The sequence below is a fragment of the Esox lucius genome, chromosome 20 (genome assembly GCF_011004845.1).
Source record: "Esox lucius isolate fEsoLuc1 chromosome 20, fEsoLuc1.pri, whole genome shotgun sequence".
NCBI lineage: Eukaryota > Metazoa > Chordata > Actinopteri > Esociformes > Esocidae > Esox > Esox lucius.
Genome location: NC_047588.1, coordinates 18,204,609 through 18,770,071, shown reverse-complemented (window position 1 = coordinate 18,770,071; position 565,463 = coordinate 18,204,609). Strand labels below are relative to the sequence as shown.

Below are 565,463 nucleotides of genomic sequence, written 5' to 3'. Positions count from 1 at the left end.
ATGTGTTGGGACATCCACCAGCTACATACTAGTGCTACAGATTTGCAGAGTCCCAAATTTGACCCTTATCCATAAACAAAGCAATTGTTTTGACCCACAAAAGCAGTGCAATATATTTTTTTGGTTGAAAAACAATTTAACTGAATACGTTATTACTGTTTTGAACACTACAGCATTTATGTAACCCGTCATTTCAGTTTGTTGTGCTTATAAATGATGTTAAGTCACCCTGCTTCCATACTTTAAGACTACTGTAATGTCTTACTCTGTGGTGCTTTGCAGGGCTGATCAAGGCCGTCTCCTGGACTACATAGTTAGCTGGGGGAACCTGACTGAAGAAAAGGTGGCATTGTACCTTCGGGACATTCTTGAAGCTTTACACTACTTGCATAGCTGGAGGATAGCTCACTTGGATTTGAAGGTGAGTGACTGAATGCTGTCACAAAAGTGACATCCAGGAGTTGAAGTTCATCCATAATCTTAAAGGCACCAGCCAGTCAGCTGTTAAGGGTTGATATTTGTCTGTCTAACATACAGATGATCAAAAAAGTCTATACAGCTCTCTCTGCTGTAAAATCAGAAAGCTTTCTCTGTTGTAAAATCAGAAAGCTCTCTCTGCTGTAAAATCAGAAAGCTCTCTCTGTTGTAAATTCAGAAAGCTCACTAGTTCTTTAAAAAAGTATTTGCCCACTGTCTTATGCCTTTTTGCATATTTATTTGCACTTTGTAGTTGTAGTAATATAAAGGGCTTCTAAGAAAAAAAATTACACAAAATTCAGGAGTTTGCTTCATTTGTTTGGTGTGCTAGATAATCAGATATTCAATCTAAGATGTGAAAAGGTTATTTCCACGCTGGTTAATTCAACCCAAATGAAGGGATTAGAACAGTCAGGTGTTGGGAAAACCGTTGTGAACCATCAGGACAGCCATTGACATCACCTCCAGAAATTTTTTGTTAATGCATGCTAACTCGGGACAACATGGGGCATGCAAAATTATGCCTCAAACACCTAAAGGGGGCAACGGATAACAAGTTTTTTCAAAAATGCCCTATTATCACATAATTTCGAATATAATTTTATATTATAGACTAAGTCAAAAATAAGTAAAACCTGACAAATTATAACAAATCAGCAGAATAAACAGCTGCAGTTTTGATTAAAACACATAGCCATGCTGGTGGATGGTTTAACGTTGAAAATAAAATCCAGACCTGAACCAAAACATAGGCTGAAAGGAATGTGAATGTCAACAAATATGCAGGATCTTTTTGAGACATCTCAAGTGGGAGAGATTACCCAAATATTTCATCCATCCATCCATCCATCTTCTTCCGCTTCATCCGGGGCCGGGTCGCGGGGGCAGCAGTCTAAGCATTTATTTCATACTTTGACTAAAGTCATGACCTGTGGATCTAGACCAATGGTTCCCAACCAGGGATACTAGGCCCCCTGGGGGTTCTTGGCCTCTCCACAAGAGGTACTTGAAAATACTCATGACACCATAGGCTTACTAGTGAAATTAACATGAGGGGGTACTTCAGGGGTACTCCAAGCAGAGCAAAATTCTGTCGGTGGTACAGTAACTGAAAAAAGTTGGGAACCACTGATCCAGATCATTGTACAACATCATGGCTCTGGCCATCATCTTAGGTCATTAATGTGGCCTTGGCTCAAACTATTGAAATTACATAAAATGATGCCAACATTTTCTAGCAGGCTCTAAACACTAAACAATGTTGCACAGGGCTAGTAGTCTGTCTTCAAAGTTTTAACAGTGGTACGTGGAGCTCCCTTTAGTGGATATACAGTTTATTCAATAAAATATATTCTGAGTTGGTACTCGGTGTAAAAACTTTGAGAACAACTGGCCTAGAGGAATTGTGAAACCAAAGAGATTCTCCGCAGTTTTTTTTTTTACTGCAGCACCCCAAAAACCACATTGATGATGCTATGTGGCGGTATGCTCTCATGTCATCCCTGGTGTGGCTCTGCCATTAGTTCCATTTCAGTCTGTCACTTTGGTCACTATGGTAGGACATCGAATACATGCTCTCATTACGAGCACAAAGATGAGTAAGGGATCAAATGGGGAGCTTCTATTCTGGCTCGAGCCACAAGAGACTTCAAAGGTGTGATTGAATAATGAGTCCAGTAGGGTCGCATGATATGGCTAAAAATCATGATTTTCTTTCTAGACATTGCGATTGCGATTTGATTTGCTATAATGATAAAGAAAAATTAACATGTCCTTTTGATGTGGTTCAGAGCATATCTTTGGCTACGTAATATGTGATTGCCTTTGTTATTTCTTTATGTCTCTTTGAGCTTTTGTTAGGACATTCTCTTTAGTGTTCTGTGGGCTCTTTTTTCCACACTATATGCATTAGGCCCTAATATTATATAGTATAGTGTAAAGGCTATTCCAATTATGTTTTATTTTTAATTACTGCACTTTTTGAATATCTTAATTTGTGAATATCAATGACCTGCTTTTTCGAGAGGGATAATCCGCGTTTGTGAATGTTTGTAGCCTGTAGGCAATGTTTTTCTAAAGCATAAAGGATAATGTAATTAGGCAATTTTTTTCTGTGTTCTATAGGCAATTTTTCCACTTTTGTTGTTGTTTATTTAAGGACTAATAAATAAACAATAACCTCTTGTTGATCAATTCATCATATTTTGGTATGACTATGCATATTTAGAGTATGACTATGCAAAATAAAATAGCAAATCCCACACCCCCGTCATAAACAACGTTGGTTTGGCTGTTCTGGGCTGGGTTTACGAAGAATTTCTGGTTTTGTCAATCTAATTCTTTGCCAGGCGTTTTTCATGCAAGTCGTTATGGTGCTGTCTCAGGTGTTGAAATAAGTTATATATATATATATATATATATATATATATGTATGTTGTTCTAACCACCGTCTTACAGTTGACTCCCTGGAACCCAAAATATTTTCCCAAACAATGGAAGATTATTTTTTGGCACCAAAACATCTATAGTCTCTATTTCATTGTCCTCTGGGTATATTTTCTTAATCAATCCTCTTCCTCTCCTAACAGCAAGCCCTACTCCGCACTGTTTTCTCCGCAGTGCGCTCTACACCGCATCTTCAATGTTTCTGACTGGTTAGAATTTGCTGTTCAGAGTGCCTGCGCAGCTAATATAGTCTCCCCAACCCGCGCGTGCTATTACTACATTGGGTTGCGGCTGTTACTTTAGTTTCTTACAAGGCCATCACGGAATTGGGATGTTTTAAGAATACTCACTTTAACTCACTTTTGATGAATTGGGACTCAAAGTGAGAGGTGTGATCAGAACAATGTATTGTATAGTTTGATTGACCGATTCAAAACATGCAGCTGGACATTTGAATTGTTAATGTTTATTGTCTTAAAATGGCAAAAGGTAGGCTAGAGGAAGACGTGTTGCAAGAGCGCTTGTAGAAATGTTTTGACTGACACGTTTGTGCCATTCGCTTTCCAGGCTCCAACCTTTATACTAATAATCAGAATTTTTATTTTAAGAAGGCAACATATTCTAAAATCAACTTGTAATTAATTGTATACAAATACGAATATGATTATAGCGAAGATGACACCAGTAAAAATAATTATTTTGAGTGTAAAAAGCTGTCTGCGGTTTAGAAATCATGTATGTTCAAATCGCATTTAAATATGATTCCTTTGGGGCAGCCCTAGAGTCCAGGTTGTGTAGATGGTGGAAACCCCCCCCCCCCCCCACATGTGTCATACCTCATTCCCTTCTTCAGGGAACTGGGGTTATAGACATACCCTGACATTTTCACAGGCACCAATGCAGGAACCAATTGTTCATGCAAGCCTCCGTAGGTGCTCGCATGTTTGTCGTCTAGTTTACAAATCAGAGCTACAGGGAAGATCTCAATACTGTTAAAACCCATTTGAGGAGGTTAGAGGAGCTAAACATTTGGCTTTGACATTTAATGGGTTTTTAGAATATGATAAGTGAGGAAAAGAGGAGTATGGAATTGAGATATTCTCACAGTCTCATGGCTGTTACTCTGAGATAAAATTATCCATCTTTGGGGGTGGGATAAGTGGAGATCAGGAAATCAACCTCAGTAGAATGTTCTCGTTTTCAAAAAGCATTTTCTCACTGACGGTAACATTTCAAAAAGTTGTTATTGTTGGTAACATGACCTGCTCACATCTGTTAGGTAAATATAATACTTGCATTGTGGTTCCATTTTCTTACCTTTCCCTGCGTGTGTTGTGTGTTTTGTGTATGTCTGGGTGTGATACCTCTCCAGCCGGAGAATGTGTTGGTGGAGCAGACATCTGCCCAGCCTGTTGTGAAGCTGACAGACTTTGGGGACGCTGTCCAGCTGAACAACGGCCACTACATCCATCCTTTACTGGGCAGCCCAGAGTTCTCAGCCCCGGAGCTGATCCTGGGCCAACCTGTCTCCCTGACCTCTGACCTCTGGAGTCTTGGGGTCGTAACCTACGTAGTGCTGAGCGGAGCATCTCCATTCTTGGATGAGAGCACTGAAGAGACTTGTTTAAACATCTGTCGCCTGGATTTCAGCTTTCCCCACGACTACTTCCAGGGTGTGAGTCAGGCGGCTAGGGACTTTGTTTGTCTCCTTCTACAGGGAGAGCCAGACTTGAGACCTTCAGCTGCTGTATGCCTTCAGGAGAACTGGCTACAGCCGCGGGACAACCAACAGAACCAGTACTCGGGGTGTATCGACACCTCCAGACTCATCTCCTTCATTGAGCGTCGGAAACACCAGAACGACATCAGGCCGGTGGGCAGCTTCAAGACCTTCCTTCACAGCAGACTTCTCAACCGGATATGAGAGAGATGGCGGACTACAGTACCTGGAAGTCACTGCCTGGATATGAGCGATGAGAGAGATGGTGGACTACAGTACCTGGAAGTCACTGCCTGGATATGAGCGATGAGAGAGATGGCGGACTACAGTACCTGGAAGTCACTGACTGGATATGAGCGATGAGAGAGATGGCGGACTACAGTACCTAGAACTCACAGACTGGAAATAAGTAGGGTAGATGACTCCAGCACCTAGAAGACACAGAGCGGGTCTGAGAGGGTTAAAGGACTTCATTACCTAGACACCACAGGGCCATAATGATGATCTCATCCTTTCTTAGCCAACTACATCAATTAATTGGAACAACATTACCCAGCATCCTGCTGCTGCTGACTGCTGACTGCTTTTCATATTTTTGACTGAGATTTTCCCCCAAGAGATTTAGCTACTTCCCTTCGAGCCCTACCTTTATAGGGATATTGACCTATGCCTGCACAGAAACACAAACTATTTAAAAGCATTCAAACTTGACTAGCAGGAAGAACAAAGCTTTCTTGAGAGCCAGTGAGAGCAAGCCTTGTGTTTGGACGGTAATACAAACATATACTGTAATTTCAGGTTGCTTTTGATTGAATATAGGAAAATGATTTTTTGTATTTGAGAGATTACTTTTTGTACAGAAAATGTATAATGAAGAAACAAAGAGATGTCTTTATTCATATACCTTTTCAAGAACAGAGGCTGTTAAAACAAATAAAAACAAAACTGAATGAAACATAAAGGAACACAGACCCACCATGACTGTGTTGCATCAGAAAACTACTTCTTGAACCAGTTGGAGACCAAACTCATTGTAACTGTAGTTGATTAGCGTACATCAACATGAAAGCAAATGCTTTTTTACTGGCCTCGCTTATTGTATGGACCTGTAACAGTTAATGCAACTATACTATTTTAGTGAAACATCAGCAGAGAAACAGATAAACAAACAAGAACAAGCTATTAAACTATTGGAAAAGCTCTTTAGATTTCTGATACATACGCCTTACTTTGTAAATAATGTGTTCCTGCCATTCTCATTTTGAAACATCTGTCTCAAATGCTGATTTAATTAGCTGAGTAGTACATCCTGCCAGTGGAGGAGATGTGTGAGGATGAATAGCTCAGTCTAATGCCAATCTAAATTACTTCACTACTAGAAAAACTGCGATAAAATGCACTCATATTTTGCATAAATTTCTCATGTGCAATGTTGCAGCTTTAACATTTATGCAACTGTTTATGAAGACGTGTGTTGTACCCGTAATCTAAAAAGGCATGTATGTACCTGGTACTGCAATAGATGTCTGTATTGTGTTACTCTTTTTCTGTATTAAGTTCAGTATTAATATCTTGGAACCTTAAAATCTGATTTCACAAATAATGTTAAAATGAAAAAATGTGTATCGATAGGCACTTATGGTTTCAGTTTGTCATTGTTGATACTTTTTTCCCGTTACTATACCAAAGTTAACCATACTTTACCCTCTTAAATGTGTTAAATGATTCACCATGTTAAGTTATGAACACCATACTGAACCTAGAGATAGTTGTTTACATTGGTTCAAAGTGGCTTTATTTATTAGCATTGTAAGAACATTTAGTTCACTTCTCTTTTCATTTAGTTGTTGGTTATTATTACATACCTAATTAACATTTCAAACACTTATCTTCTCAAGCTGTTCATGAAGTAGTGATTGCTGTGTAAGTTTGTTTGGCTTTTTTAAGTTATGTATTGCTAGACGTGTAGTGCAATGATCATATTGGTTTAACTTAAGATACATTTGAGATAGCATTCTTTGCAGAGCGGTTGGTTAAAAAAAGATACTATGAAATATTTACATCAATGTTACAATAGTGGTGCCAGGGCGCTAAAGCACTAACCTTTATCTGAGAGTATCCATAACCTGGAACTTTCAGTGAGTTAATCAATGTGTGAATTGAAACTGATTTTAAAGTTCCAGTCATTAGACTTGGAGAGGCAAATGAAGCAGCTGTATTTCCTTTTAAGCTTGAAAAGGTGGTTAAAGTTTTATGTTCATGTCAAAGCAGTAGTCACAGTGATACAATTAAGGAATTTATTAGTTAACTTGTACAGTCCCATTTTGTGTCCTCTTATTTATTAATGTGTAAAGCTGTACAGACATGAATGATGAAAATGGGAACTTGGATGTAACCTCATCATATTTTTTACATACTATGTCACTTTGAATGTTAAATTACTTATTTTTACTTTTGCATGTATATTTCTTTGTACAGATTGTTTGCACATTAATACTGTAAATATTTTATTTAGTCCTCAGTTAAATGCCATTAAACATATGGAACAAAGGCTTTTCATGGATGGGTTTTTATTTATGTGTGTGTATATGTTTGTATCTATGTGTCCTGTACCTGCAAGTATTCAAACCTTTGACTAATTCTCATATTTGACTTAATTACACATAGTACATTGACTTTTGTTTTTGTTTGACATTTTATTTTAAAATGCTGACACTCAAAATCTATTTTTACATGCTGACATTGGTTTAATGTTGGAAAATATTCACATGAAGAAAAACTGGAAAAATCGGATGCAGAAAGGTATACCCTTCCAACAAAACTTTTATTATTGCCGATAAGGATGGACTTTATCTAATTATAACAGGAAACCCACTCAATCCCCATTGATGTATTATCTGTGGCCCAAACAGATCATCCCAATAATTTCTGCTTGATGCCAAAATGATCAAATCCCACTTCCTTTCACCTGGAGACTCAAGAACATTGGGTCAAAAGAAAGTGTTGTGGTATAACTGTCCTTAAAACCAGAGTTCTGTGAATATTTTTTTGAAATAGCACTTCTTTGAAAAAAAATATTAATGCAGAGATCTAATCCTTGCAAAACACAGTTTATTTAAGGGGCAGCCTCAAAAGCTTCCAGGCATAAAAAGAAGCAAAGCAAGGCAAAATGTGTGCAATTGGAAAGGCAAATTCCATTTTCAGGGAAAATGCCTGTTATGCAACTACGGGAAAAAAAACTCATATATGATAACAGTCGAGTTCTCTCTGCTACAGTCTGTAAGTTGATTCTCTATACCAAGCAAAAATATAGAGTTGGAAATTCTAACGAGATGGCAGAAAGACTGTAAATTCTTAAAACAAAGCTCCTAGATTTGCAAATCTGCAGCAGTTAACATTCTTAGCAGAGTCAGGTCAAGTTCTCTCCGCCCAAGGTTGAGCTCAGACCTACACAGGACAGCCTACTGTGTGGTAATTTCCCCCTCCCATGGTTGGACTAATGGCGCTTTTCCACTGCATGGTACCGGCTTGACTCTACTCACTTCGCCTCTACTCGCTTTACGTCTCAAAAGCTGTACTGACATTGCCATAACAAGATCTGCAAGCCCCTGAGAAGTTAGCCTTAACTATATCTGCTCTATGCAAGTCTCGTTCAGCAAGGAAAGTAGAAACAGACACACACACAGTAGCCTTTTATGCTTGGAATTTCGATTTAACATAGTAATAAGCAATATGATCTAATTGTAATGAGAGAAGTAAAAATTTCAGCACACAAAAAACACAAACTAGTATTTTAGCTAGACAGCTTAAAAAAAAAAAGACGCTCAAAAGGGTCAAATCTGTAAATGGTGAATAACTCCCTTCTCCCAATCATTTTTTCCCCCATTAACTTTTTATGTGTATCCCTGTATCAATTTATGTTAGTTTGCAGTAAATCTACTTAATAAACAAAAAGAGACCCTTCCACAATCACATTTGAGGAGTAACATTATTTTGGGGGGAGGAAAATAACAGCTCAGAGCTAGTACTTAAAGTGGCCACATTGCATTACTAGCCTAAATAAGCATGAATGAAATAAAAGAAAACAGAAGTATCACATTTAGATAAGTATCTGTAACAGGTAGAGAAAATGCATACTTTCTTGTTAACAGTGTATGCTGTAAGCCATGTTATTTGATATCTATACAACTGAACATTAATTTAGTTAATTCATGTGTTAAGTTAAAACACTAAGAAATGTTGAAAAGGGTTAAAAGATATTTTAAAAAGATTAGGAATGTGTTAACTATTACTGTGGTTTTCTGAAAATAATTACTGATAGGTCATCAATCTACTTGTACTGTCTAATCTAACATGATTGATTTATGCCTGCAAATCTATATTGGGGTGCTCTCATGGTTTTCCTCATTCACGATTAAGTCACAGTTAAGGGAACGCTATACTGAATATTTATTGTCTCCCCTTTCAGGTATTTTATACACAAACTGTTTGCAAACTTGTTGAAACCTAGCAAAGCTTTTCGATATTATTAGTAACCATTTCATTTACCAAGTCACTTAATATTTGTGTTAAGGAAAATGCTAGTCAAGTTTGAAGTTCTAGCTATAGCAGAAATGACACTAGGTTTGGCCATGTTGTTGCAGTACGCTTTGTAATTTGCATTGAGTGCGAATAAGACATAAATATCATGTTGTGAAGTGAATGTTATAAGATCAGAATGTAATAACATGAATAGTCAATATAGTATACATATTTGTGTTTTATATATTGGTTATATTATTCAGATTATTGTATGTATTGGATATTTTCTACATTGGATTCATGATATAGTGATGGTATACTACGCTGAGTATTTCATTTGATATTTTCTCCCCTTTCAGGGGTATTACGTGTTCAGACCCTTTGCTATGAAACTCGAAACTGAGCTCAGGTGCATCCTGTTTCCATTAAACATCCCTTTGATGTTTCTACAACTAGATTTTTAGTCCATCGATGTTAAGCAAGTTGACCAAGAACTCAATGGAGTTAGCTGCAGAGTTCCAATATGGAGATGGTAGAACATTCCAGAAGGAAAACCATCTCTGCAGCATTCCACTAATCAGGCCATTTTGGTCGAGTGGCCAGACAGAAGCAAAAGACATGACAGCCCGCTTAGTATTTGCCAAAAGACACTTAAAGGACTCTAGGACCATGTGAAACTAGATTTTCTGGTTTAGATGATTCAACAACTGGGGGGGGTAATTCCATCAAGGCAGATAAAGGAAAATCCAAGCTTATTTCTATAAGCCTGGCTAATTTAGGTGAGAGTTCTGGTTCCATTACTGTGGCTTATTAGAGTCCCTGCTTAGTAACCAAGGTAACGTATGCCTCTGAAATAGCCTGCTCCCTCGCAGGCTAACTGTCAAGCTTAATTTAGCTGTGTTTCAAAGAATTTCCAACAGGCAAGAAACAGAATACCAAAAGACCGTTCCATGTCTTTTCGTGTTCGCATCACTTTTGTCATGTCCGTGTTCGGAAACATTAGTTCAGACTTTTTTCTGTCATTGTGAACAAGCATGAATTGACATGTTTAAATTCGTTCCAAAGAACATATCAATGAAAATAAACAAGAAAATCAGGTCTTACCACTTTTATTGTCTTCAAAAGCCAATAGGTTAATTGACATAGGCCTAGACTATATTAGCATTGCATCTAAAGACCAGCCAGTTAAAACCAACTATGGCATGCTCATTCCTCAAAAACCCTGTGGATGAAGGTGCTCAGATTCTACACTGAGCGTTTACACCACCAGCCTCAAGGGTCTTCAGAGACAGAAGTTCTCCACTGGTCTTCCCTGATGAGTATCTGTGGGAGAGGTACAGGTTCAGTAGGCCCAGCATAGTTTACCTGTGCAGTCTGCTGGAACCCCACAGGGAAGCACACTCACCATAGCCAAGCCTTGACCACTGTTCAGTCTGTCTGCATAGCTCTGCATTTCTTTGCATGTGTGGGACAATCTTGTACAGGGTTGAGAGAGAGAGAGACCTTCTTGTGTAATTGCTCTCCTTCTCTCTCACACATGTAAAATTACCACTGTCACATTTACAAACCTTTATTAGGAATGCAACCAAGCTCAGAACAAATGTGCCTACAGGGCCATAACCGAACTGCAATGAGCTCAACACCACTGAAGGCCACGAGGAAGCGGAAAGACAACTTTTTAGGGATACAGATCCATTCTATGACAACAACCTTAATAGATAAGCATGGACACACTGACACTCGTCACCATCTATATCAATCGATCCAGCACAAAAATATGACCAATATGACCAATGCAAGGCAGGGACCAATGAACATGACATAAAATCCTAATACAAATGATATGCAATTTAGGAAGATGCTATATTCATAGATAATAAATTATAGGAAGTAATCTTTGAGAAATAAAAAGAGCATAATTTTGTTGCCGTTCTTTCTGTTGACAACAGGTGGGGCTGTGTCCCAAAAGGATCACCCCTTGTGTCAGTATTTTGTTGAACCACCTTTTGCTTTAATTACAGCCTTTAGTCTGTTGGGATATGTCTCTACTAACTTTGCACATCTAGACGTTGCAATATTTGACCACTCTTCTTTGCAGAACTGCTCAAGTTTTGATGGTGACCGTTTGTGGACTGCTGTCTTCAAGTCCTTCCACAGATTTTCAATGGGGTTTAAGTCCGGGCTCTGACTAGGCCATGCAAAGTAATTCCCCCTTTTCTCCTTCAACCACTGCGTGGTCAGTTTTGCTGTGTGCTTTGGGTCATTGTCATTTTGGAAGGTAAATCTTCTTCCCACTGACAACTTTCTGGCAGAGATCAGCAGATTTACCTCAATAATTTGACAGTATTTTGCCCCATCCATTTTTCCTTCTATCCTGACAAGTCTAACCTCTATCCAGTCCCTGCTTCAGAGAAACAACCCCATAAGATGATATTACCACCTCCATGCTTTACTGTAGGAATGGTGTTATTTGGATGGTGAGCTGTATTGGATTTTTACCAGACATATTATTTGGTGTTGAGGCCAAATCATTCAGTTTTAGTCTCATCTGACCATAACACCTTTTTCCACGTGGCCTTAGAATCTTCAAGGTGCTTTTTGGCAAAGCTCAGTCGTGACACATGTGGCCTTTCTTGAGGAGTGGCCTATTGTTCTCACATGCACACAATGACCACTCTTTGTCATGAATTCCTGCAACTGCTTCAGAGTTGCTGTAGGCCTCTTGGTAGCCTCTCTGACCAGTTTCATCCTGGCTCTTTCATCCAGTTTGGAGCGACGTCCTGACCCAGGGAGGGTCTGTGTTGTACCAAATACCTTCCACTTCTTAATAATAGACTTCACTGTGCTTCTAGGCACAGATAAAGCCTTTGAATTTTTTTTGTATCCATCTCCTGATTTGCCTGTCCACAACTTTATCCCGGATATCTTTTGACAATGCCTTGCCACCCATAATTGATTGTTTTCTTCAGTTGCACTGCCAAGGACTGAAATGCTTCAGGAAAAGCTTGTTTCATGCTGAGCTAATCAAAATGACCACAGCTGATCACAGTTGAAAGTCAATTGGCTTTGAATGCTTTTGAGAAGGTGATTAATGTCACGAAGCAGGTGTAGTGGAGTGTGTAAAAAGATCTTGGAGCCAAACGCAGGGAGGCGATAACGAAACTGTATTCTTAAATAAATCAAACACAAAGGCACGCTATAACACGGCGATCAAAACGCTCAAACGAACGTGCCTCTCTCCACAATAGAAAGACATAGAACAATACCACACAAAGACACCCAGAAACACAGGAACTAATATAGGCAACCTAATGAGGGAATGGACACCAGGTGTGTGCAATAACAAGACATGACAGTGCCGTGGGAGGAGGAGCGGCGTGGCTAGAAGACCGGCGACGACGCGCGCCGAATACCACGTCGGGGGGGGGGGGTGGCGCGCGTCCTCCACGCACGTCCTCGTTACAATTAACTATACTTGGTTGGGTTTATAAGTAATTTTTAGGAGGGGGGTGATTCTTTTTCCAACTCAGTGATTCTGTTTTTTTATTTGTAATTTTTTGGTAAATCGGTATTATATCTTTTCACTTGGATGTTATAAATTGTAAATACAGCAGAAAAAATCAAAAAAAAAATTTGTCCGTTTTCATTTCAGGCTGCAAATCAATAAAATGTGATTATTTTAAAGGGAGGTGATTATTTCTATAACCACTGTAATGTTTCACTTTACCTTATCAGCACAGATCAATGATAAAAAATGTGGCATTTCATTTCCTAACCAAGCATGTCATAGCACTAACATGTAGCTGCATAAGGCCTATGCAAAACCAGACTTGAATCCTTACACAATGTCAGATCCAAAGTTAAAAATATTATTCTGGAATGTGAGCAATGTTGAGATAATTCGGAACTGGAATTTACATTTCAAAAGACACCGCTGCATCAACTATTCTGTCATGCTTAGCAGTTTAAAATTAATGCTCACCAGCTATGCTGTCAGATGATCTGTGATGGAAGTTGAAATCTAATATTGAAGCTGTTGCCACATTCTTTATTGCTATTGAGTTGAGTTGTAACCACCCAGAATTAATAGGCCAAGGGTTAGTATGTTAGAAAGGCTTCAAGAAGGTCCGAATTAGGCAGATTAACAGTAAATGCATTGTAATTATGTCAGTTAGACTACAACAGTTGACCTGAGATGATAGTGGGTGAACAGGGGTGCACCACTACCTTAAATGTATTAAATGTAATGGTTGCAGTTTCATTTGGTAGGCCTAGTACAGGCTGCAGTGTTTTACAGTACACCAAGTATATTTTGCAAACTGTAACATATTATTAACTACAGCTTTACGGTTTCTTAAACATTCTCAGCCTGGGACCCAAATTAGTCCAAAAAAAACAGTTGGTACCTGAGCCCATAAAAACATGCAACTATGCATAAACATAAGTACATTTCATTGCCTTTATACCTAACAAATGTGGAATGTAGACTTAATCAATCATTCAGAAACTTCCGTACCAATATAGACATAAATTGGCAGGAATGTTGATTTAGAAAATGACTGATCATGCAAAAAACTTTTTTATTTAAGGATAGTGATCATATGAAGCAATTTATTATCACATAGTTGGTTGGCTAATTTTTAAATTGTAATGATAACAGAAATCACTCAAATGGCCCTGATCAAAAGTTGACATACCCTTGAATGTTTGGCCTTGTTACAGACACACAAGGTGACACACACAGGTGAAAATGGCAATTAAAGCTCTCACATGGATGCACTGAGCAGGCTAGATACTGAGCCATGGGGAGCAGAAAATAACTGTCAAAAGACCTGCGTAACTAGGTAATGGAACTTCATAAAGATGGAAAAGGATATACAAATATATCCAAAGCCTTTGAAATGCCAGTCAGTACTGTTCAATCACTTATTAAGTAGTGGAAAATTCCAAGGTCAGGTAGACCAAGAAAGATTTCAGCTAAAACTGCCAGAATTGTTCGGGATACAAAGAAAAACCCACAGGTAACCTTAGGAGAAATACAGGCTGCTCTGGAAAAAAACTGTGTGGTTGTTTCAACCACGTGGTGGAGGGGTTTGAGTACCCGAGTGACCCTAGGAGCTATGTTGTCTGGGGCTATATGTCCCTGGTAGGGTCTCCCAAGGCAAACAGGTCTTAGGCGACGGGTCAGACTAAGAGCGGTTCAAACCCCCCTTAATGATGAATAAAATTATGAGTACCGTGACGTCGCCCGGTATGGCGCAGCCGGGGCCCCACCCTGGAGCCAGGCCCGGGGTTGGGGCTCGTATGCGAGCGCCTGGTGGCCGGGCCTTCCCCCATGGGGCCTGGCCGGGCTCAGCCCGAACGGGCGACGTCACGGTACTCATAATTTTATGAGTACCGTGACGTACTCCTGTGGGTTGGGGCTCACCACCCACAGGAGGGACCATAAGGGGCCGATGCGAAGAGGATCGGGCGGCAGTCGAAGGCAGGGGCCTAGACAACCCGATCTCTGGACACAGAAACTAGCTCTAGGGACGTGGAATGTCACCTCGCTGGCGGGGAAGGAGCCTGAGTTAGTGCGTGAGGTTGAGAGGTTCCGATTAGAGGTAGTCGGGATCACCTCTACGCACGGCTTGGGCTCTGGAACCACACTCCTTGAGAGAGGATGGACTCTTCACCACTCTGGAGTTGCCCATGGTGAGAGGCGGCGGGCTGGTGTGGGTTTGCTTATAGCTCCCCAGCTCTGGTGAGAGGCGGCGGGTGGTTGTGGAGGCAAAAACTCGGGCCTGGGAGGAGTTCGGTGAGGCCATGGAGAAGGACTATCGGCTGGCCTCGAAGAGATTCTGGCAAACCATCCGGCGCCTCAGGAGAGGGAAACAGTGCCCTACCAACGCTGTTTACAGTAGAGGTGGGCAGCTGTTGACCTCAACTGAGGATGTCGTCGGGCGGTGGAAGGAGTACTTCGAGGATCTCCTCAATCCCGCTGTCACTTCTTCCATTGAGGAAGCAGAGGATGAGGGCTCAGAGGTGGACTCGTCCATCACCCGGGCTGAAGTCACTGAGGTGGTCAAGAAACTCCTCGGTGGCAAGGCACCGGGGGTGGATGAGATCCGCCCTGAGTACCTCAAGTCTCTGGATGTTGTGGGGCTGTCTTGGTTGACACGCCTGTGCAACATCGCGTGGCGGTCGGGGACAGTGCCTCTGGGATGGCAGACCGGGGTGGTGGTCCCTCTTTTTTAAGAAGGGGGACCGGAGGGTGTGTTCCAACTATAGGGGGATCACACTTCTTAGCCTCCCCGGGAAAGTCTATGCCAGGGTTCTGGAGAGGAGAATACGGCCGATAGTAGAACCTCGGATTCAGGAGGAACAGTGTGGTTTTCGTCTGGGCCGTGGAACACTGGACCAGCTCTATACCCTCTACGGGGTGTTGGAGGGTTCATGGGAGTTTGCCCAACCAATCCACATGTGTTTTGTGGATTTGGAGAAGGCATTCGACTGTGTCCCTCGCGGCATCTTGTGGAGGGTGCTTGGGCAATATGGGGTCCTGGGTCCTTTGCTAAGGCCTGTCAGGTCCCTGTACAACCGAAGCAGGAGCTTGGTCCGCATTGCCGGCAGTAAGTCAGACTTGTTCCCAGTGCATGTTGGACTCCGGCAGGGCTGCCCTTTGTCACCGGTTCTGTTCGAAATTTTTATGGACAGAATTTCTAGGCGCAGCCAGGGGCCGGAGGGTGTCAGGTTTGGGGACCACACAATTTCGTCTCTGCTCTTTGCAGATGATGTTGTCGTGTTGGCCCCTTCTAACCAGGACCTTCAGCATGCGCTGGGACGGTTTGCAGCCGAGTGTGAAGCGGTGGGGATGAAAATCAGTACCTCCAAATCCGAGGCCATGGTCCTCAGTCGGAAAAGGGTGGCTTGCCCACTTCAGGTTGGTGGAGAGTGCCTGCCTCAAGTGGAGGAGTTTAAGTATCTAGGGGTCTTGTTCACGAGTGAGGGAAGGATGGAACGGGAGATTGACAGACGGATCGATGCAGCTTCTGCAGTAATGCAGTCGATGTATCGGTCTGTCGTGGTGAAGAAAGAGCTGAGCCGCAAGGCGAAGCTCTCGATTTACCAGTCAATCTACGTTCCTACTCTCACCTATGGTCATGAGCTTTGGGTCATGACCGAAAGGACAAGATCCCGGATACAGGCGGCCGAAATGAGCTTTCTCCACAGGGTGGCCGGGCGATCCCTTAGAGATAGGGTGAGAAGCTCGGTCACCCGGGAGGAGCTCAGAGTAGAGCCGCTGCTCCTCCACATCGAGAGGGGTCAGCTGAGGTGGCTTGGGCATCTTTTTCGGATGCCTGTCCCGCCGGGAGGAGACCCCGGGGAAGACCCGGAAGAGCTAGAGGAAGTGTCTGGGGAGAGGGAAGTCTGGGCATCCCTGCTTAGACTGCTGCCCCCGCGACCCGGCCCCGGATAAGCGGAAGAAGATGGTATGGTATGGTATGGTTGTTTCAAGGTGCATAACACAACGATACTTGAACAAAAATTAGCTCCATGGTCGAGTTGCCAGAAAGAAGCCTTTACTATTCCTGTGCCACTAAAAAGCCTCACACCTTCTGGCACATTGTAGTGGAGTGACAAGGCTAAAATAGAGCTCTATGCTATCAACCATAAGTGCTATGTTTGGAGAGGGGTCAACAAGGCCTATAGTGAACAGAATACCATCCCCACTGTGAAGCATGGTTGTGGCTCATTTATGTTATTGGGTGTGTGTGAGCTCTAAAGGCACGGGAAATCTTGTGAACATTTATGGCAAGATGAATGCAGCATGTTATCAGAAAATACTGTCAGACAATTTGCATTCTTTAGCACGAAAGCTGCGCATGGGACACTCTTAGAAATTCCAGCACGACAATGACCCTAAGCACAAGGCCAAGTTGACCCTCCAGTGGTTACAGCAGAAAAAGGTGATGGTTCTGGAGTGGCCATCGCAGTCTCCTGACCTTAATATCATCGAGCCACTCTGGGGAGATCTCAAACGCATGGGTCATGCAAGACGACCAAAGACATTGCATAACCTGGAGGCATTTTACCAAGTTGAATTGGCAGCTTTACCACCTGCAAGAAAACTATTACAAAGTGACATGCTGTCACTGTCTTTGCTACTTCTTTTTGATATTCATGAGTCTTTTTTTGTATAGATTTTTATATTTATATGGGTTGGCTGAACAGGGGTTCAATCAGGGAGCCATAAAAACTAGAACCACTGCTGGTGCTAACACGGCACTAAGATGCACACATTTTGATACCAATTTTGCTGCTTGTTTACAAGCCTCTATCTCTGTTAATTGAGCAGAACAGGGACAAGCGTGGCTGATTATGGTCTGAAATTGGCCCTGATTGTCTTTCCTAACTACAGCCAATCCTGCAAATCCTTGTATCAGCATCCATCCAATAACTCTTCCTCAGCCCCTGGAATTAAGGTAGAGAGGAGGTCGGGTTGAAGTCTGGTAAACGTCAATGATTCAGCCACATAGTCATGGGTCTCTCTGTCACTGTCAAGAGGAATTCTCTCTGCTGGGTTCACTGTCGTACATCTCTTGATTGTTACATCTGAGTATATCAACCAGGGAAAATAATCCAACAGCGTAGCATCTGTCAATTTCCCTTGCTCAGTCATTTCCACTACCTTGTGATTGATGTGGTTGATTACTGTGGATGATTACCCCATCGTGATGGTGGATGCCTTGTCATATGCAAATTGTACCGAAACCAATCCCTGATAGCGTGGTGGGTAGCCCTGCGCTACTGAAACCAGTTTTGTGCTATAGTATGCAATTGTTTTTTTCCTCCTGCCACTACACGTTTACTTGCATCAGAACTGCTGTTGCATATCCCTTACTCCTGTTGGCAACGTGCAATAGAAATGGCTTGGCATAATCCAATGTCCCCAATGCGGATGAAGACTGCATGTCCTGCTTTACTGTCTCAAAAGCTGCTAATGCATCACTGTTCCATTTCAACTTGGCACTCAGCTGCTGTTGTCCTACACTTTTCATGATTTCTCTCAAGGGGGCCACTTTCATTGCATAGTCCTCTACCCAGTCTGAACTAAACTGTCATCCCCAGAAAAGTCTGTCCTACTGTTTGAGGCAGTGGTTCTTTGCTCACTCCCCGCAGTTGGGACGGGAGTATGGCCCTCAATTGATGAGGTACAGTCCTCCCTAGGTATTGAACTTTGGTTTGGCTGTACTGCAACTTTTCTTGAGAGACCTTGTATCCTCCCTCAGACAGTTTTTGTAACACTTTTATAGAGTCTGAATGGCACTGCTCCAATGTGGGAGCGCATATCAGTAAATCGACTACATAATGGATCAGTGTCCCTTCCAAGAGAAGCTGCTATAAATCTGAGTTTTAATATCTAATTGAAAATGTGTGGAGAATGTTTGTGGCAACTGTGTCTACCTGTATTGTTTCCCTCCAGAGATGAAAGCAGACAAGAGCCTATTCTATTCAGAAAAATGCAACACAAAAATCTATCACTGTGAAGTACTTGGCTTCTGGAGGGATATTAGTCAACAACGTGTGTGGGTTTGGGGCCTGTGCGAGACCGCCAGGCAGAATCTCATAGGCCATAAATCACGGACCAGTAAGCATTTTTGCCGGACCGCGTAAGCCGGCTAAGAAGAGCGAATGACTCTTTCTGAGTGCCTGACTGACTGACTATTTGACTACCCCTTGTAGTGTTTAGAGAAGCGGATTTATGAACTATAGGTCCTGAGTTCGTATCTCCTCGCAGGTGAAGCGATGTACACACTGTGAATTATTCCGTATTGACGAAAACTTTGCTGGCTGAAACTGTATACGGTTATATTGCAAATGTTTCTAGCATGAAATAGTTCATCTTCAGTCTCGCAAAAAATTGCTCAATTCTTGATGATTATTCCTAGACGATATTTGTGGAGGTAAACTTAATAAGAAACGTTAGTCAGTTTAACACAATGCTCAATGGATTCTAGCGACTGGTGAAACATATAATGTCGTGGTGCAGTGGTTAAAGATATTGCCTCTCATGTGTAAGACTTAAGTTTGAATCTATTGTGAGACCAACAACATTTATAAATTATTTCTGGTAGATTTCACGATTCCCTCATCTTTTCACTTGATAAAAATTTTGTCATCCTTGCCTTTATTGATAGTTAATGTATACATGTCATTCACGAAGGAATAAAAAAAAAATATTGTTTTGCCATGAAAGTAAAAAATATGTTCTTATGCCATGAAATGAAATAGCTTTGGGAGACTCACTAGCAATTGCTCAGTTCTTATGGCTATTCCAGTAAGTTAGTAGATGCCGGTAAAGCGTATTATTGGCTAATACGCTGTTAAAATGGCCAGTGGTAAATGCAATACATAGCTGCTATTTGTGGGGGAGGTAAACTCAGTAAGAAACGTTAATCAGTTTAACTGTATCAATGTCATTCACGAATGGCCAATTAACTATAAAAACAGCCAGAGGCAAAAGAGGATTTGTTCAGGATAGAGACAAGCTGCTATACTGACATCAGCCAAGAGTTCAGCTCTGTGGTGTAGTGGTTAATGACACAGCCTTTCACCTGGGTGACCTGGGCTTGAAACCCGAGGTTGGAATGTTTTCTATTATGGGCCAGCTGAACTAGGCTTGCCTGGTTTCTTGTTTCTTATGTGCCTTTAGTACCGGGAACTGTGGTGTATTACAGTCACTGATTTGGAGTTTCCTCCAGTGCCTCTGCTGGACCTATTGTTGGCTTTTTTCCTGTCTTTTGTCAACATCTGCACCTACTGTCCTGCAGTGACTTCCACCTCCTGAGGTTCTCCTATGATTTCTGCGAAACAAAGATCTTTTTGACAAGAGCAAAAGATTAGAGGATTGTCTGTTTATTTCCACAGGGTATGTTTGGCCTGCCTCATCATAAGACCCAGATCTTTGGTTTGAACCCTTTGTTTACTAACAACGTGATGTGGGAGTTTTATGCCCCAGGCACCTCAAACCATATAGCCACCAGATCCGATCCCTTCCATTGCTACCCATTGTTTCCCTATGACAAAATATTGTGATTCAGTGGGAGCACCCATTATCAACAGCTGTTCCAACAACCTGACTTGGTATGGGTCATTTCTTAATGTACAGTGATAGGCTGTTGTGGGCCTTTTAGCATGTGCCACCTGTGCCTCAGTGTACTTCCCCCATTTGCAAATGACTCTAACCTTCTCCTCCTCTCTGTTCCCTATCCAGTAGACATTTACCAATGGTGCTTCTGGGTTCGTAGGGCAGTTTCTCCTAGTATGCCCCTCCCTGGTTACATAATAATAACTTTATTTGTATAACGCTTCTCTAGACCAAAGCACAAAGTGCTTCACACAGCAGTAAACAGCAAAAGTAATAAGCAATACTAAGAATATTTAGCTACATAAAAATAATAAGCAATAGGAGAATAATAAGCGTCAATAAAATAAAGCAAATATTAAGTGAATACTATAAAATTACAATAAAACATTAGTGAATGCCATCTCACAAAGACATGTTTTTAAGCTTGATTTAAAATAATGCACTGATGTAGCAGAGCTCACATTTTGTGGTAAGTTATTTCAAAGTTTTGGGGCCCTTACAGCAAAGGCCTGGTCCCCTTTGTTTTCAGTCTATACTCTGGAACAGCCAGAAGTCCTTTATTAGATGATCTGGCAGACAGAATACTGGCTAAATAGTTTCTTCAAGTTTGATAATTAGGCACATGCTTATGACAGGGTATGATGTCTTGGTTAATATCAAGTTGTCATAATGAAGACATTGACAGGTTATGCTGTCTTTGTTCATGTCAAGTTGTCGTAACAAAGACATTGACAGGATATTTTGTCTCAGTTAAAATCAAGCTGTCATAACAAAGACATCACAAACAATGCCAACCTTGCATAAAAAATGACATATTTGTCCGATTTACACCTAATGACAGCATTCATAAATGTTCATAATGATTCCTTCATGTGTCATGTCATGGTTATGAAAGTATCATATCAATCTTATGCATATCCCTTCAAATAAAGTGTTACCCAATTTTTTTTGCCAGAGAACCAATTGCCAATCTAACCTGATTAGATACAGGAGGACCAATTATTAAAACTTTGGTTTATCTGCATTTAACTGCAGAAAATTATGGGACATCCAGTTTGTAACATCCTTCAGGCAATCCTGCAAAACAGTCATCTTGTTCAAATGATTTGGTTTGACCGATAAATACAGCTGTGTATCATCAGGGTAAAAAAGAAAAGCAATATCATGCTGTTGAATTACCTGACCTAATGGTAGCATGTACAGGAAAAACAAGATGGGACCAAGAGTAGAACCCTGTGGAACACGTGATCGGGGCAGAAGACGACATGTGATCATTAATGGAAACAAAAAGTTATCTATTGGACAAATAAGACTTGAACCTATTTAGCGCAGTCCCTGTATTAAGAATTACAAAATATATTAAGCAAAAATATAGCAAAGATATAACAATAATATACAGAGCAACATAAACTAACAGCAATTTTAAATAGAGTATGATGTATTGCAACCAAGCCATCTGGTTAGCAGCAATTGCAATCCACTAAAATCTAGTTAGCTAGACTCGGTATGTTGCTGCTAACTGAAGTGCATTACTAAATTAAGTTCAAGACAGGCCCAATGAACCACTAATACAACATATAATAACACTGGAGCTTGTTAATATATTTGTAAGTTAGCTATGATATTATATTATCATTAGGATATATAGCTACAATAATAGGATTTAGCTTGTAGCACTAGCCAGTTCGCTAACCTTACCTCTATGTGCTTGCGGAGGTTGGAGGTTTTGAAAGCAGAGATGGTTGCGTCTTTGGGGATACAAAGACAACATTTCATGATGACTGTGTTGCCTCTTTTACATTTAAATTGAAATATGTCATGCAACTGTGGCCAGGGGTTGGAATTTCCCTCATCCTCCAATTGGCCACTTTCCATGTCGGTGAAAAGCGTCTACCAGGACGTCCTTACGATCTCTGGTGGAGGGTGAAACTCTCCCTGTTTATTGTGCTCTGATTCTTGTTGGCTATATTGAGTGTATTCTAAGCTGTACTGAGTGAATACGCTAAGAACTATTAAGTAAATTACTGTTAATTTGCAAAAACTGGGTAGACACTGTGTTGTGCGATGCACATGTGCCGCCATCTTGGTAAGACCAGAGGAACCTCCACAGTTCTTACTTGGTACGCTCCACCTGCCCGTTGCTCTGTGGGTGGTACCTGGATGTGAGGCAGACCCCCAGTCTGGACATGAAGGCTTTCCATACACGAGACGTGAACTGGGGGCCGCGGTCGGAGACTATGTCCTCCAGAAGTCCATAAAGCCGGAAGACCTGCTGAAACAGCACCTCAATGAACTGGAGAGCAGAGGTGAGCCCGGGTAGTGGAATGAAGCAGAACATCTTCAAGAATCGATCCACTCAATATAATAGGACACATTTATCTTCATTTTTGCTGCATTGAATTACAGGTCACACTTTTTTAGCTAGCGATTAGCTGACGTTTGCAAGCTAGCTACAGTAACATCAACATCAACCAGTGTTTGCAGCTGTTTGAATTTGAGTCAATGAGAAGCTTACAATGCAATATACAGGTGCTGGTCATAAAATTTGAATATCATCAAAAAGTAGATTTATTTCAGTAATTCCATTCAAAAAGTGAAACTTGTATAATATATTCATTCCACACAGACTGATATATTTCAAGTGTTTATTTCTTTTAATTTTGATGATTATAACTGACAACTAATGAAAACCCCAAATTCAGTATCTCAGAAAATGAGAATATTGTGAAAAGGTTCAATATTGAAGACACCTGGTGCCACACTCTAATCAGCTAATTAACCCAAAACACCTGCAAAGGCCTTTAAATGGTCTCTCAGTCTAGTTCTGTATGCAACACAATCATGGGGAAGACTGCTGAGTTGACAGCTGTCCAAAAGACGACCATTGACACCTTGCACAAGGAGGGCAAGACACAAAAGGTCATAGCTAAAGAGGCTGGCTGTTCACAGAGCTCTGTGTCCAAGCACATTAATAGAGAGGCGAAGGGAAGGAAAAGATGTGGTAGAGAAAAGTGTACAAGCAATAGGGATAACAGCACCCTGGAGAGGATTGTAAAAAAAAAAACATTCAAAAATGTGGGGGAGATTCACCAAGAGTGGATTGCAGCTGGAGTCAGTGCTTCAAGAACCACCACGCACAGACGTATGCAAGACATGGGTTTCAGCTGTCGCATTCCTTGTGTCAAGCCACTCTTGAACAAGACACAGTGTCAGAAGCGTTTCGCCTGGGCTAAAGACAAAAAGGACTGGACTGCTGCTGAGTTATGTTCTCTGATGAAAGTAAATTTTGCATTTCCTTTGGAAATCAAGGTCCCAGAGTCTGGAGGAAGAGAGGAGAGGCACAGAATCCACATTCCTTGAAGTCCAGTGTAAAGTTTCCGCAGTCTGTGATGGTTTGGGGTGCAATGTCATCTGCTGATGTTGGTCCACTGTGTTTTCTGAGGTCCAAGGTCAACGCAGCCGTCTACCAGGACGTTTTAGAGCACTTAATGCTTCCTCCTGCTAACCAACTTTATGGAGATGTAGGTCTTGGCACCTGCACACAGTGCCAAAGCTACCAGTACCTGGTTTAAGGTCCATGGTGTCTTTGTTCTTAATTGGCCAGCAAACTCGCCTGACCTTACCCCTATAGAAAATCTATGGGGTATTGTGAAGAGGAAGATGCGATAGGCCAGACCCAACAATGCAGAAGAGCTGAAGGCCACTATCAGAGCAACCTGGGCTCTCATAACACCTGAGCAGTGCCACAGACTGATCGACTCCATGCCACACTGCATTGCTGCAGTAATTCAGGCAAAAGGAGCCCCAACTAAGTATTGAGTGCAATACATGCTCATACTTTTCATGTTCATACTTTTCAGTTGGCCAACATTTCAAAAAAAATTTTGTGTTGGTCTTAAGTAATATTCTCATTTTCTGAGATACTGAATTTGAGATTTTCATTAGTTGTCAGTTATAATCATCACAATTAAAAGAAATAAACTTTTGAAATATATCAGTCTGTGTGTAATGAATGAATATAATATACAAGTTTCACTTTTTGAATGGAATTACCGAAATAAATCCACTTTTTGATGATATTCAAATTTTGTGACCAGCACCTGTATGTAAGGTGACCATCTGAAATGCACTCAATGCACATAGCTAACATGGGGTTAATCCAGCCAGTTAATTTTATGTTGGTAGGGTTCACACACACAAAATTGCTGAATTTGCAGAGCTACAGTAGTGAGCAAACCGATGGCGCCAACAAAAACAATATTACAGCATTACTTTTGGTGTCCCCCTCAGGAATTAATCTTCAAAAATAAAATGTTCACTGATAGTATTTGTCCATTACTAAATATGCAAGAATCAAAATTCATAATTTGTCATAAACTTTTGAATGGTTCTGAAAAATTACGTAAATAAATTATTTACACACCACTATTGCCTGATAACTGGCGTATGTTTTATTGGTACAAGTGAAGCGTGTCAGCGGCTTTTGCGCCATGATCTTGCGCATTTTTTACAGTTGGTCAATAACTATTCAATATACCTTTTTAACAGCAGCTTATTACTACCGGTAGTAGTTTGGTAATATAATTGAAATAAAAAATGAGATGCATAACTATAAGCAGCATGGTGTTTTTTTGAAGCGTGGAAGAAATGTATGATGACATCGTAAGCACACTTGGAACAGTACTTGTGTACTGAAATCACGTGCTGAGCCCCCTCTTGCCCCCTTGTGGCACAATAATAAGGTGTTCACAAAAATCCCCTGCATGTTAAGTGAGCTGAAATGTTTTCACACTGTCTTCAGACCGCGGTGGAAACACACACAGCAACGGGCTAAAGGAACACGTTAGTTCCTTGAATAGCAGTTCCTGGGACTCAAAGTTCTGGGTATTTTTGGTGGAAACGTGGCTATAACTAACTCAAAACCGGTGTGTGTATGTATGTGTGTTTGCGTGTGTGTACGTGTGATGGGTGCGCTGCTGCCATCTGCTCGTGCCAGCGGTTAATACACTGGGGAGATGGAGCACCGGAGAGGGAATGAGAACGCAGCACCACGCGGAGCAGCCATCACACATTGGATAACACACTCTCCATTTTGGTCGTCCCCATCACCCTGACCAACAAAACCTTCAGGTCCCCCAATGCTATCAGCTTCCCTGTGGTCTGCTTTCAACCACTCTCATCCACTTCACTGCTCCTTCATGGAGAGTTTGCAGCTTTGCAACCAGGCCCTCTACATAATGTGCCTGTTGTCATTTTACCAGGATTGGTTTCATTCCTCCATATCTCTCAGGCTTTTCAATGTCTCTTTCTCCTGCAGCTTTCCCTCTGTTCCTTTTCTGTCGTAATCTCCTAGATCAGCCACTACCCCTATGTTCTCCTCTTCTAGTTGCTCCATGTCCTCCTGTTCCTAATTTCTCCTTTAGGTCTCTTTTCTCCAGGTCTCTCTTTTCCTTTGATAGGTCTCTTCTAACTCCCTTTCTGCCTCATCCTTTCCTTACTCGTTCTCAAACAACTTTCTCTTTTCCCAATCTTTCAACACTTCCAACAGACCCTTGTAATAGTCCATTTAGAGTTCAGCCTCTTTCTCATGCTTTTCGTCTTTCACTGGGGTGGAGGTCACTGAGGGTCTTCCCACTTCTTCTATGTCAATTTCTACTCCTGGAGTGTTTTGGCTGGTCTATTTGGCCCAGGGAGATCCAGCAGAGTTACTATGAGTGGTGTTAATCATATACTCCCAGCCTTAATGGGGCCCCCCAGAATGTTTCATGGGTTCCTGGACTCATTGAGCAACCACCGTAGGGCGACCAGAGGTGTGGGTGGTCTTGTTGGATGGGAAGATCAAACCGGGTTACCCAGGCTTTGAATGGTGAAAATCAGGTACTTCTAGTCTTGAATGTGGCCCTCCAGAATGTTTCACAGGATCCCAGACTCATAGCGCGGCAACCAAATGGACGCCAGAAGTGAACATGGTGTTGTTGGATAGAGTTCCAGGGAAGAGGTAAAGGTTTGCAGACCAATGTAACCTACTTATTTAATCAGTGGAAATGAGTAGGCATGTGGTCTGGTTAAAAAGGGGAGATTGCACAGATAATGCTGAGCTTTGAATGGTGTAGATGGGCCACTGCTAGCCTGTATGGGGCCCCCAAGAAGGTGTCTGTCTTCCCGGGCTGACTGCATGGCAAGCATACATTGCACAGACATCGGGTAGTCTCGTTGGATAGGGGAGGTCCCACAGAGTAAGCCAGGCTTGGAATGGTGCAAACTGACCGCTGATAGCCTGTACGGGCGCTCCCGGATGTTTCCTAGCTTCCAGGACGCATAGAGCAGCAACAGCACATTGCACAGATGTCGGAGTCTTGTCTTTGGATAGAGTAGATCCAGCAGAGTTACTCAAGCTTTGAATGTTGTAAATCAGCCATTGCTTGTCTGTATTGTCTGAATTTTCCCAGCTTCCTGGACGCATAGCACAGCAATGGCACATAACACAGATGTCAGGGTGGTCTCGTTGGATAGGGCATCCCACAAAGTAAACCAGGCTTTGAATTATGTACACTCACCTAAAGGATTATTAGGAACACCTGTTCAATTTCTCATTAATGCAATTATCTAATCAACCAATCACATGGCAGTTGCTTCAGTGCATTTAGGGGTGTGGTCCTGGTCAAGACAATCTCTTGAACTCCAAACTGAATGTCAGAATGGGAAAGAAAGGTGATTTAAGCAATTTTGAGCGTGGCATGGTTGTTAGTGCCAGACGGGCCGGTCTGAGTATTTCACAATCTGCTCAGTTACTGGGATTTTCACGCACAACCATTTCTAGGGTTTACAAAGAATGGTGTGAAAAGGGAAAAACATCCAGTATGCGGCAGTCCTGTGGGCGAAAATGTCTTGTTGATGCTAGAGGTCAGAGGAGAATGGGCCGACTGATTCAAGCTGATAGAAGAGCAACTTTGACTGAAATAACCACTCGAGGTATGCAGCAAAGCATTTGTGAAGCCACAACACGCACAACATTGAGGCCCCTTAGTGCCAATTGGGCATTGTTTAAATGCCACGGCCTACCTGAGCATTGTTTCTGACCACGTCCATCCCTTAATGACCACCATGTACCCATCCTCTGATGGCTACTTCCAGCAGGATAATGCACCATGTCACAAAGCTCGAATCATTTCAAATTGGTTTCTTGAACATGACAATGAGTTCACTGTACTGAAATGGCCCCCACAGTCACCAGATCTCAACCCAATAGAGCATCTTTGGGATGTGGTTGAACGGGAGCTTTGTGCCCTGGATGTGCATCCCACAAATCTCCATCAACTGCACGATGCTATCCTATCAATATGGGCCAACATTTCTAAAGAATGCTTTCAGCATCTTGTTGAATCAATGCCATGTAGAATTAAGGCAGTTCTGAAGGGGAAAGGGGGTCAAACAAAGTATTAGTATGGTGTTTCTAATAATCCTTTAGGTGAGTGTATATCGGCCACTGCTAGCCTGTACAGGGGCTCCTGGAAATGTCCTGGCTTCCTGGACGGATTGTGCGGAAGTGTGGCTCTTTTTCAGCAACAGGGAATGAGAATCTAGTCAATATCGAGGGAAAGATGAACAGATATTTCATGAAAATCAGCTTCAGAGCACTCAGGAATCCAGACTGGGATGAAGGTTCACTTTCCTTCAGGACAACAACCCTAAGCACGCAGCCATGACAACGCAGGAGTGGCTTCCCAAATGCAGGTGTGCCAAGTTTGTTGCATCATTCCCAAGAAGACTCAACACTTGAATTGCTGCCAAGGGTACTGAGTACCTATGTACATTAGATAAATGTGATATCTGGGGTTCTTAATATAATTCTTCATACAATTTTGAAATAAATTCTGAAAGCATGTATTTTCTTGATCATTATGGGTTATTTTTAACTTTATAAAAAGTCTGTAACTCAACAAAATGTGGAAAAAGTGAAGCAGTCTGAAAATGTACTGAATGCACTATAGTAATGTTCCTTAAGACAGATTTACGTAAAAAGCAGAATGTTAATACAGATTTTTTTTAAATCCTTACTAGTGCCAAATATTTGGACACCAATCTTTTTGAAAGAAATATATTAACATATTATCTTTTATAATGATAAAACATGTTGTTTTCTCATATTATTGAAAAACTATAACTGTTATTTTATAGTCTTTTTTACTAATCATCAATGTTACAAATCATTTTGGAGATGTATGTATGTAATGTAATATGTACATAACCAGTCAAAGTTTGAGTACACCTGGCAGCATTTTGAAACTAAAACACTACTTAAAATTAGAATAAATACAATTAAACATACAGTAAAAAATACTTCTTATGTTGTCCCAAAATGTAAATTTTTATGATAAGATGGCTAGAAATGTCATGAATATATTTGAAGACATTTAAAAAAGGTTCCAATCCATTAAAAAGTGAGTTTTTGAGTTTCCAGATAGAAACCCTTTGGATTCTATGTTTTACTTTTTCCACAGATGGTTTACTTTTCCCACTGATCTGTCTGGAACTAATAACCTGTAGAAAAAAAGGAAAATGATTTAACACACTTTAACAAATCCACAATAAAATTACTCAAACAAAAGAAAGGAAGGCTTATGGAACAGCCATGTAAACGTTTGGGAGGACTAGAAGTGGGCTATACATGCAAAAATGCCCCAAAACAGAGGAGGAAGAGTCAAAGAATTGCTCGCAGCTGCTGTAAAAGATTAATAGAAAGAACAAAAAACACCTACATTTAGTTATTTCAGCAAAAGGGGAAAACACCAGCTTAAACTTTCGGTGTACTCACTTTTTTCAGCATAGGGGAGTTTTAATTAAATTAATGATTGAAAAGGGTAATTTCTCAGTATTATTTGTTAAATTAGGTTGCCTTTATGAGTCAACAGTGTTACGTCTGTGTAAGATCAATTTCCTTAATGTGATCATGGAGACAGGGGGTTAAATGCCACTGGGTGTGTTATTATAACAGTCCTGAGAAATGTGGTTGGTAAACATTGTTGTTTGCTGTTTTTAAAGGAAATAGAATAGGTGCCAATGAATGGTAATGTGACACCTAAATCTTACTAACTGGAGGTTTTCCTCTGAATCAGATCTTTATAGATGATAAACAAGATATAGGAAACCGGGGCGTCTGCGATCTTATCTCCAAGTTGCAGGCGTTTTTCAAACAAGCTGCAGTGTAGATTATTCATTTAAAATGGGTTTCGGTAAGAAGCCTACTAAAGTTCTCCCCCCCTGTTATGTGAATTTGTACATTCACATAACAGCCAACCATTTCTTACAACTCAAATTAGGTCATTGAAGATTTTTAGGAAGATGAGTGATTACGGTTGGGTTGATGTACATTTCCCTATCAGACCACTATTTCTTTGATATTTGATGCCTGGAAAGAGCATAGATGCTGACCCCTTATGACATTTGGATTTTAAGTTACAAATGATCCATCATCTGATCCACTTATGATTTAAAATTGAATTATGATTAATTTAGTGCAATTTATTAAGTGTGTACGTTTTTAATGATAATTATACTTTTGAAGGCTGTGTGATGCAGGATTTGGTTTGTTTTGCTTGTCTGCCTTATCGGGTGTGAAATCAGCAGAGTTTTTCATAGAATGAAAGCGTTAGCTGTTTTGCATGCAACAAGTTCTACTGAGGCATCTCAGCAAGCACAGGTGATCTTCAGCGATGTTATCACACTAAGGACAGTAAATCTAACCCAGTTTGCGGTTTCACATACACACACACATACAAACGCACACACACGCGCGCACACACGCGCACACACAGTTCTCTCCACTAGGGGGCATACTGAGCTAGTGCTTTGCTACACGGCTTTATGATTTTCTTCATTTCAGTCTGCCTAGCAACAGAGGGCGGACTGCGAAAAGCCCTGCACTACCCATACCAGCCCGCATTACTGAGCTCACTTAAACATTCCCCCTCCACCCCTACCACCTATATGCAGGCGGGATTTTAAGACATTGGGGGCTAAGACAAACTCTGGTCTTCAAGATGAAGATTGAGATATTAGACCATTGAGAGATTAAACATGTTTAGTGAAAATACTAAAATAAGTTAGATATCTGCCAAAAGGTTAAGGGTACGTGTTTTTGGCGATTGGAAAAATCCATATGTAAATTGGTATGATCGTAAAAAAAGTCATACATAAAACATGAAACGTATGCGTGAACGTCCCTGTTATGATGACGGATTCATATTTTTTTGCTTGTAGGAATTTTTCAATTTTTCAATTCTAAAGTGCAACATCCCGATCTGGAGTTTTGGCAGTTTGATCTCATCCTCCCAAAAAACGTAACTGAAACTTTCCTGGAGGAGCACTAATATAACAAGCAGTGTTGCCAACTCTCGCGAGTCAAACAAGCAACCGCAGCTTCAAAAACAAGCCCAATACCGTTATAGTGTTACGGTCAATGAAGGAGCCTGCAACAGTTTGAAACGCAAAACATGTATTTTAACATAAAAAGCAAAGAATTGTTTACAAAAAATTATCAAACGTCAACAACGCGTATATGGAGGGCAGGCACCATTCACTCATCTCTGATCACCTGCCAGCAGAATATGAGAGGAGAGATGGAAAACGAGGGGACAGGAGCAAGGGGGAGCATAAAATACATTAGTACCATATGTATCTGCTATTAGTAGGCTATATATTGTAATAATAGATTCTACTTCGCAGTATCTGCACAGAGCTTTACTGTCACGGACCACTTGATGTACACAGTCTGTTGCACTTTTTGCCATACTTGGACCACTTTGTTGGCGGCATCGTTTGTGGAAATGTAAGTAGTGCGACTCCATCTAAATGTATATTATTGCCATACTTGCCATTGGCCTATGTATAATTTCAATACCACCACCAATATTGCTGCTAGTTTACCGTACTCTTTTTTTTAAAAACTGCTGCTAGTGTACAGTGTTATGTATATTATAGCTTTCTCTTCTTGATATATTTTTACTGTGTATATATTTTTCTTCTTAATTCTCACTACGTAATTTAGCTTATGACACTCATATGTATCTATAATATTCAATAATTCTACCAAATTGCTGCTAGCTTACACTGTTATGTATTACTGCTTTACTATATATTACTGCCTTACATATATATAGCTAATAAATAATAGGCTAATACCAGATTGCTGCTAGTTTTCAGTACATTCTTTTAAACTGCTGCTAGTGTGCAGTGTTATGTATAGTGTTGCTTTATTTATTTTTTGTCTGGCTATATTTTTGCTTATATATTCTTCTTAACTCTCACTAAATAGTTCTCGGGTGCCATGTCACAAGAATATAATTGTTCAGGATGACTGTGTTGCTCTGTGCATTTGACAAATAAACGTTGAAACTTGTAACATCGTTTGGAATTCTAACTAGATTTTAGGTGGGGGCGGGAAAGATCCACGTGGGGATTTGTGGTAGAGACTCGAATTACACTACAGCACTTACATTATTGTGAGGCTGTGAGCAGACAGTGTCATTCAAGCATTTAGGGAAAGTAGCAACCATAAATGTACAAAAACGAAGTCGCTGGTCAGATTTTCCTAACATGCGACCAAAACTTTTAAAACAAGCCCAAAAAACCGCAACCCGCGACCAGTGATTACTTCAAACGACTTCAAAAGAAAACAAGCACAAAGTTGCGTATTCGGACTTGGCAACACTACAAGCATAGGTAGTGTGAACAACAGAAAATCTGGGAAAACGGAAATAGGTATCCTGCAAGATTTTAATATAAAAGTCTCTTCTTTCTCCATGCATGCAGAATGAAAACGGATTTTCATGTGCATAACTGTTCTTTATTTGTGCATAAATTCCATGTATAATAAAACATTTTAATTAACTTAAACTTAGATAAATTGTATTATTTTGTAGACATACACACTTGTTCTGGTCCCAAATACTCAAACAGCATTGCTTTATGGGTCTTCGTTTTTCCCCTTGGGTTGTTGCTGTAAAATGAGAACTTATTTAAATGTTCTGCAATCACAACAGAAGTTCCAGTCCACATGAAACCATCATAAATACGATGGACAGAACACAGCTATTAAATAGCACATGCCAGACTGTGATATTTAAAGGAATATCTAGCTATTCTGTGTTCTTCTTAAATGCATGATAGCCTGCTGGTGTAATGTCGTTATGCAGTCTTAAAAACCAGCTATGCACTTTCATTTTGAATGTGAAATCAGGAATCACAACGCTATGGTGGAGCACTGGGCTAGCGGTCCAATTCATTGTTGCTATCTTTACTGTTTTGAAGAGCTACGTTCGGGCCACATATCTTTGCAGATGCCAGATTAATGGCAAACGTTTATACATAGAAAAAACATTTGTAAACAAATAAATTGAAAGGTAAAGTAAGAATTGTATGTGTAAATAATCGTAAAAGGGTGTTTGTACATTCACCAACCAACCACAAATCTAGTTTCACACTTACATTTCATGTTTTACGTATATTTCCTTTTTTACGAACATACCAATTTACGAATGTTATGCGTGTTATGTGCTGTTATTACTGGTTAATTGGAGGTGTCTGTGGGGGGGATGGGGGGGGCTAAAGGGAAAATAAAGTTAGGGAAGAGAGGGGAGGAAGCTCTCCTGTACCTGCACCTTGGGGAGTATGGCTGTAGGGACCAAAACACTAGTAAGTATAGGTACGAGTTATAATTGTGGGCCTGACTAACCCAGTTTGTTGTTTTGTTGGCAGACATCTCAACCCCTGGGTTAATTGTTGTGCGAAGCTCAAGGAAATATCTCTGGACTCTAGAGCCAGCAAAAAAACACTGTGGTCTCTGCCTCCTTTTTCTGTTATCACCACGACACTACAGTATTTCATTATGATCCTGACAATATGTACGCTTAACCTTTTGGCAGATATCTAACTCCATAAGTATTTCAATCAAATTCAATCAAGAAAATCCATTTTATAAAGCCCTTTTGACATCAGATGTCACAAAGTGCTTTCACAAACACCCAGCCTAAAACCCCAAAGAGCAAGCAAAAGAGTTGATGCAGTGGCTAGGAAAATCTCTCACAGACGAAACTTAGAAAGAAGTCTGGAAGAGAATCTGAGGGTTGGCCAGACCTCTTCTGGCGGTGCCCAAAAAATATTTTAAGAGTACAAATTGTAATAATTAATAAGTGCATGTGGGCTAAGTCCAGAGTCTATAAAACACAATAAAAGTCAGATGCATGACCGGGTGGACAAGGACAGGAACAATCAGGGGGGTGAGCGGAGTGGCAGATGGAAACGTCAGGTATCATCAGCTACTTGATCTGCAACACAACCATGTTTTGAAGGAGAAGTAGCCTAACTGTTGGATTGGGTTGGCTTTTTGATGCTCAATTGACTTTGAACATGAATTTGAACAACCTCAGCTCAGCGAATCACATAGCTTTATACTTTCACTTTTGGTCCACCAGCTTCGAACAGCTGTGTATACACTGCGTGCACAGTTATTAGGCAAGTGAGTATTCTGATCTTATTATTATTTCTTTGCAGATTTTCCAACTCCAAACCATATACCTTGAATGCTCATTGGATTGAATCATTTTCAGGTGATATGTGTTTGTGTAATGAGGGAGGGTGTGGCAACATTGAATAACTCTTGAGTGACTCTTGATGGACCAGATGGACGGGCCTGTGGCTTGATCACTAATGGACACAGGGCACCACTTCGAGTCAGGCGCCAGCAAGGTGGAGGAGGGGTACTGGTATGGGCTGCTATCATTAAGGTTGAGGTAGTTGGACCTTTTCGGGTTGAAGATGGACTGAAACTCAACTCTCATACCTGTTGCCAGTTTCTGGAAGATACTCTTTTAGCAGTAGTACAGGTAGAAGTCCTCAGCATTCAAGAAGGCCATGTTCTTTATGCAGGACAATGCTCCATCACATTCATCCAAGTACAACACTGCTTGGCTAGCAAGCAAGGGCCTCGAAGATGCCCAAATAATGGCCTGGCCCCCTTCCTTACCTGACTTAAATCCTATTGAGAACTTGTGGACCCTTCTCAAACGTGAGATTTACAGTCAGGGAAGACAATACACCTCTTTGAACAACATTTTGGAGGCTGTGGTTGCTGCTTCAATGAAAGTTGATTGTGAACAGATCAAGAAACTGACTGACTGCATGGATGGAAGGCTCATGGCAGTTACTGAATAGAAGGGTGGCTATATCGGTCAGAGGTCAGAAATTGTATTTAATTTTCATTTTGTATTACTTATTTGTTGCACTTACTCTACAAATTAAGAATAAACAAGTGAGTTGGAGAAATTATTTTAGTAATTTAGTTGCCTAATAATTGTGCACACTTATGTATTCCCCTGAGAAAGATCAAAACTCATGTTTCCTTTGTTAAACATTCAGGTTTGAGGTTCAATTCTTTTTTTGATTGACTGAGAGCATTTTGTTTGTTCAACAATATAATAAATCTTGAGGTATACGATTTGCCTAATAATTGTGCACACAATGTATACAGACAGGTGACAAATTAAATGAAAAAAGTTTGTAATGTGGGATTTATGTACAGTACTGCAAACCTACTTCAATATCCCGCTCTGTTTAAATCTCAAAGGCCTGTTCTTGTTGACACGGTCTGATCATGTTCTGGATTAACCTTCTCAGACCCCTGGGAAACAATTGCTCTTCTGTTTTTCCTTACATAATGCAGTAATGCAAGAGCATCATGGTCATCGAAAGTATGCTTTCGATCACAATTTCTAACCCTGTTCACTGATGTCTGTCCCACAGATCTAAATGCAGATGTGAATGTCACTGTTGAAACACTTGCCAGTTGAGCAGTCTTTGAAACTCCTGCCGTGCATGCCCCAGTAATCAACTCCCATTCAAAGTCACTTATATCCTTTTCTTTTGCAATCTTTATTCAAATTCCACTGGGATTTAGGTAGCACAATGATTTCTTACACAATTCACTGGTTGTTTTTCACATTAACAGAAATGTGCATACTGTGTAGAATTTAAGCCACCAAGGAAGAATAAGGAAACAAGGGATGTTGCAGATTATCCATTTGAGAAAAGAAATGCTAGTTTGAATTCAACTATAAATGCAGACATGTTGTGTACAAAATGTATACATATTGCTCCTTTAATACATTTATTGACATAGCAAGTTTACAGTACATTTCAATATTTCAATATACAAAGTGAACACTTTCCAAACCCTCAAACAAAATATGCTAAACATAGAGTTCAAATAGACCTAATGTCCAAGAAAGAAACAACACACACAATTGGTTGTGTAGCCTGTAATGATGGTGTTAAGTTCAGCTACTATGTGAAGTAGAGTAAATAGGACAGCCCTGACTTCCTTGGAACTTCTTAAAATGGAAATGTGATTCCAAATGTAGATATGTATGGTAATGTACATGGTAACCATTTACAATGCATTAGACCTGTCATCCATGCTCGTGGTCTGTGAGAAACCAGATCCTGTTCTTGAGACTCTCTGGTCCCGTGGCAGGTAGTTTTTCATGAACTGACACAAGCTACAGGGAGACCTGATAATCAGGCTTATGAGATTCCTTCTGAACTTCTGCCCGGCGAACACATAGAGGACAGGGTTCAGGCAGCAGTGGGAGTAGACCATGGTCTCTGTGATCTGTATAGCGAGGGTCGTAGCTTTACTGTTTTCACAGCTGGCTACAAGGATCTCAGTCAACAGCGCAGCCTTGTGAAATAATGCTATGTTGTACGGAGTCCAGCAGCAGAAAAACACCACAACGACAATCAAAACAAGGCGAATAGCCTGCTTTTTGGAAGATGGAGCGTTATACAGCCTCCTCACTATCTGTGTGTAGCAGAACCCCATGATGGCAAGTGGGATCAGCAGACCAAGTATGTTTACTTTAAAAAGGACAAAAATTTTCCAGCCATGTCCATCATAGACAGCCATACAGTTATCTTTGTCATTGCTTTTACTAACTTTAAGAAACATCACCTCAGGGAATGCGGCCAGAAAACCAGCTATCCAGGTCACGACTGCAGCAATGGCCCCATACTTCCGTGTCCTGGCTTTTATGGCATACACAGCAAGGACTATGGCCAAGTATCTGTCAATGCTCATTAGGGTAATGAAGAAGATGCCACTGTAGAAACCAATGTAATAGGCACCAAAAACCACTTTGCACATGAAGTCACCAAAAACCCACTGATTTCTGGCGTAATGGGCCAGGAAGGGCAGGGAGCAGACCAGGAGCATGTCGGCCAAGGCCAGGTTGAGGAGACACACATCAGTCATGGTGCGTAGTCGAACTCCCTGCAGGATGACCCACAGGACCAGAACATTTCCTAGAAACCCCAGGATGAAGAAGAGGGCATACAGCCCCGGCAAGAAACTGGCTCCGTGTTGCGGATACACACAAGGATTATAGTCATTGGAATAATCCATGGTTACATCATCATAAGTATAATTGCTGTAAAATATGAGAAGAGAATTTAAAAAGCAACCATGATTGAAGAATTAATGTTTATTTGGCCAGTTTCACTGACACAGCCAAGTTGTGGACTAAAAAAATCAAGCTCAGTGGAGATTTTACATTTAAATGTTATTGCTGATTAACTGGCCACTCAAGAACAATTTGCAAGATTTTGGTTAAGTTAAATCATGATGGGAAGATTGTGATAGATATTTTTTATTATTAGTTGTATCATCTCTTACCTCAAAATGTGTTGTTTAATAAAAATCATTAAAAAGTTTTACCATGAACTTACCTATATGTAAAACTGGATTGATTGTCATACGCATTACTGGTCCAATGTGTATTCCAGGATGAATTCAAAACTGTCTCAGGACTAAAAGTAATGGTTGTTGAAATCCCCCTGAAATGTTGTAGTTTTAACTTTTCAATTACATGCAAATGTACCAATAGCACCAGTACAGAAAGTTATGAAACAAGGTATGAAAGTGTATGCAGTCACTTCTGTAAGTCTTTATGGACAAATTACTTATGATGATGCATTTATTAATTTACTATATTTTGAGTATTCAAATGTAGCTATTTTGTAATATTTTGCATATAAAGTCTCACCTTGCCAGGAAGTGATCTAGATGTCCAGTGACATTCATCCCTGAAATAGAATGTATTCTATTTATTACCAAAATTGTATTGTTTCTTACTAAGTAAAAGCATGCAGTGCATTTTATTGAAGTTGCTAATAAAATTGTGTTGTACTATAAAAATACTATGAAAAATACTGATAATGGTGTGATGCTGAAGACTGGCATTATGTGGAGAATACTTGCTCTACAAACTATGTACTGCGGAGTAGCTTCTGCAAAACAAAACGTTATATTAAAACACAATACTCACTGTACAACGTGGTGAAGTTGCCTCTCTGGGGGTTTAAACACTGTGTGAGGGTATGTGAGGGTATGTGGGGGTGGTGTCAGTGTTAGGGCTGTAGATGTGTGTGGTTGGAGAGGCAGTAAGGGAGCAGATGCCTCACAGGGGGTGCTGGTAGGGGAGTGAAGTTGTGATCCAGCTATGTACAATGAGTGACCTTCCTCCTCATTTAACACTACAGGAACCTGAAGATAATCCAAAGTAGGTTTACTTTATTCAACACTGTAGACCATTTCTTTATAAATACTGTATTATTTTATTCCAACAGAGCAGTGCCACTACTCTTTCAAGGCTTAGTCTTTGCCTGCATTGCAGAGATGTTCGTAAGCAGTTGCTGAAAGCTTCACCACCAAACAGGATATCCTGTACATGATGCACACTCATAGTGCATATACGTTTTGTTGCCTGTGCATATAACCTTTGTGGTTATCTGAACATTGAAATGCAGTGTGTGCGTGTCATGGCTAAGGAAAGCATCTCTACAAGCATAGTTACTAACAGTCTTCTATTCCGAGATGTGGGAGGAGACAATCCTTTTTTCTTCTTTCATCAATTCAAATGTATTGTAAAAAGACAATGTATTGGATTGATTTCTTAACCTTTTGCATTAATATCATTTAGCAGAAAACTGCTATCAAAAGCATTTGAACCTATTGAGCAGGAATATTGTCTGACTCTTCTTCACACTGAACATGTTTTTTCTGAATTATAGGTACTGTCAGCAGACTGGAATATGGGTCAGCATAAATGGCAAAACGTTGCAGAACAAATGTTTGAGACCTTCAACAAAGTTCCCTTGCTCATTTATGTATATTACAATAACACACAAATCAAAAGGGCTTTTTAGACAAACAGGGACACAGTGCTAATCTGGGTCATGTTGTAAATGTAACAAATGTAATATGTTGCCAGCACACTAGCAACAACACTGCCTCTGTTTTAAACTTGATGTAGGAATTCAAATGTGTGCGTACAACAGTGGCGTCGTTAGCCCTGGGCGTCTTTTATGAATAGCCCCGGACCAAAAACAAATAATAGCCCCTGATCTATTCTTCTTTAATTTCGATTGCGCATTATGACAACGTAGACATCGCTAGCGTGTACATCGAAATGTTCCGAATATACATTCAAAACAATCAACTTTCAGTCGCGGGGGGTGGGGGGGGTGTATTGTGATCCTAGCGACACCTCTGGCATACAATTTATGCTATAGCAAAGTGTGTGCAGTCCATCAGCCTCTAGTAAATACAATAAAACTTGTCATATTGTTACTATATTTACAGTACATGCAGGTCTGTGTGAAAAATACTTCAGTAGTCTATACAAGAAAGACATATATTTTAATTCTTCTGCTTTCCAATTTCTTCTGTCCATTTTCAGCAGTTCAATCACACATGCGTGTTAGAAGTCTCGTATTCTGATCCTTTGCTTGTCACCATTGCGTCCTTGCTGAAATGTTTGAACAGTGGATACCTAGACAGCACAGTTCCCAAACACTTCCTGAATTTCTCTCCTACAAAAGCATAGATGACTGGATTGACACAGCAGTGAACTAGAGCAATGGTCTCCGTCACACATGTAGCTATAAAAGCCCTCTGTGAAGCCTCACAGTTTCTCCCAACACCAAAGATCTCAAGGGTTTGGAGAAACACCACAATATTGTAAGGAATCCAGAAGACCACATACGCACCCACAATGATGAATATCAGTTTGACGGCCCTTTCCTTCTTAGAGTTCCTTGACCTCTGGAGCACAGTGAGGATGCTGACATAACAAAAGGTCATGATGGGCAGACACAGGAGGAGCCCGGTGACATTTTCGACTGTGTTCCGAAACAACTTCCATGTCCTCACTGTGCCCTCTGGGTAATGTGGCCGGCAGGTCAAGCCTTCATCGTCCCTCACTACCTCAGAGAAGATGGCCTGAGGGATGCTGGCACCAATGGACGCTACCCAGATGACAGTGCTCGCAAGTGTTCCGTAGTGCAATGTCCTCGCTCTAATTGACGACACGGCGTGAACAATGGCCAAGTAACGATCCACACTCATTAGTGTCACGAACAGGATGCCGCTGTAGAAGCCAACCTGGTAGACCCCAGCCATGATCTTACATGGACTGTGCCCTTCAAACTCGTAGCCTTGGGCTTGGTAGGCCCAAAGAGGCAGAGAGAGGACAAGGAGCAGGTCAGATAGGGCCAGGTTCAGCAGACAGATATCTGTCATGGTCTTGAGTTTCATGTACTTGAGGAGGACCCAGAGCACCAGGCTGTTACCTGTCAATCCCAAGGTGAACACCAGGTAGAAGAGAACAGGTTGGTAGATGATCGTTCTGACTGGACTGGTGTCAGTGCTACAGGGACTGGCGTCATCTGGATAGTCAGTGTAATCTGCATAGTTGATTGTGTTGACTTCAGTTGTGTTCATTTTGCTGCAGAAAAAGCTGAACAATTAGTAAACAAACAATTATATATTGTATATATCCTACCATTCAGAATAGTTTCATGCACACTGACATAAATTTAAATATTACTTGAAACTGTGGAATCTGAGCATTAACAATTACAATATGAATGTACGTTTCATTGGGAGTGAATGTGCCTAGATAATGAGAACAACAGAAACATCTCTGTTTAGATTATCTCTCTGTAGGTTGTGCTCTAATGACCACAGGAATGTTCATATTGACCATTTGGCATGGGAGTTACTGTCTTGGAAACCTGATCTTTGCTATGTAGAAACGCCCTTAATGTAAATATATCAGCTTGTAACTAACATTACAGTGAGAAGATAATGGAATGTTCACCGAATGACATCTGTGCTGCAATTTTCCAATAAAGTTGAGCGAACTTCTCCCTTGATTTGATACAGGTTCTACATTATTTGACCACTATACGAAACCGCCGATTTCTAATAAAACCACCACTACATTATCATACATTTTCATTGATTCCATCATGATTTATTACTTTATGAACATGTGATCTATCAGCAGGGGTGAAAGTAAGACGATATTATGGCAATATAGTTTCGCAGCAAAAAGAATACAGAGGTTACACCCTATCAGCAAAAAGTGAGGCCTTCACAATAATAAAACCAATTGCCAACTACACCATTTTTTAACAACGCCAGCTCCAACAAAATTACTATTTTGATTTGAAAACAGGTAGTATATCCTCCTTTTTGCCATATGGTTAAAAGAGAACAAGTACATACACAACAGTAGATACAGGAAATCAAATCATTGTTTTGGGTGCTATTAATTGTTTTGAAAGTGTACGAACGTGAACGGGTTGCCTACAAGAGCACTATTTGAAGTGACCGTTTGACAACCAGATATAAACATCATGGCTGGTCATTTTTTTGCCAATTGTAAATTATACGACAACAAAACATGTGTCCACATGGTCCCATACTAGTAAGAAATGGCGTATACGTAACTGTGTTTGAATAGTACTATATCTTAACTCGCACAATTGGTCTTACAAAAAAAATCTCTATATTTTACATTCATTACTTTTATGTAAGATGAAGAACTTTAAAATGTCTTAGTGACTGATATGAAGAGGATGTGTCACTCGAAACAACTTGGGAAATAACCCAATTTACATACTTGATAAAGATCACAAGGAACCCATTTTCATGCACTTTTCAAAGATCATATGTCTAAATTTAAACTGAAAACCAGGAAACAAATCGCAGTATTAATGATTGTCAAGTTTATGTAAGCTAAAGATTGAACATAAAACTATTTTAAAGAACAAAAGCTAAAAAGCTTTGAAAAACTCATTGTTTGTTTCAAAAGCTATTCAGCTCTTTTAGGACATTTTCATGTGCCTTGATTCTTTAAAATGAATGTAGCAATTAAACCAAGGTTTCCACGGTATATCAAGTTACAGATACAAGCATTCAAGCATCATCACCGTAATTAAACAAATGTATCCACTTCCCCTTTAATCATAACCAGAATCCAACCACAACCCTTATGGTCTCACACATCACCCACCGCTAAATTGCTAAATCACCCACCCCTTTGGCTAAATACTGACACCCACTGTTGGCAGACCCCATTGTAAAACAATCATGTATTCTTAATGGATTGCCTAATTAAAAAAAGTTTACGTACACTGTAAAAAAAGAAATAGAGATTGTGTATGAATACGGTATGAATGCAGGACAAGATACAATGAAAATATAGGTTATTTACCCCAATCTGTTAAATTCTGATGTACAGCTGAAAATCTTCTGGCTGGTGGTAAGGCGCGTGATAGTTTAATCTCACAGTCAGGGAAATCTGAATGGAGTGTGCCTTCAACCACAGAGTGAACCTCATGTTCCGCCTGCTTCCGTTGTGACCTTGAGCAAGAAGCTATCAAACACCACTGTACTTTTTCATTTATTATATCATCACTGTATGTCTAATAAGGCACTGTCTTTGTGATTATTTAATGAAAGAAATCTGCCAAAAAAACTTGGGCCCTTTAAATGCTCAATCTGATCAATTAGGCATTTGTTTTGATCAACTTGGGACGGCTTGGGATTCATTGGCTAACAACCATGGGTGAGCTTGCAGGCAGCTGGTCTACCACATGGAGTCACTAACACACAAAGAGCAAGATAAACATCAGTTTGCTGTCTCATTGCAACTTCTCTGGAGTCAATGACGGTCTTCAAGATCATTTAAGTTTGAGCAGCACTAACTTTAACAGAGTAAGAAGGGTATGATAGTGAACCAATGTAAGGCACGTAAAGTGAACTGTGTGAACTGTGAGTGAACTGTGTTGCCTGATATTGGACCACGTTCTTACCAGCCACTACTGACAGACAGTGGGAGATAAGGTAGGCAAGTCCCTCTCTATTAAAGGGACACTGTGTAGAATCCTGCCCCCAACATTTACAAGACTGACTTTAAACAATAACATGACTCAAGAACGTGTAAATGGAGAATATCTCCATTCTAAACCAAAGAAAATTGGAACAATAACATACAACTTTCACTGCAGATTTATTCTGGTCATTTATTCTAGCAGAACAAAAAACTATTTTAAGTCTCTCTTTTTTTGTCACAGGATCTGTGTGGTGTGCGTGCATGCCCAGAATATATCTCCATTCTCACACATATCCAGTGTCATGTAGTCAGTGAAATTGAGAGCGCAAGATAGCTCACATAGGCAGGTAAAATATGTTTCTGCAGGCCCCCTAAAGCTGGTCAAACATCAGGCAAGTGCCAAATGCATCAGCTGTTATTCGCACTGTCAGATTTGTTTTTTAGCTGCCCTCCCCACCATCACCCTGGGTGGCTCCTCGGTCAAATCAATGGCGTTCTTTCGCTTTCTGGGCCCAATCATTGCCCAGGACCTCAAGTAGGAGCTGAACCTCGCTTACAAAGAAAGCTCAGCAGAGGATGTACTTCCTGTGGAAGCTGAAAAGTTCAACCTGCCAAAAACGATGATGGTGCATTTCGTCAGTCCTGACCTCCTCCATCACCGTCTGGTACACTCTGCAGAGAGGGTGATTGGCTGCAATCTGCCGTCTCTACAAGACTTACACCCCTCCCTTGATACAGAGGTGAGTGGCTAAGATTGGGGCTGATCCCTCTCACACTGGACATTTATTATTCAGAACTCTCCCCTCTGGTAGAAGGTTGAGGTCTATCAGGACCAAAACCTCTCACCATAAAAACAGTTTCTTTCCTACAGCAGTAGGCCTCATGGACATGCCCCTGAAGCCAAATAGACTATAGCCCATTGCCCACATACACACACAACCTCAACTAGACAAATCTATAACCCCTCCCTACATACTCACACAACCCTCAAATGGACAATTCTTGCACCTTACATATTTTGTACATATGTTTTTGTAATTTATTAATGCTCAGTCCGCCATTCTTATTTTTAATTTTAAGTTTCTGCACCAATGGCCTAGAAATGTAACAAATGTAATATGTTGCCAGCACACTAGTTTGTGAAACCTATATGGCAATAAATCTCTTTCTGATTCTGATTTAGGACACAATAAGTAACTTGAGGTGTCAACATTCTATTGGCCAAGTCTATTGTGACATTTATTCACCATTACCTGATCCTAAGGTATGAACACAAAACACAGCAACACAATTTACTTTCCATCTAATGTTATAGATTCAAATATATATAGATACAAATATTGTTGATTCTTCAAAGTAGCCATTACTTTAAGACATGAAGATCAGTACATTTTGAAAATGTATAGAACTTTGAAAGTTTCAAAGGCAGTTGCAAAACCCATCAAGCGCTCTGATGAAACAGGCTCTCCTGAGGACCACCACAGGAAACAAAGACCCAAAGTTTCCTCTGCTGCAGAGGATAAATTCATTAGTGTTAGTTGCCTGAGAAATTGGCAATTAACTGCACCTGAGATTACAGCCAAAATAAATGCTTCACAGAGTTCCATTAACTTTGTGAAGCATTTATTCATATCAAAGATATAAAGAAATATCAAAGACACATGTCAACATCATCTGTTCAGAGGAGCCTGTGTGAATTATACATTTATGATTGAATTGCTGCAAATAAACCACTACTGAAGAGACACCAATAAGAAGACAATTGCTTGGGCCAAGTTACAAGAAATTGACATTAGATTGGATGAAAACTGTCCATTGGTCTGATGACGTCAAATTGGAGATTTTTGGTTCCAATCGCCAGGTCTTTGTGAGACGCAGAGTGGGTGAACGACTGAAGCATGGCGGAGGTGTGATGGTGTCTGGCTGCTATTGAGGTGGAAAATGGTAAAAATAAATAAGTACCTTTGAATGAGTAGGTGTCCAAACCTTTGACTAGTACTGTATATATATAGCTCCAGAAGAAATTAAGAGGCTACTGCACCTTTTTCTTTCCTTTCCAAAAAAGTTGAAAAGGAAGGTTTTGAGTGAGGAACAGAAGTGTTAAAATTAAGAGACCTTTGCAAATTGAACGCTTCTGTTCCTCACTCAAAACTTTCCTTCCTAATATTTTACATTTTTGATGAAGTAGTAATTGTCCACTTCTGACTTGTGCAGTTGGGTGCTCGATCCTAATATGATACTGGGAGATTTTCTCATGATCTTGAAACAGTGGCATTTGCTTTTATAGTTTCTGGTCTCTGAACTTTATTTCAGTGTGGACACTGCATTAAAAGGCTCACCATCAAAGGCAGTTCTCCATTCTTTAAAACCCCTCTTCAAGAAACTTCCTACATTTCAAATTTTAAATTATGTATTTGCGAAAGAATTAAAGTAAAATTAATGTCAACATTGTGGTCACATTCAATCATAAAATCCATGTAAAGATGCATACAAGATCAAACTAATTCACCCACTGGGCAAATCTGACCTCTCCTCTCCTATTACTTCTCAAATCAAAATGTCTTTTTTATATGTAATTAGCAAACAATTATGCTGGAACACATTTGTGAGTGTCACATTATCAGGTTCCGAGTTGTATTGTTTGTTAACTTAACTACAATGAAAGGGAAGGTTCTTTAAATTGCACCTTGCACAAAATGTCTGGCTTTACAGTGCAAAAAATCGGCCACTTCCTTGTTGAATGAGGGCAACTGGGATACGCGGTGGAAGTGAGATGGCTGTGACAACAGAATTCAAATCATGATTGGCTGGTAATGAGGACAAAACGTCCGCCGTGAACAAGGCCTTTTGTGAAGCATTTCCGTTTAGGTATACAGCCTCTGCAGAGTATCTCTAAACCAGCAAAACCTAGTGATGCAAGGTTGAAAAGTTGCCCAACTTTCAGAAGTGTCCACTACTGTTATTCTTTAGGTCTTCTTCTTATTATAACTTTCCTTTTCAGGTTTTTTGGAAAGGAAAGTAAAAGGTGCAGTGGTCTCTTAATTGTTTCAGGAGCTGTATATAAACACAAGTTGTTTGGGAGGGTTGCCATAAAAAACATTTTGTTTGCCAAACATTGTTGTCACATTTTGGCACGGCAGCCAGCTGTGCCAGTGAACCCAACGCCCTCTCTCCCTCACTTCATCACAGACAGCTGTTTCTGTTGATTATTGCCTACCACTGTTTTGCTTCATCACGGACCCTATTTAAGTTCCTGCTTCCTCATTGTATCCTTTCAGTCATTGTTTTGGTTTCCCCATACGTAACGTTCGTTCCTGTCCTGTATTTTAGTTTCGGTTTCATCATGTTTTGGTTTCGTTGTAAAATGTCTTCCATTCACCCTGTGCTTGTGTCCTGCTTCCATCCTTCAACGTTAGAGTTACTGGGACTTTCAATGGGACCGGGTTTTATGGTCAGCTGAGACCAAAATAGAACCATGTCATTTTAATATATTTACTTAAGCCGCGTTTCCACCGCAGGAACCATACCCAGGAACTAGGAACTTTTCCAGGATCCAGGGTCTAGAACCAGGAACCAGGAAATACATTTTACCCCCAAAACAGTCCCTGCTCGGGAGGTAGGACTCTCCCAGAGTACCGGAACTTTTGTGGTGGGGTTTGCAGTGGTAGTAGTAGAGTTTACTTGCAGAAATGTTCAGTATGTCCTCAGCGGAGTAAATTTAGAAGAGTTATTAAAGGAGTTTATTTTGCTTACAAAAAATAAAAGAACATATTATGTAGAGGAAATCGAGCGACAGATGGACCGATGACGAAGTCGTGACAGTGGCAAGGCTGGTGTGTGGCCTCAGTAAAGGACGCACATAAATGGACTAGAGCTGAAAGCAGTTTTGTTGCTGCTGCCCCACTTTGCTCCTTTGATTTAGGATCACGATGGGTTGGTGCAACAGGACCACAGTGGCCTACATCAATCGCCAAGGGGGAGTCAGCTCTCCTCTACTCAACCTGCGCTCGTTGAAGGCCTCCCATATTCCGAGTCAACTCAATGTGGGAAGAGACCTCATGTCCCGAGGAGGTCCTCAGCACGATTCAGGGTGCCTGGGCTGTATCTACTTCTAAGGTGTATGTGGGGGAATGGAACGTCTTTTCGCTATGGTGCAAGGGCCATTCTATAGACCCTGTGTGCTGTGAGGTGGGTTGAATTCTCAACCTAAAGTCATCCCCCATTGTTAAGGACTAGAACAATCTTGATGTTGATGCGTGGAATATGCATGAAAGTTGTGATTTTGGTTTTGGCTGACCGCCACTATTTGGTGTAACATAGATATGCATCAAAGTTGGAAAGATTCCCTTAACTTTAGGAGGTTAATTGAATCATGATGTTTATGTTGTCACGAAGTACTTTGGCCATTGCCTGAGGAAATGTACATTTTGATATGCTAATTTGGGAGTTGTTTCACTGAGTAAGACAACTCTGTCAATAGGTTTTATGGGTTATAATTCCTTGACACGAGCGACTGTGTGGCACATTTGTTGTTTTTTGATTTTGTTTGTGGATGTTGTGTTTTTATCATTTTCACATTTGTTTTTGATGGATATTCAGTTTGCAAATATCCATGAATGTTAGATTCATCTCTGATATCGATTTTCTTTTTTCATGTCTGTCCTGTAATGGTTCTGCTTTCACGCATGGAGTCATTTTCTGTTGACTCTGTCGTGAAAGCAAGTGGGGAATGTATGAATTTTTATCTATGATGAAAAAAACCGGAACACCTGAAGTTCAAAGCCAATTGGATAGGTACTTAAAGGGTTACATGAAGAATTGGATTGTTCTGTTTCCATAGTTATAACAGAAAATTGGAATCTGTTAAAATTGGCCTCACTTAGTGTCCATTCACAGTATTTGTCTAATTTGGGTTTTTGGAAACTGTTTGTTTGATGTAAAATCATGGTAATGGTTGACATGGTTATGGTTGAGTAGAATACAGCTACACTATCATGTTTTAGAAGGGAGACGGAGGCAGGCGCAGAATTTCGAAGCGTCTCTTTTTTAATAAACAAAAACAAAGAAAGCATAAAGGAGTGCCGGGCACTACAAGATATTTGGGAGTTCAGGAACACACAAAACATAACAGGCACACAAGCACAATGACCAACAGCGAATATACCGATGAACGGACCAAGAACAGGAAAGAACATACAAGGACAAGACAGGGACAAACAGAAAACGCGAAGAGGAACTGTCCCCTCAGGCAGGGACTGTTACATACACAGAAAACGTTGTTTTTATTACCCCCTACTCCAGGGTGAGCTCTGGCGAGATAGGGCATAAGGGGTGGGGCATCATGATTTATGACAGGATTACCTTTGGAGTGTCTTTGATGTGCTTGAATAAATAAAAAGAGACTTGGAGAATTTCACACTGGGTTTCATCTTGTAGAGAAATTAAAGGCTAAATAACAGCGTCAAGCTTGTATGAAATGTTTTGATTGGCAACAAGGTTCTTAATAATTTGTGTCAAACAAAAGGTGAATTTGATTATGGTTCTGAGAAAAAAAACTATCTGATGTAGTTATATATTAACTGAGATCTGGTTAGATGATGAACTTTGAATTGTTCATGAACTACTCTTTGAGAGGGATACTTAAACGTAAGCAAACTAGGTTAACTGATGATGAGTAATTGGAACAGTAATAGGAAATTGTTCTTCTGTTCTCCAACTGAGAGGATGTGAGCTAAAGAAAGCTCCGGTTCTGGATGACATTTACTGGGGCACAGAAGACCAACTGCACGACATCATGCCATGCAGGTACATCTCATCTGCTTTCCAGGTAGCTGAGAGAGGAACCTGGGGTCGACGACACACGCTACAGGAGGGCTTCGGTGTTTAAAGATGAACTGAAGTCACTGAGGGAAAAGTTAATTTTCTGGTGCTGGTAACCATTACTTCCGACCCGGCCTGCAGCTATAGAGCCTTTAGCTAAAACTGGTCATTTTGGCATTCATAAAGGAGAACACACAGATTCTCCTGACCTGGCTGATAAAGCAGCTAGAATGAAGACAACTAGAGCTGTGTCATTGTAACCAGTATTTGAACTATGAAGGACAACACCTTGGAATATACTTCTGAATTTTACAATGTCTGTTACAATTGTCTGCTAAGAAATGGTTCATAACTGACTGTCTGATGTTTGGAGGAGCAGAACATTTGTGATGACTTTGAAAGTACATCTTATTGGAACCACAAGAGGACTTTTCAGTGAATCGAGCAATTGGCATGAGAGGACTTTTTACCAGTCACAAATTGGATGTATTCAGCAATTGGTGTTTACAGACCCATATCGATGCAACTTGCCCCATACTGTCAGTATATGTGTCACCTGAATTCATTTCCTTTATCCTGTATTAGTCTATAAATACATTAATTTATACAAATAGGCCATAATCACTGACATTTTATTATTTAACTAGTAAATTTGAAAGTGTGTAAGGTTAGAAAATGTGGTCACATCTCTCTGTAGGTTGTGCTCTGATAACCACAGGAATGTTTACATTGACCATTTGGCATGGGGGGTTACTGTCTTGGAAACCTGATCTTTGCTAGGTAGACACACCCTTCACTGTGTGTATCAGCTTGTAACCAACATTACAGTGAGAAGAGATTGAGGTTGTGTAAGGAAGACCAGGTCCGTAACCTCATGAACAAGACTTTCTAAAGCTGCAATAAATAAGTGAATTACTCTCTCAAACGGGTATGCAATAATTATTACAACCACTATATGAAATGGCTGACTTCTAACATGACCAATGATCTGGCACACTTTGCTTGGCAGAGCATTCATTTAAAACTGCTCAGCATGACTAAGAAGAGATGATGCAGCGGTGTCTTTCAAAATGTAAATTCCAGTTCCAAATTATCTCAACTTTGCTCACATTCCAGAATAATATTTTTAACTTTGGGTCTGACATTGTGTAAGGATTCAAGTTTGGTTTTGCATAGGCCTTCTGCTGCTACACATTAGTGCTATGACATGCTTGGTTAGGAAAGGAAATACAGTACCAGATTTTTTATCATTGATCTGTGCTGATAAGGGAAAGTGAAACATTATCTCTGTACAGTACGGTTACTTCTTGGTGTAAGGCTGACATTGAAATTGACATTTCTGTGAATAACTGCCAGTGTAACGGTATTTAAGTGTTGACATCAAAACTAACTTTATCTATTTTCACAGATGTGCAATTTCATCCAAATCCAATTATTACTATTCTGCCTGAGAATGAATGGACAAATGCCCCCGTACATATATTCTTAGGCTAGGGAAAGATTTCCAATTGACAAAGTCTGCCTCCACAGGTCCAGATGGGGCTTGGCATGCATATGGGTACAGTCTATTGAGCCTATAACATTGGGGAAGCCTGAAAAAGAGGATTACGTTAATACTGAGTCATGTCAACCTGTAGGCTACTTTACATTTATTTTAACTATCAAATACCTGCAACTGAATAAAACACTTCCTTGATTCTTTGTATTTCAAATGGACCAGGGGAAGTGATGAAAATATTCAGGTTCTGCTTTAGAGCATGCAGTTGCCTTCATAAGACCTTCTGCATCACCAATACTGTAGAAGAATGTCCCACATGCAAAGACACACAGAGCTATGCAGACACACTGAACAGTGGTCAAGACTTCGATGAGTGTACTTCCCTATGTGTGTTGAACCTTTACCTCTCCCACAGACACTCATCTGGGAAACCCAGTGGAGAACTTCTGTCTCTGAAGACCCTTGAGGCTGGTGGTGTAAATGCTCAGTGTAGATTCTTAGCACCTTCATCCACAGGGTGATTGATGAACGGACATGCCTTAGTTGGTTTTAAGTCACTGCCTTAGTTGGTTGTAACTCACTGCCTTAGTTGGTTTTAAGTCACTTGTCATGGTGCGGTGAGCAGCAGCGCCACCGTGCCATAATTTCTCAAGTTCCCATATCTCACGAACACATCCCGGACTGTCACATGTTTCCCATCTTCCACCCCAGATCCCAATTTGTATCGTTTGTATGTGTTTAAATGTTTCCCCTCTGCTCCCCACATTGTGGATCATTTTAGCTGTTGCTGTGTGTATTCTGATGAGTGTTGTTTGTGCTACTGTTTGTATGTTAGTTGTTAAGTTGCGTTGTTGCGCACTTTATTTTCATTCAGTAGATTAGTTATTGTTTTCCGTTCTTGTTTGGTTTGTTTGTTGTTTAATAAAACCAACGAACGTGATCTCTGCCTGCGCCTGGTTGCCTTAACCAACACGACACCAAACAGAAGTGTTACATCACTGCCTTAGTTGGTTGTAACTCACTGCCTTAGTTGGTTGATGCTAATTAATTTCTAAGGCTAAACTCAAATATTTTCAAAAGAAATTCAGAAAACTGAAAGCCATAGCCCATTCTCCCCAGAGTCGGAATATAGCACTTTTATAGCACTTTTGTTGTCATGGCACATGATTCATACATTGAAAAGTGTGTATTGTAGTCCACCTACACCTGATCAAGACCCAATACTTTGCGTTGTGCTGAATTTGTTGGTTTTTTTTCTCAGGCGAATATGATTGTCCACTGAATGTCCATTATAAAACTAACTTAACCTTGCTCAAAGCAATGAATGTCGCTGCCACTCTTCCTTGTGCTCATGACACTGTGAATGAAAGCTGACAAATAAAACTGCTTGCACTTTAATCAAACAAACACTAATCACACTATTTATCATAAGCAAATGCAGCTATAGAGTATACTATGTGAACATGCAATCAATGAAAACAACTACTGTCTGCATAAAATACACATGCAGCGCAACATAAATGACTGACAAATCTATTGAGCCTATAACATTGGGGAAGCCTGAAGAAGAGGATTACGTTAATACGGAGGCATGTCAACCTGTAGGCTACTTTACATTTATTTTAACTATCAAATACCTGCAACTGAATAAAACACTTCCTTGATTCTTTGTATTTCAAATTGACATGGGGAAGTGATGAAAATATTCAGGTTCTGCTTTAGAGCAAGGCATTACCCTTATTATCTGGCATGCAGTTGCCTTCGTAAGGCCTTCTGCATCACCAATACTGTAGAAGAATGTCCCACATGCAAAGACACACAGAGCTATGCAGACACATTGAACAGTGGTCAAGGCTTCGATGAGTGTGCTTCCCTATGTGTGGTTCCAGCAGATTGCAAAGGTCAACAATACTGTTGGTTGTTGGTTGTAACTCACTGCCTTAGTTGGTTGATGCTAATTAATTTCTAACGCTAAACTCAAATATTTTCAAAAGAAATTCAGAAAACTAAAAGCCATAGATTAGCCCATTCTCCCCTGAGTCAGGAATATAGCACTTTTTTCGCACTTTTGTTGTCATGACACATTCATACATTGAAAAGTGTGGATTGTAGTCCACCTTCACCAGATCAACAACCAATACTTTGCGTTGTGATGAATTTGTTGGGTTTTTTTCTCAGGCGAATATGTATGTCCACTTAATGTCCATTATAAAACTAACTTAACCTTGCTCAAAACTGATGAATGTCGCTGTCATCTCTTCCTCGTGCTCATGACGTGTTGATGTTAAAACTAAGCACAATCGACATATCGTTCATATTACATTCTAGTTTTCCACTTTTTAATACATTTGAAAGTAATGAGATAGAGAGGCAGTACAGTGTTCGACAATGTGTGTACCATAGACTGAAAAAATATGGATGTAGTAACCGTGATGTCAACCATAGGTGTTTTGAAGCTCATTTTTGGCGGAGATGGTTGTTGCCATCTTGACAGCGCGTCACTTGTCCTAACTAATGGTGAAAGAGGTGGGGCGTGGGTGTAGCTTAGGTGCCTGGTTGCTGCAATAACACCCACCAAGCACGACATGACCAAGTTAGCAAAGGCTAAGAAGCTAGGCCAAATGCTACTCTGCTACCAGTATGCTACTCTGTGTTGCTAACAGTTGGTAGCCAGTCACCGTAACATTACCAGCTTACACTTGAGGCAAGTTAACCTGAAACTATACAACAAAACTTAAATGCTTCAGTGTTTTTTTATATATAATTTTGCAACTCTAAATTTTGTCGAGATGATAGACTGTAAAAAATTGGTAAAAACTTGCAGATGTATTAGATTTTCACATAGCTTTAGTTCTGAGCATGGACTGTATGGTTACGAATCGTTTACTTGGATGTCACTTGATTATAACGACTGGAGTTAGCTGAGGCGATAGCAGACAGGACAAACCGTTAGGAGTGCCACGAGTTACAGCGCCAGCACCACACCTGCCACTCAATAGGCTGCACCCCCTAATTACAAGACTTCATATAATTTAAACGGATGAGTTATGTAAAAAAGCACCCCCCTGCCCACAGTTGTTAAAAAGTGGAAATTAAGCAATATACACCAACAAAAAAACAAACACATGTTTATTTCTTTAGTAAAGTTGGGCATTTTGCCATAGATGTCTATGGAGATTGCACGCTTTTGCCGCAAACCTCAAGTGGCCATTCGACGAATTGCAGGTTTTGGCACTTCCATGTAGGCTTCATTTTTCAACCTCTGAGTTTGCGCCTTGGTGTGTTCCCACCTTCAGCAGTCGACCAATGGCTTCTACTGGGGTACCGCAAAAGCAATTGGACAAACCACACGCAGAACTGCAATAAACCGTAAAACTAGAGCCAATTTGTTACATTAACTATGCGAAAAACTAACAACAAAAATATATTATGTTAAATGACAATTAGTATAGGCTTACATAGTTTATCCGCCACCTTTATTCTTAGAGTTGTAACCTATTGCATACAGAGGGTCTTTTCGTTTCTGTTCCTCTGCTGTCTGTTTTTAAGTTCAGCTGTTTTAATAGAACAAACAAGTGAAGTGAATATATATATATATATATATATATATATATATATATATATATATATATATATATAGTACACCCACTCACATTTTTGCAAATATTTGATTGTATCTTTTCATGTGACACTGAAGAAATGACACTTTGCTACAATGTAAAGTAGTGAGTGTACAGCTTGTAAAAATCGTGCAAATTTGCTGTCCCCTCAAAATAACACAACACACAGCCATTAATGTCTAAACTGCAGGCAAAAGTGAGTACACCCCCAAGTGAAAATGTCCAAATTGGGCCCAATTAGCCATTTCCCTCCCCGGTGTCATGTTACTCATTAGTGTTACAAGGTCTCAGGTCTCACACTCCCTCACACTGGTCACTGGAAGTTCAACATGGCATCTCATGGCAAAGAACGCCTGCTCCCCATTCATACGTAAGACTTTGTAACACAAATGAGTAACATAACAACGGGGAGGGAAAATGGCTAATTGGGCCCAATTTGGACATTTTCACTTAGGGGTGTACACACTTTTGTTGTCGGCATTGCATGACATAAGTATTTGATCACCTACCAACCAGTAAGAATTCCGGCTCTCACAGACCTGTTAGTTTTTCTTTAAGAAGCCCTCCTGTTCTCCACTCATTACCTGTATTAACTGTACCTGTTTGAACTCGTTACCTGTATAAAAGACACCTGTCCACACACTCAATCAAACAGACTCTAACCTCTCCACAATGGCCAAGTCCAGAGAGCTGTGTAAGGACATCAGGGATAAAATTGTAGACCTGCACAAGGCTGGGATGGGTTACAGGACAATAGGCAAGCAGCTTGGTGAGAAGGCAACAACTGTTGGAGCAATTGTTTGAAAATGGAAGAAGGTCAAGATGACGGTCAATCTCCCTCAGTCTGGGGCTCCATGCAAGATCTCACCTCGTGGGGCTTCAATGATCATGAGGAAGGTGAGGGATGAGCCCAGAACTTCACGGCAGGCCCTGGTCAATGACCTGAAAAGAGCTGGGACCACAGTCTCAAAGAAAACCATTAATAACACACTACACTGTCATGGATTAAAATCCTGCAGCGCACGCAAGGTCCCCCTTCTTAAGCCAGCGCATGTCCAGGCCCGTCTGAAGTTTGCCAATGACCATCTGGATGATCCAGATCGGGAATGGAAGAAGGTCATGTGGTCTGATGAGACACGAATAGAGCTTTTTGGTCTAAACTCCACTCGCCATGTTTGGAGGAAGAAGAAGGATGAGTACAACCCCAAGAACACCATCCCAACTGTGAAGCATGGAGGTGGAAACATCATTCTTTGTGGATGCTTTTCTGCAAAGGGGACAGGATTGAGGGGAGGATGGATGGGGCCATGTATCGCGAGATCTTGGCCAACAACCTCCTTCCCTCAGTAAGAGCATGGAAGATGTGTCGTGGCTGGGTCTTACAGCATGACAACGACCTGAAACACACAGCCAGGGCAACTAAGGAGTGGCTCTGTAAGAAGCATCTCAAGGTCCTGGAGTGGCCTAGGCAGTCTCCAGACCTGAACCCAATCGAAAATCTTTGGAGGGAGCTGAAAGTCCGTATTGCCCAGCGACAGCCCCGAAACCTATTGGGACAGTGCATGTTAATGAACAAGACATGGAGTACATGCATGTAAAAATGCCAGATTATAGCCAAGGGCTAATTTCCATCCGTAGTCCCATGGGCTAAGATCACACAGCTCACAAAAACTTTGCTAAATAAAATGTACATCTACAGTCAGTTCATAAATTAATATTCACACAAGACAACATTCAACTTCACAAACACTAATCCATATACACATTACGAAGTAAAACAATTTAAAAAAGGATAAAACATACATACTAATGTGTGCAACTTTGATTTGCCCATAGCCATTTCTTCAACTGGACTTTAAATGAGCTATATGTAGTACATTCTCTTAATGTTAGAGGAAGACTATTCCACAGGTTCCCACCCCGGACAGATAGGACCGTCTGACCGAAGGTGGTGCACCTATGAGGTATTATCAAGTCTCCTCTGGTAGAGGCTCGCATGGTCCTCAAATAATTTTCTTTACATTTAATAAAGACCTTCACAGGTGGCGGAGCGAGGGAGTGAAGGACCTTGTATATCAGACAGGCCATTTTCTAATTAATCATATTTTGAAAATCTTAACTTGACAGTGGTGGTGGGATAGTGGTTTTTTATCTAATGTTTTTAATGCCTTTTTATATAGACTTTCTATGGTTTTAAGTGTTGTGGGGCAGGCAAGAGACCAGGTAGTCAAACAGTAATCAAAATGAGAACTAATCATTGAATAAAAAGTTTGTTTTAGCAGCACCCATTGTTAAATTATTTCGAATGTGCCAATAATTTTGAAGATTAAGAATGTGGAGAAGGTCTGTATGGAGGAGTGGACCAAAATCCCTGCTGCAGTGTGTGCAAACCTGGTCAAGAACTACAGGAAACGTATCATCTCTGTAAATGAAAAATAGAAGTTTCTGTACCAAATATTAAGTTCTGCTTTTCTGATGCATCAAAGACTTATGTCATGCAATAAAATGCAAATTAATTACCTAAAAACCATACAATGTGATTTTCTGGATTTTTGTTTTAGATTCCATCACTCACAGTTGACGAGTACCTATGATACAAAATACAGACTTCTACATGCTTTGTACGTGGGAAAACCTGCAAAATCGTCAGTGTATCAACTTGTTCTCCCCACTGTATATATATATACATGAGCATGAGCATGTGACTGAGGTGGAGTGGTTGAGAAAGTGAGCAGAGAGCTAAATGAGCAATGGAGCAAACTGTACTGTAGTGTTTTACATTACTTGTTTTTTCATAGTTTGTAGGGTATGGCCTACACATTATAACATACATTAAAGTTTTGAAGTGAATAAATAATATAATTGTTGTCACAGTAAATATAATTTGTATTGTAAATGAATATATACAAACAAAAAATGCTTTGGCATTTCACCACCAAAGACATTGATTGGAACTAACTCAGCACATCCCACACTCATACTTGCAAATACTTTTAAATACAAGACAAAAAATAAAAAGTGCATTCATGTACTATTAAGTCCTCAACAGAGAAAAGACTTAGTTTAAGTTGTGCAGCGGGTGGTTTGGAGATGGGGTTGCACTGCTCTGTCGGTTTATATGCTACAGTTGATTGTCACTCCAAACCAAAATTACAATGTGGGCTTCTTCAGATTGAAGGACATTTCAGATGGATGACAGAGATGGAAGTCTCTGTAAAATGAAATGATGTTAGTCTCCTTGTGATGTTAGTCTCCTTGTGATGTTAGTCTCCTGACTGTACTGATCATCAAGCTCAGAGCACTGGGTCTGACTCTGAACATCTTCATATGCAACTGGAACATGGACGTTTTGACAGCCAGACCACAATTGGGATTGGCAAAAACAATCTTTCTCCTTGTTCTACTCCTCATTGACAATTAACACTAGACCTTCCAGCCAGGGGTGTGTCCAGAGCTCTCTGTGCTGCCAGTTCACCCAGGACTGCATGGTTTTGCACAACACAAACCTTTTCAAATTTGAACATGACACTTGTAGGCCTGGTGACCTGGTAACCAACATTGGTAACCAAACTGGCATTATGGTGCTAGAACAACAACGACTCCATCAAAAAAAAGTTGTTGACTTTGTGGTGAATGGCGGGAACACATCCCTTTCCTAAACAATACGACTTCAATAAAGAGAGCTGTCAGTTATTTATCACCATATTCATAAACTGGTCACGGACCAGCAGAACATCCAATGTTGTCAAGAGACCTCAACATTGACTTTGCTCCTCCATGCTACGTCTCATACAAAATGATTGCTGCACCATATAGAGATCATCCTGACCGGCAGCATCACATCCCGGTTTGGGGTCATTGTTTCCACTGCATGATGAAGCGCTTGTCATGTACTGGGTTTGGGTTTGTCATCTTTGTGCCTCTTTACTGTATGACATTGTGATGGCAGGGAGAAGTTACAAAGCATTACTGTATATATGGTAGATATGGACTACCTCTGACCTGTTTAGGGAACGGCCAAGCTACTTCTAAAAAACTGTGGGAACTGTAAGATATTCAAGAGTCAATAACATACTTGCAGGTGTGTGACGAAGATGGTGACCTAAAAAGCAAGTGAAAGCTGTATACAGATGAACGCTAGGGAGCACAATACTCCAATGTGCCTGTTGCAGACGCTACTCATTTAGCAAGAGAAGGTGAAGGTAAAGTTCACAAGGTAATTCAATGCTACATCACACAAAGTTGTGATATAAACAGGAGACAGTGATTGTAGTATCTCCAGGAGGAGATTTCCCAGTGAATTATGTTTAGCTTATATATTTATATTTATTATGCCTTCATAAGCAATTCATACTTCTGATAAAACAAGTTACACAAACATGATCGGTAGTTGCTTTGAAAAAAGTCTGCTGAATACTTATGTGGCATGTGACCATTAGAACACTTTTAGATTGTCAGCTATAGCTAAAACATTAACTGCCAAAATTAACAATCCAAAAAGAACACTATCATATACGGAACTATCATATGCAGAACTTTAGAGGCTACACCACAAGGAGGATCACCACTAAGTAAACCTCAAGAACACAACAGTCCATGCTACATTTTGTTAATAAAGTGCCTTAAAGAGCCTACAAATTAAGTTTAACTTGGTCTAGAGGGATGGAAAGAGGAAAGTATGGAGAAACCAGAAAGAAAATCTAGGCAAGCAAGAAGAAGCGATTGTGTTGAACAAGGGAGGAGTTTAGAAGAGCAGCTATTTATGGGCCAGCCCCAGCTTTGTTGTGAGAAGTGGCCAATAGTCTGTTGCTGTGCTAATCTGAAACTTAGATGTGTCAACAACTATCATATACAGATGAGTATGCCAGCAGAACTTCAGAGGGTAAACCAAAAGGAGCAGCATTTAACAGACTTTCAAGAGTCTGCTTCCTTATAAGAAATGAGTAAACAATATGGATTCCCTAGAAAGACAGACAGGGAAAACAGAGACTTTCTATAGCCAAACAGATACTGGCCATTTACAGTGGGTATAGAAAAGAATCACCCCCCTTAAAATAATCACATTTTGTTGCTGTGCAGCCTGTAATGAAGACAGACACAGTTTTTGTTTCATTCAGCTGTATTTACTCAGTGCAACTTATAACATTCAAGTGAAAGTTATAACACCAACATGTCAGAAAAAATAAAATAAAAGGACCATAATCACTGAGTTGGAAAAAGGATCACCCCTTGTGTCAGTATTTTGTTGAACCACCTTTTGCTTTAATTACAGCCTTTAGTCTGTTGGGATATGTCTCTACTAACTTTGCACATCTAGACGTTGCAATATTTGACCACTCTTCTTTGCAGAACTGCTCAAGTTTTGATGGTGACCGTTTGTGGACTGCTGTCTTCAAGTCCTTCCACAGATTTTCAATGGGGTTTAAGTTCGGGCTCTGACTAGGCCATGCAAGGACATTCACCTTTTTCTCCTTCAACCACTGTGTGGTCAGTTTTGCTGTGTGCTTTGGGTCATTGTCATGTTGGAAGGTAAATCTTCTTCCCATTGACAACTTTCTGGCAGAGAATAACAGATTTTCCTCAATAATTTGACAGTATTTTGCCCCATCCATTTTTCCTTCTATCCTGACAAGTGCTCCAGTCCCTGCTGCAGAGAAACAACCCCATAAGATGAAATTACCACCTCCATGCTTTACTGTAGGAATGGTGTTATTTGGATGGTGAGCTTTATTGGATTTTCGCCAGACATATTGTTTGGCGTTGAGTCCAAATAATTCTATTTTAGTCTCATCTGACCATAACATCTTTTTCCACATGGCCTTAGAATCTTCAAGGTTCTTTTTGGCAAAGCTCAGTCGTGACACATGTGGCCTTTCTTGAGGAGTGGCTTTTTTCTTGCAACCCTCCCATACAAGCCACATTTGTGGAGAATCTGTGAAATTGTTGTCACATGCACACAATGACCACTCTTTGTCATGAATTCCTGCAACTGCTTCAGAGTTGCTGTAGGCCTCTTGGTAGCCTCTCTGACCTGTTTCCTCCTGGCTCTTTCATCCAGTTTGGAGCGACGTCCTGACCCAGGGAGGGTCTGTGTTGTACCAAATACCTTCCACTTCTTAATAATAGACTTCACTGTGCTTCTAGGCACTGATAAAACCTTTGAATTTGGATCCATCTCCTGACTTGTCCCTGTCCACAACTTTATCCCAGAGATCTTTTGACAATGTCTTGCCACCCATAGTTGATTGTTTTCTTCAGTTACACTACCAAGGACTGAAATGCTTCAGGAAAAGCTTGTTACATGCTGAGCTAATCAAAATGACCACAGTTGAAAGTCAATTGATTTTGTGTGCTATTGAGAAGGTGAATAATTACACCTGGTTGGGTTTACAAGTCATTTTTAGGAGGTGGGTGTTTCTTTTTCCAACTCAGTGATTGTGTTTTTTAATTTGTAATTTTCTGACAAGTTGGTATTATATCTTTCACTTGGATGTTATAAGTTGTAAATACAGCTGAATAAAAAAAAATGGTTTTTGTCTGTTTTAATTTCAGGCTGCAAAGCAACAAAATGTGATTATTTTTTGGGGGTGATAATTTTCAATACCCACTGTACTTCCCATGACACATCTGCCTCCTTTTCTATGTTTCACTTCCTTTTAAAGTAGGTTTTTTACGGTGATATATATATTAGTCCCTTGTGTTTTTGTTTCAAATGATTTCCTTCTCTGTGTGTAGACCTAAATGAATTTGTTAACAACAATTAAAGGTGGAAATGTCTCTATATAAACAAATATTGTTGGAGATTTCAAAATGTCCAAGATGGACAGAATATAATATAACTTGAACAAACTAGAGAAAGTGGAGTTTCAAAATAATTCACAAGTCATGGAAATAAAGACATTATTACAAAGCATGATCCCTTGAAACCCAATGAAATACAGTGCCCTCCAGAATAACTGGACCCTTGTTAAAGATGAACAAAAAAGGCTTCAATCTTTGGACCTAATTGTTCAACAGCAACAAAAGATATTGTGAATTTTACTGATATTGTGAAGGTTAGATTTCTCTAGTTTAAGAAAATTCTGTTAACAAAAGCAGTGTGGAGAACAAAAAGCAGAATGGCTTGGCAAGGATGCCTATGAGGCATCTATAATGACTTATACCCATTAAAAACTCATAAATAGAAAACATTTTGTAATATTAAAATCCTTTATTAAACTTTTTTTGTGACAAATATACCCATAATTACACACTGTTGAATAATAAATGGAGGTCAATAATGAAAAAAGTTCAGGTCGGAAGCATATGAATCTTCATTTGAAAAGACAAGCGGACAAGACTAACTTTTTAGTGATTATGTATTTATGTATAGTTTTATGTAATGGTGTGCCTTGCAATACTTGGTTATTGGAAAGAAATGTACATTTTTAAAACAAATTGTGATAATAGTCAGAAAGATAACAGTGTTGTGATAACAGTCACAACAATCTTGTGATAACAGTCACAACAATCTTGTGATAACAGTCAGAAAGTCACTGTCCATTTGAGCTTACAAACAAATGAATCTCAGCATAGTAATACAGAAACGTGACAAATTGAAGGAAAAAAACCTTTGTAATGAATAATGAATGAATAAATACGGGTATAATTATAGGGTTCTGTATAATATGGCAGAAATGCTCCAGCATCATTGTCATTGAATATGAGCTTTTCACAAAATTTGTGACTGACGTTACTGCCTTTGTGTCTTTGTAAGTGAAGCTCTTGGCTTTGTGTCTTTGTGACTGAAGACCCAAAGACACAAAAGCCTTTATAGAAGATTCTGCAAATGTTTCTCCACTCAATTATTCAAGTTTTACTCGAGTTTGTCCAGTGTCTGTAGTTACTCTTGTGTTCTATTGCTGCCTATGGATACAGCAAATCAAAAAAAGTGATTTTACATGTAAACTCTAATTAAATTAAATGGCAGCAGGAGCACCAAAACATCTTAATGACCATTGACCTCTGTCCCCCAACAGCCTATTAATGTCTTACATTCTCAAAATGATCTATCAACAACAGCATTAGAGCATGTAAAAACATAAAAGAGTAGCTGATACTGTAACTATCTACTGTCTTTACTATAAGCATAGATTCATAGCTGAGTGACACAATGACTGTGTCCAGAAGCTCCTATTACATTCAGCTGTACAGTAGTTTGAATTCTTAAAATGTTTTACTAGATGCCATATTCTAGTTGAATTAAGAAAAATGTCCGTGTCAACTTCATCAGAAAATATATGGACACACAATGTTTTTCTCTGTTGTGATAGTGGATACTATATTATTGAGATATTTAGAAAAATATGTGAAAATGTTGAGATTTTCAAGAATAGACTCAATGTTTTACTAGATGTCAGTTCCCTGGAAGTAATAATCAAAAATGTTGTTTGCATGAGGGTCAAGCTACAGCAATTGATAAGATTTTAGTTTCAGAGGACCGGGAATAGACCGAGCTTCTTCGTTCAGACGACTCACAAGAAGACCTGCCAAAGCAAATTGGCAACCATTTTCTTAGTAACTTCAAGACAAGGGCCATGAATTTCTGTCCAGCAAAAGCATAGATAATTGGATTCAAACAACAGTGTGAAAACGCTATCACCTCTGCCCACTGCATTGCCAGAGATATGTTATAAACATTTGTACAATCCCCAAAAAAGTGTAGTGTCTGCAGAAACCGAAAGAAAATTACCAAATTGTATGGAGTCCAAAAGCAGAAAAAGACCACTACTATAATACATATCAGTTTGATGGCTTTGTGCTTTTTGGTGGATTTGATGTTGACTAAAGTGAGAATTATCCTGCCATAGCATATAACCATAATGAAAAAGGGGAGAAGTAGACCCAAGAAATTCATTTGTAAATAAGAAAACTGGCGCCACTTGGTGTCCTCTGGATACTGTTGTTGACACATCATAAATCCGGCCTCATTTCTTTCCACTTTTGTGAAGATGATTGTAGGCAGAGAGGCACAGAGACTAAGAGCCCACAAGAACAGAGACAGAACAATCCCTACTCTGACTGATCTGTGTCTGGCCATGGTGTGAGCATGGACAATGACCACATATCGATCCAATGTCATCATTACCAGGAAGAAAATGTTGCCATAGAAGCCCAGCGTGTATAGTGCAGTTAACACTGTGCACAGAAAGTCCCCCAGGATCCATTCAGTTTTGGTGATGTAGTAAGACCAGAAAGGCAGGGTGAGGACAAACAGAAGATCTGACAGTGCCAGGTTGAAGAGGCAGATGTCTGTCATGTTGCTGGTCCTCCTGAACTTCACCATGACACAGACCACCAGGCTGTTACCAATGAAGCCCAAGATAAAGACCAGGCTGTACAGTGTAGGTAGAAACACACGTCCAAACGCCCTTACGGTGGTATTGTTGCATAGCACACCCTCTGTATTTGTCGGGTCATAATAGTCATCATAGAGTGATTTGTCCACAGTAGTATCTGTAAATAATGTCAGAAATGTATAGGTTTTTTTACACAGAAACTTACAGTAGTGAGTGGATTTATCTTCATACATGTTTCTTAATGGTCCTTCTTATTAATCACACCTACAGTTTATTCTAGAGTATCTAATACAAAAAGATAAAACTACAAGTAACTTCTATTTCATAATCATAAAAGTGAATTCCAATTAGGTCACCATGTGAGTACCGTAATCCACTGGCTACTGTTTTTAAATATTCATCACTTCAAATAATTAAGAATTTTTTTCACACAGTGTATTTTATATTTTCAATACCTTTCTAGATGTAACAAATAGGACTACTCACATGACATGATTAATGATCAATTAGCTCTTTGGTTTTTCTCTTTGAGTGTCTCATGTCCCTTTTTTCTGTTGTACAGCAGCATATATTACTAGTTCTGCAGTTTCCTCCACCTCCTTCAGAAGGAGGTACTCTGAACTCACAATGAGGTAACAATTTTGCATATGGTATTTTTAGATTCTGGGGATTGATTTTATACTCCTTTTATGTAAACTTTTTTGAATGTCAAAGCCAACATGTCCTGAAATGATAATTTAAACATATCTGAATTTGTCAGACTTAGTACCACAGCCATCAGGAGTGGCTACATACTTTTTTATAATAGACAAATCTATGTTTCATTTGGCAGTAACAAGTCAGCTTGAGGTACAATCTTAATAGGGAAGTATAGGTAGCGATATTTATGTAAACGTGATGACTGTTGAATATTCTGTAAATCAAAAAATTGTCAAACACTAAAAACCTTCACTTTAGTATTATCATGTTTACAAGGGGATAGGACAGCATATACAGTATGGTTATTTGAAGTCACACAGTGACATCATGTGGGCAGAATTAACATAACATGCCATTTATAAATCCATACTTTTTAAATATGTAACAGTACGTCACTTTTGATGTGTATGTTTAACTCATTACAAACCAGCATATAATGCATCCTTGCCAAGCATTTATCCTTAGTTTGCATTTTACATAGTATTCATTGGATACATTTTTCTCTATTAATACATACTGTGATTTGATTAGTGTATATTGTGCATAATATAATGTATTTCTTTTGAAAAGCAAACCACAGTTTGAGGGTGAGATACCGTTTTGAAGCTTTCTTCTGTGCATCCCCAGTACTGTGCGTCTCAGGGTCAAAAAAGATCATAAAAAACAATGTTTTCTGTTCCTGTGAGCAGGACTGTTCTTTCTGACCGTACTGATCGTCAAGCTCAGAGCACTGGGTCTGACTCTGAACATCTTCATATGCAACTGGAACATGGACGTTTTGACAGCCAGACCACAATTGGGATTGGCAAAAACAATCTTTCTCCTTGTTCTACTCCTCATTGACAATTAACACTGGACCTTCCAGCCAGGGGTGTGTCCAGAGCTCTCTGTGCTGCCAGTTCACCCAGGACTGCATGGTTTTGCACAACACAAACCTTTTCAAATTTGAACATGACACTTGTAGGCCTGGTGACCTGGTAATCATCATCGGTAACCAAACTGGCATTATGGTGCTAGAACAACAACGACTCCCTCACCATCAGCGATGGAAAAAAGTTGGTTGTTGACTTTGAGGTGAGTGGCGAGAACACATCCCTTTCCTAAACAATACGACTTCAATAAAGAGAGCTGTCAGTTGTTTATCACCATATTCATAAACTGGTCACGGACCAGCAGAACAACCAATGTTGTCAAGAGACCTCAACATTGACTCTGCTCCTCCACGCAACGTCTCATACAAAATGATTGCTGCACCATATAGAGATCATCCTGACCGGCAGCATCACATCCCGGTTTGGGGTCATTGTTTCCACTGCATGATGAAGCGCTTGTCATGTACTGGGTTTGGGTTTGTCATCTTTGTGCCTCTTTACTGTATGACATTGTGATGGCAGGGAGAAGTTACAAAGCATTACTGTATATATGGTAGATATGGACTACCTCTGACCTGTTTAGGGAACGGCCAAGCTACTTCTAAAAAAAAATATGAGGTGGGAACTGTAAGATATTCAAGAGTCAATAACATACTTGCAGGTGTGTGACGAAGATGGTGACCTAAAAGGCAAGGGAAAGCTGAATGCAGATGAATGCTAGGGAGCACAATACTCCAATGTGCCTGTTGCAGACGCTACTCATTTAGCAAGAAAAGGGGAAGGTAAAGTTCACAAGGTAATTCAATGCTACATCACACAAAGTTGTAATATAAACAGGAGACAGTGATTGTAGTATCTCCAGGAGGAGATTTTCCCAGTGAATTATGTTTAGCTTATATATTTATATTTATTATGCCTTCATAAGCAATTCTTACTTCTGATAAAACAAGTTACACATACATGATTGGTATTTGCTGTGAAAAAAATCTGATGATGCTTTTATGGTATGTGGCCATTACCACTTTCAGATAGTCAGCAGAAAAAGTCTGCTGAATACTTATGTGGCATGTGACCATTAGACCACTTTCAGATTGTCAGCTATAGCTAAAACATTAACTGTGCCAAAATTAACAATCCAAAAAGAACACTCTACAGGTGTCAAAAACTATCATATGCAGAACTTTAGAGGCTACACCACAACGAGGAAAACCACTAAGTAAACCTCATGAACACAACAGTCCATGATACATTTAGCTAATAAAGTGCCTTAAAGAGCCTACAAATTAAGTTTAACTTGGTCTAGAGGGATGGAAAGAGGAAGGTACGGAGAAACCAGAAAGAAAATCTAGGCAAGACAGAAGAAGCGAATGTGGTGAACAAGGGAGGAGTTTAGAAGAGCAGCTATTTATGGGCCAGCACCAGCTTTGTTGTGGGAAGTGGTCAATACTCTGTTGCTGTGCTAATCTGAAACTTAGATGTGTCATCAACTATTATATACAAATGAGTATGCCAGCAGAACTTCAGAGGGTACACCAAAAGGAGCAGCATTTAACAGACTTTCAAGAGTCTGCTTCCTTATAAGAAATGAGTAAACAATATTTATTCCCTAGAAAGACGGACAGCCAAAACAGAGACTTTCTATAACCTAACAGAAACTGGCCATTTACTTCCCTTGACACATCTGTCTCCTTTTCTATGTTTCACTTCCTTTTAAAGTAGGTTTTTTAAGGTGATATATATTTTAGTCCCTTGTGTTTTTGTTTCAAATGATTTCCCTCTCTGCGTGTAGCCTTAATCTAACCTAATAAAGGTTAGATTTCTCTAGAATAAAAATGCTGTTAACAACAATGAAATGTTTTCATATATCTCAAGGGGTTCAGTGTCATGCCATGCCCTGATGTATTGTCTTGTTTCAAACCATTACAAAGTGTGAAAGAGTGAGTATTGTTAATAAATTTTTCACTGTGGTTACTTGTAACGGTAAATGGCCAGACAGGTTTCTGTTCCATCTTTGGAAATAGTTGTTGTGGACGAACATCTAAAATCACCAAGCTGACAACCAGATTCTAGGGTTGAGACTTGACTGTGACACTTACTAAAACTCCAGCACTGTGCGAGGATTGGGGATGCATTGTCCTGGTCTCATCATTCTTGCACCTCCTCCATGCAGGCTGGGGAACTGAAGAGTTAACTCAGGTAAGCTTTCCCTTACACATTAGGCCCAAATCAATTCCTAGTTGGAAAAGCAGTGTGGTGAACTAAAAGCAGAATGGCTTGGCAAGGCCATTAAAAACTCATAAAAAGAAAACATTCTGTAATATTTAAATCCTTTATTATTATTTTTTGTGACAAATATACTCATAATTACACACTGTTGAAGAATGAATGGAGGTCAATAATGAAAAAAGGTCAGGTTGGCAGCATATGAATCTTCATTTGAAAAGACAAGCGGACAAGACTAACTTTTCAGTGATTATGTATTTATATATCGTTTTATATAATGATGTGCCTTGCCATACTTGGTTATTGGAAGGAAATGTACAATTTTAAAACAACTTGTGATAATAGTCAGAAAGATAACTGTTGTGATATCAGTCACAACAGTCTTGTGATGACAGTCAGAAAGTCACTGTCCATTTGAGCTTACAAACAAATGAATCTCAGCCTTTGTAATGAATAATGAATGAATAAATACGGGTAAACTAGTAGGGTTCCGTATAATATGGCAGAAATGCTCCAGCATCATTGTCATTGAATATGAACCTTTCACAAAATTTGTAACTGACGTTCCTGCCTTTGTGTCTTTGTAACTGAAGCTCTTGCCTTTGTGTTTTTGTGACTGAAGCTCTTGCCTTTGTGTCTTTGTGTCTTTGTGACTGAAGACCCAAAGACACAAAAGCCTTTATAGAAGATTCTGCAAATGTTCCTCCACTCAATTATTCAAGTTTTACTCGAGTTTGTCCAGTGTCTGTAGTTACTCTTGTGTTCTATTGCTGCCTATGGATACAGCAAATCAAAAAAAGTGATTTTACATGTAAACTCTAATTAAATTAAATGGCAGCAGGAGCACCAAAACATCTTAATGACCATTGACCTCTGTCCCCCAACAGCCTATTAATGTCTTACATTCTCAAAATGATCTATCAACAACAGCATTAGAGCATGTAAAAACATAAAAGAGTAGCTGATACTGTAACTATCTACTGTCTTTACTATAAGCATAGATTCATAGCTGAGTGACACAATGACTGTGTCCAGAAGCTCCTATTACATTCAGCTGTACAGTAGTTTGAATTCTTAAAATGTTTTACTAGATGCCATATTCTAGTTGAATTAAGAAAAATGTCCGTGTCAACTTCATCAGAAAATATATGGACACACAATGTTTTTCTCTGTTGTGATAGTGGATACTATATTATTGAGATATTTAGAAAAATATGTGAAAATGTTGAGATTTTCAAGAATAGACTCAATGTTTTACTAGATGTCAGTTCCCTGGAAGTAATAATCAAAAATGTTGTTTGCATGAGGGTCAAGCTACAGCAATTGATAAGATTTTAGTTTCAGAGGACCGGGAATAGACCGAGCTTCTTCGTTCAGACGACTCACAAGAAGACCTGCCAAAGCAAATTGGCAACCATTTTCTTAGTAACTTCAAGACAAGGGCCATGAATTTCTGTCCAGCAAAAGCATAGATAATTGGATTCAAACAACAGTGTGAAAACGCTATCACCTCTGCCCACTGCATTGCCAGAGATATGTTATAAACATTTGTACAATCCCCAAAAAAGTGTAGTATCTGCAGAAACCGAAAGAAAATTACCAAATTGTATGGAGTCCAAAAGCAGAAAAAGACCACTACTATAATACATATCAGTTTGATGGCTTTGTGCTTTTTGGTGGATTTGATGTTGACTAAAGTGAGAATTATCCTGCCATAGCATATAACCATAATGAAAAAGGGGAGAAGTAGACCCAAGAAATTCATTTGTAAATAAGAAAACTGGCGCCACTTGGTGTCCTCTGGATACTGTTGTTGACACATCATAAATCCGGCCTCATTTCTTTCCACTTTTGTGAAGATGATTGTAGGCAGAGAGGCACAGAGACTAAGAGCCCACAAGAACAGAGACAGAACAATCCCTACTCTGACTGATCTGTGTCTGGCCATGGTGTGAGCATGGACAATGACCACATATCGATCCAATGTCATCATTACCAGGAAGAAAATGTTGCCATAGAAGCCCAGCGTGTATAGTGCAGTTAACACTGTGCACAGAAAGTCCCCCAGGATCCATTCAGTTTTGGTGATGTAGTAAGACCAGAAGATCTGACAGTGCCAGGTTGAAGAGGCAGATGTCTGTCATGTTGCTGGTCCTCCTGAACTTCACCATGACACAGACCACCAGGCTGTTACCAATGAAGCCCACGATAAAGACCAGGCTGTACAGTGTAGGCAGAAACACACTTCCAAACGCCCTTAGGTTGGTACTGTTGCATAGCTGATCATCATCATAATAATCAACAAAGAGTGATGGGTCCACAGTAGTATCTGTAAATAATGTCAGAAATATATAGTTTTTTTTTTTACATAGAAACTTACAGTAGTGAGTGGATTTATCTTCATACATGTTTCTTAATGGTCCTTCTTATTAATCACACCTACAGTTTATTCTAGAGCATCTAATACAAAAAGATAATGCTACAAGTAACTTCTATTTTATAAACTCAACAAGTGATTTCCAATTAGGTCACCATTTGAGTACAATATTCCACTGGTTACTGTTTTTAAATATTCATCACTTCAAATAATTAAGAAATTTTTTCACACAGTGTATTTTATATCTTCAATACCTTTCTAGATGTAACAAATAAGACTACTCACATGATATGGTTAATGCTCAATTAGCTCTTTGGTTTTTCTCTTTGAGTGTCTCATGTCCCTATCTTCTGTACAGCAGCATATATTACTAGTTCTGCAATTTCCTCCACCTCATTCAGAAGGAGGTACTCTGAACTCACAATGAGGTAACAATTTTGCATATGGAATTTTTAGATTCTGGGATTTGATTTTATACTCCTATATTGTTAACTTTTTTGAATGTCAAAGCCAACATATCCTGACATGACCATTTAAACATATCTGAATTTGTCAGACTAATTATCAAAGCAATCCGGAGTGGCTACTTACTTCATACTTTTTTATAATAGACAAATCAATGTTTCATGTAGCAGCAACAAATCAGCTTTAGGCACACTCTTAATAGGGAAGTATTGGTAGAGATTTTTATGTAAACGTGATGACTGTTGAATATTCTGTAAATCAAAAATTTTTCAAACTCAAGAAACCTTAACTTTAGTATTTTCATGTTGAAAGGGGATAGGACAGCATACGGTATGGTTATTTGAAGTCACACATTGACATCATGTGGGCAGAATTAACATAACATGCCATTTATAAATTCATCATTTTTAAATATGTAACAGTATGTTACTTTGATGTGTATGTTTAACTAATTACAAACGAGCATATAATGCATCCTCACCAAGCATTCATCCTTAGTTTGCATTTTACATAGTATTCATTGGATACATTTTTCTCCATGAATACATATTGTGATTTGATTAGTGTATACTGTGCATAATATAATGTATTTCTTTTGAAAAGCAAACCACAGCTTGAGGGTGAGATACCGTTTTGAAGCTTTCTTCTGTGCCTCCCCAGTACTGTGCGTCTCAGGGTCAAAAAAGATCATAAAAAACAATATTTTCTGTTCCTGTGAGCAGGACTGTTCTTTCTGACCGTACTGATCGTCAAGCTCAGAGCACTGGGTCTGACTCTGAACATCTTCATATGCAACTGGAACATGGACGTTTTGACAGCCAGACCAAAAGTGGGATTGGCAAAAACAATCTTTCTCCTTGTTCTACTCCTCATTGACAATTAACACTGGACCTTCCAGCCAGGGGTGTGTCCAGAGCTCTCTGTGCTGCCAGTTCACCCAGGACTGCATGGTTTTGCACAACACAAACCTTTTCAAATTTGAACATGACACTTGTAGGCCTGGTGACCTGGTAACCAACATTGGTAACCAAACTGGCATTATGGTGCTAGAACAACAACGACTCCATCACCATCAGCGATGAAAAAAATGTTGGTTTTTGACTTTGAGGTGAGTGGCGAGAACACATCCCTTTCCTAAACAATACGACTTCAATAAAGAGAACTGTCAGTTGTTTAACACCATATTCATAAACTGGTCACGGACCAGCAGAACATCCAATGTTGTCAAGAGACCTCAACATTGACTCTGCTCCTCCACACAACGTCTCATACAAAATGATTGCTGCACCATATAGAGATCATCCTGACCGGCAGCATCACATCCCGGTTTGGGGTCATTGTTTCCACTGCATGATGAAGCGCTTGTCATGTACTGGGTTTGGGTTTGTCATCTTTGTGCCTCGTTACTGTATGAAAATTTGATGGCTGGGAGAAGTTAAAAAGCATTACTGTATATATGGTAGATATGGACTACCTCTGACCTGTTTAGTGAACGGCCAAGCTACTTCTAAAAAAAAATATGAGGTGGGAACTGTAAGATATTCAAGAGTCAATAACATACTTGCAGGTGTGTGACGGAGATGGTGACCTAAAAGGCAAGGGAAAGCTGAATGCAGATGAACGCTAGGGAGCACAATACTCCAATGTGCCTGTTGCAGACGCTACTCATTTAGCAAGAAAAGGTGAAGGTAAAGTTCACAAGGTAATTCAATGCTACATCACACAAAGTTGTGACATAAACTGGAGACAGTGATTGTAGTATCTCCAGGAGGAGATTTTCCCAGTGAATTATGTTTAGCTTATATATTTATATTTATTATGCCTTCATAAGCAATTCATACTTCTGATAAAACAAGGTACACAAACATGATTGGTAGTTGCTTTGAAAAAAATCTGATGAATGCTTTTATGGTATGTTGCCATTACCACTTTCAGATTATGAGCAGAAAAAGTCTGCTGAATACTTATGTGGCATTTGACCATTAGACCACTTTCAGATTGTCAGCTATAGCTAAAACATTAACTGTGCCAAAATTAACAATCCAAAAAGAACACTCTACAGGTGTCAAAACTATCATAAGCAGAACTTTAAGTTAACCTAGAGAACACAACAGTCCATGCTACATTTTGCTAATAAAGTTCGTTAAATAACTTACAAATTAAGCTTAACTTGGTCTAGAGGGATGGAAAGAGGAAGGTACAGAGAAACCAGAAAGAGAATCTAGGCAAGAAAGAAGAAGTGATTGTGGTGAACAAGGGAGGAGTTTAGAAGAGCAGCTATTTATGGGCCAGCCCCAGCTTTGTTGTGGGAAGTGGTCAATACTCTGTTGCTGTGCTAATCTGAAACTTAGATGTGTCAACGACTATCATATACAGATGAGTATGCCAGCAGAACTTCAGAGGGTACACCAAAAAGAGCAGCATTTAACAGACTTTCAAGAGTCTGCTTCCTTATAAGAAATGAGTAAACAATATGGATTCCCTAGAAAGACAGACAGGGAAAACAGAGACTTTCTATAGCCAAACAGATACTGGCCATTTACCTCCCTTGACACATCTGCCTCCTTTTCTATGTTTCACTTCCTTTTAAAGTAGGTTTTTTAAGGTGATATATATTTTAGTCCCTTGTGTTTTTGTTTTAAATGATTTCCCTCTCTGCGTGTAGACTGAAATTAATTTGTTAACAACAATTAAAGGTGGAAATGTCTCTATATAAACAAATATTGTTGGAGATTTCAAAATGTCCAGGATGGACAGAATATAATATAACTTGAACAAACTAGAGAAAGTTGGGTTTAAAAATAATAAGTCATGGAAATAAAGACATGGTTATTACAAAGCATGATCCCTTGAAACCCAATGAAATACAGTGCCCTCCATGAGCAAAAAAGGCTTCAATCTTTGGACCTAATTGTTCAACAACAAGAAAATATATTGTGAATTTTACCTAATAAAGGTTTGATTTCTCCAGTATAAGAAAATGCTGGTAACAACCATGAAATGTTTTAGTATTTCTCAAGGGGTTCATTGTCATGCCATGCCCTGATGTATTGTCTTGTTTCAAACCATTACAAAGTGTGAAAGAGTGAGTATTGTTAATTAATTTTGCACTGTGGTTACTTGTAAAGGTAAATGGCCATTCAGGTTTCAGTTACATATTTGGAAATAGTTGCTGTGGACAAACATCTAAAATCACCAAGCTGACAACCAGATTAATTAATTATTCAAATCTTTTTCAATGAATAATGAATGAATAAATACGGGTATAATAGTTGGGTTCCGTATAATATAGCAGTAATGCTCCAGCCTCATTGTCATTGAATGTGAGCTTTTCACAAAATTTGTTACTGAAGCTCTTGCCTTTGTGTTTCTGTGACTGAAGTCCCAAAGGCCTTTATAGAAGATTCTGCATATGTTCCTCCACTAAATTTTTCAAGTTTTACTTGAGTTTGTGCCCCGTAGTGACAACTGCGCCCTCTGCTGCCTCTCCTCCCCCTGCAGCAGGCTGGCTCCAGCGTTCGACGTCACTGGCCTTCTGACACCACTGGCCATCACGTTTATGCATTTCACCTAAATCTCGTTTAGCGCACCTGGTTCTCATCCTCATCATTCCTCCCAGTATACAGTGGGGCAAAGAAGTATTTAATCAGCCACCAATTGTGCAAGTTTTCCCACTTAAAAAGATGAGAGAGGCTTGTAATTTTCATCATAGGTACACAAGACCTGTGAGAGACAAAATTTGAGAAAGAAAATCCAGAAAATCACATTGTAGGATTTTTTATGAATTCATTGGTAAATTATGGTGGAAAATAAGTATTTGGTCATCTACAAACAAGCAATATTTCTGGCTCTCACAGACCTGTAACTTCTTCTTTAAGAGGCTCCTCTATCTTCCACTCATTACCTGTATTAATTCCACCTGTTTGAACTTGTTACCAGTATAAAAGACACCTGTTCACAACCTCAAACAGTCACACTCCAAATTCCACTATGGCCAAGACCAAAGAGCTGTCAAAGGACACCAGAAACAAAATTGTTGACCTGCACCAGGCTGGGAAGACTGAATCTGCAATAGGTAAGCAGCTTGGTGTGAAGAAATCAACTGTGGTAGCAATTATAAGAAAATGGAAGACATACAAGATCACTGATAATCTCCCTCGATCCGGGGCTCCATGCAAGATCTCACCCTGTGGGGTCAAAATGATCACAAGAACGGTGAGCAAAAATCCCAGAACTACACGGAGGGACCTAGAGAATGACCTGCAGAGAGCTGGGACCAAAGTAACAAAGGCTACCATCAGTATCACACTACGCCGCCATGGACTAAAATCCTGCAGTGCCAGACGTGTCCCCCTGCTTAAGCCATCTGAGGTTTGCTAGAAAGCATTTGGATGGTCCAGAAGAGGATTGGGAGAATGTCATATGGTCAGATGAAACCAAAATAGAACTTTTTGGTAAAAACTCAACTCTTCGTGTTTGGAGGAGAAAGAATGTTGAGTTGCATCCAAAGAACACCATACCTACAGTGAAGCATGGGGGTGGAAACATCATGCTTTGGGGCTGTTTTTCTGCAAAGGGACCAGGACGACTGATCCGTGCAAAGGAAAGAATGAATGGGGCCATGTATCGTGAGATTTTGAGTGAAAACCTCCTTCCATCAGCAAGGGCATTGAAGATGAAACATGGCTGGGTCTTTCAGCATGACAATGATCCCAAACACACCGTCCGGGCAACAAAGGAGTGGCTTCTTAAGAAGCATTTCAAGGTCCTGGAGTGGCCTAGCCAGTCACTAGATCTCAACCCCATAGAAAATCTTTGGAGGGAGTTGAATGTCTGTGTTGCCCAGCGATAGCTGGAAATGTAGGATTTTTGGGGAGACATCTTGTCAGCAGAGAGGAAAACGCAACAGGTGTCTCATTCCGCATTCTGTCTCTTTCAAACCCACGCACAAACACACACACACACTCGCACACACACGCACACACAGCAGTCAGGCATTACTGCTTAGCTACAGGCCACTCAGCTCTACCCTCATCTGATTTTCTGGATTTGTTTCTCTCATTTTGTCTCTCCTAGTTGAAGTGTACCTATTCCCCACTGTATATGTTCCCTCTGCTTCCCCTGTCTTTGTGTATTATTGTCTCTCTGTGAAGAAGAGCATTGTTACACTTCGCCATTTGTCACTATTATTAAAGAAAACCCAAGACGTATCGCCTCGTTCTCCGGCTCCTCCTCTTTTCACTGACAGAATAATACACCCTCTAAAATGGAGCAACAAGGAGCCCAAGGTGAGGCCAGTGTTGCGGAATTGATAAAGGAACATTCAACCTCCCCAGGTTGTGTCGCCCGGTGTGGGGGCAATGCACATCCCGCTTCCCCGGGATTACGACGGGACGGCGGACCGCTGCCAGGGTTTCCTTCTGCAAGTCGACATCGCACTCCAGGCGATCCATCCTGCGCCGACAGATGCCCAGAAGATCTCTTCGCTCGTCTCCTGCCTGTCCGGGAAAGCCCTGGAGTGGGCCACCGCCATATGGAACACTGAGGGACCCACCTAGGGCAGCTACGCCGATTTCATCCGCCGCTTCCGAGCCATGTTCGACCATCCACACAAAGGGAGAGAGGCGGGTGAGCGGCTGTTCCATCTACGGCAGGGGAACTAGATCGGCGCAGGACTTGGGCGGGATCTGTGTGGAACGAGTGGAACAAGTGGGCCTTCATCGACAAATACCGATGCAGCCTTCACGAGGATGTCCGGAGGGAGTTAGCATGTTGGGATGTGACCCTCTCCTTTGACCAGCTGGTAGACCTATCCATCCGTCTCGACAACCTGCTGGCTGCCCGAGGACATCCCGGAAGAGGCCAGCCCGTTCCGCCCTACCAACCAGACACCGCCGTCCACTGGGACCTGGGGCGGCTGTGCTCCCAAGCAGAGGTCGGGGAGGACAGGTGTGGAGTGCCTCCAAAAGGAGACGAGGCCGTTCCACTGCACCACACCTCCTTCCCCGAGTCGAGAGGCGACAGTCATGGCACTTCCGCATCACCCCAGGTAGCACATGCCCATTCACCACTTGCCTCTCCTCTCCCCCTGTGCACTGTCCCTGTTGAGTTCCCCGGTTTTCTGTTGCTTTCCCCGTGTAAGGCGCTGGTAGATTCAGGTGCAGCTGGGAATTTCATGGATATGTCCTTCGCTCTACGCTCACACATTCCCCTTCAAGTCCTTGCCACCCCCCTACCCGTGAGAGCTTTGGACAACCAGCCACTAGGGTCGGGTTTTGTCACCCAATGCACTATCCCTCTCCTTATGGTCACCGGCAGCCGACATAGTGAAACCCTCTCCTTTCACGTTATCGACTCTCCCACGTTCCCTGTCATTTTGGGTTTCCCCTGGTTGTCCCTACATGACCCCATTATGTCTTGGTCTAGTCAGGGTCTTTCGGGGTGGTTGCGGAAGTGTCAAGGTAGGTGTTTGGGTGTTTCCATCGGCTCGACCACAGTGGAAAGTCCAGACAGTACTCCCGCCGTGCCAATTCCCCCCAAATATAGGGACTTGGCTGCGTTTTTTTCCAAAGCTAAGGCCACTGTATCACCACCATACAGGCCGGGGGATTACGCGATAGACCTCATTGACGCAGCAGCACTCCCTAAGTGTCGCGTGTTTCCACTGTCCCGTACCGAAACGGCGGTGATGACTGCGTACGTTGAGGAAGCGCTGGAACAGGGGTACATTAGGCCCTCCAAGTCACAGGTCTCCTTGAGTTTCTTTTAGGTGAAAAAGAAGGACGGTGGTTTGCGGCCGTGCATCGATTACAGGGCGCTGAACAAGATCACCATCCCGTTCTGCTACCCTCTTCCTCTGATCTCTGCGGAGGTGGAGAAGATGCACAGGGCCCACTTTTTCACCAAATTAGACCTCAGGAGCGCCTATAATCTGGTACGTATCCGGGAAGGGGATGAGTGGAAAACCACCTCCGGCCACTATGAATATTTAGTGATGCCATACGGTTTGATGAATGCCCCTTCAGTCTTTCAATCCTTCATCAACGATGTGTTCCCGGGACGTTATGCGAGGGCATAGTGGTGTATATCGATGACATCTTTATATACACGATTACCCGCGTTGAGCATGTCTCGTTGGTGCGCAGAGTGCTTGTTAGACTGCTTGAGCATAACCTGTACGTAAAAGTAGAGGAGTGTCTGTTTTTCCATTCGTCTTTGTCCTTCCTGGGGTATCATTTTTCCAGCACAGGTGTGGCTATGGAGGAGCATCACATTGACGCTGTGCGTAATTGGCTGACCCCAACCACGGTGAAGAAAGTGCAACGATTTTTAGGCTTCTCAAATTACTACCGGAGGTTTATCTGGGGCTTTAGCCAGGTTGCAGCTCCAATCACCTCCCTTCTGAAGGGGAGGGGGGGGGGGGTTGCGATCGACCGGGTCTGGCTCTCGACCAAGGACCTGCCCCTCCGCCTGCTCTGCCGGAAGCTGGGCCTGCTGTTTGTGGGGCCCTTTAAAGTCCTGAGGAGAGTCAACGAGGTAACATATCGTTTACACCTTCCCCCCAACTACCGTATTAACCCCTCGTTTCATGTCTCTCCTCAGGCCGGTGGTGGCTGGTCCCCTTCAGGGGTGTGAGGTGCGGGTGGTACCCCCCCCCCCCCCATCTGGACATCGAGGGGGCCCCGGCGTACTCCATCCGCTCCATCATCGAATCGAGGCGCTGGGCCTCCAGTACCTTGTGGAGTGGGAGGGGTACGGCCAGGAGGAACAGAGCTGGGTTCCGGTGAGGGACGTCCTGGCTCCCGCCCTCCTGTGTGACTTCCATCGCCGTCGCCCGGATCGCCCAGCTCCACGTCCCCTGGGTCGGCCCCGGGGCCGGTGTCGTCGCGCGGCTGGGGCAGGGCATCAGAGGGGGGTTACTGTGACAACTGCGCCCTCTGCTGTCTCTTCTCCCCTTGCAGCAGGCGGGCTCCAGCGTTTGACAGTACCGGCCTTCGGACACCTCCTCATTTATGCATTTCACCTGGTTTTCATCCTCATCATTCCCCCCAGTATATATGTTCCCTCTGCTTCCCCTGTCTTTGTGTATTATTGTCTCTCTTTGAAGAAGAGCATTGTTACGCTTCGCCATTTGTCACTATTATTAAAGAAAACACAAGATGTAAATGGCAGCAAGAGCACCAAACCATTACAATGACCTTTGACCTCTGTGTCCCAACAGCCTATTAATGTCTTAGCTATTTCCACAATAGTTAATACATTCTCAAAATGATCTATCAACAACAGCATTAGAGCATGTAAAAACGTAAAAGAGCAGCTGATACTGTAACTATCTACTGTCTTCACTATAAGCATAGATTCATAGCTGAGTGACATGATTACTGTGTCCAGAAGCTCCTATTACATTGAGCTGTACAGTAGTTTGAATTCTTAAAATGTTTTACTAGATGCCATATTCTAGTTGAATTAAGAAAAAAGTCCAATCCCTACTCTGACTGATCTGTGTCTGGCCATGGTGTGAGCATGGACAATGACCACATATCAATCCAATGTCATCATTACCAGGAAGAAAATGTTGCCATAGAAGCCCAGCATGTATAGTGCTGTTAACACTGTGCACAGAAAGTCCCCCAGGATCCAAACGCCTTTACGGTGGTATTGTTGCATAGCTGATCATCATTATAATAATCATCATAGACTGATGGGTCCACAGTAGTATCTGTAAATAATGTCAGAAATGTATATTTTCTTTTACATAGAAACTTACAGTAGTGAGTGGATTTATCTTCATACATGTTTCTTATTGATCCTTCTTATTAATCACACCTACAGTTTATTCTAGAGCATCTAATACAAAAAGATAATACTACAAGCTACTTCTATTTTATAATCATACAAGTGAATTCCAATTAGGTCACCATCTGAGTACAGTAATCCACTACTGTTTTTAAATATTCATCACTTCAATTAATTATGTATTTTTTTCACACAGTGATTGTTGTGTTATCTCAGAGAAAACATTATGTATTTTATATTTTCAATACCTTTCTAGATGTAACAAATAGGAGTACTCACATGACATGGTTAATGCTCAATTAGCTCTTTGGTTTTTCTCTTTGAGTGTCTCATGTCCCTTTTTTCTGTTGTACAGCAGCATATATTACTAGTTCAGCAATTTCCTCCACCTCCTTCAGAAGGAGGTACTCTGAACTCACAATGAGGTAACAATTTTTCATATGGTATTTTTAGATTCTGGGGTTTGATTTTATACTCCTTTTATGTTTACTTTTTTGAATGTCAAAGCCAACATGTCATGACATATCTGCATTTGTCAGACTGAGTATCACAGCCATCCGGAGTGGCTATATACTTTTTTATAATAGACAAATCTATGTTTCATTTGGCAGTAACAAGTCAGCTTGAGGCACACTCTTAATAGGGAAGTATTGGTAGAGATTTTTATGTAAACGTGATGACTGTTGAATATTCTGTAAATCAATAATTTTTCAAACCTTCACTTTAGTATTATCATGTTGTAAGGGGATAGGACAGCATACGGTATGGTTATTTGAAGTCACACAGTGACATCATGTGGGCAGAATTAACATAACATGCCATTTATAAATTCATCATTTTTAAATATGTAACAGTATGTCACTTTGATGTGTATGTTAATTAATGTATTAATTACAAATGTCCCTTTTGATGTGTATTAATTACAAACGAGCATATAATGCATCCTTGCCAAGCATTTATCCTTAGTTTGAATTTTACATAGTATTCATTGGATAAATTTTTCTCCATTAATACATATTGTGATTTGATTAGTGTATATTGTGCATAATATAATGTATTTCTTTTGAAAAGCAAACAACAGCTTCATGGTGAGATACCGTTTTGAAGCTTTTTTCTGTGCGTCCCCAGTACTGTGCGTCTCAGGGTCAAGAAAACAATGTTTTCTGTTCCTGTGAGCAGGACTGTTCTTTCTGACCGTACTGATCGTCAAGCTGAGAGCAGCTGGGTCTGACTCTGAACATCTTCATATGCAACTGGAACATGGACGTTGGAACATTGACAGCCAGAACACAAGTGGGATTGGCAAAAACAATCTTTCTCCTTGTTCTACTCCTCATTGACAACACTGGACCTTCCAGCCAGGGGTGTGTCCAGAGCTCTCTGTGCTGCCAGTTCACCCAGGACTGCATGGTTCTGCACAACGCCAACTCTATCAAATTTGAACATGACACTTGTAGGCCTGGTGAGCTGGTAACCAACATTGGTAACCAAACTGGCATTATGGTGCTAGAACAACAATAACTCCATCACCATCAGCGATGGAAGAAAAGTTGGTTGTTGACTTTGAGGTGAGTGGCGAGAACACATCCCTTTTTCGTCAATAATACGATAAAGAGAACTGTCAGTTGTTTATATCCATAAACTGGTCACGGACCAGCAGACAATCCAATGTTGTCAAGAGACCTCAACATTGACTCCTGCAACGAGGAGTCAGCAGGGAGCGACCTGCTGCGATAGCACAGAGACATGATCACGTCCCTGGGGGAGGCCATGACCAGGCAATGCGGCGGTTGGAGGCGAGGATGCCGGCCGAGCAGGTGCCACCAGCAATCAACCCGGCCGAGGTGCCCTTACCGTCATCTCCACCGTCGCATACGAGGACCATACAGCTAAGCATTCCCCAGGGATTCCCCAGAGACACAGCACACTGCTCCGGGTTCTTACTACAGCTGGGGCTTTATTTCGTCTCCCTCAACCCTCACCCGGGGGATAGGGTGAAGGTCTCGGCCCTTGTCTCCTGACTGAGGGGCAAGGCGTTGGACGTTTGACCAGCTCGTCGACATGGCGATCCGCCTGGACAACCTGCTAGCCACCCGCGGACGCATCGGGAATGATCTGCCCCCTCCGGCACACCCCGTCGTCAGACATGAACCCATGGAGGTGGGAGGCGCCGCACAAAGGGAGATAGTGCGGCCTAGGGAGTGCTCCTTTTGTGGGAGGAAGGGGCACTCTGCCACCCACTGCTTCCAACAGAGAAGGGTTAAGAGGAGGAAGCCTGACACCCCTACACCGAGTAGACCACACACACTGTCAGGGCTCGCTGCGAATCACATGACACTTTTGGTGGTGTCACACCTTCCCGGATTTCCTTGCAAATTTTCAGTGTAAGGGGCTCGTAGACTCAGGCGCAGCTGGGAATTTTACGCCCAGAGGCTCCACATTCCACTGGTGCCGTTGTCTAGACCTAGGACCATTACGGTTTGGACAGCAAACCACTGGGTACTGGTCTAGTTGAGAACGTCACGGTGCCCCTCACTATGACTATCCAGCACGCCCATACAGAACAGATTGAATTTCACGTTATTCATTCTCCTGCTTTCATTGTGGTGTTGGGTCTTCCGTGGTTGACGGGACACAACCCAATGATTTCCTGGTCGCAGAGGGTGTTGACAGGGTGGTCTCAGGGGTGTCAGGAAAGGTGTCTAGGTGTTTCCATTGGTGCGACCTCGGTGGAAAGTCCAGACAATGTCTTTGCAGTGCGCATTCCCTCGGAATATGCCGATTTGGCGCTGGTCTTTTCTAAGACCATGGCTAGTCGTTTGCCACCACATCGGCCCGGGGATTGTGCGATAAACCTAAAGGGAGATGCTGTGCTGCCTTATTGTAATGTGTATCCACTGTCGCAGGCAGAGACAGCAGCAATGGAGACGTATGTGGCCGAATCCCTGCGGCAGGGGCAGATCCGCCATTCCACCTCGCCCGCCTACTCCAGTTTATTTTTCGTGAGGAAGAAGGATGGGGGTTTGCGTCCATGCATTGACTACAAGGCTTTAAATAAACTGACGGTCTGGTATTCATATCCCATCCCCCTGATTTTCCAATACATTGAGTCAATGCATGGGGTGCGCTTCTTCACGAAACTGGACCTCAGGAGCACGTACAATTTGGTGAGGATCCGAGAGGGAGACGAGTGGAAAACGGCCTTCAGCACCATCATGGGGCACTACGAATAGGGTGAATTGCCCTAATGTGGGACACTGCCTAATGTGGGACACCTAAGGTCTAGTGTTTGTAGGTCCCCCATAAATACATGCATGACAGTGAAACTATGGGTTAGACAAAGCTGTGGTGTCATGTTATCAAAATCACATGACCTATCAAATGTCCAATCATATTTGAGGGTGGAGCAATCATCAAACTGGAGGCACCTTGTGTGAAGACCATCTGAAGGTAAGTGACATAAAGTTTTAACACAGTTTATATTAAGGAGTTAAATACATTTTAAACAAAGCAATCCTGCTACTTTTTAGCCTAAAATGCTTATGAAATGTTTATCCATCAAATAATAGTGTAACTTTGTGTGTATAAACTACATACATACATACATACATCTTCCGCTTCATCCGGGGCCGGGTCGCGGGGGCAGCAGTCTAAGCAGAGATGCCCAGACTTCCCTCTCCCCAGACACTTCCTCCAGCTCTTCCGGGGGGACACCGAGGCGTTCCCAGGCCAGCCGGGAGACATAGTCCCTCCAGCGAAGACGTTCCTGAGGCATCCGAAACAGATGCCCGAGCCACCTCAGCTGACCCCTCTCGATGTGGAGGAGCAGCGGCTCTACTCTGAGCTCCTCCCGGGTGACCGAGCTTCTCACCCTATCTCTAAGGGATCGTCCAGCCACCCTGCGGAGAAAGCTCATTTCAGCCGCCTGTATCCGGGATCTTGTCCTTTCGGTCATGACCCAAAGCTCATGACCATAGGCTCATGACCATAGGTGAGAGTAGGAACGTAGATTGACCCGGTAAATCGAGAGCTTCGCCTTGTGGCTCAGCTCTTTCTTCACCACGACAGACCGATCCGTCTGTCAATCTCCCGTTCCATCCTTCCCTCACTCGTGAACAAGACCCCTATATACGTAAACTCCTCCACTTGAGCCAGGCACTCTCCACCAACCTGAAGTGGGCAAGCCACCCTTTTCCGACTGAGGACCATGGCCACGGATTTGGAGGTACTGATTCTCATCCCCACTGCTTCACACTCGGCTGCAAACCGTCCCAGTGCATGCGGAAGTTCCTGGTTTGAAGGGGCCAACACGACAACATCATACGCAAAGAGCAGAGACGAAATCGTGTGGTCCCCAAACCTGACACCCTCCGGCCCCTGGCTGCGCCTAGAAATTCTGTCCATAAAAATTACGAACAGAACCGGCGATAAAGGGCAGCCCTGCCGGAGTCCAACATGCACTGGGAACAAGTCTGACTTACAGGGACCTGACAGCCCTTAGCAAAGGACCCAGGACCCCATATTCCCGAAGGACTCTCCACAGGATGCCGCGAGGGACACAGTCCTTCTCCAAATCCACAAAACACATGTGGATTGGTTGGGCAAACTCCCATGAACCCTCCAACACCCCGTAGAGGGTATAGAGCTGGTCCAGTGTTCCACGGCCCGGACGAAAACCACACTGTTCCTCCTGAATCTGAGGTTCTACTATCAGCCGTATTCTCCTCTCCAGAACCCTGGCATAGACTTTCCCGGGGAGGCTGAGAAGTTTGATCCCCCTATAGTTGGAACACACCCTCCAGTCCCCCTTCTTAAAAAGAGGGATCACCACCCCGGTCTGCCATCCCAAAGGCACTGTCCCCGACCGCCACGCTGTGTTGCACAGGCGTGTCAACCAAGACAGCCCCACAACATCCAGAGACTTGAGATACTCAGGGCGGATCTCATACACCCCCGGTGCCTTGCCACTGAGGAGTTTTGTCACCACCTCAGTGACTTCAGCCCGGGTGATGGACAAGTCCACCTCTGAGCCCTCATCCTCTGCTTCCTCATGGAAGACGTGACGGCGGGATTGAGGAGATCCTCAAAGTACTCCTTCCACCGCCCGACGACATCCCCAGTTGAGGTCAACAGCTGCCCACCTCTACTGTAAACAGCGTTGGTAGGGCACTGTTTCCCTCTCCTGAGGCGCCGGACGGTTCGAGGCCAGCCTATAGTCCTTCTTCATGGCCTCACCGAACTCCTCCCAGGCCCGAGTTTTTGCCTCCACAACCACCCGGGCTGCAGTCCGCTTGGCCTGTTGGTACCCGTCAGCTGCCTCAGGAGTCCCACAAGCCAACCAGGTCTGATAGGACTCCTTCTTCAGCTTGACGGCATCCCTAAGTTCCGATGTCCACCACCGGATTTGGGGATTGCTTGCCTCGACAGGAAACGGAGACCTTACGGCCACAGCTCCGAATGGCCGCTTCGACAATGGCGGTGGAGAACATGGTCCACTCGGACTCAATATCTCCAGCCTCCCTCGGGATCCAGTCGAAGCTCTGCCGGAGGTGGGAGTTAAAGATCTCTCTGACAGGAGACTCGGCCAGACGTTCCCAGCAGACCCTTACAGTACGCTTGGGCCTGCCGAGTCTGTGCAGCTTCCTCCCCCGCCATCGGATCCAACTCACCACCAGGTGGTGATCAGTTGACAAGTCCGCCCCTCTCTTCACCCGAGTGTCCAAGACATACGGCCGCAGGTCAGATGAAACGACAACAAAGTTGATCATCGACCTGCGGCCTAGGATGTCCTGGTGCCATGTGCACTGATGGACACCCTTATGCTTGAACATGGTGTTCGTTATGGACAAACTGGGACTAGCACAGAAGTCCAATAACTGAACACCACCCGGGTTCAGATCAGGGGGGCCGTTCCTCCCAATCACACCCCTCCAGGTGTCACTGTCGTTGCCCACGTGGGCGTTGAAGTCCCCCAGTAGAACGATAGAGTCCCCAGTCGGAGCACTTTCCAGCATCCCTCCCAGAGACTACAAGAAGGTTGGGTACTCTACACTGCCGTTCGGCCCGTAGGCACAAACAACAGTGAGAGACTTATCCCCGACCCGTTGGCGCAGGTAAACGACCCTCTCGTTCACCGGGGACAACTCCAACACATGGCGGCAGTGCTGGGGAGCTGTGTATAAACTATATATTTAATATTTTTATCAAATTTCCTAGTGTCCTACATTAGGAAATGTGGTTTCCAAATCCGGGACAGCATGATCAGCCTAATGTGGGACAGTACTTCAATGAGCCAAAAATGTGTGGTGGGGCATGGTTTGTGGGACAAACATGGTTATTTACATGGTTTTAGTCTTGTAGTGCAATATTAGAATATTCCCCCTAAGAATGCCGGACATACAGAAACTGGCCTACCAGTTTGCAGAGAAGAAAGGAATTAGGGGATTCAGCAAAGAAAAAGGAAAGGATGGCTACACATTGTTTCAGGGTTTTTTGAAACGAAACAAGGACCTGAGCATCCGAAAACCAGAGGCACTCTCAGCCTCAAAAGCTGCAGAGTTCAACCCCACTGTGGTGAAAAGTTGGTTTGAAAAACATAAGAATACAATTGAAAGTCTGGGGTTGGAGAATGCTCCTGATCATATATGGAACTGCGATGAAACAGGGCTCCAGGACCACTTCCTGTCAACTAGGGTGGTTGCTGAGGTTGGGTCGCCTTGTTTTGTGGTTACCAGTGGTGAGAAGGGCGAGACTTCAACCTGTCTTGCCAGCATCAATGCTGTTGGTGGGTATGGACCAACACTCAAAGGCAAGAGGCCATATTCAAAGGCAAGAGGCTAAGGTTTGTTTCCATAATTGAGTTGTTTCCATAATTGTAGGAGTGCAAAGTTAACCTCTGCAGTTTGTTTTTATTAAGGCAGTTCAGTTTGGAGAAAAAGACCGTTACGATGGTTCCACAAACGCTGTGCAGAGAACAATGGGGTTATAGACAATAAATGTGTCTTGACATGCAAGGACTGCTTGTTTCCAGAATTGTAGGAGTCCAAAGTTAACCTCTGCAATTTGTTTTTATTAAGGCAGTTCAGGTTGGAGATAAATACTGTTACGATTAAACGTTTTCAACTGGAGTTAACAGCAAGTTTATGAATTAAAATTTGTTTAAGCTGTGTTTGAGATTTAAGATTTAAGAGAGAATCAAAAATAAAATAAGATTTTACTATTCAACCTGTATCAATGTGATTTTTGGCCTTTTATCATAGAGCTTTCAGTGTCCCACATTGGGAACACAACTGTCCCACATTAGGAAGCTGCAGATTGTCTTTGACGACTTGCAATAAGAGCACTAATATGTCTATAATTTCTCTTATGAATGGGTTATCTGAATTTTCTCTTTTGATTAAATTAGGACACATCCTGGGGTTTTTAAAATGGTATTGGTTGTGGATTTAATGATTTGGTTACACATTGCAATATGTCACAGAAGTCTGAAGTGCAAAAAATGTCCCACATTAGGGCAATTCACCCTACCTGGTGATGCCATATGGGTTGATGAATGCCCTGGCAGTGTTTCAGTCCTTTGTGAACGATGTGTTTAGGGACATGTTGGGGCGCGGAGTTGTGGTTTACATTGACGACATCTTCGTGTATTCCACTGCGCGTGCTGAGCATGTGTCTCTCGTTCGCAGGGTGCTGAAGCGGCTGTTGGAGCATGGCCTGTACTCTAAAGCAGAGAAGTGCACGTTCTTCCAGCGAGCCGCCTCTTTCCTCGGGTTTCAGATTTCCGCCAGTGGGGTGGAAATGGAGGTCGATCATGTGTCAGCCGTGCGTAATTGGCCCGTTCCCACCACAGTTTGCCAATTTCTACCGTAGGTTTATACGGGGCTTCGGCAAGGTGGCAGCTCCTATTACTTCCTTCTTGAAGGGTGGGCCGAGGCCGGATCACCTGGACGACCAAGGCAGACATTGCGTTTCGCACCTTTAAGACAATGTTCACCTCTGCCCCGGTTCTGGCTCACCCCGATCCGTCAGTGCCGTTCATAGTGGAGGTGGAAACTTCGGAGGTGGGGATGGGTGCTGTGTTGTCCCAACTGTCGGGTTCCCCTCCTAATCGTCACCCCTGAGCTTTTTATTCACTGAAGCTCAGTGAGGCAGAGCGCAACTAAGGCGTCGGTGATAGGGAGCTGTTGGCTGTGTTTAGCGCCTTGACTGTTTGGAGACATTGGCTCGAGGGAGCGAGACACCCGTTTTCTAGTCTGGACCGACCACCGTAACCTGGAGTACATCCGGGCGGCGAGGAGATTGAACCCTCGCCAGGCCAGGTGGATGTTATTTTTTGCCCGGTTCGATTTCACACTTTCATACGTTCCGGGTACAAAAAACGCCAAGGCAGATGCGCTGTCTCAGTTGTGCGACGCGGGTGGAAGGAGGGTAGATGATACACCGATTCTGCCCGCCTCGTGCATTGTGGCGGCGGTTGTGTGGGATGTGGACGTGGACATTCAGCGAGCGTTGCGCAGCGATCCTGGGCCTCCACAGTGTCCTGCAGAGCGTCAGTACGTTCCGCTAGATGTTCGTGACCGTCTCATCTACTGGGCCCACACGTCCCCTTCCACGGGTCACCCAGGCATAGACTGTACTGTGCGCTGCCTTACCGATAAGTACTGGTGGCCTGGTCTGGCCAAGTATGTGAGGGCGTACGTGTCCTCCTGTTCGGTGTGCACTCATTGTAAGGCACCTAGACACCTTCCGGAAGGTAAGTTACTCGCTTTGCCCGTTCCACAACGACCATGGTCTCATTTGTCCATAGATTTTTTGACCGATCTTCCCCTCTCACTAGGCAATACAACGATCCTGGTTGTTGTGGACCGGTTTTCAAAGGCCTGCCGGTTCCTTCCCCTCCCCGGTCTCCCGACGGCTCTGCAGACCACGGAGGCCCTGTTCATTCTTGTCTTCCGGCACTACAGGGTGCCGGAGAACATTGTATCTGACCGGGGCCCCCAGTCTCGGATTTTGAAGGCCTTTATGGGCTGATTGGGGGTCTCGGTCAGTCTCACCTCCGGGTTCCACCCCGCACCTAATGGGCAGGTGGAGCATGTGAACCAAGACCAGGGGAGGTTCCTGCGGTCTTATTGCCAGGACCGGCCGGGGGAGTGGTTGGAGTTCCTGCCCTGGGCAGAGTATGCCCAGAATTCGCTCCGCCACTCCTCCACTTCCTTGACCCCCTTCCAATGTGTCCTAGGGTACCAGCCGGTCTTGGCACCGTGGCAGAGCCAGCCAGAAACCGGGGCTCCGGCGATGGACGACTGGTTCCGGCACGCCGAGGACACCTGATCCATTGGGGAATGCCAGAAGTTCGCTGCTGATTGCCGTTTGGGGTCATTGTTTCCACTGCATGATGAAGCGCTTGTCATGTACTGGGTTTGGGTTTGTCATCTTTGTGCCTCTTTACTGTATGACATTGTGATGGCAGGATGAAGTTACAAAGCATTACTGTATATATGGAAAAATATGGACTACCTCTGACCTGTTTAGTGAACGGCCAAGCTACTTCTAAAAAAAAATATGAGGTGGGAACTCAATAACATACTTGCAGGTGTGTGACGGAGATGGTGACCTAAAAGGCAAGGGAAAGCTGAATGCAGATGAATGCTAGGGAGCACAATATTTCAATGTGCCTGTTGCAGACGCCACTCATTTAGCAAGAAAAGGGGAAGGTAAAGTTCACAAGGTCATTCAATGCTACATCACAGAAAGTTGTGAAATAAACAGGAGACAGTGATTGTAGTATCTCCAGGAGGAGATTTTCCCAGTGAATTATATTAAGCTTATATATTTAAATGTATTATGCATTCATAAGCAATTCATTATTCTGATGAAACAAGGTACACAAACATGATTGGTAGTTACTTTGAAAAAAATCTGATGAATGCTTTTATGGTATGTTGCCATTATACCACTTTCAGATTGTGAGCAAAAAAAGTCTGCTGAATACTTATGTGGCATGTGGCCATTAGACCACTTTCAGATTGTCAGCAGAAAAAGTCAACTGAATACTTATATGGCATGTGGCCGTTAGACCACTTTCAGATTGTCAGCAGAAAAAGTCAACTGAATACTTATGTGGCATGTGGCCATTACACCACATTCAGATTGTAAGCAGAAAAAGTCTGCTGAATACTTATGCGGCATGTGGCCATTAGACCACTTTCAGATTGTCAGCTATAGCTAAAACATTAACTGCCAAAATTAACAATCCAAAAAGAACACTCTACAGGTGTCAAAAACTATCATAGTAAACCTCAAGAACACAACAGTCCATGCTACATTTTGCTAATAAAGTGCCTTAAAGAGCCTACAAATTAAGTTTAACTTGGTCTAGAGGGATGGAAAGAGGATGGTATGGAGAAACCAGAAAGAAAATCTAGGCAAGCAAGAAGAAGCGATTGTGGTGAACAAGGGAGGAGTTTGGAAGAGCAGCTATTTATGGGCCAGCCCCAGCTTTGTTGTGGGAAGTGCCCAATACTCTGTTGCTGTGCTAATCTGAAACTTAGATGTGTCAACAAATATCATATACAGATGAGTATGCCAGCAGAACTTCAGAGGGTACACCAAAAAGAGCAGCATTTAACAGACTTTCAAGAGTCTGCTTCCTTATAAGAAATGAGTAAACAATATGGATTCCCTAGAAAGACGAGCAGCCAAAACAAAGACTTTCTATAGCCAAACAGAAACTGGCCATTTACTTCCCTTGACACATCTGCCTCCTTTTTTATATTTCACTTCCTTTTAACGTGGGTTTTTTAAGGTGATATACACTCACCTAAAGGATTATTAGGAACACCATACTAATACTGTGTTTGACCCCCTTTCGCCTTCACAACTGCCTTAATTCTACGTGCCATTGATTCAACAAGGTGCTGAAAGCATTCTTTAGAAATGTTGGCCCATATTGATAGGATAGCATCTTGCAGTTGATGGAGATTTGTGGGATGCACATCCAGGGCATGAAGCTCCTGTTCCACCACATCCCAAAGATGCTCTATTGGGTTGAGATCTGGTGACTGTTTCAGTACAGTGAACCCATTGTCATGTTCAAGAAACCAATTTGAAATGATTCAAGCTTTGTGACATTGTGCATTATCCTGCTGGAAGTAGCCATCAGAGGATGGGTACATAGTGGTCATAAAGGGATGGACATGGTCAGAAACAATGCTCAGGTAGGCCGTGGCATTTAAACGATGCCCAATTGGCACTAAGGGGCCTAAAATGTGCCAAGAAAACATCCCCCACACCATTACACCACCACCACCAGCCTGCACAGTGGCAACAAGGCATGATGGATCCATGTTCTCATTCTGTTTACGCCAAATTCTGACTCTACCATCTGAATGTCTCAACAGAAATCGAGACTCATCAGACCAGGCAACATTCTTCCAGTCTTCAACTGCCCAATATTGGTGAGCTCGTGCAAATTGTAGCCTCTTTTTCCTATTTGTAGTGGAGATGAGTGATACCCGGTGGGGTCTTCTGCTGTTGTAGCCCATCTGCCTCAAGGTTGTGCGTGTTGTGGCTTCACAAATGCTTTGCTGCATACCTTGGTTGTAACGAGTGGATATTTCAGTCAAAGTTGCTCTTCTATCAGCTTGAATCAGTCGGCCCATTCTCCTGTGACCTCTAGCATCAACAAGGCATTTTCGCCCACAGGACTGCCGCATACTGGATGTTTTTCCCTTTTCACACCATTCTTTGTAAACCCTAGAAATGGTTGTGCGTGAAAATCCCAGTAACTGAGCAGATTGTGAAATACTCAGACTGGCCCGTCTGGCACAAACAACCATGCCACGCTCCAAATTGCTTAAATCACCTTTCTTTCCCATTCTGACATTCAGTTTGGAGTTCAGGAGATTGTCTTGACCAGGACCACAGCCCTAAATGCATTGAAGCAACTACCATGTGATTGATTGATTAGATAATTGCATTAATGAGAAATTGAACAGGTGTTCCCAATAATCCTTTAGGTGAGTGTATTTTAGTCCCTTGTGTTTTTGTTTCAAATAATTTCCCTCTCTGCGTGTAGACCTAATCTAACCTAATAAAGGTTAGATTTCTCTAGAATAAGAAAATGCTGTTAACAACAATGACATGTTTTAGTATTTCTCAAGGGGTTCATTGTCATGCCATGCCCTGAAGTATTGTCTTGTTTCAAACCATTACAAAGTGTGAAAGAGTGAGTATTGTTAATTCATTTTGCACTGTGGTTAATTTTAAAGGTAAACGGCCAGACAGGTTTCTGTTACATATTTGGAAATAGTTGTCTTAAACAGATCTAAAATCACCAAGCTGACAACCAGATTCTAGGGTTGAGACCTGACAGTGAAACTTACTAAAACTCCAGCACTGTGCAAGGATTGGGGATGCATTGTCCTGGTCTCATCATTCTTGCACCTCCTCCATGCAGGCTGGGGAACTGAAGAGTTAACTCAGGTAAGCTTTCCCTTACACATTAGGCCCAAATCAATTCCTAGTTGGAAAAGCAGTGTGGAGAACTAAAAGCAGAATGGCTTGGCAAGGCCATTAAAAACTCATAAATAGAAAACATTCTGTAATATTTAAATCCTTTATTATTATATTTTGTGACAAATATACCCATAATTACACACTGTTGAAGCATAAATGGAGGTCAATAATGAAAAAAGGTCAGGTCGGCATTTGAAAAGACAAGCGGACAAGACTAACTTTTTAGTGATAATGTATTTATATATAGTTTTATGTAATGATGTGCCTTGCAATACTTGGTTGTTGGAAGGAAATGTGAAATGTGTCTTTTGATAACAGTCAGAAAGTCACTGTCCATTTGAGCTTACAAACAAATGAATCTCAGCATAGTAATACAGAAACATGACAAATTGAAGGAAAAAACCTTTGAAATGAATAATGAATGAATAAATACGGGTAAACTAGTAGGGTTCCGTATAATATGGCAGAAATGCTCCAGCATCATTGTCATTGAATATGAACTTTTCACAAAATTTGTGACTGACGTTCTGCCTTTGTGTCTTTGTAACTGAAGCTCTTGCCTTTATGTCTTTGTGACTGAAGACCCAAAGACACAAAGGCCTTTATAGAAGATTCTGCATATGTTCCTCCACACAATTATTCAAGTTTTACTTGAGTTTGTCCTCTGTCTGTAGTTACTCTTGTGTTCTATTGCTGCCTATGGATACAGCAAATCAAAATAAGTGATTTCACATGTAAATTCTAATTAAATTAAATGGCAGCAGGAGCACCAAACCATTACAATGACCTTTGACCTCTGTGTCCCAACAGCCTATTAATGTCTTACATTCTCAAAATGATCTATCAACAACAGCATTAGAGCATGTAAAGACGTAAAAGAGCAGCTGATACTGTAACTATCTACTGTCTTCACTATAGGCATAGATTCATAGCTGAGTGATACGATTACTGTGTCCAGAAGCTCCTATTTCATTGAGCTGTACAGTAGTTTGAATTCTTACAATTTTTTACTAGATGCCATATTCTAGTTGAATTAAGAAAAATGTCCTTGTCAACTTCATCAGAAAATATATGGACACAAAATATTTTCTCTGTTGTGATAGTGGATACTAAATTATTTAGTTATTTATAAAAATATGTGAAAATGTTGAGATTTTCAAGAATAGACTCAATATTTCACTAGATTTCAGTTCTCTGGAAGTAATTATCTAAAATGTTGCTTGCATGAGGGTCAAGCTACAGCAATTGTGTAGATTTTAGTTTTAGAGGACCGGGAATAGACCGAGCTTCTTCGTTCAGACGACTCACAAGAAGACCTGCCAAAGCAAATTGGCAACCATTTTCTTAGTAACTTCAAGACAAGGGCCATGAATTTCTGTCCAGCAAAAGCGTAGATAATTGGATTCAAACAACAGTGTGAAAACGCTATCACCTCTGCCCACTGCATTGCCAGAGATATGTTATAAACATTTGTACAATCCCCCAAAAAGTGTAGTGTCTGCAGAAACCGAAAGAAAATTAGCAAATTGTATGGAGTCCAAAAGCAGAAAAAGACCACTACTATAATACATATCAGTTTGATAGCTTTGTGCTTTTTGGTGGATTTGATGTTGACTAAAATGAGAATTATCTTGCCATAGCAAATAACTATAATGAAAAAGGGGAGAAGTAGACCCAAGAAATTCATTTGTAAATAAGAAAACTGGCGCCACTTGGTGTCCTCTGGATACTGTTGTTGACACGTCATAAGTCCTGCCTCATTTCTTTCCACTTTTGTGAAGATGATTGTAGGCAGAGAGGCACAGAGACTAAGAGCCCACAAGAACAGAGACAGAACAATCCCTACTCTGACTGATCTGTGTCTGGCCATGGTGTGAGCATGGACAATGACCACATATCGATCCAATGTCATCATTACCAGGAAGAAAATGTTGCCATAGAAGCCCAGCGTGTATAGTGCAGTTAACACTGTGCACAGAAAGTCCCCCAGAGTCCATTCAGTTTTGGTGATGTAGTAAGACCAGAAAGGCAGGGTGAGGACAAACAGAAGATCTGACAGTGCCAGGTTGAAGAGGCAGATGTCTGTCATGTTGCTGGTCCTCCTGAACTTCACCATGACACAGACCACCAGGCTGTTACCAATGAAGCCCACGATAAAGACCAGGCTGTACAGTGTAGGCAGAAACACACGTCCAAATGCCCTTACGGTGGTATTGTTGCATAGCACACCCTCTGTAATTATCTGGTCATAATAGTAATCGTAGACTGATTTGTCCACAGTAGAATCTGTAAATAATGTCAGAAATGTATAGTTTTTTTTACACAGAAACTTACAGTAGTGAGTGGATTTATCTTCATACATGTTTCTTAATGGTCCTTCTTATTAATCACACCTACAGTTTATTCTAGAGTATCTAATACAAAAAGATAAAACTACAACTTCTATTTTATAATCATAAAAGTGAATTCCAATTAGGTCACCATGTGAGTACCGTAATCCACTGGCTACCGTTTTTTAAATATTCATCACTTCAAATAATTAAGAAATGTTTTCTTCAGTGTATTTTATATTTTCAATACCTTTCTAGATGTTACAAATACGACTACTCACGTGACATGATTAATGATCAATTAGTGCTTTGGTTTTTCTCTTTGAGTGTCTCATGTCCCTTTTTTCTGTTGTACAGCAGCATATATTACTAGTTCTGCAATTTCCTCCACCTCCTTCAGAAGGAGGTACTCTGAACTCACAATGAGGTAACAATTTTGCATATGGTATTTTTAGATTCTGGGATTTGATTTTATACTACTTTTATGTTGACTTCTTTGAATGTCAAAGCCAACATGTCCTGACTTGATCATTTAAACATATCTGAATTTGTCAGACTGAATACCACAGCCATCAGGAGTGGCTACATACTTTTTTATAATAGACAAATCTATGATTCATTTGGCAGTAACAAGTAATATTGAGGCACAATCTTAATAGGGAAGTATAGGTAGCGATTTTTATGTATACGTGATGATTGTTGAATATTCTGTAAATCCAAAAAATTGTCAAACTCAAAAAACCTTCACTTTAGTATAATCATGTTTACAAGGGAATAGGACAGCATATGGTACGGTTATTTGAAGTCACACAGTGACATCATGTGGGAAGAATTAACATAACATGCCATTTATAAATCCATAATTTTTAAATATGAACAGTAACATAATTACTCAGTATGTTGTTAAAGATTAATCAGCTGTTTATTTCTTAGAACACGACTAGTGCATTGGTGATTTGAAGACTAAAATATTTCTAATTCCATAATATTATTCGATTCATGTATATATGTCTTTCCTATTCCAAACTAAACTAAACGTAACGTTGACGATAAAATGCTTTTATAACATATACTAGCGACCTTGCTTTTGCTGTTACACATCCTAAATCCCCATGTCTAGTGTGGGTCAGTGGGTAACGTGTCTGCCTTGTAATCCAAATGTTGCCGTCAAATGTTTTGTCAAAAAATCATCTTTTATAGCGTTCATAAAATATAATATGTTTGTGTGGCATTCAAATTCTATTTTACGATTGAATACCAGTCGTAACATTTGATACGTTGTAATAGCGTTCGTAAAATATGTTACGTTTGAATAATTTCATAATGTATCATACGTTTTGGTGGCGCATTGTAATGTAACCTAACGTAACGTCACATATCATACGAAATCGGGTGCCATGGATTTTCGTAAAATAGTCTACGCAGGTTCCTGAGACCAGGTTGGGTGTGTTTTAACTTTTGATGTGTACGTTTAACTCATTACAAACGACCATATAATGCATCCTCGCCAAGCATTTTAGTTTGCATTTTACATAGTATTCACTGGATTATATTTTCTCCATAAATACATTTTGTGATTTGATTAGTGTATATTGTGCATAATATATTGTATTTCTTTTGAAAAGCAAACAACAGCTTGAGGGTGAGATACCGTTTTGAAGCTATCTTCTGTGCGTCTCAGTACTACCGCTCGACTTCTTGGAGCTGGCAGCAAGTGGCTATGGAATTCCCAATGAGCACTATTGACCGAGCGCTGACGAGGGCGGGCTCAGACTAGAACTAGGACAACGGAAAATACACGGATTATTCCGAAGTATCTTTGTAATTACCAGCTATGGGAAAATGAATATTAATTGAAATAATGTTTTCCTCGATGTAAGTACACCTCTGTACCTATCACACCATGAATATTTAAGCTATCATTTTGCATGTACTATTAGCGGTCATACTTTCTGTTGTGTAGGCAACTGTTACCATGTTGCAGGAATTATGAGAGCGTCAACTTTTATTCAGTCACTTTTGTATGGACCTTTATTTTGCAAATCATGTTAAATTAATCTTAAAAACACAAATAAGTATTAGCCTGCTGAAACAATTACATTTTCTCAACTATGGCATCAATTGAGATGTTTTGTTTTGTGTCCTTCGATAGTGGATTTGGATATCAATGGGTTTGGATATCAGTCGAATTATGGTGTCCTTTATGACCGGACGAAAGGAAAATACCGTTTATACATTTACCGTTGGAGTTGGGCATTATCAAACATACCGTGCCACATTTAGAAGATGGACTTAAAAAAAGTCAACATAGCCGCAAAACCTCCAATAGGGTAAGTGTGAGAAATGTCACGTCTCTACTAACTTATTGTTTCCCAAGCTAATTCTGTAAATTAATACAAGTTCGATCTTAAATCATATTAAGTAATAATAAAAGAAGTACACCGTGGTTATAAAATGACTTGATGCAAGATAAACCTGCCACATGCCACCACCTGTCATGGCTTTTCATTGCAGGAAGCTAATTATTGATTGGACAGTACGAGCATCTATTGTAATGTTACGTCTTAATTAATTCATAAACTGTTTTTAATATAGTTGTCAGCAGATACTTAAAAAGCTGTTGCCTCCATTGCTGTAGGCCTATGCATTAATCGTCAGATAATTCCACTGTGGTTGACTTCTATGGAAAATACTTGCATGGACCCAAACTGGAAAACAACTGAGACAACAGAAGCTTTTGTGTTCCTCTATAGTCTCTGTGGTTCTTTTGTCAACTGATGTTGTTACTGTGGCGCCTTTCCATTGACAGTGGGAACACAAAATATCAGCTTTAAAACTGATTGTTAGGTCACACTGTTTACACACTTTAAATATATTCCACACAAACGCACCATGCAGTTTATAGTCGGTTTTCTCTGGTCTGTTTTCGTAAGATACATTTCAGGTGTCATATTTGGCATTTTCTGTTAACATGTCCTTCTGGTGTTGTTGTGGGGGGCTAAAGTCCATAAACCTTAGTGCCTGAAAGTAAACACAAACTTCTATGGCCCACTATCTCCTTCCGGTCGAAGGCTTTTATTTAATCAACTCATGATATGCAGCAGAAAGCATTTGATAAATGGTGTTTATTTAAAGACAGCGGTTGCTTATCCTGTGCTCTGACTGTCCCCATGGAACCCTTTGAAGCCAGGGCAGGTGTTTCTCTGTTTAGAAATCTAAAATAAAAACCAGTGTGTATTTAGTTATACACACCCCATTAAGAGCAATGAAACCACTGCAATTGTGAACAGGAAAGGCACTTAATGTGCAGTTTACAGATTTGCATGTAAAATCTCCCAAATCCTATAAAATCTAAAAATCCTTATAAATCCTAAAACCACTGAAAATACTATAATGTTTACATTGAAGATGCATTTCCATTTCAAAACTTACATTTTGGGCTGAAAGGGTATTATTTTGGGTTTATAGTATGTTCATGATCTACAAGTAGAATTACTATCCTAACTCAGTTAAATAACATTTCAAAGTTTAAAAGCAAGTAGTTTTAGGGCCCATATTGGGGCACATACATTACATAGTATACCATTTTCAGGGACTTGTTTTAGCTCAACAGCTCATTTTTTACAACCTGTTGTCAGAAATTGCAGAATTTACCCTCAACATATTGGCCGATATCTAATAGATTATTGTCTAAGTTTACCTACAGCCCATGATAGTGTTTTCCAGTTGCATTTTGGAAGAGTGTACCAACTAGTGCCCGTTGCTTCACTTATAATGTATATATTTAAATCTGTTCAGTTAGCCTCATTATTAGGTAAAGCGTATTGGCCTACTTCCTCTCTCGGGAGGATACAGTAGCTGCTTATTTACCCTTCACTATGCCGCTAAGTTACCATTCACTACATCGCTAAGTTAACCCTTCACTACGCCACTAAGTTTCCCCTTCATTATTCCGCTAAGTTACCCCTTCACTAAGCCGCTAAGTTACCACTTCACTAAGATGCTATGTTACCCCTTACCATTATTGTTTTAGAGCATGAATCTGTAAGTCACCGCCTTGACATTTGCGGAGAATGACAGGGTGATGTCCAGTGTCTTGTAAAGTTTCTTCCAAGTTTCTTTCAACTGTAATGGAGAAGTCTTGGAGCAGACAGTCATTCTTTTGAATGAAGAGCAGCTCTGTCTTGTCAAGGTTGAGCTTGAAGTAGTGGGCCAACTTCCAGGCAGAGATTTCTGCCAGGGACAGAGACATGGAAAAGACAGGCAATAAGGATAAAGGTCTGTACATTTTGATGTCAGAGAGGTCAAGTGTTATTATCTTGAGGAGGGAGATATTCTGACCCATATGCAACTGGTGATCACAAAGGATTTGAGGGATGAGGGAGCAGAAATGGGAGGTCTGCAGGGATGACCTGGAGAGGGGAGAAAGGGATAGAGTTTTAAGAATAGGGTTTAAAGGGCTCTTTTCTCTATAAGGGTTACAAACTTGCTCAATAAAATGTAGAAATTGTTTTGATTAGAGTTACAAACACAATCTTTTTATTGCTAAGAAATCTCACTGACAGAGGTGCGCACACCCATGGCACTGTTGTTGGAACACGGAAACAGTTGGAACCGGAACCGGAAACAGGGGTGTTGTCCAAATACATAAAAGACAAGCCCTCCTCCACTTTCCCTGCCTTATCCCCTTTGGGGACGCCCTATGGCAATTTGTGGTCAGTCCCAACCATTAGCCAACCAAAGAAAGTAATGATGGCAACATAAACCTCTAAACCCTTGAGTGGGTGTGTTTCATTCTGTTCCTTCCGTGTGATCTGTCAGAAAAATCTGTGAAACAGAAAACTGGCCTCAACGGATCAAAGATGGAAAAGTTACATAAATGTGGAAGTAAAACTGCAAGAAAATAAACTGTGTGGTAGCTAGTTAAGTTATCTAACTAGAAATGATGGCACTAATGTACATAATAGCGCCAGCATGTCTCATAAAATTAAATACTCATAAATGTTACTTAGATTTCTCATTTGCTGATACAGTAGTATACTATATGATTCCTAATAAGTGATTCACCTTCCAAGGCGGTCCATTTAATATTAATCGAAACTCCTAACACCCTTCTCTTGCAAGTGTTAACATTAGAATTGTCCACTTAATTTGAGGTCTCAGGGGACATCGTGTGTCTTTTCCGTGTTTAGGCTATCTTCCTTTTACCCTGAAAACATGAGGTTGGAAATGCGCTGAAGCAAAATTGAAGGAGGGTTTAGTGTGTGTATGTACAATTCATAAAGTAGGCATTTCATTGCAGAAACATGCTAGAATTCACCCAATATTGGATCTCGTTAGCTTTTGTTTGGCACCACCCACCACCTAATAATAACATAGCAATCTAAGCATTTCTGAATTTCTTTTAGAAGATATCATGTAAGCTTCACTCATCTAGATAGCAATTTCTTTTTAAAATCTTGACTGTAGTACATTTCACTAATTTTATCCCATAAAAAAATGAACTGTTTAACAAAGTCAGATTTTGGGTTGAGTGAGAGACAGTTTGTAAAATGTTTTTCTTAAGATTACTAAGACAACTTTATTTGTCTTTTATCAGTAAGGCAGCATACGTTATCACGGGAGCAGCCAATTTATTACATGTTAAGAACAAGAAGGGCGTTTAAAAACGAAACATAGCCCATAAAACACATGCAGGGAGGGAAGAATGAGTCCACTCCTGAGGAGATGTCCAAAGTGGCACCCTATTCCCTTAAGTACACTTATTTTGTCGCTCTGGGCCCTGGTCAAAGTAATTCACCTCACAGAAAATAGGATGCCATTTGGGCCACACATCTAGACATTAAATATAGACTGCCTAGCCTTCACAGAGTTATATTTGGTCTTCCAGCCCTTTGAAACTGCATACTGCTTTACTAGCTTACCCTAAAATTACCTTCTCGAATTTCAAAAGCTAATCACTGAGATACCAAATGTGAGCATTTCATCTCCTTAGAAGTACGTTGTGTCCTAAATGTCACCCTAATGCATATGCAGTGCACAATGTTTGACCATAAGACTGTGCCCTATAAAGGAATGGGGTCTGCTGTTTAGGAGACAGCCTGAGACAGCAGCCAGCTTTTTAGCTCAGATAGTACAAAGATCTCTTGTTGATTTTCCTAGATCAGCCTTTACATTTTGTCCTCATATAAGCATGACATATAAAATTGTTTACGGGTCTGGTGACTGTAGTTGACATACAGTTACAGTATAATTGCCCTGTATAAATTAAGTATAAATTATTTCATAAAAACAATAAGGAATGCTAGTCAATGCTGTTTTATAAATACTGTGTAATACAGCATTGATTTGCGTTCCTTATTGATTAATTGTTCCAAAGTGTCTCCTGATGGATGTGCCGTAGCAAGGCTCAAGCCACACCCACCTGAAAATGCAACTCTCATTTCCATTAGTTGGATATATTTTAATATTTTCACATATCGTTTTCAAAATAGAAACTGACAATATTTATGTTGATCTATGCAAACCACCTTTATTTCATAGATTTTTTCGTTTTCTATTATAATTTAATTCTAGTTTTTTATATTGGATTTCATTTTAAAATGATATCCAATAACATTTCCATTAGACTTAGAGGATTTTAATAGGAACAAAAAATCCTAATCATGGGTTACTTGTTTCATCACAATAATTTTTTTATTGTTTTTTTCAGGACTTCTTTAATGAGCTTTGCCCTCCTTTATAGATGATGTTGTGTTTTCAAGTCTTAGCAACGCATTTTAAACCAAATCTATTTTTTATAATGGTTTGGTTTGTGTTACTAAGACTTGAAAACACAATACTATCTCTAAAGGAAGCAAATAAATAGTAGCTAAATTCTTTGACATCTTTTTCATGTCACCCGTGTTTGGATGAAGAATCACGTTAGCTAGTGAACTAAGATTGAAGCGAGTCCAGCAAATTTGGGCTAGCTAATGCTAGCATTGCCAGCAATTTTTGACTGATTTTGCAAGCCATTTATCTCTCTAGAAATACATTTGATGACATTGTAACGACAACCAAATAGTCAAAACTTTAGTAGTTCTAAATTTGACATGCCTTACATAACAGTTTGCATACTTTAGCAATGTCTTAGTTTTTTATGTATTAAACTGTCCGTATGTAGACATCTGCAAACATTTTGTAATTTTCAAGCCATTATATTTGACGTGAATAATTTCTAAGAATATTTGCATTTTATAGATTTCAATGCAGAATTTCTCAGTTGCATGTAGTTTCAATACCCAACTTAAATGTAATTTCATACATTCTTTCACTGTTTATTGTGGTTGCCTAGTGTTTAAGTTTACAGTTAGTCCTCTGAGCCAGTGATCTACTTATGGTGGATATTGTGTATTGGTTTTGTGTTATTTGTTGAATAAATGTACAACCCCATTTCCAAAAAAGTTGGCATGCTGCGTAAAATACAAGTAAAAAAGAATACAATAATGTGCAAATAATTTTTACCTATATTTAATTGAAAATAGTACAAAGACAACATATCAAATGTTGAAAAGTAATTTTATTGTTTTTGGAAAAATACTATTCTCTTTTAACAATACTCTGTAAGTGCTTGGGAACTGAGGAGACCAATTGCTATAGTTTGGAAAGTGAAATGTCTTACCATTCTTGCCTTATATAGGAATTCAGCTGCTCAACAGTCTGGGGTCTCCTATGTTGTATTTTCATTTTATAATGCACCAAATGTTTTCAATGGGTGACAGTCTCTGGTTTGCAGGCAGGCCAGTTTAGCACACTTTTTCTATGGAGCCATGATGTTGTGATATGTGCAGAATGTGGTTTGGCATTGTCCTGCTGAAATTAGCAAGGCCTTCCTTAAAAAATACAGTGGGGAGAACAAGTATTTGATAAACTGACAATTTTGCAGGTTTTCCCATTTACAAAGCATGTAGAAGTCTGTAATTGTTTTATCATATTTACTCTTCAACTGTGAGTGACGGAATCTAAAACAAAAATCCAGAAAATCACATTGTATGATTTTTAAGTAATTCATTTGCATTTTATTGCATGACATAACTATTTGATACATCAGAAAAGCCGAACTTAATATTTGGGGCAAATACATTTGTTTGCAATTACAGAGATCATATGTTTCCTGTAGTTCTTGACCAGGTTTTCACACACTGCAGCAGGGATTTTGGCCCACTCCTCCATACAGACCTTCTACAGATCCTTCAGGTTTCGGAGCTATCGCTGGGCAATACGGTCTTTCAGCTCCCTCCAAAGATTTTCTATTTGTTTCAGGTCTGGAGACTGGCTAGGCCACTCCAGGACCTTGAGATGCTTCTTACGGAGCCACTCCTTAGTTGCCCTGGCTGTGTGTTTCGAGTCGTTGTCATGCTGGAAGACCCAGCCACGACCCATCTTCAATGCTCTTACTGAGGGAAGGAGGTTGTTGGCCAAGATCTCGCGATACATAGCCCCATCCATCCTCCCCTCAATACGGTGCAGTCGTCCTGTCCCCTTTGCAGAAAAGCATCCCCAAAGAATTGTTTCCACCTCCATGCTTCATGGTTGGGTTGGTGTTCTTGGGGTTGTACTCATCCTTCTTCTTCCTCCTCTGGATCATCCAGATGGTCATTAGCAAACTTCAGATGGGCCTGGACATGCGCTGGCTTGAGCAGGGGGACCTTGCGTGCGCTGCAGGATTTTAATCCATGACGGCGTAGTGTGTTACTAATGGTTTTCTTTGAGAATGTGGTCCCAGCTCTCTTCAGGTCATTGACTAGGTCCTGCCGTGTAGTTCTGGGCTGATCCCTCACCTTCCTCATGATCATTGATGCCCCACGAGGTGAGATCTTGCATGGAGCCCCAGACCGAGGGAGATTGACCGTCATCTTGAACTTCTTCCATTTTCTAATAATTGCACCAATAGTTGTTGCCCTCTCACCAAGTTGCTTGCCTATTGTCCTGTAGCCCACCCCAGCCTTGTGTTCTACAATTTCATCCCTGATGTCCTTACACAGCTCTCTGGTCTTGACCATTGTGGAGAGGTTGGAGTCTGTTTGATTGAGTGTGTGGACAGGTGTCTTTTATACAGGTAACGAGTTCAAACAGGTGCAGTTAATACAGGAAATGAGGGGAGAACAGGAGGGCTTCTTAAAGAAAAACTAACAGGTCTGTGAGAGCCGGAATTCTTACTGGTTGGTAGGTGATCAAAATACTTATGTCATGTAATAAAATGCAAATTAATTATTTAAAAATCATACAATATGATTTTCTGGATTTTTGTCTCTCACAGTTGAAGTGTACCAATGATAAAAATGACAGACCTCTACATGCTTTGTTAGTAGGAAAACCTGCAAAATCGGCAGTGTATCAAATACTTGTTCTCCCCACTGTATGTTGTCTGGATGGCAGCATATGTTGCTCCAAAACCTGTATATATTGTTCAGGATTAATGTTTCCTTCACAGATGTGCAAGTCACCCATGTCATGTGCACCATTAACCTCCATACCATAACAGATGTTGGCTTTTGAACTGTACGCTGATGACAAGCCGGATGGTTCCTCTCCTCTTTTGTCCGGAGAATGCGGCATCCATGATTCCTAAAAATAATTTAACATTTTGATTTGTCAGACCACAGCACAGTTTTCCACTTCACCTTAGTCCATCTTATATAAGAAGTCGGCAACATTTCTCGATCTTGTTTGTGTATGGTTTCTTCCTTGCATGGATGAGTGTTAGCATTTGTGGATGCAGTGATGTACTGTGTTCACAGATAATGGTTTTTGGAAGTATTGCTGAGCCCATGCAGTGATGTTCACTACAGCATCGTGTCTGTTTAATGCATTGCTGTCTGAGGGCCTGAAGAGCACCACCATCCAATATTAGTTTTCGGTCTTGTCCCTTGCATACAGAGATTTGTTGCACTACGAACCCCTCCCCATCTTTACTTCTGAGAGACTCATCCTCTCTGGGATGCTCTTTTTATACCCAATCATGTTACTGTTCTCTTCGCAAATAACCTAGTTTTGAGATGTTCCACCCGGTTGTTTTTTTTGTATTAAACAACTTTGAAATTTTTTGGTTTCCCCTGTTCCTGCTTTTTTTCAACCTGTTGCTGGCATCAAATTCCAAGTGGGCATATTTTCTATATTTTCAATATCTGATATGTTGTCTTTGTACTATTTTCTATTTAATATGGGTTTTTAATGTTTTGCACATCATTGCATTCTGTTTTTCTTTACCTTATACACAGTATCCCAAATTGTAAGATGTGAGCTCCTTTGCATAATAGACTTTTGTGAATGATACCTGCAGTATTGATCCACTATACATATTAACCTTTGTTCTTGTTTTCATGTATCTTTATATTCATGTTTTATTAATGTCATTGCCATAGCACTGTAGAGTGCGTTCCCTAAACACCAGCTCCACTCCTTCCTGTCTCCCCAGACCACACCGGTTTTAGACACACTTCAGACAGCTGGGTTGTATTTTTGATCAAAAGGTATATGGTCCATGAACTTGGTAAGTGAGCACTGTCCCATACCATTGTACATGGCTGGAAATAAATGCTTCTATTTTACTGGCCAGTGAGATGAATCACCACATTGCCTTACAGTGGCACTATTACCACCACACAGTAACTGCGCTTGCAGTGTGTTGCCAGTAGGTATATGTAGTTAATCTCCGCTGCACACAATTTGACCTCAACTTGTATGAGCTTTGTTGAGAATGTTAGTTTTTTTAAATGCAGTGAAGATGGTAATTGAATGAGGACTGTATAGGAAGCAGTGTGTTGACTTGTTTCTGTGTCCTTTTGCTTGGTGGATTTGAGTGGCAGTTAGAACACATGTTAAACTGTAGACTACAGGATCTATTTTTGGCTGCTGGTGTCAGACTGAGTACTGTGAGGCATGTTTGTTAGTGGTGAAGATATATCTGAGTACGCTACAGTTAGGAAAAGCCCCAAATATCCGGCTAGGTGGGGGTGGTAGTAATACATGTTTACTAATGCTCATCTTCATTCATTGATAGATTTGCTTTGTACGGTTATGATTTATTTGAGCTGCTCTGTTTTCCTGGGGATTTGTGTATTGTTGCTTTTAGGAGTCAGGGCGTATGCACAGGGTGATTGTAGAAATTTAAGGGAAAACTAAGACATAACAGAACTAAAAGAAGACATGAAAAGAACAATATTAGAAAGTGGACTGGATCCAAATAATGACAGACAAGATACACTAGGGAAGAACTTAAATAGGGACCGTGATCAGGAATGAGGATAATAACAGTAGACAGGTGCATATGCTCCCTAACCCTAACCCATACAAGGCAAATGAGGTATTGGGTCTCACAGGAACGTGGTTCTCACCTGCCATGCTAGGATGTGACAATTTCAGACTTAAAGTTTGTCACAGCATTTGATGAATTCTGATGCTGTTGAACTTTATGTTGTTGTTTTTTTTATATTACATTGTTATCATTGTAGTTCTTATTGCTCATTGTCTGCTAAAACGTATTTTCATCAACAAGCTGTCTATCTAGTTATCCTTGTGGAGCAGGTTGGCACTAAAGGGAAGTGGAATGGTAAAGTAAGTGTTCCTCTGAGTCCTCTGCCACAGTGCTCTGTTAATTAACTGAGATGCTTAGGGAGTTTGGAACAAGCAAATTGTTATTTCCTGCTGTTTTGGTCCCTGCCTCCCCAGTACCCAAAAGTGACTGCTCCACTCCCTGTCCTTTGGGATTCTCCCCCACCAAGGAGGGTTTCACCCTCCCAGCAGATGCTGCATAAGTCATTTACAGTATGCTCATGGTGTTGCCTGTAAGGTAAACTAACCAGTAGCGGCTACTTTTATTTGCACTGTCTGGCACAAGCGATCTTCAATTATAAGGTTCTATATGGGACTGAAAGAGAATGAATCTTCTGGACATAATTTTTTGTTCGTTTTTTTTCAGGTATTAACACAACAGTGAGGGCCACAGTGCTAACTAACCAGACATTCTTCAAAGGTGAAACGCTAACCAACATACAGTACCAATAAATTAAAAGCATTGGATGCAGTTTATCACAATGCAATGCACTTCAGGATGAGTGTAAGGTTCAATAGGCATAGCATTCTACAGTACCAAGTGAATGGGTAAGTGTGTCCAAACCTTTGGCTGGTACTGTGTATTAGAAAATAATCTGACCTTACATGATATCTCAGAGATTAATGCATTGGTCTTTGTTTATAGAGCTCTTTTATGAAAACACCTGCACCTAACATCTTAACATCCCAACATCTTAACATCCCAACACTCCACCATCCCAACATCCCAACACTCCAACATCCCAACATTCCAACACTCCAACATCCCAACACTCCAACATCCAACACTCCAACATCCCAACACTCCAACACTCCAACATCCAACACTCCAACATCCAACACTCCAACATCCAACATCCAACACTCCAACATCCCAACACTCCAACACTCCAACACTCCAACACTCCAACATCCAACACTCCAACGCTCCAACACTCCAACACTCCAACACTCCAACATCCCAACACTCCAACATCCCAACACTCCAACATCCCAACACTCCAACATCCCAACACTCCAACATCCCAACACTCCAACATCCAACACTCCAACGCTCCAACATCCAACACTCCAACATCCCAACACTCCAACACTCCAACATCCCAACACTCCAACATTCCAACACTCCAACATCCCAACACACCAACATCCCAACACTCCAACGGTCCAACATCCAACACTCCAACGCTCCAACATCCAACGCTCCAACATCCCAACATCCTTTGGACATACATTGTCATGGCCGGTCTAAGGGGACGGTTTATCATGGAAATCCCTTTGTTCTTTTTCTAAATTAAGGTAAATTAACTTTTAGTTTGTATGTACTATTTGTAAAATAATCCAAATAAATTTGCCTTAAGGTTTTGGGCATTTCAGAGAGGAGATTGAAGACAATTCATAGGGCGAATTGTAGCTCTGTTTTGCTTTTCATATTGTTCCATAGTGAATAATCCTACATTTCGAATTTGAATTACATGGGTCATCTTTTAAAAGATACATTAGTCCCAGCAAGACTATTGGAAATGTTCTCTTTCCACAAAGCACAGTGAGAGATATTGGGCTGATTTGTCTAAAGCAGTTAGTGGATTTTCTTAATGAATTAACTGAAGACTGTCAATTAAATGAGCACTGCACCATCTGTCTTGACAGATTTAAGAACCTATTGTAAGTTCACTTTAAAACTAGCTTCAGACTGTTACAGATGGGACTAAACAAATACTACCCTTTATATGGCTCAAGCTGTTGGAAGATTGTTGAGGAGGGTGTTCACGTGTGTAGCGAAACAAAGGATCACTGTGGGCATGCAAACGTTTGGTGGAGGAAGCTATATCTTTAGTAGGAGGACATTTGACTTGTTTGTTTAGCTTGAAGCAGCCATGTCACATTTCTTTGTTCCGTTTAACGTTAAATTGAAATGGAACAGCACACAATGTAATCTGCAACCAGAATGATAACAAAGGTTTTTGGCTAATTGAGAGATTCAGTATCATATGTGACCCCTAAGTTAGCAAAAATACACCAAAAGGGCTGTCTCGCCAACACTGTGCTGTTGTACAAACAAGACAACAACTATCCAAGTAACTCTCTCTCTCTCTCTCTCTGTAATCTATGTATTCATTTTGAATTTCATTTAAAATATTGGTCATGTTGTTCGTGTTCAACTTGTTGCCCATTTCTTGGGACACAAATCTTGCTGCTGTGATTGTACATTGTCATGTCAATGTTTGAGTCTATATGATGTGAGTGACATTTGTGTATCTAATGTGGGCATACATTTGACAGTAGGTTAGTAAGTGCAGCTCCTTTTTCACCTAATTTTGGGTGCGTGGTGCACATAGCCTGGGTTCTCTGGAGAGACAGACCTGTCTATGGTTCTTTCCATTGTCTCAAATGGTTCTCAATTTGTTTTCTCGTGATTTCGTTGGGTCCATCTGTGTGCCTCTCCTGGGGCTCTGTGGGGTCTGTTGGGGCCCTGTGAGGTCCCTCATTCTTCCCATTAATTTCTCGATCTCACTTGGTTGGTTCTCATTAATTAGTCCCGGCAGGCAGTAAGTCAGAATGTGTTCCCACAGAGGTGCTGTGTTCCCTTTTTTCTCCAGAGATGTTATTCCGTTCTATAGAGTCCTGTCCCTCCCAGAACTAGGAGTTTTGGAACGGTCCGGGGCGAGCAGGGCTGGAGTATTTTGAGCATAGTGTGGCATGAGTGTGGGTGTGTAATACTAGAGTGTGGCATTTATAAAAAGGGCTTGGGTTCAGATGGGGATTGAATGATGTTGGAATACTCTGGAATTACACCCTGTTACATACTCTATAACAGAAACCCTGCATAGGGATTCACACTACTAATATCATAAAAAAATATTTTGAATGTATAAGGAACAACAACAAAAAAATTTACACAATGAAAATATAGAGAAATCATTTAACTTTAATGCATGTAAACCAAATATGAGACAAATAAATCAAAATATTAATAGACATCCTTAAGATTGGCAACTATACACATTATTGGACTGTTCTGATTGAGTTGACCACAGAGTCATTCCTATAGATGGATTCCCCTCAAAATAGACCATGCTTTGTTGGATGTTCATGCAATTGAATCAACACAGTGGCAGGATTGTTGATATATGTTTGATATTGGTTTCTAAAAGACTAATTGCGGAAGAGTACATCAAAGTTGAACTACGAACTGTTGGCTCTACCTGGCTCTCCTTTAATGCTCACCTGTGGGCTAACTTTTAAGTGGATTCTAATTTGAGAGTTCAAGTGCATATGCTGAATTAGGAAGCTTCATGCCCTTAGCAACCAAAAAAAGGCCTGTGTGGAGCTCAAATATCCCTATGATACATGTGTCATACACTTTTTGCGTGCAGCATACTTCTCTCATAAATATTCAGCTGCTACCCAATTGAGATCAAGGCTCTCCCAGTCTGTGTTGTAAATATAGGTTGCTATGAGAACACTGTGGCTCCCTGAGTGCACGCTGTGGTTGGTGGTTTGTGGAGTGGGTAAGGGTGATGGTATTCACCGTCTCTTATCCACACAATGGGGGGGTTTAGTGACTGCTGACAAACGCATTGCTGTGGAGACGATAAAGAGTTCTCGAGGAGACGATTCATTCTTATATCCTAATTAGTAGTTAGGCAAACATTTGTTTGTTTTGTTTTTTGTGTTCTGTCTTTACTCAGCGGAAGATAATGATGACTCCCTTATTATGCCCTTGTACTAATGACTTATCAGAAGTTATCACGGAGTGCTTATAGAGATACTCTTCCTAAAATGCAAAAGAGCAAGCAACAACAAGAAATTGATGCACAGGGGCTAGGAGAAACTCCCTAGTGGGGTCGGAACCAAGGAAAAACTCCAAATTAGTATTAAATCTTTTCAGATATTTACCAAGGATTTTATTTCATATTATTGTATTCTTAGAAAATAACTTTAATGTCAAGAAATGTGTTACTGTACTGTATACAGTACTTGATCTTGAGTAGAGAAAGTGTACAAGCCCTTTAAACTTTTTCTTATTTTCAAATGTCAGTGCCCCTGAGTTTTATTCATTAGGATTTTTTTCCATTAATCTACACACCATTCCCCATACATTTAAAGAGATTTGTTTTTTTATGTGAAATGTATTGATATTCTTTAAACACTAAACCACTCAACCACCACTCAAAATATACCTTCTCATTCTTTAGCCACTCCACAGCAGCTTTGGCTGTGTGTCTCAGGTTATCATGCTGAAAGATGAACTTTTGTCCTAGTTTCCGCTTTAGTTTTACCACAATACATTTTTGTACATTACGCCATTAAAGGTGAATCCTCGGTCTGGAAAGTTGGCCTAGTTCCCGATGTTGCTGCCACCACCATGCTTCACACTAAGGATGGTGTGAGGTTTTAGTAATGCTGTGCATTTAGGCCAGTTTTGTCTGACCATAAAATATTTTTGCCACATGTCTACAGAATCTCCTGTATTGTTGTTGGTTGAGTGTTTGTGTAATGGCTTCCCTCTTGCCACCCTACCGTGGAGTCCAGATTTATGGAGTGCTTGGAATGTGGTTGTCACATGCACACTTTGACACTTTAAAAGCCAGCAGCTCAGTCAAAGCTGCCATTGGCCTCTTGTTATGCCTCTCTGATCAGTCTCCAACTTTCTCAGTCATCCAGTTTGTAGGAACGGCCTGTAGGGTCTTGGTGGTGCCTTATACCTTTCACTTCTTAGTAATCATCTGGACTGTGCACAAAGGGATAGTCAAGGGATTGGAAATATTCGTATCTACAGAAACTGCTGAATTCATCCTAACAGTCACAGTCAGATGGAGGACAATAATCTTGGTGTGTGATTTTGAATGTGATTGGTTACACCTGAGCTATGTTAGGTTTCCTTCACAAGGGATTGTAAAAGTTATCCAGTTATTATATGGATATATGACATTTGTGTTTTGTAGTTTAGGATGTATAATTTCATCACAATGATTAAAAAAAACGTAAGTGTGGAATATGGTGTATAGATAAGTGTGGAAAAAAAATCATAAATAATGCTTGAAACTCTGAGACCCCATCACAACAACAAAATATTCAAGGGAGTGTATTCTTTCTGTAGGCACTGTAGTACATAGTTGCTAACGATATGCAGGTATTCCATATGGTTTGTAAAATGAGTGTTTGTGTATGTAAATAGGTCATCATTTTCTAATGGACCATAACATGCAAAAATGCACAGTTCCCACTATTATCAGGAGAGGATAGTGCTTCCATTGTTTGTGTATAATGCGATTGTGCTAGATGGAACAGGCTGTGACAGGTGTCTCTCACCAAGAAGTACTCTGTTCTCTTTAAGTGTCCTCTACTTTTGATTGTCATAGGTCCATAGGGCGCTGCTAAAAAGATTATGGTGCCATTTAGGATGCAGGTTGTGTTTCCCCTAATCCTAATATCTACTACTGACAAAACACGTCTTCATTCTGTATAAATTCCTCTTTGTGAAGACAAACCTGGCTTTTGTTTCCTTGCTTTTAATACACTTGCAATACAATTAAAACTCTACTGCCTTAGTCCTCTATGTTAATAAGGACATGTATAGTTCCATAAACATTTTGGCAAGATAACTAATGACTGCACAAGCGCTCAGTCTTCCTTTATCTTTTGAGTTGTGTTTTTGAGTATCTTTCGAGTGACTTCACTCACCGACTCACCCCGCTTCCTTTATTGTTTCCAATCCTTCTAAGTTTTCTCCAGTACAACAGAGAGCTCTATTTATATGAATTTGAGCCCTTGGCAGAGAGAGCACACTGGGGCACATTTCTGACTGGGTTGTTTCCAAGAGGGGAGCGGAGTCTTATTTGGGTCATGGAATCTGCCTAGCCCTATGCAGACAGAGTAATCTCTTTTAGTACTCTTCCAGGGTAATAAACTGTTAGGTTAGTTTATACCAGTAGTATCTCCTTATCGTTTAGCTATGAATCATACTGCTATTACGATCTCCTGTTCTGTGGGGCTAATTGTCATGCTAGGAGTGCATACACTTAGCCTACATTTTATACAACGCATCTATTATATATCAAAATTAACCTGCCGCTATTAAAACGCACTTAAACTGTGGAACCTTTATGAATACTGAATGGGTTAGGGTTAGGGTCAGTATCACTGAATGAATTCAATAGAACAACGTTCTTTAGATATTGATTAAGTAAGTAGGAAGAAATCCTACCCAAACAATTATAGCTACATCCCATATGAAATATACTTTCTTATTCTGAATAAAATATTGTGATATGAATCGTTACATTATTTTCATTAAAAAATATATATATATATATATTATTATTATTTTGAAAAAGAATTACAAAAAGATGATACATTACTATCTATCACACCCACCTCTGTTATGGATGGATTATGGATATCACACCATGAAAGGTTACATAAAATGAAAGAGAACAAACTATTCTAGGATTATGGAAAACACTGATGAAAGTTGCTATCAGAGAACATTTCATGAGGGTCCTATGTAAGGTGCATAAGATCTAAAAGTGTGTCTTAAAAGCATTTATGGAGGCTACGTTGCCTGTCCCAGACTACTATGCTACTATGCTACTATGTCCTTTATCCATTGTCTTTCACCTTCTTGCAAGGAGGTTGAGGACAGCGACAGTAGATGAGAATGCTTCACTGAGGTGTTCTTAGGTTGCTGCGTCCTGTGCTCATGTACTGCTGTAGGTTGAGTCCATTCACAACCGGCCAGTGAAGAAAATAAACTATTCTGTGAAATGTCAATTTGTAACCCAGTCACTGTGGAAGCTGCACTTACAGGCCAGCTCAGTATCTGAGTTTTCTTACTTTCTCTGAAAAGACTATCTGGTCTAAAAAGGTGTGTGTGTGTGTATGTGTGTGTGTGTGTTTTCTGGCTGACTCACTGTGCCCTGGGGCCGGAGACAAGGACACACAAGGTTTCAGTCTCTTGTGGAGGTGTACGGGCTGTTTGCCCAGTATCACACAGCTACTTCAGTGTCTTACTCTGACCCTTCAAAGTGGAATACTTCTGTTCCCTGGCTATGACCAAGAAGTCCTTTCCATTTAAACTGTCTTTCCATTGTTTTTTATTTTGACCAGTTGAGGTTCTATGGTTCAGTGACTCAGTAATGCTCAGTGGGGTTGGATGGGAGCCAGGCTTGAGGTAGACGTTAATGATTCACTCAGGTGAGGTTAGAGTCCAAAACACTTTGACATGTCGAATACACTCTATGTTCACATGCGTTTATGCTTTCCACCTGCACAGAACAAAGTGTCATGAAGGCTTTTTGGACTGAACTTTTCTCTGAAGTCTTGTCCCTCTGGAAGGATTTTATTGACATGAAAATGGATTTATAAACAGTTGCTTCATTTGATTCCCAACGACTGACTTGACTTGTGTGGTGCAATGTTATGTCATACTGGTTTTGCCCAGTTGGGAGAAAGGGTGTAGCTGTTGACCAAAACTTAAAGGGTAAAGGCCTCAATCATTGTTATCTGTAAATTATAGTCAAAATAATGATGTTTGCTGTGACAAAGCTACAATTTAGAGTTAGTCAGACCAGTCATTACTAATTACTGTTATCAGTACAGTTTGCTCTATGTATTTTGGTACAACATAAAGCTGTCGTATGCACCTAATCATTAATAAAAAAAGCCTGAAACATTGTGTAATGACAGACAATTAAAAAACACTTTGTGATGTAACAGACATGAATTTGGATGAATAGCAATGCATGCTTGTTATTAGTTATCTTTAGCCATGTGTGTTTTGAAGGTGATTACATATCTTTATCCTGATTCAATTATTTGCATTAAGACATTGATTTATTTATTACTTTATTTGCACAGCAGAAAATACAAGCAGAAAATACAAACCAGGGGAATAACATGGTTATAAAATGGTTATAAAAATCTTATTATATTATTATATAACATGAACTAAGACATTAAAAGGAAAATCTTTGGGGATTTGACTGGACCATATGTGTCAACATAGACCACTGTCACCCAAAACAAACAATAAACCAATACATATCTAGAGACAGACGTACTTATGTAATCTCTTTAAAAGACACAAAGTCATTGCCAGTCAATTCGATTGGGCATGGTTCCTTGTACCTATGGCAGCTAGAAATAATTGCGCAGGACAAAGTTGTCTATTCTATTCCTCCCTTTGAATCTGCATGACCAATGAACAGCTTTTTTGTTGATAAAACAAAACAGTTTTGATACTATTAGGCCAATCGGCAAAGGACAATTTTTTTCTGAAATATGTGATGATAAAAGCCCCCTTAACCATACACTGCTAACTGTACACCTGTCCCTCACCTGTGTCTGTCCCTCACCTGTGTCTGTCCCTCACCTGTGTCTGTCCCTCACCTGTGTCTGTCCCTCACCTGTGTCTGTCCCTCAGGAAGAGAATGAAGTCCCGAGCCCCTCCTCCGCCCCCTGCTCCCGAGCCGGCCCCCAGGAGTTTCCTCCGTAACACAGTGCCAGGCGGGGGGGGCTCCCTGCAGGGCAGTATGGGCAGCATGGTGATGGACTCCAGGGAAAACATGATCAAGACTAGCGTGGAACTGCAGATCACTCTGCCCCAAGGCTACCAGACCAGCAGCACAGTGTCTGGCAGGTGAGAGCAGAGTAACACACACACACACTCGTCACAAATGCCCATGTACACACTGACCCATCAACCCTACAATTTTTAAAAGTTACTTACAACTTTAAAAAATTATATGTTACAAAATGACGTACTTACATTACGTAAAACAGAAAGCCCTCGGCTGATTCCAGCCTGTGCATCATTATTTCCGGTAGAGAGCAAACACTCTTCGACTAATTCTACTAAGTAACACTCTTAGACTAAGTAATGGGAATACTTTGACTAACACTATTGTCTGTGTCATCTTACAAGCTAACTATAGCCACCATTCAGCTACCTAGCTCAACATTTGTGTTCAGAAATAGGTTGGTAAAATTGTTCAACATTTTGCAGTTCTGTTTTCTGGGTCATGAAAATGCTTTTCTAAAGCCTGTTATTCCCTAATTGGTTCCCTGACTGGCCCAAATGTACTGTACCTGTTTGTGTGGTTTTGTATGTGTATGTTTGGGCTTGTATGTGTGCGTGTCTGTGTGTTATGAGAATTTGACCTGCCAGTGCATCTCTGGCCTTAATGAGTATCTTTGTCTTTCTGCCAGATCGGTGGGTGATTCAAAGCCAGGCCATCCTGGCCACAGTCCGCTTATGCAGAAAGCAGCACCGCGGCCTCTGTTAATACTGGAAATGAGTGGCAAGTGAAGACAATTCACTCCTTTGGCTCTCACGCTGGAGAGCTTTTAACAGTATCTTTAGTGAGACAGTGGTAACATGACAGTGGTAGGCTGGTCCCCAATCTGTCTGGGATGTCATCTCTCTTACTCTTTGTAATGTTTATTTTAGGTCATTTGGTTTATCAGAAAACCATTTTGTTTGTTTAATCATTGACAAGGACAAGTGGCTTCTCCTATGTGTCATAAATGATTCCCAGCTGCAGGAAGCAGTCAGACAACACCCGCTCATTTATGGTGGAAAGGGGTTTGGCAAAAACTGTCGTACTGTAATGAAAAGAAGTCCCTGATGTTTTCACTATGTTAGTGAATTGAGGGTGAAGTACAGATCAATGTGTTCCATGCCTTGTCAAAACCTATGTTCACCCAAGTCAGTTGCAGTAGTAATAAAACATTGTTATTTGCTATTGCACCATTGACACTGAGGATGCCTGGAGGGCGTTTTATTAACTAAACCAAAAAGGGTGAGGGGAAGAGGTGAGGGAGAAATCAAACTCTAAAACCAAACCCCTTTTATGGGCAGACGGCTTGGTCACTGGAGAAGCCTCCAGGTAGGGCTTTGGGTGGTGCTCGTGGTCATTATTTTGGCGGCGCCTTCCTTCCTCCGCCATTCAGAAATCCTCTCTGCATCTTTTCTGCTGGCATCCTTACTCAGCCTCTGTCCCGAACTGCTGTCTGGGTGCCCTCAAATGCCTGCTGTGATGGGGTCCCAAGATGGGGCAGGTGTGTAGGTATGAGGCTGGACCAGCTGGCTGCCTCCAGAAGGTTTGAGAAGCTACCAGCATTTTCCGGTTTTCATGGGGATTCATGGGGTGGAGATGCGTTTGCGCCACATTATATAGTTCATTAGTTTACTGTAATTGTAACCAGGTACATACAGTAACAACAGATTGTTATTTACAGCAATGACCTGGAAGCAGTTCGATTTAACTGTCTTGCTCAGGGATAGGACAGATTTCTTTACACCCTGTTAACTGAATTCTGAATTCTGATCACCTGCTCACACCCACCTGTATGACATCAGCACACACTATTTAGTTCAGGTCTTTGCACCCTGTCTTTGTGAGGTATTGTTTGCATTTTTATGACATTTCTAGCCTGTTATCAGTTAAGCAATTTATACAACCTTTCCAAGTATCAATTTATTTGTCCGAACTCACTGATTACATTCTTGCATGTTCGCTACCTGTACTTTCAGCTGATCTGATACCCTGACATCCCGGACTACGTTTTGAGCCTATTCCCTGCCTGTACTGGAACCAGAATCTGATTTCCTGTTATCTACCCCAGACTGTTTTCTACCAGGAATTTTGCCTGACCCTGATCTTTTTAATACTGTAAACACTCGCACTCCACAATTGGAATCATAACACCTGCTTGAGTTGTATTTTTACAATACAGGATTTCTTAAGAACTGAAGTTATAGGTGTCAAGTACACTTCAAACAATGAATGGTAGAAGGTGTTGTTTTTGTTTGTCAGACCTGATGTTCTTAAAAAGCGGCTGGTATATTCATGTTGTCATCACTTTTCTTACACCCATGTGGGTTTTTAAAGTTCTGGCTTGTAGGCCTAAATGTAAACATTTTTGCTTGTCAGAATTCACAGAATTTAAAGGTGAAATGTGACCACTTGACCTAAATGTATCACATACTTCTAAAATTGTATATATTTGCTGTGTGCTTTGGTATACTACAGTGAGTGCGGAGTGTCCTTGTGACTCTTTCTTACAACGGTTGCTCTCCCACTTTGACAGTCTGTCACTCAAAAAGTGCACAAGGTTTAGGCACATGGACACATTTTAAAAATATGCTTTGATTCCACTTTTAACTGGGTTGAAATAATTAAATCAGTCTCCCACTATCTACTTGCAAAGGCCTATCATTCTGAAAGCCAATCAGCATGTGTGTCTGCGTCTGCATCACCCAGCTTAATTACAGGTCTTCCTGTTGAAGCTAATGGAGGAAACCCTATCTGTCACTGTGCTCACCTCCCTAACCATACCCTCTCTATCACAAGCGCACTGTTTTTGACCAGGTCCCATAGGAGTCCCGTTCAGAGTAGTGCTCCGTCTACGGTAGGAAGTCTGTATCCATTTGGGACTTACCACAGTCCACTCTGTCCCGCTCCCCTCTGACAAGTCTAACTATACCTGGCTTCCTGTCTAAGACTGGCTGCTTTCTTCACCCTCTGCAGCAAAGCGCTCATGGACCTGTTGGTGGACCTGTGCAGCCAGTACCACCTGAACCCGGCCTATCACACGCTAGAGCTGCTGTCCAGCGAGGCCCTGCCCCTAGCCTTCAAGCCCAACACCCTGCTGGGGACCCTGGACGTTGCCGCGGTGAGCATCAGAGAGAAGGTTTTGGAGGAGAAAGTGGTACGGAAACCACAGCCTAAAGTGCCAGAGGTGAGTGTCTAGTGGCCTGGTCTGGATCTAGATTTTTGCCTGGGTTCTGGGTTTTTAATTGCATGTATAGAAATGTATGGGGATTTTTAGTATAGGACAGAGCTGTGTTAATTGTGACTTGTTGATCAATAGTTAACCTCTGTTTAGTCTTAATAATGTCCCACTTTATTACATAATTAGAGTTTGTTCTGTTCAGGGACTTTGGCTGTTGGTGTCGTATACAGGGATGATTTACAGGTTGTGGAGATACGATAGTGAGTTTTCTGCATGCATTGAACCTAACATTTATCACCTGGAAATTAGGAGATGATTCTCTATGTAACCGTGTGATTGCCTTTCTTACCTTTTGACACTGAGTCACTGCAGCAGCAAAGGCCACTAAAACCCGTAAGGGCTCATGCTAAGGTAGGCAGCAGGGGTTGTAGAGCCACTCTCTAAACCAGAGGACTTTTTACTGTTGGCCATGTGAGTGTCTTCTCTGTCTCTGTCTCGAGTGTCACCCGGTCTCCTATCTACCTAGTGTGTGCATTTTTCATGAATGCCTTACCTTTAGTTACCATGCATTATTTCTGCTCTACTCTCAGGGCTCTCTGGCCTTGCTCGCCCTGCTTTCTCTCTCCCTGTTTCTGTAAACTCGCCTGTGGCTGATTGCCATATTTTGAAATTAATTACTATGAGTTTTAGTCATTGGAACTGTGGATAACACAAATCCAACAGGTATAATGCATTTCGATGTGGTTCTAATGCATTGTAAGACTTAATATTTTGATATGTCATTTTCTTTATGATAGAACCACACACAAAAAACTTCCATGTAGTGTATATGATTATTATCATAAGCTCAGTGGCAGCAGTACTAAGAGGGTTGAGTATTTATTATGAATAACACAGATTTTCCTCCCACGCTATTCTCTATATTGCTTTAATAAACTGATTACCAGTGCAATTGGATTAGTAAAACGTTTTGTGATATTTTACCCATTAAATACAGTCTAATATACCACAGGTACCAGCCAATCATCCAAGTATCTGGTTTATAATGTTCTTTACAACAAAACGCCTCAACCCTCTTAGAGCTGCTGGTGCTGTTATGATCCCTCTCCATGAGTACACCAAACACCCTGGGACTGACTTAGCATTTGCTGCCCACATACAGGCCCTCTCTGTCAGTGACTGACTCAGCTTCCAGCCACAGTTACCTCAATGTCAGGGGGTTGTCTTACCATCCAGTCCCAGCAGGGTCAGCCCAAGCCTTTTTGGGGACCCTAGACAGGATTTGGTTTCTGTGGCAAAGCACCTTGCAACAAACTATTTGTGCAGACCTCCTATGTTTATTTTTGAAGCGTAATATTGATTTCTTTTTTTTACTAATCTCCCCTTCCCCCATTTTCCACTCTAATTATTTTAATGTGAAAAAGTTGTACAAACTGAAGGATATATTATGGTACTGACGAAGGTGCAATTCCATACATTATTCAATGCTTGTTTGCTCACATTAACTGTATATCACACTGAGTGAAATATCTCGATTTTTAGCAAACAGAACATTTCAGGGGTAGGTACTGTCAGAGCTCCCTGTGCACGTTCCCTGAAACCCTGGTTGAATTCAGTTGCATTCATTCATGGTTACTACAAGTTTAAATAGCTAGACAAAGACCAATCTTGAAATTATTAGCTGGCATGACTAATCAAGTTAATGTCAGGGACTGAAATAACAAGAGAAAAACAGCTACTGCAAAAAACATTTCTAAATTACCGCTATTATATTCAACTCTTTGCTTTCAATTAGAAGTGCATATGTCAAGATCTGGGTATATTGAGCGAACAATAATTCATCATAGTCAATATGTTGGGTGCAGGAGGAACGGGCAAGAGACCTGAGTGACTTTGACCCTTTGAAGGGCCAAATTGTTATGGCCAGACAACTGGGTCAGAGCATCTCTGAAACGGCAAGGCTTGTGGGGTGAAACAGCAAGACTTGGTGCCAGATACCACAGGACCCCTTCAGGGTCCATGTCTTGGCACAGTCCATGTCTTGGTGGGTTGGCTCTGCTTTGAAGGCAGGCGGGAGGTGGTCATAATATTTTCAGTGTGTGTGTATATATTATATACAGTATGTGTGTGTGTTTATATATATATATACATATATGTATACATATATACAGATACAGTGGATATAAAAAGTCTACACACAATGCCATGTTCTCGTGATGTAAAAGAATGAGACAAAAATAAATGTCACTTTAATGTGACCTATAACGTGAACAAACCAATTGAAAAACAAACTGAAATCTTTGAGGGGAAAAAAAACCTCACAATAACCTGGTTGCATAAGTGTGCACACCCTTCAAGTAATACTTTGTTGAAGCACCTTTTGATTTTATTACAGCACTCTCTGGCTGGGCCATTCCAAAACGTTAATCTTCTTCTGACGTTCAACCTTGGTTTCATCAGACCATAACACATTTTCCCACCTGCTTTTGGGGGACTTGATGTTTGTAATTGCAAACTTCAGCCAGGCTTGGATGTTTTTCATTGTAAGAAAAGGCTTCCGTCTTGCCACCCTACCCCATAGCCCATCAAATACGGGATATTGTTGTCACGTGTAGCACACAGCCAGTACTTGCCAGAAATTCCTGCAGTTCCTTTAATGTTGCTGTAGGCCTCTTGGTAGCCTCCCTGACCAGTTTTCTTCTCGTCTTTTCTTCAATTTTGGAGGGATGTCCAGTTCTTGGTAATGTCTCTGTTGTGCCATATTTTCTCCACTTGATGATGACTGTCTTCACTGTGTTCCATGGTATATCTAATGCTTTGGAAATTATTTTGTACCCTTCTCCTGACTGATATCTTTCAACAATGAGATCCCTCTGATGCTTTGGAAGCTCTCTGCGGACCAAGGCTTTTGCCAGGAAAATCCTGCTAGAACAGCTGAACTTTAGTTGTGATCAGAGTCACTTTAAATGAAGGCAGGTGTGTAATGACTTCTTTGAAGTTTGAATGTGATTGGTTAATTCTGAACACAGCCACTTCCCCAGTTATAAGATGGTGTGCACACTTATGCAACCAGGTTATTGTAAGGTTTTTATTTTTTATTTTTCACCTTCGAAGATTTCAGTTTGTTTTTCAATTGAATTGTTCACATTATAGGTCACATTAATGGTGGAAACAGTTCTGACATGATTTATCTTTGTCTCATTATTTTAAATCACAAAAACCTGGCATTTTAACAAGGGTGTTTAGAACTTTTATATCCACTGTGTATACTGTGTGTATATATATATATATATATATATATATATATATATATATATATATATATATATATATACACATAGACACAGTGGGGAGAACAAGTATTTGATACACTGCCGATTTTGAAGGTTTTCTTACATACAAAGCATGTAGAAGTCTGTAATTTTAATCATAGGTACTCTTTAACTGTGAGTGACGGAATCTAAAACAAAAATCCAGAAAATCACATTGTATGATTTTTAAGTAATTAATTTGCATTTTATTGTATGACATAAGTATTTGATACATCAGAAAAGCAGAACTTAATATTTGGTACAGAAACCTTTGTTTGCAATTACAGAGATCATATGTTTCCTGTAGTTCTTGACCAGGTTGGCACACACTGCAGCAGGGATTTTGGCCCACTCCTCCATACAGACCTTCTCCAGATCCTTCAGGTTTCGGGGCTGTCGCTGGGCAATACGGACTTGCTGCTCCCTCTAAAGATTTTCTATTGGGTTCAGGTCTGGAGACTGGCTAGGCCACTCCAGGACCTTGAGATGCTTCTTACGGAGCCACTCCTTAGTTGCCCTGGCTCTGTGATTCAGGTCGTTGTCCATTTTCTAATAATTGCGCCAACAGTTGCCTTCTCACCAAGCTGCTTGCCTATTGTCCTGTTGCCCATCCCAGCCTTGTGCAGTTCTACAATTTTTGCCCTGATGTCCTTACACAGCTCTCTGGTCTTGTCCATTGTGGAGAGGTTGGAGTCTGTTTGATTGAGTGTGTGGACAGGTTTCTTTTATACTGGTAACGAGTTCAAACAGGTGCAGTTAATACAGGTAATGAGTGGAGAACAGGAGGGCTTCTTAAAGAAAACTAACAGGTCTGTGAGAAACTGAATTCTTACTGGTTGGGAGGTGATCAAATAAATGAATATAAAATAAAATGCAAATTAATTATTTAAAAATCATACAATGAGATTTTCTGGATTGTTGTTTTAGATGCCGTCTCTCACAGTTGAAGTGTACCTATGTTCAAAATTACAGACCTCTGCATGCTTTGTAAGTAGGAAAACCTGCAAAATCGGCAGTGTATTAAATATACATATATACAGTATATCAAAATATATACAGTATATATATTTATTTTAATATATACAGGCATGTGAAAAGTAAGTACACCCTTGGAAACCCCTTGTCTTTTCTTGTATTAATTTGGATGTATTTAGACCGAGAATTTAACAAATCACACCAAACTAACCATTTGTGATTTTAAAATAAACAGAAATGCAATTTCATGGTGCAGAAAAAATAAGTACACCTTCAGCTTCAATACCTGATGTTGACTTTGGCTTAAATAACTTAATATCCTTTTCTCTTGCAAACTGTCTATTTGTCCCTTACATCTTTTATTTGCCCACTCTTCTTTCCAGTATTGTAGTTTGCGTCTTGTTTGACAGCTTTCTTGCATGCACATCCCACCACAGCATTTCTATACGATTGAGATCTGGGCTTTTACTTGGCCACTCCGTTACTCCATTTAATCTTTTTCAGCCACTCTGTTCAAGCTTCCCATGTGTTTTTTGGATCATTGTCCTGTTTAAAGATGCATGTTTGTTTCAGCTTCATCTGGTCTCTCATTCTCCTTAAGAATTCTCCGGTACAATATGAATGAATGGTTATCTCAATCAAAGGCAAGTTTGCCAGTTCCTGACGCAGCAAAGTAGCCCCAAACCATAATGCCACCGCCTCCATGCTCTACAGTGGGTATGAGGTTCTGCTCTTTAAAGTCAGTCTGTAGTTTTCGCCAAACATTGCATCTGGCAAGGCAGCCAAACAACTATGTTGTGTTGTCTGGCAAACATTAGCCATGTTTTGATGTTCTTTTGAGAGCAGAGGCTTTTTCCTTCCTGAACTCTCATGTTGCCCAAGTTCGTGCAGTCTCTTGCTGACAGACGACTCTTATTGTGGATCACTTGATATCCATAGAGACTTCTGTGAGCATCTTTCAGTCAACTCTTAGTCTAAATTGGTTAGCATGACCTGTCCTATGTGGATTGCCACTGGTCTACACTTTTCCTGATTTGTAGATAATCTGTCAAGCAGTGAATATATATACTTAGGATTGCTTGGAAAAGGCTTTGTAACCACTCCCAGACTCACAGTTATAATTAGTCTTTCTTCTGAGGTCTTTGGATATGTATTTTGATCATAATATGGTGATGTCCAAACCAAGTTACTATCTAAAGATTTTTTGGTGTAATTTTAGCAATTTTATGTAACATTAAAGCTAGGGGTGTACTACCTATGTCCGCTTGTGGAAATTGCATTTCTGTGAAGTTGCATTCTGTTTTTATTGGATAAAAGTTTAAAAAATGGGTGTGAATATATTGGGTTACCTTTGGCAATGAATGTAGCCTGAATATATCTCAAATATCCATCTTCAAATATGTACAAAAAATATTCTTCTTTTCAGGGGCTATGTGTTTCCCCCTCTCTTTGGCTATTTCTGTCTCCATTTTCATATTTTCTTATATATACTGCTTAGATCTTTACTTTCAAGTCCCATTTATTTTCTGAACTGAGACATTTTGAGTACATTGAGCTTTTAATTGAGCCTGTCCGGTAGAGCCAAATGAGTGGCACTGTTGCAGACAAGCTCAAGGTCAAACATTCATTGCTTATAGTCACTCTTTAAAACACACTGAAGTCAGTTGTCTTTCCTCTCTCTTTGTAAAGAAAACCGTGCGTCTAGTGGTGAACTACAACAGGAGCCAGAAGGCACTGCTGAGAGTGAGTCCACTAGTGCCCCTGCAGAGCCTGGTCCCGGCCATCTGTGAAAAGTGTGAGTTTGATCCAGACCACGTCCTGCTGCTGAAGGACAATGTCAGCAACCATGAACTGGAGCTGGATAAGTCTTTGAGCGAGCTGTGCATCAGAGAGCTCTACGTGCAGGACCAGTCACTTGGTAAATGAACATCCTATACCCCATGTCCATCCACCTCTATCTATTCTTCTAGACTTGTTTGTGCTGTGTCCTGTGGTCATTATCTGGTCCTTGGCAAGCGAATGATAAAAGGATTTGCCAAAACAATTGGATCTGGGGCCATCCTACTCCACCCCCCTCACGTGATACCTAAAGGATGTTAGCCTGGTCCCAAATTAGATAGTTTGACGTTTCAAGGTGCTGACAATGAAACAAAAATATCTGGGATCAGGCTCACTGTTCCAGGCTATTTTTCTTACTGTTCTCTCTCTTATTATTAAACATATTTCATTTGAGTTCTCACTGTTGTCAAAAGGGGCTTTTATCTGTCATGCCTTTTGCACCCTTATTGTGTATAATCAGCATATACAGCTGATGTTTTGAATGGAAGTTACATTTACTGTCTTAATGCCGCTAACAATCGAAGTTTTCCGGGCCTGTAATGATTAGGAGGAATTCTGTCTGTGGTGCTTCATGTTGTAAGGGTGTACAGTCAGGATACATTGTGAATGTTCCTTTAAACAGATTTGATTTAGTAATTCTTGATAAGCAAATGCCTTCCTGGATTTATTCTGTGTCTTTCAACTCTGACCTAGAGAAATGGTTTGTTATTAGATCACTGATTGTTAAAACTATTCAGAGGTCCTAAATGTTGTAATCCTATGATTGTTTTCAGTTCTTCGACATAAAATGGCTTCTGCACCCGCTCTAAATTACTCAGGTATTATTGTGTCTGTATGCTGCTAACTGTTTCCATCTAACATAATGCAGTAGCGAGAAGATGTAGCTTACGAGTGACTTGTGGTTTCTCATTAACGCTGCGTAGCCATCCAATTCCTCATCAAAAAACATGCTTGCTTGTTTTGTTTGCTTGTTTTAGCCCACATCAAATGTAAGATGCATTTCTGGTTATTTTCCTGTTCTTGTGCATTACCTTTCTGCTTAGAGCTTGAAAAATACTTGAGATATGTTGCCTTTTTTTAGTAGTGTAGTTATAGTGCCATCTACAGTGGAAACTTGTTTTTTTTTAAGCTTGGTTGTATTGAGTAGTTCAGTGGTTTCCAACCCTTTTCAGTTACAGTACCACCAATGTTTTTTCAGCTCAGAACACCACTCATGTACACCCTCATGTTCATTTCACCTGTCTATTGTGTCATGGGTGTTTTCAGGTACCCCGGGTGATAAGCCCAGTTCCCCTAGTGTCCTGTTACCCCTATTGACCCAATACCCCTATACAGTGAGGGGAAAAAAGTATTTGATCCCCTGCTGATTTTGTACATTTGGCCACTGACAAAGAAATGGACAGTCTATACTTTTAATGGTAGGTTTATTTGAACAGTGATAGAATAACAACCAAAAAATCCAGAAAAATGCATGTCACTGTAGTCCTAGTACCCCTATTGTCCCTGTACCCCTATTGTCCCAGTACCAAATTGTCCTAGTACCCCTATTGTCCCACTACCCCTATAGTCCTAGTACCCCTATTGTCCGACTACCCCAATTGTCCCAGTACCCCTATAAACGTGTGGGTGTCCCAGTACCCCTATTGTCCCAGTACCCCTATTGTCCCAGTACCCCTATTGTCCCAGTACCCTTATTGTCCCAGTACCCCTATTGTCCCAGTAACCCTATAGTCCTAGTACCCCTATTGTCCGACTACCCCAATTGTCCCAGTACCCCTATAAACGTGTGGGTGTCCCACTACCCCTATTGTCCCACTACCCTTATTGTCCCACTACCCCTATTGTCCCACTACCCTTATTGTCCCACTACCCCTATTGTCCCAGTACCCATATAAACGTGTGGGTGTCCCACTACCCCCATTGTCCCAGTAAAATGTTTAGGGAACATAGATAGAAAAACAAATGTGTGGGTGTTTGTGTGGCTGAGGAGGCAACCTGTTATAACATTAGTTTCATTACTTGATAATAATGTTCTAAAGACTGCCTGCCTTTATCCTCTTGGTGTATTTTACCACTAACTGGATTAATGAATGAACAGCATGCATGAAAACCAATGTGCTCAGTGGGATTGCCCTTTATTAATAATTTTCTCTTGGTCTATAGAATCCATCCATCCCAACACATCAGCTGTCAGTGAGGCTGACAAAAAAGGCCTACTGGGATTCTTTAAGTTTAGCCGAAGAAAATCAAAGGTAAGCTTACGAGAAATGTGACACAGGAGCTTATTGACTAGGCTGACAATGTGATCATCACCAAATCCACAGAAAAAAACAATTAGGATTTTGTTGTTTTTTTCACCAAATAAATCCATAGAATGTCACAACTGAGTAAGCATTGTTTGAATACATTGACATTTCATGAGAAATAACCCCTTAATAGCACATAGAAATTAATGCCAGCATGTATAAGCTATAACTGTGTGTTTTTGAAGATCAAGTTCTCTTTAAACTGTGACTTATACTGTCAGTTATTTGTTACACCAGTGTCTGGATATTACCAGTGTCTGCTACGTACAAAAGCTCTCTTATCTCATGCTCAGCATATGGCTTTTCATTGAAAAAAACATTCATAGTTTTTACTGTCCTGGTAGAAATTATTTGGACATTTAGCTCTGTTGTAATGCCATTTTCAAATAACTGCATGAATTAACTGCATGTCATAATTGTGTGGTAGCTGTATTCTGCTGTATTGCATGTTAGCTGTACATTCAATTTCAGACTGAAGAACAGTCATCTATGGACATGGATGCGCTTGATGATAATGCTATTCAAAATAATGCAAAGTTCTCCAATGTAAGTACTAATAACCTTCCTCCGAAATAAATCAAAATGTAGGATTTGCATCTTGTATTATTTTCTTTTAATATTGACATTTCTGAAAATTTAGATCTATTGAATTCAGGAGAAAGGCACTATGTTTTGAGATCAATTCTTTTCAATAGCTTTTTATTGTTGTCAGTAGAGTGGGACTTCCAACTTCATTGGCTGATCCCTTCTGATGACCCTGTTGGTAATTGGCCATTCACTCGTGATGACTCTCACCATGTCATTTCCTGCCGGCTCAACAGGTTTTAACCAGGTCATAAGGAAGAATCAGCCAATAATTTATACAGAAATTGACTACTTTAACATTGAGATGCCCATATTGTAACAGATGCAATAATGGCATGGATACAAAGAGAACACTTTCTATCTCTATAGTCTTAAACTATAAAATGTGCTTCCACTATATACAGGTGCATCTCAAAAAATTTGAATAATGTGGAAAAGTTCTTTTTTTAATTCAAATAAAAAATAAAAATAAACATATATTCTATATTCATTACACATAAAGTGAAACATTTCAAGGCTTTTTTGTTTCTAGTGACAGAAGGTCATTGCTGAAAGGGCTGGCTGTTTGCAGAGTGCTGTATCAAAGCATATTCATGGAAATTTGACTGGAAGGGAAAAGTGTGGTAGGAAAAGGTGCACAAGCCACAGGGATGACCGCAACCTTGAGAGGATTGTCAAGCAAAGCCAATTCAAGAACTTGGGGGAGCTTCACAAGGAGTGGACTGAGGCTGGAGTCAGTGCATCAAGACCCACTATGCACATTCCTAGTGTCAAGCCACTCCTGAACCAGAGACAACGTCAGAAGCTTCTTAGCTGGGCGATGGAGAAAGAGAACTGGACGGTTGCTCATTGGTCCAAAGTCCTCTCTTTGGATGAAGTCTCGATGAAGAGTGGAGAGTCACAGAATCCAAGTTTCCACCGTCAGTGATGATTTGGGGTGCCATGTCATCTGCTGGTGTTGGTCCATTGTGTTTTATCAAGTCAAGAGTCAATTCAGTCATCTACCAGGAGATTTTAGAGCACTTCATGCTTCCATCTGCTGACAAGCTTTTTGGAGATGCGTATTTCCTTTTCCAGCAAGACTTGGCACCTGCCCACAGTGCCAAAATGACTGGTAACTGGTTTGCTGCCCATGGTTTTACTGTGCTTGACTGGCCAGCCAACTCACCTGACCTGAACCCCATAGATAATCTTTGGGGTATTGTCAAGAGGAAAATGAGATACACCAGACCCAACATCACAGACAAGCTGAAGGCCGCTTTCAAAGCTACTTGGGCTTCCATAACACCTCAGCAGTGCCACAGGCTTATTGGCTCCATGCCACGCCGCATTGATGCAGTCATTCATGCAAATGGAGCCAAGACCAAGTATTGAGTGCAGATATTAACACACTTAGGACATCTTTTTTGAGTGTGTTTTGAGTTAATTAGCTGATTAGAGCTCTTCACAGGTCAACGTTTCTGTATTATACATTTTTTATTCTAATATTTTGAGTTACTGGATTTTTGATTTCCATGAGCTGTAAGTCGTAGTCATCAAGATTGAAACAAAAAAGGCTTAAAATGTTTAACTTTATGTGTAATGAATCTAGAATATATGAAGGTGTCACTTTTTGATTTGAATTATGGGGAAAACATTTCCATGATATTAAAATGTTTTGAGGTGCACCTGTATAAGACTGTGGAGTTGTGTCGGTTGTTCTATTGATGTACCAGTAGAGGGCACAATTGACAAGCTGATCCAACTCACTTAATTATTCCATTCACTATGATTCCACTCACTATATCAGGGGTGTCAAACCGGTTCCACCGAGGGCCGAGTGTCTGCAGGTTTTTGGTTTTTCCTATAAATTGGTTCCTAGTTCATACCTACACAACCAGGTGAGGGTAGAAACTAACCAATCAGTGACCTAATTAACCAATCAAGTACAAGGAGAGAGCAAAAACCTGCAGACACTCGGCCCTCCGTGGAACCGGTTTGACACCTGTGCACTATATGATTCCAGTCATTATGTGATTAGTCTCTATATGATTCCACTCATGACATGATTCCGCTCATTCATTATACCTTTATGGATTTAGCTTCCACAGGAAGCCGACCTCAAAAACAGTCTATGTTTCTTATTGTTTTATCAGCTTTACTCAGTGAAATATCTAATGTATTTACAAACCCGATTCCAAAAAAGTTGGGACACTTTACAATTGTGAATAAAAACAGAATGCCATGATGTGGAAGTTTCAAATTTCAATATTTTATTCAGAATACAACATAGATGACACATCACATGTTTAAACTGAGAAAATGTATCACTTTAAGGGGAAAATAAGTTGATTTTAAATTTCATGGCATCAACACATCTCAAAAAAGTTGGGACAAGGCCATGTTTACCACTGTGTGGCATCCCCTCTTCTTTTTATAACAGACTGCAAACGTCTGGGGACTGAGGAGACAAGTTGCTCAAGTTTATGAATAGGAATGTTGTCCCATTCTTGTCTAATACAGCCTTCTAGTTGCTAAACTGTCTTAGGTCTTCTTTGTCGCACCTTCCTCTTTATGATGTGCCAAATGTTTTCTATGTGTGAAAGATCTGGACTGCAGGCTGGCCATTTCAGTACTCGGATCCTTCTTCTATGCAGCCACATTGTAATTGATGCAGTATGTGGTCTGGCATTGTCATGTTGGAAAATGCAAGGTCTTCCCTGAAAGAGACGACGTCTGGATGGGAGCATATGTTGTTCTAGAACTTGGATATAACTGTCAGCATTGATGGTGCCTTTCCAGATGTGTAGGCTGCCCATGCCACACGCACTCATGCAACCCCATACCATCCAAGATGCAGGCTTCTGAACTGAGCGCTGATAACAACTTGGGTTGTCCTTGTACTCTTTAGTCCGGATGACATGGCGTCCCAGTTTTCCAAAATGAACTTCAAACTTTGATTTGTCTGACCAAAGAACACTTTTCCACTTTGCCACAGTCCATTTTAAATGATCCTTGGCCCAGAGAAAATGCCTGCGCTTCTGGATCCTGTTAGATACGGCTTCTTTTTTAACCTATAGAGTTTTAGCCGGCAAGGCGAATGGCACGGTGGATTGTGTCCACCGACAATGTTTTCTGGAAGTATTCCTGAGCACATGTTGTGATTTCCATTACAGTATCATTCCTGTATGTGTTGCAGTGCCGTCTGAGGGCCTGAAGATCACGGGCATCCAGTATGGTTTTCCGGCCTTGACCCTTACGCACAGAGATTGTTCCAGATTCTCTGAATCTTTGGATGATATTATGCACTGTAGAAGATGATAACTTCAAACTCTTTGCAATTTTTCTCTGAGAAACTCCTTTCTGATATTGCTCCACTATTTTTCGCTGCAGCATTCGGGGAATTGGTGATCCTCTGCCGATCTTGACTTCTGAGAGACACTGCCACTCTGAGAGGCTCTTTTTATACCCAATCATGTTGCCAATTGACATAATAAGTTGCAAATTGGTCCTCCAGCTGTTCCCTATCTGTACATTTAACTTTTCCGTCCTCTTATTGCTACCTTTCCCTTTTTTGGAATGTGTAGCTCTCATGAAATCCAAAATGAGCCAATATTTGGCATGATATTACAAATTGTTTCACTTTCAACATTCAATATGTTATCTATATTCTATTGTGAATTAAATATAAGTTTATGAGATTTGTAAATTATTCCATTCCTTTTTTATTTACAATTTGTACAATGTCCCAACTATTTTGGAATCGGGTTTGTATATTAAATATTATGTATTTAGTGTATCTATAGTAAATATAATCTTTTTTAGTTTCCTGTACAGACTCTCTACTCCATCATGGGTGCTAAAACATTATCATAGTACCGAAACATTGAATGTTGACCTTTAAGACATTTTCATAACTATGATTTGCCTCAAATCAATATGGCTTTAATTTAAATGATTATCTAGCCAACATGTGCACTCACTCACACACACACACACACACATGCATGCAGACTCTTTGACTATCAACATTACTTAGGATTATGATAAGTCTTTGTACTTATGGTAAGTCTTTGTACTTTACCTGGCTACTCACAAAGCCTGGCTGTTAAACACACACATGATAATAATAATAATAATAATAATAAATGTTATATTCTGGTTAACTGTAATGTCATTCAGGAACATCCTATAGAATTTCCATTTACTTACATTGCATGTAAGATCATAAAATCCAAATAATGATAAAAAAAAACATTGGCTTTATAATAAAGCATTTCAAGGTTGACAATAAAATACTATATAACTCCTACTGTTATGAGTTGTCTAAGCGTAGAGTAACATTTAGTAATACTGCACAAAATGGACTGATTCATGCAAGGAAATGTATTCCTCCCACAAGCTGCAGTTTTTGAATAGTAAATGGCACTTTTTCATGTTTAGCAAAAGCTTGTGCACAAAGTCTAAGTCACAAATTTAACAGGCCAAAAGAAAATCCATCCATCCATCCATCTTCTTCCGCTTATCCGGGGCCGGGTCGCGGGGGCAGCAGTCTAAGCAGGGATGCCCAGACTTCCCTCTCCCCAGACACTTCCTCTAGCTCTTCCGGGGGGACACCGAGGCGTTCCCAGGCCAGCCGGGAGACATAGTCCCTCCAGCGTGTCCTAGGTCTTCCCCGGGGTCTCTTCCCGGTGGGACGGGACCGGAACACCTTCCCAGGAAGGCGTTCCGGAGGCATCCGAAAAAGATGCCCAAGCCACCTCAGCTGACCCCTCTCGATGTGGAGGAGCAGCGGCTCTACTCTGAGCTCCTCCCGGGTGACCGAGCTTCTCACCCTATCTCTAAGGGATCGCCCGGCCACCCTGCGGAGAAAGCTCATTTCGGCCGCCTGTATCCGGGATCTTGTCCTTTCGGTCATGACCCAAAGCTCATGACCATAGGTGAGAGTAGGAACGTAGATTGACTGGTAAATCGAGAGCTTCGCCTTGCGGCTCAGCTCTTTCTTCACCACGACAGACCGATACATCGACTGCATTACTGCAGAAGCTGCACCGATCCGTCTGTCAATCTCCCGTTCCATCCTTCCCTCACTCGTGAACAAGACCCCTAGATACTTAAACTCCTCCACTTGAGGCAGGCACTCTCCACCAACCTGAAGTGGGCAAGCCACCCTTTTCCGACTGAGGACCATGGCCTCGGATTTGGAGGTACTGATTTTCATCCCCACCGCTTCACACTCGGCTGCAAACCGTCCCAGTGCATGCTGAAGGTCCTGGTTAGAAGGGGCCAACACGACAACATCATCTGCAAAGAGCAGAGACGAAATTGTGTGGTCCCCAAACCTGACACCCTCCGGCCCCTGGCTGCGCCTAGAAATTCTGTCCATAAAAATTACGAACAGAACCGGTGACAAAGGGCAGCCCTGCCGGAGTCCAACATGCACTGGGAACAAGTCTGACTTACTGCCGGCAATGCGGACCAAGCTCCTGCTTCGGTTGTACAGGGACCTGACAGCCCTTAGCAAAGGACCCAGGACCCCATATTCCCCAAGCACCCTCCACAAGATGCCGCGAGGGACACAGTCGAATGCTTTCTCCAAATCCACAAAACACATGTGGATTGGTTGGGCAAACTCCCATGAACCCTCCAACACCCCGTAGAGGGTATAGAGCTGGTCCAGTGTTCCACGGCCCGGGCGAAAACCACACTGTTCCTCCTGAATCCGAGGTTCTACTATCGGCCGTATTCTCCTCTCCAGAACCCTGGCATAGACTTTCCCGGGGAGGCTGAGAAGTGTGATCCCCCTATAGTTGGAACACACCCTCCGGTCCCCCTTCTTAAAAAGAGGGACCACCACCCCGGTCTGCCATCCCAGAGGCACTGTCCCCGACCGCCACGCGATGTTGCACAGGCGTGTCAACCAAGACAGCCCCACAACATCCAGAGACTTGAGGTACTCAGGGCGGATCTCATCCACCCCCGGTGCCTTGCCACCGAGGAGTTTCTTGACCACCTCTGTGACTTCAGCCCGGGTGATGGACGAGTCCACCTCTGAGCCTTCATCCTCTGCTTCCTCAATGGAAGACGTGTCAGCGGGATTGAGGAGATCCTCGAAGTACTCCTTCCACCGCCCGACGACATCCTCAGTTGAGGTCAACAGCTGCCCACCTCTACTGTAAACAGCGTTGGTAGGGCACTGTTTCCCTCTCCTGAGGCGCCGGATGGTTTGCCAGAATCTCTGCCAAAAGAAAATAAATGTGTCAAATGCTTGGTATCATAGTTTAAAGAGATATTTTTCATAATTTGGCTAACTCACCCAACTTGCTTAGATTGAATAAAAAACGAGCTGCCCAGCAGCAGCTCTAACCATTGGTCTACCAGATGCTGCAGGGCAGTCAAAACACACCAACAGTGGCTTTACCTGCTCACCAGGAGGGCCTCCCCCAACTGGGGGTTCTGCTGCCCCCTCATCCCCCCTATACGGCTACGATGGTGTCCACAGTTAACTTGCATGATCTGACAGTACTTCCAACTGAGTGGCAGTGGTGCCCCAGGTCCCCCAGCAGGAGGGTCAGCAGGTACACTAGTACGCTGATGTTATTATATTACTTTTTATAGCCCGTGTTTCTATATAATATCTTCCATTGTAATGTGTAATGCATGGGTGGCTGTGTTGGCAGGTTATTGCTAACCACCCCCACCCCAGTCATCCACTGTTCCAGAACATATCTGCTAGACGGAGGGCCAGCGGACAGTGCAGGTCAATCATGACCCAAAGAATCCTGTAACCTGAACAGTACATGTCCTCATACTGTGGCCCATAGCAACTAGGGATGGGATGAAATACCGTGGTAGAAAATGTTGTGGTTCCAACATTCCATGAAATGCACCGTGCGGCTAAAAACGAACCATGAAATAAAAAATGAACCATTGCTAGTTGTGTTGATGGCGTCCAACTTTGAAATTGAAATTGAGGATGCATCACCCGTATTTAAATCTCATGTGTGGCAATACTTTGGTTTTCCAGTAGACAGAAAATGATGAAAGGTTTGTCGACATGATTAAGACTATTTGTAAGTTATAGATATGTTGTTTACTTTTTACTGTTAAGTGCAATATAATGCTTTTTTTTTCAGTACTACAGTGTTAAAATAAACACATCCTTTGGAGGTCATACTTTGTTGTTGTTTATAACTTATTCACTTTTAAAACCGAAACAGGGATGAACTGTACCGTGAGACCAGAACCATGTAACGCACCAAACCATCCCCTATAGCAACCGGCACTTTGTTTTTCAGAGACTAATAGCACTTTGCTCTCCACATCAAGCCCAGTTCAAACTTTTAACTAAATTGCAAAACTTTTCTGTGCTGAAAACTATGCATATAGACTACAGTGATACTGTGTGTACATCAATGGTAGATTCATATATATTTTATAGACTCAATTCAATTCAAATGTATTCATAAAGCCCTTTTTACAACAGCAGTTGTCACAAAGTGCTTTTACAGAAACACCCGGCCTTAAACCCCAAGGAGCAAACATCAGTAGTGTTGAATTTCAGTGGCTAGGAAAAACTCCCTAAGAAGGCCGAATTTTAGGAAGAAACCTAGAGAGGACCCAGGCTCAGAGGGGTGACCAGTCCTCTTCTGGCTGTGCCACCGATAATTTCCTATCATCCAGTATGTTCTCCACACAGTCAGTGTGGATTGTATGTATTCTGTCCTGGTATGTTAGCCACTTGTTAGGATAGTATGTATTCTGCCCAGGTATGTTAGCCACTTGTTAGGATTGTATGTATTCTGCTCTGGTATGTTATCCACTTGTTAGGATTGTATGTATTCTGCTCTGGTATGTTAGCCACTTGTTAGGATTGTATGTATTCTGCCCTGGTATGTTAGCCACTTGTTAGGATTGTATGTATTCTGCTCTGGTATGTTAGCCACTTGTTAGGATTGTATGTATTCTGCCCTGGTATGTTAGCCACTTGTTAGGATCGTTTGTATTCTGCCCTGGTATGTTAGCCACTTGTTAGGATTGTATGTATTCTGCCCTGGTATGTTAGCCACTTGTTAGGATTGTATGTATTCTGCTCTGGTATGTTAGCCACTTTTTCGGATTATATGTATTCTGCTCTGGTATGTTAGCCTCTTGTTAGGATTGTTTGTATTCTGCCCTTGTATGTTAGCCACTTGCAGCACCATTACATGAAGTCATTTTAGGGTATTTCATTTGCTTTAGAATAGGTTAGATGTTAGGATCAGGGAGAGGTTATAGGTCACAGGCAGCCATGAAATGCATTTTTTTTCCTTATTAGGTTTATAAATGAGGTGACTGAGTCTGTGTGTTGTACTGTATGTGTGCAGGGAGTACATTCCAGAGCCTGGGTGCCAAGCAGCTGGAAGTCTGGGCACCCATGAGGGAGAGACAGAATGTGTGTACGTGTGTGTGTGTGTGTCTGTGTGTGTGTGTTGGGGGGGTGCACCAGGAGAGAGGAAGCAAAGGTCAGTGGGGAAGGTGGGTTGCAAGGTTATGAAGGGCTTTGTAGGTGTGCCGAAGCATCTTCAGTGTTCTTCAGTATTCTGCTGTCCGCTGATGAGGTCCACTGATTTGTGACACGTGTTCAGTTGTTTAATGCGGGTGACGATGCTGGCCACAGATTTCTGGAACAGTTGAAATCTTTTAGGTAGGTAGGTGAAGACACCACTGAACAGGGAGTGCTGTAATAGTTCAAAAGGGAAGTGACGAAAGTATGGATGACACGGAATTGTGGGTCAAACAGATGATTTGTTGAGGACAGTTTACTTAAAAATACATAATGCATTTATTACATGTTGTGTCTTAGAATAAATAAACTGGTGGAGAAATCTGTTGAGGAGCTAAATAGAAATATTGCTTTGCTTATGAAACACTTCTGCAGATAATACGAGCGTCATGCCAGACATTATGCTGTCTGTTTTTCCAGAGTATTTTAATTGTACAGAATGAACCTATTTCAGATCACATTGTGTTCTTCTACACAGAGCAGAATGTGGGGTTTTCCTGCCTCTAAATCAACATCGTTTTAGCTGTCTCTAGTCTTGGCAGCAGAGGACTGACAGCTATGGATCTGCATGGGCAATAGACACAATGCTTACCTCTGTGTTCCTCAAGCACGGAATTACAGAAGTTCAGGTGACCTTTCCCAAACTCTAATAACTAAGAAAGACTAAATAGCTTTCTTGGACTCTGTTCTGTAACTGATTTCAGATTATATAACGTATGTGAAGCATGCATGGCCATTCCCTGCTTTGAACATTCCGTTCTAACAGCTGAGAGCGGCGAGAACACTGGTCTCCTTTAAGGATTCCAATTGAGAATTACCGTAAACTCCCTAAATCTGGAAGGTGTGTTTGTGTTAGTCCTTTTATAATTGAACATGCAGCGAGTGGCTGTACTGAGGGACTCTAAGAGAGCTGGAACAGCATCTGTTTACTCACACTCACTCTCGTGTGAGAGGGTCGGCCACGAACACGAGGTCAATGTGAAAAGTTCATCAGCAGAGGAAGGCCTGGCTGCTGGCCAAGAATCCCTCCCCAGCCCCTGTGGAAAACTGCCGGTTTTCTCTCTCATGGCATGGCCGCGGCCAACAGACCATCCAGGCTTGGGACTAGAATGTTTGCAAATAAATACTGTGCAGAGCTGACCGATGCGGTATGCATAGTGACCCATGCCATCTGTTCCTAAAATGAACTGTTGGCTGTGTGTACGTTTGGAGTCAAGAAGATGTGATAGATCGAAGAGGGTAGGAAAGTCAAGTTGAACAGGAGATAGGTGTCGTAAAGATGATTGATGTTGGCTTAGTTGATCTAGGCTCTGATCTTAGAGGTGAAGAGCAGCAAATATATTGCAGGATTATACTGCTTAAGCTAGCTTGTTGGTACATAGATTTTTTTCCCTGTTTGCTTTACAGCACAGTTCAGTAGCTCTCTCTGCATTTTCAAGCGTATGCCGCATGTGTCTTCCTTAATGCCACACTGACTCTGCTTTGTAGCGTAGCTTAGTCTAGTCAGGAGTTTCAGAAACCAATTGAACTGCTAAGAAAGTTTACACCCGGTCCACCTGGCCCTCCAGGTCAAATGTTAAAAATTATAAGAACATTCATACAATTTGAGCCCACGTCAGATATCCTCCAATGCCTTCTCTGAGACTTTGCCTGCTCTAGGCCCAACCTAACTACAAGACCCTCCCACAAATGTGTCAATTTATCTTCTGCATTGTGAGAAGTGATTGGTTCATATATTACTTCACTTAACTAGAAATTAGTTGGTAGTTGTGTAAAATGCTCTGTCAATGATTTTGATTTGGCCTGTTTTCCTTACTTTCTTGATTATTTTCTTTCAGAGCACGGTGCACAGAGATGGACATTTTCAGACAGCCTGGACCCAGATCTCTTTGTGCTGTTTTGCCAACTATTAGGACCAGTTGGTGTGACAATAATACCATACTAGTTGGAAAGGCAGCATAAACAGATCTGGCACCAGGCTACGTTTCTGCTGCTTAGGACACCGTTCGGTCCTTCTTTGATCGTGACCTCAGCTCAGGAGCAATCCTGACAGACAGACAGTGTGTTTGGAAGGTGGTGTAGCTGCAGAACAGTAATGAGGCAGACTGCAGTTGTCACAACTTTCACAAGGCATCCTGGTTCACCAGGGATCTGAGACATGCACCATTCAGACTACACTGTAGGGCCTTGTAGAAAACCCAACCCAAAGCTTGGCAGTGGCTTCATTTAACACTGCAGTAACTGGGGCATGATGAGGATATTCTGACATGCTGTATTCTGTCCTAGCATGGGCCCATGTCAGCCTTTTTAGTCTGCACTAAAAGGGCAACACATTTTCTGCCTAGTGCAAATGTTGTGCACAGTTTAGGGAATAAAGTCTCACATTGCATTACATCTCGAATAACAGGCATACCCTTGTGAAGAATTACCATTCTGTTTATCCTGGACTATGGGAGAATATTTTACAGGCTTGCTACTAAAAGGTTCATCTGTTACTTACAGTTGTGCTTATAAGTTTGCATACCCTGGCAGAAATTGTGACATTTTGGCATTGATTTTGAAAATATGACTGATCATGCAAAAAACAGTCTTTTATTTAAAGATGGTGATCATATGAAGCCATTTATTATCACATAGTTGTTTTGGCTCCTTTTTAAATCATAATGATAACAGAAATCAACCAAATGGCCCAGATCAAAAGTTTACATACCCTTGAATGTTTGGCCTGTTAAAGACACACAAGGTGACACACACAGGTGAAAATGGCAATTATAGGTTTGTATGCCACACGTGTGCCTTTTTAAAGTGCAATTAGTGTCTGTGTATAAATAGTCAATGAGTTTCTTAGCTCTAATGTGGATGCACTGAGCAGGCTAGATACTGAGCCATGGGGAGCAGAAAAAAAACTGTCTAAAGACCTGCATAATAAGGTAATGGAACTTTATAAAGATGGAAAAGGATATAAAAAGAAATCTAAAGCCTTTCAAATGCCAGTCAGTACTGTTCAATCACTTATTAAGAAGTGGAACATTTGGGGATCGGTTGATACCAGGCCAAGGTCAGGTAGACCAAGAAAGATTTCAGCCAAAACTGCCAGAAGAATTGTTTGGGATACGAAGAACCCACAGGTAACCTCAGGAGAAATACAAGCTGCTCTGGAAAAATAGGTTGTGGCTGTTTCAAAGAGCACAATACAACGATACTTGAACGAAAATGAGCTGCATGGTCGAGTTGCCAGAAAGAAGCCTTTACTGTGCCAATGCTACAAAAAACATGGCAACAACAGAATACCATCCCCACTGTGAAGCATGGTGGTGGCTCACTAATGTTTTAGGGGTGTGTGAGCTCTAAAGGCACAGGGAATCATATGAAAATCGATGGCAAGATGAATGCAGCATGTTATCAGAAAATACTGGCAGACAATTTGCATTCTTCTGCATGAAAGCTGAGCATGGGATGCTCTTGGACTTTCCAGCATGACAATGACCCTAAGCACAAGGCCAAGTTGACCCTCCAGTGGTTACAGCTGAAAAAGGTGAAGGTTCTGGAGTGGCCATCAGTCTCCTGACCTTAATATCATCGAGCCACTCTGGGGAGATCTCAAACGAGCGGTTTATGCAAGACGACCAAAGACTGTGCATCACCTGGAGGCATGGCATGGGCAGCTATACCACCTGCAAGAATTCTGGGCCTCATAAACAACAACTATAACAACTATAAACAAAAGACTGCACGCTGTCATTGATGCTAAAGGGGGCAATACACAGTATTAAGAACTAAGGGTATGCTGACTTTTGAACAGGGGTTAGTAAAAAAAATTCTTTGTTGCCATGTTTTGTTTCATGATTGTGCCATTCTGTTATGACCTACAGCTGAATGTGTATCCCATAAGAAATAAAAAACATCAGTGAGCAGGCAAAACATGTCTTCTTTACAAATGGTTTATAGATTACCAATTCTCCAAGGATATGCAAACCTTTGAGCACAACTGTATATGTAATTTACCACATCTGCTTTTTCACCAGCACATACTTCAACCTTAATCCCATTGAAAACCTGTGCTTTAGATCGATGTGAGTAGTCCAATATTGCTGACAGAGAAAGTCAAAGATATGCTTCTGTTCTGAGCAAGATCCATTCCAAGGAATTCTCACAAAGTTATAGGAAATAGCTCAGTGATGATATCTTTGAAACTGGAGGAGCAAAAAGTACGACAGCTATGAACGTTGCCATTAATCTTGACACTACAAGTTTCTTTCTTCATAAATCTAAAGTTTCAGAAATGTCTGTTCTGTGTTTATGGTTGTGGGTATGGGTACTCCCAAGTCTGTGGGTTTTGCTTGCATAGTTACGTGTGTGTTCTCACATCCCTTTGTATTTCTTTTAATTATACGTGGCGCATTAAGCCTTGTTTCTCTCGCCTCCTTCAGGGACAGTCTACGGGGTCCATGGTGCCCAGTGTGGATTCACGGCCCAGCACCCTAGGCCAGTCTCAGTCTGTCATGAACATCTCCAGGATGTCCCCCAGGATGGAGCCTAAGAAGAAACGGGCCCCCCCACCCCCGACCCCCACACCTTGCCAGGACCACTACATGGTGAAGGCCTGCCATGTGAGAGAGCAACACACACGCTTTTCTGGCCGCCGTGACCTGTGTTTGGATCCACTGTACTATAGCAACATAAAAGACATCTCCAGTAATCTACTTGTGTGGATCTAACAGCTAGTGTTGTGGAATTATCTTCTCATGGCAATGTGGTGGGAAATGTACTTCGTTGTTCAATATTATGTTGGTCCTAGTGGGCTTTCACCCTCCCAGCTGAAGATAGAAGCGTTTTGTTTGGAAATGCTTGTTGTGTTCATAGGGGCGGTTACTAAAACATTGGTTAATCAGAGAAATAGTCTGTATCCAAAATGTCATGCTATTGCCTATAGTGTGCTACTTTTGACTGAGGCCCATAGTGCTCTGGTTAAAACTAGTATCAGGTGCCATTTGGACACAGCCCTAGACTCTAAAAAGAAGCACAAGATGTCCACACAAACACCTGACTCACAGAATTCTTTGCACAACTCATGGTGTTTTTTTCCAGTCAGGAATGAATTTGTGTTTAAATGTTGTGGCTCCCAGTTTTCCCTTGTCCGTCCCTTGTTTGTTATGAGACACTGTTCAGAAAAGCTTAAGACATCCTTTTCAGTCCGCTTATCCACAGATAAGTGACACTAGCTGTGTTGTTGCGTTAGCACGGATGAGGCAAAGCAATGTGTTTATAAGACGTCTGACTGCATGTTGAGACACATGACACTGAGGGAGATTGGGCCTGTTGTAACCTTAGACAAATACAGATGAAGTCAGATGAGGACAGAGTGCCTTAAAAGGATGGGATGACTGACCTCAGGTCTGTGTTCCATGGGCCTGAGCTACTGGTATGGCTATTAATTGACAATAATCTGTGCCTCTGGGATATGTCCCTCTGCTATTCTCAGTACAGTATCAGAACTGTAAATGTTTTGTTTAAAATCAAACTAATTTTGTTTGATTTCAATCTATGAAATTCAGAAGCTTAGTTGTAACCTTCTATATGGAAAGATATTGCGCTTTTTTGGGAAGTCATTTTATACGAGTGACTGATGCTATCTAACAAATACACACATAAACAGTACTAGTCAAAAGTTTGAACACACCCATTCAAGTTTGAGTTTTTGCTTCAAAATAACAACATTGTCTCCTGTACCTCAAATTAAATGAAATCAAACTGGGGGTATAGTCAGTATAGTGGAAAAGGGGCCCCTGTGGAAAAGGGTTGGAAACCCTGGGCTGAGAGGTCATGTTTAGAATGTCTACCTTTTCAGCATGCCAAACAGGAAGCCTGTCATCCTGAGCTTTCCGCTTCAGTGTTCCTTAATAGGTTTGACACAGGCAGACAGGCACGCCTGTTTGGCATGCTGAAAAGGTAACATTAAGCTTACGCAACAATAGTATCTTGTGAAAGACATTTGGTGCTGCGATAGTAATGAAACAGAACAGTTTTGTGTGGCAAAAAGGTGAGGTGTCATATTTGCAAAGGCATACAGGGATGAAATCTGCTTCACAGGCTGTACTCAAAGTTCCCAACTGTATGCAGTCATAGCAAAGTAAAGTTGAGGGATAATGGACAAATGTACAGCACCACTGAAATTATTGGCCCAGTTGAAGAAAAAGCTGTTTTACTTCATTAATGATTCTGGGTAAATCAACACAAATTTTAAATGTATTCCATCATGTACCTCACTGATGAGGCAGCTTTAAGGAACTCATAAGACCTGAAAGGGGTAGGGTTAAAGACACTCTTCCACCAATGGCGTTTCCCAGTAAAATTTTTTAATGTAAATTGTAATTTAGTCTTAGCCCAGACAATCTAGTTCAGATTCCACCCATATTTACAAGTTGGTTTGGGAAAGTTTTGGCACCCTGTTAAAAGATGCTTCTCAGCTGTTGAGGGTTGTCATTTGTCTGATGGTTTCATCTGAATTCCATTCCAGAAGTCATTAATACATGGGCATGCACTCATACATGATGGCTAGCTACATTTCAGTTAGCTATATAAAATTATACAACAGCAAAAAAAAATCGTAGAAAAAACTCTCTTCTTTGTTGTCATTCTGCTACATCTGTCCGCTGCCTTCAAAACTGTGACCCATCAGATGGTCCTCTCCCCGCTCTCTAGGCTGTACGTCCTGGGATCCACACACTGTTGGATTGTATCCTACCTGGCAGGCTGCTCCTGTGTCTGGTCCACTCACCCTCACTACTAGTGTCCCCCAGGGCTCAGTCTTAGGCCCTGTTTTCTCATAACACCAAGTCACTCCATGTCATATCTTCACATGGTCTCCCCTATATGTGGATGACAGCTTCCCCTCTATGGCTTCAGGCTTTTTACCCCACATACCTAAACGGACTCTTCGTTCCGCCACCAATCAAAACTCTTCGCTCTCTCTCTTATCTCTTTAAAACTAGGATGGAGTCCCTGCCCTGAAAACATCTGAAACACCCTACCTTTTCAAATACAGTGGGGAGTATTTGATACAGTGCCGATTTTGCAGGTTTTCCTACTTACAAAGCATGTAGAGGTCTGTCATTTTTATCATAGGTACACTTCAACTGTGAGAGATAGAATAAAACAAAAATCCAGAAAATCACATTGTATGATTTTTTAATAATTAATTTGCATTTTATTGCATGACATAAGTATTTGATCACCTACAAACCAGAAAGAATTCCGGCTCTCACAGACCTGTTAGTTTTTCTTTAAGAAGCCCTCTTGTTCTCCACTAATTACCTGTATTAACTGCATCTGTTTGAATTCGTTACCTGTATAAAAAACACCTGTCCACACACTCAATCAAACAGACTCCGACCTCTCCACCATGGCCAAGACCAGAGAGCTGTGTAAGGACATCAGGGATAAAATTGTAGACCTGCACAAGGCTGGGATGGGCTACAGGACAATAGGCAAGCAGCTTGGTGAGAAGGCAACAACTGTTGGCACAATTATTGGAAAATGGAAGAAGTTCAAGATGACGGTCATCTTGAAGAGAGCTGGGATCACAGTTTCATAAAAAACATTAGTAACACACTACGCCGTCATGGATTAAAATCCTGCAGCGCACGCAAGGTCCCCCTGCGGTCTGATGAGACAAAAATTTAGCTTTTTGATCTAAACTCCACTCGCCGTGTTTGGAGGAAGAAGAAGGATGAGTACAACCCCAAGAACACCATCCCAACCGTGAAGCATGGAGGTGGAAACATCATTCTTTGGGGATCCTTTTCTGCAAAGGGGACAGGACAACTGCACCGTATTGAGGGGAGGATGGATGGGGCCATGTATCGCGAGATCTTGGCCAACAACCTCCTTCCCTCAGTAAGAGTATTGAAGATGGGTTGTGGCTTCCAGCATGACAACGACCCGAAACACACAGCCAGGGCAACTAAGGAGTGGCTCCGTAAGAAGCATCTCAAGATCCTGGAGTGGCCTAGGCAGTCTCCAGACCTGAACCCTATAGAAAATCTTTGGAGGGAGCTGAAAGTCTGTATTGCCCAGCGACAGCCCAGAAAACCTGAAGAATCTGGAGAAGGTCTGTATGGAGGAGTGGGCCAAAATCCTTGCTGCAGTGTGTGCAAACCTGGTCAAGAACTACAGGAAACATATGATCCCTGTAATTGCAAACAAAGGTATCTGTACCAAATATTAAGTTCTGCTTTTCTTATGTATCAGATACTTGTGTCATGCAATAAAATGCAAATTAATTACTTAAAAATCATACAATGTGATTTTTCTGGATTTTTGTTTTAGATTCCATCACTCACAGTTGAAGAGTACCTATGATATACAGGTGCTGGTAATAAAATTTGAATATCATCAAAAAGTAGATTTATTTCAGTAATTCCATTCAAAAAGTGAAACTTGTATATTATATTAATTCATTACACACAGGCTGATATATTTCAAATGTTTATTTCTTTTAATTGTGATAATTCCCAAATTCAGTATCTCCGAAAATATTAATATTACTTAAGACCAATACAACAAAAGGATTTTTTGAAATGTTGGTCAACTGAAAAGTATGAACATGAAAAGTATGAGCATGTACAGCACTCAATGCTTAGTTGGGGCTCCTTTTGCCTGAATTACTGCAGCAATGTGGCGTGGCATGGAGTCGATCAGTCTGTGGCACTGGTCAGGTGTTATGAGAGCCCAGGTTGCTCCGATAGTGGCCTTCAGCTCTTCTGCATTGTTGGGTCTGGCGTATCGCATCTTCCTCTTCACAATACCCCATAGATTTTCTATAGGGTTAAAGTCAGGCGAGTTTGCAGGCCAATTAAGAACAGGGATACCATGGTCCTTAAACCAGTTACTGGTAGCTTTGGCACTGTGTGCAGGTGCCAAGTCCTGTTGGAAAATGAAATCTCCATCTCCATAAAGTTGGTTAGCAGTGCTCTAAAACGTCCTGGTAGACGGCTGCGTTGACCTTGGACCTCAGAAAACACAGTGGATCAACACCAGCAGATGACATGGCACCCCAAACCATCACAGACTGCGGAAACTTTACACTGGACTTCAAGGAATGTGGATTCTGTGCCTCTCCTCATAAAACAGCAGCAGTCCAGTCCTTTTTGTCTTTAGCCCAGGCGAGACGCTTCTGACGCTGTGTCATGTTCAAGAGTGGCTTGACACAAGGAATGCGACAGCTGAAACCCATGTCTTGCATACGTCTGGGCGTGGTGGTTCTTGAAGCACTGACTCCAGCTGCAGTCCACTCTTTGTGAATCTCCCCCACATTTTTGAATGGGTTTTGTTTCACAATCCTCTCCAGGGTGCGGTTATCCCTATTGCTTATACACTTTTTTCTACCACATCTTTTCCTTCCCTTCACCTCTCTATTAATGTGCTTGGACACAGCTCTGTGAACAGCCAGCCTCTTTAGCTATGACCTTTTGTGTCTTGCCCTCCTTGTGCAAGGTGTCAATGGTCATCTTTTGGACAGCTGTCAAGTCAGCAGTCTTCCCCATGATTGTGTTGCCTACAGGACTAGACTGAGAGACCATTTAAAGGCCTTTGCAGGTGTTTTGGTTTAATTAGCTGATTAGAGTGTGGCACCAGATGTCTTCAATATTGAACCTTTTCACAATATTCTTTTGGTTTAACATTTGAAGAGTTAAGACTGTTAAGATTCATAACCATTCAGCAAGATTAAAATGTCAAACCATGGCGATTTAACAGATTGACAACCACATGATATAATTAAAAGGTGAAGCCATGCCATACATTTGCAGATGCAGTGGGGCCCAGTATATTAGGGGATTAGACAGGTTATAGGCCCATTAAAAGGGAAAAAACCAAGGCCAAAATATTAACAAACAATATGCACTGTTTAGTGACACTTAGAGAATTATGTTTCGTTTGTTTAGAAGATGAATAACACACATGAACTGCACCAACATTCTTTCTTAGGTCTGTTTTGTCCAATAGATAGCATTCTGAAATAAAACAGTGCTTATACAGTAAAAGTAAACAATTTACTTTTAGTGGAAATAAAAGACCAATGACACATCAATAAAAAAACAGATTTTAAAAATAGGAATTATTTTACTTAAACACTGGATCATCACTGCAAAACCCTTTCCACGTGTTGGTTTCTGGCATACCATAGTATGTGGGGCAAAGTTGAAGCAGGATGGATGACGGACGGAGATATGAACTGTGTGTGTGTGTGTGTGTGTATGCGCCTGCTTGCCTTCCTGCCACAATACTGGTGGGGACAAAAAAAATCCCTTCAAGGATAGTTAAACAACAAAAGTTAGACCCTGTGGAGAAATTTTGGCAATCCCCATGAGAAAAAAGCTTATTCTTCAGCTTAGGGTTTAGGTTTACATTAAGCATTACAAAAGGACTTTGAATGGGAATACATTTTTTGGTCCAAACAAAGATATTATAGCAAAGATATTATAACAAACGTACCGGAACGTGGTGATGGCTTCAACTCACAGATTGTAATCAGGCCTTTCTATATTAATATTACAAAATACTGTAGTATTGGAGTGTTAACATATCAGAGGACAGTTTGTACATACATTTTAAGCTAGTTGGAACTACACAACTTAGTACTTAGTTAAATAGCTATTTGCGAAGTCTGTTCATCAACAGCGACTGGCATCAGGAAATGTGTCAACACATTGAATGGGTCTGAGTGGATGGGAGAAAATCCAGCCTACCCTGGGGCTTTTCTTGAGGTTGAAGTTCTAGCAAATTTTGGTATTAAACCTTTGCAAACATTACCTTGCAATCTTGCAAAATATTGTTTTTATTTTGCTTTTTAATTATATCATAATTAATTATTAGCTCAAATCAAGAACTGTTGTTGGTCATTGTAGTAAATAAGAATGCAACTTACTTATTGAAATACAAAGTAATTAGCTAAAATATATTAGATACTATTCATTGAAAAAAAAAACATATAGAATTGTGCAAAGGTTTTAGGCAATCAGAGAAAATTGTGTAAAGCTATTTATATGGGCAATAACTACAGTATATATCATTATAACAAATGGAAATAGTATGAAGTCCTTATGTTGTCCAATCAGGTAATTGATATGTTAGAAGGTGTCTAGCCACCTCACAAGATATCAGTTAGCTACCATGAAAGTTTTGTAAGTTTTTTTCTCAGGAATTTCTGTGCCTCATTTTGACAGGAAAGATATAAGGGAGTTTAGCTGAAAGAGCAGTGGACCAGTTTCAATCTCACGCTGCAGTGCACATATGTGTTCAGGCGCTGATCCAGCCCACTGGACTATTGTCTTGATGTTTATTTGTACGTATTCTAATGTTATATAGTGTTTTTATGAACAAATGCACACTTACTGCCCAGAGAAATACATATAAATAATGTTGTCATTTGGCTTAAGACTTTTGTACAGTGCTGTTATGCCATTACACTCCAAATTGAGCTCAGATGCATCCTGTGTCATTAATTACCTTTGAGATTGGTCTATCTGTGGAAAATCCAGTTAATTGGACATGATTTAGAAAGACACACACCTGTTTATGTAAGGTCCTCCAATTCACAGCGCATGTGAGAGCAAAAACCAGGGCAAAGAACTCTCTGTGGACCTCCAAGGTAGAAGTGTGTCAAGGCATTGATCTGGGGAAAGTGATAAAATGTAGTTAAAGCATTGGAAGTTCCCACAGTGGGCTCCATCATTGTCAAATATTTAAAGTTTGGAACCACTAAGATTCTTTCTAGAGTATCCGGCCAAGAAGGGCCTTGGTCAGGGAGGTGACCCAGAATCCAATCGCAAAATACAGAGAGGTCCTTGAAGAAAAATTTATCCAGAGCCCACTGGACCTCAGACTATACCCAGACTGAGTTGGCTCCATCTGTTCCAAGAACTATCCAACAACAAAAAAATGTCATTTTTCTCTTCATCTCAACCCACCCGCATAGATTTAGTTTCATAAGCCAAACTGTTACCTTCAAAAAATCGATTAATGCCTCCAGACATAATTAACCTATCATATACTTAAATGTCCTGCATTCATTTCATTTTGGGGCCTGCTCTTTTCAGTCATTTGACATTACAATGCTATCTACAGTATGGTCATACATTAAAAAAGGATCACTCTTCCTAGTAGTAAAAAAAAGATCACGTGTTGATGTAGGCTGTGCATCCATGATCTTATTTATGAAAACCCTTCAGATGTATTCACGCGTGATAATATTTAATATTTTCTACTGTTCTACAAAAGTTATGTTGCTAGTTACTTTATATAAAATATTTCTGACCCAGAAAATAATAGTTTTGATCCACAGCCGACCGTGGGTTTAACACTAGAACCACTAAATGCCTAACACTAGAACCGCCAAATGCCTAACACTTAAAAACGCCAATTGGTGTTTGAGTTTGTAATTAAAATAACACTGCCATTTTGAAAGCTACACCCTCCTCCTTTCCTAAATAGGCCTACTGTATATTACATTGTTCCGTTGTCGGAATTATAAACTGACGAACAAAAAACGATTTAGAGACGATTTACCTGTTTTTTTTTACCCTGTTTTCCTACTTAATCCACCAACAGCCCACGCCACTTAGCCTTGGTACCCAAATGGTACCCAGGCACTAATCACCCCTCACTGAATGACGTCAATGGATGAATGTGTGAAACTCCCAGATGAATGAAAACGTAACTTAATTAGGCTATTATTGAAACATAATACAAATGATATAGGCTACTTACCACATGTGTTACTGTTTTTCAATAGGAGATTCCGCTTATTTTGTAGGGTAATTCATAAAATTTCTATCTAAAATTGTAATCTACATTATTTTAGGAGGGAAAGAGATACTAAATCGCCCACACATCCTATAGTCTCACTTTGAATTTTCTCTCCTTATTTTACTGAAGATTAATATTCTACAAATTTATTAGGCTAAATACTTTTCACAAAACTAAATTCCAATGATATCTTCTTTCAATCTTTTTCTAATAACTCCTCTCGGTTTTTTCGATAACTTACTCATGTCACCTACAGAAAGATCTTATATACCAATAAGACACTGAATGTCCTTGAGTGGCCGAGTCAAAGGCCTTGAACCCCATCGAACATCTTGGGGATACCTAATATCCAAAGGTTGTCCTCATCTTCTTGTTCTTCTTGTACTTGTACTGCTACAGGCTGCTGGCAGTTAGTCAGAGCTTATTCAGCGCTGCTGTCCCCCTCTATAGCTGTCCTGATGAAAGGCATCTGGGCAGTCCGTAGACCGTACTAAACTGCCCGTGTTCCCTCTGGACACACTTCCATGGTCCATTGCCTCCAATGGCAGCATGCGTTCACTCTTGGGGGCAAGATGCTCCTTGGTTGGCACATTGTTAGCAAGAGCTTTTGTGGAAATATTGGCAAGCATGTTTTGTTAGAAAACGCCTACAATAGGAAATGTTTGCTTTGGAAAACAAGTTAAAAAAAAAAAGTATAGATATCAAGTGTTTCACCCATAAAAACATCTACAGAATTTCAATGCAGTTCTATATCACTGTTCGCAGGATTGCCCAACAGGCTACCTAATGCTTTGATTCATACCTAAAATCCTGACTGATTCAAAGCAATCACGTTTCCTTTTATATCATGTCGATGGCCAGGTGCGGGTGCATCGCGTACCTGGAGAATACATGGCACCAGGATGCACTATGGGAAAGAGGCAAACCGGTGTAGGCAGTGTGATGCTTTGGGCAATGTTCTGCTGGGAAACCTTGGGTCCTGCCATTCATGTGGATGTTACTTTGAAACGTACCACCTACCTGAGAATTGTTGCAGACCATGTGCACCTTTTCATGACAACGGTATCCTCTGATGGCATTGGCGTCTTTCAGCAGGATAATGCGCACTGCCACAATGCAAAAATGGTTCAGGAATGGTTTGAGGAACACAGCAACGAGTTCAAGGTGTTGACTTGGCCTCCAAATTCCCCAGATCTCAATCCAATCGAGCATCTGTGGGATGTGCTAGACAAACAGGCCCAATCCAAGGAGGCCCCACCTCACAGCTTACAGGACTTAAAGGATCTGCTGCTAACGTCTTGGTGCCAGATACCACAGCACACCTTCAGAGGTCTAGAGGAGTCAATGCCTCGACAGGTCAGGGCTGTTTTGGCGGCAAAAGTGGGACCTACACAATATTGGGCAGGTGGTCATAATGTTATGGCTGATTGCTGTATATTCCTTACTGTCACAAACAGGATGCCATATGACTGAATGGGATAAATATACATATCTGATCAGGCGACCCATTATGTTTTTATTCCATCTGCCCATTGCATATTTTGCCTGAATGGTTTCAAGTTAGTGAATTGCATTATAGAATAAGAATAAATAGAAATACAGTGGGTATTGTCTGTTTCTGCCATAAAGATAGAGTGCTCTTGATGACTACTTCAATTGGAGAATGCCCTTAATGTTGCTGCTCATGCATTGTTTTTTTTCCCAGAGCTGCTTCTCTGTCTAGTGCCGTTGCCGGCAATAATCAGACGTCTTAATTTAGTGTAGTCTAGGACGGTCTCAAATCTTTCAGTGCCAGGGCCTGGCAAATGATGGGCTTTTTTCCGTTTTGGAACACATGTCATGTGCTATGTTAGTGGATAGTTCTATGGTATGGATAATGCTATGTTATGGGTAGTGCCATGTTATGGGAAGTGCTATGTTAGTGGATAGTGCTATGTCATGGGTAGTGCTATGTTAGGAGGCAGTGCTATGTTAGCGGGCAATGCTATGTTGGGGGCAGTGCTATGTTATGGGTAGTGCCATGTTATGGGTAGTGCTATGTTAGGGGGCAGTGCTATGTTAGTGGATCGTTCTATGTTATGGACAGTGCTATGTTATGGGTAGTGCTATGTTAGGGGGCAGTGCTATGTTAGGGGGCAGTGCAATGTTAGTGGATAGTTCTATGTTATGGATAGTGCTATGTTATGGGTAGTGCTATGTTAGGGGCCAGTGCTATGTTAGGGGGCAGTGCTATGTTAGTGGATAGTTCTATGTTATGGATAGTGCTATGTTATGGGTAGTGCTATGTTATGGGTAGTGCTATGTTAGGGGGCAGTGCTATGTTAGGGGGCAGTGCTATGTTATGGGTAGTGCTATGTTAGCAGTAGTGCTTTGTTAGGAGGTTGTGCAATGGTAGGAGCTAGTGCTGTGTTAGGGGCTAGGGTTATGTTAGGGTGAGTGCTAATTTAATGCTAATGCTATGTTAGTGGTTAGTGCTATGTTATGAGTTGTGCTTATGTTAGAGGAAGTGCTATGTTAGGGGCAGTACTATGTTAGTGGATAGGGCTATGTTATGGATAGTGCAATGTTATGGGCAATACTATGTTAGTGGATAGTGCTATGTTATGGATAGTGCAATGTTATGGGCAATACTATGTTAGTGGATAGTGCTATGCTAGGGGGTTGTGCAATGGTAGGGGCTAGTGCTATGTTATGGTAGTGCTATGTTAGCAGTAGTGCTTTGTTAGGGGGTTGTGCAATGGTAGGAGCTAGTGCTGTGTTATGAACAAATGAGATAAAAGATAGGATACTAGATGAGATTAGTCTGGGTAGGGTCTGAGTGAGTAGGGTTGGAGGATCAAGAAAAACAAAAGGAGACAAAGTAGTGATCAGAGGCATTGAAGGGGGATGCAGTGAGATTAGTCAACAAACTTGTGAAGATTTGGTCAAGCTCATTCCCTGCATTGAGAGTGTGAGGGGGCTGGGAAAGGGTGAGGTCAAAAGAGGAAAGGAGTCGAAAGAAAGAGGTGAAAAGACCTCAGCCTTGTTGACAGCATATTGACAGTTCCAATTCTGCCGGAGACCAGGAATTCCACATTGGTTGCGCGGGCAGGAGACAAGATTAGAAAGGTTGCAGCCGCAGGGTGGGGAGAGTCTGTTAAAACCGGGAGAGGAGCGAACAGAGTTTAAAAAAGATACGCAATTAGCAAAGCTACAAATATGCGGAAATAATAATAATAATAATAGTTAGCTTAAATGGGTGTGACATGGAGCATTTTTTTAAGATCTCAGATCTGTCTTTGGGCATGTTTACATGTTGCTACATTTTCCGAGGCATATCAAAGAAGACTTGCGATGCTAGAGGCCAACAGGTATGCTTTGTCCATTTATACATGCTTGAGGTTGACGCGTGTCATTATGGCCGACAGCCAGGCATTGCCGTACTGCACCCACTGATCAAAACATTTTGCGGCCAAGGCTGGAGTTTAACACTACTTGATAGCAGAGGTGAAACGAGTCCTTCTCCAAATACAAGCACTGATAACCACATCAATGTCAAATTGCCTGAAAACTAGCTGACCTGTGAACTTTAAGAAGTTAGACAATACTTTAAGAAGATAGACAATACTTAAAGTAACGAGCAAAATTCAGTACCACAATAGTGATCGTGTAATAAGGGTGTTTTATCATGGCTAGGAAGTTGGCACCAGTCAAATAACTTTCTCTCTTTCTCTCTCAGGTGGCTCCTGATTCAGAAATTACACTGAGGAAGAGGAAAGCCCCTGCACCCCCTCCTACCCCAGTTCCTAGCACCCCGAAACCTCCCAGTCCCTTCCAGTCTGCTCCCTCTCCAGTCCCCAGCTCTCCTAGCCCCAGCCTGCCTACTGAGGAGGATTCTGGCTCTGAGATGAGCCACAGTCTCGAGGATTCAGAGCCCACCGGCTCTGTCTACAGTGGCAGCAGCAGCAGTAGTATGGTCGCCGCTGACACGTCTGTCGCTGATACTTCAATGGTTGATTCTGACTCTGCGTTCTGCAGGGCTTATGCCTCTAAGCCTAGCCCAGACTCAGGCCCCAGAAGCATTACCGGAATGGCTAAATCCTCCCGAGACTCCACCTCCTTCAAAGTTGACCCCACTCCCAGTAACAAGACAGATATGAAAACCCTTGCCCCTGACTCTGCCTGCAGCAACACGGTTTACTCTGTCCCTGGCAGTAGTGCTGTCAAGGCCACGCCCACTCCAGAATCCTCCTGCAGCACCACACCAAAGGAGACCAGAGAGTCGTCTCTCAACCTGAAAGTAGACGAGACAGAGAACAACAGACACAGCGCCATGGGTCAGTATCATAAGTACTCATCTGCTGGTAGTTAATGTAAAAGGGCAGAGTCTAAAAATAATTTCTGTCTTTCTAGCTTTACCTTTTAAGAGCCCTATTATTGAGACAGTGATATTATTAGTGAACCCGCCAAACCCAGCAGCTATTCTTAAAATGGTACACTGAGAAAATTGTACATGAAACGTGACCAACTATATGTTTTAAACCAGGGCTGCCCAACCCTGTTCCTGGAGATCTACTGTCTTGTACGTTTCTGTTTTCTGTCCAACTCTGGGCAGCCCTGCTTTAAACATTAATGTTGGTCATATATAAATTAACAATTATCAAACATTCTGAGTATTTAGAAGCCGTATTTACTTGCTCTTAAAAGGACCCGGCTGGTATCCAGAAAAGACTACCAGCAATTGGAATATCCATGTGCCATCTACAGATTTCTAGAAAATAAACACAGACAACGAAATGGTATCCACAAACTGTCTAACTTTGAGAAAGCAGAAAAGTCAAACTTCAGAAGTATCTCTTTAATACACAAGTACCAAGACAACCACTGTACATAAATTAATAATCTGCTCTTAAATTCAAGTGAAATTGGGCAAACAAAACATTTTATTCCACAAATGTATATTTTTGTCAAGAATGCATCACAATTATTGCCAGCATTTACTACTTTGTCCACCCTCCCCTTGTCAAGATAACAGTACTGAGTATTCAATAATGTTTGATAAGATGGGAAAACATATGGCAAGGAATCTGGCTATCCATAACCTCTACACAACATTCAGAATCCTTGGTCAACTTCTGGACCTTCCTCTTCTGCTGATCCCACAGATTTTCAATGGTGTTTAGGTCAGTGGACAGGGTTGGCCATTGAAAAGCTCAAATGTGTGTTTAAGTGAGCTATATTTGTGTGGATCTGGAATGCTTTGGATCATTGTTCTGCTGGACATTCCAACAACAACCCAGTTTTAGTCTATGATGCTATCTCCTTACTAGGATCCAAGGGCATTTGGAAGCCAAACAGACTCATGACATTGCATATCCACCGCCATACTTCACAGTAGGGATTCGTTTTTTATCTGTTTCACCATCCCTCTTTTTGCACCAAACCCACCTCTGGTGTTGGAGAAAAAATGTATTTCTTGACTTGGAATGCTTTTTAAAGGTGCACTCCAGGCACATGGGTCACAGCTCATTGAAATAACCTGACTTCTCTTAAAACACACTGTCTTAAAAAGGTTACAGTATCTGCCTTCTAAATCAATGATTGGTTTGCAGTGTGGAATTCGATTTTCAAATGGATGATCACGTGAACAGAGCATACCTTTAGAAAGTTCACCTTAGACTACAGTTTGCAGATTTGTCATTGACAAAGCATCTAATCTCAAAGTTTTGACAACTTTTAATTTTTTTACTTTTTTCTGATGTATATTATTATTATTTTTGTTTAAAAGGAGGACAGAGCGAATTCAGTTGGTCCCGAGTAAAGTAAGCATTGTGAATGATTCCGCATTGATGAAAACGTCGCTGGCTAAAACTGAAATCTTCAGTCTCGGTAGCAATTGCTCAATTCTTATGATTCCTATGAAATTAGTAGATACTAAAACTATTACTGGCTAATAAGCTGTTAAAGACAGTGCCTCTCATGTGGAAGACCTAAGTTTGAATCTATTGAGAGCAACAACATTTATTAATTATTTCTGGTATATTCCACGATTCTCTTGTCTTTTCACTTGATGAAAAAGTTAGTTATCATCGCCTTTATTGATAGTTATTCTATAAATGTAATTCATGAATGAAAGAAAAAAAGTATGTTTTGTTGCCATGAAAGAAAACAATACGTTGTTATGCCATGAAATGAAATAGCTTTGGCAGACTCGCTAGCAACTGCTAAATTCTTATGACTATTCCAGTAAGTTAGATGATACCGGTAAAGTCAAATTTAAAGTCAAATGTATTTATAAAGCACATTTAAAAACAACTTATTTCGACCAAAGTGCTGTATAGTCAATACAACTAAACACATGTATAGGACAAGACAAACATAAACAGAACTCCCTACCCATTTGCAGACTCAGATGCTAAAGAAAAAAGATAGGTCTTAAAGTGGAATTAAAAAAACATAGCTATGCATAGCTATGTACATTGTTGGATAGGGGCCCTAAGTTATTAACAATAACCTTGGTGGAATCTGTGTGGCCTAATACAATAACTTCTGTTTTTGTATTATTTAATTGAAGAAAGATTTTAGCTAGCCAGTATTTAACATCTCTAAGACAATCAGAGAGTGATTTCAGGGATTTCTTTTAATACATTTTCAGGGGAAGGTACAACTGGGTGTCATCAGTATAGCAACGGTAAGAGACATTATATTTCTGAAAGATGGAGCCCAAGGGAAGCATATATAACGAGAATAAGATAGGGCCTAGGACAGAGCCTTGAGGCATCCCACAGGTGATTAATGCAGAAGAGGAGAAGTTCCCAACATTTACAGAAAATGTCCTGTCACTCAAATATGAAGTAGATAGCTTTAGAGCAGTACCCTGAATGTCAACTTCTAGTTTAAGACTGCCTAGAAGGATGGCATGATCAATCATGTCAAAAGAAGCACTAAGATCAAGAAGAATTAAAGTAGCACAGTTTCCATTGTCCCTAAACAACATTAAATTATTTAACAGTTTAAGAAGAGCTGATTCAGTCCTATGACATGCCCTAAAACCTGACTGGAATTTATCAAAAATATGATTTTCATTTATTTTCTTTTGATAGGAATGGCAATTTTGAAATGGGATGGAAATTATTAAGGACAGTTAAATCAAGATTAGGTTTTTCAATAAGGGGTTGGACCACTGCATGTTTAAAACATGACAGGACAGTGCCATTGATGAGGCAGCTATTTATTATGGACAATATACTGGGATCTATAGTGTCCAGTACTTCTTCTAAAAGGCGTGAGGGAACTGTGTTCTGGGGGCAGGTAGTAGGCTTCATGTGTGAGACTATCACATGTGAAAGAGATACAGGTTCAAACTGGTTAAAAAGAGCAGAACATGTGGCTAAAGGGTCATGATCTGGAGGCAAGATCTTATGGCATCTATATTGCCAGTAAAGAAAGACAGGAAGTCTTCACAAGTCTCAGAAGTCGCTTCAGGAAAAGCAGTAGCAACTGGATGTAAAGCCTTGTTTATCACACTAAACAAGACATCATGATTATTAGAGTTTAATTGAATTAAACAATCTCTCAGAATTTCATATGACACATGCAACTTGTCCTTTTTCCATTTTTCTCTGCTTATTACTGGCTAATACGCTGTTAAAACAGCCAGTGGCAAACGCAATACATAGCTGCTATTTGCGGTGGAGGTAAATTATTTTGCCATTGGCAAAAGAGGATAGAGACAAGAGGCTATAACAGTTAAATACAGTAGAACGTTTTCCTTGACAGTCAAACCTGTAATTTAAGGGTCCATAAGAAATTATAGGGCAAACACTTGAAATGTCCAATAGGAGTGAAATTGAAATCACTCTGGATGCACCAACTGCTTCATAGCAGACATTGTGGCATTTACACGCGTACCTCAGGTACTCTAAAGGCAGCTTCGATGCAGTTAAGGGGAGTTTTTCATGAGTGATAAATCACTGACCAGCAGGCATACCTCCATGAACAGAACTTTCTGATTAGAGACAAAAATTTATGAAAAGCATACATTTACTTAATATGCCGTTGTCCATTACACAACACAACATGATCTTAAATCTACACATTTGGCTAGCTAGGTTATATATTTGTTGCATTCATGTCAAGTAATTGTAATCCTGGCGGTAGCTGGATGAACTCGAACGTCCATAAGCAGCCGGGTTGTTTAATTCATTAGTATGAAAGTCATCTCAGGGGCTGCACTTGCGATGATGGAGACTTTTCTGTCAATGCCATCTTTTTGCGACGTATCGATTCTTGTGACATATTTAGTATAAAGCGTCATTCAACAAACACAAGATCCCAAAAAATGTCATTTGTGAAGTCACAATGTTTCGTTTTTTTGTCCCCCTCAGGAAGAGAATGCAAAAGCCCAATGCAGTTAACAATAGAACACGTTTGCTGTCCCTGTATCCTTGAGCTGTCTGAAGCCGCTAGCAAAGTTGCTCACCGCTGATCAAGTTCACTCCTGACAACCTGTAGGCTGTCGTGGTAACAGTATTCATCAGCAGATGAAGGGACCAAACGTGGACAGCACCACTTACTAAATGTGTGTCTAACAGTTTAAAGACCATTGTCGGGGTTGTGAAGGCTCAATATAATTTCCCCCAAATGGAAGACACCCAGGTGGATTAGCCCTAAATGTAAACTTAACACATCAACTGAACTGACATGCTGATAGTAGATATACCTGGACCAGTCATTGGGGCCCATTGTATCATAAACTGTGATTGCAGTACAGGAGATTTGATTAAATGCCTTTGTTTCTCTACATTGTTCTCTTTGGAAACCAGATGAAACGGCATTGCCATTAGCACTGCTTTTCCTATCAAGACATTGCTGTATATAAAATGACATAGTTGCATCCTAAAATATCACTGTATTACATAATCTAACAATGGAAAAACATGCACAAGACTAGAGTTAAACTGATGGCTTTACTGTTCATGCCTTTTCTTGGACAGGGTTGAAGTGGACACAATTTATTTACCTAACAAAGGATGGGGTTGAGAGAGGTTGACGGATGAAGTGGTTATTGCAATGGAGGCACTTAAAGCAGGCAGTGCTGGGTTTGATTTATAGACCTTGGTGTGACTCCATCCACTCTGCTACTCCCAAGATGCAGAACAAATGGACTTATGCTGGGAAGACTGTCAGACTGATATACAGATCTATTACTCACAAGGTTTCACTACCCAAAATATAACAAAACAAAGCATTATGTTATAATCTTGAGATGTAAATCTTTGGTTGCATATGAGCCTTTGTAATGATTACATGTTTTACTTCATATTTGACTCATAGCATTTGCTGTCATGTATTTGGCTTTTCATTTTTTGGAGCTCTGATCTCTGAGCATAATAATTTCTCATCAATGAATGAGGTATGAGTAGTTTCCCATTCTCTTACCTACAATCTAAAATGTAATGAGAAGCATTGTTGTTCTAAGTGTCTGTCTTGAGTAAAGCCATCTGGACAGGTTTTTGTACTCATCCAGTTAGTATGATTTACTACAGGATTTGTGCTCGGGCACTATCAACACAACCATTCTTCCAACTACAGAGAGGGCCCCATTCAGACCGTTGACTCTGTCTGTGTTTTGAAGTCTGTACAGCATACTGTCATTTTAAGAGGACATTTGATGTCCTGAAACTCATTCAGCACCAGTCAGACTGATGATGGCCCATCGAAACAAATGGTATGACATTTGAAGAAAATGTCATAGCTATGTATAAAAAACATTACATAAACAATAGTTTGATAGGTAAAAATATCATCAACTGTCAAATTATATATGAAGAGATTGCCCACTGCAGCTAAGAATGCACTCCATGTGAGCACACTGCAGCAGTAACATAAACTTATGAAAACATTGTTCTTTGAAATGTATATTTTTGGTAGTTCTAATGTTACCCAATAATATAAAAACAACTCATTCTGCCTGTTCTGCACCAGGCTCACAATAGCGAATCGCACATTTTATCTGCTGTATGCGGTTTAGTCCATTTGTGGTGCTAGCTGTCACTTCTGTCACATAGTCCATTATCTGAAGGCTTGAGGCCAGCTCTACTCCATGCAGTACATCAGCTGCTGGATAAAGGGTTTGTAATGCATACATTAATACAGCATCTATCAGTGCTCAGCAACAAATTCCATTACATTAGCCTGTCCTGGGTAAAGTAGTATCGAAGATTTGTCTGAATATTTCTCTGAGAGTTCATGCTAGGTATGTGATCACTGTCACACTTACATACATTTACAATATTATGTCACACCCCCATGACATTTGCTTTTGACATATAGATATAACATTTGTATGTACTTCAACAATCTTCAAATGGAATGATGGTAAACCAGCTTTTGCAGTTAGATCATCTGACCAGTAACCAAAAGGTTTCTGAGTGTAATCCCTGAGCTGGCAAAATAAAAACATTTGACTATACTTGAGCAAGGCAGTTAGCACTAACTCCCAAGTTGTTGCTGTAAATATGAATAATGTTCTCTTTCAACATATCAGGCAAAATAAATTTTTTTTTAAAAAAATGTTTCTTAAGCTGCCTGATCCCCCCCCGATTCTAACATTACTTGCTGCATCCATCCTGTTCTTCAGGTGCTGAACGTCTAGTGCCACCCAAACCTCCGCGATCTCCAGTACGGGAGGCCCCCCAATTAGTCACCCCCCCGCCATACCATCCGTCCTCCCCAGACTCCCACTCCCCTGATCCCTCCCCAGAGAGCCACATGGAGAAGGCTCCTCAATGTAGGTTGTTCAACTCAGTTGACCTCCACTTCTACTGGACTGCCTCCCCCTCCTGTAGCCAGCCACTCTCCTAACTTCATCTAAACCCTCTCCTATTTCAGTCCTATCCTTCTCTCATAGTAGTTGGTGAATGTTGAACTTAATATCTACAGTATTTTTTGCGCAGGTGTGTAGGTCAGTGTGTTTTGCCTGTGTGTCTTATGATATGTACCTATGTTTGCAACCAAACATATGTTTGCATGTGTGTGTCTGAGAGAGAGTTCTTACTGTTTTCCATCTAAATGGGTATTCCAGCTCATTTTGACATTCTCTCCTGGTTGTTCATCTCTGTGCAGTCAATTGAACATTTAAGAGGCCACTTTTCTAACAGACAGGCTGATATGCCAGCTGTGACCCATGCTGAAGGTCAGCTGTGATGGGGAAGTTGTGTGTAACCCAAATATCACCCTTTACTCTAGTAGTGCACTGCATTAACCAGAGCCCATGGGGCTTTTAGACCAGACTGACAAAGTAGTGCGCTATATAGGGAATAGTATGCCATCTGGATTTCATCGTTAATCAAGTGTTGAGGTTTTTAATCAAATGTTGTTTTTTTTCTCTTCCACTCTGTCTGTAAAAGGCTGTCACTAAATATTTGTGTTGTCAACATGCAATGACAGCAACTTCTTCAGCCAGGGCTCCAGAACAACTCTGTCAACCTAGTCCTATCTCTACCAAATCTCTCTCTCATGTCACCTTTCCCTCTGCCTCTCCCTTCCACAGTCTATTGCTGTGCTCCTGTCCGTTTCCCGTTCTCCAAGCCACGGTGAACAGACAGACGCCTCTGGCCTAGCCCACCGTCTTCTCAGTGTCCTCTACTGTCTCGTCTTCTCCTTGGCTTCTTCCACACCTTCAAGTCTTGTTACTGAAACTCTACCTTCCTCCTATGATTCTCTTTTCCTTCTGAAGCTTTTAATCTGTCCCTTATTTTCAACTGCAGTATATAGTTTCAGTTGAATACCCATGTCTCAATTGTGGAGTGTGGCTTCCTTCTTGTGTTTGTGGTTTATTTTCTTAACTTCTGTAAATCCAGCATAACTACACAGATATTGTATTTTTACAATAATTCTTGCCAGTTTAGACAGAGCAGAAACAAATCAAATCAATAGAATAATTTAGCAACAGTAAATGTGAGTTGTTACTTAAGGGAATTATTATTTGTAAAAATTGTGTGAAAAAAACAAACATTTTTGAAGCTTTTTTAAATCTTGAATATATTGACATTTCCTGCACAGCATTTCTTATTTCGCAGGAAAAATCCTGCAACCATGGAATGGTAAAATTAACATACAGCGCCTGTAAGCCATTTTGTTTTTTAACTAGATATAAGTTTTTGGTAATGCATAGAACTGAGAGGATGTAACATGACATTGTATGAAAGCTTATAGGAAAAGGGATGTGATCAATGATGTTTTTTATCAGTTGGTTATTGAAGGTAGATGAGATATCTGTGTGGAGTGTAGATATTTCTAGAAAGAGGGTATGAGTAAAACCATATGATATCTACCAGTCAATAATTTGATGGTTTCATAGCTTTTCTATCCATGCTTAGTGTTTTTATGAGTTATTAACTAGAAACCAGGCTGTTGTTTCTCTGTATGTTGGTTGGTTGACTCCGTTAAGGAGTGAACAATAAATGAAAATCAATCACCCTTTTTACTTTTTATTAATCATGCTTTCTAATGAATGTTTCATGAGAGGAACTGACATCTGAAACATTGGCTAATGTTATTGGGTTTATGAAAAGCCGCTTCACTGTGACAACATATCAGACAGTGGAGATTCAGCTCAGTGACCTTATATCATAGCTTAATAGAATGCACTCTTGCTAACATGGTTTAAGCGGTGTGTATAATATAATTAGTGCTTTTGACAATATCCATCTAATTATGGGTCTTTAATTTATATTACACAACAATGTATTTTAAAAGCATGTTAATAACTGCCCCATAAAACACAGTGCTAAAGTCATTGATTTGGAGTAATGCTGCACAACTGTTGTATTGCTTATATTGGAGGTTATATTGATTGTATTGGAGGACTGTTGTATTGGAGGTTGTATTGGTGTATTGGAGGACTCTACCTGACCTGATTTGGAGTTCTTGCAACAACAGTCGAGAATTGAATGTCATGAAACTGGGGACATTTTATTACAAAAATGTTTTTCACTACTTTTTCACTACTACACAAGTGAAAAATCGGCATCTCCCAAGACAGTCATTGAGATCAAGGACTTACATAGAAACATGTGTATTTTATATCAGGGGTATTCAACACTGGACCTCAAAGTCAATCCATTGTGTCACTGCAACCCTCTAATCAGGGACTTATTTAAACCTGGAACACCAGGTGGGTGAAGTTAATGATGAGGTAGATCAGAAAACTAACCGGCTCCGGACCTCATAGGATAAGAGCTGAATATCCAGGCTTTATATTTTTATTTGAAATTAAAGTCTTTAAACACCACTTGGTTTTGGTTAATTTATGGTCAGGAATAACACATTGTGATACTGTTTTTGCTGCTATATTGTGTTGTAATATAATTTTTGTGCTGATTTGCTTTTTTATTATTATTACACTTTTATTATCACAATAGCTATGGTATCGTGATAAAATCCTGATGTTCCTGGCCATTTCCAACCCTAGATGTTGGTGTTTGTGGGCTGGTAATGTGGCTTAGTGTGTTTGACCATGTTGTGGACAGAGAGATTATAGATTTCCTGCCTGTGACCGGATGTGTGAGAGTGTTGTTGATATGGGAAGAGCGTTACCGCCTGTAAACTTGACTTGATTTGTTCGTGATTTTGGTTTTTTATGATCGGAGCAATCATGAGTTCATGTTTGTGTAAGATAATGTTTTGGGAGCAACTGTGCATGTGCCTGAGGTTGTGTGAGAGTGTTTTTAGCTTTTCTGGGTAAAGGCAAAGTGTGGGCGTGTGATCAGGGAGACTGTGTGTGCTGGCTGTGGTTACAGCTGGCATGATTAAGCCATTGCTGGGAAAGGGTTGGGAGGGCCATTCTGTGTGTGACTCACTGGTCTCCAGGAACAGGCCTATTCTCACCATTACAACTTTGCCTTAAGTTGACAGGCCCAGCTCACCCACATAGATAAACACGTACACACACACACACACACACACACACACACACTGAAACGATCGCACTTTGGAGACACACTTGTGCCAAGGTCACTCATGAGTTAGTGGCTTTAAAGCATCTCTAACAACTTCTCGGTAATTATCTGCAGCATGGCAATGTAAACATAGCAATTGGAGCACATACTTTAATGGTCCAGATTTTTGGAGGGCATGATGACCAGCAAGCACAGTGGGAGGTTATACAATCTAAATGTTTCGCCCCAAGCCAAAGGATGGCAAGAGGACCACAGGTGATTATGCAGCATGTCAGTATCAGTGATAGGAAATATGGAATCCTGCCCACACCAGTACTGCCTTCCGGGCCTCCTTAGTTGTGTAGTGGCCTAAAGCTTTCTTGGGCCTCCTGATTAGCTTAGAGGCCTAAGGCTTTCAGGGCCTTCTGAGTTGTGTAGAGGCCTAAGGCTTTCAGGGTCTTCTGAGTTATGTATTGGCCAAAGGCTTTCAGGGTCTTCTGGGTTGTGTAGTGGCCTAAGGGTTCCAGGTCCTTCTGAGTTGTGTAGTGGCCTAAGGGTTCCAGGTCCTTCTGAGTTGTGTAGTGGTCTAAGGCTTTCAGGGTCTTCTGAGTTGTGTAGAGGCCTAAGGCTTTCAGGGTCTTCTGAGTTATGTATTGGCCAAAGGCTTTCAGGGTCTTCTGGGTTGTGTAGTGGCCTAAGGGTTCCAGGTCCTTCTGAGTTGTGTAGTGGTCTAAGGCTTTCAGGGTCTTCTGAGTTGTGTAGTGGCCTAAGGCTTTCAGGGCCTTCGGAGTTGTGTAGTGGCCTAAGACTACATTCCAGTGTCAAGGCACCATAAAAGCTTTGACCAAAACAAGCTGGTCATGACTGGGAGGCTCAAATGGTCAGTGCCAATGGGTATTACGTCACCCTGGTCTAATGGAGGTGGGGCCCGGCGACGCAGTAGTGCACTCCTTGTCTCATCCAGCTGTAGCAACTCCCTTAGGTGGTTCATGCACCTGCAAGTTAAACTGAGGTTGTAAGTCAAAGGAATGTTTCCTACCACATGCAGATAGAGCTACCTTTCTGTGTGAGCAATGTGGTAAGCAGCTGAATGGCTTGACAATGTATGTCTTGGTGAACACGGGTCCCAGTCTTCAACTCTGCTGACACCTTGGCAGTTATTGCTATCAGATAAGTTTGTAGTGTGTAAAATTGATCAAAATTGTAATAAAATAAATAACTACAAACAAAAGTATTTAAAAAAGACAGCTAGATAGCCTCTTGCATTCCACTGCTGGCTTACCTTTGAAGCTAAGCTTCAAAGATGTACCTGGTCCCTGGATGAAATACTAGATTTTGGCATTGTCTGGAGATTACATCCCATGCCCCAGGGCAGTGCATAAGGTAGCACCTTCTAGATGAGAAGTTAAATAGGTGTCCAGACATTCTGTGGTCCATGAAAACCTCATTTCACCAACGCATAGTATGGTGAGCTTTACATGTGTTACCCAGAGACATGATACAAATTGGTGGTGGATGAGGAGACTTTCAACGTTCTTATGAAAAGCAGCCTGAGTACCTCAATTGATAGAAATGTACTATTATTATTATTATATCCATTTTTATTGTTTTGTACTGACTCCATTTTACTTCCTGGCTGAAATAAGACAGCTGTACTGTGAGGCAGTGATTTGGATCTCTACACCATTCAGGGGTATCATCATCATTATTATAGCTGTTTTGTGATGTGTATGTGTGAATGTGTATAGAAAACGTATATAACATTTCTAACACTTCCCCTCCCTGTGTCTGCTTACCTCCTATCGCTTTCTTTTATGCTTGTATAATCTCTATTTGTCTGTTTCTATAAACAGTGGTTCTCAGTGGACCACTGAGAGCATAACTACATTATCTTATTTGGCATCATGATACAGCTTTCCTCTGACCGCTGACAATACTGACAGTGACACTGATTATGTTGTTCATCACGATGTTAACAAAGATGATGATCATCATGTATACCACCTTTATGCTGGATCTCAGCTTGGCTGTACTCTCAGCAACTCTCTGTGGAGGGACCCCAGACACCAGAAATGGAGACGCTAGAGACTCTATCAATGGGCAGCAGTGGCAGCTTCCAGGACCATGGCTATGCAGCCTCTGAGGGAATGGCTGAAGCGGAGGACTCTGGCTTGGTCAGTACTCCTTCCATCACAACCCACCCTACCTTCCCAGATGGCTCCTCTCACCCAATGATCCATCCATTCATCAAGGACTCTTCCAGTGACACTGACGAGGGCTGTGCTTTGTGGGGTTCCAGTCACAGGTACTGCAGCTTCTTAACTCCCCACTCTTGAACTCACTGAATTATTACAGCAATGTTTAGGGGGGAAATTTAGCAAAGCTAAATTCAATGTGTTTTATTTATTGCAACTAAGACATCCCACCCTTGGAAACATACTACTACTCGGTTTGGCTGAGACACTGGCTAACCCTGCTCTCATTAAAAGGGTACGTTGCCCCAGGTGGCCTAATCAATCAACAAGTCAAATCTTCACTACGATTTATCATCTCCACCCTCTCTCCCCATTCTCAGTCAACTGGGAGGGTAGTTGCCAAAACCTGGAGTGTTACTTAAATTAGTGAGGGCTCTTGAGCGCTTGAGGGTTTTCGTACTATACCAGGAAAGGAGAATGAAGGTTTTTCTTAGAGTAACCTTTTAAAGAAAATAGGGAAATAGGCTCAATCTAGGCTGCAGGAGGGAGTTATCTTTGGCTTGGCCAAGAGCAAGAATGCAAACCTGATGCCTTTTCATTTTTAGTTAAGGGAATAAAAACATGAATTAAACATAATTCTTAGTGGAAAACCTGAACTGAGTGTGAGGTAACAAAAGTACTATGTTTTTATGAATAATTATTTGAAGGGCAGCAAACTTACAACTCTGTCCCACCAAAACTAAAGATGTGTTACCCTTCCATAGACCCAGCATTTATATCAGCCACAATAATAAAGCATGCAAAACAAAGGACACCTATGAAGAGGACCAAGAGCTCACCAATCAGCTCAACCAGACTCTGGCTGATCTGGAGGCTGATCTGGAGGCTGATCTAACAGGTAAGCTTTTATTAGCACAAAAAATCTTGGCCTCCCATCAAATGTAAATTAATTGCACTGCCAAAATATATATTTGCTTCATTGTCAAACAGGCCGGCTAACATAATCATTTTTTGTTGGTCCATTAGATATATGTGTGGGTTCAGTGCAAAAGCACCCTTATCTGCTGTCCACTAAAAGTGATGACATCCCAGTTTCTGTGGTGGACATTGAGGTCCCAGTCACAGCCATAGATGAAGTCCTGGAGGACTACAGGACCCTCAGTATGACAGAATACCAAGCCACAATAATGAGTAGCTTTCAATCAACAGACAATAAAGACCACAACCACAGTCATCATCAGTCAAGTGTTGGTGACATACAGAACAAAAACAACAATGCCCGTATATCTGATGGCTCTAGCAGAGTCTGCACTGGTCAACCACAGCCCATGCAGCGCCTAAAATCACCAGTGAAGAAGCTTGCCAATGGCGCCATGGACAAAGAAACATCAACAGTTTCTAAGAATGAAGCTAAAGTGGAAGTTCAGACACAGAGGGAGTCAACTGAAGGAGTTGAGAGAAAAACCTCAACTGCCCCCTACTCCTTTACTCTACCAAACAGCCATTTGAAGTGTATGGAGGAAGAGGAACAGGTTTCCAACTACAGTGGCCAAGCTGTTTTGAAGGCACAAACCAAAATCACCCATAACCCAGTCTCCCGATTTGGTATGAAGACATTTACCATCGTCCCTCCTAAGCCTGCTGTCGTCAGCCAGCAGCTGAAGCCGGCAGAGTCCGCCTTGGCTACCCATACTCCAGGTGCCATTAGAATCGATGAGCAGGGTAACATGGTTAAAGTAGGCATCACCCGGAACAAGTTTGGAGGTTCCTCTGAGTCAGGGATCAACAAAGATGGCTCATTGTCACCACCCTTGGGGAAAGCCAAAGCCTTCTGGAGATCCACAGACAAGCAGGACACTTCCGCACATTCAATTCCCACTACCAGAAGACCAGTAACTGTCACAAAAACCCAGAGGCCAGAGCCTGATGTCCCCAAAACAACAACTCCGGTGGAAGCCTCTGAACCACGTGCAGCCAAGGTAAGACCTAAAGCCTCTACAACACTAGCCAAAATGGCACCTGAGATGTATAAAGATGTTATTGAGATGAAAAGTGATGTCTCGCAAGAAGTGGAGAGGAAGGCCACAGTTCCAGTTTCAGAGCCACCTGTGCGGCAACAGTCTATGAAACTCACCCCTGGTATCCTCCAAGACCAAAAGAGAGACCTGTCCTTCCTCAAGCCATCCAGGAGAACATCCAGTCAGTATGTAGCTTCTGCCATTGCTAAATACACAGTGAAGCCCACCATGGCCAAAGCTAACAACATTCAAGAAGTACCAGCAGAGTCTTCTGGATTTGTGAGAAAGCCAACTAGCAGTTATGGTTGTCCAAAAGAGGGTCGATCATTCAATGTTAATGCACCTTGGTCCTCTAGTACATCAACAAATGTATCAATGAAAAAGGAGAGCAGCTCTTTGTCTGGGTTCTATCCCACCAGTCCTAAACATACTACGAGTCATCCTGACTACCAGGTAGTCTCAGAGTCGAAGCAAGGAATGGACAAGAGTGGTTATGGGAGCAGTACTACCCTGCGAGACAAAGAAGTAAGCTCAAATTCGCTGGACTCTGAAATTGTGGCAAATAACACTAAGCAGGACAGGCCCAACATTCCGAGACAGCAGACACAGAAGACACTTGCAGCAGCTCAATTACCAACTATACTGGTACCTGCTGTCACCAAACATTCACTAGACGCACCACGTATGGCTGCACAGAGCAGAACAGAGACAGTAGATCCAGCTGGTCATCCATCCGTGGCAAAGAAGCTTGAACCACCCAACGTGTGTGTAACTTCTGCCAGCCACAACCTCTCAGAGCCACAGCAGGTCAGTGTTTTTGGACCAGTGAAGAAGTTCAAACCTGTGATCATGAAGTCAGTACACACGGAAACATCGCTACACACCACTCTGATGTCAGCCATCCAGTCTGGGGACAGTAAAGAGAGGCTCAAAAAGGTGAGAATTTATCAGTTTGTCTGATTCAAAAAGGTTTGTCTAGAGCCAAATGTTTACCTCTGCGTCATAATACCACATAGAAAAGGGGTATAGTTGTTTTGTTTATAATTATAATTTTCTTGGAGTAGATGTCTGACTCAAGTGCAAGCAGTACTTTGAAGAAACTGTCCATTGTTGAGGAAGAGAATGAACGATGTGCGCTACTGGCAGCCATTAGAGGCCAAAGTAACTCTGCAAGGCTGAAGAAGGTAAGCTATAGCCAAAGGTCAGATAAGGTATTGTGCAATATGTTGGTTTTGTTAGCAGCACTATGTTTTGTAGCAGAGTCTATTTTTGCTCTCCTTGAAAATTATGTGGTTTGTTTTCATGTAAGGATCAGGGTGAAATAAGAGAAGGAAATGTGCAGTTGTAGTTGTGAGGGAGGCCCAATGTGGTAAGCTCTAGAATGTTCCTGCCCAGTTCACCAACAGGAATCTTGGGAATGTGGATTTCTATATCAGGTTCTCAGGGAAATAATGTGGAATTTGAATTTGATTGAAAGTTTGATGGATATATTTCATTATATTCCTTACTCTTAATCTAGCTACAGTAGTGCCATGTTTGTGTGTGTTTGTGCAGATGAGTGTAAATATGTGAAAGTTGACCCTATCTACACTCCACAGACCAAATCCCAGGCTGCAGAGGAGGTTGACAAATTCAGGAAGACTGAGTTGGGCAAGAATAGAACTCTGTATGTTGCCTCCCCTGCTATGTGTCCACCACCATCATTTTTGCCTCCACCCCCTCCAATTGCCTCTATGCTCCCACCTCCTCCTGCCCCTCACTCCACCCTTGGGGCAGGGGGGGACTCTGTTCTGGCCCGGGATGCAATGCTGGAGGCCATCCGCTCTGGCTCTGCAGCTGAGAGACTCAAGAAGGTACAGTATGTAGTCTGGCAGCCACATTAACCTTAAAGTACAACAATAGATGGAGATACCTCAGTCATCATTTCACAGGTTGCCAATTTTGTGTTCTCAGATTGAGCAAATGGACATGTTCATTAATGATCTATTCTGCATGGAGGGACTCATATGGGTGCTTAGCTACAGACCAATTTATTTTTACATATTTTAGACTTCACAAGAATCCTAGCATGATCTGAACACTGTTATAGGAACATTTTCTAAAACTTGATATTACATGGTCACTTTAACAGAAAGTTAGTCGGTAATCCAAGATAAATGGTACTCTTTGGTTCAGTTTTCTTTAAACAGACATTTCAAAGTGTAGCGATTTTGCGAACTGTGGCTATTAAACATTAATGCACTCACTACTAAGTTTCTCTGAATGAGAGTGTACGCTAAATTACTTTAAAATTGTAATTTAGCGCCCTCTCGTTTTAAATTTAAATTGTAATGACTGTCTAATGAAAACATAATCAATTATTGCAGTTTCTGTTGGCCAATAGACTACTTTCAGGATGGGATTTAATATCAAATAAAAAAGTATTTTGACTTGGTTCAGAGGAAAAAGTGACCCTTGTTTTCATGTTTCATCCGTTTTATTCAGGTCACTGCCCCGATGACAACAGTTCAAGTGAACAGTAGACTTGGCACTATAAAAGCAGTGTCGTCTCTCTCACAAGGCCAATAAAGAATCTATCAGAATGATTTCAGAATGGCTTAAATACCATCAGTTTGGAAATGTTGTGGCCAAGTAATATGTGCTATCTTTCAGGCTAATTCATCACTGTCCTTATTTTTCTTTTTTATGTACTTGAATCATTGCTATAACTGGATAGAGGAATCGCTGTACAAAAGCATGTGCCAATATTTTGTTGTTTTTATAGAAAACAGAAGAATTAGCTGTTCATGCTAATAATAATAATAATAGTAATAATTTTAGTAGAGGATTTTTGTTATTTTATTAATTTTCATATTTTACTTTTGAACGGTAGTCCACAGGAAATTGATGTCTCACGTTGTCTTAATGTCATGTGTTATATTTGATTATTAACTATTTTCTGTACATATTTTGTCTGATGCAATTTACATCATGCTATTATGAGATATAGTTCACACTTTTTGATGTAGTTCAATTTGGCTCAAAGGGGCTACCCTCTCCTGATGCATCAGTATTTGTAGTTGATATTCAAACAGAAAAGATGACTAACATATCCTTTCTGAAACATCTATGTATTTATTGGTGATTAGTATTATCATGAGTAAAATAGTTTATAATCAACAGATCTATGAGTAATGAACAATACCTTACACTTAAATTTCAGAAAATAAGTCTAGTTACATTTTCTATCATTCTGTTGTTTATTTAATGAAAGTGTTTTATGTTGTTTAAATGGAAATGAATTGCACAGCGTTTTGATTATATATTTAACATTAGATCTGATGTCTACTGTTGATGTGTGTCTGAGAAGCCCCATGGGCAATGCAAATTGCCTTGGGAGAGGGAGGTATTGTCAGCAGGGATTTCCAACATGGACTTTACCAGTCATCTCGGTTAGGTGAGGTTACCTAATCTAAAACTAACTTAAGATTTGTTAAGGGTTGCAGTTATTATTATTTTTTAAGCAGACATCTATAATGTTGAGTTTTCATTTTGTGTAGACACACAGGCTTTATTCAAGTTTAGATGAAAATAACATATGTTGGTTGGATGCCCCAGAGATTGAGGAACTCTCAATTCAAATGTACATTGTCAACAATGATGAAACATTAAATGATGCACTGAATTCTAACAAATACACTCCCAACTTTTTGTTAGAAATGTCTTTTAGCCAGTCATCAGTCATATGTGTCAGTCACAACAGCATGTTAAGTGCCCTTCTTTAGAAGCATGCAGAAAATCTGTTGTTTTTCTGTGAAATAGCACTGTAACTGGTCAAACACAGGTTCTCTGAGGCAGGGAGATTCGTCTAGTAAAGAGTGGTTTGCTATTCTTGGCTAGTGGCGGTACTTTAGCTTCCTTCCAATGTCTGGGCAAAAATAGTTTTCTCTAACCTTAGATTAATCATGTGTCAAATAGAAGTGGCAATACAGTCCACTACAAAGCTCAGTAATTCACCATCCTGGTTGTCAATACTAGGTGGGTTGTCCTTTTTGATATAATATACACTCACCTAAAGGATTATTGGGAACACCTGTTAAATTTCTCATTAATGCAATTATCTAATCAACCAATCACATGGCAGTTGCTTCAATGCATGTAGGGGTGTGGTCCTGGTCAAGACAATCTCCTGAACTCCAAACTGAATGTCAGAATGGGAAAAAAAGGTGATTTAAGCATTTTTGAGCGTGGCATGGTTGTTGGTGCCAGACGGGCCGGTCAGAGTATTTCACAATCTGCTAAATTACTGGGATTTTCACGCACAACCATTTCTAGGGTTTACAAAGAATGGTGTGAAAAGGGAAAAACATCCAGTATGCTGCAGTCCTGTGGGCGAAAATGCCTTGTTGATGCTAGAGGTCAGAGGAGAATGGGCCGATTGATTCAAGCTAATAGAAGAGCAACTTTGACTGAAATAACCACTCGTTACAACCGAGGTATGCAGCAAAGCATTTGTGAAGCCACAACACGCACAACCATGAGGCGGATGGGCTACAACAGCAGAAGACCCAACCGGGTACCACTCATCTCCACTACAAATAGGAAAAAAAGGCTACAATTTGCACGAGCTCACCAAAATTGGACAGTTGAAGACTGGAAGAATGTTGCCTGGTCTGATGAGTCTCGATTTTTGTTGAGACATTCAGATGGTAGAGTCAGAATTTGGCATAAACAGAATGAGAACATGGATCCATCATGCCTTGTTACCACTGTGCAGGCTGGTGGTGGTGGTGTAATGGTGTGGGGGATGTTTTCTTGGCACACTTTAGGCCCCTTAGTGCCAATTGGGCATCGTTTAAATGCCACGGCCTACCTGAGCATTGTTTCTGACCATGTGCATCCCTTTATGACCACCATGTACCCATCCTCTGATGGCTATTTCCAGCAGGATAATGCACCATGTCACAAAGCTCGAATCATTTCAAATTGGGTTCTTGAACATTACAATGAGTTCACTGTACTGAAATGTCCCCCACAGTCACCAGATCTCAACCCAATAGAGCATCTTTAGGATGTGGTGGAACGGGAGCTTCGTGCCCTGGATGTGCATCCCACAAATCTCCATCAACTGCAAGATACTATCCTATCAATATGGGCCAACATTTCTGAAGAATGCTTTCAGCACCTTGTTGAATCAATGGCACGTAGAATTAAGGCAGTTCTGAAGGCGAAAGGGGGTCAAACACAGTATTAGTATGGTGTTCCTAATAATCCTTTAGGTGAGTGTACATTATTCACATCTATACTGATTTTCTAACTAGACTGCAATGTTTCTTTCATTACTTGTCAGTTATGAACAAAAACAAATGCTCAGTCTTTATTGTTGAGATGTCATGCTCAAGTTTGATAATCATGTCAATGAAATTGCAAAAAAAAAAAATAGAGGATTTTGTCCTCCTTCTGACAAAATGAAGGATGGCGCAGAGTTAGCACTAAAATGTCACTAAGGTACTTTGAAGCTTTTTAAAACAATCCTTTGTATAGTTTATTTTTCGTATTTTTGTTAGTTACAGTAGTCATGATAACAAATAGTTGTGAATCCTTTGCCAGGAACAATACAGTCAATTCTCATCTATCCACTGGAATTTCAGGCTTACTTAATGGATGCTCCGCATAAGAAGTACTACCCTGCTTCCAAAAAATTGGGGACGCTTCGTAAAATGCTAATAAAAACAGAATGCAATGATGTGCAAATAATTTATCCCTATATGTAATTGAAAATAGTACAAAGATAACATATCAAATGTTGAAACTGAGAAATGTGATTGTTTTTGGAAAAATACATGCCCATTTTGAATTTGATGACGGCAACAAGTTTCAAAAAAGTTGGGACAATACTCTGTAATGCTCGCTCTTCTCGCAAATCGCTCAATCTCTAGCGAGCTGTCACTGAGCCTTCCCTAGCGTGCACACTGCCCGCTCAAATGTATGCCAGCGACAACCAGTCAACCAGTATAGGGGAAAGATCCCTATATCTCTGCAAATATGAATAAGTATTAAGTATTTGCGTGACTCCACTATTAAAAACATATTATGACGATGCAAAGTGATTTTTTGTCAATGTTCAAATAGCAATTTAATTACTTCGTTTGTTTTGCATGTATCGCTCACCCGTGATCCCAACAATCTCTGAAACCTTCCATGCGTCCATTTTTAGAATGATATCTGTGTATGAAGCCAGAGAAGCATCATAAATAATGGGGAAACTGGACACCGCAATTAAACTTTTCTTGTAAAAAAAACTGTAGCTAGCGAATGTAGAGAATAGAATAGAGAAGGGACTTCAAGATGCAGAGAACATCTGCCCTGCCATTGGTAGTCGCCGAACTCCATCACTGCCCACTCACTGGAATTTAGAACAAAGTTGAACATGTCTCAACTGTCGCTGTCGCTGGGAGATTATTTATCAGAGAGTAGCTCCTCCCACTGTCGTCGTGATTCGCTGGGTCCCGTTGGAAATGAATGAGAGCGTGCCTATTTGTAGCTCTAACGTGCAGACAGTGTACACGTAGGGTAATTGAGGAGACCAATTGCTGTAGTTTTGAATGTGAAATGTGTTCCCATTTTTGCTTGTTATAGGATTGCAGCGGCTCAACAGTTTGGGTTTTCCTTTGTCATATTTTTCGTTTCATAATGCGCCAAATGTTTTCATTGGGGGACAGGTCTGGACAGTTTAGCACCTGGACTCTTACGACGAAGCCATGCAGTTGTAATATGTGCAGAATGTGGTTTGGCTTTGTCTTTCTGAAATAAACAAGAAGAAGACATTGTCTGGATGGCAGAATATGTTCCTCCAAAACCTGTAAATATTTTTCAGCATTAATGGTGCCTTCACAGATGTGCAATTCATCCATGCCATGTGCACCAGTGCACTCCCATACCATCACAGATACTGGCTTTTGAACTGTGCGCTAATAACAAGTCGGATGGTCCCTCTCCTCTTTAGTCCAGAGAACTAATATCAAATCCAAATTTAATATTTGGATTTGTCAGACCACAGTCCATCTTAAATTAGCTCAGGCCCAGTGAAGGCAGCAATGTTTCTGAATCTTGTTTATATATGGTTTCTTCTTTGCGTGGTAGGGTTTTAACTCGCATTTGTGGATGTAGCGACGTGCTGTGTTCACAGACAATGGTTTTCAGAAGTGTTCCTGAGCCCATGCAGTGATTTCCACTACAGAATCATTTTTAATGCAGTGCCGCCTGAGGGACCAAAGAGCACAGCCATCCAATATTGGTTTTCAGCCTTGTCCCTTGCATACAGACATTTCTCTGGATTCTCTGAATCTTTTAATGATGTTATGTACTGTAGATGGTGAGATTCCCAAACTCATTGCAATTTTGCATTGTGATACGTTATTCTTAAATTGTTGTAATATTTGCCTGCGCAATCTTTCACAGAGTGGTGAACCCGTCCCCATCCTCACTTCTGACAGACCTATCTTCTTTGGAACTTTTAATACCTAATTATGTTACTGACTTGTAGCCAATTGACCTAATTAGTTGTGTGATATTCCACTAGGATTAGTTTTTTGGCTAAGAGCTGTGTCCAGGCACTCTGCAATGCATTGAGCATAAGAACATTTGGTATCAAATTCAAAGTGGGCATATATTTTTCAACATACAATAAAATGTCTCCGTTTCAACATTTGATATGTTGTCTATAAAATGTTCTATTGAATATAGAGTTTAAATGATTTGCACATCATTGCATTCTGCTTGTATTTACAATTAATGCAGCAATCCCAACTTTTTTGGAAATGAGGTTGTACATTACAATAAATTATAAACCCTGCATTTCAAATCCTGAATGCTGATTGGCTGATAGCCATGGTGTATGAGACCGTGTAACACGGGTACGTTGTCACATTACTTTTCACAGCTCTAATAGACTCTGTGCACCAGCGTAGTGACGAACTTCCGCTTTTGTCTAGAAGTCGATATTGCAGTTTCCGGTTTACTTTCTAATACTCATGCGCATTAGTAAACACCTAAACTCACAACAAGATGAGTAATGCTGTTATACAGAAAAATAAGAAATATAATGTACGTGACTCATTTAAGTTTCAAGGTACAAGTGGGGCATCATTTTAATCAGGAGAATGTCCTCTTTTTAATAAAATATGGCTTGTGCCATTCATTGACTTCAAACGCTTGACTAGAAATAGTCAGAAAAGGCGATTTTTTTATATACTTCCACGTAACGCTGGTTTAAGCGCAATTAATACCATATAGGACCAGATGTTTACTTCCTATGCCAGTTGTTATTTTTCAGTTTCGTTGTGAAATGAGGTTACAGTAGTAAAATAAAAGAGGAGACCTGTTTTGGTGCTTTTTTGAGGCTATGGAATTTTAAGCTTCATTCAGGTTAGAAGAGGCTGAACGAAGGTTTGTTTTAATTCACTTGCTATGGGGACGCGCTAGCGTTCCAGCTCAGCCAGCGTTCTTTTGCCGTTTTTGAGGCTAGGGTGAATTTTTATGCGTTCTATTGTCCTGCCTAATACTACACTAAAAAGGAACACGTCGCTAACTAGCTTAGCCGATAGCCGACCGGCACACCACAGTAAACTACTTAAATTTTGGGCGACGCGGGTGATCGCCTTGGGTAAACCGCAAAATGATATGCCGACATCTGGCTAAAGCGGAAGTTCGTCCATACGCTTGTGCACAGAGCCTATTGTGTTGTTAACTGTTAAGTAACAGCAATATGGAATCTCGGGGGGGGGGGGGGGGTTGTGGTATATTGCCAATATACCCCGGCTAAGAGCTGTGTCCAGGCACTCTGCAATGCGTTGTGCATAAGAACAACTCTTAGCCATAATACTGCAAATTGGACATATGTACCACACCCCTCTTACCTTATTGCTTAAGTATCCAGCAGGTATTATATCACATCATTTTTATTAATGTATTTGCGCTGATAAATGGTTTATAATAGCAATAAGTTATCTCAGAGTTTTTTTGGTAAGTTCCACAACACATCGTACCTAAGAACATCTCTGGGCCATGGTATATTGACCATATAGTACAACCCCTTGGCCTTGTTGCTTAAGTATAGAACATGGTATACTGTCTACAGTAAATCTTTATATTGTCAAATGTTTTGGTTGTGACAGTTTTGATTTTAATCATTTTGATTTTAAAGGTTCCACATCATACTTAGTTGCCAGATGTTCCTTTCTACAGATAAACAAAGTTTGCAGACAAACTACTCAAACTACAATGGTACATGGTGAAATGCAGTGGGGAGAGCAAGTATTTGATACACTGCCGATTTTGCAGATTTTCCTACTTACAAAGCATGTAGAGGTCTGTCATTTTTATCATAGGTACACTTCAACTGTGAGAGACGGAATCTAAAACAAAAATCCATTATTTATAAGTATTTGATCACCTACAAACCAGTAAGAATTCCGGCTCTCACAGACCTGTTAGTTTTTCTTTAATATGAAAAACTCCCTCGGTCTGTGGCTCCATGCAAGATCTCACCTTGTGGGGCATCAATGATCATGAGGAAGGTGAGGGATCAGCCCAGAACTTAACGGCAGGACCTGGTCAATGACCTGAAGAGAGCTGGGACCAGAATCTTAAAGAAAACCATTATTAACACACTACGCCGTCATGGATTAAAATCCTGCACCGCACGCAAGGTCCCCCTGCTCAAGCCAGCGTATGTCCAGGCTCGTCTGAAGTTTGCCAATGACCATTTGGATGATCCAGAGGAGGAATGGGAAAAGGTAATGTGGTCTGATGAGACAAAAATAGAGCTTTTTGGTTTAAACTCCACTCACCATGTTTGGATGAAGTACAACCCCAAGGACACCATCCCAACCGTGAAGCATGGAGGTGGAAACATCATTCTTTGGGGATGCTTTTCTGCAAATGGGACAGGACGACTGCACCGTATTGAGGGGAGGATGGATGGGGCCATGTATCGCGAGATCTTGGCCAACAACCTCCTTCCTTCAGTAAGAGCATTGAAGATGTGTCGTGGCTGGGTCTTCCAGCATGACAACGACCCGAAACACACAGCCAGGGCAACTAAGGAGTGGCTCCATAAGAAGCATCTCAAGGTCCTGGAGTGGCCTAGCCAGTCTCCAGACCTGAACCCAATAGAAAATCTTTGGCAGGACCTGAAAGTCCATATTGCCCAGCGACAACCCTGAAACCTGAAGGATCTGGAGAAGGTTTGTATGGAGGAGTGGGCCAAAGTCCCTGCTGCTGTGTGTGCAAACCTGGTCAAGAACTACAGGAAACGTATGATCTTTGTAATTGCAAGCAAAGGTTTCTGTACCAAATATTAAGTTCTGCTTTTCTGATGTATCAAATACTTATGTCATGCAACAAAATGCTAATTAATTACTTAAAAATCATACAATCTGAGACATACAATTACAGATTTCTACATGCTTTGTAAGTGGGAAAACCTGAAAAATCGGCAGTGTATCAAATACTTGTTCTCCCCACTGTATGTGTGGTTCAAGAAAGATTAATTGTGCAGTCTTTTAATTGGTGTGTTTTGTTAATGACATCAAAAGGTTGAAACAATTTTAAAATATGGATCATAAAGATTTATGAGGATAGCTTTCGGACATCCGCCTTTTAATTGAAATAGAATATAACTAATGACTTTGTACTATCTTAATCAAACCTTAGACTGACTATATCATGAAGCCTTGTTCTGTAACATTTAATTACCAGTAATTTACCTCAAATCTCTAGAAATGCCCATATACAGGATTGTCAAAAAAGATGAATAGAAATGTGTATATTTGTAAAATACAAGTAAATTATTAAAGAGGTTGACTATTTAAAATGCACATTGTTTTGGAAAGAATTGCTCAAATGTCATTATGTCCGCATAATGTTTTGAATCAATAAATGATTTTTGTCATCATGTAGCAGTTTTTCCTTGCATACACTGATCTTACATTTTCCATATTCTGTATTCTCTTGATGTGCACATTATCACAGTGTAGCTACAGTATTACTGTTAGTACAGTACTTGCAGTAACTGTGATCCTAACCCTAGACCACACCCTATTTATTTAATTTATTGTTGGTGCAATATTATGAGTTTATAACTACAGAGGAATAACTCAGGAATTATACAGGATATATCTTCAGTAAATACAGTTGCTCAGAGACATGGTATTTTGTAATATGTTGTTTCTCAAAATGTTAGGGGAAAAAAAATTTCTGTTAATTTCTATAATGTAGCTTACCTTGCATTATGGTTGTCCAGTGGTATAAGCTGCAGCCTAATGTGCATAATTTATGATCTGCCACAGCTTGGCTTTGAATCCAGCATGGGTTTGAATCCAGGTTGGGTTTAAATCCATCTTGGATTTGAATCCAGCTTGGATTTGAATCGATTAACCATTTCTACCAGTGGCCAGTCGTTAGACCCATGGCAGACACAGACAGGTTTTTTGCAAAAACAACCTGGCATTTGGTAATGTTAATGATGCAGTTGCCCCTTACAGTGGCCCCTGGTCCAGTGAAAGTAAAATAGGCTGACAGAATAAGAGTTCCAATAAACATTTTCTACAGTAGGTTTAAGGTTATTTTCTGCTTTTGTATTCTCATTTCAAAACACGTGTGTGTGGCAAAATAGCCTTATTTTCATGTCATCCAACAAATGTTAGAGTCTGGAGTTTATGAAAAGGATTGGCACTTATGTGGAATCTGGTGCTTTGGTTAAATTACATAACCAGAAAAGGAACCAGGCAAGTCTAGTTCAGCCGGCCCACAATTGAAAGTGATTGTTGTTACCCTCACTGGATTTGAACTGACTAATGTTTTTCATTATGTTTACCTCCACCACAAATAGCATCTATGAACTGTGTGGCTTTAGCCACTGGACGTTTAAACCGCTTATTTGCCAGTAATAGGCTTACTATTACTAACTTACTAATTGGAATAGTCATAAGAATTGAGCAATTGCTATGCAGTCCGGCAAAAATAGAGCTCTCTTTCTGCTCCTACAAAAAGAAAAATGCACTCAGCTTTTCAGAAGCTGGATTTGGTACTCTCTCTAATGTGCTTCAAGGTTTATGTATAAATGTAATCCATAATAATAATAATTTATTTACAGAGCTCTTTTCGAAATCATGTTACAAAGTGCTTCACAATACAAGGTCAATAAAATACACATAAAACAAATACGATACATGATAAAAGCAAGAATACTTTTTAAGGAATGAAAATACAGTTAAATACCAATCAAAATATTCAAACAAAATCATAATACCCACCATACCAATCATAATCCTCTTTTACTCAAAAAGCAGAGTTAAAACAATTGCAGACTCCTTTGCTGGAGTCAGATGTTGCTGGAGTTTGCACTTCAAATTCCAACATGTGAAACTTGGTAGTAGAGGCGTCACTAGGATCACAACAAATTTGTGGCTTAGCCCACCCCCCAAAAAAGTAATAAAGTACAGGGTTTTGAAAGTACATATGTATAATTTCGATGCACACGCTAGCGGCCTACACATTGTCATGAATGCTACTTCTTTATTATTATTATTATTTTTGGTCAATTTGAGATCCGGGCTATTCATAAAAGATGCCCAGGCCTAACTCCGCCACTACTTGGTGGCATATATTCTTTCGAAACTGCACACTTTATATTGACTGGAACTTTTGCCCTATTGGAGTTTGTTTTGGTTTACTGTTAGCAAAATAAGAGACCACTGCATCTTTTTTTTCCTTTCCAAAAAAGTCGAAAAGGAAGGTTTTGAATGAGGAACAGAAGGGTTAAAATTAAGAGACCACTGCAAATTGAATGCTTGTTCCTCACTCAAAACTTTCCTTTTCAGCTTTTTTGGAATGGAAAGAAAAAAGTGAAGTGGTCTCTTAATTTTATCCGGAGCTGTATGCATTTTCTCTCTAACCTAAGTTGGTGTGGGACTTCTAGATCTGTTTGCCTTCTCCAAGGCAAACAGGTCTATTGTAATAACTTGGATGCAGGTCTATTGTAATAACTTATATCCCCACCTGTTTTTTTTTTAGCAACTATTTGTGGCGGACCGAGTAAGCAGAGCCGGCCAAGAAGAGCGAATGTCTCTTACTGACAGACTACCCCTTGTTAAATAGTGTAGTGGTTAGAGACAAACTATATATAAACTATAAACATCTGTAAATACGCATGTATATTCTTTTCCCCAAAGACAGTTTTGTATGTTAAAAAACAAATGCATTCATGCAAATTAGGCGACGACGTCATTTAGCAACTTCTAGCGACTTTTAGGACAGCCAATAGCGACTTTCCTTACTGAAGAGTTGGCAACACTGGTTCAACTTTATTTTGAACACATTTATGAAAAAAGCAAATAATTAATATTGACAGTTATGTGTATACATTTAACCAATTCTCTATACATTATCTGTATATGCTTGTGTATTCAGACTTCCCCTCTCTAAACACAAAGCAACTAAACAATTTGCTTGCCATTGTTCTGTGAGTTGGGTGGACTTTAGAATGACCGAAATGTAGCTATTATGTAAACGTTTGTTGGCTCAACAACAAGTTGAAAAAGCTTGTTGATCAACATTGCAAAACTGTCTGTCAGCTTAGCTATATGCCCAAATGTTGAACAAACCCTCAATAGTATTGCAGCTAACTGCAGTTGTAGGTTGAATCAACAAACTGCTTGTAGTGAGCAAAAAGGTCCATACGTAAGACAACCTCACATGAATGTTGTTTCAAAACCTCACGTATAGTGTCTCATTGTTGGGTCCTTGTCTGTTAACCAGGTATCTCCTACCCCTGGGCCAATTCATGCAACATCAATTGACGGCCATGCTAATGACACCAAGCTCTACCTCTCCACCAGATCCACCACTCCCCTTCCTCCCATCTCCCTCATCAGCTGCCTTCTTGGCATCCAGAAATAAACTCCTCAAACTCAACAGCAACAAGGAAGAGGTCACATGCTCATCAGCTCTGAATCCACTATCTCCTTGCAGCAAAACCTTAACATCACCATAGATGGTGTCCTGGAATCTCTGTCAACACAAGTGAAAAGAGTATTTATGTCCCGTGGAGCCGTGGTCCAGTGATAACACTTCCGGCTCCATGCACAAAATGTGCCAGAGGCCGGGATTCAGTAACCGTTTGCACACTGCTTTTGTCTCCACTTTACCTGATTCCTAATTTCAATAAAAGCCTTGCACAAATACATATGTAATTGTAAGGAGAGTGAACGCTACCTCACCTACACATCCCTCCACAACCTGGCACCCACTTACGTTTCTGATCGTAGCTCCCTCGCTTCTTGTCTGCGGGTGTCCTCGTCAAACCTCTAAGCTGCTTGTACTTGATAAGACAACATTGAGATAATCTTAATGGCCATATTGGCATCCAATAGGATTGCTTGCCCCCCAAATATTTTGTTTTACATTGTACCTGTTTGAGCACTGCACATTAAGAGGCTTTTCTGGCTAAGGATACACAAGACATCAACTCATCAACACCAATATGGCAGGGGATTTAACCATTGCAATATGAACCCAAAATGATCCATTTACTTTGTATGGGCCATAACATTTTAACGTTTGCAGAGTTGAAAGGTCTGGGTAGGCAGGGCCGGTTCTTTGCATCGCTTAGGATCTCTAACCGCTAGGGTGGCCCCAAGTACTAGGGGGTCCCAAAATGTTGCTTAGGTCCCCAAAAAGCTTGAAACAGCACTTTAAGTAAGTATAATTAGCATAGTGGCATTTTGCATTCTATTGCTTCCACCTTACAGATAAGCAAATGCTGAAGTGTTGAGATCAAGGGGATGAGATGAGAAAAATGAAACTGACATCTTAGTGCAATACTACATCTTAGTGCAATACTTTAAGGCTACTGCTCTATTAAGGGAATATGATGCCATTTGGGGCGTAACCAGATAGGGCAATCGTCTCCACACTGAAAGCCTATAAATTCTTGCTTGACCACAGAGCCTCTGTCGGTTAGAATTCCTGCTCCTTTGTGGCAATTCTGATCTCTGTCTTAAGAAACTAACAGCAATAAGACAGAGTGCTTAGTTGGTTCCAAGCCAAATGTGGCTGTAATCGTTAATGCTGAAAAACTCAAGGTACTTCTGAATCAAGACTAACTGCCATCTCATGATAACATTGATAATGGTAGTAACTTTTTTGAGAATGGTGTTAACCCTTGTTGTCTTCAATTTTTTCAGGTGATACTGTTCCAAGTAAGATTCATGCAGTATAATATGGATAAATCCCCGTTTTGAAAAACGTGTTCAAATAATAAATGTTCCTAGAGAATCATTTTGTTTTCTTTTTCAAATTAAAATATGGGAGAACACAGTTTGAAGAAACCCTAAAGAATAATTTACAAACCTTATCTTTTTAGAATAAAAAGGCAAATGCAGCTTTTCCTGACACAGCTCCACTTCCATGTTTTAAATATTGAGAACTTTTGTTGGAAATGAAGTAAGAATAATAATAGGATTTACAATGGGGGTGGAAAAATAATGGAAACACCACATGGAAATGGACTGTTACTTTGAAGTAACTAAATCACAATCACAAATGCAGCTGCAGGGGTCACATTAGGTTGATTGCCAATTAGCAGTACATTAACTGTTAGATACTACAGTTTAAAATGGCTATGTTCCCTAATGTTAGACAATCACTCAACCCTGAATTTATAACAACAATGTGTCAGGCCCGCCTTGAATATCTAATGACAGAAACAACTATGTTTAAGAAATGTATGTCCAGGTATGCACATTAAATGCAAGTGTGTTTACATTAGGCTCCAAAGCTTGGCTGATGGGCCTAATGCATGAATGGAAAAATACAGGGAAAAGATCTGATCGAGGTGTGACATCAAGTTTTTTATTTGTGCAATGCTGTGACACGTTTGGCAGGGTCTCACACAATATGGAACTGGTTTTGTTCTCTTCATCCAGACACGGCAGGTTAGATACAGGTCCTTTGTCCAGCCTAGAATATTAGCAACTATGATTTAGCTGGAGAAAGGTCCAAACTTAGCACATTTCACACTGCAGAATCCTAGGATATTTCCCCATGTTTAAATTGATGTAATTATTCATATTTTAGGTATTTGATTAGAATGATCATATTGAGAATTCACACACTGTGGTGCATACACTGAGCAGCCATAATATTATGACCACTGACAGGTGAAGTGAATAACACTGATAATTTCATTATTATGGCACCTGTCAGTGGGTGGGATATATTAGGAAGCAAGTGAACATTCTGTCCTCACAGTTGATGTGTTAGAAGCAGGAAAAATGGGCAAGGATAAAGATCTGAGCTTGCCCATTTTTCGACTTTGACAAGGGCCAAATTCTGATGGCTTAATGACTGGGTCAGAGCATCTCCAAAACTGCAGCCCTTGTGGGGTGTTCCTGGTCTGCAGTGGTCAGTACCTATCAAAAGTGGTCCAAGGAAGGAAAAGCAGTGAACCTGTGGCAAGGTCATGGGTGGCCAAGGCCCCTAAAGGCCCCTAAAAGCGAAGGCTGGCCGGTGTGGTCCGATCCAATAGACGAGCTACTGTAGCTCAAATTGCTGAAAAAGTTAATGCTGGTGCTGATAGAAAGGTGTTAGAACACACAGTGCATCGCAGTTTGTTGCTTATGGAGCTACGTAGCCGCAGGCCAGTCAGGGTGCCCATGCTGACCCCTGTCCACTGCCGAAAGCGCCTACAAAGGTCATGAGAGCATCAGAACTGGACCACAAAGCAATGGAAGAAGGTGGCCTGGTCTGATAAATCACATTTTCTTTTACATCATGTGCATGGCTGGATGCATGTGCGTCGCTTAGCTGGGTGCGTGTGCGTCACTTACATGGCACCAGGATGCACTATGGGAAAAAGGCAAGCCAGCAGTGGCAGTGTGATGCTTTGGGCAATGTTCTGCTGGGAGACTTTGGGTCCTGCCATTCATGTGGATGTTATTTTGACAGGTACCACCTACCTAAGTATTGTTGCAGACCATGTGCACCCTTTCATGGCAACAGTATTCCATGATGGTATTCGCAAAAATAGTTCAGGAATGGTTTGAGGAACACAACAACAAGTTCAAGGTGTTTACTTGGCCTCCCAATTCCCCAGATCTCCATCCAATTGAGCATCTATGGGAAGTGCTGGATAAACAGGTCAATGGAAGCCCCACCTCTGCTGCTAACCTCTTAGTGCCAGATACCACAGAACATCTTCAGAGGTGTAATGGACTCCATACCTCGTAGGGTCAGGGCTGTTTTGGCGGCTTTAAATTAGTGTGAATAGGAAATATAGCAAAATCAATGGGAAATATAGTCATTGACAAGGTTAGAAATAATTACTTTTAATTGATATAATAATTGTGTCCTTCATTTGCAGCAATTACAGCCTTGCAGACCTTTCTAGTTGTCAATTTGTTGAGGTAATCTGAAGAGGTTTCACCCCATGCTTCCTGAAGCACCTCCCACAAGTTGGATTGGCTTGATGGACACTTATGTACTATACGGTCAAGCTGCTCCCACAACAGCTCAGTAGGGTTGAGATCCGGTGACTGTGCTGGTCTCTCCATTATAGACAGAATACCAGCTGACTCCTTCTTCCCTAAATAGTTTGTGCATAATTTGGGGCTGTGCTTTGGGTCATTGTCCTGTTGATGGAGGAAATTGTCTCCAATCAAGCACCGTCCATAGGGTATGGCATGGTGTTGCAAAATGGAATGATAGCCTTCCTTCTTTAAGATCCCTTTTGCCCTGTACAAATCTCCCATTTTACCACCACCAAAGTACCCCAGACCATCACATTGCCTTTCACTATGCTTGACATATGCCAACAAGCACTCCTCCAGCATCTTTTCATGTAGTCTGCGTCTCATGAATGTTCTTCTTTGTGATCCGAACAGCTCAAATTTAGATTTGTCAATCCATCCAAACTGGCAGTTAGTTTTTCTGATCATCCTCAGTCCAGTGTTCTTTGGCCAATCTTAATCTTTACTTTTAATTGGCCAGTCTGAGATACAGTTTGGCTTTCTCTTTGCAACTCAGCCTACTATAGGAGGCCAGAATCCAGGAGTCGCCTCTTCACTGTTGACATGTACTTAATAAAGCTGCCAGTTGAAGACCTATGAAGTGTCTATTTCTCAAACTAGACATTCTAATGTATTTGTCCTCTTGCTCAGTTGTGTACCGGGGCCTCCAACTCCTCTCTCTGTTCTGGTTAAAACCAGTATGTGCAGTCCTGTGAAGACAGTGATACACAGTGTTGTATGAGAGCTTCATTTTCTAGGCATGGAATAGCCTTCATTTCTCATAACAAGAATAGACTGATGAGTTTCAGAAGCTCTTTGCTTCTGGCCATTTTTAACCTGTAATCAAACCAACAATTGCTGATCCCCCAATAATCAAATTGTCTAAAAAATGCCAGTGTTAATGCTTCTTTAATCTGCACAACGGTTTGCAGCGGTGCTAACATTTTTGCGAAAGGGTTTTCTAATGATAATTTTGCCTTGTAAAAAAAATGTATTAGCAAACACAACGTGCCATTGGAACACAAAACGTATTGTTGCTGATAATGGGCCTCTGTACACATGTTAGATTATCCATTAAAAACCTGCAGTTTCCAGCTACTATAGCCGTTTACAACAGTGTCAACCACAATGTCTACACCATATTTCTGATCAATTTAATGTTACTTTAATGGACAAATAAATTGCTTTTCTTTCGAAAACAAAATATTTTCTAAGTGACCCCGAACTTCTAAAAGGTGGTATACATAACTCACGCATGTGCACACACAGACATACCAGGTTGTGGCTTGAGACCTTGTCCTATTTACATGGGAAAGAGCATGGGAGCTTTATCTAATGGGAGATGTGTGGTATAGTGTGTGGAGAAGTGTCTATTTTTGCAGCAGTGAGTTATTGCTGCAGGACTTCTGCGAATGCCCCCCCCTCCCCCGTGAGTGTGTGTGTGTGTGTGTGTGTGTGTGTGATCAGCTTCTGAATATTTCTTTACTCAGAGCTATGAGACATGAGGCGATATGGGCGGAGTTAGTCGAAAGGGAGGAGTTTCGTTTGTGTTGAGGAGTCAGCTGAGAGATGAACTGTGCTCGCTACTTGCACTCATCCGGAATGTTGACCACTGGAGCATTCTGAACAAGAAAAACAACGCTGTTGCGCTAGCTAGCTACTATTGTCAAGACAAGGGTCTCGTCCTAATTGTACGACCTCTTTTGATTGCTCTTGTTTGCATTTCCACCTGGCAATAAGGTGAGTGTAATATTACAGGATTAGGGGACACTTCTGTGAACTGGTATGATGTTGTAATTGTTTAGCTGTATCTTTCTTGACTTTACTGAACACAGCATGCAAAGTTTAGTGTAGCTAGCTAGCGTCTGGAGGTAAACTAAGTTAGTGGCTGGTGAGAATGGAACAGTGTGCGCGTGGTGGTCAAACGTACATGTGGAAGGTTCTGTCGTTCACAGAAGTTTGACGGGTGTGGAGTACACAACCAAAATTGTTTAGCAACGCGTTGTAATGTGTCATTTAAAAGAGATTGCACTGTGGGCTATCATTGTGAAATTTGACATTGTGACTGAATAACCATAAAGACAGGCTTTTCGGGTCGTTCATGACTGCATGCAGATAAGATAAGCTAGCTACGTGCATTTAGGGACGCGGTTCGTGTAAGCATGTTCTATCCCTTGTGGGACAACTGGAGCTGAGTTTGGTCTATTACCAATCCAGATAGGCATAAATATATAAATAACTTTCTGCCCGTTTACTGTACTGGCTTGTTTACAAATATTGCGTAACTGTAGTTACTTGCTATATCCAACTATCTGGCAGGCGCAGTCCCTGCTGGTGAAGCCCTAATTCCCATTGCAACCTCACTACCCTCTCATAGTCCCTTCTGCTGTGACGATAAAGTCGATTGTTGCTTTTCACCGGTCCGGTCAGCCCTATCCCATTGCTGCATTTACTTGGGGGTGGGGAGAGGCGTTTTCCCAGGCAACTACTGAACCATGGATAGAGGTGTTTTGGCTTTTACAACCCGTCTTGAAAGGGAGCAAGTTTAGATTACAAAAGGATAGCTATTTCCTATGTTATTTATGGTACTACTTAAAATCTAACTGGATGCAAATTATCCAGTGTTATGCTGCAGATATTTGGTTGTATTCATATGCAACAATTGATTTGTTGGACATTACGCTGATTCAGCAGAATTATCCAGCAGTGTACAGCTCATCTACGAAATGTAATTTGTTAGAACAATATACTCAATAAATAAGGCATGAGGGGTTGTGGTATATGGGCAAAATACAATGGCAAAGGGCTTTTCATAGGCACAGTGCAATGTGGCATGCCTGGGTACAATTATTAGCTGTGGTATGCTGGCCAAATACTGAAGGCTTTAGAGGTTTGTTATTGCTGTTATTAACTAACCTGTTACCAATGCAATTAGATCTGGGGGGGCCCTGCAGAAATATCTACCGTTCAAATGTTTTGGGTCACTTAGAAATGTCGTTTTAATAAGAAAAGCAATGTTTTTTTGTCCATTAAAATAACATCAAATTGATCAGAAACACTGTGGAGACATTGTTAATGTTGTAAATGCCTATTGTAGCTGGAATCGGCAGATTTGTTTTGGAATATCTATGTAGGTGTACAGAGGCCCATTATCAGCAACCATCAGTCCTGTGTTCCAATGCACGTTATGTTTGCTAATCCAAGTTTATCATTTTAAAAGGGTAATTGATCATTAGAAAATCCTTTTGCAATTATGTTAGCACAGCTGCAAACTGTTGTGCTGATTAAAGAAGCAATAAAACTTGCCTTTAGACTAGAGTATCCACAGTTGTGGGCCCGATTACAGGCTCAAAATGTCCAGACACAAAGAACATTCTTCTGAAACTCCTCAGTCTATTCTTGTTCTGAGAAATAAAGGCTATTCGATGCGAGAAATTGCCAAGAAACTGAATATCTCATACATCGCTGTGTACTACTTCCTTCACAGAACAGCTCAAACTGTCTCTAACCAGAATAGAAAGAGGAGTGGGAGACCCCAGAGTACAACTGAGAAGGAGGACAAATACATTAGAATGTCTAGTTTGAGAAACAGACGCCTCACAGGTCCTCAACTGGCAGCTTCATGACATACTACCCGCAAATCAACAGGCTCAACGTCAACAGTGAAAAGGCGACTCCGGAATGTTGGCCTTCTTGGCAGAGTTGCAAAGAAAAAGACTGGCCAATAAAAAGAAAAGATTAAGATGGGCAAAAGAATGTAGACACTGGACAGAGGAAGTGTTATTAGGTGTTTCAATTTTCAGGTGTTTGGATCACAAAAAAATTATGTTTTTCGGCTGCGGACCAAATGAAAAGATACTGGTGGAGTGCTTGAGTGCATTTGTCCAACATGGTGGAGGCAATGTGATGGTCTGGGGGTGCCTTGTTGGAGGTAATGTTGGAGATTTATACAGGGTGAAAGAGAACTTGAAGAAGTTCCCTTCTTTTCCATCCATTATGCAACGCCATACTCTGTGCACCGCACTTGACTGGAGTCAATTTCTTCTTACAACAGTGACCCAAAGCACAGCTCCAAACTTTTTAGGGAAGAAGCTGTCAGCAGGTATTCTGTCTATAATGGAGTGGCCAGCACAGTCACCGGATCTCAACCCTATTGAGCTGTTGTGGGAGCAGATTGACCATATGGCACGTAAATGCCCATCAAGCCAATCCAACTTGTGTGAGGTGCTACAGGAAGCATGGGGTAAAATCTCTTCAGATTACCTCAACAAATTGACAACTAGAATGCCAAAAGATCTGCAAGGCTGTTATTGCTGCAAATGGAGGATTCTTTGACAAAAGCAGAGTTTGAAGGACAGTTATTATTTCAATTAAAAATTATTTCTAACCGATGACTCTACTCCCTATTCATTATGATATATTTCGTGGAAAACAAGGGCATTTCTAATTGACCCCACATTTTTATCTATACTGTACATTTCACTTACCTAAATTAGAAATAAAAAGTGTGGTTCCCTTTCATGGTGATCTGTCTCTCTCAATCACTTAGGCCTTAAAGCAGCATTCCATTCGTCCCAGTGTCTTTTTGGAATCATTCAACACTCACTAAACTGTGCTAATACTGAAGGATGGGATGCTGAGTCAGAGGTTAGGCCTAGTCAATATCCTGATCTTGCCAAAGAAAGTCCTATTTGTCTGATCAGTTATGAGCACAGCGCAGGGGATGTTGAGTCCTATATTCTAATTAGTTCTTGAAGGTAATTGGACGCTTGGTTTATTTGAGCCTGTGGGTGTGGTGATAGGTGCTCTTTGAAAACAGTTCAACTTAAAGATAAGCGCCTTCTTCTTTCTTGTCTCATTGCAGTAAGAAAGTCTACATTTTTGTTTTTTTGCTGGCACAAAAGCTAGAATCTAGCCTTTTTCTTACATAGGTAGGTTGTTTAAAACATACAACCACTCACAAAGAACAACAACGCTTGTGGAAGAAAAGTTGTAATGCCTTTAGCAACTAAGTTACATGATGAAAAAGCTCTGCAGGCAGCCTTGGTTTAATAGGGTCACTTAGCCTTTCAATTCAATTATTGTTTTGTGTGGGTACAGTTAATTGTGTTCAATTGAGTAATGACATACTGGTTGCTAATGTAGACTGTAATTGCTTTACAGAAGAGGGTTTTATTATATAACTATGGACCTGTATATACTACTCTTAGCATCATCCTCTGGTGATAACGCAGAATGATGTAACCATTGTCTTACCACAGCACATTGGATTCAATTTCTCAATGTCTGGATATGGTCCAAATAAGCCTGAAACCTGAGAAGCAGGAATGCTGTATTTTCTAATGAAGGTAACTGAACACTCCTGCTGGTGTGTGTGCAGAATGGGAGAGGGCTACAGAATAATGGCAATGCTCCAGAAAATCTAACTTGGACACAAATTGTAGCTGGAATCTTTGTTCTAAAGTCTTAAAGAAGCCTGTATTGGTAGGGGTTCCAAGATGTTTTTGTGGGGGAAAAAGTCATTATCTCTGGTGCAATTTTGGAATGAATAGGACAATTAATCTGTCAAACTGGGGACTATGACACATCGTCCTAACATTCCATTGTCTAAATGACTCATTTGTTAACAGGGAAAGCTGACGTGGCTATTTTGACAGGATTTGAACCTATGCTCCAGCAGTTTACTGGACCATCCTAAGCCACCAGTTCATATTATTAACTGGAATTAATAATTAAATACAATAGTTGACATTAATTCATTGATTAGCCCTACGGAGTAGAATCACAATGAAAATCTACAAAATTAACTCTTTTGCAATTCTTTACATTTTATGGTCCATTTTTGTTCCTTTCTGTGTATGTTTTTAGGAAAAACTGTTAGTGTATCTTGTACAATAACAAAGTTGATTACGTTTTACAGGGTTTCGTTCCCGGACGGTTTTTCAGTTTAAAAAAATCCTTCTTAAAATATAGTCTTCTGGAAATCCTCTTTAAAAAAACGGTGGTAGGAATTAGCATTACATGTTTTTTGTAATAGATTACTCATGTCATAGAGTCTGGAATTGTACCTGGTTTAGTAACAGATAAGGAAAAACATTGTGCCCAAGTTATGCTGGCTCTGGTTCATCGCCATATTTGTTAGTGATAATAACTTGCAGAAAGGTCTTTCAGTAATTCAAAGGGCATGGGAGTGTTTCTGCTAAAATTAACCTTATTTTCTGTGTGTGTTTCTTTTAATTTTAAACATTCCTGAGCGCACAAGTACTGTAGCTTAAGTCCTTTATATCATTTTGCCTCATGAAGCTTAAGTTGTACATATTTTGTGACATGTTTAGGACATTACTCAATGTAGACTATTCTTTCATTATAGCCTAAATATCCATGTCTATATGATCAGTCTCCTTTATAAATGATCCATCGTACATACTGTAAGCCTCAATCATTCTATTTTTCTCCTACTTGATCTAATTTTAACTTTTTAAATAGCATGTCGGATATATAAGAGCTTGTATTCTTAGTTGAATAAAAACTAAAATAGCCTAGCCATAGCCCACCCTGGAAGCGGGATTGTGTACAAGCATAACAGCTTTCCCGTCCAAGCCATTCATTATGCACATTGCATAAGGCCATTTCTCCCAGCCGGTCCAATGAAATCCTCATCCAATTAGTGATTGTCCATGTCTCCCAAAGCTTTTCTCAGAGACTGCTGCTATTCAGCCCTCCATGATGACATCAGGCTGTCTCTTATAGTCTTTTTACGCTGCTGCCCTGAAATAATGAAGCTGCCAATTAATAAAGAATCAACAGCAACAAGCAAATTTACTGAGGTGTGACCACCAATCCCGCTCTATGGACTTGAAAGCCTGTAAAAAAACACTGTTTGGAATTTAACAGGGCAGTCTATATGTGCAGACAAAGGATATCAAGAATCTTTAAATTTGTGTATATCTTAATGTTGTCATTTGTGTATATGTTAATTTTGTCAATACTTTCTCAACCCACTGTGTGTACAAAACATGTACATTATAAGTGCATTAAAAGAGAGAATGTAATAAAAAAGAGTGACCCTGTAGTTCGATGCATCATGCCCAGTGAAGAGACAACGCAGAGGTTTCTGTCCGACTTTGTATTCAGTAGGTAGGGAGGGACCAATTCTGATTCAGTAGGTAGGGATGATGTCTTGTTTGGGAATCTATAGGATTGGAGTTGACCATTAATATTTTATTTACTTGCCCAAGTCCCAATCCCTCTTCTTCTTCTGCTTAGCACCAGTCCATCCCTTTCAGCCCTAAGGCTAAACCCAATTGTTTATTTTTTTTCATTGAACCTTTTTGTTTTAGCAGGGGAGGTCATGCTCAGACCAAAGTCTCTTTTGTGGATGAGCCCTGTGTTGACAGAAGTTGTAAACAAAAGACAGTGTGAGGAGCATACCCCAAAATAAATGGAATAAAAATAAAACCTGAGCACTCAATTCATTAGGCAAACACATTCTTCATGGAAATATTCCTGTCATCCCATTGAATTGCCCTAGAGGCACCAATTAATTCAGTTTAAAATTATCTTTGAATTTATTCGAAATGTGAAGTGCTGAAAAGCTAAAAGCTGATCTACCTAACTCAATGGAGATTGAAGGTACGCAACCGTTCAAAAGTTTGGGTTCATTTAGAAATGTCTTTATATTCCATGAAAACATACATGAAATAAGTTTGAAACACATTTTGAAATTACAGCCTTGAAAACATTTGGCATTCTAGTTATCAATTTGTTGAGGTAATATGAAGAGAGTCAACCCCATGCCTACTGAAGCACCTCCCAGAAGTTGGATTGGCTTGATGGGCACTGGTGTTTGTTTCTCAGACTAGACATTCTAGTGTATTTGCCCTCTTGCTCAGTTGTGCACTGAGGCCTCCCACTCTTTCTATTCTAGTTAGAGACAGTTTGCGCAGTTCTGTGAAGAGACTAGTACATAGCGTTTTTCAGTTTCTTGGCAATTTCTTGCTTGGAATAGCCTTCATTTTTCAGAACAAGATTAGACTGATGGGTTTCGGAAGAACTTTCTTTGTTTCTGGCCACTTTGAGCATGTAATCGAGCCCACAATTGCTGATTCTCCAGATATCCAGCAGATGGACAGTTTTATTGCTTCTTTAGTCTGCACAACAGTTTTCAGCTGTGCTAACATAATTGCGAAATTATTTTCTAATGATCAATTAGCCTTTTATAATGCTAAACTGTGCCTCTTCCTGTGTAGATATTCCTTGAAAGATCAGCTGTTTCCAGCTACAGTAGTCACTTACAATATAATCAATGTCTACACTGTATTTCTGATTGATTAATGTTATTTTTATGGAGATTTTTATGTTGTTGCTTTTCTTTCAAAAACAAGGACATTTCTAAGTGACCCCAGACTTTTGAACAGTACTGTACAACCACGTTTCCAAAAAAGCTGTGATACTGCGTAAAATGGAAATAGAAACAGAATGCAATGATGTGCAAATCATTAAAACCTTATATTTAACAAAATAGCACTAAGACAACATATCAAATGTTGAAACAGAGACATTTTGTTTCTTGAAAATGATATGCCCATTTAATTTGATGCCAGCAACATGAGGCAACAAAAGACTGAAAATAATTTTATCCTAGTGAAATATCACACAACTAATTAAGTCAATTGGCAACAGGTTAGTAACATGACTGGGTATTAAAAGATCATTCCAGTGAGGATGGGTCTGTCAGAAATGAGGATGGTGATGGGTTCACCGCTCTGTGAAAGACTGTGTGGGCAAATAGTGCACCAATTTAAGAATAGCATTTCTCAAAGTAAAATTTAGAAGAGTTTGGGGATCTCATTTTCGACTTGCTATAAATCTGATACGTTTAGTCTTTATCTAATCGGTTTGCAGTTAATTTTCTCATGTGCTTTTTTTTGTGTGCAAACTGTAACCTGGACATTGTTTCATAAGTTAACTAGTGCTTTGTATCTTGCAGTGTAGTCTCTGTAATGCTGTGGTTGAAGTGTGTTCTGTGGATGGTAGTGGCTGACATGCCTACCTCCTGGATTGTGTTCTAGATATATTGAATAGTTGTTATGATTAGGATCTTGTTATAGGTTTTTCTTTGGCCTACCAGACTGTTTGAGATTGCTGAGCATACCAATGCTTCCTTTTTACTGACGTTCCAAACTTTTTTGTTTAAGTATTGAGATTTTTAAGCCTCATAATTTCTTTATTTACACCCCATTTGGTCCTCATGTTGACAGAGGGAATTGCAAAGCCTATAGTCAGGACTACACGTTGACTACAGATAGCTCTTTTATGTCTGTGCAAAGCTCACTAACCAAAAATGCCTGGCAAGACCATTGTGCCAAATACTTTTGGTGCTAGGAAGACTGTATAGAAAGTATTTTCCTAATGTATGCGCCAGTACTGTGAAACATAAGCTAAGATTAAATATTAATCAACACTTGCTTTACCAAATTACTATATTCCACCTTGTTTATGTTCCACCTACTTTATATATTTGAGTGTTTAATTAATAAGTGTTTCAACTATATTGGCCCAGAAAGATCAGGTTAAAACTTTAATATTTAGATTTTTTACATTTTATTTGGTATTATATTCAAAAGAATGTGTTTTCTTCTATAGTTTCAATTCTTGTTAAAGATAATATTTTACCATTCAATTTACTCACATTTAAAAACAAAAAAAGTGTTTTAGTTAAAAAAGGCTACTCCCAGTGAAATTTGAGCTCAAGAGTAGTGAGACCTATTTCAGACACTATGTTGTTGGTTTAAATTGGCACATAACCCTAGCCTACAACCCAATTGCATTCATGAACTTTAGCCTACAGTCTAGGGAAGACCATAACAAATCTGTAATAATTTTTTAATTTATTATTATATTTTGTATTATTTATAAATTCAGTCTAAACAACAGAACAAATTGTTGAGGGGGTGAAAGGGGTTTGAATAGGCTACTTCCTGAAGCAGGTAGCGTAGCGTTTAGAACCCATTTAGCAACGAGTCAGCTAGCTGCACCGTAGAGGTTCCACATAGGTTCCAGTTTGGTGCTATAAAAAAGCGCCACCTGGGAGACCAATTGCGACCAATGGTGTTTAATGTCATTTGAGATTCAATAGTTTTTAGCAAGTTCTATGACCTGTATCTGTAGAACTTAGCTGTGACTTGCAATGAACTCCAATAGTGTTAGGTTGTTGACATCGTTCTTTGGCTCTTATTCTGGCACTTTGGATTCTTAAACCGACAAACTTGTTTGTCCCAGGACCAGCAAAGCATGTGCTTATTCCTCTGGGGACCAATTAAAATATATAATAATTAAACACTATTTTTTACAAATTTTCTATGATATTTACCACCCTAACCCTAACTAGAATTTGTTTAACATAAAATCGACAACTCCTTTGTGATAGATATCCTGCAGGCTGGCAAGCATTCCGTCGACCAGGGTTTGAGAAACGCTATTCTATATGATACTATAGTGTTTATGTTCAGAATGTTTGATTTCCTTTGAGGGTATTTTCATCCATATCGAAGGACCATTTTGTAATTACAGGACATTTTGTACATAGTCCCCTGATTAAGATGCAAAAAACAACCCCTGTTTTTTATCGATTATAGGCTTTGCAAGCCTATATCATTGGCTTGGCAATTGCTGGTGTTTGCCAACATGTGGATCAATTGCATCAAGTGTCAATCCCATCCATGTCAAGTTTACCATCATGAGTCATAGGTTTAAGATTTCTCGATCAGAGACATAATCAATTGATCTGTGCCAAAATATTTTTTTGTAAATATACTGATAAACAAAAATAAGCTCAGTAACGGCAAAAGAACTGGGTGCTCATTTATTAGTATTGCATAGAAATAGTTCTGAATGTGTAGGAGCGGAATTTGGAATATTTGTACGTGTAGACGTGATTTATAATAATGCACCAATCCCCATTGATATGCACCAAATATGCTTTGCCTTAGTGCTGTTGCACTACCGTGGCAATTTGAATTTCATTCTGGGAGTCCTACTGAAAAGTGACTGTGGTCAAAACCTGGATGGATAGCACGATGTGAACAGGAATTGCATGCAGTGTGTTGCAAAATTGTTTATTTCAGCAGTATCAGCCATCATTTGATTTCTGATCATCTTAGTTTATTATAATATTTCATCAATGGTTTACCACATGGCTATTATTTAAATTATTAATGTAGATTTATTTTTTTCAAAATGTCTTTAATACAGAAAAACAAGCCGTTTCATTATAGCACTTAGGACTTTGCATATGCTTTGTCATAGCTTTGTGCATAAATTCAAGCATTATCAAGCATATGTTGGTATTAAATAATCGCTCTTTGCATGCAAATGATCAAACACATTGTTTACATGCAGATTTGTGTTTATGCATGAATGAGCCCACTGGTAGGCCAAGGAAATGGTCTAGAGTGGATGACCATGCTTAACATAATGAAGAAATGTCAATACATATCAAGAAATGTCAAGAAACTAGACCTGTCAAAGACTGCCCTCTGCAGAAAACTACAAAGGCTGGATTCAGGGTGCAAGAAAACTAGTTATCCTTAAAATATGACTTGAAATAGCATGACAACTGAGTCTACAGGTGTGACAAAGATTAACATGAACCAGAGTAATGGAATGAGGAAAGTGTAGAGAAAAAAGTTACTGGCATATCACTTAATCTGTGAAATATGGTGGAATTGATATGTTTTGGGTGTGTATGGCTGCTATTAAAACTGTCTCACATTATCTTTTTAAATGTATTGTCATTATTATGTTTCCCAATTTCCCCTTGGGGATAATAAAGCTATTAACTCACATGTCTTAGTGGATGATGTAACTGACGGCAGCAGCCGGATGAATTCTGAAGTGCACAGATCTTGTGTGCTCAGATACAACACAATGCCTCTAAACCGATTTGACAGTGCTTAATCATGAAGCAGGACAATGACCCCAAACACACTGCCAAAGCTACCAATGAGTCTTCTGGCCAAGAACTCAAAGTTTCTTCACTGGCCAAGGCAGTCCCCCGATTTACCCAATTTATCTCTTGGTTTTAAAAGATAGAGACTGACTACTGATGACAGTACTTTAGATTGGCCGTTCAGTGTACAGTGGATATCAAGTCTTCACACCCTTATTAAAAATACAACTGTAGTTGATGTAAAGGCTGAAATCCACCTTTAAAAAAAATATTGTAACCAACAGGTTCATTTAGTTAGTAAAAAGCAAACTGATTCTCTGTTCTCTTTAAAAAAGAAATGCCTATGTTCAGCTTACCACTCAGAAATGCTCATTACACTGTTTTATACATACACAAATGATGCGTCTCCACTGATTTGTCTGGTAATAGGATAGCTTATTTGGCAGCCCAAAAAGTAGTTTGGCTACAGTTACCAAGATGTCATTGCATAATTATCTTTATACTCAAATGACACATTTGATCTGACCAAAAATATTTAAGAACAATGTCTTAGCTAGATTTTGGATACAGAGGTCTCCATTGTTTTGGGGAATGAGAGCTGCTTTTTATGATTTTGTCTTAGTTTCACATATTATTTCTTCAGTTTTTATTTGTTCTTTGTAAAATATGTAATCATTTATATCAGTATTCATAAAGACAACACAGAATGATTGTATTCTGAGTCCCCTTCAATTGTAAAATAACTTAAAATAAATAAAATGTTTAAGCATGTGGTCCTTCAATTGCACTTCTGCCAACAGAGAAATGTGCCAGTCTTTGAATACTGTAGGAATTATGTTCATATACAACTACTTTGTAAACCATGATTACTTTCTGTATGAACATTAATTGGTGCAATCACGTTCGCTATTAACATCCCCAGTGCTACTGGTCCTTAATGACTCATTTTTATATTGTTCCTTACTGTTTTCCTATTATGCTGGGCCTTAACAAAATCGATTGAAAATGAAAAACATCTCATTACAAATAACATTTTTGGTAAATGTTTACTTAGTGTTAAGGTTAGGCATGATTGTATGTGTAGTTATGTTCACTTGACACAGCCAGAAGGTAACTTGCTGCCCAGAATCTATAAAAGCTCTTTTTAACAGCTGATGCAAAATGGCATTTCAAAATAAATCTGAATTTTTTTGTCACCTACTGCTGCTTCTATCCATACAGAAAACAACACAATTTAAATTATGTACTTTCTGGTGATGTTTGCCTGATAAGAAGAATTTTCTGTTTTAAGAATGTGTTTCTGTCATCCAACAAGACACATTTGTCCTTACTGGCAACTGAGCAACATAGACTGTCAGGCCAGTGAGCTGGGAGGTACTTTCCAGATATTATGTTTGTCTTTTAAAGCCAATAATGTCTAAATGAGGCTGGGGTATGTCAATGTCATATCACTTGCAGTCTGCCATGTAAACCTGATTACAGTGGAACACCATTAACCATAAGATACAACAAGCTATACAGTAGTTACATAAATGTAAAAAATGAAAAAAATTTAAACACATTGATCACACACACCATTCCAAGTCCAGAGATGTGAATGTGTTTAGGTGTTGATGTGCAGGATAGAGAAACATGCTGCTGTCTGACCTAGCTGACCAAGGTGTCCAGCCCCTAGTAATTTCTCCAGCAACCAATGAGAGCACAGGTTTTGAGAGGCATATTTATGGTACCACTTGACCCGTTGTGGGGGATGGGAAGTGGAGTTTGCCACCTAAAAAGGTTGTGAGGTAACATGGTGACTCAAAGATTCATTCATACATTTATTCATTATTGCCCAAATAGTGGCGATGGGTGTTTTCAGGCGTGTTGCTAACATTTATTTTTGCCAAGTTTGTCAAAAACTAAATCTAATTTCATTTTGTGTGTCCTTTGTCCTTCCCAATGATGTCACCTCCCATGGAAACCAGTGAATGCTCTTTATTTTAATCAATTCACAATGTTCTGTTATGATCCATGTAGGTTGTTCTAGGCTCTGAATAAGCTAGGCTACCATTGGCTCATTGAATTACCCTGTTCATTTTGATATCAGTAGTTGTTTGTGTGATTACTTTGTTTAAATGAATTTAAACTGCAGAAAACCTACAACCACAGAAGTGTTGGTGTTCTGGGTAGAAAGTGGTAATGGCGCACGTTAAATATTCGATCGAAGTTGTTGCTCTGTAGAGCCCTGTTGGTCTATCCAAACATTAAAATTAAGCTTTTTTATGTAAACAAGCTTGCAAACACACCACATTTACTTCTATAAATGTCATGTTAAAATCTCCACTGATCAAGTAGGTGTTTGTCAATGGGAAATATCTCAGGCACTCACAACAATTTTGTTGATATATATATATATATATATATATATTTTTTTTTTTTAACATTAGCTTAAAAATGAACTGCAGATGTCTTCTCGTCATTCAAGCTTGTATTTGTTAGTAGTAGTACAATAAACATTTTGCATATACGCCTCCTTGAAATGAAATTGTTACCATTCATTCGTTGGGTCCACATAAATGGAAGAAAGGAAAATCACACCATTTGTAAATGTGTTCTAAATTAAGAAGCTTGGTATACAATAGAGATTCCTTCTTGAATGGAATCATAGCCATTGCTTAGTCAATCAGTGTGGTTGCTAAAGACTAACACTGATCTTCCAGCCTGGCCCTTAAACTCTGCAGCATGTGAAAGATGAGATCTCTTCTGGGAAATATAACAGTTTCAATTAGGCTTTACTTTAAATAGCCAGGGCTCATGGTTTTCCAAAGCCTGCCCTTTGCCTCTACTCTGGTGCTAATCACTGCAGGACATTAAAGCTCACCCCTCACAGTATAAGCACACATTAACTTGTTACTGTATTGCACCACAATGACAAAGCAATGCAAAACATTCCACCAAAGTATCACTGTCAATGCGTAGTTGAAATCTAGAGAGAATTCATCACAATTCAATGTATTTATTTGTGTCCATTATAATGTCACAGATCTTCTGTAAGTGTCTAGCAGCTATGTTTGGTTGGCTACCCTTTTTCATCATGTTAAGATTACAGATTACATATTTTGCTGCTCAAAATAATTAAGGGAGCATGTAATCATCACAGTATAACACCAAGTCAGTTAAACTTCACGGATATCAATCTGTTCAGTTAGAAAGCATAAGCGATTGTAAATCAATGTCACCTGTGGTGCAAATGAAAGTGACAATAGGTGCACTAGAGAGGCAACTACAAGATAACCCCCAAAAAGGGAATGATTTTTGCAGGTGGTGGTCACAGACAATTGCTCTCTCCTTATCCTTCCTGATTGATTCTTCTCTAGTTTAGCATTTTGCTAGTGTCCTTGTCACTACTGGTTACATGAGGCAGTACCTGCAGCCCATTTAGGTTGCACAGGTAGTCCAGCTCCTTTAGGATGGCACATCCATGCGTGTTGTCGCAATAAGTTTTGCTGTGTCTCCCAGTCAAGTCTCAAGAGCATAGAGGAGATACCAGGAGACGGCCGTTACACAAGGAGAGAATGTGTCTGTAGACGCCGTGGTGAATGGTGCTTATGCTGCTTGCAACATTATCCTGCGTATCCGGTTTGGCAGTGGGTCAGTGATGGTCTGGGGAGGCATATCGTTGGAGGGTTGCACAGACCTCTATGTGCTAGCCAATGGTACCCTGACTGCTGTTAGGTACCGGGATGAAATCCTCAGACCCTTTCTCAGACCTTACACCGGTGCAGTGGGCCCTGGGTTCCTACTGGTGCAGGACAATGCCCAGCCTCATGTGGCCAGAGTGTGCAGACAGTTCCTGGGTGACAAAGGCATTGATGCCACTGACTGGCCTTCCTGTTCCACAGAACTGAATCCATTTGAGAACCACCATCCGCTGTCCCATCAGGATCATGCCCAGATGTTGTCAGGAGTGCAAACAGGCACGTGGGGGCCATACTCACTACTGAGTCACATTATGAGTTGCTGTGATGAAATGAATGCAAGTTGGAACAGCCTGTAATTTCGATTGTTTGCTTTGATTTTCAGTGAATTTGAATCCAGCCCTAAATCAGTTGGTGATTTTGGTTTCCACTGACCGCTGTTACGTAATTTTAATTGCACAATGTACAGTAAAGATTTTGATCTTTAATATAGTCCCAGTGTATGATTTATGTGTTCCCGTAATTTTTTTGAGCAGTCTCAATGTAAGATAGAAAATAGTAACTCAGTAACAATTACAAAATAAATGCAAAACTCTGTAATGAGAACAACAGCTCCTGTTCTGTGTGAATGTGATGTGGTGAGGGTGATCTTTACGATAATTGTCAGTATATGTGGGATCATGTTATCTATGAACAATGGGAGCGTTAATGTTTGTCTGGATTGAGAGAACATCCCATTGATTTGTCTAAACTTTTTCCATGAAAGAGGTGTGTGTGCAGGGCATATGGAGTGGTGAATTGGTGGGAATAACGCAATATAAAGCACTGAAGTAACATACGTTGGTTACCAGCTTGTTACAGAGGCCCAAAACTACATTCATATCTATGAATGTGAGCATAGTGATATCCATTTATATAAGCTAAACCTTCAAAAACAAATAGGACTTTTTGTAGCCTTATGAAGCGTGTTTTATTTTATCATGATCGTCTTCTTAAACCATTTTTAACATTTAGCAATGTGCCCAAATAATGCTGTACAACACGCGATCTGTCTGAATGCATTTTCAGCACAGCAGCAGGCGGTTCGAATGTTATCATTGGATTGAATGGGCGTTATCAGTGGTTATCAGCCTCATAGATATGGGTCAGAAGGGGCCTGCTAGCCTACTGGTAGGCTCAGAAGGCTGTTATGATCCATTCGCATGGTTAATTTAGTATTTAGATAATTTAGTATTGACAAAATTATCACAGTTTAAAGGCTCTCATTTTAATGGTCTTACCTGTAGACTTACCCTAACCCATTTTAATGGTCTTACCTGTAGCAGCGACCTGAATTCGTCTGGGATTGGATCTGGAGTCTTCTTGTGTATTTATCCGTGATTAACCATGCAAATGCATGATAACAGCCTTCTGAGGCTACCAGTAGGCGTAGCAGGCCCCTTCTGACCCATATCTATAAGGTTGATAACCACTCATAATGCCCATTCAATCCAATGATAACATTCGAACCGGGTGACAGCCGTCAATACTTTCAACATAACTGTTATCTGACTATGTTTTTGAATGGGAATAACTTTGTGTTGATTCCTGACGTATTTATGTGTGATTTGAGATCTGTGTATACATGAGGGGACCATTTAGAAAGTAATACCTATCAAATTGTCCCCACAAGTGTTTATGACACTAGAGACAATTGGGTGAAATGTTAGAATTTAGGTTACTTTTAGGTTTAGGCATTACATGTTAGGTTTTAGGGCTAGGTTAGGTTTAGGTACGAAGTTTAAGTTAGTGGGGTTGAGGTCAAGTTAATTAATGGCAAGGCTTTGCAAACAGATTTTGGATTTGTGGGTTTTCCTACTGTTGGTCCTCACGTGTGTGTTGTGTATGTTTGTGAGGATAGTAAAATGAGAACATTTATTGTTGTGGCAATTTGTGTAAATCTTTTGGTTTTGAGGAAAAGCTTTATTGTTATTTGGAATGAGCGTAATGTCCCCACATGATTAGTAATACAATGTTTGTACGTGTGTGTACAGATTTTACAGTTTATCATTGCTATAATTGTAAAAATAAATTGTTTTATTCATTTTTTCCATTAGTATATGTTAGATTGTGTTAATAGTAAGTTTGTGCAGAATAGAATTAATGCTAATAGTGCAGGTAGCAATTGATGAACTATTTAGCAGTGGTATGGCTAGGAATAGAAGCTGTTCAGGAGTTGGTCCGAGACTTGATGCTCCGATACCAGTTGCTATGCTGTAGCAAGTGTTACTGGAGACTAAAAGGTTCTGGCCGCACTCTGACATTGCCTGTTATATAGGACCTAGACAGCAGGCGGCTTTGCCCCAATGAAGTACCGGGCAACCCACCAACTTCAATAGTGCCGTGTTGAATAACAGCCCAGTGTAGAAAGAGAACAATTTACTTTAATAGTTAATGGGAAGTTAGCATGCTCTCTTTCTGTGATCTCACACGGCTGTAATAATCAGGCCTAGCTGTTATTAATGTCTGTTAAGGGTCTATTTGAAGTTGCATTCTTCATTCATGCAAGCTTGAGCAGCAATCTCTGTAATTAGTACAGATGCGTAAGGTGCCTGTGGCAGGTTGTTCTAACATCCCCAGCCTTTCTAGTTGATCTATCCTTTTGGGGTAATTGCCCTGCTAAGGTCAGCCTGCTTCACTTTTCTGTTCAAGTGGAAGGAGTCAAATCAAAGACCCTTTTAATCCCTTCTCATGGAATTGCTTTGATTCTGAAATGGAATGACTTAACATTGGTACATGTTTTCAGTCCAAGTCACCCTAATGGCATGAGTGATGAAAACATTAGAATTTGACTTTGTCGCTAATGTTCAGACCCATCAACAACTGTTGTACCTCTCCCTTCAGACCTCGATGATCAAGTCTTTACTGTTTGTTTCATAGCTGAGGGGCAAGTGATCAATGTGCGTTGTGTTCTCAAGGCCACCCTTCTAGTGAGCATTCATTTTGAGTGCTTGTCATAAACAATGTACATTCGCTGTGGCACTCAGTGGGGCCACACACACAGACCGGAACTGCAACACAGCACACATTGTTGGGGACACACTTATTAAGCCTACAACTGAGCCCATTCTGCAGTTCTATTGATCCAAGTGCCAAAGTCTTTATTGTTGATACATAAATGAGTGGGTCATTGTTTACAAGACCAATTTGGATAGAACACATTTTGTTCACGCTGTGCTTTCTCAACAAATTGGAAATAATGATAGTTGATTAGGCTTTGAATGTAATTGATGAACAACCAGTTCTATTTTTGGCACAAGTTATCATCAGGTTTGGCTGTAAAACTGAAAATACATTAATTCTGTGAATGAAAACAGAAAACTATTGTAAAATCTTTGTTTTCATTTGGGTAGTAATGGCAGAGCTGAAAAAAGGGCTACTGCCTTTCAAATGTGTGTTATGAAATAGCAAGGTGCCCTGTGATAGTCCATCACTATTGTGTGCCTACGGAAAACCTAAATGCCAGTGAGCCTGCAACGCATGGTAGAATATCATGAAATAGAGCTAGATTAAGCCTGATGAATAACAAACTTCTTGAACATAACTGTATAATTTTCATTTCCCTCATTCACTTAAAGTGTACGAGGCCTTAGCCTGCATGTATATCCTTCGGGGAAAGTATTTGTAGAATTAGGCTAACAAGAAAGGTTAATAGGATACTCACTTTAAGAGGTTCAACAAGCTAGACAAATGTCCAATTTGTTGGTCTTACTCCAGTCCTGACCCAGGGATTGGCCAAGAGGAAAGACATTGTAGGGATGACAGGGTTGACACAACACCACACGATTCAAATGCTATGTTTCAGCTACATGTCTGCACTCACAAGAAGCATCAGCAAATCAATTGCTGAATGGCATCCATAATCTGTGTAGATGTTTGTAGAAAGATGCTTTGTCTGACTGACAAGTATTCTCTAACTGCACCAAATGTTTCACAACAACCATCATTCTGTAAGAAAGAGAGATGTTTCTTCAGTATATCAGGCTTAAAGACCTGTGACCTGCTGAGCGGTGAGCTACTGAAGCTGTTTACTGTTTGGGCTAGTGTTGACTGTTTTCTGACCTGTAGAACTATGTGGGTTAAGAAGTGCTCTGTGCTATATTTGTCTTCACTTTATTTGAGACTTTGAGACTCCTTCAGGAGTCTTTTAGTTTCATAAATGCCCACTCTGGAAGTTGTGAAGATGAAATGTCTGTGTAATTATTATTGTTGTAAATATTATAATAATTGAAAACGAAGGTGAGCTTATGCAACAACTTTTTGAATGCAAACACGTTAGCACCATTTTTGTTAATATACATTAATTAACCTCATCATTTCGCCTGCAGGTTCTTCAATCAAGTTTAATCAATTGTGAATGTGAAGAGGTCAAGAATATAGATTCATAAATCGCTACATAACATGGCTGTAGCAGGATGCCCAGATTATTTTCTACACCATCCAAATTACCAGGTAAATAATCAATTCTAATGTTTTTTGACTTCTATTCCAAACTTGATGTCAATCAGGTTAATGGGCACGAAGTTTGAGGGCTCACTGACCTCCGTGATGGAGATCAATCTCCCTGCCTCAGTCTCAACACACTATCGTCAAGACGGGGGGGACATCTGATTCTCAACATTTTTATTTCATATTCATAATCATATGGACTGCTTTGTAAAATAGTTCCATAGGTATTCCAATAAATAATTGTCGAAAAAAAATCTTGTCTATGCTAGTTCAGAAGCAAATGTTTATGTATGTCTGTAGATGGCTTTGCTTCAGTGTTATTATATTAATATTTCCTTCAATATTATTATTTCTCATGTAATGTGTGGTGAAAAAAGTAGCAGGGTTTGTGCACTGTAGACAGCCCATGCACTCCATCCTGTCCTGAAACTCAGCTGCCTATGGCTAAACCATAATATATGATAATGTGTGCTTCATAATGTAAATGACTTTCAGCTAAAAGCAGATGTAAAACTGTATCTTACATTGCTGTCCATGGCAGGCTAATCACAGGCCAAAAAAACTGCAGTGATTTTATTTCTATTAATGGCAACTAACCGTTGATATTCAAAAAACAAAATATTGATATCATGTTAATAATACACATGATAATATCATATTCAATCAATCAATATTTTTTTTTTATAAAGCAGTTGTCACAAAGTGCTTTTACAGAAACACCCGGCCTTAAACCCCAAGGAGCAAACAACAGTAGTGTTGAATTTCACTTGGCGAATCTGAAGTTGTATTTTTCCAAAAACTCCTCTCGGTTTGTCGATACCTTATTCATGTCACCTATAGACATGGTGTGTGTGCTTAAAGGAGACGGGACCTATGCACTGGTGTGGAAATCAACTCGTTAGCCCCACTAGAAACCCATCCAGAAAGACGTGTCGTTTTAGTAGCCCATTCACATGGGAAAAAGGACGTTGTAATCTTCCAAAAACTCCTCTCGGTTCTTCCATGGCTTATTCATGGCTAAACGATGCATTTGCTTAAACTACGAGTCTGGACCTATACATTGGACCTATACACTAGTGTTTGGATTAAGGCCTATTCACTGGGCGAAAATGTTTTGTATTTTTCCCAAAACTCCTCTGGGTGTTAGGCCTTGTGGATCTTTTGTTTATCAGTGGCCTTTTCACTATCCATTAAGTGTAATTGTTCTTTTTGTATGCTTTAATTTTTTTATTTGTACAGTTACGGTTCCAGACTCTCCACCACCATACATTCTTATTTTGAGTGTAATTAATTTGCCAAAAATGAGAAAAAGGCACATCAAACATAGTTTAAGATGATTTTGACTGACAGCATTTTTTTCTTTCAAATTTTCTATAGATACCGTGATAATATCATTACCGTGAATTATTTTGGCCACTATAACCATGTAGTGAAAATCTGATATCGTGACAGCCCTAATGGCAACTGCACAAACACAATGTCAGAAAGTGTTGAACTGTTTATTTTTTTATCTGATTCCCTGTCAAGTAATTGTTTTTAATTTGTATATTTGCGCAAACTGTGTATATAGTTAATTTCATTGAAACATAACAGGTTGTCTCTTTGTATGGAAAAAATATGTAATGTGTGATGTAGACCAAGCAATTCGTCAGAAGTACAGTTGACTCTAGCTTGACCAAGATTATTTTTATTCGCTGACAGGTATACAGGCGCTGGTCATAAATTTAGAATATCATCAAAAAGTTGATTTATTTCAGTAATTCCATTCAAAAAGTGAAACTTGTATATTATATTCATTCATTACACACAGACTGATATATTTCAAATGTTTATTTCTTTTAATTGTGATGATTATAACTGACAACGAATGAAAATCCCAAATTCAATATCTCAGAAAATTAGAATATTACTTAAGACCAATACAAAATATATTTTTTTTTTGAAATGTTGGCCAACTGAAAAGTATGAACATGAAATGTATGAGCATGTACAGCACTCAATACTTATTTGGGGCTCCTTTTGCCTGAATTACTGCAGCAATGTGACGTGGCATGGAGTCGATCAGTCTGTGGCACTGTTCAGGTGTTATGAGAGCTCAGGTTGCTCTGATAGTGGTCCTTATACCAGGTACTGGTAGCTTTGGCACTGTGTGGAGGTGCCAAGTCCTGTTGGAAAATGAAATCTGCATCTCCATAAAGTTGGTCAGCAGCAGGAATCATGAAGTGCTCTAAAACGTCCTGGTAGACGGCTGTGTTGACCTTGGACCTCAGAAAACACAGTGGACCAACACCAGCAAATGACATGGCACCCCAAACCATCACTGATTGTGGAAACTTTACACTGGACTTCAGGCAACGTGGATTCTGTGCCTGTCCTCTCTTCCTCCAGACTCTGGGACCTTGATTTCCAAAGGAAATGCAAAATTTACTTTAATCAGAGAACATAAAACAGCAGCAGTCCAGTCCTTTTTGTCTTTAGCCCAGGCGAGACGCTTCTGACGCTGTGTCATGTTCAAGAGTGGCTTGACACAAGGAATGCGACAGCTGAAACCCATGTCTTGCATACGTCTGTGCGTGGTGGTTCTTGAAGCACTGACTCCAGCTGCAGTCCACTCTTTGTGAATCTCCCCCACATTTTTGAATGGGTTTTGTTTCACAATCCTCTCCAGGGTGCGGTTATCCCTACTGCTTGTACACTTTTTTCTACCACATCTTTTCCTTCCCTTCGTCTCTCTTAATGTGCTTGACACAGAGCTCTGTGAACAGCCAGCCTCTTTAGCTATGACCTTTTGTGTCTTGCCCTCCTTGTGCAAGGTGTCAATGGTCGTATTTTGGACAGCTGTCAAGTCAGCAGTCTTCCCCATGATTGTGTTGCCTACAGAACTAGACTGAGAGACCATTTAAAGGCCTTTGCAGGTATTTTGGGTTAATTAGCTGATTAGAGTGTAGCACCAGGTGTCTTCAATATTGAACCTTTTCACAATATTCTAATTTTCTGAAATTCTGAATTTGGGGTTTTCATTAGTTGTCAGTTATTATAATCAAAATTAAAAGAAATAAACACTTGAAATATATCAGTCTGTGTGGAATGAATGTATACATATACAAAGTTTCACTTTTTGAATGGAATTACTGAAATAAATCAACTTTTTGATGATATTCAAATTTTATGACCAGCACCTGTAAACCATGACAGACTGTGAGTCCTTTAACGTCATGGTTTTGCATTTTCAACCACACAGTCGAATGTGCACCTCTCAATCTAAAAAGAAAATAAGATAATCCCTGCCTTGTAACCATTATTAAATGCTTGACTTGACAAATTCTGAACGTAATTAAACATTTTGGTGTTTTGTAAAATAGATGTCTCTTTCCATTCTTCAAATGGCCCATGTGTGAATTACATGGGAAGAGCACAATATGCACAGGTAGCTTACACACGACTTTTGAAGAACCCTAATAAACAGAAAGTAGGCAGAACATGGAGTAAGCTTTCCTGAATAACTGAGCCTGCTGGGCGCATAGGTATTATGTGACCACACTAAAATAATGACTCAATGGAATGGTGATCCACATCATTCCCCATCCCTGTCTTGCACACAAAAAGCAAGCAAGGCCCTAGAGTGGAAGCATATATTTCAGGTGTTATTTAAAATGTAATTATAGTACCAAATTCCTTCTAAATGGAGGGTATTTACCAATTGGCTGAGGCAAACTTTAGATTAGGGAAACTTGTATGTGTGGTGTGATGGCTACTAAACTTATTGTATATTTACCTACCTATCTTTCTATGTTGTTTTTATTTTCTAATTTAAGCTTTATTTTAACAGGGAGAACAGACTGAGACCTGGATCTCTTTTTAGGTTGTGTGCTGTGTAGACAAGATTACGTGTACAGTAATTACACAAACAATGCACATAAAAAACAAAACACAAAATTATTCAACAAAAACAATTACACAGTACATTTTGAGCCTGAAAGAGGAGTGGGAGGCCCAAGTGCACAACTGAACAAGAGGACAAATACATTACAATGTCTAGTTTGAGAAACAGATGCCTCACAGGTCCTCTGCCAGTTTCATCAAATAGTACCTTCAATACACCAGTCTCAGCGTCAACAGTGAAGAGGCAACTCTGGGATGCTGGCCTTGGCAGAGTTGCAAAGAAAAATCTATATCTCAGTCTGGCCAATTTAAAGAAAAGATGAATATGGGGAAAAGAGCACAGACACTGGACAGAGGAATATTGGAAAATAGTGTTATGGACAAACATCTAAGTTTGAGATGTTCATATTACTAAGAAGAATATTCGTGAGACACAGATGATCTGGAGGTGCTTTGGTGGTGGTAAAGTGTATATATGTTTATATATACAGTTGTGCTCATAAGTTTGCATAACCTGGCAGAAATTGTGAAATTTAGATTTAGAAAATATGACTGAACATGCAAAAAAACTGTAATTTATTTAATGATAGTGATCATATGAAGCCATTTATTATCACATAGTAGTTTGTCTTCTTTTTAAATCATAAAAATCATAATGATAACAGAAATCACCCAAATGGCCCTGATCAACATTTTACATTCCTTTGAATGTTTGGCCTTGTTACAGACACCCAAGGTGACACACACTGGTAAAAATGGAAATTAAAGTTGAATTTCCCACACCTATGGCTTTTTAAATTGCAATTATTGTCTGTGTATAAATAGTCAATGAGTTTGTTAGCTTTCACATGGATGAACTGAGCAGGCTAGATGCTGAGCCATGGGGAGCAGAAAAGAACTGTCGAATGACCTGCATACCAAGGTAATGGAAATTTATAAAGATGGAAAAGGATATAAAAAGATATCCAAGATGAATGCAGCATGTTATCAGGAAATACTGGCAGACAATTTGCATTCTTCATGCACGAAAGCTGCGCATTAGACGCCCTTGGACTTTCCAGCACGACAATGACCCTAAGCACAAGGCCAAGTTGACCCTTCAGTGGTAACAGCAGAAAAAGGTGAAGGTTCTGGAGTTGCCATCACAGTCTCCTGACCTTAATATCACCGCACCACTGTGGGGAGATCTCAAATGTGCAGTTCATGTAAGACGACCAAAGACTTTGTATGACCTGGAGGCATTTTGCCAAGAGGAATGGGCAGCTATACCACCTGCAAGAATTTGGGGCCTCATAGACAACTATTACAAAAGACTGCATGCTGTCATTGATGCTAAAGGGGGCAATACACAGTATTAAGAACTAAGGGTATGCAGACATTTGAAAAGGGGTCTGTAAAATGTTTTCTTTGTTGCCATGTTTTCTTTCATGATTGTGACATTCTGTTATAACCTACAGTTGAATGTGAATCCCATAAGAAATAAAAGACAGGTTTTGCCTGCTCAATCATGTTTTCTTTACACATGGTACATACACTGAACAAAATTATAGAGTGGCCTTTTATTGTGGCTAGCCTAAGGCACACCTATGCAATAATCATGCTGTCTAATCAGCATCTTGATATGCCACACCTGTGGATTATCTCGGCGAAGGAGAAGTGCTCTCTAACACAGATTTAGACAGATTTGTGAAAGATATTTGAGAGAATTAGGTCTTTTGTGTATATAGAGAAAGTCTTACACATTTGAGTTCAGCTAATGATAAATGGGGGTTGCGTTTATAATTTTGTTCAGTGTATATTACCAATTCTCCAAGGGTTTGCAAACTTTTGAGCACAACTGTATTTTATGTATATGTTTTCATGGCAAACAAGGACATTTCTATGTGACCCCAAACTTTTCAGTAGTGTATTTATGTCAGTTGTGGTAATATAAGTATTTGCTGGTCAGGCACCTCAGTTGTCGTATGGGATTATCTTTGTAATAATCAAATAGTGGGAGTGTATACAAACCTATAAATGGAACAGCTGATGTTTCTAGGAAAATTCTTATATGGTTCATGAAAGACTAAGTTTCCCAGTTTTTCTACTGTTAGCTGTACCTCACCCCAGAGCTGGAGCTGAGTGGAAAAGGGGAGAGAGGTAAATACCAGAGCTTCACTCTCTCAGCTGGGCCATAGCAAAAGAAACCTTGCTGTGTTTGAATGTACCTGTCAGGGCCAATAGATTTAAGGGCAGAGCATGAATGAAAACAGAAGAGCCAATGAATGGCAGTGGCATGGACTCACATTCCTTTGGCCTGAACACATTGATGGTGATTCACATAGTGCATGGCCCAGCATGGGGACTCTAGACTTGACGTAAGAGCGTCCTAGCGGTGGCCTCAATCAACGGATTAACCAGATTGTTTTGAGAGGCTTTTTTGTCATTGTTTGTTTCCACGTGTAGCAGTTCGGCCCCCATCTAGTGGGAAATAAGCTATCAATCAGCCTGGTCACTCCCCTGTAGAGGGGAGTTCAAACCCTCTAGCCCTATAGGGCTATTTAAGAAGGCTGTGCTGTGGGGGATTCCCCTGGTCATAGACCATTCAGCATCCACCCTCTCCCTTGGGCTTTCACTGTGGTTAAGGCTAAACAAACAAAAACAAAAAAACATGTCCAGTTTTTTTTTTTTTTGCTTTAGACAATAAACTGCTATACTCGGTATTTCAACTAGCTGATTTCTTTTCTTTTTCCAATCTCATTCTCACTGTCAGTTTTAAATTCATAAGTGATGGAGACCCATGTAGAGAGTGGGAGCAAGGAGTTAGCCTATTAAACTATTACATTTGGATAGCTGCATTAGATTTAGTTTGTACCATGGATTAATCACTGTGTGAAAGTTCAAGAGTTTGTGGTCCTGTAATGAGTTTAATGCTCGCTAGGATTCTACGGAAGGAGTTGTGATCATTAGTCACCAAACAAAAGTAAACTATCTCAAACAAGGAGGGACCTTCTGGACTTTTCCAATTAGAAATGCGAGGATCATTTTCTGATTATGTCCGTCACTGGCTAACTCAACATGGAAACATGATGCAACCTTGTAGTTCAAACAAAAACAGAAAAACAGGAGGGTTACCGTAATTTCCTGTTTATAATGGATTTTGTAAAAATGTTCAACCACAGCGGTTAATACATGGGTGCAGCTAATACACAATTTTACATTCTTAAAACCGTTTCCACCAGCAAACCTTTTAACAGATTATTACTTGACGACGTAGGGGTTTTAGAAACTCATGTAGCAAATATGGTACAATTGGCGTTAGTGTTTTCAAACACTTATCTAAAACAAAATACTTTTTTTAGTGCCTTATGATAGATTTTTTTATATTAATGTACAATGTATGTACGAGTCATAATTGACCTTTCGCAAAAGCCCCACCTATCTTAGTTACTGTTGCTACGCCCGTCAAGCTGCGCTTCTTGGTAAGAGGCAACTACTGTAAACAGCCGAGCACATAGGGGAAAAGTAGCATATTACCGGTCAGTGTAAGTGATTCGTTTTGGAGTAATACCTCTGCGATGTCCTCCAGATCGAGGGATTGCAGTATGCAGTGGAAGGATAGGCTCAAAATATTCAGATAAATAAGGAAGGGGACACTAATTGAAACAAGCATACAGATCTCAATCAAAGAATGAGAGTCCCCGTGTACTCAAATGTAACCAGCACAGCCTTTTGGACCAGTCATGCTCTTGCACTGCCGGGTAAGTTCGGTTTATATACTGTAGCTATTACTTTTTTATCAGTCAACATCATCCTATCAACTTCAGCAGAAAGTCACCTGGAAAGGTTAAGCCTAAGAGTGCCCAGACGTCCCGACATAACAAGCTGATATTAGAGGGACCTAGCTATTTACCTAACGTACAGTAGTAGTAGTAGCGAGTAAGTCATATTAATGGTCATGTTAGCACAAATAACTGTAACATTTTCTTCAGATAACATTGTCGTTTGGGGGTGGTGTTTACAAAAAGTCAATTCTCTGAACAAATGTGGTTTATATATTGGTGCGGTTAATACTCTGGCTTGTATTCACACAAAGCTATAAAATTAATGGTGCGGTTTATACACAGTGCGGCTTATAAATGGGTTTGTCACCAGGGGCACACAGAGTTAGTTGTGCTAAATCTGGGATTCGCTACGATGTTTGTACTTGTTTGTGCAGGTGCTGGTCATAAAATTAGAATATCATCAAAAAGTTGATTTATTTCAGTAATTCCATACAAAAGGTGAAACTTGTATAATGTATACATTCATTCCACACAGACTGATATATTTCAAGTGTTTATTTCTTTTAATTGTGATGATTATAACTGACAACTAATGAAAAACCCAAATTCAGTATCTGGTGACCTGGTCACCTGGTGCCACACTCTAATCAGCTAATTAACCCAAAACACCTGCAAAGGCCTTTAAATGGTCTCTCAGTCTAGTTCTGTAGGCAACACAATCATGGGGAAGACTGCTGACTTGACAGCTGTCCAAAAGACGACCCTTGACAACTTGCACAAGGAGGGCAAGACACAAAAGGTCATAGCTAAAGAGGCTGGCTGTTCACAGAGCTCTGTGTCCAAGCACATTAAGAGAGGTGAAGGGAAGGAAAAGATGTGGTAGAAAAAAGTGTACAAGCAATAGGGATAACCGCACCCTGGAGAGGATTGTGAAACAAAACCCATTCAAAAATGTGGGAGAGATTCACAAAGAGTGGACTGCACCAGGAGTCAGTGCTTCAAGAACCACCATGCACAGACGTATGCAAGACATGGGTTTCAGCTGTCGCATTCTTTGTGTCAAGCCACTCTTGAACAAGACACAGCGTCAGAAGCGTCTCGCCTGGGCTAAAGACAAAAAGGACTGGACTGCTGCTGAGTTATGTTCTCTGATGAAAGTAAATGTTGCATTTGCTTTGGAAATCAAGGTCCTAGAGTCTGGAGGAAGAGAGGAGAGGCACAGAATCCACGTTGCCTGAAGTCCAGTGTAAAGTTTCCACAGTGAGTGATGGTTTGGGGTGCCATGTCATCTGCTGGTGTTGGTCCACTGTGTTTTCTGAGGTTCAAGGTCAACACAGCCGTCTACCAGGATGATTAGAGCACACGCACCCTCAAAACAAACATCAGTGAGCCAAACATCAGTGGGGATGGTATTCTGTTCACTATAGGCCTTGTTGACCCCACTCCAAACATGGCTCTGTTTTGGTCTCTTCACTCCAAATTAAAGTGTGCCATAAGCTGTGAGGCGTGTCAAGGTGTTGTTGGGCATATTGTAACCAGGCTTTTTTGTGGCATTGGCGCAGTAATGGATTCTTTCTGGCAACTCGACCATGCAGCTCATTTTTGTTCAAATATCGCCGTATTGTGTTCCTTGAAACAAGCAGACCGTCTTTTTCCAGAGCAGCCTGTATTTGCCCTGAGGTTACCTGTGGATTTTGGTTTGTATTCCATACAGTTAAATGGCAGTTATGGCTGAAATCGTTCTTGGTCTACCTGACCTTCGCTTAGTATCAAGAGATGCCCACATTTTCCACTTCTTAGTAAGTGTTTGAACAGTACTGACTGGCGTTTGCAAGGCTTTGGATATATTTTTTATATCCTTTTCCATATTTATAAAGTTCCATTTCCTTATTATGCAGGTCTTCTGACAGATCTGAATTATTCCGTATAGACGAACTTCGCTAGCTAAAACCGTTAGTATCTCCATTATAGTAATCCTTAAATAAAACAGTTTAAGGTTCTATTGTGACTGTTTCTGGTGGATCTTTGAAGTATCCATCCGTGCATGCGTTTTGGGTCAGGATAGACAAACACATTTGCTGGCTTAACATACAGTAGTTATGTTATAGTATGCCTTAACTGAAACTGTAAACTAGTGAGTGTACAGCTTGTAAATTTGCTGTCCCCTCAAAATAACTCAACACACAGCCATTAATGTCTAAATCACTAGCAAAGAAATTTGAGTACACTCCTAAGTGAACATTTCCAAATTGGGCCCAATTAACCATTTTCCCACCCTGGTGTCATGTGACCCATAAGTGTTACAAGGTCTCAGGTGTAAATGGGGAGCAGGTGTGTTAAATTTGGTGTTATCACTTTCACACTCCCTCATACTGGTCACTGGAAATTTAACATGGCACCTCATGGAAAAGAACTCTCTGAGGATCTGAAAAAAATTATTGTTGCTCTACATAAAGATGGCCTAGGCAATAAGAAGATTACCAAGACCCTGAAACTGAGCTGCCGCATGGTGGCCAAGACCATACAGCGTTTTAACAGGACAGGTTCCACTCAGAACAGGCCTCACCATGGTCGACCAAAGAAGTTGAGTGCACGTGCTCAGCGTCATATCCAGAGGTTATCTTTGGGAAATAGACGTATGAGTGCTGCCAGCATTGCTGCAGAGGTTGAAGGGGTGGGGGGTCAGTCTGTCAGTGCTCAGACCATACGCCGCACACTGCATCAAATTGGTCTGCATGGCTGTCGTCCCAGAAGGAAGCCTCTTCTAAAGATGATGTACTAGAAAGCCTGCAAACAGTTTGCTGAAGACAAGCAGACTAAGGACATGGATTACTGGAACCATGTCCTGTGGTCTGATGTAACCAAGATAAACTAATTTGGTTCAGATTGTGTCAAGCATGTGTGGTGGCAACCAGATGAGGAGTACAAAGACAAGTGTGTCTTGCCCACAGTCAAGCATGTTGGTGGGAGTGTCATGGTCTGGGGCTGCACAAGTGCTGCCAGCACTGGGGAGATACAGTTCATTGAGGGAACCATGAATGCCAACATGTACTGTGACATACTGAAGCAGAGCATGATCCCCTCCCTTCGGAGACTGGGACGCAGTGCAGTATTCCAACATGATAACGACCCCAAACACACCTCAAAGACAACCACTGCCTTGCTAAAGAAGCTGAGGGTAAAGGTGATGGACTGGCCAAGCATGTCTCCAGACCTGAACCCTATTGAGCATCTGTGGGGCATCCTCAAACAGAAGGTGGAGGAGCACAAGGTCTCTAACTTCCTCCACCTCTGTGATGTCATCGTGGAAGAGTAATCCAGTGGCAAACTGTGAAGCTCTGGTGAACTCCATGCCAAGAGGGCTAAGGCTGTTCTGGAAAATGATGGTGGCCACACAAAATACTGACACTTTGGGCCCAATTTGGACATGTTCACTTAGGGGTGTACTCACTTTTGTTGCCAGCGGTTTAGACATTAATGGCTGTGTGTTGTGTTACTTGGGCGGGACAGCAAATGTACACTTATACAAGCTGTACACTCACTACTTTACATTGCAACAAAGTGTCATTTCTTCAGTGTTGTCACATGAAAAGATATAATCAAATATTTACAAAAATGTGAGGGGTGTACTCACTTTTGCGAGATACTGTAGATAGATGGATATTGATTTGGTGAATGTGTGGTTATGTATGGCTACCAATATCCTATGGTAGACATACATTACATTGTGGCTACACAGCTTTGTGGACTCATTATTGAACAACAACATATTCTCTGTTAGTAATGTGGTTAATTTTAGCATACACACTGAATAGACTAGGTTTCCTAGGAAAACATTTAGCTTACTTGCTAAAGTACTTTCCAGTTGTTAGGTTGGTTTACAGTTTCCTCTATGCTAATGTCTTAAAGAAGGAAATATAGCCAACAAGCATCTGATTATAAAGAAAATGTATATTTCAAATGTGAAATGTAAATTTGGAAAAGTGAAGTACATTTTACCCTTCTTATTTAAGTGTCTGGGTTAGCTATAGGTTTATCTTCTGGTTAGTAGCTGTGTTGACTGCCTCCCAAATCCCAATGATGTGCACACATTTTAACCAATTGGAAAATGGTGTCTCTGCCTTCAAGATGCTGTAGCCATTATAAGGCTACTCTTATTCCCTCAGAAACATTGGCCTTCACAGAGCTGTAAATTTTTCGCCTTGAGTTTTATAGATGTTTTCAGTGAATCAAGAGGGGATTACTCTGGCAAAAGCATGCGTTTCTTGTTCCTGGAAGTCAAGATTTCTTTTTCTGTTTTTTCTTCTTCTTGGAAGTCAAGTTTCTTCACTTTATTTGTTGGGCACAGATTGGCAGGAAGGTTTTGGGTTTAGGTGTGTTTGTTGAATAGGAATGCATTTCATGTGTCAAGTGGGTAAATGACAAATGTGCCCTGAAAAAGAAAGTGGTACAGTGTTTTTAAAACCTCTCTCTACTCGCAAAACCTTAAGGGAAATAGTATCTGAATAAATGCATGTCAATTATACAAATCTGTTATAAATTAAAATGTGATTTTAATAAGATGGTATAGAGTTTGCTTTTGTGTGAATTGACCTTGTCTCTCTAAACTAGGAATTTGGGATGATTTGGCAGTAGAGTATTTGAATCGAGCTGTAATCAACAGTACATCAGCACTTTAGGGCTATTTAGTTGACTCATCTATGGTTTGGTCATTAGGCTTTTGATCAAACACCATTTTTATAACCAAACAGTTGAATATTGATTTTGTCATCAGCATTGACATGCAAACTCAGTTTAGTGATAAGAGTGCACTTGATTAATTTGCATCTGTGGGGCATTTGGCCTGACTAAAACAAATTGGATATGTTTACAATTTATATCATGCACACAGTACTGTCCTAAAAAATAACTTCTCAGAACTTTTTAAAAAGCTATTTATATTAGCAGTTCATGTTTATTTGTTTAAAAAGCACTATTTAATAAGTAAAATAAATACACACATAGAAGCATTAATAGAATGAAAAGTTTAAAAAAAACTATTAGCTTTGGTAGACTGTCAAGTACTTTTTAAGTAGTTCTGTGGTAAATTCTTCCAAGCGTCTTGCCAGATTTTCTCTAACTCTTTTGACTTTGGCAGCTGTTTGTTCTTTTCTCTGTCCAAGTTACCCCACAAAGCTTCAATTATGCTGAGGTCGGGGCTCTGAGGTGGCCAGTACTGTGTTCCACCTGTAGACATCTGCTCCAAGAGTGTTTGTGGTCATTATTGTGCTGAAAGGCAGTGTGTTTGCCAGACACTTAAAGATGGACATTTCTTGTACTTTGTTGCCAGATTACTCTTCCACTGCATCTTCTATCATAAGCTTGCCCAGTTTTTTCCATATTTCTTCTAGCCGTCTCACAAAATGTGATGTGTGTGTTCATTGTGACATCAACGGAAACATCTGGTGGATGACAACTTATCATGGTTTCTTCCTCTTAGTTTATGAAAAATATAATCTTATGGCTCCCCTTAAACCATTTGTGTATTTTTGTCAGGGACACCACTAATGCATTTGTAGTTAGGTCACTATGTGAATAAATGTAACTGTTAGACCACTATTTTCGAAATTCACACTAGATAATTTATGTTCATGTTGGGCAAAAGTGTCTGTGTCCTTGTGTTAAACAAATGCATTACTGCAATGATGTACATAAACTTACTGTACTTACAGGGTTTATGCTATATCTACTTTTTAATATGGACATAAAAAACATTTGTATGGACGATTCCCGTGCTCTTGCTTGGTGTGTCCAAACAGACAGCATTGTGAGTATAGTCCAGATATAACTCAATTAAAAATGTTGCTGAATATGATTTTTTATTTGCATGCTCTTGTGGGGTTTAAGGATATTCCATTGCAAAAGACTGGGCCTAAAAAGGACCTGGAGAAACAATAGCATTTAGCTGATTGTACACAAGTTTCACAGTGTCCTATGTAATTTATTTATTTATTGAATTTAACTTTTATTTAAACAGGGAGACACAAGTGTGCCCTGGGAACATTAATCCAAGTATTGAACAGCAATTTAATACAAAATACTATTTACATACAGACTGACATTGGCCATCTCAATCAGTTAAAACAAACACATTTCTCACTATAAAAATCTAACACAATTTTTCAAACAGACACAGACCTCAAGGCACCCAAATGAAACTATTCCACACATGAAGTGCTATATATGAAAAGGCAGAACTACCCAACTCATTAGTTACAAAAGGTGTTTGTAACACTAACCAACTCTGTGATCTTGTATTGTAACCAGAGGATCTAGGTATCAGATGTTATGTATACTGGAAGCCTGTGGAGTATGGCTTTATATACAAAAATAGACTAGTGAAGGGATTTATGCACTTTTAAGGTAAAGGATGCAGTGAGGAGTATTATAACTGTCTGATGTTATAAAACGAAGAACACTATGAAGAACTGAATCAAGCATCTTCAGAGTAGAATCAAATGCACTTTGGTATAATATATCATCATCGTCAAGCACAGGCATGGATGTTGACTAAACAATTAGTTTCCTGTTTGCCAAATAAAAGCAAGATCTGTTCATATAGAAGAAACCCACTTTACACTTAAGCTTCTTAACAAGCTCATATTTATTAAATGAAGGGTCGCTGTCGATCCAGATTCCAAGTTATTTGTATGAAGGAACCCGTTCATTATAGAACCATCCAAAGAGTAAAGATGTACAGTGGGGAGAACAAGTATTTCATACACTGCCGATTTTGTAGGTTTTCCTACTTACAAAGCATGTAGGGGTCTGTAATTTTTATCATAGGTACACTTTAACCGTGAGAGACGGAATCTAAAACAAAAATACAGAAAATCACATTGTATGATTTAAAAAAATGAATTATCATTTTATTGCATGACGTAAGTATTTGATCACCTACCAACCAGTGAGAATTCCCGCTCTCACAGACATGTAACTTCTTTTTAAGAAGCCCTCCTGTTCTCTACTCATTACCTGTATTAACTGCACCTGTTTGGACTCGCTGCCTGTATAAAAGACACCTGTCCACACACTCAATCAAACAGACACCAACCTCTCCACAATGGCTAAGACCAGAGAGCTGTGTAAGGACCTCAGGGATAGAATTGTAGACCTGCACAAGGCTGGGATGGGCTACAGCACAATAGGCAAGCAGCTTGGTGAGAAGGCAACAACTGTTGGCGCAATTATAAAAAAATGAAAGAAGTTCAAGATGACGGTCAATCTTCCTCGGTCTGGGGCTCCATGCAAGATCTCGCCTCGTAGGGCATCAATGATCATGAGGAAGGTGAGGGATCAGCCCAGAACTACACGGCGGGACCTGGTCAATGACCTGAAGAGAGCTGGGACCATAGTCTCAAAGAAAACCATTAGTAACACACTACGCCGTCATGGATTAAAATCCTGCAGCGCATGCAAGGTTCCCCTGCTCAAGCCAGCGCATGTCCAGGCCCGTCTGAAGTTTGCCAATGACCATCTGGATGATCCAGAGGAGGAATGGGAGAAGGTCATGTGGAGACAAAAATAGAGCTTTTTGGTCTAAACTCGCCGTGTTTGGAGGAAGAAGGATAAGTACAACCCCAAGAACACCATCCCAACCGTGAAGCATGGAGGTAAAAACATCATTCTTTGGGGATCCTTTTCTGCAATGGGGAGAGGACGACTGCACCGTATTGAGCGGAGTATGGATGGGGCCATGTATCGCGAGATCTTGGCCAACAACCTCCTTCCCTCAGTAAGAGCTGTGAAGATGGGTATTCCAGCATGACAACGACCCGAAACAAACAGCCAGGGCAACTAAGGAGTGGCTCCATAAGAAGCATCTCAAGGTCCTGGAGTGGCCTAGCCAGTCTCCAGACCAGAACTCAATAGAAATTCTTTGGTGGGAGCTGAAAGTCTGTATTGCCCAGCGACAGCCCCGAAACTTGAAGGATCTGGAGAAGGTCTGTATGGAGGAGTGGGCCAAAATCCCTGCTACAGTGTGTGCAAACCTGGTCAAGAACTACAGGAAACGTATGATCTCTGCATTTGCAAGCAAAGGTTTAGGTACCACATATTAAGTTCTGCTTTTCTGATGTATCAAATACTTATGTCATGCAATAAAATGCAAATTAATTACTTAAAAAATCATACAATATTACTTTCTGGATTTTTGTTTTAGATTCCATCACTCACAGTTGAAGAGTACCTATGATAAAAATTACAGACTTCTACATGCTTTCTATGTGGGAAAATCTGTAAAGTTGGCAGGTTATCAAATACACTGTAAGTCAGGTTAGATCTTTTGTCGGGATTTCAAAAACATGTATTTGGTTTGCTAGTTTTATGTACAAGCTTTAAATCGTTAAGTGCTTCCTGCAAATCTTTAAAATGTAAACTGTAAACTGGACATACACTCACCTAAAGGATTATTAGGAACACCATACTAATACTGTGTTTGACCCCCTTTCGCCTTCAGAACTGCCTTAATTCTACGTGGCATTGATTCAACAAGGTGCTGAAAGCATTCTTTAGAAATGTTGGCCCATATTGATAGGATAGCATCTTGCAGTTGATGGATATTTGTGGGATGCACATCCAGGGCACGAAGCTCCCGTTCCACCACATCCCAAAGATGCTCTATTGGGTTGAGATCTGGTGACTGTGGGGGCCATTTCAGTACAGTGAACTCATTGTCATGTTCAAGAAACCAATTTGAAATGATTCGAGCTTTGTGACATGGTGCATTATCCTGCTGGAAGTAGCCATCAGAGGATGAGTACATGGTGGTCATAAAGGGATGGACATGGTCAGAAACAATGCTCAGGTAGGCCGTGGCATTTAAACCATGCCCAATTGGCACTAAGGGGCCTAAAGTGTGCCAAGAAAACATCCCCCACACCATTACACCACCACCACCAGCCTGCATTGTGGTAACAAGGCATGATGGATCCATGTTCTCATTCTGTTTACACCAAATTCTGACTACCATATGAATGTCTCAACAGAAATCGAGACTCATCAGACCAGGCAACATTCTTCCAGTCTTCAACTGTCCAATTTTGGTGAGCTCGTGCAAATTGTAGCCTTTTTTTCCTATTTGTAGTGGAGATGAGTGGTACCCGGTGGGGTCTTCTGCTGTTGTAGCCCATCCGCCTCAAGGTTGTGCATGTTGTGGCTTCAGAATTGCTTTGCTGCATACCTCGGTTGTAACAAGTGGTTATTTCAGTCAAAGTTGCTCTTCTATCAGCTTGAATCAGTCGGCCCATTCTCCTCTGACCTCTAGCATCAACAAGGCATTTTCGCCCACAGGACTGCCGCATACTGGATGTTTTTCCCTTTTCACACTATCCTTTGTAAACCCTAGAAATGGTTGTGCGTGAAAATCCCAGTAACTGAGCAGATTGTGAAATACTCAGACCGGCCCGTCTGGCACCAACAACCATGCCACGCTCAAAATTGCTTATCACCTTTCTTTCCCATTCTGACATTCAGTTTGGAGTTCAGGAGATTGTCTTGACCAGGACCACACCCCTTAATGCATTGAAGCAACTGCCATGTGATTGGTTGATTAGATGATTGCATTAATGAGAAATTGAACCGGTGTTCTTAATAATCCTTTAGGTGAGTGTAGATTCAGTAACAGTGCTATGCCAAGGTCTAAAACCAGATTGATTTACATTTTAAAAACATTTCTCAGCCAAAAAGGAGCAAATCTTTGCTAAACAAGGATGCCTAGAAATTGGTTGATTCTTGTTGAAATCACTACTTTCACCCCCCTTATGTAGAGGCAATGCAATAATTATTGGGAAAACCATACTTTTTGACTTTTGGCTCTATACTGTAAAGGTTTAGATTTGAATTAAAACAATTACTATGAGGTTAAAGCATAGATTCTCAATTTTATTTGAAAATATTTGTGTATAGATTCAACAATTTAGAAATGTTAACAGTTTTATACATACAGTCGTTCTCATATTTTCGGCCACTAGAAGTATTTGTTTAAAGCAATGTAATGTCCAAAAATTTATCCTTTATTTTTGGTTTTTGGCTGCATATCCTTAATAACAAAAATGGATGTCAAGCACTCTTCACGTTTGACTTTCGAAATTCCATTCTGTTTGTATTTTTTTTTTCAAAAGATATTTTATTCTCAATCAAAAAAATCTATCAAATGTCATTTATAAAGGGTTTTATATCCGCAGTTGTCACAAAGTGCTTATACAGGTACCCAGCCGTAAACATTAAAGGGCAAGCCGCAACAGGAAATTGATGCGCAGTGTCTAGGAAGAATTCTGTTAGGGTTTATAAGAGTATATTACCATTTAAGCTACATCAATATTGTTAAATGTTAACCAGCGGGTCAATAAATGCAAATGGCCTGCGTACAGAGTGTTTTGGCAGATTCAAGCTCAGCCACCAAAACAGGTATACAAGGACAGGGACGACCTTTCGGATCCATCAAGAACATTTCCTGTGGATATATGCATCAATCTAAACATTGCTGAGATTCAGAAATATGCAAGAGAGTTATATTTTGAGTCTCAAATCTGACAATTTGCGTCTGTCAGTTGTCAAGTGGGTTCAAAGGATGTCAGATTTCTGGTCTTTTTGGGCGCCAGTACACAAGATGTGTTGGAGGATTTTTTTTTAATAGTGTATGTGGGTTCAAATGTCATATGTCAGCTTCTAAGGAAGCTGATTTTTCCTGACTGATTTGCTGCTGAATTTATATTGTATATACGTTATTCAAATTGTCACAACAGTTGATTTATAGTCTAAATAGGCTGAGTTTGCATTGACTACAACAACCAAAAGGTATGATTTGAAGATCTTTTCATTCCTGGGTAAGTTTGTGTGTGTGTTTTTGTGGGAAGGAGAAAACAATGCGGCAGTCCTAAGCGGAGGAGGGCATAGTGCTCTACCCAAACAGCCTTATACAGCAGCAGCGTTAAAGGCAGTTGTGTGACTGGTGCGGGGGGTTAGAGGCAAGTGCTCACTGGAGCTGAACCCTGGGCTGATTGGGGCTGGAGCACATTGCTGGCCCTGTCCAAGCATGTCGCTGGCTGCAGCTGTTTAGGGGGTGGTAGTGGGTCTGGGCTGGGCTGGGCTGTGCGCAAGGGATCAGTCACACTCTGGTGGCTGGACCTTTAGCCCCGTCTAGTCTGGTGGTGTGGACCATTTCCAGACACTTTACACTGGGATTAGCTTGGAGTCAGGACGACGAGACCCCAGAGGGCCACTGCTTTACTGCTTCTGTTTCTCAGTAAGTTGACTTGGGTCTTATTGAAAAGTGAGCTAATAGACAGGACCTTAAGGCATAGAATACTTAGGTAAGATCAATAAGAATGCAGTCACCTGCAAGGGCCAACCATCCTTGACATCAACGTATAGATTGTAACTGTGTTTTGGCATTGTTTCTTTACATTGTTTATGAATGTTGGGGTAAAACAAGCCCATTTGTTGTTTTCAGATGGGGCCAAATTAAAGGTCAAATCATTGATTTGAGTAAAAAATGTAATGTAGCAACTAAGGATTTACATTGCCTATATACACAAATGTAGGTTATTTTTTGGGATAGTTTGGTATTCTTTTTAAATGGGGAAATTAATGGTTAGGTTTCATGTTTTATTGGAATATTCGTGTTTGTTCATATATTATAGACAGTCAAATACTGTAGACTACTCCCCACAGGGCTGTAAAAAATACAATGTTGGTGTTTTCAAAGTTGTTTCATTTCATTGTTCACAATAGCTTTTTAAATTGTGCATTATAACACCAAATTGTCCTCCTTTTCCATCCAGCAGTGACTTTGCTTATTGCTACTTCATAGAGTAAAATGTACTTACTACTACTGGGCTGTGCGGTTGTCCTTTCGAGGTACTTGATCTTAAGATAAATGTGCTCCATCTGGATCAGAGTGTCTGCTAATAACGAATATAAGGTATTGGGCTTTATGTTCTTAGATTAGCCTTTGTGTATGTTTTGTTGTAATGAGGCCGGATGCCTTGACTGTGTGTAGTTTTGTTTTACTGAAGTCTCAAATCATATACTGTCACTATTAAATATATTCACAAACCTTGAGCAGTCAATATACTTCACTGCCCAATAGATTTCTGTACAATTCTTAGAAAATAAGTGTTTCTCAGTCATTTGTTATGCTCTTTGAGCAGCGTTGGATTTAAAGGTGTTATTTTCATTTTGTATTGTTATATCAGAAAAAAGTGTATAGTCGAATGGAAGTGCCTTGTCACATCGTGCTTTAAGACTCCTTGTCTTGTGCTACAGTGTCTGCAAACTCTATTTTGGATATGTAGTTTGAGAATGCATTTGCCCAGTGCATGTTGTACCAGCTAAAGGCTTATGGGTTGAGCGAGCAGTGCGATAAGAACTGGATCGGCTGAGATGCTTGGAGTATGTCTGTCTCGATCTATAATCATCCTTACATGATGTGGAGTTGCAGACAACGAAGTAAGGCCATAAATAGGAAGTGGATGTCACAAAATAGGAACAAATGGGTAAAAAAAACAAGCTAACAAAGTAACCCTGTGATTCTAAATTGGTATATTACTAATGTTTATGTCAAATACACAGCAGAATGGCTTTTCAAGACATGTTCCTGAGTCCAGTCTCAGTCCTAAAGTTTTGAATATTGCTGTTCGTTATTCCTTTACCAAATGTTCCTTTACCAAATAGTGCCACATTGTTAGAATATTATGTTAATACATATACAATCATATACAAATATTTAATTTTTAATTTAGACCATTTTCTATAAAACGTCCATTTTTGAGCAGGGTGTGTAGATGTTCAGGAAACAAATCCCTTATTTTAACATTTTAAGGCATGAAAATATGAAGGCGTGTTCTGTAGATTTACTATCCACTTTCCATGTTTTTGTATACATTTGTTTGTGTGTGTCTGTCTGGGTTCGTGTGTGTGTGTGTGTGAATGTGTGTGTAAGGGCAGGTGTGTGTGCATGTGTGGTTTGTGACCACCTTAGCCAGCTGAATTACATTCTGTTCCCGGGGTATGCTGTGAGTACTCCAATCTTTTTTTATTTTTGTTGTACTAAGTGTCCAAGAAGTCACTGTTCTTTGGGACTATGCGTTTCTGTGTAAAGACCTGTAATCATATGAACTTATCTGACAGTAGCTGTTTGATTTAAGGCAGAACACAGACAATATACTGAAGTATTGGGGAAGCGATGGGTGTTGTGGTTCTCTTTGTTGTAACACATTGTTACTATTTCCTTTTAACACTTCTACTGAACACATTCTGTTCCAAGAAATGTCATATATAGTGCCTTCATACATTTTTCAGACCACTTCACTTGCTCCACATTTTGTTGTGTTATAAAAATGACCAAGTAGGGTAGAAACCCATAAAGACAAATGAGAGGAAACAGACTCTAAGGGATGTCCAGTCCTCTTCTGCCGGTGCTGGGTGATGAGTAAGAATACATGACCTTTTGGACCCAGTCAAGGTTTTTGCATGTTCCTATGAAAAGCAGGTCAATAAATACAAGTGGGCCGTGTCCATAGTCTTTAAACAGAATGAATTCATATCAGCTGCATAACCAGGTGGACAAGGACAGGAACAATCAGTTGGAGTGTGTGCAGTGGCAGCAAGAATCAACAGGCACCCACTTGATCTGCAACACAACCAGGAGGATTTTGTTTGTGGGTCAGCTATGAGTCATTTTGGCCAGGGAGTCCTGAGGTGTGGTCCAAGGGCTCATGTCCTCCCGGGAAAGTTAGAGAGCGCGTTCTTTGGATTCAAAAGTAAACCTGAGTATACGTTACACGCTGACCCTATTCCCCGCACAATAATATTGCAGTGTAAAACTAGGGACTGAGACAGGGGGGTCTAGAGGGGCTCCAGGTAACCCTGAACAGGGCCATCCAGGCAGGAAGTACATCACAGCTTTGAGTCTTCATGGGTATGACCCTAGTAGCTTTGCACATCTGGAATTTGGCTGTTTTTCCCATTCTTCCTTGCACATCAAGCTCTGTCAGATTGGGATTGATAGTGTTGGCGAACTGCGTTTTTTCAATGCATTGAAGCTTGAAAGTTTTGCCTGGACCACTTAAGAACATCCATAGACTTTCTAAGGTCTCTTCAGCTTTCTCTTAGCTGTGTGCTTCAGGTCCTTATCGTGCTGATTGATGAATCTTCACCCCCAGTCTGATGTTCCATGTGCTCTAGATCAGGTTTCATTCAAAGATATCTATATTTTGCTCTGTTGATCCTTCTTTCAATCCTGACCAGTCTTCCAGTCCCTGCTGTTGAGAAGCATACCCATAGCATGATGCTCCCACCACCATGCTTCTTCCCAGGGATGGTATTAGCCAGGTGTTGAGGGTCAGGCCTAACAGTTTGATTTTACTCTCTTCAGATCAGTTAATACATATTCCTTCAGGTGGCATGTCACATGCCTTTTACTCAGGAGTAGCTTAATTATAGACATGGCCTGATTGATGTAGCTGGTTGAATTTTTCTGCTTTTCAGCAGTTTGGCCAGATGGCTGTTGGAAGAGTCTTTGTACAAAATGATTGAGTACCCTATGTAGTCCTGAAAAACTTTAGCAATTGTTCCATAATCCTCCCCAGATCTATGACGGACACAATTCTATATAGAAGGTTTGCTGAAAGTTCCTCAGACTTCATGGCTTGGGTTTTGTCATGCACTGTGAACGTAAAACCTTTAGACAGGTGTGTGCTTTTCTAGATCTGGTCCAATTAATTACATTTGGTCTGCAAATGTCATGGCAAAGGGTGTGAAAAATTATGCACATTTGATGTTCTTCGTATTCAGGAAATTGGCACACATTTCTAAAGTTTTTGCTTTGTCTTTTTGGGATATTGTCTGTAGATTGATGGCTTTTTTAAATTATGAAGTCTATACAAAATCTGGAGAAATTGATTACTTTTCAAAGGCACAGTAGATTGAAAAACTGATGAGTGACTGAACACAGATGAAAATTAGGGATCAACAAGGAGGATTATGTGATCCTAAATTGAATCTCTGCTCACACAAATACATTTTAAGGAGAACAATGACATTTTTTAGATAGGTTTTTCATTTTCTCTTGCGCTGACTGTGGTTAATAGCCTATACAATTATGGCCAATAACAGAGATGAATAAACACCTTACATAAATGTCTTATTACAGGGGTTTCCAATCTTTCAGGATTTGAGAACTACTTAAAAGAAATTATACTGCTGATGAGCTACTTTTTTGAGCTTTCAATTCGGCACATTTTTCTTTCCCCTGCAGCTTCTTCAGGTTATTTTTGTACAATATGAAGTACTGCACTATCTTTTCTGTCAAAACACATGGTCTGATAAGGGTTAATCGACTGCTCTGAAGGGGGTCCTATAAAATCTTTGATTTGTTTTTCCTAATTACAGTTTTCTTAGTAGTATTTTTCCTGTTATTATTGTCTATCAATATTACCAATATTCAGAGAGAAAAAATAAATGAAACATTAGACTTATTTCTAATGTATTTCATATTTTGAAGGTCTTTTAATTAGTGGACAATGTATATAAAGTCTATATTCAATAATGAATTACAAATAGAATCAAAGCTGTTGTCTATATCGGATGTCTTTGTTTTCAAAACACTAATGAAAGCTGGCCCCAAAACGCTTACTACTTCGGACGTCTGGTGATAAATAAAATTGCCAAGGTCTCTTTGACAGCTGAGCCATGTATTACAACAAGCAAAATTGATATCCAACATACATTAAGAAAAACAAACACATTTAAAAACATATCTTTAAAAAATATCTTTATTCATATGAAATGTAAAATGTCTTATGGGCACTAAAACATTTAACTCTAGATCCCAATGGAATTCCAGAGTATGGAGCAAAATAGTCAAAAGCAGTTTCACCAAGTTTTGAAACGGCCTGTGGTTTCTCCAGCTATTTTCAGTCTTTAGAGTGTGTTTGGTAACTGTTGTCCTTTTGACAAATTTTCTCTGTTAGATAGTCAGGACAATTTTTCATGACCGCCTTTTATTAAAACAACAATCAATGTCCTGCCCTTCTAGATGTCAGTGACTCCCTACCAATTGAAGGATAGAACATGTTCAGGATTTTCCGTTCTCTACTATATACAGTGGGGCAAAAAAGTATTTAGTCAGCCACCAATTGTGCAAGTTCTCCCGCTTAAAAAATGAGAGAGGCCTGTAATTTTCATCATAGGTACGCTTCAACTATGAGAGACAAAATGAGGGGGAAAAATCCAGAAAACCACATTGTAGGATTTTTAATGAATTTATTGGTAAATTATGGTGGAAAATAAGTATTTGGTCAATAACAAAAGTTAATCTCAATACTTTGTTATATACCCTTTGTTGGCAATGCAGAGGTCAAACATTTTCTGTAAGTCTTCACAAGGTTTCACACACTGTTGCTGGTATTTTGGCCCATTCCTCCATGCAGATCTCCTCTAGAGCAGTGATGTTTTGGGGCTGTCGCTGGGCAACACAGACTTTCAACTCCCTCCAAAGATTTTCTATGGGGTTGAGATCTGGTGACTGGCTAGGCCACTCCAGGACCTTGAAATGCTTCTTATGAAGCCACTCCTTCGTTGCCCGGGCAGTGTGTTTGGGATCATTGTCATGCTGAAAGACCCAGCCATGTTTCATCTTCAATGCCCTTGCTGATGGAAAGAGGTTTTCACAAAAAAATCTCACTATACATGGCCCCATTCATTCTTTTCTTTACACGGATCAGTTGTCCTGGTCCCTTTGCAGAAAAACAGCCCCAAAGCATGATGTTTCCACCCCCATGCTTCACAGTAGGTATGATGTTCTTTGGATGCAACTCAGCATTCTTTCTCCTCCAAACACGACAAGTTGAGTTTTTACCAAAAAGTTCTATTTTGGTTTCATCTGACCATATGACATTCTCCCAATCCTCTTCTAGACCATCCAAATGCTCTCTAGCAAACCTCAGACGGGCCTGGACATGTACTGGCTTAAGCAGGGGGACACTTCTGGCACTGCAGGATTTGAGTCCCTGGCGGCATAGTGTGGTACTGATGGTAGCCTTTGTTACTTTGGTCCCAGCTCTCTGCAGGTCATTCACTAGGTCCCCCCGTGTGGTTGTGGGATTTTTGCTCACCGTTCTTGTGATCATTTTGACCCCACGGGGTAAGATCTTGCGTGGAGCCCCGGATCGAGGGAGATTATCAGTGATCTTGTATGTCTTCCATTTTCTTATAATTGCTCCCACAGTTGATTTCTTCACACCAAGCTGCTTACCTATTGCAGATTCAGTCTTCCCAGCCTGGTGCAGGTCTACAATTTTGTTTCTGGTGTCCTTTGACAGCTCTTTGGTCTTGGCCATAGTGGAGTTTGGAGTGTGACTGTTTGAGGTTGTGGACAGGTGTCTTTTATACAGATAACAATTTCAAACAGGTGCCATTAATACAGGTAAGGAGTGGAGGATAGAGGAGCCTCTTAAAAAAGAAGTTACAGGTCTGTGAGAGCCAGAAATCTTGCTTGTTTGTAGATGACCAAATACTTATTTTACAGAGGAATTGACCAATAAATTCATAAAAAAATCCTACCACAGTGTGATTTTCTGGATTTCATTTTCTCTTTTTGTCTCTCATAGTTGAAGTGTACCTATAATGAAAATTACAGGCCTCTCATCTTTTTAAGTGGGAGACCTTGCACAAATGGTGGCTGACTAAACACTTTTTTGCCCCACTATGTGTTTTGATGTTGGGACCCAAAGATAAAATCTTTATTAGAACCATTTAAACTGAGCACTCCTGTCTTTTTCTAAGGTAATGGTAGTCCTCCGCCTTGCTTTGAGGCACAAACACAAGCCAAACATGAGATAGTTGATTATTGTATTTTCAACCACAATTGCCCACACTAGTACTAAATACTTAACCTAAATGTATGTTCCTTTGCATTAGACCAAATACATCTTAGAGTTATGCTGTGGTGTGGATGTTTTTGCATTACTCCTCTGTTGGCTTTTTCTCAGCAGGACAATGTAGACCGAGCCTCCAATCGTCGTCCAGCAGATCTGATTGGGCCAAGTTTCCAGCAGTCAACCAATCGTAACTCTCCTAACCATCAAGGTTGGTCATCTAGAATTATATGACATTTTTGGTATTCTTTTTATATATTTTGTTACCCTCTGTTTGTCATTAGAATGAAATTATTTTGCCAGGAGCAGCACTTAAGATATTTAGATGACCAAAATGCAAGACTACTCTCACACACAGTCAAACACACGATCTACACAGGTTCACACCATCTACAAAGTTACAGTGTGGTAGCCATCAGAGCAAATCAGTTCAGAGGTTTTGCATTGTGCCTCAACACTTTTTTAGAACTGATTTTCCCACATTGCCATTTACTTTGTGCATCTATATATATTCCTGTTTCTACTTTTTAGTGTTGATGTCTGTCTTAAAATATCCAGAATTAGGATGCAACATATTTGAGAGCATAATGAAGAAACAGTATCATTATTTTTTATGAAGACAAGATTATATTGATTGTCATATGATTTTAATTCCCAGACCAATGTTGCTGTTTTTGAATTGTTCCAGTTAAATAAATCATTGTGTGTGCTTTTTGAAGTGTGGCTGGTGGGTTGTTGTAGATGTCTTTTTTCCTCCCTTGCTCATTATGTTCAGATTGGGATATATATTTGGGGGCTCTTCCGCTGCAAGCATTTCAGCAGTTTAAAGGGTGATTTATAAAGACACGGGGTGCCATAATAATTACACTTTCAATTTAATTGTGCTATACAAAATTCATCCATGATTATCGGAGCATGAGATTTACGCACAATATTGCCCCAGCATGGGAGGTAAAGCTGGAAGGTTTTTGAACTGTCTGGTAGTGGATGAGAAAGCTTGGTGCTGTCATGGAAATAAATGGAGCAGAAATTACATTTTTTTTTTTTTTTTTACTTTCAAGGGGGAGCAGTGTAATCTAGATTCTGGCTCAATTTATGAATGGGGATAAAGAGAATCCATTTCAAAGTTTTTTAAATTCAATATCATATGGAATTTCTTTGAATAAATATAAAGTAGATATGGTCGCCTACTTTGTTGCTGTCTTTACCAATTGTTGTGATCAAAATCAACTTGGACATGCTTTCAATGGTTCTGCCCAACACCTGACACCAATGTAAAGTATTGGGGGGATACCTGACACAAAACCTGGTCCCTGTGACTGTCATTATAAAACCATTATACTGTCACCATCCTCGCTGTATGAGCCATGTTACAAATCTCACAGGTGGTCTAATCCTATTGCCTCAATGCACAGGTTGTTCAAGCTAAAGACCCTGTTTTACTACCTTGTCAAGCCATTTACTACAATACCAAAAGGCTAATATCTCTTGCTGAGGTTGCTAGATATTGGACAAACTTATTTTATTTTCTTGCTCATCTGAAGTTGGATTTTTCTTCAATCTGTGATGCTGTTAATTCAGTGTGTATAAGAATCTTGAAATCGGCTTGTTCTTATTGACTCAACAAATGAAATGGGGTGTTTTGCAACCCTAACTTGTAGATCCCTGCTTTTCTTCCGCTTGTTCAAATGCATCCTCCTTTTGCTCATGCCATGTGCTTCCTTTGTGACTTTTCCATTCAATGCTTTAACAGCTAAAATCCTTCAACTCTGGGGAAATTGTAATCGGGGCCTACTCTATCATGGCGGTTAATAGTTGTAGAAGTAGTATCAATCAATCAATCAATCCCATTTATTTATAACAGCAGTAGTCACAAATCGCTTTTACAGAAACACCAGGCCTTAAACCCCAAGTAGTATTAATAATACAAATCCTTTGATAACGGATTGTCTCTAATCCATGGTACAATGTTTATGACATCAGAAGCTCTATAGGAAACATACAGTGGGGAGAAGAAGTATTTGATACACTGCCGATTTTGCAGGTTTTCCGACTTACAAAGCATGTAGAGGTCTGTAATTTTTATCATAGGTACTGTGAGTGACGGAATCTAAAACAAAAATCCAGATAATCACATTGTATGATTTTTAAGTAATTCATTTGCATTTTATTGCATGACATAAGTATTGGATACAACAGAAAAGCAGAACTTAATATTTGGTACAGAAACCTTTGTTTGCAATTACAGAGATCATACAATTACAGATCCTTCAGGTTTCGGGGCTGTCGCTGGGCAATACATACTTTCAGCTCCCTCCAAAGATTTTCTATTGGGTTCAGGTCTGGAGACTGGCTAGGCCACTCCAGGACCTTGAGATGCTTCTTACGGAGCCACTCCTTAGTTGCACTGGCTGTGTGTTTTGCTGGAAGACCCAGCCACGACCCATCTTCAACACTCTTACTGAGGGAAGGAGGTTGCTGGCCAAGATCTTGTGATACATGGCCCCATCCATACTCCCCTCAATACGGTGCAGTCGTCCTTTCCCCTTTGCAGAAAAGCATCCCCAAAGAATGATGTTTCCACCTCCATGCTTCACGATTGGGATGGTGTTCTTGGGGTTGTACTCATCCTTCTTCTTCCTCCAAACACGGCGAGTGGAGTTTAGACCAAAAAGCTCTATTTTTGTCTCATCAGACCACATGACCTTCTCCCATTCCTCCTCTGGATCATCCAGATGGTCATTGGCAAACTTCAGACGGAAGTTGCGTATGCTTGAGCAGGGGGACCTTGCGTGCGCTGCAGGATTTTAATCCATGACGGCGTAGTGTGTTACTAATGGTTTTCTTTGGGACTGTGGTCTCAGCTCTCTTCAGGTCATTGACCAGGTCCTGCCGTGTAGTTCTGGGCTGATCCCTCACCTTCCTCATGATCATTGATGCCCTACGGGGTGAGATCTTGCATGGAGCCCCAGACCGAGGGAGATCTTGAACTTCTTTCATTTTCTAATAATTGCGCCAACAGTTGTTGCCTTCTCACCAAGCTACTTGCCTATTGTCCTGTAGACCATCCCAGCCTTGTGCAGCTCTACAATTTTATCCCTGATGTCCTTCCACAGTTCTCTGGTCTTGGCAATTGTGGAGAGGTTGGTGTCTGTTTGATTGAGTGTGTGGACAGGTGTCTTTTATTCAGTTAACAAGTTCAAACAGGTATAGTTAATACAGGTAATGAGTGGAGAACAGGAGGGCTTCTTAAAAAAAACCTAACATGTCTGTGAGAGCCGGAATTCTTACTGGTTTGTAGGTGATTAAATGCTTATGTCATGCAATACAATGCAAATTAATTATTTATAAATTATACAATGTGATTTTCTGGATTTTTATTTTAGATTCCGTCTCTCACAGTTGAAGTGTACCTATGATAAAAATTACAGACCTCTACTTGCTTTGTAGGTAGGAAAACCTACAATATCGGCAGTGTATCAAATACTTGTTCTCCCCACTGTATATTGTTGGTGTTATGGCATTGTTGTTGTGTAATCCTCTCTATCGTTTGGAACAAATTTCCCCCAAAACCCACACTTATGTGCTTATTGTATTTTAATAGAGTTGAGGGTTACTTTGTGTGTTGGTTATAAACCTCATTAGGCCAGAAAGAACACACAGGCTTTTGTTCAAACTGCCCCCTGCATAATTCGATATTTTAGGAATGAACCGGATTGAAGCAGCTTAGTATAGGTTTATGAGTAAAGTTTCTGCTGTATATTTTTTTTAATAGAGGGATATGATTTATCATCACATACAAAGGTACTATATTAAACTAGTTCATAGACTGGTGTATGATACCTTTGCCTGTGTCTGCACTGCTGTTGTCCTACCATCGTCTTAAGCTACTTCATTTTTCTACCATTTACAACTCAAGTCCAGTAGTAGTACAGACACTGCTAGGGTTGAAAATGACTTGTATTTTACACAAAATGTAAAAATAAATAAATAAAAAGAATTACCCAAACGTCCTCTTTCTAGACATTTATATACTTTGTCCCCTCCTAATTTCTCCTTCTGGCAAACCTGGGGCTGTGTGGTTGGTGTTGGGTTATTATGAGAAGTTTATCATACAGACTTTGTAATGCATTGAGTAATGGCTTGGGGTTCCTAGGCCCTGTTCTTAAAGAAACCTAATGGGATTCTCCCCTTTCTTGAAATGAAAAGGTTTCTCCCCTCTCCCACGTTCCTCTGAGAGAGGCCAGGCCAAGCAGGTGGAAGAGAAAGTGAGAGGGGGTCAGATAAACAGTGCAGCCTGAGCCCCAAATGGCTGCCTATGGGCTCTGCCCTGGTCCAAAGTAGTACACCATATAGGGAATGGGTTTGGTCTATGGGCGTTTGTTGAAAGCAGCAAACTGTAATGATAGTTTGCCATTTGGGACACTGCTGCTGCTATTCTGGCTAGGATGTTTGTGAGTAGCATGCTTTCATTACCATTCTCCACCCTTGCACTATAAAGAGAAATGGGGAGCCATTTGGGACTGGATCTGGAAGGAGCTATAGGCTGAGGGGCCCCTACTTAGCAGTGTTGTTTTGATCCAGACATGGCAGGCCCAATCCAGCCCCACCCCACCACCACATCCATATCATTCTCCTTTGCCACGGCCGCCATACGTTTCTCCTTCATATAGCTTACTACAGTTGAAGACTCAGTGGTGGGCCTGGGGCGTGAGCCTCAGGTGTGGGCTATGGGTCTCAGGCATGTGGCTGGGCTATGGGTCTAAGCTATGGGCAGTTGGCAGTATGGATTTGTCTTCCTTAGTGCCAGGCCTTACCATTCCCAGACGATAAACGTTGTGAAGTAAGAAATCCCATCTTTGGTACTAATGCACTTCAATAATAAATTTTTGGTTGAGAGGTGAACTAGTAAGTCCAGATCCTGAAGTGATTCCATTTATGCTTTGTTGAGAGTCACAGACCCTGGCTTGCAGCCCTGGCACGCTGGTTTTTATGAAATCTGGGACAGCCAATATCCAAGCAAGCATGCATTCCTCAGATGAAAGAGAAGGTTTAAGTGCTGTTGAGGGTGGCACTTTTGAGATTATGTTAGGTGATGTAAATGAAATACACTGATTAAACTGATTACGTGTTTCCCAAGACCAGTCTTCTACTAATCCTGATTGGGCTTTGATTTTTGCTTAGCTTTTTCTCCTCCCGGCCTCTCTCCCTCTCTCATTTCTGTCTTTCTCTACTGCAGCCTTCCCATTCCCCAGTTGTATGTTTTAACTAGAACTGTACTCTGCTCTGCATTTCTCTCTGGTGTTCCATCGGCTGCATTATACCAGACAATACCCCTACCTGCTCATGAGGCCTTGTTAGTTTGATTATACTGGCTTTATGGATTTAGATTTTTAGACCACAATAGAGGGGTGGTGAGAAAGATGCTTTATCAGACAGCAGACTGTAGCACCACTGAAATCATAAAAAGTCTCACCATATTAGGTTTCATAACTTAATGTACTCAGTCCTGTCTTTTTCCTTAGCCTCTTTCAGTTATGTTTTTGTTTATGTTTTTCTATGTCTGCCTGTCTACAGTACGTGCGTGTTTGTCTGCCCCTTTCTTTGTGAGTCCTGTCTTCAGGGGGTTTGCACTGGTACCCAGGGTAGCTCTGTATAGTCTATACTGACTCTGGGTAAACTCTGAAAAAATGGCTTCACTGGTTCCTTTCACATCACTTATCGACCCCATGTTTCCCGTCTTACCTTCAATCCTTCTGAACTCTTTGTCACATCTCAAGATCTCCATGTCATGTCTCCCACCCTCTTCAACAAGCCATGTGATAGACAATTTTCCTTAACTTTTAAGATTTATTTCATAATTTTTCATTAACACAGTGGCAAATTAATCTTTAGGTTTCACATCAATTGTTGTTTTTTGTAGTCCATTGCCAACAACCTCAAATTCCCCAATGCTAAATTCATGCCAGAGCCTTCAAGTGGCAAGTTATTTGGATAGAAATGCATTTTCAATTAGGGATAAGCTTGTACTTAAAGCAAGTGATCATTGACATTTGCACTTTTGTCATCAATACATGTTAAACAATGAATAACCATTATCTAATTTTCGTTGGGCTTGTCTTGTTTCAGCTAGTTTTTTTAGTTATTGTTATAGTTGGAATTCAACTAAATATAGAATTTGCCAACTTTGACACAAAAATCATTTTCCATCACTAAGACATTTTAAAATAAGTAAATTTTCACAGGAAACTGCTGCAATATGCAAAGTTTATATCGATCATGATGACACTGCTAGCTTATAAACCCACTTTTATAAGCTGGCATTTAATTTGGTGACAAGTTGTATTGAACTTTCAGGTAAAAGCTATTATTCGCATGGATAAAGATATGAATCTAGGATACAAGTATGATGAGATCGGCACACCCCTAAGATGATCATCTTTTAGTGACACTCAGTAGGGAGGCTGCATTTTTTCCATTTGACACCAGAAGTTGGTCTGGCCTCGCTTGACCAATTGTGTTTTAATATGAGCTTTTGTATGGACCCAAATAATTTTTTGGTTAATAAATATTTGCAAATACTCATTTCAGTGTTACCTCAAATATATTATGAACATTTTCTGATTGTCCAATGCAAAAATTCTATAACTCAATGATTTTTAGGCTGCCTCTTACTACCATTAGGCTATGTTTAGATATCCTTGTCCAACTACAGTAGGCCTGTAGCCCAGAATTTTAATAGACTGTTAATTCTTTTGCAACAATGACTTCAAAGCAGTTTGCTGGCTTGTGAGAAACATAAGTTGTAGATCTTTCTAGCATTAAGGCTAGAAGAACCTTGTATTAGAAATGGCATGTAATTAATGAGGGTGCTAGAACCAAATGGGATGCTAGAACAGTTTTACAGTTTGGTCAGGAACATTTTTGACACTGACACAATTTTAATAATTTTTGCTCTGTACACCAACAAAATGGATTTGCAATGAAACAACCAAGATGCAATTAAAGTGCAGAATGTCAGCTTTAATTCAAAGGGGTGAACGGAAGTATCTTATGAAACGTTTAGGAATTGCAATCATTTCCATAGACAGTCCTCTTATTAGAGGGGCTCAAATGTAATTTGACAAATTAGCACAATCATAAATAAAATGTTTATTTTTAATACTTTAGAATTCTTCGTAGGCAATGATGATCATAAATACTAAATACACAATGTGAATGTTTGAAGGCACGGTTTTGTTCTTTCTGGGTTCTGTGAGAACGTTGATTTGCGTGAAGTGTGAAAGGCATGGACATCACCAAGCGCTGGGTTTCCTCCTTTGTGATGCTTTGCCAGGCCTTTACTGCAGCTGTCTTCAGTTGTTGTTTTTTCATGGATCTTTCTGCCTTACGTTTTGTCTTCAGCAAGTGAAATGCATGCTTGATTGGGTTGAGATCAGGTGATTGACTCAGCCATTGTAGAACATTCCACTTCTTTGGCTTGAAAAACTCCTGGGTTGCTTTCACAGTATGTTTTGTGTCATTGTCCATGTGAAGTGCCATCCAATCAACGTCGCTGAATTTGGCTGAATCTGACAGACAATATATACCTATACGCTTTGATCAATCAATCAATCGTATTTATAAAGCCTTTTTTACAACAGCAGTTGTCACAAAGTGCTTTTACAGAAACACCCAGCCTAAAACCCCAAGGAGCAAACAACAGTAGTGTGGAATTTCAGTGGATAGGAACAACTCCCTAAGAAGGCCGAATTTTAGGAAGAAACCTAGAGAGAACCCAGGCTCAGAGGGGTGATCAGTCCTCTTCTGGCTGTGCCGGGTGAGATATTAAGAGTCCAGTTGGAATAATTAATAAATGTATGTGGGCTAAATCCAGAATCTGTTTAAATGTACACTAGGTCAGAAGTATGACCAGATGGACAAGGACAGCAACGGGCCCCCCAAACCAGGTACTCCGCAGGTGTGGACCATGACCTCATGTCCTCATAAAGTTTAAAACGGGAGGAGACTGGGAAAATTAAGAAAATGCATTTCTCATATCAACAATGATTTATAATGGAGAAGGAGAACTTAGTAGGGAAGGAGAACTGACCCAATCCCCCAGCACAATAATATAGCAGCGTAAGACCTTGGAACTGAGACAGGGGGTCCAGCGACACTGTGGCCCTACCCGGGGGAGGCCCCGGACAGGGCCCAACAGGCAGGAAATCAATCCACCCACATTGCCAGGCATCAACCAAAGGGACACCCACCAACTGCAACCCCCCTGAATGAGGGCCGAGTATACTGCAAGCAGAGTACAGCCCAATTGCACAAGTGCTCAACAGAGAGACAACAACAAGCCAGTGACTCTTCCCCCGAAAGGCATTGGAGGGAGGGCATCCCAGTGGCGACGAGAGCCCACCTGGCAAGACTGAAAGGGTGGACAGTATCAAGCTTACTGGTCACCTTCACGCCCTTGGGCCAGGCTACACCTAATTATAAACCGTGCTGTAGAGATTAGTTTTTAGTAGAAACTTGAAAGTTTGCACTGAGTTTGCATTTCTAACCTTAATTGGCAGATCATTCCACAGTAGTGGAGCTCTATGAGAAAAAGCCCTGCTTCTAGCTGTTTGTTTAGAAATTCTAGGTACAATTAAAAGGCCTGCATCTTGCGATCGTAGATTACGTGTAGGTACGTATCGCTGGATCATTTCAGCAAGGTAAGTAGGTGCAAGTCCATGCATTGATTTATACACTCACCTAAAGGATTATTAGGAAAAGCATTTGTGAAGCCACAACACGCACAACCATGAGGCGGATGGGCTACAACAACAGAAGACCCCAACGGGTACCACTCATCTCCAATACAAATAGGAAAAAGAGGCAACTTGGACAGTTGAAGACTGGAAGAATGTTGCCTGGTCTGATGAGTCTCGATTTCTGCTGAGACATTCAGATGGTAGAGTCAGAATTTGGCGTGACCAGAATGAGAACATGGATCCATCATGCCTGGTTACCACTGTGCAGGCTGGTGGTGGTGGTGGTGGTGGTGGTGTAATGGTGTGGGGGATGTTTTCTTGGCACACTTTAGGCCCCTTAGTGCCAATTGGGCATTGTTTAAATGCCACGGCCTACCTGAGCATTGTTTCTGACCATGTCCATCCCTTTATGACCTTGACTTGACTTGATACAAACCCGATTCCAAAAAAGTTGGGATACTGTACAATTGTGAATAAAAACAGAATGCAATGATGTGGAAGTTTCAAATTCAGAATACAACAAGGATGACATATCAAATGTTTAAACTGAGAAAATTTATCACTTTAAGGGAAAAATAAGTTGATTTTAAATTTCATGGCATCAACACATCTTGAAAAATGTTGACCACTGTGTGGCATCCCCTCTTCTTTTTATAGCAGACTGCAAACGTCTGGGGACTGAGGAGAAAAGTTGCTCAAGTCTATGAATAGGAATGTTGTCCCATTCTTGTCTAATACAGCCTTCTAGTTGCTCAACTTTCTTAGGTCTTCTTTGTCGCACCTTCCTCTTTATGATGCGCCAAATGTTTTCATTGGGTGAAAGATCTGGACTGCAGGCTGGCCATTTCAGTACTCGGATCCTTCTTCTATGCAGCCATGACATTGTAATTGATGCAGTATGTGGTCTTGCATTTTCATGTTGGAAAATGCAAGGTCTTCCTTGAAAGAGACGACGTCTGGATGGGAGCAAATGTAGTTCTAGAACTTGGATATAACTGTCAGCTTTGATTGTGCCTTTCCAGATGTGTAGGCTGCCCATGCCACACGCACTAATGCAACCCCATACCATCAGAGATGCAGGCTTCTGAACTGAGCGCTGATAACAACTTGGGTTGTCCTTGTCCTCTTTAGTCCGGATGACATGGTGTCCCAGTTTTCCAAACTGAACTTCAATTTTTGATTTGTCTGACCACAGAACACTTTTCCACTTTGCCACAGTCCATTTTAAATTATCCTTGGCCCAGAGAAAACGCCTGCGCTTCTGGATCCTCATTAGATTTTTTTACCTAAAGAGTTTTAGCCGGCTACGGCGAATGGCACGGTGGATTGTGTTCACCGACAATGTTTTCTGGAAGTATTCCTGAGGCCATGTTGTGATTTCCATTACAGTATCATTCCTGTATGTGATGCAGTGCCGTCTGAGGGCCCAAAGATCACGGGCATCCAGTATGGTTTTTGGGCCTTGACCCTTACGCACAGAGTGTTCCAGATTCTCTGAATCATGGCATGATATTATGCACTGTAGATGATGATAACTTCAAACTCTTTGCAATTTTTCTCTGAGAAACTCCTTTCTGATATTGCTCCACTATATTTCGCCGCAGCATTGGAAGAATTGGTGATCCTCTGCCCATCTTGACTTCTGAGAGACACTCCCACTCTGAGAGGCTCTTTTTATACCCAATCATGTTGCCAATTGACATAATAAGTTGCAGATTGGTCCTCCAGCTGTTCCTTATCTGTACATTTAACTTTTCCGGCCTCTTATTGCTACCTGTCCCAACTTTTTTGGAATGTATAGCTCTCATGAAATCCAAAATGAGCCAATATTTGGCATGATATTACAAAATGTCTCACTTTCAACATTCGAAATGTTATCTATATTCCATTGTGAATGAAATATAAGTTTATGAGATTTGTAAATTATTCCATTCCTTTTTTACTCACAATTTGTACAGTGTCCCAAATGTTTGTGAATTAGGTTTGTATAAGGCTTTATTCACTGTTGCCACACCCTCCCTCATTACACAAATACATAACACCTGAAAATTATTCAATCCAATGAGCATTCAAGTTTATATGGTTTGGAGTTGGAAAATGTGCATAGAAATAATAATATGATTAGAATACTCACTTGCCAAATAATTGTGCACACAGTGTAGATCTCTGGTGGAGCAGGGAGACAGATGTCAGCAATTACACAAGTAGAGTGCAAGCTCTGTTCTGCTAAATTGTCAAGAGGAGGAAAGGAAAAACACTAATTTAACACAAGCAATTTGATCAAACATCGTTAGACACAACACAGCACAGTATGCTAATGCTAGCATTGCAGAACCACAACAACAGCTAACTAACACTGGAGAAGCAAAATAAAATGATTGACTGACTGAGTGACTGACTACCCCTTGTTAAATACCGTAATGGTTAGAGACTACAGGACAACAGGTCCAGCGTTCCACTCCCGTCACAGTCAAAACACGTTATGCCTTAGGATTTGGTCAGGACAGACAAAAGCTTCACTTACCTTGCTGAAATGATCCAGCCATACATACCTACACGTAACCTACGATCGCAAGATGCAGGCCTTTTAATTGTACCTAGAATTTCTAAACAAACAGCTGGAGGCAGGGCCTTTTCTCATAGAGCTCCACTACTGTGGAATGATCTGCCAATTAAGGTTAGAAATGCAAACTCAGTAGAAACGTTCAAGTGTCTACTGAAAACGAATCTCTACAGCACGGTTTATGATTAGGTGTAGCCTGGACCCGGGGCGTGAAGGTGACCAGAAGGCTTGATACTGTCCACCCTTGCTGTCTTGCCAGGTGGGCTCTCGTCGCCACTGGGATGCCCTCCCTCCAATGCCTTTCAGGGGACGAGTCACTGGCTTGTTGTCTCTCTATTGTGCAATTGGGCTTTACTCTGCTTGCAGTATATTCGTCCGTCATTCAGGGTGGTTGCGGTTGGTGGGTGGCCCTTTGGTTGATGCCTGGCAATGTGGGTGGATTGATTTCCTGCCTGTTGGGCCCTGTCCGGGGTCTCCCCTGGGTAGGGCCACAGTGTCGCCGGACCCCCCGTCTCAGTCCCAAGGTCTTATGCTGCTATACACACCTGGAAGCAACTCCAGAATGGTCAGTAATGTTTAGAGGGAAGAAACATGTTGGGGAGGATGGAGTCCATTTTGCTAATATCTATGGCCCACCATAAGCCCAACCCTTGACCCTGTCCCTGATTCTGGGCTCAGTTGGCCCCTAGTACAGACACTGTGTCCGGACAGGAAATGATACAGAAATCACATGTGTCTTTTCAAATAAAAACACACTAGAAGTCTAACATACATTATCTACCCCACATAAAAGTAACATAAGTTCCCTTTTATTCCAGTTAAATTTTTTCAACCAAGGAAGATGTAAAGCAGATTGATCAAGTTTAGTACAGCTGAAACTCTGGATTCAGGGGTTAATTTCAAAACCCTCAATGACATCCATATTAAAAGAGATTTTATTGACTGTTATTTTTTGCTATTATAACCACATATCTGCGTGCCGAGCGGTCTTCTAGGCAAGATGTTTGAAAGCGAACAGAGTAGCAGTGACAACATTCAACCATCTTTACAAGAATTAGATCCATTTAATAAACCCTTCGTATTCTCATGGAGAAGTTATAAGGGCAGTGGTCAGAGATTACAAAGCCGTTTTACGACTTTTCTTGAAGTGCGTGTTCAAGACATTCCTTTACTTAAGGGTAGTGGCATCACGGGTAGATCTATCAAAAATCTGAGCGTTATGGGATAACAGAGACTGGACCAGGTATTATTTCTCTTTGTTCCTTACATATTCACAAGTGTAACCAACGTTTAGTAGATCAGTAACATGATCAGACTGCGAATAACATTGTGTTGAAAAGGAAAACTGTTCCGTATCAGATTCGCAGTTTTTTCACCTTTGTTGAAAAAGTCACTGGAAATCAGTCTTCAGGTCGCTTTCTTTTAAGAATCTTTTTAAGAGGACAGTGCTTTCAGATGGAATAAGATTTGGCCTCCCTTGATTGACTGGTTCAAGCCTTTCATGTTCCAGATGGTAAATGTTAGCCCTGCCCACCTTCCATTTGGAACTCATTCCCAATTACGTCAGAGATAATGTGCCTCATGAAAACGACTTTTTCCATCTTATCCAGTGCCTCGGCGAGTACATGTGACATCGCCTTGAGTTGAGCGATGTACACCTTTCCACCACTACCATGATGGTGTCTCTATAGGCTGTGAGGTGCTGTTCCAGATAAGCGATTTTGTTTGGAGTGCGATTCAGAGAGGTTGCCCAGACGATCCAGAGAAGCTCAGATGGGAGCAAGAGCAGCCTTGATCATTCTTTCGACACCTGCCATCATCAGAGTGTAGAGCACCTGCAGATCTTGAGGTAAGCCTTTAACTGACATTTCTGCAATTTTCCCAGGCTCTGTAACTCTGTGGAGAGTTTTATCCCATCACTTTATCTTTACAACTACGTAGGTTTGCGGGACCTAAAGAGAATTAGGACATTTTAGGTTCAAAATCGAATATCGGAGAGTTCCATCATGACAAACAGAAGTCCTACAGCTCTATATGGGTTTCATATTTACTTGTTATGTACACTACCTTTCAAACGTTTGGGGTCACTTAGACATCTCCTTTTTTTTCAAAAGAAAAGCTAATATTTGGTCCATTAAAATAACATCAAATTGATCAAAAATACAGTGCACAATGTTAATGTTGTAAATAAATATTGTAGCTGGTAACGACTGATTTTTTTAATGGAATATCTACATTGGTGTACAGAGACATCCTGCACAAAGAAATTCTTGTGAAATGGCGCCTGACATCTACATTTTAAGAATTAAGAATTAAATATATAAATCAAAATATATAGCAAAACATTTTATTGATAATATAATATACATAACACTGTAAAACTAGCAGCAATTTTATAATAGAGTACTGTAAACTCGCAGCCAATGGGCTGCTAGTTTAATAATATTGAATATTATAGATATGGCAATAATATACATAACAAGTAAACTAGCCACAATAGGATTTGGAAAATGCACAGTATGGGTAGAAGTACTGATTATTATAAATACATACAGTGGATATAAAAAGTCTACACATTCCTGTTAAATTGCCAAGTTTTTGTGATGTAAAAGAATGAGACCAAATAAATCATGTCAGAACTTTTTCCATCTTTAATGTGACCTATAACGTGAACAATTCAATTGAAAAACAGACTGAAATCTTTGAAGAAAAAAAAACAAAAACTCACAATTACCTGGTTGCATAAGTGTGCACAGCCTTAAACTAATACTTTGTTGAAGCACCTTTTGATTTTATTACAGCACTCTTTATGGGTAGGAGTCTATAAGCATGGCACATCTTCACATGGCAGTATTTGCCCACTGTTCTTTGCGCTCAGACCATAACACATTTTCTCACATGCTTTTGGGGGACTTGATGTTTGTTTTTGCAAACTTCAGCCGGGCTTGGATGTTTTTCTTTGCAAGAAAAGGCTGCCATCTTGTCACCCTACCCCATAGCCCATTCATATGAAGAATATGGGATATTGTTGTCACATGTAGCACACAGCCAGTACTTGCCAGCAATTCCTGCAGTTCCTTTAAAGTTGCTGTAGGCCTTTTGGACGCCTCCCTGACCAGTTTTCTTCTCGTCTTTTCATTAATTTTGGAGGGACATCCAATTCTTGGTAATGTCTCTGTTGTGTCATATTTTCTCCACTTGATGATGACTGTCGTCTCTGTGTTCCATAGTATATCTAATGCTTTGGAAATTCTTTTGTACCCTTCTCCTGACTAATATCTTTCAACAATGAGATCCCTCTGATGCTTTGGAAGCTCTCTGCGGACCATGGATTTTGCTCTGAGATGCAACTAGGAAAATGTCAGGAAATTCCTACTAGAACAGCTGAACCTTATTTTTGATTAATCAGAGTCACTTTAAATCATGGCAGGTGTGTAATGACTTCTATTTAACATGAGTTTGAATGTGATTGGTTAATTCTGAACACAGCCACATCCCCAGTTATAAAACGGTGTGCACACTTATGCAACCAGGTTATTGTAAGGTTTTTATTTTTCATTTTCTCCCCTCGAAGATTTCAGTTTGTTTTTCAAATGAATTGTTTACATTATAAGTCACATTAAAAGTGGAAAAAGATGTTACACGATTTATCTTTGTTTATTCTTTTACTTCAAAAAAACCTGGCATTTTCACAGGGGTGTGTAGACTTTTTATATCCACTGTATGAGTGTAATATGCTTACATGGACATGAAAGGGAATATTCTAGTGTACATTGAAAGTAACTGAAAAGACATGAGAGCATCTGGAATGTTCATATGTGATCATTATGATCATGAATCAGTGTTGCTGGTTGAGGAGCCTTATGGCCTGAGTGAAAAAACTGTTTGTGAGTCTGGAGGTGCGTGTCACAATGCTCCAGTAGCATCTTACAGATGGCAGCAGCAAGAACAGACCATAGCCTGGGTCTTTGATGATGTTCCATGCTTTATTCCGGCATCATATATTTTAGATGTCTTACACAGAGGGGAGATGGCAGCCGATGACATGCTCCGCAGACTTTACCACCCTCTGGAGGGACTTGCAGTCTGCAACGGAGCAGCTGCCATGCCTGGTGGGTTCGATGGTGGGTTTGATTACTGGCTCAAAATGGCCAGAAACAAAGAACTTTCTTCTTAAACTTGTCAGTCTATTCTTGTTCTGAGAAATGAAGGCTATTCCATGCGAGAAATTGCCAAGGAACTGAAAATCTCGTACAACGCTGTGTACTACTCTCTTCAAAGAACAGCGCAAACTGGCTCTAACAAGAATGAGAATGAGGGGTGGCCGGCCTCGCTGCACATCTGAGCAAGAAGGCACATTCATGAGTCTCTAGTTTGAGAAACAAATGCCTCACAGGTCCTCAACTGGCAGCTTCATTAATTAGGATCTGCAAAATACCAGTCTCAAAGTCAACAGTGAAGAGGCAACTCTGGGATGCTGGATTTCTAGGGAGAGTTGCAAAGAAAAAGCCATACCTCAGACTGGCCAATGGAAATGCACAGCTCCAAACTATGCAAGAACTATTTTGGGAAGAAGCAGTCAGCTGGTATTCTGGTGTGACCAGCAGAGTCACCAGATCTCAACCCTATTGAGCTGTTGTGGGAGCAACTTGACCGTGTGTTACGTAACAAAACAACAAATCTATTGGGTTGAGATCTGGTGACTCTGCTGGTCAATCCAGAATATAATTCAACTTGTGGGAGGTGCTTCAGGAAGCATGGGGTTAAATCTCTTCAGGTTAACTCAACAAATTGACATCTAGAATGCCAAAGTTCTGCAAGCCTGTAATTGCTGAAAATGGCGAATTCTTTGACGAAAGCAATGTTTAAAGGACACAATTATTAATTCAATTACAAATCATTATTTCTAACCTTGTCAGTAACTTTGAACAATAGTATTTGTGCTCATTTACACCTGTGATCCCATCCCAGCCATTGCTTTTCCTTTTGTTCCATCCTGACCTTGTCTATACTTGCCTTGTTGCCATCTTGTTCCATATATGAACGGTTGCATTCTGCTCCCATGATATTTTGTTTGCTATTTTAAGAGTGTCTCATTTATGGCAATAACATTGTTGGACCAGGCCTGCTGTGACTGCTGCTTGTTTGACGGGCATAAATAAAGGTGTTTATGCCTCCAAATCTCTTGCCAAGTCCCGCTAGTTAAACTTTTCTATTTTCTAAACGGTGTCAAAGACAAACAGCCATGGGCTTTCCGCCCTTCAGGGAGTATGTGCTGCAGTAGTGTGTTTGCTATTTGAGTGTTTGCTGTTTCAGTTAGTTTTTATTTGTGTGAGATTGCCTTTCACAGTTCTTACTCTACCCTATATTGGGCCAAAAGCATATTGTTGGTCGTCTGATATGGATGTGTTTTTGCCACAGCCCTACATTTTATGATCTGATTGGATTTTTCTTGTTATCAAAGCACTATTCACCTACATTTTTGAGTGATCCCTACCTTTTGCTAGTAGTGGGTTTTGAATGTTCGATGGCTTCTACCTATATCTGCATGGATATTCACTCCAAAGACAGTTTTTGGGTAAACCCATCGATTACCAAGACTCTGACCGCTTTGCCTTAAGGTCAGCGGAGCATGATCTTTTTTTCAGGGTTTTAGAAACCTTCTGCTGGGATGTGTCCATTCGGACCAAAGGGCATTACACAGATGCTTTATATTGGACTGTGGTGCACTATGCTGTAAACAACAAGTTCATTCTCATCCCAAAGATTTTGTAATTCCACTCAGCAAGCCTCTCAAGTATACTAAACTAGCTGTCAAATTACGCGTCCCATTATCCTGCTGGATATGTCCATGAGGGGATGTTTAAACTGTTGCCATAAAGGGCTATACCTGGTCAACCACAATTTTCAAATACTGTGTGCTGTGGCGTTCAAATATTTCTTAGTTGGTATCATGGGGCCTCACATGGAAAAGATTCCCCACCATATGGGGCACTTGCCCCATCTGAAATCTGATTGGCACTTTGAGTGCCCCTCCAGTGTCAATGCAAAATATATGATGTAATTTCCAGTTTCAAATAATAACTTTGCTAATTAATATGTCATATACATCCTGCCCGTCCCTAAATAAGAATACAAAGTGCATACTTTTCAGTTATAGTGCATCAATGGTATATGAGAGCAATGGTAGATTATAAATGTAACAGAGTATTTCTGTTGCATCGCGGCTATTAATGGTTTCCCGTTCCACACATTGTTGTAAACTGAATGCAGGTCAGGTCACTATAAAAGTTACACTACCCCAAATCAGAGATGTAGTGGTAGATGGTAATGTTTAGATGCTATTGCATTGAATTGTAGTCCTCCTAAGACATTGACCAAGGATGATTTAAATGGCTACCAGTCACTGTTTCAGAGTCATAGCTAGCTAGTTCATATTTTGCTGTGTGTGTTCCAGGAAATATTTGATAGCTGTGAAATTCTGGGTCATGTTATTGATTTTTCTCTGGCCTATAGTTATTTTAATGTTTTGGCAATGGTTAGTGAACGCTAGAAGAGTCAGAATCCAAATTGTATGGTCCAGACATTTGAAAATCAAAAGGGGATGGTGTAGTGTTTTCTCACAATCTTCCTTTGAAATCTGTGAGGGAACAGGGGGTGGGCATTTATTGCCTGATGGTACAGAGACAATCCCTGCCTAGAGCAGTATTTTTCTAATTACGCATGCACGTTTTCCTTCCCAATGTCTCTCTCTTTGCATCCCAGTCAAGGTACTGTAACTGTAAAAAGCCTTGTCATGATGGTAGCTTTAGAGATCACAAAAAATCTGATCACCATTGTAATGCACTTTATGCATGGAAAGAGGACCGTATTTGTGTGAAAACCAGGAATCTATCCTCAGTTCCATCAAAACAATCATTATGGATAGTTTGTTCACCGTTTTAGCAACAAACATAAAGACCATGTACTAATTAAAGAGTTACTGGATCTACATTTTTAAAGATACAAGATCCCAGTGATTGGGTAGCTTGCTGTGTCTGCCCACTGTATCTAATCAAACATGTTATTTTTTATGTGGACCCTATTTTGAGAAAAGTGAATATAGTGAACTGTATATTTAATATTGACTTGTTTACTCACATACAAACACCCTTGTGTTTCACATCCATACAGAGACCCTTCTATTTTTGTGGGGACCTAAGACATAACCTAAACCTAACCTTCCCCTGAACCTCAGTAACCTTTAATTTTTATGCCTAAACTTAACCAAGCCCTAACGCCTAACTGGTAATGCCTAGGCTCCATCTAAATGTTACACCAACTCTATTACTATGCATAACTGTGCATTTTTCCTAAACCCATAAGCCGGAAATTTTATTTTTGCCAGTGGGACGTGTGGTAGAAATTGACTGAACATTGTTTGTTCTTATTACTACTCAGGTCTTTTCCTCTAGGAAGTTACATATAATAGTGTCAATGCTGGTGTTCTGGTGAGATGTTGCTCTGCTTTCTCAGAATCTTTCACATCATAGCAGACTAGAAGTGTTTAAGGGCCAGCAAACTTGACCAGATTATAAACCACATTTTCTGCCTTCACTGACATTTGAGCCAATGCTACAGGTGTGCAAATAGTACTCATTAATATGAATAACACTTCCATGTCACTAAAACTATCACACGTGGCAACTACAGCAAACAGCAATTGCAGTGAATCTCTGTGCAAAATGTGTCACAACGTTAAGTAGCATTTTACCCAAATCAGAACTGTACTTACAGGCATGTCACTACATTGTCAGCAGAAAAAATATACTGAACTCAATTTTTTAAGCCAGTGGATGCAGTTGCCGCAGTAGTTAGATGGATACAACGGAGAGAGCTTGAACTACTTGGGTCATTCTGGCTAATAATGGCTATGGAAATGTGTAAAACTCTCTGGAAAGGACTTGTTGCTGAATTTTTTTTTGGCATGCTTGCAATGGCTCTCTACAAATGTAATACATTTAAGCCTGACTCTTGTTGTTTTTTTTTGTTTTTTTTAACAAAAAAAAAACATTGATTTCCTGTGTTTGTTTGCAAGTTTATCAGACCTTTAACTTTCATTTGAATAGAGCTGGAAGTGTTTTTCTGACAATCTTTTTTTTCCCTCTACCCCTTATTCCAGGATGAAACTGTTCATTATGGCCATTCAGTCTTTTGTTCCTATCACATTCCATCCTATGGAATGGGTATCTCTTCATTGTCCTTTTCTTAATATAAAGAGTCGTCTAACTTTATACTGGCTAGTGAAAATTGCCTACAGTAACCTGGATTTCCCTTGATAGGCATGTAAAATAAAGTCAATTACAGTATTTCAGAAAAGTGAGTACACCCCTCACATTGTTGTAAATATTTGATTATATCTTTTCATGTGACAACGCTGAAGAAATTACACTTTGCTACAATGTAAAGTAGTGCGTGTACAGCTTGTATAACAGTGTACATTGGCTGTCTCCTAAAAATAACACAATCAAAGCCGTTAATGTCTAAAACGCTGGCAACAAAAGTGATTTTCTAAATAAAATTTTCTAAATTCAATTTCAAATTTCTCTCACTAATAGATTTATCTGACTCCTTATGCTATATGAAGATTATTATTCTCTGAGGCTATTGGCAGACAATCTATTACCATCTACTGTACAGTTTAGCAAAATAACTGCAATTATGTCCTACATATAGGTGTGCTATTTGTAAGGAATATATCATGGATTATGCTAAACATAGGCATTGGATACCTACCTACAGTTGGCAGGGGTAAGCATCTGTAGCCTACCCAAAGTACTGTACTGTGTTTGTCTGTGATACTAATGCTGACACACTGTGCTGTAGTGTAGGGGCTTTTACATGTTAGAGCCTGCCTAGTGGTCTTCAATTTACAAAAGATCTGTTTGGAACATACAGGGAGTGAGAGACCGGTCCGACAGGTTTGTACAGTGGGACAATCACTGAAAGGGTACCAGGCAGACAGCCAGCCCAATGGCCCCATAGTGCACCAGTCTGTGCACTATTGCAGCCTACGTGTGTCTTTAACTTTCCAGGATCTATAAGTAGAGAAGGGGCTTACCTCACTGCCTCTATTAATACTGACAGATTAGGCACCTGTGATACAGCTGATTACCTGACACGTTTACAGGAAAGGATCCTCAAAGGGCAGAGGTTATTCATGTGTTTATCAGTCTGCTAGAGCTTTGTTAGTAGATAGAAGTGGACTGTGGGAGAAAAAACACCACTACCTCATTGATACAGCGTATGTTGCTGGGCCTTGTGACTGTTCTTGTTTGTTTGAATTACTGTATGTTATGGTAAGACACTTAACATTTTAAAACTCATAAGATGGTTCATTAAAAGATTTGGTTCAAAACGCCTTGAGTATTAGTCAGCCAGGTCACAGATAACATACTAGTGCAGAACATTTTAATAATCATAATTTGAGCAGCATCTAGTGGTAAAATAGATAAGTGCAGAATAACAATGGGAAATAAAAGTATCAGCAGTAAAAACCTGAGGTAGTGCTTTTCAGTGTTTTCTGTTACTGATCGTTCCTTGTCTCTCAAATGTCAACAGTTATTATGATTGTTAGTTGCCCCACAGTTATCTCAAATGGCCTTTTGCTCATTGCAATTACCATATTTTCCAGCCCCTGGGGCTCTATAAATTGTAATGCAACATGATGCCATTTGTCTAAACTTCCATCATCCATTGGCTCTCCGAGAGTAATTTCTGTGCCTCCTGACCAATGTGCTGGCGTGATATTTTTCACTAAGCCCAGTAGTGATTATGCTGAAGGATGGGATATGGGAGTGTTGAGAATACAGGTCTAGGCTTGTTCCCTAGTATACCCAAGAGATACAGAACAATGTTGACAACATTACCATGTAGTTAACTAGGGGTATAGCTCCACTGTCTTTGCTGCATACAATTTAGAAATTGTCCTTTTCAGGCTCACCTTTATAGCAGGTCATAGCGTAGCTAGCAATACAGAAATATGTGGTTGCAGTTAAAGTAATGTTTATCTGTTATGCAGTGGATTGGAGGGTGACATACTTACCAGCATATTATTTACATTTCTACATCAACATATTGCACAATTGCGAAATATAAACACAAATAATAACTTAAATGTACAGTAATGTGAAGAAATGAGTAAACCCCCTGGAAAGTTGTCTATTTCTTTACATAATTGGATGCATATTTGAACTAAATTCAAATGGCTTTCATTGCTGAATAAATAAACAAACAAATAACAAAAACTACTTTGAATCCATTTATGCAATTAAACTAAGCAGAAAAGCAATTTCCTAATTCTTAGTACACCACTAACTATATCATTACATAAAATGGCTAAAATTAGAATCAGGTGCACAAAAACAGTTATTACAGAATAAATTGAGGGGTCCAGCCTTCCAAAATGATTAGACACTTTAGTCTACTCTGGTCTTAACCTTATGGGTGTGTGGTAACACATAATGCCAAGATCAAAAGAACTTGGCATTAGTCAGGGTGGGGTCACAAAGCCATTTCCAAGCAAAGCAAAGTACATCATTCCTTGGTCCGATGGGTCATCTTGAAATTTAGAAAATTCCTGACCACTGCCAAACTACATAGGACAGGTCGTCCCACCAAATTCATTCACAGAGCTGACTGAAAGATGCTCATACAAGTCTCCAAGAACCCAGAGGTAACATCAAGGAATCTACAGGCCTCTTTTGCCCCAAATCGATGTCAGTGTGTATAAATCTTGGCCTACATGGGAGGTCAGGAAGGAAGAAGCCTCTGCTCAGAAAAGAATATCAAGAAATGACTGGCATTTGCCATACAACACCTAGGTAAAGACCAAAACAGTTTGTGCCCTGGACAGATGAGTCAAAGGTGTAGCTGTATGGTCACAGTACCAGAAGCCATGTTGGCAAAAAACAAGGAGGCGGTGGGATTATGTTTTGGGACTGCTTTGCTGCCTCAAGCCTGGTCTAATTGCCATCATTCAGTTGATCATGAATTCTATATGGTGCCAGAGATTTCATGAGGAGAAAAAAAAATCCTTTAATTTGGAATGTACATGTATCTCTTACTCGCACAAAAGTGCCTGCATGTCTGACTCTGACTTTAACTCACGCACACTCATGTTGCTTTCTCCATCTCTCATTCTTTCTCTCTTCATGCACACTCCTTCATTCCCTCTCCTTGTTCCCCCTACAGAGGATGATGTGGACCTAGAGGCACTGGTGAATGACATGAACTCCTCGTTTGAGAGCTTGTACTCCACATGCAGCAGTGTGCATTCTGAGTCAGTCCCCCTGCTGCAGCACAACGGCCAGGTGCACGTGCATCGAGACCAGCACCGCTGCGCGACGCAGGCCCCCCAGACTCACGCCTCCCCGAGTGAGGCGCAGCTGAGCCCCGCCTCTCCTAAACAAAGACTCAGACGCTCCCAGCCCATGCACATCCTTGCTGTCAGGTAAATCTGCTTCATTGTCACGTGCACATTCACACATGTCTCAGCACTTACTGGACACTTGTATGTCTGGCATAATGTTAATAAATACATGCATTGTGCATAATGTTGATAAACACATGCACTGTAATGGTCCCTTTATTTTGTCAGCAACATATTCCAGACAGAAAATACAATGACTTACTGAATGAACTAAAGGCTCTGTGGGGAGAAAATATAGAGGTTTAAAATATTTACCACATTTTAAACCTGTACTGACTGGCTGCTGTTAGAGGCTGTCTAGTGATGGTATGAAATATCTTTGATAAGGTGTCTGATAAAAACAAAGAAATATACTTTTGGGGAATTTCAATAATGACTGATTAACATTTGGTATATGTTTATAGCAATGTATCTTCATTCATCTTCCAAAAAAACTTGCAGGCATGCAGAAATAGATTGTTTATGGCAAGCATACATAAAAATGTACAGCGACCAGCCCGGTGTGCAGCAACTATTTCTCTCCCGACAGCTATAGAAATGTCCATTAGTTTTAACCATTGGATTAACCATTCTTCCACTAATTGTATGAGCTGGGGATCTCCCCATCTAACTAACTCTACAAAAGGGACTGCCAGCCTGATTGTACATGTAAGAAGTTTGTGCTCATCTCAAAACTAGTTCAGTATATTTCTTTGTCTTTTTGCATAGTGAACTAGTAATGTGCGTTGGAAGCGCTAGATTAGCAGGTAATGATAGCTTGCATTAACTACAAATGTAGCTACTAGCTACCTATAAAACATGTACATTGGCTGGATGAAAATAAGTTTGCTAGAACAGCTCTGACCTGGGAAAAAGGCTACTTAATGTTGTACCACATTGTGCACTGCAAATGGAGTCACTGCCATTGGTAATGTCTTTGGCAACATGTCTTTGACTGTTCCCACGTGGGATTATTTTTGTGACATTGAGGTATTATACAAATTAATAAGGATTAAGTGTGTCCTCGTAGCATCAGCAGAACTGTCTAAGGATGCAATTAAGCAAAAACTGGCTGTCATTTGGGTTTATATTTTGGTAAGTGCTTAATACTTAACATACATATCTTAAATTTACAGACACTTTAACCAAAGCATTAGATACTGTAGGTATCAAAATTTATTACACTTGCTAAAAATGGAAAATCACCCTTTGCTGTTTTTAACAGCTACCTTATCAGTTTGCTGCCAGCTCTTGTTAAATTAATGGAGAAAATTGTGTTTGAATAAATGCTGTTTTTTCCCAAACCAGTTACTGAGTCACTGTCAACAGGACTGGCGATAATGTCACTCATGTATGGCACTCAGATGACTGACAAGTGGCAAAAATAAATTTATAAATAGTAGAAGCTGCGTTGTTAGACTTCATAGTAACCATTCATGTTATTAATCAGAAATTATTTTTAAAAAAAACATCACTTGTCAGGGCTTTAGATCCATCACATGGCCAGAGACTGACTTACACCTTGGCCAAACCGGCCACGGGTGCATCTACAAGTGCCATAGTTCATTTTGTCGGTCCCCACTAGATGTCATCTTGACACATAGGCCAAATACAACATATATATATATATATAATCTTTCTGGGGGAAAATGAAAAATAAAAACCTTACAATAACCTGGTTGCATAAGTGTGCACACCCTCTTATAACTGGGGATGTGGCTGTGTTCAGAATTAACCAATCACATTCAAACTCATGTTAAATAGAAGTCATTACACACCTGCCATGATTTAAAGTGACTCTGATTAATCACAAATTAAGTTCAGCTGTCCTAGTAAGATTTTCCTGACATTTTCTTAGTGGCATATCAGAGCAAAAGCCATGGTCCACAGAGAGCTTCCAAAGCATCAGAGGGATCTCATTGTTGAAAGATATCAATCAGGAGAAGGCTACAAAATAATATCCAAAGCATTAGATATACCATGGAACTCAGTGAAGACAGTCCTCATCAAGTGGAGAAAATATGGCACAACAGAGACATTACCAAGAACTGGACGTCCCACCAAAATTGATGAAAACTGGCCAGGGAGGCTTCCAAGAGGCCTACAGCAACTTAAAGGAACTGCAGGAATTTCTGGCAAGTACTGGCTGTGTGCTACATGTGACAACGATATCCCATATTCTATGGGCTATGGGGTAGGGTGGCAAGACGGAAGCCTTTTCTTACAAAGAAAAACATCCAAGCCTGGCAAAAGCAAACATCAAGTCTCCCAAAAGCATGTGGGAAAATGTGCTGTGGTCTGATTAAACAATAATTCCAAAAGGTATGTTTAGTGGAAAAACAACACTAGACATCACCCAATGAACACCATATCCACAGTAAAGCATGGTGGTGGTAGCCTCATGCTTTGGGTCTGTTTTTCTTCAGCTGGAACTGGGGCCTTAGTCAGGGTGGAGGGAATTATGAACAGTTTCAAATACCAGGCAATTTTGGCACAAAACCTTCAGGTGTCCGATAGAAAGCTGAAGAGGAAGTTCAGCACAACAACAACCCAAAGCACACATCCAAATCCACAAAAGCATGGCTTCACCAGAAGAAGATAGTTTTGGAATGGCCCAGCCAGAGCCCAGACCTGAATCCAATTGAACATATGTGGGGTGATCTGAAGAGGGCTGTGCACAGGAGATGTCCTCGCAATCTGACAGATTTGGAGTGCTCTTTCAAAGAAGACTGGGCAAATATTGTCACGTCAAGATGTGCCATGCTAATAGACTCCTACCCAAAATGACTGAGTGCTGTAATAAAATCAAAAGGTGCTTCAACAAAGTATTAGTTTAACAGGGTGCACACTTATGCAACCAGGTTATTGTGAGTTTAAATATTTTCCCCTCAAAGATTTCAGTTCATTTCAATTGAATTATTCACGTTATAGGTCACATTAAAGGTGGCAAAAGTTTGATTTATCTTTGTCTCATTCTTTTACATCACAAGAACCTGGCATTTTAACAGGGGTGTGTAGACTTTGTATATCCACTGTGTGTGTGTGTGTGTGTGTGTGTGTGTGTGTGTGTGTGTGTGTGTGTATATATATATATATATACACACACACACACACACACACACACACACCTAAAGGATTATTAGGAACACCTGTTCAATTTCTCATTAATGCAATTATCTAATCAACCAATCACATGGCAGTTGCTTCAATGCATTTAGGGGTGTGGTCCTGGTCAAGACAATCTCCTGAACTCCATACTGAATGTCAGAATGGGAAAGAAAGGTGATTTAAGCAATTTTGAGCGTGGCATGGTTGTTGGTGCCAGATGGGCCGGTCTGAGTATTTCACAATCTGCTCAATTACTGGGATTTTCACGCGCAACCATTTCTAGGGTTTACAAAGAATGGTGTGAAATGGGAAAAACATCCAGTATGCGGCAGACCTGTGGGCGAAAATGCCTTGTTGATGCTAGAGGTCAGAGGAGAATGGGCCGACTGATTCAAGCTGATAGAAGAGCAACTTTGAAATAACCACTCGTTACAACCGAGGTATGCAGCAAAGCATTTGTGAAGCCACAACACGCACAACCTTGAGGCGGATGGGCTACAACAGCAGAAGACCCCACCGGGTACCACTCATCTCCACTACAAATAGGAGAAAGAGGCTACAATTTGCACAAGCTCACCAAAATTGGACAGTTGAAGACTGGAAGAATGTTGCCTGGTCTGATGAGTCTCGATTTCTGTTGAGACATTCAGATGGTAGAGTCAGAATTTGGCGTAAACAGAATGAGAACATGGATCCATCATGCCTTGTTACCAATGTGCAGGCTGGTGGTGGTGTAATGGTGTGGGGGATGTTTTCTTGGCACACTGCAGGCCCCTTAGTGCCAATTGGGCATTGTTTAAATGCTACGGCCTACCTGAGCATTGTTTCTGACCATGTCCATCCCTTAATGACCACCATGTACCCATCCTCTGGCTACTTCCAGCAGGATAATGCCCCATGTCACAAAGCTTGATTCATTTCAAATTGGTTTCTGAAAATTAGTTCACTGTATTGAAATGGCCCCCACAGTCACCAGATCTCAACCCAATAGAGCATCTTTGGGATGTGGTGGAACGGGAGCTTCGTGCCCTGGATGTGCATCCCACAAATCTCCATCAACTGCAAGATGCTATCCTATCAATATGGGCCAACATTTCTAAAGAATGCTTTCAGCACCTTGTTGAATCAATGCCACGTAGAATTAAGGCAGTTCTGAAGGCGAAAGGGGGTCAAACACAGTATTAGTATGGTGTTCCTAATAATCCTTTAGGTGAGTGTATATGTGTGTGTGTGTGTGTGTATGTATGTATGGATGCATGCATGTGTGTGTGTATATATATGGATCTATATGGATATATATATTGATATATATATATATATATATATATATATGGATATATATATATATATATATATGGATATATATATATATATATATATATGGATATATATGGATATATGGATATATATATATATATATATATATATATATATATATATATATATATATATATATATATATATATATATATATATATATATATTAGAGATAGATGGATGGATGGATGGATGGATGGATGGATATATATATGTATGGATGTATATATGCACACACGCGCGCACACAAACACAGCTCATAATTTAAGGAAACACGTAGTCATCACAGTATAACACCAAGTAAATTAAACTTCAGGGATATCAATCTGTCCAGTTAGGAAGCATGAGTAATGGGAATCAATATCACCTGTTCTGGTGCAAATGAAAGTGACAAAAGGTGCACTGGAGAGGTAACAGCAAGACAACCCCCAAAAAGGGAATGATTTTGCAGGTGGTGGCCACAGACCGTTACTCTCCTTATGCTTCCTGACAGATTTTTCTCTTGTTTTGTGTTTTGCTAGTGTCCTTGTCACTACTGGTAGCATAAAATGGTATCTGCAGCCCTTTCAGGTTGCACAGGCAGTCCAGCTCCTCCAGGAAGGCACATCCATACAAGAAGGTTTGCTGTGTCTCCCAGGTACAGTTTCAAGAGCATGGAGATACCAGGAGACGGACTGTTACATGAGGAGAGCTGGACAGGGCCGTAGAAGGGCATCAACCCAGCAGCAGGACCAGTATCTGATCCTTTGTGTGAAGATGAACAGGAGGAGCACTGCAAGAGGCCAACAAATTACCTACAACGGCTACCGGTGTGCATGTTTCTGACCTAACTGTCAGAAACAGGCTCTGTGTGTGGCATGAGGGCCCGACGTCCTTTACGGGGACCTGTGCTCACAGCCCAGTACCATGCAACTTGATTGGTGAATGTTATGCTGCCTGAAACATCATCTAGCATTAACGGTTTGGCGGCGTGTCAGCGATGGTCTGGGGAGGCATTTCCTTGGAGGTTCGCAAAGACCCTCCACGTGCTAGCCAACGGTACCCTGACTGCTGTTACGTACCGGAATGAAATCCTCAGACCCATCATCAGACCGTATGCTGGTGCAGTAGGCCCTGGGTTCCTCCTGGTGCAGTACAATGCCCAGCCTCATGTGGCCCGAGTGTGTATACAGTTCCTGGATGACGAACCTTTGGGACGTTATGTACCTGTGCATCCGACTCCACCGACTGTAGCGCCACAGACTGTCCAGGAGCTCACTGATGCCCTGATCCAGATGTGCGAGGATATCCCCCAGGGCACCATCCACTCATCAGGAGCATGCCCAATTAAAAAGTTCAATTATCTACTCCTCCCTCAAAATTTGTATAGGTTCTGGAATTTGTTTAATTTCAGGAGATTTAGTTGAGAGCCTTTACATGACGACAACAAATAGGCAACGGTATTGACAGTTAAGTAACATTAAGGTTAACTAGCAAGAAGGCTAACATTACCTCAGTTACACAAATGGAAACTGCGAAATATCCTTTAACATCATAATCACCAGCCTACAGTCACGAACGCGTTCTGCCCGGCAGGATTGTGTTTGAATTCACTCGCCGTCAGGGAAATGTTATGCTTATGCAAATCCCGGTTTCCTCTCTCTCCCGCCGCTCGCGGGCTACCGAGCGTCCTGAGAGTTCACCTGTTGTTACAGACATAACCGCAGTGGCTTCTCATCCCGCTTGCAATGACGAGATCAAATGCCAGGTAACGCCGCACGTAGCCAAACAACTGTTCTGTATGCTCACCACCAGTTGTCTGCTAGATGCCTTCCTGCCGGGGGATTTCTGTTTCGAGCATAGATCTCAAGGATGCTTACTTCCATGTCCCGATCGTTCGCAGGCACAGGAACTTTTTCCGATTTGTCTTTCAGGGCAGGGTCTACGACTATACGAGGATTCCGTTTGGCTACACTCTGGCTCCACATTCTCCAAATGTCTGGAGGCGGCACTGGTTTCCCTTCTCACGCGATTTGGTCTTGCGCTGAATTGGAAGAAGAGCGTGCCGAGGCCAGCCCAGCAGGTTTCTTACCTGGGTCTGGTCATGGACACGCGCACAATGAGAGCGCGCATTTTGGACACGCGGGCTCTCGATCTGATCTCTGCCCTCAACCTGTGCCGGCCGCCCTGCAGGCGCCCGGTTCGGGCCATCATGTCCCTGTTGGGGATGATGGCCACAGCGCAAAAAGTAGTTCCCCTGGGCCTACTGCACATACGCAGCCTACAGGCCTGGTTCGCTCACCAGCGGGTCGACCCGGTGCTTCATCGAAACCGGACTTTCTCTGCCAGCTCGCTTACAAGGGGACCTGGACTATTGGAGGGACACCTTGGTGCTCTCTCAGACCGACTGATGACAGACAGATTTTTTACAATTGCAGGAGCAAAAAGGCCATGGTGGCTGCAGGGCATACAATGGTTTTCAGGGCATCACGGCCTGAGCGAAGGGCGGCGACAGCCGTGGTCGTCGTGAAATTACTACGCTGCCGCCTACCATGTTGTGAAGATGGAGAAACCATTCACGGACTACGTCCATTACATAGTCCGGGAACATAGATAGAGGAGCCGTACGGACAAGGCGTGTCGACAGCAAGTGTCATCTTAACTACGCCCGTCTAAGCGCTTGCTAGCAGTGATACACAAGAAGCCAGTCAACCAACTAGTGCAACTACTGTATTGCGCCATATTCATGTAACCATAAAAATTCTAACTAAATTATTATCTAACTTTTATGTCACTTTAAATAAGCAGGTATCGTCATGAAAATGTGATAATTATATTATAGTAATGTTTTGCTAACCATTTATTGCATCATATTTATGTAAACAGAAATTGCTTGTATCAGCACTCATGTCTTAATACCACATGCAAAACTGTGGTATTAATCAATATTCCGATTATTTAATATTTAAATTAAACTAGTCAAAACAACCATTATTTTGGATCTCTTGAAGGTTTGGCATTGGCTGTTGATGAGATCACGTGTCATTGGTGTATTCTGCCTGTTCTATTTGAATTATAAAGTTCAGATTTTTATTCAGTTCTGATCTCTTTAACCCCCAGCTTATGCCTGACACCGAACTCGATCAAACTACATCAAAAGCTTCTCCTTTTGAACTGTCTTCCCCTGCCTTTCTCAATTTGGAGAAAGTGTACAAAAACACTCATGACAGCTGCTCAAATGTTAGCTTCTGACTGACAGTCCGGTTGAAAAGCAAATGTCTCCCTATTACTTTGACCTGAACTCTATGGTCCTTATTTAAAAAGTAATGCACCATAAATTGAATACGGTGCTGTTTGTGATACATGCAAACTGAAATAATGGTTTGATGAATATTGCAAGTAATTAGTAGATTATCAGGCACTGCCAATCTTCCTGTGGTGTGGCAGAGAGAATCAGCTTGCAGTGCAGTGATCAGAGAGAAATGGGATTGAGGCCTTAGGTTGACAGCAGTCCCTTTCTCACTGTAAAACCAAGGATTATTCATACTCAGCATTTGTTTTTTTATTAAGGGAGCCTGTCCCCATATTCTCATATATGCAGTAATCTCCTTCAAACTCTCTGTCTCTGTCTGTTTTTCCATCTGTCTCCATCTGTTTGTTCCCCACTGTGTTAATGAACTCTGTGGTTCTCAGGAGACTGCAGGAAGAGGAGTTGCAGCTCCGGACGTCCTCTTTGCCGGCCATCCCCAACCCTTTCCCTGAGCTCTGCAGCCCAGCCAACTCTCCTGTTTTAAACCCTGGATCCTTACCTCCATGTCAGCCCTCAGGCACATACGTAAGTCACAGACTCTTCTCTTTACAGATGCAGCTGAGCTAACCATAAATTATTTCCAAGAAATGGCTGCTAATGTACAGGGTTTTTCCTGACTGAAAATGTGTGAAAAGTGGTACCCCCAACCCCCGCTACCCCACACTCTACTGAATTCCCCATCTGGACACTGAGCAGCTAATGCACACTACAATGTCCTCCCTAATACAATAGCAACAAAAAACCAGCAATTCATCTATTCTTTACATATTTTATGTTTTTTTTTTGAAGAGGAGTGGACCAACATTACACATGCCACAATCAACAACCTGATCAACTCACTGCGTGGGGCAAATGGTGGTCACACCAGATACTGACTGGTTTTTGGACCCCCCCAATACAGTGAAACTGCACCTATTAGAGTGGCCTTTTATTGTGGCCAGCCTAAGGCACACCTGTGCAATAATCACGCTGTCCATCAGCATCTTGATATGCCACACCTGTGAGGTCAATGGATTATCTCGGAAAAGGAGAAGTGCTCACTAGCACAGATTTATACCGATTTGTGAACAATATTTGAGAGAAATAGGCCTTTTGTATGTATGTTTATTAGAAGATCTAGGAATCACAAAAAATATCATTCATCAAGCTTTATAATTAATCACAGTCAATATTATTGTTGTTTATTTTCATTGTTATACTACGTTCTTGTTAATCTGACTTGCCTTACACATTACCTATATATAACAGCCTTGTTGCATTGTTTGTTGTTTTTTCCTCCATACTTGCCACATCATTTATTCCCCTCTCTCAACTTCTTTCAGCTGTAGGCTACTTGACTATGCAGCTTGCGCTCATCCAGCGTCTTCACATTCATATATTTATATTGTTAGTTACTTAAATATGTTAATATTGTATATTTTAGCAAAGTTGCCAGATCATTGACAGTTAACTGCAAAATCTGCCCAAACACTACAGTATATCTTCTATACAACACAAACTGTAAATCGACCCGCCCAAGCCCATTAAAAATAGCCCAATTGTTGGGGAAACCTACCCATCTGGCAACGCTGCCAATATTTCCTCCTATGCTGCAGTATACGGCTGGTAGGCTATTTAGCGTATGAGCACAAAATTATGTTTTACCATGCTGACAAACATAGGCAGTGCAAGATTTTGGGAAAACAGCCACCTTTTGAATGCTGGAAAATCCCTGATGTAAGAGATCATATATCTTGTGAAATAATTTATTTTCTTACATAATTTGCACTAGAGTTGCAATGATACTCAAATATAATCCTTTATGGCGATAGCAGATTTACATAGGAAATGTCCAACTTCACAGTTTTTACAATGAAGGTGTCATATTCAAAGGTGAATAATTTGCTAAATGTTTAACTGACAACATTTGCTTTCCACTTAGTCTAATTGTCACTTCTAAAGTGTTTGCTTGTTCTAAGCTCCTGGCAAGGTGAATGATCTGGGGTCTGCCCTGTGTCCATTTGATCTGGGATGGCCTTTTAGTTGAATGAGATGGAAATGCTGCTATGAACTCTCCTTGAAGAGAATATGTCACTCTTAATTACAGTAATGCAATTTCAATTACATGCACACTGAATTTAATTAATCTCATTGATGGACAGAAATATTCAAACCTTTTCTTTACCTAGCTTAATTCAGAGCATGGTGTTTTGTGCATTTCTGAATTCTTAAATTGGCTAAGTTAAGAAGCTAACTTTTGAGATCTGTGGCTAGTACTTTACTGTAAAATGTAGACTATAGCCTACTATTTACACAAGGCTAGTTATTGTTATTATAATGGCAAATTATTTTAGCCTTGCTTTTTGAAAACCATTCCTGCGGAACTTAATATTGAGATCTGTGGTTGGCATTATACTCTATAATGTATTAAAGATGCAAATGCAGTTACTTTGCTGTTATTTGAGGTATTGTCTGAACATCTAGTACAAAAAACTGGCATGGAAAAATAAGTTTTAGTGGAGAAAGCATGAATTATTTGCTCTTTCTTCTGGTAAATGTGTTAAAAACTGCAATTGATTTGTGTCTCGCTTATTGAAAACTGTGGCAATGGTTATGAATTGAGATCTGTCGCTAACACTCTACTGTACAATGCCCACTCTTTATCCACATGGTTACTTTGCTGTTGTTGTAACAAAAGGCGGCATCCTTCATAGACCGAACAGATTAGGTTAAGAGTTGACAAAGCCTGAATTCTTAGCTATTTCTGCTGGTAATGGGGGTTAATGTTTTTGTTTTTCCCGGCTGCAGCTAGATATAACAAGATGGCATATCCTAGTCTTTGTAGATTCAGTATGGCTAAGGAAATGATCAATGGAAAAGCATTTCAAACAACATGAAAGGGATTTTTCTCTGTGTTGGCTTGTAATTACAACAGACAGGCACAGAAGACCACATGGGCATGATCAATGTTGTGCTTTGAAATATACACTGAACAAAATTATAAACGCAACACATTTATCATGAGCTGAACTCAAAGATCTAATACTTTCTCTATGTATACAAAAGGCCAATTTCTCTCAAATATTGTTCACAAATCTGTCTATATCTGTGTTGGTGAGCACTTCTCCTTTGCCGAGATAATCCATCCACCTTACAGGTGTGGCATATCAAGATGCTGATTAGACAGCATGATTATTGCAAGGTGTGCCTTAGGCTGGCCACAATAAAAGGCCACTGTAAAATGTGCAGTTTCACTGTATTGGAGGTGTCTGGGGGGTCCGAAAACCAGTCAGTATCTGGTGTGACCACTATTTGCCTCACGCAGTGCAACACATCTCCTTCGCATAGAGGTGATCAGGTTGTTGATTGTGGCCTGTGGAATGTTGGTCCACTCCTCTTCAATGGCTGTGCGAAGTTGCTGGAGTTGCTATTGGCAGGACCTGGAACATGCTGTCGTATACGCCGATCCAGAGCATCCAAAACATGCTCAATGGGTGACATTTACTGTGAGTATGCTGGCCATGCACGAACTGGGATGTTTTCAGCTTCCAGGAATTGTGTACAGATCCTTGAAACATGGGGCCGTGCATTATCATGCTGCATCATGAGGTGATGGTGGTGGATGAATGGCACAACATTGGGCCTCAGGATCTCGTCACGGTATCTCTGTCAATAAAATGCACCTGTGTTCGTTGTCCATACCATAATCCCACCGCCACCATAGGCCACTCGATCCACAACATTGACATCATCAAACCACACACCCACACAATGCCATCTGCCATCTGCCCTGTACAGTGAAAACCGGGAATCATCCGTGAAGAGAACACCTCTTCAAAATGCCAGACGCAATTGAATGTGAGCATTTTCCCACTCAAGTCGGTTACTGCAGTCAGGTCGCAACCCCAATGAGGACGACGAGCATGCAGATGAGCTTCCCTGAGACGGTTTCTGACAGTTTGTGCAGAAATTCTTTGGTTATGCAAACCGATTGTTGCAGTAGTTGTCCGGGTGGCTGGTCTCAGACGTTCTTGGAGGTGAAGATGCTGGATGTGGAGGTCCTGGGCTGGTGTGGTTACATGTGGTCTGCGGTTGTGAGGCCGGTTGGATGTACTGCCAAATTCTCTGAAAGCCTTTGGAGACGGCTTATGGTAAAGAAATGAACATACAATTCTTGGATAACAGCTCTGATGGACATTCCTGCGGTCAGCATGCCAGTTGCACGCTCCCTCAAAACTTGCGACATCTGTGGCATTGTGCTGTGTGATGGAACTGCACATTTTAGAGTGGCCTATTATTGTGGCCAGCCTAAGGCACACCTGTGCAATAATCATGCTGTCTAATCAGCATCTTTATATGCCACACCTGTGAGGGGGATGGATTATTTCGGCAAAGGAGAAGTGCTCACTAACACAGATTTAGACAGATTTGTGAACAATATTTGAGAGAAATAGGCCTTTTGTGTACATAGAGAAAGTATCAGGTCTTTGAGTTCAGCTCATGATAAATGGTGGCAAAAACAAGTGTTGCATTTATAATTCTGTTCAGTGTATGTTTATTATAAGATCTGGGAATCACAAAAAATATGAAATAATTCATCAAGCATTATAATTGATCAGTTTAGCATGTTTGATTTCCATAATTTATTAGAAGGATTTACTGTAAGAACCAACTAGAACCCGATGAATAGCTTTGATAGCATTTTCCATGAATTCCTTTTTGAATAAGTCAGAAAGAAAGGTTTGTATTCAACAATCCAAATTTAAATAAATAGCAACAGTTTGTTTTCACTCCAGAATTCTAGCTTGGACCACTGTCAAGTTTGTATAGATGTTGTTTATAGCCTACATGTTCTGGTTTTCTGAAAGACATTCTTCTGTAAACCCAACAGCAATACATAGTGATAGAGTACATTCTTCAAGTTTTTATACAAAAAATCTGAACTTCAGCACCTTTGTGTGAACATTCAATAAAACTCAAATATGTTTCAATATGAGAGCACAACATACACTCAGTTACTCAAAAAAATATAAATAAAAAAACTTTGCCTAGATGTGTCCCAAGCTCTGTCTGTCTGCCTTCCTCCCTGCATGCCAGCCTAACAGGCTGAGTAGAGCTGGGGAGATGTTTAGCTGCTTAGAGAATTTTCCAACCTCCAGGCGCTTTTCAGGCTGCCTTTCCTTTTCATCAGCCCCTCCACAATGGAAGCACAAGAGAACTGTGAAGCCGGCTGGCTTGGGCTGTCTAGGAACACTGCAATCTGTTATACAGCGCCCAGATGATTTTCATTTGCCTCCTCTCTAATGTCTCAGTCAATGACCCAGCTCTTTCATTCACTCTCTAAGTCTCACCCATTAGAACTTTTTAAATACTGTCAATAAATAATGTCAATTTCCTTATGGATGGATAGATGTTCAATGTGTGGTCTTGACAACCGTAGTGGTGCAGTGTCTTTAATGGTCTGTTGACTCCGGATGGAAGGTCAGGGTCACCAGCCGGACGGCACTAACCTCCTGATGATACCAGCCTGATCAACCTGAGCTCCCGGTCTCTGGTGGTAAGGTGTTCCCAACTGATCTTGTTTAGGGATGTGTTGGACACAGGGCAGCTGGAGTGATTCTAGTCTGACTCTTGTACTGAGTACTGATTTGTATTTGGTCTTGGACACTGTTCTCTGTATGCTGATCTGATGCGGTTAGTGCATGAGTTGGTTTGGGTCTGGTATGACAGAGGCTGCTGATCTGACTGCCCATTGAGCCTCCAACATTCAAGTCCTGCATCTGTCTGTCCTGTCTGCACTGCATCTGTCTGTCCTGTCTGCACTGCATCTGTCTGTCCTGTCTGCACTGCATCTGTCTGTCCTGTCTGCACTGCATCTGTCTGTCCTGTCTGCACTGCATCTGTCTGTCCTGTCTGCACTGCATCTGTCTGTCCTGTCTGCACTGCATCTGTCTGTCCTGTCTGCACTGCATCTGTCTGTCCTGTCTGCACTGCATCTGTCTGTCCTGTCTGCACTGCATCTGTCTGTCCTGTCTGCACTGCATCTGTCTGTCCTGTCGGCACTGCATCTGTCTGTCCTGTCGGCACTGCATCTGTCTGTCCTGTCGGCACTGCATCTGTCTGTCCTGTCTGCACTGCATCTGTCCGTCCTGTCTGCACTGCATCTGTCCGTCCTGTCTGCACTGCATATGTCCGTCCTGTCTGCACTGCATCTGTCCGTCCTGTCTGCACTGCATCTGTCCGTCCTGTCTGCACTGCATCTGTCCGTCCTGTCTGCACTGCATCTCTCTGTCCTGTCTGCACTGCATCTCTCTGTCCTGTCTGCACTGCATCTCTCTGTCTTTTCTGCACTGCATTGTCAGTCCTGGGTTGCAGCTGGATGGATGGGACCTGTATGACTCTCACAGTCCAGAGCCCTAGACACACGGTGACAAATGCAAGAACACCAATGACAGCATGTGACATAACTACACTGCTGCCCTATTACTGGGTTGGTTAACTGCACTGACATGCGTATGCCCTAGTCTTCCATAGCTTAGCCTTATTTTTGTTTCCATTTGTTTGCTGTTAAGTTGACACACCAGTGGCATGGGTTCACCTCCCACTCCTTTCCCTCCTCTTCCTCCTCTTTTGTGTGTGACATTTAATCAGTTTAAAGCTTCATGTGAACTCAGGATCTGGCACTCACGCACGCTTAGGAGAGGCGAAAGGGGAGTCGAGAGAAAGCGATGAACAATATGGTTAATAGCCTGAGAGCTCACTGTAATGTGGCAATGCATATGTAGGGCAAGTCCAGAGGCTCGGAATAGCAGCCACTAAGTTAGTTAGCGAGTGGCATTGGTAGCATAGCAGGCTAACTTGACAATGTGAAGTGAGGCTCCACATGATCTCATCCACATTTTACTTTATTGTTTAGATTCACATGATCAGTATTTGCTGTGTTTTGGAATTTAATCATTGAATTTAAACATGCTATTAATATAATGTGTGTAGTAGTTCATTTATTTTTTTCTACAATTTTAGTGGCAAATGGAAAGATTTGTTGTAGATGACAGTATCACTGATAAAAGGATGTTTCAGTTTTTTGGGGACTGAAGGGTGATGTCACACTAATTGACAATAACACGATAGGTGCCAGAGCAGCATTAACATTTATCATTTTGTATTTTGTCACCTCCTCATGGCTGCTCAGGATTCAGGAATGGTTTAGAGTCCAAAGTTCATATTTTTCCATTGTAAACAAAACTTTAATATTTTGCTAATATAGGCTGGCCAGGGCGTTAATTACATTTACAATCAAATTTCTGATGATGCAAGAGTGGTTCCTGAAGCACACGGTTGTGTGATTAGCTTGCATCATTAGAATGTCTAGTTACGAATCACGCAACAGTCACCGACAGCATATGGTCATGGGTGTGATTAGGATACATAATTAGAATGACTAGTTACCAGTCATTAGAATCTAGTTACAACTGGTCTAGTTTTCATCTTTCACATTTTCCTCTACCAAGCAAGTACATTTTATACAAATCTGAATGTCTTCAATACTGAGAAAACTCACAAATGAAGAGTTTCTTGATTTGCTTCATAACTCTGACAATGACCGAGAAGCTACCCTCTATCATGTGGCTTTTGAGAACCCTGAACCTGAGGCCCCAGAGGCAGTCAGTCAAGTCCTCGCTGAAGATGCTCGGGGTGATGGAGGAAGGCCAATAATGGGTGATGTTGAGGAGGTCAGCAATAGCAATTGGATGGCCACCAGTCACCCGTCCCTGTCTTTGATAAAGGCCAGTTACTATTAGAGGTTGACACAGGACCTGGACCCTCTCAGAGCTTGTGGGTCCGGCAGGGTTAAGTCAAGTGTTGGGACAGGATGAGACAGGAGTGAGCAGTACAAGATTAATCATGTTCATATTAATAACTTTTATGTGTATTCTTTTTATACTTTACATATATTTCAACTGATAATAGTTTGTTAGATGGTGATCTCCTTCCAGAGATGCACCAGCTGTTTTCACTTTCCTTTTAATGGAATAAGTGATTGGCAGGTGCAAATTGCAGAAAGGGATCAAGGATTTACTGGTATTAGGGCTTGGCGCCATTTTAGCTGAATAGCTTTATAACGTTATAAATGTATCTGGGATGTGACCATCAGCCTTATTTTCCTAACGTTGTAATTGGTACATGTACTGTAGCTTGTTGGTAGAGTCCAATCACAATGTCATCAAAGCTGCACTATATTAAAATAATGTTAGAGCCTGTGGGGCAATTGTTAGGACATGTCTGGCTAATCAACTGAAGATAACAATGAAATGACATTGCTAAAAGTTAAAATGAGCCCCAAACAGATAGGCTTGCTATAATCTGAATGAAGTTTGAGGTTTAAAAACGCCGTAAATAGTTTTGTATTTTCATTTACGATTGACCGTAGTAGTAGCTAGCTAGCTTAATTATTTCTAGGTTTACTGTTGTGAAGCGTAGCTGTGTCATCAGCGGAAATTATTAATAACATCCCATCCTCTGCTGCAGCTGAAGTAGGCTATAGTTGCTGATTCAGTTTTTCTTTTCTCTTCATTGGTGCATTAAGTAAATATGTTTTTAATACAAGTGATCTCTGTTTACATTCACACTCCGAATTCATTCAACTTTCTTTTGCAAATAGAAATGAGCAGGGGACAGGATTGGTTTATATCGGGATGGGACAAGACAGGTATTTTGGCAGTTTTTACACTTTAGCAGGATCAGGATAGTACAAATTGCATAGTACTGTACCACTGATTGAGCATCTGGAATAAACTGTGCAAGTTAATGTTGGGCAATCTAGTTAGCTAAATGGTTTTCCATATTGTATTTGTTGCATGGTTGTTTTGTGTGGTATTGTTATGTCCATATATTTTTTTTTTATATACGTCTTGTTGGAATACATGTACTGTATGGTTAACATCCGCTATTCTCTAGCAAGCTAGCTTGTTTGAATACATGTACTGTATGGTTAACATCCGCTATTCTCTAGCAAGCTAGCTTGTTTGAATACATGAACTGTATGGTTAACATCCGCTATTCTCTAGCAAGCTAGCTTGTTTGAATACATGTACTGTATGGTTAACATCCGCTATTCTCTAGCAAGCTTGCTTGTTTGAATGCATGTACTGTATGGTTAACATCCGCTATTCTCTAGCAAGCTAGCTTGTTTGAATGCATGTACTGTATGGTTAACGGAAGCAACAACAGAAATAAGGTTTTCACTGCTGCTGCACTGAATGGATAAAATGTAAAAGAGAATAAAATGTTTGCAAGTGTCATGTTTTACAGATGTGCTTTTAGCCACTAGATAATGCACTGAAATAAGTTGGCTAGGAACAGTAGAGTTGCTGTTGTTAAGGGTGTACAAACTTTTTACTGGTACTGTAGGTCATGTTGCGTCAGAATAAAATTCTGTAACACTGATGTCACATGAACTCATGCTATGGGACCGTTAGAGAAATGTGGCACTTATGTATGAAAAGGTTAATGTTATCCACAGCACTGAGTGCCACAACTGTGAACTTTGACTACAGGCTCTGTTACAGGTTAAACCACATCAAGTATGAGGAAGCACGTACTAGATTTGTCTTTGACAAGGACCAATATTAATTGCACAAGGAAATCCCATTTGTGACCGGAAAATTATCATGTTGTAAAACCATGCTCCTAAAGTTTCAGAGTCTTGCTCATTGAAGAGTCTTGCGCAAATCATGCTTATTGTTTCCTCTTTCCAAAGAATTTTCACAAATAGGACATGTAAGGATTACATGGGTTCAGTCAGCACTAGGCATCTGTTGATGGGAGAAAAACTGTAATGTTCCCCCTGCTAATGCTTTTAGAAATTTAAGTGGGCTCTGCTTTGACTAGACCTTTCTGAACACTCAATAGGAAATTGTTTGGGTTTGGTTTCATTATTTGAGCTGTTGCAGGGAGAGGTACTTGAGGAAATGCTGCTGTACTAAAGCCCAGTATTTAATCTTATACACTCTAGCTTGTTAAAAGTTTCTTATTGTGGGTGAAGTAAACATGCCATTTACATGTAGCTTTAAATTGGTGCCTGCGTGTGTGCATGGGTTTGTGTGTTTTTTCATGCGTTTGTGCGCATGTGTATGCACATAGCCTACGTGTCTGAGCACCTATGTGCCACACTTTGGTTGGCAGCAACTGTGTTGTTAACAAATGCTTCTTGGAGGTGTGCCAGAGAGCTTGTGGTTTAGCCTGGAACATCTCATGTGTCAGGCCATATTTATCCTGCCACTTACCCAGCAAGACAAGCCTCGACCTGCTGCTTGGATTACTTGGCCAGTACACCAGACACTCTGTGAGAAAGATCTGTGACTGAATGAACAAAAGTTGAATTGACAGTGCAGCCTTGCCCTGGTCTGTGTAAAGTTCTTGGGTACTTAGGAATACTTATGCAGTGGAACGTGTTTCACTTGGTCAACATGTACAACCAATATTGTGTTTACTGATTGGAAAGTACTAACTCATTTGCTTTCAAGAAGGATTTACTATATTTTTCTTGGGCAAAATATTGGGGCAATGTTTTAAACTACAGTGGGGAGAACAAGTATTTGATACACTGCCGATTTTGCAGGTTTTCCTACTTACAAAGCATGTAGACGTCTGTAATTGTTATCATAGGTACTCTTCAACTGTGTAAGACGGAATCTAAAACAAAAATCCAGAAAATCACATTATATGATTTTTAAATAATTAATTTGCATTTTATTGCATGATATAAGTATTTGATCACCAACCTACCAGTAAGAATTCCGGCTCTCACAGACCTGTTGGTTTTTCTTTAAGAAGCCCTCCTGTCCTCCACTCATTACCTCTATTAACTGCACCTGTTTGAACTCGTTATCTGTATAAAAGACACCTGTCCACACGCTCAATCAAACAGACTCCAACCTCTCCGTAAAAGCCAAGACCAGAGAGCTGTGTAAGGACATCAGCGATAAAATTGTAGACCTGCACAAGGCTGGGATGGGCTACAGGACAATAGGCAAACAGCTTGGTGAGAAGCCAATAACTGTTGGCGCAATTATTAGAAAATGAAGAAGAGGTTCAAGATGATGGTCAATCTCCCTCGGTCTGGGGCTCCATGCAAGATCTCACCTCGTGGGGCATCAATGATCATGAGGGAGGTGAGAGATCAGCCCAGAACTACACGGCAGGACCTGGTCAATGACCTGAAGAGAGCTGGGACCACAGTCTCAAAGAAAACCATTAGTAACACACTACGCCGTCATGGATTAAAATCCTGCAGCGCACGCAAGGTCCCCCTGCTCAAGCCAGCGCATGGCTTGATCTGAAGTTTGCCAATGACCATCTGGATGATCCAGAGAAGGAATGGGAGGTAATGTGGTCTGATGAGACAAAAATAGAGCTTTTTGGTCTAAACTCCACTTGCCGTGTTTGGAGGAAGAAGAAGGATGAGTACAACCCCAAGAACACCATCCCAAACGTGAAGCATGGAGGTGGAAACATCGTTCTTTGGGTATGCTTTTCTGCAAAGGGGAAAGGACGACTGCACCTTATTGAGGGCAGGATGGATGGGGCCATGTATCGCGAGATCTTGGCCAACAACCTCCTTCCCTCAGTAAGAGCATTGAAGATGGGTCGTGGCTGGGTCTTCCAGCATGACAACGTCCCAAAACACACAGCCAGGGCAACTAAGGAGTGGCTCCGTAAGAAGCATCTCAAGGTCCTGGAGTGGCCTTGCCAGTCTCCAGACCTGAACCCTATAGAAAATCTTTGGAGGGAGCTGGAAGTCCGTATTGCCCAGCGACAGCCCCGAAACCTGAAGGATTTGGAGAAGGTCTGTATGGAGGAGTGGTTCAAAATCCCTTCTGCAGTGTGTGCAAACCTGGTCAAGAACTACAGGAAACGTATGATCTCTGTAATTGCAAACAAAGGTTTCTGTACCAAATATTAAGTTCTGCTTTTCTGATGTATTAAATACTTATGTCATGCAATAAAATGCAAATGAATTATTTAAAAATCATACAATGTGATTTTCTGGATTTTTGTTTAAGATTCCGTTTTGTTTAAGATTGTTTAAGATTCCGTTACAGACTTCTACATGCTTTGTTAGTAGGAAAACCTGCAAAATTGGCAGTGTATCAAATACTTTGTATATGCCCTTTCAAACAGACTTATTTTTCATTCTTTCCGTAATGAGCTATTTACATAGCCGTGCCTTTGGCTGGGACGAAGGCTCATGCCTAAATGCCATATGGTTCATGTCGAATTGATTACACTATTGTACACTATTGTAATATACACTGGAGAACAGGTGCACTAGAGCGGCAACAGCAAGACAATCCCCCAAAATGGAATGGTTCTGCAGGTGGTGGCCACTGACAGTTGCTCTCTCCTTATCCTTCCTGACTGATTCTTCTCTAGTTTTGGATTTTGCTAGTGTCCTTATCATTACTGGTAGCATGAGGCGGTACCTGCAGCTCCCCCAGGATGGCACATCCATACGTGCCATCGCATGAAGGTTTGCTGTGTCTCTTCGTAGTCTCAAGAGCATGGAGGAGATACCAGGAGACGGGCCGTTACACAAGGAGAGCTGGACAGGACCATAGAAGGGCATCAACACAGCAGCAGGACCGGTATCTGCTCCTTTGTGCGAGGAGGAACAGGAGGAGCACTGCCAGAGCCCTACAAAATGACCTCTAGTGGGCTACTGGTGTGCATGTTCCTGACCTAACTGTCAGAAACAGACTCCACTAGGGTGGCATGAGGGCCTGACGTCCTCTAGTGGGACCTGTGCTCACAGCCCAGCACCGTGCAGCTCGATTGGCATTCGCCAGAGTGCAACAGAATTGGATTGGTTGACAGGACTGGTTTTGTATCAAGGTTCTTGCCAATGTTGGCAATGGTCTAAACATTTAGTTTCTACCCCATACTGTGAGCACTCCGCTTCTGGGAATACCTGTAAAAACTGAGTTATGTTTGTTTGTGCTGGTCCAATTCCATCTTAGCCCTTGATTATAAATGTGGTGACTTGTGAATGACTTTTAAAGCAACATTATTTCCCAGTACACCTCCAAAGGGGGCTGAGATAATAGAGACAGACAGCTTCATGGGTCCAGATCATCAAGACCAGCTGGTTTGTATGGAACCTTTTCCCTCCAAAGTGTGTGACAGCCATTCAGATGTGGCATCAGTCCACTGACCGGTCTAAAATGCCACACTTCATGGAGCGAAAAAGGAGTAGGAAAGTTTGTTTGAAGAAGAGTCTGAAGAGTATATTTACTCACTGGATTGTCATGTATCCCTACAGCCATAGTCTCACACACACAAAATTGGATTCACATATTAACCCAACAGAAGCCATAACCAAGTGGTCGCCAAACAATTCAATGGGGCCCTTTTTGCTTAATTTTGCATGACCATACCTATATGACATATAATTGTATTAGGTTCAAAATTGAAAACTAAATAGTTGCCTCCATAATCACAAACATATATGGGGTTTTTGTTAATTATTTATTTTGATTGTGTTTGGAAAGTCATTACAAAAATAATGTAATGAATATCAAAATTAAATGATATTTGCAAAAAGAATTATGATTATGTTTTGAATATCCATCAGCTCTATCATTAGTTTCATGGCTTTCATTTCTTCCCATTCAAATTTCTGCAGGCACATCCACCAACACATTTCTGACTACACCTCTGGTTCCAACGACATACATTTATATAAGAAATCTTTAGGACAACATTGATCAAAGACCAGGCTACTAAATTAATAGGGATTATATCCAACCTTATATTTTGTCTTTGTCATGCTTCCTAAATATCTTATATTGGGCATGTTGCACAGCTCCAGAAAAAATTAAGAGACCACTGCACCTTTTTCTTTTCTTTCCTTTCCAAAGAAGTCAAAAAGGAAGGTTTTGAGGAAAGAAAAAGGTGCAGTGGTCTCTTAATTGTGTTTCTTGAGAGAAAAATATGTTGGCAATGTGCATTACCTTTTTTCAATGTCTTCATCATTGGGCAAGCCTATCCCCCCCTCATTGGCCTAGGCCCTAGCGCGGTGTTATTGAAATCTGGCCATCGAAGCCAGTTCCACTCCCATGTTTCCATTGCAACCCCCTAATCAGGGACTAAGCCTTCTGTTCTACCTCATCATTAATCGCACCCACCTGGTCTCCAAGGTCTAATTAAGCCCCTGATTAGTGGGTTGCAATGAAAATATTAAGTGGAACTGGCTTCAAGGGCTTATTTGAATACCACTACCCTAGAGCATAGGCTATATGTTGAATTCAAAAGCGATAATTTAATATTGATACATTTATTTCTCCAAAAGGCTACACTAACACAGGCAGCCCAATAATAACCAGTATTTGGCACTTGACCAATGAGATCAGTTAAATAATTGAACTAAAGATAAGGATTTGCTGTAAATGCAGACAGAATAGCCTGTCATTTAGGGGATTTGTATTACCTTCATTTGTGTTCATATACCCCACCACCATCTCCCAAATCCCAGTTTATCTACAGCCAATGCATAGAACCATTGGAACATCAAACTTCAATTGAACTTGTGTGAGGAATTGGTGCAGTTGCATGGTTGCATTACATAACTGGAGGGAATGTGAACGGCCCTGGTCTGTGTTCATGATGGAGGGTTGACAGGGGGGGGGGGGGGGGTAATGTGTTGCTGCAAGCTGTTAGTTCATATTGCCTGCGTTTAGCGTCTTAGCAATCCTGCCAAGTTTCAGCTGGACTCATTTAGGTCTTGGAGACTGCTTGGAATCCTCCACTGCAGAGCAGGCCATCGAGAAACCTCTCTCTCTTCTAGTCTGTTGTAATGTAAACAAGACGTTACGGATAAGAAATCACACATTATGTTACATGGACTCCCCTTTCCTTTATCCCTCATGTATAAATCATCTGTAGGTCCCTCAGTCCAGCAGTTAATTTTAAGTACAGTCACCAGTAAAAACCTGGGAGCTTGGAAGATTTGAGCATACATAATGGAACCAGACAAGCCTAGTTCAACCAGCCCACAATTTGAAATAACTTGTTGCCCTCTCTGGACTTGAACCTGGGTCTCCCACGTGACAGGCGGTGTCCTTAACCACTACACCATGATGCTAATAATAAAACATCTCAACATTAATTTTGTCACACATTAACATCACACCAAGTATGAATATTTCACTATGATGTCTAGTAGACATCATAAAGACATCATATAACATTTCATATTAAGTTTACCTCCACCAAAAGCATCTCTAAAATGTGCCACTGGCCATTTTAACAGCTTAATAGCCAGTAATAGGCTTACAAGTATCTACTAACTTACTGCTTGGAATTGTCATAAGAATTGAGCAATTGCTAGTGAGACTGAAGACACTACCAACGCTATTACATTTCATGGCACACAAACGTTTGCTTTTCTTTGTGAATGACATTGATACAATAACTGTCAATATAGGTGACAATAACAATAATAATGATCACGTGAAAAGACGAGAGGATCGTGGAAAGCCCTACTGTTTTACTGCCCAAGGGGTTTTCGTCTAACCTATATTAGCCCAAAAAATATGCACGGATGTGTACATAAAAAATCCACCAGATATTGTCACAATATAAACGTAAACCGTTTTAGCTTAGGCTTACTATAACGTAGCTACTGAAGGTTGTAGCCAACACAGTTTTTGTCTATCCTAATTCAATTCGATTATTGTTTTGTTTTTCATTTATATTAAAACTAATTATTTCTTACCTTTTACAAAATATTTCTTACCAAGAAATCAATAAATAAAATACAAATGTATTTACAGTTTATTGCGATATTTGTTTTTCTTCTTGCAAAACAGTTACAGACGTGTGATACTGACATCATTTCTTGCTGTCCTGACGTGGAACTATACTGGAAAATAGTGTCCGCATCTTGGTCCCTTGTTTTACGAGCTGATCTCGATCATAGAAATGTTGGAAAAAGGTTTATTCATACATTAGTGCCTATTACAATGTATGCCCTAGGAGTGTTATGCCTAATTAGTCAATTCAGAATGTTCACTGCCATGCTCAGAGGTGTTCAGCTGTTGGGGTAGTACTGTGAACAACCTCCAGAGAGGTTTTGCATATTTACGTTACAGTCTATCATCCCAAGAATGTCGGCCTATGAATGAAACAGTTTAACTTGTTCAGATTTTAAAAGGCAAAACACAGTGAAATAAGTAATGTAAAGCGCGGACCAGATGCTGTACTGATGCTGCCTGATCTTGGCTTCTTTCCAAGAACACCTAATTATACTGTCACTGTACATGTGAAATCCTTCACTCTGAAATCAAATCTCTATATCCATTATGTACCTTAGCTTGTATGTTTTCTAGTATTGTTTCTGAAGTCCTGAACATCACATTCTATATCCCAATAACTAACTACTTGTGCTACTTGTTCTCATCTTTCCTCAGCACTCACTTCATTATTCACCCTAACATCCATCATTTCCCAACTGATTCCATACAGAAAAACCAGTAAAATTCCATACATTAGTTTTCATTCTCCCTTTCTCTCTCTGCAGTTTTGGAAAGCTAAAAACAGTCATGTGGCTTGTGATATAATTTTGTGCACAGCTGGCTCTACTGGACTGTTTTGTATTCCGTCTATACTGTATGTGAATCAGACTGAGCTGGCTGTGTGTGAGATCAGAGTGTACCGTCCCAAAAATGGAAAACGTTGAATAATTGGTCCCCACATGGTTTATTCGCAGACCAGCAGCTAGCTGGCCGTGCAGGTTGGGTGAACAGTGCAAGTACAAGTACAGTGAGTACAGCTTGCGGACGGCTGATTTTGTGTGTTGAAAATGATGATGTCATCCTTTGTGAGTGCCCAATGGCCCAATGACCTTTGGCGTGGTAGTCTGGAAGGGTTCTGCCCCGGCCCCTGCTGTGCAATTACCAGCCGGCTCCTAGTGGGCAAGTATTTGGCTCCTCTCTGGATTGATCTCAGAAAGTAGCCGCAGGGAAAGAAATCCAAATGGGATTGTTGGGGTTAGGGTCTAGAGCCAATGAGGTGTGTTTGCAAGAGAGGTGTGGGGGCTTCAGATTTCCCTTTGGTGGGGGGGGGGGGGTCTGCTGAAAGGAATGCACAGAGCAGATGGTTCATGCTCTGTTTGATCTATATATAGACACTGACCGCTGGGCTTGGGGCCTGTCCTTTGTTCTGTCTTCAAGTGACTACGAAACAGGATTGTTTGATTTTTGGGTGTGTTCCATAATGGTATCTTGTTGTGTTTAGTTGATAATACGTTTTTCTTAATTTCTTGGGCTGGACCCCCAGTTAGCCATTATACAGTATCAGTCAAAAGTTTAGACGCATACATTCACTGGTACTGTATATACAATATGTACACTAATGCTCAAAAGTTTGTGGTCACTTATACATGTATTTGTTTTCGATGAAAATGAAATGAGTTTGAATAGGATATATAGTCATTGACAAGGTTAGAAATTGTGATTTTTCATTGAATGCTTCCTGAAACCCCTCCCACAAGTTGGATTGACTTGATGGGCATTTACGTACTATACGGTCAAGCTGCTCCCACAACAGCTCAATAGGGTTGGGATCCGGTGACTCTGCTGGCCACTCCATTATAGACAGAATACCAGCTGACTCCTTTTTCCCTAAATAGTTTGTGCATCATTTGGGGCTGTGGTTTGGGTCATTGTCCTGTTGTTGGAGGAAATTGGCTCCAATCAAGCACCATCCACAGGGTATGGCATGGTGTTGCAAAAAGGTGGGATAGCCTTCCTTCTTCCAAATCCCTTTTACACGGTACAAATCTCCCACCACCAAAGTACCCCCAGTACATGGGGTAAATACAATGCCTTTGACCGTCCCTGACAGATGGTGTCAAGCACTCCTCCAGCATCTTTTCATTTGGTCTGACAAATGTTCCTTGTGATCCTACTGTCCAAACTTAGATTTGTCTGTCCATAACACTTTTTTCCATTCTTCCTCAGTCCAGTGTCTGGGATATTTTGTCCAAACTTAGATTTGTCTGTCCATAACACTTTTTTCCATTCTTCCTCAGTCCAGTGTCTGTGATATTTTGTACATCTTAATCTTTTCTTTATATTGGCCAGTCTGAGATGTCTTTTTCTTTGCAACTCAGCCTGCTGTTGAAGACCAGCATCCGGGATTCGCCTCTCCACTATTGACTTTGAGACAATTCTTTTTGCGGGAACTATTTAATAGAGCTGCCATTTGAGGAACTGTGAGGCTTCTGTTTCTCAAACTACACACTAATGTATTTGCCCTCTTGCTCAGTTGTGCACCTGGGCCTTCCACTCCTCTCTCTATTCTGGTTAGAGCCAGTTTGTGCTGTTCTCTGAAGGGGAGTAGTACACAGAATTGTAGTACATGATCTTCAGTGTCTTGTCAATTTCTCGCATGGAATAGCCTTCATTTCTCAGAACAAGAATAGACTGACAAGAAAGAAGAAGAAAGTATTTTGTTTCTGGGCATTTTGAGCCTGTAATTGAACCCACAATTGCTGATGCTCCAGATAACACCAGTCTAGTTTAGTCTAAATAACACCAGTGGTATTGCTTCTTTAATCAGAACAACAGTTTTCAGCTGTGCAAACATAATTGCAAATGGGTTTTCTAATGATCAATTAGCCTTTTAAATCTTAGGTTAGCAAACACAACGTGCCATTGGAACACATTGATGGTTATTGATAATGTGCCTCTGTACGCCTATGTAGATATTCCATAGAAAATCAGCCATTTCCAGCTACAATAGTAATTTACAACATTAACAACATCTACATTTTAAGTGACCCCAAACTTTTGAACGGCAGTGTGTATAATATATATTTAATATATACATATGTTATGCATACAATAAGAAAAATCCCAAAGAAAATGTGTTAAAGTTTAATATGTCAATAGGATATGGTTGCGCTCTATCCACGAGCTGGGTGGTTCGCATGTGGGAGTTCAGTGGGGATGATTAGTCACTGCGGCCTAGAAGTTAACCACAGTATGGGGTTAGTTCTACCACATTTCCCCACTTCTGAAAACAGCAAAGTACTGTTTCAAATTGCCCCGACATCATCAAAATACACTGCTCAACATGCGTAGTAGTACAACAAAAACAAATAGTCTTTATTGTTAATTTTCGGCTTCAGAAATATTCTATTCCTTACTGTATGTAGCCTACTGTTCCTAACTAATTAGAGAATGAGAGAGCATTGTACTGCTCATTATTTGGTATTGTCAGTGTGCATCCAAAAGGCCCGCTTTGTCAATATTGAATGTTCTGGTAAATGTTGCTTAATTTAACACAATAATTCGTTATCAAGGAGCTGTTTGTTTTCTTCATGAGTCAGTACATTTCTAGGTAACCAAACAAACCCACCCCCACCTCCCTGCACACTTCAGCCTGTCCCCCTAGGCTGGCAAGATGTAGACATAGAGTGCAGTTCAGGATGTCAGACTCCTCTGAATGTTGATTGTCTTTATTCTACAACATCTTGTCTCACATTTACAATAGTAGACGTAAATGGCCAACTCGGCTCAGACCACACACAGTACAGTTGGCTTCATTAAAGAGGTACAGGACTGGTTGGTGGCAGAGAAATGGCGCGACCACAGTTCAGTCAACAACTAGCCAACACTTTAATCAGTGGCTGTTTTTGGGAAGCTTGCGGAGTAGAGGCATTTCTTTGGTTTTGTTTTTTTAATACCTTGGAGTGAGCCCACAAATATTGAGTGGAATTTGAACTTCTTCCTTTGAGACAAAAAAGCTCAGGTTTTTTAATTGCCTGCAACCTACAATACTTGTAAGAACCACAACTCTGTAACATGGCAAGAAAAGAAAGGACATTTTGGATTGAGGATAAAGTTAGTGTCGAACAGAGTTTTAGCATTACAATTTGGGTTTGGTTTAAGATTAGGCATTAATGGTTACATTTAAGGTAAGGTTTACATTTTGTGGTTTAGGGTTAGAATTCTGGTTTGTTTTTGGGTTAGCGGTGTTACTATACAAGTGAAATAAGAAGTCCCTGGAACGATGGTAAATCTAACAATTTCGATCCATACATGGTTTTTGAACCAGTCTCTACAAGGTAAATGGTATTCCCAACTAAAAGGATTGGTTTAGGGTAAGACTTACATTTGGAGTTTGTAAGCACTGCGGTTAATTTTAGGTTTAGTCATTAGAGGTTACAGTTATCTTAGGTTTTTGCATAAAGACTAGGTTAGATTGAGATTATCGTTAGGTTAAGGTTTGTAGAGTATATTTGTTTCCTGAAATCCCCTCACAGAGAGTAAAACCTGAAAAATCTGTCTCCACAAGGTTTTTTGGCTACACTAGGGAAATGGGATTTTCAGCTTAGAGGTTAGGTTTAGGGAAAAACTTACTGTTAGGCTTAGTGTTAGAATTCAGGCTCCTTTCTCTGTTTGGTGTTGCTGGTTAGGTTTTAGGTGTGTGCGTGTGCGTGTGTGTGTGTGTGTGCGCGCCTTTTTTCCCCCTCTTTCTCTGTGTCTGTCCTCTCTCTTTCACTTTCCCTGCCTCTCTACATTCCACACACAAGTCAATCTTTTCTTTTTTTAGAAAAAAAAATCTAGAGTAGGTCAAGGAAGTGTGCCATGTCTCATCAGTCCTCATTGGTCAGATGAATGTCTTTCTGTGCTTTTAATCACATTGGAATGCAACTTTGAACTGAATGGGACTTTTTCTCTTAAAGATTGAGAGGTAACATTCCTATTGTTGTTGGGGCACTTTTCCACCTGTTTTGTACAATTGTTCTCCTACACACATACAAAATGTGATTGAATAGCTTTAGTGTTACCCTTAATAAAATAAATATTACTACACAAACAAATGTCATTTTTATATTAAAGGATATGTCATGAACGACAACCTACAGTATGTATGTATACAAAAACCTTATTTAACATTATTAGATTTTACTTAGAAATATGAATTTTTATGACGCATAGGAATATGTTGGAAAACAACTGGGATAATGAGAATAAATTATCATAAGGATGTTTGTTTTGTAGTGCTTTTGAAATATATATTTTTCTTTTAGACCCCTTTTTGTCCACAATTTGTTTGGCAGGAGTGGTCCTATTGCGTGTTTAGCAATTTTTACAGCACTGGTAGTTGGCATCCTTTAGATCAGTGGTTCCCAAACCTCTTCTAGCTCACCTGAATCAACTTAACTAATTAACAAGCCCTTACCTGTTGAATCCGGTGTGCTATCTCTGGGATACATCTAATAGGTGGAATGGCTGGGGGGGCCAGGAGAGGTTTGGGAACCACTGCTTCAGTATCTCAACAATACTGAACAATACTACTAACATTCAAATGATCCAGAGACTCTTATTGAGTCTTATTAATCTACTACTTGGTGGTTTTTACCCTCAACCATTAGGTCGAAGGTAAAATCCTTTAAAAAAAATATATTATATAACTTACCAGATTGTAGCTAAAACAGTTGAGTCCTACATAACATTGTGTCTTTTGCCTTAAGAAAAGGCACGAGGCGGTTTGGTACATGACTATAACTGTATACCACAGCTAAACAATGCCGCGATTGGTGCCTGGATACAGCTCTTAGCCATGGTATGTTGGAAATATACAACAAGCATTTAGGTATCTTTTGTTTTCGATGTGTTCAGCCAGTGCTGAGGGTTTAAACCATCCAGTTAATAATAATGTACTATTGTACAAAAACGAGTATGTAATAGTAGTGTAATAGGCATGGCGGTGTAGGATAGTCCTGTTAAATTACTCAACATAAGGAGTGTTAGTTACAACCCAACGGGCACGCAACATCTTCCTGACATCACTTTGACATCATGACCACAATAAGACGTCAGAAAGACGTTGTGTGCTGTATTACAGCATGCCAAGCACGTGGCATGGGGTTTTCCCCACTGAGTCACCAGCCAGAACGTTAGTGACGCAATGATAATCCAATGAGGGTTAGGGCAAGGCTGTACTGTCAGCTGGAAGTGTACATGCATGTTTTATTTTTCTCACCCAGCTTTGTCTTTCACTCTCTATCCTCTGTATTCCATTCTCCCCTTTATCCTTCACTGTCTTTCCTCCTTTGTATATCACTCTTTGTCTAAATGTCACTTTCTGTCCTCGATCTTTCATTTTCTGTCCTTTTACTTTCTCTATCCTCTATCTTTCCCTCTCTCGTCTATATTTGGAAAGTCGCATTCCTCAAATGTCTATAGGGCATTCATGGAGCAGTCATGGAAAAAAATAATTGAAATAACAATTTCATGAGATGATGTTGGTCTGTGAGACATTCTCATTTCTAGCGGGCAGCAATCTAGTGGTCTGCCAATCCACTGCTCTCTGTGTCCTCCCCCAAAAGGATAGGTAGCGTATTCTTCTCAGAGAGCTCTCTGAACTCTTGGATAATGTTCTTAAATTTGGGGATTCTTGTATATTTCTTCCACATCTACGATTCCTCTATGGTGCAGTGATTGTCTACAGAGAGACAGATGTTCCTGTGTCAACCCTTGTCAGTGGCATTTTCTTCTTACAATTCATATACATTGTCAAAGTCTTTCAGAGTTACTGATCTGTAACCATGGTCAAGTAGTTTGCCATGGTGTACCATCAAGGCCAGATAACACTGCATTTTACTTGGATGTTATTTTGTTGTAATTCAGTTAATTCTGATTGGGTGTTCCAGTCCTGAGACTTAAGTGTGCCATTGGAACAGGTTTGTGAACTCAGTCCCAGGACCAGTTGGGTGAAAGAACTCTTATCTTTGCTCTTGCAATGAAATGAGAGGGCTCACTATATTTTAGATGTTTCTAAAATATATTGATATTTTCTTATTTGTATCATTTGTGGATTAGGGATGTTTATAATGACACTGCAGGGGAGGTACCAAAGGCTCCCGGATACATTTCGGGACTTTCTGTGGTATGGTGCGTTTAATATGTTGTAAGAAAGGTTATATATGGGCTATTTATAATAAATAGGCACTTTTAGGCACTTTGCCTCTCTTTTTAACAATTTGCATGTATATATTTTGAAGGCTTTTAAATCAAAAGTGCTATGGCAAGTGCTGCCTCAACACACGTTTTTCCAGTAGCTCTGTGACACATCACCTGTCATGACCTGTGCGTGTGCTTGTCATCGAGCAGTAAAAAAATGGTGCTCGACCTCTCCTCATATGCCTGCTGTTTCTCCCCTGCTGCCTCAGCCTGCAGTATGCTTCCATCACACCAACAGCAGGTCCTAGGGAAATAACACCAATAACACCAATAAATGCCAGGATGGCCACAATTCCTATAAACCACCAGCAACTGATATCATTTAAACTGCTAGATCATTTTCAAATTAGCCCAATTTGGTGTGATTATGGGGGGCATACAGTATAAAATATCTTGTTTCATTGCCTGTTTCTTGTGTTATAATATGCCGTTTGCAAGAGATTTACTATTTATGAACGATTCTTCACTGACTCAATAGATATTGGTTTTTCTGAGTGAGTTAACCAATTGCTTTGAATTGCTGACTGCGATGAGTTCTACAACATGATTCCTGGCAGGATTCATTTGTGGTCCTAGGGATCAGTGCTGTGAATAATAGCTGTTTGTTTCACGTTCACAGAGAAAAATAGATGTTTAGAACTCATCTATGGCCGCACCTTGCAATAAGTAATCTAGATTAATACTTAAGTGAATATTATGATCGACACAACTTCATTGACCCAAAGCATACACAGAGCCCCTGCTTAAGTTAAACTGGAGAACAATTGAGTGATTCTTTTGTCTGAATAGTTCAATTGTACAGCTGGCAACAGTAATTTATGTTTCAGGCTCACTGGCAGAATTCATACATGGTCCTCCTGATGCAGTTAATTGATAATTGAATGTTATGATAAACACAGTCTTGCAGAACCCAAACTTACAATACAATCATGTGGTCTGCAGTTCACAAACTGCATGCACCCATCTAGACTGTCCCCCCATCTGTCTCTCTGTCCTCACCTCTCTCTCTCTCTCTCTCTCTCTACCCATCTGTCTCTCCGTCCTCATCCCTCTCACCTCTCTCTCTCTCTCTACCCATCTGTCTCTCCGTCCTCATCCCTCTCACCTCTCTCTCTCTCTTTACCCATCTGTCTCTCTGTCCTCATCTCTCTCTCTCTCTCTCTCTACCCATCTGTCTCTCCGTCCTCATCCCTCTCACCTCTCTCTCTCTCTTTACCCATCTGTCTCTCTGTCCTCATCTCTCTCTCTCTCTCTACCCATCTCTCTCTCTGTCCTCATCTCTCTCACCTCTCTCTCTCTCTACCCATCTCTCTCTCCGTCCTTATCCCTCTCACCTCTCTCTCTCTCTCTACCCATCTGTCTCTCTGTCCTCATCCCTCTTACCTCTCTCTCTCTCTCTTTACCCATCTGTTTCTCTGTCCTCATCTCTCTCTCTCTCTCTCTCTCTTTACCCATCTGTCTCTCTGTCCTCATCCCTCTCACCTCTCCCTCTCTCTCTTTACCCATCTGCCTCTCTGTCCTCATCTCTCTCACCTCTCTCTCTTTACCCATCTGTCTCTCTGTCCTCATCCCTCTCACCTCTCTCTCTCTCTCTTTACCCATCTGCCTCTCTGTCCTCATCTCTCTCACCTCTCCCTCTTTACCCATCTGTCTCTCTGTCCTCATCTCTCTCTCTCTCTCTGTCCTCATCCCTCTCACCTCTCCCTCTCTCTCTTTACCCATCTGTCTCTCTGTCCTCATCCCTCTCACCTCTCTCTTTACCCATCTGTCTCTCTGTCTTTCTTTCTGCCCCTCCCCCACAGTAGCCCTGCTGTCTTCAGGGATATAGTAGCCATGGCCTGGATCCTCCTCCCTGGCTGCGTCCTGTTTCCTGCACTGAGTTATTTAAGACCTCCCATTATCCTCCTTCTTTCATGAACATGGTGTTTTCTATAGATACAGTATTTTGACCCATTGAGGTGAGAGCAATGTTGAAAGGATGTAGCTAAAAGTCTAGGCCTACACCAGACGGGGTGGGGCAGAGCCTTTGTCAGTCCAGTCAGGGGTGTATTAAGTGACGTAAAGAAAGGGGGTTAGACGAATTGTGAAAACACAGTTTCCCAGTTTTGTTCTTTTGAAAGAAAGAATGTTGGCGTAAAGCTAGACTCGAGGGGAGGCCAATGAGAAGTTCAAGTACCCCGGTTTGTTTAATTTAGTCTGTAATGAGCCTTGCTCTGTCGTGAGTAAGATATCTGACTGCCAAGTTCAAAGCTGAGCCACGGAGAGGAAAAAGAAAAGAAACAAGCCCTCACTTTAAACTTCAGAAAATGAGAGAGGAGAGAGGAGAGAGAGAGAGACAAGAGAGCCGGAGAGAAACGAGAGAGAGAGAGAAAGAGAGAGAGAGAGAGAGAGACGGGAGCCGAAGAGAGAGAGCGAGAGAGAGAGAAGGTTGTGTGAATGTCTGTCTGTGTGGGAATGATTACATCAGCCTGAGCAAGCCCTATGATTGGTTAGGGAAGTGTGGTTTGATTCACTACCTAAAAGCCCATGGCTGTAACCCATTGTGAGGGAAGCAGAAGTTGTCAGCTAGCTGGGCTGGAAATAGTGGCATCTACTAGCTCTGTCCTGTACTAAAATAACCAGGCAAAAGAGCGGAGAGCTAGCGGGAAAATATGTGACAGGTACGAAGAGTCACCCGTTGACTGAGGAACTGTACTACGGTGTTTTAGCTCTAAGTTCTGGAGGAGGCAAAAGAAACGGTTTGGTCCATCTATATGTGTGCTGTGCTGAGGCATCCTCACTCCAAAAATGCCATCGTGTTCTCCAGATTGCTGCCTATTGCACGCTGTAGAGGTAAGCTCTCTTCACCCGCTGGCCAAGTCTGACAAAGGTTAGCTGAGACCAGGTTGAAAGTTTGTGCTTTAAAGATAGAATATCATTTTTATTTGTACTTATTTGTATGGCATTGAATCAAAGCCTGCTTGAAAGTATTTTTTGTATTTAAGGCATGTGATTTTATTGGTGCTATAGCTGGAGGGAAACAATAATTTGTCTTCGTATAAAACATGTTCAAAGTGTGTAGGCAGTGGCAAGGCTAGGTAAGCCAAATTCCTATTAACATCTCTGGAAGGATGTCAGGGCTTTTTATTGCTTCTGCTATACAGTATGCTGTATCTTTATGGTGTCTTTTAATGCTGTATCTTGTTCTTTGCAATACAATGTATATGGGCGACAGTATATTTCTATGCAGAATTCTATGCGGTATCTTTCATTATTATAACTGTATTATTTTAAACATTATCCAAAACTATACAATATTTTTCTAGTACCTTTCTATCCAGCAATAAATGTGTATGTCTGTCAGTGGTTAAACAGGTCATCTTCCGTATTTAAGTTTAGAGTATGATTCTGAATAGTGTCAGTGTTTTTAAATCTAGGTTTTCCCACAATCCCATGTCATTGACCATCTTATATGCTCATTAGACATGCATAAACATGGATAAATGCAATTAGCTTTTGGTACCAGATTTCCAATTGTATTGTGAAGTTGCCATCCATACAGTATATTCTGTCTGTGGAGTTGTGCTTTTCTCTGTAAAAATACTGTAGTCTGTCTTCACATCTATCTGAATTCTGTCTCTCTGCCTACAGTGTTGTTTCTGTGAATAGTTCTAACATGAAGGGGCCTTTTCTCTTTCAGATTATAAAAATCTTCAGCGAGGACGGCATGGGGAAAGTTGTGGAAATACCAGCCGACATGACTGCCAGAGACCTTTGCCAGCTCCTTGTATACAAAAGCCATTGTGTGGACGACAACAGTTGGGCTCTTGTTGAACATCACCCGCTTCTCGGACTAGGTAAGTGGCAAAGTTGTGTGCTGGATGGGTGGGCTGGTGGGCCGGCTGGCAGGACAGAGACCTTGCCAAAATGGCACCCTATGCTCTGTATACTGCACCTTTGACTACTGACCTATAGGTCCTGGTTAGAAGAGGTTCTCAATGTGTAAGGTGCCATCTGAGACAGAGACTGGGTGTCTTTTAACAGGCTGCTAGTGCAGGAATGGCACCTCATGACATTACTCTGCCCAAGTGTAGTTACAGGACCTGACAACAATAGTTGGGATGTTCTCATTTAATGTATGGTGCCTTTTTAGGTCATATTAGGTCAATATTTTTAGGTCAATACATATATTTGACCTATTTGGATGGCTTTGGGCTTATACAATTGAACAGGATACCGTAGTGTCACTGGATGAGATTAGATTCAGTGAAGTTGTGTTAAAGCATGAACAGCTTCAACGGGTGAGTTCATTAGGGTTCAAGACGGTTTGTACAAACAGCACAGCAAAAACAATGTGCAATTATCAAGCACTATAGAGATATTATACCAAAAGATTGTATTTCATAATAAAATTTTCAGAATCCTCCAGTATCAATAAAAGTCATTATATTGGTTTTTGTTATCCTCTGCAAACCCCAAAGAAAGTATATAGTGGCAAATGTCAAAATAAAATTGTAGGTCTATAAGAACACATTACTCTTACATATCCAAAGCACAGGCTTCTTTAACTTAGTTGATCTGTTCTGATTGGCACTAAGTACAATTGGGATAGCCAGTATGACATCATCTCTCTTTAAAATGTCTACACTGGCATACTCAACACAGACCAGAGAAGTGCCTCATATGGTCCCCTTTTTATGCAGACTACATGACACTATAATGCACTAGAAAGGAATGTGGTTCCATTTGGGATGCACCATACCTGGTTAGTCCGGTCCACTAGAGGCAAGGGGAAGTTCACTCTTTCTAATTGCTCTCTAATCTGACCAGGCCTGTCCAGATGGACCTTGTATAAGAATGACAGCCCAACCAATTAAGACTGCTGCTTTTTCACTGGCTTTCTCAACCTGGCTTGAAATCCCTTCACTAAGAAGGAAACAGGGAAAGACAAGGAGACCTACAGAACCAACATGTAAAATGGGTTCTTCCCTGGAGTGAAGAAGACTAAGATTCATTACAAAGTAATATCTTCTCTTCATTATGGGGTCCAGAGGTGATAGTTGAAAGAACTGTATGATGGTGGGGGTGTTTTCCAAAGAGGGGAGGAGAGACAGAGAGAGAGAGAGAGAGAGAGAGAGAGAGAGAGAGAAAGAGAGAATTTCTAGATGCCATGACCACAAACAAATTCTACCTAGTTACCTGCAGCAAACAAATAATTACACCTACCCTGGCCTAAACATCAACACCCGAGGTAACTTTAAGTAGGCTGTGAACTATCGGGGAGAGACAAGGCAAGAAGAGCATACTACACCATCAAGAAGAACATTAAGATTGACATCCTAATCAGGATATGGCTTAAGATACTGCAATCAATTATAGAACGTATTGCCCTCTATTGTTGTGAGGTCTGGGGTCCATTAATCTTGGTTAACCCCAAAGTCCTTCGTAATTGGTCAGATGCTCAGTTAGGTTCTGGGTCCATATGTGTTAAGGGATTACATTTGAATTGAAACAAATAGATCCAACTTCTCATTCAAAATCACTTGCAAGTCTATTGGCCAAACCTCTCCTTCCAAAATGTGAAAGGTGCTAACATCTTCAATTTCAGAATACTTCCAAAGCATCGAAACAAATGCTGTGCATTATTTTACACACGCTGTTGTTTCATGATAGATCAATCATGACTCTGGATGCATAATGTTTGTAAAGTATTCTCCAAGTACCACACAAAACCATGAAATATGCTTGAAGAGCTGAACAAGGACAATACCCATTAATTAACAAAATCCAGAAAAGAGCAGATACATTTCACATAAAAGAATGAGATCCTTAAACCTTTCATAACCAATCCCTCATCTACAGAGTTGAACCTGGAGCAATCTGGTTTTAGGTGTCTTTCCACAAACAGACCCCACAGAGGCACAGGAGAGCAAAACCATTAGACCCAACTATATAATGACAAAACGAAAAGATAGCTATCAGAAACAGAGCAAGTTGGAATTCTACCTTGCCTTAAATTGAGAGTACATAGTGGCAGAATACCTGGCCAGATTTATGACCACATTAGAGACACATTTTCCCCATATCATACAGACCCAGATAGTTTAAAATCAAAACAAACATTGATTAACTCCCATATCTTTCTACTGAAATAATGCGATGTGCACAGCAGTAAGATTTGTGACCTGTTGCCCTGAGAAAATGGCAAAGGACAAAGCACAAAGAACATTGTTAATATAACCAACATTTATCACTTTATTTGCTCTTGTAGTTTATACACATAACTACTTACACAATGTTACAACACTGTACATAGCTAATAGTATAACATTCAAAATACCATTATCCTTAGTGTGTTTACTTAGAATTTCTTTGAAAACTTTTTCTGGCAATGACGGCGGGGAGAGCGAGACGTTCATTCATCGGGTGAATAGAATGACTAGCAGATAAAAGCGTAATTGGCATGACCTTCCCTCTGCTTCCCCCACAAAGGGTTACAACCTCTACAGGCTTTAAGCTAGTGAATCAGGCCTGACTCATGGTCAGAGGAAGTGACTCACCAAAAATACTCACAGCTCCGAAAAGAGAGGCTCAGTGAAGACAAGGTAGAGGAGCCTTAACTTTGTCATTGGTGAATATGGACAGGAATCCAACCTAATTATTTAACTACATCACTAATTTCTTTTTTTTATTTCCTCATTCTAACCGAGTGAGCGTGTCTTACTGCTTGTTCAAAAAGAGAGCCTGGTGCCCTGCCTTCCCAGTGTCTGCTGCCAAAATCTATTTAGGAATCCTGATTCCACAGTTGGATGTGAAACATGTGTTCCTGCAGGCAGAGAGAGCAGAGCCCAGGCAGAGTTTACTGCGAACCGGCCAGGCAGGCGCACAGCAGGGCCTGCAGAGGATTGCATAGCAGCATAGCCACACTCTTTGTTTGATATATGGGGGAGTGAATGTATACTCAAGTCATCAACAGGACGGATGGATAGGAGACTGCTGATTTGTCTGAAAGCCTTGGATAGTACTGGGGGTGTGGGGTGGAGGTTTAATGGGTCAGGGCAGAGTAGGTGGGGGTGTTGGGGGGGGGGGAGGAGCTTGAACCAAGCTGAACTACTACTTTGTTTTGCTTCGTACAACCCAATGTTCAGGACAGACAAATTCAAAAAATACATACATTTTCTTGTTACAAATGTGTATTATGTGATATTGTATCCACATTGTAGGCTTACTGTTGTTAATTAGCTTCTCTCTTTTTACCGCTCCCCCTGTCCCTCTCCTAGAAAGGTGCTTGGAGGATCATGAACTGGTGGTACAAGTGCAGGCATCCATGACCAGTGAGAGCAGATTTCTCTTCAGGAAGAACTATGCCAAATATGAATTCTTCAGAAATCCCTTGGTACGTTGGTTTTTTGTTCATTTTCCCCCCAAGAAATCCCAGAGCTCGCCTACGGAGATGAGTTATTGCTTGTCTTTTTATATTCTCTACATATGTAAACAGTTATAACAAGCCTAACGGCTTGGATCTTTTTTTTTTACAAGCAATGCATTTCTCAGATGAGTGGAGAATGTTTGCATTGGCTTGTTTAGCATATTAGATTAATCCTTGCACACCCGCACAATAAAGTAGGCCCTATCTTTCACTTTATGTCAATGTACCCACTCAGATTCAGAAAACGAAACAGATTGTACCCAGCTGATAATACATAGTTTTATCCAGGGTCTGGGAAACAGTCTGAACATATTTAAGGAGCTTATAGAAGACTAACTTTAAAAGTAGTTTGAAAAAGTAATGATTTTTTTTCCTTTTGGGACAGGATCAATTTAATGTCTCTTGGCACTCTACTTTCCCTCCCTCATTTTTATTTACCTAGTACAACCTCCTCACTAAACTGCTCACCTCTCTCACTTTCCAACAGAATTTCTTTCCCGAGCATATGGTTGCATGGTGCCAGGAAACCAATGGTTCAATCCCACCATCTCAACTTTTACAGGTACGTTCTGCTACTTCTGTATACTTCAGTCTGTGTTCTGTAATGTACTTAAAAAATCTCTCATGACATCCTTGTTAATTTCTTGTCAGAGAACATGTGAAATTCTGTTGACATACAAGTGTCTTGACATACCAAGGCTAGGATAGGTAGAAAGACAGACAAAATGAGCTCTAAAGTGAAGGGTCTTAACACAACACTAAAGAACACTGAATGTTGTGGATTGTCAGGCCATCAACCTATTGTGTAATCCAGTTACATCATATCCTGCCCCCAACCATTCACACTACTTAAAAACATTATTGGTCCCTTTTCTATGCCGCTAAAATTATAACCACATGAGTGAATGCGAGCTAGCCACTGACCAGAAGTAAAGGCTAGCCAAGACCACACAAACGAGACTGTTTTACACAATAGGGTACAAGGGGGTGTGGTTAGAGGATAATATATGACAGCTATGAGCTGCTCTTAGGCATAGTGCATCATATAGATAGATAGATAATAAAAGTTCCCAGAGCCCCCTAAAAATTAGCATATATGATGAATTGTGATAGCTGTGTTCTGAAGCTCCCTCCTTCTCTCTCAGAATTTCTTAAATTCCAGCAGTTGCCCTGAGATTCAGGGATTTTTATACGTAAAAGAGATGGGCAGAAAATCCTGGAAGAAGCTGTTTGTGTTCCTTAGACGCTCAGGACTGTACTTTTCTACAAAAGGAACGTCAAAGGTACATTCTCAACTGTCGTTGTATGCTGTCTATGCTATCTCTTTTAAGTTTTTATTTTCGTTTATCACTGTTATCCAGAGCTACTTACAAAAAGTAAATTCATGTTAAGATTACTGGTAGTTATAGCTAGTATATTTCCCCTCAACAAAGTAATAATTCTGTTCTAGTAGGAAAAGACGTGTTCATATCTTTATACTGTACCAGTAATTTATAACTTAGAATGCTGTTATTTGTCACTTAAGAGGCTGCCTACCTCAGTCATCAGCGTACAGTGTACTTGCTGCTCTGTGTTGCATCTCTCATTCAACCACACTAGCTGCTATTGATTTGAGTGCTGCTATGCTCTCTGTACCTCCAGGCATTGGTTTCTTTGTGATTAAATTTCATCAGCTATTGATTAATCCTCCACAGGAGCCCCGGCATTTACAGTTACTAGCAGACCTGGAGGACAGCAACATCTTCACAGTAACAGCAGGCAAGAAGCTACACAGTGCGCCAACAGACTACGAGTTCTGTATAAAGGTATGTTTGAGGCACGGGTGTTTAAACAGGCATTGAGTTTTTCAGATGCTGATGTTTTGACTAATGTCACGGTTTTCTATAGAGAACTAGCCATCTACTGTTGCAGTTGTCACTTCAAGACTTTGTGTCTTCAATGGCACTCTATCCCCTCTGTAGTGCACTACTTTTGACTGGATGGTCAGAAGTAATGCCCTGTAGCTAGCGGGTGCCATTTGGTATGCATCCTGCAGACATGACGAAAGCAGGACTTGCTACAATTGTGTGGTCTGTGTTGACCCCCTTTTTGGCTATATAATTTTTTTCGCACCCTGCATCTCATGAGATATTTCATAGTGGATGAGAGAGGAGGGTTTTAGCACAATCAGTCCTGTCTCAGTGGGCGTCCAGTTTTCATGGATTATTTACAGTCATCATCAACCTATGATTCCCCCGAGGAATTGTAACACTGCTCATGTGTTTCTTATTCGACTGCTAAGTGTAGTTAGAAAGACAACAAATCTTTTTGTGTTCTCTGATTGTTGTTTTTTGATTGACAGCCCAACAAAAGGACTGAACTGAAGGAATTGAGAATGTTGTGTACTGAAGACGAACAGAGCAGAACGTCTTGGATAACTGCCTTCAGACTCTTCAAGGTACCTTATCTCCCGTTCAAAAGTTTTGGGTCTCTTAGAAATGTCCTTTTTCTATTTTAAAGAGAAAAAAGAAATGTGTATATTATAATAACATCAAATCTTGAAGAAGGAAGGCTATCACTCGGTTTTGCAACACCATGCCATACCCTGTGGACGTCGCTTGATTGGAGCCAATTTCCTCCTACAACAGGGCAATGACCCAAGGCACAGCTCTAAACTATGCAGGAACTATTTTGTGGAAGAAGCAGTCAGCTGGTGTTCTGTCTAGAATGGAGTGGCCAGAAAAGTCACCAGACATCAACCCTATTGAGCTGTTGGGGGAGCAGCCTTACTGTATGTTATGTATGAAGTGCCTATTTAGCCAATCCAACTTGTAATAATAATAATCTGTTGCATTTGGAAAGGTTTTCATTACAGAGGAATAATCTGAAAGTGCATGAAAAAGAAAATAAGGAATAAGAAAAAATAAATAAAAGAACTATCAGATAAAAATTAAATATATATATATATACAGAATATATATATATTAACCTATAATGATAATACAGTAAAATAAATGATAATACAGTGTAACTTGTGGTAGGTGCTTCAGGAAACTCCTCAGATTACCTCAACAAATGGACAACTGGAATGCCAAAGGTTTGCAAGGCTAAGGATTCTTTGACGAAAGCAAAGTTTGAAGGACACAATTATTGTTTGCAAATCATTATTTATAAATTTGTAAATTACTATATTTCCTATTTATTTTGCTATATTTCCTATTCAAACTCATTTCATGCATGTTTTCATGGAAAACAAGGACATTTCTAAGTTATCCCAAACCTTTTTTTACGGTATTGCATGTCATGAAAACAAGCCAATATATTTACACCTGAAATGTACTTGATCTGTGTATTACAGTGTGTATTACAATGCAAAGTTATGTTTATAGATATTTTTGTGAGTCTAGTCAGTTATACTTTTCTCATTTCAATATTATCCACCTTTAAGAACTTTCATATAATTTTATTAAATCATTTTATCCATTTGTTGATTTTACTCAAACAAGAACAAATGATTGCATATGTGAATATTCTCCTTGCTTTTCACAGTATGGAATAGTCCTCTATCAGAACTACAAGATTCCTCAGCAGAGAAAAACCCTGCTGTCACACTTTTCAACACCTGTGGTAAGCCTGTCCTTTCAGCTCCTTGCAGCCACAATGCCAGCCAAACTGCATACTCCAGAGTATTTCTTTGTTCTTCAAAGTATCTTCTATACTCTGTGTACTCTATTTTATAATCTAAAACCTGGCTTTTGTCCGATGCATTTTGAGTAGGGAGAGAGTGAAGAAAAGATCTTATGTGTTTAAGGACATACAATATGTGGAGCCATGTGAATGTGACTGCATTGGTTTTCTGCATTGGAAATAGATTGACATTTCCACTGCTTTGTCTCTTTCTAGCGGAGTGTGTCTGAGAATTCTCTGGTGGCCATGGATTTCTCAGGGAGGATAGGTAGGGTGATTGACAACCCTGTAGAGGCCCAGAGCGCTGCCATGGAAGAGGGAAATGCCTGGAGGGTGAGTCTCTTTCTACAACAAAATATTTCTACATTAAAGATGCATTCTGGGACTTTTGCAAATGAACTACATATTTTTTTAAACATTCCATTTTGGACTGCATGTGTAATATGTTGTTTATGCATTATCTATTACTAGAATCCCTATAATGCCTCAGTTAGCCACATAATTCCAGGTTTAAAAGTGATTTTGATGACAAGGGGTTTGTCTGAAAGCTTTCACATTATACAAAATGCAGCTGACCATTTATATATATATATATATATATATATATACACACATACATACATACATACATACATACATACACAAAAATGAGTCCACATTGTTTTGTTCTGTATCTCAGAAGAGAAGTCAACGGATGAACATTCTCGGTAGTCCCAGTCCACTACATCCCTCTTTGTTAAGCTCAGGTAACTCAACTACATACTTTGTTCTCACTGTTGCTCTGTTATTTTAGTTGGCTTTATAGTATGCATAGAAAGCCTTGTTCCTTCTCCTAACATTCCCCTATTCCTCTTCCACTTTTAGTTATTCACCGAACACAGCTGTGGTTTCATGGGCGTATAACGCGAGAAGAGTCCCATCGGATGATCCACCAACAAGGCCAGGTGGACGGGTAAGACTCACTAGTTGCTCCTCAGTTCTGCATCCACAGAGCCATTATTTTGTTATTATTCTTCATATTTTCTATCAAGGTACCGTCATTTCCTGTTTATAAACCGTGGCTTATACACACATTTTGAAAAGCATTTGTAACCACAGCGGTTAATACATGGGTGCGGCTAATCCACAAGTGTACATTTTTAAAACTGCTTCCACCAGCAAACCTTTTAACAGATGATTACTTGACAATGTAGAGGTCTCAGAAATTCATGTTGCAAATATGGTACAATTGGTGTTGCATGGTTTTCAAAAACATATTTTATTCTTCAACAAATACATTTTGGTAGCGCCCTATGACCATTTAATATTAATGTACAATGTATGTACGAGTCACAATTGATCTTCTGCAAAAGCCCTGCCCATCTTAGTTACTGTTGCTACGCCCATCAAGCTACACTTCTATGTAAGAGGCAACTACTGTAAACAGCCAAGCACGGAGGGGAAAAGTAGCATATTACCAAGTGATTATTTTTGGAGTAATACCTCAGGGATATCCTGCAGATTGGGGCTTTGCAGTATGCAATCGAGGGATTGCAATATGCAGTGGAAGGATATGTTCACAATATTCAGATAAACAAGGAAGGGGACACTAATTGAAACAATCATACAGATCTCAATCAAAGAATGAGAAACCCCATGAACTCAAATGCGACCAGCACAGCCTTGTGGATCAGTCATGCTATTGCACTGCCGTGTAAGTTCTGTTTGTATAGCTTATTATTGAACTCTTATCAGTCATCATCATCCTATCAAATTCAGCATAAAGTCATCTGTTAAAGTTAAACCTACAAGTGCCCTGACGTAACAAGCTTATGTTAGAGGTAGCTAGTTATCTAGCTAACATAGTAGTAGCAAGTTAGTCGTATTAATGGTCACGCTAGCACAAATTACATCAGCGTTAGTTAACAGATGATAACATTGTTGTCTAATGAATAATTATGTATACATGTTGACTAAAGCATTTCACCACCCAAGAGAAGTCACTGTAAATGACTCCCCCCTCTAAACCTTTCGGGTACCTTCTGTCAGATTTGCAGCAGGTGCCATAGCGAAGGCACACCTTTTCACCATTTTGAGCCTTAATGATGAAAGCTTGACGGACCATCTTGAAGTAGTAAGGTAAATTGCTGTGGTAGAATTGAACAAGGAGCAGTTCCATGTTTGGTGGAGGGACTTTGCGAAAGGTCAATTCTCAGGTCGCAGTTGCGGTTGATTCTCGGGTTTGTATTCACACAAAGTTATAAAGTTAATGGTGCGGTTTATACACGGTGCAGGTTATAAACAGGGAATTACGGTTTCTTGCCACATGCCAGTATACTGACATATATAAATTAAATTTGTTAATTTTCCACAGACTGATATTCCTCTTTTTTTGCACAGGTTGTTTCTTCTGAGGGACAGTCAAAGCAACCCAAAGGCATTTGTCCTCACACTGTGCCATCATCAGAAAATCAAGCATTTCCAGATTCTACTGGTAACACACTAGAAAAACAATTGAAACAGCCAGATGTTTTTGGAGTGGAGCAACTTGTGTTGTTTTTGTAAATGTTTAATATTTTCTACTACTTGTGCTGATTGGTTATCTCAGTTTTAGTTTTATTCTGAACTTTTGTCTTTATGGTCTGTCCTGCAGTGTGAAGAGGATGGACAGATCTTCTTTAGCCTTGACGAAGGGTCCACCAAATTCACCGACCTGATCCAGCTGGTGGAGTTCTACCAGCTCAACAGGGGAGTCCTGCCTTGTAAACTCAAGCACCCCTGTACCCTTGTAGCCTTATGACCCCTGACCCAGAGATGACCGGACTCTGCCTAAAAACATCTCAAGACTCTTTTACTTTTGGAGAAACTGATGTGATTTACTCATGTTCTGTCATGAGTTGCCGGAGACTGCGGTCAGGATGGGACTTTTATGAAGTGGTTGGTTAGTGCAAACGCTAGTTGACTTAACTGACTTCAGTGGTCTGTGTTCTGGAAGGTTCTATGTTCAAGTTTGTATTGATAGTCGCCAATAAGCTCTACTCAACTGAACTGGTTTAGTGATGGTTTATGAGATCAAAGTCGTTTTTATTTTTCTTCTACAATCATCAGGAGATTGTTTTGTCTAGGCCACTTTTTTTGTCTAGGCCAAGTTGTCTTTTGTTACCAATCATCTGTACTACAACCTCTTGTACTTTTATGAAATGCTGATTGTCTCCTAGTTTTGCACTTGTGAAACTGGGAACAGGCCTTTCCACCCTGAACCATGCAGAATTCCTCTGCTGTCTTCTCATTTTTCTCATCACCAACAATGATAAATCCCTTTTGTGTTCGAGGGATGGATGGAAAAATCCCAAACCTTAAAAGACAGACCAAGAGGATAGCGTTGTTTGGACATTGTGTGGCAGGCAGGCTGAGGGTTCAGCTGTCAGACAATAAAGGCTGGAGCTAGTAACTGAGGATGGAGCTGAAAGATATTCCAGGACTACACAGGATCCATTCATTCAACCGTTATAGGACTTTTCTTCATTTCTTTTTTTGTGATCACACACACTTTTGTATTCATTACATTTTAGTACTTTCTCATCAAATGTGCTCTTGTTCCAGTTTAGTTTACTATCGGTAGTTTAGAGAATTTCAATATCCAATCATCACACAACTTTAAAGCAAATCCCTCTCTTTTCCAAATCCAGCCACTCAAATATTCAGTGCTACGGGTATTTATTCATTCCCATTCTCTACATAATAGATTGCTGTAGAGGCCCACACTGCTAGTTTAAGTCCTATGCTGTATGTGCTACAGCCAAATGGTCTATTGTTGGTTAAAGTATGTATACAGTATGGCACTTGTCTACCAGGCTGCTGTTCAGGTGGCTAAACATAGCAGCTAGGGATGCTCTTTTCTTGCTTGGGCGTACACAAAAAATGTAAGCTATATGTAAAGCATTGAAAAACATATAGCCATCTTGTGGACTGTAATTCCATGTTGTTAGCTCTCTGAAGACATGGTTTTGATATGACTAGAGCTAAAATCTAACTTAGGACACTGGTGTGCATTCCCTCCAACAGAGCGCAGGGAAATATAACCACTACACCATTGTCTTGTGGTTCAATAGAGTGATCTGACCAGCCCAGAGTTCATATATACAGTTTAAGCTCTGTCTGTCTACTGTGCTCTGTGGAATAAAACTGGAATCAGTGGACTCATTTGCTGTGAGGACCCATCTTCTTAATTCAGTGTGCATCCCAGATGGCATCCTATACCCTAGTCTATTGTAGCTAGACTATCAAGAGCTCTGCCTACTCCAACTAGTCTGGAGTCATCTATTTTGAAGATTGGCCATGAGGCTGTGGGCATCGAGCGCCTATGCCTGCAGCTTTAGAAACCTACGGCCATTGCTTGTGGTCAAATGCGTTTGGCGCAGCGCCAATAAGAATGCCTACCCCAAAGATGTCGGATTGGTTCTGCACAGTAAGGCGGCTTTTTCATATTCTTTTCCCACTCTTTTTCGCCCCCAACTCTAGCAACAAATCCTATACTTAAGTCCCAAGTCTTTTGACTGAAAAGTTGAGAGTTTTCTTTTAATTTAGATTTTTGTTTTTACTTATTCCCTACATAAGTAGAGCATTACTTTTATCTAGTGATCATATGCCTCTGAACAAAACTAGGGCACTATAGGGAATAGGGTGCCATTTGGGACTCCTTTCCTTTGACTTTTAGCTTTTCTTTTACATTACGCAATTTAATTATATATGGAGAGAGAGAGCACTGTGAAGCCCACGTTATGGATGATGCCCTGAAGTGGAAGGGTTTTACCATCTGGCCTTGTCCAAGGTTGCAGTGAACACACAGATTTGTAAATATAATTTTACCTGTGATGCAACGTTCAAGGCCCCATGCAGAAATTTGTAATTTTATTTCGAAATCATCACTGTATGTCTAATAAATTACTGTGTGATTATTTAATGAAAAAACATTTTAATCATTAAATTACCAGAGCCTTTGGCCTTTGAAATGCTCAGTCTAATCGTCTGGGTTTCAGGAACAGTTTTGATATTTACAAGAGGATCCTTGATAGGATGGCCTGCCCCATAATTTGTATGACCAGTCAATCATCTATTATAAACAGATCGACTTTGTGTAATAGACATTCTATTTTTTTGTTTAAAAACTCCAACACAAAAAGGGCATTATTATCATTTTCAGTTCAGTGTTATTTCAGCCTCAGCCTCAGTAAAGAAAACAGGGACAATGTGACTGCACTGGGCTTTTTAGATGAAGTTTTGAAATGATATATTTGCAGTTGAAATAGGTAGATTGAGACGGAATAACAGCCTCACTATTGATACGTGATAAACATCATTTAAATAAGACGGAATACAAATGTATTTATTTATTTGGATGTGAGTAATGTATTTTCCTCTTAAATGCATCTCTCTCACACATTCTAGCATATTGTACATCCTTTCACAATAACACAGAGAATATGTGAAATTCAGAGGTTGAATAAGATTAAATCTGTCGGTACAAATAGTTAAAATGTAATTTCATCTGGATATGAACCTTTTTTGCAGACGCTCTAATCCAGGGAGAGTGATTTACATTATTTACTACATACAGTACATTTTAATTGTTTTCATACTGGTCCTCTGTAGGAATCAAGCACCATTGTCTACAAACTGAGCCACACAGGACCATTTATTTATTTTTTGACTTTCAATTAAGTTGCTCTGTTCCTTTCATAACATTTGGTTGCCATTCGTTTAGCAGATTTTCACTTTCCTCAACCTTCTTAATCAGCACTTTGTTTCATGTGTCAGAAGTGAAGTTATACATTCACAATACTTGAACCAGACTTACAAAAAACGAGAACTTTTTGTCTTCCCAATTTAATACTGTGTTATGTGTATTAGATGCCCTTTGAATTGTTTGGATGTGGAAGCACCACTAGATTCCAGCAACACAGTATAACCTTTTATGTGACGGCGTCACTAGAAGCCCGTTGCAGTACCTTATACATACAATGTTTAGAGTAACTTCAGAATTACTGTGTACCATTTATTAGATGTGAACAGAGCCATATATATTTATAAAATATAATACACTATGTATCTAATATGGCTCTGGAAGTGGCATCATCATGGCATTATGATGAGCAGATTAGGTGCCAAAGCTGTTTACTACTCCTTTGCTAAGTAGATGAAAACATCAGCCAACATTTCTTTGCTAACTCATTACCATTGTTCACCATGATTTAATCAGACATCTGCTAGGATGCCTACTCCAATGATAACCTTAGCTGCACCATGTGTCATGCGACTCATGTAAAAGTTGCATACTGATTCAATGTACCATATTAGCATATGAAACCTTGGATACCATGTAGATACAACACTGTATTTAGGTTACAAATCACTATTGTTATCGCATTGGCTTACAAGATGAAGAGGATTTAGTGTTTCTTTTAATTATTTGGTTTAACGTGCTTATTTTATTTTTCTTATATTGTTTGTCATGTAAAAAGCCCTTCACAAATGTCTGTAATGATGAAATGTTGCTGGTTTGTGGCTCAAGATACCTAATGCATACATCTTTACATAGTTTCTGCAGGTTATCACACACTACACCGACATCACTGATTTCAACACTAACTATAGGCCTGTTAGGTACATACAGATTTTTTATACTCAAAAAACAATTGATTTATATCACATAGTGTCTTGCTTTGAACTAGTAAAATGACTAGTGACATTGAATCACTTGCAAAGTAGTGATCTGATGAAACCGTGAATTACGTCAATGTATTTTTTATATTTAAGAGAAATGAATGTAAATGGGTTGCTCAGGGTTGACATGGAGCCTGTTGAAACTGGTCATATCGTCAGATCAGTGAGATTTTCTATGTGCGATGAATACATTGTGTAGTTCCTTGATGATGAACCTTGGCTTAATAGTATTAGACCAAACCAATGTTTATTTTGTAAGTAGTTTGGCCTTTACGATATTCTCGCTGCATAACATTAGTTTTCCCTAAACTAACAGTAATACAGTTGATTTAAGGTATCCTTTTTTCTTGTGTAAGGCTGTTCATCTCAAAAAGCCTAAAATGCAGCAGGTGCCTCGAAGACCTTTTACTGCACTAAACTAGAGCCGACTTAGGACCAGTCATGGGAACCTTCTCCAGTGATAGATAATTACTCTTGTGCTTTTGCATATATTGTCACAATGCAAGATACAGTGACTGTACAAAGGAGTAAAGTAATATATAGTGAAGTCCAAATGCATTTGGATAGTGACACATTATTGGTTTGGGTCTGTACTCCAGCACTTTAGAAGTTTAAATGATGATGTTTAAGAGCAGACCACTTTCATTTGAAGGTATTTGTATCCATATCGGATGAGTAATTCATACAAATGACACCCCATTTTTTACAGTTTCCCCATTTAATTAAATCTGAAGTACTTGACCAATTTCACCAGCTTGTTGGATGCATTTCTGCTTTGTTTTAGTTGTTTCAATATAGTGATAATAAAGTACTGTGTCATTTTAGAGTACATTTTACTGTATATGAAAATTAGATCATATAAGAATATAATGTTTCTAAACACATCTACATAAATGTGGATGATGGTACCATGAAAATACCCTCAAATTAAAGATGACAATGAATTTCAATCTTATCATTATTGTACCATTTCAAATCTAAAGGACTTGAGTAACAGACCAAAAAATAAACCAGAAGTGTCATTTTCCAAATACTTTCTGACCTTACTGTAAATATAAACTAGAACTTCAGGGAATGCAAGAAAAATTTAAGAAAGAAGCATTCTTACTGTGCTTTGCTTCAATTTGTAAATAGCTGAATGACTTATAAATCTTAATTGTAACCTTTCTGGGTATTTTTGTACAAATAAGGGACTGATATATTCTGTTTATTGTAATTAGAATAAAACATTAATACATTGCTATACATATAAACTCTCCTGGTATTGTTTTGTTATGGAACGTTAAGTTTATCTGCAATCTCACAGCATTTTAATCATCTTGTTGTTTTGTTATTATTGTTGTTTTAATAATATGAAAATGCTAATCCTTCCGCATAGCATTACAATTCCACTGCAATTTACAATGAATTTGAAGAGTAGATGAGGTTGATTTCATCATGTTTCTTGACATTTTAACATTTTAGATGTTGTAGTCTTCTTTGCTATGCATGTCCACTAGATGTCAGCCAAATACTACAGAAATGGTTCTAATAAATGCTATGAGTTTCCACATTTTAAGGACTGTTTAAATCCCACTAATCTATATTCATTTAAAATAAAAAAGTTTGCATCAGATTTTAAAGACATGTGAGGACATCCTATCCTCTGCTTAACTTGGACAGGCTGTTTCATCATTCATGACCATTAAGAAGATGCAGCTAGTAGATAAATCCACATCCTGTATATGCAGATGCAAATCTATTTATGCTGCTCATTGTTTTATTGACATCTGGCCTGTTACAACTTAAATGAGTGAGAGAACCGATCGAATATCAATTTCTTTGAAAATGTAGTCCCTTGACAAAAATGTAGTCCACATAGCTAGTTCCCTAATTATACTTCTGTTTTATTTTATTATGGCATGGGGATAACATTGCTACTCATTATTGCATGGCTCAGAAGAGAAGTTGACAGACAGTAGCCCTCGCTGTCCCAAAATAACTGATAGATGGAAGTGGACGTGATATGATTGGATAAATACAATCGTTTTTGCTGTGACAGTATGGATTGGAATGAGGCTTGGCCAGTCAACATCACTAATAGAACTGGCTAGCCAATATGTAAAATTTCATTATCTAAAAACAGTGCAACAGCTTACTTCCTTCAGTGCTGATTGAGCTATGTATAAACTTAGCTGGAACTCCTAGTGAATTATAACTACCAGTGCAGCCATACTAGCTGGACTTTCTGGCCCGGAGCTAACCAATAGTTTTTTTTTTTTAATGACACTATGCAACAGGTAGCTGTGTACTACTCTTTTGTGTCATTTAAGCTGTGCACATTTCATTACTTCTTGTAACTACTTCCTGCCTGTGCATACTGGCTTGGCCGGGAGCCACACTCCCATTGGCTGGCTGAGGGAGGCCACTGGGCAGATAAAAGAGCTGTGCGCGTCTCTCCTGCTCTCCACCACCCTGCCACTTGCTGCTGCTGCTGCTGCTGCTGCTGCTGTGAAGACTGAAAGGAGAGGAGGACCTGACAAGGAGGACCTGACCACGGCTGTGCCCTTTCTGTGAGTACATCTACTGCCTACCTACCTACCTCCGTCCATCCACCCTCCCTGTTCGCAAATGTTGTTAGGATTTATCACAACTGCAGGTCTCCACTAGGCTGTAGAAAAGGAGCACACAATGGGCTGCATGTTTTATATCATTAGGCATACTGACCTGGAGTAGGAGAATATCTGAATTATGACCTAACGGGTAAAAGTACCTGGATCAGCACTTCTTGCCTTGATATAAACACGCTGTGTCTGAATAAGTAGGTTACGTTGTAGGGAGGGCAATGTTCATTTGTCTCATCCTGGTGCATGTTCAGGTTAAGTTTCCCTTTGCTTCTAGATGTGCCATTCTGTTTTGTCTTGGTAGACTTTACTGCAATGGCTTTTGTTCTATCATGTGTCTCCTTTACTTACAATGTGTGCAGTTACATTAACTTGTATTTACTGTATTTATTTTTGTCTGAAATATTTCAGAATTTTTTGTGAATCCTCAATACTGCAAAGAAAGTTACTCGTATTTATCACAAGTTTCAGATTAGTTACCACGGAAACAGATTAGAAACCTCTTTTAGATCTTGTTTCCGTTGAGCTGCTAGGAAATTCCTGCTCAGAACCACTATCTTAGTGCTAGTTTAGAGGTGGACATTTCAGTGCAGAATACTAATTTAGATAAATGTTCATTTAGATTTAGAGCTGAAGACTAGTTTAAAATGTAATTTGGATAATTCTGGATAAGAAATAATAAACAACAAGTATCAGCTAGGTGATTAGCTTCATCACAACTAACTGTATTTTCTGTCAAGCAATCAAATAGAGCAGTAGGTTGAGTGAGTGGGACACACCTGCATTAAAGCAGATTACAGGAGATTAGGAGTAACAGTTCTTATTCAATCAGCTATAGAACTCAACTCTATATTAGCCCCTCTCTGTTATCTATCGGATGAATATATCACAATATATTCATACGTGTGCGTGTGTGTGTGTGCACAAACATATCTTTTCCAATTGTATGGGTTGGTGTGGAGCTGATACTGAAGGTGAGAAAATAAAGTGGGATTATTTTGTGTTTTACAGTTCTAAAATGGATGCTACGGAGTTTCGGAGGCGAGGTAAGGAGATGGTAGATCTGATAGCAGATTACCTGGAGAACATAGAGCAAAGGCCGGTGTACCCCAACGTAGAGCCAGGGTATCTGCGGTCCCTGATCCCCCAGGAGGCCCCTGAAGAGCCCGACACCTACGAGGATGTTGTCAAAGACATTGAGAGGGTTATCATGCCAGGGGTAAAGACCTCAGAGTATTGTATAAGAATTTGTGCCTTTTGACTCAATGGTAATACCAGCTATAAAATGACTTTGATGCTTGAAGAATGTATATACATTTGACTCATTCCAGGTCAGGTATTCTGCTTAATAGCTCTAGGTCAGTTTCTCTGTATATTCAGATTCAAGTTCTCCCAGGCATAATCACAGAGAAGTTAATAATTACATACAGTGACCTGGTGCATTGATAAATAACTAGAGCATACAGACCACTAAATGGCAAAAATAATCCAGTGCTTCTCTAAACATATTGCACAATTAGTGTTGAGGTTTTGGTTCGTAGACAGTAAAAATACATAATCCTTTGTAAAAGGTACATTTGGGATATGGTATGCTACAGTGTATACCATATTGAATGAACAAATTCAAAGTGCTATGATGATTAGGAATCATAAAGGGGATGTATAACATTTATGTATAACATTTGACGAGATGCCTGCAGAACCTCTAGAACCAGCCACTCTTCACAGTGAGTGTTACCAATAACAGCCAATTGAAGCCTGAATTATCTTTGCAAAACTTAACAAAACCTTATTGAATCTCTTTGGTGGAAAACTGGAAAACAACACTAAACGGAAACCTCTAAAGCCACTCTCTATGTTTAGGTGACCCACTGGCACAGCCCGTATTTCTATGCCTACTTCCCTACGGCCAGCTCCTTCCCAGCCATGCTGGCAGACATGCTGTCTGGAGCTATCGGTTGTATTGGATTCTCCTGGGTATGTAGGACCATGTCATTTTCACCTGTCTCTATTATTCTTGAATGTCATTTGAATTGGGTGTGGACTCTGTCTCCTACCCTGTGTTATTGTAGGCTGCTAGTCCAGCCTGTACGGAGCTGGAGACAGTGATGATGGACTGGCTGGGGAAGATGCTCAAGCTGCCTGAGGAATTCATTGCCGGGACACATGGACAGGGAGGAGGTGTCATCCAGGTCTGGGAAAACTGTTACCTTTATGGTTAATCGTACAAGGCATTGTTTTGATTTACACGGTTGTGTTGCTGCGTTTAATTACAAAATAATTGTATTGCAATGAAAACTTGAATGTGTATTTGGTCATAGTCGCATGTCAAATAAGGACCGCCAAGTCAATATAGTTGAGGTATTTGGGGTTATACTTTATTTTGAGAGTCCCAATTTTTATCTATAGATGTTCTATAGATAGTATTACTATCAACAAATGTTCAGCGAACAAATTATTGGTAAGCAATGTCTTGCTGAGGTTAGGGTTCATTTTAGGGTAAGGTTTAATTTAGGGTTAGGATAAAGATTAAGGTTATTAGATAGTTAAAATGTAACTGGTAGTCAGTAGATAATCTGCAGAGCATTTACAAACACAATTCTGGGACTCTCAAAATAAAGTGTTACCATATTCTTTAATGATTCTTAATTATTTCAACCCTCATACAGTAGGTGAATTTCAGAACACCAGGTTTTACAATTTATGGTCAGTGACATAGTTAATTTGAAGCATTTGTATTTAAGACAATACAAATAACAGAAATGTGTCTGTTTTTAATGCATTGACGCCTGAGGGCCGAAGATCACAACCATCCAATATTGCTTTTTGCCCTTGTCCCTTGCATGACAGAGATTACTCCAGATTCTCTGAATCTTTTAAAGATATTGTGTACTGTAGATGAGGAGATCCCCAAACTCAATTACGAATGTTTCTCAATTTTATTTTGAGAAACATTCGTAATTGTTCAATTATTTGCCCATGCAGTCTTTCAATGAGTGGTGAACCCCTCCCCTTCCTCACTTCTGACTGGCCCATGGTCTCTGGAACATACTCAATCATGTTACTGACCTGTTACCAATTGACCTAATTAGTTGTGTGATATTCCACCAGGTTTAGTTTTTTGGCATTACATAATGTTTCCAGGCTTTTGGTGCCTCTGTCCCAGCATTTTATAAACGTGTTGCTGGCATCAAATTCAAAGTGAGCTTGTATATTCCAAGAAACAATAATTTCTCAGTTTCACTATTTGATATGGGTTCTTGGTCACCTCCCTAACGAAGGTCTTCCTTGCCCAGTTACTTCCTGTAGTTTGGCTGGACAGCCAGCTGTAGGAAGGATCTTGGTGATTCCAAACTTCCTACATTTCATAATGAGCCCGCCTTTGCTCCTTGGTTTTTTTCTAATATTCCCCAGATCTATACCTTGACACAATTATATCTTGGAGGTCAAACAAAAGTTCCTTGGACCTCTTGGTTTTTGCTCAGACATGCACTGTGATGCCTCATAAAAATAGATGTCTGTTGAATACCTCTTCTAGAGAAATCCTCTTGACATGGAGATTTTCCACTAGCGTGAAAATGTTTGAACCACAAAAGATTATTCTAGACATTTCTCCTTTAAGTGCAGGAAAATAAGAAACACAACTGACTGCTTTCAATTCGTTTATGGCCATCAATTTGTCTGTCATTGATTTTATTTTGGTTGTCTTTCTTCGCATCACAACACCAGATAAACGGCAGGAAATTGCCTTTTAATGTCAGCCAAAACAGTATTTTGTTTGTGTGTATGTGTGTCTGTGTCCCTTAGTATCTATCTATCTGTCTGGTTTGTGAGTTATTTATTACGTGTTGTGAAGCCGTCAGTGTTCATTTAGTGGATATAGCACTGCAGCTGAGAGGAATGTCTCAGCCAGGATTTTGAGGGAGAGAGGAAAGGAAGAGAGAGCTCATTTCATTGCGCTCTATTGAAGCCATCGAGGAGCATGGCTCACCATAAATGTGTTTTGTTTGTAGCTGGGCTTTTAAGTGTGCTTCACTGTGGAAACAAATAGAAGCACTCTCCTCTCATTTCTGGCCAGTCTAATGACGGTTTCCATCTTCCCACATGATATGACCTATTCAAATTAGTTAAATGATATTTAGGGGCAGTTCCTCTTTGATGGTTAACATTATATGGGTTATGTGCTCATCCTGGGTTTATAGCATGGCTTTTTTTTTTTACTACCTTGCTGTCATACCCATTGATTATTGTATGGGCTTGTTATTTTTTCATTCTTGGTTAAATAAGAAAGGTAAAGACCCATATCTCTGTTTAAGTTATAGGCCTTTCTCCCTCATCAAAAGTGACATTAGATTGGATTACAAGCCCAAAGATGTACTCAGTCTACCAAAGAACAACACTCAACAAGTGGGTCTGTATGAATCCATGGGAATCCTTTTGGGAGCGTAGCAAGAAAAAAAAACAATCAGTCTTGAAGTGACCTATTCTCATTCATTGTGTCAGAAAATGTATGGATTCCTTGGTCAACCTTTTTTTAATTATTGGCGCTTGTGGTATGCAATTGCACTTTCCAGTTTTTCGATGTTGCCAGGTATTGAGTGGGCCTTGATTGGCAAGACATGAAATGATGCAGAGAATATTACGGAATATTTCAACTCACAGCACGACACAATATCATCCGTTGTTTACAGTTAGGTCTGGAAATAATTGGACACCTACACAAGTTTTGTTATTTTGGCTGTTCACCAAAATATATTGAAGTTATAGTTAAATAATGAATGCAGGCTTAAAATGCATTCTCTTAGATTTACTTTGAGGGACTCAAATCCAAATTGGAGGAAGGGTTTAGGAATTACAGCTCTTTAATATGTAGCCCCTCTTATTCAAGGGACCAAAAATAATTGGACAATTGACTCAAAAGCTGTTTCATGGACAGGTGTGGGCTATTCCTTCATTATATCTTTATCAACGAATCAGGTAAAAGGTCTGGAGTTGATTCTAGGTGTGGCATTCACATTTGGAAGTTGTTGCTGTGAACCCACAACATGCGGTCTAAGGAGCTCTCAATGCAAGTTAAACAGGCCTTAGGCTGCAAAAAAATACAAAATCTATCAGAGAGATAGTAGGAACATTAGGAGTGGCCAAATCAACAGTTTGATACATTCTGTGATAAAAATAATGCACTGGTGAGCTCTGCAACACAAAAATGGTCCTTTTCAGCCTATACAGTACATTGTTATTTTGATTTATATATGTGTGTATATATACTGTTTAAAGAAATTAAGAGAACACTTAAATTTCACATCGGGTCTTGATAAACAAAATATATTTAAGATCAAAATCTTTACAGTACATTGTGTAATTCATTGAGAATAAATTGACGTAACAACGGTCTATGGAAACCAAAATCACCAACCAACTGAGGGCTGGATTCAACTCCCACTGAAAATCAAAGTAAACAATTGAAATTACAGGCTGTTCCAAATTGCGTGAATTTCATCATGGCAAATAATGTGACTCAGTAGTGCGTATGGGTCTGAGGATTTCATCCCGGTACATAACAGCAGTCAGGGGACCGTTGGCTAGCACGTGGAGGTCTGTGTGACCCTCCAAGGACATGCCTCCCCAGACCATCACTGAACCACCACCAAACTAGTAATTCTGGATGATGTTGCAGGCAGCATAACGTTCACTACAGCATCGCCAAACTCTTTCAAGTCTGTCACATGTGCTCAGTGTGAACCTGGTCATCTGTGAAGAGAACGGGGCACCAATGGCAGACCTGCCAATTCTTTTGCGCAGTGCTGGGCTGTGAGCACAGGTCCCACTAGAGGACGTCAGGCCCTCATGCCACCCTCATGGAGTCTGTTTCTGACAGTTTGGTCAGAAACATGAACACCAGTAGCCCGCTGGAGGTCATTTTGTAGGGCTCTGGCAGTGCTCCTCCTGTTCCTCCTCGCACAAAGGAGCAGATACAGGTCCTGCTGCTGAGTTGATGCCTTTCTACAGCCCTGTCCAGCTCTCATTTTGTAACGGCCTGTCTCCTGGTATCTCCTCCATGCAATAGGGAGCTGGACTACCTGTGCAAACTGAATGGGCTATAGGTACCACCTCATGCTACCAATAGTGACAAGGACACAAAACTAGAGAAGAATCAGTCAGGAAGGATTAGGAGAAAGCAATTGCCTCTGGCTTTTTTGGGGGTTGTTTTGCTTTTGACTCTCTAGTGCACCTGTTGTCATTCACTTTCCCCAAAACAAGTGACATTGATTTACAATCACGTATGCTTTCTAACTGGATAGATTGATATCCCTGAAGTTGAATTGGTGATATACTAGGATGATTAGGTATTCCCTTAATTTTTTTGGGCTGTGTATATATTTTGGATCTAAGGAAGTGTAGGTCAGGCTGATATTTATTCCATCTGAAAGTTGATCTTGGCTCTTTTAAGACATACTGTACATTATAAACAGCTCAGTGGTTGTGCAGAATGAGCTCAAAGCCAGTACTGTCGTGTACCTCATCTTTCTACTGGACACTAATGACACTTCATTATCACAGGTTTTAATCATGAAACTGAATAACCTGTGTTGAAAACACAATTGTGAGCATGAGCCACCTAATTTACATGGGTCCATTTTAACATCCCAAAGCAGAGTAGTTAGCTACTTCTGGTGTCATAGTTCTACTCCTCTCATTCTATCCCTTGTTAACATTGGGACCCTTTGCAATTTGGATAGCCCATGCTGATTGGGTAGTCAGGACACAGTTCAGTACATTTTCAATAAAAACACCAAATACTGGAGAGAATTATTTTCTTGTAAATTTCTATGAAACATCTCAATTAAAAAATACACATATATTTTTTGGCCTTTGTTCTTGAAAGTGAAACTTGCTACAATGTATTTGAATGCAAGTCAGTTTTATAATGGACAACGGTGAATATCTGGTTTCATCTGTCAGCTTCCATATATAGAGAAACCACTCCTGCATTGTCTTGGCTGTGTGCTTAGTTTCTATATCCTGTTGGAATAGGAGTCTTCTAGTCTGATTTTCCTCAAAGATCTGTCTGTACTTTGCTTCCTTCATCTTTCCCTCTTTTCTCTCATGGTCTGAGAGTCTTTTAGTTGGTTTTCGGGTAAATTCCAAGTGTGTTGTTGTGTCTTTTTCTGAGGAGAGGCTTCTGTCTGGCGACTCTGAAAAGATGGTTGTCCTTCTGGAAAGTTCTCACATCTCCACACAGGAGATGGTTCTAAACTTCTTCTATTTAAGAATCATGAAGGCCACTGTGTTCTTGGTGACCTTCATTGCTGCAGACATTTGTTCTTTGGTTCCCTCCTCCACACCTGTGCCTCGACACAATCTTGCCATGGAGTTCTACAGACAATTCCTTCAACCTGATTGCTTGGTTTTTGCTCTGACATGCACTGTCAAGCATAAGACCTTATATAGACGCACGTGTGCCTTTCCAAATCATGTCCAATCAATTGAATCTACCACAGATGGACTCCCATCCGGTTGTAGAAACCTCTTGAGGCTGATCAATAGAAGGTATTTAAAAAAAGAATCTGTTTTTGCTTGGTCGTTATCCGGGTATTGTATATCAATTTTTTTATTGATTTTAGAACAACACTCTAATTTTAGAATGACATTTTACTCCAGCAGAATATGGAAATAATGAAAGGGTCTGAATACTTTCCAAGTGCACTGTGTGAGTTATTTTCACTCATTATGGTGTGGACATAATTAAAAGACTGCCAATAGCTGATGGGATCAAAGGAGATTCTAACTGCACAACAAGCGGACTCAATGAGCATTATGGTGGTTAGAGAGGCTGCTCATATGAAAAGCCTCAGAAAAAATCCCTTTGAGGAACATAATGGAAACAGTCACAATGCTCTTGTCAGGTTTCTATGGAACAGATTGTTTTTATAAATAAAACATGTCGCCCCGGGTTGCTCCAAGTGTTTCTGACCAGGAAACCTGGGGATGTCTTAAGGAGGTCCAAGGGACCATGACAACCTGTTGACGTCCTGTGGATGTCCTACAATACATTTTTGTTTGCAGGGTGGGCCCTCCTTGAGAAGAAATATTGCAAGGCCTACTGATTTGACTAGTCATCGACCCTCACCTGGCTTACTTTCATTTTAGGGTACGGCCAGCAAACTTCCTATGTCTTTCTGTAGGATACAGCCAGTGAACTTCCTATATCTTTCTTTAGGGTACGGCCAGTGAATGTCCTATGTCTTTCTTTAGGGTACGGCCAGTGAACGTCCTGTGTCTTCCTGTAGGGTACAGTCAGTGAACCTCCAATGTCATTCTTTAGGGTACGGCCAGTGAACCTCCTATGTCTTTCTTTAGGGTACGGCCTGTGAATTTCCTATGTCTTTCTTTAGGGTACGGCCAGTGAACCTCCTATGTCTTCCTGTAGGGTACAGCCAGTGAACTTCCTATGTCTTCCTGTAGGGTACAGCCAGTGAGGCGACTCTGGTGGCTCTCCTAGCTGCCCGATCCAGGACAGTCAGAATTATTCTGGCCAACGATCCACAGCGTCCAGAGACTGACATCACCTCCAAACTAGTTGCCTACGCCTCAGACCAGGTCAGACTACTCTTGCTCCTACCTGAACAGGTTTCAAACTGCTCAATAATCATATTAGGAATCATCACTTATTGTCTATGTTTATGTTGAGGTTTTATCAATAAAAATATGTTAATACTTTGCATTTTTAACTGATGTCGACGGTTAACCTGCTGCTAAATATATACTTCTGTAATAATTCCATAGAATGTCAGCAGTGGATCATGTAAGGGTTCACAGGTGTTTTTCCCCCAAGCCAGAATTGACCCACTCAACCTGGCCCCAGAACATCACCACAGCCTGCTGTTCCACAGTCTCCTAAGTGATGGAGAGTGGAGTGGGTCTGTTGGGTAGGAAGCGCAGTCATGTTAGCTCTGCTCTATTGATCTGAGCAGGATGGGATGATTATGTGGCTCTGCCCAGAGGGCAGCAATGGCCTTTGTGAGGCAGAGGATAACGGCCATGTTCTCCAGGATTGACGTTGTACAACTGATCCTTTGACATCTTGCTTGAAGGGAGAATCCACCATTAAAGGCTATTTGGGTCGTTGTTTCTGTCTCTCGGCATGATTATCAGTGATTGGGAGTGTTGCAGACACATTCATGCACCACAGCAGTTTTTTGGAATTACTGACATGAATGTTTAACCAGTAACATAAGTGGTGGAGAGTGCCAGCTGTCTGATCTAAAAATGTATGTCATGATGTTTTATATAAATTATTGTGGCCTTTGTGTTTCACCAAAACTCACACTTCTGGCAGGTATATATGGTAGTCCTTGTGGCAGGTATATATGACTGTCCTTTAGCAAACGTTTGTATTAATTGCGAATCATTTTGTTTCAGTAGTTGGTTCTCTTGTACTCACCTGTATTAACTCTAATGTTACACAGGCTCATTGTTCGGTGGAACGAGCCGGTATGATTGGTGGAGTTAGGATGAAGAAAATTCCAACAAAACAGTCAAACAAGTATGCTGTCCATGGAGAGACCTTCCTGAAGATGATACAGGAAGACAAGGCAGCAGGACTCATCCCCTTCTATGTAAGGACAGAACACACTACCTTCTTTGAGAGAACCAAACATACTCATCCCATTCTGAGAACAGAGCACACACCTTCCATTCTATGTGAGATCAAAACACACATCTCTTCCAATTTAAAAACTGACCAAACTCATCTACATTCTTAACTACCTAAAAGAATAGAACACGTGTCAACTCACACTGAAAACTTCTGCAGATTGGCATTAAGTATTTTCCTCTTATTATAAATTAATAGTTTTTTCTACAGGTTTTCACTCCAACCCTAGCTTCATCAGATTCTAATTGTTTGCTGGATCTGAAACCGATCAGTTATCAGTTACAGTGTTTAAGAAAAAGCACAGTTGGGTGGTTTGCTTGGAGAACCCTGTCATAGAAACTATTGCCTAGACTTCTAATTCACACGCAGATTCTCAATGTCAACAATCCAAAAGTGGATGTCATCTTTGTTCATCTATCAGCTCTTCTCAATTGCTGTTTGTGTACACCATGCCCTTAGGCCTTAATGGCAGCTAATGTTATTTGTAATAACCTCCTTTGCCAAACCAAATAAAACGTAATCATGTTATTCCATTACAGATCAATATCTGTCAATAATTACTGTCCCAATGGACAGACATGTCCTAATCTTGTGTTTATCCCAATATCAATATATTACTGTGAAATTGTGAAAATACACTCACAATTACAATATCATCAAAGTATTATGGTGTTATATCTAAGTGTCCGTGACCAAAAGGTAGTGGTATATTGGCCATATATATATAAAACACAATCCTCTGAGGTACATAATACAATTGGTTAACAACATTATTAAACTTTAAACAAGTATTTTTACGGGCATCAGTGATACTGTCTGTTACAGACACGGCTGTGATGCTGTTTCTGCTAATCGGGTTCGAGGACCCAAACCTGCCAGTTTATAATTGGCCCCCATGAGTGAACTGTTGATGTGTCTCCATCTAACCCTACATCTCTTGTGGTATATCAGACACCACTGGCCCTATTTTAATGCCTGATTGGCCAGATGGTGGCGCTGTAATAACCAAATGAAAGCAGACTCTTCGAGGTCATGACATTTGGTATTGGTCCCTTTCCTCACACAGAACACGTTCGGTTATGAGACCCATAGAGTCTGCCTTGATGGATGTTTGCAGATTGGATCAAATATCCAATCTGCAGAAAACATGAAATGCAGCATCTTTGAAAAAGTTCCTTTATTGCAAGATGTTTCAGATTAGTCAACATGGTAATCACATTGATAAACATTCACACAGGTGTGTCCGGAATCACCCTCTCATGACAAAATGTATGCAAGCACATTCATATTAACCTCAGACCTTTTGTTCTGTCATTTAGTTGTGTGCAACACTTGGCACCACTCCCTCATGTGCGTTTGACCGCATCACTGAACTGGGACCTATATGTAAGTACAGCCCTCAAAACAGTACTGATGTATTAGTAAAAGCTGTCAACAGTCTAAGCCCTGAGATAGAGTTGTAGTCCTCTGATGGTAGTCTACAACCACTTCTCGGGGTATTTTCCAGTAATGCTTCACGCAGTTGCCGTTTTTTCCACAGGTAATGCGGAGCAAATCTGGATGCACATTGATGCTGCATATGCTGGGAGTTCCTTCATCTGTCCTGAATTCAGACCACTGTTGAATGGCATTGAGGTGTGTTAATCAGTCACGAGCACGCACACACACACACTCGTCTTTGCCCCAGTTAAATTGCTTTGCTTCAGTTAAATATATTTACATTATTAAAACATTCACACTCAAATCATTTGGCCTGATCATAACTTTATTTGAATGTCAAGATGAAAGTGTTCTGGCGAGTAATATGGCAAACAATCGGTGGGGAATTAGAAAAGCATCATTTGGCCTTTTGGATAGCATGCCTGTTTTGAGCCAAGCAGAGTGGAGCACCACACAGAGAGCACAGATAAGGCCAAAGTAATTTCCTCAGGCATCATCAGACCTTTAGATAAAACCCTGCTGCGCCCCTTGTCAAAGAAATATCTGTTTATTAGCAACACAAGTTCAAACAATGTCGGAGGGAGATAGTGGAGGTGTGGGGTGGGGGTGGGGGCAGGGAGGCCGTAAAAGAGCTGGACACACCTGAATGAAAGGCAGGCAGGCAGGCACATCCCCCTGCAGCAGGGGCTGGTTGCTAGGATATGAGTGAGAGGCAGGCCGCTGCATTTGTCAGCAAGGCAACATTTGGGCACGAGCACTGCCGATTGATATTGTATCTTATTGTGGCCTGTTTTTATTACGTCTGTGAAGACAGATGGGAAGGATATTAGAAAAACGGCTATAGAGAGCAAAAAGATAGGAGATTTCAATACTGCAGGATGCCTATTTAGCATTTCAAATAAAGCATGTGTGTCGGATATACTACATACACGGTACACAGTTTACTGAGCTGTACCTGTACTGTCGGCGGTAGGCAAACTGCAGACAGTGCAAAGTTAGTGGCAGTGTTTGAAAACTACATTTTGTATGTTGTAAGACAACTCTTGTACCGCATTTTAAAATGCCTAGTGTTTTAAAAGGGTGAACTTTGCATTTTAAGTCAATCTGCTAATGATTTTCTCTCTCAGTTTGCAGACTCTTTCAATTTCAACCCACATAAATGGCTGCTAGTCAACTTTGACTGCTCAACAATGTGGTAAGTTAGTAGTTTAGTGAATGAAGAGTCAGCCTTTCAGTAGACATTTTTAAGGGATATTATTGAAGAGGTAATGTTATCTGTCCAGAGGGTAAATCTGTAGTGGTCATTTAGTGTCAATAGAAATATGTTAAAGCCATATGAGCTCAGTATAAAAGTACACAAGTCATCCAACATAATCTATGTCGGTACAGGACCAGACCTTCCATTTGCCCTGTCCTTAGTAAAACTGCGGCTTTATGTGGCTACACATCAATGGTCTTGCGAACCCCCCCCCCAGCCCCCAACAACACTATCTACATCTAACGCTTTCTTTAAACAGAGTGGGATGGGAATAGGCATCCCATCTGCCTTTTCTCTCATCACCCCACAAACAACACAAACATTTCCTGTTGATAGAAAAAGAAATGCCCCTCTCCATCCCGGAGAGTTGCCATGGCAAAGTCAATTAACACAGGAAATGACTTAAGGGGAAGCCTCTAACGTACTTAGGAATAGCTGTGTGATGTGTGATGCTGTAGTGTATTGTTAACAATGGATTGAAGCCATGTCCGTTTGTCTGTATTTGCATTGGATTACTAGTCCATACCAGTTAGTGAAAAATAAAAGACATTCAGGTGTTAAAGTATTATTTGCTCATTTTATAATCAACTTGTAGATTGCAAACACATACTGTTCTTTTAACTCATATTTCCAGACGAAATGTTAAGCACAACTTGAGCAAAGCCATTGTTGCCAAACAGGCTTTAATCAGTGAGAGGCACTGTGTGACTGGGAGGGATGTCACTCTGCTCCATAGGGTGAGGGACAGATCTGACCTCATTGGAGCATTCAAGATGGATCCTCTTTACCTGAAACATGATCATCAAGAGTCAGGTAGATATTTTATATTGACAGTTGACAATGTTTTGGTGTTCATTTGAAATGATTAGATTAATCTGGCAGTGGTGTCATTTGACCAAGACAGTGGTTGCAAGGGGAGGAGTGTTCCAATGAGAACCCAGTATGTCACACACAAGGTTCAGTCTCCTACACTTTAGACCTCTCACTTCCCTGCTATTCATTTACCACCTGTGGAAGTGGTCTGTATGTGCGCGCATGCATGTGCCTCTGTGTGCATGAATGGGTACGTGTGCACGTACACACGTGTTGTGTACATGTGTTAGAGAGTAAATGCAATAAGTGCAAAAGCTCACCTAGTAACAACATCACGCCTTACACAATGCCTCTCTGAAACAATCAAATGAAATTACCCATGTCACTCTTGTCCTCCCACGGCACAGTAATAGTCCAGTAATGGCCCTGTTGCGTCGCCGTCTGCCAGTGTTAGTGACGGCGTCACACTCTGGATGCAAACGCAGGTTGACTCACGAAATGTAGTGCGCTATGTAGGGAACAGGAGGGCATTTGGGATGTAGCCGTAAACAGCCCAAATGAGCGCTCTGCCAGGCTGCAGCTGTGCCTGATGTCTCCTCCTCCTGAAACGGACTGACAGGAAGACAAAGGAACGGGTAACCTTCTCTCGCTGAGTGAGGCTGTTGACAATATGGCTATGGCCCCCTCAATGCAATGTGACTAGCTCCATTTCAACGAGAGTCACGCAACATGTTTTTGCCATGGAACATTTCACAATACCCACTTTTGATTTAATTTAATCAATAATTATTGATACAGTGTTTCATGAAGGGCAAACTGTGTTTTAAGACCCATTTGACATCCAGTTTCTTCAAGTTGTGCATTTCTGTGGGTGTATGGCTCCCATTCAGATCAATGAAGCCCCTCAACAGAAACAGTCAACAGTAACATACTGCATACATAGACTCATATAAAAAAAATTACTGTGCCTTGTTATATTTACATCTGTTTATTTGCAGGGCTGATAACAGATTATCGGGTAAGCTGAATGGTCTAATTTTCTATACTGTATTCTGTCTTTGGGATCATTTACACTATGAGAGATAGTTGTATTGTAAAGAGGGAAATGTATCTTATTTTGGGTTGACCCATGAATTACAATGCTAACCACTGAAAGCCAACACCATGGCCTACATATTATATTAGATTCCTACTCCATTCCATCAGTGAACTTACCACATCACTGCTAAGTATGTTGCGCTAGCACCACTTCACCGCTGATTTGGTCAAATCTCCTAACAACGTTGGCTAGTAGATACTAGTAGTATATTGCTGGCTTGGGTAGAAGAAATGAGCTGTTATGTGCACTGCAATGGTTAGCAGCACACCTTTCATTTCATATTTATTTAAAAATGTATTAATACTAATAATCAGTGAACAAAACACATTAGCTTCATGTAAATTCACACGACTCAGAATCATCAACTATATTTACGTTATTTACAGATTTATTGGTTCAGATTTTGGTTATGTCAATCTGTCTTGGGCAATAGGGTGCCACTACGCTAGGTTAGGCCAAATGAGACCCGCGAATAGGTCCATAAACAGCTCCTATCTCTCAGGATTCCCGTTGACAGTAGTGGCTATACGAAAGGTGAAGAGCAAAAGGGAACCATATGGGCATTTCCAAGTGATTTCTCAGAAAAGGGATTCAAGCGTTGTGTATGTTCCACTGACCTTAACACATGCCCTCTTCTATCGTTCCCTTTGCCTCACAGCACTGGCAGATTCCTCTGGGTCGAAGGTTCCGCTCTCTGAAGATGTGGTTTGTCTTCCGGATGTATGGGCTGAAAGGCCTCCAGGACTACATCCGTAAGGTAACGGCGAAGCGTCAGCTTTAGCTCCCTTCCCTCTGCCTGTCAGTCCGATCAGGCTGGTCTGTGTCTGTCTGGCTCTACCAGTAAACACAGCAGCAGCACATATGGCCTACTGCCAGACTCAGTACAAAACTGCATCCATCTACTGTCTATATTAAATAAACTCCAGTAAAGCCCAGACATCATTCTAATCATTTCTATGTAGGCTACACATACACTGTTACGTTTTTGCTCAGACGTTTAGAAAAAAAAGTAGACGTTTTCTTTTTAAATATAATTCCAAAAGCTTCCGCAAATGTGCGGTTCATAATTCTAAAATGTATTTATTCTCTATACACTCTTTACGGGGTAAGTTAGTCTGCAGCTGAAGTGGGTAGCCATTGTCCTATGTTTCAGGCTAGTTTATGATGTGGACACACCTTGACTGACAGCATGTGATTAGCATTTTGCTAGACGTCCATCTCTGGTCAGACACACTGCAGCCGGTAATGACTGACAGTGAACTTGTTCATCCTGGACGGCCTTGTATCCTAAAGTTGCCTTTCCATTGGTCCAAATAAAAAAAATCTCTTCACCCAGGAGCGTTAGAGTTGTTGTTCTTTCACCTTTATTTATACAGAGAAAACAGACTGAAACCTAGGTCTCTTTTACAGCCGTGCCTTGTTTGCCGAAATTACAAATACAATTAAAAAGAATACATTTATAAATAACAATTACATTTCATAACATTGCGTTCATTTAGCATGGCTTTCACTCTAGAAATGAAAACATCCAGTTTCAGGTTTTTCTATAGCTCATTCCAAGCATGATATCCAAAAGAGGTTTTCCCCAACTCTGTACAAGCCCTGTGGATCTCAAGGACTAACCAGTCTAGAGAGGGCGTTTGATAGCCGTCCATTTTCAGGTGAGATTACCTGGCCGGCCAAATTACCTATTAACACTCCATAGACAAACATCAGCCAGTGTCTGGCCCTCCTGGAGACCAAGGAATCCCATCCCACCAGAGCGTACAAAGTGCAATGATGAGTATGATAGTTACGATCAGTAATAAAACATGTGGCTGCATGATAAACTGACTTCAGAGGATTCAACACCGAGGCCGAAGCATGCAGTAGGTCACCGTAATCAAGGACCGACATGAACGTCGCCTCCACAATATATTTTCTATGCTGATAAGACAGGCACAATTTGTTCCTATTTGTTCCAGAAAGACATGCACAACCTGCAGAAATCTTAGCTTATTCAGCAGTACAGTAATAGGTGTTTTAAAAAAAAGTTGTTTCATCTAACCAAATCACAAGGTTTTTGTAAGAGGAAGTATGTTCCATGACTGAAACCTCCAGTATTGATTTACAGACTGAAACATCTAAGCATTGATTTATGGATTAAGAAGAGTAAAGCATTTTTTTTTTTTTTTACTTTTGTTGAACACCACTTTAAGATCTTTAAAGGATTTTTGTAGTAGTAGAGATGGCAATGGGGCAGTGGCAACTGTGTCATCAGCATGAAAATTAGATTTACTATTTCCCACATTATTGCAAATATGATAGAGAGTGAACAATAAGGGACCCAAAACTGAACCCTGAGGGAAGTCCTTTTTGAACAACTAGAGGATTAGACATTTTGCCATCTGTTACAATGGCCTGGGTCCTATCACTCAGGTAGCCATAGGCAGGTGTCCTTACCCAGCCCCGACGAGGTCCAATCTTTCAACAAAATGCAATGATCAACCAAATCAAAAGCCAGGTCAACAAACAAAGCCACACAAATTGACCTCTCATCCATTGCTTTTGCAATGTCATTAACAACCAATGTTGTGGCAGTAATAGTACTGTGCCTGGGTCTGAAACCTCACTGATGTTTTTAAAATGCAGTTTTTTGTTTGGAACTCCCAAAACTGTTCAGCCACCAGAGCTTCTAATATTTTAGCTACGCATGGCAATTTTGAAATAGGACAATGATGAATGTGACTAGTGTCTCCACTTTTGTGTAAAGGCAGCACATGGGTGACTTTCCATTCCTTAGGGATAATCCCAGTTGTTAAAGTTAAAGAAATACTCTTCTGAGATCAGTGGAGCAGCACTAACCAACAGACCCGGGTCCAGTTGGTTACTTTCCTAGTACCAACAGTTAACGAAGAATTAAGTATTTAATTTACAGTGAAAGGTTTCTGTGAAAAACCATGGGTACTGTAAGACCATCAGAGTTGCCCCGCATAAAGCAATTTGCTTGCCTGTGTATACCATTTTCACACAGGTCAACATTGAAGTCCCTTTCAAAGAGCTAGCCACAATAATGTGGTGAGCCAGTCGCAATAAAGTTATACTTAAGCACAAAAAATTGCTGATCAATGGTTTCCTACATGTGCTGTATTTTGGATGTTAGGCCTGTATGGTTTCATGCTGTTTGTTAGTCTCTATCACACTAGCCTTCTAAAGATCAGATTACATTTTCTCTGTATGGGGCTTTTCATGTTGGTCTGACATTAAAAATAACCTACCATTTACAAATAGACATATAGTTACTAATTAATAAGTGGACACAGACCATTATCGCTCATAGTGGTGGTGACCTTGTACCCGGGAATGAGCAATTGGAATAGTCAGCTAATAATCACATTTCGAACCAGTTAACACTGGTCTGCTGTTAATGAAAACTTACTAACTGTAGTGAGAACGTATGATAAATTATGAACAAATTAACTCCTAAACTATAATAAATGCTTTGTTGTGTGTAGGGTGCCACCTACTGTCCATATCAGGAAGTAAATCTTAACCACTTTCCATCCACAGTACCTCAATACTTTACTAGTAGTCTGAGTATGAATAATTGACTGTCTATCTGCCTTCACAGCATGTAGAGTTGGCCAAGGAGTTTGAGACACTGGTTCGCGCGGACCCGCGCTTTGAGATCAGTGCAGACGTCATCTTGGCGCTGGTCTGCTTTAGACTAAAGGTAAGACAATTCAGTCAACAAATGATCATTGTACAAACACATACATACAGTCTTCTTTGGACTTGAGTCTACCAAATCTGTTTCTTTTAAAAGGGCTCCAATGAGATGAACGAGGTCTTGCTAAAGAGGATCAACAACGGCAAGAAGATACACCTGGTGCCGTGCCAGCTGTCTGGTCAGTTCGTGCTGCGTTTCGCCATCTGTGCCAGGACCACCGAATCACGCCATGTGCGTGAGGCTTGGCGAATCATCTCACAGCTGGCCGAAGAGGTGATGCAGGAACTACCCCACTGACTGTCCACAGACTAGAGACAGGCAGTGCTGATCTATGATCATGTCCCAATTAAGGACCAGGCTCCTCATGTCCATTTACTATCATCCAAAACTCAAACCTGATCCTAGAAACTGATCTTAGATTTTAAATGGACCCATACCCAAGCTAATCATTGCCATTATTTAGAAGCATCTCAGAGTTGAAGTGACCATTTGATCACATTCCTTAAGATATAAAAAGCCAAACAGATCCTAGTTCAGCAGCCCACCTCTTAGGTGCTGGCTGAATACACGGGCCGGATCTCACGGTTTACGTCATCACTGTATTGTAACTGCATTCCTTAATGCCGGCTGTCCGGTCCTGTCTGTGTGTTTAGATGAGTGCTGTGAAGGGCTACATGTGAATCAGTGAATTTGTGTGACTGAAGTGGAGATCTGTGACAGGCAAAAAAGATTGGTTAATTTGCTCTCCTATCCTATGTGCAATGATGTCAAAGGGAAAAAAAAAACTGTGCTTGTTGTCTGAAGTAACTTTGTTGTGATGTCGCAAACGGACGTGGCATTTCACCACATATATTGCAACTTTTAAGGGCGAGGTAAATCATATCCAAATAAAGATGCAGTCCAAGATCAAAATGGCCCACTTCCTGTCGTAGAGTTGAAATTCTCTCTTTAACTGACAGTTTTGGAGCAATTTTAGCTTATTAGCTAAGACAGGATAAAGAGTATACAGAGGAAAATAAAAAAAAATAGACTACTAAATGTTGTGATATTAGTGAGTACATATTTGACTCATATATATCATATAAATCAGGTCTTAATATATACAAAATAAATCTTCCAAATGATTTACATGAATGTTTTTTCACCCTTTTAATCAAATAAATTGTTTGAAATTGTCAAAGAGTTTAATAAAGCGAGTAGTAGTAAACAGTTTAATAAAGCCATTATCAAATTTGAAGTAGCGTTTTCTGTTAGACAGGGATAAAAGCATACATCACTGGTTTCAGGCTGAAAGTTGCTTCTTTTCACAATCTGTGTTGTAATCAGACAAACATGCATATTTATTGGAAATATGCTTATTAACAGTAACCTTTTTACTTATAGGGTACCTGTAAAAAAAAATACCTTCCATGTTGTTGTAATCATAATCTTTGGTTAAATTGCATTTGATGAAATAATGAGAAGAATTAGCCCTGCTTTCAAGTTTAAATAAGACAACTTTTTAGGGATACAGATCCATTCTATGACAACAACCTTTATAGATAAGCATGGACACACTGACACTTGTCACCATCTACAGTGAGGAGAACAAGTATTTGATACACTGCCGATTTTGCAGGTTTTCCCACTTACAAAGCATGTAGAATTTGTATCATAGGTACTCTTCAACTGTGAGTGACGGAATCTAAAACAAAAATCCATAAAATCACATTGTATGATTTTTAAGTAATTCATTTGCATTTTATTGCATGACATAAGTATTTGATACATCAGAAAAGCAAAACTTAATATTTGGTACAGAAACCTTTGTTTGCAATTACAGAGATCATACATTTCCTGTAGTTCTCTATCAGGTTTGCACACACTGCAGCAGGGATTTTGGCCCACTCCTCCATACAGACCTTCTCCAGATCCTTCAGGTTTCGGGGCTGTCGCTGGGCAATACGGACTTTCAACTCCCTCCAAAGATTTTCTATTGGGTTCAGGTCTGGAGACTAGCTAGGCCACTCCAGGACCTTGAGATGCTTCTTACGGAGCCACTCCTTAGTTGCCCTGACTGTGTGTTTGGAACCCATCTTCAGTGCTTTTACTGAGGGAAGGAGGTTGTTGGCCAAGATCTCGCGATACATAGCCCCATCCATCCTCCCCTCAATACGGTGCAGTCGTCCTTTCCCCTTTGCAGAAAAGCATCCCCAAAGAATGATGTTTCCACCTCCATGCTTCACGGTTGGGATGGTATTCTTGGGGTTGTACTTATCCTCCTTCTTCCTCCAAACACGGCGAGTGGAGTTTAGACCAAAAAGCCCTATTTTTGTCTCATCAGACCACATGATCCTCCTCTGGATCATCCAGATGGTCATTGGCAGGCCTGGCCATGCGCTGGCTTGAGCAGGGGGACCTTGCATGCGCTGCAGGATTTTAATCCATGATGGAGTAGTGTGTTACTAATGGTTTTATTTGAGACTGTGGTCCCAGCTCTCTTCAGGTCATTGACCAGGTCCTGCCGTGTAGTTCTGGGCTGATCCCTCACCTTCCTCATGATCATTGATGCCCCACGATTTGAGATCTTTCATGGAGCCCCAGACCGAGGGAGATTGACCATCATCTTGAACTTCTTCCATGTTCTAATAATTGCGCCAACAGCTGTTGCCTTCTCATCAAGCTGCTTGCCTATTGTCCTGTAGCCCATCCCAGCCTTATACAGCTCTCTGGTCTTGGCCATTGTGGAGAGGTTGGAGTATGTTTGATTGAGTGTGTGGACAGGTGTCTTTTATATAGGTAACGAGTTCAAAGAGGAGCAGTTAATACAGGTGGAGTGCAGGAGGACTAAAACTAACAGGTCTGTGAGAGCCAAAATTCTTGCTGGTTGGTAGGTGATCAAATACTTATGTCATGCAATAAAATGCAAATGAATTACTCAGAAATCATACAATGTGATTTTCTGGATTTTGTTTTAGATTCCATCTCTCACAGTTGAAGAGTACCTATGATAAAAATTACAGACTTCTACATGCTTTGTAAGTGGGAAAACCTGCAAAATCGGCAGTGTATCAAATATTTGTTCTCCCCACTGTAGCAGCGAACTAACTGGGCATGTGGGTATGTCTCTTTCATTAGCGTCTGTACCCCTCTGACGTTTCCACTCATTACAGCCGCACCATCAAAGGTCTGAGCGATAAGCTTTTCTCCCAGCTTCAGTTGTTCCAGCACACCCTTGATGCTATTAGAGAGGCCGAGTCCAGTTTGCGGTTTCACATTTTCCACACAGTTTAATACATGTTGTGATCTGACTGAGAAAAACGTGCCTGTTTTCCTCCACCTGTTTGTTATGCTGCTCAATGGAGCGCCTGTATGCACTGTCAACTTGGACTGCAACATTTACCCTTCCAAGTAAAGCCCAAGCATCTATGCCCCACCATCTGTGCCCCACCTACCCCTAATGACCAGTCGCCCCTGCTTGCATCTAACATCTTATCTCCTTGCTAGCATTAAAGATAAAGATGTCCAGAGGTTAGGGAAAGCATTTACTATGTAAAGAACCAGACTGTCATGAGATATCCATTTTTGATACAAGCATGCAATGCTAAATTATTTGCAGCAACATAATAGAGTGAAAAAACATTATAAAGCCATCTACACATATATGTACATGTATAAATACCATTATAAATGATCAAACAGCTTTAAAAATCATTAACTTGTTGTAGGTAATTACAAAGAGACATCCAATAAGTGGTGAAGGGGATCTATAAAATCTTTCATGGGACACACTCAGAATTTGAATGATACAATAAACCTCAGTAACAGTGGACATTAATTTGAGGTATTTAATATTTTACATGTGCCAAGTCTCAAAATCAGAAATAAACAAATGCGCATGTCGTAGTTAGATACATTTCCCCATTCATTTGTGTGAAAACTGCATACTACAAAATAACAGGGTAACTTTTCCCATTTGCTCATGAATCCTGTATCACCTAGTCCACCAATCTAGTCCATATACCCACTCCCTGTTTTAGGACATGAGTAAATAGTCAAGGTGTGTGAAGGAGAACAGTGGGCCAAAGGGAAGGATTGATCAATACACTGGCTGAAATCAGTTGGTCATAGCAACAAGTACTGATATTTTAGCTTATTATATTATGCTTTGTTTATATATACAGTGGATATAAAAAGTCTACACACCCCTGTTAAAATGGCAGGTTATCTGACAAAGATAAATCATGTCAGAAAATATTTCTACTTTTAATGTGACCTATAATGTGAACAATCCAATTGAAAAACAAACTGAAATCTTCAAGGGAGAAAAATGAAAAATAAAAACCTTACAATCCCATACGTATTTTAAATATATTTTTGAATACATTTGGAAAATGTATTCCTGAATACATTTGGTAAATATATGTCAAAATGTTTGAAATTGGCCGCGTAAATGTATTTGTAAAAATTTATTTTATGCATTTTTGAAATGCATGCCTAAATATATCAGACAATCAGCAAGGTTGTGTTTCGAACCTGCAACCTTAATCCACAGTCAGGGGCACTATCCACTACTCCAAACAGCATTAAATTGATTGAAAAGACAAGTAGTGGTATTACTAAGTTACCATAGTACGTTAGACTATATTTGTGACTAAGATGACATTTATTTTGGTAATGTACACATCTATAAAATGTTTTTCAACACGTAAATGTGATATAATCAATACGTCAGTAATTACATTTCATCTTTTTACTTTCACAGGAAAAATGCATTTTATTAAAGGCTTCAAAATACATTTTGTAATGCATTGTCTATAATACATTACAATTGTAATGAGAGCATTGTTGATGGTGAAATACATTTGGACAAAACAGAAATGTATTTATACATTTTTATATACATTTGAAATACATTTTGATACCTGAAATGTATTTTGAATAAAGATAAATGTATGTATACATTTTTAAATACATTTCAGAATAAAAGGTGAAATACATTTTGATACCTGAAATGTATTTTGAATTAAGTTAAATGTATTTGACATATATTCATCATACATTCTACATACATTTTGCATTACAAAAATATATTTATTTTCCATATGGGATAACCTGGTTGCATAAGTGTGCACACCCTCTTATAACTGGGATGTGGCTGTGTTCAGAATTAACCAATCACATTCAAACTCGTGTTAAATACAAAACATGAAAACAACGGTATGCAAATACACTGCACGTCTTAGGCATTTGACCCATATACAGCATCCGCTGTGTTATTTTCATTGTTAAAAACAGCAAAATCCCTGCCGGAGCTGAACTTTGGGGATGTGTACATAGTTATACCTTGTGGAGAATCCATCCCTTTACACTGCTACCAAAATGAAAGCGTGCAAAAGTAGACCGCTATCTGTACATACGATCATGGTGGGTCAATAATGCAGTTGTTTGGGAAGTGAAGGAGAAGAAATTCTTCATTGTCAAAGCAAAGTTTAGTGAAAATTTACCAAAATTACCATTGGTTCTATGTAGTGTAGTGTAGTGCAGCCAGAAAAACACAGAAACAAATGTACCTGTAATAATACATTCACCTAAAGGATTATTAGGAACACCTGTTCAATTTCTCATTAATGCAATTATCTAATCAATCAATCACATGGCAGTTACTTCAATGCATTTAGGGGTGTGGTCCTGGTCAAGACAATCTCCTGAACTCCAAACTGAATGTCAGAATGGGAAAGAAAGGTGATTTAAGCAATTCTGAGTGTGGCATAGTTGTTGGTGCCAGACGGGCCGGTCTGAGTATTTCACAATCTGCTCAGTTACTGGGATTTTCACTCATCTCCACTACAAATAGGAAAAAGAGGCTACAATTTGCACGAGCTCACCAAAATTGGACAGTTTAAGACATTCAGATGGTAGAGTCAGAATTTGGCGTAAACAGAATGAGAACATGGATCCATCATGCCTTGTTACCACTGTGCAGGCTGCTGGTGGTGGTTTAATGGTGTGGGGGATGTTTTCTTGGCACACTTTAGGCCCCTTAGTGCCAATTGGGCATGGTTTAAATGCCACGGTCTACCTGAGCATTGTTTCTGACCATGTCCATCCCTTTATGACCACCATGTACCCATCCTCTGATGGCTACTTCCAGCAGGATAATGCACCATGTCACAAAGCTGGAATCATTTCAAATTGGTTTCTTGAACATGACAATGAGTTCACTGTACTGAAATGGCCCCCACAGTCACCAGATCTCAACCCAATAGAGCATCTTTGGGATGTGGTGGAACGGGAGCTTCGTGCCCTGGATGTGCATCCCACAAATCTCCATCAACTGCAAGATGCTATCCTATCAATATGGGCCAACATTTCTAAAGAATGCTTTCAGCACCTTGTTGAATCAATGCCACATAGAATTAAGGCAGTTCTGAAGGTGAAAGGGGGTCAAACACAGTATTAGTATGGTGTTCCTAATAATCCTTTAGGTGAGTGTATAATCCATTTCCCAACGTCAAGTAAACCATTCCTACTGTTTAAATGACTCAACAGAGATTCAACAGACATTTGAAATAAACATTTAAACGTTAAAACCTACTTGCATTCTTCAATGATAACTATGACTGACTTATCACAATATTCTATATTAGGTTGGACAACTTTTACAAGCCTTTATTTGATTAAACAATAAAAACTAGATTTTACACACATTCTAAAACATTTTCAAAACATATAATAGAAACTTAATTCCATGTTCCAAATTGTCTACAGTAGGCTGGACAACATTTACAATATTTAATTTGATGGAAATAGTACACAGATTTTAAACAAATTTTCAAACTTTGAAAAACGCTGTTTTAACGCAATAACCTTTTCACAAAGTATCATAGAAAACTTCATTCCAAGTAGAAAATATTCTACAGTAGGCTGCACAACTTTTACAAGCTTTAATTTGAAGTAAATAGGACACTTAGATTTTATACATATTCTCAAACATTGAAAAATACAGTTCAATTGAAACATCCTAGAATAATATTTATCTATGATACTTTGTGAAAAAATTATTGCATTAAAACTGTATTTTTCTAAGTATCATAGAAACTTCATTCCAAGTTGAAAATATTCTACCCTGGGTGGACAACCTTAACAATCTTTGATTTGATCCAGAAATCCCACCTAGAATCTTCAAAATTCCGCAGACTTTGAAAAACGCTGTTTTATTGCAATAACTTTTTCAAAAATATCATAGAAACTTATTTCCAAGTTCAAAATATTCTAGGGTGGACAACTTTTACAACCTTTGATTTGATCCAGAAACACAACTCAAACCTCCAACTAGAATCTTCAAAATTCTGCAAACTTTGAAAAACACAGTTTTAACACAATAGCTTTTGAACAAAGTTTCATAGTAACTTCATTCCAAATTAAAATCTAAGGTTAGAAAAGTTGTCCACCCACTGTAAAAGTTGTCCACCCTAGGGAAGAATATCTTGAACTTGGTATGAAGTTTCTATGATACTTTTTGAAAAAGTTAAATTTTTCTAGTTGTGATTTCTGGATCCAAAAATGTTGTAAAAGTTGTCCACCCTAGGGTTGTGTCACGTCCTGGCTATGCCCCTAGCCATCTCTGCGCTGGGCTGGGGGCATTGTCAGGAAAGGACAGGAGGTGGCACCTCTAGCCACCTCCAACCCTTTTGGTCTCCCCAATTGGAGTCAGGTGTTGATCGTTGCCTCCAATTGGGGACCCTATTTATGTTCCTTGTTTAGCCACACCTGTGTGGTTCATTTTGGTTTTGTCCCTGTATAGGATAGCCCACATCACTGGTTGCTGCTTTTGTTTTGTCTTCTTTTGAATTAAAACATGGATTTTACCATTCATTACGACTCTGCACCTGTGTCCTACCGCAACCTGATTCGTGACAGAATGAACCACCCCCAAGAGACACGGCAGAGATGGACGGTAGGAGAACCCCTACCGTCCCCCGCTGCAAACCTGGCCAGCTCAGATCCGACCCCGGAGGAAACGTCGACGGAGGCGACGTACTCAACCCTCCGTTAGTCAGCCCCAATCATTTATTGGGGGGGTGCTGTGGGGACGGTCGGAGGAACCCGAGGCGCGGCTGCCATCCTCGGAGGCCTTCCCGGAGGTTGGGCGGAGTGAGGACTTGGTGCGGCCAACGCCTGGCTTACGTCCGGTGCCAGCCCCAAGGAGCAACCAGTGCCCCCCGCTGCCCAGGAGCCGCAGCCAACGCCCCCCGCTGCCCAGTGGCCGCAGCCCCCAGCTCCTTCCGCTGCCCCGTGGCCGTGGCTCCTGACCCTCCGCCGGCTCTCCTGGCTCCTGACCCTCCGCCGGCTCTCCTGGCTCCTGACCCTCCGCCGGCTCTCCCGGCTCCTGACCCTCCGCCGGCTCTCCCGGTTCCTGACCCTCCACCGGCTCTCCCAGCGCCTGCTCCTCCGCCGGCTCTCCCAGCGCCTGCTCCTCCGCCGGCTCTCCCGGCGCCTGCTCCTCCGCCGGCTCTCCCGGCTCCTGCTCCTCCGCCGGCTCCTCACTGGTTGCTGCTTTTGTTTAGTCTTCTTTTGAATTAAAACATGGATTATACCATTCATTACGACTCTGCGCCTATGTCGTACCGCAAACTGATTCATGACAGGTCGAATATTCTGAACTTGGAATTAAGTTTCTATGATACTTTTTGAAAAAGTTATTGCAATATAATTGTAATTTTCAAAGTTAGAAAATATATATTACATTCAAGGGTACTATTTAGATCAATTTAATTGTTGTAAAAGTTGTCCAGAATACTGGAGAATATTTTGAACTTGGAATTAAGTTTCTAAGAAACTTTTTGACAAAATTAAAACTTTGCTGATTTTTGGTGTTTACTGGATCAAATCAAAGATTGTAGAAGTTGTCCACCCTAGGGTAGAATAGTTTGATCTTGGAATGAATATCTAATATGAAATGTTATTGCGATATAACAGTAATTTTCAAAAGAAATGTGCATAATTTTGTCAGATTAAAGGTTGTAAAAGTTGTCCAGCCTACTGGAATATTTTGAACTTGGAATGAAGCTGTCAAAATGCTGGGGAGTAGAGGGAAGAATTGGGGACGCTGTTTCTTACATTTGTATTATTTTCAGAACACTTAGTGCAGGTTTAAAGTCCAAAAATGCATCACACTATTGCCATTCATCTCAATTCGACTGATTCAATCTTTTCTCCAGTGGCGTTGTTAACCCTGGGTGTCCAGGGCTATAGCCCCGGATCTTTTATGAATAGACCCAGATATCAAATGGAACAAAATAATAATAATAAAATAATTGCCCCTGATCTATTCATCTATAATTCCGATCCTGCATTATGACAATGTAGACATGTAGGCCGCTACCGTTTACATCGAAAATGTATTGTGAACCTAGCGACGCCTCTGCTTTACTATAAACAAAAGGCCTTTTTTTTAGCTAATAAAAAATTGGGCATTTTTGTACAAGGCAAAACTTGATAAAAGGAAACGTGTTTTCCGGTCACTAATCTGAATAAGTGTGCCAACTTTGCTGACCTAATCAACAATATACCAGAAATAGGACGCATTTTGGTGTACAATTCTGGTTTTGCTGGCGTGGTAACTGTAGAGTTTACTGGCAATACATAAACAAGGTTCTTTCAAATCAATCTGACTGTTCTACTGTGGAGCCCCATAGTTCTGCTCTGACTCCAGACCTGTGTGCCAAATGAGAGATGACAGACCAGGCTGGAGACAGTCAACACAGCCTTCAGGGCTTTGTCTATGCCCTGCCTTCTCCTCCAATTCCGTCACCCACTCAGCTCTGTCCCCTTTGAAAGTTAATACTACTGTTCATGTAAATCCCTTTAGAGAAAGGCCAGCATTCTAAAAATACAGCCATGGATTTAATATGGTTTATCCTGTCTGAGGTTTATCCAAGGCTCACATCACTAAACTTTGTTTACCTGCTGGGTTGGAGGAATTCAATTAGTAGAGGAATTCAATTCAAGCAACTTTATTCATCACCTTAGTGGCAATTAATAAAGGCACAAACATTTGGAGTGGTCATGGTCCCTAAAATAAGATTGCACGTTATATATTGTAGGTTAACTATTTTATTTTTGTATTGCTGAATTCAGAAAGTCAGAAAACACTATGGTTGGACACAATTATATATTGAGATGGAATAAGTAATTCCAATGCATTCATTTCTGAAACTGTGAAAGAAATTGACTCTAACCCTGGTTAAGATTTTATCAGTTCACATTTACATAATTTAATGGACTGTTTTCTCCAGAGCAATGCAGAAATTGCAGACATTTTCATATTATACATTTACATACCTACTGTTGTCCTGGACATTAATAACCCATTAGACAAGACACATGAGATCTGTTATGGGGCCAACAGTTAAACGACTAGGCCTTTGCCCTGAAGTGCATTAATAAAATAGTAGGACAGCTGTTAAACCGCTTAGGCTACATCTCAAATAGCACTCGGATTAGAAGTATCGCACTATATAGAGAAGGGGGTGCCACTTTGGTCTTATAGTAGGTGTTTGTCTTTAATAAATGCAGGAATAAAATACTCAAACAAGGCAAGTTATGGCATATTTGGACACATCAGTATCTGAGCTAAATTCCACATTCATTGATATAAGTAACCCACACAACAAAAGGAAATCTTGACGCCATTTGTGCCACTAAAATAAACAGAAACAGCAATTTTCTTATGCAGATAGTTAGCACACCCCTAGCTTTATCAGCACATAGGTTGGCTTTAATTAGTGCACAAAAACATACGAATGAGACAAACTAGCTCCAACCTTCAATAAAGATTAGAAACTTGGTCTGTTTTTGCCTTTACCATTTAGGTGTGTGGTAACATACCATGCCAAGATCAAAAGACCAATCTGAGGCCCGCAGAATACATTTGATTTCTAAGCAGCAAATCAGCTATACAATAAAGAAAGCTCTAGACCACTGGCAATCTATATTTTCAGGCCAAGTGCTGACCAAAATATGCTCACAACAGTCTTTAAGAACCTCATGGCAAGATTTACATGCTTCCTCTCAATGTTGAAGTGCATGAGGAAAGAGCCTACAAAAACTTGGCCTACATGGGAGGTAACAAAGAACCCTCTGCTCTCAAAAAACGTCTATCAAAATATGTCTTACATTTGCTGGACAACATCTGGAAAAAGACCAGAACTACTGCAATAATGTGCCCCGAGTTGAGTCAAAGGTGGAGTTGCTTTGCCACAATACCTCAACAAAACACTGCCTTGAAACAGAACCTAATTTGAACAGTCAAGCATGGAGGCCATGTCATTATGGTTTGGGGACTGCTTGTACAGTACATGACACATGAAGCAGTACTGTAAAGAAGAGTGGGCAAGAAATCATCCTAGTTGATATGAGACTGTCAGTTACAAGAAATTGATACATTTTGAAGCTAGAAGTATACTTACTTTTTCTGCACTATGAAATATAATTTCAGTTGATAAAGAAAATCTTAATTGCTAGGTATAATCTTATTATTATAATCTTATTATTAAATTAATCTATCTATCAATCTGTAGTGTTCACGTGAAGATTACATATCCACATTACATATCTCTTTGATTATTTTATATTTTTCCTTGGATTGGAAATGTCCATTGTTAACTATGCCTGATTTATGATTAGCCACTCAAACAATCCAGTACAGTAGCTTCAAAAGGTCATGTACAAATGAACCACCAGATGGCATAGTTGGACCAGTCCAGGGAGTGTTGGTGCACTCCCTTTCCCAGTTTGCTTTTCTTTAAATAATTATTTTTTGTTACTTACAGGTAAGTCAGTTGAGAATCAATTATTATTTTCTGTTTTTCATTGTGGTATTGTGTGTAATGGCAAAAAACACTTTACATTATACATTAGGTCTTTATAACACAGCTAATTAGTTCTAATACTCCATACTAAATTGATAAGTGATATAGCAAACCATTCTTAAAACATTGCATATTTTGACTTAGTATAAACCTCAATTTAAGGATAATTGAAGGGCAATGATTGCAGGTTTTAAAAAACATCTACCCCAAGGTCTCAGCATCCAGCATGGACATTTACCTCAGTAATTCAAATAGTCTGGATTGCTGTAAATGACAATGTGTTTTCAATCAATTTACCAAGTACAAAAAAGATGAATAAAGAAAAACACAAAAAGCATGTAGAAGAGATTACAATATTTGTGGTACTTTGCATTGTACAAATACAGAAGAAATTTGTATTGAGTAGGAAGTAGTCAATCTTTCTGTAAACATTGTGAAATGAATATTCTCTTCTTGTGGGAGAGACTTGTGTGGTCCACACATCAGTTAGATTTCTAGTATAAGCAAGGAAGCAAGGAAAATACTGGTCCAGCACACAGTTCAGGTGTCTTACAACGACCAGATTAGTGTGATATCTCTATATGGAAGTGTCATTGGCCTACTTGTCCAAAGGAAGGTTTTGTCAAGGACTCTTCTATTTTTTTAAAATTACAATTGAGTTACTCCAATACACATTTGCTTTACTGAAAACTAAAATACAATGCAAATACAACCTCATAATAAGGCTTCAAGAATAGCAAATTCTTGGATTTGAGTGACTTGATTTATCTCACTTTCCAATCCAAGTAAAAAATATTAAAAACTCAAAGGCACATTGTAAAAATTCATTTTGTTGTGTAAATAACACTGTACAATGATGCACATAAACATATAAAAAACAAGGATATGTAATTTTCACACTAAGAAATATCATTTCTGTTTATTTAAAAAAAAAGGATTGGGAGTTTTATGTAATTTGTTAAATTTATTTACCTTAATCTGTCAGATGTTTTCAAGTGACGATTACATATCCATATGTTTTGGAGTCTTCTGTGTGGTTACAAGTTCAAACAACAGCAGTTTTGGATGTCTGTCACATGCTGTAAACTGTCCTCAAATTGGAAAGGCACAGAAATGCTACTGTTTTGACTCAAATAGCCTCCTTGCTAACTCTCCAAAATGACCTGCTCTTAATCTGACATGCAAATTGCATGGACATTTTTCAAAAGTTTCGTTACCCTCAGAAACATGTCCGGGAAATTGAAGTACATCACCTACACTGAATAAAAGTGTTTTTGCAGTTGAAATGGGTGCACCCAGCAAATGGGCAGCATTACAGTTGATTGTTGACACTGGACCTTCTGTTTCATTGCTGCCTGAGGATTTTAATGTGAAATTCTTCGATGACATTCCACTTAATCATGCTGATGCACGACTGGTTACTTACAAGCCGTTCTGGATGTGTTGGGACACCTGGACACACAGGCCTGCCATGACTATCAGTGCCAGATACTTTTGGCAATGTTAAGTCAGTACCATCATTGGGCATTCACTTAATAATTGCATTGAAACTGCATTACTAGAGACTCTGTATCAAACAGCCAGTCACGCAAGTTACTCCTTTGATGCTGAACCAGCTTTTGGCTTTTGGCGTTGTCAAGTAAGGGTTGATAATTGAAGGTAAAAGCAGTACACTAATAAGTCAGGAGATTGCCCTTCTTTGGCAGAAAATCTGTTTCTTCAGAAATCAATCGCCTGCTGAAAGGGGACATAATTGAGAATTCCTGTGTCTCCCTGGGTCTCAACTATCATTGTGACACAAAATACATCCGTATATGTTTTGACCTCAGAAATCATACTGACAAATCTTAAAGACAGTTTCCCCATTCCACACAGTATATTTCAGAACTAAACTCTAGCCTATCCAATCTTGCAAATGTATACTACCACCAAGTGCATCTACACAAGGTCAGAAAAGACTTAACTACATAACTCATGATGGACTATTTAGATACAACTGCGTAAGTTGTGGGTTAGCCAGTGCTGCTGAGCATGAGGTGCATCTTAAGATGGGTCTTTCCAAGAAATGCAAGTTCCACCTGGAGAAGCTGAGGTTTTGGGACATGTAATCTGCAAAGATGAACAGCAGACATAGTTGCTAATAGGGATGTTCTAGCCCGCAGTGACATTGCTTCCTTCAGATCATTCCTAGGCCTGATGGCATTATTCCTGTCTGCATAACTGTTATTATTCCTGTCTGCATAAAGGTTATTCCTGTCTGCATAACTGTTGTGGAGCCAATGAGGAACCTGCTACGTAAGTTTGCATCCACATGAACTGCAGGTGCTCAAAACAGTTTCCAGGAAATGAATGGACTGAGAGCCACTTATTCAAATTAGAAAAGGAATTTGGGGGATCTGGTATTTGCATAGGGGGCATCTATTGTCTGTCCAGATGCTGTAAGAACTCTTAGAATTGAAGAAGTTACCTATGGGGAGAAGGATAGCTTGTCCTTTGTGTGAAGCTTAGGTAGTAACATAACAAAGGGAAAGTTTTATTGCCATAGGACAGCTGGGCCGCATCTTACCACACCCCTTTATACTGTAATAAATACGGATTGTGCATGTATGGAATCAGAGACTCCTTGGACGATTATGTGGGTAAGCGTTTGACGCGTCTCTCTTATTTGCAAATAATTAATAAACTGTTAATTGTGCCAAGAGATTTTTGTCTCTGTTTCTTACTCCTTTAAGAGTGTAGATCGATAGAATTACCATCACAATCGACATTGCGATGTATGCATCCACAATAGTCACGTGCGATTTAGTAAGGTAAACATACATCAGTCTACAATTTATTTTTTTCAAATGGAAAACCAGCATTATATCTGTCTGATATAACATAATTTACACTGGTTTATGGGTTATTGGATACACAGTTTATTATAATAATAATTATTATTATTTTAAACATGGAGTTCGTTGCTTCACTTGGTTGACATACAGACACTGCTTGCGTGTGACGAACTGATGAGTGAGGAACCGGCGAAAAAAGACAAAATTGAGAATTTGGTTGCAAAAAGAAATGCATCGTCAATTATATGGAAATATTTCGGCTACAGACAGGATGATGTTGACCAAAAACAGGGACCTTGTCGAGAGTGCCTTGCAATTGTTGCCACAACAAGGCCACACGACCAATTTGTTTGAGAAATTAAGGCGGCACCACAAATCTTCATATGACGAGTGCAAAGCATCTCAATGCCGTCCAAAGCAAAAACACCATACAAGAAAGGTTCCAAACGGCAGAGAAAAAAGCACAGATTCAATAACATTTCACATCGCCAAAGACATGGTACCAATCAACATGGTTACCAAAGAGGGTTTTAAATTCATGATCCGTTTGCTTGAAGCAGTATGTAATGCCATATCACAACTATTTTTCTCAAGTTGCCATCCCAGAGCTGTACGAGAAATGCAAGACACAAGTTGAAACAGAGCTGTCACAAGTGGAATATTATACAGCAACAACAGACTTGTGGTACTGCCGGACAACGGAGCCCTACATAAGTCTGACCGTACACTTTATTAATGAGGACTTCCACCTGAAACGTCGCTGTTTGCAAACTGCATTTTTCCCAGAGGAACATTGCAACAGGGATTAGAGAAGCTTTAGCTGATTGGGGCCTAGATGAGAGTCGTCTAGTCTGCATTACAACAGATAATGACACTAACATGGTGAAGGCTGCCGCCCCGAACAAGTGGACCAGATTACAGTGCTTTGGCTACAGACTGCATCTATGCAGTTGGTACTGTTTTATTACTGTTGCTATTGCTATACTATTACTGTTAATAGTAGAGGCTGGACTACAAGGTGCAAAAATACCAAAAAGTGCCTGAGTGAGTTAAAGGTCTTGTGGATGGATGAGATAAAGATGAATATGTGCCTGTGTGATAGCAAGACTGTGGAGAAAAAAAAGGAACTGGCGCTGATCAATCGGTTGCAGAATGAAGCAATCATTGCTTGCAGAGTGTGGTGAACGTTTTCATACATAATGTTAAACTGTATGCTGACTATGTACAGAATGAGACGTAATTTCTATACAGTTAGTTTAATATGAATGGAAATACTCTCAAATTAGAGTTAGGGTACCATTGTACAATATAGGAATTTCTATACTTGCATTGAATATGCAGTTTTTACTCCACAGATCTATATAGAGCTTGTATTATATATATTATATATAATTATATATTATATTCTATGATGCATATCTCCTCCATTTATTAGAATGATTATAGTAAAATGTCATCACACACAATGTTTGTGTGCAGTGATGAGATTTGACTCTCTTCAACTTCATTAGAAGGCAGAGAGTGTCAAGCTAGGAGATAGTGGAGCTTGCATCCGCCTCCCAAATTTAATTGTAAGGGGGCTACTTTACTGCTTTTCTCTGAGAAACGGGTGTCAGATCACACTCAGTAGCTACAAATACTCGCTAAGTACCACAAAACCATTTCAATTGGATAATTGGGAATGTTTTTGCATTGTATTTGACATTGGACCCCACTCAAGTCTAGATTTCAGTGGCAGCAGGCCAGGCATTAGTCCAGCTAGCTGTCTTTGTGTTGTACAGAACACAGCATACTGTTACTACACACTATCAAAAGAAAGCCTGTCCAGCCTGCCAATCTGGAGTGCTGTCAGAGGCTTATTTGTCCATTGATCTGGATAGCAGTCTACAGTAGCAGATGCAACCTCCCTAATGACAGTCCTTTTCGCGTGTGGTCTGTGCATTTCCCAGAAGATGAGCCCACACACATCATAACGCAGTAAAGCTTCTCGGGTTTCTACAGAGTGCTTCAAAATACACCATTAAAGGTGCACTTTCAACCTGTTCCTGCTTTGACAGCAAAACAAACAGCAAATCAACCTAAGTTTCAGTTTTGATTGAATATATAAAATATAGGCTGCAGACTGTGTAACATTTTAATGAACGCCATGAATTTACACATCTTATTATTTTGTTGTTTTTAAGACCCAAAGCAGTTTCAGATTTTTTCAGATTTTGGTTTCAACATAGATAGTAAAACTTGACAATTTGGAAAACATAAGGAATATGTCAGGGTACCATTGGCTAGCACATAGATGTCTGTGCGACCCTCCAAGGATATGCCTCCCCAGACCATCACTGACCCACCGCCAAACCAGTCATGCTGGATGATGTTGCAGACAGAATAACGTTCACCATGGTGTCTCCAAGGCTCTTTTATGTCTGTCACATGTTCCCAGTGTGAACCTGCTCTCATCTGTGAAGAGAACGGGGCGCCAATGGCGGATTCTAATGTTCCCTGGCGAATGCCAATCTAGTTGCACGGTGCTGGGCTGTGAGCACTGATCCCACTAGAGAACACCCTCATGCCTCCCTCATGGAATCTGTTTCTGACATTTTGGTCAGAAACATGCACACCAGTATCCTGCTGGTGTTCATTGTATAGGGCTCTTACAGTGCTCCTCCTGTTCCTCCTCACACAAAGGAGCAGATACCAGACTTGTTGCTGGGTTTGATGGCTTTCTACAGCCCTTTCCGGCTCTTCTCACGTAACGGCCCATCTCCTGGTATCTCCACCATGCTCTTGAGACTGTACTGGGAGACACAGCAAACCTTCTTGCAATGGTACGTATGGATGTGCCATCCTAGAGAAGCTGGACTTCCTGTGCAAACTGAATTGGCTGCAGATACCACCTCATGCTACCAGTAATGACAAGGATACCTGGAAAATGCCGAACTAGAGAAAAATCTGACAGGAAGGATAAGGAGAGAGCAATTGTTTGTGGCCACCGCCTGCAAAACCATTCCCTTTTTGGGGGTTTTCTTGCTGTAGCCTCTTCAGTGCACCAATTGTCACTTTCATTTGCAGGTGACATTGATTCACAATCACTTATGCTCCCTAACTGGACAGATTGAAGTTGAATTGACTTGGTGTTATACTGTGATTACGTGTTCCCTTAATATTTTGGAGCAGTGTATTAGCAACACCTACCCCTTTGAAGGATGCACAGGAAATTTGATCACTAGTGTAGGAAGGAGATGTTTCTTTAGGCCAGTAAATTCGTCAGGCTTTAGCCAGGTTTCACACAGGCCAATTATATCCTGTTCATGATCAGTGATTATTTAACTGCAATTGTCTTTGAAGCACAGACATTAAATAGTCCCATTTCCAAATCAATCAATCAAATGTATTTATAAAACCCTTTCTACATCTGCAGCTGTCACAAAGGGCCTTTACAATACACCCAGCCTGACACCCGAAAGAACACACAAAAACAGGGTTGATGCAGAGTGGTTAGGAAAAACTCCCTTAAAGAGCCGAAACTTAGGAAGAAACCTAAAGAGGAACCAAGCTCTGAGGTTTGGCCAGTCCTTTTTTCACTGTGCTGGGTGAGTAGAAATTGTAATAATTAATAAATGCATGTGGGCTGTGTTTAGACTCTGTAAAACATAATCCAGCAGCATGACCAGATGGACAAGGACAGGGACAATCGAGGGGGAGGAATGGTCAACGGAATGGCAGTCGAAATTGTCAGGTATCTTCAGCTACTTGATCTGCAACACAACCAGGAGAAATTTGGACAGGGACAGTTACAAGTTTTTCCAGGCCTGGTAGTCCTGATTTGGGGTCCAAAGGCTCATGTCCTCCTAAGTTTAAATGGAATCGGACACAAGGAAAAATGTATAAAGGAGAAGGAGTACTGACCCTACTCTTGCACAATAATATAGTGGCGTAAAACCTTGGACCTGAGACAGCGGGTCCAGAGACACTTTGGCCCTACCTGAGGGTAACCATAGACGGCCCAAAAGGCAGGAAGGTAATCAAGATGTGGAGTATTATTATTAACTACTCTTAATATGCTATTGACAGACTCCACTATGCTAGCAGCCTGGCTAAACGCCTTGCAAAGTGATTTGTAATTCCTATGAGAATCCAGCCAAAGTAAAGAAATTCAACAAATGGAATTGTAATGCACAACCATTTGGAATGGCTGCCAGGGGAAAGATTATACACTGAGATTACATGAATAATGTAAACTGGAACAACCATCTCAGTAACAGGTGCAAAATATCCAACTCAACTGTTTGGAAAACTGTATCAATATAACTAACCAATCAAGTTACTGTGTGTTTTTAAATAGAGCATGCTTGAATTGCCTTCTGAATAATTATTCGTGCCATTCAAAGAATCCTCAAAGAAACCTTTGTTTCAAAAGCAGTTCTTAGGATGTTAAAGGTTTTAAGTAGAACCCTTCAAAGAACACTTGACTTAAAAGAAAGTGTTCATCAGATAAAAACGGTTCTTGGTAGAATGTACCATATCCATCTGAAAACATTCCCTTTGGAACCTCTTTTTATAAGAGTGCATTGTAAATTTGCTTTCCACAAGTCGTCATTCTCAGCCCTTGTTATTAGATAACAAAGCCCTCCATGTAACATTGTTAAATAAAGCCTTTTGATGGATGAAAAAGGCTTCCCTGGATATTACTGGGATGCATGTGGAGGGATAAAAAGTGTTTTCAATGATTATATACATGTGATTATTTCAATGATCATTTTTTTCCATAGTGTACATTCCACAAAATCTCTCCCTGTTCATGGTTAGTGTCCTCCTCAGATGGGAGTGGCCTCCGTTGGGTGTTAATGGACTGTGAGTGAGGCCACTCCCATCTGGTGTACAAGTCTCTTGTCCTGACAGGCTGATCAATCAGGAATGAGGAGCTGCATTCTTCAGAACACTTTCAAGAAAAACTCGGAGGTAAGCTAACAAATCTACTGTTTCATTCAATGCAGACCAGGGGGATGTGTAGGGATCAGTAGGTATCAGGATACTCACAGTACATGACTCATTCTGCCAGTTCATATTAAAAAATATAATAATCTGTTTGTTTTTTGTGCAGTGTATGTTATGGAGTTTTTCAGTGACATTAATGTAATAATAAATAAATGAGTAATTACAATGTGCTTAAATACAATTGCTATAATGTTTTGAAGAAATATCCCTTCAAACCGTAGTATGTGAAACTAAACAAAGATTGAACTTGAATTTAGAGATTATCAAAATGAAGGTGCATGTTTGACTAGGTTACGGGGGAAAATGTGTTCAGAAGTGCAGGTTTCCTTACTCTCAGCCCCACATCAAGAGACACAGCATGTTCCTATCTCTTTAACTCTTTAACCACAGCAACTCATGTGAAAGCATTGCTAGGACTGTACCCATTGTGCCTTGCCTTAAGGGCATACACAGTATAGACTGGGAGCAGTGAGGTGTCTGGTGTAAAGTCATGTGCAGGGTAGATAACAGTAAGTCAACATCTCACCCTCAGGCACCAAAAGCAACAATTTTACATAGGAAACAACAGCATGATACATTATTACTGTTCCTAATGATTAGTCAACTGAATTGACAATGCCTTTTATTTCCATTTCTCCTTGTGATAAAAATTATAAAAGTGTTTCTAAGCTAATAATGCACAAAACTGTTTTGAATACTTATTTCTTCATACCATGGAGTTAATGCTGGGCGGATTCACATATGTCAACCACGCTGTGGAGGATTAAATATCATTCTACCAATGTTGCACAACTCTTCGCACAAAATATTCTGTATGTACCGTTTTAACTCAATTAAACTGGCACCTTGTTTGGGATTGTCTCTGCACATTTAACTCAGGACAGAGACTGGATCATTCAGGAACACCTACCACTCACTGCCATTCTGGTTTGTTGTTCTTTAAATCTCCACACAATACTTGAAAATACCGGATTTCAACAACACTGCATTTATTTGAAGATACTAACCTGTATGACAAAGTTATAAGAAAAGAGCCTGTTAAAGTAATATCTGCAGACAACACTGCCCAAATGGAAAAAAAACAGGTTCAGGTCAAATCCAGTACAACAGAGTTAAACCCTTTGTTTTTCCAAAAATGGTGGTGGTAAAATCATCTGTGGTGCTGAGTTTTCCAGAGTGATCTGGTCACATTCCTGACTGAAATTGTTGGAAAATCAGAGACATTGTTGGAATATTGGTGTCCATGCTTTGCTCTAGTTTCCCTTGCACTGTTTCCAAATGCTAATGTTTTGGCATTGGTGGTGGAATTCCCACCAAAGCCCTGGTACTGATATCTTTTGTAGATCATGTCTATTTTTTGTATCTCAAGGCCTACTGAAATACCTGTGAGAATGCAATTCATCTATTGTGTTATCAAGCTCAGAGCGCTAGCTCCGGACACCAGTCTGTGGAACTGGATACTGGACTTCCTGATTGGCAGACCTCAGGCTGTGTGGACTGGCAACAACACCTCCACCTCCTCACTGACTCACAACACTGGGGTCCAACGGGGGTGTGTCCTTAACCCTCTGCTTTACTCACTGTTCACCTCGACTGTGTGGCTTTGCTTGAAGTCCACCATCGAGTTTGCTGACCACACAACAGTTGTAGTCCCGCCAGAGGCATCGCTAGGATCCCAATACATTTGGGGCTTAGCCCACCCCCCCCCCCACCGCGCCCGGGACAGAAAGTACACAGTTCTGCGGCCAACACGTCTACATTGTCATAAAGCGCAATCGTAATTATAGATGAATAGATAAGGGGTTATTTTTTCATTATTATTATTTTTGGTCAATTTGAGATCCGGGGCTTTTCATAAAAGACCCGGGGCTATAGCCCCGGACGCCCAGGCCTAACGATGCCACTGAGGCCCGCTAACTAAGAACAACGAGTTACCCTACAGACAGGAGGTAGGCCACCTGGCATTATGGTTGTAGAACAACAACCACTCCATCACCGTCAGCAAAATGCAGATTTTGAGAAGCAGAATAACGTGCCGCGATCCACATCAAAAAGCCACATTTGTTTATCTGCGTTCACATAGCCAAGTAATATGGTTCCATCAGTGGTGTTAAGAGGCCTCAACGGCGTTCAGCATGCCATCCTGGCACCTCCCCCAATAGGACTGCTCCTGTCCAATGAGGAACATCCTGTCCAGCTGCGTCATGTGTGTGGGATCTGCTCTGACCTGACCACAAGGCCCTACCGCGGGGAGTTAAGATGAGCCAGTGGATCCCAGGGGCCAAGCTCCCACCCATCCAGGACAACTATCCAAAGAGGGGCCTGATGAAGGTCCACAGGGTTGAGGACCACACACATCTCCACCATGCACTGCTAATCTGATTTACTAGAATGGGAGCATCAGGTAAATCAGATGAGTAGGTATGTGTTGGAGCATTCGATCCCATACCAGTAGAAGCAGCTTTATTGGCAAATCATTATACTGATCAACACTTGAACTGGACTGACTGTGCGCGCGCACACACACTCCTCCACACAAATATGCACACATTTTTGACAAACCCACACTTCATACCTGCTGCTAATACAGGCTTTTTCTCTATTCTTTAATGTGCTGACTCAGTTATTATTTACCATTGCACAGTTTAAATGTCTCCACTCCACCTGGTACACATATACCTACAAAAAATGCTACTCCCTACTTAGTTTGCACTCATGTTTCTCAATAATAGAATTGTGTCCCTTATATTTATATAATTTGCATGTACTTTATTTGCTCTATCACTTAGATTTCTATAGTATTGTTTTGAGGAAATTGAATAGAAAACATTTCATTACATAGGGCCATACCTTGTATATCCTGTTCATCTGTCAAAATAAAACATAACATTTGACCATGTACCAAAGAACATCCTTCATGTTAAATTTACAATTTAAAACCTTCCTGATGGAGTTTTGGGATTAGCTCTGCTGTCAGCAGCATCTGGGAAATATGTGAAACCTGAAAATGACTACCACAGTGTCTCACCTCACCAAGTGGCAACCGTGACCAGTGTGTTTGTTCAGAGAGATGAACAAAAACAGTCACTTAACAGCTAATCCTGACCGCTGACAGTCTTGTAGCAGATGATATAACACCTGCTGACATCCCAAATCAACACATACTATTATCTGTAGTGCACTGCTTTTTACAGGACCCTATGGGCTTGGTCAATAGTAGATCCCTAGGGTATTGGTTGTCATTTGGGATGCATACAACTGGTGATGACACAGAAGAAAAACAGCAGGGATATAATTGATGTATTTGTTGGCAGAAGCAAACATGTCATTGCTGTCTCGTAATGGGAATAACCATACAATCTAGAAAAAAACACTGGAAATGGTTAAGAGTTTGTCCTGCTTGTATTGTGGGTTTGTTTAGTCACCTGTCTGATTAAACAATAAGTGTCAAATGTTAAATGCTAAAACATACTGTCCTCTACCTTACAGGAAATGGCATTCAAGTCTGGGACGTGTTTAGCCTTTTTCTTTCTCCTGGCTAGTTTGGCTGTCATCATAACTATATCTGTGATCCAGGGTCATAAACGTATCTTTGAGTCACGTCTTAAGGTAAATAACAACTATATTCCTGTCATCTGCTCAAATAGGTGTGCTTTGTATTTTCCCAGACATCAAGGCTATCATTTAAACAGATGGTGACAAACCAAACTGGGTCTAAACAGCCTGTTTAGGAGTGCAGCCAAACAACAGTGAATGGGAGAATTTAGCATAGATTGCGAAATAAAGACGAGGGTGGTTTGTATTCAAGGCAGGTTAGTGTCAGCAAAACATTCGGTGTGAATGGGACACTCAGTTAAAGGAGGGGACATAACTTGATTCAGCATTAGATAACAGTGTTAATTGACCATTTTCTTTCTGTAAATCAAATGATGAGTAATGTTTCATAACTCTTGAAATTAAACCAACCGCCTTTAGTCAGCATACAGCATCCATATAATAGAGAAGGTAAAAATGCAGGCATGTACTGTAGGTTGTTCCGGAAGTATTTGTAGTCTTTCCTAAAACATCTAGCTGTGCTTGATTTGGACTTCTCTGACGCAGTGGTACAAACGGAAACAGTCCCAAAAGTACAAACCCAATCATCAGGCGGGTCAAGGCAGACAATCCAACATTCAAACAAAAATACTTGGGCTGTTTGAATCCAGATCTGGGCCTGAGAGCCATTATTGCTGATCTTGGAATTGTGTGAGCACAAACATGAACCTGAGAATAGTTCCAGAGGGCAAAACATTTACGAGTAGTTGTCTTATGCCAGAGTGATTGTTTGAGTGTGGCTTTCCTGTGGTTACAGAGAAGCTGCATTTTTTATGAATTCCGGTTCTATCCTTGTTCTCAGCCTTATGGAAGTAATAATAACACCACAGAGTGCAATCATTAATCTTTTAGCCATGTGGAAGTAATAATAACACCGCAGAGTGCAATCATTGTTCTTTTAGCCAATCAGGAGTGGAGTTCACCAAGTAAGGACTAGAAATTTGAGATGAAATATATTTCAGATAAACTGGCAGCAAACTGTTAATGCACTGTGGAGGGCTGTGGCAGTTGTTGGTTGAAACACAATTTATAAGCTTCACACTTGGCACATGAAACATTAATGGCATTGGGATGCGTTTCTAATTGTTTATAAACACTAGGCCAATTTGTTAGACTGAATTTGTTTTGTGTAATAAATGTATTGGGTATTTCATAGACTGTACTTTAGGGGATAGTGGTTGTATATCAAAATTATTAATCAAGGATTATTTGCGCTGCAGCATAATTCCTTTATTTGGACAATAGAAAAATGTTCTCAGTCCTTAAGTTCTGGTCACATTATCAACATGTACATTAGCTTTGCTGTTTATGTAAATATATCTGCACCTGCACTGCACCTTTTTTTTTCCTTTCCAAAAAAGTTGAAAAGGAAAGTAAAAGGTGCAGTGGTCTCTCAATTTTTTCCGGAGCTGTATATTGCTCTATAGTGTTCTGAGCCCTGAGGGCTTTAAATTAAACCAAAACGGAACCACAAAAAACCTGTGGGATGAGACCTGCATCCGCTATCCTTTATTCTTTTAATGTCGCCTGGAGCTGATTTGCTTAGGACCCTTTTAGCCTCCCCCTGACAACTACTGGGGTCAGGTGTGCCTGGTCAACGGCTGGCAGCCAAGCTGCAAAACACTGCGTCTCGAGCCCAGTGCCTGCATCCTCCACCAGTGTAACAGGGAGAGACACACAGAGCGTGACACAGAGTGTGTGTTCAGGGCACGGGTGGGCTTTATAAACACAGCAGGAGGAGTGAGTGGAGGAAGTGAGGAGAAAATATCAACTGAAAAGCGACCGCAGTGACAGGGTGTGGTTGTCGTCCTAGTGCTGGTGTGGGAGGTATGGGCTTAGGTGGTGCTTCCAGGGCAGCTTCTCCACCCATCTTAAGCCTATCTTTCTCCTTCTGGGGCTCCTGTGTCGCTGGGGCCAAACAGTTGTAAGGGCAGCAGTGTTTAGAGCTGGTTCCCTCAGGCCTTCCGCTGCCTCCTGTTCTGCCTCCTCTTCAGCTCCTTTATCTTCCCCCAGTGCATGGAACTCATTTCTGGGGATTGGTGCAACATTGATGCAGCAGGTGGGGTTGGGTGGGGGTGTTGTTTGCACCAGAATATACATTGTATTCAGAATTTCTTTTACATTACACACTCTGAAGGAGTGGTGAGTTTCTCCTATTTTCCTCTGCAGATCCTGTAAAACGAATTTTGGATTTCAGGTCTCTCCACAGATGTTCAATAGGGTTAATGTCCAGGCTCTTGCTAGGCCACTCAAGGACATTCATAGACACGTCCCAATGCCAATCCTTTTTTTGTCTTGGTGTGCTTAGGGTCAGCTTCCTATTGGAAGGTGAACCTTCACCCCAATCAGAGCGATCTGGAGCAGGATCTCATCAAGGATCTGTCTGTACTTCACTACGTTGATCTTTCCCTTGATCCTGACTAGTTTCCTAGTCCCTGCTGAAAAGTCTGGAGCTCTGTCAGTGACCATCGTATTATTGGTCACCTCCTTGACCAAGGCTTTTCTCCCCTTATTGTTTGGTTTTGTGGCAAGCTCTAGGAAGAGTGTTGGCGGTTCCATACTTCTTCCTTTTAAGAATTATGGAGGCTTTTGTGTTCTAAGGGAGCCTTGATGCTGCCAACATCTTTTGGTTCTGTGCCTCAACATAATCCTGTCTCAGAGCTCTGCGGACAACTCCTTTGACCTCATGGTTTGGTTTTTTTCTCTGACATACCTGTCAACAGTTGGACCCTATGTAGACAGGTGTGTGCCTTTTCAAATTCTATCCAATCAATTGAATTTATCACAGGTGGTTCCAATCCAGTTGTAGGAACATATCAAGCATGATCAATGCAATATGAATGCACCTGTGTAAAAATACAACACAGACCCATATGGTCATTTACTTCGGATCCAAAAGGCAGTAGGTAGGCAGGCAATGGTCCACACCAAGCAGAGCAGAAAGGCCTAGGTACAGAATGAAGCAGGGTCAAAACAGTATTTTTGCAATGGATGTGAAATGACAGGTGAATTGGGAGTCAGTCTTACAACCTGAGCTTCATTTTGAGACTCAAGGCGATTAACCTTTTAATCAATTTGACCTGCTTTTTGCACTATGAGGTGTTACGAGGTATTATGTGTAGTTTGACATGGTACATGTACACAATGTGGCTTAACCAAATGGGGGAAAAGTGAAGGGGTCTGACGTGTACATATACTGTTAGATCTGGAGATAATTGGACACGGACACTGGTTATTTTGGCTGTTTACCAAAATATATTCAAGTTACAGTTAAATAATGAATATGCCCTTAAAGCGCAGTATCTCAGCTTTCATTTGAGGGTGTGCACATCCAAATTGGAGGAAGGGTTTAGGAGTTACAGCTTTTTAATATATAGCCCCTTCTTTTTGAAAGGACCAAAAGTAATTGGACAATTGACTCAAAAGGTGTGGGCTATTCCTCTATTATTTCTTTGTTAACTAAGCAGGTAAAAGGTCTGAAGTTGATTCCAGGTGTGGCATTCGCATTTGGAAGCTGTTGCTGTGATTACACAACATGCAGTCAAAGGAGCTCTCAATGCAAGTGAAACAGGCCATCCTGCAAATCCACCAGAGAGATAGCAGGAACATTAGGAGTGGCCAAATCAACAGTTTGGTACATTCAGAGAAAAAACTAATGCACTGGTGAACCCTGCAACACAAAAGGCCTGGACGTCCAAGGAAGACAACAGATGTGGATTATCGTAGGATCCTTTCCATTGTAAAGATAAACCCCTTCATACCATTCAGCCAAGTGAAGAACACACTCCAGGAGGTATGCATATCATTATCCAAGTCTACCATGAAGAGAAGAATTCACAAGAGCAAATGCAGAGGGTTCACCACAAGGTGCAAACAATTTATAAGCCGGAAGAATAGAAATGCCAGATTAGACTTTGCCAAAAAACATCTAAAAAAGCCAGCCCAGTTCTGGAACAGCATTCTTTGGACAGATTAAACTAATATCAACCTGTACCAGAATGATGGGAAGAAAAAAAAAGTATGGAGACGGCTTGGAACGGTTCATGATCCGAACCATACCTCATCATCTGTAAAACACGGTGGAGGCAGTGTGATGGATGGGCATGCATGGCTTCCAATGGCACTGAGTCACTAGTGTTTATTGATGATGTGACAGAAGACAGAAGCAGCTGGATGAATTCTGAAGTGTATAGGGATGTATTGTCTGCTCAGATTCAGCCAAATTCAGTGATGTTGATTGGACTGCGTTTCACTTTACAGATGGACAATGACCCAAAACATACTGAGGAAGCAACACAGTTCTTTAAGGCAAAGCAGTGGAATATTCTGCAATGGTTGAGTCAATCCCCTGATCTCATCCTGATCGAGCATGCATTTCACTTGTTGAAGACAACTTAAGCCAAAAAAACCCAACAAACAAAACAACTAAAGGCAACTGCAGTAAAGGCCTGGTAAGCATCACAAAGGAGGAAACTCAACGTTTGCTGATGTCCACACGTTCCAGACATCAATCAGTCATTGCCTGCAAATTCCTTAACGTTTCATGCAATATTTTTGTTCAACCCCTTGAATTAAAGCTGAAAGTCTGCACTTCAATTGCATCTTCGTTGTTTCATTCCAAATCCATTGTGGTGGTGTACAGAGGCAAAATTATGAAAACAGTGTCAGTGTCCAAATATTTCTGGACCTACCTGTATATATTTATACAAACATGAATGCACGCGGTATATTCCCTGTTACTATGAATCTTATACTTTTGCATTCATCAATATATGCATTTTTGGAAAAGGGTTTTACAAGTAAGCATTTCATACTAGTCTTGGTGTATAATTTCCTGTTATCATGTGTGTGTGTGTGTGTGTGTGTGTGTGTGTGTGTGTGTGTGTGTGTGTAGTATGGCATAGTGATCGACTCGGGTTCATCTCGATCCACTGTGTATCTATATCAGTGGCCAGCTGAGAAGGAGAATAACACAGGGGTGGTTACCCAGAGACTGAGATGCTCTGTTGCTGGTGAGTCAACAAGTCTGTTTTTATTCATTTACATTGGCCGTTTCACCATCCCGTGTCTTTGGAGGACGAACGTCTATTTAATTTACAATGAAGTTGATATTATTTTAGAAGTATAGGCTTGCCCATCCCATTTTAGGAGTTTTTTTCCCTCCAGTGATCAATGTCCTATGTTTGAGAGGTACAAAATGACCTTGCTTTGACCTTCATTCTTTCATACTCTTGTCTGTGCCTGTCGTTTTTTCCTGTTATCTCCTTTCTCACATCTGTGAGAGTGCCGTAGTATTCATTTATTCAAAATAACGTGGATGTGAAATCGCTGCACTTATACAGTATATCTTTTAGTACTGTTTATCATGGGCCTTGTTATATACTATAAATCAAGTCCAGTTATGCCTAGCAATGCATTTGTGATTTTGGTATTGTAGCTATGCCTCTGAGCTCAGTGTTATTTTTTTATCTGCAGGCCCTGGTATCTCTGATATGTTAGTTGATCCTGCACGGGACAAACTATCCTGGACATCAATCAGAGAATGTATGAACAACGTCACAAAAATAGTCCCCGCAGCCCAACACAATTCAACCATCCTCTACCTTGGGGCAACCGCTGGCATGAGACTGCTACAGTGAGTTCCTCCACTATGGGTGTGCCTCGCTAATGTTTCAGAGCGGCGTCCTGCACTGTCTCTGGATAACCTCCATTATTGAACTCCTCAGAATGGCTTCATAGTAAATACAGTAGCACACGCTGATCTGCAGTAGGTCTATTATTGATAATTTTGTACTGGACAGTGAATAATATTCAGTCATGGCCAAAGGTTTTGAGAAAGTCTGCTGCCTCAGTTTTAATGATGGCAATTTGCATATACTCCAGAATGTTATGAAGAGTGATCAGATGAATTGCAATTAATTGCAAAATCCCATGAAAATTAAGTTAATCCCCAAAAAGAAGTTCCACTGCATTTCAGCCCTGCCACAAAAGGACCAGCTGACATCATGTCAGTGATTCTCTCGTTAACACAGGTGAGTGTTGACGAGGACATGGCTGGAGATTACTCTGTCATGCTGATTGAGTTAGAATAACAGAGAGGGAGCTTTAAAAGGAGGGTGGTGCATGGAATCATTGTTCTTCCTCTGTTAACCATGGTTACCTGCAAGGAAACATGTGCCGTCATCATTGCTTTGCACAAAAAAGGGCTTCACAGGCAAGGATATTGCACCTAAATCAACATTTATTGGATCATCAAGAACTTCAAGGAGAGAGGTTCAATTGTTGTGAAGAAGGCTTCAGGGCGCCCAAGAAGCCTAAAATTAATTCAGTTGCTGGATCGGGGCACCACCAGTGCAGAGCTTGCTCAGGAATGACAACAGGCAGGGTGTGAGTGCATCTGCATGCAGAGTGAGGCGAAGACTTTTGTAGGATGGACTGGTGTCAAGAAGGGCAGCAAAGAAGCCACTTCTCTCCAGGAAAAACATCAGGGACAGACTGATTTTCTGCAAAAGGTACAGGGATTGGACTGCTGAGGACTGGGGTAAAGTCATTATTTTGATGAAACCCCTTTCCGATTGTTTGGGGCATCCAGAAAAAAGCTTGTCTGGAGAAGACAGGGTGAGTGCTACCACCAGTCCTGTGTCATACCAACAGTAAAGCACCCTGAGACCATTCATGTGTGGGGTTGCTTCTCAGCCAAGGGAGTGGGCTCACTCTCAATTTTGCCTAAGAACACAACCATGAATAAAGAATGGTTCCAACACATCCTCCGAGAGCAACATATCCCAACCATCCAACAGTTTGGTGACGAACAATGCCTTTTCCAGCATGATGGAGCACTTTGCCATGGGGCAAAAGTGATAACTAAGTGGCTCGGGGAACGAAAACATCAAAATTCTGGGTCCATAGCCAGGAAAATACCCAGACCTTTATCATATTGAGAACTTGTGGTCAATCCTCCAGGGGTGGGTGGACAAACAAAAACACACAAATTCTGACAAACTCCAAGCATTGATTACGCAAGAATTGGCTGCCATCAGTCAGGATGTGGCCCAGAAGTTAATTGACAGCATGTCAGGGTGGATTGTAGAGGTCTTGAAAAAGAAGGGTCAGCACTGCAAATATTGACTATTTGCATAAACTTAATGTAATTGTCAATAAAAGCCTGTGTCACTTATGAAATGCTTGTTATTATACTTCAGTGTACCATAGTAACATCTGACAAAAATATCTAAAGACACAGAAGCTGCAGACTTTGTGTAAATAAATATTTGTGTCATTCTCAAAACCTTTGGCCACGATTCCACAGTATAACCTCCACAACTATCTTTATCTCATGTTTATTAGTTCACAGAATGAAACAATGTCCAATGAGATCTTGGGAAACCTTCAGAACTACCTCCAGTCTCTGCCTTTTAACTACCAAAATGCCTCCATCATGTCAGGGGATGAGGAGGGGCTGTATGGCTGGATCACGGTCAACTACCTCATGGGAAACTTCTTGGAGGTACATTCCAACTAATAACATCACATTTCACCTCACAACCAAATAATACACATCAAATTATACACAGTATGTAAACGCTGCATATTGCTTCATTTTGTTCTGGCAGTGTAGGGTTTGTTGTTTCCTATTTACTATGTTCTTCACTTTCATCCGAATATAACACAGTACAGTTTCCTAAAGATGCTAAATGATTTGAAAATATAAATTCCTCCTTTGTTTTGTAGAAAAACATATGGAACACATGGGTGCGGCCTGCAGGAGGGAAGATGGTGGGTTCCATGGATCTAGGGGGGGCGTCCACCCAGATAGCGTTCACCCTCCCAGATCCCACTGCCAGGGGAACGGACATCGTACAGGTCTCCCTCTACGGCTATGAATACAACATCTACACCCACAGCTTCCTGTGTTACGGGAAGAATGAGGCAGAGAAAAGAGTCCTTGCTACCTTAGTGAAGGTACTGTTTAATGGTAATATAGAGGACCTTTAAATTCTTAAAAATTAGAAATCTGGGGGAAGATGAAATCTGTTGTGTGTTCATCCCTCGCATTTGTCTCTGGCAGTTTTGTCAACATGATATTGATGATGATGACAACACTTCCATACTTAGCTAAGTGCCTAGTCTGCATGTAATTATTGCATTTATTCTGCCTGAGTCTATAACATCCATTAATATGTAATTACCACTTCCCAGGAAATCTTTAATGTCTCTCAGGGATGATGCAAAGTGTATAGTATTATCTGTATCGATCTGTTCATTTGTAGTTAATTTCAAGTTCAGTTGAAAAGCAGCTGTTTTCATATGTTGGTGTATCATTTGTTCAGCGCTGAAGAAAATCATTGTAAAGAACACCCCAATGAATAATGGTAACACTGCTAAAAGGGTTTTTGTACTTGTGTAGTCAAGTACCACTGTCACTACCGTGGAAAAGCAGTTCAAGCCCAACCACTACTGATATTTTGGATTTCATCTTTATGAGAATGTTCATGTGACAGTTTATATTCTGTTTTTGTAATGTTTCTAATCTCTCACAGAACTCTAAGAATGCTACGCATGTGATAAATCCCTGCTTCGGTCGTGGTTACAACACGACTGTGGCGGCTGAGTCTATCTTTGGGACCCAGTGCACAGAGCTCCCTACCAACTACGACCCCAAGCAAATGATCACGCTGGTGGGGTCATCAGACAATGTAGCCTGTAGGGATGTAGTGCACGGCATATTTGACCTGACATCCTGCACGGACAACTGTTCCTTTGACGGAGTCTACCAACCACCCGTCGGATCTGGGGACTTTCTGGTACATACAAACACACACACATGCGCACGCACACACACACACACACACACACACAACTAGGATTCCAAAGTAAGCTGTATTTTTATCTATGGTCACTTTGCTAATTTGAATGGTGGCACGTCTCCTTTTCAGATTTTCTCGGTTTTTACATATTGTTTACACTGAATCTTATTAGATCTCCGGAGAACAGCAGCCCCCCCCTTCTGCTCTGTGGTTAAGTGACGCACTTGGAGCACAAGCAAACAGGGCAGTGGGCGTAAATGTTGGGAAACGACACTTTTAGAACCTATCATCTTTGCACTCCTCCTCATCTGCTGCCAAAGCCCATTTTTATCAACATTGTAGACATCCCTCCCTTACTCCTCTTGGACACCTCCTCACTCCTTAATCGCCCATCTCTTCCTGCTCCATCGTTCCTCAACATAGAAACATTTGTCATTTGGTGAGAAGGTTGCTAACATTCACACCTAATGTATCCTTTCTCAGCCTATTGTGTCTCCACTTCTCCTTCACATACTGAATTCATGCAGTAACCTATTTTTCCATGCTCTCTCCAGAAGAAAGTCTTGTACTAGTGATGTCCTGTCATCAGACAACCTGCCTCCTCCACCCTAGTCCCTTCTCCCTTCTCCAGACCATCTCTGAAGACCTTCTGCCATTCCTTACGTCCCTCATAAACTCATCCTTGACCCCTGTCCATGTCCCCTCTGACTTCAAGGTGACAGAGTCACTCCCCTTCTCAATTAACCAATACTTGGCCCCTCTGACTTCTAAAATAACACACTGGTCTTTCCTTTCCAAAACACTTCAGCGTTCCATCTCTGATCAACTCTCCTGTAATCTCTCTCAGAATGATCTCCTCGCCCCTAAACAGTCAGTCTTCGAGGCAGAGCACTTGAATCCGACCATTCCCCTCTGTGTCACAGAGGCTCCTCGAACTGGCCAAGGCGACTCTCCCCTGTTCTCATCTGATTGATTGGTGATATTTAAAAAAAACTTGAATAGTGTTTTAAAAGTATCTTGGCAACATATACACATACTGTACGATATACTATCAAAGATATAAACAAGTCCAAAGACTTGTTTCCTTTGTGGTCCACATAGGAGAGTGACATGGGTACTCAGTGCCATACATTCAACCATAACAATATCCTAGTAAGTGCATTTGTGTTTCTGTGTATATATACAGTATCTCACAAAAGTGAGTACACCCCTCACATTTTTGTAAATATTTGATTATATCTTTTCATGTGACAACACTGAAGAAATGACACTTTGCTACAATGTAAAGTAGTGAGTGTACAGCTTGTATAACAGTGTACATTTGCTGTCCCTTCAAAATAACACAACACACAGCCATTACTGTCTATACTTTATGCAACAAAGGTGAGTAGACCCCTAAGTGAAAATTTACAAATTGGGCCCAAAGTGTCAGTATTTTGTGTGGCCACCATCATTTTCCAGCACTGTCTTAACCCTCTTGGGCATGGAGTTCACCAGAGCTTCATAGGTTGCTACTGAAGTCCTCTTCCGCTCCTCCATGATGACATCACAAAGCTGGTGGATGTTAGAGACCTTGTGCTCCACCTTCCGTTTGAGGATGCTCCACAGATGCTCAATAGGGTTTAGGTCTGGAGACATGCTTGGCCAGTCCATCACCTTTACCCTCAGCTTCTTTAGCAAGGCAGTGTTCTTTTTGGAGGTGTGTTTGGGGTCGTTATCATGTTGGAATACTGCCCTGCGGCCTAGTCTCCTGAAGGGAGGGGGATCATGCTCTGCTTCAGTATGTCACAGTACATGTTGGCATTCATGGTTCCCTCAATGAACTGTATCTCCCCAGTGCCGGCAGCACTCATGCAGCCCCAGACCATGACACTCCCACCACAATGCTTGACTGTAGGTAAGACACACTTGTCTTTGTACTCCTCACCTGGTTGCCGCCACACACGCTTGACACCATCTGAACCAAATACGTTTACCTTGGTCTCATTAGACCACATGACATGGTTCCAGTAATCCAGGTCCTTAGTCTGCTTGTCTTCAACCAACTGTTTGGGGGCTTTCTTGTGCATCATCTTTAGAAGAGGCTTCCTTCTGGGACAACAGCCATGCAGACCAATTTGATGCAGTGTGCGGCGTATGGTCTGAGCACTGACAGGCTGACCCCCCACCCCTTCAACCTCTGCAGCAATGCTGGCAGCACTCATATGTCTATTTCCCAAAGACAACCTCTGGATATGACGCTGAGCACGTGCACTCAACTTCTTTGGTTCGACCATGGTGAGGCCTGTTCTGAGTGGAACCTGTCCTGTTAAACTGCTGTATGGTCTTGGCCACTGTGCTGCAGCTCAGTTTCAGGGTCTTGCCAATCTTCTTATAGCCTAGGCCATCTTTATGTGGAGCAACAATTCTTTTTTTCAGATCTTAGAGTTTTTTGTCATGAGGTGCCTCAACAAGACAGAACTGTTCTTAACTGGGAAGGTCAGGCCACTCCAGAACTCCCCCCACTGGGTCCTGTGGGTTCATACAATGCAAGGCTGACAAGTGATCGTCAGGATCTGATCACTTTACCCTTTTGAACACTTTTTCAAGCACGGTTTTCAATACAGTTATCAAGCTTTCAGTAATGCGCCCACCCTTTACTGCCTGAAAGACATCCAAAAATATCTCAACTTGCGCTTTTAATCTGTGCTGTGTTTTTTCCCCCTCAGGCCTATGCTGGGTACTTCTACACTGCTCAGGCTATCGGGCTTACCAGCATTTCACAACTGGACCAGTGGAACTCCACAACCTGGGAATTCTGTTCATGGGATTGGCCCACCGTGAGTCCATGTTCTTGGTCATTTTGCTCAGTGGACTGGCCAACCATAGCAGTGTACATGTACTGCATATAAATAGAGCAGAGAAGAGTTTGACAAGATAATATATAGGTAACATAGATGTACATGAGTGTAATATTAGTGCTGTCAAACGATTACTATAATGAATTCCATAATCTCAGTTTAGGAATGTTTTCATATTTGGCCCTAAATACACACTTCTCTGTTCAAAAAGCAATGCATTATGTTAAAGACATACTGTGTTATATTGTAAACTACAGGCAGTGCTTGACTGTAGGAGTTAGGAGTCCAAATCAGTCCATTTGACTAAGGTAAAATAGCCCTTAAATGTCGGACCTTAAGCGTCTATTTGTAGTCCATGTAAATCTAAATGGATTGTTGCTGGTCTCTGATCTCATAGTTCTACCATCTCCTACCACTGTGCACAGGATTAAGTCACCAAATATAACAACAGCTTTTTAAGGCTAATGTATAAAACACATATCCGCTCCTCTTTTCTGCCCAGCTGCTGCATGGGCAGGCATTTGATCTATCAATGAATCACACCTAACCTATTCAAGGTATACTTTGAAACTTTGATGTTAAGGCAAAAATATTTTTGTAATGACTCACTGTTGGCCACAAAGAATACTTGCGTCTTTATTAAATGACTCCCAAATTCAACCAAGTGCATAAGGTGGGCTACTTAGCTAATAGGCAAAGACGTATGGTACGGCACTTGAATTGGCAAAGGCATAAGGTAGTCAAGGTGGCTACAGCTGTTTGTCTACAAATATTAATCAGGGGTGTCAATAATTTACGCAGAGCATGGATTCTTTGTCTTTTTTGTTAATTCCATTAAGAGAATACGTTTTGATGAAAAACGTAGTCTATCTTAGGCTAGCAAAAACATTAAATAATGACAACTAAACATACAAGCAAGGTGTTAGCAGGTGGATTCACGCACAAACAGCATCAAAGCACCAGGTGGAGAACAGGGTCAGATTCTAGGAAGGGCCAATGGTCCTCTTGTTTGATGGGGTTTTCATTGGAGATTGAGGTGAGGGGCACAAGGACGGACATTGCAATTTCCGCCAACTTGGAAGTGCACATTCATTGAACTAACGGATGTGTAGCCTACTAACATGTTGTTATGCAAGATAAACTAGTCCAGAGTACACTGTTCACACCAATGACTGCTCTCCAATGCCTTTGAAAACATGTCCCTTTCAAATCGTTCCAGAGTCAACCAAGTCAACTGCCAATAGAGTTACAGGTGTGCTGTGTACGACACTTCAGACAACTCCCCCTCATGTGCTGAAAAGGGAATCGGGATGGCTCTGATGTCGAAAATATAAAAATGTGTTACATGTGACAAAAACATTTATGGCGTTATGCGTTTTAAAATATTACCTCATGTTAACGCCTTATGTGTCAGCCCTGGTAAATATGGAAACAACGGCCATGCATGCATCTATAGGGCATTTCCATTAAAATATTAATGGAAAATGAACAAGATATGAAAATGAACACAATAAGAGGATAGATAAATGCAATGTTTTTTTTCTTATTTTGTAGCTCAAGCTAAAAAAGAGCTGGATATCTGATATATACCTGAAGTCCTACTGCTATTCAGCACATTACGTCCAGACTATACTTGTGAATGGCTACAAGTTCAATAAAGACACTTGGAAAAACATTGACTTCCAAAAACAGGTAAGTGTGTCAGAAGAAGGGTTACCAGTAATTTACTAGTAAACACTATATTCTGATGTTTTGTTCACTTGTCATTTGTAATTTATCCTTGAAAAAATATAAACATTATGTAAGGTACGCAGGTTTTATATCTGTGCCAATATTTTCCATTAGATTCTAGTGGATAAACCATAAGGTTCAAAAGAAAATCCCCTCATTTAAAACAAGCAAACATGTCCTGTTTCCGTTGAACCTGTTTTTTTCAGGTTTTTTTTCATACCTTAACTTACAAAAATAAATATATGGAATTGTAGTTATTGGCATTCAAGAAGCTTCTTCCAATTAATAACTTGTTTTCACATCTGCCTATAGCTTGTCATCAAAGCATTAGCAAAGTCATAGACATTAAAAAGGGTGAAAGTGTGCAGAATACAGTACCCTTCAAAATGATTGGCATCTTTAAAGAAGCACAAGTAACTGATACAAATAAGTAATAGAAATACTGAACTATACATTGTATCCTCCAAAAAAAGATTATTTTATATCAATACAAATGTTTTGAGAAATAAATCAAAAAGCTGTGTGTCAAAATCATTGGCAACCCTAACTTTTCTTTATTATTTGGAATGGAGCAGTCACAATCTAATATTATTTTATGCTATTGAGTTAGCCATATGGAAAGAAATTATATTTATAGAGGATTTCGAGAGTGCGTAGCGATGTGTTTTTGAATACAACAGGACGGTAAAGTGGACATATTATTTACATTAGGGAGGTTGGTGCATTTATTTTATTGAGACCTAGAGTTTTACCAGCCCACCTCCCCCAATAAATAAACTCTCCCTTAGAGAAAACAAACTTCAAAAAAAATAATTATGTACTTTACGCTAAAAGGGAAAACACTAAGAACTGACTTGGAAACCAAAATAAATGGTGGGGCTACTATTAATAAGTGGCCAAGATCATGACAAGAGGCTATCTTTTCCATTGCCCCAAGAAAATGGAACTTCTGATGGAAGCTTTTCCAGACTGGAACTTTCAGCTGTAGTCTTTCAGTCTGTTACTGTGAAGTATTACAAGAAGTCTTTTAAAACCAAAGCACAATACTATAATTATATATATGGTCTCAGCAGCTTGTTTGACAAAATGGGGGATTTATCCTCAAATATCCCAACAAGACATCTACTGTTTCTCTGTCATTTGTGTTTGAAGTGTGTGGATAAATTGATGACCTTTGCCCCAGAAAAAGATGAGGTTGAGAGACGTGATTTCAGTGGAAGGAATGACAGTTCTGAGTAATTTTCACCCTGGAGGACATAATTTGCTTCAATTATTTGTAAATTGCAAAATTCTTTTAGCTTATTCAGTTCAGTATGTATTTTTGTCTTTCAGGCTTTTCAAATAGATCCCTTCTTAGTAGAAGAAAAACTGACATCATGCACGAATGCACACATGTTGGAATAGAAAGATTGTTAATAAACAGATGTGTTTAATATGCTTTTATATATCTTTTAAGCCATTTCTATTATTGCTTACAATCTTAGAATAACATGTTAAAGTTGCTAAAATTGGTATAATAGCAAAAGCTAGCCAGAGCCATTTAAACTGTTCAAGTTGACCAAGTAAAGTTGTTGACTAGCAAGGATAGAAACATTATTTTATTAGGTAGGACATTCACAAAAACTTTAAACAAATTATAAACAAAAACTACTGAAATACTGGCAAGTTAACTTCATGGAGACGTTTCCCGCTTTTGGATGTTTGTATTATTTTGTTAAGCAGTAGTCTGTATGTCTTAAGTTAGTCTGGCTTCTTGGAGTCTTGTCCCTCTCCTAGATGGTGTACAGTCTAGGTAACAGCTTTGTTTTTGATGTGTGTATCACTATTCATGCCACCTCTTTAACCATTTCAGGTACATAATACCAGTGTAGGCTGGAGTCTGGGCTACATGCTGCATACATCCAACATGATCCCTGCAGAGGCCAAGCTTGTGCGTCTTCCCATGGCCAACTCTGTGTTTGGTGGCCTTCTCTTCCTCTTCACTGCCCTCACCATTGTCAGTGTCATGTTCCTGATTATCAAGGCTGTGCGTGCATGCTACTAACTCCCACTAGAGGGCGATGTAGTCACATTAAAATTGCACCTCCTGGTTGGAAGATTCCTGGATTCAGGGAATGGAAATGAGCAGGTAATCTCTCCAACCAGGACCACTCGGGTAAAAATATGAATTTTGGTAAAGTAATTTTTCAACCCTAACACATGAAGTTGCTTCTGGCCAGAAAGAGTAACAGCAGGTTACAAAAGGACACAGATAGGTACAACCTACTATCTTACAATTTCATGATTATCAGTTCATTTGTTTAAAGGATCTCCATTTCACATGTTTGAGTGTTTTCAGTGACAAAAAGATACACTTGAGGTTTCAGTAATACATTATAAGATTGTGTTCTGTGCCTTAGGCATGTCCCAAAAAGAGCATACTGGGAGATTCTCTGACTTCCAACACTCAGTTGGTCTTTAAAATCTGATAAAAGGGAATTATTAAATGCAAAATATCTGGTAAGAAGAAAGTGATCCCTTTTGCACGTGCCCATAGACACTACTGTAGATCTGTATCTTAAAGTAAGGTTAAAAGTAGCATGATAAAAAACCTTAGTTGGATGGCATTATTGGTTATGTGGTCATGGACATCTACCTCTTTTGCATGTTTCTACTCAGATAAACAATACCATTATCTGCAAATCCTTGTCAAAAAATAATAGCTGAATGTTACATAATACCATTAAACTTAATATTACTAATTGTTACATCTCCAGCTGTAGTTTCAAGGGGGTTGCAAAATGTATTTTAAAGTGATGAAAAATGTAATAATTTAAATTCTTCAAGACATTTTGATACAGTGATGGGTAGCATTTTGTTTTTGTGCTTTGCTTTTTTCATCCAAAAAACCAGACATTGACATAGAGGGTGTGTAGCTATTTTCCATGGTAGTTTACAGTACATGTATGTTCTGGATATAAGTTGATCAAGGAGGAGAGAATAACGTTCGCCCAGCTTATTAACATCTCAATCACTAATTTGTTTCCGGCTCACAGAGAGAGGACAAAGGGGAGAGGATTTAGGATGAACTTTCACCAAATAATGGAACCCTGTGGTGTTCTACTTCCTCCTCTAATCTGTGGCCGATAGCCCTATGCAGAACTGCCTGGCACATAAGAACTATAAATCAAGCAGAGAGTTGAGTGGAGACAGATGGATGAGGTTGACTAAGTCATTGTGATGATGAGCCCTTTACAATTAGTTAGTTCATGCTGACCACTAGCCAGCTGGGCAACAACAGCAACACAACACCAGTTAAACCTTGGAACAGGAAGATGTTTATTACAATGGGCACAGGAGAAATAACCTGTAGTATGGTCCCCATCTGGATGTCTCGGTGACATCCCAATGACCTAACTTAAAGATGCAATCTGCGATGTTTGGCCATTGGTTGTAAAAGTGTCAATGTCGAGCCGAAAAGTGTCCCTGAAACATGTATGTGCCAATCTGTTTCCAATGTCATCACAACCAGTTGCTTTCAAACTCGGAATTTCATGGCTAGCGAAGGTGTCATCGTGATTCCACTAATATATTTTGCACATATAAAGAACATATTACACATCCAGACCAAAAGGGGAGTTTGATACGGAAAATGTCCCAGACTGCATAATGACGAACCATTGGGATTATCGCCTCCTTAGATAGACAGGAGACAGTTTAGCTTCATCCACTCACAGGTGGCCAGTGATCCTTTGCTTTTCAACAGGTGTGACTACCCTCTTAGAATCTAGGTCACAGGGAACTGTGAAACTGATGTCAATGTGCTGCTGCTAACAGTTTAGCTTCATCCACTGACAGTACACCTAACCCACTTGAGGCACGAACAAGTGATGACAACAGTCCAATTGGATAGCTCCAACTGTGACTATTCAAGTTAGCCGTGGAATAACTTACCCCAAATGTTGCAACTCCGTTACTTATTCTGTAGCTAACCATGTGTAAGGTATGTCAGTCTCCCACAATCTGGTCTATATGAGAAAAACATTTAATCTTCTGTACTTATTAATTAACCCAGTAAATGCAGAACATTTTTGATGAGGCCTTGTTAAAGTAAAAAAGTGGTCTTTCCATTTCCCCTGTAAACTAGGGATACTGTGTATAATAACCAAAATGTTACATTTGTTCCATCCCACATGTTTAGATTTCAAGAGGATATCAGCATACAAAGTAAATAACTTGTAAACAAATGTTATCGAAATGGGTAAAGCTGCACATTACTGTGTTCTGATTGTCTGCACTTCTCTTTACGAATGAACTAATACATCCCCTTATGGAGAATTATAATACATGTTATTTGGCTCAGATATTTTTTTATGTCATTTCTCAGCGACCCTAGGTCAAGCACTAGGCTACCAGAAGGGGGCAGTCCTTAACCATGAAAATGTACATACATTCAGTCTTTAAATCCATGCATAGTTGAATAGAGTCTCATCTTCAGAGAAAACACATTGTGTGTTCTTTGTCTCTGAAGAGAATACAAGACCAGCCGGAGGCATTTTCAAGGGAAATGAAGCCCATCCATTGTGCATGCTTTTTAGTCCAAGTCTAGGCCTGGAAAATGTTCCTTTATGTTATTTGTTTTTGGTAAGTCCTAATTGGTAAGTGGTCCCATTTTGATCTAGGGTTGACCATACTCCTTTGCAGGGAATGGATACTTTTAAGTGCAAGCACATTTTAAACTGAATAATGTCTTAATTAAAAAGCAAAATTAATTGTTTTTATGGGTCTAGGCTTATAATGTATTGCTGTCTTGTAGTCGTGTCTGTTTTTCACATTAGTATTCAGTACTTGAACATATAAAAACGTGCTCTGCAATTTCAAGGCGCCCGTCTCCAATATCTGGGCAGTTAGACCACGCAAGCGCTGTGCAGGCCTGCTTACTGCACTCAAATTACATCACATTCCTTAAGTGAACCCAATACCAATCCAGTCACAAAAAATATGACTTTTACTGTGAAAAAAATAAATCCTAAACGTACTGGTCTGTCGAGAAGGACGGCGGCTTGTGATATAGTCCTATGCTCCACTTTGCGGTAAAGCAAAACTGTGGGCTGGGCTTTCGTCTGTAGAAGTAGGCTTATTTAAAATATGTGCAGCCCCTGAAAAGTACTGTAGCTTACTTAACGTACCGATTTATCTTCTATCTTTGTTACCTTTCTTTCTGTCCAAGGTGCAGCACTGACAATTGCAATGTACCATGAGATTAAACATAGATACTATTAGAAAAGGTTTTGTATAGAAATTTGAGAATTACGCACGCTACATCTTCAGAACCAATGCTGCCCAGGCTTCATAAAGTGTGGTAGCCATCTACGTGGTGTCACCGACGGGGTTTTCACGATAATTGAGGCTGTCAACTTTTCTTGTGGAATGCACCGGATTGGGGAAAACGATGGTAAGTGGGGATGATGTTTTAAAAAATAATAATTATCATTCGACTTTTGCTGTCCTAACGCAGCTTTTGAAACTATACTTTTAGCAAGCCGTACACGTGAAAGCTCTGCGTTTGCACAATGTTGCATGCATTTGCAAAATATCACTTCAAAGACGTGTTCTGGAAAAAAGAATCCCCAACCTCCAAACCGTTTGGATAAAAGAGAACACACACACACACACACACACACACACATAATAATTGTAGGTATCTGCAAGACCACACACGCTGTTTACCTAAGGAATAAATTCCCAAATTGGTGTATGTTATTTCAGGTGACACTCAATTGTAATTTAAAAGAAGCAAGTACGTGATCCGTTCTGGGATAACACATCAGCATGAGAGCAGACTTCCTCATCATGCGCATTCTGAATAAAATACCATAACAATCATTTCTATGTTAGACGTGTGTCCAGGTCGATGAAATGTTTGTATCTTGAAAACTGTCCACTAGGGGCAATCTTAAGTGTTATTTGAGTTGATTAGACTCCAAGGTCGTTGGAAATAGTTGATGGCCAGCTAAACAGCTGACTCATAACCTGAAAAGTTTTGTGCTTGGTGCTAGTGCCAGACAAACTGTTGTATTATGTATTATCACTTTTTGATATGTCTTCTTTTTCTAATAATCAGAAATAATAATCAGAAGTGAATTGAGGCTTCTGGAACAGGCCCTGATCTGACAAACTGTGAACAGTCGTAACTTACGTTAAAAAAGATTCATGTGACACTGTACATACAGGAAATATTTTACACACAATACCCCATAATGATCAAGCATTAACAGACATTTAGACATTAGACATGCACATATAAAAATACAGAAATGTCCCATTTATATATTTAGACCCTTTGAAGAGTGATGGTGGTTTCAAACTTCAATTTAAGAATGATGGAGGGTCACTGCGTTCTTGGGACCTATAAATCTTTAATGCAGAAGGTTTTTGGTACCCTTCCCCAGCTCTATACCACCACACAAAGCTGTCTCTGAGCTCTACAGACTATTCCCTCAATCTCATTATTCTTTTGTTTGACTTTACTCTGACATGCATTGTCAACTGTGGGACCTTGTATAGAGAGATGTGTGCCTTTCCAAATCATGTCCAGTCAATTGAAGTCACAGGTCGACTTGTCGAAGCAGAAATAGCATGCATCTAAGCTCAATATTAAATAATATTCAAACATATTACAGATTCTTTAATGGATAACTTGAGCATGTATTACACAAATCTCAAAGAAAAGTTATTTGGAAGGTTGATTTGAAATACTCCAACAGAAAGTTGAGAGACATTCCCTGTAGTCTCCACGTATATTAATAGTGACACCAGTGTGAACATCGTACTAATGAGCCAGAACCGCTCTCTGTGTTGTTTACTACATCACTCATTTTGTTACAAATGTTACAACCTGCAGAAAAATTGCATTGCATACACACATGCTCAAAATCTTAAAATGTATTTGTATTTTTTGCAGGTTGTAACAATATGAAATAGATAAAGTAGTATACAATAGGATGCAGTAGCATACAATGCATTTTTATTGGAGTGAAGGGCACTAACTAGTGAGGCCACCAAGAGCCCTATGGCGATGCTAGAGGAGTTACAGTCTTCCACGGCTCAGCTGGGAGACACTGCATATTGCAATGATAGCCCGGGTGCTTCACAAAAGGGGCCTTCATGGCAAAAAGAAACCCATCGTTGAAAAAACCTGTCTAGAGTTTGCCAGAAGGTACATGGGAGACTTTGAGACCAAGTGGATTATGATTCTATGATCTGATGAGACAAAAATAAAGCTATTTGGCCGTAAATCTTTGGCTCAAGCCTTACACATCCTTTGAGTACTAACCCTACTGTGAAATGTGGTGGTTGCAACATCATGCTGTGGGGATGTTTCACAGCAGTAGGGACTGGCAGATTGGGAAGGATTGAGGGAAGGATGAATTTAGCAAAATATAGAAAGGTCCCTGAAGAAAATCTGATCCATAGTGTACTGGACCTCAGACTAGGGTGAAGATTAATCTTTCAGCATAACAGTGACCCTAAGCACACAGCCAAGACAATGCTGGAATAGCTTCGGGAAAAGTCTATGAATGTCCTTGAGTGGACCAGTCAAAGCCTAGACCACAATTAAATTGAGAATATGTGGAAAGTGTTGAATTTGTTTACCAATGGTCCCCATCCAACTTGATGGGGCTTGATGAACATTGCTGTGTCCAGTTGTGCAAATCTGGTGGAGACTTATCCAAATAGACTTATGCCTGTAATTACCAAGGCACCTGTACCAAATATTGACTAAAGGGGGTGAATACTTTATATTTTGCATTTATAATTGATTTAGGACAATTTCTTGGACTTTTTGTGTTGATTGAGTGGCAAAAACTCAAAATTACCTCAATTTTGATTTGATGTTGTAACACGGTAAAATTAGGAATAGTCCAAGGAGGGTGAATACTTTGAGAGGGACTGTAACATGAGCACCTCTTTTAAAACTACACTCCATTTATACAAAAACTCTGGAGTCCAACTTCAATTTATTCCAAACATGTGGTGTCATGGAAGCCAGAAATAACTCAATTATTCCAACTCCAAATTAATAATTTTATAATGAGCACTACTGGCAAAATAAGTGTTTGTTAATATTTTACTAGCGATCAGGTCCATCCAAACACAAGCATGCGCCGACTACAACCTTTACCTCATGTTGGCCTCAACTCATGATAACCCACTCGATTTCACAGCTGCAAAACCCCCCCCCAAAAAAAACAGGATACTGGTTGAACACCAGGCACTCTGGGTCCGCCTATCCTTGGTTGTATTCTCAGATGGGATTTCAGTACCTGTGTTTGCTTTGAAATGAAGTGAAAGTAGTGCCGTGCCTGTTCACATTTAAAGGGAGGACCCTCCAACGTTAAAGTCTATGAGTGAAGCAGTCCAAACAAGCCCATGGTTTCTGTCCCAGACAGGATGGAATGCTTGTTGCCTCAATGTATTATTAATTACTCATGTATTGGCTTCCACATATATTTTTTTAGGGGGATAGGACTATGCAGTTTAGGTGGACAAAGCAACACTCTTTTAGAAACACATTAGGTTGTCTTGATGCCAAATATGCACTGTAACATAAGTAAAATCACAAACTATTATGATGTGATAAAGAAAATTTTTATATTCATTCTAAAACCATTGGACTGCATGCAGTAGGCAAAATTGCCATCCTAGATAATTTTTTATAACTCTCACATGTTCCATCTGCTACAGTCATAATAAAAAAGGACATTGCATCCATCTGATTCCTTTATCTCTTGGCTTTGTATTTCTGTGAAACCCTATCTTTTTCTATGGGTTACGGTTTAGAGAGTGTGTGTGTGTGTGTGTGTGTGTGTGTGTGGGTGTACTCGCGCAGAGCAACATTTTCTTATACAGTATGTAGGATTCAGTGTGGAATGTGCAAGCTGACCTTTTCACCTGTATGTGGGAACATCTCATAATAGCTATGAGTTTGAGCTTCAAGCAACTTTTTTATGAGGCTTAAAAGGTTTGGATGGAATTCACATCATCCAGTTACATCATCCAGTCTCAGAGAGAATTTGTGAAAATTATGGGGATGTTTGGAGGGTCAGACTCAAATTAAAGTGGAATTTGGGAGTGGCAATTTTAGGGGTAAAGAAGTCCCTCTAGATAATATTATTTTACTTCCTCTTAAATGTATTACTGCAAATTGTCTCATTCTAGCTGAGCTCAATGGTGGGTAGTCCAGATGTAATAGAACCACCTGTTTAAATTAAGCATGAACTCTTCCCTCTTATTTCAGGGACTATGTGTATATTGATTTCACCATTTAGAAATTAGAACCGTTTTTATAGTCCTCCTTTTTGAGGGCGCCAAAATTACTGGAACGGATTAATATACAGTCATTTATATATAGAACTACTGTAAGTACATTCCCTGGAAAGTATTTGTTTTACAAATTTGTACACATAGCTGATCTAAATTCCCACCACTAGTATCTAGTGTACTTATATGGGGGGGGGGTGATATTAAAAACAGAATCACAAAAAAATAAATCACAGTTATAGCAGTACTGTAAAAAAGAGTGGACAAAAATGACTCCCAGTTGATGTAAGAGACTGATAGACAGTTGGCCACATGAAGTTATTTCAGTCAAAGGGGTCAACACCAGCTATTCAAGCTATACATGTACTTGTATCCAGACTAGAATTTTTTTTATTTCTGTATATTATGTTCTTTATAAATATTATTTGTTCCACTACTTTCCATGGGGTATACTTATTTTTTAACACAACTGTTGGATATTGATATTCACGGTTTGTTGTCGATCATCATTCTCAGACACCGTCTTCTAGTGGACACACTTGCCCAGTTTCAGAAAGGTTTACTGGGTGCCCTGCCTTCTCTTCCCCGCTTGTGCAAGTAGGACCAATCAATTATTTATTATTGGAGCAAGATGGGAAAAAATATCAATCTAAAAGGGAACTCAGAATGTTCCTTGGTATGATGGTTCTGTTAGTGGTGGACATATACCAATCAGCCATAACATTATGACCACTGACAGGTGAAGTGAATAACAGTGATACACCCACCAGTCATAAAATTATAACCACTGACAGGTGAAGTAAATAACACTGATACACCAATCAGCCATAACATTATGACCACTGACAGGTGAAGTGAATAACAGTGATACACCCACCAGTCATAAAATTATAACCACTGACAGGTGAAGTAAATAACACTGATACACCAATCAGCCATAACATTATGACCACTGACAGGTGAAGTGAATAACAGTGATACACCCACCAGTCATAAAATTATAACCACTGACAGGTGAAGTAAATAACACAGATACACCAATCAGCCATAACATTATGACCACTGACAGGTGAAGTGAATAACAGTGATACACCCACCAGTCATAAAATTATAACCACTGACAGGTGAAGTAAATAACACTGATACACCAATCAGCCATAACATTATGACCACTGACAGGTGAAGTGAATAACAGTGATACACCCACCAGTCATAAAATTATAACCACTGACAGGTGAAGTAAATAACACAGATACACCAATCAGCCATAACATTATGACCACTGACAGGTGAAGTGAATAACAGTGATACACCCACCAGTCATAAAATTATAACCACTGACAGGTGAAGTAAATAACACTGATAGACCAATCAGCCATAACATTATGACCACTGACAGGGGAAGTGAATAACACTGATAATCTTGTTATCATGGGACCTGTCAGTGGATGGGATATATTAGGCAGCAAGTGAACATTCTGTCCTCAAAGTTGATGTGTTAGAAGCAGTAAAAATGGGCAAGCGTAAGGGTCTGAGCGACTTTGACAAGAGCCAAATTGTAATGGCTAGGCGACTGGGTAAGAGCATCTCCAAAACTGCAGCCCTTGTGGGGTGTTCCCGGTCTGCAGTGGTCAGTACCTATCAAAAGTGGTCCAAGGAAGGAAAAGCGGTGAACCCTGTCATGGGCGGCCAAGGCTCATTGATGCGAGTGAAGGCTGGTCCATCTGTTATGATCCAACCGACGAGCTACTGTACCTCAAATTGCTGAAAAATGTCATACTGGTCCTGATAGAAAGGTGTCAGAACACAGTGCATCGCAGTTTGTTGTGTATGGGGCTGCGTAGCCACAGACCAGTCAGGGTGCCCATGCTGACCCCTGTCCACTGCCGAAAGCATCAGAACTGGACCACGAAGCAATGGAAGAAGGTGGCCTGGTCTGATGAATCATGTTTTCTTTTACATCATGTGCATGAATGCGTGTGCGTTGCTTACCTGGGGAACACATGGCACCAGGATGCACTGTGGGAGTGAGGCAAGCCGGGCAGTGTCAGTGTGATGCTTTGGGCAAAGTTCTTCTGGGAAACCTTGGGTCCTGCCATTCATGTGGATGTTACTCTGACACATACCACCTACCTGAGAATTGTTGCAGACCATGTGCACCCTTTCATGGCAATGGCATTCCCTGATGGCATTGGCCTCTTTCAGCAAGGTAATTCACCCTGCCACAATGCTAAATGGTTCAGGAATTGTTTGAGGAACACAACAATAAATTCAAGGTGTTGACATGGCCTCCATTTTCCCCAGATCTCAATCCAATAGAGCATCTGTGGGATGTGCTGGACAAACAAGTCCGATCCATGGATGCCCCACCTCACAACTTATAGGAATGAAAAGGATCTGCTGGTAACGTCTTGGTGCCAGATACCACAGCACATCTTCAGAGGTCTAGTGGAGTCCATGACTCGACAGGTCAAGGCTGTTTTACTGGCAAAAGGGGGACCACAAAATTAGGAAGGTGGTCATAAGGTTATTGGTTGATAGGTGTATAGTGACAAAATTCGTAATTCTCTACACAAAGTTCGCATACAATCAGGATCGGTTCCAGGCATAAGCGATATAAGCAGTCACTTAGGGCCCCTAACCGCTAGTGGGCCCCTGACAACCAGGGACCGTTAAGGGACGGCCCTGCATGCAATTATACGCAATCAGCGTTGAGCTTTTAAGATCATCTATGAGGAGTCTGAATATTATATACATTAATTTACACTTGATGTACACATTTATATTCTACATTTCCAGTATATGCAGTCCTATCCAGATAAAGATTTTGAGTTAAAAAAAGTATCATTGTATTGTGAGTGCTCATTTTCACCAAAACTAAATATAAGGTGACACAGACAAGTGAAGAAGTTTTGAGGGCCTGGAGCCCTTCCCCACCTGTCTCCAGACAAGCACTGCTCTGCTCACTTCTTTGCAACAGTTTAAGCAGCAGATGGAGGCCTCCTCTCTTTTTCTCCTCTATCTCGCATCTCTCTTTCACGCCATCTCACTCTTTCTGTCTCTTTTGTTCTCTGTTTCTCTCACACACCTGGAGACAATGTGGTGGAAAGTGGTTACACGGAAGGTCTTTCTGTGTGCTGTGGAGGAGTACAAGTGTATCAGTCTGCTACATAAAGAGATGAATTAGAGCCCTGTGGTCTGTTTGGGCCCCTGTCTCATTCTTGAACCTCTACCAGGTCGCAGTGCATAGAGCAGCATTGAGACAAATATATAGACCCCCTATAACTAGTCTACTAAGAGAACTGACATCTGTGGTATAGTAAGAGACCAGTGGAAAGAGTGATATTGCTGTTGCTGAATGAGGAGGAGGAAAATGATCAGCAGTTTTCATTTTGGGGTCAGGTTTCATCTAGCACTGAGGCTGGTTTCTTCTTGCTGGGGTCAGGATTCTTCTATCATGGGGTCAGATTTCTTCTATCATGGTGTCAGGTTTCTTCTATCATGGGGTCTGGATTCTTCTATCATGGGGTCTGGATTCTTCTATCATGGGGTCAGATTTATTTTATCATGGCGTCAGATTTCTTCTATCATGGGGTCAGGATTCATGTAGCATGGGGTCAGGTTTCTTCTATCATGGGGTCAGACTTCTTCTATCATGGGATCAGGATTCATGTATCATGGTGTCAGGTCATGGGGTCTGGATTCTTCTATCATGGGGTCAGATTTATTTTATCATGGGGTCAGGTTTCTTCTATCATGGGGTCAGGATTCATGTATCATGGGGTCAGATTTATTTTATCATGGTGTCAAGTTTCTTCTATCATGGGGTCAGGATTCATGTATCATGGTGTCAGGTTTCTTCTATCATGGGGTCTGGATTCTTCTATCATGGGGTCAGGATTCTTATAGCTGGGGTTTGCATTGAATGGGGTCACTGCACTACCCCTTGTAGCGAAGTGGTTAGAGACGTGGACCTGCAATCAACAGATCCCTCATTTGAATCTTGTCAAAGCAAATTATGCATTAAGATTTGTTCTGGATAGACAAAAACTTTGCTGGCTACAACATTCAGTAGCTGCGTTATAGTAAGCCTAAAATAAAACCGTTTATATTGCAACTATTTCTGGTGGACTTTCGAAGTACGCATGCGTGCATGATTTTTGGGGTAATATAGGCTAGTTCAAAACCCCTTGGGCAGTTAAAGAGTAGGGGTTTCCACGATTCTCTCGTCTTTTCACTTGACGAAAAAGTCAGTTATAGTCACCTACACTCACCTAAAGATTATTAGGAACACCTGTTCAAATTCTCATTAATGCAATTATCTAATCAACCAATCACATGGCAGTTGCTTCAATGTATTTAGGGGTGTGGTCCTGGTCAAGACAATCTCTGGAACTCCAAACTGAATGTCAGAATGAGAAAGAAAGGTGATTTAAGCAATTTTGAGCATGGCATGGTTGTTGGTGCCAGACGGGCCAGTCTGAGTATTTCACAATCTGCTCAGTTACTAGGATTTTCACGCACAACCATTTCTAGGGTTTACAAAGAATGGTGTGAAAAGGGAAAAACATCCAGTATGCGGCAGTCCTGTGGGCGAAAATGCCTTGTTGATGCTAGAGGTCAGAGGAGAATTGGCCAACTGATTCAAGCTGATAGAAGTGCAACTTTGACTGAAATAACCACTTGTTACAACCGAGGTATGCAGCAAAGCATTTGTGAAGCCACAACACGCACAACCTTGAGGCGGATGGGCTACAACAGCAGAACACCCCACCGGGTACCACTCATCTCCACTACAAATAGGAAAAAGAGGCTACAATTTGCACGAGCTCACCAAAATTGGACAGTTGAAGACTGGAAGAATGTGGCCTGGTCTGATGAGTCTCAATTTCTGTTGAGACATTCAGATGGTAGAGTCAGAATTTGGTGTAAACAGAATGAAAACATGGATCCATCATGCCTTGTTACCACAGTGCAGGCTGGTGGTGGTGGTGTAATGGTGTGGGGGATGTTTTCTTGGCACACTTTAGGCCCCTTAGAACCAATTGGGCATTGTTTAAATGCCACGGCCTACCTGAGCATTGTTTCTGACCATGTCCATCCCTTTATGACCACCATGTACCCATCCTCTGATGGCTACTTTCAGCAGGATAATGCACCATGTCACAAAGCTGGAATCATTTCAAATTGGTTTCTTGAACATGACAATGAGTTCACTGTACTGAAATGGCCCCCACAGTCACCAGATCTCAACCCAATAGAGCATCTTTGGGATGTGGTGGAACGGGAGCTTCGTGCCCTGGATGTGCATCCCACAAATCTCCATCAACTGCAAGATGCTATGCTATCAATATGGGCCAACATTTCTAAAGAATGCTTTCAGCACCTTGTTGAATCAATGCCACGTAGAATTAAGGCAGTTCTGAAGGCGAAAGGGGGTCAAACACAATATTAGTATGGTGTTCCTAATAATCCTTTAGGTGAGCTTATATTGATAGTTATTGTATCAATGTCATTCACGAATGAAAGAAAAACAATCGTTGTTGTGCCATGAAATTAAATAGCTTTGGCAGTATATTTAGTAAGCCTATTACTGGTTAATAAGCTGTTAAAACGGCCAGTGAGAAAAGCCATACAGTTCACAGATGCTATTTTTGGTGGAGGTAAACTTAATAAGAAACGTTAGTCAGTTTAACACAATGCTTAATGGTGTCTTGCAAAATATTCAAACTTGGCATAATGTTAAAGCTTGACAAGACAAAATGATCTAATGTCGAGATGCTATACCGATACTTTCATACTTGTTGCTCTGTGGTGTGGTGGTTAAAGACACAGCCTCTCCTGTGGGAGAACTGGGTTCGAATCCAGCGAGAGTAACAACATTTATCAGTTTTAATGCAGGCCGGCTGAACTAGGCTTGCCTGGTTCCTTTTCTGGTTTTAACAGACTCGCCCCACCCTGCAGCTGCAACCCTTCTGATATTGCTTCCCATACCTGCACAACCAATGTGGAATTCCGGGTCTCCGTCAGCATTTGGTCTTCTGTCAAGAAGAAAGAATTCATCCCAGCCTATGCTCCCCTTCAGGCCTTTGAATTTTTGACCCTGACAGAGACATGGATTACCCCAGAAAATACTAGTAGTCACCCTTGTCCAGGGAATTGCATGCTTTCAATGTCACTTGTCCATTCAGGTTTTACATTGCTGTCACCTGTCATCCACCAGGTGCTGTTGGACACCTAATGTCTTCCGGAATTACCTAAATAAGCTAATTTCCTGACATATTACTGGGCAACTTCATCCTGTGTTTCTCCCTGTCCCCTTTCCTCTTTCCTGACTCGTTCCTCCCCTCCTGCTCTGTGGCTAAGTGACTCACTGTGAGCTCACAGAACAGGGAATCCTTTTGCAGGCTTCTCCTTCATCCTCACTCCTCCACCTTGTCCCCCTCCATCTTCCCTCTCTGCGGATTACTTTGTTTACCACTTTGAAAAGAAGATTGATAACATCTGCACCTCATTCAGTCAGCCTATTGAGTTCACTGATTCCTCACACACTGAAGTAATCTACATGTCAACCCCTTTCCTCCACTCTCTCCAGATGAACTCTAGTGATGTCTGCTTGCCTGACTAACATCCCTGTCAACCTCTGCTCTTCATTTTTCACAAACCTACACTACACAATAAAAATAAGGAGAACTGCAGGCTGGTATCCCTTTCTTTCTTTTTGGAAGCACTTGATCTTTCTCAGTCTGAACTTCTCTGCCTCTTGAAGGCACTAAATCAAGACCGTCCTCTTCTGACACAGAAGCTTCTCGCATGGCCCAAGCTGACTCTTTCCTCTGTTATCATTATTTTAGATGTGTCTGCTGCCAACACTGTAAACCATTAGATCTTCTCCACCCTGTCAGGGTGTCTCAGTCTCTGCGTCTGCTACACGTGTTCAGTTCCAGACCATCTCTATTCAACAAGAAACTTACTGTAGCTCCATCTTATCTTTGGATTAACTCCCCTGTCATTGCATAGGACACCAATATACTTTGGTAGCCATGAAATAGCTATTTTGAGCAAAGTAAAACCAACAGAGACAAAGGCTTTGTACATTGCCAGTGACTGAGCTCACTGTGCATTTTTTGGGTGAGTCAGAAACTGGAAAGCTTTTTAATCAGGACAATACTGTGTTTTCCTCCTGATATTGTAGGCTGTGATGCGAATTCTCCGACTCAATATGTAGATCTTAGGTTTTACATTTGTCAATGTTCAGTCTCCAGTCATGTCGGATAAAATTGCAACAAATGGATTAACAAAATGCCAAATTGTCCAGCTCCATGGGGCATGTGTCCAACTTCTGAGAGCTCCTCTTATGCTAATATTCAAATGCAATATATTATTGTAAGAAAATAAGTAATAATAACATACTTCTTTACCTCTGAGCCCCCAGGTCAGCCACTCTCTCACTTATTGTTTGTTCTGGTGCCTTAGTATTTACAAATGAAACACCAGGTTAAATAATATTTTGGGTGTAGGGGATGTTCACATATATACGGCTGGAGGGCCATCAAGTTTAATTTCAACATGTCTGGATTTTTCAGGTATTGCTCGTTCTAAATGACAAACACTCTTATAATGTCAGGACAAATCTATTAGGAATCCCTTGGTTTTCAGAAGTAAACTGAATACGTGCCCTGATGGCTTTTTAAGGAATGTATAGGGATCCGTGGATTGAAATGCAGTTATTTTCCCCTCTTACAAGATGTTTCTAAATCCCCAAAATTACCCTTCACACCACCAGTTGCCAATGTACATTCACCCAGTTGTTTCCACACAGCGGTGGTATTTCACAGGATTGAGGACTAACCTCTGCGTTGACCTGTGGTCTTGTGGTAACGCTCTTGCCTTGATGCATATTTGCAGCTCCTGAGTGGAGAGACCAGGGTTCAATACCTGACTTCACTTCTCAGACTCCTTCTTGTCTATCTCTGATACTCACTGTCAATAAAAGCCTGGCAAAAAAACATACAAATAATTGTGTCCACTGTCATCTAAAAATAGCTAACATCTGCTTTCAAGATGTTCAAAAAAACATGTATTATAGTTTTTTTTACAAGACGCCATAAAACATTTGTTTGTGCGCGTGTACTGTAGGGCTTTTTGTGTCCAGGGCACATTTGATAAAGATTGGACAAATCTCTCTTTTGACCTCTCTGGTTTAATAATATTAATTAAAAACACTATTTTAATCCAGAACATATAGCACAAGTACAGTACTCATATTTTGATTTCTTCAGTGTTTCTCCATCTGCAGTGACACATGCCTCGCTCCTTCACTTCAACCTGCTCCCTCTCTGTCCCCCTCAACCTGCTCCTTCTCTGTCCCCCTCAACCTGCTCCTTCTCTGTCCCCCTCAACCTGCTCCTTCTCTGTCCCCCTCAACCTGCTCCTTCTCTGTCCCCCTCAACCTGCTCCTTCTCTGTCCCACTTCAACCTGCTCCCTATCTGTCCCACTTCAACCTGCTCCCTCTCTGTCCCACTTCAACCTGCTCCCTATCTGTCCCACTTCAACCTGCTCCCTCTCTGTCCCACTTCAACCTGCTCCCTCTCTGTCCCACTTCAACCTGCTCCCTCTCTGTCCCACTTCAACCTGCTCCCTCTCTGTCCCACTTCAACCTGCTCCCTCTCTGTCCCACTTCAACCTGCTACCTCTCTGTCCCACTTCAACCCGCTCCCTCTCTGTCCCACTTCAACCCGCTCCCTCTCTGTCCCACTTCAACCCGCTCCCTCTCTGTCCCACTTCAACCCGCTCCCTCTCTGTCCCACTCAACCTGCTCCCTCTCTGTCCCACTCAACCTGCTCCCTCTCTGTCCCACTTCAACCTGCTCCCTCTCTGTCCCACTCAACCTGCTCCCTCTCTGTCCCACTTCAACCCGCTCCCTCTCTGTCCCACTTCAACCCGCTCCCTCTCTGTCCCACTTCAACCCGCTCCCTCTCTGTCCCACTTCAACCCGCTCCCTCTCTGTCCCACTTCAACCTGCTCCCTCTCTGTCCCACTTCAACCTGCTCCCTCTCTGTCCCACTTCAACCTGCTCCCTCTCTGTCCCACTTCAACCTGCTCCCTCTCTGTCCCACTTCAACCTGCTCCCTCTCTGTCCCACTTCAACCTGCTCCCTCTCTGTCCCACTTCAACCTGCTCCCTCTCTGTCCCACTCAACCTGCTCCCTCTCTGTCCCACTTCAACCTGCTCCCTCTCTGTCCCACTTCAACCTGCTCCCTCTCTGTCCCACTTCAACCTGCTCCCTCTCTGTCCCACTTCAACCTGCTCCCTCTCTGTCCCACTTCAACCTGCTCCCTCTCTGTCCCACTTCAACCCGCTCCCTCTCTGTCCCACTTCAACCCGCTCCCTCTCTGTCCCACTTCAACCCGCTCCCTCTCTGTCCCACTCAACCTCATGCGTGTGTTCAACCACACCCGGTATTCCTTTACGTTCACTGTAGCCGTCCTTTGATGCTGTGTTGTTGCATTTTCGCTCCCTGCTATTGACGGTCAGTGTGATCTCTTGGACAGCAGAGCTGTGGTGACTGGTTCAGTTTAGGTCTCTGTCTGACAGGTTGACTGTTGACGGCAGTGGAGGGATCCTCTGCTGCATTTCCCTGCCATCATGTCATATTCCTGTCACATTATGTACGCTGCCTTTGTTCTCCTCACCCATTCAACACCGCTGCAATGGCAGTGGATTGTTGTGAGGTTCTTTGTGGTTTTACAAAGCAGCGGGTTTCAACTGACTTGAGTCAGTGAATTTAGTCGACCTTTTTTGTTTTATTCTTTGTTAGCCTTTTATTTGTTTGATGCAGTTTATTGAAATGGAAGTAATTGCTTCCTATTCACAATTTTCCCTTAGAACTGGGAGTGAATGGTCATGTGAGACTGTATTATTCCCTTTCTTTGAGTAGAGCATCTATTTAATATAGAAAATATAACTCACCGGTTTCTAATCTTCGTTCTAGTCACTCTAAACCTCCCGTGCCCGTACACCCAGACGCGCACTCCTGCGAACAATGGATAATGCATGAGTCATGAATGATGACCCAATCCCAAGGATACAGAGTCTTAGATTCAATGAAACCAGACAGTACTAACCAAATAATATTCTGTGTGCAGTCACGGTGCATTCGTTTTGGCAGAATGGCCTGAGGATGAACTTTCTTGGCATCCAACCGGTTTTATTTTTAATATTCCAGTGTTTGCGGGAACAAGTAGAGCTTCTCTGCTGTCCTTAATGTGCAGTATGTCCTCCTTACTGGCAGGCTGAACTCCAGTGTTCTTATTAGAGGCTTTTCTCTTTTACAGTCATTTTAAGGCAGTTCACCTCCAGTACTCTCCCCTCTTTTATCTCTCACTATCTGCTACCCTCTTTCTCTACCCTACTTCCATTTTCTTCTCTCTCCATCCCTCCCTTCTTCTTTTACTTCTCTTTCTGATCTTTTCCCCTCTCCTCTGAAGAGAAAGTCATCGTGCATATTTTCTCCTAATCGTCCCTGAATCATCCCCCCACCAGGGTACTGTAAATGTCAGGTTTCAGCATACCTGTCCTTGAGGGTTTTGTCAAAGAAAAAAAACGTAGATGTGAAAAGGATCAAAAGGTGAAGTTAGCTGACACCTGGCCTGCTGGAACAAGTGTCAGGCTATAGGATAACTGGATTCCAGCCCTGCGGTTGTCATAGCCAGCATTAGAGGTGGACCACAAACTAATTAATTGTCAGCGAAAGAAAATACAAAAAGTAGTTAATTTAAAGATGCTCTTGTTAGTTATCCCCATTAAAGAGTGCCAAAAACTTTAATGTAGGCCTGGACAACTCTCTGTTGTTCTCTACAAAAGTCTAAGCAGTGATCCACTTCTGTAAGTTCACACACTATCATATCTGTAGTGTATAACCTTTCAGCACGGTGTCCTTCATCCTAATTCAGGCCCTTATATAATCTGGCCTACTGCAACTCTGTTGGTTGGGCTCCCAACATGTGTCATCAAAACTCTTCAACTTATCCAGATCTCTGCTGAATTTAGAATTTTCTCCCATGTCGCCATGCTACTCCTTTTACTCTAGTGGCTTCCTGTCAAACCTGGCATCCATTACAAGAAAATGGTGCTTGCCTACTGAGCAGCAGGGGGATCTGCCCCTCCATGCTATACTGGAACTCGATTGGTGGAACAAGTTTCCCCTGGTGCTAGGACAGCTGCGTTTCCTTCTGAAACTCTAGCTATTCTGCTGAATGTAAATATAATAATGATGTGCTACTTTAAATAGACGTCCTCAGAGTACAAGTGCAGAAAAACAAGGTCCTCAGAGAACAAGTGCAGAAAAACAAGGTAAAAAATCCAGCAAGGAAGGTAATTGACGAATTACTCAAACACAGTTAGGTAACTTCTATTTTTAGCCTGGATTCAGTCAAACCCACCATAATGTTTACCAAGTGTCTGTATGCAAATTTGAATCCCCGGCTCTCATTCTCATTGTGAAAAATGGAAGCATGCCTTTAACAAGGGTCATCCTGTTTTTAGTTGTTGTTCACTGCTCTGAACTCTACATGTGATGAATGTGCTCTGGAGAGCAGGTTATGTTGTAAGTGTGAGTGAGCCCTCTGGCCTGAGTCTGGTGAAGTGAGTCACTGGAGTGAGGGAGTTGGACCTGGCAACCTGGGCTTTACCGATGGACTGCCAGAGTATGGTGTTTTTTTCCAGCTAGGGAGCTTATTACACTAGACAGTACAATACGGCTGCAGGGCATCTCTCATCAAGATGAATCCCATGTTCCTCAGCCCTCGTGTCCATACGAACGTATCCCATCTAGTTTAGCAACGGGTAAGATTGAGCTACCATTTTATTCTGGTGGCAAAGCATTTCTGACCTATCTATTTTTCTAAGATCTACACACATGCTTATAGGTACAGTATGGGTTCACCAGTTAGTCCATGGTTAAATGAGTAAAAAATAAAAAAGGAATCTGTAAAATGCGGGATTCATTCGGATAAACACAATGGAATGCATTCACAGGTGATATTTGGGAAAGCAGTAATTCATCATGGAAAATATCTCATGGTTTGGAAACATTCCTTTAATTCTCTCAGAGAAATTCTGGAAGAGGAGATGAGAGGCAGGCAGAGGGAGAGCAGATATCGGTATTTCGGAGAGAAGACTGCGTTCACTTCCATGTGTTCCAACTGTATGGTCTCTCCTAAAAGAAGAAGCATTATTTCCGCAGTGATATTTTATTGGAACATTGAATGAAACTGTAGCTAATAAATCCAGATATTATATAATTCAGGCGAATACATTTTCTAGATTTACCTTAAGTTGAAATAACATTAAGAGGATTCTCCAAAGATATACAGTAGGTGTTTAATGAACATTTGTGTTCATGAATTGATTTATACTGAATCTAATTTACATGCTGTGGTGGAGACTTCAGAGAATGGGAACCATTTGTATTTAGGTGTTTGGCAGTAGAAAGTACTCAAACACATGGGCTGCAGATACTGTAAGCCATCTGCCTGGGACTTAAATGGCACTAAAACTCAATCTTATTATTTTTCTTTTATGCACTTAGAGAATACTCTTTTATTTTGATTTACAAATGCAATCGATTCCTTTTTGTTATTTGGTAGGCTGTATCTGTCACCACATTTATAACATCAGTGTGGGTGTGTGCTACAGTATTTGTCCCAGCTCAGTAACTTCTACTTTCCTGTAAACTGAGGAAAGCCTGACTGAGGCTGAGACAGTGTTTTTATTAGTGCATAGCATCATTACTAATGAGATACGTGTGGAGTGCGTATTTTGTTTCCCACCTATTTATTTATCTCAATATGACCTACCTCTCTCCTCATTTCTTTTCTTCTCTCTCTGCCTTACCCTCTTTACTGATCTCTTTCAATCTCTTTCTGCCCTACCTCTGTCCTCTTATCTCGATCTATCTGGCTCTGCCCTACCTTCCCCTTTAATCAGTGATCTTTGATTTATGTCTCTGTTCCACTATAATCATGTGTTTATTTGGTCCCTAACTGTCTCTTTGTTTTCTGTTTACCTGCAGGCCTTGAGAGTTTGGTCCAAGATCCGCTGCAAGAGGTGGGTGGTGTTGGCCGTCCTCCTCCTCTTCCCCCTGTCAGTGGTGGTGATCAGCACCCTCCGCTTCACCCCCTCTGAGACCCGCAGGCTGCCCTCAACAGTTCTGAGCTCTACTGGAGCCAGGGCTAGAACCAGGCAGAGGGCCACGTTGCCACACCACCTCCTTCCTCCACCCCTCAACAATCACAAAGGAGGGTGGAAGCAGAATGGGAAAGGGAAGGAGTCCTGGAAGCACCGCCTGGTGGTGGACCTGCCCAGACTGGGTCGCAGAGCGAACGTTGTGACAGATGGGAGAATTCATAACAGTAACAACAAGAAAGATATTAAAACTGAGAGAAACAAGACAAAAGGGAGGCAGCCAAGTTCTTCTAGAGAACAACATAAGAATATCCAGTCACTGAAAGTCAGTGCTTTGCCAGTAAGGGATGATGGACACCAGCTTAGCAACTGCAGCAGTTCAGAGCTGTTCCCCCATCCCCGGTCACCTACCACACAACCAAACGTCCACACAGCCGCGCCACAGACTGCAGAGCACAGACAGAGCCGCGTTGCAGACCAAAGTGTGTCTGACTCTGATCACAGATGTACTTCAGGTGGACGGAGGCAGAGCCAGATGCACACCAAGCAGCTGGAGAGAAAGGACCTAACCGACCAGCAGGCTGTGAAAAAGCTCCCTAGAGAACGCAGGAAACATGACAGACAGTCAGCAGCCGCCTCAGAGAGGAAACAGCCCCGTGCATCTGGGCGTAAAGAGACCCAGCCTGCTGCAGAAACAGAGGAGGGGAATGGAAGGGAGGCCCGCTGGTGTCCAATGTCGTCTCGGGAGGGTGTGTTTCCAGATACTGACACACAGGAAATAAGGACCGGATCGCCTGACTCTCTGCCGTGGCTCAGCAAAGATGATGTTCAGAAGATGGAGTTTCTCAAAGGAAGTAAGGTGATCAGTAAGGCCAGGGTCCCTGCCCACGGGCAGGTCCTACAAATAGGCCTCGGTGGGGCTCCGGTGGCAGACCACGGTGGGCATTGCCAGCGGGGTCTGTGCGCCCTGATCAAACGTCCAGATGACTGGTTTGAAGTTTTTGCTTTCCATTTAGACCGAGTGCTCGGCTTAAACAGGAGCCTGCCCACAGTATTGAGGGCCTTTCACAGTGACATCCTACCTTATAGGTACACTAGAGGGACAGCCAGACCTGTGGTGTGGTGGGACCCAAGCATCCAGCACCTTGCCGATGATGAAAATGACCAGAACTCTTTCCCTCTAACCTGGCCCCAGTACCAGAGCCTTCTGAAGGCCAAGTGTGGCAGTGGGGTGGCCCTCAATGAGACCCCTTGTGTAGGGGTTCACCATGCGGAATGGGGGCGCCTGGCACTCTTTGATTTCCTCCTACAGGTAAGGAACAAGGGAACACTGTATTCTCCTATCACACTTGCCACAAAAGCTTTGTTAAAGGAGCATTTGCCAGCATTGATTTGAACTTTTATGACAGCAATGCATTATTCACGCTAATAAGAAATTATAATCCATATTATTGCTACATTAAATATGAAAAATATTATATTTTTACTCTATGACAAGATGTGAAGAGTAATGTGTAACGGGACGCGAAATCTTCAGTCGGCACTGAAAACCTGAATACATAAAAACTGAAGAACAGTGAAAAAATAAGTTATACAAAAATGTAAATAATATTAACTACTCTTCAAATGGGAGGTTTGTTATCACTAATTGAGTTGAAAAGCCATAAGTTTGATACATTTGAACAAATATTTGTAACGGTTTTCATCAACTTTCATCAGCTGCTGTACTGTATGATGACAATTTGTTGCAATTGTTTTATATTGTATTTTAACCTACACTGACATTTGGTTGTGACTGTGTTGATTTAAATATTGTTTGTTTACACCTTCAAACACAAAAAGGGAATTTCACCTAAAAATAATTGTCTAACTAATTAAACTAATTTTGATCCTGGTTGATTCACTTAATGTCACTGTGGAGGGTCCAGTTGATAATGAACTTCAGAGACATTTAGGGAACCCTTAATATAACCCAGTGGGACGTACAGTCAGGAGAAACACTGTGAAGGGAATCAGATGACGTTTAGAAGGCAGCCATCTATTTTTTGGGGGCATTTTTAGAACATTCTCCCTGGGCAAATTGAACTCAACCTCATCATGCAGTGGAATGGCTGTCCTAGATAACAAGATCATCTGAGCAGTAGCTGTATTGTCAAGGTCCTTAAATTCTGTTCACTAAATGACATTCAAGGAAAAGCTTGACTTTTGTCATTCTGGAGTATTAAGTATAATTGATTATCAGAGTCTATTGTTTTCCATGGTTCACAGGTAGGATGGTATTGTACACTCCTACCTGTGAAGAGGTTCTTGGAGGGTCCTTTAGGGGTTCTTCACATTTAAACTCTGGTTGAATCCCTATATGTTCTTCCAAGAACCCTTTGAAAGGGTTTTTCAAAGAAAGCCTTTTAAAATGGTTCCTCAAGTAATTTATATTTGCGGTATATTTTTAAGCGGATAGGTTGTTCATATGGTTCTTTCAGTAACGAGTATACATAGTTCTTTACAATACCTTTTGACATTTTTCCATTCAGAAGTTCTTTGGCTTCCCCCACAGTTTTAAAATGAAGGATACTCCAACAACCTTGTCTTTCAGCAACAGAAGACATATGTAACATATTTGCCTTGACACGCCAAGCAATTTGAGAAAACGAGTGAAATTGCATTAAATTGTTTTTTAAGTGGCTCTGCTGCTTAGCAAAGTTTGTAATGCCTTAATATTAACTGCAATTCCTTTCCCATATAAAAGATACAGCATGTCATTAACAAAAATATTATTCTTCATTAAAAAAATATACTACCACGCTCTGTAACATAGTGGATGATTAGAAACGTAGCTGCAAACTGGAGTAGCTGTCATGACTACAGTACAAAAGATACATATAACTTACCCAAAGTTGCACTGAGTGTTCAGACATTTACTTAGCACCTTCTATGGCCGATGTGGAGACCCAGGTTCAACAATTAACACCTAGACCTTCAGGTGTGGGGTAAAACAAAGACACACATACGCCCACACGCACTGATATCAGTCTTCAGCAGTTCTCCAGGAAACCTGGGATGTTTCCCAATTGTGCACACTACTGTGCTCCAAGCATACAAACTGGGGTGCAGAATGGTTTGAGTCAGAAAACGCAGGGCAGTTCTCAGACGCACACTTCAGTTGAAATATTATCAGGATTTTAGCAACAATGTGACCCAACCACGTAAAGAACTGTACAGCATTTCATTATAAAACAATGACGGCTAGTTTTGTGCTGAAGTGAGAGAAGGTTTATGTCAAGAATGAAAGGTTGCCCATTCATCGGCCTGACTACAATGTTTTATTTTGAGATGTTAACAAAATGTGGCATGTTTAATTGTCTAGACGGCTACTGTAGTGTTCTAGATCACAAGCTGACTGATAAAGAAATGTAAACTAGCTTGCATAAGGAAGCCACTTACAAAGAATGAAAAACTACAGCTACCTCACAAAACAACAATGATTTCAGGGGTATGTCTGTAAAGCTGGCCAGATTATTATAATTTAGGTATATGTAGCTGATTACTCTGTCAAACATGTACCTCTGTAGACAAAGGTCCAGTGAATGTGGAGGTGAAGTGTGAGATAACACAGCAGGGGGAGTGTAACTGTACATTCTCCTCCCTCCGAGAATGCACTTGAAGAATGAGACTGCGGAGCAATGGTTGTATGTGTATCAAGAACGCCCCCGTTGTCTGGCCGCTGGCAGTGTGAGTTTTGGGTTTGCTACAGTAATGCCCGATGACAGGCAATCTTGGACGCAGAGGTATGCATTAGGGAGGTCTGAGGATATGGCATGATAGCAGCTGCTCTTCTCATTGTCTGTCTCTATGGCCATTAGAAAGTCCATTACATTGTTTAGGGGAAAAAACAAAGCTGGCGCTCTGGAATTATTAGAAGTCCATGGAGGATTGGTATAAGGTGATCTTGAACTGGAAAGAAAACAAAAGGATGGTAGTCGCTACATAGTAACTAAAATATTACAGATAAACATCTAGTAGGATTTACTTTGCATACAGAATAGGAGTGAATAATGATTGTTTCTTAGTTAGTGCATGTAAATTAGGAACGTTATTTTTTTTTACACATTACTGTAGAAGAATGACTTGTATTGTAAGGCAAGAGAAAAGATAAGCAAAAATATTTTTGTCTGAAAATGTCCCTGAAAGAGATGAATCACAAATTCCCTTCTTTGATTGTTTTACATCTAAATTATTTCACTGTGAAGGGTGTTTGAGTTTTTTGCTACCTAATCTTTTAAAAACAGAAAATAATTCAGTAGAAAACCAAACCACAGAACCTGTTCCTCTGTATAAAGATCTGATAAAGATAATGAAAGACTGCCTTATCTCTCTGTGAGATTGAATTGAGTGGGCGACTGAACGGTGGGGCGGAAGGGGCATACAGACTGCAACCAAAATAGGACCCTACTCACTACAGTGCACTACATTTGACAGGGCACTATAGTGTTGAGTAGGGAATAGGGAGCTGTTTTGGACAAAGAGAATCACCGTTTGAATAATACATGAGTAGTCTATTTGCCGAAGTCAATACCTGTAACACAGCCAACTGCTAATAGTATTGTATTGATTCAGTGGAATTGCTGACTGGGACCCAGGAACACTTGTTACTACCTGTTAATTTAACACCTCTGATGGATCTGATGGGCAACCTAACACCAATTAGCAAAGGGAACGGCGTGAAGGACACAGTCACAAACATAACACTCCAGTTGGGGATAACAGATAAGACAGAGGACCTTGCACCAGGCATCCTTGTTGTTGGTCATTGCCTTGCATTAATGTTTTGTGTAGCTACTGTAGGCTAGTAAGACTACACATTTATTGTTATGCGTTAGCTTAATCTTTAGCATGTGATGTCATTACCAGTTGCCACTCTGCTGTACCCCCCCACCCCCTGTTCATCTGTTCATGCATCTTAAAATGTTCACCCAACGTAGCCAGAAGAGGACTGGTCACCCAGTCCTGGTTCCTCTCTAGGTTTCAAAATTTCGAGCCTAGTAGGGAGTTTTTCCTCGACACTATCCATCAACCCTGTTGTTACTTGCTCTTTGGGGTTACAGGCTGGGTGTTTGCAAAAGCACTTTGTGACTGCTGATGTAAAAATTGCTTTATAAAATACATTTGTTGATTGATGTTATTGTGTGTTTAAGATTGTATGCCAACTCTAGATTGCTTATAAAAAGTTTACTTGCCTGAAATGTTCCTTCACATTTTTTTGTCAGTGCTAGAGATTCATGATTTAAATTAGCATTTCTTTCCCCTTACCTACACATCATATTCCAAAACATAGTTTATTTGTTACAGTTGGGAAGTTAATGTATACATTTAAATTACAAAACTTAAATGTCACAATTGTATAAGTCTCCAACACCTGATTGTAGTGAGTCAGGTGGGTCTATACCAACTTACAGCGTACATGCCTAGATTTAGCAATATTTTACCATTCTTCTCCACAAAACTGTTTAAGCTCTATCATCTTCCTTTGAGGCACATCGATGGATAGCAAAACACAAACTTGGTCGATTAGATTTATGTTGGGTCTCTTTCTGAGACACTTAACAACATTTACCTTTTTATTCCCTAGCCACTCTACTGACATTTTGGCTATATGTTCTGGGTTGGTGTCATATGGAAAAGTGAACTAAAATCTATTTTTCTTGTAGCATACTGTATTGTCCTAAAGGCCTATTCTGTATTACTCCATACATTTTTACTTAAATCCAAAAAGTGTCTCAGTCCCAGATGATCATAAACATCCCCACAACATGTTGTTGCCACCTCTGTGCTTCACAGTTACTGTAGTAATGGTGTTATTTTAGTAATGTGCCATGTTGGAACATTTTTGTTCCAAATTAAACATGATTTGAAGTGGACTTACTTCCAAAGTTGCATTGTTTTTGGGATATTGTTGTACCATGCAAACATGACCACCGTTGGACATATATGTCTGTAGCTCTGTCAAATTTGCCATTAAACCCTTGGTAGACTCGATTAGTTTCCTACTTAGTCATCCAGATTCTAAGGACAACCTGATCTTTGGTTTTGCCATATTAATTCTTCTTCTTAATAATCATCTTATTAAAGGCCTAAAAAATATTTTATACTCATACCCTGATGTGTCATTATGCATCATTCTCCCTTTATTTAATTTTTTAAAGCTTGTTTGTGTCCACATTTCTTCTTTCCTATCATGATATTTTCAAGATTTACAGATTTTACAGGTCTTAAACTAGAGCTAAATATTAATAAAAAAGAAACATGTGCTATTCTTTAGGATTCATAACTGTATAAAGCACGATATTACTACTCTAGGTGGAATTTTACTGAATGTGTTCCTTCATACAAGTATTTTACTATTTGGCTTGAAAATAAATAAATAAATGTTGCAGAATCTTTTCAGAAATTATCTAGTACCATTTCATGTCAGATGCACATAAATTGGAATCAGAGGTAAAACGCCCCAAAGAAGTGGAACGAGCTACAATTACAGATCAAGCACAAGTGTCTTTCAGAGCTGAAAAGACTGTTGGTTGTATCTGTTGATACATGTATTTGCTTTAAACCATTACTCTAGATTTTAAATGTATCATCAGGGAACACTTGGAAATTTGAAAGAAATCTGAGCTTTATCCCCATTAAAGAATGCACTTGCAGCAAACCAGAAGATAGTATTCAACAATACTGTTGAATATTATCACAACAAGAAACTTAAACTGTATTGCACAATACGGATGGGCAATGTCTGATCCCATTGTGCTTGTAGAATAAACATAAAAGTTATTTGTAGTACTGTACTACTATGTCCTGTTTTCCAGAGAGTGGGTGTAGTTTAATAGCGTATGTTAACATTATCTGGAACCATATTCTGGAGACTCCTTTCTCCCCATTTGAGTGTGTTCTAGTGTAAGGGTGAAATATAGTAGAGATGTGTGATCTACTGAAGGTGCTGTAGAAGTGGAGGGAATTTGTGTGTTTCACCACAGAGAACAGGCCCAGACAGACCTTGGGGCATATATCACACCATGTTTGAAAGTATGTGAACAATGTTTATAGATTTTTTTTGAAGTATTAAAGCGTTTTAAACTTTTGACCATAAAATCTTTGTTCAATCAGAACTTGTTTCCTTTATCTGAAATTACAGGTTTATTTTACCAATTCCATATGTTGGTTTAGAGGAAATAATTTGTGTGGTAGAAAAACATTATTTAAAAGAAATTGTTGCAAAAATAAGTAAACCCCACGTTTGGTTAAATCCAGTAGGTTAGTAGAATCTGGTGGGTAAATAATTGAATGACAAATAAACCAATCAAAGGAGGGATCTTTAGGAAAGGATTTGGGTGGTACTCTGATAGAGACAAGAAACCTGGACAGTTTGGTGTGTTTCTAGGTAAATGCAAAAGACACCATGCTGAAAGGAAAGGAGATCTTAGAGGACATCAAGAAGAGGATAGTAAGAGCACATCCTTCTGGCGAAGGCTATACAACAATCTTAAAAGATTTGAGCTCCATTAGTCCTCTGTGAGGCAAGTCATTTACAAATGGAAAGAACTGAATACAAAAGAAACTCAGCCTAGAAATGGACGTCCCTCCAAAATGTCCCAAAGAGCCCGAAGAAAAATAATTAAGCATGTCAGTGCCAACCCAAACATAAAATCTGGATTGCAGACTCCTGTGCTGAATCTCAGGTTACAGTGCATGTTTCAAAAGTAAAAACAAAGCTGAATAGAATGGTACTGTTAGGAAGGGACCTGTGATGTCAAAAAACAACTTAACTTTGTCAGAGACCACCTGAACAAACCTGAAGGTTTCTGGAAGTCCATTCTCTGGACAGATGAGTCCAGAATTTAGCGTTTTGGTCACAATTAAATCTGCTATGTTGGGCGAAAACACAACACTGCCTCTGGAACCTAGAATGTGGGCAAAAATAACTCAACTGATTGAGTTCTGTTAGGAAGAGTGGGCAAAAATACCTAAAATAAGATGTAAAAGACTGATTAGAAGCTATTGGACATGTTTACATTATATGTAAATGTTTATGTTCAACCTTTAATACCATATTGTACCCAACAATATTTCAGTGAAAAACTGAAAATAATATGTGAAAATAATTTACATATAATGTCATCTGACATCAGTTGAAGAGATTCTGATTAGCATGAACTAAAACCAGCTGTAGTATTTCTTTGAAGGTTTCACGGGTACATACTGCAGATGTAGCCATTGTCAATGAGGAGGCTCCGTCCCAAGCAATCCATGTTCTTTCATTACCCTGCATAGGTGAATGACCGTCTAGACCGGTACTGCTGTGGTTTCCAACCTGACCCATCAGAACCATGTGTGGAGAACCTGCTACATACAAGGTGCAGGAACCCTAAGGATCTAGTGCTGGTGCACATCCTGGTAACTATATCCCAACTACATCATAATTTGGACATAAGGTATTCCAGCTGGTAACTATATCCCAACTACATCATAATTTAGACTTAAGGTATTCAGGCTAGGACCAGGCTTACCCACTTATCTGTACATCATTTAAGAGACTGTATACAGGTTTTGGAGGTGGCATGAAATTGTCTAGTAGTACAGTGTGCTGGATCACTATATGTTCAGTTTTTTCAATACATTAAATATCATTATTATTAGAAGAAAGACCTTTTCAGACAAAAGAGAAAATTGCTGTTGGTTCCACTGATAAAGGACATTGTTGTTAAAACAACATTATTGTTCTGCGGAATGATAACTTCCTCTTTCAGCTGAAATCATTGCTGACATTGTTACTCTCTCCTGACAAAGACTACAAAAATTCAATTTAGCAAAATGAGATCATAAAAATATTACTCTGGGCAAAATGATCAAACTAGATAACGTCTGTCTCAATAAATTGCATTCAATGGTAAAAGGTGAGTTTAAAATTGTTGAAATGTTTGTCATTGTTGAGGTTTTTGTTGAGGTTTTTCTCAATATATTGCAGTCAATGAAAAAGATTCAAGATTCATCTTTCAGCACAAACCCTGAAGCACACAGCCAAGACAATACTGGAGAGGCTTCAGGACAAGTCTGTGAATGTCCTTGAGTGGCCCAGCCAAAACCTGGACTTGAACACTATTGAACATCCGTGGGTAGACCTGAAGATCAAACATCACAAACGCTACCCATCCAATCTGACAGCTTGAGAGGATCTGCAAGGAAGAATGAGCGAACATGCCAAAATGTTTTTTTATTTTCAGTAAATTAGCACAAATATATAAAAAATGGTTTGCACTTTGTTATTTTGGGGAATTTACTATAGATAGATAGGAAGCTAGGTAGATGGATAGGAAGCATAATCAATTGTGAATCAATGTCACCTATTTGGTGCAAACGAAAGTGAAAACGGGTGCACTGGAGAGGCAACAACAAGACAACCCCCAAAAAGGGAATTGTTTTGTAGATGGTGGCCACAGACAATTGCTCTCTCTTTATCCTTCCTGACGGATTCTTCTCTAGATTTGTATTTTCCTAGTGTCCAGTACTGGTAGCATGAGGCGGTACCTGCAGCCCATTCAGGTTGCACAGGTAGTCCAGCTACTCCAGGATGGCACATCCATACGTGCCGTTGCAAGAAGGTTTGCTGTGTCTCTCAGTACAACCTCAAGAGCATTGAGGAGATACCAGGAGACAGGCCTTTACATGAAGTGAGCTGGACAGGAACGTAGAAGGGCATCAGCCCAGTAGCAAGGACCTGTATCTGCTCCTTTGTGCGAGGAGGAACAGGAGAAGCACTGCCAGAGCTCTACAAAATGACCTCCAGCGGGCTACTGGTGTGCATGTTTCTGACCAAACTGTCAGAAACAGACTCCATGAGGGTGGCATGAGGGCCCGACGTCATCTAATGGGACCTGTGCTCACAGCCCAGCACCATCCAGTTCAATTGGCAATCGTCAGAGAACACCAGAATTGGCAGGTCCACCATTGGCACCCAGTTCTCTTCACAGATGAGAGCAGGTCCACACTGAGCTCATGTGACAGATGTGAAAGAGTCTGGAGATGCCCTGGTGAACTTCATTCTGCCTGCAACATCATCCAGCATGATCGGTTTGGGGGTGGGTCAGTGATGGTCTGGGGAGGCATATCCTTGGAGGGCTGCACAGACCTCCTCAGACCCATTGTCAGACCTTACACTGGTGCAATGGGCCCTGGGTTCCTCCTAGTGCAGGACAAGGCCCAGCCTCATGTGGCCAGAGTGTGTAGGCAGTGTGTGTAGGCAGTGTGTGTAGGCAGTGTGTGTAGGCAGTGTGTGTAGGGAGTTCCTCGATGGCGAAGGCACTGATAAATTTTGAGTGGTCTAAAACACAATAAAATGTGGAAAAAGAGAAAGGGCCTGAAAATTCCCCCCTGTGACAATCATCACTTCCTATTGATTACAATGTATTGGAAAAAAACATTGAGAGAAAACTTCAGCTTCATGATGTTCGTTTTTTGTTATTGACTGCAATGTATTGAAAAAACTGCCAGCTTTGTGATATTCATCTTTTGTAATTGACTCGATTGTTTTCAGCTATGAAACATTCACCCTTTCATTTATTGCATTATATTGACAAAAGTGTGTAACCAGCAACATTTATCATTCTCTATTGGCTGCAATCTATTGATAAAAAGCCACCTCTCTGACATTTATCTTTCCTCATTGACTGCAATTTATTGACAAGTATAATATTGCCCCTCAGATATCTTCTATGGAACAACTAAGATTTACATCTACACAGAAGATCATATGATATTTCAGGACATAATGTCTATAATTCTCACATTGTGCACGTTGATGTCTGTTCTTTCTTCAAAGGTGAGGAGGGCAGAGCCTTCCAGACTTGTGTTCATAGACAATGCAGGCAGACCAAATCATTCCCATGACAACATCAACTTTCGCTTAGTAGAGGGCATCGATGAGTGAGTACAAACACTTATTACTCAGTCTGTATTCAAGGCTATACAGAAGCCTGGAAATAGAGCTGTGGACACAAGCACTCTGCAATATAGGGAATAGAGTGCCTTAGTGTTACCTTAGTGTTACCTTAGTGTTCAGAAGGTCATGTGAAACCTACATAAATCCAATATCATGCAGCCTTAATCTGAATCCAGTGAAGCAAGTGGAGGATCTTTACTACTTTGTATGCAATGCTGTTATTTCTTTCTAAATACCACAGAGATGGAGGATACTTCTTAATAGATTGAACTAAAGAAGGCAACCTCGTGACACAAATGCTCAGTCATTTGGGTTTTTATATCCATGGTTTCGGTGTTTGTCTGGATATCTTTTCCAAACCGTGAGTCATAAACTGTATTTTCCTGGCAGGTTTCCAGAAAGAGCTGTGTCGGTTCTCCAGTCTGGCTGCTTGGAGAGCATGCTGCTGAGATCTTTGTACACAGACAAGGAATTCTGGGAGAGCCGAGGGGGGGCACATGGCCTGAAGCCTCTGATCCACACAGTGGAGCAGAGAGGGAGGATTCTTCTGCGACACATCTACGACAAGAGTTTGAATCTGAACAGATACCTGTGAAAACAACAACCCACCTACAGAGCAGAACTGGATTGCATCCAGGCAGGGGGGGGCTTTTGATTGACAGTCTCCTTAAGGTGCCCTATTACTGAAATAGTGTGCTCTACTTTAGATCAGATCTTCATTGTCTATGAACACCCTCAAGGCACTGTTTAAAAGTAGTATAAATAGGGTGCCGTTTGGGACACAACCGCAGTATTCCGGACTGGGATAAAATCTTCCCCCGCTTTTTTTTGTGTGGGTTGCGGTTCCTGTCCATATTATATTCCATACAACTGTTCAGCATCTTTTGGGCTAATCGCAGTGCAAGTCTTAATATTCTTGTATTTTCCAATAAATGTTTGGGAAGCTTTCAGCTGTAATTGTTTAGATAAAATATTTGAGATTGAATAGCTCTGGATCCAGGATTTTGCTGAAAGAAAGTCTGTATTTACCAAAACTTTCTTTAAATAACTAACAATTATCTCTACCAATATGTTCAAAATTACAAAAGTTTTGATTTTAACAATTCTTTATTTCACTGTTAATATTACAGAACCTTTTTATTATAATTTCTTTTACTGAAATGGCATTTACAAAATGACTGACACACCAGACTCAATATTTGGTAGAGCTTCCTTTGGCCAAAATAACTGTAATCAAGTGCTTCCTATAATCATGGATGAGCTTCTTCACCTCTGTATTTGCATTCTGGCCCAGTCTTCTTGTTCAAACTGCTCCACTTCTCCCAGATTTGAAGGGTGCCTCACAAAGGTTGTTTTCATATCCTTCCACAGGTTTTCAATAGGATTTATATCTGGACTCATTGCTGGCCACTTCAGAACAGTCCAGCATTTTGTCTTGAACCATTCTTGGGTGTTTTTAAATTGTGTTCAGGGTCACAGTCTTGCATGACCTTTAACAGAGATTGAACGATGAGCTCCAAAATACCTGATTTCGAGATGCTGTACCTACATTCAAAGCACCGAGTTCAAGAGGCAGCAAAGCAACCCAAAAATGTCACTGAACCTCCTCCATATTTGATTTTGATGATTTTCTTTGAATTCTTAATTTTGTTTTCTGTAAAGGCATGTTACGTCATAACGTACTGTAAGCTCACTTCACAGCAAGTTTAGCCATTGGGAATATCCATTTGGTACCATTTGAATACCTCAAACCAATTTTTCATTTATATACTGACACACAAATTATTTAAATGACAGGATATTCTGAGATTGACAAACTGTGATCACCAAAACAAACTTACTGACTGACCCAACTATTAAACGCATACATTGAGACCAGCGTTACAAAATAAAAAGCTCTTCATCCTTGGTTGCTTACTAATTAGTTTGTGAAGTAGGCCGGTGAACAGCAATAATAATTAAGTGGCTTGTGCCGAAGATGGTCTAGCCACAATTCTCTCCACTATTGTGCACTGCTTTACAATTTGTGCAAATTTACGGGGGTTTTTACAGTTTAGTTCTCCAGTTTTGCTCAATGGGAGGCATTTTCAAGACAATTTTTTTAATATACAGAGAGGATGAGGTCCACAATAACTTTTAAATATATAAGTATTGTAGACTACATTTATAACGATCATTGGTAGCACTATGTACATAAATCAACCATTTACACCTGCCTGCCTGCTTGCCTCCTGTTGAACCTTTCTCCTAATGACTGCTACGGTCCCCTTGTAAAAGCTATACTTAATGACAAGCTGTAGTGAAATGTTTTGATCTTCAGTCCTGCAATTAAGTAAACTAGCCAGCCCTGTGTTATTTACCAGTTAAGAACTGTAGTTTACAGTTCTCCAAAACAGAAGAATTACTTAATTTTCTACTCAAATTGGTTGAATGAGTGACTATTATGAATCATTATTGCAGGCACTTGCAACTCACCCTAGTTGAGTTCAGTTCCAAAGTAAAAAAGAATCACCTGGTTCAGTTCTTATTATTTCTAACTACAGTATTCCTAGAAGATGCCAGTAACATTGTCTGGGTTATTTTAGTAAATTTTTTTCTGTTTTGGTTTTGTTCAACAATTTTTTTTTGTGTGTGAATAAAATGCAAGGGTGACAATACTTTTGGTCACAGTTGTTTGTACGTATTACTGTCCCCTGTCATTGTCCTCAAGTGAGACAGTAAAATGTTATTAATGTTCTTTGTATAAATACATTTCTCTGCAGTTCAGGCTCAAGACTGTTCATTTTGTGCTATGGAATGAATACCACTGATCGTAATTGAGTTTCTGGCATTATGTACTTCTCTTCCTTTTCAAGTGCATGCCTGTGACATCATATTCTCTATACAGTCACCCTCTGCCATTGAAACCCTTTTCTTCTGCCACCGATGGAACTTGAAGGTCAGCACAACTCTGTAGGAAGATGGAAATACATATATCCCCATGAAACTGAACTCAATGGTTAGGCCAGCACTATGGGTCAAATAGCAAAAATTTACCACAACCTGTTTATTGATGCCTTGTTTATTTGGCCTTTATAAGAGCAATAATTTGAGGATTTAATCATACATTTCATCTCTGATCTTTACCTAGCAAATGTTTCTTCTCTTTAACAAAAATGCTTAGTTTTCTTCCCCAATGTTATTTATAAGTGGCATTTTTATTGGATTTAGGTTATTTACCAAAACCAATGTTTAGTGTTTTAAAGGAGGAAAACCAGAACAACAGCCATAAAAGCAATAACAGCCTTCAACCAAATATAATCCACTGTTGCATCTTGCCAAGCTCTGTCCTCACAACAGAAGTTTCCATGTGCTTGTCATTTTTTCATGGAAACATTTCAATTAATCATAACTAGAGGATGGATTGTTAGAATCGTGATTGCAGATGCTGTGTGGTAATTATACATATCTCAGAGAGCTAAGCCATCTTTCTCTTTGTAATTGTGTCTGCTGACTGGCTAGCCCATCAAGAGCAATTCCTTAAGGCAAAGAAACTCTTGGCAAAGCTATAAAATTGCAGCACAAAATAGACCAGCCTTAATTCACACCAAACACCAGTCTAGTACTTTTGTACTTTATAATAAACAGTCTAGTACAGTACTTTTGTCCAGTAAACACCATGTGAGTCAAATTCAAATAGGCTAGACAGAAACAGGCTCAATGCAAAATATGTCTAACAATTTACATCTTCGTAAACGTCATATCACATAAGGTGTTCAAAATTAGTTATGGTTTAATGAAACTGCAATAAGTGAAATATAACAAGACAGATATACATGCTGGATAAAGACATTATTTTCAAAACCAACTTTGTGCTCTCTAAATTAAAACGTTAACTCAATAGGCTCAATGCATTGTTTGTATATCAAATGCAAGTGGAAAGTGAGAAATGAGAAAGTGTTATAACAAGTTGCAAAGAGTAAAGTAGGATGTCAAGCTAACATCCCACTTTTTTTCACTATTCCACATTTTCCCATTTGAAAGCAGAAAATGTTTAGATGATGTAAACCAGGCACATGAAATTTCCTGCCACTGACTGCAATCCTCTCCAGCATGTCCAGATAGCTTTCTTCTAGTCTCTGAATACTACAGTTTCCAAAAGAGACTGCTGGACCAATTATTCTAACTGACCACAGTATAATATGACTCATTCTGGGGCACCTACAACAACCGTTCATAATACAAGGTCAGGTTAAGGATAAGGTTTTATGTTACAGTAGTGTATTGTGTTTCCAATACAGGGGTAATTGTAAGGTTCATTGTTATGGTTTGGGATGGAACTGGGATTTTCAATTTTTTTCTGTGATCTTTACCATGTTTTCCTTCTAACATTCTGTTTTCACTGGGGTATTTAGTTATGGTACACCAAAAGTGTTGGTCCTGTGTTTCATGAGCTGAAATAAAAGATCTCAGAAATGTTCCCTACAACACAAAGAAGCGTATTTCTCCGGAGTGAGATTAGAGCCCATTTATTACAATTTACTGACTTCATTATATGAACAATAACTCAGCAAAATGTCTGAAATTGTAGCATGTTGCATTCATATATATATATTTCAATTTTAGTTTATAGTTCAGTGTATTTATGATGATGTCTTTGGGCTCGTCCCTTCAGCTTTAATGAGAGGATTAAGGGAAGATTATGGAACAGAAAAGCAAATATAAGAAATGGAAAGAACTAGACACGGAAACTGGATTCAGAGCCAGTTTCCGTGTCCAGAGATCGGGTTGTCTAGGCCCCTGCCTTCGACTGCCGCCCGATCCTCTTTGCACCGGCCCCTTATGGTCCCTCCTGTGGGTGGTGAGCCCACGGGAGGGCGGCCCCACGTCACCCGTTCGGGCTGAGCCCGGCCGGGCCCCATGGGGGAAGGCCCGGCCACCAGGCGCTCGCATTCGAGCCCCAACCCCGGGCCTGGCTCCGGGGTGGGGCCCCGGCTGCGCCATACCGGGCGACGTCACGGTACTCAAAATTGAATTCTTCATTAAGGGGTTTTGAACCGCTCTTAGTCTGACCCGTCGCCTAAGACCTGTTTGCCTTGGGAGACCCTACCAGGGGCATATAGCCCCAGACAACATAGCTCCTAGGGTCACTCGGGTACTCAAACCCCTCCACCACGTTAAGGTGGCAGTTCTTGGAGGGGTAGTAGAACCTCGGATTCAGGAGGAACAGTGTGGTTTTCGTCCGGGCCGTGGAACACTGGACCAGCTCTATACCCTCTACGGGGTGTTGGAGGGTTCATGGGAGTTTGCCCAACCAATCCACATGTGTTTTGTGGATTTGGAGAAGGCATTCGACTGTGTCCCTCGCGGCATCTTGTGGAGGGTGCTTGGGGAATATGGGGTCTTGGGTCCTTTGCTAAGGGCTGTCAGGTCCCTATACAACCGAAGCAGGAGCTTGGTCCGCATTGCCGGCAGTAAGTCAGACTTGTTCCCAGTGCATGTTGGACTCCGGCAGGGCTGCCCTTTGTCACCGGTTCTGTTTGTAATTTTTATGGACAGAATTTCTAGGCGCAGCCAGGGGCCGGAGGGTGTCAGGTTTGGGGACCACACGATTTCGTCTCTGCTCTTTGCAGATGATGTTGTCGTGTTGGCCCCTTCTAACCAGGACCTTCAGCATGCACTGGGACGGTTTGCAGCCGAGTGTGAAGCGGTGGGGATGAAAATCAGTACCTCCAAATCCGAGGCCATGGTCCTCAGTCGGAAAAGGGTGGCTTGCCCACTTCAGGTTGGTGGAGAGTGCCTGCCTCAAGTGGAGGAGTTTAAGTATCTAGGGGTCTTGTTCACGAGTGAGGGAAGGATGGAACGGGAGATTGACAGACGGATCGGTGCAGCTTCTGCAGTAATGCAGTCGATGTATCGGTCTGTCGTGGTGAAGAAAGAGCTGAGCCGCAAGGCGAAGCTCTCGATTTACCAGTCAATCTACGTTCCTACTCTCACCTATGGTCATGAGCTTTGGGTCATGACCGAAAGGACAAGATCCCGGATACAGGCGGCCGAAATGAGTTTTCTCCGCAGGGTGGCTGGGCGATCCCTTAGAGATAGGGTGAGAAGCTCGGTCACCCGGGAGGAGCTCAGAGTAGAGCCACTGCTCCTCCACATCGAGAGGGGTCAGCTGAGGTGGCTTGGGCATCTTTTTCGGATGCCTCCGGAACGCCTTCCTGGGAAGGTGTTCCGGTCCCGTCCCACCGGGAGGAGACCCCGGGGAAGACCTAGGACACGCTGGAGGGACTATGTCTCCCGGCTGGCCTGGGAACGCCTCGGTGTCCCCCCGGAAGAGCTAGAGGAAGTGTCTGGGGAGAGGGAAGTCTGGGCATCCCTGCTTAGACTGCTGCCCCCGCGACCCGGCCCCGGATAAGCGGGAGAAGATGGATGGATGGATGGAAAGAACTAGAAAAGAAAGCGAAGGGAAAGGACAATGATACGTTAGAAATCTAACGCATTCTGAAGTATTAGTCCGTCTATGGTAATAATAAGAGAATCTTCATGGCACATCTCTCAAGTGTGCTGCTGTCACGATGAGAAGTGCATTACCTTAGCATCACTGACAGAACCTTCTTCAGGCTGGTCTCCGAGGTGCTCCGCTAATCAGCAGTGTGCCTATTTAGGCTCTCCTAGTGTGTGCTGTGGTATAGTGTCACATGTGGAAATGACTCAAGTTTTGAATTAAAGGCTGAATATTGTTTGGTCATATTTGCCAGAAAATATGAATTGCAATTGTTCTGCTATCAACTGTACTTAGACTATTAGAACCATATTTAATGAAAACAACCTTGAGCTTATTGTGAGGTTGTTGTGGTATCATAGACAGAAAATGAATTGTACTACAACACTACATTTTGTGGTCTGCTAAATCCCCAAAGTCCCCTTAACTCTTTAAGCAATTAAAAGAAAAAAGCAGCACAGATAGAAAAGCTTCATTATTTTGAGTTCAAAGCTGCCTGGAGTATCTTCCCTTCTTCTTGTACCAGTCAATGAGACATAACCCGGACTTCAAACAACAGCAGCTTAACCTCGTGCCTCTTGTTTCAGCACAGGGCAGTTCTAGAAACATCAACAGAAAAAAACGTACTGAGTCACCGTTCTCTTTTGGAGGGAAAAGATCTGCTGGTTTAAGACGGCCACGCCATATGAATACAAATAAGAAAGTCCCTTTGCAATCTGACACACAGGCCTATACATCAGTAGCTAGTTGTCAACTTCTGACATGCCTGTACAACATATCACACATGAATGGTTTGGCTTATGTGATGAACACTTGTGAGACGTTAAGAGAGCAAACTCAAAATGAATAGATTACAACACACTGACTAGTCCCGTGCGACCATATGATAAGAGACCATGGACAGAGTAATATACAAAGGTTGACTTAGACAGACTGCATGTTAAAGAAAACCAATCTCCAGTCTTCCTACCACCAAACAAGGCTTGCTTGATGCGTTGTGTTATTTTCAGGGAGTAGAAGAGTTGTAACTCCAATGATGAGGATAATCCTGTACAAACCAATCACAATAAACCATAGTCTGTTCTTCCAGCCTTTGTTTTTACACAGAAGATAGGAGACAAATCCTTCAGTGCTGAATGTTATCAAGCAGACTTGCAGAGCCCCTGGGTCCTTTTTTTATTATTTCATCATAGCCAGGGTGCAAGATTTGAGTTTTTGTATATTTTTTACAAGGGCCTTATGGTCCCTGGGAGGAACACTAGAAGGTGACTTGCCTTCCAAGGGGGGTGTTACAGACACTTCTATTTGCAGAGGATTTCTCCAGCAAAACTGCACACACAACGCCAAAAGATGGAAGGAAGTAATTATAGGTTTGTTTGCTAAAAAGTGGTTAGGGTTCTAGAACCATACAAAATAGGATTATAGACAGATCATTAACCTGTACCAGAGACAATGAAAATGGAAAGTGGGGAGAAAAGAAAAGGAAGTGTCCATGAGAGAGGCTTTGGCTTGGCCATGTATTGTTGCAACTGGAACCTGCTCACGTCTTCACTGATGATGTGACGGCTGATAGCAGCAGCAAGACAAATTCTGACATTTACAGAATCACCTTCCTCTGCTCAAATGCAACCATCTGCTCAGATACAATCTAGACCCATTGGAAACTACTTCATCATGCAGCAGGAAATCACAGCACAAACACTATCATAGCTGCCAAGACGTTTTTCAGGGCCAAAAAGTAAAAGGTTCCTGAATGGCCAAGTCAATGACCCTATCTGATTCCAGCTGAGCATGCCTTTCACATGATGGAGACCAGAACGTAAACAAGCAGTAGCTAAAAATGGCTGCAGTAGAGGCCTGGCAAAGCATGATCACCAGGAAAGATACCAGGGCAGTCATTGCATGTAAAGGATATGTGACCTTAACAAGTACAGTGTAATTACTAAACATAATTACCTCATAGTACATATTGTACTGTACGTCGATCTGTATGTTGATCTCTCCAAATACTTGTGTTAACTTGAAGATGGGAGGATTTACAACACACACACACACACACACACACTTCAGTGATCATGCGGCTGCTTCTGTCTTCTGTCACATCATCAATAAACACTAGTGACCTAGTGCCATTGGAAGCCGTGCATGCCCATGCCATCACACTGCCTCCAATATGTTTTACAGATGATATGGTATGCTTCGGATTGATAGATATTGGGCATGAAAAGTAACTGAATTAAGCTTGACAATGTATGAGAGTACTAACTGTCTCTGTACGAAGGACACTACCATTTCTGATGGGCTCCACACATATATAGAATACACATATGTGATTGGAAGACAGACAGATATTGGAGGGGATGTGCTGGAGGATAAAAGATTGTGTTAACTTTGTAATTATTGGAAAGCATGTTAGAAATATAGGAGGTCAACACCGTAGACTCCTGCTGAATAAAGATGGCTCACCCCAGACTTTGTTTAAAGATTCTGTTCTTGGATCAAAAGTGGACAGAAGCTAACAGGATCACAAGCTGTTCCCAGCCTTCTCCATACCTTTTAATTCCCATTATTCTGGTACAAGTTGATCTTAGTTCCATGTGTCCAAAGAATGCTGTTCTAGAACTGGGCTGGGTTTTTTAGATGTTATTTTGGCTAAATCTGGCCTTTCTATTCTTCTGGCTTATGAATGGTTTGCACCTTGTGGTGAACCCTCTGTATTTGCTCTGGTGAAGTCTTCTCTTCATGGTAGACTTGAATAATGATATGCCTACCTCCTGGAGAGTGTTCTTCACTTGGCTGGGTGTTGTGAAGGGGTTTTTCTTTACCACTGTTTTCTTCCATCGATGTCCAGGTCATTTTGTGATGCAGGGTTCACCAATGCGTTCTTTTTATCTCAGAATGTAGCAAACTATAGATTTGGCCTCTCCTAAATCTCTCTGAAGGAAACATTTTTGAATGGCCTGTTTCACTTGCATATTCTTGTATATTCACAGCAAATGCTTCCAAATGTGAATGCCACACCTGGAATCCACTCCAGATCTTTTACCTGTTTAATTATTGAAGAAATAACTAGCCCACACCTGTACATGAAACAGCTTTTGAGTCAACAGTCCAATTTCTTTTGGTCCCTTGAAAGAGGGAGCTACATGTTGTGGGTTTGGCTGTGGGAATAATCTAATTAAGATCCTAGTAACCAGGAAAAGGGAGTTCCAAACTAACCAGTGATATCTTAAATAACAAGGAAGTGTGCTAATTTATCAATGAAGGTCACTGGTTAGTTCTGAACTCATGGTCATATAGCTCTTTCTTAGGAACTTCCCAAAACTGGCGACTACTTTTACTTTGTACTTTTTAAACCTCTGCGACTTGGTCAGAGCATCTCCAAAACTGCAACCCTTGTGGGGTGTTCCTGGTCTGTATTGGTCAGTACCTATCAAAAGTGGTCCAAGGAAAGAAAAGTGGTGAAACAGGAACAAGGTCAAGGGCGGGCAAGGCTCACTGATGCACATGGGGAGTGAAGGCTGGCCTGTCTGGTCTGATCCAACAGATGAGCTACTGTAGTTAATATTGCTGAAAACGTTAATGCTGGTACTGATAGAAAGGGTTCAGAACAGAGTGTATCATGGTTTGTTGAGTATGGGGCTGTGTAGGTGCAGACCAGTCAGGGTGCCCATGCTGACCCGTCCATTGCAGAAAGCACCTACAATGGGCACAGGAGCATCAGAACTGGTCTGATGAATCATGTTTTCTTTTAAATTACGTGGATGGCCGGGTATGTGTGCGTCGCTTACCTGGGGAACACCTGCACCAAGATGCATTATGGGAAGAAAGCACTTGTGGAGGTAGTGTGATGCTTTGGGCAATGTTCTGCTGGGAAACCTTGGGTCCTGACATTTATGTGGATATTACTTTGATACATACCAGCTACCTGAGCATTATTGCAGACCATGTGCACCCTTTCATGGCAACTGTATTCCCTGATGGCATTGGCCACTTTCAGCAGGATAATGCGCCCTGTCACAAAGCAAAAATGGTTCAGGAATGGTTTGAGAAACACAACAAGTTCATGGTGTTGACTTGGACTCCAATCGAGCATCTGTGGAATGTGCTAGACAACCGAGTCAGATCCATGGAGGCCCCACCTCACAACTAACAGGACTTCAAGGATCTGCTGCTAACGTCTTGGTGCCAGATACCACAGCACACCTTCAGAGGTCTAGTAGAATCCATGCCTCGACAGGTCAGGGCTGTTTTGGCGGCAAAAGGGGGACCTACACAATATTAGGCAGGTGGTCATAATTTTATGGTTGTTTGCTGTTGTTATAAACATAAGATATGAACCATAGATGTGTCAGACACACTTCACTCTTAGCAAATATAATTTATTTACTGGAGGGGTAAACACAAACTAACAAGCATTACAAACACAACATCCCATTGAACAACAGTGGTTCAAAATACTCTCTTAAATAGAAACACTGACAAAACTGCATTTGAGAACATAATATTTTAACAGTTCAAGGCTTGACTTTCAAATGAAAACATCTCTGTCAAAATGGGATAGATTCCAGTTCATTAGGAATATCACTTCAGTAACCTTAACGGGTACAGTACAATGGGTTGGATATTCACATACTAGCCAGTCGCCACTGCATTGAAATCCTTGGACAAACACCAGGCATTAGTGATTGTCTATGAAATCATGAGGCAGATAATGAACAATACACACGTTACAAAGCTCATACATTGGCAGTGGTGATCTGTGTATCAATATTGTTTCTTAGGGGAAGAGGGATAGGCAATTAATTATATTGATTCAATTAAACCAGTCTTCACTCTCAGTTAAATCTTAACAGGAGAAGCCTAAATATGCCACAGGATATAGAGGCCTTATGTATCAAGTGCCTTGAGTCTTCCAAGTTGGGATCAATTTAACCTACCACAATGAACCAGATTACAGAGACAGGATGAATGCTGATCCTAGATCATTGCTTCTATTCTGAGAAGCTTGGTGCATACTCTGAAATTATTCCTAATTAGTTTAGTTCTACAGAGCAGAAGGCAATTAAATGCAGCAGACAGAATTGCATATCGTGATAGGCTTGGGCTGAATGCTAAATATTAATAATGATAATGGATATAACCTGAAAAACATTATGATTATTACTCTAACAGTTGTTAACTATTCATAGCATGTCAACCTCTGATGTACGAATGTGTGAATTGCATTGAAAAACAATATTACTTTTAAACTCAGAATTGTTGTAAGCCTAATGGAGGCACTGCAGTGACATTTCACATAAACACATTATAATAGATGTATATATTTAGAGGAACCCTGTACTTAGGCTATTGCATTTTCATGAATAATTAATGTTTTAGTATGCATCTTCAGAAAACCTGTGACCTTTTTTCAAGGACACTGTTTAATGTGCCTTGAATCAAAACCTAAAGTAACCTATAGGAGAAACAATTTCAATACAAGCCACAATTGGCCATAATGGTAAATGTCATATTGTACACACGCATTGAAGCAAAAGCTAACCCAACCCAAACAAATAAGACATACTATATGGTAGACTAGTGACCATCTTTTCTAATTAACTTTGGTTACTTTTAAGGTTTTGGCAAGACTCTGCAAACAATTATGTAAATTACCATTTAAAAAGGCAACATGACAAAGCAACACCATTGAGCAGGAGGGCTAAGCCACAATGGTGTGATTTATGCATAACAAATCACAGAAGTTTGAAACCATGTCAACCTGAACTTTGCTGAAGACTTACATTGCATATGCCAATAGGTACATACTACATATAGTAGCTGTATGGCATGTTTTAACATGAATAACCTGGTACTTACTTGTCATAATTTAAAAGCAACTAGATTAGACATTACCAACTACAGTATTTTTCTTTCTTTGACAAGAAAAAGAATAATACTTATTCAAACATTACTAGTACCTCTTCTAATTAATAATAGTAGCTATTAAATGTTTACTATAACATACATACATATATATTAGATACTAATACTAAAAATATTAATATCTTAGTAATACATATTTCTAGATATTTCAACATTTCTGTAATAATTACTAGCAAAAAAAGCTTTTGATATCCACCAATGTTATGCAAATCCTCTGCTATATTTAATAACAATTATTTAGTCATACTATATGATGAGTAACATTGGTAAAATAAATAAACTAAAATAAACATTTAATAAAAATGTTCTAGTAACTATTACATGTTAACTAGTGAAACTGGATTAGTGACTAGTAATAATTTGAATCGCAACTAGTCAGAAGAAAATAGCTGAAAATATCTGAATGTCAATGCACTAAATACTGTTGAACATAGGCACAACCGTTTGCTAATTATTTTCATTGTGATTAGGGATGCCTGATTTCACCTAAGCTATGATGCTGTTATGTAAATTACTACTCTACCTTCATGCAGCGGGAAAGTGGCAAATTTTTTAACATTAGGTTCATTTTAATAGTGTAGATATATCCAAATGAATTCATATTAAAGATATCTAAAACAGATGTGACTAGCAGTTATTACAATCCTTGATATGAACAATTTAACTTAACTAATGTTTAAGCACTTTGTAATAGTCAACAATCCAGTTTTACTAAGCCATATTACAAAATGAATAGCAAAAATGTATAAACTACTAGTTGCTATTTCTAAAGGTAGTTACAATTCAATTATCAAGACTCACTATTTAATAGAAACTAGTAAAATATCAACATTACTCAGCAAGTCATTTCTAGTTAATTAGTGAAGAATACTGCTACTAATTTAATAGTGACCAGTAAAGTCACGAAATTGACTAGGGAAAATCTGAACAGAGACTAGTCATTATAAATAAGCTACTATTAACTATAAGATTGTAACTAGTAAGAATTTAATTAGCAAGTGTAAAGTTGACACCTGAACTACAGTGCCTCTAAGAACAATCAATGGGTGGGTAGTAAAAACAGAATAGTAACTAGTAACAATTGAAATGGGTACTAGTAACTAAAGAATAAGTACTAGATGCTTTTAAATTATGACTTAAGGCCCAGGGACAAACTTGTCAAAATGGCTTGCCATATTAGTTGCAGTGTTTTAGACTAAAGAAACAAATGAATTCACACTATCTATTTTTGCACGTAAAAGAAATTCCACCAATTTCTTTTTTAGAGAATAACACTTTCTGCCAAAAGTGTAGTCTATGCATACTTAAATGGAGACTCATATATCCTTGTGTCTCATTCTGTTCCAGCAGTTCCAAGACCTACATTTCCCCATCTCATTTCACTGTCCCGTAAGGAAGGACATGGTTCTCATCACAGCAGTCTCTCATCTCAGATACACATTCCATCATCTACTTTCCTCATTCTGAGACTAAATAATCCTCAGCCCCAACACCAGATCATCAACAATCCGCCACAAACTTGTTTGAGACAGTAGACATTAACTGCAATTATGTCCTGCACATGAGTACATCTGCAAACGGCCCCAGGAGGTTTTTATTAAAGATGCAACGCACCCACACGAGGTATGTTGTAAAGGGTTTTATATTTTCAGAGAAGGTATAATTCTGATGGGGGAGAATATAAGGCATGTACGTGTTCTCTCCTTGCTCCTGGATCCACACTTCATACTTCACTTCCCTGACCTTCAGGTACTTGAGGTTCCAGGGGATTTGCCACGACACGGTCAGCTTGGCCTCGTTGGTGGCCTGGACTGACGTCTGGCACAGAGGCTCTCTGACCCGGCCTGGGTGAACCATGCTGGCCGGCTTGGCCTTCTTCAAATTTGGCCTGATTTTCACAGCCTCTCTGAGAGCCTCCAGTAAAGAAGGGATGTCCACTATAGTGTCCTGGTAGATACGGTAGAGCCACTCGGGATTGCGGCAGCAAAGGTGTCTGGGTACCTCCTTACTGGCCAAGATGCGCTCCTGTTCATCTTTCTCAAGATGAGCAATACCTCCCTGCTCCCAGGGCCTCTCAGGGTAGGCCACAGAGTTCTCCTCCACCATGTTCCTCCAGGCCACATACTGCAGTTCCATGCCTGGTAGAGAGGCCAGGGTTTTGTAAGGGGTGTACTGCTCCGGGTTGACTGCGTAAGGGAATAGTTCCACTACAACAGCCCCCCGGGGGAGGAAGAGAGAAGAGACCAGCTGTGCCCCGTGCATGCTGACCAACATGGACGCCCCGCTGATGACTTTGACAATGCTGGGGAAGGTTTGCTCTTCCAGAGACACTGTTACGGTTCTCATCTGAAACTCCTGCGACAACGCCATGATCAGCTCTGCTTCGTTCAAGATGAGTCTGTTGATTGAGCGACTGAACACTACAATGTACTCGTCCTTTTCCTCTGCATTGGCCAGGATTTCCTCTGCTGGCGTGGTGATGTTGAGCTTCTCCATCAACGACAAGGCAAACTGTCGGATCTCGTTCCCAGACACCAGGATGTTGGCTTTAGGGCCTTGTGGTTGGACAAAGCCATACTGGTACCATGTGGTCATCTTGGACAAACCCACATATGACTTGGTGAAGCACATGAGTTTGCCAAAGTTTCTCAGCTGCTCTTTGAGGAGCGGCTGCTTGCTGCTCAGTAAACGATAGAGGTCAAAGTGTGCACCCTCACCCCAGCCCTCCATGAAGACCAGGCGGGCCTCGTCATCTAGGTCCGAGTACTGCCGCATGGTGTAGAAGATAGGCAGCAGGTCGTCGTGGAACACATGCATCAGGTTGTCAGGATTGAACCGGTTTAGGATGAGCGTGACATCGGGGACAAACACGGGCTTAGGCATGAACTTAAGGGCAGCAGCTGGTAGCTCCTGGAAGTTGAAATACTGGGTGTTGTGGTCCTCCACAGACGACAGGTCCAGCAGTGCAGGCTGAAATCGCCTGGGCCCCAGGTTGGGCAACATAACAGAGGAATTGCTGTGGAAGAAGACAAACTCCTCTGCCTCGGCACAGTAGCACAGGTAGTCAAAGCGGCAGATACGGTCGGTGTGCATCTTGCCTGTGCAGACCATGCGGGTGCCGTGCTCCTGGAGGGCCAGCAGGGCGGCGTGGTAGTCTATTCGGGCTTGGGACAGCTCCTGTGACTGGCGGGTCAGCTGCAGCTCCTCCTCCAGCACAGCAGCGTGCTCACTCAGCCTCACATACTTCCAGAGCAGTGCTGCCACCACTGACACCAGCAGGCCGTTCAGAATGGCCGCCATATTCATCCTGCAGCCCGCCGCACGCATCACAGCTCCACCTCCAATCTGACCTCTGACCTAACACGCATGCTCTGATTCCCACTAGCCGGGTCCTGACACACCTGAAGAGAAGGAGAGACGGAGGAGAGGTATTGACAGTCAGAGAGACAGAGGAAAGATATTAGGGGAGGGGTGAGAGATTATTTGTGGCATTCTACCAACAAAGCCTACTGAACACTTTCATACAATTTAAATTTGGAAAGTCTGAAACTCAGAGCAATCACATAAATAATACAAAAGAAAGCAAAAACCTAATATTTCCAGGTCCCTTCATGAAGCATTATGCACTGATAAAGTACTCCCCATTTTAAAATGAATCAAAGCTTGACTCGGAGCCCATTTCTTTTCAAAAAGCCTTTGTCTGCATTACAAAAATTAAATGTATTCTATTTTTACTTTATTCACTGTGTAGTCTAGTGAAAGGTGGTCCCATGTGGAATGCATGCTGTCTTCACCCAGGTGGATAAGCAAAGGGATCACATTCCCTTGACGGTTAGGTCCTGACAAATTACATTGCGAGGACAGAAGGGGCTTTAAATCTGCCTTTGGGTTTGCCTTAAATCTACACTAATCTGCATATTGAGAGAAAAAGGCAGTCATGTGGTGAGACATCGAGTGCATCCCAAATGACTTCCTATTCCCCTTAAGCCTAGTAACAGGGCTCTGGTCAGAGGTGGTGCGCCCTCTTAGGGATACAGTGCTTTTGGAGTTATACTGTAGGCACTAATTCAAATTCCAGCTGTTGACAACAAATATCAAGTATTAATATATATTAGTTTATTTTTTATATCCTGTTTTGCACCTACCCAATTTCATTATGTCTGATTTGCGCATAATCACAGCAACTCCTCAGCTGGTTCAGGAGAGAGAAAGATAGACATTTGTACTGATCTCACAAACCCTTTGTGTTTATCACACTACTCACTCTACCAGTAAATACAGTACTCGGCAAAAGTCTTAGGCACCTGAGAGTCAAACTAAGGCTATTTATTTGGGTAGTGTTTTAATTAGAAGAAATAATGGCTGAGGGCGAAAACGACTGTCCACTGAACGAGATGACCGTGAACTCATTCGAATGTCACTCAACCAATGTAGGAAGTGACCTACAAAAAGAATGGCAAACAGCAGCTGGGGTGAAGTGCACGGCGAGGACGGTACGAAACAGGCTCCTAGAGGCAGGGCTGAAGACGTGCAAAGCCAGAAAAAAAGCCCTCCATCAATGAGAAGCAAAGAAGAGCCAGGCTGAAGTTTGCAAAAGACTATAGGGATTGGACCGTAGAGGAATGGAGTAAGGTCATCTTCTCTGACGCGTCACATTTTAAGCTTTGCCCAACACCTGGTTGTCTAATGGTTAGACGGAGACCTGGAGAGGCCTACAAGCCACTGTGAAATTTGGTGGAACATCGGTGATGTTCTGTGGATGCTTCAGCAAGGCTGGAATCGGGCAGATTTGTCTTTGTGAAGGACGCACGAATCAAGCCAAGTAAAAGGTTATCTTGGAAGAACACCTGCTTCCTTCTGCTCTGACAATGTTCCCCAACTCTGATAATTGTTTTTTCCAGCAGGACAATGCTCCATGCCACACAGCCAGATCAATCAAGGTGTGGATGGAGGACCACCAGATCAAGACCCTGTCATGGCCAGCCCAATCTCCAGACCAGAACCCCATTGAAAACCTCTGGAATTTGATCCAGAGGAAGATGGATGTTCACAAGCCGTCAAACAAAGCCGAGCTACTTGAATTGTTGTGCCAGGAGTGGCATAAAGTCACCCAAAAGCAATGTGACTGGTGGAGAGCATAAAATCTGGGTTATTCCACCAAATATTCATTTCTGAACTCAGAGTTAAAACATTTGTATTTTGTTGTTGAAAAATAAATATGAATTCGTTTTCTTCATTATTTGAGGCCTGAAAACAATGCTTTTTTGTGGTTATTTTAACTAGTTGTTATTTTCTACAAATAAATACTGTAAATTACAATATTTTCATATGGAATTTGTGAGAAATGTTGTCAGTACTTTATAGAATAAAACAACTTTCTTTACAAATAAACACTATTGAAATAAATGACTTCAGTTCAACTTTCAGGTGCTTAAGACTTTGGCACAGTACTGAATATGCTGATAAGTATGTGCCTGGAGCCAACAATCAGGTGCCTGGTCTAGTAAAAGAGACACTACAGTGCAAACAGAAAAGGCACCCCTCTGCAGGCACCCCAGGATTAAACCAAAATTTCAATTCCTGGTTATAATGACACTGCTGTATTCCATGCAGTGACTATGCTCAAGTTTCCCAACCACTGGGCCCCAACTGGTAAAGGACCACAGTGCTTACCAAACTCTGACAGAAAACATAATTCCCACTAGTTCACAGCATGGGTAATGAAAATACCCATATCAAGTTAGTCTAGGTTAAGAAAACATTCCAGAGCAAAACAAGCCCAATTGGTGCAAACTGGGGACCAACAAACTAACCCCCTGTTCTGCCAAGAGAAACTGTCACAGGTAACACTAACTCAAATCTAGTGCATCTAATGCTACAACTATAATAAAACACCATTGAACTGAATATTCATGTTGCACTTGCAATTCAGACTCAAAAGCAATATCACAACAGTGTGAATCTAGCCACAATAAGGATTAGCCACAATATTGGAATTTCCATTTTGCCTTTGAATGAAAAAGAAAACATTGGAAGATGCACAACCAAATACAAAAAGTTTAATGATGCCAAATTGCTAGAGTAAAATAACTGATTGTATTCAACAATGATTAATAATGATTAAAAAATAATGATTGTATTCAATTATATATTGTCAGAGAATATCCCAACCTTGTGAAGCATTAACAATTTAAAATGATGCATGTTACAAATCCTGTGGCTCTAGCAGTCTAGGCTGGATGGTACAGAGACCCGTAACGCACAGGTTGAACAAGGAGCAAACAGCAAACTATTGACTATACAACACCAAACAAAACCCCACAGCAATACATACTCACACGAAACAGGACAAAGTGAGATGTATGTGCTAAACAAAGTGATGTATGAATGAACAAAGTGTCTGTCTATCAAAAAGGGTATGCATTTCAAGTGTGTCTATGCCCATGTGGGGTAAAGCAAAAGAGCCTCTCTGGGAGAACCAACTGACTGGGTTTTTAAACCAGGGGATGTGTGATGCGATTGGGTATTGGAAAAAGGAACAGGTGGTGCAATTAGGAGGGGTGTCTACAGATTGGTCAACCTCAGCAGTTAGGCAATGCACTCATGACTGCCAGGTGGGAAATACCAACAAGCACAATCAGGAACACAAGGGATCCCTGGGGAAAGGCAGGAGCCTAACCCTGTGTGAACCTAATGAAATGAGCCCCATCAATGGAATTTGCATTTTGCCTTTAAAATAAAAGTCCATTACTTTTATTTGAAAGACAAAATGCTAATTCTACTAATGGAGCTAATTTCATTAGGTTCATGCAGGACCATATCACTTGGTAGCAGGTATATATTGAGGTGATGCTATATGTGGACAAGCTAAGAAATGACTTGTTGACATTATTGTAATTCAAAGCCAACTCTGTATTATATGGTGACGCAATATTGGGTATTCTGTAGGTTCTCACAGCTATTGCCCTTTAATGCAATCCGTTTGTGTCTTGTGGGACCAGGGCCCATAGGACACAGCCAGTGATACACTCTCCTGAAGCCTGGGACAACCAGCCAACTAAGGGCCCTGGAGGAACAAGTCAGATGTAATGGCTCCATCTCTCTCCCTTGCCTCACTCTCCCTTTTTGCTTTTATTCTCCTGATTCGCCTCTCTTATGCTGCAATTTAGGGAAGGTAAAACAATTTTTATCATTCACCAAGGATCCCAAGGATCAAGTCAGGATTGATTTACTCACCATTGCCTACTAACCAAAACCCTATTACTTACAAAGAGATGATGGTTGTGACCTTCACAGCTCGGACTGGATTAACGATGTTGTTATGATTTTTGTTCCCTTAAGTTAAAGTTATTTAAAGGTACCCCATTTGAAACATAAAACATGGATTCATTTCTGTTCTTTCTAATGGTACTTATTTCAAACCTATTATATGTTGAAAATGCATATATACTCGTTGACTAATGGTACCGTAAAACATTTAATTACTTTAATTGAGCTATGACTCTAGATAGCCTTAGCAGCTAACTAAATAACAACTAGCTAGCTTGGCAATCTAGATAATGTTACACAATATGTGGTTTGGAATTCCCATTTTTATAGCTTATCCTGCCTGTTGTAAAGCTATATAAGCGCCTAAGAAAAATGTTGCTAGCTTGTTACTAAGATACTGTACATACTGTAAAGTGACATACCCTTGGATGTTTGGCCTTGTTACAGACACAAAAGGGTGATACACACAGGTGAAAATGGCAATTAAAGGTGAATATCTCACACCTGTGGCTTTTAAAATGCAATTAGTGTCTGTGTATAAGTAGTCAATTTGTTTTTTAGCTCTCATGTGGATGCACTGAGCAGGCTAGATACTGAGCCATGGGGAGCAGAAAAGAACTGTCAAAAGACCTACATAACAAGGTAATGGAACTTTATAATGATGGAAAAGGATATAAAAAGATATCCAAAGCCTTGCAAATGCCAGTCAGTACTGTTCAATCACTTATTAAGAATTGGAAAATTCAGGGATCTCTTGATACCAAGCCAAGGTCAGATAGAACAAGAAAGATTTCAGCCAAAACTGCCAGAAGAATTCGGGTGGCCAGCTATACCACCTGCAATAATTCAGGGCCTCATAGACAACTATTATAAAAACTGCACGCTGTCATTGATGCTATAGGAGGCAATACACAGTATTAAGAACTAAGGGTATGCAGTCTTTTGAAAAGGGGTCAGTCATTTTTGTTTTGTTTTATGTTTGTGCCATTCTGTTATGACCTACAGTTGAAGGTGAATCCCATAAGAAATAAGATGTTTTGCCTGCTCAGTAGTGTTTTCTTTACAAATGGTACATATATTACTAATGCTCCAAGGGTATGCAAACTTTTGAGCAGAACTGTAGGTAAGCTTGTGGCCCCATGTCTTAGTCACTAAGAAATAATGGGCCACTTCTATTCTTTCCCTTCCCTCTTCTCCTATCCTTTGGGTGTGTCCTCAAACTAACCTTTTGGTCTAGCTTGCATCTTAAACACTAACACTGAAAAAAACAAACAAAGGATGTGCTTAAAAGAAAATAAATAGCCATGAAACATGAGAACTAAATCTCAGGTACAAATTAACTCCCTCAGGGCATCTAAAAATGAATCTGTTGATGTTCCACGTAACAGAAGTCTACAGTGCCCAGCCTGACTGCCACTGAATGAGTTGTTGGATAAAATTGAATGGAATGGAACACAGCAATGGATTGTAGTCATACTGCATCAAACCTTTTGTTACACAAATATCAAATAAAACGGTTATGTTGTGTGTCTGCCAGGGAGGAATATTGGCCCACTCCTCCATGCAGAACTGCTTTAACTCCGTGACATTCATGGGTTTTCTAGCATTGACTGCTTGTTTCAGGTCCTGACACATCTTAATGAGGTTTAAGTTTGGACTTTGAATAGGCCACTCCAAAACTTGAAATGTCTTGTTCTTCAAACTTTTCAATATACTTTAGACTTGTGTTTTTCAGATGGTTTTGCTACATGACCAAGCTGCATTTCGGCTTCAGGTCATGGACAGATGGCCCGATACCTTCCTGTAGAATTCTCTGAAATTGACACCACCATGCATGACTGTTGGTATGACGTTCTTAATGCCGTGTTTGGTTTTCAGCAGACATCATGGGCCCATGTTGTCCAAAACGTTTCACTTAAAATGTATCGGTTTGTAGAACACTGTTTCAGCACTCAAGGATTATCGAGGTGCTTTTTGGCAAAAACATGTTCCACTTAGTGAGTAGTGGTTTCTGGCCTTTCAAATCGACCGTTAATCTCATTCTTGCCCAGTGTCTTTCAGGGAATGGAGGTATGAACACCGACCTTAGCTGGGACTAGAGAGGTCAGCAGATCCCTGGATGTTGTTCTAGGGTTCTGTGTGACTTTGGATGATTTTATGTCTCGCTCTTGGAGAGATTTTGGCAGGACGGCCGCCTCTAACCATAATAATCCCTTTCACTGGGTGGAAATAACTAGCGGGACCATAACCGTTTCACACCTGAAGCCTCAATGTTTGATTAACCAGCATACCAAACAAATTAAACAAGCATAACTTTTGATTTTTTCTAAAATTAATACAACCCACAAAAACATTAGACAAAATTCAATGTGAAAACGATGCTGGAAGGCAGACAATCTGGGCGCAAACACTTTCAAGGCATTATACTTGTGATCAGATACCCCTTGAGACAAGGTCACCTGGCTCAGCAGCATCAGAAGCAATCCTTGCGTTTTCTTGACATAGAGGTGTAAATAGAAAACTGATATGGCTTTTTAAACGTTAAGATGTTGTTTGTCACAACCCTTTGTCAGATTGTGTGCAGACAGCCCAAAACCCATATTCAATTATTTATTCTCTCTGGTTTATTGTTAAACACTAAGCACATCTGTCTTTGAAGAACACGTCACTGGTTGGTTGTGTAACTAGCCATTTATTTGCCAACAAATGCTCACGTTGAACAAATCTGAAGCATCGTCAACTGTCACAACACACTCATCATTCGCCGTACCCTTCATTCTCCTTTAAAGAGCTTTCTAAGTGTAGGTAACTAATATACAGCCTTGTTACCTAAAAATGAAAACGTTATCAATATTGGCATTATACATTTGTTAGATGAAGACAAGCTATCATTTCAAAATGTACCATGTGCATTTGCAGAACAAGGACATTTCACTGTGAACATATCATATTCACAGAGCATGACAAATAGACTAATAGTATTTATAGCACAAAGTATATTTTTTGTTGCTAAATGTCACAGCATGAAGACCTAAAGCAGAATTGCCCTCCAGTCCATGAGGACAAGGTCAATGCCAGTGCCAGTTCTGTGCGCTAATCCTTCCCAATGCACACAGGCAGCCCAAAGGGATGCGTGCAAAACCCACTGCAATTTCACTGTGCCAAGTAAAGAAGGGCTTTCAAAATGTCAGCCTGCTCTATGTGATAAATTAGCAGTCAATGCCATGGCACCATCTTTGGCTAAAACTGCTACACAAAAAATTTGCCCCAATTATCCCATTGTGGTATACCTTACTAAAATTCTGAATTATATACTGTTACAGCAAAATTTCAAGACGGTTTTGAATCCTGCAATCTGGTCGGGCTGGGCATTGGTCTTTCCCTTGGGCCGAAGTCATCTTTTCTTTCGCCTGTGTTTGTAACCTCATTAGTCTGGATGTCTTACACCTGGACAGGAACGACTAATATGTAAAAGCTGCTAACCCAGTGCTTCACTTGGAATGAGAAGAGAGCATGTTCTCACAGAGAACATCCTTTTATGAGGCATTTTCCCTTTTATTTGAGTAGAAACCCCCCATGTGTCTTTCTGAAACCCTTTAGAGAACCCTTTCGTTTTGGTTGTTGACGCGACTCATTTGATCCCATTATGTTTGAGTGAAAATATAGGGTCTTGTTTCCTATTATTACGATAATTGCTTTCTCATCACCAACACTAAAAATACAGTGCCCATACCAGAGTGTTGCAACCTGGTTTCACTGGAATACGTAGACGATTCTACGTAAATCTATTGCACCGAATTTATGATGTCACGTTACGTTAGCTTATATCAAAATGTGCTACCAAAACGTATAATACATTATGAATTGGCCAACATTTTACATATGTTATGAACGCCATTAAAACATTTCATATGTTACAAACGCTTGACAAACTAATTTTACGGACAGTATGAAAACCACTTATAAGTAAAGAACACTAAAGACGTATCATACATTATAAATTTGCACAAAACATCCAAGTCATGTTTTGAACCAGCAATGTTCAACTCTGCAGACAGACGTTCTACCCATTACTCCACACGGGTATAATGGATTTAGAAGGACGAGTAATGGCCTTACCAAGGTCACTACAATATGTAGTAAATGCATTTTAACATTATATTTAGATGATCTTTGCCAGACAACTACATTTTAGGGGATTAAGTTAAATGAAATCAATCACTCTTCTGTATGATTTATTTTACATCTTTACATTTTAGTTATTTAGCTGAGTGACATATAGTATATTGATTGATTTAATCATTACATAATCTTATGTGGAACAACCACATAATGATAGTTAGTACATTCCACTCCATAAAGCAGCTATCAGAAAAGTCAGAATAAACCAAACAGTGAAGCATTAGTTATCAAAAGGCAGCAGTGTGTGTTGTGGAGTTATTTTTGATACTATTTAAAGAGGCTGGGCTTCAGAAGTTCTGAAAAATAGGCAGGGGATGCTGCTGTCCTAGCTCGAAGGGGAAGCGAGGACAGAAAATAGCTTTGCCTGGACAAAGCGGGAGTTGACCTGCAGAACGGATGGGGCGGCAAACAGACCGCAGATGTGGCAGAACAACCTAGGAATGGATGTTGGTTTGAGCATAGCCTCAAGTTAAAGAGGGGCAGTAGGGCTGCACCAAGTGGATAAAATATTGGATTACAATTATTTTGGGGATAAATTATTAGATCGCAATTACTATTATGAATTGCCATTTTCCATGATAAACGATGATAAATGTTACATCGCCCCACTTCCCAGGCGGTCCGCAGACTGCGGCTGCCACTTCTGTGCGTCTTGGAATACAATTAAGGGATTAGTCCAGTTAAGAAAGTAAACCACAAAAATAGTTTGAAAATTGCTGACAGACCTTTTGTTTTCTAAGAATAGAAAATCATGTGACAAACATCTCACACAATTTTCTTTTGCCAAAACTCAAGGATGTTTGCAATTTGGAAAAAGCCGAGTGAATTGGTGAATAGTGACGAGAGGGCTTAGAACCATGGGACACACATAGTGAGAATTATGCAGACAAATATCTATTTTCCTGTGATTCTTCACACTATAAGCATGGGATTTCATCTAGCAACTTTTCTGTAAGTGAGATGAATACTACGTATGGAGAACATTTTCTATTTTCAGGGAAATTATCCATTTGTTTTTAACTTAAATATTGTTACATTCTCTTGTATATTTTGAGGAGGCAAGGATGCTTCCCAATATCCCAAACATGTCCAAAAGAATCAGTCATAACTGATAACCGAATATGAAAAAAGGTAAATAGAAAATAACAGTTCAATTCAGCATTTATTGTTTATGGAAATCCCTTTAAACCATACATGATCAAACCTCTGAAACGTACTGGCAGTGATGGGAGCGGGAGTTTCCACACTTCACCTGCATGAATTAATTTCCAAAAGGGTGGGCAGTAGCCAAGGAGGATGTTGTTAAGCCTTTCTCTCTGATGACATCACAGCAGTAAGTACAGAGATTAGGCGGAGCGTGCCAGGTCTCTCTCCTTTAGGGCTCGGCTGACAGGCCTTGCAAGACTCCCTAGTGTTTAGTATGGCTGTTTGCCTTGGAGATGATAAGCACCCCAATGATGGGGATAGAGAGGGGGTAAGTAGCATAGAGTGTGGCAGCCTGGAGATTCTAATGCATTTTAATAAGGTCCCCGCTCCTGAAAAGACAAGCAGCACTGTTATGGTCTCTTACCCTGGCACTCCTCCTGGCTGCCTGTCTCTTCAGGATCACCTCGGAGATTCCCTCCCTGCTCTGCTCCGCGTCCTCATCCTTTTGGAGGACAACGCTCTCATCTCTCTACTCTCACGAAGAAACACTTCATATGCCTCACTTCTCAGCTGCATCATTGCTTGTGTGCTGCAGGCTCTTATGAGGATGGCCCCTTCACTGTCATGTTTATTCCAGGCCCAATTGACATGTCAAGTTGGATCAAGCCTTCTAGAACTCATATTAGCTAGAGCTGGAGCCAAATGTACAACATTAACTGCTCTACCATCTCTTTCTCTGCTTAAGGTACAATTTTCAGAGGTGTCACATGACAACACACGTGCAATTAAAGCCACCATAGCCTGTAATGTTTCAAATTATTTAAAAGTAATACTTTGATGTTTAAGAAAATAACTTAAATGATTTTCAATTCAATCACTTTTTGAACAAAACCCCCTTTTGATTTGAACAAAACCTTTGCCGAGGAACATTTGCAGAGGAACACTGAATCTAATTTTCAGAAACTGAGATAAAGGTCAGAATCTGACTTATTTTGTGTAGTCTTTATGTCTTCATTAGGGGATAGATAAACAAATGAGATGGATATTCTTTAAAAGCTCAAAATAGGTTTGTCAATTTAGGTTGGCATTCAACGGTTGGGGGCCCAGCAGCAATCTTAGGGGCAGTAATTAGAAGTTAAAATGTCAATTCAATTAAAATGTCACTGGTGTAAAAGCTAAATTGCAGAGGTTTGAAGGGATATAATTAATATATTCTAAGAATTATATTTGAAATGACTCCATACTAGTATTCAATAGCATGACGTGTCTGAACTGATGAAAGGCATAAAAAGCGTATGTAATTTTAACATTTTGAAATGATTGTATTATACATAAAAAAACAAGGTATAATAATGGGACTGAATACATATCTTTTCCAGTGATAATGACATGGATGTCTAATGGGTAGCATCTGACCTTTATCTCTTGAATGTTTTGATGTTCAGGTCACATTCTTCTAAAATAGGCAAATATCTATTGATGTTTTTGTTCAAATCAAAAGGGATGCAGTGAAAATGTATTGAATTGAAATGGCCTTTACAAAAAAAATTACATATATTCCCAAAAAAGAAATTAAATGTTCTCATGGTTAACAGTAGTTGGTCCGTTTTCAGTCATTGTTGCCCTAGGGCCACATGAGAAAGAGGCTGATGCAGCCATTCTGTAGGGGTTGAGGAGAACAATGTCACTGAGACGGAACATCCAGAAACACTGCAGCACAGCAGTTTAGAATTCAGCCACATGCCACTTAAAAGGATGGGAAATGAAATGGCCTACACAAATAGAACAGTTCTCATATTTAGGCATGAGGGAGCAATCATGACTGCATTACACATCTCCTGCAAAAAAGATTATACTGAGCATTTACAATAACGCTTAATGATGGCAAATACCTTCTTAATATTTGCATCCAATTATATTTCAAAAATTATTTCTCACAACAACCAGAATTCCACTCCATTTACACCTCAAGTACAAGCAGGCAGCTGTGCTCCCAATTCAATACAGATGTTCTTCCAACCAAGTCTTCTCAGACATATCGAAATCAGCCACATATATTTAATACACTGCTATACACCATAATGTGTTTGCAGAGTTAGGAACATTACATTTAAAGGCAAATCAAAATGTTGATGTGACGTCTCTCCCGTTTGACTTCCCTTTTATTCTAATTTTCTTTTACCGAGTGTTGGAGGCTAAAGCCGTGAGGGGCATCACCTGTAATGTAGCACAGTGGCTAAAGGACCTGGATCCCAACTCTTCTGACAGTCCTCTTTTCACACAATCCCTTTTTGCATTTTGGAGTTATGATCTGACCTTTGTTAACAAATATCCTTCGTCATTAATTTCATCTGACGTGTGGTTCCCATTATTGTCACAGCCTAAGAGCCAGGTTGTGATAAACCAAGGCCTAGTTTGTTGTTGGTCCCAGGTTTATTTTCCCTGTAAGACAGTCTTGTTAGCTATTAGTTTGGGTAAGGCAGTAGGAGGTATTATGTAGCCTGTGGCTGTTCCTTCAGCTAACGCTTTTGAGCTAAATATAATTAGTTTTTTAACTACATGACAGTGGTTGATAGACATGTTTGTTAGATGTTGGTTGTTCTGTTTGGTTGCTTCTGGTTATTGGTTGAGTCAGAGTTTTTTTTGGGAGCACATTTATGATTTTGGGGGTACACTGGTTGCCTTGGTTGGACCAGCAGGCTTGCGCGCATAAACAAAGCTCCTGGACTAGGGTTGAGATTAGCCTAGGTTGGGGTAGCTTGTTTTTGTTTTTGTCTTTCCTCTCTCCTGTTGCGCTAAAATATTCTGTTAAATAGATATTGAAGTCACTTTTTTATGAGAGGGATTCTCGCTGAATCTATCCTCGTGGCAGCCTTTGCATAGCATACAACACCCTCACTGCCCTCTCCTGGTTTGTCTCCTGTCAGCTATCGCTCCTTCTATTCCTAGTAGCCTCCCTTTAGAACAGCAAATAGAAATGCTTATGTTATCATTAGAGCGTGATCAAGTTAATCACAAAAGGGAATTGGAATTTCAACATGATTTGCAGCGTGCACAACTTCAGCTGGAGCAAGACCAACTTGAATTGGTCAGGGAGGGGAATCTCTTGAGGGAAGGTGAACCTGAATCCCCTGGGGGTTGTTTCTTATTTTGTGCTCCGGATATTTTCAACATTGTGGTCAAATTTAAGGCTGTTTAATGAGACAGACACTAAGATGTTCTTTTTGTTATTTGAGCATGTCGCAGATGCAAAGAGTTGGCCTGACACTGATTGAACCTGCAGAGTGTGTTGACTGGGAAAGCTCAGCAGGCATTTTGTGCTCTTAGTGTAGCAAACAGTGAGATCTACAGTATACTGAGGTTAATACCGCTGTGTTTCAAGGCTATGTCTTGGTTCCAGAGGCTTACCGTCAACGTTTCAGCAACAACAAAAAAATAAGCAAACCCATGTTGACTTTGCACAAGAGCGTTATCACCCCAATGATAAAACTTCTCAGATATTGTGTGCTTGGATGTAAAAACGAATGAAGGATTAGTCCCTGATGGTATAGCTAAAAATACTAACGCAAAATGAAAGGTGTCTGAGGCTGTGGTTTTAGAGGGTGACTATATCCTGACTGAGGTCGTTTTTGGGAGGGCCTTGCTTGTTGCGAATGAAGCCGTTGGGAGAGTCCCTCTGGGGCTCAACCAGGCAGATTAATCACATCAGGCACAGAGATATGTTCTTGTTACCCAGACTGTGTTTTATTTGCTGTTAATGGAACGTGTAACTATTGCCAATGGAGAGGTCACCGGCGGTTTTGGCTGCGCTGGTCCAAATCTCGGCTGGTCCCATCGCAACGTACCATGAGCTGGTGACATCGAAAGTAGGTTTTTTTTGCGACTTATCAGTTACTCTCCGTTTGTCACTGAAGGTTTTGCTCCTCTGGTAGGCAGTAGACAGAAGGTCCAAATTAAAATCATGCATGATACGGGTGCGTGGTGCTCATTTGTTTTGAGGAGGGAGTAGCCCTTTTCCCTGGAGACCGACACAGGGGACATTATTCATTTGAGGGATAGTTGTGAACACGTTTTCTGTTCCCTTCCACATACTGGAGCTCAATTCATATCTGATGCAGGGGGAAGTTGTGTTGGGGCTGCAGTCCTCGCTGCCTGTTAAGGGAGTGGCTGTCATGAAAATGTTGGTACATCGCATGGAGACGTAGCTGGACAGTGTAAGGAAAACCTAGGATTGTGTTTTGTGTCGTTTCTTTTGGACCCAGCTACAGTGATGATTCAGCGTTATTAAAACATGCAAGTGTTAAACATGCGCCTTGCGTCCATTCCCTGCTGTTGATGAACCCTTCAAACATCTGAGAGTTGACTGTGTGGGTATTTTAACTGTTCTTAAAACGGTAGCACTCATCTACTTACAGTAACTTGTCCAACCACTACCTATCCTTTTCACAGTATTACTACTTAATCTTAGTCTCAGTTCATTTCTGGATTTGGGGCACCCAAGTTTATCCAGAGTGGTCAGGGTTCTTGTAAATCCCAAATCCCATGTTACCCAGGTTCTGAAACAGCTTAAGATCATAGACAATTTGGCCAGATTGTATAATGTGCAGAATCAGGGTGCTGTGGAGCGTTTTCCTCAAACATTAAATTGATAGAAGGTCACAGAAGCTCTCTTGACCGGTCTTAGTGAGATTTTGTGTTTATTGAAAACATTTGTTTCACAGAGGCTCTGTAAAGGTTTGGGTTCTATAAAACTATCACAACATTCAATTTCTATAAAGATTAATTTTTTTTTTCTCTAAAGCATGAAACTGGATCTATTTTTCCCTGCGCATGTAAAACCAATAGTTGGTGTGAGAACTGTCTATGAATCCTGCTGCCAGCCATTCTAACAAAAACAGTCTATGCATATTCACAAGGTTAACAGAGCATCTTACTCTCGAGTGAATACAGGCTGTTAACCATGACACTTCTTACCAAACAGTGAAAAAGTATTAAAGTAACCAGCAGCATCCACCAAAGATATGAACTGACGGGAGCACTACTTTTTGGGCCGTGGAATCAGCCGTCGGCACTGTACAACAAATCATTTGCAAACATTAGCTGATGACAACACTGCCATAAAATACATTTGACAACATGATGGCAATGTTCTTTGCCCATTTAATGTTCTCCTAACTTAGCATATTATAGTATTTCCAAGGGTTAATGTCAATTAGAAGTGTTGTTTACTAAACACTTATCTAAACTGGTTGTTCACAATGTGATATTTATGATGTTCCTATGAGACCTTCTTGTTGTAAAGCTGTCCTCTGGATGTTAGGTTGATATCAGCTCAGCAAGAAACAGGTGACCCACTGGTCATTCCCACTGCCTTATTGTTATGCAGGAAAATAAGATGCTGTCAAAAACGTTGCAATTTGAACAGATTCATAGGATCGTAGGCGTTCCCAGACGTAACATTGGATGAGCAAGCACTTTAGATCCTTTGTAGACTGTGAGGGAGCTAGCTATTTTGGATTGTATCAACATACCACAGCACGTAAGTGCTGCATGTACCTGGCAATCTATCCTGTTGCTGAAAGTTCTGCTATAGCTGCTGAAATAATGTCAAAATAAGTTTTACTTTTGTAAGTCATTAAGCAGATGCTGCCATCCAGAGCTACCTTCAGTAGTGACATACATTTTAAGTTTTTTGTACTGTCTCCTCCAAAACAAATTAGACCCACAACCTTTAGCAAGATGCTCTACAAACTGACTACAATATATTTTACAAAAGCAGACTAGATGACACCCACAGCCCAGATTGGGTTCCTGACGTTTCAAAGAGATCAGAATTAAAGGGGTTATGTATTTTACTGGACTGCTCCAGCACCACAACAAATAGTTTTTAGCACTCAAGTTTTGTATTGTATTTTAGCACTCTAGGTTTGTAATGTATTTGTATCATTCTCCCTGTATAAACTGTACGCTGCCTCATGTATTACCATTATCTTGTATTTCCATTATATGCTGTTGATATTCATCCTTACCATTTACCATGTTAATTTATCCCAGCCGTTAAGTGAGTGTTAAGCCAGGTTTTATGTTAAGATATACCCGAAATCTCTTTGGGTATACACCCCACTGCAAAGAGCACGAGGACACAGACTTTTCAGGGCAGACAGAATGATTTGAAGGCAAAACAAGAATCCCACTTCCATACAATATTCTGGAAAGAGTAGTCCATTTGCATTGCGTTTCTAACACACAAAACGGTGTTCGAAGTGACCATGAAAGTCATCCAGAGTTGAGCATGTGAAACCTTAATAATGAGATTTAAACCATAGGACAAATAAGTGATCGGCCTACACACTCTACATAAAGAAAAGCGTTTGAAAACAATATCGGGGGCCATAATTATATTTTTGATTGCCAATTTACAGCCAAGCTATTGAAATTATACACTTGATAATTATAAGGACTCCATAGACTATTCAAGAAACAAAGACATTACATAATTTGCTCTCCATGCAAAACCGTTATATTCTTGCGTTGATATAGAAATGTCATGCAATGACCCTAGAGCAGAATGCATTGATGCAATATAGCGTCGCGTTATAATTTACGATAGAGCCACGGTGCTTTCTGCTTTCAATTCGAAACTTTGTTCTTAAACTCAAAGTTTAAAAACACACACAGCACGTTAACAACATGACATGCACCGATACTAAACGTCTAAACTGTTCTTACCGGGGTGTTTCAAATAAACTGAAAGGTATTTTCTTCACTGCAGCTGAAACCTTTCAAGATCAGCTAAGGCAGCTTCAGAGCAGATTTCTGTAGAAACGTTCCTGAAGATTGACGCGATCGAATGGAACTCTGGAACAACAAAATGCATCAATGCAGGTGCAACTGTACAAAACACCGACGCATTCATTCATCAAGTTTACGTCAGACGACAGTATTTTGAGATTATGTTAGCTGTCAAAAATGCGATTTCGATGTAGCGATTCACTTGCTATCATGTCTCCACCCACTGCAAAGTCAGGTCTCACATCCAAGTCTCGCGAGATGACATCAGTGTTCTCCACACTCCCCATAGACAATCTCCCTCAACGAGTTTGATTGTTATAATTACCTGAGTTAGAACAAAATATATTTCTTTTTTTCCTGTAAGTTTCTCATACATCCCTTTTCAGATTTAAAAAAATGGTAACACGCTTAGAATCTGACTTCAAAAATTAATAGTCTTAACCCAAAACTTTCTATTGAATTGTCCTAAACACCCAGACCATTCAAAAAAATGCTCAGGAGAATAACCTCCCTGTGTTCAGGAGTTTAATGGATAAAGCTGGCTGATTAACAGTTTACTCACATTAATATTGTTTAAGGAATAGTATATTCTCACTGGAGTTGCTGGAGTAATCCCATATTATTCTTACACAAAAAAATATTCTTTTTAACATAATTCATTTTTGGAAAGAAAACGATTTCAGGTATTTACTCAGGTAAGATATGCCTAGATAGTAGAGTATTATTTTAGGGTTGGATATGGCTTTTCTACTGATGCAATGTTTTTATGATATATCCAAGCTTTCACTAAAGATTTAAATTAGTTGACTGCTGACTGCCCTTGATAGACTGCATGTGTGTGCTGTGACTTTGAGATTTGTTGTGCTATGTTTAAACCACCCTCCTCCTGTGAATGGAGCGCCCCCAATAGAGAAATATTAAACACGTCATAATCCCCACAAAAACTAGTGGCAAATCCTGAAAGCAGCTCATTTTGCATTACGCCATTCATTTATCCCATATGGGATATTAGACTCACTTCATATCAGGTCTGCGTTTGTTTAGGCTCACACTGGCTCAGTGTTTTAATAACAACATGAATCTTATCAGGACAAGGTGACGATTGTCAACATATTTGCATCAATCCACTCTTTATAAAAAATATTGGCTAAATATAGATTAAGATATTGTTAAAAGTTTCCTTGTTCTAGTTATTTACACAGTTGCTAAAATACAAATTGGTATAAGCCTTCATGAAATACAGATCATTTTTGAAGTGGATCTAAAAATCCCCTATGGAAGAAATTAATGGTGCAATAACTTCCTTCTAAATTTTATGGGTATTTTAACTCATACTATTTTAGTCAATACTACAGCTTGTGATTCCAAACGTAGATGTTGCACGCATCAACCAATAGTTGTGTGCCACATCATCAACTGTGTCAAGACTAACCGATATGCAATACCATATGATTTGGTTAGCTGGTTTATACTTATCTAGACTTTTAAGATGTGTCCTGAGATAGCAGCATCTGGCCTAAGAACACTAATCAAAACATGGAAGCATAATACACAACATATACAGTGCCCTCGGTAAGTATTAGGGTAGTGCATTGTTTTATGTTTTCTTTTGGCTCTATACTTCAGAGTTTTGGGTTTTAAATCAAACAGTTATATTGAGATTAAAGTACAGATTCTAAGCTTTTATTTGAGGGTATGTTGGTGCACATTGGTTTAACAAGTCAGACATGAAACCATACAATAGATTAGTGGAATGACCGGTTAATTATTGGCTTTGCATTTGCATTTGTTGTTTACTATTGTTGCCTGTCAACATGTGGACCGAAGAAGAGGAAATCAAAGTCAAGGAAGGCATTACTACAGATGGTTATGTGATTAATCAAGATTATTTTTAATCAACTGACATCACACTAAAAAGGCTTAGTAATGGAAGGCTATGTATATATTTAGTTTTGACTAAACATGTGTTATCCTGGGTATCACTGAGTAAACACTAATGTATTGAAGGAACACAGTCACACTAATATTTTTAATGGTATGAGCATTTTTTGCCTTAATAATTATAAAACACTTTTGATAAAAGATTTGACAGATTAATAAAACATCTTGTTTTATGTCTAAATTGATTTGCCTTTAATTAAATCCTTCCTTTAATTCAACTTTAGTTGGGAATCAGCTTCCTGTAAGAGTGTAGCCAATTCACATTATATAAAAATTTAATCTGAATTGACATCAAATCATTGTTCATTTGTATCTTAAATAATGAATGATTCAAACACAAATGAGTATAATCACAGTTCTGTATAAAATGTAGACACAATTGCAACTGACAATTTGTAAAACATTTAGTTTACCCTCCTACAGAGACACCAGGGTTTTCTCTCAGCCAGTTTGTTCCAGACTTTGAATTAGCCCTGGCACAACACACTCACCTCACAAACTGGAGCCAGCCCTGGGCACCACCCACCATGGCAGCTCATTTTGGTCATGCAGCTACTTTCCCCGCCATGCCTCCATGGTCAGCTTGCTCTTTTCCTCTTGGTCTTCCTCCTCGTCATAACAGACTGTACAATAATTATTTGTCCCAGTATTCTTACTCCTTGTTTGTTTTGTGAAAATCTAAAGACTACAGTTACTCTCCAACCCTCTCAGTTTTATGTACTTGTGAATGTTTTTCACACACTTAACAAACAAAACAGACACAACTCTACCAATGCTATCTAGGTTTCAGCAAAGATCTGAACTTCGTTCAACCCCAAACAATGTGTCTGCTTTTGAATAAGAGTCTGTTTGACAGTCTCATATTAAATTGTAAGCCCCACCGGGTGGGCTGTTCTTTTTCCAACAGCTCTCTCCTTCATGATTTCTTCCTTCTCCCTCCCTTGCTCTTGTTGTCCTTGCTTGATAGGGGACTGGAGGCAGCATCCTGTCACCCTCTACCTCAGGCATTGTTCTATCCTCAACCCAGTCACCTGCAGCTTCTGGAGCTAAGGGAACCATGAGGACAAAATTAAATGTCACACACTGAGTAAAAGGACATATAATGCTGTTTATGTAATGTATTTATTTATGTAATGTATTTAATAAATACATGTAGGCAACACCCATTGCCCTGTGTGAAAAGTAATTGCCCCCTCACACAAGTGTTTTTAGCAGTCACCCACAGGAGGGACCATAAGGGGCCGGTGCGAAGAGGATCGGGCGGCAGTCGAAGGCAGGGGCCTAGACAACCCGATCTCTGGACACGGAAACTAGCTCTAGGGACGTGGAATGTCACCTCGCTGGCGGGGAAGGAGCCTGAGCTAGTGCGTGAGGTTGAGAGGTTCCGATTAGAGGTAGTCGGGATCACCTCTACGCACGGCTTGGGCTCTGGAACCACACTCCTTGAGAGAGGATGGACTCTTCACCATTCTGGAGTTGCCCATGGTGAGAGGCGGCGGGCTGGTGTGGGTTTGCTTATAGCTCCCCAGCTCTGCCGCCATGTGTTGGAGTTTACCCCGGTGAACGAGAGGGTCGTTTCCCTGCGCCTACGGGTCAGGGATAGGTCTCTCACTGTTGTTTGTGCCTACGGGCCGAACGGCAGTGCAGAGTACCCAACCTTCTTGGAGTCTCTGGGAGGGGTGCTGGAAAGTGCTCAGACTGGGGACTCTATTGTTCTACTGGGGGACTTCAATGCCCACGTGGGCAGCGACAGTGACACCTGGAGGGGCGTGATTGGGAGGAACGGCCCCCCTGATCTGAACCCGAGTGGTGTTCAGTTATTGGACTTCTGTGCTAGTCACAGTTTGTCCATAACGAACACCATGTTCAAGCATAAGGGTGTCCATCAGTGCACGTGGCACCAGGACACCCTAGGCCGCAGGTCGATGATCGACTTTGTTGTCGTCTCATCTGACCTGCGGCCGTATGTCTTGGACACTCGGGTGAAGAGAGGGGCGGAGCTGTCAACTGATCACCACCTGGTGGTGAGTTGGATCCGATGGCGGGGGAGAAAGCTGGACAGACTCGGCAGGCCCAAGCGTACTGTAAGGGTCTGCTGGGAACGTCTGGCCGAGTCTCCTGTCAGAGAGATCTTTAACTCCCACCTCCGGCAGAGCTTCGACTGGATCCCGAGGGAGGTTGGAGATATTGAGTCCGAGTGGACCATGTTCTCCACCGCCATTGTCGAAGCGTCTGCTCGGAGCTGTGGACGTAAGGTCTCCGGTGCCTGTCGAGGCGGCAATCCCCGAACCCGGTGGTGGACACCGGAAGTAAGGGATGCCGTCAAGCTGAAGAAGGAGTCCTATCAGGCCTGGTTGGCTTGTGGGACTCCTGACGCAGCTGACGGGTACCGACAGGCCAAGCGGGCTGCAGCCCGGGTGGTTGTGGAGGCAAAAACTCGGGCCTGGGAGGAGTTCGGTGGGGCCATGGAGAAGGACTATCGGCTGGCCTCGAAGAGATTCTGGCAAACCATCCGGCGCCTCAGGAGAGGGAAACAGTGCCCTACCAACGCTGTTTACAGTAGAGGTGGGCAGCTGTTGACCTCAACTGAGGATGTCGTCGGGCGGTGGAAGGAATACTTCGAGGATCTCCTCAATCCCGCTGTCACTTCTTCCATTGAGGAAGCAGAGGATGAGGGCTCAGAGGTGGACTCGTCCATCACCCGGGCTGAAGTCACTGAGGTGGTCAAGAAACTCCTCGGTGGCAAGGCACCGGGGGTGGATGAGATCCGCCCTGAGTACCTCAAGTCTCTGGATGTTGTGGGGCTGTCTTGGTTGACACGCCTGTGCAACATCGCGTGGCGGTCGGGGACAGTGCCTCTGGGATGGCAGACCGGGGTGGTGGTCCCTCTTTTTAAGAAGGGGGACCGGAGGGTGTGTTCCAACTATAGGGGGATCACACTTCTCAGCCTCCCCGGGAAAGTCTATGCCAGGGTACTGGAGAGGAGAATACGGCCGATAGTAGAACCTCGGATTCAGGAGGAACAGTGTGGTTTTCGTCCGGGCCGTGGAACACTGGACCAGCTCTATACCCTCTACGGGGTGTTGGAGGGTTCATGGGAGTTTGCCCAACCAATCCACATGTGTTTTGTGGATTTGGAGAAGGCATTCGACTGTGTCCCTCGCGGCATCTTGTGGAGGGTGCTTGGGGAATATGGGGTCCTGGGTCCTTTGCTAAGGGCTGTCAGGTCCCTGTACAACCGAAGCAGGAGCTTGGTCCGCATTGCCGGCAGTAAGTCAGACTTGTTCCCAGTGCATGTTGGACTCCGGCAGGGCTGCCCTTTGTCACCGGTTCTGTTCGTAATTTTTATGGACAGAATTTCTAGGCGCAGCCAGGGGCCGGAGGGTGTCAGGTTTGGGGACCACACAATTTCGTCTCTGCTTTTTGCAGATGATGTTGTCGTGTTGGCCCCTTCTAACCAGGACCTTCAGCATGCGCTGGGACGGTTTGCAGCCGAGTGTGAAGCGGTGGGGATGAAAATCAGTACCTCCAAATCCGAGGCCATGGTCCTCAGTCGGAAAAGGGTGGCTTGCCCGCTTCAGGTTGGTGGAGAGTGCCTGCCTCAAGTGGAGGAGTTTAAGTATCTAGGGGTCTTGTTCACGAGTGAGGGAAGGATGGAACGGGAGATTGACAGACGGATCGGTGCAGCTTCTGCAGTAATGCAGTCGATGTATCGGTCTGTCGTGGTGAAGAAAGAGCTGAGCCGCAAGGCGAAGCTCTCGATTTACCAGTCAATCTACGTTCCTACTCTCACCTATGGTCATGAGCTTTGGGTCATGACCGAAAGGACAAGATCCCGGATACAGGCGGCCGAAATGAGCTTTCTCCGCAGGGTGGCCGGGCGATCCCTTAGAGATAGGGTGAGAAGCTCGGTCACCCGGGAGGAGCTCAGAGTAGAGCCGCTGCTCCTCCACATCGAGAGGGGTCAGCTGAGGTGGCTTGGGCATCTTTTTCGGATGCCTCCGGAACGCCTTCCTGGGAAGGTGTTCCGGTCCCGTCCCACCGGGAGGAGACCCCGGGGAAGACCTAGGACACGCTGGAGGGACTATGTCTCCCGGCTGGCCTGGGAACGCCTCGGTGTCCCCCCGGAAGAGCTAGAGGAAGTGTCTGGGGAGAGGGAAGTCTGGGCATCCCTGCTTAGACTGCTGCCCCCGCGACCCGGATAAGCGGAAGAAGATGGTATGGTATAGATGGTATGCTGCTATAAACACTTTTAGCAGCAATGACTGTAAAAACGCATTCTGTAGTTGGTGATCCATCACTCATAACATTGTTTAAAAATTCTTGCCCTCTTTTCCATGCACAACTGCTTTAACTTAGCAATATTTGTTAGTTTCAGACATGGACTGCTCATTTATGGTCCAGTTACAACATGTCAATTAAGTTGCTTATGAGTGAGGTAATGATGCATCTGTCAGGCACTAATGACTTCTGAGCAGATGAACGTGTATTGCCGAATATAAACAACTACAAATAATGTTCTCTGTATATAAATCTCTGCTATGTCCGGTCTGTTACTGCACCCTAGTGGCATGCTCTGGCAGTGTGTCAGAAATGGTGTGCGTCTGTTTTGCTAAATCCCAAAAGGACTAATTCCAGTCCACACTCTAGCCCTTCATCTGCGTGTTCATGATCTTCATTTCCAGGTTCATGACTGGACCTCCACCATTTGCACAAGTGACCCAAACCTGAGGGACTGAACATGATAGAGGATATAGGGGCAAATTACACCCTCCAGTGGCTCCTTACAGGGGGTTTGCAGGGATGCAGCCTCCATGAGGGAAGTGGCATTCCAAAAAGGCACCACGTTATTTTGGAGCTTCCACAATTTTACACAAGGGCATGCATAGGTGAGCCTAATTATAAGAGACAAACATCTGATTATGTCTGATTTCAAAACATGGTATGTGTACAAAATGAAATATTAAATTCAATGGATTGGACAGGATTTAGGAAGGCACACACGTGTCAATAAGACTTGCACAATGCATGTCAGAGCAAAAACTAAAACCATGAAGTACAAAGAACTGTTTGTATGCCTCCAAAATGTACTTGTGATGAGGAATAGCAAAGTACAGCGAGGTTCTTTAAGAAAACCTGATCCAGAGAACACCGGACTTGGGAAAAAAAAAATATTCAGCACAACATCGACCAGAAGCACACAGTCAAGACAACACTGAAGTGACTTTAGTTCAAGTCTGTGAATATCCTTGAGTGTCCCAGCCAAACCATGAACTTGAACCTGACTGAGTATCTCTGGGGAGATACAATATGACAGCGATTGAGAGGATCTGCAAGTACAATTGTGAGAAACTGCATAAGCCAGGAGTGAAAAGCTAGTGGAGGCATACCCCAGAAATCTCAATGCTGTGTTTGTTGCCAAAGGCATATCTGCAAAGTACTAAATAAATGGTGTGAATACTTTAGTAAATACATATATATATCTATAATATTTCAGGAGTTTTTATTTTCTGTACATTTCTACAGATGTTAAATATCTATAATATTTCAGGAGTTTTTATTTTCAGTACATTTCTACAGATGTTAAAAACGTGTTTTCGCTTTGTTATTATGGGGTGATATAGGTAGATTGACGCGAAATAGAAATGTAATAAAATACAAATTCTATAAATTATAGAGTCGATAATACAAAATAATGTGGAAAAAGTGAGGGGCACTATGAATATTTTCTGAAGCTACCATAACTATAGTGAAATAGAAATATTTTAGCTTTCTTGTGACTTACAATTGACTACATACAATGCATTATAGAAATGAGTCTGAACCGGTCTGAACCTGGATACCCGAAGATAACACTGCCACTCCATTTCCTCTCTTTTTTACTTTTTATTCTATTTTAAGTAAAGACCCAAACTGCGTTCCATAATTACCACAACAATCTATGAAATACCTTTTGGGGCCATACTTGGGTGGAGTTGCCGAGCATTCACACTATTGCTGTTTCGTGACTGCAATTGACATACCGCTCTCGGTCGCTGTAGGTCGCTGTCCGTAAAATGGATGACGTCAATTTCTTGCGACTGTTTCTGACAGTTCCATGTGAATGTCGGCTGTATCTTCCCCAGCTTTCATTTATCAAGGTAGGTTAGGAAAGAGCTGTCGAAGATTGAAGATTTTGAATGTATGTATATGTATCCACCAAACCCTATACAGGTGTATTATGCCGGTGAATGTAGGGAATGTTGCCACTCTGTGCATTTCGTAACTAGTATGGAAAGGCACCTACCCAGGCAATACTGACTGTAATCGGCAAGGTCAGAATACGCTTCCCAACTCCGTTTCTGGAACGAAATATTTTTTGTAACGTTTATTCAGTTCAGTCTGCCTAGCTTCGTCCCGCTACTTAGTCATTCAAATATATTAACGTTGGTAAAACATTAAATGTAAAGGTCCAAATGTATGCAATCGTTAAATGCCTATGTTAGCTACAATCTGCTAGCTACAATCTCCCACAGCGCTATCTAATTTGTTTTCTGGCAGTGTTTTTCTTTTAACTTTATTCACTTCATAACCCTGACTTATCGTTTGTTGAGGTATCTTAAAATAACTAGGATTGCCAGCTATGCTTTGTTATAGTTGCATTGACTCTGTTGAATGAATTATATTTTTCTCTTTCCCTTTTGCTATCCACTTTGCTCAGGTGTTGGCATGCTGACTCTGGCTGCTGTGTTGTGAATAGGTCTCTGTGGTTCCCTGCTTCACTCTCCATTCCTTCATGACCTGCCGTATCCTGGGCCGATGTGCCCGTCTCATCCCAAGGGCCTCATCCCAGGCCTCTGCCACTGCTGTACGCCTGCCTGCCCTTGCAGCTGGTCCGACAGAGCCATTGCAGGCCACGGCCTGGCAGCAGCCGCTGGGGAGATGGCTGTGTGAGGGTAGGAGGCTGGTCAAAGAGGAGTACTCCGTAGAGCCCAAACGCACCCAGCTCGATGAGCTCTTAGAGAGGGCCCAGTCCCCACAGGGGGTTCTGGAGGCGTGGGCGGCACAAAGAGGAAATGCCAATCAGGCAGCTAAGGCTTTGGTTCAGCTTGTCCGGTTGGCTGTGGGAGATAAAGTCGGGGCTAGAACTGAGCAATCTGAGCTGCTGAATGACCCCAGACTGCTGGATATATTGGCTACTGTCAATTCACAGGTAAGAGACGGCACAGTAGGAATATGGTAGGGGGTGGGAACAGTTTGGATCAGGAGAGGGTGAGAAAGGGGGGATGCTTTCTGAGTGTTTAGGTGTGTGTTGACCCTGTGTTATTCCCCAGGTAGCGTCAGTGTGGAACGGTACTCTGGTCGCTCTGCTGCGCGCCATCTCTGCCCTTGGTGTCCCAGTCACCGCTGCAGTGCAGCGCTCCATCCAGACGGAGGCACTGTGGCGTGTACGCAGGCTCTCCTACAAACAGCTGGCCTTCCTTGCAGACTGGGGTGCCGGGCGGAATGATCATCCGCAGGAGGTGGAGCTGATGTGCGTAGTGCTGAAACAGCTGGAGCTCCGCTGGACTGAGATTGCTGATGCCAGGACGGTCAGTACCCTGATGGCCCGGACTGGACACCTGAGTCCTGCACTGATGGACAGACTGGAGGACAAGGTAACGAGCACCTACACCCCAGTCAAAACCCTTCACACACTAAACCTGTAGCGCCGACCAGCTGCTCTACAGGGCTGTAGAAATGTAAAGGGGGCGTTCCCGCGTTAGCGCCGACCAGCTGCTCTACAGGGCTGTAGAAATGTAAAGGGGGCGTTCCCGCGTTAGCGCTGACCAGCTGCTCTACAGGGCTGTAGAAATGTAAAGGGGGCGTTCCCGCGTTAGCGCCGACGAGCTGCTCTACAGGGCTGTAGAAATGTAAAGGGGGCGTTCCCGCGTTAGCGCCGACCAGCTGCTCTACAGGGCTGTAGAAATGTAAAGGGGGCGTTCCCGCGTTAGCGCCGACCAGCTGCTCTACAGGGCTGTAGAAATGTAAAGGGGGCGTTCCCGCGTTAGCGCCGACCAGCTGCTCTACAGGGCTGTAGAAATGTAAAGGGGGCGTTCCCGCGTTTGCGCCGACCAGCTGCTCTACAGGGCTGTAGAAATGTAAAGGGGTGTTCCCACGTTAGCGCCGACTGCATTAGCGGCAGATATTTACATTTCAATGAAGCAGGACTGCTGGTTTGAATCAAATATACTTCAACAGATTTGTCGACCCAGCCTACCCTTTTCTCCATCTCCCCTTCTACTCTGTTCCTATCCTAGGCGTTGGAGCTGGCTGAAGGGTTTGCGGCGGAGGATATACGCAGGGTGTGTTTGTCACTGGCCTCTCAGGGTCGGCGGTCAGTGCCTCTGCTCAGAGCTCTGTCTTACCACCTTCTACAGAAATTCTCTACAAACCTTACCACTCCTCTGCTGTTGGACATTGCCTATGCATATGGTACAAACACACACACACACAAAATCATCAGTACTGTAGGGGTCAAAATGTACTTGTGTTATTGCCCATATGTTATCAATCATCTCTCTAACTCTCAGGGAAGTTGAATTTCCACCACTCCCAGATCTTCCAGCGATTAGCAGCAGAGTTGTTACCCAGAATGCAAGATATAAGTCCTGCCGATGTCACTCGCTGTTGCAAATCGCTAGCCTTTCTCAAGTGGCTCCACCTACCGCTATTTGAGGCATTTGCTGAGGTCAGCACACACACTCACACATGCCTAAACACATCTCTCATCCTAATAGTCTTAATTAACTCATATTTCAAGTTTCAAATGTTTTTGGTCAAATGTATCGAACAACACACCGTCATCCTGCACAATGACATTCTTATGACATGGCACCCACAACTACGTAGTGAGAGATTAAGAAGAGTATTTAAGCAAAAATAGAGCTTGACAGAAAGTAGTAATAAAATAAAGCAACAATATACATAACACTACACTAGCAGCAGTTAAAAAACTAGCAGGAAGCTGGGTAGTATTATTGAACCTTTAGATATGGCAAGTATGGCAGTATAATACATAGCAGTGTGAACTAGCAGCAATTGGTAGAGTTATAGAATTATAGATCCATTTGAGTTTGATAAGCTTATGAATGGTGGCATATCACACTGCAAATACGTAATGAGATATAAGATGAAAAATTTACACACAGCAAAAATATATAGCAAGGGAATAAAGCAATAAAATACATTACACTGTACATAGCAGCAGTTCAAAAAAAGTACTGTAAACTAGCAGCAATATTTGTTGTAGTATTTTACGTTCACTTACCCAGTCTTATTTTCTTCCTACATAACTGACCTAAACTTTTTCTTTCTGCAGAACTACTGTACAAACAGCCACAAGTACAGCACGTTTCAGCTCTGTAACTTGGTCCTGTCTTTCGCCAGGCTCAACTTCCAGCCCAGCAAGGGAGCGGAGTTCTACACTAAGGCAATCTCTTTTACTGACTACGTTAACATAGATCTTCCGTTTTCATGGGATGAATGAGAACTGAAACAGGGTTTATTTCCTGGGAGTGAAATTCATGTCTGATGATGAAAGGTACAAACCAGATTCATAATAACATGCAAACACAAAAAGCCTTCAGTATAAAGGAATATACACATTTTATGCAATCGCACGCACGCATGTTCCCTGAATGCTGATTGGCTGATAGCCTTGGTATATAAGACTGTATTCCAAGGTTATGACATCACATCAGTTTTTTAAGCTCTAATTGTGATGTTATTGCTATTATAAACCACTGTTTGTGGTATTTTGACAATATACTGTGGCTAAGTGCTTTTTCCAGGCACTCCACAATGGATCATACCTAAGAACAGCGTTTGGCCGTTGTATATTGGCCATATACCACCCTGTGCCTTATTGCTGAAATCTTTTTTTTTTTTTTTTGTTCAATTACACCTTCACTTAAACAGGAAAGGCCCATTGAAATTACTGTGTCTGGCCAAGTTAGGCAGCAGCAATTCTTTCAGTATTACAGACAGAGGACATTAAATATCTCTTACTTCACTCCTGTATATAAACTAATTCCTTCTCATCTGTGTGTATGTTTGCAGGTCCTCTCTGCCCTGGATGGCGTTCTCCCGAGTCTGGAGCCGTTTCTCCAGACGGATGTGGTGTGGTCTCTGTGTGTGTTACAGCAGGCTAAACCCCAACACATCACAGTCCTCACCCAACAACAGCATATCACCAAACTCGCAGGTAAAGGAGATGGTAGTCGTACATCGATCCACTGGTGTTGGTCGTGGCCTCTGTGTTCATAGCCTTGTGCTTTTTCAACCGTCCAGAATCAAGTGGTTTCTGCTGGTTTTCTGCTTACAGAAGGCAGTCAGTCCCGGGTGGAGAACTATCGCCTGAAGCTTCTACACATTACTGCTACCCTCCAGTTGGAGCACCCAGAGTCTTGGTCCTCCACCCTGCCCACAGGGGCCATGTCACTTCCACCCTCCCTGGGCCGGGACTCCCCCCTCTCCCCTCTACAGACTGGGCTGAGGGGGGCCCTGGAGAATATAGCAGGGGGCCGAGCAGAGGCTCTACGCACGGGGGTCAACACTGTATACGGCTGGACCATAGGTGAACACGTGCATACCCACAGACACACATACAGACACACCCATGCACAAACTGAGAATGGCTGGACAACAGGTGTCTGAATATGTTGTATTCAATCAGATGGTGAGCTGGTGGTGGACAGTGAAAGTAAGCCAATTGATCTGATAAACCTGACAGCACCTCACCTGCTTGGAGGTGGTGGAGCTAAGCCCTTACCTAATGGGGCGCGCAGGTAGGTGGGTGAGTGTATGTCGGTCTGGGGGGTTGTGGTGGCGGCTAGGGGGTTCTGGTCTGAAAATGCCACTCTCTCCGCAGGTTAGCGTTCCTGACCTGGGAGTTTCCGAACTACAACTCCAGGAGTAAAGATCTGCTGGGACGTTTCACCATGATGAGACGGCACCTCCAGCTGGCTGGGTTCATCCTTGTGGAGGTATGGAGCAGAAAGGAGACTGGCCGAAACCCCACATTCATATCCCACCACTGTCTACCTCAGGCCATGTATCCCCTAAAACAAGCTCATTTCCTGTGGGAGTTTATGTGGGTTCAGGCCTCTATCTGAGCTGACACTGCATTACTCCATTACACTACTGTACCTGAAGCTTACTGACTCAGAGAAACACATACAGTTACTAATGAAAAGGTACAGCTACCCTGTTATGGCCAAGGCAACATATCCCAGTAAATTCAAAACGCAATATACAAACTGTATTTATTTTTAAAATGGTTTAATCAGACTGAAGTCAGGGTTTCATCTGGTGTATTCAGAGAATTGGTTTAGATTATTTCCCTCTAGTCCCAACCAAATGTACTGAATGTAACAATGTGAAGCAATAGACAAAAGGTGTGTTGCCCGTAAGAAATATGAGGTTGCTGAAACATTACATGTATTGTGTGCACAGAGTGGCAACGGGAATAATGTTATCTATTATTATATTTTTATGTAATATCACATAAGTGGACTTACAAAGCTGTGAACAGTATATATATATCTTTCAGTCAGAAATGATGTAGCCTACACCTTATATAAAACAGATGAATTATTAAACACCAGTAGGATTTATCTAATCTTGCACTATAGAATTATTTTAGAGAGTGCATTGTATTCTCTTGTAGTAAAACGTTGTTAAGTAGCCTTATTCATTATTTTGTTAATACGTATGTTAAGTGGTTGGGATAGTTTTTTTTCCCCTTAGGCTACTTTCCATGCTTTATGCTAAATCGCAAAAGAGAGAATAAAAAAAAAAGAACTGTTTGGCTTGATTTGGAAAGAAAAATGCTTCCTTGTGGAAGTTCTTCACTTTCAGGTCAAATTATGATTCAGTAAAGTTGAACAAGGCAGTTGCTAAAAATACTGAATTTGTCTTCAAGCCTTAAGAGTTAATTAGAGCATAATTTTTATCTTGTAAGTTTAATAGCCTAAATACAATTTGTTTTTAATATGTTGTTTGCTTTATGTTCAAGCCTTGCTCAAAGAGCATAAATATTGGTCTGATATTGTTGTTCTTGCCTAGGGTATACATTATCTTTTTCTTAGCTGTTGTAAAGAAAGTTGTTTCACCCAATGCAACTCACAGACAGTAGGTAAACCCTTCACAAAATATTACAAATGTTCAAGCTTAACCTGTAATGGTAACATTTTCTGCACCTGTATTTACCGAACCCTATGTTTTTAGGTTTTATTTTAGTGATTTAAAGGAGTGATTTATGACTGCAGTTTAATATCCTTTGCTTAGTCAGTTTTACAGTTCCTTGTCTCATTAATGTACTTAGCAAGGAATAAAATAAAGAGCATTTTAAAATGGAATTCCATTAGGCCCGTAGATTCATGGATTCAGTAGTTGATCAAGAAAGGCAAGAGTGTGGGGGAAAAATATGTATACCCAAGTACACATTTTCACTTTCTAAAATCTTTGTTTTCTTGCATTCAGTTGTCTACTGCATGTTGTATTTTGCTGAACATGAAGGACATGGCACTTGTTAAAGTAGGAGAATAAGGGAACTGACTGGCAGTACAAGTCAAGTTAAAGTATTGAAAATTAAAGTTTTTCAGCATTTTTGATTGGCTGTCTGATATCGTTGATAGATGATTGTCGCCCCATCGCCGTGTCATAGTAGAGTTTCAGTTGATGCTCATATAGCATATCACCTTAGCATGTTCCTTAGTTATTAGGTAGGGAATGGTATGTGGGACATATGCCCTCATGGTGTCTATACTGCTGGCTAGTGGTCTACTGTTTGATGTTAAAGCTGCCTATTTAATGCTATAGAAAGCTACCTAATGCTGATGTAATGCTGTATCATTCTCCTGTCTTTCTCCAGGTTGACAGTTATAAATAGGCCTGACAGTCAGTCAGTCAGGAACAAGGAGAATAGCAGCACCTGTCATGTAGGCCAAGCTCCTCAGCCAATCTCAGTTCTTTCTCTAATTTAGGCCAATTGCATTAGCCAATCCGAACTCTCCCTCTCATATAGGCCAATCGTATTATCCCTGGGGCTCTCAGGTCTGCATTGGTGCATGCTGGGTGAACTAGGCCACTAAGCTTACATGAGATGGATGTCCAGAGATAGTACACTGCTCAAAAAAATTAAGGGGACACTTAAATCACACATCAGGTCCCAATGAAGGAAATATATTAAAGATCAAAATCTTTACTGTACATTGTGTATTTTGTTGAGAACAAAATGATGTAACAACAGTCAAAGGAAACCAAAATCACCAAACGACTGAGCGCTGGATTCAATCTCTCACCGAAAATCAAAGCAGACAACTTCAATCTCAGGCTTTTCCAACTTGCATGAATTTCATGACGGCAACTCATGTGACTCAGTAGTGTGTATGGCCCCCACGTGCCTGTATGCACTCCCGACAAGGGTACCGTTGGCTAGCTCGTGGAGGTCTGTGTGACCCTGTAAGGATATGCCTCGCCAGACCATCACTGAACCACCACCAAACCAGTCATGCTGGATGATGTTGCCGGGAGCAGAATGTTCATCATGGAGCCTTCAGACTCACGTCTGTCACATGTGCTCGGTGTGAACCTGCTTTCATCTGTCAAGAGAATGGGGCGCCAATGGCAGACCTGCCAATTCTGGTTCTCACTAACAAATGTCAATCGAGCTACTCTGTGCTTGGCTGTGAGCGCAGCTCCCACTTGAGGACATTGGGCCCTCATGCCACCCTCATGGAGTCTGTTTGGTCAGAAACATACACACCAGCTGTCCGCTGGATGTCATTTTGTATGGCTCTGGCAGCGCTCCTCCTGTTCCTTCTTGTACAAAGGAGCTGCTGGGTTGTTGCCCTTCTACAGCCCTGTCCAGCTCTCCTCATGTAATGGCCCATCTCCTGGTAAATCCATGTTCTTGAGACTACTGGGAGACACAGCAAACCTTCTTGTGACAGCACCTATGGATGTGCCATCCTGGAGGAGCTGGAGTACCTGTGCAACCTGAATGGGCTGCAGGTACCGCCTCATGCTACCAGTAGTGACAAGGACACTAGCAAAATACAAATCTAGAGAATAATATAAAGAGGATAAAGAGTGCAATTGCCCCTAGCCACCACCTGCAAAACCATTCCCTTTTGGGGGGTTGTCTTTCTGTCGCCTCTCCATTGACTTGGTGTTATACTGTGATGATTACAGGTTTCCTTAATTTTATTGAGCAGTGTATATTTCCTTTTATTTGTATGAACACTACTTATCCCATGTCAGATATAGTATTGCAAAGTAAAGTGTTTAATTGACGGTGGAAATATTTCTACCTTTTGTGCTTCCCAGGTGCCATACTATGAGTGGCTAGAGCTGAAATCTGATTGGCAGAAGTTGGCATATGTGAAGGATAAGATGGGGAAGGCCATTGCGGAGGACATGGCTAAATGAACTGGGCCAAACAGTGAAACTTAACCAGACTGGACAGAAGAAAGCCAAGACTGCAGGGCCTGCTCACCAGAACCACTCTGATCTCAAACAGCTCTGTTCAACACACACTCATATACCCAGTCTAAAACGAGATGGAAAATCTCTGACTTTGTTGCATTCTCTTTGGTTGCCCTGACGATGTGTGGGGCTTTCCTTGTTTCCATGGAGACAGTGTGTGGGCCCTTCAGCAGAAAAGAAGGGCAGAAAGACCTCTGTTGCTAAGGAGATGTATTTGTAAGTAACACTCAGAATAGAGTGCGGCATTGTATAATTAATGCCAATAAAGCTGTATCACAATAGATTGCATAATTTAATTATCAATGAGTGTTGTTATAATTAATAAATGATTTTACGCCGTCATGTTGCTACATGTTCTATACATTTTTTTTCAGGTTGCCAACAATACTAGTATGTACACACTTTGACCAACAAATCAAAATGTGTTGGGAATAAGTTTTGTTTGGCAATCATTTGTGCCTTGGTAAAACATCTCAGAGCAATCACTACAGAAGAGGGTGCATGGCGGACATATAAACAAAGTAGATCTATAGAATATAATTATTCTAAAACCATTATGTGCAAATGCCCTCCATAATGTAAATTATTGTCCCCTGAAAGATTTTCTCTATGTAAACCATTTTCAATTTAGCCAGATCTTTTTGTAGGTTGTTTATAAAAACAATTAGGTTTGTAGTTTGTTTGCCTTGCAAGGTCATCAAATATGCAGTTAAGTGTGAATAATGTTAATCCCTCAACACTTCCTCACACCTGAGAACTGTAGTTGGAGGCTGTTTGACTACTTTGGCATGATTGGTGCCTGTCGTGTCCAATAGAAATCTGCATTCCTTTGCGCTTACCATCAGAGTGACTTCGTGAGCACACAGGCATATCATGACAAGTGTAACAGGCCAGCGAGTACAGTGCTGTGCAATGAGCGAAACCCTCACTCCCCAACGCCTTAAGAGATCCCATGGGTTTTAGCCTCCTTGCTAGAGTGTATGACTCCCATCCTGAGGACCTGGTTTTGAGTCCGAGTAGGACCTGTTACACAAGTTCCAAATACATTTTTACAGACCATTTGATATAACAGTTGGAAGGTGTTATGAAGACCTCAGGTGAAAAGGACCAGAGAAATATGAGTAAGCAAATATTACTTCAACTGTGGAATTAGCAGAGAGAGAAGAGAGGGTTTCTGCTGTGTTAGCAGAGGACAGGCAGAAATTCCCTGATATATACACATAGAGCGTGGGAAGCTTGAGGTTGCCATGGCAACTGGCAATAATCCATACTTGGAGGTTAGGCATATGGGGAGCAGAATGATACAGCAACTCCCTCTTCAGTTGTAACGTCTGTTAAGCTTTTACTACCGCTTAATTTTTTTGTATTTGCTGCATCAATCTTTGCGGACCCAATCTCTAGCACCTGCTGCAGTACCTCTCCCCTCCTGTAGGGATGGGGCAGCACTGAGGCAGAAATGGAAATCTGCTGACATCATTGCTGTTGGTCCAGTGTGTAATGAGACAAAGTACTGCAGCTCCTACTCCGATTTCACACACACACACACACACACACACACACACACACATGCATGGGCAGAGTTGTGAGACCCACACGCACATACACACTCATACAATCATTACCACTCTTTTTTGCTTTGCTGCGCCACAGAAAGTCACACACGCACCCTCTGTGTATTTCTAACACACACACACGTGCTGCAAGATTTGAGTGCAACATCGCTCTCTCTCTCTGCCCCTCCTTCCCTCTACTGCGCACTCTCTCTGTTCACCTTGCATGCTGCTGGGTGGTGTGGAGTTATTGTTGCGTCAGAGTCAGAGAGATCCAGAGACAGCCATGCCGGGAGAGAGCTCTCCCAGATCTTTCCCCAAAGAGAGACATCCGGAGCAGGGAGGAGAACAGACAGGCCTGCCTCAATCAGGTAGGATCATCCGGGGGAGAGATGAGGGCGTCGGGAACAACATGTGAGAAAGGGAGGCAGGCTCGGGAGATGGCCGGTGGCTGAGCGTAGACTAGCAGAGCTATTTCTGGGAAATATTGAGGTAAAAGGTGATACTTTTGGAAATGGATGTTTGCTATGTTGTCATGTGGGGGGCTGACGGATTAAAGAAGCAGAGCTGGGTAATGTCTTTCTGTGAACCCCACCCCCGTCCTAGTTCCAGCTCCAGCACACTAGCCTCCACCCTAGATCCACTACACTTATCCCCACTCCCTCCCCTTACCTGACCCTTCGCTAGCCTACTACCCCCAGCATCTTCCCCCACTCCCTCCTCATCTCTCTGGCCGCGAGTGGTGTGTGTTCTGAGGGCAGAGTGGAGCGGCTCCTCCCTCTGCCATCCGTTACTTCCCTTCCCCCAGCCTCAGCTCGCTGGGCCATGACACAGCATCCATACAGATGCAGGGCCAGATTCAGCCAGGGACGGCTGTAAGGGAACATTAGGATTTTTATAATGAGTTATTATTAGATAAGGACGTTAGATAATACTGGGACTACATGAAATACTGGGACTGTGTGTGTACGCGTGTCACTGTATTCTACCTCCAAAACAGGAGATTAGGACATTGACATGGTGAGTGTGCTAGTGCTGTTGTGTTACGTCTCATGTGCTTTTCTGGCAGTCAGCACAGTGGTTGGTTTAAGGTGTCACACTTAGCAGTGGAGTTAGAGTATAGGAGTTGGATCCTTGACAGTGTTTATATTATGTTTGTGAGTGTACATTATGTTAAAGAGAAATAGGTCTTAGACAGCAGTCGTATAGGTAGATTTTACTTCTCTGACAGTAAATGTGAAGTTTGTTTTTACCTCTATGACAGTAGATATACAGTAAGGGTTTTTCCTCTATGACAGTAGATATACAGTAAGGGTTTTACCTCTATGACAGTAGATATATATAGTAAGGGTTTTACCTCTATGACAGTGGATATACAGTTAGGGTTTTACCTCTATGACAGTAGATATACAGTAAGGGTTTTACCTCTATAACAGTAGATATACAGTAAGGGTTTTTCCTCTATGACAGCAGATATACAGTAAGGGTTTTTCCTCTATGACAGCAGATATACAGTTAGGGTTTTTTCTCTGTGACAGTAGATATACAGATAGGGTTTTTCCTCGATGACAGTAGATATACAGTTTGGGTTTTTCCTCTATGACAGTAGGTATGCAGTTTGGTTTTCCCCTCAGGCGGATGTATTTCGGGGAAAGGTACAATAGCCTTGAGGTTAGAGAGCAAGGCCAGCATCCAAACAAATGAAAAATGGGGAAGAGATTTCTGTACTGGAGTTCTGTACTATAGCTGACATTGTGTCAAGTGTTGGGAAAGGAGGTTTTATACAGTATATGGTTCTGTAGGTGTAGTAAAGGGATTTATGGTTGAACATTCTGTAGGTGTAGTAAAGGGATTTATGGTTGAACATTCTGTAGGTGTTGTGAAGGCATTTATGGTTGAACATTCTGTAGGTGTTTTAAAAGTATATAGTGTTGAAGGATCTGTGAGTATAGTGAAGGTAGAGGCGGGGCATAAATGGGTGCGATGGGTGCACAGTACCCATGGTAACCAGTGTTGCCAGACAAGGAGGTTTCCAGATATATAGAAGAAATAGCGTTTTTGCTGTTTTTATGTGGAGTCTGCAGGTTGATTGGCCAGTATATTGTCAGTGTAATAGGGCAACCATGGATTTAACGTTGGATCTTGTCGGCTCATTTGCTATGAATTTGAACTATGGAAGATAGCTAGCTTAAGAAAAATGTTAAATGGAACATAGATAGGTCTTCTAATCAGAAGAAAGAAAAGCAATACATAACGTTGAGCAGCAGAAGCATGAGAAGATTAATAGATCCGGCGTTACAATGATGGGAGCAGCATCGCAGCTTCAAGTGCAGGAAGTGATACTGTTATGATCCTGCAGCTAGCAGCAAATTCTGTAACCGCTGGGACATGTTGTTGTAGTCTAATCTGCCTCTATCTTTTAGCTGGGAAATGAGGTAACAATAGTAAGATGGTAATGGCGGAGGGATAGGCGGGCCTCCGCGGCTGAGTTTCACACCCATGGGAAAGAAACCTAAGCTCCGCCACTGGTAAAGGGATTGAGTGTCTTAGTCTACATTGTAGGGTTTTTTGGAGTGAGATGTGTAGCGTAAATGTTATTGCGCTGTCGCTTGTTTATCTTACAATAACTATACTGTGGTCATCCTACTAGTCCATGTGAGGTATAGTATAACTAAATCCTCTTGTCCGTTCTGTTGTAAAACAAGAGAACCTGGCATCCTGCACTGTGAATGCTATGGTTAGATGAGAAGAGACGGCAGCACAAGTGGATGATGACAAGGTGTAAGTATGGAGAAACAGAGGGAGGACGGGATGGAGGGGAAATTCCAAAAGCTGCAGGGAGGTAATATGAATCAGTGGGCCCCTGGGACTCATCTCAAGGATTGGGACTGTCTTAGAGTAATGGTTCAAAGAGACGCTTCCACTGGGGCCAGTCGGGTTGGGCAAGCAGCCTGTGTGACGCAGTTCCAGGCTGCTTCAGCAGGCTGCAGCCTCCACACTTCAAGCAGGTGTGTCTATGAGGAGCCACACACACACACACAAACACACAGATTTCAGAGCGTCAATGTCTTATTGTGTCCTTATGCTCTGTGACACCATTGCGTTCATATCTATATCTGTGTGTGTGTGCATGTGCAGAGACAGAGGGCCTTAATTCTGTTCCATGAATCACCACAACATACATTCACGGGGGGGAGGGTAGTTATTGGGGCAGGATGGAGAGAGTAAAACTAAGTGCTGATGCTATTAGCTAGACCACAAGCATAGAGTGGAAGGAAAGTAGCGGGAGGGAGGGGTGAGAGAGAGGAAGAAAAAGAGCAGGGAATAAGGAGAGGGCATAAAGAGGACAGAGGACAAGGACAAGAGGACAGAGAGAAGCAGTCAGAAGGGAAGAGGGATGGGCTCTCATCTCACATTGACATTAGAATCCGATGTTTATCCATGGCTGCTCAAAAACATAGTTTGTGGTTCTGTTGTCTATTGGTAACTTTTAGACAATGTTAATTATTTTAAAAAAGGTACAGTCTGTATGTTGGAAGTAAAGAGGACAGTTCTTAGCTGAGTGTGGACCACCGGAGGCTCTACAGCTGCAGAACTTTACATCCAGATTGTATGGTTTTTATTCAGCGGTTGCAGACAAATTGACCAAATCTTTTTTTCCCAAGCAATACGTCTAGCTTTGATTGTCCTGATTAGTCCTCAGCCGGCCACTACCAATGGCTAAATTAAGTCATGTTTATACTGATTGGCGAAAGAAAAAACAAGATGTAACATCTGGATGTACAATTCATGAATTAACGTTAAAGCACAAGCCGGTGCAAATGAGTGGCATGATGAGTTGCATCCCAGAACTCTGCAGCTACACTAACACTAACAGGCCTTCAGGGGAAGCTAACGTGGCCAACTTTTCTTTTTTTAAATGACCATGAACAGGATATTTTACTGTCTATTTGCTGTATTAATTGAGGGGGGAGCATGCCAGGAATCCAGCACCACGATGAGCACTGCTCTGTCCAGTTAGGAAGGGAAGAACTGTAACTAGATAATGTTAGCATTAGCAATGGCTACTACACACTTTCTTGCCCTGGAAAAAAACCCAGAAAGCTGGGGGGGATGATAGCTAATCAAACTAATTTTACCCTAAAGTCAATTTTGTTAATTTTTTTATCTCAGAATTCCACTTCATGTAGAACCTACCACACTTAAATTACCATACTTAAGTAATTTAGCATCTCAGTTGTTGAATTTCAAATTGATTGTGGTGGCGCACCACGCCAAAATTATGAAATGAGTCCAAGTATTTCCGGATTTAACTGTCTATCATAAGGATCAGGTACTACAGTAGAGATGTCAAATGTAAAATTGTTTTTTCATATAACAGCAAGTGATCTCTAGTTTTTAGGTGTGTATCGGTGCTTTAAGACACTTTGTGGATGAATCCCATCAGATTCCAAAGCCACATGCAGAACAGCAGAAACTGGATCACTAGCTTTACCGGGTGGGGAAATTGACAGGTAGATGTCAGGCCAGGTCCTGTAGTCCTGAATCACGGTCTAGATGTCAGGCCAGGTCCTGTAGTCCTGAGTCGTAGTCTACATGTCAGGCCAGGTCCTGTAGTCCTGAGTCGTGGTTTAGATGTCAGGCCAGGTCCTGAGTCATGGTATAGATGTCAGGGCAGGTCCAGTAGTCCTGAGTCGTGGTTTAGATGTCAGGCCAGGTCCTGTAGTCCTGAGTCATGGTCTACATGTCAGGCCAGGTCCCGTAGTCCTGAGTCATGGTTTAGATGTCAGGCGAGGTCCTGAGTCGTGGTCTAGATGTCAGGGCAGGTCCAGTAGTCCTGAGTCGTGGTTTAGATGTCAGGCCAGGTCCTGTAGTCCTGAGTTGTGGTCTAGATGTCAGGCCAGGTCCTAAGTCGTGGTCTAGATGTCAGGCCAGGTCCAATAGTCCTGAGTTGTGTTGTCTAGATGTCAGGCCAGGTCCAGTAGACCTGAGTTGTGGTTTAGATGTTATGCCAGGTCCTGTAGTCCTGAGTCATGGTCTTATTATTCTGATATTACTTAACATTGGCAGCATAGCTCATCAGTATTTGTTTTAGTCAGCTTATTATTGGTCATGACGGTTCCCAACTTAGGGTGGCATTCATTCAAGCCAGCCATAGCAATATTTATGCAGTAAATATTTATCCATCTTTGTTTACAATCACACTGCAGCACTGTGAAATATATAGTTGCAGTTAGGGTAAGAATCAAGGTTAAGTGTTAGCACATAGGCTTAAGAATTTTGAATATGTGTTTAGTTGCCAACACAAACAGAAAACTGAAAATCTGAGGTCACTGTTCTAGCCGATATTCTAGCTGAGAAAATAAAGTAATTTTCACCTGTCAATGTTTTTTGTGTGTAAGTCTAATAAGACATCTATTGGATTGGTCCCCCAGAACTGTAACATCTCCTGCCCTAGTTTCCCTCCTACATGTTCTAATTTCCTCTTAAAATGTTCCATGTTTTTGTTGGAGGTTATGGAAATGATGGTGTAGTCACTGGAGAATGGCGTGTGTGTGCTTGTGGAAGGAGGATGAGGTGGTAATCTAATAATGGCTTCATTTATCCTCTGGCTAATCTGAGTGTCTGATTAGAGAAAGAGAGCAGAGAGGAGTGTGAGAAAAAAGAGACAGCAATCGGCCAGCAAGCAGACAAAGAAGGTATCCATATACATTAACCTAATTTGCTCTAAGAGGAGGACCCAAAGCTGTTAGCCATATTTGCCACCAAGCACAAAGACTCAGTGCTAGTAGAGTATTATTGGATAGATAGGGATGTTAGTGACATGCTGTATTACAATCAGGTAACGGAAGAGGGCAACAGACATTCTGGATCTAGTGGGATTCATATCATGCAGGACTAGCATGTTCTCAACATTATCCAGCCAATTCAATTCCTCTCTCTTTCTCCCTTTCTCACGTTCTTTTTGTCGCTGTCTTTGCCTGTAATGAATGATATATTGTTTTTTTGCACATGACTGTGTGTCTGTGTGTTTTCTTTTCCACTGACTTGTGCTCTGGCCTGAGGCTGAGCTGTCACTGGCTTTTCTGATACAGAAGGCAGAGCAGAAGAGCGGTAGAGGAGTTGGGTAAACAAACCAAGACACAAGGATGTGGCCCAACTGTCCTAGCAGAAGATACCAAGGACAGCTGCATGGAATTCAGCAAATTCATCCAGAAGGACAAATATTTTCATGTACTGAACTGTACAAAAGTTTAGGCCACCTGAGAATTAAAAATATATATATTTAATACATTTTGTCTGGGGAGTATTTATTTATGAAAACACTGTGCAATGTTAGAATGAACGCAATACAACGCAATACAAGTGAAAAGAATGTATCTCAAAGGGGAGATGGCCGTTTGATGAAAGCCGTTTGATGAAACTGGACACGGTTGGCAACTAGTCTTGCAATCTTTTCTGCTTGTTGACTTTCCCCAAGAACGGTTTCCTAGCTTTAACACTTCCTACAGGGCAATTTTACGTAAGACCTCTTTTCACGTTTGTGACAAGTGTGTACTTTTGTGCCAGATAACTCTGCCAGATGCTGAACAAGCACCATTTGATTTTCTTCTGTCCCTCGAGGGGTGACCCATTACTGTTCATCAGTCATAGACAGGTTTTTGGGTCTTCCCCTTTGTTTTCCATTGCTTCAACTAGCCCAGTTTCTTCAAATGTCTTCATCACATTTCTTCTAGCCATCTCACAAGAAGAGGAGAAAGGCATTACTGTGAGTAAATGGCCTTCACCCATCACCTGTATTGTTGACAGTGCAACTTGATGTGTCCGGCTGTGAGCTTGTTGTTTCCAGTCCCTTGTTGTCTCCTCTGACCATTAGGTGACAGTCTACACCTGCTGTGTTGCTGTGTCTAGAACAATCAGAACAAACATAATTATTTTTTTTCTATTCAATAAAGGCATACTACAGAATCCGTTACAGTTAAAGTGTTTTTGTGACCAACAAACAAAGCAGTTAGTGACTGAATTCATGGACAAAATAAGGCACATGACATAACCTTAAAGGAAAAAATAAAAATGTTCTTACTCAACTCTTTCAGATATCACCAGACATGCCTCCACAGAGTCCACCCCTAGCGACAGTGGCTCCTCTCCTAGCGACAGTGGCTCTAACCCCTCCCCCAGCACCCCTCAGAAGCTGCTCCCATCATGCACCTCTCCATTCGGGCCACGGCTGATCCGGGCCACGCCTAGCTCCTCTGCAGCCCCGCGACCTCAGCCTGAAGGTTCTGACCATCGCCACGGTAACACAGTCCGACTCAGTGGGAAATTTGGGGGTCATGGACCTTGTGGACGCCGCAGCGGACCCATAAAGATGGAGAGAATCAAGGTGTGTGTTTGTGTGTATCTTTACCAATTCCTGTTCTCTTCATTCTGCCAATGTTCCTCCAACGTTCTTAATATATTTACCAGGTCCTGATGGGTTCAGAAGTGGAGAGCGACTACAAGCAGCCAGAGAACATGGAAACACGGGTGGTGATGGGCCAGGAGGCCCTACTCAAGACCAAGGAGACCCTGACAGGAAAGCACCTGGGTGGGCCGAGCAGCCATGTGATACCCCTACCTGGAATCCCAGTCTCAGGTGCCCCAAAGCCTGCCTCAGAACCACAGGCAGAAGCTGGCCAAAAGGCCCAACTGGACACCACACAAGAAAGCACACCTGAGACCCCAAAGATGGAACAAGAACAGGAGAGAAATCCTGTTCTACCTTTGACCCCACTCCTCACTCCTCTCCTGACCCCACTCACCCCTGCCCCCCCTTCATCCTCAGAGCCAGTCTCAGGGGATGTTAGTTTGACAAGCAGTCCAAGCCCTTTGGAGGCAGAGCTGTCTCCCTATGGTGAAATGCCTTATATTTGTAATATGTATACCATGCCTTCTCTGTCTGAGACAGCCTATCCCCCTGCTATCCTATCCTTCACTGAGCCACCCTATGCTGTGGACCCTCTGAGGGTGGGCGTTCCCTCATCCCTGGACCCTGACCTTTACTACACCGCCCCCTCCACGCCCATCAAGATGGCTGCTCGACCATCACACCTCAAACACCGTTCTTACCCCGGCTCCCCAGTCTCTCCTCTCTCTCCAAACACACCCTCGGACAGCGAGGACCTGTGCTCCCCTCTCACCTCCCCCTCTGGGTCCTACGTCACAGCAGAGGGGAGCTGGACCTCCTATACCTCTTCCACCTCCCCCTGCACCTCCCCTAATCTGCTCCTGACAGAGGAGGCACAGGAGGCGCCTGCATGCTTTGTCAGCTCACTGTCAGAAATTGGGGATGAGGTGGGGGAGGAGAGGGGAACAGGAGGGGAGAGGGGGGAGGACAGGGGAGGAGGAGCAGCAGAGTGGAGGTTTCGCCTCTACAAAGGGCTAGCAGAGACTGTGATCCTAGAGGAGGAGGAGATGCTGAGAGGAGACGAGAGGGGGAGAAGCAGTGAGGAAGTGAAAGTCTCAAGAGGGAGCTGTCGCCCTCGTTGGGTGACAGAGGACACCTCCCCATTGAGAAGCAGCAGTGGCAGAAGTACAGACTCCCAGGAGGAAGGAGGGGAATCAGAGGGCTCGCTCTGCCCAGCAGAGGATGCTCTGGCTGAGAGACAGCAGTACTCTAGTCCTCTGTTGCAAAAAGGCCTGGAGCTAGAGCTGCAGGCCTGTGTGTCTGCAGAGCTTTACCCTCCCATTACCAGCCCAGAGGATGGAGCTGACTCTTCACGGCTGACCTTCACCCCGGACATAGGGAACCTCAGCCCTCAAACCTCAAGCCTCAACCCAGGCTCCCTTAACTTCACCCTGGACACCTGTTCTCCTGAAGTATCAGACGGAGACAACACCAGTCCCTACAGAGATATGGGTCCATTTCTGCTGTTCCCATGCTCCTACAGTGATGGAGAGCTTGAGGAGGAGGATCGGATGATCCCAGCCTCCCTGCTCAACTTCCCCCTCCACACTAGCCTCCTTTTCCAGGCAGATTCCATGGAGATTACTCTCTTCCCCAGAGAGGAGGAGAACGAGGGAGAAGAGGGAAATGACAGGAATGAAGGGAATGATGTGGATGCATATGCGGCCGGAGAGGAGGAAGGGGATGTGGATGATGATGATGACGAAGAAGAAGATGATGATGATGATGATGATGATGATGATGATGATGAGGAGGAGGAGGAGGAGGAAGAAGTTGACACTAAGGTAGAGTTAAAGATTGAGGCAAAGGTAGAAATAGCAATAGAGGAAGAAGTGGATGAAGAAGATGGTGAGGATGACGAGGAAGACGAGGAAGAGGGTGAAGGTAAGGCTGTAGATGACCCAGCTGAAGAGGACACCTCAGCCTCCTTCCTTCATTCACTGTCAGAGACTTCCATCAATGAGGGGCTGGACGAGTCTTTCTGTTTCCATGATGACACTGATGACTCACTGGACTCTGCTTCCTATAATGGAGACGAAGATGAGCAGCTGTACAGCACAGAACGACATGCTGAACCGCCCACAGAACTACCAACAGAACTACCAACAGAACCACCCACAGAACAACCAACAGAACCACCCACAGAACAACCAACAGAACCATCAACAGAACTACCAACAGAACAACCAACAGAACCATCAACAGAACTACCAACAGAACAACCCACAGAACAACCAACAGAACCATCAACAGAACGCTCAACAGAACTACCCACCGAACTCCCCACAGAACCACCCACAGAACCACCAACAGAACCACCCACAGAACTACCAACAGAGCTACCCACAGAACCACCCACAGAACTACAAATAGCACCACCCACTGAACTACCAACAGATCTACCGCAAGCCAAACCTCAGCCTGAAACCAGATCGGAGGACCAGAGAACAGAGACACTTGCTGAGCTGTCCCAGTCCCAAAGGGGGCTCAGCCTAAACAATAGCACACTACCCAAAGAGCCCCAGTCTGATGACCTTCTGGAAGCACGACCTCCACAACCTGAATCAATACGCCCAGAGTCGTCTGACAGCAGCAGTGAGATGGAGATCACCTCTGAGTCCTCTGACCCTCCAGTCCCCACGCCTTCTCAAGGCACTTCTGTCCCTCCCATTAATCTCGATCCTGCTAATACCACTACCACACATACCTCCCTTGCTATTGCATCATGCTCTAAAACCATGCATGCAACTGACTCTACCCCCAACACTGACACTGGTGTTGGCTTTACCCCAAACATTGACCCTGGTGTTGGCTTTACCCCCAACACTGACACTGGTGTTGGCTTTACCCCCAACACTGACACTGGTGTTGTCTTTACCCCGAACATTGACCCTAGTGTTGGCTATACCCCCAATACTGGCACTGGTGTTGGCTTTACCCCCAACACTGACACTGGTGTTGTCTTTACCCCAAACATTGACCCTAGTGTTGGCTTTACCCCCAACACTGGCACTGGTGTTGGCTTTACCCCGAACATTGACCCTAGTGTTGGCTTTACCCCCAACACTGACACTGGTGTTGTCTTTACCCCAAACATTGACCCTAGTGTTGGCTTTACCCCCAACACTGACACTGGTGTTGGCTTTACCCCCAACACTGACACTGGTGTTGGCTTTACCCCAAACATTGACCCTAGTGTTGGCTTTACCCCCAACACTGACACTGGTGTTGTCTTTACCCCAAACATTGACCCTAGTGTTGGCTTTACCCCCAACACTGGCACTGGTGTTGGCTTTACCCCGAACATTGACCCTAGTGTTGGCTTTACCCCCAACACTGACACTGGTGTTGTCTTTACCCCAAACATTGACCCTAGTGTTGGCTTTACCCCCAACACTGACACTGGTGTTGGCTTTACCCCCAACACTGATACTGGTGTTGGCTTTACCCCAAACATTGACCCTAGTGTTGGCTTTACCCCCAACACTGACACTGGTGTTGGCTTTACCCCCAACACTGGCACTGGTGTTGGCTTTACCCCCAACACTGACTGTGCATCTGCCCCTAACACTAACACTGCTACACTCTCTATCCATAACCTTAACCCTGCTGTTACAACCCAGGAGACGGTGTCCCACAACAATATTTTCCCCCTGACAACACAGCCATCCCATAACAAACTTGACATCCTGGCAACTGAAGCAGAGCCAGGGAAAGCAGCCACAGAGGAGGAATGGGCTGGGACAGAAAGTGAGAATGACAAACAGAGTGGTGTGGAGAGAGAGAAGGATGAACAGAGTGGTGTGGAAAGAGAGAAGGATGAACAGAGCAGTGTGGAGAGAGAGAAGGATGAACCGAGCAGTGTGGAGAGAGAGAAGGATGAACCGAGCAGTGTGGAGAGAGAGAAGGATGAACAGAGCAGTGTGGAGAGAGAGAAGGATGAACAGAGCAGTGTGGAGAGAGAGAAGGATGAACAGGGCAGTGTGGAGAGAGAGAAGGATGAACAGAGCAGTGTGGCGAGAGAGAAGGATGAACAGAGCAGTGTGGAGAGAGAGAAGGATGAACAGAGCAGTGTGGAGAGAGAGAAGGATGAACAGAGCAGTGTGGAGAGAGAGAAGGATGAACAGAGCAGTTTGGAGGGAGAGAAGGATGAACAGAGCAGTGTGGAGAGAGAGAAGGATGAACAGAGCAGTTTGGAGAGAGAGAAGGATGAACAGCGCAGTGTGGAGAGAGAGAAGGATGAACAGAGCAGTTTGGAGAGAGAGAAGGATGAACAGAGCTGTGTGGAGAGAGAGAAGGATGAACAGAGCTGTGTGGAGAGAGAGAAGGATGAACAGAGCTGTGTGGAGAGAGAGAAGGATGAACAGCGCAGTGTGGAGAGAGAGAAGGATGAACAGAGCAGTGTGGAGAGAGAGAAGGATGAACAGAGCTGTGTGGAGAGAGTGAAGGATGAACAGAGCAGTTTGGAGAAAGAGAAGGATGAACAGAGCAGTGTGGAGAGAGAGAAGGATGAACAGAGCAGTGTTGAGAGAGAGAAGGTTGAACAGAGCAGTGTTGAGAGAGAGAAGGATGAACAGAGCAGTTTGGAGAGAGAGAAGGATGAACAGAGCAGTGTGGAGAGAGAGAAGGATGAACAGAGCAGTGTGGAGAGAGAGAAGGATGAACAGAGCAGTTTGGAGAGAGAGAAGGATGAACAGAGCAGTGTTGAGAGAGAGAAGGATGAACAGAGCAGTTTGGAGAGAGAGAAGGATGAACAGAGCAGTGTGGAGAGAGAGAAGGATGAACAGAGCACTAACAATTCAGGAGTGGACCACGTAGAGCAAACAGACAGAGACTCATTCAAACTACTTATCAAGCCAAGCCTCTCTCAGTCAAACACACCCAGGGCTACACAGAAGACCTGTAAGCCTCTCCCTCGTGTGTTTGGGGTGGCAGCAGCTCCAGTCTGGTCCAAATCACCTCTGGTGTCAGAGCTGGAGCTGGACAAGAAAAACGGGAACAGTAGCGCTGAAGAAGGTGTGGACTCCCGTCTGGTCCTGGAAGGGACCACTGCCACCAATGACCTGAACAAGGGGGTTCCTCTGCTCATGTACCCCAAAGAGTCTAACCCTAACCTGAGCAACATCCCTGTCTTCTCTAGCCCTGAGGGCTTGTCTGACATGGCTGACAACCTGTCCCAAACCCCTGACCTCTGCCCATGTGACCCCGCCCAGGAGAACCTGAGGGAGAACACACTGAGCACTGAGGATGGGGTCCCCGGGGCCCTCGGGTCTTCTCATACACCCCTGGCTGTGTCCCCTAAGAGGGAAAACTCAGAGACAGATGCAGGGGGAAGGAAGGGGGCAGGTTCTGGCGGACTGGTGGCTGCCAGGAGGGGGTCAGGGGCTGGGGCCTGGGGGGGAGGGGAGGCCCTATCGCTCTCTCTGGGGCAAGGCTGCGAGTTGGAGGCAGAAAGCTTGTTACTGTGTGAGGTGGACGGGCAGAGCGTTGGACAGATACTCTCCGGGATGCCCAGTGTCGCCATAGACGAAGATGAGGTGGGTGTAATGGGAGATGAAGATGACAACAACAGCCTATGTGGGCGGCCAGACAAGATGGCGGATGTGGAGCTGGTGGGAGAAGGAGTGCCAGAGTCCAACCTGTCCAGCTGGAAATCCATCGAGGAGATCTCAGAGGCTGGGGGAGGAGAGGATGGAAGCTCCCGATTCCCAGAGGATGATGTCAGCAACTTGCAGAGTCAGCCGGAAAACAAGGATGAGCAGGAAAACAAGGATGAGCAGGAAAACAATGATTCAGTGTTCCTTGCCTCTGGAATGGCGACTTGTGTGACTCTGAATGCCCTGTCAGAGGAGGTACGACACCAAAGCGTGAGCCTGAGTGCGTCCGTCTCAAACATACCACTCACTGAGGCGGGACCACAGGTCACTGCAGCCATCAATAGGCCGACAACGTCAACAGACAAAACTGCCTCCGACCAAAGCCCTGGTTCAGTAGAGGCAGCTATTTCCACAGATCTTAAACCGTCTGTAAAACAGTCAGACCCTGCCCTGTCTCTTCTAGGAGGGGCATTTGGATCCTTCAGCCCTAAAATAAGCAAACTGAGGTCAGGCAGTGTTTCCCAACAATCTTACTCATCAATGGGAAAAGACACAGTAGAGGAGGTCCCAGTTTCTCAAGAATATTCCTTATCAGTGGGTAAAGACAAGGTAGAAAATATAAATAAACCTTATTCACAGCCTCAGCCAGAGGCAGAGCTGACATTAGTGAAACAAAGAGAAGGTGGTGGGGGTCAGACCACTGACCAACCAAAGACAAATGCGGCCTTAGTAGGGTTGGAGAGCAGTGTTTGTATCTCAGGGGAAACAGAGGCACAGGAGAGACCCGAGAATAGAGTCTCTCCAGAGAGGTTTCATCAACCTGCACAACTTCACACACCAGAGGGAGAGCTGAGCTCAGAGAAAGATACCTCTCCTTCTCAGTCAGGAATGGGAGGCAAAGGGAGGACGCAGAGCAGGGAGGCACCCAGTCAATCAGGCAGAGAGGCTTCGTCAACCTCTGGGTCTACTGGTCAACCACACAGAGAAGCTCCCCCAGGCCAAATCCCAGCAGACACTTCTTCACCAGGGAAGACCAAAAATAAGAACAAGAGGGGCCGCAAAGCTGCTACAGACACCAGACAAAGGATACCTTTGAAGGCCAAAGCTGAGGCAGAATCTGAGGCAGAATCAGAGAGGAGAGTGGAAAATGTCCCCAGTGCTCCATCTCTCTCTAGTCCAACCGACTTGAGCAATATTGCTTCAACTCTCCTAGTCAACCAGGAAGTTAAACAGGAAGTTAATCAAGAAGTAAACCTGGAAATGGACCTGGAAATATTAGATAACCGGCCTCTGCCTGGCTGTCAGACAGAAATTAGGAAGGACATTAATGATAACAATGTGGGGAGTGGCTGTGCCTCCCTTGCAGAACAGAATAGAATCTCTTCTCCACCTCTTCCATCTTTCTCTTCATCTCCAACTCTTTCATTCTCTCCTCCTTCAACTTCACCTCCTCCTCCTCCCACCTCTTCTCCACCCCCTCTTTCTCCCTCTCCCCTTTCCTCCTTTTCACCCCCCAGTACCTCCACAGTTCCGCCTGATGAGGACCTCCCCATCCCTGTACAGGAATCCCAGCCTCTCCTCAGCACAGCCCAGCCTATCACCCCACCCCTAGATACCCAGTCTATCACCCCAGTCCTAGACACCCAGCCAATCACCCCACCCCTAGATACCCAGCCAATCACCCCAGTCCTAGACACCCAGCCAATCACCCCACCCCTAGATACCCAGTCTGTCACCCCACCCCTAGATACCCAGTCTGTCACCCCACCCCTAGATACCCAGCCTATCACCCCACCCCTAGATACCCAGTCTATCACCACAGTCCTAGACATCCAGCCTCAGTCAACTGTTTGTCAGACTGTCCATGTTTCAACTACCCTTATAGACCTCCCTATGCGCCCCCCTACACCCACCAAACATATGTCCACCTCCTCCTTGTCTACATCATCTCCATCCATGTCAGCAATTCTGTCCACCTCCGGCCTTACGCAGCCCACCCAGGAGTCTCAAACCACAGTGCCTGTCCAAGACCCCCACAGGCAGGCCCAGCCCCAGGCCCAGCCCCACCTCCTCACCATGCTGAGGCGGTCACAGAGCCCACAGGACAGAGGTGAGGGATTAGAGAGCTGCATTTCCTCAACTTTGTTCATCAAAAGTCTGTGTGGTCTCATCATGCCTGTGTGGTCTGACGTTCTGTTGCAGATGGAATGGACACAGACAGTGATTCTGATGATAATGCTGTTCCTCTACAACATAACATCGCTCAGACCAAAAGAATTGTGGGAAACTCTTCTGGATCCTCCAGTCAAAGACAGATTCTACATCACTCCTCCTTCCAACCAACTGAAAGACAACCAAGCTGTCCAGTCAGCCAAAAGGGATCACAGGAGCTGGACCTGTCCTTCAAAAACAACAGTACATGCTCTCCATATTCACCTCTCTCTCTCTCCTTCTGTTTCTCTCTCCCTCTGTTTCTCTCCCCCCTCTCTCTCTCTCCCCACTCTCTCTCTCTCCCTCTGTTTCTCTCTCCCTCTGTTTCTCTCCCCCCTCTCTCTCTCTCCCCCCCCTCTCTCTCTCCCTCTGTTTCTCTCTCCCTCTGTTTCTCTCAGTCCTATGAGCTTCCTCACAAACACATACAGCTCTGAATATAATGGTCCTGATGAAGGGCATACCTTAGATTATAGGCAGGCTTCTCATCAATACCCTGTCTACCTCACAACACTACTACTGATTTGTGGAGGGGAAATACTTACAGCAGCCTTCAACTGAGAAAGCTTTTGTCAACCTGAAACCTTTGAGTGTAGATAGATTGGGTGGGTGGGCATTTGTGTGTGCAGTTTCTGAAATACAGTTGAAACACAGTTGAAACAAAGAGTGTAGTTATTCACCATAATATCTATGTTCAGTAGCATAGGAAATGAATTGCATTGCTATTTTATGAGCGATATTTCCCCTCCATGGTCAGTGATTAGGTTAGCTTCAGAGCTTTATGAGGAAATGTTCTGTTAGCAGGAGTGCTAACAGGCTAAACCATGACCTCATCAGCTATATCTCAGTCTCTCTCTCTCTGTGTGGGTGTGTGTTTGTGTGTGTGTGTGTGTGTGTGTGTGTGTGCGCGTGCGTTTTCATAGTAGGCTCCTGCAATGATTCGGAGAGTGAGGGATCAGTGCCAGAGTTGGAAGAATCAGAGGGGGTACCGCTGAGATCCTCACAGCCACAGGTGAGTCTAACGTGTGGAGAGAAAATGCTCCTTGGCTACCCTCACCTCCACAGGTAGAAACCTTGTTCTCTGTGTCCTATGTTACAACATATTGATATGCAGTTACCGTTAGACAGGGCGATCATATATGTTGTGGGGCTTGCATTTTCTGAACGGTCTTTTGCCTCCTGTTTGATGTGTTGAATTTTCCTTTCCATTTTCTCTCAGCCTGTCTCCCCTGGCGATGAGGGAATAAACAGACCTAAGCAGAGCCGTAGTGAGAAGAAGGCCCGTAAGGTGAGAGCTGCACCAACGGAAAACACTGTGCCGTGTGTTCAGCCAAGTGCATCTGTCTGTCCAACAGGCTTCCCCAGGAGTTGACCTGAGCGATGCGGCTGTCACTAATGTGAACTTAAGCACACCTGCTCTAACTGCCATGGTTTATGCACTAACTATATGAAGGTTTTTTGAACATAGAAGCTAAAATAGCCTTTCTAGCAAGTTTTACTGAGTGGTAAAATCCCATAAGCAACACTGGAGCATCTAGAAGCCAGTCCCTGTTCAACTGGGTGCGGGCAATACTGGGGGTGATTTAGGAGAGAACGGACATCAGTTGTCACGACATGAATGGAAACCATCCCAAGCTCAGCAAACAGACTTTTGAAAAAGCATAGACACTAAACTGCTTCAAGATAAAAACAAACAGTTTCTTGTTTTGTGGATCTGTGGAAATGTAGTAGCTTGATTTGGGCTTTCTACAAGAATGGCATTTTTTCTGCGGATAGTGCTGCATTCTGAACAAGCCTGATATTGTTGTGTGTGTGTGGGGGGGGTGGGGGGGGGTGGATTTGCTGATCTTGGTAGAAGGCTGTTTGTTCTACTACTGTATGGAGCACACATTTTCTGACAAGTCTTTCAAAACCAGCACCTCGTACAATATTACTCTTGTAAAGCTTGGGACGTGGTTGCTGGCTGGTGGCCTTGGATGATTCTCTCACATACCTACCAGCTGACAGTGTGTGGGCTGCAGGATGTTATAGAAGTAGAACAAGGCATCTGGCTGGATACCATTCTGATCTAGCTGTTACTGGCAGTCTGGCAGTCTGGCTGTGTGGCGAGGAAGGTGTTTTGTGTACCTGCATTGTTAACCTTTCAAATGTTTGAATCCTTTACGATATGTGGATTTGAAGTGAAGTGTTAAAGTATCTGTGTGTGTGTGTGTGTGTGTGTGTGTGTGCACGCATAGGCAATGGGTAAGCTGGGGTTGCGGCCAGTCCACGGTGTAACCAGGATCACCATAAGGAAATCAAAGAGCATCCTGTTTGTCATCAGCAGACCTGACGTCTTTAAGAGTCCGGCATCAGACATCTACATTGTATTTGGCGAGGCCAAGGTGATCCTCCTTCTCTTCCTGTCTTGATCTCCTATCTTTCTCCATCCTTTCATCTACATTATATTCAGTGTCCATTGTGGCCAAGATGATCTCTTTCTTCCTCTCTCCTCCCACTGGGCTTGTTCCTGTCCTCCATCTCACTCCCCGTGACTCCTTTCCTCCCACTGGGCTTGTTCCTGTCCTCCATCTCACTCCCCGTGACTCCTCTCCTCCCACTGGGCTTGTTCCTGTCCTCCATCTCACTCCCCGTTACTCCTCTCCCCCACAGATAGAGGACCTGTCTCAGCAGGTCCACAAGGCTGCAGCAGAGAAGTTTAAGGTGCCAGTGGAGCCCTCCCCGATGGCACTACCAGCACCTCCTAGCCTCACCATTAAAGAGGAGAGCGAAGAAGAGGAGGAGGTACCTCATGCATATTCACTTTTTACATTAGGGAAAGACATCCGTCATTACACTGTTCTAATTCTTTACATTAGGGAAAGACATCCGTCATTACACTGTTCTAATTCTTTACATTAGGGAAAGACATCCGTCATTACACTATTCTAATTCTTTACATTCAGGAAAGACATCCGTCATTACACTGTTCTAATTCTTTACATTAGGGAAAGACATCCGTCATTACACTGTTCTAATTCTTTACATTAGGGAAAGACATCCGTCATTACAATGTTCTAATTCTTTACATTAGGGAAAGACATCCGTCATTACACTGTTCTAATTCTTTACATTAGGGAAAGACATCCGTCATTACACTGTTCTAATTCTTTACATTAGGGAAAGACATCCGTCATTACAATGTTCTAATTCTTTACATTAGGGAAAGACATCCGTCATTACACTGTTCTAATTCTTTACATTAGGGAAAGACATCCGTCATTACACTGTTCTAATTCTTAACATTAGGGAAAGACATCCGTCATTACACTGTTCTAATTCTTTACATTAGGGAAAGACATCCGTCATTACACTGTTCTAATTCTTTACATTAGGGAAAGACATCCGTCATTACACTGTTCTAATTCTTTACATTCAGGAAAGACATCCGTCATTACACTGTTCTAATTCTTTACATTAGGGAAAGACATCCGTCATTACACTGTTCTAATTCTTTACATTCAGGAAAGACATCCGTCATTACACTGTTCTAATTCTTTACATTAGGGAAAGACATCCGTCATTACACTGTTCTAATTCTTTACATTAGGGAAAGACATCCGTCATTACACTGTTCTAATTCTTTACATTAGGGAAAGACATCCGTCATTACACTGTTCTAATTCTTTACATTAGGGAAAAACATCCGTCATTACACTGTTCTAATTCTTTACATTCAGGAAAGACATCCGTCATTACACTGTTCTAATTCTTTACATTAGGGAAAGACATCCGTCATTACACTGTTCTAATTCTTTACATTCAGGAAAGACATCAGTCATTACACTGTTCTAATTCTTTACATTAGGGAAAGACATCCGTCATTACACTGTTCTAATTCTTTACATTAGGGAAAGACATCCGTCATTACACTGTTCTAATTCTTTACATTAGGGAAAAACATCCGTCATTACACTGTTCTAATTCTTTACATTCAGGAAAGACATCCGTCATTACACTGTTCTAATTCTTTACATTAGGGAAAGACATCCGTCATTACACTGTTCTAATTCTTTACATTCAGGAAAGACATCAGTCAGTACACTGTTCTAATTCTTTACATTAGGGAAAGACATCCGTCATTACACTGTTCTAATTCTTTACACTAGGGAAAGACATCCGTCATTACACTGTTCTAATTCTTTAATGTAGTATTTATCTTAATGAGATTTTGAGCAATTACAGATCCAGATAAAGTCATGGATATAATTTTTATGTCTCTGTGTGCAATTTAATTTGGCTCTGGATGTATAAAGGATTTAGTTGCCAAAATGTTTTGCTCGATCCCTGTAATATCACACAGGTTCGTCTAGTGTTTTGAGTTGTCTCAGTCCTCAAATCAATCATACTAGACACCAAATGACCCTGAATTTTGACCTTGACCTCTGTCTGTCAGGTGGATGAGGGAGGTCTGGAGCAGAGGGACATAGAGCTGGTGATGGCTCAGGCCAACGTTTCTCGCTCTAAAGCCATTCTTGCCCTCAGACACAACACAAATGACATTGTCAACGCTATCATGGTGAGTAGAGAATTATCTGTGGTTAAGTAGTAGCACACTTTGTCCATTGGATGTCAATGTTGAGCTTAGACCAATGTCACTGAGGATGACTTCCACAGAGCGGGTAGGGACTTAAATACACGTCCTCTTCAGGACACACTTGAGACTATTCATGGTCCACTTTCAATTAATAAAACAATTCAAAAGTACAAACCCACCTATGGTTTTAGGAGAAGGAACTCTTTGTAAACATTGAACATTTAATTTAGGATGTATTTTGTTTTGTATTTGTCGAAATCATACATAAATATCTGCGTCATATCGCTAGGCAAGCCTATCCATTGTTTTGTGTGAAATTTAGCAAGCTCCCAAATACCGTGGTGCATTATGGGATTACACTTTCCTCGTGGAGGCTGTATCAATGCACATTTGCTGGAAGGGAACACTGGAGGGTCAATTTAGCCCCTACATCCTTGATCACTCCCTCTGCTTCGGGAAACCTGTGCAAATGGTGGAGGCAAACATGAATCTAATAATGGAGGGCCGAGGGTTTAGTGGAGGGAGAAAGCTTCCGTCTGGGATTTAGTAAAGATCTGATGAGGTGTCATCTGTACATGCTTAACTACCCCATGTAATTCTCTACCTCCTGTACCCTCTTCTCTCCTACAGGAGCTGACCATGTAAAAGGATAGAGACCCCCCCCACCTCCCTTTGAGCTTAAATGCCACAGGCTTGTCTGTATCGCTGCTATGTTGCATCCTCAGTACCTGCTAATAAACCGTCTATTATAACCACCCTAGAGTGGGCTATGACTTATAATCTATGTATGTCACTATACTGTTAACCAACCATTAGTGCACTTTCATGGCCTGGCTGTATGTATGTATATATCTATTGATAATGATGGGGCATTCACTTTTATTACACAAAACTGTTTAATATGTCAAACCCAAAATACAGTCAGAACACAAAATGCAGATCCACACAGAAATTCAGTCAGGGTGTTCAGAGAAGTGGTCGGTTTCAATAAAGCTCGCTAATACAATCCAAAAAATGAGCACTCCCTTATTAAATACATCCTTATGCAATAGAAATATTTTGTAAGTGTTGGACTGTATTCTTACAAATACAATCCAGTCACTAAAGGTTTCAGCATTTAATGTCCATGTGAAAATATTCCAGCAATGATGCATGTAAATATTTCTCACACAGGGACAACCACCAGTCTGGATGGAGTCAGGGTTAGGGTTACAACCCTGTTTCCAACCAAGTTGGGATGCTGTGTAAAATAAGAAGAAAAACAGAATGCAATGATGTGCAAATCATTTAAACCCTGTATTCAATAGAAAATATTACAATGACAACATAAAACAAAAAGCTGGGACGGGCAACAAAAGACAGAAAAAGTTGTGTAATGCTAAAATTAAACAACTATTTAGGTTAATTGGCAACAAATCAGTAACATGATTGGGTATAAAAAAGCATTCCAGAGAGGATGAGTCACAAGTAAAGATCACTCTGTGAAAGACTGCGCAGGCAGACTGTGCAACAATTTCAAGAATAACGTTTCTCAACGTAAACTTGAGTTTCAGGATCTCATCATCTATGGTACATAATATAATTAAAAGATTCCGAGTATCCAGAGAAATGTCTGCATGCAAGGGACAAGGCCAAAAATCTATAATGTGTGGCAATGATCTTCGGCCCTCAGGCAGCACTGCATTACAGTTTTTCTGAGTTGCTAAAACACTAAACCCCATTCTCTGAACCAAATTCTCGGTGGCCTAAACTAATTTGTTGAATCAGTCTGTCTTTTAACAAAACCTAAAACAAATTCAGGTAGTTAGACACATTTGCAAACCCTAACCCACATTTGCAAAATTCTCACTAAAATCAAATTTCGCACTTGTGTTGCACATTGTTATAACACTGGCAGCAAAAGTTAAACACAACTACAACACACTTGTTTACTCACTGACTCAAAATAGTTCATATGGAGTTAGGAGTGTCTCAATATTCGTAAATATATATAGAAAATATGTGCGTATTCATCACAACTCACAAATAAAAATAGGATTTGTAAATGTGAAAAAATATTTGGTATATAAAAACATAATCTGTAAATATGTGAACATGTTTCACACATATAAATACAATTTGTGAATATGTAAAAACATATTTCACTAATAGAACACAAATCTGTAAAACATTTACAACTGTTGTTTAATAGTTACAAGTGTTGACTTAAATTTACAAATCTTACGTTTATTTACGGATCTTAACTTTATAGTTACACATTTTTGAGACACATGTTCCTTTGGTCGACAAGTTCTCGTGTGCGTGGTTTCAGTCAGAGGGATCGCTTGGTGAGACTTATGGAATATCCGAACTGGAGCCTGGTAGTTTGGAGTCTCTAGGTATAGGACACGTTTTTCCTGAAATGTAAGTATAACGTTTATTTGTATAACAATATTTGAATGCATCACCAATGGGTAATACAAAGCCGAGTGTGTTTTCGACTTTGGCAACTAACTTAAGCACAGTTAGTTATGTCAGCCTACATCTGGTTGGCTAGCTAGCCAGCTAGGCTACTATAGCTTAACTCAAGTAATAAAGGTATCTAACCCGACGCAACAGACTATGTAACCATAGACATATGTACGTAACGGTATGTTGTTGACTTGCACAGCTACATTTGGTTCATTCAGTGTGAGTGTTGCACATCGTGCTGACGTTAGTGGTTATGAAAGGTAAACTGTATGCATGTGTTAGTCCTTCGAATGTGTGTAAGTACAGAGTGATAGCACAGCAACATCATGGTCCACCTCTTTAGTTTGTTAGAAGTGTATGTACTTTTTATTTGGCAAGTATTGGTCGCCACTTGTCAACCTTTCATCACACACCCAATCAGAGAATGATATCTACTGCAGAACCCTCTCACAGGTTATTTGAGAAGGGTTCCCATGATGCTTTAAGTTTAAAACAAACTGGAATATTGGATATTTTTATCAAGAGTAACCCTTAATATAATGTGTTTGTATTTCTGGGGGAGGGGCTTATGGACGGATCTGGCCACAAGACCTCTTCAACATAAGAGGTGATGTCCTCGCGGGCCAGGCGTCAGGGAAAATATTGCCTTGTGTGCTGAATCCACACTTGGATTGATTCCTCGATTGCATTTAGAAAGGGGCTGTAAGGGGCAGGTATAAAAGTGTTTAATGGTTATGATTGTTGAACCGATCTGGACCAGAGCAGCCCGGTGGAAAATAGCATTATCCCAGATGTCAACAAACCTGGCCTGCTCTGGTCTGTCCTGCACAACTGCATGTAGTGCATCTAGAAAAGCAATGATCTGTCCTGTATTGTGTGGCATGGTGATGCAGGACTCCTTGGACACTTAATTGCAGCACACAATGTGATATTTCCCCCACGCTGCCCAGGGACATTTACATAGCATGAGAAGTGTAAATGTAAACAACATCATTTTAATGTTCTCAGATAATCATACCTTTACAACCCAATAGGGCCACTAGGAGACCTCTCTTAACCCACACCATAAATGTCCCTAAATGCACAAAACAGACAATGCAGCAAAAACCATCTTGGCCTTAGATAAAGATACAGGCAAGCCACTTCAGCTACTCCTTCAAGACTAGTTTCCAGGTGACATATTCTAAGCAATAGTCTCAACTCCCAAGCTTTCATATTTTACACAGGGGTCAGGGGTCGTTCCATAAGGATGAATTGAATGCTTTGCAGGTATATTTTCAGGATCAATAACTAAAGAATTCTAAAGTAGAATTGTCTGATCTGGTTCCAACCTACAGAACATAGTGTGGGATTGCTAGATTTAATCCTCACAAAATGTTACCTATTGTTATTTTGGTATGGTTGCATGTTTAGTGCAGTCACAAACAGTCAAATTTGTATGGTGACTTTGACTATAATTGTATAGATTTTTGGCCATATCTTGGCCTTAGATAAAGATACAGCCAAACTACTTCAGCAACTCCTTCAAGACTAGTTTCCAGGTGACATATTCTAAGCAATAGTGTCAACTCTCAAGCTTTCATATTTTACACAGGGGTCAGGGGTCGTTCCATAAGGATGAATTGAATGTTTTGCGTTTTAATTTTCAGGATCAATAACTAAATAATTCCACAGTACAATTGTCTGATCTTGTTCCAACCTACAGAAAATAGTGTGGGGTTGCTAGCTTTTATACTCCCATATAACGAATTGGTATATTTGTTACATATTAGAAATATTTCTAAGTCGAGAGTGCAAAAAAGCCCTATAAATATTGAAGTAGCCGAGATGCCCTACCGAGTAGCCTAGATGCCCTACCAATGTAGCCGAGATGCCTATCTCTCTCTATCCTCTTACTCTCATTGCCTCCATGCTTGCAAAGTTCTCATAATGGCTTCCCTGTTTTGCCTATTTGTAGTGCTAAGGCTCAAACCGATTGGTGTTCTATTTTCTGTGCAAGTGTTTTCAAATGCCTACAACTTCCAGATGATTTTAGCATTTTGAAGTGTTTTCCCAATGATAACAGGTGATTTCGTTTTTGAACAAAGTGTCGGAAAACGTGTGTAGTGTTTTCGCAATAACTGTATTACAGAATTGCAAACAAAGTTGACAATGTGTTTAAGCTATGGCTACACTGTGTTTAAGGTATGCTACAAGAAGTTTAGGTATTGAGGCTTTGGTCTAAGCATTCGGTTTTAGTGTGTCACCAATGGGCAAAAACTGTCATTCGTTTTTGAGTTGGTTAGGTAGGCTAATGTAGCCACTTGGGGAAAAAAAACGTTTTTGCAGTTTACCATTGTAAATAATCAAACGTTTGATAAACCTGCCAGTTTTATGGTCGTGCTATGCGCTACTCGTTGCCACATACTCCTTCCTTTCATTGGGAACTTGAACGTCCGTCGTACCATCGCAACAGTAAAACCACGCACAAGTTGAAATTATTGAACGCATGCGTTACACCAAACGCACTGCAATGTAACATCGGATTGGAAACGTTTTCGGATTGCTTCATTGACAATGAATTACTTGCAGCGAAACGCAAGGAGTTTGACATATCTGGTGGACATGGCTGACATAACTAACTGTGAATAAGTTAGTTGCCTGAAGTCAAAAACACGCTCGGCGTTGTATTACCCATTGGTGATGCAGTCAAATATTGTTATACAAATAAACGTAATACTTACATTTCAGGAAAAACGTGTCCTAGCTTCCTATGGACTCCAATCTACCAGGCTCCAGTCCGGATATTCCATAAGTCCCACGAGATAATTGTCGACCAAAGGAACATGTCTCAAAAAAGTGTAAATATAAAATTCAGATCCGTAAATAAACTTAAGATTTGTAAATGTAAGTCAACACCTGTAAATATTAAACAACAGTTGTAAATGTTTTACAGATTTGTGTTTTATTTGTGAAATATGTTGTGAAAGATAATGTTTTTATTTACCAAATATTTTTTCACTTTAACAAATCCTGTTTGTGATTAATATACGCACGTATTTTATATATATATTTACGAATATTGAGACACATCTAACTCCATATTAATAATTTTGAGTCATTGAGTAAACGATGACAAGTGTGTTGTAGTTGTGTTTAACCTTTGCTGCCAGTGTTATACCAATGTGCAACACAGTGCGAAATGTGATTTTAGTGAGAATGTGTTTAGGATTTTGCAAGGAGAGTGAATGCAATTTGCAAAAGGTGTCTTACTACCTGAATTTGTTTTGGGTTTTGCCAAAAGACTGATTCAACAAATGTAGAATTATTATTAAATTTTTATTGTAAAATGCGTTAACTACATGCCCAGGACATTTGTTTGTGTAGTGTCTAATTAATGCTCTGTAGTTTTTATATATTAACTGGCTGTGTGTATGATCTGAAAGAATTGTTGGATTTTGAGCGCAGACGAAAAGGAGAGTTTGATTTTGAGGCAGGGGTTTTGTAAATATTGTTTGAAGATTTGGATCTGGGTTTAAAGTTTTGATAAAGTGTGTGAATGTGTCTAGCAATTGTGAAAAACTGTAAAAATAGACACTATTCTGTAGACTCAGGAACACGTCCAAAAACCTATGAACACAGTATGTCGCTGCATCCACAAATGGAATTTTAAACTCTAGCCATGCAAAGAAGAAAACAGATGTAAACGATCCAGAAGCGCCAGCGCCTTCTCTGTGCCCACAACCATTTAAGATGGACTGAGGAGAAGTGGAAACTGTCCTGTGGTCTGATTAATCAACACTTTTGATTATTTTTGGGAATCATGGATGCTGCATCCTCTGTGCTAAAGAGGAGAGGGACCATCCGGCTTGTTATCAATGAACAGTTCAAACCCAGCATCCGTGATGGTATGGGGTTGCATTAGTGCACATGGCATGGGTGACTTGCACATCTGTGGATACACCATTAATGCTGAAAAATATATACAGGTTTTGGAGCAACATATGCTGCCATCCAGAAGATGCCTTTTTCAGGGAAGGCCTTGCTTATTATAAGACAATGTCAAACCACATTTGGCATTTATTAAAACAGCATGGCTTCATAGTAAAAGAGTCAGGCCTGCTTGAAGTCCAGACCTGTCCCCTATTGAAAACATTTGTTGCATTATGAAATGAAAATACAACAATGGAGACCCTGAACTATTGTGCAGCTGCAATCCTACATAACGCAAGAATGTCAAGTCACCTTTATTTATAAAGCAGATTTTAAAACAACAAGTGTCTACTAAAGGTATTGTACAATCAAGTGTCTATGACAGCAAAAGGAAAACCAATGCATAAAACATATATTTTCATAGGACATGACAGATATAAACACAACTTCCTACCTATTTGCAGACTCAAATGCTAAGTAAAAAGACAGGTCTTAAGGTGTGATTTAAAAATCTTTGGAGCAGCAACATAAAAGCCACAGTCTCCTTTCAACGTTAATTGAGACCGTGGAGCACACAAAAGCAATTGGTTGGAAGACCTAAGGGTCCTTGAGCAAGAGTGGTGGCTGAGGAGGTCAGAAAAATAGGAGGGTGCTGATCCATTTAGCGCATTAAATACAAATAAAATAACCTTAAAATCAAGTTAAGGTTCTTTACAATAAATATGTACACTGATGGATTATTAACAATAACTGGTGGAGTCTGTGGGGCCAAATACAGCAACTTCTGTTTTTGTGTTATTTAATGTCTGTTTCTGTGTTATTTAACATCTGTTTTTGTGTTATTTAACTGGAGCAAGTTGTCAGCTAGCTAGTATTTTATGTCTCGAAAACAATCAGAGAGTGATTTCAGTCTGTAAAAAAGAATAGACAAGAACAACATTGGAACGACATTGAACATAAAATGACAGACTGACATACTCGATTGTTAACTATATTGCCTTATATATTTCAATGATGGCTTTTATTTTGAAAAAGAAAATCTGAGTTAGTGCTGCTAGCATAATATCCTGCTGCTAGAAGAACGGTAATGAAGCCTCGAATGGCCATCACTACTCTCATGTGGATACACTGAGCAGGCTAGATACTGAGCCATGGGGAGCAGAAAAGAACTGTCAAAAGACCTGTGTAATAAGGTAAGGGCACTTTATAAAGATGGAAAAGGATATAAAAAGATATCTAAAGCCTTGCAAATGCCAGTCAGTACTGTTCAATCATTTATTAAGAAGTGGAACATTTGGGGATCTCTTTATACCAAGCCAAAGTCAGGTAGATCAAGAAAGATTTCAGCCAAAACTGCCAGAAGAATTGTTCAGGATACAAAGAAAAACCCACAGGTAACCTCAGGAGAAATACAGGCTGCTCTGGAAAAAGACTGTGTGGTTGTTTCAAAGAGCACAATGACCCTAAGCACAAGGCCAAGTTGACCTTCCAGTGGTTACAGCAGATTAAGAAGGTTCTGGAGTGGCCATCACAGTCTCCTGACCTTAATATCATCAAGCCACTCTGGGGAGATCTCAAATATGTGGTTCATGCAAGACGACAATAGAATTTGCATGACCTTGAGGCATTTTGCCAAAACGAATGGGCAGCTATATCACCTGCAAGACAACTATTTAAAAAGACTGCTCGGTGTCATTGATGCTAAAGGGGACATTAAATTATTAAAAACTAAGGCTATGCAGACTTTTGAACAGGGGTCAGTTCATTTATTTATTTTTTGCCATGTTTTATGATTGTGCCATTCTGTTACCTACAGTTGAATGTGAATCCCATAAGAAAAAAATAATAATGTTTTGCCTGCTCACTCATGTTTTCTTTAAAAATGTTACTTATTTTACCAATTCTCCAAGGATATGCAAACTTTTGAGAACAACTGTATTTATATATTACAGTCTGATGTACTGTAAGCTAGTTTTATATATACATATGCCAGATAGGCCACCACAAAAACAAACAACATGCCGAAATATAAAAGGTAACAGTTTATTTTCAGGTTTAACACTTCATGGAATAAGTTCTTGGGTAGCTTGTGTAAATCCATTAAATCATGTTATCACATTTGTTTTTAATTTTACCATCAAATTTACAACACCTTCCCTCAGTACTGAGTTGAATGCCACAATGCTCTAAAAAAAATTAATAAAAAGTCCAGAACACGTTGATTAGGCAGTTATATTTATTACTTATTTGCTTTTAAGGAAAGACTAATTGTCCCTGTGTCTTTTTGTAATATTTGCCAAAATCATTTCATACAATGTTGATTATTTTATCAATACATTTATCCATTCCAATAAAACAATGGCTCATTGTAGCTTTTTGGGTTTTCAGAACCAGGCTTAACACTGACTCAGTACCCACACAATGTTCTAAACCCTGTCTGTTTAATTTCAGATTTGTCATCCAAAAAACAAAACAATATTGGTGAAAAACAAACACATTACACAATAGGTACATATCTAGTATTTCTGCCACACAAAATTCTAGTTTACAGTTTTATTTGCCGTTGACAGATGTTTGTGTTGTAACAACCCTTTGTAGTAGTGAAAGGGAATCTTCTATCATATGGTTGACTATGGACATCTCCCCCTAGTGTTGACACACAGCTTATTTTAAACCATAAGCTCATTTCCCACTTCAAATCACCACACCTCATTCCAAGGCAAACCTCCCGGAGTATAAACTAGAAACTGTGAATGTGGAATCTATGATGTGGATTCTCTATCTAGATTTGTTGTGTTGTTGTTGCTTACTCTACAGCTACTATTATGTGTAATTTCTAGGACTACACATTTGAACATGTTGTACAACAAACCGTAGCTGTACAGTACTACAGTAGTAACTGTATACGTGACTTCAGCCTAGAACAGTGATTTCTATTGGAGAATCAGTTTGTGTATCTTCATACTAAACCATCTTTGATTTAATGCTTTTATTTTATCATTTGAAATATGGCTATTGAGGCAGACAGACTGTACCATACAAAACAAAGCCACGGTTAAATTCTGATTACTCTCTAACTCTGGCGGTTATGGAGTTGCTGCCCAATAGTGAAACTTTGGTGAATGTAATCATTTCCTTTTATAAACTCAGGCTATAACATACTTAAAGAAAAAGGTATCATCAGAATTGTATCTACACATATGTTGGAATTATTCTTTTCTGCCCCAATGCATTGTGTACATTACACTGCACCCTGTTTCTGCAGTATCTTTTGTTGTAACTGACAAGGAATGCTGTATTGTATATCCCAAATTAGACTACACTGTTTACACAAAAGACAAAGAACACACACAGAATCTTTACTGCCATAGATTTTTTTAACCCCTTTTTTTTTTCCTTACCCAATTTTGTTGTATTAAATTGTATCTACGGGCTTGTCTCATCGCAGCAACTCCCGACCGATTCCAGAGAGCAAAAAAATCATGTGAAACCTACCATGTATTGATGCAAAGCCCTTGTGCTTTTTTCCATACTGTTCTTCCAACCGGGCAATCGTATTGGTGGTTTTGTCTTTATACATTTTTTCCTCTCAAGTCATGACTCAAAGTGCAATGTTTTGAATGGTCTGTTTTGGGGGATGTGGGTAAGTCATCAGTCTTTGGGTGGAAGGACATTACTATCAAAGTGTCCCTGGTTGGTGATGTTTCCTGCAGGGAAGTACCTCGCCACCACGAAGGACGAGCCATCTGATGCAGTGGCTTTCCCCACTCCCAGCTTTTTACTGCCCTTCCACACCATCGCTGTGAAATGACCTGGGAAGGAGAGCGTGAGAAAGGAGAGTGAGGGTTAGCCAAGCTAAACACTGAAGAAAGCTGTCTGCAGCACTGCTTTAAATATTTACAGCTACAGAACCCTGTATTTATTTCCTCTCTGTCTCCATTTTGCTTCTTTTCCACCATGTACACTCCCACATCCTTGAAATTCAGAATAGTCTGGGAATGGCCATCACACAGTTCAGCCATGAGACCCAGCATGAGTTAACACAACACTGTGGCATCTAGCACTACAAGTCAGTGTTGGGGTTTTAGGTTTCGATTTTAAGGGTTCGGTAATGGTTAGGTTATTGAGGTTAGGGTAAGAGTATATTTGTTCTGTTCCCCACAAGGATAGAAACCCCTCCGTGTGTGATTGTGCCTTACCTGTGCCAGAGGAGAAGCCAGGCCGGTTGAAGTTATATTGTTTGACTTCATCATACCAGCGGTCAGCTACATCCTTGCCTATACACAGGGAGAGAACAGGTTACTGGTTATTGCGCAACATTCTCATTGTTTCCCTTGAACAGTGTTGAAGTAGCATGGGTCTAAACCCCAAGAGACCTAGAACCCCACCCCCACATTTGTTGCCTTTCCTGAACTAATGCCAGCTATTTTCATTCCTTTTGGCTCTACATTGCTGACAGCTGCTTGAGTACTTCCTATTGCTGGGTTGTGTGGTTGTCCCAGCTAGCCGTCTGAAGATGACTGCCCTAACTCTACGTCGTTTGGACAACAGCGTCCGCTACATCACCAAAATGTCATGGAGAAATAAATAAATGAAGGCAACAGAGCGAACTCATGGTTTCAAAGGAACATTCCAGAGATGAACTGAGCATGACCCAGTGGAAGACTATGTATCCATATGAGAAGGTTATTAATCACAGTAGACTGTAGTGCAGACACATAGTTGTGCTCTTAGTCATGTTCTTGTTGCTGAAACACTCTGAACACAGAGTAGGGAAATTATCCTTGCATAGTCTAGACCAAACGAAACACTAACCCACATTTCTCTCTCTGTGATGTTACCAACTGTACAGTAGGCTACAAGGTGAGTCAATGGACACCTTTCTGCGTTGGCAAACAATTGCAGCAGGGCAATCCGTACAACTTCCAGTTGCTTGTTTGAGTCAATTTCTACAATTTCATAGATTTCACTCTCTCTCTACCTGAAGGGAGTGTTTGTTGTCATGGCTACTGGATACAGATGACAGTGACTGCTAGCTTGTTGGTGCTGGCAACAACAGCCGGACATTAAAATGTGTACAATAAACAAAAGTTTACCGTTTAGGCTTTAGCTAAATAATATCAGCTGCACAATACTGCTTGTTGTCTGAGGAAGGTATTATGCTGATTCTGAACTTCAGGGCTGTTGAGATACTCAAAATGGTAATGGGGTTCTTGAGCAGACATTTACACACTTTACACAGGTAGGGAAATATGGAAATAGACTTATGGGATTTGGGATTTAGCTTTCCCGCCGGAAAGTGGAATTACAACATCAGCCTTCCAATCTATAAAGGGTTGAAACAGGCAGAAGATACGGGCTGAGATTAGAGACGGGTCTGCTGAGGGAAGTGGTCCAGATCGTCAAGCCCAGCTGAGTTATAAAGGTACAGATTTTGCAGGTCTTCTGCACCTTGTTCACTTGTTTTAAAATAGGCAACAAATTCATGTGAGTGCAATCCTGCATTCACCTCCCCGGTTGAATGAGTGCATAGTTTCCTAGTCTTCCGGAAGAGTCCCCAGTCGATATTATGGAGATCATAGCTTTGAGCCAGAGTAGGTGTTTTCCTTGGATCAGCTCAGAATTTTCAGTGTTAAAACTGAGCACCTTTTATATGAGTTTAAATGAACACCTTACAATGGTGATGGTGTGTATTTCTGCTAGGAGTAACAGAATGAGTGTGCACGTTTACCTGGCTGGTCATAGGAGGCCCAGGCCAGGTTCTCTCCACAGCTCCCCCTGCTGGACTCAATACTGTGCTTCAAGATTCGTGTGCTGGCCAGGGACTCGGCATACCTACAGGGTAGAGATAACGACAGATACTTAGATATAATGGACTCCAGAAGGATGAGAACCTCACTTACTAAACAATTCTGAAATGACACATACTTGTCATATGTTCTACTACAAACAAATCTATAAAGTATCAGAATTTGCAATCTCCCAGCTCCTTTTGAATCAGTGCAACACTGATATTACCACATTCCTGTTTTGCAAGATGCACCAGATGCACGATTTTTCAATTTTTTATGTGAGTTGTATAGAAAGAAGACATACTGTTGAAGTACCAATATCATGATTTCAAACCCAACACTTTCAACTGCTATGCTACCTGCAAGCCCTATGATGCAATAGCATGGTATTATTTGCAGTATTATATTAACATCATACATGCTAAAGGCTTTGTACATTTCTATTAGTCTACAGTATAGCCTACCTTGGCTGTAGTGGTTAAATAAAATAGGTGGGTATACTCTAGCTGATCTCTTAAAAAATACTTTCAATGCATGACTACACAAAGCTGTGTAAGAATAATGAAGAATATAAAAGGTTAAGGATATTTACTTACGGAAGACAATGTAAGAGGAGAATGTGACTAATTGAAAGCAAAACAAAATAGAAAGAGTAGCTTGCGAAATATTTAAGTAGTTTTAATGTCCAAAAGGTTTGGTGTCTGCTGCTTAAGGTAGAGGACATCTGGGTTATACATTTATTCCAGGATCCATCCACAATAATAAATGTAAATTGCTTGATAACTAGTGAGTCTCTGATTGTGATGTTTGAGGAAGGAGGAGTTAAGTAAACAAGTTGATTTAATGGCCATGTCTCTGATAAAGGACGATATGAGTGGAGGAGATGGAGGATGTATGTGTGTGGTGGTAGTCTGTGCGGGTGTGGTTAACCCACCGAGTGGCCTCTCTGCTCAGCTTACTGCTCAGCTTTAGAGGGGGTGCCTGGTGCTTCCTACGATAGTCGTTATGACTCCGCAACACCTCCTCTGAAAACTGCTTAGAGGCTGAGAGAGACAGAAGGAGAATAATGTTAAAAACTAAATGAAATAGTCCCATGGTTATTTAACTCCGGCCTTGGAAAAACATACAGCAACCTTAGTTCAGCACCTAGTGAACATGTCAAGGCCCAACTGATGTCAGAAGTGGGATAACTCAATTGAATGAGGGACAGTTTGGTTTGCTTCATCTAAAAGTAGTGTATCATTTTAACTCTGTACATGAGGGCATTCATTATAATTTTTTATAAAATGAATGTGAAGAGGAGAAAACTTAGAGTAAATTGAGTTGTATGGCCTCTATTTAGCCGTTCCCAGGCTGTAGTGAGTTCATGCTACATACTACACAGACAATAGCAGGGAATACATTGGGTCATCCCTCCTCCCAGCCTGGTGACAATCACAGCCCTACACACATCTCCTGTCTTTCACACAATGAGGTAATTCACACCCAGAAAACACATGAACACAAGTCAACTCACACCCCACTGCCCTAAGATGGTTTCAGCCATTGCAACCTGTTCCCTTGCCCCACTTTTAATGGAGGAGAATCAATGCACAAAAACATTCTCTCATAAGCACAAATGTAGTTGGCAAACTGGGAGTTCCTCTACTAGCACGGTGCTCCTGATACACTAAATAGCGGTTTCATTTTTAATTCATAAGGGAGAAAACTTACCCAGCACATGCGCATTAAAATAAGATTTACAACTTCAAAAATGCCTACCCTTTTTCTTAGTGCATAATAAAACCCCTTCGCCCCAGATACAGAAAGAGCTTCAGCTTACCTCATTATTTAGACACACATGGCATGTGCTAATACACACAAACAAAAAGACACTGTTACACCCCCACATGCGCGCGCGCGCGCGCACGCACGCACGCACGCACGCACACACACACACACACACACACACACACACACACACACACACACACACACACAGGGCAAAGACTTGACTTGTTTTTACTCTTTCACTTGGTATCACACATTGACACACATGTAGTCTTACCTGATGTCCCCATGGCACATGAACTCTTGTTTCTTCCGGATTAGTCCTCTCTCCACTGACTTAAGCAGCTGCTGTTAATTTTTGCAGACTCTCCCCCTTTCCTTACCTCTTTCTCTAAATCAACCGTTGTTCCTCTTACTCCTACTTCTCTCTATACTAAAATATCTTTATCAAACACTCTGTCCTATCTTATCTGACACTTACAAACCCTGCTGTTCACTTGAACACACGAACATCTTCCTTCTCTGTATCTCTCTGTAACACACAGGCTTCCCCCCTCTCTCTCTCTCTCTCTCTCTCTCTCTCTGTCTCTCTCTCTCCCCTTCTGTATAACTGAAAGGAGAGGCCAAGCACTCTTGTCGGTTCTGGTGACATCATCTCTATGAGACCATGTCCTTTTATGGCCTGATATTCATTCTTTTTGCTGGAAACAGTTAGCTGGGCATTACAGCCCTAGCTGGTGAACAATAACATTTTGAATGATTAGGATTTAGGTTACACACATCAATAACCTTTCCAAAGAATGAATGGGTATGGGGCTTACATTATTATTTTTAGGTACATACAGTGGGAGAAAGAAAAAAATATTCATAACAAAAAAGAAAAACAGAATAAAGAAAAGGTCTCTACTAAACAGTCCTCCAAGCCATACCCCTCTATGCCAAAATGAGACAAAGAAATTCATTTTGGCGGGGATTGGATACTCTGATAGTTTGACATGTGTCATGTATGGGAGAAAAATATTAGATATTCTGGCATTGTAGTTTTTTGGTGTGATCCCTGTTCTTTTACTGTTTACTTTCAGACATTTAATAATTGTATCATTTCAAATCCAAGGTGGTGGAATATAGAGAAAAAGCCACAAGGTGAAGCTTCTTAAAGGAGAATGTCTGGCCCCGCCCTAGAAACATCAGTATGTTTACAATGAAGCTCCCTCTACAGAACTCAAACACTCACCAACTGGATAGTGAATGATATTCAAAGTCAGGTGTCTTTGTGTGATTAGCCTGCTCAGTGGCCACACCCCCAGACTCCAGTTTTGGGTTTGCGGGGGCTGGACCTGGCTGCCTGGAACAGCTGGTCCTTGTAACTTGACAGTTGCTACCAAAGTCCACTTAACAGGCGGTTGAACTTCAAAGTTTCCTGGGCCAATGAAGAGCCATGAGAACCAGTGAAAGATCTCTGTCCGTTGGAGCACCCCGCAAAAGTTATTATATGTTTAATTGCGTTTAATCTCAGGAGAACGTGGAGCCTCTGATGAAAATGGCGAGATGGGTTCTGCACTGAACCTGTCACCTCCACAGAACCCCCAAGCCTTAATTTATAGCTATAATAATCAGAAGCAAAAGCAAACTTGCATCCCAAGCCAAAATCGTTTTAGGGTCATTTGTCCCTTTTGCGTGTGGCCCGAGAACAGAACACACCAAAGGAGAGGAACCCCATGAAGTGAATGTGAGGGAGCATTACAGTGGTTTGTGTTGCCACCTGCTGCCATTATCCCACTACTACCAGCCAGCTAAACTCCAAGGTGTAGGGGATTGTATATACAGCTCTGAAAAAAATTAAGAGACCACTGCACCTTTTCTTTTCTTTCCAAAAAAGTCGAAAAGGAAGGTTTTGAGTGAGGAACAGAAGGGTTAAAATTAAGAGACCACTGCAAATTGAAAGCTCAGACAAAATGTGTAGTAATATTATAAGTAGATATTCTGAATCAAAGAATGATGGAGGACCATCCACTGGGAGGAGGATGAACTACTGTCTACAGGTTTTAGTTTTTTGTATTTTACATTTGAATCATTATAATTTTTTTATTTTTACCATTTTTAGAAATGCCCATAAATAAAAAAAACTAAAAGCTGTGTATTGTAGTTCATCCTCACCTGATTTAGAATATGCACTTTTCATAGTCATGGCAAATGTTTTGTAGAAGCTACAGATTATTATTATTCGTTTTTGTTAATTTCGAATTTTTTTATTTTTAAAACTTAAAAGCCGTGTATTGTAGTTCATCCTCTCCCTATTCAGAATATGCACTTTTCATAGTTATGGCAAACTTTTTCTATGTGGTATTGAAGATTGATTTCAGAAATTGGTCTCAAAACAATAATAATTTGGAAAATTATAAAAGCCTGTGCATTGTAGTCTATTCTCCCTGATTCAGAATATGCATAGTCAAGCACACAATTTTTATGGTCTTGGCACACTTTTTACAGGAGCAACTGAATTTTTCACAAAAAATTTACATTGAAAATATAAAAATAAAAGCCATGGATTGTTGCCCATTCTGAAAACTCACAATTCATAGCCATGGCACACATTTTAAGTGTTCGGTTTTCTAATATTTATCAAATTTAGCAAGCAAGTTCATTTATATAGCACAATTCATACATAGAAGCAATTCAGTGTGCTTTACAAAGAAAAATTACAAAAATATAAAGATACAATAGCATAAAACAAATACTCAAATGGAAACATCAAAACAACATCATAATAATAAAACATAGAATAATAAAATAGAAATAAAATAAAGGCAGGATTAAAACACAAGAAGCTATACAAGCTGTAAGGCAAAAAACTATGCGGTTAAGTTAAGTTTAAGTGCTCAGTAATAGGCATGTGAAAAGAGAAGTGTTTTTAACCTGGATTTAAAAATGTATACGTTTGGGTCACGTCTAAGATCTTCTGGAAGTTTATTCCAGTTGTGTGCAGCATAACTGCTAAATGGAGCTTGGCCATGTTTTGTTTGGACTCTTGACTCTACTAGCTGATCTGAGTTCATGGATCATGTTCTTCAAACATATCAGAAATGTATTTGGGGCCTAAACCATTCAGTGATTTATAAACCAGAAGCACTACTTGCATGGATGAGCTTCTCTTTGTCTTTTTGGGACACCAACCCCTAGATTCTGGGTATATTTTTAAGATGATAGAATGCTGTTTTGGTGACCGCTTTGATATGACTGTTAAATGTTAGGTCTGAGTCAGAACACCAAGAACACCAAGATAACGCACTTGGTCCCTGGTTTTTAGAATCCAGCTCTTTCATAGTTATTATATTTTTGTTGCAAAACACAATCTCGGTTTTGTCATGGTTTAATTGTAAAAAGTTTGGTTCATTCAGGTATTTATGTGCTCTTTACAGTGACACAGTGAGTCTATTGAGCTGTTGTCTTACGGTTCAAAAGTCATATATTTTTGAGTATCATCTGCATAGTTATGGGAGTTAATGTTGTTTGTAGAATTTGGCCCAGAGGTACAGTGGGGAGAACAAGTATTTGATACACTGCCGATTTTGCAGGTTTTCCTACTTACAAAGCATGTAGAGGTCTGTCATTTTTATCATAGGTACACTTCAACTGTGAGAGACGGAATCACATTGTATGATTTTTAAATAATTAATTTGCATTTTATTGCATGTCATAAGTATTTGATCACTTACCAACCAGTAAGAATTCCGGCTCTCACATACCTGTTACTTTTTCTCTAAGAAGCCCTCCTGTTCTCCACTCATTACCTGTATTAACTGCACCTGTTTGAACTTGTTACCTGTATAAAAGACACCTGTCCACACACTCAATCAACCAGACTCCAACCCTCCGCAATGGCCAGGTCCAGAGAGCTGTGTAAGGACATTAGGGATACAATTATAGACCTGCACAAGGCTGGGATGGGCTACAGGACAATAGGCAAGCAGCTTGGTGAGAAGGCAACAACTGTTGGCACAATTATTAGAAAATGGAAGAAGTTCAAGATGACGGTCAATCTCCCTCGGTCTGGGGCTCCATGCAAGATCTCACCTCGTGGGGCATCAATGATCATGAGGAAGGTGAGGGATAAGCCCAGAACTACACGGTAGGACCTGGTCAATGACCTGAAGAGAGCTGGGACCACAGTCTCAAAGAAAACCATTAGTAACAGACTACGCCGTCATGGATTAAAATCCTGCAGCGCACGCAAGGTCCTTCTGCTCAAGCAAGCGCATGTCCAGGCCTGTCTGAAGTTTGCCAATGACCATCTGGATGATCCAGAGGAGGAATGGGAGAAGGTCATGTGGTCTGATGAGACAAAAATAGAGCTTTTTGGTCTAAACTCCACTTGCCGTGTTTGGAGGAAGAAGAAGGATGAGTACAACCCCAAGAACACCATCCCAACTGTGAAGCATGGAGATGGAAATATCATTATTTGGGGATGCTTTTCTGCAAAGGGGACAGGACGACTGCACCATATTGAGGGGAGGATGGATGGGGCCATGTATCGCGAGATCTTGGCCAACAACCTCCTTCCCTCAGTAAGAGAATTGAAGATGGGTCGTGGCTGGGTCTTCCAGCATGACAACGACCCAAAACACACAGCCAGGGCAACCAAGGAGAGGCTCTGTTATAAGCATCTCAAGGTCCTGGAGTCAGACCTGAACCCAATAGAAAATCTTTGGAGATAGCTGAAAGTCTGTATTGCCCAGCAACAGCCCCGAAACCTGCCCCTGCAGCCCCTGCTGCAGTGTGTGCAAACCTGGTCAAGAACTACAGGAAACGTATGATCTCTGTAATTGCAAATAAAGGTTTCTGTACCAAATATTAAGTTCTGCTTTTCTGATGTATCAAATACTTATGTTATGCAATAAAATGCAAATTAATTACTTAAAAATCATACAATGTGATTTTCTGGATTTTTTTTTAGATTCTGTCACTCACAGTTGAAGAGTACCTATGATAAGAATTACAGATTTCTAAATGCTTTGTAAGTGGGAAAACCTGCAAAATCTGCAGTGTATCAAATACTTGTTCTCCCCGCTGTAGCATATAGTGTTGAACAGAAGCGGTCCAAGAACTGATCCCTGGGGAACTCCACCCTATCAGATTCATGATTACCAATGGTGACAAAGTAACTCATCGATCTGATCCAATTAAGGGCTGTCCCGGAGAGTCCTACCCAATTTTCCTGCCTGTGTTCTATGATCTACAGTGTAAAATGCTGCACTGAGATCTAATGGAACCAGAACTGTTTATAGTATTCAGCTGTATATCATTTAAAACTTTTATCAGGGCCATTTCAGTACTGTGGTGAGGTTGGAAGTCTGATTGAAATTTGTCTAAGAGACTGCTTGGGTTCACAAAATTGCTGAGTTGATTGAAGACAACCTTCTCAATGATCTTAACTATAAAAGGGAGATTTGATGCATAGTTGCATAGTTGTTCAATAAAGACGCATCCAGTGTTCTCTTTTTTAATAGGGGCTTAATGGCAGCTGTTTTTAGAGATGTTGGGAAAATGCCTGATTGCAGAGAGCTATTAACTATTTGCTGTAGGTCCATTGTTATAGAGTTAAAAATTGTTTAAAAAAAGTCAGATGGCAGTGTGTCGAGACAGCAAGTGGAAGCTTCAAGATGTTGAATTGTTTCTTCTAGGGATTTTTGATCAATTGTATTAAATTGCGACATAATAACCAAGTTATTATTTATGGGTCTCTAACCCCATCGTTAAGTTTGCTGACGACACCAACATCATAGGCCTGATCTCTGATAACGATGAGTCAGCCTATAGAGACTAGGTAAGATCACTGACATTTTGGTGTCAGGATAACAACCTCCAGCTCAATATCAGCAAAACGAAGGAGATGAATGTTGATGACAGAAAGCAGTGACGGGGAAACCACGCCCCCATACACATCAGAGGGAGTTCGCAACAACAGGTTCCTCAGGGTCAACATCAGCGATGACTTGACCTGGTCTCATCACTCTATAGTTGTGGTGAAGGAGGCCAGGAAATGGCTCTTCTTCCTACGCTGATTATGGAGATTTGGCATGGATTCCAGGATACTCACCAACTTCTACAGATGCACTATCGAGAGTATCCTGTCCGGCTGTGTCACCGCCTGGTATGGCAGCTGCACCGCCCTCGACCGCAAAGCACTTCAGAGGGTGATTAAAACAGCAGAGAGCATCACAAGGTCTGACCTGCCATCCCTGCAGGATCTCTACACAGAGAGGTGTAGGAGGAGGCGCAAACTGATCATTACAGATCCCAGCCACCCATGCCACAGACTGTTTACCAAGCTGCCGTCAGGCAGAAGGTACAGGAGTATTCAGTCCAAAACAAACAGGCTACGGGACAGCTTCTTTCCACAGTCTGTAAGGGCTGCTCAACTCGGGAACCCCTCTTCCCTTCCATCCATAGTCCATGCACATCTGTCACTTATATCATGCACACCTGTCACTTTATATCATGCACATCTGTCACTTATATCATGCACACCTGTCACTTTTACATTCCACTACGGATGTATAGTTGTATAGTTATTATTATTGATTTGTGTTTTGTATAGTGTCATTATTGATTGATTGTGTTTCTTCTTATTTTTTTATTATAATTACTGTTACTTTTAAATGTTTAACTGCAATGTCAGGGGTAGGAATACCAAGCATTTCATTGCCAATTATTTTTTATTGCAAATGACAAATAAACCCCTTGAAATGTGTCTTGGTGGTCGTAGTGACGGGACAGTGTCATTGTTAGACTGTATAGTTCTGATACTCTGTCAAATACTTAAAATGTTTTCTTCACAAAAGAAACACGCAAATTCATCACATTTCACAGTGAACATGAGTACTGATGCTATCTGCTTTAGGGGCTTTGTAAGCTTGTCCACCATGGCATATAGATTGCGGGTATGGTTGATATTCTTGTTGACTTTTCCTGATAAATGTTGCTGTCTAGCCCTGCGTAACTCATAGCTGAAGCTACCAGGGCTTTGTTTATAGATGTCATGGTAGATTTGAAGTTAGGTTTTCCTCTACTTATGTTCCACTTTCCTACATTCTCTTTTGAGGCCGCTTACCATCATGGTGATTCTCCATGGTGTTTTCTGTTTGCTCATAGTTTTCTTTACCTTTACCAGTGCAACACAATCCATGGCATTCAATATTTTGGCATTAAAATTATCCAGGAGTACATCAACTGACTCAGCACTTATTGGTGGAGAGATAGCTATGGCTTCCATAAACTGAGCACTTGTAGTCTCATTAATGTACTTTTTCTTAACAGAAACAGAGATTATTTGAACATCCAGGGTAATCAGAGATTCAAACCAGAGAATGAACCAGGCAAACTCAGTTCAGCTGAACCACAATTATAATTGTCAGACATTATAACCCTAATCGGATTCAAACCCAGATCTCCCACATGAGTGGCCTTGTCTTTAACCACTACACCAAAGTGATGTGTGTTAGCATATGGTCAGTATAGCGTCTTGACATTAGATCATTTTGTTACGCATGACCATCATGCCAAGTTTGAATATTTTGTTTCTTATTAAGTTTACCTCGACCACAAATAGCATCAATGAAATGTATGGCTTTTGCCACAGGCCATTTTAACAGCTTATTATCCAGTAATCTAACTTACTACTTGAACTTTTTGATCTAGCCTATATTACTGCAAAAATCATGCACATTTTATTTTAGGCTTACTTTAACATAGCTACTGAAGGTTGTAGCCAGATACGTTTTTGTCTATCCTGACCCAAAAAGCATGCACGGAAGCGTACTTTGAAAAGCCACCAGAAACTGTTGCAACATAACCGTGAACAGTTTTATTTTAGGCTTACAATAGACAAGGATAGAAAAAAACATGGACACTGAATGTTACTGCCAGCAATGTTTTTATCTGTACGGAACAAATCCTAATGCATAATTTGCTTTGACTCTAACGGGAGTTAGACATAGGACTTATTATTCTGTACAAATGGCCAGACAGGGCCAAGTATTTAACCATGACAGAGGAAATAGGTAGAGGGGGAGAGGGTGTGGTAGAGGGGGATGGGAGTTGTTGCACCCCTGTTTGGAACTAGGACAACTTCTGGAAGCATTGGGTGATTTTAGTCAGAGTGTCAGGAGAGGGGGGCTGGATACTCTGCCTATGAGTACTGTCCTTCATGCTTATCTTGTTTGGAACTTAAGAAATTTAGAGGAAAGAAAAACTATAAGCTGTGGATTGTAGTCCGTCCTCCCCCTATTCAGAAAATGCACTTTTCATATATGGCACACTTTTTCTAAGATGTGTTAAAGAATTAAGTCAGAAATTAGTACAGAAAAATCTGAATTGTGAAAAAAATATGAGGTGCATTGTAGTCCATCCTATCCTGATTCAAAATCTGTCATTTTCATAGTCATGGAAAGCATGACGACACATAGCTATTGACAAGAGAAAACAAATATCCGACGAATGTCCATAGTAAATCTGTCTTTCCCTGTCTTAATAGTTTCAGTGGAAGTTAATGTTGCAGAAATTGAAAAGCATCACTGGAAGTAATTGAAGCACTTCCAATGAACCGGGTGTGAATGGCGAGAAACTAAAAAAATTATATCTGTCGTTTTTTTCTTCCACCCACTCAGGTGCAGTTGTAATTAGTAAATGACCAGAGGCGTGCGGTTACACCCAGACCAATGTGCAATCATTGTTAAGTTTTCACTTTTATGAGTCTATCGCAGGGAGGAGTCAAAATGTCCCCTTTGTACAGAGTATCCTCATGTGTGACCATTTCATCACGTTACACGGGATGAAAATGTGAAATGTAGCACTTGGCGTGAGAATCATGAAGCAAATGCTTTGAAGTGTCCGACAAAGTGATGGCGCGACTGTAGCGAGTGCGTTAAAGTGAGGCAGATAAAAGAGAAAACGAAATGCGACTGCGATTCAATTCGTTCATATGGGTCAAAGAAAAACGACAGCACCACACGGTCCCAGGTGCAGAGAACCAGTAATCCGTGGGATGCATTGAGTGAGCAACACAGAAATAGACAACTGAATTGATGACTGGGAACAGGTGCGTCGTCGGGATGCGCTGCTGCTATCAATCTCCAGCCAGTGGTTAGTTCACCGACGACGTGGAGCGCCGGAGAGAAAAGGGAGCTGCTATGCCACGCGGACCAGACATTACACAAAGGTTAAAGATACTGTAGTGAGGGTAGAGCATTTCATACGTAGTGAAGAGGACTTTGTAGCCTTAATTTTATAGCTATTATGATTAATAGGTCTGCTAAAATAGATAACAAGTGTGTGAAGAAGAACGTCATTATGGCGGTGGAAGAACAGTACCAGGGTTTGGAAGGTTTTGACTCAAGCAGAACCATCCTGTCAGGTTCAAGAGCCTGAGAAGGGATATATAGAATTTTGAAGTGTTTTCTTGTCAATTTACTTTAAAAATGTGTAAATTGTAAGAACATTAAGAACATTTTTTTTGTTACTTTTTGTTTAATTTTTAAATAAGGTTACAAATGCAAGTTAAAGGATGTGAAGACCCTACTGTTGTCAGCTAAGTAACTTGCTTTTGACAACCAACAAAAAAAAATATAAAATTGAAATAGCAGAATGCGAAGATGTCAAGCTTCACACCTGGCCTATTATGCAAACAGTTGTCTAAACTTCACAAAGTCAGTTAGTCAGTGGTAGTCATTCAAATAAACAGATATTGTATTTACTATGAAAGAATACAATTGACATGAATTCACCATATCAGGGCCCATCAGAAATAAACAGTTATAGAAGTTGCACAGTAATCCTCTAGATTTTCCAGCGCCAAATTAAAATTGATGCAGTATATTTGTCTTCCCCAATAGATGGAGCTGTTAGCACAGATATGAAAACAGGAAAATGGGACCAAAACTGAGGAAGGTGCTGAATGTGGATGTTGTCTTTTAGTGATCAAAATAGTCTTTATCAAAAGTTTTGGACATCTAAATTCATACCAACTTTTAGCCTTCGGCTCCCATGTGAAATAACTAGAATGGTAATATATCTGTGTGTATTCACAGGTATGAGACCGGGAAAGGAAGGACACTTCACACAATGGATTTGTTCACTAAACAATAAGACACTACGAGAACTATGAGAGCTCTAGGAAAACATTTCACAAAGACAGTTAGGAACTTAGAATGTCTTATGGGGAGTTTATGACAGATGCTGATATTTTTCAGTGTGTGTGTGTGTGTGTGTGTGTGTTTGTGTGTTTGTGTGTTTGTGTGTATTTGTGTGTGATTGAGTGTAGGAGGATGAGGGTGATGTGATTTATGGAGAGAAGCTCTTTCGCAGGGACATTGATCCATGCTGGAATAATATCTCTGCTGTCAAAGGCAGGCACTGCTACCTATGAGTTGTTGCTCCCTGTCTGTCTGTCTGTCTGCCTGCCTGCCTGCACCAACCATTTATATTCTCCTCTCCCAGTGTCTTTATATTCCCCCCTCTTTATCACATATACCTCCTCTCTCCATTCTCACAGCTTGTCCTCTCCTTTCCCCCATTGTTCACTCTCTAGCTCCCTCTATCTCTCCTGTTTTTATTTCTCTACACGTTTTCTCCCTCTCTGGAGATAATTGGTATCTGTAATGAGAAGCGTTTCCCTGCTCTAACGATCCGATGATGACACCCTCCCATCAAGACTTCACCACATGTTCTTCCCTCATCTCATTTCTCAGGCTGTTAACATTGATGTCACTTAATCATGTAGATAACAAAAGTGCTTGAAATCTGAAATATCTTGGAAAGTGCCTGTAAGTGCACTTAAGTGGATATAAGTACCTAGCTATAAATGGCTGTAATTCTCCTCCAGTAGTCTGAAGCGGAGGTTGAGGACTTTTTCATAACTGTTGTAGTTTAATCCCATCCTCATTAGAAGGTCTTGTGTGTGTGTGTGAGGGGCGCTTATTACCAGGAATGAAATTATCTGCAAAATAGTGGAGGGACTTTATTTTCCCTGATACATTCCCAGGATCCTTTTTTTGTAACTCTACAGCAAGAATTAGCTGGCCTTTTTGATGTCATGCGATAGACCCGCGTAGAATGATCAACCCAGAACAGAAGTACTCCATTAGTACATCTACCACAGTGAATTACCCTTTAACCGTTAATTGTGATAGCTTTTCTCAATGGGTTTCATCTCCGCGTGTTTTGTTATTGTTGTAATACAGGGCTCATCTGGAATAATACCAACACTAGGACTAATAGTACTTCAATGTACGTCAGTGGAATTAAACATAATTTTCCACATTAAAATAGTGAACATATACAACTGATGTGAAACAAATTGAATTCTAATAGATTTCAAACTCATATCTATTTAGATGTGGAAGAGGTAGTGGTGAGAGGGATAGAGTGAGGGACATGAGCGTGTGTGTGTGTGAGACAGATGTTGGTCTGTCTGTGGAAATCTTGCTTGTTTGACTCTAAGCAGCAGAAATGTAATGTCTTAATGTGGCCCATGCAGTTACACAGGCACACACACACGCACACAAACACACAGGCTATAGCGGTCAATAATACTTTAAACAATTAAGCCTTTAGAGACGAGCAGCGTGCATGTAAGATATTAACCCCAGTAACCTGCTATATCAAGCCTCTGATTAAATTACCCTCACACCTATAGAACAGCCTTTCACCACAGCCTGTTCACCTTTTTGTGCCAGAGACGGACACATTAAACACACACATTTCCGGTTGTATTTGTTTTCCCGTTATATCTACAGTATTATCCAAGCTGACTGAGATGTTTTAAGAGAGTAATAACATGATCCATCAAGCAATTGTCTTCCATGGCTTGTCATCGTTGTACACTATGATCAGTTTCATTTCAACAGAAAACAAAATGAGTGATGCTTTGCTAAGGCTTCATTTGTTTTCAGAGTGCAAGAATCTGACAAGGAAGGAACAGGGTTTAATGTCAACACCAGAAAGGAGTCAACCAAAACGATGACTCGGCCCCAGCTGCATCGTAGAGGAACATTTATGAAATATACCTGTGTTATTTCACTAGGGTTAATAAAGTCTCTATGTTTATCATTCTTCATGAAAGATCTACTGCTGTACTTACAGTGAGGGATTTCTTTTTTTGATCCCCTGCTGATTTTGTACGTTTGCCCACTGTCAAAGAAATTATCAGTCTATAGTTTTAAAGGTAGGTTTATTTGAACAGTGAGAGACAGAATAACAAAAGAACTTATCCAGAAAAACGCATATCAAAAATGTTATAAATTGATTTGCGTTTTTATATGTATTCGACCCCTCTGCAAAACATGACTTAGTACTTGGTGGCAAAACCCTTGTAGGCAATCACAGAGGTCAGACGTTTCTTGTAGTTGGCCACCAGGTTTGCACACATCTCAGGAGGGTTTTTGTCCCACTCCTCTTTTCAGATCTTCTCCAAGTCATTCAGTTTTCGAGGCTGATGTTTGGCAACTCAAACCTTCAGCTCCCTCCACAGATTTTCTATTGGATTAAGGTCTGGAGACTGGCTAGGCCACTCCAGGACCTTAATGTGCTTCTTCTTGAGCCACTTATTTGTTGCCTTGGCTGTGTGTTTTGGGTCATTGTCATGCTGGAATACCCATCCATGACCCATTTTCAATGCCCTGGCTGAGGGAAGGAGGTTCTCACCCAAGATTTGACGGTACATGGCCCCGTCCATCGTCCCTTTGATGCGGTGAAGTTGTCCAGTCCCCTTAGCAGAAAAACACTCCCAAAGCATAATGTTTCCACCTCCATGTTTGACAGTGGGGATGGTGTTCTTGGGGGCATAGGCAGCATTCCTCCTCCTCCAAACACGGTGAGTTGAGTGGATGCCAAAGAGCTCGATTTTGGTCTCATCTGACCACAACATTTTCTCCTCTGAATCATTCAGATGTTTATTGGCAAACTTCAGACTGGCCTGTACATGCGCTTTCTTGTGCAGGGGGACCTTGCGGGCACTGCATGATTTCAGTCCTTCACGGCGTAGTGTGTTACCAATTGTTTTCTTGGTGACTATGGTCCCAGCTGCCTTGAGATCAGTGACAAGATCCTCCCGTGTAGTCCTGGGCTGATTCCTCACTGTTCTCATGATCATTGCAACTCCACGAGGTGAGATCTTGCATGGAGCCCCAGACAGAGGGAGATTGACAGTTCTTTTGTGTTTTTTCTATTTGTGAATAATCGCACCAACCTTCTCACCAAGCTGCTTGGAGATGGTTCTTTTGTCAAATTAACCTACCATTAAAATTATAGACTGATCATTTCTTTGTCAGTAGGCAAACGTACAAAATCAGCTGAGATCCAATATTTTTTCCCCTCACTGTATGTATGTATATGTGTGGTGATGAGGTAGGGTTGGTTTAGAGAAGACCAGTGTCTGTACTGTAGTGGTCCACATTATGGGAAGAACAGCTCAAATAAGCAAAGCCAAACGACTGTCCATTATTGTTTTAAGACATGAAGGTCAGTCAGGGTGGAAAATGTCAACAACATTGAACGTTTCTTCAAGTGCGGTCTCATAAACCATCAAGTGCTATGATGAAACAGGTTCTCATGAGGACCACCACAGGAAAGGAAGACCCAGAGTTACCTCTGCTACAGAGGATAAGTTCCTTAAAGTTACCAGCCTCAGAAATCAGCAGTTAAATGCACCTGACATTGCAGGCCAAATAAATGCAGGCCAAATAAATGCTTCAGAGAGTTCCAGTGACAGACACATCTCACCATCTGTTCAGAGGAGACTGCGTGAATCAGGCCTTCATGGTCGAATTGCTGCAAAGAAACAACAGCTGAAGGACACCCAGGGTTGGCTCCAGGGATAAGCAGCATAAGCGGTCGCTTTGGGCCCCCAACCGCTAGGGGGCCTCCAACTGTTAGGGAGCCCCAAAATACATTTTGCTAAGGGCCATCAAAAGGCACCAGTCGGCACTGGATATAGGTAACTTGCTCTCTAGCTAGCGAATGCTAACTTTTGTTTACTGTAACCGACTGTGGCATATACACTTCCTCTTCCAGAAAGAACCTCTGGAATTATACAGTTTTGAACAAATCTGACCTGTTAACTTAGAACGTACCAATTCATTTGAAAATGTGATTTATGTTGCCAAAATGTAAACTTTATTTTGGGGAACCATAGGCGCCGATACCGTGGGTGCTCCGGGGCTCAAGCACCCACGGAAAATAGCGAGCACCCACGGAAAATAGCGAGCACCCACGAAAATACCGAGCACGAGCACCCACGTGTGCCAGACCGCCAGTCCGCCAGTAGGCTACATTCATTTAAAATTAAACTTGCCGTTGGTGATATGTAAAGCGTCTGTCACACTGTGATTGGTTATGTCGAAGTTAGTGACAGCGACATAAACAGTCGCCTGCTCCGGATGCTCCCTATCCACCAATCACAGCGTTTCTCAGATGAAAAAATGCCACTATCAAAAACTCGTTGCAGAAATTAGGGAGAAACTCCCAGAAACTATGTGTCGTTTTTTTTTATCGATATATAGATAATAGTGCAAAACATTAATTTCCCACGAACTGATCGCGGTTAGGCCTACGTGTCAGTTAAACTTTTCATCTCCAATCCTGTATTTGTGATAAGTGGTACATTTTGAAAGATCTACTTTACGGCTTTATTGATAAGTAAATGAATAGGTGTGCGTAGTGCATTTATATATGTATATATAGGTGTATATATAGGTATATATAGGTGTGTATATATAGGTATATATAGGTGTGTGTGTGTATGTATATATATATATATATATATATATATATATATATATATATATATATATATATATATATATATATATATAAATGGCGTGCGCCTATGAGCACCCACGGAGGAAAACATAAATCGGCGCCTATGTGGGGAACAACATTGTACAACATTGTCAGGTTCTTTCAGGTGAACAACACCTCTAGTCTTAATTCGGAGTCGTTTTCAGCTTGCAATGTGTCTTTTGTAAAGCCTTTTCATTCATGAATGCTAATAATGGTCACTAGAGACAGAGCTGAATAATGGATTGTTTTGAAAAATGACTCAGGAACAACTCAGGGTAAGTGGACTTTTACCCAAATATGAATCTGGATTGAAACTATCCCTTTAAGGCCTGAAGGAGTGCGTATCCTCCATCCTCCTCCAGGGATTGAACTCTTTGTGCGAGGACAAGCTTAATGGAATATCGGCCTCCACCATTCCGCAAGTCTCACAGAATGTTTACTCTGTATTTCAAGAACAGGTGTGGTTTTGTGTCCAACCCTGTATCAGTGTTGTCAAGCTGTTTCTCTTGCAGACATTGTAATTGGATATCAAGAAGAAACATTCTTGTGCCTAAAATATAGAGGACACATTTTAACCCACAATGCAGTTTACCTTAATAAATCTATCGAATCTCTTTTACTGTGAATCCCTGGATCCCTGAATGTATGTGTGTGTGTGTGTGTGTGTGTTTGCTGTGTTTAGGAGCACTGTTCTGGCAAGAATAGAGGCATGGAGAATGCTGGGCTGGAGGCAATGGTTTACAGCACATCTGCATCAGTCACACAATCACACACACACACACACACACACACACAGTCACATACACATCCACACACCCATACAATCAAGATGATACAGCTGACAAATAGAGAGAAAGGGGGCCAGGAAAGTTCTCTCTTCCCCAAAAGCTGTCACTCACAGGAGTCCTTTCCATGTCATATTCAAGCCATCCCTCATCTCTATGTTCTTTATATCAAGCTGACATCTACCTCTCAGAGATAAGGTCTGGGTGCATGGTCCATAGCACCCACTCTGCTGTGCGAGAATCTTTACCACAGACAGACAGCTTTCTTATTGTCTTTGTGATAAAGACTGACTGGTCTTTTTATGAAAGTCAGAGGGTAACTCCTAGTTAGTCTCACTGGGCCATCCCCAGATATGTTGTCACGCTTGCTCGGAGGTCTGGAAATGTTTGTATTTCAAAAGCGGTTTGGATGGAGTACTGGCTCCCAGCACTAAGATTTTTATTGGATGTTACAATTCAAGAAACCCCCCCCCACACACTTCCTTTGATATCGAAATATTTTCCTAACATAAAGTAATGCTTGTTCTCAACAGAAGCGAATGGTTCATCGGAAACATGGCCGACATCAATACATTTGGCTTTTAATCAGCAATTTGCTTTCCGTTTTCACAGTATGTTGCAATTAATGATGTGGGTACATTTCTGTCTTGCTCTCACGCCAATTTATGGAAAGGCAGACCCAGCCACACTTCCTCAAGCTCTCGGAGTGCTATTCTAAAACAATTATGTTCTTTCCAATCTAAATCCTTTAATGTATAAGAGCTTTTATGTGTTCTTTTTGCAAATGCTGGAGTAGATAGTAAAAAGACAAAAGTAACTTTTTGGGGGGGCAACGACGTGGTAGATGGATAGCTCATTTAATTTGTTGTCAATCAAGTCATTTTCATGAATTTGATGTTTGCTCTGCACAAGCAATGCATTTTATTGTTATTGATTTAGGCTGGAATTCTACCAGTGTTCCATGTTTTACAACAAATATTCTCCAATGTACATTAGCTAAGTCCTGCCTGGCCTAGTCCAGTGTTTCCCAATCCTGGGGATCCCATGGTTGAGCAAAAATAAAAACGTCCACCCCTTGGGGTCCCCAGGGCCAGGATCTAGTCTAAGGGCCTAACTCTTGATTAACACTTTGCCGTGTAATAGTTTATAGTTTACACTAATAATTTGGTCTGAAGAACAAATTAAAAGAGCGTTTATTTTTCCTGGAGAAAATGGCTCAGTTATTTCCTAGGAAACACTCACTTTCCACATACTGTAGTTGCAAATATAAAACTTTGCCCCCCCCCCTCCCCCACACACACACAGACTCACACACAGAAGGACATGATGCGAAAACTGTCATATGTTTTCTCCTTATTTTTTATGCATTCTCCCTCTCTTCTGCTGTCATGGATCATAGAAAGCCAGGGAGAAAAACAACAACATCTAATATAGAAGTACAATGCATGACCACAGCCTTGGGTAAGATGGAATAGCAGGTGTGTGGGTGGGTGTGTGTTATAAGGAGAGAGGGACTGAGTGAAAATGACATTGGTGAAATGTATAGTCGCTTTCATTGGAAGTGGTTCTCATATTTAGGGGTTTCAGTGATGGGATGTGATGAAAACTCATCTGAATCAGGGAGGAACAGAGGGAGGCAAGGACTCAAACACAGAAACTTTACCTGGACACATTTTACATTGTGAAACATTAAGAAATTACAATGTATATGTATATTCCAAACAACCAGTCATATTTGACAAAGATAATGTAGCATAATTAATATAAACATCTCATGACTTGTTGTCATTGGTATGCAAAGATCGTTCAAATCAAATGGTCAGAGAGAAAGGCCTGTTCAGCACCTCATACATTATCCGACTTAGAATCGACAATATGGTCAGCATTTTTGAAAGCAATTGAAACATAAAAGTACTTGTTTAAATCCTCTTTGTTCTGTTGGTTTAAACTTTCTTTTCAATGTCCAGCAAGAACAATGCTTGTTACTTCTCTATTTTACATGCTCATTAGTTATTTCCCTCTTATGAAAATGTTCTTCTGTCACACTGGTATTTAAAAAATATATTTTTTCCACCTGGTGATTTTTGGAACATGCGCATAGGCTACTGCTCTTTGTGGATTGCTGTGCTTATAATATAAGGAAGTTGTAGTTTATCAACACTTTAAGCCAAACAAAAATAAATTAGTTAGAGAAGTTACCATAACTATAGTAAAACCTGCTAAATTGCAAAAGTAAACAAGGAAAAGAATGGCAACACCAAAGCACAAGAACAGTCCGTTACTTAAAGTCAACACACGTTGGACCCCCCCAACACACACACACTCACACACACACACAAACACAGGACACAGTGGGAGATGGATGGGGCAGGCAAATAAGGGTGTCATGGATCTGTGATGGAATGAGAGCGAGAAGAATCCATCCTATTTTTCTTCACACCTCTGTGTGAGCGACTGGCAGCAGTCTGAAATAGGACTGTCCTTGTGTGTATGTCCCTCTGCTTACTGCTGCTGGAAATAAGGCTTGGTGTTTTTTGCTCCCAGTTCGTGACAGATGAGAGAAGTAAAATGGCACCTTGTGGGTAATCGGTAGACACTGTGTGCAGGTGCTAACCCACACCAAGGCAACCCCAGCCCAATATGGGCCAGCACACTCTAGAACTAGACATGGCAGAAATGCAGAACCAAATCACAATATTTGCTTTATTTCTGACATTTCTTGAAATAATAGAAATGGCATCCAGAAGTACTTTTGATTCTGGGAGAGTAGAAGAGCCTTGTTGTCGAACTCCTGAACTATCCATTTAAGCACCTAGCCAAATTCATTATTAAAATGTTTCCTAATGAAATTGTCTAAAAGGGTGCTCTGCAATCCAGCTAGCCTAGCTTCAATGCAAACCTATAGCTTCAATGCTATAGTCCCAGTAACATGGCTGGTTGCAACATTTCCATGTTGACTAACCAGCATGTTACAACCCGCATAGCTACTGTTTTGAAATGACACACCTGCTTCCTCATTCCTTTCAGGGTCAGACCCTGGCTCATGCATGTATGACTGTTTTACCTTGCACCATTATTGAGGTGCAAGAAGGGGCCTACGTCCTACCTCACCATCTTCAGATATGGCTGCACACACGTTCTCCAGGCACTTGGACAGTTGCTTGATGGCCAGTGGCATTGGCACTGACCCTGACACTGTCTATGGGCTCCGATTTCCTTGTGGTCTATCCTGCTCCATGTTTAAAGACTTTGCTAGTGTTCACGCCCCATGTTCTATGTTTACTAATTGTGCTTACTACCATTTGAAATAAATGAGCAAATGTAATGTAAGTATGGTAATCATTTACTGTTCTTTACAGTATTACATTGCATTGTATAGGCATTGCATTGGTGTGTTGTGGCTCACTTTGTATGAAAACTGCACTACAAGTTGTAGGTTTGAACTCCACATATAAATCTGGGACCTTAGCATGGTTCTTCTGTACTTCTCAATCTGAAAATTGTAGGCAAAATATATACGGTATCCTAGCCTACTGATGATTATCAGTTTGGTCACGGGTTGTAAAAGTGCCGCTGTTGAATTAAAGTGGTGTACTACACTCACCTAAAGGATTATTAGGAACACCTGTTAAATTTCTCATTAATGCAATTATCTAATCAACCAATCACATGGCAGTTGCTTCAATGCATTTAGGGGTGTGGTCCCTGTCAAGACAATCTCCTGAACTCCAAACTGAATGTCAGAATGGGAAAGAAAGGTGATTTAAGCAATTTTGAGCGTGGCATGGTTGTTGGTGCCAGACGGGCCGGTCAGAGTATTTCACAATCTGCTCAGTTACTGGGATTTTCACGTATAATCATTTCTAGGGTTTACAAAGAATGGTGTGAAAAGAGAAAAACATCCAGTCCTGTGGGCGAAAATGCCTTGTTGATGCTAGAGGTCAGAGGAGAATGGGCCAACTGATTCAAGCTGATAGAAGAGCAACTTTGACTGAAATAACCACTCGTTACAACCGAGGTATGCAGCAAAGCATTTGTGAAGCCACAACACGCACAACCTTGAGGCGGATGGGCTACAACAGCAGAAGACCCCACCGGGTACCACTCATCTCCACTAGAAAAAAGAAAAAAGAGGCTACAATTTGCACGAGCTCACCAAAATTGGACAGTTGAAGACTGGAAGAATGTTGCCTGGTCTGATGAGTCTCGATTTCTGTTGAGACATTCAGATGGTAGAGTCAGAATTTGGCGTAAACAGAATGAGAACATGGATCCATCATGGCTTGTTACCACTGTGCAGGCTGGTGGTGGTGGTGTAATGGTGTGGGGGATGTTTTCTTGGCACACTTTAGGCCCCTTAGTGCCAATTGGGCATGGTTTAAATGCCACGGCCTACCTGAGCATTGTTTCTAACCAAGTCCATCCCTTTATGACCACCATGTACCCATCCTCTGATGGCTACTTCCAGCAGGATAATGCACCATGTCACAAAGCTCGAATCATTTCAAATTGGTTTCTTGTACATGACAATGAGTTCACTGTACTGAAATGGCCCCCACAGTCACCAGATCTCAACCCAATAGAGCATCTTTGGGATGTGGTGGAACAGGAGCTTCGTGCCCTGGATGTACATCCCACAAATCTCTATCAACTGCAAGATGCTTTCCTAGAATGCCACGTAGAATTAAGGCAGTTCTGAAGGTGAAAGGGGGTCAAACACAGTATTAGTATGGTGTTCCTAATAATCCTTTAGGTGAGTGTATGTCATCTGTGTGTGCTGATTTGTGCACCATATCACCACGTGCAATCACTTTCAAATGTCAGAACTAATTAATGTATGAAAGTTATTCTACTTACATATAATGTACATATAAACCAACCATATTACATCCAAATGGGAAGCTTTAAACAATAGTCTGTTATTCTCAAAAGTCCCAGAATGCTTATTTAGTTAGCAATGTGTTGAGTTAATTTTATTGTGCATCAGCCAAATGAGAACAAAGAAACATGAATATGTATGGCTTTATCCCCACACCCATACCTGAAGCAAAAAACCTGCATTCGATTGTTTATACAGGCAGAGTTCTAAAAACAGGTTTCAAAACAAAATATATAGCTCTCTCAAAAATGATATTTTTCTCTCGATCCCCTGTTTCTCTTACACTTCCTTTCTATCTCTCGCTTTATCATGCCCACTCACACATGCACACACACACACACACACACACGCACACTCTCACACACACACACACACACACACTTTCTTAGACTTAATGAAACTCCCTGTCATTAACTCAGTGAAGCCTATGTTCAGTAATTAGTATTAAAGTGTTGGATTTAAAAAGACGATTTTGGTACCAATCTAACAGCTCCTTGAGGGTGTCTAAAATATATTGCAATCCAATTGTTTAACTACACATTATTAAAACCCAAACCTCACTAGAAGTTGTGTGTGTCTGTGTGTATCTGTGTGTGTTTGTATCTGAGTGTGAATGTGACACAGCTTTATCTGTCTGCCATTCTCTTTCCTGTGAATCTGACTTTTCTGCTACTGTTTATCCAATAATATCCAAACTATTATTAATCTCATTTAATTAATAAACCCCTTTTTACATGAGCAGTTGTTACAAAACACTAACACAGATACCAAGCCCAAAATGCAAAAAGCAAGCAATCAAATGTGAAAGCACAATATTTAGGTAAGATTGCTAAAAAGGTCAGAACCTAAGAAGAAACCTTGAGAGGAACTGATTACGTGACCTTTAAGTGTACGTGACCTTTAAAGGCCACAATGTACCTCAATACATTTACTGTAAACCACATCAAGCAACCTCAGAACTGTTGACAACAATATAGTGCACCTACAGTAGACTCTGCTCTTTCTCTCTTGTGCTATTTACTATATGTGTAATACTTACTTTCCCTCTCCTCCATCACCCTGGCTCTCCACTTTCTCCTTCTCTGCTTTTCGTCCACCAACCTTTGTCTCTCCCAACTTTCCTCTCACCCCCATCCGTGGTAAACAACCCTGACCCAGGCGTTTCCCTGGCCTAATCCTTCATAGCGTGGCACTCCCCAGGGTTGCATTTATTTCACATTTGGCAATTGGTATAATAACACAGCCATCAGCTGAATGTAAAAACGTTGGAACGTTGTAATGGTTTGCTATGAGTCCATCCTGTCTGATGAGCCAATACATTATGACCACCTGCCTGAAATGCTGTTTGTCCTCTGCATGCAGCCAAAACAGCCCCGCCCACCCGAGGCACGGACTCTACAAGACCCCTGAAGGTGGACACCTTGACCAGGCAGTGGCGACACAGTCCCAGACACAGCAGGGTGCCCAGACGCAGCAGGGTACAATCCGTTGTGTGCTGTGTCACATTCTTCCTGTAACCAGACGCGATTGCCGTCGTTGCCCTTGGGCATTGATGAGCCTTGTGCACCCCACACCCGGTTGCCGGTTTGTCCCTCCTCGGATCACGATTGGTAGGTCTGTGTACAAGCAGCACCACACAAGCCTTGCCGTTTCACCCCACCAGCCTTGCCGTTTCACCCCACCAGCCTTGCCGTTTCACCCCACCAGCCTTGCCGTTTCACCCCACCAGCCTTGGCGTTACACCCCACCAGCCTTGCCATTTCACCCCACAAGCCTTGCTGTTTCACCCCACCAGCTTTGCCGTTTCACCCCACCAGCCTTGCCGTTTCACTCCACAAGCCTTGCCGTTTCACCCCACCAGCCTTGCCGTTTCACCCCACCAGCTTTGCCGTTTCACTCCACAAGCCTTGCCGTTTCACCCCACCAGCCTTGCCATTTCACCCCACCAGCCTTGCCGTTTCACTCCACAAGCCTTGCCGTTTCACCCCACCAGCCTTGCCGTTTCACCCCACCAGCCTTGCCGTTTCACCCCACAAGCCTTGCCGTTTCACCCCACCAGCCTTGCCGGTTCACTCCACAAGCCTTGCCGTTTCACCCCACCAGCCTTGCCGTTTCACCCCACAAGCCTTGTCGACTCAGAGATGCTCTGACCCAGTCGTCTGGCCATAATAATGTGGCCCTTGTCAAAGTCGCTCAGGTCTTTACTCCTGCCCATTTCTCCTGCATCCAACACGTTGACTTCCAGAACTGACTGTTCCCTTACCATCTAATCTACCCAGACCTGGACATGTGCCCTTGTTAGGAGATGTTATTCACTTTACCCATGAGTGGTCATAATGTTTGACGACATTAGGACATTCCTCCAGTTGCCTGCTAATAAAGTGACATCTTCTTGACCACTCTGTTTTTAAGTTGGGAAGGAAACACTAAGGAAAGAGGTTGGAAGCAAGACTTTGGCCTAAATGAGAAAAGACAACTGTCTCTCTCCTCACCCAGGATGCTGTTTTTCACCCTTCCCCTCTAATCAGGAACTGACTTAGTTAAGTGCAGAACCTGGTGTGTGGAATCTAGTGGGTCAAACAGAGACATCAACGGATCAGTTAAGTTCTAGAGAGAAGAAATAAGGAACAGTCTGTAGACCTGCAGGCCTGGAGCAGGACAATAGGTTGAAAGGCAGCCTGACACACAGTTAACTGTAATTATACATGACTTACACAGTTAAATATTTAACACAGTGTGGTCAGGGGGATGAATTATACATGGACTAGTCACTCTGCTCAAGAGTGGGATTTTGTTCAAAGGGAATAATAGTAATGAAGAAAATGTGTATAATGGAAGAATGGCGATAAGAGAGAGGAGTTGAATAAGGAAAGGAAGCTGATGATATAATACCACTTTTTGCAATGTTGCTGGCATCAGGGTGGGGTGTGAGACACTGGGGTATAGAGAATTATCTCATGTTTAATAATTATACTGAGTACAGAAATCCTCACTTCGGGCACTACTGTACCTACACATACAGGAAACAATCTAGTGGAAAAAATAAGGGGCCTAAATCTATTACAAGCATCAATGACCATAGTTTCTGCTTTTTCAAACGGTTCATAAAGGCACCATAGCAGTTTGACATCCCCCAGGGCTTTATAATATGAAGGGTGTTGTGCTAGAAAATGTTTTTGTACTGGTTTAAGAGACAGGACACATGTGCAGGGAGAACGGGGGATGTTTAGTTAATAAAAGGACTAAGACATTGCAAGACAAAAAAGAAACAAGGCAAACAGAAACAATGTTACATATGGCATAACCCAACACAGACCGACAAGACACACTGGAAAAGGAGGAACTTAAATAGGGACAGTGATTAAGGACAGAGGTGAGGGCAATAAACAACAAAACAGGTGTCTGTGCTCCAAATGAGGGAGAAAGGCATTGGATATCACCATTGGATATCACCATTGGATATCACCGTTGGATATCACCGTTGGATATCACCGTTGGATATCACCGTTGGATATCACCGTTGGATATCACCGTTGGATATCACCATTGGATATCACCATTGGATATCACCATTGGATATCACCATTGGATATCACCATTGGATATCACCATTGGATATCACCATTGGATATCACCATTGGATATCACCAGGACGGCAAGCCTGCCATACCAGGACTTGACATTTGTCCCTCAGGAAAACACTTGCTCTAAAGGAAGGTCCTATTCACATTAACCAGAGTTAGCAGAATTACCATTTCATCTCACAAAGTGTTGAAACACTTTTCAAATCACATTTGTGACGAGAACCTATTGGGTCGACAAAAGCTAAGCCCTAGGCACAACTTATGAGTACATAGAACTGTGACAAGGCCAAAAGCAGACACAGGTGCAGTGACAAGGATCATGGAAATCAGTCTAAACAATTGAAATGTCATTAAAACACAGTATTGTTGCCTCATAGCAAAACTGGACTTTTTACTTTTAGGCCTATTGTATTTTCCACAATGTTTACATCACCCAAGGCCTTTACATTATTGTTTGTCAAATTCAAACATTTGGAATTTGATAGGAGATTCTTATCATACCATTTTATGACTTGCAATATTTCTGAAGTTGACTAAAAACATATGAAGTCTACACAGGTTTATTGACAATAAGTTGCAGAACCACATGAATAGTCTCAAGTAAAACTCTGCATATAATTCATACATAGCCCCTTCATTTGTGTATATACCAGTATTACTTATTCATTCATCAATTTTGGGAAGGTCAAAGAACATAAATTAAATACACTGCAATGGCTATAATGAAAATAGCTACACATATGCAAGGAAATATTCTCTATTAGAGCAATAAATAAGATGTTTAAATGAACTGGTTGTGATTGACCTACTTGGAATTGCATCCATGTGTAGTGAGGAGGATATTTAGGACAATGAACAAAAGCATTTCTTTCGACCTCCACGCACGTCTCACTGATCACAGAATCAATCTTTTGCCATGGCCATCCCAGTTCTCTCATCCAAACCCCATTGAATTTGAAGCAGTCCACAAATGACTGATGATCTGGGGAGTAAGGAAGTCTTAATGCTTCTTTAGATACTGCTATTTTTTATAATAATTTCATTTTTTTTCCAATAAATGAAATACCTTATGTGAGATATCCAATTATCCAAATTATATTGATCAATAAAAATATACAGTTGCCGGAGCAAATGTATTCATGGGCTGTCCTGTTGGTCCAAATATTTTTTTTGTTTTGAGTACCAGTCTCCTGATAGTGGCCTCAAAGCTTTGGTTCCTTTGGTAACATTATACATTTATGAACAGCAACTCATAACAATCTGTAAGGTGTAAATAATTGAGTTCAGGGGAGTTATTTGCAGAATTTTTGAAATCAATAAAAGGCCAAGTAATATCCATGGCCTATCATCCGCACATTAGAGCAATGGTTTTCAAATATTTTGCCCCACCCATCCCAAAAACGGATATATTATATTTTTTGGCCACCCAAACACGGACATAAGCGAACACCTTCACTGCGCAAATGTACCCCGTGATCAGGCCCAGCACCAAGTTTTAGATTTTGTCTGAAGGGATAGCAATCACAATTTAAGCAATCAGGGCCTTCGTCTCCTTCCTCCAAGTCAGATTAATTTGTGGATATTTTTTTTTACCTCTGAGAATGGTTTGAAAAAACTTTCTAACTGGCACAAGTATTAGTTTATGGTCAAAGAGTAAGTCAAACCTAATGACCTACTCATATGCAGTAGATGTTGCAGGATTGAAAAGAAACCATGACATTGTCAAACAATGTGTTTGTCCTAATAAATGTTCATTATCTCATAATATTGAACGCCATTATAGCCATTATTACTATGTCTCCAGCATTTGAGATAAAGATAGAAAAGGTTTAGCCTAAATCAGAAAAAAAACTATTTCTTCATCACAGCTTTCTCAGTTTGTGGTCATCAGTTGAAAGATGTAAAACACTTAACTGTGTGTAGCAGACATGGGAACCAGTCACATTTTTGCAAGTCCTTAGCAAGCCTAATGTCTTAACCTTCAAGTCTCAAGTCTTAACATTCAAATCTCAAGTCAAGTCCTAAGTAGTAAAGGGCAAGTCTCATAATAGCATTAATTAGGTTGTCTTTATATGTTTATCTGTATTTATAAGTTGCCAATTGTCTCTTCCAGATACAGATCTGTTCAAAAGTTAGCATTCCCTTGGAGAATTGGCTTGCCTTCAATTTCCACAAGATTCCCTGTGCCTTTAGAGCTCATACACCCCCAAAACATCAGTGAGCCACCACCATGCATGTATATTCTTTTCCATCTTTATAAGGTTCTATTACCTTGTTACACAGGTCTTTTGACAGGTATTTTCTGCTCCCCAGGGCTCAGTATCTAGCTTGCTTAGTGCCACCAAGTGAGAGCTAACAAACTCATTGACTATTTATACACAGACACTAATTGCAATTTACCTTTTGTTGGATTTTCACCTTTAGTTGCCATTTTCCCCTGTGTGTTTCACCTTGTGTGTCTGTAACAAGGCCAAACATTCAAGGGTATATAAACTTTGATCAATCAATCAATCACATTTATTTATAAAGCCCTTTTTACATCAGCAGCACAAAATGCTTTCTTGAAAACATCCGTCCTTAAACCCCAAGGAGCCAACAACAGTAGTGTTGAATTTCAGTGGCAGGTAAAAACTCCCTAAGAAGGCTGCAATTTAGGAAGAAACCTAGAGAGGACCCAGGCTCAGAGGGGTGGCCAAGGACAGGGACAACACGGTGGTGTGGGGAGGTGTCAGCACAATGGCAGCTGAAATTGTCAAGTATCGTCTTGATCTGCAACACAACCTGGAGGTCTTTGGACAGGGACAGCAACGGGTCTTTCAACCCCAGTACTCCTCAGGTGTGGGCCAATACCTCATGTCCTTCTAGATTAAAACGGCAGGAGACAGGGAAAATTTAGAAAATGCATTCCTTAGATAAACAGGGATTTATAGTGGAGAAGGAGAACTGACCCTACTCCCCCAGCACAATAATATAGCAGCGTAAGGCAATGGGGCTGAGACAGGGGGGTCCAGTGATACTGTGGCCCTATTCAGGGGAGGCCCCGGACAGGCCCCAACAGGAAGGAAATCAATCCACCCACATTGCCAAGCATCAACCCAAGGGACCCCCAACCAACCGCAACCACCCTGAATGAGGGCCGGGTATTACCAGCAGAGTACAGCCGAGTCGTGCGCAACACAGAGACAACAAAAAGCCAATGACTCTGCCCCCGAATGTCATTGGAGGGAGGGCATCCCAGTGGCGATGAGAGCCCACCTGGCAAGACAGCAAGGATGGACAGTATCAAGAGATTCTGGTTACCTTCACGCCCCTGAGCCAGACTACACTTAATCATAGACCATGCTGTAGAGATGAGTCTTTAGTAGACACTTGAAAGTTTTCATTTCTAACATTCTCAATGAGAGAAGGCCCTGCCTCCGGCTGTTTGTTTAGACATTTTAGGTACAATTAAAAGGCCTGCATCTTGCAATCTAAGGTTACGCGTAGGTATATATGACTGGATCATTTCAGTGAGGTAAGTAGGAGCAAGTCCATGGATTGATTTATAGGTTAACAATAAAACATAACCCTAACAGGCATCCCTAACCCTAACAGGCAGCCGGTGTAAAGAGGCTAGTTCTGGAGTAATGTGTTCACATTGTTTTGTTCTAGCAGTCGTGTGCAGCACTAATTGAAGTTTAGTTTATTAATTTATCAGGCTCACCGGAAAGAAGAGCATTGCAGTAATCTAATCTAGAAGTAAAAAAAGCATGGATTAGTTTCTCTGCATCAGTTTTTGATAGAAATGTACTGATTTTTGCAATGTTTCGAAGATGAAAATAAACAACTATTGAGACATATTTTATATGTTCATGAAAGGAGAGGTAAGGGTCAAGGGTAACGTAGAGGTTTCTTACAGTATTTTGGGATACGATCATGCTGCCGTCGAGGTTCACAGTGAGATCTGCCAACAAAGCTCTTTGTTTCTTGGGTCCAAAAACAAGCATTTCTGTTTTTCTTGAGTTTAAAAGCAAGAAGTTCTCTGTCATCCACTTCCTAATATCTGAAATGCATGCTTCCAAAGTTGCTAATTTTGGGGCTTTTCCAAGCTTCATTGAAATACAGTATATAACTGTGTGTCATCAGTATAACAGTGAAAATTTACATTGTGATTCCAGATTACATCACCCAGAGGCAACATATATAGTGAGAACAATAATGGGCCCAGAACCAAGCCTTGAGGAACACCAAAACATACCTTTGATTTGTCAGAGGATATGCCATCCACACATACGAACTGATAACTTTCAGATAAATAAGATTTAAACCAGGCCACGTAGCCCAAAGATGGGTTTCCAGTCTCTCTAAGAGAAGGGCGTGATCAATAGTGTCAAAAGCAGCACTAAGATCAAGAAGCAACAGGACTCCTCAAAGATTTCAGATTGTTTTTCAATTGAATTGTTCCCATTAAAGGTCACATTAAAGGTGGAAAAAGTTCTGACATGATTTATCTATGTCTCATTCTTTCATATCAGAAGAACCTGGCATTTTAACTGGGGTGTGTAGACTTTGTATATCCACTGTAGATCATTTGCGGAATTATTTACTCTGTCGTAGTCCGAGAATTTATAGTACGGCTTTGGAAACTCAGTGTTTGCGGAGCAAGTGGATTTCTTGTTTTAACAGTAAATGTAATAGGACGGTGATAATCCAGAATTTATTTGGGGAAAATATTAGATCTACAATATCTATTTCTCATGACAGGACAAAATCTAAGGTATGATTGTGGCAGTGCGTTGGACCTGAGACATGTTGGATAAAACCCATTGAGTCAATTATGGCTTCAAAGGCTTTTTGAAGAGGGTCATTGGACTTTTCCATATGGATATTGAAATTGCCAGAAATTAGAATACTATCTGCCATGACTACAAGGTTAGACATTAATTCTGGAAACTCATTGAGGAACATTGTTTATGGCCCGGGGGGGCCTGTAAATAGTAGCTATGTAAAACAATTTATCAGCCTGGTTAACTTTCATGAGTAAAACTTCAAAAGAATGAAAACCAGTGATGTGTTTAAGGGTTAATTTATATTTACTGTCAGAAATATTAGCAACACCCCCTCCTTTTCGGGATGCACGGGGGGATCTAACATTTAGGCGTCCCATTTTGAGATGCGAGGTGATACACTCATTTTTATTTGTGACCGAGGTGGAGGAAAGCTTTATCTTAATAAGGTTGCTATTGTTAGCTCTACCTTGTTTAACTTTTCCCAGCCTGGAATGAATCACAGTGGCAATAGGTGAAGCTGTACTAACTACTCTGGCTATGCTATTGACAGACTCCACTATGCTAGCAGGCTGGCTAACAGACTGCGGCCTGACGTGCACCATATTTCATGGTGAGGCTATAGGAGTGAGACTCTTGTCAATGTTCCTAGAACTCAGTTTTCAGCCAGCGATTGTGTTGCGCAAGTCTGCTGTAGAGCTCGTCACTACCCCTAACTGGGAGGGGCCAGAGACATTTACTGGATGCCCACACATCTTTCTAGCTAGTTTACACGCTGATGCTATGTTCTGTTTCGTAACCTCTGATTGTTTCATCTTAACGTCATTGGTGCCAACGTAAATAACAATATCTCTGTAATCTCTCTACTTGCCAGTTTTAGACTTTGCTAGCACCAGTACCAGATTTGCGGCTACATGGTTGGCTCTGCCCCCCGGTAAACAGTGTACGATCGCTGGCTGATTCTTTAGTCTAATACTGCGGGTAATGAAATCGCTGCTGACTAATGTTTTCAGTTTTTCCTGGTAGAAAATGCCTGCCGATCATTCCCCTCTGAAGACGGCTCGGGCCTTGACTCCGACTCCAGTGGGGAAAACCTCAGTTGGATTTAGCAACGACTTAGGTTTAACTGGTTGACGGCATTTCTTCCCAGTGACCAAGAGAAAGTTCTTGCCCGGCTGCAGGAGCTGTGCCAGGGGGCTAACAACACTGTTGTTTCTTCCTGGTGTGATGGCAATTCCATCGATCGACACTCTTAAAGGAGTAAGAACAGAGACAAAATTATCTTGCACAATTGTCCAATTTATTTGCAAATAGAGAGAAGCGTCAAACGCTTACAAACATAATCATCCGAGGAGTCTCTAACTTAATACATGAACAGTTCGTATTTATAGTGGAAAAAGGGGTGTGGTAAGTTGCTGGCCATCTGTCTTGTGTCACATAGGTTTTACCTAAAGAGAGGGCTGTCCCCCCACCTTATCCTTCCTGCCATAATGTTTACTGTCGTGTTTACCTAAAGGGGCCAACTGACCTTACTTCCCCCCAAGGACCACATTCCTATGAAACAAAGGTCTGGCACCCTTCTTGGTCTAGGCACGAGAACATGATAAAAGTACCAATAATCCTCTGATATTATACAGATGTTTTTCACAATCAAAGTAAAGATTTACATAACAGCCAATAGAAAGACAGACATTTCCCAAATGTACCTTAGTTAAAAATTTCCATAACACTGGTGACACAGACGCAGTTTTTTTCAGGTCTACACTAACATAATCCTTGCCTGACATTTGCGTCAGAAGCCGTGCCTCTAACTCTGCTATCTTTACCTGAAGACGATAGTTCTCCTCTGTGTTGTAGCTACAACAATTACAGTGATAAGGCATTATGTCCGGGTGTAGAAAGTTTGCGTAAAAAGTCAACAGATAAAATGATTGCGTTGGTAAACTCTTAAAGTAGATTTTTACCAATTAGATTATATAGAGTCAATTCAAAAAAGTTTGGCAGGTAGCCAGGTAGGTAACAGCAAGCAGCGTACAGCACATCAACAATCTGGGCCATTTGGGTGATTTCTGTTATCATTATGATTTCAAAAGGAGCCAAACAACTGTAACAATTAATGGCTTCATATGATCACTATCCTTAAATAAAAGACAGTTCATTTTCAAAATCAATGCCAAAATGTCACCATTTCTTCCAGGGTATGCAAACTTATGAGCACAACTGAATTTCTCCTCAGAGGAAACTAATATGTGGCTGTTTCTTCAAAACTGAAACTTAAAGGAACACCACAAAAAGCCTGGCATTTTGCATCATTATTCAATAGCAGACGAGCACCATAAACTGGATATTACCCAGATTTCTATAAAACAGAGATCCAGCCCCAGAATGCTGATCGGGCCATGACTAGTTCTGTGTAATATTTTTTTGAATGTTTATTGACCTGCCAAAGGTATTTCATAAGGTTGATCATTCCATTTGGAAGAAGAGATTGACCTTGTTGTGCTTGGCTGTGGACATCTACTTATGGTTTCAGAATTACCTGACAGAGCCCAGGTCGTTGTAACACACTTTCTAGCTGATGACACAGTATTTGGATGATGCTATCCCATCTCTTATTCCAGCATTTGCATACTTACAGTCTGATTTCCAACAACTGCGTACAGGGGCGTCGCCAGGAATTTTGGGCCCCCTCTGTGCAGCTGTTACCTATTTTTTGGGGCCTCTGTCAGTCATGGGCCCTTGGAATTGTCCTAACTTTTCCCCCCTATATGGTGCCACTGACCACATAATTCCCTCATAGATCTTAAGCTGGAGTAAACAGCACATCATGTAAACTCATCGGACCAGACGACCTTCAGCCACTGCTCCAAGGTCCAGTTATGCAATTGCATAGCCATTGTAGGCGCTTTCAACAGTGTGCATGGCTCATACAGTGGACAGGAGGCTACGCAGCCCCATACACAGCAGGGTGCAATGCACTTTGTGTTTTGACTCATTCCTCCTGTAGCCATCAATAACATTCCCTGTGACTTGTGCCACAGCAGACCTGTCAGTTTGGACCAGACAGGATGGACTCCATTGCCCTTGTGCATCAATGAGCCTTGGGCTCCCAACACCCTGTCACCATTTTGTGATTTGTCCCTTCTCAGGCCAATGTCGGTAGGTACTCACCACTGCTGACTGGGAGCACCCCCCAAGCCTTGTTGTTTCAGAGATGCTCTGACCCAGTAGTCTGGCCACAACAATTTGTCCCTTGTCGAAGTCGCTCAGGTCATTACTCTTGCCCATCACTCCTGCCTCTAACATTAACCTTCACACACATCATTGTATTTTATGCATTTCATTTGGAAGGGCCAGCCATTGGTTGATGTTCTATATAAGGCTATGCAGAATCTTATCTTAACAAAGAATATTGGAAATAAACAGAAAAATCAGCAGGTATCAAATGTTCTCTCAAGACTGAATTCAAATGTCAAGTGTCTTCTTTGTTCAGTATAAATGTTCTCATATATGTTTTCGTATATTTTCATCTGCTGTCATCTGCTGTTATCTAGGTCTTTGTCTGACTCTAAAGAAGTTTCTTTTTTTAAACAGTATGCATTTATACACAAAAAATACACAAATGTATTCTGTCACAGATCATGGTGTGTCACTTTCGCCTCACGGACTGTTCTTCTTGGAAGAATCGACATACAAGCTGCTAGGTTTCATGACATAAAGCTAAATATTATGTATTATGCCTTTATTGACACAATATAAGAGATGCTTTCTTCATTCAAATAAAATGTGTCTTCCAGGAAAAAAATAATGTCTGGTTTAAACAGTTAAAAATTAGTTGAGTACAATAGCACTTTAATATGCCAAACTTGAGAATTTGTTTCATCACAACAACAACAAATATTAGAACATACATATGTATGTTCAAATAAAACTGTATATGTTGAAAGTGTAATTAAAAACAAAATACAAATATATGTTCTTTAGATCAGAAAACTTACATACATTCAATCAATTTTACATATATGTGGGGACTCACAAACATAGTAAGACCTGACAACCTCACAAGGTTTTGTAACCACAAGTAAAAGGCTATATCCAGCTTAGAGGTGACTGTTAGAATTGGGGTTAATTTTAGGTTTAGAGATTAAGGGTTAGGTTTATGGTTATTTTAAAGGAGCCAATTGTAAGATTTCTACCATAAAAAAGCTAAACCAATGTAATTATTATATAAATGCTATTGAGAAAATATGTTATTTAAGAGGTAATACATCCCAAATAGTATTTGGGCATGTTCACGTCCTGTAGATTCAGCGTCTTCCCAATGCTTTTTTCCAATGCTTCCCAATTGTTGTGTAGTTGCCAGTCCATAGAAATTGAGATAAAATTCTAGAGTGAACTCACATTTTTCCTTTCATTGAAGGAACACAAAGGCAGATATAAAACTCAAAAGCTACAAGTTGGCTATATTATAAAGATATGTTGTTTGTGTTAGATCTCCATTATACTTATACCACAGGCAGGATAAGCTATTGAAAAGGAAATTCTATACCACGACTTTTATAATTACGTGGAATGCCAAGTTAGCTAACTGTTTTTTATTTAGCTGCTGTAGCTTAACATTGGAAGCTTTCCCTGTCTTTCGCCAGGACTGGTATATAAAATGTGTTTGCTTGCTTGGTTAGTCATACCGCACACCGGACAGGCTATAAAAATTCCCAACCACACATATCACATTAGCTGGACTGACAAGTTATGTAGGTTAGGGTTAGGGTCAGGGTTGTGTTGGGTTAAGGGTTAGGGTTGTGTTGTCTTTCTGGTCTGCACAAGGAAAGAAAAACAAACGTGTGTTCTCTACAGAACCAGTGTTTTGTTGTTTTTTGAGTTTCTCTGGTCCGCGCCCTTCTCCCAGCCCTGGCGTATGCGGGTGATGTTGCGGTCGACACAGGGGGTGACGAGAAGCAGCTTGAGCAGTAACACCACAGAGGGCAACACCAGACACAGCATGTAGCCAGGTGGAGTGTACCAATTATAGAGGGAGGCACTGAGGAACCTTTTCCCGCCATACAGGTAGGTGTGAATCGTACACAACAACAAAGTCAGGTGGCCCAGCTTGGACTAGTGGGGGAAAAGAAGAGCAAAAACATATTAACCACACACAAACACACCTTTGACCCATCTCTTGTTAAACATGTAGACAAGCTTTAAGATGCCCTTTTGATAAGGTCATGTTTACCCCAGAAGGGACTCTGAACACTCTCGGTATTGGAGCTATGCAAGTGGAAACCTCAACACAAAGGTTTACTTGATAAATCTCCTTAATTGTTGAATTAAACTATGAGCACATGCAGCAATTGATCTTTGCAGAGAAGCACCTCTAAACCTACCTTACTAGAGGTACAGACATAGTCACACAGATACACACATACTGTACATATTTTGTGGGTGTATTCTTTCGGCCGATTCTAATATATTCCTCCTAAATTACATCTGATTTATTACTAAACATTGAAAACACTGCACTACATTAAGAGGAATAAATGAATTAGATAAGACAGTTCTTTTTCTGACCTAGTTACATTTATGAATAAGTGTGTGTGTGTTTGTTCCCTGTAGTGATAGGAGTAGAGCTTCATTGCAAATAACAATTTGGCTGGGATGTAGGCTGGGCATCCCACATGAAAACATCAACTGGACTAAAACCCAACTATATACCGTATAAGTGAACTATATTACGGTTGGGGCTCTTAAGATACAGTGCTGCTTAATAGTTCGTCAATTATCGATTTTTTTGTTTGCCATGAATTCTTCATTTAATCAGAACCTGTCGTGTTCTCATCAAGGCATGACAGGTTTATAGTTATAGAGTGGAGAGTGTTTTGCAAACATTATCCTAACAAGATCTCACAAATGAACTTTACTTTGACAGTTATCCACGGATGAAATTGATTAAATGCAGACGAATGTTTGATGCCAATGTCAAACAGTGAAGTATTACACAGATACTGTTATCAACTCTATAAACCCCAGCAGAAACAACAACCGTAGGGCTGCAGCAGAACACTTCCAACCAACAACACAGTTTCCAGCCTCAATGTGAAACTGATTGATTAACAAAGTATTGATCAGATTAGTGTCCAGTTGGTGAAAAGGAATAACGGTGAGGAGATTAAATAAAACTGGTTAGGTGTGTAACGTACAGTAGGTTTATAATGTGTGTAAGGTTCCTTTTTCTTTTTCTTTTTGCTTGTTTATTTGTTTTCCCTACTTTTCGTTCATTTCCCGGATCTGGGTTTTGTTTTCTATATATGCAGCCTCGTTAGTTTTCTCCCTCATTAGTTCCACCTGCCGTTTGTACACCTGCTCCTCATTAGCGCACCCTGCTTAGGTCAGTTGTCAGTCCATGTGATTTCAGATTAGCCCTCCTGTACCGTTGCCTGGACTCTGTTTAAGACCTCCTTCTGCCTTGACATCGTTTCCTGCCTGGCCCTTCTGTTCTTTTGCCCGTGTATTTTTGGATACCTGTGTGTGACCACTGCCCTCAAACCAAGTTTTCTTCTATTTTGTCCTTGTTGGTGCTGAAATAAACTACAACCACGCTCTGCATGTGAATCCATAACTGCCTTGAGTGTATTCATTACAATGTAATTTGTGTACATTTTCTATCTATTTTGTTTGCTTAACTTCCAACCAGACTAAACAAAAAAATCACTCATATAGCAAACCCATAAGTCTATTTTAATTCACACTAGAATACTGAGTGGACCCATGTATTCAATGCTTGTAGGTTGGATTTTAATTATCCTCCAGAGTATGGCTAAATTCCTAATTATAAAAAAGACCAATCTTCTGAAAATGTATAACAGGGATATTGTGTTTGTGAATTGCTGTGTAAATAAGCAATTAAAACGTGTATGGGGATGTAAGAACAGATAACCAACTCATCTTAGCTCGACCACAACACTAGAAAGGCAAAAACTCAAAAAGGAAAGTAATTAAACAGTCCATCTGCCACTAATCAAAAACCTTGGTGAAAATTGACTGATAGAAATCATTAAATGTATCAGTTTTATTTAGGTCTCAAAGGTTTGACAGCTATGTCATTTTAACAGGGGTAAGCAACCTTATTTCTGGTGTGACTACATGGTACCCCTCCAAACCCACTGAGGCATGTGTTTAGTTAAGTGGTTGACTTCATTCAACCCGTGAGGGGTGTACTACGAAGCGAGGTAACTGGCTTATCCAGGTAACTTGAGGAGTAACGTATGATATCTGGTAATTTACACTGCATCCCTAAACTGCTCCGCGTACGTTATCTTCACAATGTTACCCCGAAACAAGCACCGACCCTTCGGCCACAAAAATGTGGGTGTTGTGTTGAAAACATCCCCCTGCCGACCCCCCCACCTTGCATTAGTCTACATATTTCACTGATCTTCTTAGCAAAAAGCATTCATTTAATTGTATACATCAAGCTTTTATAACCGCTTGCACCCCGGACCGGCGTCACTACCCTACACCGGTGAATTCCGCCTTTATTGCTCTGAAATGTTTGTTTCATTTTATACATTTTATTTATAATTTGCTCCTATTGCGACTATAGTCCAATTAGGATAAGACCATATTCTTACCTTGCCTGCTAAACTCATTAATGCGACAAAAAGTATTTGATTGTAGTCACAATTTGAAACAAGTTTGAGGAGGGGGGGGGGGGGGATTTCAGTAAGGCCATTCCCCTGCCTGCCTCCCACATCCCAATATAAGGGACATGGGACAGGAGAGGTTTTACTCGTTGCCATATCTGTTAGGTCTATCTCTCAACCACAGGTGACAGGTAAGCAGCAGAAGTTTATTTGAAATGAGAATTATATTGTGAAAATAAAAAATGTATTTCAAGGAATACTACATTATCATATTCTTTGAGATAAACAACAAACACCTGTATTAGTTTGAGGTGTTTTAGAGTAGTTTTCCACTTGCAATGCAGCTTTGCGATAGTGGTACATACAGTTCCAATTCGTGAAAGTGTACAATGCTAATAACGCTAATTACTGATTGAGACAGAGCTAAATAATGGATGGTTTTAAACTCCTCATGTCCTGACATTATAAACGTGCATTCTTCCGGGAAAGAACATGGAGCACGTTGCGTTGCCGAACGATTGTCTTCTAGGCAAACACGCACACATTCCAATTAAGTTAACACAGAGTCAAGAAACAAACATCTCAATCACCGTCGTAGGACCATTTTACACTAATTTAGGCATTCAGAATCTGTCAACCCTGACTTTAAATCTGAGCAGGCTGAACTCCCTTCGTAGTATACCCCTCTGGTCTCCCTTGCAGTATGGCCCAACAAGTAGAATGTTTGGACATACTGCAAATATGACATTCTAGGAAATGTGGGCTGATCTTTGGACATGAGATGTCAGAGTTAACAGCAGTTGATTTGTGTATCTATCACTGGCAAAGCATGGTGACGCCAAACTGGGGTGCAAGTTTTCCTTACAGGCGCCCACCCCACCAGATGAAAAATGAAGAAGTGGTTTATACGCTTGTAAAGCTGATCCTGCCGTAGATTATTTACCAACTGACAACTGACTGTCATTACCGCCTAGAAAGAAACAATATAAAATAAAAATACTAAATATTTTTATGAAAGAGGCCAAGCACGGGCCCCACCCACTGCAGGCCTGAGTGAAACCACACCTCCTGCACCCCCGATAGTTACGCCACTGGTAGCTATTGCGTTCCTTTGGGTTTTCTCCAGCCACAGAAGTGTGGGTTGGAATAGGTAGCAGGGATTCTTCTGCTATAGAAACCCATGGGCGCCCAAGAAGAAAATGAGAAAAACACGTTGAAATCCACCCATTATTTCATTTTTGAAGGAATATGGTACATTTTAATAATGGTACTAAGGAGCGGTTTTAACAAACTCATTGTTCCAAGTTTGTTCGAGTTGGGCAGAATTGTCTGGTAGCTACTGAACTAGGCCGTAGTAAGATCATTGTTTCTGTACTGAGTGTGAAACAGTAAAGATATTTCAAGTGCTAGAAATCTCCCGGACCCAGACTGAAAACTCTACCTTGTCTATTAGCTACGTTGTCTACACGTTTAAAACTTAGCTATGGTAATGTTGCCAACAGCGTTTTTGTGAATAATTAGACAAGTAGCTAGATAATGGGTTTATACAGCTCTGGAAAAAATTAAGAGACCACTGCACATTTTGTTTCCTTTCTAAAAAAGTTGAAAATGAAAGTTTTGAGTGAGGAACAGTTCAATTTGCAGTGGTCTCCTAATTTTAACCCTTTTGTTCCTCACTCAAAACCTTCCTTTTCAACTTTTTTGGAAAGGAAAGAAAAAGGTGCAACGGTCTCTTAATTTAAACATTTCACTCACAAAACCTTTTGATAGCATTTTAAATGTGAAATAATAATATATCAATTTCAGTAACCCTCTCTAACTGCTTCCTATAATTGAAGTATAATTGAACACCTAAGCCACTTTTTGATTCAGAAAAAACCCTGGATAGGAGAATGGAATAATAATTTAGATACATAAAAGGGGTCTGGTTTGAAATGGAAATTATGCAAGAAATGGTATTGATATTTATAATGTCAGAACTAATGTATCCCTTTTTAAAAGAGATCTGTGAATAAAATATTCTAGAAAATGTGTGACTACCATTAGTATGTCTGGTTTAGAGTTTAGAGGTTCAGATTCTCTTCATCTTACCTGCACGAAGCTGAACTCTCTCCAGCTGAGAGCATTACTGACTGAGGGAAGAGATGTGATCCCTAACAAGACATACAGTCCAAATCCCAGAATTCCAAACGACAAGTAGGAGTCGCTATGCCAAGCCCTTGAGGTGATAAACTCATTGGTCCCATTCTGTCTGATCTAAGTGCAAGAGAGCATAGTCAAATGTTAATTATCATTAAAAATGTCAGAATCCTGCCATACTGTGCTCATTTACATTTTAGTCAATTAGCAGTCACTCTTATCCACAGTGACTTACAGTAAGTGCATACATTTTAAAAGAACTAAGCAAAACAACCACACATTTTAGCGGTAAGTGCTTTCTGCTCAATTAATTTGTTATCGGTAAAAGTCAGTTCTGGAAAGAAGCCTTTACAAATAAACATAAATTATAAAAAGTTACCAAAAGACAACAGACATGGGTGGTGGCAGAAGAACCATTTCAAGTATTTTGTGAAAGTGAGTTTTCAGGTGATTTTTGAAGATAGGTAGAGACTCTGCTATCCTAGCCTCCAGGGGACGATGGTTCTACCACTGAGGTGCCAGAGCAGAGAAGAGTATTGATTGTGTGGATGGGGAACTGCCCCGAAGGGGTGGGACAACCAAGAGCCCAGAAGTGGTTGAATGAAGAGCTCGGGTAGGTACGTAGCATTTGAACATTGCCTGGTCACAGGTTTACCTAGCATTAAAAAAATAATTGGGGCTTGTTGATATGCATTTTCATTCAGGCTTTGTCGTGTCATTCAACAGTCAAGTCTACCTGGCTTCCTACTATATAAAGTGTATGGCAGATGGGGTGGGCTGAAACTATTGTACCAGCATTCTTGAGGTCAGGTTGTACATCTTCAGCAGTGGTGCTTTGTCAACCAACTTTTGACGACATCTGAGTGTCTTCTTGCAGGTATATCCTAATGACCAGTTCCATGGTCAACAATCATTGTGATAAAACTGCACAAACTGTTTTCCAAGGTGCTGGGAGATGGACATGAGAATGTGTGTGTTTTAAGTGAATAAAACATGCACATTCAGATTTTTTTGTTTCTGACATCCTCAGATAGTTCTATCTTTGTCACCACATTGACAGTAGTACAGGGAGCAGAATGCTTTTGTTTGAACCCTGTTGTCTGTTAATTTATACCCTGTTGGCATCTGCAACTTATCACAGATGGGATAAATTACCAAGTAAACTAAGATTCTCAAGAATGGTGGCAATCATTATGTCAAAGCATAATGATGATTTGGAGTGCAATAATTAATCTGTGGCCGTTTCGGTCTTTTGTCCTCTTTTATTTTCATTGTTTTGGCCAAATGGAAAGTTACTATGGGAAGTTTGAGGTATCCTTCGAATAGATTGAAGACATGAAACATATTATATAGGCTATAACAGCTACTAAATGTATTTTTTATATTTATATGTTTGCATATGTACTGTATATCTTCTGATTTTGAACATAGGGCTATGGTATTGGAATAAATGATTGTCCTAGAGCATCTTGTCTGTGCATCAGAACATAAAAGTTGTATTTTGATTAATCAATATTTAGCACCGGTGTGCAAGATATGCTCATATCACATATTTAGATGAGTGCCAATTTGTTCAATCTTCTCTGATTTAAAACATTCACACAAAATGAATTGGAGCCATTTACTTTGAGGCCAGAACAGACTCCATTGCCTGTCAGTAGATTTGACTCTTAATTTTCATACTTAAGAAAATGGCAATTGTCTAAATATCATAGCTGTAACGTTCTCCTGCCAACTGTCAGGAGATTTTGTAAATCTGCCATGGGACTCTAGAGTAATGTCTATTTGATATAACTTTTCATATGTTTTTTTACAAACTCAATTGCAGGGCTAAATACTAATACTAGCCAAGGTCAACTACATATGCTGTAATAGTGTTAAAAGTGTTCATAAAATTGATCAGGAAACCAGTTGTTTTCTTACCTGAGTTACAGTCCGTTCAGTGGCCCAGAATCTCACATAGTACCTGAGAACCAAATCAATACTTCAGTAATTAAAAACACATGGAATATATATTTCACTGAGAGTGAGCGTGTACTGAATGTGTTCTTTATGTGTGCATGAATGCACTACTGACCGTATAGGTATGATCAGTGTATACAGAACATGAAGACAGGCAAAACCTAGTGCGAGAAGACCTAGTTGTTTCCTGCACAGCATCCAGCGGTCCAGCCAATCAGGAAAACGCCTGTCATAAACAGACCAGCAATTACATATAAACAAAATACATATGGAGTATAAAACATTCTTGCGTCACATCCAGGCAGAGGTCTAACCTGTACTTGGTGCCTCTGTAGAGCTGTAAAAAGGAAGCCAAGACTCCAGGAAGGTAACAGAGAGCCAGCATGATAAGTGAAACAATGGGACACACCTGAATAGAACATAAAAACGAAACATGAACACTGCAAAAGAAACACACACACACACAAACACACACACACACGAGGCCTGTACCCTGTTGGCCAGTGAGACCATGATCCTGAAGGAGATGTCTTTGCCCTGGGTGATATATGCGTAGAGGATCTCTCTGATCAGCAGGTAGAAGAAGAAGAAGGCGGTAAGGCCTACAGCAATGCGCATGGGAAGCCTCCACAGGGGGAACAGCTGCAGGGGGAAATCCTCCAGCTCCCGGGAGGCTGAGAGAGAGCCCCGGTCCAAGGCACTGAATCCCAGCTTGGTGGCTACTGCCAACACCACCTGCTTGGCCTCCGCTCTGTCCCCGCAGATGTAAACCTGACATACATTTAAACCAGGGTAGGAGTCAATTTGAATTGAAGTTAAGAATTTGTAGGCTTTTAAAATATGTTTCAATTTTCAGTTATTGAATGTCCGTAGTGGTATTTGATCTGGAATTTTTATTTGCTCTGATTTTGCATCTTAGCGATAATAATAAAAAGGTAATATAATTATATTGTTTCTCTGTTTTGTATTGTGGAAATTTTACAAAACGTACAAACACTTTGTCCAATAACTTTTGGGTCCTTAAAACAAGGTGACTTTGTCTAACATAGTTCATGGTTTATGGATGGAAATACACTGAAGTTAAAGCTGGCAGGCTATACAAGTATTTTATATGTTAGTGTTGTCTGCTATTTGTCTGTTCATTTTACCAATTTGCTTTCTTTACAACTCACGCTGCTTCAATAAGTGTGCCATGTTTACAAAATTATTGAGTTATCTGTTAAGCCACCCCCCCCAGCCATCAACACTGATGAGAGCATCTTCTCAAAAAATTATATATTTTTTTAATCAAATCAATAACTTGAGCCTGCTTTGAAATGGCCTGTGCAGAATGTGCACAAATTGACATCACTTTTTAATGGTTTTGGCTTTCACTGTCTATGATAGTGCATTTGACGTGTTATTTCTCTTTAAACAAATGAATACAAATACAAATGATTCGTTTTTGTGACACTTTCAAGAGCAGGTTCCTGGGCAGTATTTATACCACTGATGTGTTGTCCTCGGGTTAACAGATGAGTGGACGCACTGTGCAAGAACGTTTCAAATATACATCTACTGTATTTACATTTACTATAAGCTACACAATACATTTACCAACATATAGACATTAAAGAGAGAAAACAAACACTGTGCCAATATGATCAGAGTGGCAATAGCTCTGCTTGGTTCCTAGGCAGCTGGATGACTCTGGCAAGTCATTAAGCAATAACATGACCACACACAAAAGTAAAATATGAAAAAGCCCATCCTTTCTGTAACTGGGACTTATTCTGTGTTTATAGTCACAAAATATTTTATCTGACAATATGATCCAGTGGTTACGGGGGAGCCGCGAGTGGGCCCAAGCGCACGACACCAGACACAATCATAGAAACAAAAAGGGTGTTTTAATGGTGGCTGGGATGGAAGTACCGAGGCCAGGCCGGAAGGGTTGGGGCTGGGCAGGGAGGTAGGTAGGTGGGTAGGTAGGTAAGGCGAGGCAGACAGGATAGGGGGTAGGAAGAGCAGGTGGCTGACAGGTGGGGAGGTGGAGGTGTTTGGAGGCTGGGTAAGGTGGGTCTTGGTAACTGGGTGCTCAAACTATGGTTTTGCGTGGCAGGGAACGTTACTACCTAATAGGTAACCTGGGTATATATAGGCAGGCTGATGAGGGAATGAATAGCAGGTGTGGAGACTTGAGGGGCAGTGGGGGAAAGCCCCACATACACAGACAGACAGGAGAGAGAGAAAGCCTGGCCCGGACTCAGAGGAGGTGGATGCGGAGGGCGTGACACCAGTCATTTAGAAAAGGTATGAAGATAAGGGGAGATCTGAGAACAGGTAAAACAGGAATAAAAACATTAAATGAAAACATAATGCAATAACATCCCAGCATGGATATCCGGGAGGGTGACCCCTTCACTTTGCTCACAGACAATGTGTGCTTCACCCCCTAATGTTTCTAGTTTCCACAATGAAACAGTACTTCAGAGGAGCAAATGTACACTCAAAACAACTGTACTCATAATTGTATCCTGAATTTTGCAAATGTATGTATGTGTTTACACATTATTTAATATAGTAACCATTTATTTTCATAGAGGTGTCTCCTGTACCTGTCTGTTGGCATCTGAAGGTCCATTCTGCAGTGCCCACGCAGACAATGTGTTGAAGCCTTTGACCACCTCAGCTTCAGGGACCAGACTGTTTGGTTACATATAACCACATGGATCAATAGACACACAATGAAACACATACGTACAGCATATTTCTATCAACAAGCAAACATGCAACAACAAGGAGGCATTTGATGAAGGTAGATAAAAGGAGCACTCACTGGAATACCTACTACCCATGTGTTTCTGTTTAAAGGCCAATACCTACTACCCATGTGCTTCTTTTTAAAAGGCCAATACCTACTACCCATGTGCTTCTTTTTAAAAGCCAATACCTACTACCCATGTGCTTCTTTTTAAAGGCCAATACCTACTACCCATGTGTTTCTGTTTAAAGGTCAATACCTACTACCCATGTGTTTCTGTTTAAAGGCCAATACCTACTACCCATGTGTTTCTGTTTAAAGGCCAATACCTACTACCCATGTGTTTCTGTTTAAAGGCCAATACCTACTACCCATGTGCTTCTTTTTAAAGGCCAATACCTACTACCCATGTGCTTCTTTTTAAAGGCCAATACCTACTACCCATGTGCTTCTTTTTAAAGGCCAATACCTACTACCCATGTGTTTCTGTTTAAAGGCCAATACCTACTACCCATGTGTTTCTTTTTAAAGGCCAATACCCACTACCCATGTGCTTCTTTTTAAAAGGCCAATACCTACTACCCATGTGCTTCTTTTTAAAGGCCAATACCTACTACCCATGTGCTTCTTTTTAAAGGCCAATACCTACTACCCATGTGCTTCTTTTTAGAGGCCAATACCTACTACCCATGTGCTTCTTTTTAAAGGCCAATACCTACTACCCATGTGCTTCTTTTTAAAGGCCAATACCTACTACCCATGTGCTTCTTTTTAAAGGCTAATGGCTACTCTCTTAAAGTATAAATCAGTCATTTAAATAATAATAAAGTGTTTTCCCTGTTTTTTGTTAAAAGTTGAGGAATGGGGCTGGGCATATTTTACAGCGGCTGCAATGAGTGATCTAAATTACAGTGTGTTCCATGCGTTTGTTTACATATTGTTTGCAAGTGTTGGAGTAAAACAAGCTCATCCTTTTGGTTTTTCTTGTGTACAACAGTTAAGCTTATCAGACACAGTAAGTTATATTCTGCAATCTCAATGTATAAATATTAATAATGTATGGGTTCAAAACTAGAACACATTACATCAATACCTGCTTTACATGAAATTTTTCCTGTAAGGTACTACCAATGTTAGTTTATTGGGCATTTTGGGATCAAAATGTTGACATGTTTGACATGTTTTTTACTTCACCCTGATTTCACCAAGAGAAAACCCTCATAGGTGACCCGCCCAATCTGGTCAGGGCTGAGCAAATTTGCCCCAACCTATGACCAATCCCTAGAGATTGTCGCTATGTCACATCCAGTATTCCAACACCTTGCTGACAAAGTTGAGCAGCTGTATTGTGAGGGATTGACTTCGTTTTTTATCTGGTTTATCTTCTTCATTTGGTACTGATCTGTGGTTGAGGTAGACATTTTAAATTTGTAACCTTTTTGCTGAAAGTGTACTATTACAAAGGTGGAAACATACATTTAAACTTCTAACATGTATGGACCCATAACTCAATCAAATTATGCAAGGCTTTCATTTGGGTTGACCAATATTACACTGCATCTTTGTGTGACTGCAATCTACATTTAGGTTTTGGTGAAAAACTCACTGCCAAGTAATATTAATGTTAGACCCTAATGTGTGTCACATCACACTATTGCAACAATGTGACTATTTTGCGATTACCTGTTTATTATATTTTCTTAAACATGGTCTTTATGTTCGTGGGGCCATTTTTGAGATCATGAGGAGCATCAGGTATGGCTGCAATATCTACCAATGGGATGTCCAACTTTCTGTGACAAAATATACTGAGCATTGAAAGTTTTTTACAGTATTAATGAAGTATGAAATGCCCGCTCTTTTAGTAAATTGTTTATTAGGATCTGTATTCAAATTCTCATGATTATATAATTAATCACTATTAGATACTTATAATGTTATTTATAAACAAGTAAATAACTATGTTACTAACATTTACATATATGCAATTAATAATCAGTTAATGAAACTATTAAGAAACTATTTTGAAATGTTTTTTTTTAACATAATAAATTGCTACCGACATGAACCCAAGATTTTAAAATCAAATTTAAAAGACTGCATTGGGACGAATATGTTGTTTAATTTCAGTCACATAGATTTTTGCATTTCCATTAACAGTGTTATCATACAAGTTTGCTTGGATGTGGTGGTAAGGAGATTAGAATTTAACATAGAGCTTCAACCATCACTATGCTACAGTAGCTTTTACCTTTGCAGGTACTCTGCATTGGCCTCTGGATACTGATTCTTCTTCAAGTTGTTACTGAGGTCAACCAACACCTGAAATTCAACATGGCATCAAATATAATGCTTTAAATGTTATATTGGCTAAATGAGAAACATTCAGATAAAAAAAACAATAATTATTAACAGAATAAAACAAAACTTGTATGCTACCTTCCCCTTAAGATGATAGGCCAGTGGTACTAGGAAATCGTAGTGTTCTCTCTGGACAGCGATGAATATCAGATGAGCTGCCTGAGCAGCTTCAGCATGGCTCAAGACCTGGACATACATCACCGATATATCTTTCACAAATCCTGTTTGGTATGATGTACTCTATGTACAGTATGAACCACTATACCTCCCCCCAGTGTTGTACCTGAGCTCCATTGGGCAGGAAGTTGCAGCTTTGGGGTCGCCGGCTGCCAAACATCACACTGTATCCCGCCTGGAGCAGACGGAGACCCAGTGAGCGCCCCATGTCCCCTGTCCCAAACACACACACCCTCTTCTCACACTCAGTGGGAGCAGAAACAGCCTCGCTCATCAGGGACAGTGTCACACTCTCACACTTCTCGTTACTCCTCTCCTCGTCCATCATGCCAGCCGTCACACCTCAACAGAGACCGGCAAAGATATCCTCTTGTCTTGTTGTACAGAGTCAACAGTTCAACTCTCTGGAGTTGAAATAGATTCCTGAAGTTGCTTTTAAAGAAGAAGTCCATCCACATAAAGATCCCAAGATGACTACCTCTCTCACTTTATCTTTTAAAGTCAAGAAATGAAATGTCTTCTGTATTACATCCCCAAAAAACTGTCTTAAGAGCTTTAAAAGTTCCAGCTACTTCTCGTTCTCCTAAATGAACTGAGAACCTGCTGTCAGACTGTATTTGTATTTGGGCATGCACCCTCCTGTGGGGAGGAGTGTTCATTGAACTTAGCTTTTCTTTCAAACTGGGAAACTCTGGGAAAAGGGGGGTTGTTATGCTTCTGCTTTTGTGTGTGTGTGTGTGTGTGCAAGTGTGTGCGAGTGTGTGCGAGTGTGTGTGGCATGTGTTTTAGGATAGGAAATTCCTTTGGCAGTCACTCCGCTCTATCATCGCTGAGACAAGGCCAGGGGTTTCTGGGAATCTAGTAGGTTGTGTAATAGTGGAAAACCAGACCTGAAAAGACACCCGGACGCTGGTATTTTGGGACTTAGGAAAATATGCACAAATACACACACATGCACACTTTTACTTAGCAATTTAAATGTAGATTTCCTTAAAAAATCATACTTTTACTAATCTGTGTTAGAAACACACCAACACACAAAGTCTGATTTCTATTAGTCAACATGACAATATTAGAAACAGAAATATCAAAACAGCCTGTATTTCACAAGAGTGTACTACATGGCATGTAACCAACGTTCCTTTCACAATTCATGACATTAACGCAACAGCAAATGCACTTGTCATAATAGCTTCTTTATAGGCTGCCTTACCTCATAGGGTTCTGTTCACAGATGGAACAACATGCCACTCCCTGTCATTTTGAGTAACTGAAAACATGTAACTCTACAAAGTACTGACTGTTAAATACCAGAAGGAATGTATCATATTACAATGACCAGTGTCTTCCAAATACTTAGAGCGGATGACCTTGCTGTATAAGACTAACCACCCATACAGTGAGGGGAAAAAAATATTTGATCCCCAGCTTATTTTGTACGTTTGCCCACTGACAAAGAAATCATGAGTCTATAATTTTAATGGTAGGTTTATTTGAACAGTGAGAGACAGAAAAACAACCAAAAAATCAAGAATATTTGAATGAGTGCATTTTAATGAGTGAAATATGTATTGGAACCCTCTGCAAAACAGTTGGTCTAAGTCTTCTTTCATTCATTTGCCGTTGTCATAGTGTATGATGCTGTAGACAAGGGACGTTTGTCATCCTAATCTCTAGCTGCCATTATAGTTTCTTACAGTAAGCGAACTTCGCTCCATATGGCGTATATGCTATATATATATATATATATATATATATATATATATATATATGCTATATATATATATCATCCAGGTAAAATGCGCATTCACAAAATAAGCCAAGGAGGAAAGACTGCCTTGCAGAAAGCGAACAGAACTGGCTGGGAAATGCTCCAAATATTATCAGTTGACATTCCACTGTCCCTGAACTTCTTTTTTTTATCCTACCTAGCGCAGCTTTAAGAAAGTTGTGTTGGCGCTCGTGTTGGGGTATCACTCTGATTGGCTGTAGGTGTTAGGTTACTCGCATGGGAAACTCGTATTCATAGACTCCATTGAGGATTGTGTTAAACTGATTAACGTTTCTAATTAAGTTTACCTCCACCATAGCGTCTATGAACAGCTTGTTAGCCAGTAATAGGCTTACTAGTATCTACTAACTTCCTAGGAATAATCATAAGAATGGAGCAATTGCTAGCGAGACTGAAGATGAAATGTTCCATGCCAGAAACAGTCGCAATATTAACTGTATACAGTTTCAGTTAAGGCTTATTATAAAGTAACTACTGTATGTTGTAGCCAGCAAATGTGTTTGTTTATCCTGTGTACTTCGAAAATCCACCAGAAACAGTCGCAATATAACCGTAAACTGTTTTATTTTAGGCTTACTATAATACAGATACTGACGGTTTTAGCCAGCAAAGTTTTCGTCTTTACGGAATAATTCATAAAGCATACTTCGCTTCGCCTGCAAGGAGATACAAACTCGGGACCTATAGTTCACAAGTCCGCTTCTCTAACCACTACGCTATTTAACAAGTAGTAGTCAGTCACTCAGTCAGTAAGAGACATTCGCTTTTCTTGGCCGCCTCCACTTACACGGTCTGGAAAAAACAGCAAATAGAAAAAACATGAATCCCTTCATCACTGCAATTCTTCTGTTTAATAACTGTGTAGCTTTCTTGATAATACTAAGTACCCTTTACTGACTAATTAATAGTTATATTTAAGCCAACCAAATAGGCCACCACGTTCACAGTTCTGCCGCCCTGTTGGAGTCACTGCCTGTCTAATGCCAGCTCCCTAGCTAATGACATAGGCTAGCTAGCTATCTAGCTAACGATTAGCATTATTCTTTTTGAATTGAATGTATTCATATTACATGTATAAAAAATAATCTCTCTCTCTATGATTTTGAATAATGTTGTTTATTGCCATTATCACCTGTTGGTACAGATTAAGAAGACCAAAGAGTTGGGGTGAAGTCAGGCAATGTCAGGGAAGGTACATTACACTTTAGAGGAAGAGTAGCTCCGGGATTGTAAAAATGATATAAATGAAATGGCAGAGTTATGACAGAGCATACATGGTGATTGTTTGTAGGCTTACACTCCTGGGAACACAAGACCACCAGGCAGGCATACCAAACTTGCATTGTCTTCTGGTTCTTTTCACTTTAATCCTTGGACCCATGATTTTCTCTGTTTCTTACTGTAGCTGTAACTGACTTTCCCGATGGAAAACAAATAATCTCAAAATTCCACCTTTTGAGAAATAATTTTTGCAACCCCACACACAGCATTTCTTTGTCATACTTTTGATTTGCTAACTCACTTTACTTTGCAGCGTGCTTTACTAGTTCTGGCCAACCATATGTCCGGCCTCCCCCAAACACTTGAGCCCTACCAGTTTGCCTATCAGTCGAACAGGTCTACAGAGAATGCCACCCTCACGGCTTTACACTCTGCCCTGACCCACCTGGAAAAAAACAACACCTATGTGAGAAAGCTATTCATAGACTTCAGCTCAGGATTCAACGCAGTCATCCCCTCTAGGCTGGTCAACAAACTCCATGACCTGGGTATCAGCCCCTCTCTCTGCAACTGGACTTTGGACTTCCTAACCAACAGACCCCAGTCTGTCAGGTTCGACAACTTCACCTCCTCCACCCTGATCCTGAACACTGGTGTTCCACAAGGCTGCGCTAAGCCCTCTCCTGTACTCCCTCTTCACCCACGACTGTGTTCCTGTACACGGTTCAAACACCATCGTCAAGTTCACAGAGGACAACATGGTGTTAGGCCCGATCAGTGACAATGATGAGTCAGCCTACAGGGAGGAGGTTGAGCAGCATGCAGCATGTTGTGCTGACAATAACCTGGCCCTCAAGGAGCTCATTGTGGAATACAAGAAGTCTTAAGGGGTGCCGTCACACCCCAGTTCTCAGCTATGGTACTGAGGTGGAGCGTATGTCCAACTTCAAATTCCTGGGTGTCCAAATCTCTCCTGGTCCCTCAACACCTCAGCCCTGGTCAAAAAGGCACAGCAGCGCCTGTACTTCTTGAGGAGGCTGAAGAAAACCCGCCTGTCCTCCAAGGTCCTTGTGAACTTTTATCGCTGCACAGTCGAGAGCATTCTGACTAACTGCAGCCCAGTGTGGTTTAGAAGTTGCTCCATAGCCGATCGGAAGGCCCTGCAACAGTAGGTGAAAACCGTCCACATCACTGGTGCCCAGCTCCCAGCCATCGTAGACCTTCAGCGGAAGCGGTGTATGTGTAGGGAGCGCGGCATCATCAGGGACCCTTCACACCCCTGTTTGCCCTCCTACCATCAGGCAGGCGGTACATGCTCTTTGTTCCCGCAGCAGGAGGCTCAGGAACAGTTTCTTCCCATCTACTGTAACCCTGCTGAAATTTGTGACCCATCGCTAACCACACCCCCCACCTCTCAGAGACTTTGTAGCACTACTCCCTTTATACTACTTTGTACTAACCACACACCCCCCATACACCCCCCCAGACACTGCCTTGTATACTTGTATAGTTTTCAGCTGTTACAGGTATGTGTCTACCTCAGGAACCTAGCATTTCAGTTGCACATGTACCTTCTACATTCAATTTTTGCAATTGCCATCATGCTTGCATTTTTACAGTTGTTACATATGCATTTCTACCTCGGGGACCCCATTTCTGCACCCAGGTTGCACATGCTACCTTACTCCTTCAATTCGCCTCATTTGCACATCTTGAATGCCATTCAGAATTGCCATTTGTACCAGAACAACTATTACCCTACTTTAACCTACACTATACTTAATACGTGTACATTTTCTGCCTTCCTTAATTGCACATTTTGTATTGCCATTTGTACTGAATTAGCCTTCATTGGACATCTATACATTCCACTTGAAATATACATATACTTAATACTTGGGGCAGTCATGCCCCAATATTTGTATATTTTCTGCCTTCTATTTGCACTTTTGGTTATATGCTAACTGCATTTCGTTTTTCTGTACTTGTACTGTTCAATGATAATGATGTTGAATCTAATCTAATCTAATCTAATTACAAACCGTGGTCTTCTGGGTTGTCTGAAGAACCCAGAAATGCTGCCTCGTGAGTGTTTGCAAACTTTGTAATTTCATGTGTTGTTGCATAACATTTCGACAGAAATATTTTGGGTGCATACAAAAGGAAATCCTAAAATAATTCATTTTTGTTGGTCAGCAAAGGTTGTACTGAATGAAATGTAAAAGCACATCCTCTCTTCCATTGGCTTCACTAAGACATCATCTCTACTCAAGCAATGGCAGACGGCGAAAGTGAAATCCATTTGTCATTTCCTGGTTGCTAATATTCAATATAGTTCACTTAATTTCTGTTCAGATGAAAAAAAACATGCAGTTAATAGTCTAGGGAATCATTGTCCTTTTTGTCTTTGAAGGCATTGCATTGTTACTGTATTTCTGCTAACGTCCACTTGGTCAGAGCAAATCCAGGGTTATCCTCTTTAAGTTTAGGCATGAAAGCTAGGTTATTTTGGTTAAGTTTTAGGTTAGGGTAATGGAGATGGCTTGGGAATAGGGAACATGAATTTCTGAGTCAAAGTTAGGTCTCAGGTGTTTGTGTGTGTATGTTATCAAGCCCTACCATCTATTTCTGAAATAATGACTGCTGGGGAGTGGGTGCACAGGTTTTAGAAGCAAACCCACCAATTACCGGCTCTTGTCACAAACACACACATAAACACACACACAAACACACAATAGCATCCATACTCAGTTTTGCCTCTGAAAGCTCCTCTCCTGTGTTCCTGGAACATCATAATTGGTGCTCTGTTAAGTTGGGTTAAGGTGAACCACAGGGCTGATGACCTGTGATTACTCCTTGTGGTGTTATTGTGAGTGGGTGGGCATGTGTCCATGTGTGTGCCTGCCTTTGTGTGTGTCTGAGGTCAGGGTTGTTAGTTTCGTTTCCACACAGACTTATCTCACACAGACATACACACACACACACACACACACACACACACACACACACACGTACAGGCAGTTAATGGGTGCAGTGCCAGCCTAGTGACTTGGCTTCTGATTGGTCTGCCTTACTTGGCAACTAACTGAATGCATTCACTCCCTTCCATAACACAAGTATCCAATTATGGTTGTGGAGGGTTATTTGTTATTTAAAGGTAATTTTAGTCCAGCTGTCATTTGGTGTGAATGCCGTCTCAACTAATGCAGTAACATTGCTTTTGTATTTCAATAACACTGTACCGCTGACCTTCCACCATCCAGATTGAGACCCTGTTTTGGTAGGAGTTGATTTGGTAACAACTAAAAACCAGACAGAGGCCTGATGTTACTGGGTGGGTCACAGGGCAAGATTAAAGTGTTTCCTGTTGTTACTCTGTTTGTTTCTTCTTTTATTCTCGTGTGTTCAGAGAAGACATGCCAAAGATTCTATCCCACGGTAAACTCTTGAGTAATTTGATCAGCCACATGATTAACTTGTGTTCAGATGGATTGCAGTTTGAGCTATCCAGTTAGCGAAAGACTCACAAATGAAAACTTTTAGCCCACCCTATAATATTTCAACTTAGTTGATTTTGTGTGGATGCATGGTAGCAGTCAACATCCCATTATGTGAAGATGTCTGGAGTCACGAAAGTTTCCATTCTATATACCTGTCTTTTAGCCACTGAAATAGTTTGCTTACAAATGTTGACTAAAACATACGTTATAACATGCATAGCTGTCCAAAACCAAGACACACGTTCCAATTGAAATGTCTTTATCACGCATCAAACACATTTTTACTAGTAAATCCAATAGTTTACAAACTAATTTGTACGAATTTCCTACAGTCACAAGGTATGTACTGAGACCTAACAGAGAAGTATTTTTAAAAACTTGCATATGCTGCGACTCTTCAGGAGCAGGTTGCCTACCACTGCGTAAATCATGTTTTGCTCAGTATGCGTACACACTTTTTACTTTTACTGTTGAATATTTTACCCTTCTAAGATGAAAAAGCACAAATAATTGATGCGCCAGGGCATTGTCTATGGCATCACATCAGTGACTGTACATTGCAGGGACAAAAGAGAACTCAATTTTGCAAGCAGAGATCCAGTGCCACAAATGCATAAACTAATTATGAGCACTACAGACAGTGTTTGGTTTTGTCCCCTATAAGCATGTTATGTAAGTTAATGAGGCCCTCTAAGAGCAGTTTAGCAACACAGACAGCTTAGTGCCAATGCAATGTCAATTTATAATTTTGGGATCGTGCCGCTACTTTAAAGCCAATTCTTTTTCAGCAATCCTGTTCCAGCCCATCACCTTAGGCGAGGTGGGCCTTCCAGCCAATCGCCTTCTGCGAGACGGGCTGTCGTCCTTGGCTTATTTTGAGAAAGCGCATTTTACTTGGAAGATATAGCATCAGTACACCATAGGGAGCGAAGTTCGCTTACAGTAAGAAACTATAATGGCAGCTAGAGATTAGGATGACAAATTCCTCCCTTGTCTATTACAGCTTACACTATGAAAACTGCAAAGAAGTGAAAGAAGGCTAGCTCTCTATAGCTAGCAACCAGGAACACTAAGCTATGTTAGTAAGGCTGACAATAACATTTAACTCTGAGTTTGTTTTTTTGTGGAACAGGTAATTTAGTTTTTCATATTATTATTTGACATTTCATACTCTCTGAGAGTTTTCAATACTGACACCAAACAAGCTGAAAATCCTTGTCCAATTTTTCTTAACAGAAAATGTTTTCACAGTGCTACAATAAACTGGGTGAACAAATGTTTTGTGTACAGGTACATGTCCTACGCTAAACAATTATGGCTAAAGGCACGCAACTCTGCTTATAGATCCCGTGATGTGGAGGCTTACAGCTCATCCAGGGCCAACCTGAAAAGGGGCATCAAGATGGCTAAAAATTACCACAAACTGCACATTGAGGAGCTCTTCTACAACAACTCCGAACCTCGACGCATGTGGCAGAGCATCCAAGCCATCCCAGAATTCCGGCCTAAGAACCCCACCCCCCCAGCCAGCGACGTCTCCTTCCCCAAGGAGTTAAACAGGTTCTATGCATGCTTCGACAGGGACAACAAAGAGCCAGCCAATAAAGCTGAACTCCCCCCCTAGATGACCCCCCCCCCCAGACCATCCACCGTAGAAGTGTCGTCTGCACTGAGCAGGGTGATTCCACCCAAGGCTGCTGGTCCTGATGGCGTCCTCGGGGGTGTGCTCAGAGCATGTGCTGGGCAGCTGGACGAGGTCTTTACTGACAATTTCAACCTGTCACTGGCCCAGGCGGTTGTTCCAACATGCTTCAAGACCACAACCATTGTGCCATTGCCGAAGCATTTGACTGTGTCTAGACTGAATGACTTCCGTCCTGTCGCAATGAGCCCAACTATCATGAAGTGCTTTGAAAGACTAGTCCTGGCCCACCTTAAGAACCCCCAACACTGGATCCCTACCAGTTTGCCTACCTGGACAAAACCAACACCTATGTAAGAATGCTATTCATAGACTTTAGCTCAGCATTCAACATGGTCATCCCCTCTAGGCTGGTCAAAAACTCCATGACCTCAGGATCTGCCCCTCTCTCTGCAACTGGACTTTGGACTTCCTAACCAACAGACCCCAGTCTGTCAGGTTAGACCACTTCACCATCTCCACCCTGATCCTGAACACTGGTGTTCCACAAGGCAGTGTGCTGGGTCCTCTCCTGTACTCCCTCTTAATAACCCACGACTGCGTTCTGGTACACAGTTCCAACACCATTGTCAAGTTCGCAGATGACACTACGGTAGTAGGCCTGATCAGCGCCTGGTGGCATGGTGCGCTGACAACAACATGGCCCTAAACTCAAATAAAACCAAGGAGCTTGTTGTGGATTACAGGAAGTCTAAGGGCTGCAGTCATGCCCCAGTTCTCATGGATGGCACTGAGGTGGAGCATGTATCTAGCTTCAAATTCCTGGGTGTCCACATCTCAGAGGACCTCTCCTGGACCCTCAACACCTCAGCCCTGGTCACTGTGATGTCATCTGCCCAGCCTTGAGGAGGCTGAAGAACGCCCGCCTGTCCTCCAAGATCCTTGTGAACTTTTATCGCTGCACAATTGAGAGCATTCTGACTAACTGCGCCACAGTATGTTTTAGCGGTTGCTCCGTAGCTGATCGGAAGGCCCTGCAACAGGTGGTGAAAACCGCCCAGCACATCACTGGTGCCCAGCTTCCTGTCATCATCGACCTCCAGCGCAAGGGGTGTCTGAGCAGGGCACACGGGATCACCAGGGACTCATCACATCCAGGCCACAAACTGTATGCCCTCCTACCATCAGGCAGGCAGTACAGGTCTCCTCGTTCCAGCACCAGCAGGCTCAGGAACAGTTTTTTTTCCATTAACTGCAACCCTGCTGAACTCTGTGACCCAAAGGACTCTGTGAACTTTATGTCCCACCCTAAACATACCCTCCCACCTCTCAGGGACCATGTTTCACAGCTCCCTCAGGAACCTCACTGCTGCTATCCCTGCATTTTAGTTGCACATGCACCTTGCACATTCAGTTTGCCTCTTTGTACATTTAAAATTGTCATCTCACTTGCATTTTTACAGTTGTTCTTACACGTGTCTACTCGGGGACCACATTGCTGCTATCTCTGCATCCCGGTTGCACATGCTACCTTACTCCTTCGTTTGCACATCTAGCATGCCATTTAGAATTGCTATTTGTTCCCGCACATCTATTACCCCACTTGTAACATACACTATACTTAATGCTTGTAAATGTTCTGCCCTCCTCTATGTGCCTTAATTGCACATTTAGATATTGCCATTTGTATTGCATTTGCCTTCATTGCATATCTATACATTCCACTATACATTATACATACTTATTACTTGTAAATACTTGTATTTTCTGCCCTCTTCTATGTGCTTAGATGCTACCTGCATTTCAGTGTTCCGTTCTTGTACTGTTCAATGACAATAAAGTTGAATCTAATCTAATCGAATCTATTGGTGATTGTCAGCTATATTAATTTCAAGTACATTATATTTGCCACTGTTAAAGAAACGTGACAGTTTTACTATTACAGGTCAAGAGAGCTGCACCTGACTGAGCCAATAATACATTTTGGCACACACTCAACCTATGACACTACAGCACCTAAATCTCTTTTTCAGTCTCTCAAAGCAGTTCTCTTCAATTTCTCTACATTATGTTTCATGTTACTACACTGTGTATTAACCCCAGGCTCTAATGGGATGATTTTCATCATACAGTGTTACAGTGAAATCCAAACTTTAATAAAAATATAGTGACATTATTTATATTTTTTGCTCTGTATTACTGCACATTGGATTTGCAACAATACAATTACTACAGGGTATATTTTGTCAGCCTGGAATGAGGGACTATGAATCTGATATGGATGAAAATACCATCAAATTAAAACTGACAACAGTGCTAAAATACAGAGCCAAAAAATGTGTTGTTGCCCAAGTTCTTTTGGAGTTCACAGACTGGATAATTAGAGGCATTTCATAATGCTGATGGCCAAGTTTGTGCATGAGCTCTGTGGCTAAGAACAGTTTGTATTTATTAATGGTGATCTACTACCAGTGTGCGTATGACACTCATAGGAGTGTTTGACACTCATGCTTCCGACCTGGACTAAGTTTCAATAGACTCTAGACTCAGCCCACATGTATTTATTAATTGTAATCTTAATATGTTCACCTGGCACAGCCAGAAGAGGACTGGTCGCCCCACTGAGCCTGGGTCCTCTCTAGGTTTCTTTCTACATTTTGGCATTCTTAGGGAGTTTTTCCTAGCCACTGAAATTCAACACTACTGTTGTTTGCTCCTTGGGGTTTAAGGCCAGGTGTTTTGTAAAAGCACTTTGTGACATCTGCTGATGTAAAAAGGGCTTTATAAATACGTTTGATTGATAAATTACAGATTTTGTATTCATAGGAACATTACATATTCCAGTAAAAAAATTTAATAGTCAATATAGCCGTGGTATATTTTAAGCATTATGAACTTGTTGATCTGAATCCTGAATGTTGATTGGCTGATTGCTGTGGTATACCACGGGTATGACATCATATTTTTTTTTGCCAATACCCCACGGCAAAGCACTATGTCCAGGAACTCTGTGATGCGTTGTGACTAAACAGCTCTTAGCCGTGGTATGTTGGTCATACACCTCCTTGTTTTTTATTGCTTATATTCCACGAACACCCGAGATACCTTATTGCTATTAAAAACCAGTTGATATGCGAGTCAACATTCAGGATTTGAGCCACCTGGTTTAAGCCCTGGTGTCCCTATTGAATCTCTAATATGAGATAGGGAGATGCTATAACCTGTCCCCTTCGCTAACATGTAGACAAGCAAGTGGAACCATCAGTGTGTTTGTAATTGCTTCTGTATGTGACTGTGTGTGTGTGTGTGTGGGTGTGTGTGTGTGTGTGTGGGTGTGTGTGTGTGTGAGAGAGAGATATTTGGTAATTTACGGTTGAATGTCCCTCTAGGCTCCAGTGATGCTCCATATAAGGCCTACAAAGTTAATGGGTCAGATCCAATGGCTCCTTGCAACACACACACACACACACACAAACACAGAGAAAAATATAATTGGAGAAGCTTTATAGCGTTTTAATCACAGCAGTAGTAAAACATCACTGAGTAATTCTGCAATGAGAGATGAGCTTTCTGCACCCTGGGTGATCAGTATGTATATGCACGTCTGTGTATATGTGTGTGCGTGTGTGTGCATGTATATGCGTGTGTGTGTGTGTGAACATGCGATTGTGTGCATACAGTATATTTATATGTATCTTCGAAGTTTTCTCTTTTACAACATATTTAAAATGAGTTATTATGTTATCTCTTGTTTTTTTGGACCATGATGGCTGATATGTTAACTTAAAGAACAAAATGAAGCATTTGTAAATTACTAGTAAATTGTTCATTCATAATTTATAAATGCCTGATCCACATCAATGTGGACTAAGATCTGTATCTTTAGTCTGCCAGAGAAAAGGATCCAGAGTTGCCTGAAGCGTCTGGGCATGCGTGCATCCTGTGATGTGTTTATTCTCTACACCATGGCAACTGAGACCAAAGCTGAATCGTTGTCTGCGAGTTCACATAACGATTACAATATTCTATGAAACAGCACAAAATATAATTAGTATAAGGCAACTTTAAGACCAAAACTGCAGCTCTTTAAATGATAATTCTTCAAGTTCCATGTAGGATCAATCAGCATATTAGTCATTTGTGTTTAATTCATTTTAATTCATGGGGATACATTTTGAGTTATAGACTTCAATAAAATAATATTAGAAGGTGTTCACATACTGCAGTTAAACTGCCTACACGCATATTTTTATTTTCCATAGTTGTGGGTCCTGTTGATAGTGCATTAGCAGAGGCTTCTTAAGTCTCCGGATCTTGAATTTGATGGACATAAGATACCAAAAAAAAACAGATCTGCAGCCACTCCATTTATTTTCATCCAGAAAAACATCTCCATCTTTGACAATGTTTATTTTACTGTATCATACCATGATGCAGTCACCAATATGCTCTGAAATAATCAATTACTTAATGATGAGTTGTGTTACATTTTTCCAAAACAACACATTGTATTTACAGTAGGGAAAAATGCATACATCCCTTAGCCATGTTTTTGGGAGCATTATTTTATTATCATGTTGTATGTGAAAGGAATTCTATTTAAAAAAAGTTTGTCAAAACAGACAAAGAGTCTCTAAAATGGTGCATACCTGTTTCAGATTCATTGGTTAATTCTACTGAGTCGGAAAATGTGTAGAAGCCCTTGGGCCATGTCTTTCCTGCTGCCTCTCGCTGGGACCTCCTCATCGCCATTCTCAGTTCCGGGGCACTGTCCCAGGGGTTGCTGTCCAAGTTCCTGAACCCCTGGAGACAGCGAGCCCGGACTCTCTGGTTGTGAACCGCGCACAGCACCGTCGTATATCTGTGAAATATTCCCTCTTCTCTCCCTCCATCCATCTCAGTCTGTAGAGTTGTTAACCTCATTAACCTACGTAACTGTTATGCCAAAACTTAATCTTACACCAACTCCTAACCCTAATTCTAACCCAATTGTAACTTTTTCCTTAAACTCATTCCAAAGAAAATGACATTTTTTAAAATAGAGGTAGGAAAATGTCCCAATTTCTTAGGTTTTTCAGATTAAACCACTGTTTGGCGACAGTTTGTCCCTGGTATATAGGAAAGCCAGAAACACAAATACACAAAGATAGAGAGAAAGAGAGAGCTTCCGGCTTGCCCAAGGGGAGATTCAAACCGCCGGCACGACTATACACACGTAACATAAAACGTATATGTAATGTTTCCAACAAAACTTCTACGGTATGTAATATTATTATGACACGTTCTTCTACATCCATTTATTACTGTAATATTATAAAATGGTGACATCCTACTACTGATTGGGGACAACCAGACTTACAGTAGCTCTTAAAACTATTCACCGCCCTTGGACCTTTCCACATTTTATTGTGTTCCAAGTTGAAATCAAAACAGATTTAATTACGGATCAACAGCAAAAAGAAATACATTCGATAGAAAGACGTTTCATAGTCTTTCCTTCCAGTCCTTGTGGGTTATTGTTGGTCGTTAGACTATGTTACGTGTATGCATTCAGGCGGATAATATGCTATTCCAGTCGATTGGATTAAACCTACCTGTTTATTTGACCTCCGGTCCTGCCAGCGACACCACCCCCGCAAGCTGTGGTGCACCAAATTAGGAAGTATTTTAGTCATAGGTTAGTAGAGATTAGACTGTAACTGATACACTTGATAGAATATGATAGAAAAAGTTCCTGCAAAGAAATGTTTTGGTTATTGCACTCAACTTTTCCCTACACAACACAATTGCAACATTAGGGCTATTTTGCTATTTGATTGTTACGTAACGTTTTCCTGGTTACTGACATGTGTGAATGAACCTAATTCTATTCATAAATATTTTATAATGTGTTGGTATTAAGAAGTGTTAACACAGAACTCTGTATTCATATAAGCGGTGGGAGAACTAGATGAGTTGTAATGTGAAACATTTTCCTAATGATATCAACCTCTCAAGCTTGTCAACCTGGCAAACCAATCATAAAATAGGGATTTGTAGATGAAATGTTATCATCTGGCCGAAGTGGACAGTTTTTCTCTGCTAGATTGTGTAGTTCTCAGCATCTAACTTTTCATTTAAATAAATTTGACAACCAATTGCCACCACAGAAAGACGAATCCCATGGCAGTTGGCCAATTCATTATTCAGTGTAGTGATATTTGCTTCTGTTGGGCCTCTATCAGCATTTTCCTGTCTGATATGATGATAGGATGTTATTTCCACACCTGTGTGAAGAATCCTTTGAATATACGTTTTCCACATCATTGACTTAAGTGTTTCCTTTCCTTTAGCAATAACCTGCTTTATGTTTACACATATTACAGTCACTCACCCCAGGCACATGTACATCAGACATATTTATACACAGATAGATCAGAGAGAAAGATGTTTGACAAACTAATATTATGGGGACAATAAAAATGAAATATAAATATATATTACGTAAAAAAAATATATATATTTTGATGTTGAATAGATTTGAATAGGGTGTTGCATGTGGACCGGGAAGCAAACCATGTCTCTGTACATTACCAGTAAGGAAACAGTAGGTAACGAAGGACAAAGGATTTCTATCTGACTGGAAATGTGACACAGGCAGAGTCCCACTGCGGATTTAATCAAACTGCAAGGCAGGGAATACACACGCACACAAACACCCACGCATGCCAACACACACAATTGCAATGTTCAATTTAGTTTTTTGTGACAAGGAGTGTGCATCTGTGTTTAAAGATGTCGTGAGGCAGATTCATGTATGCTCTCCAGAGGATTGGAGTGTTTATCTCCACAACATAACTATGTGCATGTGTTTGTGTTTGTGCGTGCTATGACAATGTTGTTGTCATAGGAAAGGAATTCTATTTCAAAAAAGATTGTCAAAACAGACAAAGAGTCTCTAAAATGGTGCATACCTGTTTCAGATTCATTGGTTAATTCTACTGAGTCGGAAAATGTGTAGAAGCCCTTGGGCCATGTCTTTCCTGCTGCCTCTCGCTGGGACCTCCTCATCGCCATTCTCAGTTCCGGGGCACTGTCCCAGGGGTTGCTGTCCAAGTTCCTGAACCCCTGGAGACAGCGAGCCCGGACTCTCTGGTTGTGAACCGCGCACAGCACCGTCGTATATCTGTGAAATATTCCCTCTCCTCTCACTCCATCCATCTCAGTCTGTAGAGTTGTTAACCTCATGCTCTTGTGATATTTACAAATGATCAGGTACATTATCAGGTACATATTTACTTAGAGACATCTTAAAGATAACCTTTGAATGTTATTAAAATAACAGATAAGGACTAACCCAGTTAGTTGAATGAAATTGTTGCTTTTATGATTTAATATTACCTTGTAGGGAATCATAGTGAGGAAAGGCATTTTCAGATTAGATTTAGACTGAAAGTTCCTTTGGGGTTAGGGTTTGAATTAGTGTTACAGGTTGGGGTTTATTGGTTAGGGGCTAGGGTTAGAAGTTAGGGTGTGTTATTGGTTAGGTTTTAGGGGGTTATGGTAAGGTTTAAAAGTTCAAAATCTGATTTTGAATGGTAATGAAGTTTTGGGGTCACCACAAAGATAGTAAAATGTGAGAAGTGTGTATGAGTCTGACTGTAACCCTGCTCTCTGTGCAGTATCTATTCCTGGAGGACAAGACTGATTGGCTGAGCTTTATCATCTCTGTCTTTAAGAAAATGTGAAGTTTGAAGGATGTTTGAAGTTTTGAATCTAATCAGTCCAACCCAAGCTGCTGGTATCAAAGCAGGAAAGAATCTCTTGAAACTGCTGATTTAAAGATTTCAGAGTTTCCAAATGCATTCTGCTCCACTCCCTCTTTATTACTTCCTATTTTTACAAAGTGAACTGCAGAATTTCTCCAGAAATCTCTACTCTAACCATAAATCCAAATGCTCTGCTTTAGGAGTGAGGTCGTGATAGGAGCAAGTCTTGTTGCGTGTGCATCCGTAGTTTTAGACCAGTATGTTTTCCTTGAGTTTGAATTGATGAGGCTCCATATCTCAGTGGTTATAGACCTGGTTTAATCAATTATCACAGGGCCTGACATATGCCCAAATCCATATCATCAGCCACAACCGAATTCTTAGACTAAATTGTAACATACTTTCTGAAGTTCTCCTATTTTATTCAGCATTTTTAAAATCATTGTTATAGTAACTATTTTTATTTTTGAAGTAGTACTATAGCAACTACATGAATTCTAAAAAACACATTGCAGAATAATCATCATCATACAACTTACTGCCTTGATGCGTATTTTTTCAGAAAAATACATTTATGTATTATTATTATACAAACATATTCTGTTTTTATATTGTGATTTGCTGTTCTATTGGTTTTTAATGTTTCACCACAGTGGCCACTCAAACATACTTATCCCTCTTCAACTTTTCCACATGTTATTGTGTTACAACATGAAAATAAAATGGGTTGAATTAGGGGTTTTTGCCAAACATCAACTTGAAACGGTGACTAGTGAAAAATCTAATCTATACATTTTAATGTAAATGTAAAAAACTTGATTGTATAAGTATTCAACCCCTTTACTTCATATTTGGTAGAGGAATTTTGGACAGAAATTACCACCATGAGTCAACCATGAGAAAATGTCTACAACCAATTTGGCAATGTTTGCTTATTCTTCTTTGCCAAAGTCAACTGGGATGGGGACCTTTGGTCAACATAAATTTTGAAATCATTCAAAATATTCTCAGCTGAATTGAGGTCCGGGCTTTGACTGGGCCATTCCAGGATATTGACCTTTTTGTTTTTAAACCACTCTAGTGTGGTTTTAGCTCTATATTTGGGCTCACTGTCCGGTAGAACTATTAATCTTCTCCTAAATCCCAGGTCTCTTCCAGAGTTCAGCAAGTTTTCTTCTATGACTCCTCTGCTGTTGTACTTTGCTACATCCATTTTGCCCTCTATTTTCACAAGCTTTTCCGGTTCTGACACAGTGGAGCATCCCCTGATGCCACCAGAGCGATTCACTAGGATGACAGTTGAGCCATATTCTCAATACTTTTTTTTATTTGGCTTTATTGTGTTTCTGGGGATATTCAATGGCTTGGAAATGTTATTATGTCTTACCCAGATTGGTGCTCATGGAAAACCTTCATCCAGTTTTGCTTTGGATCTTTCTTTGTGTTCATGATGTAGTTTTTTTAGGAATTCAACTAACCAACTGTGGGAACTCCTAGAGAAAAGTGTATTTAACCTGAAATCATGAAAGACCTTAATTGCACAAAGGTGGACAACAATTAATCAATCAAATGTATTTATAATGCCCTTTTTACAACAGCAGTTGTCACAAAGTGCTTTTACAGAAACACCCGGCCTTAAACCCCAAGGAGCAAACAACAGTAGTGTTGAATTTCAGTGTCTAGGAAAAACTCCCTAAGGAGGCCGAATTTTAGGAAGAAACCTAGAAAGGACCCAGGCTCAGAGGGGTGACTAGTCCTCTTCTGGCTGTGCCGGGTGAGATATTAAGAGTCCAATTGGAATAATTAATAAATGCATGTGGGCTAAGTCCAGAGTCTATTTAATTTAGACTAGGTCAGAAGTATGACAAGATGGACAAGGACAGGGACAGCAACAGGCCCCCCAAGCCAGGTACTCCACAGGTGTGGACAAGGACCTCATGTCCTCCTAAAGTTTAAAACGGGAGGAGACTGGGAATATTAAGAAAATGCATTCCTCATATCAACAACGATTTATAGTGGAGAAAGAGAACTTAGTGGGGAAGGAGAACTGACCCAATCCCCCAGCACAATAGTATAGCAGCGTAACATTCCTCTAATTATGTAACTTCTAAATACAATTGGTTGTACCACAGGTCATTCAGTTGTGTCAAACTTATGCAATATTTCATATTGCATTTTTGTCTGTATTATATTTGTAATTAATTTAGAACAACATGCAGATTTATTTTTAGCTTTGACAATACTTTTTGGTGTTGATCCGTAATTAAATCTGTTTTGATTTCAACTTGGAACACAATAAAATGTGGAACGGTCCAAGGGTGGTGAATAGTTTTAAGAGCTACTGTAAGTCTGGTTGTCCCCAATCAGTAGTAGGATGTCACCATTTTATAATATTACAGTAATAAATGGATGTAGAAGAACGTGTCATAATAATATTACATCCCGTAGAGGTTTTGTTGAAAACATTACATATACGTTTTATGTTACGTGTGTATAGTCGTGCCCGCGGTTTGAATCTCCCCTTGGGCAAGCCGGAAGCTCTCTCTTTCTCTCTATCTTTGTGTATTTGTGTTTCTGGCTTTCCTATATACCAGGGACAAACTGTCACCAAACGGTGGTTTAATCAGAAAAACTTAAGAAATTGGGACATTTTCCTACCTCTATTTAAAAAAAAAATATTTTCTTTGGAATGAGTTTAAGGAAAAAGTTACAATTAGGGTTAGAGTTAGAATTAGGGTTAGAGTTAATGTTAGGCATTACAGTTTAAGTTTAGGGTTAAGAGTTAGTGTAAGATTAAGTTTTGGCACAACAGTTAGGTAGGTTAATGAGGTTAGGTTTAGGATAAAAAAAAAAAAATCAAAGGCTATTAATTTTGGTGAACCCCTTTTAAATTCCTAAGTAGATGTGTGTTTGTGTAGAAATAGTATAAACACATACAACATGATAATAAAATAATGCTCCCAAAAACATGGCTAAGGGATGTATGCATTTTTCCCTACTGTAAATGTGTTGTTTTGGAAAAATGTAACACAACTCATCATTAAGTAATTGATTATTTCAGAGCATATTGGTGACTGCATCATGGTATGATACAGTAAAATAAACATTGTCAAAGATGGAGATGTTTTTCTGGATGAAAATAAATGGAGTGGCTGCAGATCTGTTTTTTTTTGGTATCTTACGTCCATCAAATTCAAGATCCGGAGACTTAAGAAGCCTCTGCTAATGCACTATCAACAGGACCCACAACTATGGAAAATAAAAATATGCGGGTAGGCAGTTTAACTGCAGTATGTGAACACCTTCCAATATTATTTCATTGAAGTCTATAACTCAAAATGTATCCCCATTAAATAAAATGAACTAAACACAAATTACTAATATGCTGATTGATCCTACATGGAATTTGAAGAATTATCATTTATCATTTAAAGAGCTGCAGTTTTGGTCTTAAAGTTGCCTTATACTAATTATATTTTGTGCTGTTTCATAGAATATTGAAATCATTATGTGATCTCGCAGACAATGATTCTGCTTTGGTCTCAGTTACCATGGTGTAGAGAATAAACACATCACAGGATGCACGCATGCCCAGACGCTTCAGGCAACTCTGGATCCTTTTCTCTGGCAGACTAAAGATACAGATCTCGGCCCACATTGATGTGGATCAGGCATTCTTGCCTCTCACTTTCAGTCAACCCCTTTGTCTTGTTCACTGTATGGAAGATGTTGTTGTCCTGGCATCACACTGCCAAGTCTGTGTAGGCTTTGCCGTCTTCATCGGCGATCAGGCCTACCACTGTTGCCACAGGAAGTCAACCATACATTTGCATAGGCAGGTGTCAAGTCCCAAAGCTGACAGCATTCTAACATAGATATTCCTGCAGTCAGGATGGGAGAGTGATTGAGATTTGGTCATTTTTGAATTAATGAAGGTTTGCCACTGTTACAGAGGGTAGCAGTGTCATTGTCTTGTTAGAAAATGCTGCACCCACCCCTCCTCTCTTGACTTTTGACAGGCTATGATGTCTGGTCCGGGAACATTGAGGTGAGTTACTGATGTTTTGATTTTCAGAAATTCTTCCCGGTCAAAGGAAAACATTATTTACATAAACACAACAATGAATAAATGTTTTCACAAGCCAGTAAGATGTCTGCTAGCCACTGCAGCCCCGTCTCATTGATTACCCTCTGCTTGAATTCTATAACTAGCAAGTAACTATCAACTTTTTATCACTATCAACTTATTATGCCTTGCCTGATATAGTTTTGTTGTCATCAAGCAATGAACAACTTTTCCTGTCATTATACATTCATAATTAACATGAAAAACAAAACTTATTGAGAACAAATCAAAACTGTGTAGGAATGTTGCGGTTTATGAATAAACTCATCACACACACACACACACACAGTGAGACAGAGAGCTACCAGCATTTCCAAGGGGAGATTCAAACCCAGGGCACGACTATACACACGTAACACAAAAGGCATATGTATGCATCAACCATTCCCAAAGATTTTGGATAGATTACTATTTTTGTAAACGCCTTCAAAATAAGTCTGCTTTGCGGCAATTTATTGTGTTAAACATTTTGTTATGCAATGCGACGTAGACAGACAAAAAATTATGATATGGCCTCAGCAAAGTTGACAGAGAACAAGAATAAGTAACTAACCAACTTCGCATTCTGAGTCACACAACATGTTTCTAGAGAGAAGGGAGGATGAGCCATGAGACGAGTGAACGCACAGACTAGAGCTGTGTGTGTCTCTTGGGAGAATCAGAGGGAAGGAGCGAGGGAGGGAAACAGTTCTCATTCTAATGCAACTGTGACAGTAGGCTCAACCATACTAGCCAATTTTGTTTTTAGAGCAAAAATTGCTTTACACTGTTTGAAGGACCTAGTCGTCATTAATCCTCCCAGGATAAACCTTAAAATACTTGAATAAATGGATCATTGTGAATAATGGGAATGTTAACGTGCACGGAGAGATTCTGTTGTAAATATACATTATAATAACTTCAGTGTTTCACAGTAGTTGTAGTTGTAGTTGCTGACAGTGCAAGCAATTACTGTGTTTTGAGGTCAGTTCAGTTTCAGGGGTGGGTAATTGCTGTCAGACCGCCATGGGACTAACACTCTTTGACCCATCCGATGACCTAAGGTTACTAGGGTTACGATTGGTTCTCACAGGAGGAAACACATAATTAGCCAGAATCACCTTCATGTTATCTTGGAATTCAGCAGAAAACACAGACCTGCACAAACATACATTCACGTGCACACACACACACACATATTCAGACACACACAGCCCTAGGTGAAGCTTACATACAGCAACGGTTGTGATGTGAAAATCTTTGTTGTTTCAAATCATTCATATTCATTCTCTGCTGCAGAGACAGACAGAGACAGGAATGTCTCAGAGTATGGAGTAGCATGAGAAACTTGTTCAGACACTTTCACTAGGTTCCTCTGGAGAAAAAAAAAAAACGGTTTTATTCTCTGTCCAGGAGAGAAAAGCTCTAGTCCAAGAGAACTGTAGGTTATGTAATGGTTAGTTAGAGCAAAGCACTAATAGACTAAGACACTCCACTGTGCCATTAAAATGATTATGAGCAGATGTGAACAGGCAGGTGTCAGCAGGATCAGGGAAACACTGAGTTCGGATTCATGCCTCAGAAGATGCAGTCATTCGTGTGTTTGTGTGTGTGTGTGTGTGTGCATGTATTTGTATTTGTGGGTGCACTTCGTTAGTGTGTCTGTGTGTGTCACATGTTGCCCTACCTAGTGCTTATGCCAGGGAGGAATGTGTGAAAGCTGTCAGAACATCAGGTTCCTGAAATAGCCTGAAACACCTTCCCATGGGACAGTTAGACAGAGAGAGAGAGAGATACGAGAGAGAGGGGGAGAAGGGGGGAGGAGATTAGAGGTTGGAGAATGAGAGGGGTGAAGAGGAGAGAGATGGAGGAAGATAAGTGTTGAAAGGGAAAGAGATGGTGAATGGAGGAGGGGGTTTAGAGAAACATTTCACTTAGGTGAAAAGCGTACATTCCGGGACAGTGACAATGATTAATTATAGATAAGCAATCACGTACAGTAAACACTCACACCAACAATAAATCACTTCACTGTACATTATGCATTTGCTCTATGTTCTAGTATGGGCTGTAGAAAGCCTACCATGAATAACATGGGGTGCTCTATTTTCAGCTGGCGGAGGTGTCTAATGTTGGCAATGAATGAGTGTGTCCAAACTTTTTGACTGTATCTTCTAGCATTGCCAGTAAGTTTGACAGGCATGTTACTGAATGAAATAATAATATCTTGATGATTTCTTTTTGTTCATTTTAACAACGGTGCCAATAATTCTTGAGGGCACAGTAAGAGGATTCCAAAAAAAGAATGGATTTCGATTTGGCCAAGATTGGTTTTATCCCAATTGATGTTTGTCCAAAGTGGGATAAATATCCAAAGGTGAAAGTGCTGATAGACACTTGACTCGAAGCACTGTTAGGTCAACAGTACTCCATTCCCTAAGTTGTCTTTAAACTAAGACAACTTAATGGTTAGGTTTAGCCATTAATTCCATGTGGTTAAAGTTGCCATGCAGTCTAATCATTTTATTATCATATTATTACATTATAATAATATTAGTTCTTACAGTTTTTCCAATTGTGTAAAAAATTTAATCTGTTTTGGGTGGCATGATATTTGCTTAAATGGCCTTGTTAAACAGCTATCTATTCAAGTAATGTAAATAAAGACAAAGATTTTGCTGGTGTTAATTATTCAGAAGAGCATGTGGCTTCAGTGGCTCTTCTAAGAAGAAGAAATCGCAAATATGGACAAGGTTCAGGAGAACAGTATCATCTGCCTTCTCAAGATCAAGCAAAGGATGATCTGAAGATGATTTGAAACAGTCGGCACATACAGGGTTCTTCAGAAACATGATGTAAGAATGATACAAGTGTGAGGAGTCCCATATGACAACAACGCTAAGAGGGCGAATAAGATCCAGTGCCAGGATGCTCTGGTTTAGAAAGGTTTGTCACAATTGTCACATGTATTACTGTAATGTACTGAGTACGTGAAGTCTTGCCACAAATACAATATACCTATGTAGCCTATGACACAGTATTATACTCATATATTTGCTATTATATTTTCTGCTGTATTGTAAAGCTCATTCTGTGGTCTACTATCTACTCAAGGGATTATGGAGTTTGATTCCAGTGTCATCATCTACATGTGCTTGTGGATGATGCAGGTTTTAATCTTGCAAAGCAGAAAAGGTGTGACAGGAATTTCATGGAGCAGAGGGCAACCGTTGACGTCCCGGGTCAGCGTGGAGGCAATGTGTGCCGCCATTGGTCAACAAGGTGTGATACATCACCATGCCCTCACCGGACCTTACAGTAGTGATCTCCTGGTGTTTCTCGATGGGCTGGGAGGAAGAAGATGCTGCAGATGACAAGACTCAATCTAACTGCGTCACCATCTGGGACACTGTAATCTTCCACCACGGTGACCAGGTGCAACAATTGTTCGAAACCCATTGTGTTGTGTTGAAGGTCTTCCTTCCACCATCTTCCCCACTCCTTAAAGCCGTCTTTTTTCCCGCCGGGCGTGGGAATATGTACGATCGTTGTCCCGATATGGAGGCTGACTGCGATGACCAGTGATCAGACACACAGTTGAAAACGTGTGACAGAGATGAATGTTTATGGCCAGATGAAAATGACAGGGGAGGTGATGTACCTGAGATATTGCTGTCAAAGTCAGTATTATAACTGTGTTTGCATTCATTGTTCAGTTTTCAGTATATACTTGATGAGCTGTATGGAAATATTTAACATTTTAAAGACATTTTGTTGAATGGATTATAGGTTGTGAAAAATATGTCATTTTACAAATCGATTCATGTTTTAAGAAACGCCATTGAGTTCTGTGTCGTGTGATGTTCTTTAAATTTCTTCTTGCTTCTGAACATAATTTATTACAGCAGTAATAAATTATGTTCCTACAAAATAAACTGTCAAAACTACATTTATACAAACTAAAACAAACATCGTTTGGACACTCCAAAACAGAGGTGTTTGTAGTTTTTACTCTGCTATAAACATGTTTCTCAATCTGTCTAAAGGGACCTCAAGTACTGTAACAGTAACAATGTCAAAGTTCATAAGGGGTCATTTTGTTCCACAATAATTTCAATATGACATTTATATGGTTTACGTACAGTAACTAAAATCCAAAGTTGAATTGCAACATGATCCATGGAAGGACTATTTTGAAAAGAGTCAAGATAATTAAAATCCCAGGTTAAGGACAAATACCTTTAAGAGTTCAAAGACTACTTTTCGGGAAAGGTTTAAAACCAGAAAACCTATTATTTTCCCTGTGTGGGCGAACCAGCACCAGGATTAAACATAGGGGTCCTAGGAGAGGGATCACATGTTGTACAAAGCTGTTCACTGTAATCAGTCTTCTCACCTAATAAAACTATAAGAATCATCCAGATGGAGTGAGTCCAATGTATTGTCCTAAAAGTCTGTCCTGACTTGAACTCAGCCCATCCTGCAGTAAAAGAGAGTGTCAGAGTCCGAGGGATGAAGATCGTCAAGGCACATCCCTGCCCTAATACTATTAACGATACCGCAATACATTCTGTAATATGTGGTTGTGTGTGTGTGTGTGTGTGTGTGAGAGTGAGTGTGAGTATGCACACACATCACAACTATCTCCACTTGCCAAATTCTAGCGAATAAATGTAGCTTTAATGCACATCTAGAGTATTCAGTCCCCACGTTTCCCCTGCCCGCACCTTCCAAGCCTCTCCTGGCCCCCTTCTCTCACCCTTCCCCCAGTCCTTTTGCCTCACCCTCCGCTCCCTGGCCCCACTAATCAGCATATATTCAGCCCAACATTACAGTCATTTTCTAAAGTGTTGGCTCCAGATCGAGTATCCTCGTCACCCCAGACCCAACCAATTAAAAAGTGTGTGTGTGTGTGTGTATGTATTTTTGGCTGTGCGTTTTGGTGAGTGTGTGTGCATGTGCACGCAAGCCTGTCCGCTCGATGTCTATATGTGAAAGTGATCTGTCAAAGCTGAGGCACTTGGACTTATAACCCTATACACTGTTTTTAGTAATCAAGTCTTTTACAGCAAATCCATGATTCTGATTGTTTCAGACAGGTGATCTAATCCCAGTGAGTGATCATCCCAGGAAGACAGCTGTCATTATGAACTTTTATAAACACCTGAATGCTTCGCAGAGATCGACACTTTCCCTTAGACACTGGCGTCACTGCAAGAAAATGGTTACTCATTCTGGAAAGTGGTACATTTCCTCTAGTTTATTATCAAATTTAACAACAGTGTTGAGGCAGAAATTTAGGAAGAGACCTAGACAGAAACCAGGGGTGACCAGTCCTCTCCTGGCTGTGCCAGGTGAACATTTAAAGAGTACAAGTTGTAATGTTGTAATAATTAATAAATGAATGTGGGCTGTGTCCAGAGTCTATTAAACCTAGTCCAGGTCAGAAGCATGACCAGATGGACAAGGACAGGAACAACTCGACTTTTGCAAACAATGTCCAACGTAAATATCAGAACAAATATCAGTACAACATGTTGTTTTCCTGTACACTTAAGGCATATAAAAATATTTAATATGAATAAAAGATGAATATGATGTAAACATGCATAATGTCAACCTATATTTCTGTCCATTTTAACACTTACATGTATTTTTTTTACACTCAATCACAAAACCTCACACAAAAAAGACACAAAATACAAGCAGACAAACAATAATACAGTATGTGAGGGCCCACGCTCCTGGAAAATCACAAAAACAATCGGCACGTGGTTTGGTGCACCAGTCATGAGTCAACTGGGCAGTTGGGAATCCAGTGCATTTGTCTGACTGACACTCAACAACCTCCCCAGATCTGGAAAGCACCACTGGCTCTTGGTCTAGTCATTGTACTATCTGTTCAGCACAGATCCTGTTTCTGGGTTAAGTACACATGTACCTCAGGCATGTATATTGCAGAATGTGGATTGTGACCAGATGCATGACTGTGCCTGTCTTAGGTTGTCCCAATATAACAGTTGGGGGCCAAAACCGCCACAAAAATGTTGCCAGTTCAGACACACTTGTATAATAAAACATTTATTCTAGAGATTACCAGCGGAATCTCAATGGGATAAATCCATAACTTTTTATTCACAATTACACTTACATGTTTTAACAGCACTGACAGAGATCCATCCCCCCATTTTATGTGAGCGTAAGTAATGGGACATTTGGCATGCAAGTGTTTCTAGTTGATCAGGTGTTTCCTGTTGCATGGAGCTGTAAATGTGTAGTCTCAGTTCCAAGATGTAGCTTAATGGTTGAGGTTCTGCAGATGACTTCATGACTTTTGTATTTTCCAAATCCTGGAACTCAATTAATCAAATGTATTTATAAAGCACTTTTTTACATCAGCAGTTGTCACAAAGTGCTTTTACAAAAACACCCAGCCGGAAACCCCAAGGAACAAGCAACAACAGTGTTGAAGCACAGTAGCTGGGAAATCTCAATAAAAGGGGCCAGAATTAAGGAAGAAACCTAGAGAGGGACCAGGCTCGGAGGGTTGACCAGTGCTCTTCTGGCTGTGCTGGGTGAAAATTTGAAGAGTACAAGTTATAATAATTAATAAATGTATTTGGGCTGGGTCCAGAGTCTATAAAACCTAAGACAGGTCAGAAGCATCCACCAGTTCACAGACCTGGGAGGGAGTGTGGGGGGGGGGGGGGTAGCTGGAAGCATCAGCGATCGTCTTGATCTGCAACACAGCCAGGAGGACTTTGGACAGTGGCAGCAACAAGTCTTTAGAGCCTGGTACTCAGGAGGTGTGAGCCAAGACCTCAAGGACTCCTAAGTTTAAACAGAGCAGGAGACAAGGAACATTTTGAGAGGGCATTCCTTAGATTTACAAAAGGATTTACAAAGGAGATGGAGAACTGACCCTACTCCCCCGGCACAATAATATAGCAGCGTAAAACCTTGGGGCTGAGACGGGGGGTCCAGTGACACTGTGGCCCTATCCAGGGGGGCCCATGACAGGGCCCATCAAGCAGGAAGTCAATCCATTCACATTGCCAAGCATCAACCAAAGGGACACCAACCAACCGCAACCACCCTGACATGAGGGCCGAGTATTGCCAGTAGAGTTCATCCCAATTGCACAATGGGCGCAACAGAGAAAACAACAAGCTAGTCTTTACACTTGAAACTTGAAAGTTTGCACTGAGTCTGCATTTCTAACCTCAACTGGCAGATCATTCCACAGTAGTGGAGCTCTATGAGAGAAGGCCCTGCCTCCGGCTGTTTGTTTAGAAACTCGAGGTACAATTAAAAGGCCTGCATCTTGCAATCTTAGGTTACATGTAGGTACGTAAGGCTGGATCAAGTAGGAGCAAGTCCATGTATAGCTTTATAGGTTAACAATAAACAGTACTCCAGTCAGACAGAATTCCACCAGCCCTACATACAATTTAATACATCACATTGGCCGTTCCAAGATTCCAGTGGAACAGAGGAGGTATAAAACTCGATTTTTTCTTTCTACAGAACTCATTATGTTCCGTTATATTGCAGATGAGATGGTTGACCTCTGGGGTTACAGGGAGGGGAACATTTTCATAAATTTTCTTTGAAAACCCTGTTGTCAGCCGTTACTCTGTACTCCTCTCCAGCACTCCACCATAATGTGTTCTGTCTGGCTGAGAACAGGGTCACAGAACGTGATGTCATGTGAATCATGGAGCAGTTAAAGAAGTGTTTGACAGCGACAGATGGTTTCGCATCGAAGGTCAGAAATACATCACCTCAGAAAGACACAGAGCAAGGGACAGAAACAGAGAGATAGAAAGTAGAAATGGAGGGACGAAGTGGACAGAGGTAGGGGGAACAAATAGAGACAAAGAGGGAAAAACCAATGCTAATCTCTAGCATCATTTACCAAAACAACAAAGAACAAGACATATGAGAGGAGATGTGGTGAGGGATTCTGTACTGAGTGTACAATGAGAGGCTGTGTTTGTGTGTGTCATTGTGAGTGCTTGTGGATTTGGCATGATCAGAGGTTTTTATGTAAACATCCATTTACAAGGGCTCTCAAAAGTGATCACCCTCCTTGGACTTTTCCACATATTATTGTGCTTTGAAACAAAATCTAAATGGTCTTAATGAGCCACTGATCAACACACAAAAGTCCAGAATGTTAAAGAAAAATAAAATCGACAGATTGTTCTAAATTGATTACATATAGAAAACAGAAAATAATTGATTGCTCAAGTACTCATGCCTTTTAGTCAATATTTGGTCAAAACACATTTGGCAGCAATTACAGCCATGTATTTGGTATTTGGTAAGTCTCTACCGACTTTGCACATCTGGACATTGCTCAAGCTCCATCAAGTTGGATGGGGACCTTTGGAGAACAGCAATTTTAATCTCTTTCCACATAGTCTTAATTGGATTGAGGCGCTGGCTTTGACACTCCAGTGTGGATTTGGCTCAATGTTTGAGGTCATTGTCTTCCTGGAAGATGAATCTTCTCCCAAATTCCAGGTCTTTTGCAGAGTTCATTAGGTTTTCTTCAAGGATTTGTCAGCTGCTGTACTGTGCTGCATCCATTTTGCCCTCTATCACTCAAAATATTAAATACATGAAACAAAATCAAGTATTTGGTTCAAAACATACAATTAGTTTTTCGATCATTCGTTACATAGTAATAGTTAAATAGTAACTAGAAATATCTATATGACCTAGCAAGGTTACACTTCATTTATAAGTGCAATTTGTTGAAATTATAGTTATAGTATCTAGCATAAAAGTATAATAAATATATAACTGCATGGGATTTTTCCCCTAGCAGAATATCACTGCATGAAACAGGATGAAAATCCAAAAAACAGAAGGTATTTCCAGCATTTTACTCTTTTCCAATTGGTCTTTTAAAAAATCTAATAATAATAAAGCTATTTCTAAAATGTATTCTATACAAGTATAATACTTCTGGTAGAGCATTGTAACTCACCTATTGTCATTCTACAATTATAGTACTCTATACAGTCTGATAGAGCATGGTAACTCACCTATTGTCATTCTACAAGTACAGTACTCTATACAGCCTGGTAGAGCATTGTAACTCACCTATTGTCATTCTACAAGTATAGTACTCTATACAGTCTAGTAGAGCATTGTAACTCACCTATTGTCATTCTACAAGTACAGTACTCTATACAGTCTAGTAGAGCATTGTAACTCACCTATTGTCATTCTACAAGTATAGTACTCTATACAGTCTAGTAGAGCATTGTAACTCACCTATCGTCATTATATAAGAATAGTACTCTATACAGCCTGATAGAGCATTGTAACTCACTTATTATCATTATATTAGTACTCTATACAGCCTGATAGAGCATGGTAACTCACCTACTGTCATTCTTAAATATTCTTTCTATTGATGCCACTGTTGATCTACTGACATTTGGGATGGACCGCTACACAGCCTCTCTCATGGAAAGGCCATGATTGACGACATGGTCAATAATTAATTATTTTTACTTCACTTTGAATTTCTCCACCTTCACGTATCAAAACCTCTCTTTGCTTCCTCTTGTTTAGTCCATTCTTGCAATTAGCCACTTATGGGTGACCTCTATCATTAATAAATATGGACTGATTATTGATTAAACAATTGTGCATAGAGGCTTTGTTTACATGCAGAAGAGCTTCACATTCAAGGGAGATGTTTGTATCAGTTGTGACCACATATTTTCATTTAGTTTGACATGATTAAAAGCACTGAGAACTGTTTTTGTTGTTGTTTTAATGTTGGGTAAGGATTTGCTCAACATTGCTATTGTGTGTTTAAGCAATGAGAAATGACTTATGTCATTAGGTTATAAAGGATATCAACTTAAGTGTATTACTTAAGTGTATTACTTAAGTAAAACATGAGTGGGTATGTTTTATTTAAGTTATGGGGATTAAACGTCCACAGAGGGTAAGTAAAACATAAGAAAATTACCATGGGACCTCCCCACATGGTGAAACCTGATTTTTGTGGCTTAAGGGTTAGGTTTATGGTGAAACTCCCAATTAGGGTTAGTGTTGGGAATTAGGGCTAGGTTAGGTTTTGAATGTCAATATACAATGAAGACTCATCAGAGGACAGGCAACACATGAATGGCACGGGCTAGGTTTGGTTTTATATTTCAATATACCATAAAAGTTCATGTCAATATACCATTAAGGTTAAGTTTAGGATTAGGTTAAGCTTAGGGTTAGGAGAAGGTTTAGGGAACATGGATTTTTTGCTTTTGCGTCCCCACAAGTTTAGTTATACTGAGAGAGAGAGAGAGAAATAGGTTGAGTAAGGGAGATAGAGGGTGAGAGAGGGAGGAGAGAGAGAGAGAGAGAGAAGGAATGTGTGATTTTCATGTGCTTTCATATCTGTGTGTTTACTGTGGGTGCCACCTCTGCTCCCATACAAACAGTAGTTCCACATGTGTTCTTGCATACACACCCTCACACACATGCATAGTTATTAAAGCCTGAACTGAGGACCTCTGGCTTCTCCCTGCCTCACCTTTCCCACTGACACACAGCTCACATCTCTTACTGCTCACATACACACACAGCACCACTCTGTCACTGCTCACACACACACACAAACACACATCTCACCTTTCAGTTTGTGCTGAATATGAGAGATCTCACAAAGCCTAATAAAATCTCTGTCATTATCTCAGGATTCAGCAAAGCCCTGGTGGGATTCTGCTACGCACAAGCACGAACACACACAAATACACACCCACAGAAACAAACAAACCGACAGGCAGCAAAAGAGAGACAGGGTTAAAGTGAATGGAAGTGTGAGACAGAGGTAAAAACACAGACCCACAGTGGAAGGAAGCGGAAGAGGTACTACAAAGAACGAAGGGGGAAATGGAATAAATGAGTTCCAGACAGAATTGATCCATCTATCCCAGAGGATAAGTAGCTGTAAGAGGTGAGAGAGTGAGAGCAAGTGAGGGAGATTTCTATAGTGATGAAAATGTAGAGAGGATACTAAAAATGGATTGTTTAAAATGAAACACTCACAATCCAATAGATACAATTGAATTCAACAAGTCAGCACAATTTAAATCCAGTTTGAAACAGACTTGCATACGTGACTAACCTGGAATCAACCCAAGGGTGCCTCAAAGCTGTACTGTGTTGGGAGCATCCATTGTTATTCTTTCCCATGGGCTTCTTTTCAAAGATTTCTACTTGAATAAATCTAGTAGGAGTGAGGTTGAGGGTGACATCTTTCAGAGGTTTGAAATTCCTCAGTGTTGTTGTCTCTTGTATTTACGGTGTTATCTCGGGGTTAGCAGTGATACACTGTACAGTATGAACAGATAATTACAGTAAGTGGTCATGGCCCGTAGACACTATGGGTCACCATTACATTCTGTTAAAAAGCTCTGTGGCCATCCAGGCTACATACTCCCTTTTTTTGCTTGTCCATCAGCAGGGGTGTCGTTAGGCCAGGGCGATAGCACCGTGTTTTTGAAGAATAACTCAAATTATAATGTCAAATTATTTGTATTTCTTAAAAAAAAATAGCCCCATTAGCCCCATGATCTATTCATCTGTAATTCCAATCATGCATTAAAGCCCTAAAAAAACAATACTATATCGTAGATTAAAAAACGCAAATTTTGGGTCCTCTGTGTGTCGTTCAAGTAGCAGCTCTACTTCGCACTATTTGGCACGTGCGCATTTTGTGAGCCGGTCAAGAGGGAGAGAACGCATCGGTTACATGGCTTATCATTGTTGGCATCTGATTCTGGCAGCTGTGGATATACAATCATTTCTCATGATTCTAAGAGCAATATAAGAAGTGCAGCTGAAGGGTTGTTTTCTGATTGACAGTGTATACATTTAGTCAGCTAGCATGTACACTTACATTTTCATCGGGGCGGGAGGGCTAAGCCCCGAACGCCTCTGTCCATCAGGCTCTCCTGAATCCACTGGTCCAAGCCATTTGCATATCGGATAGCATGTGGCATGAAAATGCAGTGTTTCTTTTTCAATATGATTTAGAAAATCTTTGGTAGCACCCAGTTAGAGCTACAAAAAAAATATCCAAATATAGAGAATCTAACAAACTAGATCATGTCTTTGGTTTTGGCTATGAATTCACAGGCTTCACTCAGTTTGAATCAAATCTGGGATGCAATCATCTTTTTTCATGAAGTTGTCTTCTACAAAACCAACTTTCCCGACCAGATGGTTTGAGGTACATAAATAAAAATGCCTCAGATTCAGTGAACTCTCTAATACGCTGTTGCCATTTGCTCAGTGATGCACACAGGATTTAGAAACCATCTAGAGGTAAGCCAGTTGTCAAAATGGGACATGGAGTACTATTTTCCAAGACAAAAGAAGGTAGTAAAAGGGTAATGTTATCAAATATTTGTGAAATATAAAGATGTATTTTTCTCTTATCTCCTCTTACATTTGGTAAATCTGTAAAACTAAAATCCTCTATCCTTTTTGCATTTGTTTAGCAATCTTTCCATGTCGTGTTTAATAACTAATTAAGAGCTTAAGCGTAATCCAGCTAACAACATGATTTTTGTGTGTGTGTGTTTGTGTAACTCTAATTCTATGATGTCAGAAAACAATGTTTTTCAATCTCCAACTGAGAGCTTTGGCCTCTAGGTCATGTCCTAAGAGAGACAACAAACTGAGAAAACACTATAACATCTCTCTATTTCTCTCTCTTTCTCACCAGCATCCTCCTATACAACTCACTCGCTCTACAACGCAATCTTTCATCTCTTTCATCTTTCCATTTTCTTCTATTCCCTCCATCCTCTTCATTCGCTTTTTCTCTCTTTCTCTAAAGTACAAACACAATAAATATTGTTGTAGGTAATTACATAGCAGGCAGTAAATTTCACCTCTATTTACATTTAGATTACAGAATATTTCATTTCTATCCATCTGAACACAGAAGACTGATGCCTGGTTTTATACCCACGCACAAACTACGTTGTTGTTCGTGGCATTTTTATATTCTCTGCGCTTTACACACGCACACACAAACACACATTCACACTCACACACACACATTCACACACAAACACACATTCACACTCACACACATTCACAAAACACAGACAACCACATCGTGGATACTCCGTAGGTGTGATGATTGCATATAAATTGTGTTCATAATTTGTGTCTCATAACATAGATACAATCCACAGCAATAGCCTACCTGGAACTGAATATGAATGTGATGCGTGAGTCTGTGTAATTTGCTGTTTACCTTGAACTGTGATCTGTGTCTGCTCATAATGTTAAACCTCAACTTTGCTTTATTGAAAAACATGCTCTCATTTGTAAGGTGTCTTTCCCTTCATTGCTCTCTCTCTCTCTCGGTCTTTACTCTTTGCACAGTATTGATATCTGATGTTTTGGAGTGCGGCTCTTTATTGCTAGCCCTCCACCACACACTCACACCAAACCCACACACACACACACTCCACTAAGATACTAATACATTCGGAAGCAATCTTTGCGGCAGAGCATAAAAGTGAAAAATAAGAGTGAAAATATGAGGCCAAACCATAACTGTAATATTTCACTGGTTTTATAAGCAGACGAGAGAGGGAAGCGCCAGAGGGAGGAACTGGAAAGAAAAGATACCAGAGAGAGCTAACTGTCTCTTCACTCTCCCACTGCTTCTCTCTCTCATTCTCATTCATATTCAGATTGCTTTATTGGCATGAAAATACAATCTGAACACATTGCTAAGGCAGTATACATAGTTGTACAGCATTTCAGTAAATACACAGTACACAATGAAGATAAAGAAATACAGTTCATTTCAGAAGTAATAATAACAATTGTGGAACAATCTTGTAAGGTTATACAATTACAACATTATTTTACTGTTGTATTGTGTAATTCTCACTCAATTAATTAAGTTTAAATACATAGAAGCATTAGACACATATTTGATATTTAACTGTATCATGCGAGTAAATCATATAGAGTGAAAATACTGCATGTCATGAATGTCATTGAAACCTGGAATGTCTGTCAGACTAAGACAACCGTACACATAATGTATAAGACAACCGTACACGTAATGTATAAGACAACCGTACACGTAATGTATAAGACAACCGTACACATAATGTATAAGACAACCGTACACATAATGTATAAGACAACCGTACACATAATGTATAAGACCACCGTACACATAATGTATAAGACAACCGTACACGTAATGTATAAGACAACCGTACACGTAATGTATATGACAACCGTACACATAATGTATAAGACAACCGTACACGTAATGTATAAGACAACCGTACACGTAATGTATAAGACAACCGTACACATAATGTATAAGACAACCGTACACATAATGTATAAGACAACCGTACACGTAATGTATAAGACAAACGTACACATAATGTATAAGACAACCGTACACATAATGTATAAGACCACCGTACACATAATGTATAAGACAACCGTACACGTAATGTATAAGACAACCGTACACATAATGTATATGGCAGCTACATTTCCTGTTTCTCCCTCTCCTAGAATATTTACTGTTTTTTCCATCAGTGAATGCTCAGAAGTTGGAGTTATTTCTCTTAGTACAGAATAAAGTGGATCCTTGCCCCTTCGAGAGGCCATGTCTTTTTTCATCCTTTCATTCTATAGCCAATTGGTAGTTACTATTTGGTCGGGATTTGTCTCTCTTTTTTTGTGTTTCCTTTTCAGGGTTAAACAGCAATTTAGTTTACTCTGTATTTTTCCACCAATTTGTCAAATAGTGTAATTTAATTTCTGCAACATTGAATTGTTTTCCCATATGTTTAGATTAGAAACCTGTTAATGTTATTTAATGGCTTACAGCACGTTTTAGGGTTCAGCTCTTGGGTTTATGGTGATGTGACCTGGAGTAATGTTTTGTTGTTTACTTTAAATGGTGCTTAAATGTAAGTGTCTCTGTTTAATTATTAACAGTTAGAATGCACCTACACAGTTCCTCTCCGTATAGTTCTTCTTTCTTTTAGATTTAGGATAATTTAGAATTCAGTATGAACATTTTCTGTTGGGTTTCTGTCCAAATGAAATTATAGGTTAAACCTGTAAGGTTCTGCTTTTGTTGGGTTTTAGGTTTTTGTTCATATCTAATTTGTTGTATTTCTATGTATGTTTTTTTCAGTTTATACACTGTACAAAATTATAAATGCAAAACTTTTGTTTTTGCCCCCATTTATCATGAGCTGAACTCAAAGATCTAAGACTTTCTCTATGTACACAAAAGGCTTATTTCTCTCAAATATTGTTCACAAATCTGTCTAATCTGTGTTAGTGAGCACTTCTCCTTTGCCGAGATAATCCATCCACCTCACAGGTGTGGCATATCAAGATGCTGATAAGACAGCATGATTATTGCACAGGTGTGCCTTAGACTGGCCACATTAAAAGGCCACTCTAAAATGTGCAAAAACCCGTCAGTATCTGGTGTGACCACCATTTGCCTCACGCAGTGCATAGAGTTGATCAGGTTGTTGATTGTGGCCTGTGGAATGTTGGTCCACTCCTCTTCAATGGCTGTGATTAGTCCATTCCTTGACTTTACCTTAGCCTAGAATGTATATCCTTTTGTGGAAGACCCTGCCTGACCTAGACTACATTCGTTGCCTGCTCCTTTTGTACTTTTGCCATTTTGGATTTACTGTGTTTTGACAATTGCCTGTCTGACCAAGCTTAAATTCCTTCTCCTCATGCTAATAAACATTGCTCTCTGCGTGTGGAGCCACATTCTTACAATACCCAAAAACTCACCTCCATACAGGACAATTTTTAAAAACCCTATATAATATTTTACAACAGGATTAAAAAAACATTTGTATGTAATACATTGTTTAAAAGATGTTTTCTTTTATTGCATTGACTGTCAGGCCAAAGCCACAGAGGAACAGATAAATCATATTAAAAACATATTCTGCAGAATTAGGCCAAGGCCAGTTCATCTAGGTTGTTTTATAGGGTTGGACACTCACATCATTGAAGTGGTAGAATTACAACACTTTTTTATTATTCACTTTATTCATGCAATGTGTGACCAATGTGTGTACATTTTTACAAACACATGAACATGGCATTGGTTAAACATTCCAGCAATACCTGAAAGGTCAACCGAATTGACCATATCAGTCGTTTAGCAATAAGCATACAAGACAAGATGTTCAAGGATAGCACATAGAACATTGTATTCACAAAAAATTTTGGGAAATATTTTACATTTGGGTAAGTTGCAGGGATGTCAATGAGCTGTAATGAGAATGTTTTGATAATGGGTGGATTTGTCAACCTTGTGAATGCAAACTAGTCATGAAACAGGGGTATTAAGGTTACAAACAAAAGCTGTCATGACTGGATTTTTTTCCCCAAGTGGATTATTATGAACTATTAAAAAAATACTTCTTAATGATTTATTATGTGTAATTATTAAAAAGTGTTACCAGATGTGTTATTTATTACATTTGACTATGTAAAACCGACTAGTGCTACTATCTGAGAGTTATGCAGACATATAGCTTTTTTAAGTACACAATGATTTGTCTCCCTAAAATAAAATAAAATTGCAATGTATTTAAAATAAATTAGTTTCTGTCTGGTCGCTTGCACCAGAGTCCAATGACCCTCCTCAAAAAGCCTTTGAAGCCATAATTGATTCAATGGGTTTTATCCAGCATGTCTCAGGTCCAACACACTGCCACAATCATACCTTAGATTTAGTCCTGTCACGAGAAATAGATATTGTAGATCTAATAAGTGCAAACTTTCAAGTGTCTATTAAAGACTCATCTCTACAGCATAGTCTATGATTAAGTGTAGTCTGGCCCAGGGGCGTGAAGGTGACCAGTAGGCTTGATACTGTCCACCCTGCTGTCTTGCCAGGTGGGCTCTCATCGCCCCTTGGGATGCCTTCCCTCCAATGCCTCTCGGGGGTGGAGTCACTGGTTTGTTGTTGTCTCTCTGTTGCGCACTTGTGCAATTGGGCTGTTCTCAGTTGGCAATACTCGGCCCTCATTCAGGGTGGTTGCGGTTTGTGGGTGTCTCTTTGGTTGATGCTATAAGTAATGCATTTTATAAATTTTCCCTGTCTCCTGCCGTTTTCAACTTAGGAGAACATGAGGTCCTGGCCCACACCTGAGGAGTACCTGGCTTGAAAGACCCGTTGCTGTCCCTGTCTTTGTCCATCTGGTCATGCTTCCGACCTGGACTAAGTTTAAATAGACTCTGGATTTATCCCACATGCATTTATTAATTATTCCAGTTGGACACTTAATATTTCACCTGGCACAACCAGAAGAGGACTGGTCACCCCTCTGAGCCTGGGTCCTCTCTAGGTTTCTTCCTAAATTTCGGCCTTCTTAGGGTGTTTTTCGTAGCCACTGAAATTCAACACTACTGTTGTTTGCTCCTTTAAGGCCGGGTGTTTTTTAAAAGCACTTTGTGACGACAGCTGATGTAAAAAGGGCTTCATAAATACATTTGATTTATAAATACATTTTATTGATGATAATAATCTTTCTACTCTTTCTCTTTCCCATTAGGGTTTTTAAATAATGTCATTTCCCCAACATTTCTGAAAATCCATATAGCATTTTGGAACAAAGCCCTTGCTCTCCACATTCTGTTACCCTTCCCCTCTCTATGCCCTCTGTGACTCTGCATTACTTCAGTTCCCAAAGAGCATAGAGGTGACCAAGGATGGACATGTTACAGGATCTGGTGTGTGTGTGGGAGGGTGAGTGTGTGAGTCTGTGTGTGCGTGCATTAGTGTGTGTTTTAAGGGATTTCAGACGGTTTGAAATACACACAGAGTAGTTCCTCCGAGAGCAGGGACAGGATAGAAGTGTGGAGTTATTCACTGTGCCCTGAAGGTACCAGGCTGCTAAATACACTTTTGTCTTTACAGAATGGTTCTCCTGTGTCTGAGTCAGTCATGGCTGATGACGTGTGAAATGTGAGGATGGGAGCCTTGTAGGTCCTAACAGAATGGACCGCTCGCACGGCAGAACTTCAATTAGGTTTTCAAGCTGAAGGTTTATAATTTCAAACACTTCTGAAGATATTTACAGTCAAATGTATGGGGGACTGGACCAAGCCACTTCGTCTAAAGGACGTTACACACTTCCCACAATCTGAGACAAGGATGGTCATATACAGTCTGCACAAGGTTTTTTTGTTCCGACATGCAAGAAATATTTGGTAATATGTTGTGTAGACACATGGGTGCCTAAGATATGTCCCACAGCAGGCCCTTCTGTTGCTCAGCTGCAGTCACAGAGTAAAGCCAGCTACGACACGCCTGGGAACCTCTGCGAGACAGTGAGGGGTCTACACAGGATGCAGTGTGTCGGACTCAGGCTTCAAGATGACTCGATTATGCAGAGAATTTGCATACTGACAGTTCTCCAGCATGTTACAATTTTTATAGTAGTGCAACTGGAAAGCAGCTTTAGTGTCAGTCAAAATGTCACACTAGCTCAGTTTAGTTATGTCCCTCTGAAATCAACAAGGTTTATCATCCCAATGATTATTCCCCTTATTGTATTAGACAAGCATATACATGCACGTCTTTCCCATCAGACATCCTCCAATCCTCCAAGAACTGCAAACATACAAACAAAAAACAAAAGAGAGTATTCATCACATCAGAGGGGAAACGTCAGGGCCTTCTAAGCTTTCAGAAAAGGAATGATATATGTATTTTTTATTTTATCATTTGGTAATATTTCCTTTTTTTTAACTAATTTAGTCACTTCAATCATTTCAATGGTTTTCTGATTCAAACACATTTTCAAACACATTTTGGAAGGAATCAGCTCATGTATGGACTGACAATGTGTGGGATGTTATTTCAGCTCATAAAACTTGGGACCAACGCTCTACATGTTGGTTTTATACTTTTGTTCATGGTTTTTCCCCTTTTAAGATAGTCAATTATTTTTGAATTACAAATGGTCAGGTGTTTTATAATTGAAAGATACATTCACCATACTCATCTTTGGCGTATCAATTATTTTAAAAGTGTTTCTTTGCAGACAGACGGTTGCTTGAAGACACGACTTCACTAATTCAGAAAGAGATTTGATTTATGCTTCTCTTTCAAATCAGGCCTAGTGCTGCCTGTATGGATTGCTTTGGATTAAAAAACAAATTGATTAATTCAGAAAATAACTGTCATGCTGAAACAGGAGGCAGGATACAGGCACAGGGAGAAGAGAGAACAACTAATAAAAAATTAAGTAAGACCTACTGTGACAAAACTAAAATAAGTACAGAACAGAACAAAGCTACAAAAAGGCATTTAAATAGGGACAGTGATCAGGAATACAGGAGAGGGAATAATAACAAACACAAGTCCGTGCTTCCTCATGAGGGAGCCTGCCATGCCAGGATGTAACATTAACAAATAAACATTAGAATGAATAAGCTACATTTCCAACACCACCTTGCCTAACCTCACAATGGAAACACAACAACATCCTTTTATTTATTTAATTTTTTTATAATGTTTTTGAAAGTGTCATTCATGCATTTTAATAATGTATTTTTCGCCATTAACTAGGCTATGTTTGACGAGCAGATCCCTTATTTGTATGCATGGACATGGCTGCATGTAAATTTACAAACGCTCCCAAGCAAAAGTTCATGTTGATAAATCATGTCATCACGCACACAGATTTGTGATGAATGAGACCCCAGAAGAGTTGCAGCTGAGTTAGTAATGATGGAAATGGTATCCTCCACTGAGGTGACATGGCGCTAGGCACATTGGAGATATTGTAGGTAAAGTTGTATATAAGGAGTGTTCTAGATTAACCTGGTAGAGCGAATCACCATTCTAATGTTTGCGGAGAATGACTAGGTGTTGGTTTAGGGTCATATCAAGGTCGCAATAAGTTGCAAAAGAGAAGGCCTGGAGCTCAGCCCGGGGGGACGCCAGTAGTAAGAGTCCATGGAGCACACATCGATCCTCTTCAATACAAAACTGTGTCCTATTTAGCAACACGCCAAATAGGACACAGCCCAAAAGTGTGCGGAGCCTGGGATATCCAGCTCTGAGAGGGTAGGGATCAGAATCTGATGGTTTACAATGTTGAAGGCAGTAGATAGATCTAACAAGAGGATAATAAAGGAGAGAGAATATGTAAGAGGAGTGTTATGAGTTTCTGCTACACAGAAGCTGAGTGACCTGTCTCAGTTGAGTGACCTGTCTTGAAGCCTAATAACTGTTTACAGTAGAGGAGATTGCTCTGGGAGAGAATGGAAGAGATTATCAAAAACAGTACAGTCAAGTGTTTTGTGAAGTGTTTTGTGAAAGATAGACTGAAGACATTCTGCTCGGTAGTTTTGAATGTCAAAGGAGTCAAGTGAGTGTCAGAGGGGAATGTCAAAGGAGTCAAGTGAGTGTCAGAGGGGAATGTCAAAGGAGTCAAGTGAGTGTCAGAGGGGAATGTCAAAGGAGTCAAGTGAGTGTCAGAGGGGAATGTCAAAGGAGTCAAGTGAGTGTCAGAGGGGAATGTCAAAGGAGTCAAGTGAGTGTCAGAGGGGAATGTCAAAGGAGTCAAGTGAGTGTCAGAGGGGAATGTCAAAGGAGTCAAGTGAGTGTCAGAGGGAAGCATGGAACAGTTGATGAGGGAAATGAGGAATAGAGGTCTCTAGAGATGGTCTGGAGAAGGAAAGAAGTAATTCGGGGTGAGGGGGTTGGTTTTTGGTTGACCAGACATCTCTCATCGCAGGATTTTATCTAGTGAGAGTGGGGAAAAAGAGGTTAATGTGACGACACTTTGGTATGTGAGAGACCAGTGAACTCAACAGGCTGAGTGAGTAAGGTTGTGAATATTACCAACCTCCTTTCAAAGTGGAAAGACAAAGTCATCCACACAGAGGGGAGAAGGAGGGGGTGTAGATGGAAGATGGCAGAGAGAGAAAGTGAAAGAAAGTGGCAAAGAGATTCCGGGGGTTAAAGAAAGTCTTTGAGATTTGGAGTGCTACTACGTGGCTTCTGTAGCAGTTAGAGGAAGAGAAGGTAGTGAGGAGGAATTTAAATGACGAAAGGTCATCTGAAAGTTTGGTTTTCCTCAGCTACCCACTGCCCTGTTCTCTGTGCTTGCAGAGGGTGATTTAGCCTTGGAGCATGAGGGGAGGAAAGGGCGCGCTTGGGAGGAGAGGGGACAGTGAGAGTCATAGGATGTGGAGGGAAATGAGAGTCAAAGAGGCAGAATCAGGAGACAGAGAGAAAAATGTATCAGATGGGAGAGATGATAAAATAGATGGGAGTAGTTGGAAATATGATTTGATGGTGCATGTACATCTGGGTAAATGGGCAGGGTTGGAGGATAGAGAACAACAGGTGAGACCGGGGTTGCGGTGAGGTTCCTCAACAATCTATCTAGAGAAGATACGGTCAAGCATATTGCCTGCCTTGAGTGGTTGGGGACTAGGAAATTAGAATAGTAGAGGAGCAGAAAGAAAGAGGTTAAAATAAAGCAATGTAACAGTGTGAGCCCAAGTCAGTCATTTCAGTGAGGGCATTCTACACCACCGCGGCACAGATTAGATTAGATTCAATTCAACTTTATTGTCATTGAACAAGTACCAGTACAGTACAACAAATGCAGTTTACGTCTAACCAGTGGTGCAAATAGAGGAGGGCATTCAGTATACGTATGTACAAGTGAAATGTACAGATGTGCAATTAATGCAACTGCATTACATATGCAAATTTAGATGTGCAGTGGCAGCAAATAGAGGAGGGCAGAAAATGTATTAAGTATAATGTATGTACAAGTGGGATAAAATAGTTGTGTGGGTACAAGTGGCGATTCTCAGTGGCATTCTGAAGTTGCCGTGTAGGCTGCATTGCATTTTGTCTATGGGTGCATTTTTAACAGGGTGCAAATCGGCCAAGCTGAACGGCTTTCTATTTGTTGTTGGTACATTTGTCATAACCCAGTATTTTGTAGGATATACTTGGCATGGAAAAATATCATTAATGTAATTAATGAATTAACATTTGGATCCTTTTGCAATGACCAAAGTGTAGAACCTAAATCAATTTAATGTTTTGCCATTCTGGAGGTTTTTGTCATTCTGTAAGATGCTTTTAGAAAGGGTTGAAGTTGCGGTACTGGGCATACATTATTTGTTAGAAACTACAAAAACATCTGCAGTCTACATGTCCACATCATAAGGTAGATGTCGGGAGGTGAAATGAACAGGTTAATATGAGTGGTGAACCATTACCAGGAAATGAGCTCTTTAAGGAAGTCTCCAAGCGCGCCAGTTGGAGTATAGACAACAGACTGAATGGAGAAATTAGATTTACAGCATTAAATTAAAACGAGTACATAAGTGAGCAAGGGGGAGATTGAACATCTACACATGGAGAAATTAGCATCCTTGTGCTGCCCCCTCAATAACCCGATGTTGCTGAAACACAGAGAGAGCACATGCAGTAGCAGGATTTTCAGAGCAGCATATGCCCAGATAAACTCAGATAGCTAGTAGCTCAGTTGATTTAGCCTGCCCATTCCCTGTTGAGTTATATTCTGACACCTCCAAATTCACCAAGTTATACAGACTGACCGTCTCACCCACCTCAAACAATTCAAGAAACCCAGGAAATGTTCTTGAATGAAGTCTGCTTACCTGACCAGGACTAACAATGGTGAGAGATAGTGAACATCTGTTTTCATCAATTGCCATGCTAATAAAGGAAGTGCATCTACCTCTCTGCAGATTTCTCTTTAAATAGATTATATGATGGATGCTGTCAAATTGTTCTGAATGGTTTCTGACATCCCAGAGAAAACAACAGAATCTACCATTGGCTCAGCAAGGAAAGCATGGACTAACTTCCAATACTGACACTTGTGATTTCCCTCATTAGTGGAACTTGGCCCATCATCATGCCACCTGAAAATGAATTCCTGAAAAATGCCCTGAAATCCAGTGGTATTCCTAAACTGCTTTGTATCATTGTTCTAAAATAGTCACTTAATCACTTGATAATTATTATTATTATAACTTTTCTTGGGACTGCCAGAATATGAAGTAGGTATCCCATCACATACGGTCAAAGATTTCACAATCTTTCTACAGTATTTCATGGATTAAAATGTCCCTGTGGGTGAGTCTGTGTGTCTGTATCTGTGAGAGACAACATGAGAGTGTGAGTGAGAGTACTGGATATTTGATCTCATGGGGGCAGGAGCTGGTGATATAGGAAAGTCTAGGTGATTAGAGCACACATACATAGACGCACGCACAAATACACACACAAAGATGTGAAAAGATCAACAGAGACATAACCTTCTGAGAAACATTGGTGTGTTTAAGGAATTGACTGTGATTGTGGCTTGGTCCACCAGCACTTTAACCAGAACACCCCATGCCACAGCTACATGTAAGCCATAGCGACTGTGAAGTATTTGCAGATCACACACACAAACATAAACCCACACACAAAAAGTCACCAACATTTCCGCACACACAAACACACATAAACAAACACAGAGACATATTTCTCCAGATAGGGACATCCATCAAACAGTAGCAGTTGAGAAAGGCATGTCAGTGTTTCACTGTCTCCCCAGAGACCAGAGAGGGTCAGTGAAATGCCTGGTATACAGAGAGAGAGAGAGCGTTGATAGAGAGAGATGCTATCTGTGTATTTGGTGGGGGGGGGGGGGTTGCGAGAGGGAGAGTGAGAGAGTAGAGGCATGTTGAAGAGATAAATTAATGGATTGGTTTCATCCCTACAAACAGAAAGGAGTTTAAAGTTGGTCTCCAGTCACAAGGTTGTTTCCTGGTTCTGTGGATATCACACACACATCAAATTTTACATACTTCCATCAGCTGTGGAATTAACTGTGTTCAAACATATTGTATGCTAAGATCTCCAGCCCTTTGCCATTGGAAACACTGCGCAGTTCATGTAGGCTCTGGATTCATAGGTGAGATGGTAAGTGATTATAATTCTCATTGTCACCTGGCCATGGATCCGACAGATAGGTGAGAAGAGGTACAGAGAATCCAAGAAAATGCCCTTTCTGCTTAGGCCTTACATTACACATGTAAGAGGCATTGGAGTTTTGTCTAACATCAGGACAAACAGCTAAACGTGTACACACATAGCTGTCCTGTTGCAGTAATTTTTCTCCACACATACAAAGTCAAACAAAGGCTCACAACAACAAATCACATCCAGGAAAAGTCTATTCAACAGTGCAGAAACGATCCCCATGTTACACAAGGTTCTTTCTTACCTGAATCAGGTCAGTGGTTCCAGTTACAGGGAGACACGTCCTGGACTCGCTGGGTGGAATTAGTGCATGTTTTTCTATAAAAAGCGTATAGATAGGAGATTAGGAGAAGAAAAAATAGGGTACATTTTATGTCTTCTCCTTGTGATTTGTTTGTGAAATTTGTTTTTTCAGTGTCATTTCAATTTTTCAGTGTCCATGATGTATTATGTTTTCTTATTTACCTTTTTTCTCCTCATGTTTCTTTAGGGGTTACATGGACAGTAAACACATTCTCATTTACAAGAATAACCTGGAAGCAAATAGGCTCTAAGCACTGTGCTACCTGCTGCTCCAAACACCAGCTTCCTCTCTCCAATCCAGCTTTTTCAAATCCAATTTCATACAACATACCCAGTATATTGTAATGTATTCACAATTGATATAGGTAAAATAATATATTTCTAGCAAAACCATGTATTTAGACACAAATTCAAACTAAAGGAATAACTCTCCTGTGACCATTGACAGGTCATTTGTCTCCTGTGACCATTGACAGGTCATTTGTCTCCTGTGACCATGGACAGGTCCTCTGTCTCATGTGACCATTGACAGGTCCTCTGTCTCCTGAGACCACTGACAGGTCATCTGTCTCCTGTGACCATTGACATGTCATCTGTCTCCTTTGACCATTGACAGCTCATCTGTCTCCTATGACCACTGACAGCTCATCTGTCTCCTGTGACCATTGACAGCTCATCTGTCTCCTATGACCACTGACAGGTCATCTGTCTCCTGTGACCATTGACATGTCATCTGTCTCCTTTGACCATTGACAGCTCATCTGTCTCCTATGACCACTGACAGCTCATCTGTCTCCTGTGACCACTGACAGCTCATCTGTCTCCTGTGACCATTGACAGCTCATCTGTCTCCTGTGACCATTGACAGCTCATCTGTCTCCTGAGACCACCTGCAGGTCATCTGTCTCCTGTGACCATTGACAGCTTATCTGTCTCCTGTGACCACTGACAGCTCATCTGTCTCCTGTGACCATGACAGTTAATTTGTCTCCGGTGACCACTGACAGGACCTCTGTCTCCTGTCAGTGGTAAATCATTACACAAGAGAACTGTCAATGCCTAGTCTTGATTCTAGGCTTTGCATTTGGAGTTTGATGCTGGGGTCTGACAACATAAGGACCAAAGAAGTGTCAATGCAAGTCAAGCTGGCCTTCACAACTTAGATGAATCAGAATTAATCAGAGGCATAGCCAAAACATTATGCCTGCAAAAAAACTGTTTGGTACATTAAAAAGAAAAAAGAAAGCACTAAATACGTGCTAGATCAAGGAATGTCTAGAGTGGAAGGCCATAGAATGCTCACCTTAATGAAGACAAAATAGCTGTCATACAGGTGAGGAATGTTTTCCATAAGGTTGGTGTACATGTCAGCCACTGCCATTCACAGAAGACTTCCCCAGCTGAACTACAAAGGCTGGAATGCAAGGTGCAAAAACATGCAAGGAATGCAAGGAAAGCAGATGGCTTAAAAAATACCAAATAGACCCGGCAGAATTTAGAAAAATGTATT

General features: G+C 40.9%; 15 protein-coding genes and 1 long non-coding RNA gene across 34 annotated transcripts in view; 9 read left to right on the top strand and 7 right to left on the bottom strand.

Annotated features, from left to right (window-relative positions):
* The window catches only part of triob (trio Rho guanine nucleotide exchange factor b), a 141,452-nt gene extending 134,259 nt beyond the window's left edge, over window positions 1–7,193 (top strand). For all 5 annotated transcript variants that reach the window (XM_029115548.2, XM_029115547.2, XM_029115549.2 and 2 more), the window contains 2 exons: window positions 283–421; window positions 4,295–7,193. In XM_029115548.2, coding sequence (XP_028971381.2) covers window positions 283–421; window positions 4,295–4,846 — 691 coding nt within the window. In that variant the 3' untranslated portion in view covers window positions 4,847–7,193. The remainder of the gene's footprint in view (window positions 1–282; window positions 422–4,294) is intronic.
* Window positions 7,194–35,435: 28,242 nt separating this feature from the next.
* Window positions 35,436–37,895, bottom strand: cabz01093075.1 (C-C chemokine receptor type 4). The gene is made up of 4 exons (XM_010896963.4): window positions 37,676–37,895; window positions 37,394–37,433; window positions 37,077–37,184; window positions 35,436–36,778 (listed from the first exon to the last, which is right to left on the bottom strand). Exons 2-4 carry the CDS (start codon window positions 37,429–37,431, stop codon window positions 35,743–35,745), a joined length of 1,182 nt encoding a protein of 393 aa, XP_010895265.2. The 5' UTR covers window positions 37,432–37,433; window positions 37,676–37,895; the 3' UTR covers window positions 35,436–35,742.
* Window positions 37,896–39,066: 1,171 nt separating this feature from the next.
* Window positions 39,067–41,992, bottom strand: si:cabz01093077.1 (C-C chemokine receptor type 4). 2 transcript variants are annotated; one of them, XM_010896964.2, is made up of 2 exons: window positions 41,912–41,992; window positions 39,067–40,135 (listed from the first exon to the last, which is right to left on the bottom strand). In XM_010896964.2, the coding sequence occupies exon 2, from the start codon at window positions 40,129–40,131 to the stop codon at window positions 39,097–39,099; it is 1,035 nt and encodes a 344-aa protein (XP_010895266.1). In that variant the 5' UTR covers window positions 40,132–40,135; window positions 41,912–41,992; the 3' UTR covers window positions 39,067–39,096. The 2 variants fall into 2 exon arrangements, with proteins under 2 accessions (XP_010895266.1, XP_010895267.1); XM_010896965.2 differs by having other exon boundaries at window positions 39,067–40,147; window positions 41,912–41,976.
* An 18,722-nt stretch (window positions 41,993–60,714) lies between these two features.
* On the bottom strand, window positions 60,715–63,392 carry LOC105025915 (C-C chemokine receptor type 1-like). The gene is made up of 2 exons (XM_010896966.5): window positions 63,295–63,392; window positions 60,715–62,965 (listed from the first exon to the last, which is right to left on the bottom strand). The coding sequence occupies exons 1-2, from the start codon at window positions 63,299–63,301 to the stop codon at window positions 61,911–61,913; spliced, it is 1,062 nt and encodes a 353-aa protein (XP_010895268.4). The 5' UTR covers window positions 63,302–63,392; the 3' UTR covers window positions 60,715–61,910.
* A 28,595-nt stretch (window positions 63,393–91,987) lies between these two features.
* Window positions 91,988–93,374, bottom strand: LOC105025924 (C-C chemokine receptor type 1-like). Its single transcript, XM_010896989.2, has 2 exons — window positions 93,368–93,374; window positions 91,988–93,042 (listed from the first exon to the last, which is right to left on the bottom strand). The coding sequence occupies exons 1-2, from the start codon at window positions 93,372–93,374 to the stop codon at window positions 91,988–91,990; spliced, it is 1,062 nt and encodes a 353-aa protein (XP_010895291.2).
* A 1,141-nt stretch (window positions 93,375–94,515) lies between these two features.
* cobl (cordon-bleu WH2 repeat protein) lies at window positions 94,516–167,837 on the top strand. Of its 6 annotated transcripts, none has more exons than XM_029115686.2 (17): window positions 94,516–94,551; window positions 94,712–94,961; window positions 95,239–95,416; window positions 113,110–113,325; window positions 116,219–116,429; window positions 122,399–122,627; window positions 124,712–124,800; window positions 125,326–125,400; window positions 138,394–138,573; window positions 150,489–151,086; window positions 157,392–157,541; window positions 162,715–162,997; window positions 163,652–163,785; window positions 163,914–165,841; window positions 165,970–166,089; window positions 166,504–166,758; window positions 167,390–167,837. In XM_029115686.2, the coding sequence occupies exons 3-17, from the start codon at window positions 95,373–95,375 to the stop codon at window positions 167,471–167,473; spliced, it is 4,596 nt and encodes a 1,531-aa protein (XP_028971519.2). In that variant the 5' UTR covers window positions 94,516–94,551; window positions 94,712–94,961; window positions 95,239–95,372; the 3' UTR covers window positions 167,474–167,837. The 6 variants fall into 6 exon arrangements, with proteins under 6 accessions (XP_028971519.2, XP_028971522.2, XP_019896843.3 ...); XM_029115689.2 differs by lacking the exon at window positions 125,326–125,400 and adding an exon at window positions 123,322–123,366; XM_020041284.3 differs by lacking the exon at window positions 94,516–94,551 and adding an exon at window positions 123,322–123,366 and having other exon boundaries at window positions 94,664–94,961.
* A 16,205-nt stretch (window positions 167,838–184,042) lies between these two features.
* Window positions 184,043–300,984, top strand: grb10b (growth factor receptor-bound protein 10b). Of its 4 annotated transcripts, none has more exons than XM_010896973.3 (17): window positions 184,043–184,194; window positions 202,452–202,575; window positions 228,254–228,347; window positions 250,673–250,931; window positions 258,987–259,128; window positions 285,298–285,454; window positions 288,878–288,993; window positions 289,514–289,588; window positions 290,172–290,309; window positions 290,721–290,831; window positions 291,368–291,463; window positions 292,555–292,632; window positions 292,909–293,025; window positions 293,372–293,438; window positions 293,557–293,644; window positions 295,072–295,165; window positions 295,325–300,984. In XM_010896973.3, the coding sequence occupies exons 2-17, from the start codon at window positions 202,525–202,527 to the stop codon at window positions 295,469–295,471; spliced, it is 1,830 nt and encodes a 609-aa protein (XP_010895275.1). In that variant the 5' UTR covers window positions 184,043–184,194; window positions 202,452–202,524; the 3' UTR covers window positions 295,472–300,984. The 4 variants fall into 4 exon arrangements, with proteins under 4 accessions (XP_010895275.1, XP_010895274.1, XP_010895277.1 ...); XM_010896972.3 differs by having other exon boundaries at window positions 228,251–228,347; XM_010896975.4 differs by lacking the exons at window positions 184,043–184,194; window positions 202,452–202,575 and adding an exon at window positions 221,421–221,502 and having other exon boundaries at window positions 228,251–228,347.
* Window positions 300,985–301,827: 843 nt separating this feature from the next.
* On the top strand, window positions 301,828–321,254 carry ddc (dopa decarboxylase). The gene is made up of 14 exons (XM_034289154.1): window positions 301,828–301,946; window positions 303,009–303,216; window positions 303,861–303,974; window positions 304,070–304,189; window positions 310,464–310,598; window positions 311,468–311,617; window positions 312,975–313,041; window positions 313,196–313,290; window positions 314,223–314,290; window positions 315,090–315,166; window positions 316,165–316,184; window positions 316,924–317,022; window positions 319,876–319,977; window positions 320,071–321,254. Exons 2-14 carry the CDS (start codon window positions 303,016–303,018, stop codon window positions 320,269–320,271), a joined length of 1,449 nt encoding a protein of 482 aa, XP_034145045.1. The 5' UTR covers window positions 301,828–301,946; window positions 303,009–303,015; the 3' UTR covers window positions 320,272–321,254.
* Window positions 321,255–339,544: 18,290 nt separating this feature from the next.
* Window positions 339,545–361,383, top strand: entpd3 (ectonucleoside triphosphate diphosphohydrolase 3). Its single transcript, XM_020040773.3, has 10 exons — window positions 339,545–339,619; window positions 343,145–343,264; window positions 348,144–348,261; window positions 348,725–348,884; window positions 350,597–350,756; window positions 350,981–351,211; window positions 351,790–352,053; window positions 354,765–354,875; window positions 356,451–356,588; window positions 358,480–361,383. The coding sequence occupies exons 1-10, from the start codon at window positions 339,575–339,577 to the stop codon at window positions 358,669–358,671; spliced, it is 1,539 nt and encodes a 512-aa protein (XP_019896332.1). The 5' UTR covers window positions 339,545–339,574; the 3' UTR covers window positions 358,672–361,383.
* A 340-nt stretch (window positions 361,384–361,723) lies between these two features.
* gask1a (golgi associated kinase 1A) lies at window positions 361,724–392,813 on the top strand. The gene is made up of 5 exons (XM_010896991.3): window positions 361,724–362,061; window positions 379,007–380,431; window positions 387,439–387,561; window positions 389,984–390,087; window positions 390,494–392,813. The coding sequence occupies exons 1-5, from the start codon at window positions 362,059–362,061 to the stop codon at window positions 390,696–390,698; spliced, it is 1,860 nt and encodes a 619-aa protein (XP_010895293.2). The 5' UTR covers window positions 361,724–362,058; the 3' UTR covers window positions 390,699–392,813.
* Window positions 392,814–400,950: 8,137 nt separating this feature from the next.
* On the bottom strand, window positions 400,951–422,112 carry pomgnt2 (protein O-linked mannose N-acetylglucosaminyltransferase 2 (beta 1,4-)). 4 transcript variants are annotated; one of them, XM_010896979.3, is made up of 4 exons: window positions 408,851–408,956; window positions 406,658–406,704; window positions 406,248–406,351; window positions 400,951–405,913 (listed from the first exon to the last, which is right to left on the bottom strand). In XM_010896979.3, the coding sequence occupies exon 4, from the start codon at window positions 405,837–405,839 to the stop codon at window positions 404,061–404,063; it is 1,779 nt and encodes a 592-aa protein (XP_010895281.1). In that variant the 5' UTR covers window positions 405,840–405,913; window positions 406,248–406,351; window positions 406,658–406,704; window positions 408,851–408,956; the 3' UTR covers window positions 400,951–404,060. The 4 variants fall into 4 exon arrangements, with proteins under 4 accessions (XP_010895281.1, XP_010895282.1, XP_019896352.1 ...); XM_010896980.3 differs by lacking the exons at window positions 406,248–406,351; window positions 406,658–406,704; window positions 408,851–408,956 and adding an exon at window positions 421,839–422,112; XM_020040793.2 differs by lacking the exons at window positions 406,248–406,351; window positions 406,658–406,704; window positions 408,851–408,956 and adding an exon at window positions 415,534–415,609.
* Window positions 422,113–429,878: 7,766 nt separating this feature from the next.
* On the top strand, window positions 429,879–438,699 carry tbrg4 (transforming growth factor beta regulator 4). 3 transcript variants are annotated; one of them, XM_010896981.3, is made up of 11 exons: window positions 429,879–429,982; window positions 430,543–431,034; window positions 431,156–431,479; window positions 432,122–432,296; window positions 432,395–432,552; window positions 433,183–433,293; window positions 433,923–434,067; window positions 434,188–434,439; window positions 434,539–434,650; window positions 434,734–434,848; window positions 438,195–438,699. In XM_010896981.3, exons 2-11 carry the CDS (start codon window positions 430,618–430,620, stop codon window positions 438,294–438,296), a joined length of 1,911 nt encoding a protein of 636 aa, XP_010895283.2. In that variant the 5' UTR covers window positions 429,879–429,982; window positions 430,543–430,617; the 3' UTR covers window positions 438,297–438,699. The 3 variants fall into 3 exon arrangements, with proteins under 3 accessions (XP_010895283.2, XP_010895284.2, XP_010895285.2); XM_010896982.4 differs by having other exon boundaries at window positions 429,941–430,023; XM_010896983.5 differs by lacking the exon at window positions 429,879–429,982 and adding an exon at window positions 430,048–430,156.
* A 1,380-nt stretch (window positions 438,700–440,079) lies between these two features.
* On the top strand, window positions 440,080–460,740 carry nacad (NAC alpha domain containing). Its single transcript, XM_010896984.5, has 11 exons — window positions 440,080–440,274; window positions 447,001–447,290; window positions 447,374–451,192; window positions 452,327–455,060; window positions 455,153–455,365; window positions 456,082–456,170; window positions 456,378–456,446; window positions 457,396–457,542; window positions 457,811–457,942; window positions 459,594–459,716; window positions 460,365–460,740. The coding sequence occupies exons 1-11, from the start codon at window positions 440,130–440,132 to the stop codon at window positions 460,377–460,379; spliced, it is 7,776 nt and encodes a 2,591-aa protein (XP_010895286.4). The 5' UTR covers window positions 440,080–440,129; the 3' UTR covers window positions 460,380–460,740.
* LOC117593480 lies at window positions 440,932–446,197 on the top strand. Its single transcript, XR_004574896.1, has 2 exons — window positions 440,932–441,705; window positions 441,742–446,197. It is a non-coding gene; the product is annotated as an uncharacterized LOC117593480 (long non-coding RNA).
* A 7,384-nt stretch (window positions 460,741–468,124) lies between the features above and the next one.
* Window positions 468,125–474,299, bottom strand: glipr2l (GLI pathogenesis-related 2, like). Its single transcript, XM_010896987.3, has 5 exons — window positions 473,937–474,299; window positions 472,824–472,932; window positions 471,829–471,932; window positions 470,297–470,374; window positions 468,125–469,909 (listed from the first exon to the last, which is right to left on the bottom strand). Exons 1-5 carry the CDS (start codon window positions 473,947–473,949, stop codon window positions 469,749–469,751), a joined length of 465 nt encoding a protein of 154 aa, XP_010895289.1. The 5' UTR covers window positions 473,950–474,299; the 3' UTR covers window positions 468,125–469,748.
* Window positions 474,300–506,209: 31,910 nt separating this feature from the next.
* On the bottom strand, window positions 506,210–520,177 carry steap4 (STEAP family member 4). Its single transcript, XM_010896988.4, has 10 exons — window positions 519,637–520,177; window positions 519,432–519,539; window positions 519,244–519,314; window positions 516,847–516,934; window positions 514,742–515,020; window positions 514,564–514,658; window positions 514,365–514,475; window positions 514,211–514,253; window positions 512,240–512,404; window positions 506,210–507,623 (listed from the first exon to the last, which is right to left on the bottom strand). Exons 1-10 carry the CDS (start codon window positions 519,856–519,858, stop codon window positions 507,360–507,362), a joined length of 1,446 nt encoding a protein of 481 aa, XP_010895290.2. The 5' UTR covers window positions 519,859–520,177; the 3' UTR covers window positions 506,210–507,359.
* Between the last annotated feature and the right edge of the window lie 45,286 nt (window positions 520,178–565,463).

Coding starts and splice junctions, on each gene's coding strand:
- tbrg4 (XM_010896981.3), top strand. CDS start 430,618: ATGACCTGCCGTATCCTGGGCCGATGTGCCCGTCTCATCCCAAGGGCC. Junction 432,297..432,394: donor GGACATTGCCTATGCATATG/GTACAAACACAC, acceptor TCTAACTCTCAG/GGAAGTTGAATTTCCACCAC. Junction 432,553..433,182: donor TATTTGAGGCATTTGCTGAG/GTCAGCACACAC, acceptor TTCTTTCTGCAG/AACTACTGTACAAACAGCCA.
- glipr2l (XM_010896987.3), bottom strand. Junction 471,933..472,823: donor CTGAGCAGAGAGGCCACTCG/GTGGGTTAACCA, acceptor TCTACCCTGTAG/GTATGCCGAGTCCCTGGCCA. Junction 470,375..471,828: donor GGCCTCCTATGACCAGCCAG/GTAAACGTGCAC, acceptor CCCTGTGTATAG/GCAAGGATGTAGCTGACCGC.
- ddc (XM_034289154.1), top strand. CDS start 303,016: ATGGATGCTACGGAGTTTCGGAGGCGAGGTAAGGAGATGGTAGATCTG. Junction 311,618..312,974: donor CAGGACTCATCCCCTTCTAT/GTAAGGACAGAA, acceptor TCTGTCATTTAG/TTGTGTGCAACACTTGGCAC. Junction 317,023..319,875: donor TCCAGGACTACATCCGTAAG/GTAACGGCGAAG, acceptor CTGCCTTCACAG/CATGTAGAGTTGGCCAAGGA.
- cobl (XM_020041284.3), top strand. CDS start 95,373: ATGGACTTAAAAAAAGTCAACATAGCCGCAAAACCTCCAATAGG. Junction 95,417..113,109: donor GCCGCAAAACCTCCAATAGG/GTAAGTGTGAGA, acceptor TCTGTCCCTCAG/GAAGAGAATGAAGTCCCGAG. Junction 124,801..125,325: donor TTAGCCGAAGAAAATCAAAG/GTAAGCTTACGA, acceptor ATTCAATTTCAG/ACTGAAGAACAGTCATCTAT.
- cabz01093075.1 (XM_010896963.4), bottom strand. CDS start 37,431: ATGAATGTCACTGGACATCTAGATCACTTCCTGGCAAG. Junction 37,185..37,393: donor CTAGATCACTTCCTGGCAAG/GTGAGACTTTAT, acceptor ACAACATTTCAG/GGGGATTTCAACAACCATTA. Junction 36,779..37,076: donor CAATCCAGTTTTACATATAG/GTAAGTTCATGG, acceptor CATATTTTACAG/CAATTATACTTATGATGATG.
- entpd3 (XM_020040773.3), top strand. CDS start 339,575: ATGAGGAGCTGCATTCTTCAGAACACTTTCAAGAAAAACTCGGAG. Junction 350,757..350,980: donor TCATGGGAAACTTCTTGGAG/GTACATTCCAAC, acceptor TTTGTTTTGTAG/AAAAACATATGGAACACATG. Junction 352,054..354,764: donor TCGGATCTGGGGACTTTCTG/GTACATACAAAC, acceptor TTTCCCCCTCAG/GCCTATGCTGGGTACTTCTA.
- nacad (XM_010896984.5), top strand. CDS start 440,130: ATGCTGCTGGGTGGTGTGGAGTTATTGTTGCGTCAGAGTCAGAGAGAT. Junction 456,171..456,377: donor TGAGATCCTCACAGCCACAG/GTGAGTCTAACG, acceptor ATTTTCTCTCAG/CCTGTCTCCCCTGGCGATGA. Junction 457,543..457,810: donor TTGTATTTGGCGAGGCCAAG/GTGATCCTCCTT, acceptor TCTCCCCCACAG/ATAGAGGACCTGTCTCAGCA.
- gask1a (XM_010896991.3), top strand. Junction 380,432..387,438: donor TCTTTGATTTCCTCCTACAG/GTAAGGAACAAG, acceptor TACCCTGCATAG/GTGAATGACCGTCTAGACCG. Junction 390,088..390,493: donor TTAGTAGAGGGCATCGATGA/GTGAGTACAAAC, acceptor TTTTCCTGGCAG/GTTTCCAGAAAGAGCTGTGT.
- si:cabz01093077.1 (XM_010896964.2), bottom strand. CDS start 40,131: ATGAACACAACTGAAGTCAACACAATCAACTATGCAGATTACACTGAC.
- grb10b (XM_010896972.3), top strand. CDS start 202,525: ATGGCTGTAGCAGGATGCCCAGATTATTTTCTACACCATCCAAATTAC. Junction 290,832..291,367: donor ACTACGAGTTCTGTATAAAG/GTATGTTTGAGG, acceptor TTTGATTGACAG/CCCAACAAAAGGACTGAACT. Junction 293,439..293,556: donor TCCCTCTTTGTTAAGCTCAG/GTAACTCAACTA, acceptor TTCCACTTTTAG/TTATTCACCGAACACAGCTG.
- steap4 (XM_010896988.4), bottom strand. CDS start 519,858: ATGATGGACGAGGAGAGGAGTAACGAGAAGTGTGAGAGTGTGACACTG. Junction 514,659..514,741: donor TGGTCTCACTGGCCAACAGG/GTACAGGCCTCG, acceptor TGTTCTATTCAG/GTGTGTCCCATTGTTTCACT. Junction 507,624..512,239: donor GAGAGTTCAGCTTCGTGCAG/GTAAGATGAAGA, acceptor TTCCCCCACTAG/TCCAAGCTGGGCCACCTGAC.
- pomgnt2 (XM_010896980.3), bottom strand. CDS start 405,839: ATGCGTGCGGCGGGCTGCAGGATGAATATGGCGGCCATTCTGAACGGC.